The 576,716-nt window shown below is 44.2% G+C and overlaps 7 protein-coding genes and 1 long non-coding RNA gene across 19 annotated transcripts in view; 4 read left to right on the top strand and 4 right to left on the bottom strand.

Moving 5' to 3' along the window:
* Nucleotides 1-122,366: 122,366 nt before the first annotated feature.
* Nucleotides 122,367-123,329, bottom strand: FOXB1 (forkhead box B1). The gene has a single exon (XM_071568551.1). It carries the CDS (start codon nucleotides 123,327-123,329, stop codon nucleotides 122,367-122,369), a length of 963 nt encoding a protein of 320 aa, XP_071424652.1.
* A 104,662-nt stretch (nucleotides 123,330-227,991) lies between these two features.
* Nucleotides 227,992-254,236, bottom strand: LOC139678261 (uncharacterized). Of its 4 annotated transcripts, none has more exons than XR_011698999.1 (4): nucleotides 254,168-254,236; nucleotides 252,764-252,973; nucleotides 251,858-251,977; nucleotides 227,992-228,082 (listed from the first exon to the last, which is right to left on the bottom strand). It is a non-coding gene; the product is annotated as an uncharacterized lncRNA (long non-coding RNA). The 4 variants fall into 4 exon arrangements; XR_011699000.1 differs by lacking the exon at nucleotides 227,992-228,082 and adding an exon at nucleotides 231,668-232,680; XR_011699001.1 differs by lacking the exon at nucleotides 227,992-228,082 and adding an exon at nucleotides 235,178-235,240.
* A 17-nt stretch (nucleotides 254,237-254,253) lies between these two features.
* On the top strand, nucleotides 254,254-273,037 carry BNIP2 (BCL2 interacting protein 2). 2 transcript variants are annotated; one of them, XM_071568977.1, is made up of 12 exons: nucleotides 254,254-254,388; nucleotides 257,430-257,596; nucleotides 258,075-258,205; nucleotides 258,967-259,034; nucleotides 260,012-260,185; nucleotides 262,347-262,523; nucleotides 263,561-263,663; nucleotides 263,968-264,099; nucleotides 264,673-264,759; nucleotides 264,885-264,983; nucleotides 266,397-266,432; nucleotides 268,357-273,037. In XM_071568977.1, the coding sequence occupies exons 3-12, from the start codon at nucleotides 258,156-258,158 to the stop codon at nucleotides 268,403-268,405; spliced, it is 975 nt and encodes a 324-aa protein (XP_071425078.1). In that variant the 5' UTR covers nucleotides 254,254-254,388; nucleotides 257,430-257,596; nucleotides 258,075-258,155; the 3' UTR covers nucleotides 268,406-273,037. The 2 variants fall into 2 exon arrangements, with proteins under 2 accessions (XP_071425078.1, XP_071425079.1); XM_071568978.1 differs by lacking the exon at nucleotides 266,397-266,432 and having other exon boundaries at nucleotides 254,255-254,388.
* Nucleotides 273,038-274,299: 1,262 nt separating this feature from the next.
* Nucleotides 274,300-278,678, top strand: GTF2A2 (general transcription factor IIA subunit 2). Its single transcript, XM_071568238.1, has 5 exons — nucleotides 274,300-274,375; nucleotides 274,680-274,787; nucleotides 275,272-275,376; nucleotides 276,616-276,742; nucleotides 278,373-278,678. Exons 2-5 carry the CDS (start codon nucleotides 274,716-274,718, stop codon nucleotides 278,396-278,398), a joined length of 330 nt encoding a protein of 109 aa, XP_071424339.1. The 5' UTR covers nucleotides 274,300-274,375; nucleotides 274,680-274,715; the 3' UTR covers nucleotides 278,399-278,678.
* A 5,192-nt stretch (nucleotides 278,679-283,870) lies between these two features.
* Nucleotides 283,871-285,765, bottom strand: GCNT3 (glucosaminyl (N-acetyl) transferase 3, mucin type). The gene has a single exon (XM_071567991.1). It carries the CDS (start codon nucleotides 285,568-285,570, stop codon nucleotides 284,281-284,283), a length of 1,290 nt encoding a protein of 429 aa, XP_071424092.1. The 5' UTR covers nucleotides 285,571-285,765; the 3' UTR covers nucleotides 283,871-284,280.
* Nucleotides 285,766-286,721: 956 nt separating this feature from the next.
* Nucleotides 286,722-463,756, top strand: OTUD7A (OTU deubiquitinase 7A). 6 transcript variants are annotated; one of them, XM_071567986.1, is made up of 17 exons: nucleotides 286,722-286,772; nucleotides 372,939-373,011; nucleotides 376,926-377,044; nucleotides 377,921-378,026; nucleotides 398,426-398,558; nucleotides 409,880-410,036; nucleotides 411,263-411,417; nucleotides 419,117-419,296; nucleotides 422,105-422,323; nucleotides 434,338-434,439; nucleotides 437,038-437,165; nucleotides 438,160-438,272; nucleotides 444,120-444,247; nucleotides 445,675-445,824; nucleotides 454,438-454,552; nucleotides 454,792-454,876; nucleotides 456,673-463,756. In XM_071567986.1, exons 7-17 carry the CDS (start codon nucleotides 411,333-411,335, stop codon nucleotides 458,104-458,106), a joined length of 2,739 nt encoding a protein of 912 aa, XP_071424087.1. In that variant the 5' UTR covers nucleotides 286,722-286,772; nucleotides 372,939-373,011; nucleotides 376,926-377,044; nucleotides 377,921-378,026; nucleotides 398,426-398,558; nucleotides 409,880-410,036; nucleotides 411,263-411,332; the 3' UTR covers nucleotides 458,107-463,756. The 6 variants fall into 6 exon arrangements, with proteins under 6 accessions (XP_071424087.1, XP_071424088.1, XP_071424089.1 ...); XM_071567987.1 differs by lacking the exon at nucleotides 286,722-286,772 and adding an exon at nucleotides 336,627-336,691; XM_071567988.1 differs by lacking the exon at nucleotides 286,722-286,772 and adding an exon at nucleotides 336,700-336,891 and having other exon boundaries at nucleotides 409,895-410,036.
* A 14,726-nt stretch (nucleotides 463,757-478,482) lies between these two features.
* On the bottom strand, nucleotides 478,483-510,224 carry KLF13 (KLF transcription factor 13). The gene is made up of 2 exons (XM_071568142.1): nucleotides 509,237-510,224; nucleotides 478,483-481,618 (listed from the first exon to the last, which is right to left on the bottom strand). The coding sequence occupies exons 1-2, from the start codon at nucleotides 509,775-509,777 to the stop codon at nucleotides 481,317-481,319; spliced, it is 843 nt and encodes a 280-aa protein (XP_071424243.1). The 5' UTR covers nucleotides 509,778-510,224; the 3' UTR covers nucleotides 478,483-481,316.
* A 33,506-nt stretch (nucleotides 510,225-543,730) lies between these two features.
* The window catches only part of TRPM1 (transient receptor potential cation channel subfamily M member 1), a 95,581-nt gene continuing 62,595 nt past the window's right edge, over nucleotides 543,731-576,716 (top strand). For 2 of the 3 annotated variants that reach the window (XM_071568023.1, XM_071568022.1), the window contains exon 1: nucleotides 559,735-559,831. In XM_071568023.1, coding sequence (XP_071424124.1) covers nucleotides 559,775-559,831 — 57 coding nt within the window. In that variant the 5' untranslated portion in view covers nucleotides 559,735-559,774. Of the gene's footprint in view, nucleotides 543,815-553,421; nucleotides 553,530-559,734; nucleotides 559,832-576,716 lie in introns of those variants that run through there. The other variant, XM_071568024.1, reaches the window with a different exon arrangement.

Below are 576,716 nucleotides of genomic sequence, written 5' to 3'. Positions count from 1 at the left end.
AATATTACTGAGAGGGAAAATTCTGTTTAGTGGGATGATTAGTTCTCCAAAGGGTTAGCTCAGCTTCATGGGACATGAAGCATAAATTTTCTATTCATAAAATACTTTGAAGTTTTAATGGGTATAAAAGTTAAAAATACAATCAGATTATATATTCAGAACGATCTTGCTCTTGGAATATAATACAAAATGTTTGCTAGTATGAGCACAGCACTTGTTTTATCAGATTCCTTCACTGTGGCACATGTATTTTGTTTCCATACGGCATGGACAGCTGGAATTCGTGCCATGGTGTTTGAGGGGCCCTGGGCAGTTGTGCAGAGGAGTTTTTCTGCCCAGCTCACGGATCCTCACTTGGCCTGGGTGTCTTCCTGGGAAAATGCCTGAAAAACTACCTCCCCAGATGAACTTGGAGTTCTCCTCATGCTCAGCATTGCTGCCAGAGCGTGAGCAGAGGAGGGAGAGGATGCTGAGAAGTGACTGTGCCTTCCAACTGAGGTGGGGAGAAGGCAAGAGGAGATGTGGGGATGACCTGGAGCACTTTTTGAATTAGAATACTCTTTTAGATAGCAATATATGGATCTTGGGGAGTGGGAAGGGATGGGGGAAAAGTCCACCACCCCCTAGCCAAGTGTCATCAATCAGTTAGTGTGATAATTACACAGAAAAAGGTGAGGAACTGAAGTTCATTTTGAAGCATGTGGCTTATAGACTTGGTGGAGTCTGTGGATTTAACTCTAAATAGGTTCAGAATTTAACCAGGACAGTCAAGTCTGTCATGAGACAGCTGCTTAAATGCTCCTTATAAAGTTCTGTTCTTACTCTGGAAAATGTTTTGAGATCTACATATTGGAAAGGAATGTGTGTTTTTCCTTGTCCAGGAGTGACTTTGCTTTGCATCCTGATTCAGCATCTCTTACATATGGGGAGAGTCCTTAGTGCTGGGTCACAGGGATGGTGGGGATGATGCTGACTTGGGATAAAGTTTGTTGGCAACTTTCTGCAGAATATTTTTTCTTCCTTCAACACTTTTATAGGTTTTTTTTTCAATTGTCAGCTCAAACTGAGCAAAGAACACTGAGTTTAAATTATAGAAAATGTGCTAGGTACTAAAGTCAGTAAATGTGGGCAAGGAATAGGGTATCTAAGAACACTTGATGGAGAAAACTATGAGTAGCCTGGGTAGCAGCAGTCTGTTATCCCCCTTTTTAAGGGGTAATCACCTCTTTCTGACATGGGGAACAGATAAGGAGGCTCTGAAAATCCCTCCCACGTGAAGATAATATGAAATGGCAAAGAACCTTCACTGGAAATCAGCAACTGTTTCGCTTACATTTGTTTAGTCCCTTAGTGTACTCCTGGAAAGGACTGAGGGTTGCTCAGTACTTATTCACAAACACACACACACATTCTGGGGTAAAGGTACAGCTCCATCTTTTTTTCCTTTTATATGAGTAAAGGTCAAAATTGTGGTGGTGTGTACAGAGGAGTAATGAGAGTTAAGAGAAAAACAGGTGTTTGCTTTTCTACCAGTAACCACAGAAGGCAGCAGGACCCAGCTCAGGTGTGTCTCAAGCTTGTTTACACACTGTTCACTGTCTGCAGGTCCTGAGTGTTTGCTTAAAAAATAATCTGAATGTGGATGAGAAGCTGGAAGGGAAACTCTATTTGGTTTGCATTTTTATTTTAATCTTTACCAAGCTGTTTGTTTATCTGTTGCATGATTCTGAATGGAACTGTTGTTGTTTTCCTCTGGGGGGGTTAGAGGAGACACATAAAATGGACTGATGGCCTCGCAATTCTTTTTGTATGAGGAAACAATTATGGAGGTTGAATCGTAAAGATAATTTAGTAGCTCTTACATCTTTATTTATATCCTCTATATTTGCAGTTTTGAAGTGATAGAGACCCACCCACCCCAAATTTTACAATTACTTTTTATTTGTAAGAGTATTCGTGATGCTTTTTTAATTTGTCTTTATTGTTTGAAGATAAATGTATGAAAATGTAGGGTTTGCTACAAAATAGTGAGTTATTTGTAGTTCTGTGGGTAATGTTGGTTGAGGTTTTGGTTTCTGATGTGGTAGGTTGGCTTGTGCTCTGTACAGGGAAAGTCTGGTGTGATTTATGAGGGACTTGTGGGCTGGATTTTCACCTGTGTTTGCCTGTTCCTTACTTACCATGCAGGTACCCACGAGCCTTAGGAGACCATGTGCTGGTTTAAAGGCGAACCAGCAGGGGAAATGAACTCACCACAAGAGAGATTATAAGTCAGAGCTAAAATTTAATAATAATATTACAATAGAAACACTGACACTAAAGGGAAATTGCTTTCAACTCACAAAAACCCAGCAGTATAGCCCAGTGTCCTGGGGCACAAACCCAAGGGGGTTTGTTTGCCCTTGTGCTGAGACCCCTGTGGCTCCCCCAAGTCCAGAGCAAAAGGAAGTGAAAAACCTGTTGGTGCAGGCGAGGGCTGTGGTCTGGGTGAGAGTGGTGATCTCCTCCTGTTGAGGTCCTGCTGCTGCTCTGGATCCAACGAGAAGTTCCCAAGGTCTTCTTACCCACCACTTATGTACCCTCAGGGAGCACCCAGTCCCTCCCCCTGGGCGGGGACTCACACAATGGGTGATTAACTCTGGGAGCCAGGGGGTGTTGAGCTGTTGATGGCCCATTGGCAGCTCCGCCCCCTCAGGCTGAGTGTGAAGGTGATAATGGCTCCCTGGGCAGCTGCTGCTAATGGCCCATTGTCCTTGGGGAATGAATAGAGGGGGTAGAATACACAGCTTTGATCACCCCCACACAGGGTTAGCTGGTCCCTCCTGCTCAACTAGGACAGACCAATATCATGTTAACTGGGCAAACAGGACTTTCCCCTGTTCCAGAATTGTAAGAACACTGCTGTGGCTTTATGAAGAGGGGTGGTGTTTTCTGATGCCAGTGCATCATTTGCTGTGCTAAGGGCCTGTAAAACCAGTGGCAAACGTGGGTGTTTTGCCTTCCTGTCTGGTTTTCTTTCCGGGCTTGAAGAATTTGCCCTGCTCTCATTTACAGAACAGGGAGCTGTGACTCGGGGCTGGCTCTACGGGCGCTTGATAAACCTTTGCAAAGCAATGTGCTGGTGCGAGTAATGGCCCCCATTCATTATTAGCCCAGTTGATTTTCATTTACACTTGGCTCTAACAATTAGCTTGAGCAGGTGTGAAGGTGATGGAGGGCCAGGGACGCACAGAGGTCAGCACTGCTCTGTGTGATAAATTAACCATTATTATCTACAGCGAAAGTGGCTCTTTACGCTTGTCAGCAGCAAACAAAGGGACAACATATCTCCCGTAAAGTGGAATCGGGGCCACTGCTGCAAATGGGATGTGGCTGGTAAATAAAGGCAAATCCTTTGGAAGTGTCACACCTGTGCGTTTCACTTCAAGGAGGCAAACTTATTCTATCTTATAGATGTATATATATAAATTTATGGATATTGAGTTTCAAAACTCTCGTTGGTGGCATTTTATATAATACATTCTAATCTGTATGAAATCTAACCAGAAAACTATTAGTGAAGGATTTGAAAGATGGAGATTTTCAGCAGACTGTAATAAGGAAATTATTTGAGACTATGGAATTTTAAATTCCTGTGTTACTACTTTTAAAACACCTGTGGTTTTTTACCTGCATTACATTTGCTTTCCTCGAGCATTTAGCTGTGTTTATCCTTGAGGTGAACTGTCATCTTCCCCAAACCTAAACCATGTCCTCTTCTGAAGTGTGTGGGGTTTGGGAATGGATCCCACGTGGTACCTCTGCCAGGCCCACCCTGGGGGTGCAGACCCACCAGTTCTGCTTGGCTTGCTCAGCTGTGGGTGCAGTTCTGCTGCTCTGCTCTCCTGGACCACTTGGGCAGGGGGCTGCCAATCTTTCACATGTCAGGAGTGAGTATAAAGGGTCTGCAAACCTTCACCCTCTGTGGAGATGAGAGGAAGTATAAAAAGGAGAATGTGGCCACTTTCCTTCCCAATAAAAGTAGGGAGTGCAGGGAACTTGCAGGCTTAAATTGTCTGCTCTATTCAACTCCCCTCACCCCACTCATTTATTCTGTTCTTGAAAGAAAAGGTCTTCCAGGATTGATGCCTGGAGCTGTGTTTTGATTCTCTGGCTAGCAAAAAATAGTCTGCCAGTGTACAATATTCAGAGTATGTGAACTGTCTCCTCACATGGACTGGCTTAGGAGTCAACAGGAAGAATATACAGGTTTTTAGTTACTTTGTTATAACCACTGCTGTCTTCATAAAGAATTTTTGAAGACATTCAAGGCTTTATTTTAATGTTAGCTGAGGTTATCTGTGATGGGAGCAAACATGCCCTGGTTTTGTGTGGTGGGCAGGAGTTGCACCATCACACTCCTGCTGGAGTTTGGGTTGGTTGGTTGCTCACACTGGTGGCTCCAGCACCAGCCCATGAGCCTCATCCCAGTGGACCATGTTGGTTCACCTTGAAGCAACATTTAAATTGCTATTGAGGCTCTTTTATTTCCAGAATCACAGTGAGTTCTCTTGAAAAGTCTGTTTCCAAGCATGAAGTGCTTGCACAGTTCATTTGCAGATACTTCCCGAAGCACCACTGATTGGGGGTCCAAGTGCTCCAGTTGCCAGAGCAGTCAAATGGCTGCTTGAGAAATGCATCCTCTTTTTCAAAAAGTTAAGGAATTAGTAACCAATCTTCTAGAAACTGAAATCAGCAAAACATACTGAGGCATGAGCAGGAAGTCCTGTTATCCTTCCACTGCACTTCTCTGCCAGGATCTCTGAGACATCTGCAGAGATGCCTTCTCTGGGAGGGTGTTCCAATGGCAACAGCTCCTTCTGTGCCATGATTTTGTTATGTTTGTGACCATCACTTCTCATTCTCCTCAGGGTGGAGTTGGGGATTCCTCCATTACTCTGAAATGCCATGGACAGGTGTCCATCAGGGAAGTTTTGGTGTGGAGCAAAGGGTGATGCTCTCCCCGGGGTCAGGATGGAGCTGCTGCCCATCAAAGCGTGAAGGGAGGGGGGAAGGACGTGGTTGTTTCTAAGCAAGCAGAGTGTTTACAGCAGAAAGCAGAGCCCTTGCAAGGCAGTGGCAGCAGTTTAGCATTGCATAGAGTCTTGTTAGAAGTAAAGTGTATGTTTAATCATTTGATTTGTCAAAAGGGAGGGTTGAACTCAAGGGAATAAATATAATACACATGGGCTTAATTACCATGGATGGGTAGGAAAAACAAAGTATGCAAAACAGTGCATTTACTCTTCACATGTGTGTATATACATATATAATTAGAGTTGGGCAGAAAATGCATTTTTTTCTGCCACCCACACTTTCCTTGTTTTTTTATCAAAATAAATATTTTGATAGAAAAACATGCACCAACTCTACCATATATAGTAATTACTTGTCACAGACAAAGATTTAAAAGAAAGAGAAAACTTTGAAGTTAAACTCAAAGCAAAGAAAGCTAATTTTACTCATTAGAAATACATAAAACCCTAATTGGGAAGGGCACAGAAAGGAACACAAACATTTGCTGCATCTGTATGGTAGAGAAATAAGCACACTGCAGACAAGTACAGCTCTGGAGTCTCACTTAGTGGCTTCCAGCTTATCTTCAACCTCAGGGATCAGGGAGGTACCAAGATGCTTTCCAGGAATTTGTCCAACACTGTGTTGTAAAACATTGGCAAGGGGGACAGAACTTTTGGGCTTCTGCTCCTGTGGAAGCCAGAAAGCAGCAGTTGTTGTCCCCTCTGTTATGTATCCCATAAAAGGGGGTGTGCTTTTTAATTGATTTTTTTATTAATTTGGCAAACTCATGAAGATTAAATAAAAATGTAATTTTTGTCTGGGATGTAAATGAGCAGGAATATTTCTGCACAAATTAGGGAAGTTAACAGATATGTGATGTGGTGTGAAGTTAAATGTGTTTGTTCTCTTGAGAGGGTGTTCTGATAGGGAAAGGTCAATAAAAAACTGTTAAAATGTACTTTTCTCTTTGATCTGTACTTATAAGGACCATTTTTCCTTCAGTTAAAACATGGAAATTTAATGAATTTTAACAGCCTGCTAAGGCTGAAGATTTATCCTCTTGCCAATATCTTTGCACAGGGAAGCATTAGTTTAGGAAGTTTATGGTTTGGAGAAGATACATGAGTTAGACCGGGCATGATGCCAAGTTAGGTCTGCAGCAGATTCCTCCCAGGCTGACGATGCAAAGAGGGTACAGGCCACTGATGCTCAGGGAGGTACAAACATTCAGAAGTTCCTGGGGCTTGAAGCCTTTCCTAAGTCTCTGTACTCTGGTCCCCAGTCAGAAGGTGCTGAGGTGGGTGTTGGTGGGGGCGTTTGTATCTCCTGCTGAAGAAAAGTCAAGTATCAAACCACTTGGTCAGAAAAAGGATCGAGTCAGATGGGCTGGTGGGTTCACTTTGTTCTAACTTGTCATGCAGAAGTGGGTTTTATTCAATCCGAAATTGCAGAAGTTGCTTAAGTCTAGTTAATGTCACAGGCCAAACATTTCACTCTAAAACAATTCATGGCATGATCTGGAACACACTTTCCTGGGAAGAGCCTTACCTGTTCTTCAAAGCTTGTGAGTGAAGAAGCAACTGTGTGAGTAAACACAGTGCATTTTGCTGGGGAGGGCAGATGATGATGATGGTGGTGATGTCATTCATCTCAATATTCAAAATCTATCTTTAAATCTGGGAGATGCTGGCATGTTATCTCTAATGAATCCAAAGGACCACTCTGTAAATTGGACAAATGCTCCAACCTTGCCCAGGGCAGGGGTGCACATACACAGTCACAGCCAGGACAGCATCCCAAAATTTTGCCAGATGGCTCCCAGAGTTGACTGATTATGTGCATCTTATGGTTTGGGTTTTACATTAATGGATGTGATTTAAGATGGGAAATTTTGAATTATTTCCTATGAAATTTATTAGTGCACTGAAGAGTTTGAAAGCTCCTGTGTACTATTGAGAAACAAATTCTATTTATTTAGTGAGGAAAAAAGCTCCTCTCTCCATCTCTAACCTTGAACAGCTAATTATGTCATGCTGGTGGGAAGTAATACTTTGTACTGTTGGCGTTTTTAAAGCTGACACAAAGAGGTGTCGTGTGTTCCTTCCTCAGCACTAGAGAAGGAAAGTGCAAAAGCACAGAGGCTGGAGGTGAAATCTGGCCTTCCCTGAAGGTGGTGCAAGTGCTACCCTAGAAAGTAGAAAGAATGAATTTTACCTTGTTTTGAAACATAAACAGTGAAAGAAAATGTGTAAGAACATGAATAGTTTGTTATTCTGAAACCATCTGTAAAAGAAATGATGTAGCATTTAAAATACTCACAGGCTTTAATGCACTGAGAAGAGAGAATGAATATTTTTCTGACATTACCAGATTTACTAATTATCAGATGTGCTGAATTCTTAATTAGGTCTCTTTTAATATAGTTTGGGGGATTTTTTTCTCTATTCCTTTCCCCTATTTATGTAAGTTTGGGGGAAATGAATCATGTCTCCCTTTCAGGAATTTATTAAGGCAAATGTGTAGCTTTAAGTACATGAACAGCATCAGCTGGTGGTTACCTGAGCCTTTCAAGTCAGCCACATGCTGAAATTCCATAGTGGATTGCATCACTGCAGTGATGTAAAGGAAATCCCTTGGTTTCCTTTTCTTTGGGTATCTGAATATTCTGGTTCAAGGCCTGGTGCCTTAAAGTTTTTAGCAATCCTTCTTAAAGATGCAAACTGCTTTTAAATTGCTTCAATGGTATATGCACTCTCTGATTATGTATAGCTCATAATACATTTATATTTATACACTGCAAATTGTTATATATGCTCTGGGTATGAACTATGCAGAGCTTTACTGATGCTTTTAGGCCAAATTGAGGTTTGCTGCTTTTCTGAAAGCTTATTTTTAAAGTGATTTTTTCCCCCATTTTTCTCACTTAAGCAAAATTCCATTGCTGCAAAGTAAAAATTCTATTGCTGGAAAGTAATTGTATGAGTGAGTGCCCCTGTTTAAGGGAACAGTTTATGGTTACTGTATTAAAGTGAACATTTCAACTTGGCTAACACAACCACTGAATAAACACATATTGATATTATAGAACAAAATAATATATTAGTGCATTGCTCATTTGTGCTCTGATAGTCACCCTGATACCATTAGTCATGCAGGGAGTGACAAACACAATTACACTCGAGTGCTAATAGAGTGGAAGGGCAAAACTGCCTGACCTCGGCATCCTGGGTCGATTTAAATGTTTGATGTCTCATTGAATTAGTATCACAGTGTGAAAGACAAAGCTCAAACTAATGGAAATGAGCCTGGACATGCAATACTGCTGATTGGGCTGACATAATTAGAATAATATTCTTCACACAGCTAATAACAAGCAGAAGAAATAAATAACCAAGAGATAACTTAATGACTGCATGCTAAAATGCTCCTTTGAATATGCTAAGGTTAGCATTTTCTATTTACTTACGGAGCACTGAGGGAATTTTTTTCTCTGTGTAATCATTAGCTGTGGTGATCAGCTCCATCCTGGTCACTAAGGCCGTAGGAAACTATGCAGGTTGACCCAACTTCTCCCCCTCAACATCATTATTTAACCCTCAGGGCATTGTTACTTATATCTCTCTCTAGAAAACCTGCCCAATCCCCCACAAAAAGAGAGAAGAAAAAGGAGGGAATAAACCCAGCTGACACATAATGGATTCATAAATATAGCTTTGAATCCTCTTATGCCCTTGATCTCTGAGGTACAGAGTCATACAGTGGGAGTGAGTGTACAGGGTTTTGAAGACTGTCTTTCTATGGGCATGAAGTGGGATTTGGATAGGTTTGATCCAAAACATGGGACAGCATTTTAGAATGCATTTTGTAATAGTTTATCTTCAAAATTCTCTTTGGCAATCTCATGTACTTTCTCAGCTTGAGGGGAGGTGATGCAGAAACACTTGGGAAAGACGTAGGTGAGACAGACATGCAGAAAACCACCTGGCCTGACTCCACAGCTCCATCTAACCCTCTCTCTTCTCTGATAGTGAGAGGTGGCCCAGGGATCCAAAGCACATTTGCTGAACTTCGGGTGGACAAGACTTTGGTGGAACTAATAACATGTTCAACCACGAAGATGTACTTCCAGGATTTTGTAGGAGGATTTCTTATTCCTACCCAGGACCTACTCAAAGTAAAGCCAAAGCAAATTGCCAAGGAGTGTGAGCCAGATAAAAACAGCATTCAGTGGGTTGACTTGATAAAACCCCTTTTTCTACTCCTTCCTACCTACAGCAGTTCACAACTTAATTTTCAAGATTTTTTTTTCCTGTGAATAAATCCTTGGGCTAAAAAATGAGAAAGCAACAACAGCTCCCTGGAGAGGCTGAGGATTATGTTCAACTTAAATCAGTTTTTTGTCTTTGGTAGGTACCAGCAAACAAAATACTTTTAAGTTTAATGTGGTAATTTGTCTTTGAGATGCCTTTTGGGTCAAGTCTTCAAGGCAGATGATCTGGTTTCAGTAAAGCCAGGAAGCTTTGTAGGGTCTTTGAAAGCCGGTGCGGGGCCCGTTCCCGCGCGCCGGTGCGGGGCCCGTTCCCGCGCGCCGGTGCGGGGCCCGTTCCCGCGCGCCGGTGCGGGGCCCGTTCCCGCGCGCCGGTGCGGGGCCCGTTCCCGCGCGCCGGTGCGGGGCCCGTTTCCACATGTCGATGCAGGACATTTCCATGTGTCAGTGCAGGATGTGGCAGTGAACTCCCCTTCATTCTGGAGCCAGGGCCTCATTCATGAGAGGGTATCACTACAGCACAGCATTGCTAATGAGATCTGATTCATTGAAATTGGCCTTGTTAGCAATAACTAAAACTCTCAAGTCCTAAAACATCTAAGACAATGTACATGGGGGTTTTCATGCCCAGTTGGCCCATAAATTCCTGTAATGACAAACCTTCTATCATGAATGTACCAAAGGGAAACTGCAGTCCTAAAAGAGTAAGATGTTGCAAACTTGGAGGTGGAAGAGTCCCCGCAGAACATTTTAGCTTTGAGCAGCACGAGGCAGTGAAATGCTGCTCATCTGTTATGTCCATAAGCTGACCTACATCTCTTACTTCTCCTCAAATAATACTAATAAAAAGAAGGCCCAGCATTTTCAGCAAATCACATTATTTCACTTCATTAAGGGTTAAGGGTTTTATGTCAGTCTATTACCAGTTCAGGCTGAGATAGCACTGCTGAGCCAGCACATGCCACAGTGCTGAGGGCTGGCACAGAGGGGGGCTCTGCTCTCAGCACTGGGGGCTCTGACCCAGCCAGGGCTCAGCAAAGGGCTGGGTGTTCATGCTGGAAACCAGTGACTTCAGTGAGCCCAGTTGTGCTGCAGGTAACTAAGAAATGCATTGCATTCCACAGATTTTTTGATTCTCAGAGTAAGTGACCCTAAGTGGTGCCCTCCTCATCCCAAACCCTCTGCCCTCCGATTGCTGTTGGATCATTTACTTTGTCAGCTCTGCAGATCCTGTGGAACTGCCACTCTTGACTGTCCTTGCCTGCTCTGGGCTTTTTCCACATCCTTAGAGAAGTCCTGAGTGCCTTTAACAGCAAAATCAGTACCATGTAAAAGGAGCAGGAACAACTCTTGTCCTCCATAACATGGAGAAGACAGAAGCAACAAATACAAATAAGCTGGTTCCTCTTCCCTGTGATCATGCAGAGACATTGTCTGTGGGTAACACCTCTTTTTCCTCAATCTCCCTCTTTTGCCAAGAGTACTAAACCAGTGAGATGAACTATGGGATGGTAGTTGAGTCCTGAGGTAGTTTGAATTTAAAGTGGAGGGATTATTTTCCCTCTCTGCTAAACCCAGCTAAATTTCTGCTGCTAAGCCACTAAACCCCCTCTGCTCAGCCCCTTCAGATAACCTTGCAGAGCTTCTGTGCAAAGGGACTGAAAGTGGGAACCAGATAACAGTGTTCACTAAAAACAAAGGGTGAATGTGCAAGCAAACCAGAGATGCTCTTATTTTCACAGAGAGCTTTCTTTAAGCATATCCTTTGGCTTTTGCTCAGCCTAAAACCGCATGTTTGGTAATTCATGATCAGTAGAACATTTTGAGGCTGGAGCCAGAGGTCTGCAAGTGCTCTGAGCTGGTATTAACTATGGTTTGACTGATTCTGGTAGTTGAGCACCCTGAGTGATTTCAGAGCTGAACATACTGAGTAACTGGCAGCAGTTTCTTGGTGTTAAGCAGTGGGGGAAATGTGTTTTGTCAGTCACGTGGGTTGATGCCTGTTCTGTGTTTCTGCTGCTGTGGGGTCTCCCTTTGGTGGCTGCCCTGTTGTCTGTAGGTGGTTCTGTTCTCACTGAAAGGGGTGCCAGCAAACACTGTCCCTTACTTGGCTTTCCTTGCCAATTATGAGTCTGTTGATGTTACAGCTCAGCATAACTTGCACATCATTTGGCTTATTAAGCAGGCTGAAATTTTTTTAAATTCAATTCTATTTTCAGTAGAACTGGGGGAGAAAACCCTGTTAGAAACAGCTGTTCTTCTGCCTTTTCTGCAGCTCCTGAGGCAGGAAACATTTTGGTGGGGTCTGAGTTCTGGACTTTGTCATAGTGAACCAGCAAACTGGGAAAGCCTTTTCCCTTTAAAAAAACCCTCCTCAAACAAGGACAAGATATGGCTCTTGTGATGGTATCACACTGATCAATGAGAAGTAGAATATTGACACTTTTAGGCTGAACATTTGGGTTCATCAGAATCAGTCAAATCACAATAAGGAATCCCAATTCTTTATGTCCTTCTGCAGTTTGTGCCTGTTGATACATCAGTTCCTGAACTGTGAATTTAGGCTTGTTTCACATATCCAAAGAAGCTTTTCTCAGGTTTCTCATTCATATCTCCTCTGTTTTCTTTGTGCTGTGATTGCACCGAAAATATTTATTTTGTTTAGTTTTATGCTAAGAATTTAAATGTCAGTAATAACTATGGGATTAGTTAAAGCTTTCTTTAGAGGGACTGTTTTAAGTTAAGCTTAATTAGTTAAAGGGAAACTGCTCTTTGGCACCCACTAGTGTGTCATTATCCAGTGCCTTGTGTGCTGAAGGGTCATTTTTAGATGGTAGGAAAAGGATAGAAAATGTCACTGTGATTCTTTCTATTCTCATCCACAACGAATCAGGTTTTTCTGTGTTCCAATTTCTACAACAGTCTTCTCCTGTAATCATAAAAAGTCTGAATCAGGCCCATTGAGGTAAACTGAAATCTTTTGATTAAAATATTTTGGATTCCCAGTTAACAAATGTTCATATCGGTTTGTCCATAATTAAGGAACACGAATGAAAAAGAAAGGGTGTTTTTCAGTAATTCCTGGTGCTCCCAGGCTGGTTAATCCCCTGACCAGGAGCTCTGTGTCCTTCCAGAACCTGTTAGTTGGATATTGTTGGATTCTGTGCACTTTTTGGTTTTGCCTCTCCAGTGGCCTTGGGCTCAGTGCTCCCTGGGGCCAGTTGGTGGCACGGGCCAGCACTGTGTGTTTGCCAAGCAGAGGCTCTCTGGTGGCACCATTTGCTCCATCTGCAGTGCCCAAGCAGTGGCTCTCTGGTGGCACCAATTGCTCCATCTGCAGTGCCCAAGCAGTGGCTCTCTGGTGGCACCAATTGCTCCATCTGCAGTGCCCAAGCAGTGGCTCTCTGGTGGCACCAATTGCTCCATCTGCAGTGCCCAAGCAGCGGCTCTCTGGTGGCACCAATTGCTCCATCTGCAGTGCCCAAGCAGTGGCTCTCTGGTGGCACCAGTTGCTCCATCTGCAGTGCCCAAGCAGAGGCTCTCTGGTGGCACCAATTGCTCCATCTGCAGTGCCCAAGCAGTGGCTCTCTGGTGGCACCACTTGCTTCATCTGCAGTGCCCAAGCAGCGGCTCTCTGGTAGAACAAATTGCTCCATCTGCAGTGCCCAAGCAGCGGCTCTCTGGTGGCACCAATTGCTCCATCTGCAGTGCCCAAGCAGCGGCTCTCTGGTGGCACCAATTGCTCCATCTGCAGTGCCCAAGCAGTGGCTCTCTGGTGGCACCAATTGCTCCATCTGCAGTGCCCACAGCCCTCTGAGCAGCAGAGCGGGTTGTGCCAGGGCAGGGCTCGTGCTGGGGCTGCTGCATAGGCTGCCCTGCCATGGAGGGCACCTGGGTGTTCCTACATGAAACACTGACAACCTTGCTGGACCACAGAGCCTTTTCCCTTCATTCAGAAAAGACAGAAATTTGAATAATAATTTGAAATAAAGTCCTTTGTGTGTTCAACTCTCCCGACAGAAATCCTTCACTAGGAAGGAATGTACTGAAAGTGGTGATATTCCAGCACTAGTTGAACAAAAACAGCCCTTGGCAATCTGGGCTAATAAGAATGAGGAATACTTGCAGATAGAAAAAAACAAGATTTTTTTGTTTTGTTTTGAGCAAATGTAGAAGTACCACATGTAGCTGCAGACTTGATTTACTCTCATGCCATTTGACAATCTGATAATTTTTACAAAGATGTGCTTAAAATGCTGTTTCATGCCAAGTTCACTTTTTTCCTTGCTTAAAAACCACTCCATCTTTAATTTGCAGGGCTGTGTATTAATTTTGCTGAGAGTACCGTTTATTTCCCTTTCCTTCTACTTTGTTTAAAGTCAGTTGTTGACAACTCTCAGGCGTGTCAAAGTCTCACCACTAATAATTGCTTAAGGATCCCTGAGTTCTATAAATGTTGGTTCCAGCTAAAAACCCTGTGCAATAGCCCTGTTTGAAGGAAAGGGGGAGGGGGGCTGGGGATGGAAAAAAGGGGTGGGGAAAAAAAAAAAAAAGGAAAAAAAACCTGAGAACTTCTTCTGATGAATTTTTGATTTTCCTTCCTAACAAAGAAATGTCTGTGATTCAAAGAAATAGCTTAAAGTGATATTATAAAATAGAATATGGAGTGCACGGTTCTGAATGACTCTTTGCTTTTAATGTGAGGCTGAAAAATTGTCAGTGCCCTTTTTTTTGATTAGATGAGATTTTTTTCTTTTTTTTTTTTTTTTTGTTCTTGATCTAAGAATTGAGGAGAAAAACATGCTCCTTGCATTTGAATATGGTATGAGCCGGCTGTAAAGTGTGGAAGATAAAGCAATACCAGTTCTGCCTCAAGGCGGCACCTGGATCTGCGGGTCAATGCCATTCCTCCTTAGATCGCTGCTGAGCCCCTCTCCTGCCTGCCGCTTTATTAGGCCTAATTAGGCAGGCTGTCACTTTTATTGGTGATGGGAAAGGAAGATAAGTAGATTACTTGTGTCATCTATCTCTATCCGGACGTGTCTAAAAAGTCTAAAGTGATTGCTGTGGGCCACAAATATATTTCACAAGAGGGAGGGGGGGGAAAAAAATCAGAAATGTATTAAACCTCTAGAAATGACTTACCTTTGGCACTACTGTGTGTAATTTCAAACCCACCGAGGGAAGAGTTGCAGTACAAACGTCAAGTCCTTTTGTTCAGAGGGAGAAGGTTGTCTGTAATGGTTTTGGTGATATCAAAATAAGAAAATAAAGGGGCTGTTTTCTGCTTAACATTCCAGCAGCAGTTGTATATATTTTAAAGTTAATCCAAGTTCTAATCAGAGTGCAGCATCTGTGCCTGTTCTGATGACAGGCTTGTTGATGTGTTCCTCTGATAGGTTTGCTGTTTGCATCATTGCTCAGGGCATCTCCACTTTATGCAGCCTCTGTGTGTTTTTAATGATTGTTTATAGGAATAATGAAGTATTTCCTAAATAAAGGATAATAGATCTTCTTAGATAAATAAATTATTTAGAACTAATATTATCAACAGCAATCAACACTTGCAGTTTTTTTTAATTTCTAGGGCATCTTCTGCTTTGGAAGATGATGATATTCCCCAGAATATTACCCAATAGAAAAAGCTTATTAGCTGTAGCATTGTGGTAGGAAAATGAAACTATCCCTTCATGGACTTTTATGAAAGAGAAATATGATCTTGATTTAAGAGTGTTGGTGGGGTCAGGTGATCATCATTACAAAACTTTAAGTTCAAGGATAAAACTGCGGAAATTTTTCATTTTTAAAAACTCTTAAAGCTATCAAATCACAAGCAGGCAGGGGATAAAATGCTTGTAGGAATTTAGAATTTTTCTGTTAGAGATGAGCTCTTACATCAACTGTTGGTGCATCCAGCCATGTGGGATACAAACACAGACCCCTCAAAATCTGATTGCAGCCACAGCACAAGTAGCAGAGGGTCAGCAAAGGCATCTTTAAGAAATATGCCAAGGAATTCTGTGTGAAGATTCTAAGAATCTAATGGGCCAGAGTCTTGGACTATGAGTAGGTATCAGTAAAACTACTTACAGACTTAAAATCAAACTCAGTCACATCACAAGGGCAGGATAGGGCCCTATTCAGCATTCCTTTCTCAGGGTCAGCCCTGTAGGGTTGAGCAGAATCATTTCAATGGGTTTTTATTTGAGTAATGAGTGCTGTGTAAGGTCTTTAAATGGTACAGTCTGACTGCTGCTCCAGTGCTATCTTTGTTCAAGATTCTGTGTTCCACAGGCACTCAGCCACTCTATTTGCTTGGAAGCTTGGAAACTTCTCATTCATTATTCAATTCAGGCTGTTTAGGGTTTATTTCATTGCCTTGAAGACTCCTCTCCACAGCTGTTGCCTACCTGCATCCATGAATATTGAGAGAGCTGAAAGTGCAGTGTCATGCAAATCCACCATTAGGGCACACAATTTCATAGCTTGCTGTACAAGCCTTTTTGCATAAGTGGAATTTTTTGAGCCATGTTATCATAGAAAAAACTCAAAATGTAGGACAGAGTGCCAGGAACTTTCAAATGAGTTTGTCTTGGAGAACTTGCAGATCAAGTGGAAGGAATTCAGAAATTTGATGCTATTAATAGTTCAACTTTTTAATATCAGTCTGTGGGACTTTTTCTGCCTGCTATTGTAAGCTGTAACTTTTACTCAAAACCCAGTTCTTGATTATTTATCTTAATTACAAATATCCATGCCTACCACTGCTATCCATTCCTACTTATTTATAAGGAACTTAGCCAAGGACAATAACAGGGTAGAGCTACTGATTCCAGCATTTGATCAGTGGAGAACCAAAGCTCAGCATAGCAGATGTGTCTGATTGGGCATTTTCATCCAGCACTTGCTGGAAGGTCCCAGGAGGGGCAAACCAGGGCCTGAACTCAAGGCAAGTGTGATAGTTCTTATTTACAGTCACTGAGTCTCAAAGATAAAGGACCAAGTTCTGATCTACTTTGAGAGGTGTTTAGTTCTCTAAGTTTACCCTAAGTTAAGTAAAAGCCAGTCTGTATAAAAACTTAGGTTGTTTTCTGGGTGTATCCATGTTTTGTAGTTCCTTGCTGACATTGAAGGCCTTGGAACCAAAGCAGATCTGGTGTATCTGAGTGATGAAAACAGAGCTCCTAAAAAGGTTCTTCATCTTTTTAATGGTTTTGAAATATGTAGAAATTTAAAAATTGCCAGCTACAATGCAATCTTGTTCTTTCTATATTAACATCCCTAATTCCATTATTTCCTCACACATTCCTTCTTCCTCAGAAATGTGCAAGCTCTCCCCATGCCCGTTCTCATGTCATCTGATACCAATGAGTAACTCAAATCGTTGTATTTCTAATTTGCTTGATCAAGAAAAGACCAGGAGCAAAGATGGCATCCTGATTTCAAAACTGCATCTCCGAGAATATCACTGGGAAGCTCCTGATGTGCCTTTTAAAAACTGCAGAATCTCCCCAGCTTTTTAGAATAGACTTTTAGAGTAGGAGAGGGTGTTTTTAGAATATACAGGGAGTACATGTGAGGTTTTCTTGTATTCCAGGACAGACTGACCCTGGAACTCCTATAAACTTCTAACAGATGAAATGTAGCCTAGTTAGGCTCTACTAACCCAAAAGCACTGGAGTAGGTGCTGGGGCCCATTCACTGTTATGGGATACTCAAGATTCCAAGAGGTTCTTGGTTTCAAAAAGCTTTTCTCTAACCATGTTTGCTCCTTCTCTTCAGGCATTGAACCAATTAGACACCAAGAAGTACAGCCTAAAAAGCCAAAGTTTATTGCACAAAATTCTTACAGAGCTAGTTGAGATCAGTTTTAAAGACTCTCTAAATTTTCCAGTTTAAAGCAGCAAGTTTATCCCTTCCCTATTTCAGTGTTTCCTGTAGGGCCAAGGCCAAACTCTGTCACCCACAATGGGCTTTGGTGGAATAGTTATTTCCATAGTTATTTCTGATTTCTTTGCTTTCTGTCTTTTGATATTAACACACTTTTTGATTTTATTTCAAACTGATGACAGCTGTGTTGGCAGTGCAGGGATAGCTGGGTGATAAAGGTGGTTTCTCTGGATAAGTGGGCACACAGAATGGCTCTCTGTGCCCTTTGCCCTCCTGTGTTGGTCAGGCAGGAGCAGTCAGGGGTTTGCTGCACTTGGTGTGGCACTTTGTCACCCAGCTCTTGGGCACATCTGCCCCTTTGCAAGGCCGTGGCAAAGCCCAGCCCAGGGCATGGCTGGACCTCGACTGCAGAGCCCAGTCCTGCCTGCATTTGTGTTTGTCCTGCTTTCTTTCCCAGCTCATTAGCATTAGCTTTTGCTTTTAGGACATAAAAGCCAGCACTAAAGTGTACAAATATTATTGTTCTATATTAATGACTTCTGTATCCAATTAGTGAAGATCATTATTGCAATATGTTCTGACTTGCATTGCACACAGGAGACAATAAACAAGGTTCTTGGGAAGCAGCTTTATAAATAGCTTCTCTGCAGCACCCCTGGCTGTGCCAGCTCCTTTGGGCTGTCCCTGTGCCACGCAGCACACGGGCCTGATGGCACCATAACCAGCCTTTGTCACAGGGGGAAGGTTCCATCAGAGCCAGAGCACAGAGCAGGAACCACCAGCATTCTGTGCTTCCAACCCGTGTCTTGTAGGACGAGATCACTTCAGTCTTGTGGCTGAAGCAATTAAGGTTTTGGTTCAGGTGATATAACCTGTTTGTGAAGCACGTTTTAAGGAGAAACACTGTATTTTAATGGACATTTAGTAGCTGGCTATCAACAGTCTGTGCTCCCTGCCTGGGGACAGCATGCAAGGTTTATTAAATATTAAGAAGCTGTTCATTACTTTATGAAACTATGACAACAGAACATCTGAATATTTAGAAAACAGTTAACATTCTTTAGAGTAGCTGCTTCAGTTAAAGAAAAGGACTAATGTTTGTCTGGCTAAAGATGCATAAAAATGTAGTGTCTTCTTTGAAGTTTGCTCTTTGCTCCTGCTACTTGAGAGTGTTGAAATTAACCTATGCTGCCTCATTTAGAACACAAGTGAAAGCACAGTCTCCTCCCAGAGAAAATCAGACATCTCAGATAAACACTGTTCTTGCAATGCCTCTAAAAATGCCCATAATGGAACAAAATTCATAGAGGTGTACAGTTTAGAGGTTTATCTGTCACCAGTAATTTGGAAAGATGACTTTTATCTCTGTTTGCAGCATACAGAGGCTATTCAAATTTCACTGCAGATCTCAAAGAAAAGATTGGTCTTTACAAAGAGACTGACAAAAATGTCCACTTGGTTTTTGGTTGGTGTTTCTTTTTTTTTTGGAAGAACTTCCTTTGCTTCAACCAGAGGTGAAAGCTCTTTGTGCATCAGCTGTTTGAGTAACAAGGAGATTCTTCAACGCTGTTGCAGCCAATTACATGTTGTATTTATACCCACTCTTACTTGTGTGGGGTGAATCAGAAAAGAATTAAAAACAAAACCAACCCGGAGCTCTCTTTGGTGCTGATCTTGCCGGCAGTGCTGAGTGAGCAGAATCTTGTTTCCATGTGGAGTAGTTTCCAACAAAATTCTCCCAGTGGTTACCCTGGGACACAAGATCTTTTTCAATGCATCTGTTGTGAAGCTTAACAGGACAGGCAGCAGAATTATTTAGCATGAGACACGATTTTATCTGAAATGCATAGAATTCCAAGGGACCCAAATGAGTTATCACTCAGTGATGTGCAGCTACGGTTTGAAGAGTCTGGGGGGTGGGAGTGAACCACAACAGCTTTTAGTCCTCTCTGGGTTGTAAAGGTGTCTTTCCAGGCTTTAGAATGTGGAACCAGGGAACCTGTTTGTGTGTTTTTCCAGTTCAGCATTAAAAATACTGACAAATAACATTAGCTGGCACTAAACAACAGTGATGTCTGAAAATTATTGTGCATTGGTCCCAAGACATGTACTTGGTCAGGTGTGTGTCCTGAGTGCAAGAAAAATAGAAGGTGAGGATGGACTGAAGTAGACCTAAGTTATCTTTCTGCCTTGTACACCAAGCTGGATCCTGGGCCTGACTTGATTATGCTGTTGTGGCAGCAGAGAGACTGAGCAGTGAACAGAGACTGGAGTGGGACACAGTGGAGCTCATGGTTTAAACTGGTAGAATTGACCAGAGTACACAGGTGGAGAAGGTTATAGCAGGATTGCTTTGTCACAGGAGACACCTCAGGCCACATTTACTGCCAGTAAATGGCAGCAGCAGTGGTGGGGAAACTGCTTGTGGTGCAAATCTGTGCCATGGGAAGTTAAAACTTCCCGATGAAACTGCCACTGTCAAAGCACAGGGGGTTCTTCTGGAGCACTTCAGACGTGCTACCTGATATTGACTGGCAAAGGCACGAGGGATTGAACTGCCAGACTCACATCCCAGCTCTGTAGCTCACACAATTCATTTCAGTATTTCTTTCTGGGTAATTGCTTGGCTCTTTTGTTAGTTTTTCTGTTGGTCCCCTGACCTGGAAGATGTGCTCATGTCTCTTGTCTGGGCACAAGCATGCCTGCTTCTGCTGGATTCATAGCTGTGATTTCTCTGCCATCTCTCTGTTTCTCAGACCTTCTATTTGCTCTTTTCCCCTCCAGACACTTCTCTTTGCTCCCTCTGCCAGCAGCTTTAATTCTTCTCCCTGAAGGGAAGTTCTGGCCAGGTGGGGGTTGGTCTCTTCTCCCAGGCACTCAGCAATAGGACAAGGGGGCACGATGGGCTCAAGCTCTGCCAGGGGAAATTGAAGTTGGAGAGCAGAAAAAACTTCTTTGCAGAGAGAGTGCTCAGGCATTGGAATGGGCTGCCCAGAGAGGGGGTGGATTCCCCATGCCTGGAGGTTTTTAATGTGAGCTTGGCTGTGGCACTGAGTGCCATGAGTCCCATGGTAAAGGGACTGGAGTTGGACCAAGGGTTGAACTTGATGATATTGGAGGTCTTTTCCAACCCAATCCATTCTATGATTCCTTAAAGACTCCTGTCAGCCTTTCCTGTCCTTTGCATTGACTTCACCTGCTTTCCAAACCCTTAGTCTTTCTGAGCTCCCTGGCTCTCCATGACTGCTCCTCTTCTGGCCATAAACCCCTGCATCTCTGGCTGTCTGAAGGATCACAGCACTCAGTGCCTTCCCTTGAGTCAGAGGAGGGTGTGGGCCAAGTCCAGGGCACAAAACACCTGACACTGTGGACAGTCTGAGTGTGTGTGTGAGCTCCCTCTTGTCCCACCCCTCCACATCCATTTGAATGGGTACTGACTGTGCTAAAGGATTTCCATGGTCTGATAATAGGAAAATTTTCCTAAGAGCTGCTCTGCTGGGGTTTCTGGCAACAGGGCTCTTTTTAATTTGACACTTTCCTTGATATGTTGCAAAGCATGTCATTTAGGGAAGGGTAGAAGATACTCCACCGAATCAGCCAGAAAAAGCAAGGCAAGGCTATTTCATTTCTTTCATTTGCTGCATTGATTGAAGACACTGGTGTGTGAGAGTTGTAGGGGAATGGAATAGAAAAGGAGAAGGAAAACCTCCATGGGAAGCCGGATTGCTCAAGGAGTGCTTGAAGATTAACTGAGGGGGGAGGGGGACAGCTCTGGAAACTTTTCAAAAGGAAGACCTACGATGGTGCAAACCGAGGCAAATTTCTGCTTTTTCAAATCTCCTTGAACTCGAATTTTTCTCATCTGTGTATGAAACAAAGTTTCGAGTGTTTTCTGCTTTTCTGATCCTGCTTTCTAGTAAGTTTGAGAGTCTCCAACTTCTCTCTGAGCTTTTGCAGTGTTCTTCTCTAGTGGGAGCCATCCCTTGGGTTCTTCCCCCACAAACACTTCTTTGGTTTATAAAGGAAGCGCTTTTATTTTGTTTTTGTTGCTGCCGTCCAAGACTGACAAATGGGTTTAGTCCCAGGCTCTTCCTTCAATTATTAATGAAAAATATTGTATTACCTGAGGCTAAGCCAACATTGCATTCCATTTCCAAGCCTTTGGCAACCAGCAGTCTCGTTCCTGTCTAAAATGCAGAGGAGAAAATCTTTTGCCTGTTCTTTTTCCTCCTCTGCTGCTGCCTCCCCTCCCTCCCTCCCCTCAGAAATTCCTGTAATTGCAGGATGGCTCCAGTGGCTTTGCTCAGGAAACATTGTGATAAATAAAAGTGAGCATCATGCAGCCTGATTGTCACTTGGCTACGATTTAAAGTATCCATTTCTGAGCATTACAGAGATTTAGACATGGGTTAATTAAACATTTACATACATGTGTAGAACAATATATTGTATGGCGCAATAATATGCACTTTAATCAGAATCTGTGGGTGTTGTGTGTTTGCTTGTTCCATGTTAATTGGTATCGTGCTGGCTCCCAGCTCAGGTCTTTGGCTGCATGGAACAGAATAGACGGGGTGTTTTAAATATTTTAATTAGGACCAGCAGTTCCCGGCTCGCTCATTTCTCATTGGATTGTTTTTCATGCATGAATAAATTAGCTAGCATGGAAGTACTTTGCAGAAAGTAGTTGCCCTCTAGCCATAAAATGAGTCCTGTTCATTAATACTTTAATGAAATTAGCTGTGAGCAAAATATCATTCCTTTTAACTGTGTTCTAATTTCTTAATTTTAATTAGGCACATAATTGTAGTATACTGAAATTATCTTAATGTACAGCAAGAAAAGTTCTATCACCATGGGCCTGTGGCTGAAACTTGAGCATACTTGCAGCACATTTCAGCTTGCAATTTTTCTCTTTAACTTTTCCTAGCTAATCAAAATCTTTTCCTTACTTCATGTTATTGCAACATGCAGCAGGCCCAGGGCAGTGATCCTTCCCCTGTACTCTGTGTTGGTGAGGCCACACCTTGAGTGTTGTGTTCAGTTCTGGGCCCCTCAGTTGAGGAAAGAGATTGAGGGGCTGGAGTGGGGCCAGAGAAGAGCAACGAGGCTGGAGAAGGGACTGGAGCACAAGTGCTGTGGGGAGAGGCTGAGGGAGCTGGGGGTGTTTAGCCTGGAGAAGAGGAGGCTCAGAGGTGACCTCAGCACTGTCTGGAAGTGCCTGAAGGGAAGTTCTGGCCAGGTGGGGGTTGGTCTCTTCTCCCAGGCACTCAGCAATAGGACAAGGGGGCACGATGGGCTCAAGCTCTGCCAGGGGAAATTGAAGTGGGAGAGCAGAAAAAAACTTCTTTACAGAGAGAGTGCTCAGGCATTGGAATGGGCTGCCCAGAGAGGGGGTGGATTCACCATCCTTAGAGATTTTTAAACGTAGATTGGCCGTGGCACTGATTGCCATGATCTGGTAAAGGGACTGGAGTTGGACCAAGGGTTGGACTCGATGATCTCGGAGGTCTTTTCCAACCCAATCGATTCTATGGTTCTATGATGTCAAGAACTGGCTAAAGCTTTCAAATACTAGAAAAATGAAAAGAATCACTGATGCTGTTTTGTTGTTGGAAATGCTCATTTGAGAGCCCCAATTTTAGAGTCCAGCATAACGCAGGAGCACTTCCAGGGAAGCAGAGAATGCACGAGACATATTTGTTATTTTGGCTTTTTCCTCTGAGATGTTTCATGTTTTGCTAACCTTGAGTTGCTACATTTGGTTTATAATTGTACAGACTGGGATAGGGAGCAGTGAAGATGTATGACAGCTAAGAAATTTAGGTTTTGGCAGCTTTAGCATAAGCCATCCTTTAGTATGAAGTTTAATTAGCATAAATTAGTCCAGGTTGCTTTATAGATGCATCTTGTTTCCACTTGGGCAGATCCTGTTCTGCTGGATGCAGTTTTTGTCCTGGACAGACAAAGGTATTCTCATGAAAACATTGGTTGCTCTGTCTGACAGTGAGTTTGGCATGAGCCCTGTGAGTGACTGTCCTTGCCCTGGCAGAGAGCTGTGGGCAGGACCCCTGAGCTGGACACCTCCTTTCTTCAGGAGAGCCAAGTATCTTCAGCCCAGATTTGTGTCTGTGGGGATTTCTATATCAGCCTTTGCTCCAAACCACAGAGAACAGGAGTGAGAAGCCACAAATGAATCTTGAAAGCTTTAAAATGATGCAAAAGGGGCACCCCTTGAGCCCTGGAGCTTTTGCATCCAGATCTATTGAAAATTGAGTTTTGTGTTTGTCATGGTCTTAAGGAAGAGACTTTCCCACAGTAGTGATGGCACAAATGTGAAATGGGACTTGGAGTGATTTAAGCTCAGATCAGGTGCCCCTGTGGGTTTAGGCAGTGACCTGTCAGGCTGTTCAATGCTGGATAAAGCTGCTCTGCAGTGTCTGGAACACCTTTCCAGTGAAACCCACAGTGCAAAGGGCAGGTGAGCCCTGCCCAGCCCACCTTGCCCGTGGAGGTCACTGCTCTGGGGCTGGTGGCACTTCACAGGGCACAGGGACCTTTGGCTTTGCTGAGATGGAGTTTCTAATTGAAATCCTCTCTGGCTGCATAATTCACTGCCTGCTGTAATTGGCACCTGCTCTAAATAATATTGATATTTCTTATTTAAATAATAAATTATGGCTAATTGTAATACTTCATTATGCCCACAATTAAGTGAACTGAGGTTAGTTTACAATTAATACTAATACTGGTTGATGTGCAATTTGAATGTAATTTGCTGCTGTTAGCAGATTGCCAGTGGAAAGAAGAAAGCTAAGGGATTTCTTGTTTCCAGTGGCAATCTTGTTTTTTTAGACAAACAATTTCAAATAAAATGTGAGTTATACTCAAATAACCAAGAAATTAATTAGACTAAACATTCTGGTTTTGTTTCTGATCAATCACTGTCACTCTTCTACTGATAAACACACACCCAAATCCTCCCTTTGGAGACCTAATTCCAATTATCATCTATTACAGATTAACAAAATTAATACAGCACATCTTTAATTGTTTCACGTTAAGGGAAACACAAGATAAGTTTAGAAAACTCGAGTTTCACTTGGGCAATCTTTAATACATTGCATTGGTGTCAGAATGATTAGCCTGTATTTGATTGCAGATTGCTCTATTAGTGATAACAGAGGCTCTAAAAAGGAAATGGGGATGCACTGGAAGTGTCATGTGGAACTTCAGCTGGTGACAACAAATGTTACAGGAGGGATTATTCTGGAGACAAGAAATCCCCTGGTATTTGTTTCTTGTAATAAAATATGGTTGGGTGTAAGTATTCAATGGCCTCCGAGTTACCTGTACCTTGAAGATTATTTGCTGTAGGGGGAAACGATGTAGGCAGATGGTTGGTTTGCTCTGCTTCACTGGGTAAAGTTTGTCAGGTCCTTCCAGCATCAGAAAGCAGCTGTAAATTGTGCTTGAGCAGCACATTCCAAATGCATCATCACCACGCTCAGTTTTCTGCCTTGGAACAATCCTATTAGAAAAATGGCCAACCTGCACTTCTTAGAGGCTCATCTGGAGTAAGGCTTAAAGGCAAGTTGGATTTGAAATTCCTTCAGTCTTTTGTATGGTCAGATAAGAAACCCTTGAATTGGAGCTTCAGTGAGGTGATGTAAATTTAGGAGTCTCAATCTCAAATTTGCAGGGATACCTAAAAAACAAAACAGAAAGGGAGAGCCTGAAGGTAATTCGAGTAATGAGCCACATGAAGGGGTGGAGATAAAGGTTGTTGCAACACTCAAGTGCTCACACAGATGAACTGGAGTCCCAAAATGGTTACCTTGCACTTTGGACTAAGGTCCTGGACACTAACATGGTATTTGGTTACCAAAAAGGGAATTCAGGCAGTGGGAATGAAATAACTTCTATTGGAATTGGTTGAGGGAAGAAACACATAAATGAGGAGAGGAGTTCACCCGGGACAGTGTGATACTCAACCTGCACCACAGACATTTTCCTGGCACAGCTACAGTGTGTGTGTCTGAAGGAACGTGGAGGGAGATTCGTTTCCCATGCCCTGAATCAAACAGCTCAGGATGTGACAATGGGACATGTTCAGAGTCACTTCAGAGCAGGACATGGGGTGGAACTTCCCCAAAAGAGCAGGACCTGTCTCAGCACATGGTGATGCCAGGCTGGCACTTGGGGTTTATGTTGGGATTAAACAGGATCTCTCAGAATTGCCAGTTATATTTGATTTAAAGTTTAGTTGCAGGTATTTTTTTTAAACACAGAATCTAGACTATAAAGAGCCAGAAGCACAAAAGTGATGATTTCTTTGACAGTTTGCACTAGAGTGTTGCTTTGCTTTCACTGCCACATAACTCTTGGCTGGTTTCTTTAGTTTGCTTGGCTTTTTGAAAGAATGCTGTGACTTCTTAAATAGTCATCTGAGTGCATCACTCACTGCTCATTTAAACATTATTTGAGGGGTTAAAATGTATGATGCCTGGAATGAGGAGAAATGCTGGAGCTGCGAAAGTCCACCTTAAGTCCAGACCAATTTAAAAGCTGTCACCACCATTTTTAACTTAGAGTTCCAATTTCCAGATCACTCAGATGCTGCCCCAGATGTGTTTCTTTTTCTGGAGGGCCAAAAGCTAATTTGGGAGAAACTCCAGTTCCTTTGCCAGATCAGAAAATAACCCAGAAGTTTCAGGTGATCTTGCCAGAAGATGCAGCTGGAGGGATTTGAAAGAAGAGGTAGATGAAATAATTTGCTAATGAAAATTTTTACTGAATAATTTTCCCTTCATCCATGAGACTTCTTTGACAAATTAAGAGATTCTGAGACAAAAAACCTCCACCCTAATCTTGTTTCCCTCTGTCTTTCTAAATAGCTGCCTGTCATAGGATTTACTTATCAACTCTAACATTGGCATTAAAAATCCTTTTTGGTTGCCTGTTGTTATTCCAATAGTGGCATTTTTAGGGCACCAATTGCTCTCCTCAGACTGTCTTCCCTCAATCAGTGGTGCATCTGATTTCGTTGTAATTATGTTATCATTTAGATTAATCAGTATTTTGCAGTTTCAGCTGATTAGAAAATTACAAGTTGAACAGAATATTCATAATAAAAATACAAACTAGATGGTGAGTGAAGGAATGCTGGAGAACAGCAGGTGTTCAACAGCCTGTCTCGAATTCTGAAGGCAGAAAATTGCCACTTACTGTTGCCACAACTTCCAGAAGTCCAGGATAGAAGCACAGCACTGATGCATCAGCACGTTGCCCATCACAGGGGGGATGCTGTTCACTGGTACCCTTATGGAAAATTCCCTGGTTCTCACGGTTTTCCAGGGTGGATAAATCCTACCCCTACCAAGAGAACAGCAGCTTGGAAGGTTTGTGTGTCTTCTCACCATAGCATTTTTATCAGAAATTCAGGAAAACAATAAGCCTTCCCTACTGTGCTCTGATGTGGCTCAGAGTTGTGGTCAGCTTTGTACACTGTGAGTAGACTCGGAGTCTGCAAATGATGGGAATTTTTAATAGATTCAGAGGAGTGTGTTATGGAGTTAGACCTGGTGGGTGATGTGGCACAGCATCAAAAATTGTATTTTTAACTGTTCTTTGCCCTTCCTTCTTTGATACTGGTGTTAATCCTTCCTTTATAAAAGAGCAAATATTAATGTTTCTAATATTAGTTGGACTTGTTAGAATGTCTCTGCTACAAATAAGGGGGCAAGGAATCTGTCCTACAGATCAGATTAATTTACTGTATGCCATGAAGGCCTGGGCCAAACTGGATTGAACTGGTGGCTGTGCTGCTCCATGTGCACCTTTGTCTTCTGGGGTCTCAGTGGTTCCCTCCAGCTCCAAAAAAACCTCATGTGAAATTTTCCTTCCTGCTTGTGCATCCTCTTTCAAATTCTTTCTGCAATCTTTCCTGTAGATTTTCTCCTTTCAGAAAATACAGTATCAGTCACACCATCTGCATCTCCCAGTCCTGTGCAACCCCCTCCTTTATTTCCATCCCAGCACAGGAACAATCACGGGCTGTTACCTGTTACACACCTAATGCCAAAGGGCTCACTGTCACACACAGCACCAAATGCCTGGAAAAAAAGTTACTCCTTGATAGCTTTCTAGTGATTTGACCCAGTTTGAGCAGATAATACAAGGTTCCAGTACTGAGAAATTAAAAACAAACAAACAAGGAGAATATTTTTCCATTTCATTCTTTTGCCAAAATGCAAAAGATGACACTGACCATCAGGTATTTGACAAATATCCACCCTGGGATCCAGCTTTCTTTTTTCAATTTTAGATATATTGAATATTTTAATAGGAAAAGCTCCTTTAGTACCTTTTCTACAGGTTGAAATTCTGTTGCAGAGTGTAAATTACATCCCGTGTCATGGTGAGCATCCATTGGTCTTGGACACACAGCCTTATAAAATGTCAAAAAGCAGTGTCTGTGTTACCACTCCCTGAAGGGTATAAATGTGTCTCTCCTGTAACCATGAGCATCTTCCAGGAACATATCTAGTTATCTTGTGAAGCCTTTAAAAATAATTTAAGAAACCACCATCCCATCTGTATTTTCCTGGCAAATATTTTCAGCCCTCACAAGACAGACAGTGGCATGAATGTGCTGCCACAATCCCCCTGTATTCGAGTACTCATTAAATTTATGCAGGTGGTAGTTTCTTTCCAAGGAAGATGTATTGATGTTTACCATTATGAACATGAAATTGTTAATTGTGGATTTTGAAACTTCAGGAGGCATTTTGAGCGTGCAATTTATCTTCTGACAAAATTTGTCCTAACAGAGTTGTGTTGAGCTCTGAGAATGACAAAAGCAGCAGGGCAGCCAGGCAGACTGTCCCTGGGGAAGAAGAACTGTTCTGACATCTGTCTGCTGACAGCATTTCTGCTGGTTTTCCCCTGTGCTGGTACCACAGATGCTTTGTTTGGAGCTGCTCTGAGGGCGTGATGCTGCAGCCTGGTGTGTGGGGCTGCAGGTCTGTGAGCACAAGAGATGTGTTTTAAAAGTCAGTTATTTAGAAGTAGGGCGGTTAAATGCCTCCCTGACATCCGATCCCGTCAGGTCTCGGAAGCTCAGCAGGGTCAGCCCCGGGTTAGTCCTTGGATGGGAGACCTCCTGGGCAATGCCGGGTGCTGTAGGTTCTAGTCCTGAGGACTTCACTGGCACCGTCCAAGCTCGCTCGGCCGTGGCAGATGAACCTCAGGACTGAAACGGTGGGGCCAGTTCTGCGCACGCTGAGCCTCACCTAAAATCCACTGCGCAGGCTGGAAGGGCACGTGGGGACAGCCCTGCCCAAAGCTTCGTTTGTGAAGTTGAGCCACAAACAAATTTAGGAGTGTAGAAATCCCCGATGTCTGACATAGATACCCCTTCAAGTTAGGCCAGTGGAGGTTCATTTTGTTCTGCTTTCCCAGGTGCAGCAGGTGCTGCTTTGCTGGTGGTGTTGGGTTTGTGGGCTCCTGTGGGACCCTCCTGGGGCAGCACCAGCAGCCACCTCTCACCTCTCACCTTGTCTCTGCTGCCACAAGGGCTTGTGGCCAGTGCTGGACTGGCCTCCTAATGGTGGCTGCTTTCAGATTTGTTTGATTCATCCTTTGCTGAGGTCATTCTCCCTGTCTGCCTTCCCCCAGTGGCAACTCCTTGCCATCCTACAGTACCTCGTGTTTTTTAAAAGCAAACAAACAAACAAAAATACCCCCAAAACAACAATAACCAAACCAAAATTGTTTGCCTATGACTTGATCTTTTTCTGCCGTAGTTCAAGAGGAATGTGGTTTGCTGTGTGGGGAAAAGTGATTTCATGTAGGAGGGAAGGTCAGGTGGATGGGAGGGGAGTGGATGGTTGTGTTTGGACAGAGGGAGATGTGTGAAGTTAGCAGAGAACTCGTCAGGAGGAGGCCAATTTCTGTGTGGAGGAAAGCTCAGAGGGGTGAGTTCAGAAGAGGACTCCACAAAAGGATGGAAGTCCTGCTTTCCATGGCTCCCAGGATGCTGCTGTGTGCAGAGCAGGGTTAAGTGCACATTTTCAAACACCTGACTGGAAATAACCCTGTGTTGCAAAATTAGGGGAGGCGGGTGGCAAACTTCAGTCAAAGAGGACAACAGCAAAAGAGAAGGACTTGAAATAACATCAACCCGGTTGTTTACAGAATTTCCACTTTAAAACGACATCTCTAAGACCATCTGCAATATTTTGGCATCTTGAGATTTAGAATAACAATAATTTCTTTTATGCTTTATGGACATTTAGAACCTTTAATTACAACTTTTCAGGGCTGGGGGTGTTCTCTACCTTTTCCCGCCTCCTTCCCTTGCCCTGTCGAGTGTCGCTCGCTGAGAGCCCGGGCAAGGCTCACGAGGTGGCGCTGGCCCCGCGCACTCCGCGCTGATGCCCCGCGGAGCTGCTGCTGCTGCTGGGAGGGCTCCGAAACCACGAAAGTTTGCAGCCGTTTTCTTTGGCCTCAGCCCCTGTTTGAGACAAGGCTGCTCTGTGTGAACAGGCGCTGCTAACGGGAAGGTTCACAGAAAACGCGCTGCTCATCAGGTGTGGATAAAACTGTGGAAAGAAAAGCTGGACCTTGTCAAAAAGCTACATATGAAAAACTTTTTTCCCCCAGAAAAAAATCTTGAAAAATTATTTTAATCAAGAGCTGGCTGCTTGCTGAGTACAAGAAGCATTATTTTGGACTGAAGAGTTTGAGCATTTCTAGTTTTGCTTTGAAGTGCTTAACAGATCCACTTAGGTCCTACACTCACTGAAGTAAGAAGAGACATTTACTGAGGGTTTTCTTTTCTGCTTTACTTGCCTGCTTTTTTTTCCATTATTCCTCAGTTCACTGAGAGGGGAAATTAAGCCAGAACAAATAAGACACATGTTTAATAGTGTAGTTAACCATGGGAATAAAGTCTGTAACTCAGTCTTTTCCTAGAGGTGTATAAAAATTCAGCGTTGGACATGGTTAAATACAATATATAGTTTATCTGCCACTCAGGAGCTGTCCTGTCTTCTGCACAAAACTGGGAAGAGCCTGCAGTGTGTGCTCATTTCTCCCCCTTTCTCACTGAAATCGTTAGGGATGGTCATTTCCCTGGCACATCCCAGTTCCAGCTGCTGGTTGGTGGCACGTGAAGAGCCATTCTGAAAAGGTGCAAAGGTGGCACTGAGGGTCCCAGCCTGTCCCCCTCAGAGGGGCAGGCAGAGAAAAGCTCACCCTGACTCTGAGAGCACTTGGAATTAACATCTTTTTCCCATGGATAGCATTTTGTGGCAGATCATTCTCTTAATAAGAATCAATTACCTGTTCTTCGTTTTTCTTTTTTTTTTTTTTGAGAATCCAGTTTCATGGAACAAGTCTCAGGGGAAGTGTAAGATTATGTTTTTAAACCATTAATTTCTTCTGATTATCACACTGCTTTCCTCATGCTAATTGCTAAACCCTGTGGGATCTCACTAACGTGAGCTACAGCCAGGAAGAGACAACAAAATGGGAGGCTGGCAGAGGTGGTGATTTTAAACCCCAGTGCCAGGCAGCTGGCACAGGCCTGAGAAATGGGAAAGGCCAGCCCATCTCTCTTCCAGCTCACCATTGGCCCCACTGCACTTTGGGAATGTGTTTTGTCTCCTGTGTTTTCTGTCTTTCCAATGATGTAGGGAGTCTCCACACTTCTCTGAAGAGATTGTTCCATAAACTTGTGCCATTAATTGTGAGAGGCTTGGCTGGTGTTCTACTGTAATTTGCTCATTACTGAGATATAATTATCAGTAATATAATTATACATACTGTAAGGGATTTCTTTTCTCTCTGTGGTATTTACACCGTCTTTTAGAATCATAACCATATTTCTTTGCAGCCCTTTTAACTAATACAACCATTTACAGCTTATTGTTGAAATGGTTCAGCATTCTGAATTCAACCTTTTTTCCTTTTATGAAAAAAATTTAATGAATATGGTAAAATGCGACTTGTTTTGCATGAAAAACTTTCAGCTGGCCAAAACCTTGCCATCACAAATGTGCTTTTTTAAAGGAGAGAGAAAAACAAGATCTCTGAAAATACTTCCCTGCAAATCACCAATTTTTGTTGTTGAAGAATCAGTAATTAATTACTGAAAGGTGTATAAATGTATACCCACTATATATAAAACACATAAATATACTTAGATACTGTAAATTGTTTTCTTGGAATTGTTTGCACAGAGGTGCTCACTGTCAGGAGACATGGACACTGTACTGTGCATGTGAAAATACGTGTTCAGAGGGACTGTCATGCCATCCACTTGCTGCTTTTAGGACAGTTGTGCTTTGCTGTTCCACTTGGTGCTCCACACCTTCTCTGAGGGTGTGGATGGCATTAGTTCCCCAAGTTGGATGCTGTGAATCCCTTTTGTCCCCACTCTCCCACCCTGCCTGAAACAGTAACTGTGCTTGTTTGTATTGCCAGCTTTTAAAGCTCTTTTTACTTTACTAATGAGAAACTTGCTCCTTCCTTTGGTGGAGGTCACCCTGTGATTATCCAGCAAAAGCCTAAACTGACAAACCCAAACTTTCCCTGTGACTTGGGGTGTTCCAAGTGGAGGATATCAGTGTAAAGAACTGCAGGCTGGATGTAATGAAAGAGAGTATTCCTGCAGGATTTGTTTGTCAGGGAAGGCAACTCGGTGTCTATTGCCAAGAAACTGTCACACTTGCCTTAATTATGATTAACAACATACACATGTATCTGTGAAGACTTTTTTTTTCCTCGTTGACTTTTGTAGAATGTCCATGTCATTGCTAAATATTATTTCACTGACATCTGCTGTTGTAGTTTTTTATGGTAAGAGCTGGTCTCTGGTGCATCATCCATCTATGCAGAAAAATTATTTGCAATGCCTGCATCTATTGCCAGTTTCAAAGGTCTCTCTCAGCAGATTTGTATTAAGTGCCACCAGACTGCATTTATTTGTATAGCTCTGGGCAGTTGCACAGTCCAGTCCTGGTCCAGCAGTGACAATTGCTTTGAATCCTGCAGGATGATGCTGTTGCTGTTCCTGATCAAGGTGTTTATCAGCATATTTAGCTGCTGGCTCTGCAGCCCAGCTGAGTAGTCCATGATCTGTATTGATGGACTGTTCAGACTCACAATGAACCCACTCAGTTTGTGGAGTCTGTTACTCTGTCTTTTCTCTCTCTCATTTGTTGTAAGAGGAGTATCAGTAATGCAGAGCAAATTTTTTTTAAAGGAAAAATTTAGTCTGGTCCATTATTTGCTTACAAGGATGCTTCCAAACACTTAAATTCCAGGATCATGAGTGATCCTGGAATTTAATACAGCAAAAATAACAGTGCTACAGGTTCTTAAGTTACATTTACTTTATATTTGAAAGTGATTGTATTTTCTAGAAGCCAATAAAAATCAAGGAAAAAATCACTAGTAACCAGTAGATGGTTTACTTGAAGAGAAACTAAATATTGAGAAATGAGCCAAGAGAATTTGAACCTATGGCAGATATATATATATATTTTTAATATATTTTTATATATATATATATTTGTACCTATATGTACATACATTAATGCTGTCCAGACATTTCTAATCTCATTTCATTTACACTTTCTCATTCTCTTCATCCCATTGTGGTGGGCAGAGTTATTGGTCAGAGTCCTCCAAAGTCAACAGTGGAGAACTCCATTTATTTCTTGTTAATTAGACACTCGAGCTCTAATTGGCAGCAGTTAAGAGAGGGGGTTAGGGAGTGTCTGTGGCGTTCACTCACAGGGAATTGCAGAGGCAATTGATCTAATCAAGGTTTGTACAGCAGAAGCATTTACTTGTTCACAGCTGAGTGGCTCTGAGCCCAAAGGACAGCTGGTTTAGGGACTCACAGATTCCCAGTAAGGTGCAAAAGGCTCCACTGCCGTTTGACATCTGGCTGCTTTACAGTGGGAAAGAAGCACGTGGGCACATTTTGAGCTACAGGGCACGTCAAACATTCTCAATGGAAATGGTTTTACAAAGGAATCTCAGTGAAGAGATGTTTCCCTGACAGTGCCAAGCCAGGTCCCAGGAAAACTGTTAACTAATACTTTTGTTTGCTCGGGAGTGAGTGGGGAAGGGGGAGTTTCATCCAGACTTGAGGATACAGAACCTGATCCAAGGTGGTTGGGGGAAAGGGAAATTTTGCAAATCTCTTCTCCTTGGAATTACTGGGAAACTGCTTTTCTTTCAGTAGTATTTCCCAGTTCTGTTTTGCTCCAAGTGATTTGGAAGCCAGTCTTGCACACTTTGTCCCTTCAGTTACCTGGAGCTGGTACAGTGTAGAATGCTGTGCACCATTGTGGACTGCCCTCACACATCCATCCTGGATCAAGAGCAAAGTCAAGCAGAGTGGCAGTGCCATCTTGGCAGTGAGTAAAAGTTTGGCCTCTATTCTTGCTGTTTGGCACTTGGCGCTTGTATTAACAAACTGCTGAGCTGACAAGACCTGGTCATTGATCTCCCTGTGAGTGTGTTACAGGTTTTTCACATCTGAGTGATAATCTGAAGTCATTTTATCCACTGAAACTATAACTGACTTGTAGTTGCTGAGGAACGGGTGTTTCCTGTCTGTAAAAGTGCTGATTGTACTCCCTGCAGCTGAAGCTGTGAGTGCAGCAAGGTGGGCACAGCTGGCTGAGCTCTGCCAGCAGCAGGTGGCACTGGCCCGTGGCTGCAGCAGGGACCCAGTGCCCCCTGCACCAGGAAGTGGGACAGCCCCACTCAGCTCCTCCTTCCTTCAGCCACTGACCCTCTCTCCTTCCCATCAGCATCTGGCAAGGAAAGGTAACTCTCACCTGCTGGGCTCAGAGTTCAACCAGCACAATTCCTCTGATCAGGGCTGCTTCCTATTCCTGTGTGCAAAGGAAGAAATGAATGTTGAACGTGGGTGTCTCTCTGCAGTGTTGCTGTTAAAGGCTTTGTCACAGGTAGCAAGTGAAAATGGACCACAAAGTCACCATGTCTCACATTTGGCCTCTGAGCTGGGAGCTGATGGTGCCTGATCATTAAACTCTCTGTTCTGGTGGCTCCTGCAGAGCCTCACAGCAGTTTTTTAGCTCCTCCAGAGAACTGGGTTTGGGGTGAGGGAGCAGGCTGGGGGAAGGTGCCAGTGCCCACCCTGCCTTAGGACAGGCTGCTCCAGCTCAGGTTAGAGAGCTGGGAGGCTGGGCCAGTGAGCCAAAGCAAGCTCTGCTCTGTCTGAATGGGCCCACACTGAGTTGTGTCTTGCCTGGGCCAATGGGTTATAACTGCACCTTTTACCACAGCACTTCCAAAGGCAGAACAGAAATCAGCCTCCCAGACAGGTCTGTAGAAGCCCCTTTGTGAACATTGCCTGGACACTCACATTGCTGGGCTTTGGAGACTCAATGAAAATGCTGAACAAGGGGGGAAATTCCAGGGTATGGTAATGTGCATTTAAAAAAAAAAGTTCATATGAGTTTAGTGTTAAAAGCAGCCTAGTGGAGTTTATATCAGTTTAAGAGCTACCTGCAAAGTTTGTCAAGTCATACTAGTTTGGGTTATGTCTGTACAAACTAGATTATCTTATTGCATATGAAATATGTCACATAGCACTATAAAAATGCTGTGGAATCAACCAGAGAGAGTCTTGCTGGCCCATGTGTGCTTTGATACCAGCAATAAAGCTGGCAGGAATTGGGTTGGGGTGATTCAGGGGGGACTGGATCAGATGCAGAAGTCCCACTGATTTCAGCAGACCAAGAGATTGTACCTGAGCAGGTGAGGGGACAGCAAACTGTCCATAATGGTGCTGAGATCTCCCCTCAGTCTGAACCAGCTGTGCAGACAGGCTTAGGAGGCTGAGAGCAATCTCATTTTAGGATAAGCATATTTTACCTCTTTTAAGTTTAAAGACAAAGGAGAATTGAACTTGTAAAACATTTTATTCATCACAGTTTTTTAGTACAAGACTAACCAGAATGGAGAATTTGAAATGCATTGAGAATGGAGAGATTTTTGTAAATTCATCTGCTTAGGTGACTATGCCAAGAGAGTTGCCTTGGAGGGATTTTGTGCTTTTATAGAAGGATACTAACAATTTTAAACCTCCAAAGACTCAGTTAACTTGCAGTCTTAAAGGTATTAATTTTAGAATTCTGCTTTTTCAGTCTGGTTAAGTGTTGATCTGTGCATGCAAAACAGTACTCATCTTCTCACATGGTACTTCTCTGCACAGCTGTCCAGTTACAGAACAAAGATGGAAAGGTTTGTGGGTGGGTTTGGGTTTTGTTAGCTTGTTTTGGATTTTTTAAATAAAGAAATAAATAAATGTTACTTTCATGTACAGTCAGAGTACACTTAAGATAATTTTTTAATCGACAAGGATGATTACCAGTGCAAATCTCACATTTTTAAAAAATAAAATATTAAAACCTTTACTCCCCAATGGGAAGAATGGCTCTTTAAGAAGAAGCAAAACTTGAATTTTACTATTAAAAAAACCAAAGCCATTGCACTTTGTTTAGCAAGTATAACTCCTTATCCCACCAGCCATTGCTTTGGAGATGTGAAAATCAGAGGTACCCTCGTGTTTGCAGGGTGGGTGACTCATGCATGTTGTGCTGCTTTGGCAGCCTGGGTGCTGCAAGTGAGCTTTCCACAGCCCAACCACACTTGTGTAAAGACTAGACTGGAATGACTGGTTTTAACCACAGGGAAAATAAATCTGTCCCACCCTGAGTGAAGTGACACAGTTCCTCAGCCCTTACAGCTTTTGTAGAGCACGTTGGCCCACAGACTCCAACTCCTTCACTCAAAGCCCTTTTCCTTCTGGCTCTGTGATTGCTGTGTTATTTATTTCTGCTGGTACATTCCCAAAATGCTAAAAAGTACCTGTGAAGGTCCAGCTACACCTCTCAAAGAATCTCCAGTCAGCCAACAAACCCGTGGAGGAAAGCAGGATAACACAGGCAATAAAAGAACGCAGCACCTTGAGATATATTTGCTGTAAGAAACTTATTTGGTGAGCTTAGACCCTTCCCCTCTCAGGGTCCACCTGATTAGCTTGAGGTTCCTTTTCTGAGACGTATTTTCAGCTTCAGAATTACTGATTTGGGAGCAGATTCTGAGCAGCTGACAGTGCTTTGTGACCTGCACCCATTCCGGTTCCCTGCCACGTGTGCTGTGCTTGGAAGGCATGTTTGGTACAAAGATTGTGTGCACAGAGAGGTATCTGCAAAGCTGATTCTCATAGCTGGGGGAGCTGCCAGGAATCCCAGGAGATGATGGTGTTTTTCAGACTGGAGGTGTCCCGGTGGCTGCAGCAGGGAATGCCCTGGGGTGCAAACCCTGAATTTCTTAGCTGGGCATATTCATGGGAGCTTTCCCACCATCAGGCTCTGGGTTGGGGAAGAGTGACAGAGCTCATTCGGTTGGCGTACTTAAAATTCAAGTGGAAGGTGCAATTCATCTTTTTAGAAAAGCTGTTCACTTTCCATGGTCTCCATTCCTTGTGCCAAGAGAGCAGCATCACCTGTTGTGGAGCAAGTATACACGTGGCTGTACTCCAATCTGTCACCACAATATCCTGCAGTAAACCACCCATTTCTATTATCACTCTCCTGAAAATGTGCCTGGCAGGTCCTGCAAAATTGGTTTTGGCTGAGCTTTAATTTATACCCCTATTAGTGTTTAAAAATAACTTCTGCTCTGAAAAGTTGCAGTGGTTTGAGATGCACTTGCTGCACTTAGGCTTGGGAAACCATATTGTGCCTTTGAATGTGACACTGAATGACAGCAGGTGTGAGCAATTCAGTGTGTTTAAATGCATAGACTGTGTGGTTTATTTTTTTAAGTACCCACTCAAAGCAGTGTAAATTTATTTTTTTTTCTCTGAGTTTACTTTACCTGTGTCACTTTTGTAGTAGTTCTGAAGAACTCAGTTCTGAGCCTGCCAGAGTTCAAGAAGTTGCACAGTGTAAGCAAGTTATCCTATAGCTCTGCAAACATCTGCATATTTTTCACTGTGTGAGTGCATACACTGTTTTTTCAGATAATAAACACTGAAGTAGATGCCTGAGCTCCAAGCCATTCAATTGCAAATAATTTCAACCGTGTTGAAATTATTTCAAATAGCCTCATGTGGTGGTTTTTCAGTAAGAAAGTAACTTGTACTCCCAGTTTTATTCCAGATGTCTTTCCTGAAAGCAGCTGTTTTTTGGCCATATCATTGGCATCAGTCCCCATGCCCCTGACCCACAGTGTTTTTAAAGCCAATCTTCAGAGCCACCCATGCTACATTTAACTTTGGTGTCTCTCCTGTGGGTCTCAAATTTAACCAGACACGGCCGATCTGAATATTTCCTGCATGTTAAGCAGAGCATTGTAAGCCTTTTCCTCCAGGCTAGATTGTTATAAATGCTGTTTATGATCCTGCTATGACAACTGTGAAGGACATGGCAAAGAATTTATCACAGGATTATTCATCCACCATCAGAATACCTAATAAGATTCTAAATGACCCAAGATGATAATAAGATCTAGCTTGTAGCAATAAGGTATTAATAAACTGGAGGGTTTTTTTCAATAAGGAATTGTCCTGGCATCATTACCCTGACATATTTGTTTTCCTTATATTTTGCTGGCAACGTAGCTCTGGTGCTTTATACAGCAAATTTATAAAACTCCCTGATGTATGAAAAATACACCACATATGGAGAGGAACCCATAGGTTAAAGTCAAGAGCCTTCTGTTTGCCTGTGCCATAAAAGGACTAGAGTTTTAAGTCATAGGTCCTAATTTTTCCCTGCTCTTTCTCTTTGTATTTCAATATTACATATAGAATACATATCCTACACAGAAGGTCATAATTCAATTGAAGGGATTTTGTCAAAACCATAAAGCCAGAAAGTGCAAGTTGAGTGATTAATGACGGGCCCTGGAACCCTGAAGTTATTCTGAGCTGGAATTACACCTCCAATCCTTATTTCCAATGCCTCACACTTTGAACCCATTAGCTTCCTGGGGTGGAGAGAAAGAAAAAAATAAAGCTTATACATGCCATGAAAACCTGCCCTTTTCTGTTGCTCCAAAAATGACAGATGAACAACACATGAATGTGCAACTAGTTCTGATTAGACAAGTAGTCTGGGAACTTCCTGAAGACCTGATGTCAGTAGAACCTGTTGATGTACACAGGTGACCTTCTGCTCCCTGGTCACCTGCAAGGGCTGGGGTAGAGTCTGGAGCTCCAGAGGCCCCCTGGCCCCACAGGAAGGACATAATAAGCTGAGAAGAGCATTTGTTGCCTTGGCTTCTGGCACTACAGTGAATTACTTGAGAAAGCCATTCTTTTCTGGTTGTTTTTTGATTCCTGGATGAATGATTCCCTGGAAAAGATGGGTCCTTAACCATAGTACAGTCTGGTAACACCCTCCTGGGTATTTTCCTGCTTATTGGACTCTGCTCAAGTTATGTTGGGAAAAGGGGTATTTTGTGAAAGCAGATTGTGAGAGTGTAGGGTGATTCTCAGTTTCCTAGCAAGCAGAATTGGTTGTGTGAAAGCTGCAGAGACAGATAAAAGCAAACCCTGCCTTAGACAGTGCCTGGCTGTGCAGGTGGCTGACACCCCTGGCCATGTGCCCTCAGTGGGACAGGACCACAGCTCCACCCTTATCTCCTTTCAGGAGCTGTGAACTGCAGAAACAGTAAGGCCACGTGTGTCTCACAGTGTCCCAGGTGACCCTGCTGTGCCACAGGGTGTTCTGTAATCCCAGCACCTCCTTTGCACTCTCCTTGTGAGGAACTTTCTCCTCTTGTCCTTCATGACAAGGCAATAATAATGCCAGTGAAGTTATCAAGGACCCACGTGGGCATTGCAGCGTGGTAGAAATAGAGTAGTGTATTGATGTTCTACCCTATTCTTGCTGCATGAAAACTGCACGGGACTCCTCACAAGCAACTTGACTGTTGCTCTTGGTTCTTTGCAAACATCTGTGAGGGATGCTGCACCTCTGTTAGTGCTGCAGCCATGGGGCTGAGGGGCTCCTGGCACAGCCCAGCCCAGAGCCCGTCAGCAGAAATGGGCTGGAAGGACCCAGTCAGCAGTGCTGGGCATGGAGAGGGGCACCCATCAGTGCAGGAGGGGCAGGGCACAGAGCACCTTCACCTGCACTGCCTCCTGTGTTCACCTGTCACCACTGAACATCCTGTAGGACTGTGGGAAACCACAGGTTTGTACTGATGCAGGAAGGAGTTTTGGTTTTTGATTTTCACATTTTGTAGATTTTAGGAACACAGTAGTTGTAGCAAAGTAGATTTTTAGTAGGTTAATACTTCTAGCAGCCTAAGTTCATTGTTTATACATCCTAACCTCTGCCATTTATCAGTAGCTCAAATTCTTTTAGTTGTTTAGTCTTATTTAGACTCTCTTCAAGGTAAAGGGCTAAAGAATATCAGAAGGCCTGCAGAACAGGACATAAATATAAGCAAACAACCTTGGGACTCAGAACATTGGAAGAACTCCAGAAACCAGAGCAAGGGGAGAACTGATGAAGACAGAGGGTCTCAACGACCCCAGAGCCAAATCCTAAGGAGCTGGAACAGGGCTGGGACCAGGGCTGGACTGAGAGATGTGTAAAGTAATGATTGGGTGGGCATTATTTAAAGACCATGGAAATCAGTGTTTGGGAGTTGTCATCAAGTATTCCTAAAAGCCCTAAGCCTGGACATTAAATAATTTACCTTTTTATCTTATCCCACATTAACCTGGCTCGGAGTCCTGTTTTTGGGGTCTCTCATGCCATCAGTTCCCTACCACAGAAATGTGTTCCAGTCCCCAGGGCCTTGCATTGTGGACTCTTTGGGCTTGCTCTGTGTCACCACACCTGCAAGGAGCTCTCAAATGTCATTATTCATTTCCTGTAGTAGTGTGTGTCTTGATATCAGCAATGCCAACACAATAGAGACAGGAGCATAACAAAGGAGAGAAGCCATGTTGATATTTTTTCCTTTAAGTTCTCAAAATAAATTAAGGGGAGATATTTGTCTCTACAGAGTTTCAAATCCACTGTATTGCTTCATCTGTGTAACTCTGCTCTCTCTGTAGTGGCCTATTTAGCTCCAGCAAGTCACAAGCATATTGAGGGCAAATAGTTGGTACAAATCTGACAGAAAGCTAATGAGCTCTCCTGTGATTATCAGTAAGGACTATGACTCATTAAATCTCATTTCCTGAGAAAGTCCACAGAAGGAGAAGAAATTATCTGGAATAAAGGTTTAAAAACCTAATTCAATGAGATTTATAGGTGTTCTTGCTGTTGCTACAAAATAACCAGTGAAAACAGAGAAACCTTTTAATGAGACCTTTTGAAATGGTTAATGTTCAGAGAGAGGGTCTGTTCCCTTCCAGTGAAGATGCAGACAAAAGAGCTGCCCTTCTCCCAAACTGAACAGCTTGATGCATGTTGTGAGTTTTTTCAGTTTTCATTTCAGACATGATTACTAGTGATGTATTAAATAGATCCTTGTGTGCAACATGACTTCAGTTCAAAATTAAGCTTTAAAATGAGCCTGGCTTGTCCAGTTTTGGGTAGGCTGTGATTGCCTCCATACAGTGTTTTCTTCTTGGGCTGCACCTCTTTTTGTGATACATTATTTAGAGAGGAAATGCCTCTTCCCCGTTGCAGTGAAGAAGAGAGACTTCTGTTGGTTTTAATGAGCTTTGGCTCACCTTCTGATAGAAGGGCAGAGGTTGTTGTTGTGTTCTGTAATTCCATCACCAACTTTGCACTCTCTTTCTGAGGAACTTTCTCCTCTTGTCCTTCATGACAAGGCAGTAAAAATGCCAGTGAAGTTATTGAGGACCCACGTGGGCATTGCAGCATGGTAGGAACAGAGTCATGTATTGATGTTTCCATTATTTTTTTTTAAATTTCCCCCTTTTCTGCATGAAAACTGCACGGGACACAGGACCCCTCACAAGCAACTTGACTGTTACTCTTGGTTCTTTGCAAACACCTGAACTCCTCCAGGATTTTGGCTTGAAATGTGTCAGCAGTGAAATATAAACATCAGTTTCAGTCTTTGATAGTTTGTGATTTTCTGCGGTTGGGCTCTTTGTAGGTTTTTGGTTTCGTTTGGATGGGATTGTGGTTTCTTTGTTTGTTTTTTCCTTGTGGATTTGGTGTATCTCTGGGGGGGATGTGGCATTATTATTTTGGGGAGATTGTTTTTCCTTCCTTTTCTTGTGGTTTGTTTGGGGGTTTTTTTGTTTGTTTGTTTTTTTAATTAAGTATCCCTGAATCTGCTAGATCAGTAAGAAAGCATTATTTGGAGAAAGGTTTTGTGGGATGGGGTCTTTGAAAGATGTAGAACTTCATTAAACACAAAAGCATATTCAATGCTTAGGTATTCATGAAGACCTTCCAGATATGCTCTCAGTCCAGACAGGAATATTTCAAAGGATCAGGTATTTAACAAAGATGATGTGGCATCAGGGAAGGGAAGGACTGCAAAACTGAACAGCTCTCAGAGTCCAGATAATCTGGGAAAGCAGCTCAGTGCAGCCACATCAGCTGCACTAGGGCACATTGTGTGCTCCAGGGGAGAAGGAATCAGCATTCCCCAAAACTGGAACAACATGTATTACCTTCCTGTGATACTGAGGTGTGATAACCCAGTCGATCCTTCTGGAACTTGGAACAGCAAGTTTAAAGTAATGAGATCATTAAAAAAACCAAACAGAAATGTATAGTTTAGTTTGGTCAAGCTTGGATCAGAAATGAGCCCAAGTTCAACACTGTTGCCTTTCTGAACAACTCAGAGTTTCTTTCAGTGTTTCTATCAGAGCTTTTAGGTATAGAAAACTGTTAATTGCTCAACTCAAATCCATTTCTCCTGGTATGAGAATGAGGAATATTGAAGATTTATCCAGGCACAGTTTGAAAAGCATGAAATAAAAATAAATGTAGGAGAGATGCTTTTAATGTGGACACATTAGCAACTGTAAGTTTACAACTTATTGTGAGAAGAAGAATGATCTCTGAACATTTGCATCAAGGCACATCACCTGTGGGATGTGTCACTCAGGGATTAAACAAAAACCTTAGAAAGACGTGCTGCTGTTTGAAACTTGAGGAAGCTTTTATTGATGGGGAGATACAAGGTAGGAGTTGGAGAGGAGCAGTTGTTTATGTGCTGTGAGTCCCTCTTCTCTGTGTGGGGAATGAGAGTTGTTTGGAGGTTTGGTGTGTTTGTCAGTGGAATTTGCTTTGGGAATGTTTTATAATGACAAAAGAAATCCTGTGCTATGTGCAATACAAAGATGAGAAAAATTATCAATTCTCACTCTACTGGGAAGCACAGCCAAAGAAACAAAGGAGTTGGAGAAGTGTAAATGTTCTTCTGGTAATACAACCTGAAATGATGCTTCTCTATGTTAGTCCAAAATGCCATTTTTAACCCTGTGGTGGGAAACTCTTTAGATTGGCAAGTGTTTCCTTATTTAGCACAAGTGAAATCTGCAGCTTTATGTGATATTTTAAGTTAAAATGAGTAAAGGGTGGAAAAGTTAGAAGACTCTTTTGGGGGTTTTGCTGTTTTGGTTGTGGAGTTGCTGCTTTTTAGATTGGAAATTGAAGTTTAATTTCTGAAGACTGAGATTGGCTCAGTTGGTTAAAACTTGGTTGTAATAATGCCAAGGTCGTGGGTTCAATCCCCTGTGTGGGCCATTGACAAGAGTTGGACTCGATGATCCTTGTGGGTCCTTCCAGCTCAGAACAGTCTGGGGTTCTGAAAACAAGTTTGAAAGTGCCCATGGGTGGGTTTGGTGGGACTGAGGAACTCTGCCCTGACACAGAGCTGTGTCCAAGTGCCCACGGGTGGGTTTGGTGGGACAGAGGAACTCTGCCCTGACACAGAGCTCTGTCCAAGTGCCCACAGGTGGGTTTGGTGGGACTGAGGAACTCTGCCCTGACACAGAGCTGTGTCCAAGTGCCCACAGGTGGGTTTGGTGGGACTGAGGAACTCTGCCCTGACACAGAGCTGTGTCCAAGTGCCCACAGGTGGGTTTGGTGGGACTGAGGAACTCTGCCCTGACACAGAGCTCTGTCCAAGTGCCCACGGGTGGGTTTGGTGGGACCGAGGAACTCTGCCCTGACACAGAGTTGTGTCCAAGTGCCCATGGGTGGGTTTGGTGGGACTGAGGAACTCTGCCCTGACACAGAGCTGTGTCCAAGTGCCCATGGGTGGGTTTGGTGGGACTGAGGAACTCTGCCCTGACACAGAGCTGTGTCCAAGTGCCCACAGGTGGGTTTGGTGGGACTGAGGAACTCTGCCCTGACACAGAGCTCTGTCCAAGTGCCCATGGGTGGGTTTAGTGGAAATGAGGAACTCTGCCCTGACACAGAGCTGTGTCCAAGTGACCCTGAGATCAGCTCAGTTGGTTAAAACTTGGTTGTAATAATGCCAAGGTCGTGGGTTCAATCCCCTGTATGGGCCATTGACTCAAGAGTTGGACTCGATGATCCTTGTGGGTCCTTCCAGCTCAGAACAGTCTGGGGTTCTGTGACAGACTGAAATTATAAAGCAATACAAAGAAATAATGTTTGGCCATTCAGGAAGGCCTTGAGTGTTCAAACTCTGCAGCCTGAAGGAGGTTCTTTAAAACTCTGGGGTCCTCTTGGCTCTCTTGATTGTGGCAGAAAGATCTCTTCCCTGAACTGACCTTTGGTTTGATTTCAGTAGATAAATGTGTTGACATTCAGGCCACTATATTTAGGTGTCACATTGCCACAGATTGTGTGGCAATAGCTTAAAAAAATCAAAGGAACAGCAATTGCTGTGGTCCTTCCTCCCCACCCAGAGGTTGGCTGCAAAGCCCTCACTGTGCCACTGCTCTGTGTCCTGGGAAGGCAAAGCTGCAGTTGTGGCACTGATCTCACTCATGAGGGTGGAAGCTGAGTGATCTTCTGATGATATTAAAAGTGCTTTCCATAATTAATCTACAACTAAAGCAGCATCCAGGACTGGGAGCACAGCTTGGCAGAAGTGCATTACCAGGGGTATTTCAGCTGGGGAGGGGCAGGTACATGTTCAGCTCAATGGATTCCACCCAGATGCTTTCACTGTTTTAATGAAATCACTCTAAAAATTCATTGCTGCCAAACAGGTAAAAATTTCTCATGTGTAGAGTCTAATGTAACTTCACTTTGCTGAAAGGGAAATTTTAGAAATAATATAGGCAATGAACTGGCTTTTCAGGCTAGTTTGTAAAAAATTAGGCTTCTGTGGGTTCATCTGAGCTGCAGAGAAAAAGAGAAGCTCTGACTTGTAAGGGTGGGGGCCCAGGTGGCCAAGAAGGCCAATGGGATCCTGGCCTGTATCAAAAATAGCATGGCCAGCAGGCCCAGGGCAGTGACCCTTCCCCTGGACTCTGCCTTGGGGAGGCCACACCTTGAGTGTTGTGTTCAGTTCTGGGCCCCTCAGTTGAGGCAAGAGATTGAGGGGCTGGAGCGGGGCCAGAGAAGAGCAACGAGGCTGGAGAAGGGACTGGAGCACAAGTGCTGTGGGGAGAGGCTGAGGGAGCTGGGGGTGTTTAGCCTGGAGAAGAGGAGGCTCAGAGGTGACCTCAGCACTGTCTGGAACTGCCTGAAGGGAAGTTCTGGCCAGGTGGGGGTTGGTCTCTTCTCCCAGGCACTCAGCAATAGGACAAGGGGGCACGATGGGCTCAAGCTCTGCCAGGGGAAATTTAAGGTGGAGATCTGAAAGAAATTCTTTGCAGAGAGAGTGCTCAGGGATTGGAATGGGCTGCCCAGAGAGGGGGTGGATTCTCCATCCCTGGAGGTTTTTCAACTGAGCTTGGCCGTGGCACTGAGTGCCATGATCTGGTAAAGGGACTGGAGTTGGACCAAGGGTTGGACTTGATGATCTTGGAGGTCTTTTCCAACCCAATCGATTCTATGATTCTATGGAGACAGTTAGAGCAGCAGTCAGATTGGGAGACCAGAGGAAGGGATCAGCTGGGGAAACTGAGGAGCTGGGTAGAAAAACATAGAGACTAAATCACTGAGGTTTAAATTTTGAGACTCCATGTAAGTGTAGCTCACTGGGAAACTGGGAAACTCCTGTTTAATTTCTGTGAAGTAATGTATCTTTGGGCAGGTACAGGGAATTGTATCCAGATCACCCTGGGAGTATGGCAAGGGGTGCTGTTGAAAGAAGTAAACATAAATTCCATGTTTTTCCTTAAAAGCTTGTCCACAGTTTAGCCTCATCTCTTCTGGGCTATGTAGAGGGTCTTGATTTTACTGGTGCCTGGCAACAATATTCAAAATACTGCTGGTGCTTGGGAGTAAGGGGTGGAAATGTGTGATATTAGTGAACCAAAGGTTCTTGTGATAACCCTCTGAAGGCCTCAGCTCTGGAGCAACACTGTGCTGAGGGTGTTCTGGGTGTTGCTCAGTTGTGTGATGTGTGTAACTGTTTAATGCACACAGCAGGTTGAACCCAGACCCCTTAAGGCTCATTGGCTGCCTCATGAGGAGCCAGTGAAATCCCTTCAGCATCAGGTGGTGTGTTCAGATGTGCTTGGGCTGGAGACACTCTGTGTAAAATGGACACATTTAAGACAAGTCTGGAATATGGTGGACTACAAGAGGACAACCCAAAGGCTCCAGAAACACAGAGCAGTGTCAGCCACGTGGAAACACAATATTGAAGGGCTGAAGAGCATGTGAGGAAGGGGAAGGGGCTTTGATACATTAGTAATATTCGAGCATAATCAATTTATACACCACCTACAATTTACACAGACTTAGGTAAGCCTGAAATCCATCAGCTTACCCTGCCAAAAGCACACACTGAGTATTTGCTCTGCCTAATCCTCACTGCTAGTTCTGACTCTTCAGAAGGGATAAACCAGGAGCAAAGTAGCCACATCAGGTTACTCAATTACCACCTCAAAACTCTTCCTAAGTTAGCATGGCACATCGTGCACATCCATCACTCTGCCTGTCACTTTTTCCTCCTCACACTGTGCAAGAGGACTGGCTTTTTGGCAAAGTGATAATAAAATTAACAAGGCCCAATTTCTCCAGTCAAAAGCTGGAACTCTGCTTTGGGGCCCCATTTTCTTCCTAAGAGTCTAATGAGGAGGGACAGGCAATTATTATTATTTATTTCACTAATTAGCTGGATAATCATTCATTGTAAAACTCTTCTGTGTCAGAAATATGTTCCTTGTACACTTTGTTTAACAGTTTCCTTTCTATCAGACTGAACCCCTGTATGACATCTATTATTAGTGGGGCAATGGGGGGCACCAGAAAAAAAAAAGGGTGGGGGAAGGATAGTTTTTGATCTGCAAAGATAATGCAACAAGAAGCAACAGTCCATAAAAACATCTCCTTTCAGTCTCTGAAGACATAATGCTTTATGATAACCATAAAACATTTTAGTGCAAAATAAATTGCTGTCCTATTCAAATCCTTAAATGTACTACAGTGGATGTCACTGAAGACATACAGCTATTTTTTCCAATACTGAGATATATTTTATCATAATTTGTGGTGTAGGTGACAACCTTGCACACATGATTGCCTTTTCTTGCTTAGTTAGCTTGCCAAGGTCAGAGTCCTTTGGCCTTTTATGGATGTAGAACTATTAGGAAATAAACAGGATAACCAAGTAGCATAAAGCAAAACTTGTTTCCTTGACTAGTTAGTCAGGCACCCTTTAAAAACTTCAGGGTGTTCTGAGCATGTACTTACTGAAAATGATGGCTTTTTAAGTGCTGTTCTCACTTCTTAAAAAAAACCCCCAACAACACAGAGGTGATCCTTCTCCTTTTCTTTTCTTTTCTTTTCTTTTCTTTTCTTTTCTTTTCTTTTCTTTTCTTTTCTTTTCTTTTCTTTTCTTTTCTTTTCTTTTCTTTTCTTTTCTTTTCTTTTCTTTTCTTTTCTTTTCTTTTCTTTTCTTTTTCTTTTTCTTTTCTTTTCTTTCTCTCTTTCTTCTACGTTAATTTTTGTGTAGTTATGTTGGCTTTTGCTTTCCTAGCTCCCTACTGGCATGTTGGCTTTGGAGCTGCTGTGAGGAGAGCAAGGAGTGGCCATTCATGGCAAGCACTGCAGCTACAATCCAGCCCAGAGCCTCGAGCCAGGCAAGTACCTCCATTTCCCCACAGCTGAATTCCTGAGGTGTCATTTCCCATCGTGCCACTGCTGGGGTTCTTGGGAGTCTCTGGAATTCCACATGCACTCTTTGCATCAAAGAAGTGGGGAAAAAGGTTTGTTCTGAGGTATTTTTGTCATTCTGCTGATGATTGTGCATAAGTACAAGAGAGTATAGAAAAATGCTAATAGTGGTGACCTGTTTATCAGCATCATTGAGAAGATACACCCCTACCCCTTAAAGTATTTTCCTTGACTGATTTTTTTAAAATTTGATATGAAATGTGATGGCTCATTGAAGAAAATGAAAAAAAAAGATGTTGATAAGGCCTATATGGAACTGATGCCGTGAGTGACCCTTCCACCCAAAACCAGGACTCTGAGCACGTTAGTGCAGGGTAAGATAAAAAGTAAAGGTCCTTTAATACCACAGGGCCTACAGCCCACAGGAATACAGGATGACATCCATGTGTCCCAGTTCTTGTTTCCATGGCTTTTATAATAAGATCCCTCCAATCATTGCTTTACACATTTCCCAGTCCAACCCCAGTCCCACCCCTGGTCCAACCCCCTGGAGTTGGGTCTGGGGTCGTCAGGACCCTCTGTCTTCATCAGCCCTTCTTCCTCAGGCACACAAAGGTCTCTTGGAGTTCATCCAGTTCTGGCTTTTGGGTCACTCTGACCTGTGTTTATGTTTCATTCTGTGGGCCTTCTGATATCCTTCAGCTCTTTACCTTGGAAAGGAGTCTAAACAAGATTAATTAACTAAAGGAATTTGAGCTCCCTGTTCTGGGACAGGGGTAGTGATAGAAAGGCATTAAACTGTTAGAAATATTAACTCTCTAAAAATCTACAACTACTGTGTTCCTAAAATCTACAAAATGTGAAAATCAGAACAAAAACCCTTTCGGCATCAGAACCACAGAAATGTGTAAGACATGGCTGGTGACATTTATGTGCATTCTTTGCAAGTGTGAAGGAAAATAAGTGTATAAAGCATTTTATATGTTTGCCTTTAAAATGACCTGAAGTTTTTGAAACAGAAAATTGGTCACAATAAAACTTTATCATCTGTCTTGAGTTGTTGGGATGTAATTGTCCCTCAAAGGAAACCAGTGGGGTCTTTAATGTAATGACAAATTCAGCCATGAGGGTTCATTTGTGTGTTGATTGGTGGTGATGCTGTATTTAAAACCTATTGTTTTCCACTGTGGTGTGGAAGACTCTTTACTCCATGGTCAGTGTACTGAGGTTTTTGGCATTCAACATTTTGCCAATATCCTGAAAGGATGGGTGTAAAACTCATAGAATCACAGAATGGATTGGGTTGGAAAAGACCTTCGAGATCATCAAGTCCAACCCTTGGGCCAACTCCAGTCCCTTTACCAGATCATGGCACTCAGTGCCACGGCCAAGCTCACATTAAAAACCTCCAGGGATGGGGAATCCACCCCCTCTCTGGGCAGCCCATTCCAATCCCTGAGCACTCTCTCTGCAAAGAATTTTTTTCTCATCTCCAACTTCAATTTCCCCTGGCAGAGCTTGAGCCCATCGTGCCCCCTTGTCCTATTGCTGAGTGCCTGGGAGAAGAGACCAACTCCCACCTGGCCAGAACTTCCCTTCAGGCAGTTCCAGACAGTGCTGAGGTCACCTCTGAGCCTCCTCTTCTCCAGGCTAAACACCCCCAGCTCCCTGTCTGGTAGTTTGTGTCCAATAACTGTTTGCCCAGATGAAGGATCCAACTCGAGAAGTTCAGGAATCCGTACGGCTTTGGTGATTTGGAACAAGGATATTTGAGTCTGGACACCTGTGCATTTGTGTGGAACCCTTGGCAGGGCAAGAATTTCCATTTTTCCTTTAATTGCTGCTTCTGGTCAGTCCCATTCACTCAAAAATGGCCTAGAAAAGGTTTTACATTCCTTTCTGTGTTATCAGTATAGTAAAGGTCAGTGCATTTAAGAGGTGTTAGCCAGTGGATGGATAAGAGGGTTATGAGCAACCTTTTGGCTTCTCAACTATATATTACAGCATCTATATAGTGTGTGTCCCTTATTAAACTATTTAGAAATGTGCAATTAATATAATATGACTTTCTTGATGTGTGCAAAGTGTGATTGGCAACCCATACGGTGTAGGAAAATAGTTATCCAGGGAGTTGGGGATACTGGACATTCTCTCTTCTTAAATGTTTTCCCAGTTGTTGTTCATTGCTTGTTGGCAGTTTATTTTAGATTTCACAAATAATAAAAGCAGCAGCAGTTGTGATGTTTAGCTTTTGGATTCTACAGACACATATATTTTAATCTAAATGACAATATTTAGCAACAAAATTGCTTCATTTTAACTTCACTGCATTTCTTAATCTGTGGGAACTATAATTTAAAAATAATGAATGCAACAGGGTGAATATATGGCTTCCATTAATTCCAAATACTGCTTATTTCCAGCACTTTTTAATTATTTGAATGTACTTCTCAATATATTTAAGTGGAGTGGAAAAATCACTCAAAACTCAGACCATTTGCAATTACCATTGTATCTGTAACTGTCCATCCAAATTACTGAACTTCAGAATAGCATTTCGAGCACTTTGTTTCTTTCCTGTGTATTATGAAGTACTGCAGTAGTTGAAAAAAAGAGTTGTGAAAGACTCAGGTTCCATAAACAATGAACATCACAGGGCGTGAATTAATAAATTGCAAGTTCTGCATGGAAATTTTGTTAAAGGACTGACTTAAACCCAAGGACATCAAGTGTGATAACAGAGAACGTGTGCTGCATCTTGCACTCTGTTTTACCTTAAAATGGCTCTTTCTCAGAGAAGCAGTTCCACAGATGAATATATTAGTGTTTCTTCCTTATTTTAATTTATTCTTGTGCATTTGTTTGTGTTCAGATCGACCTGGGCCATCATGAAGGGTTGGTTCAGACATTACAGTGTGTTGGAGAATAAGCATTCTGGCAAATAAAACTAATTCCCTTGCTGCTTAAAAAGAGAAATGAAGCAAAAGGTTCATGCTCCTGGTTCTGGTCAACAGCTGGGTTTGACAGCATGTATTGGGGCTTCTGTTCTTAGGCTGGATCCTGGATCCAAAACACCCATCAGAGAACTGTGTCCTAGTTCAGCAGATGGGACCAGTTTATCATTGTGTGTGGGGGTGATCAAAGCTGTGTATTCCACACCCTCTACACCATTTCCCAGGAACTGTTAACAATGGATCATTTGCAACAGCTGCCCAGGGCACACCTGAGCCCTCAGGGTTTGAAAGAAGTCTGTGAGATAAGAGCTGTGGCAACTCCCTTCCAGCAAGTCCTTAGCACCTCCACACCCAGCCTGAGGGTGCTGGGCCATCAACGATTCCAAAATCCAGGACTCACAGAGTCAGATCACCTGAGGGTGCTTTTGCACTTCCTTTTGTTCTGCACTGGGGGGAACCACATGGGTCTCAGCACAAGGGCTAACAAACCCCTCTGGGTTTGTGCCCCAGGGCTCTGGGTTATACTGCTGGGGTTTTGTGAGTTAAAAGCAATTTCTCTTTGTGTCAGTGTATTTATTGTAATATCTTTCATTAAATTGTAGCTCTGATTTATAATCTCTCTTATGGTGGGTCCATTTCTCCTGCTGGTTTACCTTTAAACCTGCACAAACTGTTATGGCATCTGCTGGCTTTTCATGAGACCAAAATTCATGAACTTCTGCAGAGCCTCAGGGCAGCCTGGTGCTGACTTTGTATCTGTGCTGGGTCTGGCTCGCTCATCTTGCTCTTGTTCCTGCCCACCACAGCTGCAGGTGGTGACACAGCAAATCTTGGGCCAAAGTCCTCCTACTTAGAAAGCTGTGGTGGTTTGTCTTTGCTGCTGTGCCATCCAAGCACTTGGTTAGAGTGGGAAAGGTAATGAGAGCTGGGAAAAGAGAAATTACCTTGTGAGGTTGTTTCAAGAGCTACACCCTCTGACAGGTCTTTACTGTTGAATTCCTTCACTGACTCCAAGGTTAGTTTTATCCCTTTCCTTCAAGGTCCAGTGCACTCTGCCTCTTTGGCACATAAAGTCAGAGTTTTCTCTCTTCTTGTCTCAGGCTGACATGCCAGACCTTCTTATCAGTGTGCTGACTTCTCCATACCTGTGATAGTGTGGGGTTCTTTTGCTCCTGAGTGCCAGATGATTAGTTTGAAGTCCTCCTGATACAGAAACCCTGTTTTGCAAGGGCACTCAGAGTCAATACCTGTCAGGCACTCCACTCCCAGAGAAATATGTGTTTGTGACTGAGCTTTTCCTTTCCCCATTATTTGGTAATCCAAAGCTATGTCTTCCTGTGGCTGCAGATCCAAGATTCATCTCTGAACAAGTGTCAGTGTTGCTGACTGTGGTCAGTGAGGGGCTGAGGGATGACAGTGTGAAGTACTAAACTCTTTGCTCACTTTCCACTCCAGGTACTATGAAACTTTCCTGATTAGGAGTTTAAACAGGCAAATAATCCATGCAGAGTCTGTCATGAGTCCATGACACTTCCCAGGGCCACTGGCTCATGCAGAGGATGTCTGACCAAAATGACATCCCACAGAGAGAGAACAAACACTAATCATTTATCTCCAGTTGCCCACAGGTTTTTCTTTTGTGTTCCCCATGCTCTGCCACAGGCAACTGGTTTGTGGGACACACAGTGTGGTTTTCTTTTCTGAGAGCTGTCAAGACTTCCAAGACGATCAGGAATGTGCAGTATTAAATCAATCACAGTCATGGAGTCATGGAATGGTTTGGGTTGGAAGGGACCATCTCATTCCATCCCCTGCCATGGGCACCTTCCACTATCCCAGGTTGCTCCAAGCCTCTTCCAATCTGACCTTGGACACTTCCAGGGTTGGGGCAGCCACAGCTTCTCTGCCCAACCTGTGCCAGGGCCTGCCCACCCTCACAGGGAAGGATTCCTTCCTAATATCTCACCTAAACTGCCCTCTGTCAGTGTGAGGCCATTCCCCCTTGTCCTGTCCCTCCAGACCCTTTAAACAGTTTCTCTCCATCTTCCCTGTAGCCCCTTCAGGTGCAGGAAGGCTACAGTTGGTTCCTCTCAAGATGCATAACCAGGCTCACAAACTTCAGCCTGGGCTTGGTAGGAGCTGAAGGACTGTACCCAGATTGGCTTAATTAGATACCCAGCAATGACTCCAGATAGATGTGGAGATCACACATGGAAAAGCAGAGGCACTGGCATTGTCAGAAACTTGTGCAGGTAAAAGAATCATTCCCTTGCATGAAGTCTCTTTATTAGACAGAAGTTAGGGGTGGTAAAAGCTGCAGGCCAGGCCAGCTCCTGAGACTTTGCCTTCCATGGCTGAGAACATTCCAGCCAATTTACAGCAACCACGTGGTTGTTTGCAGGCTCGGGGCCTCAGAGCTGGGGAACTCAATAAATAAGAAATGTATATAACTAAATATAGCACCTCTACTTAATCATTTCATTCCCTTCCACCTGCTTCCAAAGAACAAAGTTTCAGGCAAAAATCCCTCCTGTCAAGTCTCATCTCCGTTGCCATATTTCTGAGTGAATTGCTGCTCCCCACGGCCCCTCCCAACAGGAGTTCACACAAGTGCAGCAAGAGCTTATTATTCTGTTTATGATGGGATGGTCTATTCCAGCATGAGGCAGCCCACAGTAAATCCATCTGCAGAATTAATTCTGGGGCTGGGAGAAAGAGAGGCAAGAGAAAGCTCTGATGATTTACAGTTTGAAGACACAGCTGATATGAAAATAAACATTGAATCGGTTTCTTCTCTATGGCTTAGTTCCATTAGAATAATGACAGTAGGTGACATTTTTCACATTTTAATTGGTGTTTTGCTGATTTTGTCAGAATTTCTGCTGATCAAAGCAAATTGGCTATTTATTTATTTTGCAGTGATGCTAACTAATCAGTGGAAGTTTAATGTACTGTAATGAATTTTAAATATCCTCCTAGTCATTGCAAGCATGTGAATCTGTAACAGTTTAAATAATTAATTACTTGAGTAGCCAAAAAAGGTAACATTTAATATAATATCATTTTCTTTGAAATATTTTATAGTACCATCTCAAATTAATAAAGGATAATTCTGACCAATGGATCACACAGCTCACTTGAACCAACTCTGACTGCATTGGTTTAGACGGATAGTAAATACCTTAATTACCAGTTTATTTCAATAGTTTGCTAAATTGTATTTTTTGCTTTATTTATACTTCCATGTCTTTGTTTTAATTGGTTTCTTTTTTGTTAATTATCCATGCAGATCTATGATACAGATTTTAAAAAAAGTAAAGACAAATTGTAGGCCATAATATTGGGTCCTACCACCCATGGCATGCCATGAATTGTCCTCATGAGTAGAAAAGAAAAAGGAAAGTTTTAAAAAAGCCAATAAATTACTGGAGTAGTTGGTTAACTTCCTGATATAATCCTTCACTTATCCTCTTGCTCAGGAAAGAACTTCAGCGTTCCTTTCAATGTTTAGGAGCAGGGCACGTGCCCTGAGTGTTACTCCTGGAGCACATAAGGCCAAGTTGGAAAGAATTTGGTTTCAGTTTCCTTGGTTTTAGTGCATCCCCATCCTCAGGCCCTGAGGCAGTTCTAGACACTACAGGGTGGGCTTCCTCACTCTGCTCTGAGCTGGAGTTCATGCAAGCACATTGTTGGCTGCATGAGAAATGGGAGATTAATGCCTGGGACTTAATGAGTTTGTATTTCTGGATGTTAGTTCAGGCAAGACAAACAAACAAAAAAACCCCTCATTCTTCTGATTGTGCCAAGAGTTAGGCCAGCTCTGGACTCCAATAGGCCCGTTCTCTTCTGGGGAGGTTGGATGATGATGATGATGATGGTTGATGTTCTCAGAGGTCTTTTCCAACCCAATCGATCCTATGACCTTCTGAAAGGACTGGGTGGGTTTTTCTTTTTCATACACATGTTCTTCCAACTTGGCACTTTGTTTTGAGTGCCCTTTTTCAGGGGGTTGTGTGAACTGACCTGAGGGTCCCTCAGGAGGTGGGACAGGGCTCACTGCTCACCCTCAGGAGGTGGGGTCACTGCTCACCCTCAGGAGGTGGGGTCACTGCTCACCCTCAGGAGGTGGGGTCACTGCTCACCCTCAGGAGGTGGGGTCACTGCTCACCCTCAGGAGGTGGGACAGGGCTCACTGCTCACCCTCAGGAGGTGGGACAGGGCTCACTGCTCACCCTCAGGAGGTGGGACAAGGCTCACTGCTCACCCTCAGGAGGTGGGACAGGGCTCACTGCTCACCCTCAGGAGGTGGGACAGGGCTCACTGCTCACCCTCAGGAGGTGGGGTCACTGCTCACCCTCAGGAGGTGGGACAGGGCTCACCGCTCACCCTCAGGAGGTGGGGTCACTGCTCACCCTCAGGAGGTGGGACAGGGCTCACTGCTCACCCTCAGGAGGTGGGACAGGGCTCACTGCTCACCCTCAGGAGGTGGGACAGGGCTCACTGCTCACCCTCAGGAGAGCTCCTGTGCTGTGGGTGTACAAGGCAAGCCAAGTGCAAAGAGCCATTTCACTGTCCCTGCAAGGTGGGAGCTGCGTGAGGTGCCTTCAAGAGAGAACAAAATTTGGGTTGTTGTCAGACAAGAGAACCAATAGGAGATTTGTGCTGCTCAAAAATAGTGGTTTAGGTATATTATTAACCACTCTCCAAAGCCCTGGAAATCTTGCATCTAAATCATTAGGTCAGACACACATCCTGGGTTTGGGGAGTGGAGAGTTCTTTTGAATGTCTGTTTGGATCATTTTGAGTGTCCAAATAAGAGATTTATCCTTCTCTGAGAACATCTAAATGGGAAATTGTAGGCTGGCTTCAAAGTGCAAAGTGTAAATACTTAAATTTCTGCTAAACTAAGAATCCTCCTAAGGCTTTTTTTATTTATTTTTAAAATTTTGGCCTCTTAGAGATGTATGGAAGCAGTTCATGAATTTTTAGAGGTTTGGGTTCTTTGGTTTGGTTTTCTTTTTCAATGATGTTTTAATAAACAGTAATATTTCTATAATTTGTTTATTAAGCAATGGGTTGGCTATTATGGCAGTGATTAGATTCTGAACTTGCTTGTTAAAATTCATCTAGCACTGTGTATAGCTGTCAAATAAAGACAGTTTAAAATGAAGGAAAATCCAGACTCATGCAGAATTCACACCTTCCAGCAAGGTGCTGTTGAGAGACTCAACCTAATCCTAGTAAGTTTTAGGTCTAGTCTGAGAAATAAATTGAGTTGGTTTGCAACAATTCTGGGTTTGAATGAAATGACACAAATGGGAATTACAACATAAATATCCAACTAACTTGCAGACAGATAATTTCTCCCTGTCTCTGGCCACTCCAGGGTGCCCTCCAATGGCTGAGTGACAGAAAGTGCCTGAAAAACGAGGCCCCAGTGTGGTAACTCCATGTGGGCATTCCAAAATTTTGAATCCCAGATTATTCATCACTGTGAAGTTTGGGTCTTAATGCACCAAATGAAGTGTGGAAGGTGAAAGGGCTCCTTGTCTGGGAGGTGGACAGTCCCCCTGACAGGCTGCCAAGATATTATTGTTATGGGCCAGTTGGCATCTGAGGGACAAGTGTCTTTCCTGCAGTTTCATTAATGGTGACAGGAAGCCTGGAGAGCTTCTTTGATTATGAAAAAAATAATGAACAGATGAATATGTCTAAGATGTGTTGATTATTATTTACCTTCCCTTTGCTGCCACAACAAAATGCATATAATATTCCCAAAATAATACTAATAAAAGGCTTTCTCAAGGGCATTATACAGAAAGACACTTAAAAAGTAAAAGGATGAACACTGATATATTGTGATTTTATTTGTCTGTTGCTTCTTGTAGTGCATTTAACATGTAAAAAGGATAGAGCTGTGATTTGTGGAATGAGACTCATTTTGTACCAAACTTTTTCCTTACTTATCAGTAGCTATGCTGGAATCTCTCTGGTCTGTTGGGGTTTGGTAGCTTGAGGAATTAATGAATATTCATTCCTTTTCCCTGGGTACAAAGTAAAATAACTAGTAATTAGTATAATATTTAATACTCCTATTCAAAATAAATAAATCTTTTGTGAAAAAAAATCTAATTATTATAATGTAGCAACTTCTGCGTGTGTAACCGAAATTGGATGTGCTGTTTTGAAAATGCTTTTAAGCCCTCATTTACATGTTTCCAGATCAGTTAATTATTCCCCTTGTATGCATAAAACAGAACTCTGGATTGTACTTGCATATATTATTCATTTTGCTATCTATCTTCTGAGTTTAGCTGATTCTAATATTTTAATTTTGCATTATTATTATACCAGCGATATTTGTCTTCTGATATGGAAGTTGTTCTTGCCTGCACTTAGTTTTATGCTCATTTTTAATGAAATAACTTATGTGGCAGTAAGTGTGAGTATTACAATTTGAGTCTTGTGCTTTGCTTGTCACACAAAATTGGTCACACCCTGTGTCTCTGTGCAAGCAGAGCTTTCATTGGGCACTTTGGCTTTTCCTGGGGAGCTCCTGAGCTGCAGGAAAATGCAACTGAGAAAAAGAAGGGCAGGAGCCTTGGCTGGTCCCCAGAGCTGGAGCTTGGAATGGCCCTGAGAGGGCTTGACGAGCTCTGCAAAGGGACTCGTGGTCACTTGGAAGTCCATGGGTGGTGGGCATACAAACACAGAGCTTGGAAATCCTTGTTACCTTCTGCCCTACCAAATCAGTCAGGTCCTGTTCCATTTCAGGTTGATTCCCTTCTTCAGAAGGAAGCCTTAAAGTCAGGGGAGCAGGCCAGCTCTGTGTGCCACAGGGTGAGCTCTGCTCTGCTGGGGGTGCCTGCTGGGATGACAGATGAAGGAAAGGATTCTCCCATCTATATCATAAACTTGAGGAGGTAAGAAGCAGAAATAGCCTCTTACTAATTCAAATTTGCCCCTGCTTTATTTTATGTCTCCATCCCTGGAGGTGTTTAAGGTGAGACTGGACATGGCACTGAGTGCCATGATCTGGTCATCAAAGTGGGGTTGGATCAAGGGTTGGACTTGATGATCTCAGAGGTCTCTTCCAACCCAACTGATTCTATGATTCTGTGTCTCCTGTATCTCAGAAAGAAAACTGAGCAAAACTTCCTTTGTAGGCACTGAGGGTTTTATTGACCCCATCAAGTCACATATTCCTTTCTTTTTCGGGAGAATTAGAATTTTCAGTAACCTTTGGATCGTTGGAAGGGCTCTGGCTGGAGCTGGAAGCCATGAGGAACTGGGAGGGGGTGAGTGCAAGACAAAGTTTAGGGTTAAGGATGCCAGAAAGGACAACATGAAATACAGGCAGGGACATCAGCAGGAGCTCTGTAATGCAGAGGGGGAAGGGCCAGGGAGGAGTCAAGAAGCAAAGACAAGTAGCTGGTTTACATGAGATTAAGATCTCACAGCATTCTATGGACACACACAGAGAAGAGTTGCTGACCAAACAGGACATTGGATTAAACAGACATGGAAGGCAGAGGTCTGTCACACCAGATGATCTTTTCCTTTCTCACAGGACATTTTTCTCTTTTCTAAGCTATTTCTGAGAACACAGAAGTAAAATTGGTGGAACTGTGATTAGCAAGGTTTTGGATCTGTGTGGATCTGTTTACACACAAGAACCACATTCAAAGCCCATGTCCAACCTGTGCAAGTCAACCCCTGAGTGCTGACTTGGCTTCCCTTTATTATGGGTACTGCAAATGTTATATGTGCTTGAGTATTACAGCAGTATTTATTTTTCTACAAGGTCCTGTCCATTTTTTTAGGGCCAAGAACATGATGTTTGCATTTTAGTAGCTTATTTTCCTTCCTCAAACATGATGCATTTATTTAGTACGTGCTTTTCAAACTTTGCTTTGCAGAGCAATGACTAATTTACCCAAGGGGCTATTCAGTTTTTCAAATATTAATGAAATTGTTTTCACCTTTATGAAGTGAATGGATAGGATTATCCCCATTACAGAGATTACTAGTTGAGGGACAGTGTTAAAAAGTAATCTCTAAGTTTGCATGCACAATTCAAGTTGCAAGATGTTCTGTCCTCAGCATTAAATACCATGTTTGTATTCAGACACAACTCCCATTGATTTTGGGCACAAATGAAGATTTTGTTAAATAAGATTTTGAGATACCAAATGGTGAATCTAGAAATGAAGGGTGTGCTGTGAAAAAGAATCTCTTCAAAGTTTGATTTAATTCTTACTTTCATAAGGAACTCAGTGGTGGTTTGGAATAAGTTCCAGTTTTCCAAAGCAAATTCCCATTAATAATTATTCATTTAATTTTTTCCAATACCCTTTTTAATGTTTTCCAACTTCAGCAACAAATGAAGTTACAACTTCTGTAGCTACTCTGGTGGATGAGAATACTCTCAAAGCACAACCCAGATGTTTATAAGGAAGAGAAATACAGATCATGTAATTAAAAAAAAATCAAATGCACATGAGGAATTAAATAGGATAGTCTTTATCCCAGTGCCACACAACCTCTGAAGGTTTGGTTTTGTAAGACTGAAAGATTTCACCTGCACCAGATTTTGTGTGTCACGACTCTCAGGTGTGTCACGACTCTCAGGTGTGTCACGACTTTCAGGTGTGTTATGACTTTAATGTGTGTCACGACTTTCAGGTGTGTCACGACTTTCAGGTGTGTCACAACTTTCAGGTGTGTCACGACTTTCAGGTGTGTCACGACTTTCAGGTGTGTCACATCATCTCTGATTTTCCTGCTGTGGAGGCATCCTGAGCCAACAGCAACACTCTGAGCCCACTGCCCCCCAGGTGAGACTGACCTGCTGGTAGTGTCTGTACCCACCCCCTGGGCTGTGCCAACCCCGGGGGCACTGCAGCTCATGGCAGCAGTCACTTGTCTCTCCCTGGGGCAGGGGGGGAGAGGCAGCACTGCCAAAGCAGCACAAAGCAGAGCAGGAGTGATGTTTGAGGCATCTTCAGTCCCATCCCATGGCTGTGAAATGGTGGGAGCTCCGGCAGTTTCTTTTGCCCACGTTGTGACTTGTTGCCTCCTTTCTGAGCTCTCTGGTCCAGTCCTGGCCCATCTCACACCTCCTTTTACCTCAGTTTCATTCTCTGATCCATCCCAAGGCTTTCTACTCATCTTTCTCCCACAAGATGAGCTCCACTCATGCACATACCAGCCAGCTGGGTTGACTGCACATTCCCAGCTTTTGCTCCGGCTCTCCTGTGGAATTTTCTCTGATTGGATCTTCCTCTTTGTGTTCCATGTTTGTGTTTTCTCCCCTCAGAGACAGCCTGGCCAGGCGTCTCCTCTCAGGGCCGTGGCTTTGCCAGGTGCTGGCAGACCTGAGTGTCTCCTGCTCTTGGCCCCCTTTTCCAGGCTGTCACATCAGCTGTCAGGACTCTGTTGTAAAGTGAAACAGCAAACTGAAAAGAAGGAGCTGGCATGGGGGCTGTGCCAGCCTGCAGTTTTTCATGTGCTGCAAGAGTCCTGCCCGCTCACAAGGAGCTGGAGGATTGCAGGGAGGTAAGAGGGGCTTGTTCATAACAGTAAATTTGAGGAACAATTTTTCTCTCTTTTCAAAGCTGAGATGACTAAAGGCCAGTTCTCTGTGTGAACAGTTTGAAACACTTTGATTTTGTTGTATTGCACAGCACATTTTGCCTCAGGTGCTGTGAACTTTGATATCAGGAAATTGTAACTGATATTCCTTGAACACTAAGGAGTTTTGGACAGTGTTGTCAGAAAAAAACTGTTCTTTTATTCTTATTTACGATCTATAAGTAGGTGATTCTTAGTAATTTGTTTCACTTTTATCTTTCTTAATATTTCCTTTTAAAAATTGAAGTATATTAATGTAAAAAGTACAAAGACTTAAATAACTGGCACAGGCCCTTGGGGGAGGAACTTGCCTTATCAGCTTTGTAAACCTTTGTGCATGTTTACAGTGCTGCAGGAAGAATTACTGAGGGCAACACTATAAATTGTTTCCTAGTAAATTTATATGGAAAGGTTGTGCTGGAAAGGCTGAAGAGAGAGGAACAACAAAGATGAACAGGCTTAGAAGGTGATGTTATAAAACCCTTCTACAAAGCACTTTATTGAGTGGAAAGTAAGAGAATTTACTGTGCTGCTTCTAGGTAGGATAGAACTACAGTTAGGGACAAATAAATTTGGACTTCTAACACTGAAGTTCACCCTGTTGTCCTTCAGCTCAGCTCTGTCCCTGCTTGTGCCATTTCAGAGGTGTAGTGGTAAATTAAGAAGATGTAATTTCACTGTGTGTGTTCATGATCTCTAGTAAGTTAAGAAACTATTGCCAAAGTCAGAACTAAGTGGACTCCCTTGATTCCTCCTGAGTCACGGCCTTGACTACAGCACCAGGTTCCCCAAAAATCAGAGAATGGTTTGGACTGGAAAGAACCTGACAGGTCAGTCTGTTCCAACCCCTCTGCCATGGACAGGGACACCTTCCACTATCCCAGGTTGCTCCAAGCCCTGTCCAACCTGGCCTTGGACACTCCCAGGGATGGGGCAGCCACAGCTTCTCTGGGCAACCTGTGCCAGGGCCTGCCCACCCTCACAGGGAAAAATTGCTTCCTAATAGCTAATCTAAACCTGCACCCTTTTGGTTTGAAGCCATTGCCCCTTGTCCAGAGTCCCTTTCCAGTTCTCTTGCAGCCCCTTCTGGTACTGGAATGGACTCTGAGGTCTCCTCAGAGCCTTCTCTTCTCCAACAGCCGAACTTCTCATTGCAAAGGGGCTCCAGCCCTCTGAGCATCTTCATGGGCTCCTCTGGCCTTGTTTTCCCTCTGCTGGGGGGCCAGAGCTGGGCACAGCTCTCCAGGGGGGCCTCTCAAGGGCAGAGCAGGCGGGGACAGTGCCCTCCTTGCCCTGCTGTCCATGCTCTGTGTGCTGCAGCCCAGGGCACGGGGAGATCTTGGGCTGCAGGTCCACATTGTGGGGTCACAACAACTCCTGGTTCCCCAACACCCCCACTCCTTTCCCCAGGGCTGCTCCCTCTCCATTCTCACCCAGCCTGGACCTGTGCCCAGGACTGCCCTGACCCAGGGGCAGGACCTTCAGCCTGGCCTTGGTGAACCCAATGATGTTCCCCCAGGCTCAACCCTCACTCGTGCTCAAACCTTTACCAGCTGCCCTCATCACCCCTTTTTCTCCCTCTCATGACTGATATGAAATTGCAGTAAATGATTAAGTAAAAAAAGAAATATTTTATTCTGATGATGTTTGGACAGGTATAGCCTTTCTCATTTTGGCAGTGCAATTATGACTGGGGTTTCATCAAATGTATTGTTGAGATGGAGATGGAGATGGATATATTCAAAATGCTCCAATCTTTATTAAATTTATGTTTTGATAGGGACCACTTCTGTGAAAAACAATCAGACTAGATCTGGTCTGACTTTATAAGTGCTTCACATGGGTCACGTGCACTTCTGTTTTTCACAGACATGCCAACATTTCTCAGCAAATTTCTGTGTTTAAAACATGTTAGCAGAAAAAATCACATAGCATTTTACACAGAAAACCTAAATCTCCTTAGTTTTACCTCCTTCCCTTTAGAGAAGGAAAATAAAATGAAACCAAACCAAACCCAAACTCTTTGGCAATAAGAATTATTTTAGTTTCTGCTTTCTCTCTGGCCTTTCTGGGGAAAGTACTTGACTAAGAAATTAGAAACTGCAATGCCAAGTATCCAGCATTCTTTGGGCTTCCAATATTCCAGGAGGCTTCTCCAGAAACAGGAACTATTTGCTGCTTGTCCAAAGACTGGTGTGTCTCAGTGCACTTGCTTGGGATGTGTTTTATCAGTACTTTGGTTCCTGAGAAGCCCAAGGGGCCTTGAGGTATCTTTTGCTTTGTTTGGAAGTAGCCAGTTCTTTGAAAAATCACTTTGAGGGGAGTGCCTTTACATCTCCAGAGAGTTCTGGGGGAACTTTTTCCTGATATACTCAGGCCTGCATGTTAGATTGAATTGAAATTCCTGTCCCATTGGAATATGTCAACTATCAGGTCATCTCTGAATGTTTTAAAGTCAGTGGAGCCACATATTTCTGACTTCTGCTTTTATGCACCCAAACCTTTCACACCAGGGGATTCTCAATATTATCTGAGTTTTTCTCCATAAAAACAGTTCAGGTGTTCAGGAATGTAGAGAGCAAAAGCCTCTGGGAACCATTTTGCTGCTGGGCATGATTGCAAACCTTTTCCTTCTCCTTCCAAACAGCCACTAGTCAGGTAACTGAGATGTGCTATTATTGATCTGCAGATGTACCACTGGGCTAGTCACTTGTCACACAAAATGTGTCAAAATTTGCACATCAATTGCAGCAGTTACTTCAAAAATCATCCTTCTCTATGAAAAGAAAACAGAAAATCACACGCCACTTAAACACCTCAGCAATAATTCTCTTGCTTCAGGCACCTCAGCTGTAATAAATGTTGGCATTTTCATTCCAACCCCCTCCCTTTTTTTTTTTTTTGAGAAATTAGAAGAGCACTGTTGGTTCACACCCTTTGGAAACAGCCATAACATGAGCAGGACACAGAGCTGGCAATGAGGCCACTCAGCTGCAGCTTCTGCCTGCCCTTCCATCCTGCTCCTCTTTTGGGCTCTGTTCATGTCATTTTGCAGGGTACAGGGTTTTGTTTGGGGTTTGTTTTGTTTTGTTTTCTCAGCTGCATACAGAAAATTCTTGTAGAAAACTGCTTTGGCATAAATGCCCTGTATCCCACCACATTCACCCAAATTCAAATCAATATGTGACCTTTTCTTGTGGTCTGGAGACAAATAAAAGTTTGCTCTTCAGCAATACAATTCTCAGGCTGAACTCACCCCTCTTTGCTTCCTGAAAATTTCTGGTTGAAGCATCATCTTGCTCTAATGTAAAGATGTCTATTTGTTTTTTCACAATTACTTTGGTGGGATGTACAAAATTTCACTTGGAGAAGAACTTAATTTCAATTCTTAGGTGGAGCAAGGTCTTTATTATTTCTTCTAAGATATTAAGGGACCTCAAAGTCTTCCAATATTTTGTATTTCATTTATATCCATGTTTCATTATGCCATAGAAATATTTCTTTTTTTCATTTATAACTACAAGCTTTTCAAAATTTCAGCCATTTCTCAGAGGAACTATTTTGGCTACTAGGTAGCTGGAATACTAAATAAAGCACAAAATTTAAGTGAAATATTTGCACAGAAAAGTGCTGTAGATGTGCACCTTGCAAATCAAAAGGAAGGCTCTTGAGTCTTATTGTAGTGAGAGATCAGGTTTCCTGAAACTAATGAAGTGGTTGTGCTATTAGCAATGCAGATTCTCCTGGAATAACTAATTTAATTCTACATCTGTTGAACCCACATCAAGCTAATCCTACTGAAGGATGTTTAGAATGCAGTGGTGGCCCAACCTGTCACCTGCCAGCAAAGCTTTGCTGATGGGAACCAGTGGGTTGTTGTGTTTGTGACAAACAAGGTTTACACTGAGATGGAAACCCTGAGTTACAGGAGTGGGAGTGCAGAGTGTGGGCAGGGCATGCACATCCACTGGAGAGGGGACCTTCCTCAGTGCACCCTCTGATTTCTCAGCCTTTCCTCCTTAAGCCTGGTTTCCTTAAGGAATTAAGGACTTTTTGTTGGTTTGTTTTTGTCTGGGAACATCTGCCCTTCTCTCTGTTTCTGGCAGGTATTAACCTTGCCTCCTACATTCCAAATCTGTGGGCAATCGCCAGCAAATGTGAAAGGTTCTGAAAGGAATCCTGTGAGTTTTCTGAAAGCAGCAGGGACAGGCAACAAACACGAGACCAACCCTAATGGCCTGTCCCTGAGGACTACTCAGTGAACTCCAAAATCCAAGCAAGAACTTAGAACAAGCTCCAAACAGGGTTAGACAGCAGAGAATGCAGAGGGAGGCTCAAATCTTCAGATATTAATTTTTGGCTGAGCTTTGCTGGCTCTGCTGCACCCAGAATTGCATGTGAATTCTGCTGCTCCTGTCTCTGAGTTCAGCCAGGGCTTTGCATCCCTGGGCAGCTGCAGGGCAGAATTCTGTCCCTTTCTTTCTTCTTTCTCACCTCCCATGGGTTTTTATTCATTTTTCCTCCATTAAAGAAGCTGCCCAGGTGTGGTCCTCTCCTTCCCTTATGCTCTGGGGCTTTGGCAATGAGGTGCTGTATCGATGTGTGGAGGGCAGGAAAAGGGAATGGGAAGCCCAAAGACACACATAGGGACTTAACTGTGACATTAAATTGCCTGTGTGGTCATTTCACAGGAAATGGTCTGCTAAAAATTTTCGAAGTTTGGGTCTGTACCAAGCAATTCATCTGGTAAATCTCTTTGAGCTTTCACCTTAATATATTTAGCCAAGTAAAAAAAAGAGTCTTGACTGTTTATTCAATTATACAGCCTGTGCTTTCTGAATGCATGGCTCTGGGTGTCTACAGGAATGTCCTCAAGTGGGCTTGACCCACAGGATCAGTGACCGACCTTGGAAGTGAATCTGGGGTTCCAAGTGTCCTTCACACCACAGTAGTTTTCTAGCACAGTTCTGTAACCAAGTCCTTTACTTGCCCAATTTACTTGGGTGAACTTTTCTCCTCTCATGGAAACACACTGTCTAACAGATGCCTTAGTGTGTGTGGCTGTCCTGCTGGCTTGGGACAGAGAAACTCCCAAATTTGGTTTGTCCATGAAAAACACAACCTGAATGCAATGCATTAAAATACAGAGAGGAAGGAGAGCAAGGCTCCCTCACTGAGCACAGGGAGGTCAGGTCTCTGTTAGTGTTCACTGTGTTTATCTCAAAAGACTCTCCTAAAGCAGATGTTAAATCTTAGTTTCCCTTTCTGAGTGACAGCTTTCACTGACTGATGCATCACAATCAAACTGAAGTTCATAGTCACAGTCCTTTGCCCCTTGAATAATGGCAGAATTCTCTGGGAGTGCCTCGTGACCTGCTGCAGAGTTGCAGTTCTTGGACCTGGCTCTGAGGACTGGCTGTGCATTAGAGAGAACTCAGAAATCCAGACCCCAGTGGTGAAGGCTGGGTTTGTTCTGGAGATGATGCCACTGCAATATTTGCTGCGAGGGGGATGGTGCTGCTTTGACAGTGTGCCCCAGCCTGGCTGGCTAAACCCCCAGTGAAATGCCACGTTACAGGCCCAGAGTGCCCTCCAGTTGTGCCACTTTCTGCTTTTGTTATCACTCTGAAGCTGCATTGTCAGCCCTGGTGTGCTTGTAAGAACTCGATCTTCTCAACATTCTTGCTGTTGCTTCGTTGACCTTGTTTTTATGTTAGTGGGGTTATTGATGGGAGTAGCCAATGAAATGGGTAGTGAACATGGGAAGCATTTTCAGAATGAGTTATTAAACCTCTGCCAGAGCTTGCATTTATTATAATTATCACAAAACTGTTATGTGGCCCCATAAACTTGTATGGTGATTTATAAACTTAGGCTGAAATTTTGCTAATGCATATGTGTGATTTTTTTTTTACTTGTATGAAGTTATATCTATGCTTGCTATAGACAGGGTCAGTTCCTTATGCCAAAATATTCAGAAGGTGTTTATTTAAAGTGGAGTTTTGGCTGTGAGAATAAAACCCAAACTGATTTGCTTACACTCCTAAAGCCTCAGTGAAGTTTACTTGCAAAAACAGTATTGGTCTAATCCTGCAGGGTTCTGAATCCTTTTCATGCCTTTTAATACCACTGGGAAAACAAGACAGTTCTCATCTTGCCCAGTGGATTTTAAAGCAAGAAATACAAAACTGGGCCTACAGGAAACTGCTTTCCTGTTTTCTTAGCATGTTTGCTGGGAGCAATAGCAACAGAAGGTCTTTACCTTGTAGTGGCAGATGGCTGGATGATCATATGTGTTTCTGCATTGTTTAAAATTCTTGCAGCTTTTCCAGCTCCTGGAGTCCATCTAGAAGAGCCCTTAGTAGCCTAATTTGATTAGATTTTAGATCTTGATTTATAGTTTTATTTTTTCATTACATTAGATTTGATGCTCTTCACTTAAACCCTTGAGTTTGCAGATCTGTTTGCTCAAGGCCGGGACCTGTGCTGGGCGTGGAAGAGGCTGAGTGATTGTGATTATTGGTGTCCAAGCTGCCTCTGCCCAGCTGGGAGTCAAAATGCAGTGGGGAAATTGGGTTCCCAGGGAGTCAGTGCCTCCTCAGCCCTCCCTCCTGGAAGCTCCAGCAGTGCTGGTTTGGGCAAGTGCAGGAGCACTGACTGCGAGAGTGGCACTTGGCACTGCTGATCAGCACAGCAAAACTCAGAGGGCTCCAGTGCCAACAGTGCCCTAAGAGCTGCTTTAGAGCCTCTGCCCTGTCTGCACCCACCCACAGTCTGAGCTGACGGGGGTTTGGCAGGTGCTGGAATCATCCCCAGACCAGGATAAGCATCAGACATGAAAATAAGGATCATGTGCTGCATCTGGATAGAAACAGGTGAGATGCTCACAAGAGAGTAAAAAGCAGAGCTGTGTAAAAGGAGACCATTTGAAGCAAGGACTTGGAACAAGCTGACCTGTACCCACTTCACTTTCCTCCAAGGGTCTTGTTACCTTCAGGGTAGGCAGGAACAGTTGTCTTTTCTGGGTAAGGACAAAATGCACTCAGTTTTGCAGTTTATTGCAGCTTGAGGAACACAGGAATGGTTTTGACTACACCATGGCAAAATAATTTGTGTCTTCTGAGAAGGGTTTGGTTTTATCTGACTTAAATTTCAAACTCTACTTGGAAAGATTGTTTATATTTATGAGAGGCTCTGCTTAAATCATACAAAGGGAATTTTCAGGAAAATAGCTACATAAATCTTAGGAAATGCAAAACTAACAGACATATGAAGGATTTGTATTTAGAAAAGAGTCTCCCAGTGGGTTGTTCTCAGCAGAAAATGAAAAGGTCTTTCTGCATTCAGTTGAACTATTAGTGTCTTTTTTGCTGATATCAGCAGCTGTTCAGGTACGACCACTGTCACAGTCCCAGATCTCAGCGCTGCAAATTAGCAAGGTTTTAACTTTGCTCCAAATATCATGCCAGCTTGTTTCATTAGGGAAAGGGGGGGAGGAGAGCGGGACAAAGTACCTATTGGCAAAGCACATTATAATTGTTTAAGCAGGCCCCACAAGTCATGCATTTCAATTATTTGTTCAAAGCTGTCTGCAATTAAGAGTTGCAAACAAGGTTTTTGAATGCAAAGTCAGACAATTAAAATGTTTCATGAGTGCCTTAGAGAGAGAAGTTCTGAATTAGCACTTTGAATACGCAAGACCTCTTGTTTCCTAATCTGCTTTCCCTTTTACTCTTTGGAAGAGAGAGATGTACATTTTTCCCAGAGTTTTCTCCTTTAAGCCAGGTTGAATCATCCTGGTCTTTGACTTGTACATTTGAATGTCTTTGCTCCCTGAGAGATCATCCTTGTTGCCTCATAATGGTCCAGGTGCAAAAAAACCTTTGCCCAGGTCTGCCTTGTTCTCGAAGGGGGGTTGTAAATCACTTGAAGCATCTCTCCCTCTTGCTCAAACACCCCACACCCCCTGCCCGGCCCCCGAATCTTCTCCCTTCCCCTCTGAAAAGGCAGAGCTGTTTTAGCTGTGATTTGTGGTGCTTGGTGAGGTGGGACCAGGACGCAGAAGCAGCGGTGGGGTGCGGTGGGGTGGGGTGAGCTGGGCTGGGCTGGGGTGGGGTGAGCTGGGCAGGGCTGGGCTGGGGTGAGCTGAGCTGGGCTGGGCTCAGCTGAGGTGAGCTGAGGTGAGCTGGGCTGGGCTGAGCTGAGCTGGGCTGGGCTGAGCTGGGCTGAGCTGAGCTGGGCTGGGCTGGGCTGGGCTGGGCTGGGCTGGGCTGGGCTGACCTGACCTGACCTGACCTGAGCTGGGCTGGGCTGGGCTGAGCTGGGCTGGGCTGGGCTGAGCTGGGCTGGGCTGAGCTGGGCTGGGCTGGGCTGGGCTGGGCTGGGCTGGGCTGGGCTGTTTGTGGGAGTTCTGTTCCTGCTGGTGTTGGTGTGAGCAGCTCGCAGTTCTCCGGGGGAAGGACTGACTTCTTTCTCTTCAACCATGAAAACCAGACTTAACTTCAAGTTTGTGACTCCCTGCTCCTTTCAGGAGAACGGTGCTGCTCAGGGTTGGGTTTTTCCTTGCTAATGCCATTTGAATGCTGCTTGTTTGCGTTTAGAACTTGGGAGCTTGTAAGTGTTCCTTTTCCCCCACCCTGCTTTATATGCTCAGAAGTCCAGCACTTGGAAGTGTTTGCCAGTCTTTCCCCTTTCACGCCTCCTGTAGTGTCTGTCACGGAATCATTTTGAATGGTAATCTTTTTGATGCAAAGAAGTGCAAACTGCTGCATAGTATTAGAAACCTTCTGGTTTGTGCAGGTGAAGGGGAGAACCTGCATGCATTGAAAAGGAAACCCAGCTGTGTACTGAGCTGCAAAAGGAAACCTCAGGGGAACTAATGGCCGCCAGAAAAGCAAAGACTACACGGCTTGTGGCATGGCACACAAATTCAGTTGCCACTGAACTTCGCTGGGATTTGATTACTATCTAATAACCCAGTTTTCATGGCCCTGTGGTCTGTGTTCTGCTTTGCTGGAGTGGGGACTGAGAGTACCTAACAAGGTAGTTTGCTGCTGCCAAGGCTGAGTGTTCAAGTTTCTTCTGCTGCTCAGGGATGGAGAAGGCAGAGGAGGAGGAGCAGGCTCAGGGGCTGCCTGAGCAGAGGCTGCTGCTGTCCCAGCTGTCTCTGCTCTTCTCTGCTCGGGTGTCACAGGGTCCTCCAGTGGTGGCTCGGCAGGGGGGGGGTTGGCCTTTCCAGCAAGAGCAGTGAGTTGGGACAGAAAACATTTCTTACCCTGAGGATGCCACTGTTCATGGGCTCTGTTGAGTTGTTGCTGTTTTGTTTCTTTTTTTCTCTCTTGTTTTCGGATTGTGGGATTTTTTCACAGTTAATTAGAAATCAGTTCCTAGATTAAACAATCAGGGTATTCTTCCTGGAAATTGAGGAGTCAGGTCACTATGTCTAGTTTAGACTGTGTACATTTTAAAACTTCTTGGATCCTGCTTAGAACAGCAGTGATTTTGTCCTGAATAAGGCCAGATAGAAGTCATGGAGGGAAAGCAAAGTTAGCCATTATTTGTGATGGAAGGAAACAATGTTTTTTTGCTGCAGTACATGTACTCAATATCATTCTCAGCTGTCCACCACTTTTTGTTTTCTCTACTGCCAGAGGGTTTTGGCTAACCTAAAGTACAACTGCTTTTTCTTTATTTAATAAACTATGAAGTGGGAACTGTGTGACTGAGTTTCGAGAGAGTCATTGCAGACACACAAGCTGGGGATGAGCTGTGACTACAATACCAGGTCCTGTGTGTGCCCAGTTTTTGAATCCTCTCTTTGTTCAGCTGTATCAAACATTATTGTATCATGCTTTTGCAGAAAACTTTGAGCCCTTAAATACAGCATTTTGTCTGGGACAACAATGTCCCTGTGGCAAGCAGGAGTTCCCCGGGAGCTGGCCAAGTGCCCCTCCCTGAGGTCCAGCATCTGTTCTGGGGGAGTAGAGTACCACCAGTGGAATACAAACAATCTTTGTTAGTTTCAAGCAAAACTGGTAACACTTTTTCTTCACTGTGTCAGAAGCAGCCACAGAAATTAAGGGAATAGGCAAAAGATTTAAATCTGCATATCAAGTATAACTTTCACTGGCCTCAAAGTTACTTGGACATTGTCTCTCCGTGCATCTGGTGCCAGGGAGGAAGTTTGTCTACAAATGAAGACAGCACAAGATCCTTTGACTACCCAGCTGTGCTGGTTTGGGCTGGGGTGGAGTTAATTTTCTGCCCGTGCCTGGTGTGGGGCTGTGGTTGTGTTTGTGCTGAACCTGGGGATGATCCCAGAGATGGTTTGGTTCTTGCTGGGCTTGCACAGAGCCAAGGCCTTTCCTGCTGCCACGCTGGGGAGGGGCTGGGGGTGTCTGGGGGGGTGGAGGAGGCACAGCCAGGACAGGGCACCCCAGGGGACCAAAGGGATGTTCCACACCACGTGGCATCGTGGGCAGTGCATGGAGTGGGCAGGGAAGGAGCAAGGGAGACACTTGGAGAGGTCGTGTTTGTCCTTCCAGGTCACCATGACACTGAGGGGGCCCTGCTGGCCAGGAGAGGCTGAACCCCTGCCTGGCCCTGGGAAGCAGGGAATGAATTCCTTGGTTTGCTTTGTTTTCCCTGTTAAACTGTCTTTATCTCAGCCCATGAGTTTCCTGGCTTTACACTGCTGATTGTCTGCCTGGTCCTTCAGGTGGGGAGTGAAGGAGGGGCTGCTGGCCCCTGGCTGGCCTGGGGCTGAACCAGGACACTCAGCCAATGGAATGTCTGAAGGTCACCAGCTAATTTTACCACTGCTGTCTTAATAACTTCAACTAAACCCACCAACTTATGGCATGGACAATACTGGGGTTAAGAGCTGGTTTCCAGACCATGGAGCTCAGCAAATGCTGCTGGTGCTGACCCTGTCACCCAGCACTTCAGTGAGGATCCATCAACAGTCTCATCACACATAATATTTTTGCTAGGCATTTTTGTCTGCCAGGAATACAAAAGTTAATGGCCTAAATTTTTTCAGTGCAGAGAACTTAAATGGGCCCAACTCCTCCAGCCTCATCCCAGAGAGGACTGAATTTCAATCAGAAGACAGTTCTGCATGAATCTGGAATAAACCCCACAATTAGGAGATTAATGGCCCTCAGCGGGAGAGTACCTGCAGTTCTGTGCCCGGGTGAGAGCAGCTGGCATTCTGTGGGCTGGCAGCACTCAGTGAGTGCCCCGCTCTGTGCTGTGCTCCCCCTGCTCTGCTGCTGCACTGCCCGGGTTCTGTGCCCGCTCTCTGCTCCTGTGGAGAGCTCTGGCATTGCTGCACAGCTCAGAGGACCCGGGCTGGCCCCTCACCCCCTTCCACAGCAGTGCCATGTTCACTCCCAGCACATTAATTAGGAGTAATTCTGGTCAGATCCATGCTCACACTCAGCTCTTTAGATCTTCATAACACTGTGCAAACATTAACTAATTAATCTCTCCAGAAGAGGCGGAAGGGTAGGTGGGAGTTCTAACTGTCAGCAAGGGAGTATTTCCAAGGCAGTGTGTGTGTCAGCAGCTCCTGACCCAGCCCGAGCCGGCTGGGTGGCTAATCAGCCAGATTGGTGGCATCCAGAACAGTTAATCACCTGGGACAGCTGCCTGCTTTCCCTACCCCCTTTTGTTGCTCCGGTAAAACGGGATTATTCGAGTATTGTTTTCAAATGTATGGGGCTGTGAATTTCCAGTGTGACAAGAAGGACTGTCTCAAAATTGGTAGGCTTTTGTTCGAAGGGCAGTGAGCATAAACGTGGCCTTTTTCTGCGTGCAGCACTGCCCCCAGAGGCCCCGATCCCCCACCTTCGGGGACGGGCTGCAGCCCAGCTTGGGGGCTCCCATGCAAACACTGTGCTGCTCACAGGGAGGGGGACACTGCGAGAGCCCCGAAGGCTTTTCCAGCTGTGGACACACACATCAGTTAAACCTCCCTGCTCTGCGGGGCTTTCCATTCTGTTTTTCTTCTGGATGCAAAGCACCTACTCTTTGCGGGTTTTTTTTCTTTGTTTTATCTTTACATGTCGTTGCATCCCTAGGAAAGCAGCACCGCTCTAGGTGAGCGCTGACAGGCTATTGAAAGGGCTTTCAAAGCTTTGCTACTGCTGTGAGTTTTTGCACTTGAGTGACTAAGGCTTTCCTCACCTTGCCAAAGGGAAGTAGCACATTCGGTGGTGAACTCTGCAAATAGCAGGGCCAAATGCCCAGGAGCAGCTGCACCTTTAGGTGCCTTTGTCCTGCGAGCAGACCTAGAGGAGAAAACCATGAAAGTCTCACTTATCTGTTTATCTGGCTTGCAGCAGTCTGATGCTTTCTGCCACCTTTACTGATAATGGGCCCTTTGAAGTTGAGTACAAGTGTGAATTTATGGTTTTGTAAAGACTGGATTCCAGAACAGGTCATAAATTACCTTGTTAGACAAAGGCTTCTGGGGGAACAATATTGCCTTACAATCCCTCACTGTGTCATTATCCTGATGCATTTCTAGCATGGCAAATAATTGACCAGAATGATATGCTGGCCAGGTCTCCAGTCAGGCTTTGAAACTGTTTGTGTAAACTCTTCAAGCAAGAAGAGCAAATGATACAGCTGTAGTAAATCCTCATCATTACTCTTGAAATGAGTCCTGAGTCCAGGCCATTGTTAATATTCTGAAGCCAAAGGAAGGGAAGATTTATTTGGTTGAAGTAAAATTTGTCTTATCTGCTACTGTTTCTTCTTAAAAATAAAAGCATTTTGAAATGTCAAATGCCCATTTCAGGCCTTCTCAGGATATGAGAGTAAGCAGTAAAATGATGCAGGAGAAGTAGTGAACACATATTTTGGCTCTGCATGAATGGGCCACACCCTGAGGGTTACCTGCCTTGGGGGAAAAGCCCTGACCTGCTCCTCAATGCAGCTCCAGCTCAGGTCCCAAGGCCTGACACAGCCAAGAGCTCTGTGCTGTTCTTGGCACTCTCCTGCTTTACTGAGCTCAGGCAAAAAGGGAGTTTGCTTTCAGACTCTATAGCAGGTGGCTCGATTTTATTAAGGAGGCTTGAAGTACTTTTTAATGTATATTTGGATGCCACAGTGAAGTTTCTCTAAGAACAAAAACCCCTAAACCCAAATGCTTTGCTTGGGAAATAGTGATCTCTTGGTGGAGGGAGACAGAAACCCAGTTGCACCATCATGATGCCCATGGGGTTGTACCAGAGCTGCCTTATTGGCCCTCTGGTGTGTGAGCAGCTTTCTCAGGAACACCCTCTCCACTAGGATTTACCTCTTTCAAAAGTAGCCAGATACAGTCATTTTAAGGTCCCCTTTAGATATGTAATTATGGTTTTATCACTTAAAAAAACCCAACAACAAAACTGCCTCCTGTCTGCTTCACTAAAGAATTCCAGAATTCCAGAGCAGACAGGGATTCCTGCCTTTCTGAGCACTTGAATTTCATCCTTTCTGCCCCTTGAGATCTGAAATTCCCAGGAGAGTTGTGGTTCTACACTGAGTTGCTTGTTGAGCATATTTAGATGTACTTTTCTGCACACAGCACAAAGTGATTCCTTCAAGAGAAAATTTAACTGCATCATCTCCTCATCATGGTATTTTAATTTTTGTTATATATATTTAGCTTATATTCATATTGTAAATATTTATAGTTAGATTCTTAAAGCAATTGATTAAATTATGCTCCTGTCTTAGGCCAAACCAAAGTTTAGGTCCATCTTACGTTTCAGGTGGGGTTTGGAGCTTCCTGTGTTTCCTGCAGTGCAGAGAGCAGGGTGGCCACGCTGCCATCCTGGGTTTGGGTGGTGCTGAAGGGTCTGGGTGAGGATTCTCTGCTGCCTTGTCACCCAGGTTTGCTCTGTTCCCCTCTTCCTCCAGCCTGCAGTGCTGACAGGGTTCTCTAGGCATGTTACAGAAAACATGGTAAAAAAAAAAGATTAATGGTTGGAAATGGCACTTAGTGTGTAATAATAAAATAGCTGCTCGATTTTGCTCTTGCATTTTTCCTTCCCCTTTCCCAGCTGGCTTCCCACAGACTGTGGAGATGGGGGACCACACCAGGCTGGGGCTGCTGCACTCCAGTGCTGGCTGCCAGCTCTGAGAGCCTCTAATAAGTGAGAGATGGCTGAGCAACTCTTCTTACCGAGGGTTGAGAAGGAACTGTGGTGTGAGAGGAAAAGCAAACAGACAAATAAGCACTGATACAGACATCTCAGGACGTGTGAAAACATCACGGATGTATGTTCCAAAAAATTCCTATTGAGTTATATTCAGTGACTGGATAAATAGGTGGCTCTCCAGCACAAAAAGCTTTCAGAGTCTCTCTGGGGCACTGGGTTGGATTGCTCCTGTGTGCCAGCAGTGTTTGATGTCCCAGAATAAGGTATGTCTTGATGTACGACCCGCAGTAAGAAATTTGAAAATAATAGATTGCATCAATTCCCTTTGACAGTTTGGTTTCTGTCCACTCCATACAGATTTTGACAGATAATTAGCAGGGCAGATACAGCACATTTGAGGAGCAAAGGCTCCTCTAACCTGTGGCCAGCTAGTTTGCCATAAAAGACAGAATGCTCTGTTAAAAGAAACTGCAAAAAGTTAGATTGCTGGAACTTTGACACTTGTGAAAAGAGATCATAGAAAAAGGTTGAATTGGCTTTAAGGCAGGAGCTAACAAATGGTAATGCAGTCGTACAGTGCGTGGGATGAAGTGGTAACCCTGTTATTGTAGCCGAGAAAAGACAGACTATTGAGAAGCAGAGTAGGAGACTGTTGACATTGGAACAATTAGAACAGGGTGACACAATTGAAATGCAAAGATACCAGTAAACCTCTTATTGAAGTGTTTGTTTCCTTCAGTCAAGCTCAACGGATCCTTAAATGCTGGATCTGTGAAACCACTTGCTGTTAGTTTTTATCAGGAATGCAGTTCCTTAATTGTATTTTCTTATTTGCCTGACACTAATATCTGTGGGACACAAAGTACAGAGTACAAATAATGTGACTCACGATCCTGAGTCAGCACAACTTCTGTCTTTAGAGTCTGTATCTGGGAGATACAGGTGTGGAAAGCATTGCTGAGTACCAGGTGACTGGAATCCAGCTGTGGTGTCACCCAGAGCCATCACAGAGTCCCTTCAGCTCTGCAAGGCTTTCTGTAACCTGAGAGTGTTGTGAGTGGGAGAGGCTTTATTTTCTTTCCTTCATGTTTCTTCTGTGTACAAAGGAAGGCCAACACTCACAAAGCAAGTTGTCCTGTTAGTGTCATTAGTCAAAAAAACGTAGCAGGTCTTAGTTTGTATTATGTTAGGGGGAAAAGTGGTGGCATATTTTCAGTGAAAAGCTTCTGGGAATAACCTGTGTCTTCTAGGGTGACTTTAAAAATAAAATGCATCTGTGCCTGATTGAGGCTGAAATTTTGCAAATGACTGTGATAGGAAAGTATGACTTTCGAAATGTTTGTATACATGTAGTTTTAATTTTGTGACTTACTTCCTCACTGCCTTGAAACCAAAGTCTTTCCAAGTAGATAAACGTGGATTCCCTTAATCATTCATTTAATTTTTTAAAATCTGATCTATTATAATCATTATTTAAAAGTTAAGCAGAATTGATGATTGCTGCTTCTACTCTGTGGTGCTGCAAGTCCAAAGAACTGTTACAGAAACACGGACAGAGCAATTACAAGGGGAAAGGGAAAGAATCAAACTACTGAGACAGTGTATGCCAGGCAAAGCCAGAGCTTGTGCAGCTCTGTAATTGGGACACAGCACTGCTGGTGAGTCAGAGCAGAGGAGAATCAGCTCTCAGAACTCACATCCTGCTCAATTAATCCCCAGCCCTGGCCAGGCCCATCTAGAAAACACCCCAAAAGCTGCGAAGCACCTCAGGGGGAGGGAGCCAGACTTTACTGATGTCCAGAAAGCATTTTAAAGGGTTCATCAAGGGAGCTGTACAGCCCCTCTGTGTTGTGTTGGTGTCAATGAATAGTTAAAGATTTTACTGTAAAATTATTGTCCTTCCAATTTACTGGGTGCTAATGACAGGCTTCATTATTGCCTAAGTGCTGCTGTGGTGTTTGAGCTTGCAAAGGGTAAAGCTGAGGTCAACTCAAGCGTTATTGCTGTTTGACAATATTTTTGCTGGAAAGTTAGGGAACTTCTAGTGTGGCACCCAGACTTTTGTATGATGGATGTCAGTAATAATGAAGCTGAACAGCCACAGCCATGTAGCCTTGTCAATACATGCCAGACACATATCGTTTGTTTTATTACGGATCCAGGCTTTGATCTTCCTGATGTTTGAAGGCTTGATTAGGCCCATCTTGTTAAAGGCATAGCACTTAAAGACATAGCACATGAAAGCTGGGAACTGGTTCCTTAAATAGCAAAGCTCTTGAGAAGGAGCTCCTCAAATTAAAGAGTACAAAACGCTTCCTAAGGGCTTTGTAAACCTTCCCACACTAAGAATGAAATGTGTTTGCAGACGTTTCAGTGCCAGAATGGTATTTCTTCACCAGTCTTTCAGTGGTGCTTGGAATTCTGCATCTGGCTTTTGAGGAGCTGCTTTCTGAGCCAACCTACAGGTGACTGTGTGTGCAGAGTGCTCAGGCAGGGCAGGGACAGTGCAGGTATAATGGACCAGACCATGAGCCTCAGCAGCTACACTGGCAAATATTGGTTTACATCATTCTCCCTTAAGTCTCTGTTGGAGTGTGTGACTGGAATTCCAAACCTTTTGGCACTTGGGTTATCTGGGGGAGGGAGGGAGCAATGTAGCTCCTGGTGTTTCCCCTCTGAGTGTATTCCATCTCTGGCACAACATTTGCAAGGTTTGGTTGGTGAGTTCTGCACAACAGGCCATGTGAAAATGTAGCATAATGTCACTCCCAACTATTCCATTTATTTAATGTGAACTGCATTTCTTTTTTTGGTCCAGGCCCTTCCAGTATGAGACAGAAACAAATTTATGCCTAGAATAAGAAATAATGATTAGCTTGAAAATATAATTTCTGTATGAACAAAATAAAGGCTTTATTATCACACTTTTGTGTTGTTACTTTTCCCGTTGCTTGGTTACCAGGTCATACAGAAACTGCATTCTGAGGAGAATGTGCGTTAATTACCAGCTACTCCTAAATCAGCAATTAAAATCTCACCTCCAGATTTTCTATATGTTTTACATTCTCGAAGTAGGAGCAGAAAGGAAGACAATATTTTATTTGTGCTCCCCACCCTGCCACGAAAGTGGGCTCAAGGTAATGGTCAACCTTGCCCAGAGCAGTTCTTACAATACTCTTGGATAAACATTTCCCAGCAGCTGCCTGTGAACTCCAGGCTTGGAATGGCTTTGTGAGGAAGTAGCCGAGAGCCTTCCTGCCTCATTTGTTCTCAAAGTCACATTTCAGTGTGTGCCGTGGTGGTGGCAATCACTGTAGAATTAGATGAAGTCTTTATCTCAGTCATGATCACTAATAACATCCCTTTCACCCCAGCCACGGTTTTGTGCTGCTCCTGAGCCCGTTATCATTTGCTTCTGGCAAGTGACCCTCAACTTGACTGAGACACTCAGATCAGCTCTTGCTCTAATAAAGCAACCTAATTAAGCGGAGCCCGGTGCTGTGCAGCCCTTGTGGTGTGTGGTGGCAGATCTTGGGGCAGGTCCCCTGTCCCAGCCGGGGCTGCTCCCTCCCCACTCCCCGTGGGAGTCCCACCCTGCCCCGTGTGTGGGGAGAGCTTGGGCTGCATCCTGAGCTCTGCAGCCTTGAGCCCTCATTGCCTGGCTGAATAATATGGTAACATTTAATTATATTATGTTCTATAGTTTGCTGTATATTAATATCCAATGCTGTGGAGATTTATTTCTGTTAATAATGCAGTATGTGCTGTCCACTAGCTCAGACAGAGGAAAGCTTTAATTGGAAAGCCTCAGATTTGATTACTGAGATCCAGGTTATACTCTTAATCCTATGTCTGTTAATCCTGCTCCTTGAATTATTGGCTGCTCACAGCCACGGACAGCAGAGCAAGCATTTAATTACCCCCAGTCTCACGAGGATGTTCTAAAAATCTTAGTTGTTAATGTTTATTGGACACAGAACTAATTATTGCTTTTATTTAGTTCACTTGCAGTTCTGAAAGAAAGTTTAGCAAAAAAAACTGTTTCAAGTAAAAGAAGTATTTCATTTTGCAAGTTTCATGATTATTTTTAATTATCCAGATGACAAATTCGAAAAATTTGAAATTAAAAGTTTCTGTATAAAGGAAAGGAAACAAAAGGCAGCATGCTGGGAATGTCCTTTTGTCCTTTTTTTTTTTTTTACTTTAAGAGAATATCGAATTTAAACTGGACTTTTATTTTAAAGTATTTTTGCTCTAGACATACCCTTTCCCAAGCTTAACATAACTTCATGAAATAGTGCTGGGCTACCAAAATAATATTCTTGTTAATAATTAAAAAACCCCCAAATATCTCAACAAAACAGAGTTCAGTGAAAACTGTTGCCAGATGTTTCTGGCTTGTGGCACAACGCTGTGGGTTTTACACAGGAGGCTGGAAATACACTTATCAGCACAGATAACTCTCCTTAGGTGGGAAACTTGTAATATGTTACAGATGTAAAAGTCAAAGTGTTACTGACCCACGTGCACATTGGGGTGGAAGGGAGCAGGGAGGGGAATTTGAAGGAGTCTGAGATGGCACAAACCACCTGCACGTGGCTCTTCTCTTTGCCTCCTAAAATCCAAAGTGGCTGAAGAACTGGTATGAAGGAAAGATCAACAAGGAGAAGAAATAAACCAACAAGGTATATTAAAATAGTCTTTCAATTTATAATTGCTGAGTTGCTGCCCAATAAAACCATTTGAAGCATCCACTGTAAAAACCTAAAGGATTTAACATTTACTGGGAGTTTTTGTTTTCTTGAAAATGAAAGAAACCCTCTTAAAAATTTTGTGGTTGTGAAAATTTCAGTCAGGCAGAGCAATTTGTCATCAGCTAAATGTTCATTAAAGCTCTAGAGCACAGCCATGGGCACAGTCAGTTGGTCTGCACTTGCCTGGGCTCTCCGGGGCTCCAGCAGGTCCCTTCACTGTGGTGATGGCTTTGCTTGTGGGATTCTTGACTGATGATGTCAGCTCCTTGTGGACGTCTCTGGGATGCTGCTGTACTTATAATGTTCTGAAGGGTCTGTTCTTCTCCAGCCTTGGGGGTGGGGGGATTAGTTTTCCACATACTTGGAGTGGAGATTTGCAGCATCTGAACGTGCCCACGTTGCGTTTGAACCCTCGTGTTAGACAAGGACAGGTTTGTGGGGGGCTTTTATTTGTGGATTTGCACTGGAGATAATGATATGAGAATAACTCTGTGTATTCTGTTAGGTGGCATTTTGCTGTGGCAGTTCTGTGGTTTGTGGGGAATTTTTATTTTCCTTTCAGTATCAGCAGTGAGGGATGTAGCAAAAAGGAAAGCGAAGGAAATAAGCTTGATGCAAACTGTGTTTGAATAAATGTTTGCCCACAGGAGTGCAAATATTTCTTACTTTTCTAGTCTATTTTTACATACATACATATACAAATCTATACATATATATATATATATAAAGGACACAGAGTCTTCCTGCCTCACTAGTTTTACATCTATTTACAAATAATAAAAATCTTCATTTAGAAGAGGTTTGTGAGAATGAATTTTGAATACCATGTTACTCTTGTTAATAAACACGAATATGAAAGCTCTTGAAGTAAGACACTGCAGGAAGTGGATAATTACCGTGGAGGGGTTGCCCTCCTGAGCACCCTCCAGCCTCGGTAGGACCCAGATTCCAGAACCTGGCTGGCTGTTCCTTTGGGAAAGGCATGCAAAGTATTAGGTATGTCATTTCATCACTTTGGATTGCTAGCCTAGGGTCGTTTTAAAGCAGGTGCTAAGAGTAGGTGCATCAGTTCAATGCTCTGTGATGAAGGTGATTTATGATGGGAGGTTTAAGGAAAAAGGGAAAATTATCTCAAGTCAGATGAACAAAGGGTGGCTGTAATTAAGCACACATTAAACACCAGCATTAGAGGCTCTCCAGCCACTGACTTTTTGTTTGCTGTCTTCTGCTGATCCTGTTCTGCACTGGCTAGTTGTATTAAATCCACACAAAGGGGCATATTCTGTGTTGCTACCTGGCTTTTTATAATGATCAAACTGGAATGACCTTTAAAAAGCCAGATAATATTTTATTTACCTTTTTTCTCCCATTTGCTGCTAAATGTTAATGAAGGCAAGGGATTCAAATCCTTGCAAATAAAACATTTTAATTGACTTAAGTGTAACCATAACAGTAAATTGGCTACTTTATGTGGAAAAGCTTTTCAGTGTTGTTGAAACACACTTGTGCAGTCCTTTAATCTGTCCACAGAGTCAGAAATTAGTAGTGAACAGTTCCTTTGTTACCAGTGACAGGGAGGGGGACAGTGTTTTGAGGATAGATTTCCCCAAGACTGGTGATGTAGAGGTGGTCAAGTGTTCCCTGGAGATCCCTCCAGTGAGGCCCTCACTGCTTCCTTCCCAGTGTTACCAGTCAGTCCTACAAGGTCTCTGCTCCAGTTTTCCAGGTTACCTGTTCAGGGACACCAGGCTGAGGTGTCCTCTCTTCTCCAGCAACATTGAAGAACTTGGCCTGGTATTTCAGCTGCTCTGAACTTAATTGCATCAGTGCTTTAAGGGAAAATGAGCACTTTGTTGCTGAATTCCTGTGACATGGAAACACATCAAAACTCTCATTCTCTTCCCAGGAAGTTCCCTCCAAGCAGCAGGGATGTTAAAGTTGCCATCCCTCTGTGTGGGCAGAGGGAATGCTCCTCAGAGCTGCAGGAACCCTTCTGGCTGGGTCTCAGGAGGATGGAGGGGAGTGGGAGGAGGAGTTACAGGGTTTAATCTTGCCTTCTAATCCAGAACTCCCTGAGTGCAGCAGTGCTGAGCCACCCTCTGAGCAGTCTGCAGCTTGGCCTGCTTAAAACCAGACTGAAAGGAGCAGTGGTCCAGGTGCTGGGGGGGCCTTGTGTCCATGGCAGTGCAGGAGCAGTTGGTGCCCTTTCTTGACAGACCTTTCCAGGTGAACAAGCTCTGTCAACTCACAGTGTTTGAGTCTTGGAGATCCCGGGGCTGTATCAGGTATGTTCTACACCAGAAAGAACAAGCTGGTTGGAACAAGTCTCTAGAGACTTTTGTTATAGGGATATTTCTCCTTCTTTTCTCGTGTTCTGGCTGGGAGGGAGGGAGGACAACACCTCAGAATCAGTTGCTGAGTTTAACCTGGATAACACGGTGCAGTGTCACACTCAAAGAGCACCTGTAGGCATTGCTGCTTGACTATCCCATTGCCTACACTTTGGTCTTCAGAGAGGCAACATCCTGACTCCAGAAATAAAAGACCAAATAAATTCATAACTTTAGACCCATTTTAGTTTTAACCAAAAGCCAAAAATCTACTGATAAAAGCCCAATCAAGTCCTTGGAATCACCAAATCGTTTCAACTGGAAAAGAGTTTTAAGATCATTAAGTCAAAGCTTTTACTGAGCACTGCCAAGCTCAGCATTAAACCATGTCTTTAAGTGCCACATCTACACTTCTTTCCAACACCTCTAGGAATGGGAACTCTACTGCTTCCCTGGGCAGCTTGTTCCATTGCTTGACAAGGTTTTCCATAAAGACATTTTTCCCAATACCCAACGTAAACTCCCTTGGTGCAACTTGAGTCCATTTTCTCTCATTCTGTCACTTGTTCCTTGGGAAGAGAGACCAACCCTCATGTGGCTACAGTCAGAAGCTGTAGAGCACAATAAGGTGCCCCCTGAGCCTCCCTTTCCCCAGGCTGAGCCCCCCCAGCTCCCTCAGCTGATCCTCAGCAGGCCTGTGCTCCAGACCCTCCCCTGGACACATCTGTTAAAGGTTCAAACACAGAAGGTGGTGTTGGGAGGAGCCCCCTCAGAGAATTTTTCTCGCCATACCAACACAAAGGTTTGGGCTTGGAGTGTCAGGACTGAGGCCAAAGGATGGCTGATGACCTTCAGATTCCAGCTGAATGGTGGGGTGGAGGTGAGAAACAGAACCCCAGCACTTGGGAGTGGGGAGAGGTTTTTTTCTTTTTCCTCATGTGCTGGTGGGACTTTTGGGGTTTTTTGGGGGCAGCTACAGAAAAGGAGCCACAGCTTGTTGGTGAGAGCTCCTTTTCTGGCTCTGCTCTTTGCTTTTTCCCCTCCATCTCTGGGCACCCTGAGCTTGAGAGAGAGAGAGAGAGAGAGAGAGAGAGAGAGAGAGGAGAGTCACAGCTGCTTCAGGACACACTGCAGACTTTTTCTTCCTGGGGACCGACTTAGACTGCAAGGAGGTTCCTGGGAACTTTCACCATTCCTCCACTCTCAGCTTTTCCTTCTTCTTCTTTGAACAAAGGACAAGGAGAGAGAGAGAGTCCATCCCTTGTCTCTGCCTTGCTGGGAACAGACTGAGAATTCCCCTCACAGCCGGCCCAGGTGTGACACTGACACTGCCCATAAATGTAACTGCTCCAGGAGGAACCCACAGTTTGGGGGTTGTTCTCTTTTGGTTTTACCTTTGGTGCTGGGGGAGTAGTTTGATCTGCTCTGTTTACAGTTATATCCATATCTACATATATATATATATGGTAGTTAAGAACAGTTATCCTTCTTATATCCATTTTCTAATTTAAGTTCCTTTTCTTAAATTTAATACAGACTGACGTGATTATTGTGGAGGAATCCTCTCCTCTGGTTTTTGGTAAACATTGTGGTTTTTCCCCTCAAACTAAGACACTCCCTCGCAGGTCTGCAGGGCACAGAGCAGCTCCCACTCCTGCCTTTTCACAGGAGGAACTGCCCCGTGCCCACTGCCCAGGGATCACCCCCAGAGCAGCCTCACAATCAGGAGCAGCAGCTCAGGAAGGATTTCTGTGGGAACTCAGCTCACCTGGTTGTGTTCAGAGGAACTTTCTGCACATTTAAAGTTGGTGTTTCTTTGAGTGTCCTGGACTGAAGTCTACAAATCTGGGAAGCTGAGTATCCTGAGTAGGTGCTGGTTATCTGGAGCTCAGATCTTCAGTAATAACCTCCATTAACTTGGACCTGGGCAGCACTTCAGAAGAAGGTTCCCTCAATAAAATGTTGTCATGCCTCTGTAAAATTCTCCCAAAAGATGTTAAACACAAACCCCCTAAAAAAAAAAACAAACCACCAAAAAACAACCACAAAAACCCAAAACAAACAAACCACCAAAACAAACAAAACCACCAAAACAAACAAAAACAAAAACAAAAATTAAAAACCAACACAAACCCTCTATACATTAATAAAAATTACTTTTTGAAATCTGTGTGATACATGTGACTGAGATATCACTTTTGTCACCACAGATCCTCGTTCTGCCTGTGTCAGCAGCAGCCTGGGAACACAGAGCTCACTGACATCTTGTAAGGAAAACATTTTGTGAGTTGGGAGATGTATTCTGTAGAAAACAGCATTAGTGATCCAGCAGGCAACAACTTTGGTCAAAGCTTTGTGGTCTCTGAGGAGCCTTTGAATGTCACAGTGAGCTGAACTATCATTGCAAGTGATTTAGAGAAGCTTAGAGGACTGGAAGTGTTCTGTGTGCTGTGTGCAGCTATTAGAAAATTAAAATCTGGCCAAAGATGGATTTCTCAGGATTTGTTCTGTAAATCAAACCAAAATCAGAGCGAATCCTTAGAACAAAAGCAGATATATTTTGCATTTGAATATAAAACCTATCAAGTGGGTGGTGTGGAGAGAATGAGTAAATAAATACAAAACCTCTTAAGGGTTTCTTTCTGGGCTGGTTTCAAGAATGTCCCACAAAACAGGTTTTCATGGTTGTATGGGGCAATGTGATGCCATTCAACTTTCTTTCCTTTCTTTAGAAATTCTGAAGAAACTGTTGAAAACAGCTTCTAGGCTTTTACTAAAATAGTTTCCAGAGATGAGGAAAATGAGAGAATGCATATACAATCTTAGACAAACGATCTGCTCATATATTGAAGCCTGGATTGTAAAATGACTGCTGTGCCTTGCAGTGAATGAATATTCAGTGCTTCCCTGCTGGGTTGGCTTTTCCTATTTGAACCAGCCACAGCTCTCTGCTCTGTGCTTCACTTGTTCCCAAATTAAACTCTTTACACACGTGGGACACCCAACTTTATAAAGTCAGATTTTGAAGTGCTTTCTGGTCGGCCAGTGTGCCTGTCCCAACCTTCATAACGCGCTGAATTAAGTTTAAAATATCACGGCTGTGTGTTGGTTTGCCTGGGCTGGGAGCAGCCCCTCTGTACATCGGGCATTCTTCTGGGGACACTCCGTGTCACTTGGCAACCCACTGAAAGGCCCTATATGCATTGATTGCACACAATTGTCTTTATGGGGTGGAAGTGTTAAGTGAATAAACCCCCACAGGTGACCAGACGGTCATTCCTCTCATGTTGATAATCTGTTTACATCAAAATATTGTTTACTCAGCTCTCTGATCTTCAGGAATCTACACGAAGCTGAAAGAATACAGTTAACTCCCCACACTCTGCCACACCAGTGTGAGCTGTATTTACATCCTCAGAGATGGACAGATTAAGCAGAGAAGGATTGTTTTGTCTTTAACTCAGCTCTCCCAAATAAAGCATTAAAATGCATTTGACAGTTAACCACAGATGATAATGCAATCTTTATGCTGTGGTTCCCATCATAATGGAGAAGTTACTGGGCTGTCAGCACACCAGAAAGAAAGAATCTTTCCTGCAGTCTTAGTGCTGTCTTTTCTGCTTTCCTCTTTGTGAGCTCTGTTGCCAAATTACCTTTGGGGTAGTTGGATTGTTTACACTTATTTTTCTACACAGGGTGAATAGCTGAGCTTTTAAATGAGCCACAGAGCTCTGCCCAGACCTTTCTCCTTGCCATAAAATAGTCCAACGAGATAAAAATAGCTTTCAATTCACCCTTTTTTGTGTTGTTTTTTTCTTTTCTAGTTTTATTCAGCTTATTATATCATTATTTATTGGGGGAGTGAGGTGGAGAGGGGAGTGTGCTGAACCAAACAAATACATTTCCACTGTTTTGTTTGTTTGTTGACAAAGTTGTAACTTCTAATGCCAGCAGATTTATTTTATTTTATGAGGACTTTGGAAACTCAGTAGAATGGTATTTTATATCATAGAGAGAAAGAACCTATTTTGAACCTATTTTTGCCAATTTGGACAATTCTGAAATATCTTCCTCTGAAAAGATTTCAAAAACACGTACCCTGAAGTAGGTGAAGTGATGGGGAAATTGCAATCTGCTCCTGGGTATTTTTTCCACACTGTCATTATTTGTAAAGGTCATATTGTAGCATTTGCCTTAAGTACAATACATGTAATTGAATTAAGGGAGTCAGTCATATCTGCATTTTCTGTCTGGTTGTTTGTTTGTTTTTCCAAGCAGCAAAATATTTGAATCTTTATAGTCCCTTCACATAAAGGTATTTTCAAAGGAGAGTTTTCTAGAGATGCAGAGCTTTGAGAGGAGCCTGGAAGTCACTGTCACACCACACAGTAACTGCACTGACAGCACAGGCAGAGCTTGGAGCTGGGCCACACACATGTTCGTGTGTTCCTACACTGTGTGTTTGCCCAAGTCAATTTAAATCAGTCTTTGCAAAGTCTGACGAATAAACGCTCTGGGTTCCTCATTATCTTCCCCATCTTGCTCCCATTGAAGTCCCTGTGCCCAGTCCTGCAGAGAATGGTCCCATTGAGCCCAACTGGGGGAGCCAAGGGGGTTATCCAGTGATTAATCTGGCCCGTGAACTCCAGTGGAATTCCTCAAGTGAGGAAGGCACTGAGAAGCTGCCCCAGTGCTGAGACCTGCAGGGAAAGCCACTGCTCTGGGCACAGGGACAGGGCTGGCACTGCCCTGCAAGAGGGACCACAGGGTGATGGGCACACAGGGGGCTACAAGCCATTCCCCTCCTAATGGCTCTCAGATTAAGGTGGTTTTTATAAGCTGGAGGATAAAGCTGATAAATTAATTTCTGGCAGAATTCAAACCTCGGTGTCCCTGACCATTAAGCAGGAAGCTGATAACAGTTCCTCGGTTTGCAGCTGAATGGGTGGCCACTCCTGTGAGCATTTCACTGTCACCAGTTAGCTTTTCACAGTATCAACTTTAGCTGCATGGCTGTTTGCTATGGAATAAAACTTTAAATGGATGTTCTGCCATTTTTCCAGTTAAAACAAGGGATAAAAAAATTGAGCTGGGATTCTGAGAGATTCTGTGGTAATACTGTGCTCTGATACTGGGACTTCTTGATAATTAGAGGAACCAGAAGAAAACAAGCATTGTTGTTTCTTGGGATATCTTCCATTTTTACAGCATAGTGAGTTTGGTCTATTTCTTAATTAATTCTGAAATAAAACCAGTTATCTTTAATTCTCCTGTGTTGGTTCCGAATATGTCCTTTTTTCCTAAAATCAAATTTGCTACAAAATGTTGACTTCACTCCTCAAGAACTGTTGATTTCATGGGAAGGCACTTGAAAGTGCTGGGAGCAACTTAGAAAAACTTGTTTTTCTTTCAGTCTTCTAAAAAACTAATTTGTATTTCTTAGTAATTGACAAGAAGCCAGACTTGGAGCGTTACTTCCATGTGTTTAAAAGTTTGGTAGCTCAAGCCAAACATTTCCAAGGCTTTTTTAATAAAAAATTAATTAGTAAATGGCACGTCTTCCCTACAGAGACAGCTTTAACATGCTGTAGGTGATGCTGTTTGGCACTTCCACTTCACTGTGTTCAGCCACTGATTTTCAAATCCTGAAGTGGGGGTGGGGTTGGAGGTGCCCAAATTTCAGGACTCTGAGCTGTGCAAGGTGCAGGTGTGAGGAGAGGAGAGGAAGAGCCAGGGGATTGCTGAACCTTTATCTGGATCATGCTGCTTGTGCTTTATCATAAACCCTCTCTCAGCCTATACTATCTTTGTTTGTCTCCATGTTTTTTCCCATTCTGACAAAATTCCAGCCCTTCTAAGTGTAACGATGCTGACATATTACCATGGTAGGGAGAAGGATGTGAACTGAGCCCCTCCTTTTTTAGCCAAATGTTATCTGCTTAGACTAATATTGCAATTGCCACCCACTGACATAATTTGTTTCACAGTCACAGCCTGGCAGCATGAATCAAATGTTGACATTCTAATTTCATGCACACATGGGTGTTTGGCTGAGCAGGCCTCAGCCTCTGAGCCATTCACACCATACCTGTGTAAATCAGGCAGACAAGGCCCTTTCACAGCCTCCCAAAGGCAAGTTCCCACCTTCCTGCCCAGTGCTGGGGCTGGTTAAAGCTGCACAGCCCTGCCTGCCTCCCACCCCAGGAGCTCACTGGGCTGCTGACAGCGAGGGCTGGGCAAGCACCTTTACAGGAAAAGCAATAATTAAAAAAAAAACCTTTCTTTTTTTTTTTTTTTTTATTCAGTGTATTTCTCATAATTCCTGTATGGAATAGATGGTTTTATTCTCAAAACTGTTCAACTCTTTCTGTTGAAACTGTTCCTGTCCAAGTGGCTTAAACGCAAAAGATGTTGCAGTTTTTGCTCCTGGAGACTGATGCCCATTGATGATTGTTGTAAAGACACTTCACCAAAGTTCTCACTCCAAGCAGCCACCACTGGAGCTAAAATAAAATTCAGCTTCTGTGTGCCCCTGATCTTGGAGCAGCAGAGAGAAAACCACAGCCAGGTTCTGCCCCCCACCTGCCAGGCTCTGGGCAGGGGCTGCAAGGCTGGGATGTTGCTCTCCTTTGTCCTTTCAGCCTCAGTGCAGGGGAGGAGAGGATGGGGTGGGCATGCAGGAGGAAGGTGCAGCTGGCACAGAGCCCCGAGGTGAGCGGTGGGCACGGCAGGGAAGGGGCTGTGTTTGGCACAGCAACAAGCCCTGCCAGTCTGCTGTGCCATGGAATGGCCTGCTCTGCCAGTAGCTCACCCTGAAGAGACCTGCTTCCCACTTCAGTAAGGGTAAAGTACAACCCTCAGCCTTTCTTGGGGTCATCATGGCAAAGTCAGCCCCAGAAATCTGGATTTTCACTACAAATACAATTAGAAACTTGCAAGTACCAAACTCATGGATTTTTCTGTCTCTGTTTTGTGGTTTGGTTCCAGTTCCATGTGAAGTACAGTTATTTGTAGTGAAAGAGCAGATTTATTTTGCTTTGAAGAAAGTCTTTTGTTTTTCTTGAAAGGCACCCAAAAGTCACGGCAAAGCCCAAAGAATGGCTTTGAATGGTTATTCACAGACCTCCAGGCACATGGCAGAAACATTCCCAGAGCTCCACGGTGGGATGGCTGAGAAGCAGCCAAAGGAGCTGCTGTGGGGCTTGGAGGCACCTGATTGTGGAGCAGAGCAAACTGTCAAACACACAAATACCTGCTCGCTGCTTTCCCAGGGCCGTCTGGAAGCTCTGAAAGATCTGGATCCTTATCAAGTACTGAGGAGGACAAAGGGTGAGCCACGTGACACTCCTCTGTTCCCTTCCCTCGTGCTCCTGAGCTGCCTGTGACTGGGATCCAGCACTTCAGCTTTGGCACCCTTGGATCTGAGGAGAGTGCTGAGCTGTGGGTCTGACAGCAGTGCCATGGACTGAGCTGTAACACACCCAGATCTCCTGCCCTCTGGAAAGGTGCCAGGCTGTGCCAGCCCAGCCCACTGACAGGCTGCCTGCACTGAGCTGTGAGACAGGACCTGGCTGCTGTGAGCAGGACTGGGCAGGGGAGGGATTGCAGCTGAGACCCTTGGACAAGTCCTGTGTCTGAGATGTGCCAGGTCTTTAAAGTTCATTCAGAGTAAAAAGGAACTTGGGGGGTTTTCAGTCCCAAAGAATGGCACTCAGTAAATTGAGCAGAAGCAAATGTATCTCCCCTGGGAGGGTGCAGGACTGGGGAAGCCCTGCTGGTCTCAGCTGTGCTGGTCCAGGGACGTGGGAGGATTCCCAACGGGAAGCCTGGAGTGCAGAGCCGTTCCCAGCACAGCTCCTGCTCAGCCCTGGCTCTGCCAGCAGCCCTGGCTTTGCTTTCACCATTTTCACAGCACTTCATGGGACTGTTTTCCTTAGTTTTGATGAAAGTTGTTTGCATGCCCAGTCCAACCTCAGCTGGGGCTTTTTGCCATCCATCAGTGGAAATTGTGTGCAAGGTACCAAACAGACTTTCACAGGGAGCAGCTTCCCCAAGCCACATTCCTATGGATTTTATGGCTCAGATTTTTCATCTGTTGCATAATCTTAGCTGTGCTCATTGGTGGAAAAGTATTTATATTAAAAATACCCAAGACAAATATTTTTTTCTTTCTTAGAGTGCATACCAGCTTATCTCCTTGTAACAATGTGGTCAGGTCATCTAAGGGTGTGTTTAAGTGCTGTCAGTGGTGTGGTTTCTGCACAGCTGGGGATACCTGGGCTGGGCTCAGTTCCATGTTTTACATCAGCAGGAATATAAGAAGTCAGCAAGAAATGTGGGCTGTTCTCCAGCTTTTCTAGTGCTGAAAGCACTGAGCAAGAGCCTACTATGAATGAGTGGTGTGGGCAGAATGGTTTAGTAGAGAAGCCCTCCTGTTGAGTCATGAGGGACAGAAAGGACCCCCTTGCTTTCTAAACTCCTTCTCAGGGAGGAGTTTGGGTGTGGCTGGATCCAGTCTTAGCTCCAGAATTAGTCAACCCTTTGTTTCTAAAGGTTTATATAGATCTAATTGAACTTTTATACAACTTTGTCCCACAGGATTAAGGATGGCAAACCGTGTGTGTGTGTGTGTGTGTGTGTGTGTGTATACACAATTTAGATTATGACAATCATATTAGATGATAATATTTTAAGCAGAATTATTTCCTGCAGGAGCTATAACTACTAGTACAGTGCACTATTTCTGAAGCAGAATTGAAACAACCATATCACAGCCAGTAAAATCTATTACTAAGTAGAGACTGATGTCACTCAGCCAATGCCAACAACCACGGGCAAACCTCCTTCACTCAGCCTCGAGGAATAACCACGAGGGGCACCCCCTCGAGGGAGGATCTCCACATGCACTCCAGGAAGGGGTGTGTTAGAAGATCCTGCACTAAAATGTGGTGCTGGGCTTTTATAGCATAAAGTGATGGGCTGTCAGTCATGTGTTTCCAGATGAGTTATCAGTGATGTCACTTGTTGGTTCCTTTGTTCTTCCTCAGAGTGTTAAACCTCAGGATTAGTGAGTCAGGCTGGTTTCAGAGCAGCACAACCTCCCTGCTGCACTCAGCCCCAAAAGCTCTGTTACCAAGGCAGTGCTCAAAACCTTTGCTCCCTCTCTGGGCAGAGCATCCTAGAATCATAGAACCATAGAATGGATTGAGTTGGAAAAGATCTCCAAGATCATCAAGTCCAACCCTTGGTCCAGCTCCAGTCCCTTTACCAGATCATGGCACTCAGTGCCACGGCCAAGCTCAGTTGAAAAACCTCCAGGGATGGGGAATCCACCCCCTCTCTGGGCAGCCCATTCCAATGCCTGAGCACTCTCTGCAAAGAATTTTTTTCTGCTCTCCAACTTCAATTTCCCCTGGCAGAGCTTGAGCCCATCGTGCCCCCTTGTCCTATTGCTGAGTGCCTGGGAGAAGAGACCAACCCCCAGCTGGCCACAACTTCCCTTCAGGCAGTTCCAGTCAGTGTTGAGGTCACCTCTGAGCCTCCTCTTCTCCAGGCTAAACACCCCCAGCTCCCTCAGCCTCTCCCCACAGCACTTGTGCTCCAGTCCCTTCTCCAGCCTCGTTGCTCTTCTCTGGCCCCGCTCCAGCCCCTCAATCTCTTGCCTCAACTGAGGGGCCCAGAACTGAACACAACACTCAAGGTGTGGCCTCCCCAAGGCAGAGTCCAGGGGAAGGGTCACTGCCCTGGGCCTGCTGGCCACGCTAGTTTGGATCCAGGCCAGGATCCCATTGGCCTTCTTGGCCACCTGGGCACACTGGTGGCTCCTGTTGAGCTTCCTGTCCCTCAGTCCCCCCAGGTCCCTCTGCCTGGCTGCTCTCCAGCCACTCTGTGCCCAGCCTGGAGCGATGCAGGGGGTTGGGGTGGCCAAAGGGCAGGACCTGCACTTGGCCTTGTTGAACTCCATCCCATTGCAATCAGCCCATCTCTCCAGTCTCTCCAGATCCCTCTGCAGAGCCCTCCTGCCTTCCAGCAGGTTGACACTCCCTCCCAACTTGGTGTCATCAGCAAATTTGCTGCTGATGGACTCAATCCCCTCATCTAAATCATCACTAAAGATGTTAAACAGGACTGGACCCAACACAGACCCCTGGGGAACACCACTGGTGACCAACCGCCAGCTACTTGTCCTGCTACAACAAGTTTCAAGAGTCTGGCAAGAGTTACTGTCAGCAGGAAAATAATCTTTTGGAAACAGTCTGGATGCAAAGAGTGCAATGGGTCTGGCTTCAGAAATTATTATATTCTTTGACTGTCAACTTTGCCATTGCATGACTGTGAACATGTTTTTATGGCAGCCTACAATTTCCCTGTATTTTTATGCATTTAATGTAAGGAAAACCCCACAGGTTACTCTTGCTGATACTTGGCAAGGCAAAGTGTCAGTATTTATATTTCTCCCAAGAGGCATTATTGGGGTTTTTTGGACTCCCTGTGGTCTCCCCTATGCTCTGAAACAGCCCTCTGGCTTGCCCTCAGTACCTTCTTTTCCCAAATAAAGAAACAAAATGTAGAAGAGACCCACTCCTGTTGCCCACACCTTCTCCTTTGGGCAGGCAGGACTCCTGGAGCTGAGACTCATCCCTGACAAACTTCTCTCCTCCTGCCCCTCCAAGGCTGGCAGGTGTCAAATGTTGGCTGTGCCTGGACCTGACCACTTGACCTTGGCTTTACAGGAGATTTTATCAGCAGTTTACTAAGCAAAAACTAAGCAGGATTTATTTTGATTTGGTTTAGGTTTTTTTCCTCCTCACTGTTTTATTTATTTATTTGTTTGTTTTCAGCCATCTGGTTAGGCCAGAAGGAGAGGGCTGGAAGGGAGAATATTTTTGTTTGGATATTTTTATCTAATGAGAACCTGGCAGTGGAGCTGTGTGAGCATCTGACAGAGAAGAAGCCTCATCAGCTGGCAGTCAGCTCATCCTTGCTGATGCTGCCTTGTTTCTTACCAAACTGCAACCAAAACAATGAGGAGTGAGGTTTAGATGGAATTTTAAAATTCTTGGAGAAACCCACATTGTAACTTGCAGGTTTTCTGCCTGCTTAAGTAAGGTAAAGAAAGGAAGAATGGTTAAAACAATGTGCTGAGAGGGATCTTGCTGAGCAGGCAGGAGCAGAGAGCTCAGCAGGAGGAGGTGCTGTAGAGGAGCCTGCAGGGGTTTGTGCACAGCTCTGGGTGTCCTGGGTGAGAAGCTGCACAGCCCAGAGCCAGCACAGACCCCAAGCACAGGGGGAGAGCCACCAACACCTGAGAGATGGTTGAAGCATTTCAAACCTCTCCAAAGGTTTCTTTATTCCATCAGGTCAAACATATAGTGTCTGGATTAGAGAACGTGATCAGCTGGGCCAGCCTCCTAAATCAATTAGGACTTGAAGGGCTTAGTAGCACATTTAGAGGGGCTTAGTGATAAATTCTGTCTTGTTATTTCCACTGAGGAGGCAGTAGCTGATCTGAGAGTAACTAAGGTGGTTTCTGTGAGAGAAGGAAAAAGCGGCAGAAAGCAGAAAAAAAAGAAGGTAGAAAAAATACTAAAAATACATGTCTGAGAACACAAAGACAGGGTGATGCTCTTTGCCCATCTCATTCTTGACAGCTTGTGTCACTGGGAGCAATTCAAGTACCATCTACTTGCCTCGAGTCCTTTAGATTTGGTAAGAATATAATCACATCCCTCCATGGAATGCTGGGTGGGACTGTTTCATTGTCTGAGAAGGGTTGTGCCATGGCTGAAGTGTAAAGCCATTGGTGCTGCTCCAGGAACCTCGGTGTGCCTGTGGCCTCTCTGCCAGGCAGCACCAGCCAGCCCTGTGTGCAGGGGTGCTGTGTGTCTGTGAGCTGTGACCTGCTAAGGGCGGGTGTACCCGGGTGAGAAGGGAGAAATGCCCTTGGCAGCCTCCTTGGCTCTGCCACCATCCACACTGCGGGTCTGCTTTGGGACCTCAGCTGAGTCATGGGCAGGCAGCCCCAGTGCATCTGCACTGATGCCCAAAGCTGCTGGTGCCAAGGGGAGCACTGGCAGAGCCCTCTCCAGTGCCTGTAGCCCAAGCCCAGCAAGCTGGTCATTTCCTCGTGCTGACACATCTCCTTCAGAAACAGGGACACTCAGCCTGGCAAAGATGTCCAGGGGGAGTGTTGTGAAAATTAAAATGTCACAAGGTTTAGAAAAGCAATGTCTGGATCCCAGGATGAAGGGTGTGATGACTGTGGGAGGGAAGAAGTGAGTGTGTGACAGGGTTGTGTGTGGCACTGTCCCTTGTGCCAGCAGGGTTGCAGAGTTTATAAACACACCCACCTTGAGCATCTAATGGTTTATGTGTGGATTTGTGCTCTCAGATACCTGGGGGTGAACTTGGCACATCCTTTCCAATCCTTTACTCCTAAGTGTGTAAGACTCCTCAAGACCTTCATGTGCTGTACAGTCTCTGGCTCCTTTCCAAGTAGCACAAACCCCCAAATATCCAAACAGAAATATGATGCTGGAGCAGTGAAGAGTAGAGTGCAAATATTTCTGGGAGGATTTTCCTGAGGTGTGAGCAAGTTCTCATTCTTTGATAGTGCCAAAATATGTCCTTGGAGGTTACTGTGACTTCTGACCTTGTCTTTCTTAACTGGAATTTAATTCTTAAAAAGACAACTTGTAACAATTTCAGAAGTGCTAATAACTTATGAGTAACGTGGACTCTTTCCCCTCATCCCAAATCCAGCCAAATAAATTTTGAGGCAAAAACAACTCCACCCATCCTTTTATATTGTTTCCTGTCTGGAGACTATCTTCAGTTTCCAGGTGTGCTTCCAGTGTAGCACTTACATTTGAGGTGTGTCCTAGTTCAGCAGGAGGGACCAGCTAACCCTGTGTGTGGGTGATCAAAGCTGTGTATTCTACCCCCTCTATTCATTCCCCAAGGACAATGGGCCATTGGCAGCAGCTGCCCAGGGAGCCATTATCACCTTCACACCCAGCCTGAGGGGGCGGAGCTGCCAATGGGCCATCAACAGCTCAACACCCCCTGGCTCCCAGAGTTAATCACCCATTGTGTGAGTCCCCGCCCAGGGGGAGGGACTGGGTGCTCCCTGAGGGTACATAAGTGGTGGGTAAGAAGACCTCAGGAACCTCTCGTCGGATCCAGAGCAGCAGCAGGACCTCGACAGGAGGAGATCCCCGCTCTCGCCCAGACCACAGCCCTCGCCTGCACCAACAGGTTTTTCTTTTCCTTTTGCTCTGGACTTGGGGGAGCCACAGGGGTCTCAGCACAAGGGCAAACAAACCCCCTTGGGTTTGTGCCCCAGGACACTGGGTTATACTGCTGGGGTTTTGTGAGTTGAAAGCAATCTCCCTTGTGTGTCAGTGTTGTTATTGTAATATTATTATTAAATTTTAGGTCTGACTTATAATCTCTCTCGTGGTGAGTTCATTTCCCCTGCTGGTCCACCTTTAAACCAGCACAAGGTGGTAAACAAAAAATTCAAGTGATGCATTAAAAAAAACCCCTTTCTGTATCTCTCCATTTGTCTTGCCTTTGTCCTTAATCTTGATTTGCCCTGTAGGTTAGTCTTATCATAAAGGCAGTGTGAATGACTGTCTCAGCGCCTTTCCTCATTAATGCTGCGGGAAATTGATGAGCAGATCTCTGCAACTGTGGGTTTTTTTGGCAAGAATTATAGCCCCTATTTATTTTGGAGGGACCCATGTGGCTTTCTAAGTAAATATATGTTAAAATTTCCCCCAAAAATAAACAGTACAAGTAATTGCTTGATATATGAAGTTGACATTTTGGCTTTGTGATTTGCTATGATATGTAAAAATGTAATTTCCTCTGCAGAAAGATGCTATTGCAAACCTGTAGGTAAATTAAAATCAGTGGTTTATCCAGAGGTGAGTAATAGACTCTGGTTTAATGTATCAATATTTATTCTGCAGCTTCTCAGGTCTGCCCAGATAAGTGCCATCTGATGCTAAATGTGTGCCTGGCTGTGCCATTACCTTTGTTTTAATTGGGAGGGATAGGGTTGGTGTGAGTGCTGTGACCCTGACCCCGGGCTCTGGGGGCAGCACCACTCGGGGACTGGCACAGCAGTGCCACCCTGGGCATCACTCGTGCCCTGTTTGCCCACCCCACAACAGGCACTCACAGCAGTGCACTTGAGTTCTGAAAAGCCGAGGGGGAAGTGGAACTGTGTGACTCCAGTGGGGCTGTGGCTGCTGTTCCACCCCTGCCTGGAAGGGACCTGTCCTGTATTCACAGCTCTTTCTGTTGGTGCAATTGTTTAAAATTTAGCTTACAAATAGTCCAAGGGAGAGAAGTGCATGGCTGATACACTGGGCACCTCTGGGCTCGCTGAGGGAACTGCTGCTGGCAACACCCTGGGCAGTGCCAGGAGGGCTGGGACTGGAGGAGGTGGCAGGGCTGTGGTGGGAGGAGAGGGGACCCCCTCTGAGGAGAAGCTCCTGTAAGGGCATAAACCTTTCCAAGAGAAAATAGCTCAGAAACAGGAAAAACCCAAAGTTAATGGAATTATTGTGATTTTTCAGGAGTAAATCTGGCTGCAAAGCCAGAAACATTTCAGCAAACCTTAAAACTAAAATTAAGAACATCTGTCATGCCTTTATGTCTTGCAGTTCATAATAAGGTTCCACAGTATAATTATAACATACAAGCTGATGAATTGTACAAAACCTGTTCCTCTGCTTTTGTTTCTTCAGTGGGATGATTTTCTTAACTGAAATTATTTCATTGCTTCCCCAGAATCTGAATGTCTGGACAGTTGGCTTTGGATCACACTCTGAATTTGGGTATTGCTGAGTAATATACAATTCAAATGTCCCTCTTCTATTATATGAAAATAAGAGAAAGTTTATTTAAATTTGCCTTTAGTATTAATGACATTTTATGGAACTGGAACCTCTGCAGTTTGAACCTTGGCTCAGTGCAGTGAATTTCTGTGTCATGCCCTGATCTTGGTATAATTTGATGCTTTGAGCAGGACTCCAGTTTAACAGCAGCAAACTGGATCTTCTTCATAAAATTTGTTTGCTCACTGATCATTTTTTTTGGTCAAGGTTGATTTTCACCAACATCCTCCTTCAGAAATACACTGGGGAATGTTTAGATTTTGGAAAAATAAATGTGAGAAAATTGTTCTAAAATACCTTTGTATCTGTTGTTCACTACTTAGTCCTAGAAATGTGAGTTTTGTTGGGTGATTGTGATTGGTTTTAGAAGCTGGATGTTTCTGGTGTCTCAGTATCCTTTTTGTGTGGCAAAAAAATCATGTAATGGAATTTATGCAAGGATGTGCATATGTGACTCTGAAAATTATTTTCTTCCCCCACTTTGTCTTCATTAAAATTTAGTTAGTTTGAGTCATCTGAATGTTTACAGAAAAGAGAATAAAAGGTCAGAAATGTGTAGCACAAATAATACATTAATTTGCTGTACTTCTCTGGCTGGCATTTCTCTATTACTACATATTCCAGAGGTCTTGAAAAAATCCTTAAATCCACATATTTCTGCAAGTTGTTTTTGTAGTGATTATGGGACCAAGCCTTAGCTGAGAGATACTGGCAGAAGCTGAAGGATTCCCATGTGAGTGGAGTATTTTGATCCAAAGGAAAGTAGATTTTTGTTGGCTTTAAGAGTTCATTTCCATCAACAGAGATTCCATTTTATTAAGAGCAAAACACAGGCTGTCTTTTGCCAGCACTTCCAGCAGGATTGAGACCTGGCCTCCTGTATTATACCAATTAGTTCTACAGGACAACTCTCATTATTTCACCTTCCTACTGTGGTGTGGGAGTGAGAGATGGAAGCCACTTGGGGTTGGGAAAGCTGGGAGGGTGGTTCTTTTGGAACCTTTTGCTATATTTGCTCTCTGGGGAAAATTTTCTGGGGAACTTTCCTTCAAGTCAATCCTTGCTGCAAATGGCACAGTTGTGGTCACATCACCAGTGTTCTGGTGGCTGATGGGGACAAGAGACATTTACTTAGAATCATAGAATCACAGAATCATAGAATGGATTGGGTTGGAAAAGACCTCCAAGATCATCGAGTCCAACCCTTGGTCCAACTCCAGTCCCTTTACCAGATCATGGCACTCAGTGCCACGGCCAAGCTCAGCTGAAAAACCTCCAGGGATGGGGAATCCACCCCCTCTCTGGGCAGCCCATTCCAATGCCTGAGCACTCTCTCCGCAAACAATCTTTTTCTGCTCTCCAACTTCAATTTCCCCTGGCAGAGCTTGAGCCCATCGTGCCCCCTTGTCCTATTGCTGAGTGCCTGGGAGAAGAGACCAACCCCCACCTGGCCAGAACTTCCCTTCAGGCAGTTCCAGACAGTGCTGAGGTCACCTCTGAGCCTCCTCTTCTCCAGGCTGAACACCCCCAGCTCCCTCAGCCTCTCCCCACAGCACTTGTGCTCCAGTCCCTTCTCCAGCCTCGTTGCTCTTCTCAGTTGGGTTGGAAGAGACCTCTGATTATCAAACCCAACCCTTGATCCAACCCTACTGTGATCACCAGCCCAGGGCACTCTGTGCCCTGGGCTGGTGATCACAGTGGGGTTGGATCAAGACATGGTGGATTCTCTGTCCCTGGACGTGTTTAAAAGGACGCTCAGTGCCACATCCAGTCCCTTCTCTGGCCCCGCTCCAGCCCCTCAATCTCTTTCCTCAACTGAGGGGCCCAGAATTGAACACAACACTCAAGGTGTGGCCTCCCCAAGGCAGAGTCCAGGGGAAGGGTCACTTGTATCCTTCCTTAAGAAAAGGAAAAAAACCAACTTTCATCCACTGGGTAGGCAGAATTTTATGATGAAAATTTAAGAAATTAATTAACTATAACCAAATTTCACCCCTTTAACCTTAGCTCTTGAGCAAACCTGAGTTAAATAAACATCTGACCATTCAATCTCTTCCACTTAAGGTTAACTTGAGTTTATTATTCAGACTACTGCCCTTGTGTATTAGGCAAAGCATAAATTATGCATACTAATTACCTTGGATGGGGCATGACTTTAATGAATTCTTTTAATTAAACTGCAACACAGTGGTTTTGTGGAGGATGGTCTATATTTCATCCTTAAACTGTGTAACCTTCATCTTTGTCTGGAGAGATCACACATTTGAGTTGGTTTAATTCACTTAAGTAGAATATACATATGGAGAGCAACCTACCCTCGCTATCACGGGGAAATTTGAAAAATGTGTGTTCTGTGGCACTGCTGAGGAATGAGATTCTTCAGTGAGAAGTTATGATTCTGTCAGGAAGGCAAGGGCCAACACCCAGGGAAAGGAAAGGAAGTCTTGAAGGAATGGAGTTACAGAATGGTGTAGTATTGGTAATTTCCAAAACAAGCATGAGTAAATCATTTGCCAGGACTTCTCATTCACTTGGCATTTTATACCAGTGGTGAACCTGCAGAGTTATCTCAGTCTCTAGTTTGTTCTTTTGAAGTAGGTTTGGCTTCTTAAAAATGATCAGGTCACAAGGACTCAGCATGGCAGTTGCACCATTCTCTGGAAAGAATTTGTGCACAGTGGCTTAAAAGCAGCAATAGCAGCAGAGACTAAATGATACACTTGATTGCCATTCTTAAAAGCAAAGTATATTTATGCCCTTTCTCTTTTGCCTTTTGCTGGGATTTATTATTTTGTTCCTGTTCCTTACCTGCTCTTGGCAGTTTTGAGGTTTCTGTGGCTTCCCAGAATCCAAGGAAAGAAAATGGTCATGGGATGTGCCTTCAGCTGGTGGCCACACAACTGCTCAGTGAAACAGGAGCATGGTGGCTGCTGGTAGTGTGTTTATGGAGGAAAATAGCAAAGGTTGCCTGTCCTGACATCTCTTCTCTTCCATCCCTTTGGATCACCTTCCTTCGTGGTCCCTGTAACTGCAGGGTGTGCTCCTGGTTGGTCCTGCTGCACATTTGTGTCCTTCTCTTCCCCCCACGGATCCAACAAGGTGTTGTGGCCTTTCCTCACTATTTGGTTGTTTGCTGCTTGTGCACCAGCCAAGATGTTCATCCATACAAATAAATGGGAATTTTCTCTTTTAAATTCACTGTTCAGAGTTAGTTTCATCCATCTGATGTTTATCCTTTGGTCCCACCATCACAGTTTCTTTGGTCTTGTTTCACCATTGTTTTCTCTGAAGGGAACACCTGCCCCATCCAGCTGTTACTGTGCTTGTCCTGCCACAGGAAGCACTTGCACTGGTACACTCAGGAGATGTGGGGAAAGGCCCTTCCAACCCAAACCATTCTATAGTCCTGTGAAGACAGGAATAACAATCCCCTGTGCATTCAGTGCATCCAAACTACTGTACATGTTTACATCCTATGGTATGAAGAGAAATGGGCAGTATGTTGGATATGTGACATCAATCCAACTTTGGAGATTTGTTTAAATATTTGGTGCCTGACTCTGTTCTTAGTTTTTTCTGAGGTGTCTTGTGGCAACACCTGGACATAACATTTAGTAATAGAAAGTAAAGTCTTCAGTTACTCTGGAAATGAGTTAAAATGCTTGTGTTCATAGTACATGACCAGTTTTATTTCAGGTAGAAAGAGGCAGATTTGAGAAAGTTGAAAATTTGCTGGCACACAAAAGTTGCATCTCTCTCTATCTCCAGTTTGGGGACTGAATTTTAATATGCACTTTGGCACAGATTTAATCTCATCTGCACTTCCTTGGGTGAATCTCCAGTTTGGGCTTTGCTCTTCCTTGCAGTGCTCCCTGTGTGATTTCAGTCACTCCTTGATGCCATCATTTGCCACAGGCTTGTCTTCCTCCCAGAGCCTGCAGGCTGTGCTCTTATCTAGCATATGTTTTGACAAGCCATCTGGTTTCCATGGGTTTCCCAAGTGTCTGCCTTCTCACAACCTGTCTTTTTGGCAGCCACTGGTGCCTAAAAACCCCCTGTCTGTCTTTCTCCATGGGTCAGATATTCTTATTTGAGCAGGGGAGTGGTAACACATGAGATAAAGCAGCTGATAGACCCAATGGGACACTGTTGGTGTAGGGAAGGGGCTGAAAGCAGAGGACTCAGCACAGCCCCCAGGGATGGCCCTGTGTGATGTGCAGGGCTCAGCTCTCCTGGCTGGGCACGGTGCCACACTGCCAGAAGGTTCTCAGCACCAGCAACCAAGAACCCTTGTACAGAGTGTGCATCAAAGGTGTTTGTTTGAAGGCAGCAGTGCCAGGGGCTCACTCAACAGCTGTGGGTCTGACACTTGCACATCTCATCACCACAGGACCTGTTTGGGACTCCTGCAGCTTCTTTAACCCCCCTCTAAAGAACAGAAATAGCAGAAGGAAGAAAACAGCAGCCCAACCTTTTACCTTCTCTCCAACTGTCCTGGAGAACCAGGTAAGAAGTTGTACTGCTAGGTAGGTGACAGAATGGGGAGAAACAAACCCAAAGGTCAGAATCCATAAGCAGAAATAAATAAAAAGGCATGGATACATACCAAGTTATTTAGAGTTAACAAAAGATGAATTTCAGCAGTTACTGCACATCTTCAACAGTTTGTATGGGAAAAATATGCTGGGGGAATTTTTCTCTGCTCTCTCTATTGCAACATAGTGAAATTCCACTGTTACTGGTACTCATGTGAGTTGAAAGGATAGAAATACCACTGACACCTGCCTGTTGTAACATATTCTAAACCAGTGCTGTGGTTGGGACCATCCCACACACTGGACATGCACTTGAGAATATCATCTGGATGAAGGAGGTGCTTGTCCTTTCTTCTTTAAACTCTTGGATTTCCAACCCTTTGCTAACCAGAAATTATTTGACCTGTTCTTTGACTAACAATGATATAGAAAGAAGGCACATGTGAAAATAAGACCAGTTGTCATATCAGACAAAGGGTTTCTGCTTTGCCAGTAATGAGAAATAAAGGGAAACCTTAAAACACCTTCCCCCAACCCCTCCCTTCTTCCCAGACTCAACTTCACTCCTGATTTCTCTAAGGATAGTGAATATCAACAGCTAAATAATTTACAAGGAACTCTATTCGAGATTAATTTGGGGTAAACAGAAGCAGTAGGTGATAATAACCCCATCAATCACTTGGTGTTCACAACCACTTTCAAACATTGCCACTAGATTATTTTTTAAGACACAGAACAAGTTTTCCAGAGCTCTTGGCTGCCAGACTAAGTATCCCCCCAAGGCCGGTGCATCTTTTCTTGACTGATCACTTCTATTGCAGAGCATCAACAACAGATAAGGGAGCTGTGAATTAGCTCCGAAGGGCTGGCTTTTAATTGTGCTATTTCAGTGATTATTGTTTTCTCACTCCAACCAAAAATAGTTTATGGAAATGAAAAATCCTTTACTGCAATGTACAGAAAATGAAGATTTTAGGAAAATGCAGTGCTTGCAGACAGAAGTATGTGTGCCATGGGTGATGTGAGCAGAGACTGTGATGCTCTGGGCCATGGTGTGCTTTGTTCAGGTTGCACCAGCATCCCAAACCTGGGAGCAGTTTTCCAGGCAGAAAACAATGTATAAGGAATGTCTCATTTAAAAAAAATAAGGTTAAGATCCTGTGGTTGTTTGATGTGTTCAAATGCCAGTAGAACATGGAGTTTGATTTCAGTGGGGATCTGCAAAGGGGTCATCTCATTCCAGAACACTTGAGGTGCAATGAGTAAATACTCCGAGTCCATTATTACTTCATTCAGGTTCTAAGTTCTACACTAATTAATTTGCAAAGCAGTAAATAGAAAGTAGAAATTAAATTATTAAACAAGAAGAGTGTGAATTACACTGGAATAGGTTAGTATTCACAGAGATTCATTTCTTGAAAGTCTTCCATGTCTCCTCCTCCAATTTCCATTCCTCTGTAGGCTTGGGGCTGTTCCCAGTCAGCTGTCACACCAAGCCTGGTACGTGGGGGGAAGTGCCAAGGACCTGGGCAGTGCCAGCAGCCAGGGGAACCACTTAGGAAGGTTTATTGCTTTCATTCAGGCCTGCCCCACTGCAGGCAGAAGAGATTCTTCCTGGCAAGGTGGCTAAAACACAGAGCGTGTGGCAGCACTTCCCCCTCTAACTCTCTGTTTGATCCTCCTGCATCATACAGGTCCTCTATTAAGTTTTCTTTATCTGATTTTTCTCAAAATACGAATTTAATGATAACATTGTAATTTATATAATGAAATTGTGAACCAAAATAGGAAAGTTGGGTTTGATCACATGCCAGCCAAGAGGTACATTCTCCTTTCATGGGTTCTTGTTTATTTTTAATAATCCAGCAGGGCTGGGATATCGAAAGCTGATGTGTTTCCTAGAAAGCCTTTTGTGAGGAGAAACCAGTGTGTGCTTTGATCAATATGCACCTTGATTGAGTTGAGTTGCTGTGAGAGTGAGCAAAGCAGAGGCAGCTCTGGAGCTGTGTGAGTGGAGTTGGGGCTGACTCTGCACACGGAGCTGTGGGAACCAGCTGTGGTGGGAATTAATTTTTCCTGGGTTTTATTTTCTCCAGTAGAATCCCAGCACTGCAAGGAGCCCCAGGTGTGTGGAGCTCAGTGGGTTGGCAGGGTCCTGTCCCCCAGAGCTGAACACACCACTGGGGCTCCACACCCAGGAGGGGAAGCTGCACCCAAGGGTCCTGCAGCCGCAGGGCAAAAATCATCTGCTAATGCAGTGAGAGAGTAAAACACTTAGAACTTGCATACAGAAAAAACTTAGAGCATCAGAGCTGCACTGTGTCCTTTGAACACCATCAATTGCTTTAGCAGCAAATTGATACTGTAATAGGAGGCCACAGAAGAGAGCTCGGACATGGCAGGGTGTAAGTACATGTGACTGGAGAAAAACCAGCTGTGCCCTTAAAACCAGGCCCTATTAGTTTTCAGAAGATGGGATCCTCCTCTGATATTGTTAGTATGTGGTACATGAAGCTGCAGTGGCACAATGGCAGCTAAAATGCTTTCACAAGCTCACTCTACAAAAGCCACTTTCTTATTGCTGCAATTGCAGGTGCTGAATTTGGTGACAAGACTGAAATGCTTCCCAAGAGTCGTGTATTCTTGTGGATTGAACTCTGTGGTTTGGGGCTGTGACCCTTCTAGAGATAATGTGTAGCCCCGCTGGAGATTCAATAGGACTGGTCAAGTGCTTGAAGTGAGACATGTAGTTCATCCAGTGTTTCACTAAACTAAGGAGCAAAAGCTCTGGATAATGCTGTTGGAGCCCAGATGTGACCCACACATACAGAGGTGCAGGTGGGTTGATGTGTCTCAGCAGACTCATTGATGTATTTGGAAAAAACAGAGAAGTTTGAAGGTTAAAGTTGTGTGTGTAGTTTAAATCAATTAATTAGTTATATAGATCCATATTGATCAGTCTTTTATTATGGTTATTACGTGTCAAGGTTTTTTCCACTTTGGAACATGAGAATTTAGCTTGCAGTAGACTTTGTTGTTGTGTTCTCTTTAAATCTTTATTCTTAGTTGAAGTAAATAAACCAACACGGTAAAGAGAGCTGATAGCTACTCCATCTGTATTATGGCACACAATGATGGCTGGAAGTTAAAGGTTTGATATATAGATCCATTTTTTTATTGCCAGCCCCTGCCCCTGAAGAAAGTATTAAAATTTCCAGATGAGTAACCAAACAATAAATAGATGAGACAGTTGCTGTGAATATCTGATTTTTTGCATAATAATGAGCTATTGCTGGATAATACGCTTTGCAGTCCACAGTTTGTCTACATTATCATTTTGATTGGACAAATGCATAAGAAAGATATACAAGTAAAGCCATGCCAAGTCTCTTATTTTAGATGGATTCCATCTGAGAGTTCAGTTAAATTTCCAGGACATTTTAAAACCAAAACTAACTCCAGGAATAACCCTACAGACCCCCACAGACATTCACTTGCACTTGTATGACCTCACACAAAACACACAGAGCCAATCTGTGGCCTCACAGTCGTGCCCAGCAGAAACGTGGGGTGCAAACTGCAAGGCCTTTCTCATGCCAGTCAGGTTAGAATTAGAGTCATTTCCAAGGAGCAGCTTCTGTCTTGCCTTGCAAAAGACTCATGGAAACATAAGCATGGGGACCTTGCAGCTCAGAGCAGAACCTTGTTCCACCCCAGAACAGCCCAAAACCAGGGGGGCTTGGGGGTCACTCAGGGATGGTGGAGTGGAGAGGTGAATTTCTTGCTGTTTCTCAGTGGAAAGAACCCTGAAGTCTAGACATGCTGAAGAGTCTGAAATCTAGTCCTGTTTTGGTGCAGCAGTGCTGGGGGGAGGGTTCTGTGCCTGTTGGAGTCATGGTCAGGTTTGCCATGGTTGCAGCTGAGGGTGCTGCTGGCACCACTGCAGTGCCCATCACTGCCCCACTGCTGGCAGGAACTGCCAGTGCCAACCTGGAGGGCAAAGCCTGTTCTCACTTAGAAAAGCTGGTTGTCACAGTTAAACTAAGCCATTTTGTAATTAATTCCAGACCATTTTAGAGTTCAGTTGATAAAGATGGAATCAGAGTTTTGTTCTCTTTCTATTACAGAAAAAAAAGAAAAAACAAACCAACCCAAACCCAAAGTTTAGTTCATTTGAACATATGGAACTGTCATCTGAACAGGAAGATGTGTAAGCCCAAGCTTCAGGATTAGTATTTTCTGCTATACAGGTCTCCAACTCCTTTTGTTGGTCTGGTTTCATTCTGAGCCCTGTAAATCCTGTGGGTATGTCACCTTGTTCTTCCTTTTTACATCTCTCAGTCTCCTCCAGGTCTTCACCTCCCACAGGTTTTGAGAGGGCAGGTCTTGTGTTCCTTGCCCCTCGGGCTCCTGGTGATGCAGAGAGTCCTTGGTGTGCAAACAATGCCAACCTTGCTCACACAGGGCTGGGTTCAGGCCTGGGAAACAACAGCAGTTCAACTGCAAACAACTGGCACAGCACCTGCTGCTTGAACTGAGGAGCTGACCTGGCTCTGCCTTTCTTTTTTCTCTCTGTGTCTGCACCAGACATCAAACCACACACTTAAGGAACAATGCTAAGAACATAAGCAAGCCTGGCCAATGTGAGTGAGATGTGTCCTAAATTCATTTCCAGCTGTCAGCAAACCTCAGCAGCAGAGAGAGGGAAGCTGTTGCTGGGCTAAGGAAACAGTACCTGTGTGGCAGCTCTGCTTGTACAGGTATGATTTAACTTATGGGACATTTCTGATTTCCCAGTGGTTCCTTCTATACTGTGGTAACTTTTTGACCCTGTTTCTTTACCAGAACACACTTAGTGTGTTGAGAAATAATGCTGAAAAGTCTTCCATGAATTTTAAGTTATCTGTCAGCATTTCTGCTGTGATGGACACTGTAAGAGGAGCTTTCCTTATGCTCAGCCTCGAGTGTTGTACCCAAAGGCCATTCAGCCACAACCAAAGGAGTGGGCCCAGGTTTTGGTCTTGTTGCTGATTTGCTGGTGAAATGCCTCACACTGGGAGTGACACCTGGTTTGTGTCCCAGTTCACTTCCTCAAGATCCCTCGTGCTGGAACCAATAAACAGGAATTTTGTGGGTTCTTTTGACTCAGCCATGCAGCTCCAGCCCATATTTACAAAACATGGAGTCAAATTCAAGCCTTACAGCACAGACTATTTTCATCTACACCACGACACTCCCTGCCCTGGCAGAATTCCAGCTGACTGCATTTGACCCCAGAAACAAGATGCATTTTGCTCCTACTATGCTGTTGGAATTGTGTAACTGACCAATTAATTATATTTTAAAGATTATAATATGGTAAATGGGTAGCAAACTTGGTGAAGTCATCAGGCTAAGTGTACTGCAGGTGCAACATCTTTCCTTGCTGGAACTTGATTCATTCACAAAATGATTTTTCTATTCAAAACAACTGTCATGCTTTCTTTGTCCATGGATAATTAAATAAGCTTTCCAATTTATTCATGTATTCTAATTTACATAGGGTACCGACCCAAAAAAGCCCTCTGCTCCCTCAGAGAAAAGACATAAAATACATAGAAAGATCAATCTAAATCACAGCCAGGGCACAGCAAGAACAGTTCTGGCTGGTGAGGGCACTGTTGCTGTGCTTGGAGCCTGTTAAAGCTTGGACTTGATGATCTTGGAGGTCCTTTCCCACCTCAACGATTCTGTGATGTCCTGACAGCCCATCTGCCCCTGCTTTTTTATTTTTTTTTTAATACAAAACCTTACAGGCACTTTGGGACTCTGCAAATGAGTTCATAGAATCACAGAATGGATTGGGTTGGAAAAGACCTCCGAGATCATCGAGTCCAACCCTTGATCCAACTCCAGTCCCTTTACCAGATCAGTGATGTCACTTGTTGGTTCCTTTGTTCTTCCTCAGAGTGTTAAACCTCAGGATTAGTGAGTCAGGCTGGTTTCAGAGCAGCACAACCTCCCTGCTGCACTCAGCCCCAAAAGCTCTGCTACCAGGGCAGTGCTCAAAACCTTTGCCCCCTCTCTGGGCAGAGCATTCTAGAATCATAGAACCATAGAATGGATTGAGTTGGAAAAGATCTCCAAGATCATCGAGTCCAACCCTTGGTCCAACTCCAGTCCCTTTACCAGATCATGGCACTCAGTGCCACGGCCAAGCTCAGTTGAAAAACCTCCAGGGATGGGGAATCCACCCCCTCTCTGGGCAGCCCATTCCAATCCCTGAGCACTCTCTCTGCAAAGAAGTTTTTTCTGCTCTCCGACTTCAACTTCCCCTGGCAGAGCTTGAGCCCATCGTGCCCCCTTGTCCTATTGCTGAGTGCCTGGGAGAAGAGACCAACCCCCAGCTGGCCAGAACTTCCCTTCAGGCACTTCCAGACAGTGCTGAGGTCACCTCTGAGCCTCCTCTTCTCCAGGCTGAACACCCCCAGCTCCCTCAGCCTCTCCCCACAGCACTTGTGCTCCAGTCCCTTCTCCAGCCTCGTTGCTCTTCTCTGGCCCCGCTCCAGCACCTCAATCTCTTGCCTCAACTGAGGGGCCCAGAACTGAACACTTGGAGCATTAATCTCCTTTCCCGGAGATGTAGGATATGCACTTTAGTTGTGACTGTCCTGTCTCTCAGCCACAAAGCCCAGAGCTGTGGTAGGGAGGAGCAGGGTCATGTTTTGGCCCCCCCGGCTGGGCCTGGGGATGCCCTGCCCTCCCTGGGCTCCTGGGCACTCGTGGTACCTGTGCAGGGCTGTACCCACAGCTGGGGCAACGCTCCACTTGGTGCCTTTGGGGTCTGTGTGTGTGGACTGATTTATCATCCTCAGGTGTGTTGTGTAGTAGCTGGTTTTTTTCCCCAGACAAGGCAATTCAGCTTCAAACAAATCTGTCTTATTTATAAGCAGTTTAAACTTTACACTCAAGTTATTTTCTTTTCTTTCCCCAAGCTCATAATTTAAGGGGAAAACCATCAAAAATAAGTACATAACATAGCAGAATACAAACCCTTAAAAACTAGCAGAACCTTCAGTCTCTGCTTGTTTTCCTTTATGGTATTTTGTTTTATTAATAAGGCTGTCTCTGTATTCATGTCAAAATAAGAAAGCTATTTCCAACAAAACAGACAAGTCTTTGTTAGACATCAAATATAACTAATATTTGATGTCATAAATATTAATGACTTTCATGTCTTCAGATACTTTAGAATCAATTCCAAACATTTTTGTTTTGATTCACTCTTATTTATTTTTTCACATGGAACTAGTAGAAGGAATTTTCCCCCTGTTTTTCCTGTGAAAAATCCATCAAGTTCTGCAGCCTCCTTTTCTGTTTGAATGAAGATGTTGTTCCATGTGTTTCACACCCAGGCAAAATCAGCAGCTACTGTGGCATGACAGAAAGGCATAGGTGGTGGCCACCAGGTCAGCTGCCAGGTGGAACTGCCCCTGGGATTCCTGCCCAAAGGACAGGGATGAGGAGAGGCAGGTACAGAACTGGGAACATTGAACAGGCCACAGTTGCTGTGGGCACAACACACAGCACGGCCTGGCATTGGGCATCTGTTCTCTTGGCTGGTTCTCCACAGGTACTGAACAATAATTGGGATCTCAGCAACTGGAAATTGATGTTTGTTGCTCCTTAAAAGCAGGAAATACCTGTTTCTGAGTGGAATAGTTCTGTACCTAAGCACAGAATTATAGACTCAGGTTTGGGCTATAAACTCAAATTTTCATGTCCTATTGTCTTAGTTTGAGAGAAACCCAAAATGTTTACCAAAAAGCAGAGGAGAGGATTCCTCCACAACAGTCATGTCACTCCTTAATAAATTTAAGGAAAAGGAACTTTAATTAGAAAATGGATATAAGAAGGATAACTGATCTTAACTACTATATAGATATAACTGTAAACAGACCAGGTCAAACTACTCCCCCAGCACCAAATGTAAAAAAAACCAAAATAGAACAACCCCCAAACGGTGGGTTCCTCCTGGAGCAGTTACATTTATGGGCAGTGTCAGTGTCACACCTGGGCTGGCTGTGAGGGGAATTCTCAGTCTGTTCCCAGCGAGGCAGAGACAAGGGATGGACACTCACGTGGACTCTCTCTCTCCTTGTCCTTTGTTCCAAAAGAAGAAGGAAAAGCTGGGAGTGGAGGAAATGGTGATAATTCCCAGGAATCTCCTTGCAGTCTAAGTTGGTCCCCAGGAAGAGGGAAAAAATAGGTCTGCAGTGTGTCCTAAAGCAGCTGTGACTCTCCTCTCTTCTCTCTCTCAAGCTCAGGGTGCCCAGAGATGGAGGGGGAAAAGCAAAGAGCAGAGCCAGAAAAGGAGCTCTCACCAACAAGCTGTGACTCATTTTCTGCAGCTGCCCAAAAGAAACTCCCAAAAAAGTCAAACCAGCACACAGGGAACAAAGAAAGAAAAATCTCTCCCCACTCCCAAGTGCTGGGGTTCTGTTTCTCACCTCCACCCCACCATTCAGCTGGAATCTGAAAGTCCTCAGCCATCCTTTGGCCTCAGTCCTGGCAATCCAAGCCTAAAACCTTTTGTGTTGGTAGGGGGAGAAAAATTCTCTGAGGGGGTTCCTCCCAACACCACCTTCTGTGTTTGAACCTTTAACACCTATAAATAAATAATGAATAATGTTTTCAGTTGGATGACTGTTGATGCAGAAAGCAGAGTCTTCCAGAGATTGGATATCTGAACCTGATATATCCAATATCTGGAAGCCAAGTTAAAACCTGCATCCACGTGTGGAGGAAAGGGGATTCTTTGCCTGGAAAGGGTTAAATGTAGGACAGTGGATGTGCCAGTAAGAGAGGCAGAATTATTCCTCCAAGAGTTCAAGTTGTTCCACGTGTTTGTGCATGTTTGTTTCTAGGGGAATTATTTTATTTATTTGTATCTACTGTCATTACAGGGAGAAATGTCTACAAATGCAATAGTGATCTCCTCACTGGTGACATATTCCTGTCCCTTTGAGGAGTGATGAGCACAGTGTGACAGTGGCCAAGTTCTCACCACCCAGTCCCTCTTGCTGCTGTGTATTAACCATCTTTGTATTAACCAAGTTGCCTTCAAAACAAGAAAAGCAATTCCCACAGAAGCTTTTCTTTTGTTACCAGATAAATCTTGAAAGGCTTGGTCCATACTCAGATCAAAGGGGGAGAAAAGATGCAAGGCTGTGATGAGAAATGTAGGGAAACAGTAAGTAAAAAAAAAAAAATCATACCTTAAAAAAAAATCTGGATGCTTTCAGAGCATGAAGGAAAGAAATCCCATGTTCTTTCCAAGCCTGTGGAACATCATAGCTGTTGTAAATAGGCCAGTCCCAAAGAGAGCACACATGTTTCAAATGGGAGGAGATTATTTGCTGCATCATTTTAACATGCTTGGTCTATCAGGAATTAATGGGAAGTTGACAGGGATTTTGAGCAGAATAATTCAGTGTGTCCTAAGCCCAAGATCTGGCACAAAAGATGGTTTACTTATGGTATATTCACATGGCAAGAACAAGTTGTAGCATTAATGGAATCCATCCTCGTTCCTCTTTGTAAGATGCATTATTAATCTGCTGCTATTAAACAAGGAATTCAAAGCAATTGGGACTAAGAGTAGGACAAGGAGAAAATACATTTGAAAATTGCACCATTCAGAGCAAGAACTGGAGGTCGAACAGAATTGCTTCAGTTCAGTGGTGACACTGATGGGTACTTACTTGGGTTTTTATAGTTGTGGAAGCAGAGAATATTGTCTAGGCAATCCTGATGGCTACCTGGAATTTTGTGATATTAACTAAATTTGGAATGTTTTATCCTGGTTTGCTGAGGAATTGAGGGTTATGAGACCGTATTTTATCCTGACCTCTCCTTTCAATCAATCCAAGCAATGTTGAATGTTTTGGCCAAGCCAGACTTGAGAGGAGTGGAAGTCCTTTCTACTCACTGAGTCCCTTCATTTTCTTCAAGCCTTTTCTTAAATGGTTGCTTAAAATGTTGATTGGATATAAAAGACAGGCTGCAATTAGTCCCTTTAATAAGTCAGCAGGCAGTCACCTTCTGGGTGGGCTGTCCCACAGGAGGGCTGTTCAGGCAGGGGCAGTCCAAGGAACAAAGGGCTTTATCTGTAGGGAATCAGGTACATTTATTCCAGTGCTTACACTACAGTTGTTTCCAGTCCTGCTGTGTGTTGGCCATCCCCTTTGAGACCAGTGGCAGCTGAGTTGTGGACTGAAAACATAAAGAATGATGATGGTCTTGGAAGTTCTCTGTGTCCAGAGAAAGATCTCTGAGTGCTGGCACTGACAGCTCCTTCCGGAACTTACAGCTTGAAATCCTGGTGCTGTTCCCTCCAAGGTCATGGAAAGGGCCTGTAAGAACAGATTGACATTTTCATTGTGTCAGGTCTGGGTGCTGCCACTCTTTGAGAAAACACTTAGCTGTATTTTCAGAAATCTTCTTCAGACTGTTGGTTTTACCAGTGATTGCGTGTTAATTACACAGTTTCAGCAAATAAAAGATGAAATAGAAACATCCAAGAATAGTCCAAGTCATTTGGTTTCTACTATTGCATTGCTGGGTGCCTTGCAAGGACCAAATAAGTAGATGGCACATTATTGCCCAGAGTTTTGAGCTGTCCACAGAGACTGAGAAATAGGATTTAATTTGAAAAGAAAACAAACCTAGTTATATTTCCATGCCCATTTGCTCACCCCTGATGCTTTCTGTGCTCATAGGAGGTACTTGCACACAGGAACTTTGGACATGAACTCCTATTTGAGGGTCTTGCTCTGTTGGACTGAAATAAGGAGCACACAGAGCAGATTTTGGTACCTTGCTAAAGAGATTAGTGTTTATTCAGTCCATTTATTGTAGTTAAAACAGTGTTTTAGGGCATTGTCCCTCCATACAGACAATAGGAGTCAACCATAATTCCATCAGGGTAAAGAGAAGGTTTAGGCAGAATGAAATGGTATTTCCAACAAAGAAGTTTTCTCTTTTCACATTTACATTTACTATTTACTATTGCAAAGAGAGAAAAGCTACAGTGTGTGGTGTGGCATGCTTGGAAAAGTGGAACATTTCCTAAGACCCAGTGACAGGCCATGGTTTGGAGCTTCTGAGAGACACATCAGCCTCTCTGGAGCCTTGTGCTGCTACAGCACAGTCTTCCCTGGTGCATGAATTACCTGAGCTAACACCAAACCCATGACCAAACTCAGTGCCTCAAGGTCTGCAGTTCAGAGGACAGGCTGCCCCCTCAGCTGGGGCTGTGAGGAAGAGGACAGGCAGGATTTGCATCCCCCACTCCAGGGAGAAAGGCTTTTCCCACCGCTGTTCTGAGAGGTAGAAGGAATTCCACCTTCTGTCAGGACACTCCAATGATGCTCGCTGTCTTTCCACAGGATCAGTTCCCAGCCTTCCCAAGAGGTATTTCCAGAGCTCAAGTGGATGAATACTGACAGCTTCTGCTTTGTATCCTCAAAAGCTGAAGGAGAAGACAATGCTGAAAATAGTACTTAACTCTGTGCTGTTGACCTCCTCCCCAACTGTGCCACATGCACATTGACAGAACTACAACCCCCCTGACTTGCATTGAGCCCTGAGGAGCGCATTGTTACTGACCCAAATTCAGCCCATTGACTTGCTTTGCAGCGGCATTTGACCCCCAAACTGTCCTTTTAAGCAGTATATCTTTACTTCCAAAGAAAAATAATCACCCAGAGCTTGATCATGGAGAAACGGTTTGGGGTTGCTTTATTTAGTTGTAGGAACTGAGAGAGGAGAATGCTCAAGAAAATAGAAAAATGTCGAGGGACTTTTAGTATTTTGAACAAAAGAAAAAGCAGCACTTAGACATACCCAGTCCCTCCTGCAAAGGGAGGACTAACAAGTGGAGAGGAGTGCTAGATGTCTCCTGTGTTTTCTTCTTTCCTGGTGTTCTGGATGACTGTGTGATCTGATGTCTCAGTCAGAGCCTCTGTGGGCTGAGAGGGCTTTACTTCACTTTCATAAGTATTTTGGTTTATAATTAATGCCTCTGACCAGTTAGGAGGAAAATGTTGTTCTCTGAAATACCACTCAGACACACCAATTGCAGATGGAATTTGAGTGCTACGGGCAGAATTGGGTTTGTTTTCCAGTGCAGAGCCTTCATCTGAACCTGCAAAAGGTGCCCCTGGTGACTGCTGTGCAATGGCTTCAAAAGAGCCTGATCGTGGAAAAATCTGAGAGTAATGCCAAGCTCATAAGGCATATTGTCATGTGTCTTCTGACTGGGAAAAATAAAATAAAATAAAATAAAATAAAATAAAATAAAATAAAATAAAATAAAATAAAATAAAATAAAATAAAATAAAATATAAAATAAAATAAAATAAAAAATAAAATAAAAATAGAATAAAATAATAAAATAATAAAATAATAAAATAAAATGAAATAATATAAAATAAAATAAAATAAAATGAAATAATATAAAATAATAAAAAATTAAATTAAATTAAATTAAATTAAAAACAAAATAATAAAATAAAATATAAAATAAAATAATTAAAATAAAATAATTAAAATAAAATACAATAAAATAATAAAAATAAAATAAAATAAAATTACAATAAAATAATATAAAATATTAAAATAATATAAAATAATAAAATAAAATAAAATTAAAATAAAAACAAAATAATAAAATAAAAATTAAAATAAAATAATTAAAATAATTAAAATAAAATAATAATAAATAAAATTAAATAAAATAATATAAAATAAAATAATAAAAAATAAAATAAAATAAAATAATAAAATAAAATAATAAAATAAATAAAGCCCCTAACACAAATTCCTCAAAGGCAAAGCTCTGGAAGATGAGCCAGTGGTTTCAAAAGACAGGTCCCAAACCATCTTACAGAAAAGGAATTTCTAATATGTAACTATATATAGGCAGTAACAGAACTTGCAATATGGCTTTATTAGCAGTGTAACTGGGCTTTCTTGCCTGTATAGAAATGTTACAGAAAATTAACAAATCCTTCACCTTCATTTAGTTACATCAAATCTACCAAGCATTGTTATAATGCAGACATGACCTGATAATGCCCAGTTTGATGCTGTCAGTGGAATTCCACCACAGGAATTCATCTACCCACTATTTCAGTGATGCTTTCAGAAGAAAATCCAATATTAGTAAGATATTATCAAAAGTCTTACAGTACCTGATACTTCACTTAACAAAACTGGAGAACTGCCTACTGGAAATTTCTAGGAGAGAGGGAGTGTGTTTGAGGTCTTGCTGGTGAGAAGAAAACTGAATAATTTGATTTTGATGGCAAAGGAATTGAAAAGCACAAAAAGCACAAAAAGAGAGAATTTCTCAAAGGGTTCTAGTATTTTATCAAAAGTGCTTTGGGCTGTGGTTTTGGTAATGTTCAGACAGATTAGTCCACAGCTTGAAAAGTACCCTGGCAGCATCCTAAAAATGGATTCTGAGCTGTCCTTTGTTCATCCAGGAATTCAGAAACAAAAATAAAACACAAAACCAAAACCACCAATCAATGGCACAAACCAAACTAACCAACCAACCACCAACAAAGCAACAAAACAAAACTTTGTTATAGACAAAGAGGAACATAGAACCCCATGGTTTGATCTGGGTTTGGTCCTCCTTTGACCAGTTCTCTTGTGTTTGAGGCAAAAAGTAAAGTTTCTGTCTTCTAGACTGAAAGCATGAGATTAACAGTTGAGGAAAAAATGAAAAAGAATGCAAACATTTCCCAAAGTTTTCAGAGTTGCCCATGACCAGGCAGCATTAGGCACCAATGTACATGCTGCATATGACCACTGACTGATTGTGACCCCAAGCTGAGGGAAAGATAAATTACTTACCTAATTATAAAATCATCTGAGTGTTCTGAAAACCCTCGATGGTGAAACTCTTGCTCTATTAACTTCACTGGGAATTTTCTGTGGATTTTAATGCAATTAAAGCTTTACCCTGAAACCCACAGTTTCTGTTGTAGGAGTTCCTCTGGCACACCCAGTACATGCCATTTTCCAGGAGAAAATGCTGGTGCCAGTCCTGCTAATCAGGAATGGCAGGATGTAACTCACATTAAAAATACACCCTTTGGCTGGTGGGGAAAGCAGCTCAGTGTGGTCCAGCTTGTGCCTGTGTCTATTTGGGAGTATGTCTGTTCCTCAGAGCCCCTGAATGTACCTGACCTCCCCAGGTCTAGCAAAGGTGAGGAAGTTGTAGCTCAATATAGACATAAATATGACTATTACCAACTTTCTGCAGGTGCAGAAACCATAACTGTGTCTTTCACATCTGTTAGAGTTCCTCTCTAACACTGTTAGAGCTCTCATGGACACCAAGAAAACAGCAACTCAAAGCCAAAATACATGTAGGCATCAGCCCTCCCTTCATCCTCTTCCCTGTTCTCCACAGAACTTCCTTAACCTGGAAATTATCAGGGTTAATTATGAAATTATAATCAACAAGGGCTCAAGTGCATTCAGCACAAATTGAGGAGAAACACAGACTGCTTGTGGTCTCCTTCAGCAGGTCTGTGCAGGCTTGTTCCCATCCTTCTGAGTGTGAGAGGTCTCATGTCTGGTCTGGAGAGCCCAACCCTTGAACAGCCAAGGGGAGGCAAGGCAGGGATGATGCAAGCCTTGTTTCCATGGGTCCAGCAGTGCAGTGTGAAAGGTCTGGGGGAACTGTTGGCTTTGGGTAGGGATATCTCCAAGGGAAAAGGCTAAAAGAGCTCAAAGACCCTGGGCTGCTGCCTGCACCTTTCAGCTTCTCAACACTCTGATCCCAGGAAGGCACGTCATGAAACTGAGGAGTTAAAAACAGAACTTGGCAGTCAGACCCAAAAAGACTATGCAGGAGAGAAATACAGGAAGAGGTGGGAGAGAATCAGATGGTGATATTGCTCTAGGTGGTAGAAAATTGCACATTTGGGGTGTGCAAGAGGCGGGCTTGCAATTGTTAGAGGAAAGGGCTGCCACCTGTGGCCAGCAAAGGAGAATTGTCTCCCCTCATCTGAAATGGATTCTTTGCCCACCTTGATATCCTGAAGCAGAGTTCCCTCTCTAACCTGACCTTTAAAGCATCTGCTCTTGGCCAGAGCTGGATGACTTGGTGTATTTTCATGTTCAGGTATTCCAGAAGACAGGCTTTGGTAACTTTTTGCTTATTTCCTTTGAGTTTGTATTTGTTTAATGTTTAATTGTCAGTGCAGTCACACTGCTGATAGTAGGAATAGAAATGTCCCACAATTAGTGGCTTGGACTGTTAAAACATGGAACTAATGCGTGGGCCTGCTCAGGAGAACAGCCCTCAGACCAAGAACTCACAAATCCTCCGTCAGGAATTTGTAGTAGAGGTTTTTGAAGTCTGAGAATGCACCTTATGCTGCTGAGGCCAGGACTGGAGGGTATGCCAAGGAGTAGAGCCAGGGCCAGGTTTTGGGCTCAGTCCCATCCTTGCTTATTTATTAGGTAGCCAGTGGCCACTAAAGCAAGCAGGAGGGGTGGAAGGTGCAGCTCCCAAAGTGCCTCGATGTCATCACTGGGGAGAACGGCCCCAGGTCAGTGTTTACAGGCCAGCCCAGGACATGCAGGGGGTCTGTGCTGCCTGTGCTGCTCGAGGGGAGTGGGAATGTCGAGGGCTTTCCTGTGCTGCAACATTAGTCTTGGCTGTAATGTCTCTGAGGAGCTGCTCTAATTAATGCAAAATACTCAACTTGCTACTTAATTCATACCAGGGCCCTACAAAATAGCACAAAACCAGGAGCCTTTATCTTGTAGTTGTGGTGTGAGTTGACCTCTCAAGCATGTTGGTGTGTCCTGGCAATGGCCAGGCTGGGGACATTGAGGGAGCAGCAGGCCATGCCCTCGCTGGTGCCAAGTAGCTGTGCCCAGATCCAGCTGCCATGGTGCTGCGGGCCCAGCGCAGCACTGGTGGCACATCAGGCACCTTCACCTGAGAAACTGCCCAGGGAAGGGCAGGGCACCCGGTTCACACTGGGCAGAGTTTCTTTCGGGAACACTGGCTGTGTCTCTGCTGTGCATTGCTCACTCCCTGCTCAGGCACTGGCACTGTGCCATACCATGCCCTGTGCCATCCATACCATACCATACCATACCATACCATACCATACCATACCATACCATACCATACCATGCCTTGTGCCATGCCCTGTGCCAGTGCCATGACTTCTACCATGCCCTGCCCTGTGCCATCCATACCATGCCATGTCTTGTGCCATGCCCTGTGCAGGTGTCATGCCTTCTACCATGCCATGCCCCGTGCCATGCCCTGTGCCATCCATACCATGCCATGGCCTGTGCCATGCCCTGTGCCACCCATAACACGCCATGCCCTCTGGCATGCCCTGTGCCATCCATACTATGCCCTGTGCCATCTATACCATGCCCTATGCCATCCATACCATGCCATCCGTAGCGTACCATCCATACCATGCCCTGTGCCATGCCCTGTGCCACCCATATCATACCATGCCCTGTGCCATCCATATCATACCATGCCCTGTGCCATCCTTGCTCTGCCCTGTGCTGCCGTGCCCTGTGTGGTGTGGAGCGGGTGTAACCCGGGCGAGCCCAGCACGGGGTGACCCGAAGGGTGTGCCCGCTGCCCCCCTGCCCGCCCCGGCCGCGCTGCCCCTCCGCGTGTGCGCAGCGCCCCGAGCCGCGGGACGGCTCTGCCCGGCGCTGGGGAAGGGGCTGCGGTCCGCGGGGCAGCCTGGGCAAAGGGCGGGTGGGTCCTCTTTTCTTTTTGCAGATAAAAACGTCACCTTCCAAACTGTACTGTGGGTCGGGATAAATCTGTAACCTTTTTTTTTTTTTTTGGTTGTTGTGTTGTATTGTATTTTTTAGCAAGCGAGGGTGCCAGTGCAGCTCGCCCTGTAGCGCAAAGGGACCCAGAAAGAGAGAGGAAGATAAAATGAATTTAAATTCCAAAGGGGTTTCAGTGCTGGTTTCCTAGTCCCCGAGTCAGCAATGTGTTTGTGAAAATTCAGCCTTTTTGTCTCTCAGAAAAAAAGGGCTAAATCTACATCGGTGGCCCAGTCTAGGTTTGCTATTCTTTGCATTTTCTATTCAAGTGAATGAGAGTGAATGAAGTGGCCTGGGACCCTTTATTTGATCTACTCAATTGCATAAAGTGACAGAATTCTAATATATTTGTTTAATGCTCTTCAATGGGGCTTTCACTTTCTAGCTTGCAAATGAAGCCTCGATCTGCAAAGTTTTGTCCTTTTTTTCTTTCTACCTTGTTTTTTTTCCTGGTAGAGAGACCATATTTCATAACTTGGGCCACGGTTTGAAGTGATTTCAAGAGGAGTTTTAGACTCGAAAAGTGGGAAATAAAGAAACAGATGTGAAGTTATTGTAAATTCTTATAGTGGGCACTGGGGCTATTGTAAACCCACTGCAGGCGGTCCAAAGCCTCTCTTTTTCATGCTGTAATTGAAACATATTAATTAGATAATTTGTTGTTAGTTTAAAAGAAACAAATACAGCCCCTCCAAGGCTTCACAGACTCGGTTTCTTTTGGTTAATAAAAACAAAACAAAAAAACAATCAACCCACAAAGTGACATTTATATTAAGATTCCGAGATAATTCGGCACTGAAGTTGATGAAGCTGCTAAGTTTTTTCTCCCTTTCCCAAGGACTACTTTTGAAAAAAGGCTGGCTCATAAAACTCCCTCTCAGGGGTCGCCGGGGAGTTCTTTTCTCCCTACCTGGCACAGACCGCCCTTCCCTGCAAGGCGCGGTCCGAGAGAAAATAAATATTCTGAGTGAGAAAGAGCTGGCTGTCTTCAATAGAGGATTCAGTCCTGTGGGGTGGTGTCTTGTCACATGTCGAGGGGAAAGGAAACAAAACAAAACAAAAAGAAAGAAATACGCCGCCGAGAAAGGATTCACATACCATGGGCTGACATGAAGCAAACCCCAGAGCCGCCAAGCCCGGCTGGGTTCTCGGGCTTACCTTAAGCACAGCCGGACTCAAACCCATCCTCCGGAAGAAAAGAGCTTTTGCCTAGAATGAACGGTCTCTTTCCATCAAGTACGCCTAGCTTACAATGTCTCTCAGGCAAATAAAATAAAATTTAAAAAAATAAGTCTTCCCCCGACCTCCCATGAAATGCCTGAACACGGCGCAGGGCTCGGCCGTGGCTGATTCCCTCGCCCCCCCTCGCCCCTTCCCTGCGCGCTGTTGTCTCTCGCTGTTCTATTTCAGATCTGTGTTTATTGACATTGGACTTGAGCCATTAGAGAGATTTAACAAGTCAAAGCAGTAAATTCAAGCGACGCGCTGAGCTGCGTATTTGTTTGCAAGCGGCATCGGCAGCTTCGGGGCGCGGGCGGAGATGCGCGGAGGGGCGCGGGGAGGGCGCGGGGGCTCCTCGGGCTTGGCCACTCTCGGGCAACCGCAGAGATACAGAGCAAAAGGGCACTTTAAAAGTACGGTGGCGAGTCATATTATGGCATTATGCATCGAGAAAGCCATAGCACCTTTCGAAAATATTTTGCTTTGGGGCATAATCTTTTCAAATCGTTATCTCCGACGTTACTATATAGTTCTTTTTTTTTTTTTAAGTGTAGCTTCATCTTCTTAGCTTAGCTGATCTCGGATTTCATCTTTGAGGATTTATTCTGACTGCTAGATCTTAAAAGAAAAAAAAATAAAGGAGAGGGGGAAAACGTTCTCTTCGTCTAAAAATGTAGGTCATCCCTTGCTTAGGAAAAGTTTGTCGAGTTATGTGTCCATTGATCTGGTGATAAGTTTTGAATGCTTTCTTTAGCTGATCGTGTTGATATAATCGTGGGTTGGACTTGATGAATGAGTTCAGTTGTCCCCCATCTGACAAGCTTTAGCAGCTTCATGCATTTTAATCAGCTCAATGATTCATGTATTTTCCACCTTTTTTTCTCTGTGTGGGATCCGTTCTCTATTTTAAAAAATGGTCGCAACTGGATTAATTGCCCTCTACATTAATCTTAAAACTTTTGCAAGGGCCTTGTGGTACGTACTAAGGGAAATGGGGATGTCACTTACTGTGTTTATGGTCCAGAAAATTCAGAGAGAGATTTTGTCAGAGACAAAACCTCTGTAATGTCATCGCCGCAGAATTGGTGAATCCTGTGGGTTCATTAGAATACAATGTAATTTTCTTGGTAAGCACTTCGGTCTGTGCAACCACGCTCGCAGACTGCCTGATCTCCGAGACATTCAGTTACTGGACACGAGATTGCTCCTGTCACTTTCAACAGTTGCAGAATCCTTGTAAAATCCCTGACAGATTGGGAGAACCCCACTAGAAAGTGGCCGGAATCCAGTTTTCATTGTAACCACTTTGCCCTTACTTTTTAAAAGGGACTGCGTATTGAACTACAGAAAAGCGGGTACAATTTTAAGTGTTACAGTTTGCAGCCTACCTATGGGAAGGCGTTGATCCATAGAGATGGGAAAATTATGGCAGTGGTTGGACTAACTGTAGTGCCTGAGGAGGTTTAAATGACAGGTAAAGAGCTGTAATAGCTCGCTTTTACTCGAAAAAGATTTTGAGAAAAATCACTTCAGACAAAAAATTCTGTATTCTCAGTCTTAAAAAATAACTAATTCTTGAAAGATTTTTATGTCTGCTCTGTATTGCAGGAGCTTACTGGGGTTTACACCTTTTAGATAAAATGTAACTGAGATAGGTGATAACTCACATCCAGAGCCGTAGCTGTAATGCGTGTTTATATTCGGTGTAAGTGAAGAGGGCACAAATGCAGGTGGGTGTGTGTGTGCACAGATGTTTAGATCTATAGATACAAACCCCGCAGAACTCGGTGCATTATCCCTTCGCTAAACCGGAGATAACGACAACTTTACTAAGACGTTGTGGTATGTTAACAACTATATTTATAGTAACCTTGCGTGAAAAGGCTGTTTAGATTATCTAAATATTGGAATAACGTCATTCCTTTGTCACGAACTAATGCTTTTACTTTTCCCACGTAAACTCCTTAAAAAGACAAATAAGAAACTAAATCTGCATTTACATATTTTAATGAGAAAATATTATTTGGACGACTAGGTTCATAATTTAACGTAGACACTTTTTAACCTTTGTCTTAAAACACACATGCTGGGAACAAGAACACGAATATTTAAAATGCCATGCTTATTCTGTACAGGAAAAAAAAAAGTTAAAAAGAAATGTCTTTACAGTTTCAATAGACACTAATGACATTTGGAGGGGTTGTTTGTGGTTTTTTTCCCTTAACTTAAGCAGTTCACAACAGAACAACAGTTCAGTTTCCAGCAAACTACCTAAAACTAGAAAGGAGTATATCAAACAAAAGTGCATTTTACACATTTTATAATCATTCATATGCACAAACATTTACAATTTCCCTAGCCCCCTCTCTCCAGTCTGCAAAGCTCCAGCAGAAATCAGGATGACCTCCACAGTTTGTACCTGCTATTGTATTACTTTTCCACATTTTATCAGTGACTTCAGCAGCCTTTCTTTAAGCTATGTCGGGTCGTGTGCTTGGTAACAGGTTTATTTTTATTATTATTGTTGTTGTTTGTTTTTAAGCTATGAAATAAATAGCTACAAAATTTTAAAAATAACAACAACCAAAAAAACCCCCAACAACAACAAAGAAAACCTCAGCTTCCCAAACCTTCGGGTTAATCAGAAGTTAACAGCCAAGTCAACTTCTCCTTCGCTTTCACCTGAAAACTACAGTAAACATCCACGTTACAACAGGTACTGCAAAAGGGACCTCATCTGATGTACAGTACAGATGCAAGTTCAGTATTTACATTAAAACAGGCGCTTTGTAAACATTATAGGTGTGGACTGAGTGGCCCGGTGCGGTTCCGCGTGGTTCCTGTTCCCGCGCCCCCCCCCGCACCTGCGGGCCCCGCACCGCCCTGCCCGGGGCTCCTGCGCGGGCATTCCCGCAGCCTCGCCCCGCAGAAACGCTGCCCTTTGTGACAACGGGACACGCACCCGCACAAAGGACACGAGCACTTCCCGGCGTTTCCAAGATCCAAGCGTTTGCTGCTTGGAGGCTGGAAAGGTCGGCGCTCCCGCGCAGTGAGGCGGCATCCATCCATCCATCCATCCATCCATCCATCCATCCATCCATCCATCCATCCATCCATCCCTGTTTGTGGTAGCAAAGACGGGTCCCGTATCAACCCCCGCTCTGGCCCGTACAAAGGGAGGGAAGCGGCGGCGCCGGGCCAGGCTCGCCTGGCCGCTGGCACATCGAAGATGCCTGAAGTACTTTTGGAAAACTAGCGATGCAAGTGGCAGTTCCTACCGGGCGGGAGGGGCCGGGCCGCGTCCTTTCGCCTCGGAAGAACGGAAAGCAAAGTTCAGAAGGAGGGGAGAAGCCGAGCCTCGAGGGACGGCTCGGCTGCAGGGGCGAAGCGCAAAGGCAGCTCACGCCAACGGCAAAGCTCAGCTTCCCGCGGGGAGTTGTCTCTGCTTTCGAGGAAAAGAGGAGACAGGAAAGAAGCGGAAGGAGGGAGAGAAGGGGAGGGAGGAGAGCTCCGAGGAAACTTTGGGAGACAGGGGAAGGCAGGGTCCGTGCGGGCGGCCCGGGTCAGTGCACCGCCACGGAGTGCAGCGCGGGCGCCGGGCTGGTCAGAGTCTCGCTGGGGGTGGCCGGGCTGCTTTGGCTGGTGGCCGTCTGCGAGGACGTGGGGCTGAGGGAGGGCGGCGAGTTCGAGAGGATGGTGGGGATGGGCGCGGGCAGGGCGGGCAGGGCCGGCACCGCGGCGGGGGTCGGCTTAATGGGGACGGGGATGGCCGGCAAAGTCTGGCCCCCGTGGCACAGCGGCTTGATGGGCACGCCGTAGGCGCCGTACTCGCTGCTGGCCATGGAGATGGGGGTGGCGGTGTCGATCATGCCGGAGCTGTACATGTGGGGCCAGCCCGTGCCAATGGAGCTGCCCACCGTAGTCAACTGGTTGGGGAGGGGGTAGGCGGCCGGCATGGGCTGCATGGTGGAAAAGGCGAGGCCCCCGGGCATCTTGTACTCTCTGGCGATGATGTTCTCGATGGCGAAGGGGTGCTTGAAGCTGGAAGGCTGGGACACGCCGAGGTTGTACGTGGACATCTGGGGCAGGTGGGTGCCGGTGGCGGCGAGGGCGCTGAGCCGCAGCTTCGCCTGCTGCTGCAGGTACTGCGCCGCGTCCGCCGGCTTGCTGGGGGCCAGGTGGTCCGACTTGACCACCTTGAAGCGCTTGCGGCGGCGCAGGAAGCTGCCGTTCTCGAACATGTCCCCGCAGCTGGGATGCAGCGCCCAGAAGCTGCCCTTGCCCGGCTGATCGGGGCGCCGAGGGATCTTGATGAAGCAGTCGTTGAAGGAGAGGTTGTGGCGGAGGGAGTTCTGCCAGCGCTGCGTGTTCTCCCGGTAGTAGGGGAAGCGGTCCATGATGAACTTGTAGATCTCGCTCAGGGGTAGCATCTTCTCCGGGGAGCTCTGGATCGCCATGGCGGTCAGCGAGATGTAGGAGTAGGGAGGCTTCTGATCGCTGTAAGTGTTTCTGCCCGGGCGAGGCATCTTCGCAAGGCTACCCGCGGAGATCTGCAGAAGGGCAGCGACAAGGTGGGGGGGCGAGGGGGTGGGAGAGGGGTGAGTCTGAGACGATTTGCACGGACACCCAGTCGGGGCCGGGACGGAGAAAGAAGGACATAGAGAAGGGGCACGGTGGACCTCAGCCCTCGGGGTGGGGGCGGGGGGTGGATGGATGGGGACAGGAGGAAACAGCCCGGAGGTCTGTGCCCGCCGGCGGGGGAACACTGATGTGCCTCTCCCAGCTCCGGCCTCCCTTAGCCTGGCCTTCCCGCAGCAGTCCACGGCCGTAAAGTTATTCTAGTGATAGCTCTGTCTTCTGGTCTCGGCGAGGAGGAGAAGAGGACCCCATCCCATCCCCTCCCCTCGTCTCCCATTCCATGCTAGCCCCTGCTTATGCCCACCTTAAAGTTGCTGGAAGTTGACAGTCCGCATCCGGGACGCAGCTGGGAGTCCGGACTCTTTCCCACCCCGCTCGTCCGGCGTGTTTGTCGCTCCTTTCGCGGCCACTCTGCTCCGGTTTAGTCCTGAGGAGGCAGCGAGCTGGCTTGGTTTTGGGAATCCTCTTGTACACCCCTCCCTTCGCCTCCGCGGGCTGATTCAGCGTCTTTTACACCACCGGCAGCTGGACTGTAGCAGAGGCTTGTTTGCTTCTCTGCAGCCGCGATGAGCTAAGTAGTTGCCTCCATGTCCTTCCCCTAACCATCTGATAGTTTTATGTGGTGACATGAGCAGAAAAGACCCCTGTAGAGGCGCTTCATTAATGTGCCACTTCTTTGCTATCATATGACAATCGCCTTGGGAGCAGGGGGAGGGGAGCGGGGAGGAGGGGGCTGGAGAGAAAGGCATAATCTGGTTTCATTTACACCTATTTACATGGACACCTTGGGCCAATGGGAATCATTTCCATTTGAAGACAAGGCGAGGGGTGAAAAGGCTCCGCCAGCGGAATTGCAGTGCGATGGTACCCGGTGGCTGGGGGTGGGGGGGAAGGTATGCACTAACCTCTCTGTGGACTTTGCAGGAAGCTTAGTCTGCAATTCACACTTACAAATGGAGGTACTGAGCAGTGGGATGTTTGACATGGAAATTGCTTGGCTGTGGTATTCTGTTTGTTCTGCATTGTTATCTGATTTGTATTGTTGGCTAACTTAAGGAGAGCCTTTTTCCCTGTAACGAAAGACTTTCTCTTTGCCAAACCGCTCTCCCCGAGTGAAGGTTCTTTCGAGGAGCGATAAGATCGGGGCTCCTCGGTAGCCGCCCCGGGAGGTTACTGTCCCCGTCACCCTCCCACCTTGCCCCCCCAGCCCATGCAGGACCGGAGCTCTGGTTCCGCCGACCTGTTGGTGTAGAGTCGTGGGAGTCGCCCTCAATCCGGCACAGCGAGAGGGCTCCTGCCCCTGGCACAGCCCTGCATGCTCGGGAACGAGCTCCCTCCACGCCGCTCTTCTGCTCCTGGAGCCGGACGGCCTCGAGACTGGGGGGTCCCGCAGGGCTGGTCTGGGCTAACCCTCCGTGTCACCGGCCATTGTGCTAAATATCCTCAATTTGACGCCTTCTGCGCGATTTGCATGATGTGTCTCGGGCTGTTCGTCAGCCTGTGAGCTGTTCGGTGCGCACTTGTGTGTGGAGGAGCAGGCAGGATGTGGAGCACCCGGGCTGCGGCTCTCTGTGCTCCACCGTCCTCCCTCCTCCCCGGGAACCAAGGCCCGACCCTGGAACCGCAGCAGCTCATTGCCAGCCGCGTGTCCTGGGGGCAGGATCGGGCCCGGAAGGTCCCAGGCTTGCCCTGGCACAGGAGGGAAGTTGTATGATGTGTATTCCCGAGGCTGCGGTGCATCCTGTCACCCTAGAGCCAGAATTAAACATTGTCTCGGGAGCCGCAAGCCCTGGGAGGAAGAGCCTTTGTGGTGAATACACATCTACTCCGCTAACAATATTTTTGAAGCCGGTCAATAACTCACCAAAACGTAACTTAAACACGATGAATTTAGGAGATTAAACAATTTCATTAATATTGAAATGGCTGCTGAGGCTGAGCGCGCGCTCTTGAAATGCAAGCGCACGTTTTTCAATATTAACAGAAGTACTTGAAAAGAAGAATAATGTCACCTTCTTAATTCAGCAAAAATAGCCGGGCTGGGGGAGGGAGCGAAACGGCGGCTCTGCAGGGCGGCTGCTGCGAGACGGGCTCTGTGGGCGCCTGGGAGCCTTCTCGGAGAGACGGAACCAACCGAGCGGGGCTCCCTCAAACCTGGCAGCAGCCTGGAAAGGCATTTCACACCGCCACTAGCGCCGGCCTCGTGTGTGTTACACTGCGCTCCCCTCGCCCCAGCCCGGCTGCCCTCGATCCCACCTAATCCCTCTCTCCCGGGGCAGGATGTCGTTTAGAGAATAATGAGCAAATAATTGTGTTTCTAGGAATCCGAGATGCCGACTGGCCCAACGCTGCAGAGCTAACGAGCCCTTTTGGGGCGAGATCTGCCGCATGTCACCTTGTGCCCCTTGCAGAGAAGGGCCCGGCAGTGCCTGGGCAGTTCAGAGCCAGGGCGATGCCTTGCCCAGTTAACCGGCTCCGAGGTGCTTCATCCAGCCGGGCAGGGCAGGAATACAGCCTCCAAACATTTTTTGGGGGCGAGAGGGATGAGGTGATGAGACAATGAACGTTTGTTAGAGGGTGGGAAAGGCAATACTCTGATATGAGGGCAGATTCCTCCCTGTGTCCCCTAGGACACCACGCAGAAGGCTTCTGGTTTTGAGAGCCCCCAAATATGTGGGAGTAAGGGACACTTCTCTCCCCTCCACACACCCCAGCCCCCCATTCCCAACTCCTAACACCCCTCAGTTCGGGTTTGTTTCTCAGCCCAAGTTCACTCCTGGGATGACTATCAAAAAGACGGCTCAGAAACAGCATGGGAGTGAATAAAATTCACAAACTGACAAATTCTTCTCTTCCTCTTTTTGCTGGTATCTTTTATTTTCGAAGAAAGAAAGGAAAACAAAACAACCGCTGGTGCAAAAGGGAATCCACAAGCTATAAAGTTAAAGAAAAGTCGACTTCCGTTGTCATTTGCTACTCCGAGTGCGAACGAGGTATGGCTGTAAGGCACCCGACTTTTTTTTTTTTTCCATTGTAAAGGAATGTGTGAGCGGAGGGGTAGGGCAGGCGAAGTCATCCCAGTAATTGATACCCGAAGTTTCACCTCGTGTTAAGCACACATTAGATGATAGACTTGGGCAGTATAGGATTTAAATGTAACTTGTAGCATTTGCCTTTTACATTGAAAGCCAACATTAGGGAGGAGGAGAGGGTGCAAGGGTATCCAAATCCATTGTGTAGGAAACCAAAACAAATAGACGTTTTTCTGAAGTCTAATTCAAATAAGGAGCTCAGAGGAAGTGTTGGGAAAACTGTATAAAATACACATAAGTCAATTATATCAATGTGCAAACCCAATGGAAATCTATTTCGTGCAAGAGCCATTCAGTCCATGCATGGAGCCCATCATGGACCACCTTTCTGCATGGAAGGTTTGCAATAGCCCCCTTTCCCACAAGCAAGACCACACACGTTTACAGATTTGGTAATAATTTATGCTAATTTTCCTCCATAAATCCACAATTCGCCTCAGTGGCAAGCAGGTCTGTTGAGAGAGGAAAAGGAGAGAGAAAAGTGACAAATACAATATTGATTTTGAATCCTTGTGGCTGTAAGCAGGTGTGTAGCTTTGCAGAGGGGAGGAGTGGGAGAGGAGCTGTGGGGGAAAGCCAAGAAGTTTGCCAGGGATAGAAAAAATCCACTCGGTGTGAGAGAATAGCTCACAACCTTGTTAATATTTACAAACCAGTTGGGAGAAAGGAGAAGGGAGGGGGGAAGTACCAGCTTCTTAGGGTTTCCTAGGCTGCAAAACACAATGCCAGGCTCTGAGCAAGCTTCCCCCGTTTTGGAAAGTCAACTCCAGGCTACTGGTTGTGGCTGCGTTTCGGCTAAGCCTTGCTCTCTCTCTTTTTTTTTTTTTTTTAATTTTTTTTTTTAATAATGGTTCTGCTTCTTTTTGCTTCTCGGGGGCCAGGAGGGAGCAGGAAGCTGAGATTTGGGGATTCCTGTTTTTCCGTGTGCTTGAATTCCCGGTGCGGTTTCCCGAAGAGCTCTGGCCGCTCTGGGAACGGCGGAGCTTTGTCCCACCCCACATTCTTCACCAAATCTGCCACTTTGGCGTGAAACTACTTAGCGCCCTTTCAAAAGGATTTTGTTCCTTTCCCAATGAGCACTAAACAAACTCCCCCTGCCTGTCAAGGCTGGACTGAGAACTGCTCCCCAAACCTGTATTGCCAATAGCTTAGGATGAACAGTGCGCTTTGTGCCCGGGGGGGCCGGGCCCGGCTGCGCCTCTCGGGGCCCGGGGCAGATCCCAGCTCTGGACTCGGCCACCCCTTCCCTGCCGCCCGCTGGCTCCTCGCCGCTGTCATCCTCCTCAGAGCTGGCTGCCTGTGTGCGCTGTCCTCGGCCGCCCCGTCGGGGATTTGAAGCGCCACCAGGGCCCCGGCACTTGTCCCGCTGCGCCACCGCCGGCGGTGCACCGGCTGGTCCCCGGTGTCCCGGGCTCATCGCTGACGGGCCTCAGCCCCGGGCACCGTTTCGCCCCTGCCCAGTGCGGAGAGAGCCCGCGCTGGGACCACCCGAACTCCTTAACCCCGGGAGGAGGCTGCTGTTCCCGGTCCTCGCTCCTGGGGCTGGCCCGGAGCACCTGGCTCCTGATCGGAGCCGGTTTCCCGGGAGAGCTCTTTTTCCTCTGCGCTGGCAGTAAATCCACGCGTGGGTAAGCGCAGCATCGCAGCCCCCGCTTCGTCCACGTGGGAAGCCCTCCCTGGACGGCTCCGCGGGGCCGGGATTACACGGGGCCGACACACTGACTGCGTGGGCGCGGGCCGGACCCGCAGCACTACGCGCCCCGGGCCGCTTTCCGAGCCCGTGCCCAGCTCCGCGGGGTCGGACAGGTGAGCCCGGGCCGCGCAGGTGAGCCCGGGCCGCGGGCTCAGGCACCGCACCAGCGGTGAGTCCCCAGCGTTTTGTTAAACACTGTGCTGTTAGCGCGGATTCCAGCTCGAGTCTCGCCGTTATTGCCCTGAGAGTGTGTCTTTGTGGTAAACTTCCCTTTCCTTCCCGGAGGCGCTGGAGCATTTATCTACACGTTTGGGACTTGTTGGTTTGTTTATTTATTTATTTGGAGAAGTATCAGGGGAGGCCTCGCAAACTTTTTTCTTTTTAATCTTCCCTTTTAAACAAATGTCGCATTTCAAGCTGCCCTCTCTTCTCCCTTTCGCATTGTAGGAAATATTGAAAATGCCACCTTAGTATTGAAGGGATTAACTTGCTTTTCTCCCAGCCGCTAACTCTGGTGTAAAGGGAGCAGTAGATCAACTGTATAATGTGTGCACTGTTTGGTCATTTGTACAAGCAGAACAAAGGTTGAGCTAAGCCAAATTGCATTGCACTTGTGAACCGAGTCCCAATTTGAAGTATCTTTTACAGCAGGGGGAATGAGAACAATTTCGTGTATGTCTAAAAGGGAATAACAAAGCCACTTTCTAGAGCATCTCAAAGTGAAGTAGTGAGGCGTGACATTCCCAGGGTGAGGAGGGACAAAGGCAGGGTCAGGGGGATGAAAAAGGGAATCAAACAGCCACTTTCACATGTCTGCCCTCAACTGCTGCACCTCTCCATAATAGGAAACAACTGTTGTAAAAAGGGGGATTGCTCCCATTCATTCAAAATAGCAAATGATAGCTAAACAACATTGTCAAAACTGAATCAACTTCTGTGCAGTACCACCCAGAAAAAGGTATTGTGTTTTGGTTAATAGCTGGGTGGAGCAAACTTGATTTTCCTTTTTCTTTCTTTTCTTTCTTTTTTTCTTTTCTTTCTCTCCTTTTTTCCCCCGAGGACTCTTCTTTCCAAATCCGTCTGTTTCATAAACTTTATTTTTTATAATCAGCCTTTTTTTTTCCAAGATATGCTCATCCAGTTCACGTTTTCTCCCACAGTCTACTCTTGTCTTGGTGCTCCCTGCAAAACCAGAAAGAAAAATATTAGGCTGAGTCCCGTTCCCGCTGCGGTCAGAACGGCGGTGCAAAATCCGTAAGCAATGTAAATCTTTCTTGAATTGCATGTCCGTGTCGCCCGGAAAACCACCTTTAAATGACTAAGTTATTACTTAGTCAAACATTGTGAAATGGTTTTTATGACAATTGACGATGATTTTAAATTGCATATCCACAAGAATAATGGCGCGCACGTTACGGTTATTTCCCCTCTTTAAAAGCAAAGGTAATAACCGCTTGCGGAATTCAAGCTCGGGCAAACTTTTTTCCTGCATTGTGTGAAGTCTTTAACGAGCCGGGCTTTAATTAGGGTCAGAACTTTGAATGGCCGTGTTTTTCTCGCTGTTGGCGGGGGGCATGTTTGCAAACAGATCCGTGAGTTGCCGCCGCGAAGCCGCAGCGCGGTGGGGGGGTGCGGTGCGGTGCGGAGTGATGTGTGGGCGCTGGGGCTCTGCGCTTTCCCTTCCTGCCGCAGCCCCCGCCCCGCTGCCACCCACCGAGCTGCCCAGGGACAGCGAGGACAATTCCTGAGCGCGGGGCTCCCCGCCCCCGCCGGGCCGCGCTTCCCGGCGGGATGTGACAGCACAGGACAGGGCAGCACCGCCCGCAGAGCCCTCCCGCGCCCGCACACCTGCGAGCTGCGGGGCCGTGCTGCGGGGAAGGGGCAGCGCCTTGGCCGGCCACGCTGTGCCTCCGGAAAAGCAGAGAGAGGGGCTGCTCGCCCCCTCCCCGTGCTGCGGGGCCGGGCCCGGCGCCCACCCCCGGTTCGGGGTCCGCAAGGGCAGTCTTGGTGGGGCAGTGCCCGCACCGCGCCCCGCAGCGCAGGGAAGGGCAGGGCGGGAGGGTGCCAGGGCAGCTGGTGCTCTTCCTGAGTCCAGCGGCTTCCATCGCTTCCCTACATCTCTTGGCATCCTCCGCCCTCAGCTCCCGATCGCTGCACTCACGACGCGAGCAAAGCTCCCGTCTTCCCATCAACCCTCAGCTCTGCAGCAAAAACCACATTAACCTTCTTTAATATTTCATTTCTGGAAGAGATTCTTTGGATCTAACTTCAGAAAAGACTTCCCCGCAGCGATATCTTCCCATATATTTTTTCTCCGTCTTTTTTATCCAGAGATACACAGTCATGCAGCATTCAATCAGCTAAAGAGGATAGAATTTGGTAGAGGACTTTTTCTCCTTTTGGCGAGGAAATATTTTACATGGCAGTAAAAGGCATTGAGAATGGCACAGCATGTTGAGCTCTGAAAGGGAGATGTCTGCGCTGTCATTCAGAGAGCCCCTTCGTATTTCTTCTACTAGGAAGGGGTTCCGTCTAAGATCGCTCTCTCTTGAGCCACGACCTGTAAAATCCTCGCCCTGTGTTTTTTGGTGACGGCAGTTTCAGTCAATTCAAGGTTAGAATTACACTTGTAAGAAGCGCCCCCGGTAGCGGAAGGGACGCAGGGCCGGCGCGGAGCCCCGCGGACCTGTTGGCAGCCCCGCGCGGAGCCGGGCGGAGCTGCCTGGGTAAACTGCTTGTGTATCTCACATTATCATCCCGCTATCTGCAGGCAATGTAGATTTTCTAAAGATCTAATGAATAAACAACCAGCAAGTGCTGGCGGTGTAATTTACATTGTTAATGCCTACATGTGTATAATAAATATGCATTTGTATGTCTTCAAATAAACTCTTTTTAGTTTCTAACCTGTGGTGATTTTTTTAAAAGCCGCCTTTTCCAAGAAACCGATTTTCCTTGTCGTTTCCTGAGCTGGTAGGGAAGGAAAAGACCTGGCAAAGCGCTTTACGTCTGCTTTTCAGCGAGAGCGGGCGATGCGCGGGCCTGGGCGCGGCCAGCCCAGCGAGCCCCGGGGCGCGGCGGGCGCAGCCCCCGCCCGCTCCGCCGGCGCGGGATGGAGGCCGCGGCCAGGCAGCGGCAGGCACTCATTTCTCAGTGCAACTTGCCACGCTTTTAACAGCAGAACAATTTAAATGTACAATATTAGCTCACAGTATTAGTCTGGAGGTGCAAAGAACAATTCATTCAGAGACTGAGCTTCAAAGGCACCGGATTCCCCTCAAGGAAAAGTTTACAAATGTGGCTGCTCCCTCCCTCCTTCCCTGCCTCCCCCGCCTCCCCTCCCTCGCCGGCGACAAACGGTTTTCCCTGAACGCTTCTGTAGAGGGCATCCCTGACCAGATTTCTCCCTCCTCGCCGCTCAGCGCCCGCTCCCCCCGCTCCGGGCCGCGGCTCCTCCGTCCGTGCGCGGCCCCGCCACCCGCGAACGGGCCCCGCGCCGCCCCGGCGGGTCGCGCACGGGCAGAGCTGGCCGACGGCGAAGCTTTCTCGCTTCCAGATCTCCAGGCTGAAAAGCCTGGCGCTTCGCAGCCCCTGCTGACTTCACCTTGGGAGGGATAAAGATTTTCTCCTCATTTTTCGCTACAAACCAGGTGCCACTTTCTTACACCGCTTGATGGCAAATGTCTCGTCTTCAGCGGGCTGGATCTGGCATACATTATTTTAATTAAGTCTATGGCGATTTACTTTCCTCTGAGATCCATTCCACCGTGCAATTAGGAACGTATTGGTGCTAGCACATATGAATATTCAGGAGAGTGTCAATTAATTAGCAGACAGAGGAATCTCATTATGGTGCTCAAAACCCTTTTAGTGCTAAGCAGAATTAAGGGGGCATTTGCCAATGTGCTGGATTAGTGAATATTTTACTGCGCGCTCATTTAACTTCATTATCATAGCACTTACGCTACTCTCTGATTTTATTAATTAAATTGCTCATTAATTTATCCAGAAAGGGAGATAAAAAGTTTTATGACGCCACAGCACTCGCGTAGACGCTCGAAGAGCCAACTCCGGTGCTGCCGCTCCGCATAACGCGTTTCCCCGGGACTGGCGGGCTGCGGGCAGCGGGAGCGCGCCCGAACCGCGCACGGAGTCCCGCGCCCTCAGCCCAGTGCATTTTACCTCCCCTCACCCCAGAGATGGGTGTAATGCGGCAATTAGTGCTGCTGCAGCAAAGGGAAAAAGGGTATCGTTGGGAATTCGGAGCGTAGATTACGGGTTTCATCTCTTTCTCTACTTAAATCTTCTCTCAGCATCTGGGGAGCGGGGAAGCCCACGAAGCGATTAACCCCTTAATCTCTGCACAAACTGCAGAAAGAAGAGGCATAATCTCATCTTTTCTGGTATTATGGACTAAATCAAACGCGATCACTTTCCGACAGAGGCAGAAGCGTAACCCGAACGGTTTGCTGGGAGGAGCGGGAGCGCTTCCCGGGGCCGGGGCGCGCTGGCAACGGGTTCGCAGTTTCTCAGCGCAATCAGGAGAACTGCGAACGTCAGGAGCCAGCCATCAGAATTACGCTCATTTTCTAATTAGGCAATACTTCAATTCTCATAATTTTTCCAAGGAGCATTGTATTAAGAGCAGCTATTAAAAAAAATGTCCGTGGGATATTGTGTTTTGAAAAAAACAAACAAAAATTCCCTCAGAAATGTTTAATATTAAATATTAATCGGATTTTAATTCAATAGCCGTATCTTGCGACAGTTATAGATGTGCGGGAAGCTATAGATAATCAGCCCTTGTGCATCTTCACACAGGAGGGATCGACCCGGTGTCAGCAGAGGCTCCGCAGAGGAAAGGGAGACCGATGGAAATGTGTTTTAAAAGTCACCTCCATTTCAACACCGAGCGCGGAATTTGCCCAAAAAGGTTAGAAAGACAAATATTAAATCTGCTTTCACAAAGGGAGCTGCTAAATAGATCCGAAATTAATATGCATGTAAAATTAATTAGCTGCATTTCATGACATCAAAATAAGTACCTGGGAAACAAGAACACCTTCTGGGCATTTGGCACCATATGCTAGAATTACAGTTAATTGACTAATTACATAAATTAGGCATTAATTTTACAACACACATCAAGTATAAAAGATATCTCAATTAATTGTAGAGGGAGGGGAAGGTTAAAGGGGTGGCTGCGGTCCGGTCGGACCGGGCGCTGCGGGCGGGGAGAGTGGCCGGAACCGCCGCCAACTTCGGCCAGTCGTTAGTGCGGAGCCGGAGCCGAGCTCATTAGAATCAATTACACAGCTGAAGATTGATTAGCGCGTGTCAGGGCGCGGCGTCCCGCGCGGAGCCGCTTTCGCAGGCGAGGATCCCACTGGGAGCTCAGGACCCGCCGCCCGGAGCCCATTCCCGGGCGAGGATCCCACTGGGAGCACAGGACCCGCGGTCCGGAGCCGCTTTCTCGGGCGAGGATCCCCCCGGGAGCAGCCGGGAGTGCAGGACCCGCCGCCCGGAGCCCATTCCCGGGCGAGGATCCTCCCGGGAGCAGCCGGGAGTGCAGGACCCGTCCCCCGGAGCCCATTCCCGGGCGAGGATCCCACCAGGAGTGCAGGACCCGCGGTCCGGAGCAGGTACAGACCGGGCTGGGCTGGGCTTGGAGGCCTCGCTGTGCCGGCCCCGGCCACTCCGGTCAGTGAAGCCTCCGGCCTCCCCCACACCCCTGATTGTTTCATTCTGGCAAGAAAACTGAGTTCTGTGGAGAAAAGGTGCAGGGCTGGGGTGGCTTTCGGTAAACTTAGTCAGATTTTCCCATTTATTTAGTATTAGCAGGGTTATGTGTTGAGTAATATTTAAAATTTGAGGTAAGCAGAGCCAAAGCACGTGGGTTTGGTGCCTCCGAGGTGTGAGGTGGTGCTCTCCACAGGCCCAGCACCCTGGAGCCTCCTCCCCGCTCGGGAGGCCGCCTGGCAAGCTGCCTTCATCCACTCAGAAGAAAAGGAGTGCCCAATTTTACCTTACTGTACCCAAAAAGGTGCCAGACTGTCTGCAGTTTACCTTGGAGCTTTCACTTTAAGCACCAGGGAGGTTGTGTTAAAATGCAGGAAGGATTTTGAGCTAATGGGAATAATTATATCTTACAAGCTTAAAATGGCAAAATTCAAACCCGTGCGGGAGCTCCAGGGACCACGGAATGCCCAGGCCACGGAGCAGGTAGTGGAAAGATTATCATACTAAAAGTATTTGGGGAAGCACCAGTAAATGATTTCCATTTGCACTGGGATTTGCTGAGCACCACAAAATAAAGAAATAAGTCCTACCCTGCAGCTTTTGGCAAGGTGGCTGGTGAAGCTGGGCCTGTCCCAGCAGAGCAGGAGAACCATGGCAGGCACCAGGCAGGTGCAGGGAGGGCTCACTTTTCCCTTTGTGGGGAAGTGTGTGGGCTCTTTGGTGCTCTCCAGTACTTCCTTCTGCGAGTCTGTCTTACTAATATCAATAACATTTGGCTTCCCTCCCCTTTTGTAAATAAATATTCCATAGGAAGTGGTCTGGTTGCATCAGTAACAATAAAGCCTGACTGTTGATGGGCTAGAAAACAGATGAAACCTTGCCACATGTCTATCTTGTTATTGAGACAAAATGTTCACTTTGATGTAGCAGTTTTGTGCTGTTGCCAGATGCTGAAGGTACTTGAGGGAGATGTTGACAAGTGGATAATTGTCAGCAGAACTAAAACAGACACTTTGTTTACAGTTGAGCATGATTAATTGAGAGTAAATAAAACAATGGCTCTGTTCATAAACTCTCTCAGCAGCTCAAGTTCAAAAGCAGGCAGCATGCTCCAGAAAGGAAGGCACTGAACCTGCTCGTGCACAGGGGTCAGGAACTGAGCTTGATAATGAGTGCAGTGTGGGGCATCACCCTCCAGGGTTCAAGCCAAGTGGTTTCCTGCTTGCTTTTTCTCTCTGCTGTTTTGTTTTGTTTGATTGGATGGATTTGTGTGTGTGTGTCTTTGAGTTTATTTTTTTTTGTTTTGTCCTTGTTGGTTTTGGACGGGTTTTTTTGTTTGGTTGGTTTGGATTTTTTGTTCTGTTTTGTTTGTTGTTTTTTTAATCTCTTTATTTTTGTCCTACATGGCTGGATCACAAAGGGTTGTGGATCACACCTTAATTATAAGAAAAGAGTTGTACATCTGAATGCTGCATACAGTTGACATGTTCAGGTAAAATGATGTGACAAAAGTGGTCTGGAAAACATCCTCAACAGTAAATCATGAAGTTATGCAGCAGTAATTCTTCCTATAATGTAACTTAAGGCTGTTACAGGATGTTACAGAGGTGTTTAAGGAAAGACTGGATGTGGCACTCAGTGCCATGGTCTAGTTGATAAGGTGGTGTTGAGTCATAGGTTGGACTCAATGACCTCACAGGTCTTTTCCAACCTCATTGATCCTGTGATTTCATGCTTTAAAACAGTAATGATTGGCACAAAGTAGTGCTGATGGTCAGTAAACCCCAGGTGTACTCTGCATTTTTGTTTTAATCAAGATACATTTCTATTTGTACCTCATGTGTAATATTTACCCAGAGTTGTACAGAAGGTGGCATAGTTAGTATCTAAGTGATAGTTATGCTGCTCAGACTTGACAGATGCTGCAGCTCAACTGGAGAGTGGGGGGGAAATCACACTTACCAATCCACAGTTGCCCAATCATGTTGTTTGTGTACGTACTTTTCAAAATCATAATGGCCCCTCTCTCCTTTGTGCTTTGATCCACTCTGAAGCCACTTCCTGTGAATTATTCTTTCTTTAATGGACAGGGGCCCTGCAAAGAGGCTGTTGCAGCAGCTGGCTCAGCCTCCCCTGTGTGTAGCACACTTTTAAGCAAAGTTACAAACCTATTAAACTGTATTCAAACTTTCTGCTTAGGTCCTGTCCTCGGGTGACTGGTAGTTTAAGAATAGTCTGTCTGTGTGGGTACCTGTTGCCAAGGGGCATCCAAGTGGCTGTAAGTGAGTGGCAGCTGCTCACAGCCTGCACAGGAGACGTGCTTGAGGACAACTTCTGATCAAGGACTGTTGTGTTTCTTCTTGAGTCAGTTCACTGCAGCACCCAGGCTCTCTCTTTTTCTTTCCTTTTTTTTTTTTTTTTTTTTTGGTTTGCTTTTAATACTCTGTCCTACTGTCATTGACTTCAGCTGGAAAGGGTCTGGTGACAGCAGCCTGTGCCCAGTTCCAAGTCAGGCCCACAGTTTAAGGCTGCAGCTCCTGTTGGCTCTGTTACAAATGGTCCTTGAGGAGTGGTTGGGTGCTACTCGCCTGTTACAGCCATATTTGCTCTGGGGGAAAGGAAGACTCAAAAATTCATAAGGGGTTGCATAATAATACACATTTGTCTGCCTTTTCATCATACAAGTAACATTAGGTTATTATTTTGCATTTTGAAGGCTGGTCATGCCACCAGCTAGGAAGCTGGTGATCCAGGAATATCATTAGCACTGAGGACACTGCTGGTGCAGTATGTGGTGGTGATGATGTGGCTCCATCACCCTTGCACAATGGATCTGATGTTTCCAGCATTGCACCTCCTGCTCACTGTGTTTCCAGCATTGCACCTCCTGCTCACTGTGTTTCCAGCATTGCACCTCCTGCTCACTGTGTTTCCAGCATTGCACCTCCTGCTCACTGTGTTTCCAGCATTGCACCTCCTGCTCACTGTGTTTCCAGCATTGCACCTCCTGCTCGCTGTGTTTCCAGCATTGCACCTCCTGCTCACTGTGTTTCCAGCATTGCACCTCCTGCTCACTGTGTTTCCAGCATTGCACCTCCTGCTCACCGTGTTTCCAGCATTGCACCTCCTGCTCACTGTCTGCTGGGCTCCTGTCCATGTGTGACTGTGGGTCTTGAAGCCATGCCTGAAGGTATTTATTCTAATTGTCAGTATCTTGTCACTTGGATTATTAATTACCTTAGATAGTTTATACCATCACAGCCAAGATGATTGCTGTTTTTTGCTTTGAAGCCTCCTGTATCCTTCGCATTTCTCCAGTTCCTTCCAAATGCTTTCCCCTTTCCTTTATCTGTGATCAAAACTTTGCTCATCCCTCATCTAGGCTGTGTCTGCTCCTCTGGAGCATATGCTTGTCTGAGCTGCAGCAGTTGTTGCTTGCCTGTGCACTCAGCAGTGCCCCAGGATGCTCCCCAAAGGCTGCAGCACTTCAAAGGAGGAGCTGCAGGCTGGTGGCAGCCAGAAAGCAGGAGCTCGCGGGGCTCCGAGCCCCAAAGGTGGCTGCTGGCATGGATGTAAGAGGAAAAGCTCCTTTCAAGGAGCAGCTTTGGAGTTTCCTTCTGTAGGGGAGCACTGGGCACTTCAGGGACAAGGCAGCAAGTCAGGATCCTCTGTGCAGATTGTGAAGATCTTCCCAGAAGCTACAGCAGCTGGGTGGGGAACTCCTGTGTGAGTCAGAGCACCAAGGGGGAGCGTGACGGGGAGGGGAGTTGTTTCCCTTGTGGGGAGGTGAGGGCATTGTCTGTCCTGCTGCTGGTGAGCTTTCAGCCCCCAAGTCACTGCTGTCTTATCCTGACCTTCAGTCCACTGTGTTACATGTTTGGATGGTGGCAGGTTTCAGCTCTCCAACACAGAAGGCCTCACTTATTTGTAAAACAGAAGGAAAAAAGGTGCTTTCCATGCTTCTGTCAACTTTGCATTTTCACTTAAATGTCTGGTCAAGAACTGCCAGATGGAGAACACTTCTAAGATAACATCCCTTTGAGCCTAACTTACCTAGCACCTTTAAAGGATCAGTTCTCTAATGGAGCCATACAACCTAAAGAAATAGGCCCAAAGGAGGTTCTGCTTCAGTGGAATTGGTGTATTTGACTGATGATCATGTGAATTGTATGTGAATTCTGAATGAGGATATGTTCAGTTTCTTTATAACCCAGGCACAAGAGCTATGATCCTTGGACCTACAGGAATGTCTGCCAAAAATCACCATAAATATTGACTCCGTAGTCTAGAAAAAATTCTGAGAAGTCTAAATGACTCTGACATTTTTTAGTAATGCCAAATGGTCCAATCAAGTCCAGGCCTCTTTGGAGAAGGCATTGTACCATCTGATGCCCTTCTATTTCTTACAATGTACCATCTGATGCTCTTCTACTTCTTACAGAGCTTTTCAGCTGGTGTGGCCTGGCATCTGTGTTGGACTGGTAAGATGGTGCGAATGGAATTTTTCAGTCTCACTGGCCCAGGAGACGTCCTGGCTGTCTTGTTGCCCTGTCAATACAATGCCCTGGGGCATTTAGGGCATAAGCTGCAGACAAGTGTAGGATATCCTTTTCTCATGGACAAAGTTACCACTAGTAGATCCTGAAGGCAGTCCTGCTCTGGGCACAAACGTCCAGACAACCAGTCATTTCCTACTTCATTATCTTGCAAGACCTTGAGTTGGAGTCAAAATTGAAAGAATGAGCCAGATTTATGAAGGTGAATGTGTTTGCAGCTGACAGGAGTGGGCACATGCTGGTAACCATCTGCTGGGAGTTGTTGTAGGTAGCTGAGGAGGTGCATTTTCATGTTTAGTCTCTGAATGCCTTGTGCATGATCTACCCTATGTGCATGTGCTGCCCAATTAAATAGTTGATGGGTATCTCAGTGGGTTTATCTATGTACTCTTTGGGAAGAGACTGTGTTATTATCCATTAGATATTTTCTTTTGAAAAAAGAAACACCTCTTAATAGGTGTTTGTCCATGGAAATGCTGAGAGATTTCTCTTTCTGCACTCTGTGACCGTAAAGTTTGATGTGCATTTGCAAAGCAGAAGTTTGTTTAACTTAGTTGTCATTAATGGTCAGAGCCTCCATGGCACTTGTACTGCATAAGTCAATGAAACATAAACCATTGTAACAGGATTATTGGAAAGCACTGAATGCCTGAGAATGGATGTGATTCCAGAAGGGGCACGGAATTGCTGTGTACTTAGCGTGTATAATGCAGCTTGCTCAATTTGTTCCTGGCTGTTCATAGCAGAGTACATTTTCTCTTTTTAATTGCACAAGATGACAAGACCTTTTAATTAAGGTGGCATCTATAGTATTCATATACTGCAAAACCCACAAGTGACTAAAACTTAATAGCATCATAAAAACTATGGTTAAAGCTTTTACCAACACTGCCATCCCAGCAAAAGGTTTTAAATCAACCACATCAGCAGTGAACTTCTGCCTACACAGAGGCCTCTGACTTAGGGAGCAGTAACTGATTTCTTTTCATAGAGAAACTTGGTGGGGGTTTTGTGGTTGTAGTAGTGAAACTGGTAAATGGTCCTTTTGTCTCCTCAGTTGTATCTGCCTTCCCAAGTCAAATTCCTGCCACTTCTGTAACAGCCTGGCTCCAGGTAGAAGACACTGTTGGGGAAAGAAGACAAAGCTATTCTTCTTCACTCAGAAGTTTCCTGCAGGTATCAGTGGGACAGCAGGGCAGGGAATGAGCGTGTTGCCTGTGGAGAGCTGTGTGGAAGCAGGAGGACAGAGTCAGGCACGGCAGGAACAGAGCAGGGCAAGAGCCTCAGTGCTGCTCAGCTTTGAGCTGCCCCACTCAGAGTGAGCCCCATCACCCCCTGCAGGAACAGAGCAGGGCAGGAGCCTCAGTGCTGCTCAGCTTTGAACTGCCCCACTCAGAGTGAGCCCCATCACCCCCTGCAGGAACAGAGCAGGGCAGGCGCCTCAGTGCTGCTCAGCTTTGAGCTGCCCCACTCAGAGTGAGCCCCATCACCCCCTGCAGGAACAGAGCAGGGCAGGAGCCTCAGTGCTGCTCAGCTTTGAGCTGCCCCACTCAGAGTGAGCCCCATCACCCCCTGCAGGAACAGAGCAGGGCAGGAGCCTCAGTGCTGCTCAGCTTTGAGCTGCCCCACTCAGAGTGAGCCCCATCACCCCCTGCAGGAACAGAGCAGGGCAGGAGCCTCAGTGCTGCTCAGCTTTGAACTGCCCCACTCAGAGTGAGCCCCATCACCCCCTGCAGGATCACACGGTGGCAGAGGGGTCACTGCTGCACCGTGGGATGCCAATAACTGACAAGCAAAGGCCTGGCAAGGGTGTCTGCTCAGGCACTTGGTTTTGTGTCTCCCACCTTTCCTTGCAGTGAGTCTGACATTTACTGGGTTGGTGTTTGTGGTGGGATTGCCCCTTCAGATTCATTTCATGGGATGCTCCTCTGTGGCACCCCAGGGACCTCTCAGAGGTGCCTCCCACTGCTGAGGTGAGGTACAGATCAGCTGAACACTGTCAGTTTTTGCCTTGGTAACACTGGTTAAATGGGAATGGGTCTTGGTTACTTTTGTAAAGGGTTAGGTTTTTCTTTTTTTTTCTGGGGAGTGTAAAGGAATATTATGCAGATGCTCAAGGTACAGTCTTATTTTTGGCAAGAGATTTTGTGTTTTTTGTCACCTCTGTGTGTATGTAACAGTTACTGCAGGGGGCTTCTGCAGGCATTTCTTTTTTAATGCAGTTAGGTATTTACCAGTTTGGTTGTCCTGTCATGATGCTCAGGGTGCCTCAAGCACACCTTCTATCGATTGGGAAATAAACCAGTTTGTATAATCCAACATTTCCCTTGGGATTAGTTCAGAAAGCAACATGATTTTTACTTTATTGCTAAAAATACTGCCTTGTTTACCAGATGAGTATTTAAATAATTTAAAGATGCTATTCTAAAGAGAGACCTTGTTAGAGTGAAAAGTGCTTTATCATGAGAACCTCCAGCAAAAGAGGAGGACAGAGTAAACAGGAACTGAGGAAGGAACCATAGGACACAGTAACATTTAGCAACACTAAAATGAATTGTCTTAATCGTGCCTGGTTTGCTATTAGAGAATTATGCTAATCCAAGTGTATTTTCTCTGTGGTCAGCTTTGGAGTGCTGATTTTTAACTATTTGTTCTGGAAGGAGTCATTTGGGGATTGTTCTACACAAAGCTTTGTGACCACTGGGCTTGTTCCTGGCCAGAACCCTCAATTCATAGAATCACAGAATGGATTGGGTTGGAAAAGACCTCCGAGATCATCAAGTCCAACCCTTGGTCCATCTCCAGTCCCTTTACCAGATCACAGCACTCAGTGCCATGTCCAGTGTCACCTTAAACACCTCCAGGGATGGGGAATCCATCATCAGAGAATCACAGAATGGATTGGGTTGGGAAAGACCTCTGAGATCATCAAGTCCAACCCTTGATCCAACCCCATTGTGATCACCAGCCCAGGGCACAGAGTGCCCTGGGCTGGTGATCACAATGGGGTTGGATCAAGACATGGTGGATTCTCACTCAGTGCCACATCCACAGAATCACAGAATGGATTGGGTTGGAAAAGACCTCCCAGATCATCAAGTCCAAACCTTGGGCCAACTCCAGTCCCTTTACCAGATCATGGCACTCAGTGCTACGGACAAGCTCAGTTGAAAAACCTCCAGGGATGGGGAATCCACCCCCTCCCTGGGCAGCCCATTCCAATCCCTGAGCACTCTCTCTGTAAAGAATTTTTTTCTGCTCTCCAACTTCAATTTCCCCTGGCAGAGCTTGAGCCCATCGTGCCCCCTTGTCCTATTGCTGAGTGCCTGGGAGAAGAGACCAACCCCCACCTCCACCCCCTTTTCCTGCTGAGCAGGCTAAAGGGCCTGCAGTCTTTCCAGTGACATTTTCTACACTGGCATGTTTGGCCTGGGTTTCATGGTATAGGAAAACTGAGTATCCTCCTCTTCCAGACCTTCACATCAACCATCCACCTTCTGTTCTGCTTCCTGTTCCTCAGGAAGCTGCAAGGCCTTTCTTCAGCATGTCTGGTTCATCCAGCAAAAGGGCTGGAGCTGGGACCACCATCATTTCTGACAGAAGTTACGTAGGTTCAAAATCGAGGGATCAACAGTAACATAAAGCTGTTAAAGACAATCTTCAAGCCCTTTGGTGCTCAGGAGATCCTTTGTTAATGGGATGGCGTGCAGAGACATTCTGCTGCTAAATAAAGTAATGGTCTTGAGTAAAGGCAAACATCCCAGTTATGGAGCCTGTGAATTGATGCTCATCAAAAAGTCCACACTAAGCTCTAAGAATACAAAGTAGATTTGGTCTGACATGTTCTGCAGGTGCTCTGGTCATATTTCTGTTGACATTCTCCTGCTTGGTGAATAGTCTTCATCCTGGCATTTGTCAGACTGCCACATGCAAATCACCACTCATTACAAGAAAAATAACTGAAATGGGACACTGAAAGAGTGGGATGGAAATATGTAAATGGATTTTCATAAAATGTGACTGCTTATTTGAGTCCCAAGTCACAAAAGGAGTTTGAATTGGCCTTATCCAGTTCATCTGTTCAATAACTTGCGAGCACATGCTTCAATTTAATCCTAGAGATGAAAACATTTGGTAAATGCTGTCCTAAATGGAGTTAAGGCTTTAAATGTCCTTTGTGCATATTCACATTGTTTAGGAGTTTTCTTTTTCTGCAATAAGAGAAAAATAATGAAAATACAGTCAGAAACAGAATTTAGGCTGTAACTGTAAGGATCTGAGAACTGTGGCAGGGCAAGATTTGTAGATGGGGATTGTAACTTGATTGGACTATGTGGTATCAATGGGAAATGTAGATAAGAGTTTAGTCCCACAGTAATTCCTCTGTAAATGACGTGTTCTTTTTGTGTTTCTGTACTCAGCACATTAGCACAGCTTAGTCTCACCTAAGAGTGAACACTTGGAGAATAATACTGTTCACATTGCAGGAGCCTTGGAAAGTTGTCATGTGGAGAAAAGGTCAGTTCCTCTAAAGCAGTCTAGTGTTAATTATCCAAAGAGTTTGAAAACATGAGAACAGTGATACTGTTTCCTGTTCAAGCTGATCCTGTGTGCTTTAAGCAATGAAAATTTCAGCCCTAGCAACGGTTTTAGGGCCACCAGTATTTGTGGGCTTGGTCAGACTTTGTGGGGATTTGGTACCAGTCAGGATTCAGGGACACTCCCTGGGGGATCTGTGGCTGGATTTTGGATCTAGGTGTTGTATTGGTGGGGAAAGGATTTGGTTGTGCTTGATGCCCTCAGAAGCTGCGATGGGAGGGAGCTGTGCTGACTGTGAGGGGAGACAGAGGACAAGACAGTGCAGTGAGGGAAGAGATGCTTGGCTCTGGCATTAATTCCCTGCCTGTTTGTCTCATGTAGTTCAGAACTCAACTCCAGGGCACATTTCAGGGGGCCACTGGTGCTCAGGGCCAGGTCTGACAGCAGCACAATGTGCAGCTCTCCCACTGACTTCACTGAAAGCTCCTCACAGACAGCCAGGCTGGAGTGGCCTTGGAGTCTGTGGCACAGAGTGTGGCTCAAGGACATGAGTGCCTGGTTTGTGCTTTGGGGGGTCTCAATCCCTGTGCTGCCAATCTGAGTGTCCTGGGCCCGATCCTGCTGTGCAGGTTCAATAGGCACATCCATGCTCTTCAATGCAGCACATTGGACATTAATTTGTGGGAGGTTTGTAGGCAAACTTTATGTAGGTAGCAGCTGTGATAAGTCTGTTTTTCCAAACTGTAAATAAAAACAATAAGAAAGCATATTTAGAGGTTTGCTGGTTTGGTTTGGGCTTTTTTTACTGTTACTGTTTTGAGACATTTTCTGAACAGAAAGAGAAGAAAGAGCAAAACAGGAGTGATGAGTAATGTCAGCACCACTCTGGAGCTGACACCTTTGCCAGTAGACAAGTCCTTAAATGTTCATATTTTTTAAAGGAGGAAAATAAATTCAGTTTGAGAATTTGCCCTTCCTGAAGAGCCGATATGGATCCAAATTGAAAAATAATTTCCAAATACTTCAGATGGAGTTCTGATGAAGCAAAGAATGAGATTCAAGGAGAACTGAATATATAGGCCACTTGTGATGCTTGGGATGTCTATTTAAATTCAGGTGATTGGACAGAACCTGTCAAAGATTGAACTTTAATTATCACTTCTGATCATGGGCTGTGGAAACAAGGAACTGAAAGTGATGTGCAGTCTGACCCTGTACATTAGTACTTATGCTCTTTACCTTTGTGCCCATGGATATTTCTGTTTTCTGTCCTAATGTCTCCTTCTGTCCCTCTCAGTGCCTGCTAAGATACCCTTGGAGACACCTGAGCAGGAGCAGAGGGAACAATTGCTCTGCCCTTGTCACAGGGAGGGAAAATAGCAACATGGAAAGAAATCTAAGTCTCATCTGGGGTGGGACCTTGAGATATCTGTGACATCTGAAAGCAAGTGACGTGGTGGCACTGGGGACAGGAGCCCAAATGCTCCAGCCAGGCTGTTCTGCTCAGCTGGAAAGTCAGGGTGCTGTTCTATGGGAGCTTGTCCCCACTGCTTAGCTGGGGGAAAACTGCACCCCAGGAACAGGATTGCCTCCCACCCATGCCAGGATTCTACCACTGATGGAGGTGGCAGTGCTGGAAAATGCCTCTCTTATGCAACTGCTCTGAAATGCTGCTACTTTGCTACAAAAATACCCTATTTTTAAATTTTATTTTAAAGATTGGGTCACCTTAAACTTGGAGAACTTTTACAGCCCAAACAAGCAGAGGGACCATGTGGAGAAAAATGTCTCTGGGGATGAACTTTCAGTGAGTAAGTTCACTTGAGGCATGAGTCTTAGCCAGATTTGAGTGCATTTACTAATACAAAATCTGACAACAGTAAAAACACCTTCACTGTTTAATCTTCCACCAGAGGGAAAAAATAAAGAAAATCAAAATACTTTTTTCTTTCCCAGAATAGCTGGCAGAAAACTTGAAAAATGTGAATCCCCTTCTTGATACCAAGTCACTTTGTTGATGAACAGTGCTCCCAGCAAAAACTGGGAATGAGAGCAGACAAAGGATGCCCAGCTTCATTATCTGCATTATATATCAATAGTTGTGCTTCCTTGCTCATCAAGTTATAACCTTGTGTGTCCTTACTGTGTAGAAACAAACCACGCACCACCCTCAGGACACTTGGGACCACACTTCTAAGGAGTCAAGAGAAAGAAAAAGATTTTATTAAAATATTATGAATTATTGTTAACATATATTTACATAATTTATTTCATCCCAGAAAACATCTGAAAGAATGAAATTCTGTACACATATAGACACACAGCCACCCTTTAATGCCATCATTTCACTGCTGCAGTCCAGCTGTACATTAGAGCCATATTTGGGGGGATTTGCTTATTTTATCTAATAACAAGCCAACTTATGGTTGTTACCCCTTAAATGAGATACTTGTCTGGCTCCATGAGCCTAATCCTGAACTGGAAAGAGAGAAGATCTCTCAAAGATCCTGTTTGTTTGAGTGAGCAGTTTAAAATGCTGCAGCTGGTGGGCTCAGCAAACTGGGTCAATGGTGTTCCTTGAAAATGATTGTTGTGTAACTCACTGACATTTCAGGCTTTGATATTTCTGTTACAAGTTTCTTTCCTTCTTTTCTTGGGAGTGCTTAACTTGTAATGAATTTTGTTGGATTGAATGTCATTAAGGAAAGAAAAATTGAAGCACCTTTAGTCTTCTTATGTATAGAAACAATCTCTGTGAATGGCCTTGTCTCTAAAATCTGTTGCTTTTTCAGTTTGAGGCAGATTTGTAGTGTTTTTGCAATTAACAGTTATCAATTCCATAAGGACTTCTGACATTCTTGGTCAATCATTTGCACAATTGCTATTTCGAATAGAACACTGCTAAGAATCTGATTATACTAATGAAGGTGGAGGGGAAAACAAGGCTGAGGAAATCAATGTGGTGTTAACAGTGTCTTCTAGAAAACCAGATTTATTGCAGGACCCATTATTAGAAGTAAAACCTTAGAGAATCCTGAGGTAAATCAGAAGGCAAAGAGAACCAGAGCCTTGTGTGTGCTGTGTATGAGTGATGAGGCTTCTGGTTAAATGTCTGTGTTAAATCACAGAATATTCTTACCAGCAAAACTGTGTGGATGAACAAAGTCTTCTGTTTCAGAGCAAAAACTGGGGCTAATTGTGTGGCTGCTGAACAAATCTGCCTGACAGCATATACATCCAAAGGGCATTATGGGAATGGCTTGTCAGGAAGCACAGCTTTGCTGAGCTGACCAGATGCCTCTGAACCACAGGTGTGTTGTTTCCACTTCTTGTGCTTTTAATCCTGGAGTTTGGGAGTTCAGGAGCTCCTGCCTTTCCCAGTGGCATTGGCCGCTTTGCCATTTCCCCCTCTGTCAGCACTTGGCTCCAGACAAGCTTTAGATGAATAGCACTCACCTCACTTCAGAGTTGTTTTATGATGCTGGTTAGATGGAATAGTTCCAGCAGATACTCTCAATAAGCAGAGGCCTGTAGTCTCTGCAGTTCATTGAACCCATATGGATGAGAACAGCTGGAGAGATGGGTTTGCTACCTGAGGCCAATGTCTGTGTTGCCAAGCGCGACTCCAGCTTGCTGACCCTTGGATAATTCATTGCAGTTGAGGAAATGTTGCTCACACTATTCCACTTTGTGATGAATGGCATTACTTAAAACTGATAGTCTTGTAAAGCAGTGGTGACTTCCCATGTCTGACAGATGTGAACAAAGAATACAGTCAATAAATATTGCCGTGTTCTAAAGGAAGATTCACTGCTCACTGCTGAGAGGGAGGAATTTCAGTGCAAAGAGAAAACAGGTGGAAAAGAGGCTGATATAAAATTACAATTTAGAGCTATGCTTAAGGCTGGCTCTTTGTGGGGATTCATGCATTGCAGGTCTCTGAATCATGCAGGTGTGGTGTTGCAGGCACATATTTCAACCTAGCATTGTGGAACAGTTACTGCTTCACTGACCTTCTTAAGTACCCATCTCAATGACCTTGCTGAGCTTGGACTTCCATGACATTTGCCCAGGAAGGGAAGGATGCCTTGGGAAGGCCATGGCTGGATAATAAGTTTTTCTATTTAGTACTATTGCTTTTGGGAATGTTTTTCATCTAGACCTTTCCCGGTCCATTTTAACCAACAGTTTTCTCAAAACTGAGCTTGAGTGTTTTCTTGTTTGTGTGAAAGAGCATCTGTAACTTCTAACCAGTATCTCTGAGCTCCATGAGAAGCCTTTGGTAGGCTTTGCTCTGGGCCTGTGCAGGCAGCAGCCCAAGGTTCTGATGAGGGAGAGATCAGAACAAGCTGAGTGTATCCATAGGAAAAGGCAGATTCTTCCAAAGGTCAGGAATATCCCTGAGAAGCCCTTAAGAAGAGGGAAAGAGGACCTGAGCAGAGAAACATGGTGTTTTATCAGGTTTCTGTGAGAGACCTGGGCAGGAATGAATATGGTGTGAGGTGTGAGGATGGAGCCTGGGGAGGTGGAGTTGGGTGGATCTCTGCCTGGGTTGGAGGTGGTACAAGGGGAGCAGGTGACAGTCTGCAGTGAGGAACAGTGGGTGAGGAGGGGACAGATTCCTCAGCAGTATCAACCCTTCTTTCACAGAACCATTGGTCTAAGCTTTTAAAGTATACCAGCAAAAATAAAATCATTGATCATATTTATATAGGAACATAGAGGGCACAAAATCACCTGGTGTTTGTCCATGTTCACTCTCTAGTAGGTGTGCAATTGTTTCACAGCCTTCTGCTTAATTTCTTGCTACTTCATGGGGTATAAAGACAAATTAGTTGATGTTTCTATAGAATGTTATGAATAATAGCCTGATCCAAGGTCCTTTGGAAGTGGAGGCATGGATTAATATTTGTTTCCTATTCTTTTGTGGTGTTAACAGCTGTGATATTGTGGATCTTTCCCTAGAAATGTTTTGTATCATTAAACTGTAACTTTTATTTGTGAGGCAAAATCATTTTTCTCTGTGGCCTCCACTCAAACCCCACAAATATCTTTGCTAAAAGGCTGTTAAAGAGATGCCTGAAGTCAAGTCCATGGAGTCAAGTAACAAGAGAAATTTCAGTGTCTGCGTAGGCAGTGGCTGAAATGAGACAAACCCCAGTTAATAATATTCAGTCTGATTTTCATCCTCAGTACTAAAGCTTCCTATGCCTCAGAAATCACACCATAACAGTGTGTGCAACAGCCTTACACTTGAGGGATGTTCATCTGGCCTGTGATGGAAGGAAAGACAAGGGCTTTGGGCCATGGGTATTGCAGCAGCCTGGTCCTCTGCCCAAAGCTCTGAGGATGTGCCCCTGCTCAGCCCTGACCTGGGCCCAGGTGGGCAGCAGGGAGGTTCCCAAAGCTGCAGCTCTAATTTAAGCAGCCCTGACAAAGCAGATCAGACCTTCATGAGTACAGAAGGTATGTTTGCACTTAGGCTGAGAAAAGGATTTTTGCTTTGCTTTGTTATCTCTAATGGTCCATCTGCTGAAATCAAGGTCTCAGGACTGAAATGCAGTTGTGGTGATTTCTGCAGTTCTCTCCAGCTTCTTTGCATTGTGTTGCACAGCCACAGGGGCTGAATTAAAGATGTCTAGGCAGCTTTCTGGGCTTAACTTGGCAATTGAACTGCTTTAAAAGATTTCCCAATTAAAATGCAAGTAAATAAGCCACAACAAAAAGTAAAATCGTGTGAAACTAAATTGATACTCATTTGGACAGTAGCAATTCTTCTAAATTTATTGTGTAGCTCTGCACACCTTGAGTTTTCAGATTGGCAAAACAGTGCTTGTCTTTTATCTTACTTGTGAACCAGCCAGCACAATAGGAAGAGAAACTTTATTATTATTGCTGGGTTCACAGTTGCCTGTGACCAAGGAACACGGAGCCTGAGGACTCCTGATGTGACCTGCAGGTGCTGTGCAGAGGGGCTGTCCAGAGATGCCCAGCTGAGGGCAGCGCCTCTGGGTTTCTTGACCTTTTCATTTGTCTCTGCTTTCTGGAGCTGCCAGCCTAGCTGGAATTCCTGCACAGTAAATCTGGAAGCAGTCTGGAAATCGTGGTCATCTTCCAGACAGTGCAGTGGGAATGGGGAACTTCCCCTGCCCTTGTGCCCTCGCTAACAGGGGGAACTGAGACACAGCAAACTCTTCCTCCTCTTGAGCAGCTGAGCCCAGAGACGAGAGAAAAAAGGAATGCAAAGATGGCAAAAAGGAGCAAGTGGAGGTGGAAGTGTGATGGATGCTTGGCGATGTGGTGGGACCAGATATTTCCCAGTTTGCCTTCCTCCCTCTTCCCAAACAAGTCGAGGCTGCTGCCCGTGTGTGCTGTCTGAGCGAGGAGGTGCCAGAAGTCCGTGTTGAACAGGGGTGGTGGTTTCTGCCTGCCTGGTGGGTCAGAGGTATGGTCAATGTGCAGCACCAACTGCTGCAGTTGCTTTGGGGATGATGAGGAACCTGCGTTGGGAGCTCCAGGAGTTTGGGCAAACTGCCAAGCCCTCTTTGCAGAGGCAACGAGAGAGAGGAAATCCCGATGCTGAGCTTCTTATCTCTGCCGAAACGGAGTGGGATTTCAGAAGACAAAGGAAAGGCACTTCACCACCCGCAGGGCTGCTTATCAAAGGCCTTCCACACACAGTGGAGGTGTGAGAACCGTCCAAAGGCGAGCCCACAAAAATGCTCTAAAATCGAAGGTACTGACCAACCGAGATAGAAAAGTCATTTAGCAGATTCCCTGGTGATGCCATCGCATGCACTGGGGTGTATGTGTGTGTGTGTAGGGGTGTACAAGCATCTATATGCTTAGTTATAATGTCCACACAGTGACTGGTGTAATGTCAGAGGTCACAGCTCCACACCAGGCTTATTCAGACAGAAATAACAGCAGAAACAGATGTGGAAACAAGACCAATATAACGCCTTTAGAATAACTCAGAAATCGTGTATTTATTCTTTGCGTTTTGCACTTCACTTCCTCTGCCTGTTTTGTCTTTGTCATTTTGTCCCATCTCTGTTCAGACGCTGAAGTCCTTTGGGAAGGCTGTGTTTTCCTGGCACTGTGACACTCTGCACTAGGAGGAATAAATATTCAGGGAAATGATGTTTTCATGAGCGCAGCTTCTGTCACCAGTGATACCCATTAGCAAAGAGGAGGAAGCCTCGGGGTTCTGGGGTGGTCTCACAGGTCTTAGGAAAGCACCCACAGAACCTGTGGGGAGGCACCAACTCTGCAAAGCAATCAGCCTCTTGGAAAATGGAAAGGGGAATCGTCAGGGACTTACCACTGTTGCATAAGGCAGTTAAATGCCTCCCTGACATCCGATCCCGTCAGGTCTCGGAAGCTCAGCAGGGTCAGCCCCGGATTAGTACTTGGATGGGAGACCTCCTGGGCAATGCTGGGTGCTGTAGGTTCTAGTCCTGAGGACTTCACTGGCACTGTCCAAGCTCGCTCGGCCGTGGCAGATGAACCTCAGGACTGAAACGGTGGGGCCAGTTCTGTGCATGCTGAGCCTCACCTAAAATGCACTGCGCAGGCTGGAAGGGCACGTGGGGACAGCCCTGCCCAAAGCTTCGTTCGTGAAGCAGAGCCACACACACCTCTGTTGTTGTCGTGACTACAGGCTTGGCACCTCCAGGGAGTCTGTGACCCTCACCACTGTTTTACAAGTATCTCTGTTTGACTTGTTTTGTGTATTTAAGTTCATTTAGAGTGTAATACTGATAACTTGGGAACTGTGCATTCACCAATATGTTTGCAGTGGTTACTCCTGCAATCTGATACTGAAACAGAAGAGATCAAGTATAGACACTGATTTTATCACATAATAACAGGTATAGAGTAATTTTGTTTATTTGTTGCAAAATGTTACAATAGCACAGTTCTGTGTTCCAAAATACAGTACCAGTGTATCTGGTACTGATCTAACACTCAGTAAAACAAGAGTAGCCATGAGAAACCATTTCCCTTTGGAAATATAAATATGTACCAGATACCTGGTAGGGGTTCATTGCAGCTGGAGCTGAGCAAAGAAATACACTTTAATATAAAATAATACACTTCTAATTCATTTGACCAGCAATCTTTTTGAGTAGACATATAAAATGACTTATCATCTTGCTGTCAGTGCTGATAGAATATCTGTGTAAATGGCCATGGATCACTGAGTGCCATTTATAACCATTCTTAGGAAACTATTCAGTGGGCATTTAGGGGCTTTGTTGGTGAAACTTAGAAACAGTCCCTACAGACAACTATGGTTTGGTGTCCTGAGCTCAGGGTTAACAGAAGGAAACAACTTCCCATGTTCCCACTGACAGTTTCCAGACTGGAACAAAGGAAAAAAACCTGGCTCTGTAAGAAACAAAGAAAGAATGTGGGATATTTTAATGTGAAGGGTGAAAAAGTGGATCTGCAGGGTGTGCAAATGTCCAAAGCAGGATGACAGGGATGGCCATGAAAAATGACAAGCAAGCAACAGTACTCAGAAGTTGAAAAAGAAGGAGAAGGAGGTAGGAGTGAATAGAAGGACCAAAATGAAACTGTGAGGATACAACACACAGGAGGGTCACAAAGAACAAATGGTGCATTCTGCTTGTGGGTCAGAGGCTTGGTTGGTTTGTTTGTTTGTTTATCTACTGATCCTTTTTCATATATTTATGAAAGGTTGATGCTGCACTAATGGTGCTGGGTTGGCACAAAAGTTGCTGTTACATACACAGACTCCTTAGGAGGCCCCAACTCTGCAGTCTGTAGACAAACTGGTTCAGAGAAAACTGTCCCTTAGTGGGTTTTTTCTCCCAAGGGTTACAACAGTAAGTTCACTCCAGCTCAGACATGGGTCACTGGAACTCGTGGGTGCTTCAAAGTTCAATTTTATTAATCACCATAATCCTCCCTCAAGATTTAGGACATGGTCTGTGCTTTGAGATATATTCATATGTTCAATGCTGTCACTGTTCGAGGTCTGTCCACTGTGCACAGAACACCCTCAAAAAAGGAGAGCTGACAATGACAAGAGGGATCAGGACTGAAAGTGTGACATAACTTTGCTGGTATTCAGAGAAACCATTAAGAAAGTCATGAATTTTCAGGGGAGAAGTGGAAGTGTTAATTAAGGCTTTCCTGGAATTGAAAAGTGATTCACAGTGCAGAGGTTTTCAAGAGTCAGACATGTGGGCATATCTCCCAGGTGCTGAATACTCCTCAGGTTTGCTGTGCTTCTCATCCCCCTCTGCCCTGCCTTCACCAGGAGGCCAAGTTTTCCAAAAGTATGTGAAAGTGTGAGTTTGGGCAGTTCCATTCATACCACAGCTGCTTGGGGAGCCTTTAATTTCACCTGTTAATCTCCAGAGCAAGGCACTGACTCCAGGTAGTTTCAGTGCTATTCTCAGTGTCTTCCTGGTTTTGACATCACATCAGTGTTGTCTATTTTCTGTCTGATGGAACCTGGAGGGATGTGAGGAACAAGCAGCTTCAACTTATTTTTAAACTATCAGTGAAAATCTCTCTGAGTGTTTGGAGCCTCTGAAGACATCAAAATGACACACCTTAGGCAAAGTACAGTTAATCCCACAAGAACAGAACTAGATTTGAAATACTTTGGGTTTGGTAATTGGGCATTTAGATGTGGTAATTTGCTGAGCCTGTGTTAAGCTTACCCTGACATCCTTGCTCTTCCCAGGCCATTGGTTAGTCAACAGCACCATGTAATGAACTGGTTACTAAAAGTAGGATTGCCATTTTCCCTCTCCTTGTTTATCTGGACTTGTCCTAGAAAAGTGCAGTCATAATTCTGTGTTTAGTTGTTGTTTTCCAAGGTATAAATGGTTCCTATACAGGTCTAGTCATTGGATTATAGTGGGGTTTGAGTTTTTCATATTTCAGTAGGAAATCCAAACATGTGCATCCAGGTTTTTAAATATTCATTCTTTTGAGGTTTATGTGGCTTCGTTTTCTCTAGTTGGTTATCTCTAAATTAATTATGCAAATGAAATATAACCAAGCTTTTTGACTTCTGTAAGAAAAACCTCTTGATAAATGAAGATTTAAGCAAAAGATTTTGGTGGGAAAATCATTCTCACAAGAGGAAACTGCTACTGCTAAAGGTGTTAAAAAATCTTAGGCACTGCTCACAAAACAGCTTTTGCACTTTATGGGTCACAAATACAGCTTGTTGCTGCTTTGCCAAACAGGAAAATAAAGAGAGAAAAACAACAGTAGGTTGTACCCCAAGGTGTGCCACAGTCAGTGGTGCCCTGGGGCTCCCAGCTGGTATCTGTTCATCATTCCTTGTGTTTCTCTGTGACATTGTTTGAGATGGGTTGTTCTCTTCTGCTCTGCTTTTGAATGGGAGAGCTGTGATTGCAAAGAGTCACAGGAACAGTTCCAGAAAACACTCAGCTGGGACAGATGACAGAACAGAGGAGCTCAGAAAGAAATGCTAAACCTGAGTGAGAACTGCCCTCACCTTCAGCAGCCCCTAACCCAGAACTCAGTGCGTGCCATTGCTTGAATCTTAGCCTTGGGGGCAGAGCCAGGTTAGGGGCAGGCTTTCCAGAAAGAGCAAACTGAGAAATGTGTAAGAATGCCACTGAGAAGGGGCTGCCAAAGTAACCTCAGAACAGCTGGTGGGACATTCCCCTTCCACCAGGTAACCTGGGCACGTGGCCACGTTCCTGGCCAAGTCTTCAATCAAGAACTAATGACCAGACTAGGATTGAAGTTCCTAGAATGAAATGTCTGAACATTTAGCATTGTTCAGAAGGAGTTACCAAAGAAAAGTTAGGGCTGTTCCATAGCCTGTGTGCTGGGAGTGTCCTATGGCACAAATCTCAGGCTGGGTTTAGAATTCCAAGAGTGGTGGTGGAAGGCAGAGCAGAGCTGAAGTTGAAGTTGCAGAAGCAGTGAGGGGGCTGTAGCTGGAACCCTCCCCAGCAGCCCTCAGGCTGAGGAGGCAGCAGCTGCCATGGGACACAGCTCTGGGTTGGCTCACAGGAGGAGACACCCGAGGTGTGTAGTAAGTGTGGTGCTGGAGGGCAGCTGTTTGCTTCCCACCCAGATGTCTGGGGGCTCAGTACATCCATTAGGGCTGGGGGTGACTCAGCAAGGGGGCCATGAGCTCCAGCCCAAGCCAACTCTGGCATCTGCTCACTGAGCCTGCTTCCCACCTGCAGGGAGCACAGACAGAGCCCTTGGCAGGAGCTGCACCCACATGGCCCCCAGTGAGAGGGATCCCCACTAACTAAAAAGCAGAGTTGTCTCTGCAAAACAAGAAACAAACCCCCACCCTGTTCCAACAAGTCCACTGTTTCCTGTGCTCAGTAGGCTGTTCCCTGATAGAGGAAAGATGAGTCTCTATGTCATTAAAATGTATGAATGGACACACATGTGTGCAAATGATTGAACTCACCGTGGTTTAAAAGGCAGCTAATAGCTGAGAATAATCTAAGGAAGTGAGGTTAGGGGGAAGCTATTGATTTTGTGTCACACAACTGTAGGTAGGACATCTAAGCATTAAATACTGTTCCCAGGGCACTTCTCAGTGTGACTGAAACAGAGGAGCACAACATATTTAACGATCTGTGCAACGCAGCCTCCTCGAGGTCAACAATGTGTGCTTAACCTTTAGGTTTGCCATGTTGTCTGCTTGTCCAGTTGGTTTATGAAGTGCATGTTAACGTGATTGGGGATTTAAGGCAGCCATAACTTGATCTCTTGATGACCAAATGCAGGGTGGAGGTGCCCAGGTCTCCCAGCACAGCCTGCAGAGCTGCTGCTCCTCCTTCACAGCTCTGCTGCTCTGAGGGCAAGTGATTGTTCTTTTACACTGGTTTTACCTTCCCTCCAAAGTTTGCAATGAACATAACCCATTCTAGCCTTCAGCCTCTGTCAATGGCCTCATGTTTATTTGGTGGCACAAATAATGACTAATTTCTTTTAAAGAGGGAATTCAAATAAGAAATGAAAACAGAACTTCAGTAACAGCAAGCACAGCTCACTTAAGACTGAAGATTTTTATGAAGTGACCCATTTTAGACAATGAAGTCTAAATTAAATAATTTTATTGGTGAATGGAATTAGTCTCTCTTATATGAAAGCTAAAATCAGATCTTTATTCAGCCTTGCTGTGAAATGAGAACTTTGTGTCCCATTTGAAAGAGTTACTGTGCCTCTGAAAGAGACTGAAAAAAGTTTAACCTGATCTCAAGGAGCCAGATTGTGCCTGTCTCTGTGGAAGGGACACTGAGTGAGGTGTCCAAGTGTATCAGCAGTTTCCATGTAAATGAATTTGGGCTCTGACCTTTACCATGTTCCTGCAATTCTAATATGAGGGGTTCTTACCTGTCTTCTGAGGATAAATATATAAAGTACAATAACTTGGCTTTGAAAAACTGACTTCAGTTTAGGTTTTGCTTCAGGAGAGGAGACCCAGCAGACACCCCTCACACTTCTTCCTCTGCTGCTCCACAAACAGATGTGTGGCCTCGTTGCTGTGGGACTCAGACCCGCAGCTGAGTTACTGCAGCACCATAAGCAACTGCCCAGCCCATGACACTCCTGCTTGGAACATTGTTCTGTTCTGTTCTGTTCTGTTGCAGGAGCCAAAGTACCGCCCTGCTCACAGGGAAGAGTAAATGCCACAATTCCCTGGAGTTTTGCATCTCTGGACAAACTTTGGATCTTTCCTATGGGAGAGCCACAGTTCGAATATTGAGCTGTAGTCAATAGACTGAGACGTTTTCAGCTCTGCAAACAGTTTGTGTGTGGCAAGGACTGAGTCAGCAGTGAAGCAGCAGAGCACTGAAGCATCTGCCTTCGCTTAACCAGCCAGCAGCCACCTTGATTTCCACAGGATTGCCATGTTGGCCTGGAAATGCTGGAGATCTTTGCTAAGGGCTCAGCACTGCCATGGGAATATACAGTTCCCATCTGCATTTGCTTCTGAAGTAACTGAAAGAGTATAATGTTGTATTTCCAGCAAAACATCTTGTGTTCCTGACTCCAGATGGTTGGTGGGGGAGAACAGGAATTAGTGACAGTGTTATCAAGATTTGTCCTGATATGTAAGAGATGTCACAAGTATCGTGACTTCTGTTCTCCATCCCAACTTTCTAAACCAGAGTATTGTCTCTCTGGCTTGTTTTCTGAAAGATTGGGACCAAAGTCATGTAAAATTTAAAGATATTTCAGAACACAGGTCAAATCAGTATGACTGCCAGTTTTTCTGTTCCTTTTCATTTTCATGTTCTTTATTTTCTTTCTGTTCTTTAGTCATTTATTATTTATCTTTGTTAGTAACTGACCATTCTAATTTTTTTCAAACAAATTTTGCAGCATAATTTGAGTGTCTGATAAGTTGTTGGAAACGAGGCTGTGATTCTGTGAAAACTTTTGCTGGGAGAAATGACTGTTTCCATATGAGTAGTTCTATCAATTTATTCTTGTGTACAAACATTTGAAGGATAGAGCCATAAAGTTATATTGTATGTACATGATGCTGAGCCTTTCAGGGGGATTTCTCTCACAGGAAGACAATACTTTCCCTCAGTGACCTTTCCCCTACAAGTAATCTGTCAGTGTGTAATTAAATGAGAAAGTAAATAATGTTATTATTTCTGAGCATGGACACAGTGCACACAGTAGCAAATCGGATTCAAAGAATAGCTGATGAGGGGATTTGTGGAGATCCTTGATGCAAAGTTTTAAGTACAGTACAACCAGATACCTACTCTAAATTGGCTGCCACTGTAATTAAAAGTATAAATGTTTCAAGCTGAATACATCCTATTAGTAAGATTTTAGGAAACAAAAATTTAATTTATTCGCATTCGATATGGTCTGTAAATGCCACCATTATGTGCTTTCCTCTGGCCTTTGATTAGCTATGGATTAATAAAACTTTTATACCTTCTTTGTCAGCCTCATTTTGAACTCTGTTTTTGCATACTGTTACTATTAAATAAATGAATTAGTGTCCAGAAATGTGTCATGCATATTACCTAGCAGCAGGAAGCATAATACAGTGGTCAGCTCCCCAGGAGCATTATAAATCCTAACACGCTCAGTAACCTGCTCATGTGGACCTATTAAAAGCTTGATGATTTAGTGAAGCAGTATTTGTGCTTAACAATGGAATTTTAGTTAATTCAAAACAAAGTAAATCATTTCCAATTACGGTATTTGAATATTCACAGGAGCTACACGAGGATGGGTAATGTTGCCGGGGAAAAAAAAAAAGAAGAAGAAAAGGTTGACTGGAGTTTAGTGTTTTGAGGGGTTGTGGTGCCTCAGCTTTAAATGAACACCAGTGTTTGTAAAACATATTTATTTGACATAGCAGCTTCACTGAAGAGATTAAGGAGCTTGGAATGAGCAAAACTGTTTCCAGAGCCCATGGAGAGTTCTGTGAGCAGAGAGGCTCCCAAGGTTGGGCAGCAGCAGGAACATGAGAGCCACCCAGCCGCGGGAGCAGGGACAGTGCCCTGTGGAGTGTGCAGATCCAGCAGGGCTGGGCAGCAGAGCCTTGGATCAGTTTAATGTGCTGTCTGTATCTGGGCTCCGAGAGAATATTGTCCCTGTGCCCACACACCCCACAGCAAGGGCTGGCTAAAGCTGCAGCTGCTGGGCAAGGGAGTGAGAGCAGCTGCCAGATCGTCCTGGGCCTCTCTTGCAGGGGGATGAGGGATTGATGGAGAGGGTTTAGGTTCAATGAATGCCTTCACAGCTGTTTTCAGGTGTAGCCAAAGTGCTGTGCATGTTCATACAGGTGTACACACACAGATGCATTCACATATTAGCTGTAGGGTGTGGAAGATCAGGTTGTCCTTTGCTGATGTTTTCCAAATCTGCCTTTTCAATCCAGCCTTAGAGGTGTGGCTATGCCTTAAAATACTGATATTTTTCAAGAAAGGTTTTCCAGTGCACTTAGGAGCCCCCTGCCTTCGATTTCACTGGGAATTAGGGTCTCAATTGCTTTCTTTAAATACAACTTTGGCATTTATTGGCAACTATTCTGTCTGCGTGTCCCTCAGCTTGACACCTGCAGCCTCGTTCAAAGTCCTGCAGTTTGGGCTTTGAGGTGCTTAAGTCACTTTTGAAAAGGGGACTTGGCCTTCTAAGTTGTGTGGAGCAGTTTACACTAAATGTGGCACAGGTGCCATGAGCAGTGAAACCCAAGGGATGTGCCACTGCTGTGCACTGAAAATAGAGTGAAGCTACAACTGAAAACTATCACAATTGCTCAAGAATCTGCAGTGTTTTAAAAACGCTGTTGTGTCCCAATGTACAAGCTGTAATGGAGTTGATTGCAGTTTTTCTTGTGGATTAATCCTTAATTCTGGTTACAGATCTTGCATTTTAGTTTCCCTGTGATCTGTTGGTCACATTAAAAGGTTAGATTTTAGTATTCTTAGAAGAAGGACAAGGGAACTCTCAAAAGGGAAATAAATTCTGGAGGGTTTATGAAAAGGTAATTTCTTAAGGTTGGTGGAATGTAATCAAAGAAAGAAACATCATGTGAAAGCCCAGAGTTGCATGAAAAGCTCTTATTAAGTATATCTCTGCTCAGCTGACATGCATTGTATGGTGCAGAGAGAAGGTGGAGAAATAGGCAAAGTGCAGGCAGCTTTTATGTCTTAATTTATTCTCATTGCTTTTAAAAATTTATTCTGACAACGTTTTCCTTCATGAGTGACATTTACCATCTTCAGATACAGTTATTTAAACCTGTTGCTGTTAGTTGGGATTACATTATTCCTACAAGTGCCTGTCTGACTCTTGCAATTTTCAGGCCTTGATTCCATTAATAATCTTAAAAATATCAGTATTTGCTCCTTGTGGCTTATTAGTCTCAGCATAATGATTTCCATTTGAAGATGATGGCAGCCATGTGGTATCACCTGCTTAGTAAAAAGTCCTGAGGGGAGAGACTTGGCAATAGATTCATCATTACACCCAGTGTGTTCCTGCTGAAGTCTGAAATCCAAAGTGTTGTCCAGCATCCTCAGAAACATTTCTTTGTTCATTTTGGCTGTTCTGTTACTGGCACAGCCACGTGCTGCACAGCAAATGAACAGTCTGACAGCCACGGGAGCAGAGCAGTGAAAGGTGATGTGGTTTGGGAGGAACAAATCAGACCATCAGGCAGGACTACAGGGATGCTACAGATTATAAAAACTGAGGAGATTTCACTTGTTGAAATACCCATTTAAATGCCAAGGAAAAGTTCTCTGCAGGTTCCTGCCATGTTGTTGGTGTCTCAAAACTGAGAACTGGCACCAGCAGCTCGGGGGGATGCCCAGCAGAGGGCTGCTGATGGCATTTGCAAGGAATTGTCAGCATTTGTGAACACTGCTGTGGAGGTGTGACCTCAGGCATCCAGGAGAGAAAAGTGCTCTCAGCATTCAAACCAAACTCCACAGGTTTATAAAAGTCTTTCTCCTCTGTTCTTCCCACCCATTTTTAATTTTTTTTCATCTTTGCCCTGGAGACATCCACTGAAATGCAATGATTTGGAACAGTCTTCTGTGGATAAGGGGAAAGAAAGAGGATTGTACTAATGTGGAATCACTTCTGTGGGACTCACCTGGGATGAGGCTACTTAGGTAGGAGTCTGTTGGCGCTGTGGAGTCAAGGTGCTGTGTCACAGAAGTTTGGCAGCTTCCCTGGAGGGTGTGTGTCTACACAGAGACACTGTGTGCTCTGGAATAAAGTGGGCTTGGCTCAAGAGGGCAACCCAGAAGGAAGTGTGTTGATACAGCACCCAGAAGGAAGTGTATTGATACAGCACCCAGGAGGAAGTGTATTGATACAGCACCCAGGAGGAAATGTGTTGATACAGCACCCAGAAGGAAGTGTGTTGATACAGCACCCAGAAGGAAGTGTGTTGATACAGCACCCAGGAGGAAATGTGTTGATACAGCACCCAGAAGGAAGTGTGTTGATACAGCACCCAGAAGGAAGTGTGTTGATACAGCACCCAGAAGGAAGTGTGTTGATACAGCACCCAGAAGGAAGTGTGTTGATACAGCACCCAGGAGGAAATGTGTTGATACAGCACCCAGAAGGAAGTGTGTTGATACAGCACCCAGGAGGAAATGTGTTGATACAGCACCCAGAAGGAAGTGTGTTGATACAGCACCCAGAAGGAAGTGTGTTGATACAGCACCCAGAAGGAAGTGTGTTGACACAGCACCCAGGAGGAAATGTTGGTGTTGGTACAGCCCTCATGTCCAGGGAGAGGCCTGGATTGAAGGCAGAGGGTGAATACCTTCCCTTGAAGACTGAAACCAGGCTGTGTATGTGAGTCTGAGCCTGTGCCTGGGTGGTCCTTAAGCAACTGTATGTGACCCTGTTGTGCCTGAAGTCACTTAAAATCTGCTGCACTGCCAGAAATTTTGAGAACTGCTGAAATATATATGAAGTAACTGCCTTTTATTCCTTTATATATGTGGCCTGCAATGTTGGGTATTTCCTGTAACGTGTTCTCCTTTCCTCTGGTTTCAAGTCACAGACCATAAGGAAGAGCAGGAAAAGCATAACCACTGCTGGGGGCATGGTGGGGAATCTTTGGTGGGACTTGAACAAGAATCACTTACTATGTTTAGCTCTGTTTTCCTTTTTAACTGTTGTTTATGGACCAATCTTAAGCAGTTCTCAGCATTCATGGTTAGAGCTCCGTAACATAAGTTGATGTGATTGTTAAAATTCCAGTAAGTTTTGAAGCTCCTGTTGAGACTTTTTCTCCTTCGAAACAGGGTGTGAGCTGGTCTAGGAGCTGCTGAGGAGAGTGGAGAGCACTTTGCAGGGATATGCACAGCCCTGTTTCACTGCAGTGACACTGCACTGACGTGTGGGGGAAGGAAGAGAACACAGGCAGGTTAACCCCGGCCAAATGCACTCCGTCAGACCCAGCAAGTAAGCTCATTATCCATTCATTGTTGTTTCACAGTTACTCTTGATTGCCTAAGAAATCTTACAGATTAGAAAATCCATCAGTTGCTCACAGGACATGAATAACACATAAACAGGAATAGAGGATGGATTTCAATCTCTTGATTTCTTGTTCCTGTGAGAGCAAAGCTAAAAGGGCTTGCTATACAAATAAAATAGAATAAATGGCAGTTTAGTTAAAATGTGGTCAGTGTGCTCAGGATCTGTAGGATTTTGGAGCTGAGTTCCATGATAAAGAATATGCTCTTTTAGGGTTTCAATTACCAAAGCCAAAACTTTACCTCTACATAATACCTGTTGCTAAGCCAACATTGAGCTCATTCTACTGCACTGAGTTTTTAAAGAATGTTGATGATAGGGCTTTGCACTAGTGATGATTATTCTGGATTATATATGCTTGGCCTCAAATTAGCAGGCTCAAAGAATCTGTGTAGATTAGGAGAGACAGGTATCACCTGACTTTAGCAACCAAAGAAATATTCCATACCAGATAATGCAAGCCTCAGATATGAATACAGGAGTGGGAGGTGTTCACTCAGTTCCATTATGGCTGAAGTAGAGGCAGGACATGCAGCTGCTGCCTGGCTGGCTGGGCCCTGCTGCTGCTGCCATTACTTGCATTTTGTTTGAGTTCAGGGAAGTAGAAACATTTTGTTGTTATACTTTCTGTTCCTTGCTGGGTGTCTTTTGGGGTGCTTATGGATCTAGAGTGATGAAATCTGTTTTTGGTGAGAGGTAGAAAATTGTTGTCGTATCTAACTTATGTAAGTGTGTTTTATATTGTAGTTTATTCTTAATTTTCTCTTTTCTGTATAAATATATATAGTTAGTTTAAGCATAAACCTAGTTTGAGGGTTTTGTCCTTTCCTCCATTTTCTCAGTGAGGGGAGGGATGCTCTGACACTGTGTTAGGCAGTTGGCACTTTGCCAGCTCAACCCAAGGCAACATATCATACATCCACCCCCCTTCTGAACATTAAAACTAAGAGCAGGAATTTGGTCAAAACATCTTCTCATGAACTGTGGTGTTGGAGATCCTCTCAACATGCAAATGCAGAGATCCAGCCCTGCTGACTGTGGAGGTGGGACTCTTAAGTTAACAGATGCCCATCCTCTAAACTTCCAGAAGTGTTCCTCTTACAGGTGTGTAAGAGCTAAACTCTTTTGGAAGCCTTCCAAGCTGACAAGCTGTCCCACCTGCAGGGCTCTTTGATGTCAGGACATTTGTGCAGTCAGAAGTTCTTGTCCAGACCTTTCCCTGTGTGAATAACCTGGGACACCTTTCACTTCCCAGAGAAGGAAATGTGCTGTATTTTCAACATGAATTGGCCTCAGAAACTTGGGAATTTTCCCAGTGCTCATAGTCATGTGAGAGATCTGTCTCAAAGCAACAGCTGCAAAGGTACAAACACAGTTTATTTGTAAAACTAATGAATATGTTCCTTATAGGTACCAGCAAAGCTAATAAGCTACAGTTATACATTGCATTTGATGCACATCCCTACACCCACCTATGAAATGTGTTTTTTACCTCCAGCTGGTGTTCAAGAGAACAGAAGTTGTCCCCTGCATCAGGATGCTCATACTTAGTCCTCTCCAAGCTGAGTTTGTTTGAACTCATTTTTCCCTGAGTATTTAAACATAAATTTTTTTCCTCATTGCACCTTATGCCTATCCATGTATGTGATGTGTGTCTGGATGAGCAATTTGATCCCAACAGTGTAAGAAGCATCTGTAAAAAGGCCATATTTCACAGAGAGTGGCAGCGTGCCAGGAACACACCCCACCTATTGCTCTCCAGGCCCCGTGGTGGTGCCTCAGCACAGGCACAGCGTGCAGGGAAGGCAAATGTGAGCATATTTACCAGCTACCAGCTCTCTGCAGGGTGTGTAATGAGCACCCAAAGTGCAGTTTGGAGCAGCCTTAAAAGAGCACAAGTGGAAACACCAAATGAAAGGAACATGCTAAAATATTGTAATCTATTCCACAGGGTGCTGCTCATCATGGGCTTGGTGATTAGAGGGTTGTTTTCATCCTGCAAACGTTACTTACTCACACAGAAGTCCTGCAGGGACACTGAGAGGCTTGAACAGGCTGTGTTAGCTCAGGAGATGGGCAGGGGTAGGGCTGTGTCTTCTGTCAGGAAAACTGTCACTGAGGTCGAGGAGAGCACTGGGGAACCTCCTCAGGCTCGTGCCTTTGACCAATAGGTCTTCTGCAGAGGGGTTAACTTAATTCAGTCAGTTTGATTGGTAATTAGAACTGACAAATAAGAGAGCAATGCAAACCACGAGGGAAAACCAACCTGGGACTCTGTTCAGCCCCCAGTGCTCCTTGGTAGATCCTCCTCCTCCTTGGTGGATCCTCCTCCTCCTCGGTGGATCCTCCTCCTCCTTGGAGGATCCTCCTCCTCCTCGGTGGATCCTCCTCCTCCTTGGTGGATCCTCCTCCTCCTCGGTGGATCCTCCTCCTCCTTGGTGGATCCTCCTCCTCTTGGTGGATCATCCACACCAGGAGTACAAAACAGGATTCACAGCTGGTGGTGCAAATGCACAAATTCACACATCGTAAGAGATGAACAATAAGGCTTCAAAATGATTTACGGGGGAAAAAACCTGTGCAGTTGTTGTGGTTCCTTCTTAGCTCAGCTCTTGGGAGTTTTCCCTGCCTTTCCATGATGGAATGGGGGCTGAGCAGGGATGCAAAGGGTGAAATAAAGCCTGGCACTGACCTTAGGCACAGGGTGAAGCTTCTGCCCTGCAGCTCTTCTGCTTCTGCTCTTGGCCAGAACAGTGTGGATGTTCTGCTAAAGTCTGCAGGGCTCAAATGTCTCTCTTGAGTTTGTTGTTGTTGTTTTGGCTTTTTTCTCCCCTGAGTGGCTATTCAAAGAAACAAAAAAACCCTTCCCTGTGAAATACTCTGAACAAAATATTTGATATGAAATTGGAAAAGTTTTGAGAAATTTATATTGCAATGGACAGAAAGTTGTTTCTGCAGTTGAATTTTTTTTTCTCTGAATACATATTTTCTCAAGGTGTGTTCAATTTACAGTAAAGAGAACTGAAAAAGAAAGATTTTTTTTTTTAGGTCTTTTTCCCTTCTTCCCTCTTTCCTTTTCCTTCCTTGAAGGTGTAATATCTCTGCAGTTAGGAAAATGTTCTGCTGTCAGGAAATAATTTTTTCAGACAGTGAAGAAAATCCTAAAGTGTTTGTGTATAGTGGTTAAATTTCTTCAATTTCAAAAAATTTTGAAAGCTTGAGCAAGAAAAAGAGGGTGGGGGGAAGTGGGAGGAAAAGGAGTTGTGTGGATGCTTTTATGTTCAGGGACAAGTTCGAGGTATGAGGTAGAGTAAGGCTTAGTATAAAAAAAAAGGAAGATCCTTAAATAAACTCAAATGGAATTAAAAAATCAATTAAAAAATTGAAATATTAATGCTTTTTCTTTTTTAGGGAAAAATAATCTGAGGACTTTTTGATGTTTTGTCAATGAGATCTTATTTTTCAGTAGAAGAAGGTTTCATTTTCTCCTTTCTTGGTAAAGGACTGATGCAATCTCATTTTTGAGTTAGGAACAAACACTATTTCCATATAGAATCTGAAGTGATATTCAGCAAGTCTAAATGACTTGACCCTGCTAAGAACAGACCCTTCTCTGCATCCTGGGCTTGTGCTTTTGTTTGTGTTCCTTGGACAGACATTTTCCATGTGGTCATACGTGGTGTCCCAGTTCAGCAGGTGGGACCAGTTTATCCCTGTGTGGGTGTGACCAAAGCTGTGGATTCCACACCCTCCATTCATTTCCCAGGAACTGTTTGTTCCCAATGGCCCACTTGCAGCAGCTGCCCAGGGCACACCTGACCCCTCAGGCTGGGAGCTGGCTGGGAAAGAAGCCTGGCAGAGGAGCTGGGAGAACTGCCCTGCAGGGAGTCCTTGGCACCTCCACACCCACCTGAGGGCTCAGCTCTGCTCATGGGCCAGCAACCATTCCAAAATCCCCCCTGACTCCCAGAGTCAGATCCCCCAGTGTGGAACTCCCTGCCCTGGGGGAGGCACTGGGGGCTCCCACCTGCACCTGAGGGAAGAGAATCTTGGGGGTGGAGACTTTTGGGACCACTCATTGGATTCAGAGGAGGAGCAGACCCTGGACAGGAGGAGCCACCACTCTGGCCCAGACTGTGCCATCATCTGCACCAACAGGTTTGTCCCTTCCTTTTCCTTTGGACTCGGAGGAACCATGTGGGGCTCAGCACAGGGGCCACCAAACCCCCCTGTGTTTGTGCCCCAGGGGGTGGGTTACACTGCTGGGGTTGGGGGTTAAACCCAATTTCTCTTTGTGCCATTGCATTGATTGTAAGATTGTTATTAAATTGTAACTGACTTATAATATCTCCTGATCTGGGTTTAAACCAGCACATGTGGTAAGTCCAAGTCCCTGCCTCTTTCTGAGTCGGTCCATTCTGGTTCTGTTGGACAGTCCTGCCCCTCCAGATCCCTGCTCTGTCCTGAGCACATTTGCCTTGTTCTGAGCACCCCTGCCCTGACCTGAGCACGTGCTCTGCACCTTTGGGATGGCTCTGAAGAGCTCGGTGTGTCCTGGGGAACTTGGGAATTTGCCATGAAATGCACAGCGTTGGGCAGAGGATCAGCTGTGCTTTCATGATGATCAGTGCCAGGAACTGATGGAGCTGTACTAGAAAGCCAGATTTTGATTGCAGAGCTATTTTAAATTTTGTTCCACTTATAATTTCAGGGCATTATTTTTGTTTAGACATTCCCTCTGCCTTGTATGTTTTGCAGCTCCTTTTATTCTTGTACCTTCTAAACTGTTTGGAAATAATGCTCATTTAGGAGTAACCAGGGTTCTCCTTACACATTTTTTTCCTTTGGTCTGGGTTATTAATAAATGCCTTTTAGCACCTTTTGAAATTAAAAGCAAAACAAAAAAAAAAAAGGAAAAATTCTGCTCTTAACTAAAATAAGGAAAAACAGTGTTCTAGTCTCTGTTGGTCACAGTGTAAAAATCATTAGTCAGGAATAAAATTTTGAGAGACAATTTCCTCAGTTTTGTCACTGATCTAAAATTGCATAATCTGTTAAAAGTGTAAATTTGTGTCTTGCAGACTTAAAACTGCTGGATACTGCAACAAAAATCATGTGTGTGTTGGTTTTTATTATTAACTCTAGCTTTGAATTAGAATTCCCTATATTACAGCTTGGAGCTAAACTCTGTTTACAAAACAGTATTTACACTTGACTAATTTTGCAGATCAAACTAATTAAATCAATTAAACTGGTGATTAACCAAATGAAGGCTGATTGCAAAAATTAGTGGGTTTATTTTGGAGGACTGGAAGTGAGCTAATTACTGCAGTGATTACTTGAACCTGGAGTACTCTAAATGTGGTATAAATTGAAACCTCATAGTGAATTAGACTGGGAATTCATTACAGTTTAAAGCACTGTTAATACTATTCAGGCTGCTACTCCTGTGGGAAAATTTCCCCCAGTATTTTGTACACTGATAAACAATCACTTAGCCTGTGTCCTTTTAAATAACACCCAGCAATTTCACGCAGTATTTTCCTCTTGGAGCCAAGTCACAGTTCTGCTTCTGTGAAAATGTAGCTGCACAAACTGTCAGTCAGGTTCCTGCACGTTGCCTGCTGGGAAGTGTAGTCCAGCCAAGCTGCTCCATCCCGGCGAATCCAGGTGTTGTGCCAGCCCTGGCTGCTGGTGGGGTCGCCAGGGCTGGGGGTTTGCTCTGTGTGTTCCATGCACAGCTGTGAGCTCTGGGCACAGAACGCTGGGCTTTGCTTCACCAGCCCTGTGTTGTTGGCAGGGCACAAAGTGGGCTGTACTCAACTATTTGTGGCATTCCACACTCCTGCTGGAAGCTGTGGAAGGGCTTCAGGAAAGGATCTGCCCGATTCCTGCTCGTTTGGTTTGCCAGTGCAGGCTGTTCCCTGCAGGAGACTTCCCAGGCTACTTCACTCCTCCTTGCACCACCAATTAATAACAGAATATAAATGTCTACTAAAAATGAGCTATAGTAGAGAGCTCCTTCAAGCACATCTCCTTGCAAGGGGGTTAATGATGTTACACAGAATTAAAACAAAAAGACCTCAAAGAGCTGGAATATTACGTAGTTTGTGGTTATTGCCTATTGCACTTAGGACTGTTGTAAACATGCTTTGTTTGAAGCTTGTTTTGTGAGATCTTTCATCACATCCCTTGTTCAGTGAGGGTTCGGTTTCGGTCCTCATTGCTGCAGTGAGTTCAGCCACTGGAGAGTTCTGTTGCACAGCAGGCTTTTATTCTGTCCAGTTTTGCAGGTTTGAGTTATTTTCTCACACCCAAGAGCCCAGGTCCCTCTTGCTTAACACCAAATCTCTGTAGACCACAAAGCAGAACTCCCTCCTTGGTTCTGCCATCCTCCAAGCTCTGTGCCACCATGGGCAAAGCCAGGATGGAGGCCTCTTGCACTGTTCCCTTCTGAAACAGTTTGCTGGTGATGAGGAAACAGCTACTTAAAAAAAATTTAATTTAAAGTGTACTAATTTTAATAATTATAATAATTATAATAACTATAATTATAATTATTATAAAAATTATAATAATTATAATAATTTCCCCCTGTAGTTGCCTAATTGGGAGTTGTTAATTTTATTTTATTTTTTAATTATATTATTTACGTTGATTAGGTGAGTTTTATCAAGGGGAACTTCCGACATGCAAGAAAAGGATCTAAATGTGTTAGAAAAGGTACATGTTTTCATGGGCAAAATGGGGTCAGATCAGATCAGCTGGGGCATATAATCTTAAATGAGATTTACTTTGGGAATGGCTGAGGAAACAGTGATGATTAGTCATGGGTGGGTGATGGGACAGGACACCTGACAGGCCACTGCAGGGCTCAGCATGAGCTAGAGATGGGAGTGAGCAGGAGGAAGGATTCCAGTCAGCTTTGGCCAGGCTGTGCTGTGTTCCAATGGGCTCGAGATGGGAGTGAGCAGGAGGAAGGATTCCAGTCAGCTTTGGCCAGGCTGTGCTGTGTTCCAATGGGCTCGAGATGGGAGTGAGCAGGAGGAAGGATTCCAGTCAGCTTTGGCCAGGCTGTGCTGTGTTCCAATGGGCTCGAGATGGGAGTGAGCAGGAGGAAGGATTCCAGTCAGCTTTGGCCAGGCTGTGCTGTGTTCCAATGGGCTCGAGATGGGAGTAGCAGGAGGAAGGATTCCAGTCAGCTTTGGCCAGGCTGTGCTGTGTTCCAATGGGCTCGAGATGGGAGTGAGCAGGAGGAAGGATTCCAGTCAGCTTTGGCCAGGCTGTGCTGTGTTCCAATGGGCTCAAGATGGGAGTGAGCAGGAGGAAGGATTCCAGTCAGCTTTGGCCAGGCTGTGCTGTGTTCCAATGGGCTCAAGATGGGAGTGAGCAGGAGGAAGGATTCCAGTCAGCTTTGGCCAGACTGTGCTGTGTTCCAATGGGCTCAAGATGGGAGTGAGCAGGAGGAAGGATTCCAGTCAGCTTTGGCCAGACTGTGCTGTGTTCCAATGGGCTCGAGATGGGAGTGAGCAGGAGCAAGGATTCCAGTCAGCTTTGGCCAGGCTGTGCTGTGTTCCAATGGGCTCGAGATGGGAGTAGCAGGAGGAAGGATTCCAGTCAGCTTTGGCCAGGCTGTGCTGTATTCCAATGGGCTCGAGATGGGAGTGAGCAGGAGGAAGGATTCCAGTCAGCTTTGGCCAGGCTGTGCTGTGTTCCAATGGGCTCGAGATGGGAGTGAGCAGGAGGAAGGATTCCAGTCAGCTTTGGCCAGGCTGTGCTGTGTTCCAGTGGGCTCGAGATGGGAGTGAGCAGGAGGAAGGATTCCAGTCAGCTTTGGCCAGGCTGTGCTGTATTCCAATGGGCTCGAGATGGGAGTGAGCAGGAGCAAGGATTTCAGTCAGCTTTGGCCAGGCTGTGCTGTGTTCCAGTGGGCAGGAGTTGCCCTCTGTGTGCACAGGGAACAAGGGGAGGTTTCTCTGTCCGAAGGCAGGATCTGGCTCTGCATGGAGGGCAGTGCTTGGCATTTCGTTATCAAATGAGAAAGCACTAAAGGGATGCCAAGCTCCAAGCTGGCTGCAGGTGACAACTCTGACCTGCAGTGGAAGGGATGAGGTGAGTGAACCTTGACAAAAGGACTGTGTTCTATGAGAGCTGAAGCTGAGATGTGCTCACAAATATTCAGTAGCTCTTGGCATTGGGAAAGAACAGTTCTTGTTCAGTGCTGTGTTTGAGCAGAGTGAAATGGCAGAGCACAGAAACCAAGGAAAGGGAATGAGCAAGGAGGTTCCCTCAGCCAGGGGCCACCTGGGCAGTGCTGGAAGCCGTGGGCAGGAGCGGGGCAGGAGCTGCCAGCCCGCAGGGTGGGCACAGGGAACATGGGCTCCTACTGCCCCTCCTGGACTCTGGGTGATGTTGGAAAGCACATCTGGAACAAAAGTACTGAAGGGACACAGGAAGGTGGAGTTTTCACCATGACATACCAGTTTTAGGCTTCTGTCTGAGTGTGCTCAAGTATGTTTTCTGAGATAAGATGTAGGAACAGCAGGATAATCCATCCTACTGTGTATGGATAGTTTAAAAAGAAAATTACATTCCCTTGCAGATTTGGACTCCCATAGGAACCACCTTCTCCAAAATCAGTCAGATATTCAAGTCTATATGTGAAAATATATGTCTGATTTTTTTGTTCTAATTTTTTAGCAAATATATCATCTTCCCTGTCTTTGCAAGCCACAAATTTTCTTCCTTATAAAAAAGGGCTTGGTTTGTTTGTAATGGAATTACAAATATAAAAATGCAGATTACTGGCTGAGTGCTTTAAGGGAGGAAGCTGCACATGTGAAGTGCAAGGAAACTCCAACGCTTGCTTGAACACTGTACCAAAATAAAGCATTTTCTCATACTCTGAGCTCATTTAAAATTCCTTATAAAGCTCTTTAAAGCAAAGCAAACCAATTGGTAGTTTGGTTTTATAAAATAAGTCAATGCAACTTGTCATTATTTGAATAGATGCAACTGACTATCACATTTTGATTTTCTGATGCAGTTTTTCGGAAGTTGAATTCTGCAGGATAAATCTGAAGCAAGTTCACCAATCTGGAGTAGGTTTGGCTGCCATAAGTTTGCTCCACAATGTCCATTTTCAACTATTCTCCATTATTTAATGCTAGAGCAGAAGCAGAATATCTTCCTGACAGCTTCAAATGGTTATTATTCATTTATATTGTGTTCCCACCTGGAGTGCTCATCTAGATTGTATCTGTGTGGGATTTCCACAAGGGCTCAGAAGGCAAGTATCTGAAAAGAGAGGAAGCTGAAGGGAAGCATTCATTAACCAACACGACAAAGGGCTGTGAAGTAGTTCCAGTAACCCTGTCTAGAGTAAAATCGGTTAAGAAAGAGGTGTGCACACTCTTAATAAATCCATCATGTAACAAATGCATTCTTTTTCTCAAGGAGATAGCAATATTATTCAAAACGTGCTAAAGTGGGCAGGATATCCCAGGAGTAATTGTGAATTATTAGGTCATAGGGACCTCATTGCAAACTATTTGCAAAACTTAATTGGTGTAATAAATAAAATATGCATGCAAATTAGACTACTTTCTGAATTAAAGGAATTTGTTATCCTGCATTGCAAAGATTCATCCTAATTTAATAGGTTTTATATATAGTTTGAGATAGCCATGTTTTATGTTTGCCCTGAAAAAACAGATGGTATTTAACTAAACCTGAACCAGCCAACTAGTGGCACCTGCTAAATGTCAGTCTGTAAGGCAGGGTGGCACTGCCAGGCTGGCACTGGAGCCCAGGGGACTGGAACAGGGTCCTGTTTAATTCAGTGCACAGAACAAAGTGGCTGAGCAAGGTGACAGAATGAACAGTCCTGTTTGCTTTATTCTACCTCAAACCCCTCCTTCAGTACTGAGGCTAAAAACATTAGTAGCTTTGAAAGTTCCGTTTGAAGCCCTCTTATTTATTGATTTATTTTCTCTTCATCTTAGAATTCTAGTGGTGGGAAGGAGAGTGCTAATGAGTGTAGCTGATTCCATTACCCCAGATATAAAGGAGGGAGGAGGTGGTCACGGTACTCACGTAATGACTTTGTGTCCTACAGCAAAATCTGAACGAATCAAAGCGAAGAATCTCTTAGAATAAATATAAATAGATAGACATGAAGAAATAGTTAATATTCTCTGTCTAATATCATTGCTAGGCTCAATAACACCAGCTCGTCATCAACCCCAAATCAAGAATTGCATCTGCTTTTTTAAAGCAGTTGATTGAATGAATACAAATGTCTTGCTGTTGTCACTTGGGATAGCACTTCATATATCCCATTTTCTAGGCTCTAATTATTCCATTTGTAGACATGAATGCCATTTAGATGTAAGCTAATTCAGCATGGTAACTCAATTAGATTTGTACTGACTAGGATTTATGAAACATCAATGGATTCTTGGTGAGACCAATGGGACTACTGGTTATTTATCCCTAAGTCTTACTGATGCTGCCTCTCAGGAGCTCAATTAAACACGCCAGTGATGAGAATGTTTTGTAACAGTAGTCTTGCACAATTAGACTAAGATTTTTGTGAAGCACATTGCATGTAAGGCAGGGCATCATGTATTATGCAATACAAAGTTCTCATCTGAGTAGTTCGTGATATTGAAGGGTAAAAGAAATTCCCATCATTGCGTTGTTACTGTAATTGTAAAAAACAAAACTCGTATTGAGTTCATATAAAGGATGAAGAAAATTCTGCTTTGCTGGTTGAAACAGTAGAAATCAAACTACCTTTATAAAACAGTATCTGCATCTTGCAGGTTACAAATGGGTTTCTCTACTAATGTAGATCCTCTGGAGTTCCTTGTGTGGATTTAGAGCTGTCGTTTCACTTGACCCTGGGATGGCTCTTCCATTACAATTTTGAGAAATAGATGCCAGGAATGCTCACTGAAATTGCAGATTTTAAGCAATGGCAAGAGACTACACAAGTAAATCTGCATTCATTGTCATTGGGTGTTTAAACTGTTAGATCCTGACACTACTGTGGAGTTAGTTATAAGTAGAAACTGGATTATCATTATCACACTATCAGAGTCTGGGGGGAGTGGTGTTGGAGAGTATTATTGTATTCTTACAAAGGACAAATTCTGGCAGAGGAGGAGATTGGGACATCCTCTGCCTTCCACACTGTTCTATAGGGTGAGAGAGTGAACTGCTGCAAGGGTGGGATTTTATGTCAGAAAGAGGGAGGAATGGGCAGTGCAATCTGGGAATGGTGCATTTGGGGTTAAAAGTCTTGGCAGTTTTGCATGGAGGGATGGGTAGTTCTTGCAAATGCAGACTGAGTAACTTCTCCAGCCAGCTCTGCTGCACAGCTCTCACACCAGCAGCCTAAATGTGGGCTTGTGCCTGACCAAAAATCAGATGTGCACCAGCTGCTTTGTGTGCCTGGTGCTGTGGTTCAGCCCCAGCAGGCAGCTTGAAGCCCCCAGCTGCTCCTCTGCTGCCCCCCAGCTGGGTGGGGAGGGTACCAGAGGGATAACAGTGAGAGACCTCGTGGACTGAGGTCAAGACAGTGTAACAGGGAAAGCAAAAGCTGCACAAGCAAGCAAAGCAAAACAAAGAGTTCATTTACTACTTGCCATCAGCAGGCACATGCTGAGCTGTTCCCAGGAAAGCAGGGTGTCCTTACATGGGACTGCCACCTGGGAAGGCAAGTGCCATCGCTCTGGAAGTCCCCTCTGCTTTTTCCTTCTTTGCCCCAGTTTTGCTGCTGACACGGTGTTGTACAGCCTGGCACGTCCCTTTGGTCAGCTGGGGGCAGCTGTCCTGGCTGTGCCCCCTCCCAGTCCCCTGCCCACCCCCAGCCCCCTCACTGCAGGGGCAGAGGGAGGATGGAGACAGCCTGGATGCTGTGGGAGCACTGAAACATCTGTGTGGTGTCATCAGTGCTCTGGCCACAAAGCCAGAACAGCACCATTTGGGCTGCTTGCAGAAAATGAACTCTCTCGCAGACAAATCCAGTACAACTGGGATTTGGGGATGGGGGGAGAGAAGCGGATGTGCTGGTGAAGCTCAACAGTGTCATCTCAGTCAGGATTGCTGCTGGCAAACTCAGCAAAGAGGCTGGACCCCAGGGCTTGGGAGCCAGAGCTTGGGTGCAGAGGTCAAGGCTGGGTTTGAAGGTCTGTCTTGGTGCCCATGTAGGGGTGTTTTGTGTCCTGGGAGGGCTGGGCCACCAGAACCTTTACCTGAGCTTTGGGAATGCACCAGGGGAGCTCCTTGGGATTTCAGTTCAACTCTAGAGATGCAGTTTTGGGGATGAACAGCACAAAAAGGAAAGAGGAGGAACAGAGACACCAATAACTCCTGAGCCCCCCTTGTATCCTGTTCACACGGAAAGTTTTGCTTCCCAGGCCCCCTCAGTCCCTTCCTTTGATTCCAACTTGCTTCACATCCTTTGCACTTTCATATCTAATGGGAGTGACCTACATTCTTCTGCTCAGCACCTATAATTTTATCTTCTTAAGGAGCTGAATGTCTCATTTAAACAGTGTAATTCCTCTGAATCCCAAAAACTGACCTCGAGTTTCCATTAATGGTTATTTAGTGGCACTGACTCATTTGTACAGGTAATGCACAGGCACACACTCAACACAGTTTGCATAAAATTGCACTCATTCCAGATTCAGCATTGGGATGACATGAGGAGGACATGTAAGTTGTCTTCTCTCCTGAGGCTGGATCAGCCCTGCAGAAGTCATTCCTGACTGATTTCTGTTCTTAAACCTGGATAATTAAGATGTACAACTTATTCCAGCACTAATGTTAATATTTAATTTTCCTGCTGAAGTACATGACTAGTTTTCCTTCTTACCATGATCATGATGTAGGGGAAAATAGTTTCCCGAGAAGCAGCCTTTATTTCTCTCCTATGAGAAACCTCTTCCAATGGACAAAACAATCCCAGTTATTTCAGTTTCCCCCCATGGCATTTGCTTGCTGTAAAGTTCTGTTCTCTCTGGTTGTCCTCCTCTGGCCTTATCTCCCTTTAGTCTTCATGTTTCTTATCTGGAAGGGTTACTTGGAATTCTATTCCTTGAGAATATTCACAATCCTTCCCACCTTGCAATAAATTTATAGGCATGCTTTGTTCTCCTTCAGGTCAGTAGTGGAAGAACTGCTTAGCACTGGTGCACGTTGAACCCTGCAGGACCCAACCTGGCAACTTCCCAGTTTGACACTGGAACACTGGTGGTTCATCTCTAATGTGATCTTCTGCTCATTTAGACCTCACACTTGTCTTGGTTCTGATTGGGATACAGTTGATTTTCTTCCTAGTAGCTGGTATAATGCTGGGCTTTGGATTTGGCAGGAGAATAATAGGGTAGCACAGTGATGTTTTGGTTTTAGTTAAGTAGTGCTTATCCTAAACCCAGGCCTTTGCAGTGTCTCATGCTCTGCCAGTGAGCAGGGGGAAGGGAAGCTGGGGGGGCACAGCCAGGAGAGCTGCCCCAAGCTGGCCCAAGGGATGTTCCACAGCATGGAATGTCACACTCAGGGTATAAACTGTGGGCAGTTGGCTGGGCAGTGCCAGCTGCTGCCTGGAGACATCGGTCAGTGGGTGGTGAGCAATTGTACTGTGCATCAGCTCTTCTCTCACTCCTTTTTGTTATTATCATATCCTGTTTTAGTTATGAAACCATTCTTATCTCAGCCCATGAATATTGCCTTTTCTTTTTACTTCTCCCTGCCCTGGAGTGAGAGTGGAGGGTGGGTGAGGAGTGGAGGGTGGGTGAGGAGTGGCAGTGTGGGGTGTGGGTGCTGACCAGAGTGAGCCCATGGCAACACTCAGGAGAGATGATGCACCTTACCAAGGGCAAGACCTAAACCACCCCTTCTCTTTACCCACGGGACTGGTAATCCTGTTGCAGGAAGATGTTAGATTTGTGAAAGCAAATCATGTCAAATTGGCCCAGCATTGCTCTGTTGTTTTCTGGTGCTTGTGCTGCTTTGATTCTTAAGCAGCAAAGCAAGGCAAGCTGCTCTGTAATTCCCAGGCTTGCCCTTTGTATTACAGTAGCTGTGTGTGCTCACCCCTTCTCCTTTATTGTATCTTTAGACTTTGATGGAGCAGCTTCTAATGTTCCAATAAAATTATTTTTATTATCTTTGTATTTGAAAACAAGTAAAATTCAGCAGTGATGTGTCACTGTCAGTAATTTCACAGAAAAATGGGGACTGCCAGTCATTAAGTGGGTCTAGTAATGTTGCCAGAAGGTTCATCAGGAAGTTTCCCAAGCTGAATAAAACACTCCTGTTGGGCAACAGAAGCTGTAACAGGGAGGCACAGGGAGTCAAGTGAAGGGAAACTCACAGTATGGTGTGGTAGCACCACACAGCAAGGAAAGTGAAAATATACATAACATGGCAACACATCTGAGGATGAACAAAAAAGTTAATCTTCCAGTAAATTTGGGTTTAGTTTAATTTAGTGGTTTTTATTTAATAGGGTTGACCAAGTTTTACCAGGCAAATCCCATTTTACTTCCTGGAAATCTTATGCTGGTAGAATTTCAGCAATTTAGACATTTTATTTTAGGATTTCTAGACATCTTTATATCCAGCTGGGACAACAGGATAGTTCACCCTAGGCTCTGTAGTCCCTTGGCCTGGCCATGAGCAGCTGTGCATAGGGCTGGTGTGGCCCCTGCACCGGACCCACCCCACGGCATCGCTCCATTTGTGCCCCACATTTGTCCTGCTGCAGAGGGACATTCCCCATCTCACTGCCTGAGTCGATCATCTAAGCAGACACGTTGCATTTTGTGACTCAGGTTTGTGCATCCAGTTTGCTGTGTATGTCACACAACATGTACACTCATGTCCCTGCCTGGGAAATTCCTGCTCCAAGCTCAGGAGGCCCAACAGCTCTGGGGGTGTGCTGCCCGGTGGGACGACATGCTGCCCGGTGGGACGATGTGCCGCCCGGTGGGACGATGTGCCGCCCGGTGGGACGAATGTGCTGCCCGGTGAGATGGATGTGCTGCCTGGTGGGATGGATGTGCTGCCTGGTGGGACAATGTGCCACCCAGTGGGACGATGTGCTGCCCGGTGGGATGGATGTGCTGCCTGGTGGGGTGATGTGCCGCACGGTGGGGTGATGTGCCGCACGGTGGGGTGATGTGCCGCACGGTGGGGTGATGTGCCGCCCGGTGGGATGATGTGCCACCCAGTGGGATGATGTGCCGGCCGGTGGGATGGATGTGCCGCCTGGTGGGACGATGTGCCGCCCAGTGGGCAGATGTGCCACCCGGTGGGATGGATGTGCCGCCCGGTGAGATGGATGTGCCGCCCGGTGGGATGATGTGCCGCCCAGTGGGACGATGTGCTGCCCGGTGGGATGGATGTGCTGCCCAGTGGGACGATGTGCCGCCCAGTGGGATGGATGTGCTGCCCGGTGGGACGATGTGCTGCTCAGTGGGACGATGTGCCGCCCGGTGAGATGGATGTGCCGCCCAGTGGGATGATGTGCTGCCCGGTGGGATGGATGTGCCGCCCGGTGGGACGATGTGCCGCCCGGTGAGATGATGTGCCGCCCGGTGGGATGATGTGCTGCCCGGTGGGATGGATGTGCTGCCCGGTGGGATGATGTGCTGCCCGGTGGGACGATGTGCCGCCCGGTGAGATGATGTGCCGCCCGGTGTGATGATGTGCTGCCCGGTGGGACAATGTGCCGCCCAGTAGGACGATGTGCCGCCCGGTGAGATGATGTGCCGCCCAGTGGGACGATGTGCCGCCCGGTGGTATGGATGTGCCGCCCAGTGGGATGGATGTGCTGCCCGGTGGGATGGATGTGCTGCCCGGTGGGATGATGTGCTGCCCGGTGGGATGATGTGCTGCCCGGTGGGATGGATGTGCCGCCCGGTGGGATGATGTGCCGCCTGGTGGGATGATGTGCTGCCTGGTGGGACGATGTGCCGCCCAGTGGGATGGATGTGCTGCCTGGTGGGACGATGTGCCGCCCAGTGGGATGGATGTGCTGCCCGGTGGGATGATGTGCTGCCCGGTGGGGTGATGTGCCGCCCGGTGGGACGATGTGCTGCCCGGTGGGACGATGTGCCGCCCGGTGGGACGATGTGCCGCCCGGTGGGACGATGTGCCGCCCGGTGGGATGGATGTGCCGCCCGGTGGGATGGATGTGCCGCCCGGTGGGATGATGTGCCGCCCGGTGGGACGATGTGTTGCCCGGTGGGACGATGTGCCGCCCGGTGGGACGATGTGCCGCCCGGTGGGACGATGTGCCGCCCGGTGGGATGGATGTGCCGCCCGGTGGGATGGATGTGCCGGCCGGTGGGATGGATGTGCCACCCGGTGGGACGATGTGTTGCCCGGTGGGACGATGTGCTGCCTGGTGACTGCCACCTGTGGGCCCTGCCAGGAGAGCCTGTGCTCCTTGTCCCACCTCCTCCTTCTGCAGCCCCCACAGCCCCTCTCTGAACTCCTGCTCAGAACAGGCTCTGCACAGCTTTGGAGGTGTGGGCAGGAATCACAGGCTGGGTGCTGTGGCTGCAGCCTGTGTGTGCCACACTGCTGGTGATTTCAGAGCAGCCCAGCTGGGGTGCTGCTTTCCTGACTCCCGGTATCACATCCCAGTTCAGATCCACAGAACTTCAGTGGGATGAGTCACATCAGCCCTGTACCTTTGGTCCTTAAACTGGGACTTTGATCCTTAACCTGAGAACTTTCTGTCCTGTTGTACTTTAGGGAGCACAGACAGAGCTGCTTCCAGAGACAGGGAATGGGGAGGAGGGAAAGCAGGAATTCTCCTCACCTGCTGCATGCAGTGATGTCAAGTTACCTGAATAAAAAGTTTCTTCACTTGCTGTTCCCCAGCAATCCAGGCCCACCCTGACTGCAGCACTCCAGCAGGTCCAGGTGATTGTTGCTCCAATGAGGTGTTTCATGCCTGGAATTATTTCTTTGATGGAAGAAATAGAGAGCAGGACCAGGAACAGATGGTTGATAATGACATCTTAATTCTAGAGAGAATGAAAGTGGTATTTCATTATGGAGTGGTATATTTAAATTGCCTTCAGGTGTTAGTTTAAGAGAGTAGAGGAAAAAAGAAAAGTTAAAAAGATTTTTAAGATTTAGTAAAAGGGATAGATTGGTACAAATCAGAGCTAGTAATAATGCCCTACAAACCTGTCAGATTGTAGTAATGTGACAAGTGCTTGCTAAAGGGAATCATTGCCCCATGTATGGTGATGGACTTGTTTCACTTTGATGAATCAACTGGTTTGAATTATTAGAAAAATGAAATGTTTGCCCTGGTTCAGAATTTCCAAATGCCCCTTCGGGATAAAAGGACATGCATTATGTCTTTTTAATAATTTGAGAATCAATTTTGTGCTATGCAAAATATTCTCTCTTTAAAGCAGTAACACTTTAAAACAAATTTATAGTGCAGCTGAGTTTGGTGACTAATAAGCTTCATTTAAAGGATTTCTTTCATCTTGCTGAACCTTCCTACAAACTGGACTTCTTTTGTAAACATGTAATCCTAAAGGTTTGTTATGACACTTTCAGTAGGCAGAATCCTGGCTGGTATAAATGTCGACATAAATTAGGATTAATCAGTCCAATTCCTCCCTGAATTTATGGTATTTGTGTATGAGAGATTGGAAAACTATCAATTCAAGACCTGTGTGGTGGGAAAGCCACACACTGACATCTTTCTTTCTGTGCAAGATGTCACTGCAGTGCTGTTATTTCTGTTCCATGTGTAATCTAAATTGTGTGAAAGATGAGCAGAGATCCACACACAAGCACTTTCGATCTGTTTGTGTGCATTTGAGGAAAGGCTCTCATAGATTCCTTAAAAATACACAAATTAATATTGCTTACTTTTCAGCAGGGGTAAATTAGGGTCTTTGAGACCTTCTTAGAACAGTCTGGAGTTAAATAATATGCATGTTTTTCATTTTACTATGATGAATGCAAAGCTATTAAACAACCTTTTAAAGAGTTGGTGTAATTATCTGTAAACAGTAATGTTACAAAAAAAGGTCAAGTTGTCCTGCCATTAGAAGTTTATGGATATAAACTGGATTTATGTTCCCATAAAATGGGCACCGACTAACTAGATTAATTCTACACAACTAAACCAACTGTAGTAATATTTAGAAACAATAAAATGATACCAATTAAAGCAATTTTATTTTTTCTGTCATATTGATTAATGGTGCACTAAAATTAACCAAAGACCTTAAAATCAGGATGGTTGCAGGAAGGCATCCACATCTCAGCATTATTACCAACAAGAAGGAGCAGTTAAGGGAGATGGCCCTGCAATAGTATGAATATTTAATTAATAATTAGTCATGTAATTTCTCCTCAGGAATTATTATCCCTCAAACTGGTTTGTGAATTTAATTATTAGCAGCCTTTTTGTTTCCATGTCCCCTCATTACTGTCAGGATTGATGTAACATAAACTTCATTAAAAATTAAAGCAAGAGTCTTAATTACAAGGCTACCCTGACTGAAGTCAGAATTAGCCAAGTCAGTGATGTGCAAATGAGTGCATTATTTAAGAAACATGCTGGAAGTAGTTATGCTAATGTGGAAGGTTCACAGTAGCAGACCTTTTCACTTGCAGTTGCATATTCATTAAATGCACTATGCAAATTTAATGTAGCAGCCTTAGTAATGCGTTGTTAATTTATTCAGATTTATTGAGGAGGACTTAAAAAAAATGTACAAATTTAATTACTCTATCTGCTAGAATGATATTAGGAGAGATAGTGGAGGTTTAAAATGTGTTGATCTGGATTACTGCAGTTTGATGGAGGATGTAGTATCAAAGGACACAATTTTGATAACTAGGCTTGAAAGAATATTTGATTTACTTATGGAATGATCTAAGAAATGACTAAAATTGCACATGCTACTTCCCAATAGGAAAGTAAAAAAAAAAAAGTCTCAGTTGTATTAAGAGCTAAAGCAGTGCTGAGTCCACAGTCTAATGGATGTAATGATCCTACTGAGACCAGTAAAGGTTATGTATGGAGATCTATGGGAAGCAAACTGTCTTTGTGGAAAGTTCCTGGGTGTTCTGTGCTCCTGTGTGATGCTGCTGCTCATCAGGTTAACAACAGGACCCCTGGCACCTTGTCACATTACTGGCAATTTGTTGGCAGTGGCTGAGGTGATGTTTAAATTTCTGATTTTACTTCACAGTTGGCAAAAAACCCCAACACTAATACTGCAAATTTACTGTTGTGGAGTAATTCTGACCTGGTACTTTTCTTTCCCCTATGAAAGCTACACATATGGGGGGAAAACCAACATAATTGCATTGTAGTCCTCACATAGAAACCTCTTCAGAATGATTTGGTCTCTTGTGGAAAGACTCCAGTTGGCAGGAGTGACTGTGCTGCCACCCAGGAACAGGAACACTGAGCTAGAACTTCTTTTCAAACATTTTTGCTTCTCCATCTTGGAACAGTTTTCAGATTTTTTTTCCACCTGATGCTTGGCTTCAGAAAATCAATTGCTGCAAGTGTGTCCTGTGTTTTTTCAATTAGTGACTTCATAGCTGGCTCTCTGTGAAGGGTCAGACCATTTGCTGAAGCCTGGACTCCTTGGCTGGGCAGTAGGAGCCCAAGGCACTCCCTCCTTCCTGGTGGCATCAATCCCTGCAGGTTCCCCTCCCTGTGGAACTCTCTGCTCTGCTCCCTGCTGGGCTCTCTGCACATCACCAGCCTGTGGTTTAGGTTCCTGCCCTGGTGTCTCCCAAGGAAGTGACTTCTGTTCCCTTGGAAAGGTGTGGTCCAGGCTCCCCTGTAAGAAAACAGCCAACAGTCCCCACATTGATCTCATTTAAAAAAAAAATTCTGGCCACAAATACCTGAGTCTCAGGTCAAGGTGTCAGTCAGTGGTGGGCACAGGCCAGTCTGCATTAGGAAGCCTTTGGTGAAGCTCATCTGAGAAGCTCTTGCTCTTCCACTCTTGCCTCTGGTTGGTGCCATGGTGAGGCCTCTCTCTGTCTTCTGCAGAAAATAACCCAACTGTTCACTTCTGAGTCACTAAAACTTAACTGCTGTTTAAAATAAGATAAAACTAATACGAATAATTTGATGTGCATTCTTAATTCTGCATGGATTTATCTTACAAACCCAAGAAATCAACCCCATTCCTAACATCTTTCTCACTTTCCACCTTTCCTGTGCTTTCCCAGAGTAGGCCAGGGACTTTAATTCTGGGATAAGGGAATTGCCTTCAGTCAGATCCATGTTTTTTAATCTATGCTGGAATCCATCCTGGTTTTTGAGGAATCTGGAGAAATCTGTCAATCTCTTTGCCTCTGCTCCCCTCATAAACAGTTGGATCTGCCAGATGTGGGTAAAAAGCTGGCTGCCCAACCTCCCAGTCTGCGTTTTCCCTTCAGGCAGCAAAATCCTTTCAGATCAACTCTTTTGCTCCAGAAAGCAGCAATCTCATGACTGCTACACAAAATGGATATACAGAAAACATCCAGGCCAGAGTCTGTGGCACTGTAAGTAGGTTCATCTTATGGATTGTTGAATTACTGGCTGTATCTACACTGAGCTCAGGCTTTCTGAAGGGGTTCTGAGTAAAATTCCTTCTCTTTGCCCACATGAGGATCTGCACAGTATCCTGCACGTTGCAGAGTGTTGTTTGAAGGGCACGTGTGGCCTTACAAAGCCTTTCAGGTCTCTGCATGGCAGCAAAGGCAAGAGGTGTGGGTGTTGTGGGTGCCCTGCAGGGCCATGTCCTGCTCTGCAGAGAGGCTCTCACTTCACACACACTTTGCTGGGAATGGCTCTTTCAGAAAATTCACATTCACTTTTCTTTTACAGACTTATCCAGCCACTGGAAACAATTTTCTGTTAAAAGCACAGGGGCGGCTTGTTTGAAATAGTTTGATTGCAGCGAAGTCTTAGAGCTGTGCCTTCATCATGTGGGTGGTGAGATTAAATGATATGCAGTGTATGCTTGGAATAGTTGAATGATTAGGCACTTACATCTGTTTAATTAAACAATGAGCTTCAACCTCTGTTTAATTAAGGACTGGCTCGTTTCAGTTGTGGTTCCATGCTGGGAGTTATAACACTTATATGATTCAAATCCAAGGATATCATAGAAATAGGCTGGTCTCCTCTTCCTCCTTAACAGCCAGTGGTGCACAGCACAAGGCAAACAGATGATCTGCAGGTGGGTAATGGGAGAATCTGGGCATTATCAGACAAAAGGTATGTTTGAGATGATTTGTGTCAGTGTGAAGAATGTGAAATCTTATGTGTTTGGTGATGGGGGAAGTGAAGGCTCACAAATACCATTCATCAACCAGCACTGTGTATGTTCCAGCTTTACCTCCTGGAAGGTCTTGTTTCCTTAACATTATTGCCTCAACTTTGTCCCTTAGGAACTTTGCCCACACTGTTGAAGGCTGAGGGCCTTGCACCCTTCAATGTGACCCTCAGAAAACCAACTCCACTGCAAAAAATGCAAATGTTGTGGGTATTTTAAAAGATAAAGTAGGATTTGGGACACGGAGGCTGAGACTTACATTTTGAGAATCTTGTGTATCCCATTTCCCAGAATTCATGACACAACGTGGGATGCTCTGGTTTCCCATGCTCTGGGATTGCATGGCAGCTGGTGGACTTGCCTTTCTCTGCCTTTATTAGGAATCTGAGGCACACAAACCTTGTTGTGCAAGGAAACTCAAACCAGCATTAACCAACCTTGAAAGCACCAGCAGCTAAAGACAGTGCTGTGTAATGTTCTTCCAGTCCTGAACAGTGAAAAGTAAAGAAGAAATCAGTAAAAAAAATGAGAAACAGAAAGTATTATAAATCTGTTGAAGGGGGTTAAGAAAAGCAATTGGTGGGATCAGACTTAGAGATCTAAACATTCAGTTCAGGGTGGTTGGGAATTCCAGCTGCCTTGTGACTTGCTGCCTTGGCTGTCCCTAAGGAAGAAGCGCAAGAAGAAGATGCTGCAGTGAGTGAATGTGCCTGTTCCTGCCTTAATGGGATGCACCTATACCAGAATGTTTGGGGAAAATGGAGTAACCTTCAAACAAACACTGAATTTGTTCATCTTGTGTTTCTCTTGCACGTCTGAAGTCCTGACAAACCCACAACCTGATCATCCTCCCCAGACACCATATGAATAACACCACAATTCCATCATGTTCAAGATTTATTCTGTTCCATGACTGGTCAGACTGGAGGAACCCCTGAACAGACAAAGTAAGGCCCAGCTTGGCCACTGCTGGTTTCTGGGAGCTGTTGAGTGTCTGGGCTGCACTCCAAGGCAAAGATCCTTGAGTTCCTGCCTCTGCCTGTCCTGCAGCAGCTGCACCACACCCTGTGCAAAGCCAGTCTGTTCCCATCTGTCAGCTGAATCCTGTGCCAGTGCTTGGTCCTTCTGCCCTGAAGATGTCACCGAATTTTGGTGGATACTGGACAACAATTTTCATGGATGGCTTTTCACAAATGTGACAAGATTTAGGCTTACTGAGCTTAAATTTTGAGATAAGCAGTTAGTTTAAAAGTAACAGGCTTTTTAATAAGACAAAGTACTTTTTTTTTAAAAAAAGATGCCTTTTCAAAACAAGCAGTTTAACTTGCATGGGTTTAATTTTGGTAAGATGGTGTGTGTGTATCTATATAATCAAAATAATAATTTCTGGTTGGAGAATGCCAATCATATTAATCTCAAATGAGAATTGTAAGGATTAAAAAGTAAAAACCCCAAGAATTCTGGCAAAGAGATGGTCTGATGCTTTGATATATGTGATTAGTGTAATTAATAAGTTAAGCTGAAGCCTTGCACTCTGAATGGGTTCCTTCCCCCCCTGCCCTCCGTGTCTGTTGTTTGTGCTATTTCTAGCAGAGATAAGGTTTGAGATGATGTTGCACTGCACTGATGCTCTCTGCATTTTGCTGGCTGCAGTTGGGGGCTGTAGGAGCAGCAATCCATGTGTAGCTTGTCAGAGCTCACGTGGTTACAGCCATTGCTGCACCATCCCTATGGTTTTACAAAGTGATACTTTGAGAAAAGTGCAGTTATTGGGTTGTGACAGCAGCACATTATTTTACTGAACCTTACCGAAAAAAAGAAAAAAACCTGTGGCTTCCTTGTTGAAAGCCTTGTGTTTCAGTGTCTTCCTATGACTTTAAAAGCTCTGGGTTAACCTGGGCAGGCAGGGCAGAGCCTTCCTCTGTGGGGATACTGTATCCCAGGAAATAATGTCTCTGCTTTTAGGGGTCTTACTCTTTGTTGCAGATTAAATTAGTTTCATGAAGTTGGTGAGTTTGGGCAGTCTCTCCTCGCCTCTCCCTGCTCTCCATCTTCCACCTGACAGACTAACTGGGGCAAACATTGGTGATCTCATTAGTTCTACATATTGGTTCACTTCGGACAAATTAAAGCTTAAAAATGTTACTCAGCTTCAACCTGTTCTGAAATCCTTTAACCCACTGAAGGCTACAGGTGTTTCTGAGCCATTTGACAGCTCTGGTGTCTGACATCCTATAAAAGTTCCATGAGAAGTGGATTCTGCAGACACTCTGATCACTGATCACTGCAGGTTCTCAGCTCCTGGACGTGTGTTCTGTGGTGGGATGTGCTTCCCTGCTGACTTACAGACTCCACGACTGGCCTGTGGCTGAGGTGAGGCAGCTCCTGCCCCTGTTGGCCCCTGCCCTGCCTGTGCCAAGGAGGCTGCCTCTGGTTGTTCTCTCTGTTTACTTTTCAGGGCTCTCTGTGCCAGCATTGCCAGTCCATTGAGTCTCACCCAGCCCATCATCCCTTTGTGCAGGGAGTTCCAGACCTTGGCTGGGTCCTGTCAGTCCTGGGGCATCTTCCTGGGCAGCAGATGTTTGTTCCCATGGCACAGAGGGAGAGCTGGTTCTGCTGCAGGTGCAGTTACCCTGGTTCACAAGCCACCTTGTGCTGTGGGAATCAAAGACCCAGGATTTTTGTCTTTCTGGATGTTGCTGTTCATTAGCAGTTTTCAGGCAATGACAAATATCACACCCTTTCCTTGAAAACCTCCTCTCTATTTAACTTGTATGAGATGTGATTTAAAAAGCTGGGCTCACCTGGGGGCTCTGCAGACAGCTGGGGACCCCAGAAAACAACTTGGTAACAAATGAAAAAGGAATATTTACTTTCTTTAAGTCACCATATCTAATTTCTATCTTTTTAAAAAATCAAAAATGCCTCCCTGCCATCCGATCCCGTCAGGTCTCGGAAGCTCAGCAAGGTCAGCCCTGGATTAGTACTTGGATGGGAGACCTCCTGGGCAATGCCGGGGGCTGTAGGTTCTAGTCCTGAGGACTTCACTGGCACTGTCCAAGCTCGCTCGGCCGTGGCAGATGAACCTCAGGACTGAAACGGTGGGGCCAGTTCTGTGCATGCTGAGCCTCACCTGAAATCCACTGCACAGGCTGGAAGGGCACGTGGGGACAGCCCTGCCCAAAGCTTTGTTCACAAAGCCGAGCCACACACACACTTAGTTTGGCAAAACCTGTGTTTCTGAGCAATTTCAAGAGTTTGGTTAAATCTTCTGAGTCATCTTTGCTTCCCCTTGTACCAAATGGCTCCTGAAGGAGGACTCCAAGAGTTTTGCTGCAGGAATCAGGTGTCTTTTCCATTCCACTGTCAGCCCTTTCCCTCCATGCTGACTTGGCAGGTGAGTTTTTAACTTGAGAGAAAACCTCGTAGAGATGGAGATAAATCTCCTGATGCAGCTCTTGACAGCACTAACAGGTTGTGATGCTCTGGGTAATGCTGCTCCTCATACTTCCTGCTGTTTGAAGCAATTATTTTTCATGTAAGATATGTTGGTCCTACACAGGGATTTTTACAGGTGTCTTTGTATCCCATGGCAAAGATTTGAGGCCTGGGGCTCCTTTTTCTATGTCATCATCCCAATTCCAACATAGAGAAGCTATTTTGGGGGCCCCTTTTCTGTCAAATCTTTGGGATTTACAGGCTGTCTCCCTTGCCCTCTTTGTCAGACACTAAGGCTCTCTTGCCTTAACTGAAGATGATTTGCCATATGGTAAAGTGGGTTTGCTCTCTATTAGATGTTTTTAATTGCTTTATGTTTACAAAGAGCTCTGTAAATACTGACATATCTGATGCTGCTGGAAATTAGTTTTATGCCAGGCTTTCCTGGGACTATTCCAAATGATGCTGTTCAGAGGAGTTCAATTGCATTTGCTGCCATTCAGTGCTTAATGACAGCGTGCCCAGCGTGGGGCTGGGTGGCATCGTGCCCTTCACACCCCCAGAAATTAGGCTGGCACAGGATTGCTCCACATGGTAGAGGTGAGTGAGCTCACAGTGAGGGCTGGCAGCAACTGCCTACCCCAGTGGCACTAGTGAAATTAGGTGTGTGATTTAAAGGCAGGAACTCAGCCAATGTAATTAATTTTAAACTCTGTTGTTTGCACTAGGGTTGTACATTGCTTTTCTAAGTTGTCCCAGTGTGACTTCTGCACATCAGCAGAGTCTGAGTCTGTCAGACCTTTATCACTGTCCTCCATCCAAAGTTAATTTGAGAGAGAGGCTCTTTCCTGCTCTTGGGAAGCTGAAATCCCAGTGTCAGGCTTGCAGAAACAATGGCTTTGTAAAGACCTCAGTCACTGTAACACTGATTTTCAGGTATGCTGGTGTGGAAAAGCCTACAAGATACCTTAAATACCTACAGGTACTTGTTACAGGTGTGAAGTGTGTGTATGCCAAGCCAGCACAAAGCACCCCAGGCAGGAATTGCAGCAAAGGCAGCTCCCTGACTAAACTGTGTTATGGTGAAGTGCAAGAGTTCTCAGCTGAGTGAAATCAGAGACTGGGGTAATTGATTTGTCAGAATACACATGGTGTAATTACACAGCTGTCAAAACACTTATTAATCATGTGTGAATCCTCTGAAAACCTTCTCTAAATGTTTTTGGAGGAAAAAGAAAAAAGAAAAATTCAAGTTATCCAGGCAACTAAATCTCTGTAACAATCAGAGAATAGTCCACTTAAATTTCTACTCAGCAGACTAAGTTCTGTTTCAGCAGCCAACAACTTCTGTGTTGTTCAACCCAAGTACAAGTATTTGCAAATGGGATCTGCTTTCCCTGACTTCTTATCTTTGGGCTTAGAACGTATCATAAGAACACAGGTGGTGTTTAAATTAATGAAGTCTTTGATTTTTGTGTCTCTGGAGCTTGGAGAGGTCAAAGCAATGATGAATGGTCTCAAAAAGGAGTTTTGGGGTAGGATTTCAGAGCTGCCATGGGTTTCAAAAAGGAGTTTTGGGGTAGGATTTCAGAGCTGCCATGGGTTTCAAAAAGGAGTTTTGGGGTAGGATTTCAGAGCTGCCATGGGTTTCAAAAAGGAGTTTTGGGGTAGGATTTCAGAGCTGCCATGGGTTTCAAAAAGGAGTTTTGGGGTAGGATTTCAGAGCTGCCATGGGTTTCAAAAAGGAGTTTTGGGGTAGGATTTCAGAGCTGCCATGGGTTTCAAAAAGGAGTTTTGGGGTGGGATTTCAGAGCTGCCATGGGTTTCAAAAAGGAGTTTTGGGGTACGATTTCAGAGCTGCCATGGGTGTGGGGCACAAATGGGCTGGGTGAGGGAGCCAGGGGTGCAACAGTGCCCTGTGTGGGAGGGGACTGCAAACTGTGACACCTGGCAGCAGCTTGCTGAGGAAATCCAGGAGGAAGAAGTTTGGAATGAGGAGTATTTGGAGCTAAATACTTTTCTGTGTAAGTCACTTTAGCAACACTGACAGACTTGAGCAATGTGAGGATGTGTCTTTGTATAACAAAAGAATTTCTTCTCCCAGGATTCCTGACTGTGAAACTTTAGAGATCTAAAGCACCTTGATTCTCCAGCATCCCTTAAGTTTTAAATGTCTGTCTTTTGGGTATGGTCTTAATAGACCAGGGCTTTAGGACCAGTTTCTCTGAGAAGCAGAGCTGCTGAAGAAGGGCCCTTGACACCATTCTGACTTAATGCCAGACACATCTGCTGCTACTTGGGCAAAATTGACATTGTCTGGAGAGCAAAGCAATCACCCAGTGCAGCATTACAGAGCATTTACACTTGAGCCATGTTCCCAGGCAGGAAATCTTGACCTTTAGGAGTTCAGAGATTAGATTTCTTCGCTACGAGCGCTCAAGATATTGTCAGGCATTTGTTGCTATTCAAAGCAGATTTCAGGGGTTACCTGTGGGTTTAAATCAGAGCCTCAATCATTTTTGGAAGGTTCTTTTAAAGCTGAGGCAGCTTCAAATAAAAACTAGGATTACTTTTACATTTATTGTTGGTAGTTGTCAAGAAGCAAATGTGAAGAGAGGAAGGAGTAGTTGTCAAGAAGCAAATGTGGAGACAGGAGACATTGCTGTGAGTTTGTGTTTATTTCTATGGGAACAATTATTTTGTATTGTATAACAGTATTTGGAGGGAAAGGGCTTCTTTCCAACACAGTCAACAGATGCACTTATTCCAATGGGATAATAAATTAAAGGTTGTATTCAGAATAGGACCAAAGACAGGCATCGTTTAAAAGAAACACCTGCTGAAAACAGCAATCCCTCAGATAATCACTGACTTACACACAGACAGGGTGTTCATCATTTGTTAGGACTGAGCAATGCTTGAGAGCTCACACTTTCTAACTGGGCACAAGGCAAGCACTGCAGAAGGGGAGCCAGGCAGGTGCCAGAGGGGCCAGTGAGTCCCCACTGCTGTCAGGAATCCTCCCTTCCCATTCCTGATGGTCACATTTGGGTGGGTGCACACAGCAGCTAACTGGGAACCTCATCTCTTTTGTCAGTGAGACAGAAGGACCAAAACTCATAAGACATTTTCTCCTTTCTTTCTCCCCTTTCCCCAGATCAGTGGAGTGGGTCTCAAATCCTTATTTCTGTCTTTTTATCCCAAGCATTTTTTTTTCCAAAATAAAAAGAGTTACAGCCATGAAAAAATTGCAGTTTTCATCCAAAGTTTGTAAAAAAGAATGCATTTGTAGAATTTACCTGTAAAACCCAGGTGGAAGGCTAATGGCTGAAGAGCAGTGCAGTCAGATCCTGTTGGAACTGCAGTTAAAATGTGCTGGTGATGCTGGAATTCACTCAGAAAAAATTCAGCCAGAGGAGTAAAGGGGTTTTGCCCTTTGCTCAGGCCAATGTTCCAGTGCTGGAACACACTCTGCCCCTTGGGCATTGAGTTGGAGAAGGCCTGGAGATCACTTGGGCAGTACAGACAGGGAACTTGCAGTGAGGAAAGGGAGCATGATTAAAGTGATTAACTGCTATGAAACAGTTCATTACAGAGTCATTTAAAGTCCAAATCTCCTGGCCCCCAGGGTTTCACTTTCTTGGGTTTTTTTAATCCTATAAAGTAAAATAACAGTGATTTTTTTTTTCCTAGGAAAGCTTAACAAGTGGGAGGAGTTCGGAAGGGGGCAGAACCTTTTGCTTTATTGCTCTTTGAAATCCATAATTGATATTATAAAACTTCCTGATGAAATGTGCTTTTTCAGGCCTTCAGAGGCCAGAACCTCCAGAGTCATTTTGCAAACTGAGCCTCACAACTGTACAGTGTAAGAATGTGCTGGAACTGGCTGGGCAACCTTCAGATGAGCAGTTCCACTCCTCTGGGCAGGTGACCAACACCATCCTCACAGGTCCTGGGTCTTATTATCCCCTCTAAAAACAACAGGTGGAATCTTAACTGGCTCTCTGAAATTGTCTTAGGTTTCTTTGGACACTTGAAATATCTCACAAGGTATTAGAGCCTTTCACAGTTGGTCTTGCAGTCTGTGAAATCTTGACCAGTGGAAACACATTTGGGCCTTAGGAGATAAACAAAGCTCTTGGTGAGTCCCATGGGAGCTCAGAGACAACTGAGCTACTCCCAGTTTATCTCTACTCCTGGTTTCCACCTTGCTGAGCATGTCTTGCCTAGATCTGACCTCCCCAGTCTGTCTCATGGCCCTGTTGTCCATCCTCCCTTATGATGCTGTTGTGTGATTGCACCACTCTGAGCATGCTGCAGTCTGGGCTGTGTTTGCTGGGACGCAGTTAGAGCAGGGGCACTTCCATTTTTGTGAGTGAGAAATCATGTTTTGCTTCCTGTGGTTGGGTCCTCCAAGGTACTGGGCTTGGCCATCCAAATGTGTCTGTCTGGGTAGAAATGGGAATTGCAGAGTGTTCTGACACAGAGCAGGGACAGGGAGAAGGCCAAGCAAAACCAGGTTCCTCACATCTTGGCACCCTGAGTGAAACCAGAGGGATTGGAGTATGGGAAGTGTTATTTTATGTAAAAGCACCAAGGGCCTTTGGTGCAATGCCTTGTGAAATGTTGGCTTTCTATGTTCTAAGTTCTAAAATGTTTGCTGCTTGTTTGAAACAATATACTTAATACAGGAAATGGTCTTTTGCTCAAAATAAAACACAGGGAAAGATAATCTGGTTGTGACTGACTATGCCAAACCTCCCTACAAGTTTTTGTTGTGGCTTGTTTCCCCCCTTTCCTCCCCAGAAAAGACACTGTTGGTGCTGTTGGCAAATGCATGGTGTGCAGTGGTTGCCATGGTAATTATTTCTTGTAATGAGTTAGTGTTATAAATGGGTAGGATTTAATGAAGAGCTCCCTGAGGGATCTCCCCATCAGTTGGGCTGAGCAGCCCTGGGAGACACAGCAGGTGCTGGGCAGGCACTCCCTGCACAGGATCAGGGAGCTGTGATGGTTCATCATTCCTGGAATCTCCTACACTTTTTTTGCCAACTAATTCTGTAGGAAACACAAGTAACTGATGCAGAACTTCCTAATGAATCGTGCTGGGAATCTGCATGTTCTGCTTCTCTGTGTGCAAAGTTCAGCACAGATTGCGAGTCTCAGATTCACAAAAGCTGAAAGAATTCTATTTAAAATAGAAGGATTCCATCCCTGTGTGTGCAAGTGGTTTGTACTGTTCTGAAGGCTCCATTCACTGTGCAAAACAAGTGAGAGCTTCAAGTGGGCAATTTGCAAACCTCTAATCAGATGTAAAATGTGTGCTTTTAAAATCTTTTTAATTTTAGGTCTTTATAGAAACTCACTGGATTATGTTTTACTGGATTATGTTTTTAAAGCAGGTGTCTTTCACAAGTTGATTCTTAGTAAGTTTTAATTTAATTTTGAGCCTGAGAGACTGGTTTTCATGGTTGGGTTTTTTTCTGATCAGGAGCTGAGAGCAAACAAACAGGTTGCAGGAGAAGAGCTGTGTTAGGAGGTGGCACGAGGCAATGAACCAGTTTGTGGTACGTTAATTTATTAGAAATAAAAGTATCTGAGTTACACTTCACATCTTCTTGGTTATTGCACATGCCAAGTTTAACACTTGAGCTGGTTAATCAGGAAGATTCTTGTTTTCTAAATTTAAAACCTTTTCAGAAGTGAATATTTTATAGCGAGATTGTTTAGAATTGACTGTGTCTGAACAGACACATTTACATCTCAAGTGTTTCAGAGAGACTCTGTCAGAATGGCTCAGATTCCTTGGCTGTCTCTCCTTCAGATAATCTCTGTGCTGTTCCCCTTTTACCAGATGTACTGAGGGTTCTTTTGTGGAGAGCATTGTTTTGCAGACTGTGCTAATGCATCTTTAATCATTCTTCTTCCCCTTTCTTATGCATTTGCTGTACAGTTCTAGGTGGAATTGCCTCTTCAGATTTTTCTGTCTTGCAGTGGCACATTCAGGCTCAAATTGTTGTGCTCAGTAGTGCCATTGTCACATTATAACAAGGAAGATGCTTCATCATGTGTTGTAAAATGAGTTGAAATCTCCAGTAAGGAGCTGAGGGATCATGTTGGAGGAAAACATTCATTTTTATGCACCAAGTCATTACCCTGGAAAAGGACACATTAAAGCTGTCCAAGTAGTTTCCATCTGCAGTGCCAGGGCAGCACATTAACAAGTTGCAGGGCAAGAGGCTTTCAGTTTTCTCACTTACAGAGGTGCACACGTGGCTGCTCATAAATGGGCAGTTCTCACTGGGCTTGGAGTTTGGCAGTCACCAACAGCAAACTTTGGTTTCCAAGCATTAGCAAGTTAGATAATATTATTTGGCAAGTCCAATTAATGCAGTCAGTTCAGGCACTGGCTCTTTTATTGTTGCTGCTGTGAAATCATGATCTTAGATTTGTCTCCAGCTTTAAGTCATTCCATAGAAGGCAGCAAAGGAATATAAATAGTCTCACTGTTTATCCAGCAGTTCAATATTTTTGTTTATGTGCTGGTCAGAAAAAGAAAAGGTTGAAGTGAAAGATGGTGAGGGGATCTAATATACCCAGGGATAGAGAGACTGTCGTGCTTTATGAAGAGTAAAAAAAGTATCTGAGCTGGGCAAGCTGCAAGTTTGGATTACAAAAGTGTGACAGTTGGAGTAAAATGAACCCCATGAAATCTGCTTAACTCACCTTCCTGTGCTTGGTAGTGCAAATAGTTCTGAAATATCAACCCCATCACATCACATCTCTGTGTCCCTGTAAGAACTGGGGCAAGCAGGAGTGGAGGATGTCTGTTGTTCAAACCATTCCTGTGGAACCACCAGAGTGTGGTTAAGACTTGCCTGGATGAGCAAAGAGGGTCCAGCCTTTGCCTCCAGTCCTCATGTTCCAGTGCTCTGTGGCTCTCAGGGGGGCAGAGGTGCCTTCAACTGGGGGCTGCTGGTTCAGCTTCCAAAGTGAAGACTTATTCTGAGATAAGAACCAGCATCTTCTTGGAGTCTTGTCTTTTCAAGACTTTGAAAAGTCTTTTATGAGCCAAAAAATGGGGCAAACCTCTCATTTTTACCCATTTGAGGATTCCAAGGATGCCTTTTGGCATGTTAGGAGGGCAAGCCTGGTGAGATACACCTGACCTTTAAAATAGTGGTGGATTTTAAAAGGAAGCTGAAAACTTTGGTTTTTTATTCTTTGTATTCTTAGAATTTTTTTTATTTTTATTTTTTGTGGAGAAACTGCCAGCAACACAGCAGAATTCCGGGGGAGCAGGGCAGATCCTCTGCTATACATTCCCAAAAATGCTGTGTGTCAATTCTGGCTCATCCTCACCAGGTATCAAAGAGCACTTCAGCTCTTTTCCAGGTAATTTCTAGGTATTTTTCTACTTTTTTTTCCCTTAGGTTACTTTACTTAAACTTTTCTTTCACCTGATGAGTTTTGGCTTTCCTTGGCTGTGGAGTCTTTATGTGTGAGATCAGAAGAGAGAAAGCAGCTCTCCTGGCAAGGGGTGAACAGGCCTTTCCTTTGTGCTTCTCAAGGTACTTCCTCAGGGGGCAGATGAGCAGAGAGTGGACCAGAATAAGAATTGCAATGAAAGGAAGAGACTGAGGGTCCCTGGGAATTCTCTGGGCACTGTAGGTGGGAGAGAATTTCCTGAGGAAAGGGTCAGAAATGGGTGGCAGTGGCCACAGTTCAGTGCAGCTGGAACAGGTAACAGATGAAGAACAAGACCTGAGCCTTCCAAGCAGTGGGCTGGGTGTGTTCAGCACTGTGGGAACAGCAGAGGATCAAATGGCAGTGACTGCACTGTACAAAGGAAGCAGAACAGCAGAGCAGTTCCTGTGTTGTCAGAAACTGCAGTGGAGAGAGAGCAGAGTTCATTTTTGAGATTGTGTCCTGAAGAGACACATATATATAGTATAGATATAATATTAATTGCCTAAATATAATATAAAAAATCCTCCCTTTGCACATTTGCCTTCCAGGCCAAAGCAGGTGCTGTAGAGAATGTGGCACCACTGCTGATGGTGAGGGATTGTGCTGCTGACTGGGGACTCAAGGATGGACTATTTGCTACTTTCCTCTTTCCTGTATTGTGTAAGACCTGTCAGGAGACATCAGTCGGGCAGCAAAGCCTCCCAGTCAGCAGCAAAGGAGGCCATAAATAATGCCCTCTGCCAAGGCACAGGCAAGCCTCAGCCTGATGAGAACAAAACAATACAGAAGTATTAATTGCCTCTTTAAGAGTATAAAACCACTCTGGTGCTTGGAGCAGTGCAGCTCTTTAGGATCTTTAGCTGCTAATGACCACTGGAATCTGAGGGGCTACAATTGTCTTCCCAATTATTTAAGAACCCGAAGCAGTCTCCGAGTGGTGAGCATTAAAAGGAAAATCAAAGCAATGTGCTATATTGTGCTTTAAAATGATTGCTTTATGGCACTGTATTTTTATGTAATTTAACATTTAGAAAACTAAAGACAATTAAATAAATCAAAATAACCTGTTTTCGCCCATTTCCAAGTAAAAAATATTTTGATTATTATTTTGGAGAAATCCTTAAGGAGATTTCTCTCAGAAATGAGGAATGTGCTATTCCTGTCTTTTTATGAGGTATAAATTTTAAAAGGCTTGGCCTACTGTGGAGACAAGCAGTGCTGAAGGACCTGTGCTGCTGTTTGTACAGACACATGAATGGAAAGTCAAGCTGAGCAGAACCACTGTGGCTGCTGCCTCGAATATTAGCTGTGTCTGTCAGAAGAGCAGGTGGCTGAGTAGTTTCCCTGCCTGGGCTCTGGGTATTCCTGCCCTCTAACTCTCCCCACAGCAGTTCCACTCTGCAAAAGGACTCATGACCTTCAAAGGACCAGCTTATTTATACCCATGCCTTGAGAAAAGGCAGGTGCACCCCCAGTGATACCAATTCCTCCAATAAACAGAAAAGACCACGTAATAATTGAAGTGCAGAGGAATTTTTGGCTGCAGGGCTCATTTCAGACCTGGATGGCGTCACTCATGGCCTTGCCCTGTCAAAGTTTGAATGTCTGTAGGGCTGAAGGCTCCACAGATCTGCCCTGAATGGCTGTGCATTAGGAACCAGGAGCTGGGAGGAGTGAGCAGTCCCCATCCTGGACACAGAATTTCACCCTGGCTGGAGCCTGAGAAACACTGGTTTGGTGTCTGCCTGGGCATGGGGAGGTGAGGCACTTCCTGAAGTCATCGTGGAGGAGAAGCAGCCTGAGCTCTTCAGCAGCCCAAGGAAACAACCTGAGCTGGTTAACATGTGGTCCAGGAAGGGCCTGGAAAGGACTTTCTGTCTGAAGGAGCTTGGAAGTTACAAAGAGAAGGCATCTGTGTGCTCATAAAACTGAACTTCTCCCATGTTGTGCCTTTGCAGAGCTGCACCAAAATGCCTGATTGCAGCATGTCTGTTCATCACGAGTGATTGTGCTTTGCAACCACCTTTGATTTAGGGAAAAAAACTAAAACACATTAGTTAGAGGTCTCATTTACACAGATAAAGGTAATTCTGGCCTTGGAGAAAAGGGTGAGTTGGAAAACAAAAAAAAATATACTCCTGTAGAAAGACACCAAACACTGAACTATTGCTGTGTGTAATAAGGTTGAATGAATTCAGGAATGTTTGACTGTGAAATGAAGTGCTGAGGATTTGGGTTTAACCAGCTGGCCAGGCTGGGGGGAACAGCAACTCTCCTGCTTTGTGAAGCATCAGCCAGAATAAGAAGTGGCCACTGTTGCACCTGAAGGAGTGTTGGTAATCACACCACATCCAAATGAGAGTAATTAGCTGAAATAATTACCAGCCTTGAGATGAATCCACACACTTCCTTTGCCTGTGACAGTATCAAGGATAGCAGGTGTTGAGAATGCCTTGAAGGGACAAAGATTAAAGATTATTTCATTATCTGGATTCCTTTAGGCAGAGAAGTGTTGTGTTTTATCCTGCCATGCACAGAAAGGTCTGAGCAGCACCTCATTCTGCTCCTGCTTTGGCAATTTGGAAGCTGAGCTTTTGACAGAGAGTGAATGTTGTTTAATCTGGGAGAATTGTCTGTCCTTGAGAATTCAGTAAGTCATCTCTGTCTCTGCACAGTCTGCTTCCTGCTCAGAGGCCCGAGGAAAACTGTGAGTAAGGTGCCAAAGAGACACTGAGCAACAGCCTTCCTTTTACTGAGATGTCCATTCATTAGGAAAGTCAGTATTTGGAGAGTTACTTTACTTGGAAACTTGCTGATGAGATGGTGTGAGTTTCCTACTTACTGTTTCAATATTTACAAGATAGTACTGTAAGGAGTGCTAATGGTGTTCTGCCCTGTCCTCATGCAGGCTTTCAGAGGGTTTTGTTCTGTTCTTACACAAATAACCATGTGATGTGTGCCCTAGAAAATGTCAACTTCTACTTCCTTATTGAAAGGCTGTGTCAGAAACAGCAAAATTTCCAGTGTGGAATAAACCCTTCTCAGCTGATATTCTGCTATTCCAAATACTCTGCAGTTATTATAATGGTTTGTAATTATATTACTACAATTTTTTCCATTTCCAAGCAGTGACTTGCAGGAATAATATCCTCACAGCTGTCAGTAGATTTTAACATATTCTTGCAGTGTGCACCAGCATTACATCTGAGACAGATCTGTGCAAGTCAGTGTTTGAATCCCCAGGTGATGTGATAGAACATGTGAGAGGTGGGGTGGGTGGGACCTATGGAAAGTGGCTGTTGCAATAGTTCATCTGCATAAACCTCTTTCCATTGGAACCTGTACTTTGTTCCCCATCTTCTCCTCTAACTCCATTATAATTTGAAGGAGATTTTTGCCGAGCTGGTGCACTTTTCATTAATCTTTTTTTAATCTGTTCTCATTCAGCTCCTGACCAGGTCAGTGTTTGCTCATTTAGGTGTCATGCATTTTTCTAATTCATTACCTTTTCCTTTTGTTTTTCACTAATCTGTTTGTTCCTGCTTCTTTTTCTGTTTGTTTGTTTTCTCCTCTATATTTCTCAGCTACAGAGCTAAAGCAAATTAGAAGCAAGTCATGTGTGTTCCATCCCAGCTGGCACTGAATTCTTTTCAATGTCCCCACTGGCATTCTGCAGTTCAAAGGCTGTGAGGAGGTTGGGGTGCTTTGTGACTTTCCCACTGTCTGTGGAGCAAGTCCACCCTGCTGACAGCGTGTCCTGTGTGCTGTTCTGTGCCCTTTGGAGGAGCACACCTGGTGCTGGTGGTGCCTCTGTGCAGCTCCACAACACATGGATCTGTCTCACCACAAACTCATCCTGAGTGCAATCACACAGCACCTTCAGGATGGACAAGGGATTAGACCCAGCCAGCACAGATTTAGGAGGGGCAGGTCCTGTCTGACCAACCTGATCTCTTTTTATGATCAAGTGACCCACCTGGTGGATGAGGGGAAGGCTGTGGATGTGTCTGTCTGGACTTCAGCAAGGCCTTTGACACTGTCTCCCACAATATACTCCTGGAAAAGCTGGTAGCCCATGGCCTGGACAGGTGTACCCTCTGCTGGGTCAGGAGCAGCTGGAGGGTCGGGCCCAGAGAGTGCTGGTGAATGGGGCTGTGTCCAGCTGGTCACCAGTGGTGTTCCCCAGGGGTCTGTGTTGGGTCCAGTCCTGTTTAACATCTTTATTGATGATTTAGATGAGGGGATTGAGTCCATCAGCAGCAAATTTGCTGATGACACCAAGCTGGGAGGGAGTGTCGACCTGCTGGAAGGCAGGAGGGCTCTGCAGAGGGATCTGGAGAGAGTGGAGAGATGGGCTGATTGCAATGGGATGAAGTTCAACAAGGCCAAGTACAGGTCCTGCCCTTTGGCCACAACAACCCCTGCAGCGCTCCAGGCTGGGCACAGAGTGGCTGGAGAGCAGCCAGGCAGAGGGACCTGGGGGGACTGAGGGACAGGAAGCTCAACAGGAGCCACCAGTGTGCCCAGGTGGCCAAGAAGGCCAAGGGGATCCTGGCCTGGATCCAAACTAGCGTGGCCAGCAGGCCCAGGGCAGTGACCCTTCCCCTGGACTCTGCCTTGGGGAGGCCACACCTTGAGTGTTGTGTTCAGTTCTGGGCCCCTCAGTTGAGGCAAGAGATTGAGGGGCTGGAGCGGGGCCAGAGAAGAGCAACGAGGCTGGAGAAGGGACTGGAGCACAAGTGCTGTGGGGAGAGGCTGAGGGAGCTGGGGGTGTTTAGCCTGGAGAAGAGGAGGCTCAGAGGTGACCTCAGCACTGTCTGGAACTCCCTGAAGGGAAGTTCTGGCCAGGTGGGGGTTGGTCTCTTCTCCCAGGCACTCAGCAATAGGACAAGGGGGCACGATGGGCTCAAGCTCTGCCAGGGGAAATTGGAGAGCAGAAAAAACTTCTTTGCAGAGAGAGTGCTCAGGCATTGGAATGGGCTGCCCAGAGAGGGGGTGGATTCTCCATCCCTGGAGATTTTTAAATGCAGATTGGCCGTGGCACTGAGTGCCATGATCTGGTAAAGGGACTGGAGTTGGACCAAGGGTTGGACTTGATGATCTTGGAGGTCTTTTCCAACTCAATCCATTCTATGATTCTATGAAACTGCCCTCTCTGAAAATAGTTACTTTTCATTTAGGAGTTTTCTAGCAGAAACTCTGGGCAGACATTCTTTTGAGCAGTGAGGTTGGTCACTCAAGCCAGCCACAGCTTGGGCTGTTGTTTCAGAAGGTCCATGTTGAGTGCCCTTGGCTGCAGTGTGTTGGTTCTGGAATCTTCCATGGCTCTGCTGCAGGGCAGCACTTCCACGTGGAGAGGAGTTCCCCTCCCCTTGCTGGGCTTCACTTTTGAGGGCTGGCTGTGCTTTTTCTCTGGCAATCTATACCAAACCCTTGCATGGCTGAGCACACCTTTCTAAGCCAGCAGATATAGCTGCTTTCTGCCATCCGACACTCTCCTGCAAGTCCCTCTCTCTTCCAGAGAGGTCAGGAGTGTGTGCCCATAAACAGAGAAAGCCACAAGGCCCCATTACAGACACAAAATTGGGCTAAAGATTGCACTGAGGTGGTTGCAGTGAGACAAGTATTTCTGCTTTCTGCCAAGGTGGCATCAGAAGGCAGTGAAGATTAGAGCAGGTTATGCTTGAAGACAGTTCAGGCTGGCTCCTCTTTTCCACTGAGAACAGTTTTCTCACATCTAATTGTGCTTCTCTCTGCATTTCATCTACTGCTGCTGCCATACTTTTGAAGATGCTTTTTTATTATTTTTTTCCTTCTCCCTATGGTTGCTTAAGAAAACCTCTGGATGATTAATTTAGACATAAATATTCATCATTAATTTTATATTTTCAGTATGGGTATGTTGTACACTTGGTGAGAAAAGCTAGCTACAACAAATAAATAAATAAACAAATAACTAAAGCTGAGCTAAATTGAGCATTCAGAACTCCTGGAATTTGCCAGGGACTGACTTAAGTGCAAGCTGGTGGTTTGAAATTCTAGTACCCACAGGTCTCCATAAGCAGGAGTCCAAGGAACCAGGCTGTAATGAAAATATTTTGACATTCAGGAAAAAATTTCAAACTTCACAACACTCCAGCTGAAAAGATCAAAGTCATCTTTGAATAAATGTGATTGCATTTTGCCTTTCAGGGACTTAACTGATCTGTCTTTCCAGAGACTATTCCTCCACTCTCATGGGACTCTCCCTTCATGTCTGTAGGTTGGTTTCTAGAATACGATTTTTGTTTACTCTAATGCTCTAGTCTGATGGCTCTTGAATGGCTTGTTAAAGAGGGGACAGGTTGGGTAACCTTTTATTGCAAACCTTAGGAACAGCCACAGTGACTTTCCATTAATTGCCTGTTCAAGAGTGTGTCAGCTTTAACTGCTGTTTGCAGTCCTGGGGTTGTGCTGTCTGGGGCAGGGTTAATGGGACAGGAGAAACCTCAACCTTTATAGAACACCTTCCCTGAATAGATAGAGAAGTGGAGTAACCTGTGAAACTCTGCCATTGATTAAGGAATACAGGGAAATACAAAATATTTGAAATAAATTAGGACAAGACCTCATGCTGCTTATTTACAGAGGCTCCTATGGGAAAATGGAGATACTTAATGTGTAGGTGGGATGAACCTGGATAATACAGACCATCTGCAATGCAGTTTGTAAGTCAAATGGTTTAATACCGCTGGAGAAGTTAAAGATGCTTCCCCAAAGTTAGAGAAGACAGATGTCTAACCCCTCCAGGCTTCCCATGAGAGCTGGGCACTTGAGGGCCATTGGCACGGGGGACTTTTCATGTCTACATGCCCTGAGGGAAAGTGCAGGTATTTTTCCACTTATATGTAACTCAGAAAGTCCCAAACCCTCTCTGTGATCCCCCAAACTACTTTTCTTTAGCATTGATACTCTAACAGAACAAATGGGGGGGAATCTGAGGTCCAGAGGAGATGGGCAATGGGAAGCAGAGCAATGCCACCTGTGCTAAAACCTGTTTGTGCTCAGCTCCGACCAAGAGTGACCTGAGACATCTCTGCAGCTTCCACATGGAGCCCACTCCTGCCTGCCAGGGCATTCCCAGCACACAGGATGGGGCCAGGGAGGCTCCCTTGCTGCTCCCTGCCTTGGACTGTATTTCAAACCCAACACCTGCCCGGGAATCCATTTCAAAAACACACAATGCACATTTCTTTTAAGAAGGAAATTGAGCATGCAAAGAACTAAGGTAGTGCATTGATGAGACTGAAGCTATTTTGAATAAGAACAAACACCCTTAGGCTTTTGGGATTTTAGTACAGAATTTTCAAAAAACATCAAAGGGGGAAAAGTAAATACTGGGTTTGCAGCTATTGACACTTCAAATTCTATTTAACAACAGCAATATCAATTGCATGTTTCACACAGTGTGATTTCCTTAGCAAGACAAGTGTTTGTTCTTGAGCACAGAATCAGAATTTTTGCACTGAATTGCAGAAAATTCAGGAAGGTTGGTCTTGTTTCAGCAGCAGGAACTGTAGTTTCAGGATGTCTGACTCTGATCTCAGACCTTCAGTTACACAGATGTTTGACCCAGGAAGTCCAGGAACTGCAGTCAAAGCTGCTGAGCTGACCCAGAAACTTCAGGCACTGCACTCACAGCTGGTGAGCTGACCCAGGAACTCCAGTCAAAGCTGGTGAGCTGACCCAGGAACTCCAGGAACTGCAGTCAAAGCTGGTGAGCTGACCCAGGAACTTCAGGAATTGCAGTCAAAGCTGGTGAGCTGACCCAGGAACTCCAGGAATTGCAGTCAAAGCTGGTGAGCTGAACCAGGAACTCCAGGAATTGCAGTCAAAGCTGGTGAGCTGATCCAGGAACTCCAGGAATTGCAGTCAAAGCTGGTGAGCTGAACCAGGAACTCCAGGAATTGCAGTCAAAGCTGGTGAGCTGATCCAGGAACTCCAGGAATTGCAGTCAAAGCTGGTGAGCTGATCCAGGAACTCCAGGAATTGCAGTCAAAGCTGCTGAGCTGACCCAGGAACTCCAGGAACTGCAGTCATAGCTGGTGAGCTGACCCAGGAACTCCAGGAATTGCAGTCAAAGCTGCTGAGCTGACCCAGGAACTCCAGGAACTGCAGTCAAAGCTGGTGAGCTGACCCAGGAACTCCAGGAATTGCAGTCAAAGCTGCTGAGCTGACCCAGGAACTCCAGGAACTGCAGTCAAAGCTGGTGAGCTGACCCAGGAACTCCAGGAACTGCAGTCAAAGCTGGTGAGCTGACCCAGGAACTCCAGGAACTGCAGTCAAAGCTGGTGAGCTGACCCAGGAACTCCAGGAACTGCAGTCAAAGCTGGTGAGCTGACCCAGGAACTCCAGGAACTGCAGTCAAAGCTGGTGAGCTGACCCAGGAACTCCAGGAACTGCAGTCAAAGCTGGTGAGCTGACCCAGGAACTACAGGCACTGCAGTCATAGATGGTGAACTGACCCAGGAACTCCAGGCACTGCACTCACAGCTGCTGAGCTGACCCAGGAACTACAGGCACTGCACTCATACCTGGTGAGCTGACCCAGGAATTTCAGGTACTGCACTCATAGATGGTGAGCCAACGTAGGGTTGGAGTGCCCAATGCCTTTTATGAAGTGTTTTCACCTCTGCATGTTTGTGTAAATGCAATGTAGCAAATGAAGTTTAGACACCTGTGATACCTGTGTTCATACCTTAAAAAAATACAAGTTGGGTTTTTCAATGGTAAATATGATCAGGTATTTTTCATCCTGATCACTAGTCAAAGATTTTGTATCTACTGAAGCAATTTGAGAAGGTTAACAGTGCAGGGGGGTTTACAGGTTTTTAGTGAGGAAAGCATTTTCCTCACATAAATGCCCTCTTTGGCTCTTAGTGGCTTTACCTGAAGTCATTTCCCTTCCACACATGATTGCTTCCACCAAAGGACACAGGCTGATGTTTCCATGCATTAGAAAATGCAGTGTACAGATGGATGGAATTCTGTCTGTGTGTAGGACACTGATATAACACAGCCACAAAGATGGGCTTTCATCCCACTGCAGTCCATCTGGAGAATTTACCAACTCAGTCAGGAATACACATGAAATTACTTTTTATGCCTTGACTCAAATATTTAGATCTCATTGCATGTCAGTAGTTATGATGTCACTCCACCTGTTAGAATTAAACTATAACATTGCAAAAGAAGTGATTAGAATTTTTTCTCTTGTGTTCTTCAGGGTGTCTTTCAGCTTTAAGCTCCCTGGGAACTAGGGAAGTGAAAGAAGGGAAGAGAAGCTGGAACTCTTTGCTGTTGCACCTTCTTTGTCCCTCTGGGATAAAATTGTTAGTCTGGGCTGGGGGAGCAGGAGGAGAGGGAAGAGGAGGAACTGCCCACCCTGCTCAGCACAGATGATGTGCTGAGGAGAGTGGGCTCAGGGGAGGGGAGTTCTGCAGGTGCTTCAGGAAAGAGCTGTGATTTGAGCAGCTCCTTTGACAAACAGACACAAAGACAGAGCACAGTCCTGGCAGGGAGGGATGCTGAGCATGGCTGGGAGGAGCACTCACATCCCCAGGTGTGCTGGTTTGAAGGTGAACCAGCAGGGGAAATGAACTCACCACGAGAGAGATTATAAGTCAGAGCTAAAATTTAATAATAATATTACAATAACAACACTGACACACAAGGGAAATTGCTTTCAACTCACAATACCCCAGCAGTATAACCCAGTGTCCTGGGGCACAAACCCAAGGGGGTTTGTTTGCCCTTGTGCTGAGACTCCTGTGGCTCCCCCAAGTCCAGAGCAAAAGGAAAAGAAAAACCTGTTGGTGCAGGCGAGGGCTGTGGTCTGGGCGAGAGCGGTGATCTCCTGCTGTCGAGGTCCTGCTGCTGCTCTGGATCCGACAAGAAGTTCCCGAGGTCTTCTTACCCACCCCTTATGTACCCTCAGGGAGCTCTCAGTCCCTCCCCCTGGGCGGGGACTCACACAATGGGTGATTAACTCTGGAAGCCAGGGGGTGTTGAACTGTTGATGGCCCATTAGCAGCTCCGCCCCCCTCAGGCTGGGTGTGAAGTGATAATGGCTCCCTGGGCAGCTGCTGCTAATGGCCCATTGACCTTGGGGAATGAATAGAGGGGGTAGAATACACAGCTTTGATCACCCTCACACAGGGTTAGCTGGTCCCTCCTGCTGAACTAGGACATTATCCACCCCTTATTCTACTCCATCTAGTCATTCCCAAATTAATTCCCTTTTTACCTATACCTATATATACACATATATACGATGAAACATTACAAACTCTTCTCGCTCAAAATTAGGTCCCCTTGTGGTACGCATCGTGTTTCTCCATCTTTTTGCATTACCCACCAAGTGCAACCAGGCCCTTGAGCAAAGACAATCCCTCGGATGGGTTTGCCTTTGTTTGAGGTGGGACTCACCCAAACAGTCTTTCCTAACATACCTCTCATATGGACCACAGGGACTTTATCTCCATCTACAGTATTCAAGAGTTCTGATTGGGCAGGGCCAGCTCGATTGATGGAGCCCCGGGTGTTGACCAACCAGGTGGCCTTTGCCAAATGCAGCTCCCAGTGTTTGAAAGTTCCCCCACCCAACGCCTTCAAGGTTGTTTTCAGCAGTCCATTACATCGCTCAACTTTCCCGGCAGCTGGAGCATGGTAGGGGATATGATACAGCCACTCAATGCCGTGCTCTCTGGCCCAGGTGTCTATGAGGCTGTTCTTGAAGTGGGTGCCATTGTCAGACTCTATTCTCTCTGGGGTGCCGTGTCTCCAAAGGACTTGTTTCTCAAGGCCCAGGATGGTATTCCGGGCAGTGGCGTGAGATACGGGGTATGTCTCCAGCCATCCAGTGGTTGCCTCTACCATGGTCAGCACGTAGCGCTTGCCTTGGCGTGTTTGGGGAAGTGTGATGTAGTCAACTTGCCAGGCTTCCCCATACCTGTATTTCGACCATCGTCCACCATACCATAGAGGCTTCACCCGCTTGGCCTGCTTGATGGCAGCACATGTGTCACAGTCATGGATAACCTGTGAGACACTGTCCATGGTTAGATCCACCCCTCGGTCACGAGCCCATCTGTATGTCGCATCTCTGCCCTGATGACCAGAGGCATCATGGGCCCATCGGGCTAGAAACAATTCACCTTTATGCTGCCAATCCAGATCTACCTGAGAAACTTCGATCCTGGCAGCTCGATCCACCTGCTCGTTGTTACGATGCTCCTCATTAGCCCGGCTCTTGGGTACATGAGCATCTACATGACGGACCTTCACACTCAGCTTCTCTACCCGGGCAGCGATGTCCTGCCACATCTCAGCCGCCCAGATGGGTTTCCCTTTGCGCTGCCAGCCGGCCTTTCTCCAACGTTCCAGCCATCCCCACAAAGCATTGGCCACCATCCACGAGTCAGTGTAAAGGTAGAGTCTTGGCCACTTCTCTCGTTCAGCGATATCCAAAGCCAGCTGAACAGCTTTCAGCTCTGCAACCTGACTTGATCCACCTTGTCCTTCAGTCGCTTCTGCAACTCGACGTGTAGGACTCCATACAGCTGCTTTCCATTTCCGGCTTGTCCCTACAATGCGGCAAGAGCCATCTGTGAAGAGAGCATATCGCTTCTCCTCTTCTGGTAGCTGGTTATATGGTGGGGCCTCCTCAGCTCGTGTCACCTGCTCCTCTTCTTCTTCAGAGGACAATCCGAAACTCTCACCTTCCGGCCAGTTAGTGATGATTTCCAAAATCCCAGGGCGATTAGGGTTCCCTATCCGGGTTCGCTGCGTGATCAGAGCGATCCACTTACTCCATGTGGCATCAGTGGCGTGATGGGTAGAAGGAGCTTTTCCTTTGAACATCCATCCCAACACTGGTAGTCGGGGTGCCAGGATGAGCTGTGCCTCAGTGCCAATCACTTCTGAGGCGGCTCGAACTCCTTCATAAGCTGCCAAGATCTCTTTCTCAGTTGGGGTGTAGCTGGCCTCAGATCCTTTGTATCCCCGACTCCAGAATCCCAGCGGTCGTCCTCGAGTCTCCTCAGGTACTTTCTGCCAGAGGCTCCAGGATGGGCCATTCTCCCCGGCTGCAGTGTAGAGCACATTCTTCACATCCTGTCCTGTCCTGACTGGCCCAAGGGCTACTGCATGGGTAATCTCCTGTTTAATCTGCTCAAAGGCTTGTTGTTGTTCAGGGCCCCACTGGAAATCATTTTTCTTCCGTGTCACAAGGTAGAGAGGGCTTACAATCTGACTGTACTCAGGGATATGCATCCTCCAAAAGCCCACGGCGCCTAGGAAAGCCTGAGTTTCCTTCTTGCTGGTCGGTGGGGACATAGCTGCTATTTTGTTGATCACCTCTGTTGGAATCTGGCGACGCCCGTCTTGCCACTTCACTCCTAGGAACTGAATTTCCTGAGCAGGTCCCTTGACCTTACTTCGTTTAATGGCAAAACCAGCTCTTAGGAGAATCTGGATTATCTTCTTTCCTTTCTCAAAAACCTCCCCTGCTGTGTTCCCCCACACAATGATGTCATCGATGTACTGTAGATGTTCTGGAGCCTCCCCCTTTTCCAATGCAGTCTGGATCAGTCCATGGCAAATGGTGGGACTGTGTTTCCACCCCTGGGGCAGTCGATTCCAGGTGTACTGCACCCCCTTCCAGGTGAAAGCGAACTGCGGCCTGCACTCTGCTGCCAACGGAATGGAGAAAAAGGCATTGGCAATGTCGATGGTGGCATACCACTTGGCTGCCTTGGACTCCAGCTCATACTGAAGCTCCAACATGTCCGGCACAGCGGCACTCAGGGGGGGTGTGACCTCATTGAGACCACGGTAATCCACCGTCAGCCTCCACTCTCCACTGGACTTTCGTACTGGCCATATGGGGCTATTAAAGGGTGAGTGAGTCTTGCTGACCACCCCTTGGCTCTCCAGCTCACGAATCATCTTGTGTATGGGGGTCACAGAGTCTCGGTCAGTGCGGTATTGCCGACGGTGCACCGTGGCTGTGGCCAGCGGTACCAATTGTTCTTCAACTTTCAGCAGTCCCACAGCAGAAGGGTCCTCTGAGAGGCCAGGCAAGGTGCTCAGCTGTCTGATTTCCTCTGTCTCCACAGCAGCTATGCCAAAGGCCCAACGCAGTCCCTTTGGGTCTTTGAAATATCCATTCCTCAGGTAGTCTATGCCAAGGATACACGGGGCTTCTGGACCAGTCACAATGGGGTGTCTATGCCATTCCTTCCCAGTCAAGCTGACTTCAGCTTCCAGTACAGTCAGCTGTTGGGATCCCCCTGTTACCCCAGAAATAGAGATGGATTCTGCCCCGACGTATCCTGATGGCATCAACGTGCATTGTGCGCCAGTGTCCACTAAAGCTTTGTATTTCTGTGGGTCTGATGAGCCAGGCCACCGAATCCACACAGTCCAATAAACCCGATTGTCCCTCTCCTCTACCTGGCTAGAGGCAGGGCCCCCCTAATTCTGGTCATGGTATTCACTGCGCTCTCCCTGTGAATATGACCGGGAGGTTCCTTCAAGAGGATCGGGCATAACATCATCATTCCTATACTGTCTGGAGCCTTGCCCACGAGAGACCGGAGCAGCCTTCAACCTTGAAGAATTCCCTGTGTTAGTTGTGCCTCTTTGCAATTCACGTACCCGAGCTGCTAAGGAAGAGGTGGGTTTCCCATCCCACTTCCTCATATCTTCTCCATGCTCATGGAGGTAAAACCACAGATTGCCGCGTGGAGTGTACCCTTTCTCCTTAGCTGGAAGACGCCTGCTTCTGATGGCAGAGACTCTCGTTTGTTCTGGAGAGATATGGAAGAGTCCTTCCTTAATCTTCTCTTCCAGTTCAGCCAGTTTTGTTTCCACAGCTGATACGTGGGCTCGTAATGGAGCAGTGACAGTGTCTTCATAAATCCTGAGTTTGCTGACCAGCGCACCCACCTTGTCTTCTCCCTCTCTCCACTGCAATGTTGCAAGGTAGCGAGAATACATTTCTGGCCCAAGTCGTGCAAATTTTAACCACATCTGGGATGTGCACTGGACACCATCTGGACTTTTAGGGAATCTCTCATCCTCTGAAAAGATTATCTCCAGTACGGCTAATTCCCTTAAGCACCGAATACCTTGTTCCATCGTGTTCCATTGTCCTTGCTGTACGTGGAGGTCCTCCTTACAAAGATATCTCTCCCTCACGCTTGACAACAGTCGCCGCCAGAGGCTGAGAGTTTCCTGTCTCTTTCCAATGCCCTGATCAATGACAACATCTCGAGAAAGGGATCCCAGCTGCCTTGCCTCACTCCCATCTAGAATTGTATCATTGGCTGCAGCATCCCAGATTCGAAGTAGCCAGGTCAAGATGGACTCATTTGCCTGTCGTGTGAACTCTCTCCGGAGCTCACGCAGCTCTCCCAGGGATAGGGACCGGGTGATTATTTCTGGCTCCATTTCTTCTGCTTGAGATGAAGGTCCTGACTCTTCCTCATCATGCACTATACGAACTGATTTGGTCTTTGATTTTCTTTTCTGGACAGGGGCAACTGCTATCGGTTTCTGTTGTCCTTCTGGCTCCTCCATGGTTTGTGTGGACATGGTGCTGGTTGATTTGTTTCCCTTTCTCTCTGGCTCCGCTGTGGTTTGTGTGGGCATGGTGCTGGTTGATGTGTCTCTTCTCTCTGACTCGGCCATGGTTTGGGTGGACATGGTGCTGATTGATGTATCTCTCTTCCTCTCTGGCTCAGTCATGGTCTGGGTGGACATGGCGCTGGTTGATGTATCTCTCTTCCTCTCTGGCTCAGCCGTGGTTTGGGTGGACATGGTACCTGTGGATTTGCTCCTTTTCTCCTCCTCCTGATGATGCTGTACCACCCCAAGCAGTGTGCGGTAGGCAGTGGCCAGGGCCCAGCAGGTTGCTGTGAGCTGCACCTCTCTGGGACTACCAGAGCATCTTCCTTTCACATAGCTTAGCATTTTGGCAGGGTCCTGCAGTTGTTCTGGGGTGAATTTCCAGATCATTTGGGGAGAGAAGGTCTCCAAATACTGGCCCATATCTTCCCACTTCCCGTGCCACTCAACATCATCCGCTCCCAGGGCAGGCCTCCAGCAAGTCTCCTTAGAAAGCCCAGTTCTGACCCTAAACATGGTGTATACAGTACAGAGGAGACAAAGCAACACTAACAGCACTAACAGTAGGATTATGCTGTCCCTAACATCAAAAGGAAGCTCAATATTTTCAATGATTGTTGTAGCAGAGGTGAAAAGGTGGAAGTAACCATCTCCGCCTGTTTTCCCCACAGGCTGGGTGCTATTTTTAATGAGACCCCAGAGGTAACAGCCCAAACCAGGACAGGCACACCAGACTGAATATACATTCACAATGAAATTCATTGCTTCTGATGTTATGACAACATAAACATAGTATATTAATAAAGCAATTTTGATCCTTCTCCCTGGTATTAAAGAGAGCATCAAAACAGGCACATGGTTCCCCATGTGTCGAAATATGAACAGGCCCAGATACACCATCCACATGAATACATCAAGCAACATGGTAGTCAGGGAGTTTCTGTATCCAAATACACAAAATGAAATTGTAATTCTGACTTCTCTCTCGTGGCCCCACGTTGGGCGCCAAAAGATGTGCTGGTTTGAAGGTGAACCAGCAGGGGAAATGAACTCACCACGAGAGAGATTATAAGTCAGAGCTAAAATTTAATAATAATATTACAATAACAACACTGACACACAAGGGAAATTGCTTTCAACTCACAATACCCCAGCAGTATAACCCAGTGTCCTGGGGCACAAACCCAAGGGGGTTTGTTTGCCCTTGTGCTGAGACTCCTGTGGCTCCCCCAAGTCCAGAGCAAAAGGAAAAGAAAAACCTGTTGGTGCAGGCGAGGGCTGTGGTCTGGGCGAGAGCGGTGATCTCCTGCTGTCGAGGTCCTGCTGCTGCTCTGGATCCGACAAGAAGTTCCCGAGGTCTTCTTACCCACCCCTTATGTACCCTCAGGGAGCTCTCAGTCCCTCCCCCTGGGCGGGGACTCACACAATGGGTGATTAACTCTGGAAGCCAGGGGGTGTTGAACTGTTGATGGCCCATTAGCAGCTCCGCCCCCCTCAGGCTGGGTGTGAAGTGATAATGGCTCCCTGGGCAGCTGCTGCTAATGGCCCATTGACCTTGGGGAATGAATAGAGGGGGTAGAATACACAGCTTTGATCACCCTCACACAGGGTTAGCTGGTCCCTCCTGCTGAACTAGGACACCAGGGGATACAGGGCAGGGCTTGGGCTTGTCTGACAAGCACATGAGAGCTCCGAGAGCAGGGACAGTGGGAAAGGACTCAACCTTCTTAAAGCTGTGGTGTCTTCTCTGTCAGTGCTGGTCATCTCATAAAAGTAAGGAATCAGTCAAGGAAGATTTCAGCAGTGTCCAGATGAGCCAGCATGGTAAGGGATCATCTGCCTCTGTAAATGCTTCTTTAACCTGGGCTGCATTGTAAAAAGTTACTCAAGACTGATAATGTTCCAGAAACCAGAACATTTTATAACTCTGTAGCTTATGCTGGAAGATGAGTGTGATGGGAGAGAGAACAGTTGCAGACTGCAGTGGCTTCGTTCAGTATGTCCAGTATGATCCTAATTAGTCTTCTTGCCAAATCAAAATCTTGTCTACACATAACCTGATCTTCAAAATGGGTCAGCCAGGTAAGGAGACTCCCTTCAGCACTCCTAGAGAAGAAACCTAACAAGCTGTTGGGAGGATGTCCCCTTCTCTCCTCTCTCAGGTGACATGATTAGCAATAGTAGATTTTGGTTCTAACTCAACACAAAAGAAGACTAAGCTGCTCCAAAATGAAAATCTCCAGCCATAAGGAATTCCTGTGCAGGTGTCTCCCAGATGGAACAAAAGGATTAAGTACATGTTAGCAAAGAGATAGACATTTTAATTTTGCAATGTGGGGAATGTTGTGTGTTTCAAGAGGCTTTGCTTCACTTTCACATGTAAAATTCCTCCCAACTTCTTGTAAAAAAACCAAAACAAACCCAAAAAAACCCATAAAATAAAAAAAAAGGAACAACACAAACCTGGGACCTTGATTTTAGTAATTTTCATTTTTTTCTTTTTCTTAAGACAAGACTTTGTCATTTTGCCTCCTGTTTTTACCACCCCAGTCCTTTTCCACACTATTCCTCCAGTACCAAGAACTCAGCACCCTGGAAACCAGTGACACTGGTGGGCAATTCCTACTTTAACTGTTGTCTCTGATGTGGTTTGGAGGAGCAAATCACCCAAGGTTTCCAAACCTCTATTACTTTACTTTGGAAAAGCTAAACAGAGTTGGTGTAAATACTTTTAAATAAAATAAAATCTAGGGAATAGTTAAAGTTAAGTTATGCAAAGCTTGGATGATTTAAAGAGAGGTATGAGTCATTTGATGAATAGGAAATGTGTTAGGAAATTCTGATAAATTATTAATCTATTGAAAAAGGAGCTAGAATTATTAATATTTTATATCACAGATATATTTATATAAAATAATTTTGTAGTTGGTTAGAGTACAGCTTCAGACAATCTATAGAAACAAGTGAATCCTCCTTTATCTCAAACATAATTAGCCATTTAAATGTCTTGGGTCAATTTATTAACACTTTATTCATCGGGGTGTAACTTTTATTAGGCTTTATTGCTATCAGAAATTATATCCTACACAAATACAATAGAGATTTAAATGTTCTGTAGAATGAGCCAATGCTTCCTGACTTTATTGCACAGTATTGTAATGAACCTTGACCAGCTGTAGATTTGATAAGTGTAAAATATTACTGCTTGCTGCTAATTTTGCTCCTTTTTAATGACTGATAATCCATGTCGATTTAGTGTGATAGTCACAATCCAATACTGTTTTCCTGCTATAAATGTGATTGTAACAGGAGCTATTAAATGTGTCTGCATAATAAAATTAGTCAGGGAAGCTCTGGATATTGTTTCCAGGTCTTTGGATTTTCATTATAGTCGTGGAACTTGTTAGACTGTAAAGCTTGATGGTTGCCAGCTCAGACAAGCTCTTTGCTCCTTCTGTGCCAAGCAAAGGGGTAATGATGCTGCACTAAGAAGTTTGTTCTCACTGTTCTGGAAAATTCATCATATCTATAAACAGAAGGTATCATTTTGGGGAGAGGAAACACGTCTGGGCAACTACAACTGCACAGGAGTTGCTTAAAGAGCCCAACTTGGCAGCTGAAGGTCCGTGTTGGGATGTAGTGTTGGCAATCGGGCAACACCAGTAGATCAGATGTTCTTGTTTGTCACGATGGCAAAGGGTATGGAAGGATCCTGGTGATCAAACCTGGGCAGAAACCTCTCCTTTCCTTCATCCCTCTGTCCAGCAGCATCTTCCACCTTCATATAATGAACTGTTGCATCAGAGTAATTCTGACAAACACACACTTCTCACAGACCTGCTTTTGGGCTCCTTTGATCTTGTCTAACCTGAAGGCTTCTCTTCCAGCCCTTGGGCCTCTAGGTTTGAAGTGAAGATATTTTTATAAGAGTGCTTGAAATCCCAACTGTGAGAATAAAAAAGCAGTTTCTGTGGCTAAATATAATTTTCTGGGGTTTTGTTTTAGCTGAATAGTTACGTGATCTCAACTGGTATCTTGGCAGAATTTACTGTACCTGGATCTGGGTAGTACTTCAGAAGAATCCATCCTGCAATAAAGCAGGTATTGAGTGCCTGAGTTTCTCTTACTTATTGAAAAGATAATGGGAAATTCTGTCATTCACATCAGTGTAGACAAGAACTACTTGCACATATCTGCTACTAGTGTTGGCTGAATAAAGGCTTCTGTTGCCAGTTTATAAGGGGCCATTTATAACTTTTCACTGACAAAATAATAGTTCATACCTTTCAGTACAAGGTAGAAATAAATCTAAAGATTCATAACCTCCTGCATTATTTATTTGCAGTATTTCCTCACTTGGAAAAGCTTCCCAAGGAAAAAAAAAATGTGAAAAGCAAGCTGACAAGTGCATGCAGAGAGAATTATTTCAGCCTGAGGTTTCTGTAGGATCCTTGCATTTTGGTGGCTGTGTGGTAGAAGTTGTGAGGCCCTTCTGACTTTGAGTTTATGCTTACAGGCATCTTTAAATGCCATCTCCCAGTCTCTGCATTATCCAAACCTGCTGTACTGGGCACCACTCAGGTGTTCTTTCCACATGCCTGCAATTTCTGTGAAGGCTCTCAATGCAGAGTGTGCCACAATAACACAGCTACATGAATCAATGTGGTCTCAGCCTCTCTGCAGAGACCCTCAGGCTGCTGTTCTGGCTGACACACACTCCTTTGCAGAGGACTCCTGCATCTGTTTCTGGGATTCAAAGGGATTTCTGCTTTGCTGGCTCAGTCCTCCCTTCAGCACTGCCTGCAGCATGCTCTGTGCAGCAGTCTGGGGGGCTCTGGCTGGTGAGAGCTGCCTCCTGCCAGAGAGGCAAGTGGACAGGCAATAGGATCTGAAATCCTGCCAGCATCATTGGGAGGTTAAGAGAGTAGTCAGTGCACCTACAAATTAGTGCATCTATCCATAATTGGGGCCATTTCATCAGCATTCCTGGGGGACTCTGTCAGAGAAGGCCAGTAAGTGGCTCTTTCGTGTCTCTAGAGCAAAACATCTTTTGGGTGGGGAGATGTTTCCTCTGCTCAGCGACATAAAGGAAAGGGGACCTGCTCACTTCACCAGTTTATAATTCAAATTATTGGAACACATTCCTAATGTCCCATTCAGGTTTTGCCAGATGAAGATGTCCTGTAAGGATTTAAGGTTGGTCTCTTGCTCCAGCTCAGCAAGCACACTAATACAAAAGGCATTCCTTGCAAATAAACACTGGCCAGCTCCAAAGAACCCCTGTGCACAACCCGAGCCTCGCAATGAGCTTCAGAGGGATCAGCCCCACAGATGTGCTGACTGAAGTTTAAGAGACAACTTAACAGATGTACAAAGCTGCAGATCAGAGGGGATATAAAACAGTTAAACTTGCTTAGAGGCACGATGTGTCACAATCTAACGATTCCGTGCATCCCGAGCCCAACAGCAGAGGGAACACGCGCCCAGCTCCGGCTCCTGCTCTAGGCATGCCAGGAAGATTATAAAAATGCCATGCTGTGATATGTTGCCCTCCTGCCTGAAAGGCTACCATTAAGCTGCTTATTTACTGCACCTATGCAGGCAGCAGGGCTACCTGTCTGCTTGTGAGATAAATTAGTTGTGGATATCACAGGATTGTTGCTGCCTATTGTTCAGTCTGGTGAAGGTGGGAAGAGATGAAAGGCACTGATCTGACCTTGTAATGTTTTGTGTAAAATAAGAGATGCTTTTTCTTCATAGCGAGGGTCAGCTCTGATCTTGGTAGGACTGACCGTGTTAGCAAGTTTGGAGCTAAATTAAAAAGGCTAACACACTAATGAAGGTAATAATTTTACCTTGATTAGGTAGATAGATAGATAGATAGATAGATAGATAGATAGATAGATAGATAGATGAGTGATAGATAGATGGACAGATACATAGATGGAGAGATAGATGGATGGATGGATGGATGGATGGATGGATGGATGGATGGATGGATGGATGGATGGACAGACAAATAGAAAGAAAGAAAGAAAGAAAGAAAGAAAGAAAGAAAGAAAGAAAGAAAGAAAGAAAGAAAGAAAGAAAGAAAGGAAGAAATAGAAAGGAAGAAAGGAAGAAAGAAATAGAAAGGAAGAAAGGAAGAAAGAAATAGAAAGGAAGAAAGAGAAAGAAAGAAAGAAAGAAAGAAAGAAAGAAAGAAAGAAAGAAAGAAAGAAAGAAAGAAAGAAAGAAAGAAAGAAAGAAAGAAAGAAAGAAAGAAAGAAAGAAAGAAAGGAAGAAATAGAAAGGAAGAAAGGAAGAAAGAAATAGAAAGGAAGAAAGAGAAAGAAAGAAAGAAAGAAAGAAAGAAAGAAAGAAAGAAAGAAAGAAAGAAAGAAAGAAAGAAAGAAAGAAAGAAAGAAAGAAATAGAAAGGAAGAAAGGAAGAAAGAAATAGAAAGGAAGAAAGGAAGAAAGAAATAGAAAGGAAGAAAGGAAGAAAGAGAAAGAAAGAAAGAAAGAAAGAAAGAAAGAAAGAAAGAAAGAAAGAAAGAAAGAAAGAAAGAAAGAAAGAAAGAAAGAAAGAAAGAAAGAAAGAAAGAAAGAAAGAAAGAAAGAAAGAAAGAAAGAAAGAAAGAAAGAAGGAAGGAAGATATGGAGGAAAGTGCATGTCACTAGAGCTTTGTGCTCCCTGTAAATCAGCACTGTTTGAAATGAAATCATTGAGAGAATACAGGAAAACTTAACCACCCCCTCAACTCAGAACATTGGGGGGGGTTATTTATTGTTTTTTATATAGATATAAATTGGTGCACCCTCATATTTTTATGATCTATGGAGCTGTGAACTTTAAATTAGTGATAACAGCAATTGACAAGTACAGCATTAAAAACTAAACCATGCAGCCCTACAGGCTTAATTATGGAGGGAGCAGGAAGATAGGCACAGAAAATCCTGTTTCAAAATTTTACCTCACATAATATAAATAAAAGATTATGTCTTCCACTGGTAGCCTGAGATCAAAAGGATAATATAAAATGACTAGCCTGTATTTATTTTGCCTTTATTATGTGTATAGATAAACTATACATTTCTCATTTCCTTGTGTCTTTTAGCTACACAGAGAGACACTTAGATACAGATTTAATTATGGATAAATAGCTGTAAATTAATATATATAATTATTTTTAATTTTTCATACAGTCATTAGAAAGATGCATTTTCATTGTCAAAACTTAAAAACAGAAAAAAAATTTTGAATAGTGTTCTAATTGATAAAATGGCAAGTTAAATATAAATTAGGCAAATAGAAAATATTGGTTGGAATTTATTTTAGAAATTGTGACTGAGGATAAGGGTGTTTTAGATAATCATTAGCTATCAGAGGAAAGTTATGGTAGTATTTATTGTAGAGATATAAATATGTCACAATATAAACACGTATCTTCATCATTCCAGTACCATGTGAGCTGAACTGATAATTTTCATTGCTGTTCCAAAAAAAATCTGCTTGATAAGTTTGGATAAGGCACTGGAGAAGGTTTTCCCTTTCCTGATGAACCATTACCAGCTCCAAGCATGTCATGTGGCTCTGGTGTAGCAGATTAGTGAATCAATAACTATAATTTTGTAGCTAGTTACACCAAAACGTGCCTAAAGTCTGTGTCAGGGTATGTGAAGTGAAGGGCTGAAATGTTCTGAATTTCCAGCTATACATTTTTTATCACTGGCAAAAGAAAACAGATGTGGAAAGAACCTGAAAAAAACAGGTGCAACGTTCTCCTTCCTCCCCTGAGCTCTGTGCTTGATCAGTTTTGAGTGCCAGGATAAAACCTGTCTGAACAGCACCAACAACTCGTCACAACCAACGTGGCTGTGTCGTGACAGGGAATCAGGCTCAAAGCAACAGCAACACTGAAGGAAAGCAACACTGGCACCTTCTCTGAAGGTCTTACAAAAATGAAACCTCAGTATTTCCCTAATTCTCAGAGTACCCTCAGAGAGGGACTATCAGGGAAGGACAGGCTGTACAATGCAGGATTGTCCTAAGAAAGGAGTTCCTGCTTCCAGATTTGTTGGCTTATGCTTTAGGACTATTTCATGGCTTGTGAAAGGAGCCCTCCTAACAGACACTGGCTGCAGCTGAGCTTTTCTGGTGCTGCCTTACAGCACTGAGCCCTCTTGGAGGGGTATTTTAACTGGCAATTATTGTATTTGATTATGATCAATCAGGATGAAAATTGACTTGACTCCTAAAAGTCTAAATCTCTTTATATCATTATTAGCCCTGCATTTCCTTCCTTGTCTCTCCACCTCAGTCTGGCTCCACCACACACATTTGCTGAATAAAGATAGCCCTTTGCAGAAATCAAAGGAAAAGGTCATATTGTCCTAGTTAAATTTGCTATAGAAGATCCATGATAAATATATAGAATTCTTTTAACTTGTCATTTTCCCTTATGTTTGGAGTTGATAATATTTCAGAAACTTTTGTAAAGAAGGTTTATACACTTACGCTGACTTTTCATGGAAGGACCTAAATCACTGCAGTTGTAATTAATGGTAATCACTGGCAAACCTGTCTTAAATGTGTAATTAATGCTAAGCATGTAAGAGCCTGGCTGTTATGAAGGGAACTGCTCAGACACTCGGGTACTGCCATGCACAACATCAGGCAGGCACTTGGCTCCTCCAGCAGGACTCCTGTGCTGAATCACCCCTGGCTGCAGAGAATGAGCAGTGTAATTACCTTCAGCCAGGGTTAAAGAGGGCTGGAAGTCTCCTCTTGTGCCAGAGAAAGGCACCCAGGTGCCCTCTGCAATGGCACAAAGCCCAGCTCCAGGGAGCCAGCACAGGTGAGGGTTTGTGCATGGCAGTTCTAACTTTGGGGTATTAATGCCAGCCCAGGATGAGGCTGAGATTGTTCACTCAAATTTAGTGATGTCTTTCTGTTTGAAAGCATTGAGGGGAAAATTAACTAGGTCATGTAAATGAGAGTAGAGATCATTTGGGGAGACTTCAAGTGCTGCAGCACTAACAGGCAATATTTAAGCATTCTTTTCATTTTGCATGTGTACCAATGACCTGTGATATCAGTTGGCTGCACGTGCCCAAACCAAAGGGGTTGTGGAAAGGGGGAAAGGTGGAGAAAATCCCAAAGCTGTATGAACTGGAACCAATTTAGAACCAGATCCTGTGATAAAATCAGGACAATAGGTGAGCAGAAGGATTAAGGAGTGTGGCTGCAAGTTCTACAGCACTGAGTGACAAAGTTGGCTATCCCAGAGCTGCTAAAATTGCCAGACAGCTGCCAGCACCCCCCAGTCACTGCAGCTGACAGAAAAAGGCTTTCAGAAAGAAGAATATAATTGTTAAGGACTTGGGGGGTGGGAGTAGGGTGGAATGTTCATCAGAATGAAAAACTGATTAAGAAAATTGGAATTTGGTGTGTGATAACACTGCAGAAATTTGTGCCCAATTCTAAAAGCACTAACACAGCTAATTAAAACATGAATTCATTGTTTAGTCACTGTATTGGGCAGTCAAGCCTTAAGAATATTTTTATTAATGATATACTGTAATAGCTTTTATTTTCTATATAAACCTGTTCAATATATTATTTGACAAAAAATATAAGTGCATGTTAATCTTCAGTTGGATCAGTGGTTAGTGCTTCAAAAAGCCTGTAATTCTAGTTGAACAGTCAGTGGTTCTGGCAAAGGATTGAAACACTGATCTACTGCACTCTTGCAAAATAAACAGAAATTGCCATGCTATTGAGCAGAAGAATGTTTACAGATTTTGTTTTCTTTGAAGGGGAGCTCCAGGAGGCTTTGCTTTGTGTTCCAAAACACAGTTAATGTATATACATTATATATACATATAGATATCCATTAATGTATATACAGTGAGTTAATGTATATACAGCATTTTTTTACTTCTTTCTGTATGCATATTTTCAGAGGATGAGTTGTGTAACCACCACAAAACACATTCAGGATATTTAGATTCTACAGAATTCTGAAGCTGTTGCAGATATTTTGGGTAATTGCATCTTGCCCTGCTTTGTGCTAATGAGGATTTGGTATTTAGTGCTGGGCCATAAGGATTTTCAAATTAGTTCTGAAACTGGACCCACCAATACATAGGACACTGCATTGACTAAGAAAAGCTTATTCAGAACAAAATAAGAATTCCAATATTAAAATGATAGTTTTTCTTTTAAGTGAACAAGTAATGACACAGCAACAGACAACAACCACATCTTTGGGTAACTGCAAAGCTGCAGGTAAAGCATTAAAGCTGCAGGTAAAGCATTAAAGCTGCACTGTCCCCAGCTGGATGAACTCTCAGCATTAATGTATTTGTCTGGTTTGGAGCTTGGAGAAAGGAAATAGTTTGGTTCAGAAATTTTGCAAAGCCTTATGATTTCTCACAATGTCCAACAGATGGCAAGAGGTGCCTGGGAGTGCCTGGGTAACCCTTGTCTTGGGCATTTCAGTCCAAACCCATAAAAGTGTGTGCAGATATGAGGACAATACCTGGTTTTCACAGTGAATAATAACACAAACCAGCCTGATACTTAAGTTCCCTTCTTCTCCAGGCAGTGCAGGTGTGGTGTGCCCGGGCACTGGGAGCTTTGCCCTCGGGCAGCTGCTGCTCTGGCCACGCTGCCCCTGTGGGATGTGCCCAGAGAGCACAGCAGTGCCCTGAGGTCAGCTGGGCCCAGCTTGGCACTGCTTTGTCAATACTGTATTGGCAATTCAGTTACTGTAAGAAACAAGGACATTATGGGGCTGTTAGAAGCTAGAAAATAGATTGTTTACTACATTACACGCCATCAATCAGTTCTGTGGGAAAACTGGAGCTCTGGCTGACTGGCAGCATTTCTTTCAAAAGCCCCAAGTGTCTCTGTTGCTTAATACTTATTTAGATTAGATAAACAGCAAATTAAAACAATTCATTTGTTTATGTAAAAGAATGTAGAACATTAGAACGGTTTTATATCTCCAATTATTTTAATTGTAATCATAGTAATTAAATGGGCATGATGGTTTTAGGATAACTGCAGAGCTGGTGCAGGAAAGCCTCACTCAATCAGTGTGTATAGCACTGTTTATTACTCCAGTTGGAGATCAGCAATGTAACTGGGGATCACTTCTTTAGTAAGGTATTGTTATCTGTCAGTATTAATGCAAAAGATCAAATTTAACTTATCAAGGTCAGTTTCTTTGAAATATCCCTCTTTTGTTTGCAGTGTATCTGCAGACAAAACGTGGTTTGTGTTTTATGGCACTCGGTATTCTCAGTACTGGGCCAAGTCTTTGACATTCTCAGGGTTTGCTTTGCTATGTAAATTCGAAGTTTGAAAGGCTGTTGCCTTCCAAGTGCTCTGTATATGAGCAGAGGGATAAAAGCAGCCCCACTCTCCAATCAGACTCCCTTCTGGTCAGCTGTGTAGCACAAACATTGAAGCCAAGAGATTTAAAATTCAGCCTAGAAAGAAAGCACCACCTTCTTAGGACTTGGGAAATGCCACTTAAAAGCTCACTGTGTGGAATGACCTTAATTAAGGGACATCCTCCATTTACACAACAGAATAATTGCATCACATATCAAAAGTTTGCATTGAGACCCAGAATACTTTCAGACAGGACCAAGGACCAGGTTGACACGTCCCATTGAGAAGGAAACATGAGATGTAGAGAGGAACAGGAGTGAGGCTGGTCTGTCCTTTCTGCAGCCTCCTGCAGTCAGTTGTGGTACTTTTTTAGAGCCTCAGAGTTTTCCTACTGGACATTGCCTAATTCAAGAACTAGTGAGGTTGACTAAGTGCCTTTTTCTGGAAAATGAAACCAACAGAAAAAGGAAAAAAGGGAAAAAAGAAAATTAAAAAATATTAATCCTCAGAAATATTAAGTGTAAATGAGAACTTTCTCTGAGACTGTGCTTGTCACAAGTTCTCCATCAGTCTGCTCACAATACTGAGGTGCTTGGAGTCTCTCACCAGTCTAACAGGTTTGCTGATGTTGGGTTGGTTTGGACTGCCAGGGAATTCTGTTTACCTTTATTTTTCCCAGTTCCTCAGTTGTAAATGGGTCATACACTGATAAATGTGCCCCTTGTGCTGCCTCTGCAGCTGTGACAGAACAGCACACATGCCAAGTGCAGTGCCCTTTGTGTGCAGTGGCACCACTAAGACCTCAGTGGCACAGAAACATGACTTAAGGTACAGGTGTCTTATGCAGTAGACAGACTATTTTATACTCTGGAAAGAACAAGGGAAGGGGTATTGGGGTGAATGCCCAGACTCTGTCCCACTGCAAAGGCTGGTCCATAGACCTGCCTGCAGAATAAGCCTTTGCCCTCAGAGCTGCCAGGAAAGCAGGTCTGGACTGCAGGAGGCTGCAGGACACCCACCCGAAGCAGAACTGAAGAGATGTGAATACAATAGAAAGAGAGGTGAAGATGAGGTTTCACACGGGGAACTGAGAAGGTTGGATTGGCCATGTTGGTCAGTTATTTGCATCCTTCCTCTATCAGATCAATTGCTCTCCGCTGTCAGGAGGGATCATTTGGTAAAACAAAAACAAAACATGACTAATTATTTCATAACGTTCCAGAGCTTGAATTTTTGTTTATGATTTAGTGGAAGTCGGTCAAATGGGGGCAGAAATGAACTTATGAAATACAGAGATTGTTCTTCTGAGTTTTAACTGCAGAGGAATTAAAAGGATAACAAATTTGATGTTATAGTCAGGGAAGCTCTTCTGAGTAAACATTTTGTGGGTCTGGGATCTGAATAATCAGGAATCTCTGAGGCTGATACGTTTGACTGTCATATCCCAGGTTTACAACCACTGGCCAGTGTAGTCTTGCTTTTAATTCTAATTCTTATGTGGCCAGACATGGTCTGTTCTTTAGAATCTGCCCAGCCTAACCCGTCCCTGTGATCAGACTGCAGGTGTTTTTCAGGAGGGGCAGTGCCTGTGAGCACAGGCACCAACTGTGCTGAGTTCAGTGTCTGCTCAGGAATATTCTTCAGACTACTTGACTTGGAAGTGGATATGAAAATTACCTTCTCAGAGAGAGTCAAATGTTGCCATGGTCTAAAGAAAGCCACACTTCTCTAAACACATCCCTAATTGGTATTCAATCTTAAAAAATGTCTTTCATTAAGAATATAATTTGATGAAGTAACTGACTTGCATTTGATTAAATCAGATTCTATTGGATTAACATGATTAATAGATAAAATTATAATCAGAGCAGTACAAAAGGTGAATTAAGTCATGGGTCATATTAAAATACTAAATGTAAAGAAGATTGATATGGCAGGAATATCCATTTCACAGTAGGTATCATGCTGTTTCCTTACAGATAGTGATGTAATGCAAATGGATTTTGTAGTCAGAATCAGGGCTTCTTCCAAAGGCCTTTGAAGTTGGTGAGGTTGTTATGCCACAGAGATCTGTTTACAATACTTTACACCCACAGTGTAAATATTCACTGCTCCCATATCAATAGCAGTAAAATGCAGTGTTGCCATGAGAAGAACTAGGTCTAAACTCCAGAGGGGAAAAAACAGCTTAATGGTCTTAGAATAAAAAACTGAACTCATCTAAAGACACAGAGTTGTCTTCAGAGAGTTCCTGTTAGACAGCACTGGACTACAGTGGAGCATTCAATTGTACATATCTATTAGCAAGATAACTTCTAATTAGTTATGAAATTTGACCCTCCAATACATAGGACACTGCACTGACTAAGAAAAGCTTACTCAGAACAAAATAAAAATTCCAGTATTAAAATGATAGTTTTTCTTTTAAATGAGCAAGTAATGACACAGGAACAGAGAGCAACCACATCTTCAGGTAAAGCATTAAAGCTGCAGGTACAGTATTTAAGCTGCACTGTCCCAAACTGGATGAACTGTCAGCAGCAATGTATGTTTCTGGCTTGTACTTTACTTTGGAACAGCCAGATTAATTAATTAATATTTGCCTAACAGCTAAAGTAATCCTTTGCTGAAGGTAAAAGTTGTCTCCCTTGCCAGCCATGGCACTCTCAGTTTAGTGGCTCCCTCAGTGACAGAGGGGACATTGTGGTGCATTAAAGTCATCCTGCCTTGAAATGCATGAAATGGCCCATGGGTTCACTGAGTTCTTTGAAAGAAAAAATGGATGATCAAATTGAAGATACTGGTTAAACATGAGCAGTAAACTCTCACCATGGGATGACAGACTGAGGGTGTTTCAAATTTAATTTGCAATAGACATAGAATCATAGAATCGATTGGGTTGGAAAAGACCTGCAACTCCAGTCCCTTTACCAGATCATGGCACTCAGTGCCACGTCCAATCTGTGTTTAAAAATCTCTAGGGATGGAGAATCCACCCCCTCTCTGGGCAGCCCATTCCAATGCCTGAGCACTCTCTCTGCAAAGAATTTTTTTTGCTGATATCCAACTTAAATGTCCCCTGGCAGAGCTTGAGCCCATCGTGCCCCCTTGTCCTATTGCTGAGTGCCTGGGAGAAGAGACCAACCCCCACCTGGCCAGAACTTCCCTTCAGGCACTTCCAGACAGTGCTGAGGTCACCTCTGAGCCTCCTCTTCTCCAGGCTAAACACCCCCAGCTCCCTCAGCCTCTCCCCACAGCACTTGTGCTCCAGTCCCTTCTCCAGCCTCGTTGCTCTTCTCTGGCCCCGCTCCAGCCCCTCAATCTCTTGCCTCAACTGAGGGGCCCAGAACTGAACACAACACTCAAGGTGTGGCCTCCCCAAGGCAGAGTCCAGGGGAAGGGTCACTGCCCTGGGCCTGCTGGCCACGCTAGTTTGGATCCAGGACAGGATCCCATTGGCCTTCTTGGCCACCTGGGCACACTGGTGGCTCCTGTTGAGCTTCCTGTCCCTCAGTCCCCCCAGGTCCCTCTGCCTGGCTGCTCTCCAGCCACTCTGTGCCCAGCCTGGAGCGCTGCAGGGGGTTGGGGTGGCCAAAGGGCAGGACCTGCACTTGGCCTTGTTGAACTTCATCCCATTGGAATCAGCCCATCTCTCCAGTCTCTCCAGGTCCCTCTGCAGAGCCCTCCTGCCTTCCAGCAGCTCGACACTCCCTCCCAACTTGGTGTCATCAGCAAATTTGCTGCTGATGGACTCAATCCCCTCATCTAAATCATCAATAAAGATGTTAAACAGGACTGGGCCCAACACAGACCCTGGGGAACACCACTGGTGACCGGCCACCAGCTGTGTGTTCATTGAGGCTTCTGTAAGATAAGGAAGAAAAGATGAATTAAAGTCTTCATTATAAGCATTTGAATTAAAGACATTCTTACAAGAATTTGACCTCATGAAGATATAAAATCTTTAAGACATTTTCCACATTCTCTCCTGATTCACCAAAACACAATCTAAGTCTGGCAAAATATACTGAGCACCTCAACAAGATCGAAGTATCCAGGGAGTTACAGGATCTAGTTGCCTGTGGAACCATCCAGGGAGCCACTCTGGGTTTAAAATCATGATTGTCTGAGACTGGACCAGTGGGGGTTGATGATGCCAGGCCATGTGGGACAGCTGTCAGTGCAAACTGCTTTCCATTGGTTGGCTGCAGCACTCCAAATACACGGACAACTCGGAACATTTGGTGCCTAAAGGAGAATTTGCTGTAGTCTAAGTTGTTATGCTCTAATAAAAAGGAGAATAGAAAGTCTACCAGAAAGTCTCCTGATGGTTCCTGTAGGTGTCAAATGATTTAGTAGTGGAATATGGCTGTATTTAACATCCTCTGAATTGTCCCACAGGGGAAAAGGTGTTATTGCACTCCAGACTGGAAAATCCATAGTGGGTTGGAAGTGATCTTTGTAACTCCACAGATTGGTTGGGCTAATGGCACAGGACCCACTGCAAGAGTTTTTAGTTTTTTTGTTTTGTTTTGGTTTGGTTTTTTGCTTTTTTTTTTCTATTACAGAGTCAACTCAAGTGCTGTTCTAAGGAGAAGTGAGCTTGCTTATTTTTCTTAATTGAGGATGAAGCAGTTCCTGCCATTTAGTGGCTGCTGCCTCTGATAGAATGGATTTATAAAATTAGGAAAATGGTATTACAGAAGTGGCATAAACAATGCTCCATTCCTGCAGACACAAGTGCCTACTTTCAGCATCCATGCAGCATTTAGAGCTTAAAAGATCCACAGAAAATAGACTGGTTCCCATTGTTTGGGCATCCTTGTTCAGCACTGGGCACCACAGCTCAGCCCTGTGTGCAGTATTTGCCTATTAGAACCCAAAAAAATTTTCTCATTTCACTTCTGAGCTTACTTGAAATCTCTTGAACTGTTGGCACATGATAGTGGTATTTCAGTACCAAAGGTAATAAATTCTGTGGTCTTTAGGACCTCTTTGGGAACAGCTTTATTGGAGATGGAAGGGCTAAGCTGGACTCTTCTCTCTGTACTGGGATGATCAGTTAAAAAAATGAAGAAATTAATATCATTCAGGAGATGTATTTTTGAGTCATTTCACTGTTATCTTCTGGATCCCCTGAATTTCAGAATGTGTTACCTCTGGGAGCCAGTCCTCTCTGACTAAGCAGAGCACTTGCCAAGGCAAACCCTAAATTAAAGGCTATGTGCAAGTCCAGTCTGTTTAATGGAAAAGGGAACAAAACACAGGAAAAAGGAAGAGTTTGCTGTTTCCAACGTTGTTAAACTTGGGTAGGACACTTCACAACTTTAAACTGTTGATTTGAAACCACTTGATTTGTTTACTGCAGAAACAGTATCCTGTTACTGGGGAACTTAGCAATGGCTGACTAGGGATCACTGTATATTGATTTTTTTTGTTTTAAGAATAAATGTAGATGGATGGACGAATTTGGAACACTGTTGCTGCATCTTTATCTCTAATTGAGATACTACCATGGACTGTAAGGCTCTGAGTATAATGATTTGTCAGCACAGGACACAGAGTGGACCAATTTAATAGTTGCTAGAGGGGTTAGGATTCCTACTGCCTTTGATGAAATCTTTTTTAGGTCAGTAACATTTAGAGATATAGAAAAAAAATGAAGTAATTGGAGAGAAACCAGATGGTTTGTGGCTAATTTGGAAAAGTGTAGATTATTGTTGTGCAGCATCTTATTCATTAAATGAAAAGGCCTTAAGATTTTATAATGGGTAGATGACTATTGATCTCATGTTGTGATTCACACTGTTTAGTGTGCAAACATCACCAGCCTTATTTTCTCTGCACATGCTCCGTGGTGCCCCTGTCTGAGGAATTGCCCTGGTGAGTCAGGAGGTGACAGCCTTACATGTATATATTTCATTTATGTTTTCCACTACAGCAAAAATATTTGCATGCCTTTAAAACATGAATTCAAATATTACAGAAGTAGCCAAATGGAAATAACATGAGTGAGTGAAGTTTCACCAGCATAAGCTGATCTCTCTGCATTCTCTACCATCTTTTCAGAGCATCTTGCTTTATTTGCACAGGCTCCAATTCATTACAATTACATCTGTTAAATATATGTTAATTTTTGAGTTTCTTTATTGTTCCATTCTGAAATAACATAGACACAGTCGTTAAGAATGGAGCTCTGTGTTTACTCTGGGATGATCAAGGTAAGATGTTTACCCATTTCTAATTGGCTAAATATTATTTTACTCAGATTTATTGCAGTAGTGCCCAGGGACTCTGAAGGAAATTGCTGAACACTTCATAGATACTACAAGGGGTAACTTTTGCCTCACAGAGTTTGTAGCAAAAATAAGCAAGACAGACAAAAGATGGGAGTGCACAGACTGGGAAGTGACTCAGTGGGAGAGAGAGGCTTTGTAAGGGAGAGATGAACACTCAGGAGCTGCTCACTGAGCTGTGGGTCACACCAAAGGGCTGCAGGTCCCAACTGTCTTGTGTGTGTGTGTAATAAAATATTTAATACATTAATGTATTTTATACTTGTGTGCTGATATATATATAATTTTGTAGTACTTCAGATGTCATTACAAATTGTTGCTGGTACATTGCAACGAGTATAGGGGATTTTTGGCTCCTATTTTTTTTCCTTAGTGTTCCTAAGGCCTTAACTTTCTGTTAGGGGATGAAGAGATTTAAACTTCCCAGCATCTTGTTGTCACTTGCTGGCATAATTGAGAATATTGTCAGAGGTTTTAGGAGAATCCTCTCAGTTTGGCAGAGAGGTTTGGACACGCTTGTTAGGAACTGAACACTACAAAATAGATGGTCAGCTCTGGAGGGGATCCTTCAGCCAGGGAATAGCTGCAGGAAAACTGTGCCAAACAAGCAACATTTTGCTGAGAGGTTTTCAGAATAACATTCTTGACTTAGAGCCCATTATCTAACAGATGTGTATTGATTTAATAAGCCTCCCTACTGTTTCAGTGTAAGCACTTAGTTCTCTCATCTTCAGTGTGGAATGTGGAAAAGGAATCTGTTAAGAAAAAGTCTCTTATTCCAGCAAAACATGTTGGTGCCCATATTTGTCAAGGACAGTTAAGTATTTCAAAGCTAATTAAAACTTCATTTTTTTTTGATTGGGATGCTGTGGGTGACTCTCTCAGCTGGGTATAGTACCTGATATATATCCTGATATTCTTTTCCCAAAGAAGAACATTGCAAAGGATGTAGTGTACTCTATTTTTCCCTAGTGTACCTCAGAATGATGTTACAAAACAACATGTCCATCAGTGGCTGCAGAAGTAAAGAACTGACACCTTGCTACTGTCAAGCTGTTACTTCATTTTCATTTCTTTCTCTAGGTGATGTATTTACTGACTGGACTGGACTCTGCTCTTCCTTTACATTATTTTACTATCACAGGCTTCATTTGCCATCTAACAGTAATAACAGCAAAGTTCTAGTGGAAAAGCAAATATGAACTAGTAAGGCAAATCCCTCTATTTCTGCAGAATGAATGACAGGACAGAATGACATCAGTGCAGGAACACAAAGCCTCTCTTTGCTGGGCTTTGGGTGCAGTTTCCCCTAACTCTGAGGCTGCCTAGATTGACATAAAGGATGTGCAGCTGATTGTGAAGCTGATCATGGTCATGCACAACCCAAGGCATCCACTTCTCCAGGACTGCAAGAGCTAAACCTCTGCTTGCCTCTGCTCACCTCTGAAGAGGAGTCCCCTGGGAGGAAGGCAGTACTCCAGCCAGTGTACCTGCCTCCTTCTCTTTTTGCAGAATTTTTTATTGAGCAAGAGGCAGTAAAGAGCAAAGATGAAAATAGGTTGCATTTGGCACAAAATCTGTTGCAAGGATGCCTAACTCTGGGAGGGAATAGTGAGAGCCAGCTCTGCTGCAGCTGCAAAGTTCTGTCAGGTTTAGCAACAAACTGGGTTTGAGGGCAAGGTTTTGGTATTGGAGGGGCTGCAGGGGTGGCTTCTGTGAGGAGCTGCCGGGAGCTTCCCTGGGTGTGCTGGAGCCAATGCCAGCTGGCACTGAGGTGGGCTCTGCTGGCCAGGGCTGAGCCCCTCAGGCGTGCTGGATGGGCTATACCTCTGGGCTAACTGATTCTCCAAGGGAGGCACCTGCACAGCAGCAACTGTAGCTCTGCCCCATGAGCCCATGGAGCAGAGACCCACCTGCAGCTCCAGGAGCCCATGGAGCAGAGATCCACCTGCAGCGCATGGAGAGGGAGATGTGCCCCACAAGCCCATGGAGCAGAGATCCACCTGCAGCCCCAGGAGCCCATGGAGCAGCGATCCACCTGCAGCTCCAGGAGCCCATGGAGCAGAGATCCACCTGCAGCCCATGGAGAGGGAGATGTGCCCCACAAGCCCATGGAACAGAGATCCATCTGCAGCCCATGGAGAGGGAGATGTGCCCTGCAAGCCCATGGAGCAGACATCCATCTGCAGCCCCAGGAGCACATGGAGCAGAGATCCATCTGCAGCCCATGGTGAAGTACCTGTACCCCATGAGCCCATGGAAGTCCATGGAGGAGCAGAGACTCACCTGCAGCCTGTGGAGGAGTCCCGTGCCTGAGCAGGAGGATGCCTGAAGGAGCTGTGACCCTGCAGCAGTTCTGCCTGGAGCAGGAAACTGGAAGGACCTGTGGAGAGAGAAGCCAGTGCTGGATATGATTTGCTGGTAGGACTTATGACCCTGTGAGGGGATTGATGCTGGAGCAAACTGCCCCTGAAGGACTGCATGCTGTGGGCAGGTTCTATACAACACAGCTTTTTGAAGGTAGTACATGCTCATGTGAGGAGTTCAGCAGGTGTTGTAAACACAGGACCTCTTTTTCCATAATCTATTACTACTTTCTGCAAAGTTTCAAGCAATTGGCTTTTCTGAACCAAGCTATAAAGCTTTTAACTGTAAAATTGATCTCCTCATAAAGTACATATGTTCTAATGCTGTAATTACCTGAGGCCTGATCTTCCAGCCCTTGGCAGCCTAAATAACCTGTACTCATCTGTCTAATCTTGGTGATGGAATACAGGAGGAGTCAGGAGAGTCCAGACTATCTGCTGGGTCCCTACTCAACTTCTCCAAATCACAATTTGTTTTCACATAGATAAGTGATCTAAGTGAGGGGTTAACAGAGCTCTGTCTTTCTTAATTTGAGATTTGGAAGACAATTATAATTCAAAATGTTTCTTCTAGCAGAGACTCCTTAGGAAAGACACATACATAGCCTAGAGCTGGAAGTCCAACTTTGCTTTTAAATGCAAATATTTTAACAAGTATAACACACAGAAGCATGAACTATCAATTATTACTACCAGGCATATGTAAAACATCTTGTTTATAACAAAGAGACCAAATTAGGCTAAAAATAAAATAGAAATTTGTAATTGAAATGTTGCCTCTTCTCCTTTGAAACTGCCCATTGTTCTTATCAGAAGTAGCCTTCAGGTTGTCTTGACACATCTAAATGGATCTTTCAATAAGAAAAGATGGGAACTGCCAGTGTTGGCAGGCTGTGGCATTTGTCATGCAATGAGACTTCCTGAGAATGGTGTTAGAACAGTGCATTATTTACAACACTAGCCTGTCAGATAAGAGTAAAGACTTTGTTTCCCCTCGCTTTCATTCTCTAAAGGCCTTACTGGTACATACAGAGTGACAGGAGGAAGTTTCAGGACAGGCAGAACTTCCCAGCTGACCCATCAACACACCAAGGTAGACAAAAGTCTGGAAATTTTGAAAGTGTTAACTTCAGTAGGTATTTTGGATCCAAATTTAACTGCATTAGACTGAAAGGGAAAGAGGTACAAGTTTCAACTAATCTTGAGTTTATTTTTCAGCATGATATTGTCTCAGCCTGAACCAAGTCAAATTCTACGGTTTATCTCCATCGCCCAGAAGATTTTGTTCTGAGACAGTAATACCTTGGAGTTTTGGTTGGTTGGTTAGTTAGTTTTTCTAGGCTTCTTCTACCCATCTTTCAGAGGTACAGCTGGACTGAGTCCTCAAGGTGATTTCGTTCCATAGTTCTGTAGACAGCATAGCTGTTTCACCAACACTTTCCCCTTCTCAGTGGTACTGGTGCTTTTGACCAGGCCATAATTGTGTTAACCCTCCTCAGTGCACCTTCAGGATGTTCACTTGCACATCTCTGCAGGATTACCATGACTGTGAGACAGGGGATGGCACAGTCCTGTGGCTCACGTGGCAGTCTCTAATCCCTCATGGGGAGTGGAGTTTGGGGTTGGGACAAGTTTTTGTGCTTTGGCCTTAGTGGTGTGGAGAGATTTGAGAGTTCTCTGACTCCCCTTGGGGTTCTGTACCACGCCAGCCCCCTTGGTTTGCTTGAGATATTTATGGATGTTATTTCTACTATATCAGATGTATTTTCACCCCAGAATCTACAGCGGCTCATAATTGACTCTATTTGATGCCAACAGGATTGATACTGTTGGTTGATACCTATTTTACAAAACAATCTAAGTGCTATTATTTAAAGATCTATTATCTGCATTGCTTTACAGTCTCACCTCTCTGTCTTCTCACTGCTGACTTCTATGCCTTTTAAAATTCTGGGTGTTTAGGTGTCAGAAGATGTGCTCGTTTTCCCTCTGGGCTTATTGGAATGTGAGGAAGCCTAACTCTACACAGGGCTGGTCTCAGAAAGTTGGATTTAGTTTTTTTTAGTGTATATCCTTCCCCATCAGCTAGTTCTAATTTCTCTAGCAGCACACAATTAAGGAGACTTCACTTAGCTGCAGAGACAGACTCACTTCAACTCATTATGTGCATAAAAGCCCCAATAATATTTATTTCTGTTAGAATAATAGGTCCTCTACTATGTGTTATTATGTATTTAAGGTGGTCTCATACATGTAGATATTTATATATTGATCAGATACCATATATATATATGTATATATGTGTGTGTATATATATATGTGGTATCTGATTTAGCTCTTCAATAAAGTCCAGCAGTGGAAGTCAGACCATACTTTGTGACACTCAGACTTCAAAAGGACATAAAATAGCCTTCACATCTCTGCCCAAAGTCTCCTCTTTTATTGTTTGGTTTCTTGCTTTAGAGAGGAAGGAGTGTACCTGAGGCAGTCAGCAGCTTCTTGTCTCTGTATTGTTTGATGTGTGATGAGCTTGGTTATCAGATCTCAGTGAGCTGCTGAATGTGGCTCCACTTGCCACAGCAAGTGCTTCTCTACAAGGAGACAAACATGCCCTCTGCTGACTTCAGTTGTGGCTGGAGTTTAAAAGCTGCTGTCAGAGAGTATACAATGGAACTGTTTGCAAATAAAGCAAATTAAAATAAACATCTTTTATCATAAGGAAGCAATTAGTGTTGATTCGCAGCTTCACTTGGTTTTTCTCTCCTGACCTTGACTACATTGTGATGGTTTTGTGCTTCCTCGGACAGTTTCCACTTGCATCTCCATCGATTAAACCTTGATCTCATTTATTATCTCAGGAAATGGTCTCAAGGTCACAGGGCTGGAAATTTAATTATGGTGGCAGTATATTAAGTGGCACATTTAAAGATGCTGAATCGTAGTAATTAATTTTTTGGATGGTGGTCTCTAGGGAACAGGTTTTCTCTACACTGGGTGTTCAGCCATCCATCATGGCCATTCAGCTTGGCAGCTGTCTTTTAGCTTTAAACTGCATCATTATTCATCTTTTATGACGACTTTAAAAACACTAGACAACTATATCTTTTTTTATTGTAATATATGTCAGATGCTTGTATTAAGCTATACTTCACCTTTGCTATAAAACATTAACAGAGGTTGCCAGCAGCTACCTGGGCTGGCCTCTAAATTGAGACAACAATTACCCTTCGCTGACATCTAGTGTCAAGACATGAGATATGGCTGGAGCGCTGAATCCATTGGCCTGGAAATGCTGCTCTTCCCCAGCGATTCGGGCTCACCCAAAGAGCTGCAGCACTGGCCATAATTAGTGGACACGAGGGATTAACTTGGCACACAGTGTTGACTTTGTAGCAGCACTAGGTTATTGAATGAAATGCAGCACTGTCAAGGTCTTAAAAAGCTTGTAATGTTTAATGAAGGAATGGTCATTAAACTTGCTGGATCAAATATTAGGCAAGATGGAACTGGGAGGTATTTAATAAAGAGGCCTGGAAATACGAACTAAATCACATATACTCATTTAAACTGCTGGCTAAGGCCCAGCGTATTTCAAAGTGCTTCACTGCTGGTTTAAGCTACATGGTATGAAGTGGGAAGGAGAACAGTAACCAGGTTTTACCTTTCTGTGTAACTTCACAGAATTTTTTCTATTATAGAGTTATTTTTCTTAAATTAAAGGCTTGAAAGTTGACACATTGTGCTGGGACTGCAAAAAGTGTTCTGTAAGGAGTGTGAGTGTATTAGAGTTCTCACAGTTAACAATACCCACAGATTTTAAGTGAGGTCTTTCATGCCCTTTGAAAAGCTGAATCTTTCAGGACTGAGACCAAGACATTAAACAGTGAATTTTCAAAATATTGTTACAGGAGTTGGTATAACTAGTAGTACTTTTGTTTACAGGTTGAGATGAAGATGAGCTCTTAAAGCTGTTGGGGCAGTCAGAGAATGGAATTAATTCTAGGTACAGAATACTAAGTATAGCATTCCTTCTGCATCTTGCCACCTCTTGATCTCCTTAGACATCGTTCTCCAGCAGTGAAAGTCTTTGTGCTTGCAGTGTTTTGATCTTATCTTTAAATTCCTGCCCTGAACCCATCTAGTTCTTTATGATATTGGGCCTTTCTGCAACAGTAATGTATCATCTTCTTCTGTGGAGATCAGTTAAATCTCTTCTCTGTACTGTGTTTTGTGATTAGATTGATGTGACTGTGCCTGAGATGTTTAAATGCTGCTCCTGTGCAGTGGAGCTGGGTAAGACCAGTTTTGCCAGGTGTGTGTGTGTGTGTTGAGTTCCAGCTCCAGCACTGGCCTGTGTTAATTCAGGGGTTTTACAGGCAGGATTTGGAAATGCTGAGCATGTCACTCCTCCTCCCATGGTCTGTGCTCCCACAGTTTGAGAAGGAATTCAGCAAGGAGAATATCCAGCTTATAATGAGAGGAGGCGATGATGGATTTCTGAAGCGAAATCCATAAAGTCACACAGCGTTTCTTGCCTTCACTTGGGTTTGATTGCAGACTGGCTGGTGTGAAGGACACCTCCCAGAAGGGCCACACAATGGAGATCTTCTCAAGGCTGGAGTGTGAGAACAGCAAATCATTTGGATCAGGTCAATTGAGTCACAAACAAGTCTACTTAGAAGTGCAAATGAACGACACTGCAGTGGCTTCTTGCAGAGCTGCACATGCAGCTTTGGAACTGTCTACATCTCATCTCCTTTAAGAGGTACAGTGAGGTGGGAAGATGGCCTTTATCTACCCAGGAGCCAATTCTAACATTAAGTGTTTGCAAGTATAATGTTCAGTCTGGTTTCCATCTAGGTTTGGTTGACCACTCCTTTGTAAAACAAAACCAGACTATATACTTGCAAATTGGCTCTCTCCTACTTTTAAATATTGCAACAGGACATAAAAATGGGAGTAAGGTATCCTGATCACTCCTGTAGATTATCATGGTTATGTTCTAAGTGCCCTAGTCAGTTGTAAATTATTAAAACTGGACAAATTGCATGTGTGTAGGGTTGTACCTCTAGCCAGGCACAGCAAAGCAAATCAGGGCTGGCTACAGCTGCAAAAGCAGGAGGGTCAAATGGTTATTTTTTCCCCAGGATTTTCTAAAGAAGAAGATCATTTTGTTGAGAATCCACTGGATTTTGTGAAAAAACAAACATATCACAATATAAGAAACTGGTGGAATTACATTATTTGATGGGTATTGGTGGATACTGACACCTGGAGCATAGTAAGAAGCAAAAAGATTAGAGGATATGTGGATATTCTTTTTGTCAAATGTGGTTTCTATCTTCTTGTACCCCATTTTAATGAAGATCATGTAGACATTTGAGCTGTGACTCTCCATGTTACTGATTGATTCAAAAGTGATTTGAATACAGCTGCATGTAAATATTGCCATCAATATGTATGTGGGGGAGTATTCACAATGGAATGGGGACCAGCTGTAAGGAAAATGGGAATTCTGGAACACACAGAAGAAATAAAATTAGTACAGCTTAGGTACCAATGTTGGAGGAGTGAGAGGTGTATCATAAATAATCCATAGGTTAAGGTAAGTTTGTGCAAGTGATTAGTGAGCAGCTGTGCACAATAAATGGAGAAACAGAAGGAAAAACATGAATGATAATTTCAGAAGGGATAATGGTACCAAATTACATGTTCACCATGAACTGCTTCCACTGCAGCCACAATGGACATTTTATTCACAGTACTGCTGGGTTAAGTCATTTGGAATGTAGGAATGGCAAAATTAGTATTTTTGTGTCTTATTATGTCAACAAGCCCAACAAAACCACTCATTGTTCATGTCTGGAGGTCATTTCATCTAAAATGCTCCAGCAGAAGGGCAGCAGTGACAGAAAATTGTTGCTCTTTACCACCCTTTGTAACAGACCTGCATATGTTTGCTCAACCAGAACTTCTCCTACTGAAAGGTTGGATTTAAAAAGCCATGGGAGGTTTGGTTCCAAGCTGTTGTACAGCATCAGAACCTTCAAAAGATGTAACAGAACCTTCAAAAGATGTAACTGGAGGTCATTTCATCTAAAATGCTCCAGCAGAAGGGCAGCAGTGACAGAAAATTGTTGCTTTTTACCACCCTTTGTAACAGACCTGCATATGTTTGCTCAACCAGAACTTCTCTTACTGAAAGGTTGGATTTATAAAGCCATGGGAGGTTTGGTTCCAAGCTGTTGTGCAGCATCAGAACCTTCAAAAGATGTAACAGGACTTTCCCTCTGCTTTTGAACCACCTCTTACTCGCTTTGAACACCATATCATTTTTGTGATGGTTTCTTGCAAATGTCTGGAGTAAAAGTTTCCTTGAAATATCATTCAAGACAGAGTTGTTTGGTAGACTTGCTTGGCTTCTGTCCTGTTCTGAATGCCCCCGAGCCAGCCCTCTCAGTGGAAGTTCCTGCAGATGAGGTATGCAATAATTACATTTCTACAGACAAGAACTATCTTTCAAAACTGTTTCTGTGCACACTCACATGACTGATATCCTCATAACCATCCACCCTGAACTACATTCAACTTTCCTAAATGAGATTTTATTGGAACTGATTATGATTAGATAAATGGGTGACTTCGCTAATGTATAATACACTTTTCAATTACAGAGTATGTATGATAATTTACATTTCTTGTTTGATAGTATGATATTTATGTGACATATTCTGGATGAGATCTGCTGCTGTTTGTATAATGCCCTTACTTTTCTTTTAAATTAAATCTGCTTTCAAGTTCTTTCAATATATTTAATTTTTTAAGATAAACAAAGACATTACAAATCCACCTTAATTTACCCTTCAGTGGAATAACATCTATTGGTGGGTAAAACCTGGTCCCCAGATTTGTTGGCTAAGGAGGCAAATTCTATCACTGGAGTAAGAGATGAACACGATGTGGATTGGAACAGGTAAGGGAGTGCAGAATCAAGCAGCATCATCCAACTGACAGCTGAGAGACTTAGAGAACTGGAATTTCGTAAAGAAACAGCAGCAAATCTGATTTATGCCTCCTGGGTTAACAGTTTTCTTTACCTGTAGAGATTTTGCAGGATGTATTGCTAATTTTGAGATAGGTGAGAATTTAGAGCATCTTCCCTGGCAAAGGAGCTCCTGGCAGGGAAAGAAAGAGAAGTACATCATGTACTATGGTTTTGTCTTGCTACCAACCTCTACAATGTTTTATGTGGTATCAACACCCAGAGAGACAACATTCAGTCTGAAAAGAGAAACTGTCTATAGATACATCAATCATTTGTATCACTAAGTAGTTTTTAAACTTTATGTTTAAAAAAGAAAAAATGAAAACTCTCATATCACAGAATTTAACTTCAAAGTGGTCATCATCTTAGAGGAATTTATTTTCCTAATCCAGTATAATCCCTCTGAATCCTTTCAGAAGTTCCCTGGTGACACAGAGTCAGGAGGAGTGGCTGACACCCCAGGGGGCTGGGCAGCCCTTCTTCAGAACAACCTCAGCAGGCTGGACCTGGGTGGAGAAGAACCTTCTGAAGTTCAACAAAGGGAAGTGCAGGTCCATGACCTTCACACACCTGGAGCCCCAGAGATGGAGGCAGCACTCCAGGTGGAGCTCAGGACCTTGACCTGGCCTTGTTGAACTCGATGATGTTCCCACAGGCCCAGCTCTGCGCCCATCAAGGTCCCTCTGGATGGACCCCTTCGCTCTGGATGGATCCCTTCCCTCTGGATGGATCCCTTCCCTCTGGACGGATCCCTTCCCTCCAGGCTGTCACCTGCTCCACACAGCTCAGTGTTGGCAGAGCTGAGGGTGCCTTGGTCCCACTGCCCATGGCACAGACAGAGATGCCAAACCCTGCTGGTCCCAGTACTGGTCCCTGAGGAACACCATGTGCTGTGTCTAACTTCAGATATTATTGTAGATATTGGGAATTCTCTGTCCCCAACAGGGCAAGCTGAAGGAAGCAAGTCAAGGCACTCACTGTGTGGGTTAGCTGTGAGTGTGTGTGCTCTTGCACTCAAGATTTGTGACCTGAGTCTGACTCCTCTCTCTGAACAAGCTCACTGCCCTTCAGCAGCAAACTACTGAAAATGCAGGTAATGTGATTATGAAAAATCAACTTGTGTGTAAAAGTAGCCCATACACTTAAACCTGTGTGAGGCAAAGCAGCTGGATGAGTCTCCAAAACAACCATAACTCTCTTCCTCCTTTAAGAGGACACCACCTGCTTTCTAAGTCACTAACTATTCTGATTATGTTAGACAAATTTCAGTGTGCATTTTCCTTGGGTCTCAGTAACAAGGAGCATGTTAGTTCCAAAATCACCCTACTACAGCTAAATATTTGATTCATATTGAGCTTGGAGCTTCTGGTACTAAAATGAAACAGGAATACTCCCAGGAAGTAAGTGTTTAAATAAACAATAAAGCTGATGCAAGTAAGAGGAATGCTGAGCCCACAGAATGCATTATTAACAGCAGATTAGTGCCCACATTGCCTGGGACACATAGGTGGTTGTGCTGTAAATAATGTCCTGGATGTCATAAATAGCAGGGCACCAGATAACTGAACACAGTGCAGGCAAAATAGCCTGATCTACTTTGTTTTCCCCTCAAACCATGACTCTTTTATGAATCAGTGGAAGCTGTTCTTAGATTTCAACAATTAAATTACCACACTTAGAGATTTTCTTTCAGAGATTTCAAAGTGTAGTTGCTTTGTCCCATTGACTTTAATCTTCTCCACAAAAAGAACTTCTTTTCTAGACTTTTTCTGCATAAGAACCTCAAAAGGAGCAATCAAAATAAAATCCACCTCAAATTAAAATTCTTGAGTTCAGGTGTGTGATCATGCAAACAAGAGGCAGAATTTATTTAACCTTCAGCCAGCTGCTTAACCAAGTTGAAATTATTGATAGCCCATCAGCAATGATCAAGATGGAGAGGCTAAATGAAGAGGTGCCTTTTCTTTTTCTTTTCCAGCTTCCCCCTGCTCCCCATCCCCCTTTTTATTTCTAAATAAGAGAAGCACTGAGCTGGTAACAAGACTTGAAATGCCATGTCAGCTCAGCCACCGTGGTCAAGGAGCTCAGCTGTAGAGGGGAAATAAAACTGTTAAGTTATGACTGCCCTCCAATCAGTCACAGGGGTAATGATGTTTGGCTTTAGTCAGGTTATATGTCAGTAAATATACATCTCTCAGACAGCCTTTAAGACAGCCTTAAGATCATGCTTATTGTTTTATATAGATAGGGGTCGGGGGCTGATAGATGGTGGTCATGGGCCACCGAAATAAATTTCACAGCATTCAGCAGGTAAAGTTAATCTCAATAGAACAGCATGTGACTGTAGCTTTGATGGAATATTCATCTGACAGTGATGGGGCTCTTTTTCTCTCTTAGGTTTTGTGCATATGACTCGAATGCAGATGATTTTTACCCCTGTCTTGATTTTAAATTTGTCCCTTCCTGCAGTGACCAGTTACATTTGGTCTTTAGTGCAGAGCTGTGGCAAGAGCACAGTTCAAAATTCCAGTTTATAAGCACTGCTGTGTTCACCTGGTCACTGTATTCTGTTCACCCTCTCACATATGGACCAAATTCAAAAGTAAGGAAACCTCAGAATTCCAAATACTGGAAAATCCAAACCTCATTTCAGTCCCGTGAGTGTTAATGTGACCTCTCTCTCAGGAGCAAAGTACTGAGACATTCCAGACTTACAGTGCTGTGAATGAAAATCTTATTTTCACATCTTCCTACAGACTTAGATAAATACTTTTTTCTATATTCCTTCTGCTAATGATATTTAAGTTTTCACTTAAGCTCACTGCTAAGGACTTTGTATCTATTTGCAAATATTGGATCACTTTCCATTACTGTAGTGTGACATTAGACATTAAATTCAGCTAAGTAAGGCTCTCAATAGCATTTTTATACCACAAATTGGATTGTTAGGAGAAGCAGAAGGTCCCACTGTGCTTCTGCTCTTGCTGTTACTCAGCATTACCACTGCAGAAAGAGAAAATATAGAAACATTTTGTATTTTGTGTTTTAATTGTCAAATGTCAATTGAATTAATGTAAAACTTGTCTGGATAAAGACCAAGAGTGGGGGAAAAAAACCCCTCAGGTAAAGCCTAGAATTGCAGACAGATGTTGACAAGTTGACTGTACATGAGGCTTTCAATATTAACCTTTGTTGCTGTTGTTTTGCTGAGGTGTTTTACAGGTATTGCAGTCAATGAATAAGTCAGAAACTGTAATATTGATATGACATCTGTTTATATTTGCTGAATGCTGATTAGGTTCTTACAGAAAATTACTATAATGTCAATATAAACATAACAGATTTTACCTTTTAAATCTGCCAGGCCATTTTTTATGAGACCCTGAAATGTTGAAGAAGGCTTTATTTTCCTCTTAGATGGTATTAACTAGTCTATATTCCCAACTTTAAAAATTTTTCCCCAATATCTGACTTTCTTTTCAAGAAGATGCTCCAGTGATCTGGACTTTGAGGGAAGGTTTCCCAAGACATCACACGTAGTGAGTGGTGCTTCTTAAGCTTCACCATATAAATGTCATCAGCTGAAAAATTCCAACTATTACCAGGAATCCCACAGTTAAATGAAATCCTTCACATGTGAAAACTGAGTAAGAAATGAGAGTTCATGTTGCCTGAACTCTAAGTAGGCATGAAATTAGTCAGCCTTTCCATGTGCTCATCATATGTTAACTCTCCCCTGTGCCAGGGAACTGCTTAGGTGGGTTTTTCAGGCTATCAGCTCCTGTAAGAACACGATCAAGAGCTTTCCTGAACAGTGACCCCAATTATCCTCTTCTGCCTTAAATAAGGTGGGCTCTGTCTGCACAGACCCCATTTGGGGAACAGATTCAGCCTCTCCAATTAACATATTAAAGATTTGCATTTTCCTCATTTAATGGCCTAAGTTCCTTCAGAGAAGGAAAGGCATTTGGAACTATTTTTGAGCAGTTGGCCAGAATATTTTAACTCCTCTTCTCCTCCCAGTCAAGTCTGGAAAGCAGGAAGTGACAGGGCTCTGAATTTTCTATTAGAGATTTTACTACTGGCCAATTCTGACTGTTCATCTGCTTAATATTTGATCAGTGTCTGGAAAGGCTCTTGTCTGAAGGGAACATGTGAGCAGTAATGAGTTTGATCCTTCTTGTCTGGCTGAGAGTTGGCTCTTTTTTAGCAATGCTTTTAAGGCTATGAAATTGCTTCTGTGTTTTGCAGTATTTATATTTATATTTATATTTATATTTATATTTATATTTATATTTATATTTATATTTATATATACTTATAGCTATATCTATATTTATATATATTTATATATACTTATAGCTATATTTATATATATTTATATTTATATATATCTATATCTAGATTTATGTATATTTATATTTATTTATTTATATTATTTATATTTATATTTATATCTATCTATATATATTTATGTATATTTATATTTATATATATTTATTTATATTTATATATCTATATCTATATCTATATATCTATATCTATATTTATATTTAGTTTATAGTATTATAGTTTCTATTGAGTTTCAAAAGCTTTATGTCCATACATGGCATGCTTAATGTAAATGTTTTCTTACTTATTTTTAATTCACCTTTTTCTAACTATATTTATCATAAGCAGTTCTCCTACAAGCTCTTTTTTCACATTTAAGCTTTTTCCTTTCCTTTTTTTCCTGTCAATTTAAATAAAAACAACAACAACAATAAAACAATTCAGATATGAAAAGCAGATCTCATTTAGGATGCCTCTAAGCTTAAAAAAAAATTAAAAAGCTCCTGCTACTTTATAATGATTAAATGAAAAGTAAAAAAGTTTTCTTGATGTGGAAGTTCATCAGTATGGATTTTTTTACGCTGATCCAACAAAGTCTCACGAAGGGAACACAAATCCTTCGAAGCCTTTAAAAGCACCTTTTACATGACTGTGTTTTCATGTGTGCCAAGATTTTTGCTGGCCTGGAATCAGAAAAATACCCACTCACCACCTTTTCTGTCCCTCCCCTGGTGAGAGTGGTCAGTGCTGATTATTCCCCCTGTGCTGCTGGAGATTCTTCATTGCCACGTGACGATGTGGAAAGAAGTACTTGCATTTTTTCTAATAAATTGGTTTTGAAGAATAAAAAGTTTGCCATCTGTTTTTCTTAAAGTTTAATCCCTTCTAATACAAAGATGTCTTCAAGAACTGCTAATATTATTCTTTAACTACTAATCTGATTGTTAAAACTCCTACTGAAATTGCTTATTATTTCATAGTAGGCTACCCAAGAACTACACTGATGTCCAGAAAAATGAAGGCAAATAATCAAACCAAGTAGTAAATTACTGAGTTTACATAAATGATCTGGTAGTAAAACTTCAAATCTATGCAAGAATGATTAATTCAACATTTTAGTTAGGCTGAGAAATGAGATCTTAGCAATATCTGTGTGTGTTTCTGGGTTAAGCTTTTCCTACTTATACCTTCACTGAAAAGATTTGCAACCCTTGTACATAAAGTATATTACAATTTTTCTTACCAGTTCTTACCAACTCCCAGCTTATTCTCATGTGGGGGGAAAAAAAGAAAAAGGAAAAATACTACATGAATGGATCCCCAGAACTCAGACACCCTTTAAAATGTTGGTGTGATTTTTTTGTGTTCATCTTGGCTTTGTGCCAGGATGGGAAGGGAACTCAGTAACTGTTCATGGTATGTATTTCCAAATACGTAGCAGGCAGCAATTTCTTAGCTAGTTAACACAGAGGTTAATCAAATCCCAGCTGGCTGGAGCCAAGACACACATGCCAAAGAATCCTCTGCCAACCTGTCCTTTCCAAATGCAGCAAAGTGATGCAGGGATTTACCTCATGGCTGCGAAGATGAAAAGCTCCAGCATTACAAGGAGGTGTTTCCATGGGTTACTCCACAAATTCAGCATGGCTGGCTTTAATCCATTCATTTTGCCCAGGAACTGCTGCAGAATATATTATGAAGGTTGGCTGATGGCTCTCAGTGAGCATTTCCTGGGCTACCCTTGCAGCCACAATCACCTGTACCACAAGGCTATTTCTGGGTTTGCTTTTCATGTCTCCTGGTCCATGGTGTTGGGCATAGCTTTGGCTTTGGAAAAACACTCTTTAAAGAGTTCAAATTGAAAAGATCTCATGGAGCACTGACAAACACAACCAGAGAGAAACTGCATTCTTTACTACATGGCCACCACTGTGCACAGAAGTGATCTTTTGGAATTTAGTGGGATACCCTCATAAAAAAAGGTTTCTAGAACTGACCTCTATTTTTCTTGCCCTTGGTTGCTGAAACATAGAAGTATTTCTGTTAATTAAGATGAATTATTCTGCTATTTTCCATAGGCACAGTTTCTGAAGGCAACTGTAGCATTGCTTTCTGAGATATTTGTCTTGCCTTGTGGAAGGTGTTTCATCACTGTCAGAGAAGCTCCCTGTGAAGTTCCCAAGGAGCCTCCCAAACATTTAAATCCCCTACTGGAGAGGACATGGATTTAACTGTGAGTCACTACACTTTTTAAACCTCATAAAAAAATAAAAATCCACAACTTTTTTTTTAATCAACTCTGGTCCTGAGAATGATTAACAGGAAAATCTGTCCACAGCATTACAAGGAATAATTAAGCTGTAACTGTAGGCTCTGTTTGCCAAATGGGAAACAATATTTTTACCACAGGCTTCCCCCACCTCAACTTTATCCATCTGGATAAACATAATTAAGTAATGGATGATGGTTTGTTAGCATTTTATTACATGTGTTTGCAAGGGCATTAGGAAGAATCATAAAATGCACAACAAATATTGCAGATATTGAGGTTTTCAGCAATAGAAAACGTGACTTTTTAGAGTCTGGGCTGGAAACATGTAGTCCTACAAATTAACTATTCCTCTATGCAGAACAGCAACTGAGATGCTGCTGTCTGAGTTGATTTACATACACTAATTGCTAGTTCCTGTTGAGCACTGAGTGGTCACCTGCTCAATAATATTAATAGAGGCCTATTTTCAGACAGCAGTTATTCTCAAGTTGGAGGAAGCATCAAATTCACTTCAGATTTTAGCAATGAAATTGCATTATCCTTTTGTTTAGGAACCTGTTTGCTGCTTTGCTATTCAAACAAAATGACCCAGTGAAGGTGTCAAAAATTGCAGTATTTTGTATGTGTATATTATGTAAATGTATATAGTTATACAGTGGTCAAAGTTTCAAATAGACAAGGATAAAATATATTTTCTCAACTAAGTCACATGATCAAAATGTCTCTGTTTGGGTCATTTATCTGGCTAAACCTTTAAAGCACATTGAATGTTTCACATGCAGAACCTGCAGGAACAGTTTTTCAAAAACAGAAACACCCCAACCTCTGCAACACTTTTCTTTCAAGGAATTCCTGATTTGGTACATATGTAGTTTAATTTTCTGGCAAACAAAAATATTGCAGGAGAAATAGGGGGTTTTACCCCTGTTAGTCCCCAAACCCATAACTGTGTATGTGTCAGTGAAGAGACTCTGGATTAAGATCAGAAAATACAAAGAGAATGAAGGTCCTTGTTTCTGATTTGCATAAACACCCCGATGACGTTTCCGATTTTGTCCTTTGAAATGCTCACGTGGCAGTGGAAAGGCCATAAATCACTCCTGTCAGCCAAAATATCATTTGCTACTGTTAGAAGGCAAGTTTAACAGTATCCCAACTTGGTTGAAATTTGAATGCCTCCCACGTTGGATTTTTTTAATAAGAACTGTAAATAACAGGCCATTTTGGAGAATAATAAACGATCCTTTCCAAAGGCCAATGAGAACTTCCTTTAGTTATTGCCATTCTTTGGGAGCAACAGACAGCTTTAAAAAATCAGTCTTGCTGCATACACATAATTTTAAGGAGCTGGCATAAAGTTTTGGAGCAAGTCCATTCATTTAATTTACACAGATATGACAAGCACTGGGAGTATCTTTGATGACCTAAATCTCATCTCCCACAAGAAGATGCCTCATCTTCTGGGTGTTGCACCTCTTACTCTCTTCATATTGTAGAGAATTCCTTTCTGCTCAGGGTGTTGCTTATCCTCAATGATCAAACCCATCAATCAGAGGCTAAAGGTTTAATGTGCCTCTGATTCAGTATGTTTAAAATAAAAAATATTATAAAAATTAATGACATATCTATTAAAAACTTTGCTCTGAATTTGAAGTCTCTGAAGAATCCTCTTTTCCAGATATTTATTGGAGCCCTAAAGAGTAATATTTAATTTTTATTTTTTTTTAGTCAAGTAAAGCACCAATTCCTACTTAATCACACAGTTTTGGAAGCTGCAAATTTAAACACAGTGAGATTTATGGTATTAAGAGATGAAAACAACAAGCCACATTATTAGCATTAATTACAGCATTATCATGTTCTTTACCTATATAATAGCAGATGGCTATTTTAAAGTAAACTAAGGTGCAAGTGTGCTGAAAAAAGCAGAGAAGAAGAAAAGAAACACATGCACCTTTCTGCCTCTGCTGAGGCTGCATCTTGTGTTCAGACCAAGACATAGAAAGCAGAAGGATAAAAAGTCCCACACACATTAATGCATCATGAAAAGAACTGAGGGGATGAAGTTCAGTTTGAAGCCACAAACATCTGGCTGGAAGAAGAAAACAAATGCTCTTTCACTGCAATGTTTCCTGTAGTTCCAATGATGTTCTCCCCATCCATGAGCCTGTTGGATGGACACCACAGCCATGCAAACACAACCCCTGAAGTGAGAGCTGTGCCTGAGAAAAACAGAAGGAAAACTACTTGTTCTGAGTGGGCATTTTCTTTTTCCATCAAATTAAAGATGTGATCTGATTTATTCTTCAAGACAGAGGTCTGACATTCTTGCTTTCCAGCTCTGCTCTGCCAAACACACACAGCCCATTTTGTCCCTCTTGCACCAATTCATTTTTTTACAAAGTATAACTTTTCATGAGAGTAAAAGAGATGAAAAGCTATTTATGGAATAAGCAGCAACAAACCCCAGCCAACTCTGCACAGCATAATGGGATTTTAATGTATTCTCCTTGTCTGCATAGTGTATTTCTGTGATAATTTTATGTGACAGCATAATTAAACTGGAAAACAATTCCCATTTCCTATGTATTTTATCTATTTATCATCATTTATTTCTTTACTTTCTCGCTCTGCTATAAATATTATTGTAAGGAGAGTTAAATAAGTTAAACCAATGCAATTACTTTTACAGATTGAAATTAACTTCATATATCAATTTATACTGGTTTGTCCCCGGCACCTACGATTTGCCCTGTACAAATAAATGCATTTGGTGCAGTATATTTATACTGTCACTATGGTTTCCATGTTTGCACTCCTTTTGACTAATGTTCTGTATGTTAAAACTTGACATTTTAACAGTATTTTCAAACAATTTCATTCATTATCAAATAACCATTTATTACATTGTGGCAATTTCAAACCATTTACTGGACCCTCTAGACATTGCTAAACAATGATTTATCAAGGAGTGTGCAAATTTTAGTGCTTATCACAGCAAATACCAAAAGTAACATTAAATACTGACTTGACAACAGCTCTGACTAAATTATTTTCCTTTTTTAATCTTGATGAGTCATATTTAGTAATAGCAGTTTGGAAATGCATTGGATATGGAGGGCAGTATTCTAGATTGCTCCATTATATGAGGCTCTTTCTGGTTTGCTCATTCCTCTGGCATATTTGGGGGATAAATTGACATAACAGATGCATCTCTTACTGTCTCTTTAGTTTTATTTTCTCATGGTGCTTATGATGCCCCAACATTGTGCTGTGTGGCAGCACTTTTCACATTTTGCTTGCCCATGAATCCAACCAAACCCACCTCTAGCCAGACCTGTTGGTTTGAATTTTGCAAAGGATTTTCAGTTCTGTTTTCAGGCAAAATCTCCTCCTTGGGAATGTTCTAACCAACAAGTAGAATTGATTTCATTTTGTGTGAACACCTGGCTGCAAAATGCTGTGCTTTTGACTCCATTCCTTATCTCCCTTATTTCTATTGAATTTGAGACCCACAGTACCCTGTGAGAAAACACGCTGATACCCACAAATGATAATTAGTCTCTGGAAGCACTTGGTGCCAACTTTACAAGGCAACAGTGTTGGAGGGAGACATCACCATTCTCAGAGATCTCATTAATCACTGCAGAGTTCACATATTCAGCTCAACATGAAGTAAATTGAAAGGCTTAAATATTCCAGAGTATATTCATAGAAGGAGTTTCAAGGACTTGGGAGCATTTCTCATTTGTGAGGTTTGTACACAGACTATGGCTGAACAAATATCATTAACACTGAATTTAAATGATCCCTAAATCAATAGTTTGGCATTGTTGGTTGATGCTGCAATATCCTTAAATAGCTCCAGAGAAAGCCAAAGCCTCACTGTGCAAAACTAACAGCTTAACATCATCCTACACAGATGAATTTATAGCCTGCATGAATTGTTTGTGAATTGGGGCAACAAGGAACCACACCTTGGTTTGTGATCTTCCCTGGCCAAGGTCCTGAAAAGAGCAGAACTGAAAATTACACAGCAAATTACTTTTGTAAACGTCAGTCTTAATTTCAGAGGCATCCAAAAGGCTTTGATTCATTATCTCCAGTTCAGGAGGGGTTATTAGGAACTCTTTTTCTGTTACTGCTCCTATAGTAGAGCCAGCAAAGGCAGCTTTTAGTCATTAACCTAATAATGTAGTAATTTAGTTTAAATTGCCACAGCTTTCAGTTGGTTCTGATAAGATGGGTGGGGAAGAACCCAATTTCTTGTTCTGCAGCTTGTGGCACAGCCTGGCATCCTCTGCCAGGAAGGTGCAGCTGAGCTGGGGAGCTCCAGCAGCCAAAGGGCCCCACCTTGTACCTGCAGAAAGGTAAAACCTTGTTTGCTTGCTGGAGGTCTCACTACCCCCAGTTTAAGCACTTCAGTTCTTTAATTTTATCCACACCCTATATATGTATCCCTGGGATCTCAAATTTTATGTGTTTACCAGTGATGACAGTGAGTAATGTTTGGAGTTTGGGGGGAGATGGGTTTCTGGAGGTTTAATGTTTGATTTTTGTTCACCAGCTCTATTAGTATTCTCTGAGAATCTTGCCAGACTATTGGAGTATGACCAAGCCCAAAGGACATTTAAGACAAGTTCACCCAAAAAACAGTAAACAGTGATAAACAATTAATTTTGCCCCATCAGAATTGCTTTCTTGTCTTCTCAAACCTCACGGATCTTTTCTAGAAATTCTTAGTCTATTCCTGAATCTCAGCAATTTTTAACATCCTACTAATTCGAACAAAACTGCCACTGAAGTCAGGCAGGCCAGAGCAGGCACAAACAGAAGTTCTGCCTTACACCAGTCACCTAAAATTAAGTGATGCCAAAATAAATGAACCATTACACCAATGTCCCTGCTTACTGAAAACAAACCAAAATAGTCTTAGGAAATGAAAGTGTCTGAGGACCCTGAGCAGCCAGGAGTAAGCATTTAATCCTGGGAGAAACTCAGGCTGAGTTCCCTCCCAGGTCAGAGCAGAAGAGCTGCTCAGGATCAGGCCTCTCAAATTAAAGCACTTTGGGCACAGATGTGTCTGTAGCCAAGCACTCTGCTGAGCCTGATGGAAGTGCCATGGGTTGGCTTCCTTTTGTTTGAATCAGTCTAAATGACAAACTTCTATGATTTTCAGGTACGTTCAGGGCCAACACTTGCTGATCCAGGAATTGATCCTGAGATTATTGGTCTTGTTAATCCATTTCCAGCCTCCTTGTCTCCACCAGTCTGCCTGCTGGAGGCTGATTCCTTCATTTCCACTGGTTACACTGATCATTTGGGTTCTTTTTCACTTATCCCTATGACACCAGGTTCAAGGGATTTGGGGTGTGGGTGTTTTCTTTGGTTTGGTTTTGGTTGTTGGTTTGGTTGTTTTTTTGTGGTACACTGTATGTTACAATCCCTGGGGCTTCAGCAACCATTAGCTAATAAGCTGATAAAGGCAAAAAATGGCTTTTAATGCAGTCAGGGTTAACAACACTCCCTCTTAGAATCCAGAAATGGAAAAAGGGTTTTATTATTCTGTGTGGATAGCAGCCTAGGTGTGAGAAAGTCATCAAGGCAAGCTCTTTGCTCACTTAAGGAGATATTATACAAAACATTAAACCCAATGAGGGTATCTGTCAAAATCTAAGAGACTTCATCTCTGCTGTTACCTACCTTCCATTATGGATTAATTTGACACTAATTGCAAAAATGATTTAATTTAGCTAATCTTCAGAAAATACTGTTTGAAAATTAAAATTAATGGCTGGGATAAAATCTAAGTGTTCTACCTGAATAAAATCTTGGACATGAATGGCCAGGGACTGATGCAGAAAGCTTAGATAGGAAATACTTCCAAAAATTGCACTTAATACATCAAGCAATAGAGAACCAAAAATGAATTTAAAGAACATGACAAGTACCAGTGCAGAAAATGTCAAAGAAATCATGTATTGATGGAGAGGAATGGAAAACCAGAAATGTGAAGCATTTTTGTTCTAAAAAGGACTTTGGGACTGTATCTAAAAACCCAAAGAAATTAGACATTTTTTTAATGACACAGTTTTAGTTGCCCAAGTATTTATCAATTATGCACTGGACAAACCAGAGAATGTAATTTTGTGGTTCAAAAGTCAGACTTGTACTAACAAACTAATCACAGCTTTGTGATGTTCTTGCAAGTTCGTATTTCTGATAAAGGCACAGTGTAACGCGATAGGTTTCCATCTGCAGCAGATGGTGCAAGTCCCTGAAGAATTCTGTGCCAGCTGTTCAGGCAGAACGCAGCACACTCGGCCACAGCAGGGCCACGCTGAGCCCCAGGAGCACCCAGAGCAGCAATCCTGGCTGGCAGAGGCTCCCTGTGCAGCAGGTGGAGGGAAGGGCACAGCTCCCACAGCTGAACACTTGGGGCTCTCCTGCTACTTTCTTCCTTTGTGTTCTTGTCCCCTGTTAAGTTTGTCAAAGACAGTTTCCTTTGTCTGTTTTGGGCCTGCCTTGTCCAGGAGGTTAGAAGAGAAATGTTCTCCAGCATACAAAGAGTATTGTTTTCTTTTCCCTTATGTTTGCATTAAAGAAAAGGGTGACATCTCAACATCCCCCCAGTGCCCCCAGCCTTGCTGTGCAGCACAGTGGGCACCTGTGTGCCCCAGCCCAGCACCAAATCCTGCTTCCCTTGTGCTCCTGTGTGCTCACCCCCTGTAATTAGCAATGTTGCAGCTTGCAGGGGAGACCAGAGCTGGTTCTAACACACAGCTAATTAAGACATTACAGTTAGCTATTTGCTAGGCTGACTCAGGGGAGTAGTAATAGGATATGGAGTCTTTCACCTCAAGTTCAGCCATTGTGGCCCCCAGATTCCCAGGTAGTGATCAGTAATTTTTCATTAACCCTGACACAAACTGAATCTGACTCTGTTTGGGTGTGTTGGATGAGTTCTGAGCACATGTCTGCCAACAAGAAGTGTCAGTGTCTCCGATAATTAAATTTCAAAGTGAAGAACCCCACTGCTGTGAGTGAGCAGCAGAAGTTGATGTCTCCCTGGGGCATTATTTTAACTCCTCTTTGTTGTTGTTGTTGTCTCCAAACTCAACAAGCTATCATAAGCTGTCATAATATCAGCAGACACAGATAGAGGTTTTAAAGATAACAAATTGACCATTGTGCTTATGTTCCCCTGCAAGACAAACAACTAACAGGAATACAACCATAAAGGTTGGAAAAACATTTTTAAACAACAGCAAACCCAACACCTAAATTATAATGAAACTCCAAGAGGCCCCTAATTTCATGATCCTACCTGCACTGCCAAGAATGTAAAGAATCATTGGCTCTTGACATCATTCTCTTGCCAAAGGGCAATTACCTCTTCTGTATGCATTGCCTTAATCATGTCAAGTTGTGTCCCATAAATTTGCATGTCTCCCAAGGAAGCACAATGCATTGCCAGCAGCCTGATAGGCCAGATCAAAACAATTTCCTAGTGTGTGTTTACATCAGCTTTGGCTGCTGAGCTGCTTTAACTGTAGTTGCTCTGCAAAACAGCACAATTTCCTTCTCTCTAAACTGTGCTGTTTCAGGGATAGGAGGTGGAATAAGCAGAATATGGATGGATGCATTGTCCTTACCAGCACTGGGCAATGCTTTCTAGATTAATGAACTGCAAATCAGCTCCACAAATGAAAAAAACCACATGCTAGATATAACCAGAGTCCTCTGAGAAGGGCTTGTTGTCACAGGCAGAGAGGGAGGGAGTGTACACACATCTGTGTGACGGGGTGTAATGAATTCCAGCTTCCCTGCTGCCTCTCTGGGATCCACCAGCATGACAAACTCTCTGAGGAACAATTCCTTTGACTGGTTTGTTGAGGAGAGGAAACTTGTCACGCTGCCAAGAATAAAACTGCTTCTGGGCTTAGTTTTGAATTATATAAAGTGAATAAGTGAAAAATGTATACACATTCACTTCAGACCCAAGTCATGAATAATTAAAAGAATATATAATTGTACCCAGTTTTCCCCTCAAGCTCCACCAGCAAAGATATCTTCTGTCCATGTAACAGGGTGCTTCATGTGTTTTGTGGTTTATTTTCAGAACCTGTTAGAAGTGAGCTGAACCAAGCATCACTGATTGCAAGCAGGAATAACAGCCTGACCATCAGAGCACACAGAAATGCAAATGGAGAACTCAACTCTTTCATAGGAAGGAAGGTACAGATTTTTTAACTATGCACAAGTATCTTCCTGGTGTGAATCATCCATACTTGATTTGGATTTAGACTACAATATGATAAAAATTATACCATTAACACAGCACTGTTGTAGACATTAATCTGATACTGCAAATGGCACAGATCAGACCTTTTTTGCAAGGCACAGAAAGATAAGAATGTTTACCATGGTAAAAACAACCTCAGAAAGCAAACGTTATCTGTACCTTTGTGTAACTACCCCCTTTTTCTGAGACAGGCAGACTTGCCAGTGCAAATTAAGGGATGTGAGTTCACAGTGCACAACCATTTGTTTGTCTGCAGTCCTACTGGTGTACTGGAATTGTCTAATGGTACTTATCTGGAAGATGCAGATGCAAGAGATCCCCTATTGCTGTTATTTTTCCACATTATTCCCACAGTTAATAGGCCCCTCAGTTTCAGCCAAAGTGATATTAATGTCCACTTTTCTTGAGGGCAAGAAAATAGCAAATATGGTATTAATAGCAATGCATTTAGTACCTTTCACTTGCAGATACAGAAATCTTATACAAAGAGTAATGAAGAAAATCAATAAATGCTGTGAAATAAATAACCATGAAACACCCCCCACCAATACAGATATAGAGATTCTCATGACTAGCAAGTTGGTTCTTGCTTTCCCTCATACCAATAAGACTGTGATGCTCTCTGATAGAGAAAAATATATTAAAACCCCAGAAAATCATATGGACAGAGGATGAACAGGTTCTCATTTGTATGTAGGTAATAGCTCTGGCCTTGGAATGGCAAAGGTCTGGGCTTTGGTTTGACCCTTAGAAAGATGTGTGTTCTCTGTATTGTTTGTACTTCTCCAGCTGAATTCCAAACACGAGTTCTTCACTTAGACCTGACTTAGACTTTGGCTTCTTTTCTACAACCAGGTGTTTGTTCAGAGATAGAAAAAGACAAAACATCAGTGAGGGGATTGGGGAAGGGGTGTTAGGAGATGTGAAGTGCAAGTCTGCTTAAGAACTATCCACTGCAGCCTTGTGGGGCTGGACCTGAAGTGGCTCAGGGAATGTGGGAGAGGAGACACAGGGACACAGAGAGACTGTGGGGAGGGTCACTTTGGGATCAGTAATTCCTCATGATATACAAAGACTAGGAAACAGCCACTGCAGTGGGACAACTGATTACAATGGAGTGGCTTTAAAGAGGTGGTGATAAGAGTATCAGAAGTGAAGCAAAGTATGACATGCTTCCTGTCCACCTACCTGAAAGCTGTTAGTCTGCAATGTGTTGATCTTGTAATTTTGTATCACAGGTGACTAAGACAGGAGCCAAATTATTTGTATGGACTAGAAAAGCAGAGGTAAACTATAGCCTGAAGTCCTTACCATCAAAAAAGGGCAAAATAAAGGTGGGGAAAAGAATCCCACAATGGTATTAGAACTTCCAATATGGAGAAAAAAGCAAGAAGGAATTCTAAACAAATGCAGCCTCTACATCCAATCCCACAGAGACAGACATTCAAATTAATGTTTTCAAATTCCAGTATTTCTGAGCTGTTTCTTGAACCACTTGAAAGGGGGGTACTTTTCATCTAGTTGGTGGGGGTTTTTTTTAGATTACTAGACAATAATTTTGTAATATGTAAAATGCGAAAGGACTATTTACAAATGAGTGGTTTGTATTCTGTTACATTTGATGGCTAATTTAAAGGTTAATTGTGAAATATGTCAGACCACTAAAACTGTGTAACAGTTTATTCCTTCCATGTACAGGACAAATTCATGCAACAGAGCATTGCTCCTTCAAGCCTGTTCTCTTTGGTAAAGCTTTCGTGTCAGAAAATGCTTATATTTGCAATTGTCTGATGTTTAGACATAGAATTATTCAACATTCTCTAGCAGTTGGCTCTGACCTCTTGTTCGATGGTGTTCTGGCTTCCCTTGGAACAGTCGGTGCATTCCCAGCTCTGCTGTGCCACTCTGAGTCGGCGATGGGGAATTGCAGGGCTGTGCTGAGCACTGTGACCCGAGCCCTGCAGATGACATTTATTTGTGCATTTTGAACACGGTTTTGAGTTTATCAACAACTGAAGCACTTCTAGAAAAGCATGAAAATTATTTAATATGACACTACATTTTTCTTAAAGTGTTAATTTTCTGGAAAACTCTCAACCTCTTGATTTAGTAAGTAAGTCATGGTCACCCATTATTTATTACTGCTCTGTTGAAAGACAAGGAAACTTATCTGTTGAGTTATAAAATTATTCTCCATATAGATTAATCTCATTTTCTACTTTATTTATACCAGAAAAGAACAGTACTGATTCAAAATCTGTATTCTGACAATTGGCAAACTCATGTTTGGGTGTTCAGGTATGTTTTGATCCATGTTAACTGAGTGGCCCATAAAATGGAACTTTTCTTTTATGTAATGCAATGTGCCCCTCTAGGAATCACAGACACCCTCGACCTTCAGAGCTCAGCTCGACCCAGCTCCCCCTTGAATAATTCCAGCTGAACCAACAGGCTGAGACCTCTTGCCATTCAGTCTTCAATATCTAGGCAAGTGCCTCACAACCTGATCACAAAAGTCTCATAACCAGATCTTCACTATTAAAAGCTGGCAGGATATTTTTTTTCCTTTTTGCTGTTTTACTGTATTTCTCCTACCAGTAGTTACATATCCTTTCTTTATACTGAAGCTGGCTCTGCTTTACATTTGTAACTTACTCTATGATAATGTACACAGGCCTCAGGCCATTTGCTGTGCACGACACTTGTTCTTTATGAACATATTTTCAGTGCTCTAATTAAATTACCTCAATAATTGTGATTTTTTTTCCCTGTTATTTGTAGATTTTATTATTGCTAGTTGGTGGTGCCTGTGCTTTCTTTTCTTCTTTAGTGGCATTTTTGTTTCTCATGTTTTCCTCCATGCTTTTTCTGCACCCTTGTGTCATTTTTAGTTCTTTCCATACTTCTCCACATTGTCACAATCATTCCAATTCATTCCAACGTCCTCCAGCACCCTACAATAAAAAGAACTTTGTTGCTGTTACTGCATCTATTGGGCAATAGATTAGCTGTGATTAGATCAGTAGCTGTCTATATAATATAACAAAGTGGTAGCAAGTTCTAAGCCTTAGCAAATCCTGATTTCATCCTTATCTCCTCCTCCTAGTAACTACATTTCCCATTGTAATCACAACTAATTTCACATTCTTATGTATGTGAAAAATGTTTTAAAAACTCGATTTATGTGACCTCCTGTGCTTCTACTGTGGTGAACAAGGTCTGTATTTTGGATTCTGTATTTACACAGAAAATGACATAGAAATTTGGGGGGGCTTTCTCCATCACCGTTAGCAATGCATGGCTGGTGTGCAATCCTGACATGATCTGTCCACTGCCTGAGGGGAACTTAAGGAAAGATGGGGCAAGACTATTTACAAAAGCATGTAGAGCCAGGATAAGAGGGAACAGGTTCAAACTGAGAGTAGGTTTAGATTAGATACTAGGATAAAATCCTTCCCTGGGAGGGCAGGCAGGCCCTGGCACAGGTGCCCAGAGAAGCTGTGGCTGCCCCATCCCTGGAAGTGCCCAAGGCCAGGTTGGACGGGGCTTGGAGCAACCTGGGATAGTGGAAGGTGTCCCTGTCCAGCCATCCCTGAGCCCTCCCTCGGCCTTCCCTCATCCATCCCCGAGCCTGGAGGAGACTGAGGGCAGAGCTCGCTGCAGTTACACCTCCCCGTGAGGTTCCTGGAGGAACAGGCGCCGATTTCTGCTCTGTGGTATCCACAGACAGCGCCAGAGGAGACACCTGGGGCTGTGCTGGGAGGCTGGATCGGTGGTAGGAAAAGGTCCTTCCCCCAGAGGGCAGTGGGCACGGCCCCAAGGCTGGCAGAGCTCCAGGAGTGCTTGGATGATCCTCTGGGCCACAGGGTGGGATTTTGGGGATGGTCCTGTGCAGGGCCAGGAGTTGGACTTTGATAATCCTTGTGGGTCCCTTCCAACCCGGGGCACTTCGCAGTTCCATCACTCTCTGACCGCCGCCCTCACAGTGGCGCGAACCGAGCGCGGCCCAGTCCCGCCTGTCCCTCTCCCTCTTCCTCTCCTGTGCCGGTCCCTGTGCTGTCCCTGTCCTGACCCAGTCCCTGTCCTGTTCCGGTTCCTTTTCCTGTCCTGTTCCGGTTCCTTTTCCTGTCCTGTCCCGGTCCCTTTACCTGTCCCTGCCCCCGTCCCCGTCCCGCCGAGGGCGCGGACGCCGCGCGGGTTTGGCGCGTGCGCGCTCGTGCCCCGCCCCGCCCCTCCCCGCGCTGCCGGGGCCGTCACGTGAGGCGGCGGATGCGGTTCCGGGTGAGCGGGTCCGTCCCGCTCCGCTCCCGCCTTTCCCGGCCCTTCCTTCCCTTCCCTTCCCTTCCCCTCTCCTCTCCTCTCCCGCCAGGTACGGCCGCGGGCGGGGCGGGAGCGGCGGCCGCGGCTCGGGGAGGGCGGAGCGGGAGCGGGCGCGGGGCTCGGCGGGGCCGCACCGGGCGGTGTCGGGCGGGGCTCGGGAGGAGATGCGGGCACCAAACCCCGCCGGGGGTGCCCTGCCCAGCGGCCCTGCCCGCCGCGGGCGCACGGCCGGGCCGCGGGGCTCACAGAGCTGCTTTCCAGTGCCTTTTGTCTTAGTCCCTCCTTATTTCCTGACATTAACGCAATGCACTGTGTAGGAATTGCTTGTTTCTGGGTGACTCATGTTTAAGTCTTACAAAGGAGTATTGATTGTATTTAGGCGCGGTATAAATTCTTATTCTTCTGACAGAAGTCAGCGTTTACCTTTGAGTGAGTCGGAGGGCGCAGCAATGCAGGTCCCGCTGCTGCTCTGGGTGTGGAGCTCAATATCCTTGGAGAGGAAAGCAGGAGTGTGTTCAGAGAATTTGTCTCTTGGCTCATTCCTCTGTGCTTCGAGGCTGAGAGAAGAGGAAAACCGAAACAAAGAATTGACCTGTTTTTAATGCAAGTCCGTGTGTCACCTCGTGCAAACTCGCGAGTGACAAAGCCTGGATGTCCGTCTGAGATCTGGGAGATGTGTCCTGTCTTTGTGACTCGTGTGGCACCTCCTAAAAGTCATTGCAATTATAAAAACATTTAGAAACTGCTGTGAGCTGCATCATCTGTGTTTGTGTACCAGAAACGTGTCTGTTCCTTACCTTTGACTTGCTGTAAAATCAAACAGGAAAATTGCTTTTAGGGGCATCTCTTTAATACTTGGAATGTGCAATTTACACTCAGTTCGTGTTTCTGTGGACACAGTGAAGGTGAAATGTGGGAGGAAAAAAGTAGGATAACCTTTTTTTGGAGTTAGTTTTGACTTTCCCAGGTGGAAACAGCGTTCTGTTCTTTGCCAGTCAGGTACATCATTCAGTATGTGCTTGGCATTGCAATTGCCTTGCAAAGAGGAACTTCATATTTATTCTATTTAAATGCAGAGATGCTGATTGTAGGTCTTTGTTTTGGACAGGCAGATGCCACCATGGAAACGTGTAATTGCTGTTTATTTGTGTGAGCTCAGAGGCAGAAATGTAAATAATAGTTTTTGCAAGGGCTTCTCGTGCTGTTTTCCTTCCTCTTGCCTCATTTTTAAGTATTTGGGACAGACCAGAGTCTCTGTTTAACTGTACAGTAAATTTTAAAAAATGGCAGTTTTTAGTGGGCTTCTTAACACTGTTGTATTGATATTCCAGCACCTGCCAGTTAAGGCAGCTCAATATCAATGAAAAAACCCTGAAAATTGTCCATTTTTTAAGGAAAAAGGACAAACCCAGTGATGTTTGACCTGTGGTGAAAGCAGTGATGTTCTTCAGCTGCAAACTGCAGTGGGTTTAACCTGCTGGTCTGGAATGGAATTTGTTCATCAGCTGCAATTAAGGAGGAGTGCATTTGAGTGATGTGTTCCCTTGTGATAATTCTTTTTGTGCCTGTAGAGATACCTAAAAATATCAGAGGCATTGTTGAGCACCAAAGTCCAGTGGCTCCAGTAAGAGAACAGAACCAGGTGGCAATTCTGCACCCAGATGGGCTTTGATGTGTTGCAGTTTGTGATCTTTAAGTAACTCCAAGTCCTCCAATTCCCTTTCTTTAAGCAAAATAGAAAGTAATAAGCAATTGAAGGTAAGATCAGGTTTGTTCTCAGAAAGAAACCATGACCTTCTGAGTTGGCCATGGAGGGTGGTAGGATCAGGTAGAAATTAATTGCTTTTCTTCTACATGACTGATAAATACTTGCATTATTACAATATAATACATTTTGTAAATTAAGTTCTTAGATTTTAGTTTTACAACTGAATTAAAAAGACTGGCCTATTAAAAGTAGGTGTCAGCACTGCCACAGCAGTGGTATAAACACTGTTCTAAACTCAGCTGTAGTTTGGATAAGCAGACATTTTTTTTCTCTGCTTGTAAGCATTTATATTAGTGGATGTAAAATTACTTCAGAGTCATCACTTTTCTAACTTCCTTGAGAAGATCACCCTTCCTCCTTAATTTCTCATTCTTCTTGTTGACAAATGGTAGTGCTTTTATACACCAGACTTGAAGCAGAAACATCCAAACCAACCACTTAGTCTGCGTGTAAGGAGGATGCTGAAACCCTGAATTCAGTCTTACCTGGTGTTGAACCCAGAGCTTGCCTTGTAGGTTGTTTGGAGTTGTCCTATGTGGTATTTAGCAAACAATTGCTTTTTCTGATCAGTAAGGTTTAAAATTCACTGTTGCAGACAGGTCAGGACCCAGAGTGCCCACACCTTGGGTGCTGAGTGCCCTCACCTTCAGGAGAGGCAGGACTTGTTTCAGGAGGAAAAGCACATGATTCCAGCAGCAGGAAACTGCTCCAAAGAGTGTGTTAGTCAGAAAGCACAAGCAGAAGGAGGGACAGCTGGGAGGACAATTGCTGGGGCAGCTTCTCTCAGGTTGGGTGCAGGTTGTGTGCCAGCAGCTGAGGGGTGTGGGCACTGAGGGATTCAAACAAGGAGAGTCTGACCCTTAAAAGGAACTAGGTGTCTGCCTTCTAGAAATCATTGCAGTTTTCTGGGTGAGGGAAGCAGGGAAATGCCACTAAAATAGCTTTAAACTGAGGTCAGTAGTGCTTATTTTGTTGGTAGTGCTGCAGTTTTACAAAAAGATGTGTCTGCTAATTTTGCTTTATTAGTCAACTTGTGTGGTGTAGGTTTAAGCATTGCAGGACATTTTAAAATCAGTCTGTGGTTGTAATCAGGTCAGGAAAAAAGAAATTTGGATTTATTGTGAAAGGAAAGATGATCCTAGAGAACAGTAAGTGTAATTTGGGGTTTTTTAGCCATATTAAAAGGATTCTATCTCTGGGTAAATTGGCAGTATGGTTGCATTTGAACTTTGTGTTTATTGCTATTCTATGTTGATTGCTTCTTTGCTTTTAAAAGTACCATTGTTTCTTGTTTTGATTAATGTTGATTTTCTTGCCCTCAGTAAGTTTACCTGTTTCTGCCAATCCTTGGAGCCAACACAGCCAAGAGCTTCAGCTGGTTTGGAGTTGTGTGTCAGCAGAATGGTTTGTCATGTTCCATTCCTGGGGATTCCTTGTTGCTGGTGATGGGGGAGCCTGAACAGTCACAGCTTTCCTTGCACATCACAAGGTGAGCTCTCTGAAGACACTTTCTTCAATAGTTACATTCTAAGCATTTGGGTTGGTTTTTTTTTAATTTTGAAGTGAGTTGTATTTTAGATCTGAGCATCTGGATGTTTTTTTCTCAAAATCCACATTTATTCATTATCTCCTGTAGAATCCAGAGACATGGCAGGTTTCTTACATGTTGGAGTGAACTGGTGTAATCCTTAATGATAAATCAGGTTGGGCAAGGGCTGGATTTTAACTCAGAGGTTGATTCTGCTTGACTACATGAAATTCCTTCCAACCTCAATTGTTGTATGATCAGTAATTCCATAAGCTGTTTTGTATGGGGAAAAAAAGTAAAGTGGAAAGCATAAACTTTTCCCTGTGCTGTTTTGGGTTTTATTCCTCATAATACCTCGACTTGGTGATAAGTTAAAGGAGGTGTTGCAAGTGTGGGAATTACAGTAGGATTGAAATAGCATCTTGTTGTGTTCCTGCAGCTCCTCTCTAGCCCACTGTCCTGAAGACAAGAGGGTCTGGCTGACCAGGAGTCTCAATTAGCAGTTGCTGTTGGCTGGAGAATGGAAGGGGTTGAGTTTAAGGAAGAATGGCAAGATGAAGATTTCCCAAGGTTTTGAACTGTTTTTTAAAGTAATTCAGATCAAACACACATGACATGCACCATAAGCCACCTCTGTTTACCTGGTGAACTGGTACTCAGTAATTATCTTGAAGTGAATTCCATTAGTAGAGTTGTCTTGAAAGGGTTTTGTGGCTGCTTTCCTTGTGGTCTGCAGAGGGATTGCTTCATGTTCCTGTGTGAATGAAGTAATACAGCATTGCCACTGTAGAAGTTTCCAGTGTAAAATTTGTAAGCTTGGCTTTGTCTGTTTTCTTGTGTTAATAGTTTGCATATAATTAACAGTGTGACAAAGCCCAAATATTTCATTAAGCAACATTTCTGAGCAAAGTCTTTAACAGCTGAGGCTGCTTTTGGTGCTTGGACCTACAGAGAAACTGAACCAGCTGACTTTGGAGGCATTTCTATGGCATGACTAAACTACTTGTGTAATGTATTTAATGATAAATTTTGCCAAGCAGGGATATGGCAGATTTTCCTGGTAATAATCAGGGGTTTGGCATTTGTCACATCAACAGGTGGCTGCTTGAGTGCTGTAAAGGAATTTTCTGCTACTTTGGTGCTTTGTTTACTGAAAACCTGAACTTAGTTTTACTTAGAGGTACTGGACTTAGTTACTTATAAGTAAATTTAGTTCACTACTACCCCACAATGGTTTTTTTGACAGTGTCTAAATATTTGGCATTAAAAATATCTGCAAGAAGTTTAGTAACTATTATATTTGTAACACTAATTTCTACTTGGTGTACCAGGCCCCTGCCAGAGGATGATCCTGTTGGATCTGACACATTGGCTGCAGCTGGAGCAGAAAGTCAAGCTGGTAAGAACATTCCACTGCAGTCACCTGACTCCTTCCCACTTAAATTGCTGCCTTAAAGCTCCACTTTGCTTTAGGGTGTTTTTTGGTGTGTGAGGTTTCTTGGCTTGCTTTTTTTGGGTTGTTTTTTTTTTATTTTTCCTTTCTTTTTGAAAGGCTTGAGGAAACAGCATTGTAAATGACACTTTTTGGATGTGAAGGGTATTATAAACATCTTGTCTAGAAAGAAAAGGGTTTGGGAATAAAAATATGAGACTCTTCATCCTCCCTGTGCACAGAGCTATGCAGGTAGTGCTGGAGAAAAATGAGTTACTGCACTCACTTCCTCACCTGTCCTAAAGTTCATTACTTGGTTTCTCTGTATCAGTTGGGACCTGCCTTAGTTTCACTCCCAGTTTCAGACTTCTGTGGCTATTTATGAGCATTGCCTGTGTCAGGGGTCACAGGGGAAATAATACAAATGGATTTTTTTTTACATTTAATTTTTTTTTTCATTTTGTATCTGCTGTATTGTATTTGTGGCATTTCCAGTGCTGGGTCAGTAATTTGATGCTATTCCCTGCTTTCAGCTCCTGTTTAAACCATGCCAGTATTTGCCTTGTGCCTCAAAGCATTCTGTGTATTCACAGAACAGATTCTTTAATTTTCTGTCCTCACTGGTTACTTTTTTATCTTTATTTCCTCAGAGATGGTTACCAATGCTTACCAAAACCAAGGGAGAGGAACACGAATCTATTGTATTATTTGCAAGATTTATTTGGTTTAATATCTGGAACAACTGGGTAAAACTTAAGGTCTTGAGGACTTGAGATCTTTTACCTGCTGTTCTTTTTACCTCATCAAAGTCTTAATCCAAAGATACACTGAATTATCAGCATTAGCATTCCATGTCTTAGGAAAGAGAACTGTGCTGTTCTGTGTTGTTAAGTTGCTTATCTAAACTCATTTAGTTTTGGAAATACATAATTTACTTTTTTTAGATACAGAGGTTAATGGAACCAAAGTGAGGAAGAAACTAGTGGCTCCAGAGATCAGCTTAACTTTGGATCCCAACGAGGAGTCTGTGTTGTCTGATGACTTGGATCAGAGTGGAGAGATTGATTTGGATGATTTAGATACTCCTTCAGAAAACAGCAATGAGTTTGAGTGGGAAGGTAAGTATTTTGGTCCTCTGGTCAGGTGGTCTGAAATATCTGTTTTCTTATGTGCAGGTCAGCAGTTTCTCAAGTAAGAAATAACTAAGACTCAGTATTACAAGAGCAAAACTATAAAGGCAGTGATTAGGTTAGAAACTGGAAATAAAAAATAAGTGCAATGGATTTTTAAAGAGCAAATCAGATCTCATCTGATTAATAAACAGGCAACATAATAAGGATACTTTTAGAAATCTTGAGTAACACCTCTCTCATACCTTCCAGTGCTGAGAATGGCAGAAGCCTGAGGGTGTGCTTGTTTTCCAGATTGCCTGGGAGCAGTAGAAGAGCCTCAATTTTGTGTCATGGAATTCTGAAATTACTTGATGGGAAGTTAATTTAGCTCTAATCACACTAGTAATGATCTTAATTTTAAGAAATGAATATCTTAGTCTTATAGGCAAAACTTGGAGATTCTAACAAATTTTATTTTATTTTTTGTGTAGGAGTTAAAGCACAAATTTTAAACTTAGAGTTTGATTATGATTTTAGGTGGTTTTTGTAAGCCAAGAACTGCTCTGTTGGTCAGTGTGTTGGAGTCTGTAATATCTGCAAACTTCAAGGCTTAAAAATGTCTCCAATAAGTAAACATGTGTACTCAATTATTATTTTTTTATTCTGAAAATAAAATAATTTAATTCCTGAATAAACAGGAAGTTCTCTTTTCACTGTTATGTTTGTGATGCCGTGAGTGACCCTTCCCCCCAAAAACAGGACTCTGAGCACGTTAGTGCAGGGTAAGATAAAAAGTAAAGGTCCTTTAATACCACAGGGCCTACAGCCCACAGGAATACAGGATGACATCCATGTGTCCCAGTTCTTGTTTCCATGGCTTTTATAATAAGATCCCTCCAATCATTGCTTTACACATTTCCCAGTCCAGCCCCAGACCCACCCCTGTCCAACCCCCTGGAATTGGGTCTGGGGTCATCAAGACCCTCTGTCTTCATCAGCTCTTCTTCCTCAGGCACACAAAGGTCTCTTGGAGTTCATCCAGTTCTGGCTTTTGGGTCACTCTGACCTGTGTTTATGTTTCATTCTGTGGATCTCTGATATCCTTCAGCTCTTTACCTTGGAAAGGAGTCTAAACAAGATTAATTAACTAAAGGAATTTGAGCTCCCTGTTCTGGGACAGGGGTAGTGATAGAAAGGCATTAAACTTAAACTGTTAGAAATATTAACCCTCTAAAAATCTACAACTACTGTGTTCCTAAAATCTACAAAATGTGAAAATCAGAACAAAATCCCTTTGGCATCATTTGAAACACTACTTGTGGAGAAAGAAACAGTCTTTAGAATAAGGGGGTGTTCTTGTTTTTTTAAATAGCTAAAGGCATATTGCAGGTGAAGTTTTCATAGCAAAGACTGTGTGTTTACCTGTGTGAAAAAAATGCCATTGCTTTATGAAGAAGAATTGGTATTTAAAATTAGTTTTGCAGGGATGCCAAGAAACTGTTCCAGATGTTTGTGTGTTGTTTTTAAAAGTGGCTGAAAAGGGTTTCTGTCTTTTCTTCCTTTAATGCTGCTGCCTTCATTTTCCTGGAAGGATAGTTTCAATTAACAGCTTTGTCTTGGGAACAGACAACTAACTTGCAGTAGGTTTTTCTCGCTTGGGGTAAGGTCTGTGCAACAACGTCAAGAATCATAATTTAATTGGTGCAAATTGTCCTACAGATTGCTGTCAGCACAAATTTCATATATATTGATTACACACATGTGAATTAGATTTAATTTCTAATAGATCTGCCTGCATGTCTGCTTGCAAGGTACCATCAATGTTGTTAATCATGCTGTTATGTACATCTGTGATCGAGCCACCTCTGTAATTCTCATTGGAGTTAACCACTTTGTCTATTTTGGTGAGGTTCACTGAGGCCTGTCTTCTCAAAGCCTGCAATTAATTAGGCTTCCTACACGAGTGGAAGCTTTTCAAATCCTTCTAACACAGAAAATTACAGCCAGCAGGAAACTGCCACCATGACTATGTTGATGAAATCCCCAGTGGGTGTCTGAGTGGGTAAAGAATGCCAAAATAGAGAGCAAAGTGGTTAACTGTGTTGTGGCTGATTGTCACTGTGCACAGTGTTCACAGTGGACCTTGAACATGTTTTAACCTTGGCAGATGACCTTCCAAAACCCAAAACTACTGATGTGATTAGGAAAGGCTCACTGACTGAGTACACTGCGGCAGAGGAGAAGGAGGATGGTCGGCGCTGGCGAATGTTCAGGATTGGAGAGCAGGACCACAGGGTGGACATGAAGGCCATTGAACCCTATAAAAAAGTGATCAGTCATGGTGGTAAGATCAGTGATGTGCTGAGGGCAACTCTGAGCAGCTGCTTCTGGAAGCCGAGTTGGGGTGGCACAGGAAGAGCTTTGGGCATAAAAACTTAGAATCACAGAATGGATTGGGTTGGAAAAGACCTCCAAGATCATCGAGTCCAACCCTTGGTCCAACTCCAGTCCCTTTACCAGATCATGGCACTCAGTGCCACGGCCAAGCTCAGTTGAAAAATCTCCAGGGATGGGGAATCCACCCCCTCTCTGGGCAGCCCATTCCAATGCCTGAGCACTCTCTCTGCAAAGAATTTTTTTCTGATCTCCAACTTCAATTTCCCCTGGCAGAGCTTGAGCCCATCGTGCCCCCTTGTCCTATTGCTGAGTGTCTGGGAGAAGAGACCAACCCCCACCTGGCCAGAACTTCCCTTCAGGCAGTTCCAGACAGTGCTGAGGTCACCTCTGAGCCTCCTCTTCTCCAGGCTAAACACCCCCAGCTCCCTCAGCCTCTCCCCACAGCACTTGTGCTCTGGTTCACTTGTTTGAAGTGTTAAGATATTGTTGGTTTAATAATTTTTTTCTCTGTTAAACTGGAGTTCCAAAATGTACCCACGTTCACACCTACTAAGGGCACATATGTAGTAAGATGTATGTAATCTGTTCTACACTGTCAGTGCTACCAGTATAATTCTTTGTTTTAAGAGTGTTGAAAGCACTAACTATAGATCTACTAAGGCATGTCAATTAATGACTCTTCTCAACAGTCTGTGAAATTAAAGCTAGAAGAAAAGTTGACTCAACTTTTATAACATAGGATGTTATTAAATATACTGAGATTCTATACCCAGATCTTGGTTGTAGGTATAACATTTGATTGACTTCAGCTATTGCTTTAGAACTAGTCAAACCTAAAAAAGAACTTTGAGGTTTTCTGTGACTGCAGGAATCTGTCCATACAGATGTTTGTAAATCTAAGGGGAAAGCCTCTGAGTGTGCTTGACTTTGTGTAAATGTAGTCAGTGTGTAGTCACCTTCTGCTGCTTTTTTCTTTGCTTTTAGGTTATTATGGTGATGGGTTAAATGCCATTGTTGTGTTTGCTGTTTGCTTTATGCCTGAAAGCAGCCAGCCTAACTACAGATACCTGATGGACAATCTATTTAAGTAAGTCATCATCTGCCTCTGAATACTGGCTTTAATTCCACACTGTGAAACTTAGCATTCCAATCTAAGGACAATTACTTACCTTTCTCTGTTTAATAAAGCTTTTTATATTTCAGATGAGGGAAAGGTAAAAAATAGAAAAGCAACTACATGTACTTCCAGGGGAAGGAAAGAAACTGCTTAGATGTTGTTCAGCATTGTTGCCAACTCTGTTTTTCTGTTATTTTAATACATTTGAGCACTACTGGAGTTACTTTCAAATGAAGACTGTGGATATTAAAGCCTTCTTTGCTTGTCTCTCCAGGTATGTCATTGGCACTTTAGAGCTGTTGGTAGCTGAGAACTATATGATAGTTTACCTGAATGGTGCAACAACACGGAGAAAAATGCCAAGTTTGGGGTGGCTTAGGAAGTGTTACCAGCAAATTGACAGAAGGTAAGAGGCTCTGCAGTGGTTTCTTACAATGGTCAAGTGCTCAGTGATAGATTTGTTTAGGATAAACTGCTGTTTAATGTGGTGTCTGGTCCCTTTGGTTAAGATTTGTTTAAGGAAATTGTTTGGTTTATTGAAAACCTTCCTAAGCCAGACAATGTGGGATGATGTGGGGGTTTTGTTGTTGTTGTTGTTACTTACAGGGTTGAGGGTTTTTTTAAGTGGAAATATTAGTCTTAGAATGCTGAATATTGTTATCTGGTAAAATACCCTTAAAACTTAATGTATTAAGATTAATAAGGAGGGTTCTTTGTGAGCCACTTCATCATTAGTCGCGTAAAAAGATTCAAAGAAACTTCTCCTTGGAGTGTTATTTCCTTGTCATTGTTGTCAAATTGACACAGTATCTTAAATTTTTATAGTATTTCTTCTGGCAGATGTTGGTTTCTAGTAATGGGATGTCAGAATACTGGGTTATGTGACAGCTGTGCTTGCAAAAACGTACTTGTTATATATTCAAAATCCCTTTGCTGCCTTTTTCTTTTAGTAACTATGTCTGGTTCTTAAATTCCTCAGATTAAGGAAAAATCTGAAATCACTGATCATAGTTCATCCTTCTTGGTTCATCAGAACCCTCCTGGCCATCACAAAACCTTTCATTAGGTAATGCTGTGGAAGCTTTTTCTGTTTTAAGTAATCCTGACAGCTGTTTACTGCAAAACTGTTTTAATATGACCTAGTGAAAAATGTTTAAGTTGTAACTGTACCCTGCATTTGTTCTTCCACAGCTCAAAATTCAGCCAAAAAATTAGGTATGTCTTTACCCTGGCAGAACTAGCTGAGCTCATCCCCATGGAATATGTTGGCATCCCAGAATGCATCAAACAGTACGTTTTGTTATTCAAACATGTTCTACACTGGTCATGTTTTAGAGCTGGGATATGTTGTAGTCAGTGTTTGGTTTGAATGTAACACTTGGCACATAATAATTCAACTCAGGTCCTTGCTGTGTCCAGGAGGAGTGTGTGACATGTGTGACCTCATTGCTGACTGCAGGTTGGTGTGGAGGAGATGGACAGTCAGAATGTTCCTGTGTAGTGATTTCCACAGATGGTGCTTTGTGCAATTTCTAAGTTATGATGTACAAATTAAGTCTCTAAAGACAAAGCCTCACTCCAGTTGTTCTGCACCTTAGAATATACTAGACTGGCTTGGGAGTGAGAAGCTCTGGGCATTTTGATACTCAAGTTATTTATCATACCTTCAGTGTTCTTATTAAAATGTGGAACAAGTTCAGTGCTCAAATAGCACTTGGGTCCTGTTTTCCTTTAAAAGGAGAGCAGTGCTGAGAAGATAAGATGGTGAATCCCTACCCATCACAGTTCTAAACAACTTTGGTAAATAAGTGAGGGCAGCATCCTGCATCAGTCTATTGTTTTCCCTCCCCTCCAGATATAAATATCCATTTTAACATCAGCACAATTCCTCTCTCAAAAATGATGCTGGTACTTTCATCAGTAGCATTTGTGGGTGCAGTGACAGAGAAGAAACCATAAACTTGGGGTTGAAACCAGATGAAAACACGACAAGCAGCACTAACAATTCTGCTGATAAGTTCATCAGTCTGGCAGAGGGTGTAACACACAAAACTGTGGTATATTGTGCACCATAACAGGTGGCCACAAACTGGGGGAGGATGGCCCAGTCTCACTGCAGGCAGAGGGGCACAGGCTGGACAAAGCCTCCTGCCCCACAAATGCCTGGTATCAGTTCCACAATTTAACTCTGTAAAACAGAGAGAATTGTTTTCTTGGGGTGGGGATGAAAGACAATGCTAAAACAGACTTGTGCTGTCTTTAAAATGTTTTTACTGGGTGTTTTTAAGGATGTGTTATGAATAATCACTGTCATTCCAAGTCTTGAAAGACTCCTTTCTGTATTGATGAAGCTTTAACTGTTGTGCAAAAGCTGAACTGGGTTAATTTAGGAAGTAAATTCTCAGATTTGGAGGATTATATCTGGCTTCAAACTGTTATGAATACAGACTTTAAATTTCAGTGATGAATGTTAATACCATACAAGATGTTGCATTAAATTAATTTGTTATGTCATAATAATTAAACACTTCTTGTTTAATGGTTATAAATGCTGGAACTACAATGTATTTTTTCTTAATTATATCTGTTTCAAAGCTTGTTAAGTTTCTACAAACTGTATTGACACTCATACTACTTTGCAGCTTCTGTTGATTTTGGCTTTCATATGTTACATTTACTGAAATAAAACTTTTCCTCACCAAGGTATGAAGATGAAAAGTTTAGAAAGAAACAGAAAAGGTATATTCATATTTTGATTAGGGTTGCATCTACATAAGACAATTTGCACTGCAACTAACTCCCAGTGGATTGGCTTGCATAAAGGAATAAGCATTTGTAAATATAAACATGCACTAGTGCCTAAGTTTCTATGCATGAGAGTAACTGTAGTGTATTGCAGGCAGTTTGTACCTGGCAGGACTCACCTGGGTGTTCACACAGACATTGGGCAATAGTTTCTGTTACATATTATGTCAGAAGCTCACTTTGAAGGGGATACATGTGTTCTCTACTGAGTCTTAAAGAGGCAGAAGTAGTGCTTCTGTATGAATCTAAATCAAATTTCATTGTTTCTCAGGAGAACTGATACCTGAAGATGAGCTGTTTTTAGGTGCTAAGCTGTGTTTGCATTAGCAGAGATGCAACTCTGTAAGAAGTTCTAATATTGACTCTTGTATTTTTGGTATTCACTACCTTTTTGTGATTAACTTGCACAGTTGCAATCTAAATTAGTGTTTTAGTGCTGTTTGTATTTGCAGTGCCTACGTTCCTTGCTAATAAACCTTGGATTTCCCTTTGGTTAATTTGCAGTCTCCTGCTAACTGTTCAAGCTATCCCAGCAGCTGATGAGATTTTTTGATGGATATGTTATTTTTTTCATCCACTAACAAATGTACTGAAAGATTTTGCTACTAACTTTGGGGGGGGGAGATTGTTAATTATTTTTTCTGTGTGTGCATAACTATTAAGGAAAGCTTATTGTCTAAATTGGGTAGAGGAACACTGAGAGATTGAAGTACAAGGAATTTAAATTACTTCTGAAAGTTAGCATGTAAATCTAGTGATGTGTTGAAGGTTCTTTAGGAGTTACACCAATTAGGTGGTAATTTTGCAGTGTGTAACCTGAAGTACTAAACCTGCCACATTTAAGAAACCTTTCCAGTAAATATCAGACAATAGTTCTGCCTCACTCCAGACCTGTTGCTGCAGTACTTGCTTCAGTTCTTACACCTGCAAGAAAGAGGAGGGGAAAAAACAGAAAACTTGCCTCCCCTTTTTATGGGTTTATGGCCCAAAGGAGCTGCCATTGTTTGTACCATTTTGAAAAACTGGCTGGTTGTAGTTTGAGAGACAGGCAGGTCAGTCAAGTTGTTAGAGGACAAACTTACCCTTTGTGTCTCTCACTTTGGAACTGCTGCTGGTTTTAAAATTAATTTTCCTCCATGCACAGCATATTTTCTAGTAAACAGAATTCAGACTGTAGCTTGTTCTTACTGCAGACCTGTCACTCATTCACTGGTTTCTGCAAAGCAGGATTTTGTTTGCTATTCCCAAGAGAGATGTTAAAAAGTAAGACACAAAGTAAACCCCTCTTTATCAGCATGGTAGTGAATTTCTCCTGGGTAATTCTAAGTGTCTTAGAACTTAGTAGGAAATGTATTACAGTTAAGGAGGCTCCTGACTTTTGTTGATACCTTCTTGGCTTAATTACTATAATGTTAAAGGTAATTCAGTGCTAATTGAGCAGCATGTGAGTTCACCAAAGGGGCAGTGCTTGCCAGTCTTGGGTTACCTCTAAGCTTTTGGTCCTGCTTGCAGTTTTTAGTAAAAGCACAGGACCTGCTTTTTTCTCCTGTAGTCAAACTTCACTTGCACCTTTTATGTGCTTCCACTCAAGTGCTATAGTCATTTAAGTGATTTCCTAACACTTTTAATTCATTTTAATTTATTAATTTCTATGAGGAGATAGGAAAATATTTTAAAGAACTCAACAATGTTGTGACTGCATTAAACAAAACCCTCTTAATTTAATACTTAATTACTAAAGCTTTTCCCATGTGAAATCTTTGTGTTTTCCTGTTAAGACTATAGTATTTTTCTTAATCTAAGAGCTATCCAACCATGTTAACATAGTCTTAATTTTACTGTTTCCTTTGCTGAGCAGAGTTGACCAAGAGCTGAATGGAAAACAAGAGCAGAAAAGTGACCAGTAAGTTTGGAGTCCAAACAAGCCTGAAGAATATGCAGATGGAGTGATGCTGTTCTGCTGCAGTTACTTGTGTTCTCTCTGTGTATGTATTGTATAACCTGTTGCAAAAGGTGCTTTGGACTAGCACAAAGAACTGCTTACTGCTGTGTTGGTTTGTCTTGAGTAGCTATTCATGTAACCCTTTATACTGCTACATGGCCAAGAACCCTGTGTTTTGCAGAGGATGTTCTTGCAGTTGTTTATCTAAATGATGCATGTTCTTCAGTAAAATATTTATATACCTAAATGTTAAAGGAAAGAGATAATATATATTTTTATGACTGAGCAATATATTGTGTGTACCTGCTGAAGGAATTCACTTGCAGGTAGACAAGGCCATAAGTTACTTGTTGTTATTGTATAAATCTGTTTTGCTGTAAATGGTCAAGTGCATTTCTTCATTGTTGCAGAAGTTTGCTTGGATATTAACAATCACATAAAGTCTTTCATGAGTGTAGAGACCTTTATTTTTGCTCACACACCTAACCCAGGCCACTCCTTTGCCTCACTAGAGTGAGCTTCAACTTGGGAGCCTTTCAGTCCATTGTTCAGGCTGCAGAACTGCCAAAGGCCTAAGGCACAACAGAAGCTGAACTGTTTGAGTCACTAATAAAATAAGCAATTTTTTCAGTTAAGTTGTGAATTTAGGTTCTGCTTCAGTACATCAAGACAGTCTCAGCCACCACCAGGAAATGAGTGTGTTGCAGTTCTTCCTGGATGCATCTTGGTTGTCAGTAGTGGGAATTCTGGGCATACTCAGTAGAGCTTGGGAGGGACACAGTTACCCCAGCCATAACAGCAGAAGTGTGGGGAGTCTCTTGCTACCTGTGCCATCCTTGGAGACCAAACACCTGTTTCTAAAGCTCTCAGTTTGGCACAATACCAGCACTACTTTCCATTCAAAAAACAGTTTTCAAGTTGAAGTTTTTTCCCTCTCCACAGTGGCAGTAAACCTGTGTCTGTGAGAGGTGTTCCTGGACACACCACTGCTGTTCATGGCTTTATTGAGGCAAGCATAATGCACTGGTTGATGCCTTGTAAAAGTTCCTAACATCTTTTGATAAACATTGCAGTTTCCCTGTAAGGACAGGTGCATGCAAATAAATTCATTCAGGACTTGAGCAATATAATGTTTTAGCAAATATATTAAACCTTTGCTTTTGATGTTTATTGTGCTCACAGTTTTGCCTTAATGCCAAAAAATATCACTTCTCAATTATATTTAGTGTTACTCAGTTGCCTTATTAAAAATATATGTTTGTATTCAACCAGATTAATACCTGATACTGATAAACAGCAGTCAAGAGATAGTTCAGTTCCATGGTCAAGACTTACCAATTAACAATTAATCTGCTGTCTCTAATGATACATATACAGACTCTGAGAGCATACTGATGGCAGGTGAGGGCAGACTGCCCATGTCTGCAGTTGAGAGATGTTCATCTCAGCCCTAAGTGCCTTTGTTGCAGCAGTTTCAAAAGATGAACAAGCAGGATGTACTTGTACAACAGGCAGTACTAATGTCAAGGTGCTTTGCATCCTTTCCATCAGGTTTGGAGCCTGCTCTGAAGGCAGAACACAAATGCAAAATATTTCTCTGGGATTCTCTTATCTCCTGCTTCAGTTTCCATGTTGATCCAGATTAATACAAAGTCGAGTTAGTAACTGGGCTCTTGCAGCCTTTTTACTCCTGATACTTGGGCAGTGTGGTGTGTAGGCACATCCAGACCTGATTTTTACTGGGTTTGTGGGGGTCCTAAGCTAGACAGAACACATTCTGATTGTCTCATTTCTGGTTTTTCCTAATTGAAGAAAGGTTAACTCTCAGTAAAGTCATATTCTTAGTGGAGGGATGGTAGTTCTCTGTGTGCTGCTGCCTGCTGTGTGCACAGTGCAGTGCAGAGTAGCCAGTCCTCTGTATGTGCCATAATTACCCAGTGATGGGATTGCTGTTGTGTTTCCTGGTGCCCAAGTGGTTCCACAGGTCCATGCTGCAGGAGTCTGATTTCTTTTGGAGATGTGTATGTGCTTACCAAATGGTTTGTGAAGGGACACACAGCACAACAGTTCTTCTGTCCCTAAAGAGATGCAGCTTGAGAACGAAGTGTACTAAAGAATTATTCCCCTCTGACTTCTTGCAGCTCATCATTTAATGGTGAGCTGGATGTTTACAAAAAGCAAAGTTGTCCCAAAGTTACGAGTTAATGTTTTGTCAAACTTTTCTTTTTTTGAAATCTATAATATAATGTAATATATTTTAGTATTTAAAACCATGACAAGTTGGAATGTCGTACTTTAATAAAAATTATTTCAAAACTTGAATAAACTTTGTGGTAAGATACAGTATTGTAGGGAAATCACCTTTCAGTGGCACTTCCTTTGAAAAGTAAGACTCATGTTGTTAAAATTCAGTGAGCCCTGATCAGAAAAGATAATTTCATGAGTCACTAATTTACCTTTGCTTTGCAGGTCTCCTTAGCTTATGTACACATGCATAGTAATAAATCACTGCCTGTCTCTTGTTATTGCTGAATGCAGCTGGAATGGAGAAGCTGGGCCAGTGGGCTCTCAGTGCAGGGGCCATTTAGGAAAATGATTTCTGCAATGGGGTGAGTGTGCAGAAGTGGCAAAGGGATTTTGGAGGAAGTGTCTTTAAAAACTGCTGTTGTTGATGTTCTGTGTAGGATGGCAGAGCCACGTTCTGTTGGAAGGTAATGGAAAGGGACCTGTAAGGATTTAGTGCTGAAACAGAGTGATGGCTTTGAGGTTCTGGGATGTTGATATGGAGAATCTTTATTCCAAAAAGCACAGAACTAGTTAGAATAACACATAACCTGCTCATAACAATGCAGTTTATCGTATTTTTCCCTTATTTTCAGTGAACAAGTAAAGAATAGCACTAATTGCTGTGAGGAACTGTGTACTGAGAGACAGTAGCTACACTCCAGATTGCTCCTGACTAGGACTAGCCTGTATTTGTTAGCCTGTTTCAGCAGATTTCTTGCATTATACACTTAACTGCTCCAATGACAGCTTCAAACCTTTCAGCAGTTAGTTTGTGTCAGACTTCAGGATTAGACTTCATGTGGTGGGAATGGAACCTTTTATGGAATGACCTCAGAGCGTGTCATGGAGAGGAGAAGGTGGCATTGGTGCCCACTGCTGTCAGCTCCACTGCTGCCACCCTCTGAAACACCTGGACTTAAAATAAAGCAACTACATCACAGACAGGCACTTTAAATCTGTGACAAGGTAGTTAAGTGTCTTGTGAAAAGTACTTTTCTTTCAGTGTCAGATTTCTGTTGGTGTATCCTATGGATTTATACAATATTTACTGTCTAGAAAAATTGTTTGAATTCATGTCTTCTCAAAAGCTGTTGTTTTTTGGAGATGACATTCTCAAGTCATTCCAGTCTCCCTCAGAAAAGCCTCATTTGAGGAACAGAGGAGAGGGATAACAGCTGGTGTGCCTTACAAAGCATTCAGTGAGAATTTTTACTCAGTCCTTGTGAATGCAGGTCATTCTCTAGAGGATTTGTTTCACCAACTGGTTGTGGAGATGCTTGAAATGAGTGCTTTAATTAATACTTTTTAAGGACACCTGGGTTTAGTCAGAGTAGCATTCTGAAATATAACAACTATTTAAGTGTTTGTGTTGTGAAAGGCCTATCCTGCAGCTTTCCTACCCTCAGAACTGTAAGTTGAACTGCACTGTTCCCTGTATTGCATCCTGTTCCCTGGATTGAGCTAACAGGGAAAAGGGCATTTGTGAAGAGAAGAGGGTGCAGTTGTCTTAGTTTTTCCTCGTTCCTGTCAAGCATGACTGAGAGCACTGAAATTAAAGCCATTGTTTGCTCAACTAGATCTTTTTTCAGTTTTGCAATGTGGGCTGCTGAGATTACTCTGATTTAACATTAATGGACTTTTTTTAATTGAAATTATCTGAGGAGAAGCTACTGGAGTGTTTTTCACAAGTCAAGCCCTTCTCTTCCCATGCCCCTTGCTCTAGCTTGCTCAGCAGATAATTAATATGTACAACATGGAATTCCAGAGCAATAGTCACACATGGGAATTCATGGAGGACAAATGCTCACATTCCCAGTGACTCTTGAGTTCTGCAGTTTCTTAGTCATCTGAACAAACCCTTTTTACTAACAAGAAGGGCCTGAGCAGTAGGGTGCTCTAATGGAGGAACAGGAGGTAAAGGGTTACCCTGGCAGGATTCCACAGTCAATTAGTACATGTAAATGAACTTCAGTGTGTGTGATAGGAGAGATGTGCAGTGTTTAACACAGGGAAGCTGCAGTGATCACAAGAGCAGAGATGGGGAATCGTGGATAATGGAACTGGCTTAATGTGGCTGGTGATATTCCTCACAGATGTGATTGTTTTCCTTTGCCCTTTTAATATCAAAAAATATAAGTACAAGACTCTTCACCTACCTCTTAAGAATATTACAGTCCTTTCTTTTTAAATAAGCTGCTTGTTTTCTGTGTTCCAAGGTGTCCGTGGGGTAACGCGAGTGTGCCGTCTGTTACTGCTTATGGGATGTATTTTAATGAGGGGGAAAACCTTCTGTGTAAAATAAACCCCTTTGGCCAAGGCCTGGGTGTTTTCATTTGGGGGGAGGGGGGGCCCGAGTGTCCCTCTGTGTCTGTGGGTGAGTGTCTGTGTGTGTGCCTGTGTTGTCTGTGTGTGTATCTCTGTGTCTCTCTTTGTGACTGTGTGTCTCTGTGTATCCCTGTGTGTGTGTGTGTCTGTGTCTCTGTGTGTGTGTGTCTGTGTCTCTGTGTTTGTCTCTGTGTGTGTGTCTGTGTCTCTGTGTTTGTCTCTGTGTGTCCCTGTGTGTGTCTCTGTGTGTGTGTGTGTCTCTGTGTCTGTGTCTCTGTGTTTGTCTCTGTGTGTGTGTCTGTGTGTCTGTGTGTCTCTGTGTGTGTCTGTGTCTCTGTGTGTCCCTGTGTGTGTCTCTGTGTATCTGTGTGTGTGTGTCTGTGTCTCTGTGTGTCCCTGTGTGTGTCTCTGTGTGTCCCTATGTGTTTGTGTGTCTCTGTGTGTGTGTGTGTGTGTCTGTGTCCCTGTGTGTGTGTCTGTGTCTCTGTGTTTGTCCCTGTTTGTCCCTGTGTGTGTCTGTGTGTATCTGTGTGTGTGTGTGTCTGTGTGTGTGTCTCTCTCTGTTTGTGTGTCCCTGTCTGTCTGTCTGTGTGTCCCTGTGTGTGTGTGTGTCTCTGTGTTTGTCTCTGTGTGTCCCTGTTTGTGTGTCCCTCTGTGTGTATGTGTCTCTCTGTCTGTCTGTCCCTATGTGTTTGTGTGTCCCTGTTTGTCTCTGTGTATCTCCGCGTCCCTGGCCGTGTATCTGTCTGTGTGTGTGTGTGTGTCTGTGTCTCTGTGTTTGTCCCTGTTTGTCCCTGTGTGTGTGTGTGTGTCTCTCTGTTTGTCTGTGTGTCCCTGTCTGTCTGTCTGTGTGTCCCTGTGTGTGTGTGTCTCTGTGTTTGTCTCTGTGTGTCTCTGTGTGTATGTGTCTCTCTGTCTGTCTGTCCCTATGTGTTTGTGTGTCCCTGTTTGTGTATCTCCGCGTCCCTGTCCGTGTATCTGTCTGTGTGTGTGTCTCTGTGTCTCTGTTTGTCCCTGTGTGTCTCTGTGTATCTCCGCGTCCCTGTCCGTGTATCTGTCTGTGTGTGTGTGTCTGTGTCTCTGTGTGTGTCTCTGTGTCTCTGTGTGTCCCTGTGTGTCCCTGTGTGTCTCTCTGTGTATCTCCGCGTCCCTGTCCGTGTATCTGTCTGTGTGTGTGTGTCTGTGTCCCTGTGTGTCCCTGTGTGTCTCTCTGTGTATCTCCGCGTCCCTGTCCGTGTATCTGTCTGTGTGTGTCGGGGCCGGTTCCGCTTCCGGGTCACGTTGGGCCGGGGCGGGGCCGCGGCGCTTCCTGCCGTGCGGAGCGGTGAGGAGGGAGCGGGGCCGGGGCCGGGGGGGTGATTGCCCGGGGCTGTTGCCGGGGCTCAGGGAGGGTTGGCCAGGGCCGGACCCTGCTCCGGTGCGCGTCGGGGCCGGGCCGGGCGGGGGTTTCGATGCCCAGAGAGCTCCGGCCCTGCCCCAGAGTTCCGGGATTTGCCGGGGCCGAGCGGGGCGGACAGAGGCGGCCCGGGCGGTCCCACAGCCCCGGGCGCTGTTGGTTGGCGAGGCGGGCTCGCCCCGCCGTGCAGTGCCCGCTCAGTGCCCCTGATGGTGCTGCTGTTTGTTGGCAGTGAGAGCCGGCGCGCCGTGGGTGAGCCGGGGGCACCATGGCCTACCAGCTGTACAGGAACACCACGCTGGGCAACAGCCTCCAGGAGAGCCTGGACGAGCTCATCCAGGTGCGTGGGGCGGGAGCAGCTCGTGAAAGCACGGGTTAGGCACTGAATCCGCGTGCCTTGGCCAAGGCTTGGGAACTTACTGTTTGAAACCAAAAGCTTTTGGTCCTCCATTCACTTGAGATGTCTCTTTCTTTACATCCTGGATGAAAGAAAATGCCTGAAGTAAATGGCATCATCTCCTGTTGGGTGGCACAGTAAACGAACAGCCAGATGAAGCTGGAACATTGTAATCAACTTACTGCACTTCTGGTTATTTCCAGTGAATATTTATCAGAACAAAGCTTTGTGTAGCACAAACCCCCATGATAGCACATCGTTTCTTCTCCCAGAATGGAAATCCAAAGTAGGAAATAAACATAGGAATATAGTATTTTTGTAAATTGTTCTTCTAGACATCTGCTTCCCGTGAACTTTGTAGCTTAGTTTCGGTGGTTTTAATGTTTGCTTTGAAACAACTCAAACCTTTTTTTTTTAACTGCTTTAGTCACAGCAAATCACTCCTCAGTTGGCCCTTCAGGTGCTACTTCAGTTCGACAAAGCCATAAATTCGGCACTGGCACAACGAGTCAGGAACAGAGTGAATTTCAGGGTAAGGTCACAATGTGTAAATGTTCCTCATGAGTTACAGTGTTGATGCAGAATGCCATGAAAAGCTGTGTCCTCCAAGCAAAAACTTAGGAAAGTCCTTTTGACTCTGAAATAATGACTGTTTAGTTGTATATTCTGCAGGCAATTGTAAGGCTTGTTCCCTTCTTCTGCCAGGGATCTTTTGCAGGAATGCAGAAATCCAATAGATCTGGTGGGTGGATGGGAAGAGGGAAGTGCTTTGCTGACAGCATTGCCAACCTCAGTGTCCTGCAGATGAGGGGGGAGATTTTGCTTCTCTTGGCTGTACCTGGTAAAAGTGAGATGAGGACAGACTTTCAGCCACATCTGTAATGTGAAGAGGATTTTAGGTCTGCCCTTTTGTAGCTCTTTTCTGTAGGTATCATATTAAAATAAGTTTGGGTTTTTTTCCCAATCAGCTGCCCTAATTAATATCAAATAGCCAGCAAGTTGTTAAATGTCAACTTGAATGTAATTTAGAGGAAAAAAAACCCAAAAACCAGCATCCTGATAACTTCTCTTGTAACACTTCCCCTCCACTCTGTGTAGAACTCATTAAGGAAGTGAGCTTTTAGGATGTTAGATTTTTAGGTCATACAGATATGTTAAAAGCAGTGTAAGTTCTCTAACACACTTCACTTGTTTTGTGTGTGTAATGTGGTGTAGAAAACTGGTCAGTTTAGTGGATAAATTAAAGAAATGTTAGAGCTTAAGTTCAAAATTCTTAATTTAAAATGTGTGAAGGGGAAAGCCCAAGGGTTCACATGTTGACACCCTCAGTAACACATCAAACATGAGGGATACCCCTTTATGTCCCAAAGTTCAGTTTTATTATGCATCATTTAAATTAGTGCTTTATTTCAACAACTGCAGAAGTCACATCGTGTTAAGATCACTGCTGTAAATTATTTTTCTTATGGCCCAATGTTTTAGGAAAGCTTTTCTGATACTGATCACTTGTACACAGTAGGAGAGTTGTACAAGTTCTCAGCCTGCCTGTGCAGCTTCCCCTTGGATGGACTGTCGTGGTGTTGAGATTTGCAGCCACTGGAGGGCATTTAAGCTGCAGTTTCCCTCAGAGTTGCTTGCCAGGCTTGTGTGCATTCAGGTTCCCTGTTGGCTTTATGGCAGTTCCAGAAGGGACAGAGTTCAGGGGGTACTAAGCATGTTTTGTGTTGCTTTGGGGATGTGTCCTATAGAAAATGTCTCTTGTCTCTTTAAGGGGTCTCTGAACACCTACAGGTTCTGTGACAACGTGTGGACCTTCGTGCTGAATGATGTTGAATTTAGGGAGGTCACTGAACTTGTGAAAGTGGATAAAGTGAAAATTGTAGCATGTGATGGAAAAAGTAAGTGTGGAATATGATATAAATAAGCTGAGACACAAGGCTTGCTCATTCATAGAAAGCTTTGCCCAAATACCTGGCTGAAGCCAGGCTGACTGTGTTGCTCAGACAGAAGCAAGGGCTCTGCACTCCCCTTTACATGTGCTGAGAGGTGAGACAAAACCAAGCTCAATGCTTCCCTGAATCACAAGCACTGAGGTAGGACTGTGTTAGAGACTGCTGTGCACCTCTTGTTGGGAAGTACACACTAGAGCAACTAGGAAGTCAGAAGTAATCTTTATTTTTTGTGTGGTGATTTTTCTGGTATTAACCTCCTTGTTAGGAGAGCACCATGTTTTATTAAATCTAAAGAGTGCCTCAACAGTCTGAGCAAGGAATGGGCTGAGAAGAGTGTCTGAGCAATGATTTGCTGGATCTGATAGCAGGAGACACAAGCACTTGAAAAGCTTATGCCAGCATTTGCCAGTCATGTTTTTAAGATTTCTGTATTGCCTAACGGGCCCACTGTGTGTGCACTGCTTGCAGAAGTTCACATTCCATATCTGCTTGCCTGGATTACTTTTTTCAGTGTTCCCTGAGAGTCTTTACTGGAAAAATTTAGAGCCTTTTGTGGTGAGCTGGTTTAAAACCTTTAAAACCATTAACGTGGCAGAATATTGCTAAAGATGTGAAATGGTGCCACTGGTTTCATCCTCAGGGAGTGATGCTAAAGGGAAGAACTGAGATGGAAAAAGCTTTATTTAGATATACCTCAGACCTCTGAAACAAGTTCTTCATGGCTTCCTGATCCTGGCATGATTACAATAGTCACTTCAAGCTGTAGTTCTAAAGAGCTGACAGAATTTATTGTTTTCTCAGCTTTTGGTCTTAGCCAAGCATAAAATCTTACTGTTTACTTTCTGTGTCCTTATTATAGCTAGTGGAGGAAACCTTACTTTCCAGGTATTAATTGTTTTCACTCTTGATAAAGGCTGCAGATAAGATTTAAAGAACTGGCTGACTTTAAGTTGCTATGAACATTAGAGCTCTTTTTTTTCCCACGAGAAGTTGACTTGCTGAAGGAACATGGTGAACACTTGCCTTGTCATTCTCCATGCTGGAGTCACATACTTTGTCCATAGCTCTGAAAACAAGAAAGCAGCAATAGTAGCATGGTCAGAAGTTGCACTGGTGTCAATTGGTGATTCTGCCAAAAGCAGAAAAAAGTTGGTTTATGAAGATCATGCTCATTCTTGCATCTGTTTCAAACTGCATAATAAGCTGTAGCTCACACTCCATCTGAGCTCCTGTTACTGGGTGTGCTAAAGCCCTTCTCATTAGGAGATGATAAGCAGATGTGCTTGTGGCTGGCTGCAGGGAAGTGTCAGGGTACCACTACAAGTTAGAGCAAAGTTTTTGGTGTTTTTAATGTGTTAATAGCAAATGATGTGTGTGCACAGCCCTGGAGGTGTGTGCTGGGCTGACTGAAGGAAACAGCACAAGCAGTTCATGGAGGGCAGGGCAGGGGATGGGTGGGCACAGAACACACTGAAATGCTTGGCTTTTGAACCTGGGGAAGATATTGGAGCTGCTGTGGGTTCTTTTTATGCTTAGTGGGGGTATGTCTTAGTCTCACTTTCTTTTTTCTTTCTAGACACTGGTTCCAATGCTGCAGAATGAATAGAACTGTGGTCTGTCTGCAATATTTTCTGTTAATATGCAGCACTCTGTGGGGAGAAGCTTGGAAAGGGACTGTTCATCCTGAATCCTTGTGGTGCAGCTGTGAGTTAATCCAACTAGAGAGTGTCACAGAATGACAGTGGAAGAAATACCTGTAGCATTTCTTCTGTTCACTTTATAGGGCATAATACAACATTACTCTTTTTTTTTTAATTTACAACAGATACTGTTGCCTTTTTTGTTCAAACTAATTTCTGTAATAAACTTTTATTTAAAAACTTTTGAAAGAGTGATTATTGAAAAACATTGTTTAAAAGCAATCATTAATGTATTTCCCCAAAACTTTCTCAGTTCTGACATCAGCTTGGTGGCACATATTCTTTCTGGCTCTAACCTTGTTTCTGGGATGGTGTTTGTCCAGGATCTGCTCCTTCTGTGGAGGTTGTTTCAGTTCCCTGAGGGAGGAGGGAGCAAAGGGCAGTGAATGGTTCTGGTACCAGTGTTGTTTCTGCTTTTTTTTTTTTGCTTTACTCTCAATAACTTTTTTGCCACTTGCTACTTTTTGTGTTTGAATTTCAGCTAATCCTGCCAAGTTCATATGATTAATGTACTTTGGGATCTTGGAAGACTTGTTGAACTTACACCTGAAAGTGTTAACTGCACTTTGTTATACTGAGCTATTGTGGTCCAGCAGGAGACAAATCATCTCACTTGCCACAGTACCAGCACATTTGCCACTGCCTGTTTGGTTCTTTGCCTGTATGTTATGGACTGATTTGTTTATTTTGTTGTTGATTTTCTTCAAGCAAACTGCTTCTACTTCTCAGCAGCAGAGAGAGAATAAAATACCTTTACCTCTTGGTGTTCAGCTGGAATGGATGTTTTATTTAGGAAGTAAATTAAGGAAAGTGAAGCAAAGCAAAGGATAAGGAGCTGCTGTGGGTGACTGCCTGTGTTTAAACATGGTTTCCAAGAAAAAGGATTTTGTCCATTCCAGAGGTGTGCAAACCAGGATGTTACCCAACAGGAACTGTTTGCTCAGGCAGGGCTGTCAATACCTGCTTCAAATGTTATCAGGCAGACACAAAGTGAGAGCAGGAAGCATTTAAGATGAATTGGAGAAGACACGTTTAATCAGGATCATTGTGTACTTTTGCACAATGTCTTGGCACAGTGAGACAGATCAGAGTCACTCAGAGTACACACTTGCATTTAAGGATCTCAGCAGCTTAGGAGAGAGCATTTCAGTTGAGGTTGCACTGGCTTAGAATCATAGAATGAATTGGGTTGGAAAAGACCTCCAAGATCATCGAGTCCAACCCTTGGTCCAACTCCAGTCCCTTTACCAGATCATGGCACTCAGTGCCATGGCCAATCTGCCTTTAAAAATCTCTAGGGATGGTGAATCCACCCCCTCTCTGGGCAGCCCATTCCAATGCCTGAGCACTCTCTCTGCAAAGAAGTTTTTTCTGCTCTCCAACTTCAATTTCCCCTGGCAGAGCTTGAGCCCATCGTGCCCCCTTGTCCTATTGCTGAGTGCCTGGGAGAAGAGACCAGCCCCCACCTGGCCAGAACTTCCCTTCAGGCAGTTCCAGACAGTGCTGAGGTCACCTCTGAGCCTCCTCTTCTCCAGGCTGAACACCCCCAGCTCCCTCAGCCTCTCCCCACAGCACTTGTGCTCCAGTCCCTTCTCCAGCCTCGTTGCTCTTCTCTGGCCCCGCTCCAGCCCCTCAATCTCTTGCCTCAACTGAGGGGCCCAGAACTGAACACAACACTCAAGGTGTGGCCTCCCCAAGGCAGAGTCCAGGGGAAGGGTCACTGCCCTGGGCCTGCTGGCCACGCTAGTTTGGATCCAGGCCAGGATCCCCTTGGCCTTCTTGGCCACCTGGGCACACTGGTGGCTCCTGTTGAGCTTCCTGTCCCTCAGTCCCCCCAGGTCCCTCTGCCTGGCTGCTCTCCAGCCACTCTGTGCCCAGCCTGGAGCACTGCAGGGGGTTGTTGTGGCCAAAGTGGTTTTGCTTTTATGAAGTCTAAAGCTTTGGGATGGGGAGAACAGTGGGAGCATGTTAGAAAGCATTTTAATAAAACTGAAGTGGAAAATGGGGACTTCTCTTTATTACAGGACATGGAGATGATCATACAGAGTGTGAAAGAAATGCAAAGCAAGGAGGAGATAGACCCTCCTAACCAGAGTTAAAAAGAGCTGTTTGTGGACCTGCTGTGTAAATATGTATTAAGCCAGGTGCAGCTCACATTGAGTTGTTCTTGTAAAAATAAAGTGAAAAGCACTTGGAAATAAACCATAAATTAAAGCCAGGTTTAAGCCAGAAGAATAAATCTGTTATTAGAGTTCAGAATTACAGTTTCATCTTCCTCCTATGCATATCTTGAAAGGTAAATTTGCAATGTGTTTCCTCCCTAAACAGCTGGGGGTTTATTCAAAGTACAGGTTGTTGGTTAATGATTGTAGACAGAAGTGTCAGAAGCAGATTTTCACCAGGCAAAGTTACTGTTTCTGGTATGACTGTTTCCAACTTGGACAGCCCCTTATTCTCCTGAGGACGTTGATGTGGAGTGTAACCTGTTGCTGGAGGTGACCCTGCAATCTGCTGTGCTGGTGCTGCCCTGGGCTGGAGCTGGTCCTGCTCTATTGCAACTTTATTCTTTTGTCAGTTCTGCAACCAACCATGCCAAGTGAGGTGGTTTCCCTGTGCTCTGTTGCCAGCTTTCTGACATGCCAGCTTATCTTCTTTCCAAGACACTTGGAGATCTCTAGAATTCAAAGTATTAGAGATGAGTGCTATTTTTATTGCTAATTTTTATTGCTATTTTCATTTCTAATGTTAAGGAGACATGAGTATTTTTCTTTTTTCTGTGTCAGTGCTTTGACATGTGGCTGCACTCATAAATCTGTCATTTCTAATGTCTTTGGAAGAGGAAATGCTGAGAACATTCCCTTGTAAGAATCTTTTTGTCTTAGTTCACCTTTAGAATTTGGGAGCAGGCTAATTCTTTCAGAAGAAATTAAGTCACTGTTAAAAGGAGGTGAGTTGAAAATAAATTTGCACAAAATAACCTTTGTTTCTGCAACCAAATCATCTGAGAGGAATTGTGAGTCATAACACCATCAAACCCAGGAAATTTTCTTTGGATCAAGGAAATTGAATGTGACTATGGAACAGATTTGAAGTGCCACTTTTTTCCCACCCAAATTTAAAAAATACTTGTCTCTGTCTCTGCACCTGCAATATTTTTGTGTCAGGGAGGTGCCTGTGAATAATAAATGAAACACTCATTATAATATTTCATGTTTCTGAGAGAAGAAACAGCTGAAGAAGTTAAACATATTTACAGAGTGAAATGAATAAAAATGACTTAACAAATCTGTAAGCAACTTGTAAGTATCTTTCTCTACAGGTACATTTGCAAAATAATAGAGGTCCCTCATTCAATAATCTTTCATTGTTTCAGGCTGGGATTCCTTCCAGCCCCCAAACAACTTTGTAGAAGGTGCTTAGAGAAATAAATTGGTTTTTATTCTTAAAACATCCATTTTATGACTGAGTCTGATTTTTCCTTAGAACTGTTGAGGGGGATTTTTTTTGTCTCTATGATCATGTTCCTCTTTCCTGCATTTTCCAAGGGAGAAAGGCAACACTTTGCTACAGGAAGAAACACAGTGACCCTGCTTTGCCTGATTTAGGCCAGAAACTTGAGGGTATCCCAGGCCCCCGGTGAACCCACTGGCAGCAGTGACCATTTTGAGCTAATATGTATTAATGTAAAGTAAGTGAAAGAGCTCCAGCAAGCAAAATGAGCTTAGGCAGCAGTGGTGAAATGCAGTCTGCCACACTGGGAGGCTTGGGATCTTACCCTAAGTATGCAAAGAAGTTTGGTTTGTTCTAAAAGAACGTCCTAGACACGGAGATATTTTCTATTTAATGTTGAATTTGCTGCTGAACCCATTTTTGGATTTTCTGTGTTACTGTCAGGTTAGCACAAAGCTTTAATCTCTGTAGCAAATGGCTGCTTACATAAGCTGGAAATAGTTCCCCCCTGGCACCAGCAATCCTGTTACTTTATTTGCTCTTTTTGAATAAACAAATGCCCAACGCTACATTGGGTATTTATGTCTGGGGATTTTTCTTACCAGGACTTAGAGCTCTTGCCAACAATGTTTGCTGTGAAATCATCATGGCATTTTAAACATCACTACTTTACAACCAAGTTCACTTGAAAAATGTCTACGAAATTGCAATGACACACCTTTTCAAGTCAGTTATTTCATCTTTTTGTATCAGTGTTTTAAAGATCTGTGTGGCTGCAGTCATAACTTCATCTAAATGTAGTCCCATGCTATGGAATTGCTTCAGATACTCTTTGTATAATGCTAATTCTCCACTGTAGACCTTAAATTTATAAAAGTGAGTATGTTTACTGACAAAAAATTACTTGAGTAGTTTTTTGGTAGTATAAAGACAATGGAATTCTTCAGCATTACAGATAGTGAAAAGCTGTTGGATCCATGGAAGGTGAGGAAAATACATGTGGGTGAAATACAGAAGTTCACAAATCTTTCTTTCAGCTTCCAGAAACTTAAGAAAACAACATGTTGGCTGATTGGTTTGTTCATGTAACTGGCCACATCTACTATTGGATATGACAATTACATTACCAAAATATCACAAAAGTGTCTTTTTTGTGGAGGGGAAGAAAGATGAAGATATTAGAAAAATATAAGTGCACACTGTTGACTACATGAGCATCTCTGTGCCCGTCACAGCCGGAGAAGGGGAGTGCAGAAGGGTTAACTGGTTTAATGGCTCTGCCCAGAGCACAGCCGTTCTCAGAGGACCACAGGACAGAGAACACCGCAGCGCCATCTATTTTAGTATCTTTGGTTTTATTGAAGGTTGGCTCTGTTTTCAATAGCTAATGGCTATTGCCAAAGTCCAGGTTTGGAGTGAGGCAAAGGCAGCAGCCAGATGTGCGTTTTGGCAGCGCTGCGGTGCCAGGGGCGGGCGGGCGGGCGGCTGCACGTGCTTTGGGGGAAGGCAAATCAATCCCAGTTTCGGCTGGGCCTGCCCCGGCCCTGCCCGTCTCAAGCAGCAGCCCCGGGAAGGGAAGGAAAAACGCAACACCCGCGTCCTTCAGCCGGTGTGTGCGGGTCGGGCGCAGTGCAGGGCAGTGCTGAGCCCCTCTGCCCTCCCACACCGGCCGCTCCGGCGGCCGAGCCCCCGGGGCGCCCCGTCTGTCCGTCCATCCGTCCGTCCGCGGGCCGCGCAGTGCCGGTCACCGCGGCGCTTCTCCTCGGGGGCCGCCGAGGTGCGCGCCCGAAGGGGGATCGGAGGGACCAGGGGATCCCTCCCGCTATCCCCGAGGTCCAGGGGAAGGGGGGAATCCTTTCCCGCTGTCCCCGAGGTCCGTGCCCGTCAGGGGAACGGGGGAATCCTATCCCACTGTCCCTCAGGTCTGTGCCCCTCAGGGGAAGGGCGGAACCCTTTCCCGCTGTCCCAGAGGTCTGTGCCCTTCAGGGGATCAAGGGATCCCCTCCCGCTGTCCCCGAGGTCCGTGCCCGTCAAGTGAAGGTGGGGGATCCCCTCTCACTATCCCCGAGGTCCGTGCCCGTCAGGGAAAGGTGGGGAACCCTTCCCGCGGTCCCCGAGATCTGTGCCGCTCACGGGACGGGGGGCATCCCTTACGCTGTCCCCCAGGTCCGTGCCCGTCAGGGGAAGGGGGGCATCCTTTCTCGCTGCCCCCGAGGTCTGTGCCCGTCTCCCCTCACGACACCGTCTCCATCCCCTCCCGCTGCCCCTGCAGCGCCGCCGGTGGGACTCGCCCGGGAAGGCGGCGGTGCCGACGGGAGTCTCCGCGGCTCCCCCTCAGAGCCCCCGGCCGTAGAGGGCCCTGTGGCGCAGGTGCTCCTCGAGGCAGAGGATGGCGGCATCGTCCACCTGGGGGTCGAACTTGTTGGCCAAGAGATGGTGCTGCTGCAGCATCCAGGCCACGTCCCCCGCGCCGTAGATGCAGACGGAGCGCTGGTGGCGGCCGCTGCAGGGCGGGTACGGCGCGCCCCGGCTGGGATCGCCCTCCAGGTACTGCCACTTGACCAGGCGGGGAAGGGCGTTCATGTCCGAGAGCTGGAACTTGTCGTTGTGGGGCAGGGCCCCCGGCGCGCCCGGCATGCGGGTCAGGGTGGCCCAGACGTGCTCGTCAGGGCTGTAAGTGTCCTTGGCCCACTCGAGGAACTTCTGGGCCGTGGGGTTCTCGAAGATGTGCTGCACGAAGCCCCGCGTGACCACGATGTACGCGTTCCCCGTGAACATGGGGTGGCTGAGGGGCGGCGGCAGTTTCTCCACGGCGGTCCGGAAGATGGCCTTGCCCACCTCGTGGTGGTACTGCCAACGTGCCTGCTTGGCAGCCGAGGGCTTCTCCGACTCCAGGCTGTTCCGGCCCTGCAGCACCTTCAGGGCGCGGACTATCTCGGCGTTGGTCTTGATGGGGAAGTCGGTGCCGCAGGTGTTGAGGAGGTACCTCCAGGGCACGGCGCTCCGCAGCAGGTCCTGCATGCAGTTGAGGTCGGCCTGCAGCCGCGACCACGAGGCATAGACCACGTTCTCCAGGCGGCTGGCCACGAACACGTTGGGGAAGCAGGCGGCGATGGCCCGCACGGCCTTCTGGAAGGCGGCCGGGGACTTGCTGTCCGTGTGCACGCAGTACACGTTCTGCGGGGCGTAGAGGGAGCGCAGGAGCCGCTCGAACATCTCGATTTTGTCATGGATGACCATGGAGTAGGCGATGGGGAACTCCGCCTCCTCCTGGCTGAGCGGGAACTCGATGAACCGTCGGTTCGCCCTGAAGGCGCTGCAGTCCCTCGTCATGTTCAGGTACTCGCCGGGCGTCAGCGGAGCCCTCCTCTTCGCCACCTCCAGGTTGCTGAGCTGCGCCTCCTCGATGGCCCTGCGGTCCCCGCGGACGATGCCCGAGCAGTTGATGCCGCGGCCGGAGGGCAGCTCCAGAGTGTGGTAGAGGCGCTGGCGGCAGCGGGGCTGGTCGTCGGGGCAGGGCCGGGCCCCGCGCAGGACTAGGGCGGCGGCTAGCAGCCCCAGCGGGCCGAGGAGCAGCGCCCAGCGCCGCCGGGCCCCCGGCGTCGTCCGCTCCCACAGCCGCATGACCCGCCGGGGCCGCTCCGGGGGGCCCGAGCCGAGGGGCACCCGCGGGACCCGGCCGGACCCGCCGCTCCCCGACCGGACCTGCTGCTCCTCGAAAGGACCTGCTGTTCCCCTGGGGCTCTCCGACCGGACCTGCTGCCCCCCGAAAGGACCCGCTGCTCCCCGGCGGGACCTGCAGTTCCCCTGGGGCTCCCCGACCGGACCTGCTGCTCCTCGAAAGGACCCGCTGCTCCCCGGCGGCTCCTCGGTGGGACTCGCTGCTCCCCGCCGGGTCCTGAGGCTCCCCAGTGGGTCTCGCTGCTCCCTCCCGGGTCCTGCTGCTCCCCTGGGGCTCCCCGGCGGGACTCGCTGCTTTTCGGCGATTCCTGCTGCTCCCCGGTAGGTGCCGGAGCGGTGACAGCGCGATCTTGGCTTGACCGCAGGTGAGTAACAGGTGAATAAAAGGGAGTCCCCTCCCTCCCCGTGGCGTGGCTCTGTTTGGTTTTAGCACCAGGGGAGGTGGTTGTATATCTCCTGTGTCTGTTTAAAAGATGATATTTCACCTGTCCAGCACGTAACACAAGGAAAATTCCTCTTGAATTCAATCCCAGGTAACGCACTCTTCCAAAGTACTTTCCTCGATTACTTTGGGGTCTAACCTGCTTTTCCAGTGTTCAGATCATTCCAGCTCACAGGTCAAGGAAGTGATAGCCATAGTTCTCTGGTCTAGAAGTCCAGCTGCAACAAGTTTTCTGCTCGCCTTTGAGGTTTAGTGAAGGATTATTGCCAAAGATAAGGGCAAAGTGGAATTTCAGCTTCTGCAGTGGAAGCAGAGCTTGGAGAAAAAGGCCATTTGCCACAAAGTGTCTGATTAAGTGAGGGAGTGAGAGAATGTTGGTGAAGGGTGTCAGGACTCCTCCATGTACCTACATGCACATCTTGGCTAAGGAAGCATCACTTAAAAGAGAGGGATAACTTCAAGTGACTAAAATACTCCCTGTCCCATATGAACAAAGTAATGTCCCCTCAGCTTTGCAGTCATCCTGAACCACTTTGTGGTTCCATGTTTGTAAAAAAAAAGGACCAATTTCAACTGTTTCAATGATAAGTCAAAATTTCTGAGGTGAGTTTTTAAGATACAAACAAAGGCATATTTTTTTTTCTTTCTCCAGGTGTATCAAGGAACCAAATTCACAGAACCTGCAGCTGGACTGAGGATAGTTGTAAGTGTTGTTGGTGTTCTGTAAGGGTTCTAGAAAACAGCAGCAGTCACTTCTCCAATTTCAAAACTGAGAATTTTTCTTAATTTAGTAGCTTTAACCAACTCAGTAAATAATTATCTAAGACACCTGTTGTCAATTAACTTTAATTGGCATTATGTGAAGCAATTATGTAATAGGTATAAGTGGTTCCCATATGCACAATGCCAGTTTGCCTGCACTGAGTACCAAGTGAATGTGCTTGGGAGAAACATGAGGAAAAGGGTTTGGGGAACTTACCAAGATGCCAGATGGGCTTATTGGTTTCTCATTGCAATGAAGACATTCACCCCATTTATATGTATACTTTGCACCTGAAAGTTATTTGCAAGCTGTGGTCAGCTTAGACTGGAGAACTCATTCACCTGGACAAGAGTCAACAATGGCTAAGTCTGACCTGAGGCTTGAAAAATGTGTTTTCAGTGTTCTCAGCTATACTTATGGAGTCAATAGTGTATTCTGTTATCAGAGCCAAAATCTAAGTAAAAAATAACCCCACACCCCAGATCAGTGGGTGAAATGACAGCGAATTTCTGCTCTATTTCATTTTATTTTGTCCAATGGCTGAGATCACGTGCATGAACAGATAGAGAATGGGTTGTAGGAGTGACACACAACTTGAAAATGTTGTCAGACATGTTGATGAATATCAGCCATGCAAAAAATTGTTTAAATTATTTTGGATTAATCTGTCAGCGTTCTGTAAATTTAGTCACAGTTTCACCAATATGAAACTTCTTTGCAAGAAGTCTGTCTCTCAGCATTAACATCTTGAACTTGTTCAGTGCAAGAAACTTGAAACTTTTGAATGTTCCTACAATTGGCAGCGTGGCCATAGGGCCCCACATCATCTACTTTGTGATACACAGCTCTTCATATATAACCTCTTACCTCAAAAAAACCCACAGCAAAGCCAAGCAGCCTGAAGGGCTTATGCCTCTCCTGACTGAAATACCTTCCTTGCCTACTTTCAGGGTGAAATTTTAAAACTAGCTCCTCTGGAGAGCATGAAATGTAAATAACCAGCTAAACACTTTGCTGAAAATCTGAAAAAAAGGAATTAAATAAAACATAGTTAACAGTGTGCTTTCTGCACAGGTGGGCTTTGTCCTGAAAGAAAAATGTTAACCTACACAAAATAGTGTTTGTTGGTAAAATCCATGATATGAGAACTTGTTTTCATGCTAAGGAGGGATTATAGTCTGTTAAAATTGATATTCTTACATGTAATTATAACTTTCAAAATACTTCATTATAAATTTGGGGCTCGAATCTTTGGCTTGTCCTTCAATGATGATACAACAGTGACTGCTTCAAAGTGAGTGTAAAACAACTGTCCTATGGTCAGGATATGATATAGTCCAAGCACTGTCTCCAGGGTAATCAGCAGCCACATGATCCTTTCATAAAGAGATAAATAGCCTGGAGATGTGACGGTGAATCACAGTATAAGAGGAGGATGGTTGGATCATATTTAGGTAATAATCTTGCAGAACACTATCTGTGAGAAGTCTCATAATGTAAGATTTTTGTGGTATGCCTTTTGCAGAAATGTACAACAGGCTGCAAAAGGTTGTTCTGTATTTGAAAAGGCCAAGGAAGGCACAGGGAGGAGTTCAAGTGCTTGGCAGATATGATAGCCCTGGCTGAAAGGTCACTGTGCTGTCATAAGGCAGGTTGGTGTTTCAGTTCATTTCCAGAATTCCCCTGTCCATCTCAAAGTATGAAGAGTTTTCAACAGTGTGAAAATCTTTAGTTATAATAATTTTGGTAAGTCTAGGTGCCACATGTCTGTAGTGCCTTTTTTTCCATTTCAATAAGACATACCAAGTCAGAAGTTCCTGCTCTTTTAGCTTTCCTGTGACGGGATAAAAAGGATCTTCATGAGTTGACCTGTCACCTACTTGCCTAATTGCACAATTTCTGGGTTGTGGTTCAGATAAGTGCATTGGAGAGTGCAGAAGAACCATGTATTCTGCTTGCTTCTCCAAGGGGAAAAAACAAACTGTGTGATTGTTTGCTGGTGGTGTCAGACCTGGTGAAGCACCTGGTAGAAATTTAGACTGTGATGCCAAAGGTCACAATCTCACCAAGTGCACCTGCACAGTTAGTTTGTACCAGGAATAGGGTTTTCCCAGAGAAAGCAAAACCAATAAAGAGGCACAAGCAGAAGTCGTGTGGAGGAATCACCTTGAAGTTGTGATTGCTAAAATCTGTAAGGGAAGGATATTTTACATATATATATATATATGGATATGCCAGCTTCTTTAGCATGGCTTTTAAGAAATATATGGAAGTAGTAAGTTGTGTAAACTTAGCCAAATAGACATCTGAGACCAGGTTTGTAATGCTACAAAAAAAAAAAATTGAGCGTGTTATATTCCATTGGTTGGGAGGGCTAAGTGTTTGGAGTTTAGCTTCTTGGTCAGAAATGGTTTGATAATTAAGAGGTTTGATGGTTGGGTTTTTTGTTTGTTTTTGGTTTGTTTTTCAAGTGCAGTTTGCTACAGGCCAGCCTGCATGGATTTTGAAGGACTGCACCTGTAAGTGATAGTACCACTTCTAAGCTATCAGGGCATTGCTGTCTGTAAAATTCTGCTGCTTTTCTATTTTCTGTCCTCTGAGTTTTCAGAAGAGAGCCTGATTTCCAGCTGATTCATCCAGAGCCATGCTGTGCATGGCTAAGTGCTCTGTAGGCATTACACAGCTAAGTCCTGTGTTCCCCAGCACGCTTGTGTAACAGGAGCAATTTTATATTAACAGCACAACGACTGCTGTTTGACCTTTGTGTCTGATTGGGAGCTGTTTGGTTTTCATGTGTCATCTAGATAGTGAAGGCTTAAATTGAAGGAATTATGTGCATGAGGCATAATTCTAATCAGAAATCAGTGCACTTTACTTCTAGAGCTGTTCCAACATGGGTCCTGTCCATAGGCAACATTCCTCCAGGATAAACCTGTTCCATTGTGGCTCCTCCTGCATCTTCCTTTTAGGCACACCAGTTGTCCCCTCTCTTTCTTCCCCCCTCTGCTGGCCTTGGTGTCTGCAAGACTGTCTGACATGGGGCAGCCTCTTATCACAGAGGCCCCTCTGCTTCCTTACAAAACCATTGCCTTGTTAACTCGGCATATGAACCTCTGTAAATGAAACCTCTCAGACTAATGGCAGGGAGAGAGCGTGCAGAGCTGAGTGGGAAGGGTGTGACTTAAATAAGGAGAAGGTTGACTATGATTTTTTTTCTTGCTTTTCTCATTCCTATTCCCTCTCCCACCCTCATATCTGCAGAGGGCTTGATGTTCTGCTCTTCTCAGTGTCCCCTACTATGGTTTACAGCCGTAAGATCATGGAATCATAGAACAGCCCAGGCTGGAAAGGACCTCATGGAATCATAGAACAGCCCAGGCTGGAAGGGACCTCATGGAATCATAGAACAGCCCAGGCTGGAAGGGACCTCATGGAATCATAGAACAGCCCAGGCTGGAAAGGACCTCATGGAATCATAGAACAGCCCAGGCTGGAAGGGACCTCATGGAATCATAGAACAGCCCAGGCTGGAAGGGACCTCATGGAATCATAGAACAGCCCAGGCTGGAAGGGACCTCATGGAATCATAGAACAGCCCAGGCTGGAAGGGACCTCATGGAATCATAGAACAGCCCAGGCTGGAAGGGACCTCATGGAATCATAGAACAGCCCAGGCTGGAAGGGACCTCACAAGATCATCTGGTCCAACCATTCATGGGAAAGGGAGCCCAGATAAGATTATAAACACTTTGTCCAATTGCATCTTGAAAACTTCCAGTGATGGGCACAACCACATCCCATAGGTGAAGTTGTAAGTTGTGTAATGTTTGTAGGCACTGCATGAAATGATTTACAGACAGAATTTGAGATGACTTTGGCATAGCCTGTTCAAACCCACAGACATAAATGACTTATTTTGCCAAGCAAAGTAAAAGGCAGGTACATGGATCTTTGCTTCATTCTGTTTGAAGGACTGCTGGTGAAAGTGAGGGATTGCCACTGGAATACCCCCTTGTCACTAAGGGCTTCATGGTTTGGTCACATGTCAGAGACATGGAGCTGAATGTCTGGGTAACCTGAACCCATGCTGGATCCCCTTGCTGGTTCTCTCCAAAGTTGTATGGATTAGTTATGTGAGAAATACCTTCTGGCATGAGGCCTGCAGAACTATTTTGCAGGCCTGCACCTAAAGATACTTAGGGCTGGCTCTGATCTTCCTGTAATTTTGGGTGATGCAGTGATGTGTCATTAAACAAGATTAGTGATACTCTCACTGGCTGCTACTTAAGCAAAATTGTTCCTAAGTATTCTCTGTACATGATTTGCTGCTAAGAACACATCTTGTGGTAAGATGCAGTATTTGCTGTGAGCACCTGTATTTTACTTTTTAAATTTGTGTTCCCATAGGAAATTTCCTGATTTGTGTCAAGTAGTACAGGATATTTTCAAAAGATTGGGTTTTTTTAACAATACTTCCTTTGAACTGTAACACAAATTGAGAAGAAATTACATTTTCATCTTCTCATCTTCTTGGCAGTTCAGGCTTTTTCTTTTTTTTTTTTTTTACTAGGTCTGCAGTATTGTAATACTTATAAGCCAAATACAATTCTGTGATTTTTAGATAATTTTAACATTTTTAGTTTTAAAATTACTGACAAACATTTGGAAAACATTATGATGACTTATCATATATTTTCAAAGAACATACATCCATTGTTCTTTTTTGTTTGGAGTCTTTGGCAGTCTTGCTTTCCTGGGGCAGTGAGGAGTGAACACGGAACTACTGAGGTTTCAAAATAAATAAACCTTATGCAAATATGTATATATTATATATGTACAGTTTATCTGTAAAACTCCATGAACATGGTCTTGTGCACATTTTGCTTTTTGAAATTGGAAACTGGCTGATTATAGACTTTAGCTTCTGTTTTCTTCCATTTAATTTCAGCTGAGTTCTGTGGCTTGTCCTGCACTCCCCAGGAGCTGCTGGATGCCATTTCCCCCCAGCTGCAGGCTCACTGCTCTGCTGCTCCTGGCTCTGTGGCCCTGAGGGGGAGAAGGGAACTCTGCTTTTATCCAAGGAAAATGCTGGAGTGAGGAGCAGAGCAGGGAGGATGGCTTAGGAGAAAGCTGGAGCAGGAAGTCATAACTGACAGATGGTCTGTAGGATAACATTTGTTATGTGGTATTTTACACAACAGCTGAACTCTGCTCATAAGGTATAACAAATTTCCTCAATTACATTTTGTATAATAGAGCAAAAAAGGGGAAAAGTCATTACTCACCTTATGCAGGTTGCTGAAGAGACAGGCAACTAAGTGGGATGATGCTGGTAAAGGTGTTTAAATGCATTTCCTTTAAATTAGCCTTAAAACTGGCACTGTTTCTGGCTGTGGTGCCCAACACTGGCAACTGGACTGTGTCCTGGGGGAAGAAAATAACCTGCTGCTTCTTGAAGGGTCTAACACAAAGAAAACACAGTTATACTGGGAATAATAAATACATTAGCTCATGCCTCATTGTTTCTAGTAAAGGCTTGCTTCATACAGCCTGGGAAATAGAAACAAAACAGCAAACAAAACTCTTTTAGAGAGATGATAGAGGAGTTGAAGTCATGGGAATAAAGAACCAAAAAGAACGTATTTATTTTTGCACATTTCCGACAATGAAGAACCTGTGATAACTAACCTACCAAAGAGATAATTTCTTGGGAGGTAAAGGACTTTTTGAAGAGAAACTCGACCCCAAGCACCAAGACTTCATGACTCAGGAAATGTTTCTAAGGGAGATTCTTATCTGAACAAAAAATGCCCTTAAAAACACATTAGTTTGTTTCCTTGCCTTGTTTTTAACTCAATAATATTCTGAGCATTGGTTGTTTCTCTTCTGTGGGAGAACTGTTATTCATTTATCCACCTTCTGTGCAGTTTGACTTGGTCACCAGTGGAGTCTGCCCTCATCCACAATCCGTGCCCTGAGTGAAGGCTGACACAGCACTCGTGTCCAAGGCCTGTGTAATGCAGCACGTTCTCTGTGCCCAGACACACATCTCAGCCTCTTTGCACCTGGAGTCACCCTGGTTGCCTTTGACTGTCCCACAGCTGGGCAAGAATTCTTTGGCCAGGGAGTTAATCCAGTTGCTGAATAGGCATGTCCTGGGCTTACTGAGGCCAGGAAGTTTTCCTTCAGTGCTTGTAGGATTCACACAGAGAACTTCTGCCTTCACACCCATAGAATGCATTATAAGGAAAGTCACACGAGGCATCAGGGGAAAAGTGATTGTTCCCCCAGAACTGTTGCTGTTGGCTATTCAGTTCTGCCTGAGGTTCCTGCACTGTGCTGCCCTTGTTTTGGCTGCTGTTCTGCAAAGAAACCCAAGTATTTCGTAGCAGTTTGACTACTTTGTAGGGAAAAATGCAGCTCTAGGGCAGTGGTTTACTACTTTTTCCTTATTTCAGGTGGCCTATTTGCTTCCTGGTTTTCACCCTTTAAAATCCTCCTATAGACGTGACATTTTTGCTTCCTCATGCAAAGCTAGAAGAAATTTGAGCTACACTTAGAGGAAATCCTTCAGGTTTTTGCTGGTTGTTTAGTTTTCTCCATGCTCATTATGTGTCTCCACAGTATTTGTCTGTCTGTCTGTCTGTCTGTCTGTGGACACTGTTCCAGCACTGCTGTGAACTACCTCCGGGGGAAAAGGCAGCAGCAGCAAAGAGAAGCTTTCTGTACAGCAGGTGAGCAACTGAGGTCTAGAACCACTAAGGTATTTGAGGATTTCCTCTTTCTTTTAACATCTTGGATGTGCTAGTGTGTCCTGCCCCTACAGAAGGTGTGGGAATTGATTTACAATATTTGGAATGGAGAAAGTCCTGCCAGAAATGGATTTGTGAAGAGAATGAAGAAGCCACCTCTAATGTTTTAACAACTGATGTTTATAATGTTGTTTAAATGTACAAAATGGTTTCAGTTGTGTTTTTTGCAGTCACTGCTTCTCCTTCCCAGGGTCCCTTGAGATACCTGCCATCTCAGGGCTCTGGAGGGAAGCAGCGACATGTATGGTACCCACCCTCTTGTGATTGAATGTAAATCCCCTGGTTCCCACTGGCCCAAAGCCAAAGCCCCTCTTGTGTCCTGTTGGTGGGCTTTGGATCCCTCCAAGGTCCATATAAACCCTGGCCTGCAGAAATAAACTCTCTCTCTCTCCTTTCTCTACGTGGTCTCTGTGTGTCCTTCTCGGGCTCTCTGGGACCACGTGGTCAGGGACAGGGAGGGAGCACATTTTCTCCTGGGTAATGGACTAAGCCCCAGGACCAGGAGAACCCACCCCACCATTGCAGATGGCATCCCCACAACAAGAAGGGGCTGAGGATGAAGCTGGTTTTTGAGGAGCATTTAGCTGCCCCCCCATTGGTTCAGGTGGCTGAGGCTGTTTGTCAGTGTGTGCAGACGAGCATGACTGGCCACATCTTTGTGAACAAAGTGGTTTATGGCAGTGATAGACATCACTGTTTCCTCACCTGCAAATCAAACATTAGCATATGTTCTTTGACTAAGCAAGCTTATTAAAAACCCCACAACACTAAAAGCACACAACCCCCCCAGCAGCTTCTACCATTCTGACACGTATTTTCTGCTTACAATAAAAAGCCATTCTCCATGATTTTGGCACTTGCTTTAGGTTTGCAGGAGTACCAAACTGTAGGCCTGTCACAAAACACCTTAATTACAAAGTCAACAGTGGTAAGCAGAGTGGTGTGTGTGTGGCTCGGCTTCACAAACGAAGATTTGGCCAGGGCTGTCCCCACCTGGGTGAGCCCTTCAGCCTGTGCAGTGGATTTTAGGTGAGGCCCAGAGTGCACGGAACTGGCCCCACCGTTTCAGTCACATTTGGTGACTTCTGGTACTTCAAAAAACAGGAGAGTCAGCTCTTAGTCACTAATAAAAACTGGCATTTGAGTTCCTATTAGAGTCCAATGTATTTTGAACACACTCCAGGTGATGAAGTAATGGCAAAACTGCCCAGATATAAAGACCATAGTTCATATACTGCGTGTGAAGGACTTTCCTCTTCTTTGGTGAGGAGAGTTTAGTCTGTGCTGTGTGTGTGGCTCGGCTTTGGGAACGAAGCTTTGGGCAGGGCTGTCCCCACGTGCCCTTCCAGCCTGCACAGTGGATTTCAGGTGAGGCTCAGCATGCGCAGAACTGGCCCCACCGTTTCAGTCCTGAGGTTCATCTGCCACGGCCGAGCGAGCTTGGACAGTGCCAGTGAAGTCCTCAGGACTAGAACCTACAGCACCCAGCATTGCCCAGGAGGTCTCCCATCCAAGTACTAATCCGGGGCTGACCCTGCTGAGCTTCCGAGATCTGACGGGATTGGATGTCAGGGAGGCATTTAACTTCCTATAAGCAGAGTGGTAGTTTATTCTTAAAAGATATGACAGTGGCATGTCCCTCTCTTCATGTTATTTTCAGTTCTAAATTGGAATTAAATCTTTTTTGCCATCTCTGTGTTCAGCAGTGATGGTGTTAGGAGTCCACTTTATAAAACAGTGGCCATAAATCTGAATGGATGTGTGTGAACTGAAGAATTCGTTTTCATTGAAGTCAGGTGGAGAGGAAGAACAGTAAAGCTGGCTTGTGTTTTACTTCAAATAGGGATAATTGCAGTAGTTTATACCTGAATCTTTGAGTTCTAATTTGCTCTGTCATTAGTTGGCAAAAAAAATGTGCAGTGTCTCAGCTTATCTTGTTTGAATAGTCCATATACCTGAATGAGAGTTTCAGTGATTAGCCAATCTGCTGGTTTTTAGATTTCTTTGATATTGTTTAATGACAACAATGAACAGCATTTCCAGGTCATTTCACCCACCTTTTAAAAGCAATTGTACTGTTGTCATGAGCAGCTGTTAATCACTTAACCAGCTGATCTCTGGGCTCTGTCATGTCAATTGAAATTCATAGAGTCAAGGTCTTTGAGGTCATAAAATAAAAATATGTGTTTGAATATATATTTGCCTCTAGCTACTAGCAGCTGTCAGGGGAGTGTCACGGTACTATAAAGTACATTTTCACTTAAAGATCAATTCATGTGAGTTCACTGAGCTAAGCACATATGGCCATTCTTTGTAGTCACATCTGAGATGAAATTTTGCAGGTTGTTTCAGGGAAGAACTGCTGGAATTGTCACTAAACCCACACCAGATTCCCGAGGTGTATACATTAAAAAGTTAAGGCTGGAAAGATTTTGCCATATTTAAGCACATTAAAAAATTAGGATGTTTGCAGAATGTTGTTTGGCTAATTGTGGAGCAGTTCTGGAGCAATAAAGGCTGGGTTCAGCCAAGGTGGTGGCTGGAACTGTTCTTCCCTCCCCTCCTTCCCAGGTAGACTTACAAAAAACAAAGCTGTAAAAAGAACACCAAAAAACCTACCACACGTTGCAAGGGTATATTTTAGCAAACAATAGCTCACAGACTGAAACAATGTGTTCTTTAAGGGTACTAATGTTCCTTTATTTCAGGAAGGTTATGGTTCATGATCTAGAAACTATTTGAAACAAAAACCACAGCGAAAAAGGCTACACTGATGTGCGTTTAAAAGGGTGAGATCCTCGCACTGATGTGCAAATCCTGCCTGCTGCTGGGGCAGGATGGGCTGTGCTGGGCCAGCACTGCTGAAACACTGATAACATGGTCCATGTGCCGCTGACACAGTGTTGGTGCTAAGGCTGATGGGCAGGAGGAAATGCGAGGGATCTGTAGCCAACAGTTTGGTGGTTTGTTGTTTCTTTTTTTAAAATACATATTGTTTCTTGTGAGAGTGTTGGTGTCGCTGAAACCACAAGTCTCACTAGCAATGCTGTCATGTTTTTTTACTGCTGAGGCTTGACAGGCAGATATATACCCACTGGTGTGAATATTTAGCATGCAGCAAAAAAGTGGGTCAGGAAATGTGTTCGGAGTTGTGTTCATTTGAATAACAAATACGCAGCACAGAGTGTAGGTAGTTAAATGCCTCCCTGGCATCCGATCCCCTCAGATCTCGGAAGCTCAGCAGGGTCAGCCCCGGATTAGTCCTTGGATGGGAGACCTCCTGGGAAATGCCGGGTGCTGTAGGTTCTAGTCCTGAGGACTTCACTGGCACTGTCCAAGCTCGCTCGGCCGTGGCAGATGAACCTCAGGACTGAAACGGTGGGGCCAGTTCTGTGCACGCTGAGCCTCACCTGAAATCCACTGCGCAGGCTGGAAGGGCACGTGGGGACAGCCCTGCCCAAAGCTTCATTTGCGAAGCCGAGCCACACACACAGCACAGACTAAACTCTCCTCACCAAAGAAGAGGAAAGTCCTTCACACGCAGTATATGAACTATGGTCTTTATATCTGGGCAGTTTTGCCATTACTTCATCACCTGGAGCGTGTTCAAAATGCATTGGACTCTAATAGGAACTCAAATGCCAGTTTTTATTAGTGACTAAGAGCTGACTCTCCTGTTTTTTGAAGTACCAGAAGTCACCAAATGTAGTGGTAAAGCAAATGCTTGTCAGCAATAGATAAAAATGTAATAAACCCACATACTGGGTTCAGGGAAGGGGGTGTGTGCCTGAATGAGAAGGTGGTGTCCCTGGGCTTCAAGGAATTGTATGGTTTTTGTATGTGTGTTCTCACAGAATCCCAGACAATTCTGAGTTGGAAGGGACCCACAAGGATCATCGAGTCCAACTCTTAAGTCAAGGGCCCACACAGGGGATTGAACCCATGACCTTGGCATTATTACAACCAAGTTTTAACCAACTGAGCTGATCTTCTCCCCTCAGACTGGTAGAAAGCAATAGGTGATGGTGACTCTTTCTCATTTGTAATTGGATATTTTTAGTGCTTTGAAAGTTATGAATCTGGGGGTGGTGGGAGGGAATGACCACAGAGGATGGCCAGGCTTGTGGGCACAGTTTAACAGCTGAGCATGTTATGAAATGTTGTGTTTTCTTGGCTTTGAGTCTGTCACTGCCAATGACACTTGGAAACTGTGTCCTTTCCCAGAGGAGACAGTGCTGGGCCAGCAGTAGTGGGGAGAACTTGCCTTAGTGACTGCACAGAAACACCAAAGGAGTGTGGCCAATATGCAAGAGGCAGCTGAGCTGTTGAGAAGGGAATGTCTCTGGACAGAGTTTTAAAGGAATAAGGAACTTGCAGTCAGGTATTTTTTCTGACATGTGTGTGTAGCTCCCTGCCCCCTCTTTCAGACTTAGATTTCAACACTAATATTCTACCACTGGAATTGATAACAGGGTTTTCATGGGCAAACAAACAAGTGAATGGGTGCTCTCACCTGAAAGAAAAAAGATCAGTAGGAGTGCATGCTCTCTTCTTTAATTTCTGTTAATCAATTAATAGTCTGAAGTGTGAGATTTCTCACTGGATATTAGTGACTGGTCTTTTGAAGGAACAGCAAAATATAACATACCAAGGATACAGCACTGAAATTCAAGGATTACACCTAAATTAAGATAAGGGAAGGCATTAATTAGAGAAGAGACTTGAGAGGAAGGCAATAGTGCTGCCTGAGGAGAGCTGGGCAGATATTAGCTGTCTAGTTCCACCCCTCCAATGGCAGGATGTTAGAATTCCATGATCTTCAAGGTCCCTTCAACCCCAAACCATTTTATGGTTCTATTACCAGCAGAACAGCTGTGGTGAGCTGTGTGCTGGGTCATAAAAGTTCTTTTTGAAACAAGGTAAAAATAACCCACAACAAATATTAAGTATTGAGGAATCTTATTGAGTTTTCTCAGTAAGACTGAACTAGAGATTTCCTTTTCAAGGCTGATGGCAGAAGTCCATTTTTCTTTCCTTCCTCCATAAGAAAATTGATATAATTTTTTTTGTCCAGCTCTCTGGCTTCCAGTTGTGCTTCCATTAGTGATTCATTTGGGTTTATTTGTTTGCTACTAATTTTTTACACCAGCTTAAAACTGCAGATGTGGTCAAAAGAGTTCCAGATGGAGTGCCAAGTTACAAATGCAGATATAAATAATTCCTGCAAAGTACACATGACCCACTTTACAACTGATTCTCTGACATTTTTAGTGTGAGGTGAGTAAAGCTGAAAGGAGGATATGAATCTTTAAGAAAAAAAAAACCACAAAAGAAAAACACCAACCCCAAACACCTTTTGGTTTTCAAATCACCAACACTTGAAGCATGTCATACTTACAAAACATTCTGTGTATTTCTGAGTCATCTTAGCATTGTTTGCTTTTCTTTTCAACTTCAGCATTCATGAAATATTGGCAGAGTCCGGTGCTGGTGGATATCTCTGCAACCCCCAACACCGAGGGAATGGGTGAAATAGTGGGACTAAATTGGACATGGAGCCATTGTGAAGTAGATGCAGCATTTCCAGCTTACTGGCTGTACCATCAGCAGGCTCTGTCTGCACCATCAGCAGGCTCTGTCTGCCAGCAGAGTTAGAGGATCTGGCAAATATTTTGCAGGATCTGCCCCAGTACAACTCATCTGTCCACTCATATTTCTATCTAAACTGAAGTTAATTCACAGCTCAGGGAACTGGCTACATTCCACCAGCCAGCCCTGTTCCTCAATTGTAGGTGAAGAGTTCAACTGTAGTTACAATTTTCCCATTGTTTCCAGCAGATGATTCAAATAATGAGTGTGGGACGTTCTGCCAGGTGCTAATTCTGAACTGCCAGTGAATAATTTTTATACTTTGCACATATAAAGATAATATGCCTCTTGTGAGCAGTGTCAGGTGTGATAATCCATAGTATTACACTTTTATGGTGATGGAGCTCTGTGTGTCTTAGTTAAATATAATCTACTATAACCTGTGTTCCTTTCAAGCTTGTCAGTGGTTTCCACTGTGCTGTTGAGTGGCACCAGTACAAAAGTATTATGAGAGAGATTGTGCTGGTTTAAAGGTGGACCAGCAGGGGAAATGAACTCACCACGAGAGAGATTATAAGTCAGAGCTAAAATTTAATAATAATATTACAATAACAACACTGACACACAAGGGAAATTGCTTTCAACTCACAAAACCCCAGCAGTATAGCCCAGTGTCCTGGGGCACAAACCCAAGGGGGTTTGTTTGCCCTTGTGCTGAGACCCCTGTGGTTCCCCCAAGTCCAGAGCAAAAGGAAATGAAAAACCTGTTGGTGCAGGCGAGGGCTGTGGTCTGGGCGAGAGCGGGGATCTCCTCCTGTCAAGGTCCTGCTGCTGCTCTGGATCCAATGAGAAGTTCCCAAGGTCTTCTTACCCACCCTTTATGTACCCTCAGGGAGCACCCAGTCCCTCCCCCTGGGCGGGGACTCACACAGTGGGTGATTAACTCTGGGAGCCAGGGGGTGTTGAGCTGTTGATGGCCCATTAGCAGCTCCGCCCCCCTCAGGCTGAGTGTGAAGGTGATAATGGCTCCCTGGGCAGCTGCTGCTAATGGCCCATTGACCTTGGGGAATGAATAGAGGGGGTAGAATACACAGCTTTGATCACCCACACACAGGGTTAGCTGGTCCCTCCTGCTGAACTAGGACAGAGATCCATAGTAAATATATCCTGTTCTGGATCTCAGTGAATGTTTGAAGCAGACCCTGCCTCTGTACAGCACATTGTCTGTCACCTTCTGTGTTCTCTGTGTATCTCCTTGAAGCTTCTCCCTCAGCTGGACACGAGTGTTTTCTGTGTGCACACACTCCTGTTTGTCCAAATCTGTCCTACTGAGACACAGCACTCAAATTTCCTTTTAACATGGAGTTTATAGATTAGTTCTACTGGAAACAAATGAAAAAGGGAGTTGTTTCTTTCAAAGGGAAAAAATAAATAAACCTGACCAACATCATCACCAAGACCAGTACTACTGGTTAGAAAGGAAAAACAACTTCATGTCAAAACTCTTCTGAAATGTTCAGGTTCTGGGTGGGTTTGTTTGCTTTATATAACACTGGTTTTTAATCAAGTCACAAAGTAATTTGACTAACTTTATCTTTTTAAGTAAAAACTATTGTTTGCTGCATATGTGTTGTTCAAGCCACACCAGGTGTCTTTTCTCTTGCATATTCCCAATTAATTTCATGAAATGAGTAGACAAAGTTAGTTTTTGCCACCTTGCAGAATCACAAATTACTACAGAACAAGTTTTATGCTTTTGAAATATGTGAATACAATGTTCTTGGGCAAATGCCTGCTTAGTAATGCAAGAGTAACTTCATGAGTCTTTTCCAAAGAATGCCATGGCTTTTAGCACACACTCACCTGATGGAACAAACCTGCTCAGCTGCTGGGTGAGGAAAGGCAGATGTGCTTGTCCCATGTTCTCTTGTCCATGGGAGCTCTGGAAAGGATGATTGTGGTCACCCCAGAGAACAGGCAAGGCTTCCTCAAGAAGAGTCAGCAGCTGCAGACTCTGCTCTCCCCCATATCAGTGTCCCGGTGAGCTGAAATTGTCAAAATGCTTTTTAGGAGGGTGGGACAGGGACAACAGACTGTTTTTCCTCTGCATCCCTCATGCTTTCTCTCACAAGTATTTAATTAAACTCCAGGAAAGAATACACTAGAAATGCTTTTTCAGATGAGCTCACCAATTCATGCCTATCCTTGGAAAAATCTTAATTTTAGTTATAACTTTAAAAGAAAGTTCTTTGCCAGACAGATTATACATTCTTTCAGTTCTTTGTCTTTCTTATGTGCTGTGGGGCTTTTTATTAGAAAATAGAAAACTTTTGGACTAAAAAGAAAAAGTCTGTGTCTGTGAGAGATAAGGGAAGCCTTTCATTTGCCTCTTCTTCTGTTTATTTAGTTAACAGATACAAGTTCACTTTAGGACCAGTAAAACACAAGTGTGCACATATTTGGGCTGAAATCTGAACTTCTAAACAGTCTAAAAGTTGTACAATTTTCATTTAATAGAGAAAATGCTTTTCAGATTATTTTTATAGCCATGTTGTCTGATCTTGCTTTATCCTAGTTAATGACCTAATTTTTGCTCATGCCACCTTTCAGTTAGACAACCCCCACACCAAATACTGATCTGGAAGCTAATACTTTGAGAAAAGGTGCAGTTTGGATAGAATCTGTGCATATATTTCAGTATTCTTCCATTGCTATTACTCTCTCTAAGAATAAAGGGATTAGGTAAGGAAAAAGCAAAGAAACTGTTTCTTCCCCAGAAAAGACAAGGGTGTTCACAGTGTTAACCTGGGACTTTGGAAAATTAGATTAATTTTCATTTTTAGTGGCAGACTTGGCCATGGTGCAAAGCACTGTAATGTAATCATTAGATACTTCATTGCATTTACTCCTTTTGTGGAACAGATCTTCCATGTCTCACAGGGCTTTTCTGAAGTTCAGTGTTTTTACTGTGTAATCTCTTTTACAGTAGGAGTTGCCAGTTGAGTGTCTAAGCTGTCACTGTAAGGATAATCTTCCTCATTTAAATTGGCATTTTGGCTCATGAATATTCTTGGGCACCCAAAGGGATCAAGTCTGCAAATATGAGATCTGCTGAAAAATATACAGTGAGTATCTTCCCTGACTAGAACCTATGAACTTAATCAGAACACCAGATATACAACAAAGGCTTTCAAATCTCTGACTCTTACAGAACCCCCTATAGCCTTTGTTACAGAATCATAGAATTGTTTAGGTCAGAGAAGACCTTTAAGGTCATTGAGTCCAACTGTTTACCCAGCACTGCTCAGCCCACTAAACCACGTCCCCAGGTGCCACATCTACACTTCCAGTGTACACATCTAGTCTTTTAAATGTCTCCAGAGGTGGTGACTCAACCACTTTCCTGGACAGCCTGTTCCAGTGCTTGACAACCCTTTTGGCTGTCCCAATTTAAGCCTCCCCTTGAGGTCATTTCCTCTCCTCTCCCTCCTTACTTGAGAGCAGAGATCCCTCTCCATTCTTTTCAGTCTTATGCAAAGCACATACTCCCATGGAAATTTGGGCTCTTGTCTGGCATCTCCTTGTTTGCCTTTGTGACAGCTGCTTATTAGCCAGTAGATTTGTCAGGAGTGGCTTTTGTGAAATGAAGTTGACGGCTGTTTTTTTCCTGCTGTCTTGTGTTGCAAGAATGGGAGGATGCAGCAAAAGCACCACTGCCACAGTGTCTTGCCTCTCTTTTCTTCACTGTGCTGTGTGTAATTCCTTGTGGGTTGACATGAGGTGTGGGTCATGAAATGCTTTCTGATACAGCATCTCTTAGGTTGCACGACTGGGTCACACCTGGATCCCTGCTGCTGTCCAGAATGGCCACAAGTGTCATCCTGCCTGTGGTGGGGCAATTCAGCTAAAATTCTGCCAGTGGGAGGCTGATCATGAAGCCAACAGCCTGACCTCACAGGGGAATCATAGAACCATAGAATCATAGAATTGATTGGGTTGGAAAAGACCCCTGAGATCATCAAGTCCAACCCTTGGTCCAACTCCAGTCCCTTTACCAGATCATGGCACTCAGTGCCACGGCCAAGCTCAGCTGAAAAACCTCCAGGGATGGGGAATCCACCCCCTCTCTGGGCAGCCCATTCCAATGCCTGAGCACTCTCTCTGCAAAGAAGTTTTTTCTGATCTTCAACTTCAATTTCCCCTGGCAGAGCTTGAGCCCATCGTGCCCCCTTGTCCTATTGCTGAGTGCCTGGGAGAAGAGACCAAACCCCACCTGGCCAGAACTTCCCTTCAGGCAGTTCCAGACAGTGCTGAGGTCACCTCTGAGCCTCCTCTTCTCCAGGCTAAACACCCCCAGCTCCCTCAGCCTCTCCCCACAGCACTTGTGCTCTAGTCCCTTCTCCAGCCTCGTTGCTCTTCTCTGGCCCCGCTCCAGTCCCTCAATCTCTTTCCTCAACTGAGGGGCCCAGAACTGAACACAACACTCAAGGTGTGGCCTCCCCAAGGCAGAGTCCAGGGGAAGGGTCACTTCCAGCAGTCGTGGAACTGCCAGCAGTCGTGTGCACAGGGCAACAAGGGACTGTCCCACAGGGGAGGTCAGGGTTATGTCATGCTGGAATTTAGAATGCTCTGGAGTCTTCAGTTCCCTGTTTCTCTTCAGCTGGCCCCTACTCTGTGCAGTGGTCCTGTCTGCAGTGAGAATGTATTGCCATGTGTGCAGCAGCATTTGAACAGGGAGGGTGGAGGCCAAATTCACCACAAGCAGAGGAGCTTTGCTGGCAAAGACAGGGAGGAAGCAGAACAGGATTCTCATCCCATTTAGATGTTGGGGGTATCTACTATGTTACCAAGGACAGATCTTGCTGAAATGGCTTCATGTTCCACCTCAGAAGAAATGAAGGGTGCTGAGCTAGGGAGGTGTCTCATGAGTACTTCAGGATGAAGATATTGAAGGTGACACTTCAATAACCATAGTGGGGAGTAGCATTTGTGGGAATTTAAGTTTAGGCTTGGCCTGGCAAAATAAAATACCTGTCCTAGCAAACCCTCCACTGTAAACACATTTTTGTCAGCATAGAAGTCTGTGGTTAGATAGCTCTCCTGATGGTACTTGAGGAGGTAATAACAGTTCACTTAAGGATAAAGTGCCTCTCAGTGCAGGCATTGGCCAACAGCCCTTCTGCTGTGTGACACAGGCCACTCATAGTGCCACAGGTCACATGCTGTGCTGAGAAAGGCCTTGGAGTGTAGATGTGCCCTCACTATTTGTGTTGTTTTCTGCTCATCCTTATATAAAAAGCAGATTCTCTTCTGCTTCCCATGGGAACAGTATCAACTGAAAGAGGCTACATCACTGTTTCTGAGCTGTACACAGTGAAACTCTTTAGTAACTATATAGCTGCATTACTCCATGGTATAAAGAACTTATATGTTGTAAGAAAAAGGAATTGAGTGTAACTGAATTATTGTTACCCATTTCTCTCCATGAATAATCAAGCTATTACTGGATTATTGTTGGACTTGATTCTATCTCAGCAGCTACTTTCATGTTTGTTGTTTATATCACTGACATATTTGCTATACACCTCTGATCAGTGGAGTACAGGGGGAAAGGACACTCTGGGCAGTGTAATTCCCAATAAACCCTGTTCTACCTTCCTAAAGTTTCCAGTTCCATTTCTCTTTGCCAATCTGGCAAAGGGTTACAGACCTGACTGATTTTTTTTTAAAGCAGAATAAATGTGTTCAGAATAGTAAAAGGTGTAACAGCTAAATATATAAAGTATATCTAAGAAATGTTCTTTCCCATAATGAAAGCCACAAGTCCTGTCATCTCCTGGGGGAATTCTGTGTCATGACTATACCCAGAGTGGGAAGAGCCTTCCCAGCCTGGTTTGCAGGTCTCAGTTCTCACTGCTGGGTCCCAGTGTCCTTCCTGTCCCAGAGCTGGTTCCCAGCCTGGGGTGGCTCTTCCCAGCCCTGTGCTCCCAGTTCTGGCAGCAGTTCCTGCTCTGCTCCAGAGCTGTTCCTGTTACTTTTTGGTTTTTTTTATTTGGTGGTTTTCTGTGGGTTTTTTTTAAGGTTCCTGTGGGGAGCAGCCATGGCTGGGTGGAGGTTTCTCCCCTGTGAAAGGAAGGTGTGTGCTTTCTGTGTGTTATCTCACATAGCTGACTAATTAAATAGTCTGTTTGACGTCTACCAGCTGCCAGGAACTTTACCTTGTCTACATGACTGACTTCTAGAATTACCTAACCAACACTTTCCTTTTTCTGATAGGCTTCAATGCATATAACCCATAACTTTGGTCATAATCTGTTTGCTGATGATCACTCAAACATGTCTCTTGGAGTAACTTACACTTCAGGCCTCTAGTTCTGCTGGTTGTGACCAAAGTGAGCTCAGATCTTCCCATGCTGTGCCTCTGGAGCTGGAGAAGACATTTTGTTTTACTAATCAGTTTAACTTGATTTGTAACAAATAGTTAAATGTTTAACTCAAATTACTAAAATAAAAATCCAGCCATCCTTCCCCACTGGTATAGGCATAACTAAACATTTTAACTGCACGGTAATACATTCAATCCACCAGGATTTTTTCCAAATGCAGAGCTTCAAGAGATGAAATAGTAGGCCCTAAAAGAGGAGCTGAGGGCACAGTAAAGTATTTCCTGAGTAACTGGGTCTGATCCCCTGCAGTAGCAGGTGAGGAACCACTGAAAGTCACTGTAGCTCATTTTAAAACTAATCAAAATGTGTCTGTTTAAGAGCTCTGTAAGCCAAGGGAAAGGCAATGCCAAACTGTTATGTCATGTACAGGTACTGAAATTCTTTAGTTTTGGAATATGGCATAATTTTTAAACATATTTTTCCTTTCAGCATCTGTCTGAGGTTGCAGATACTAACAAACAGCTCCCTAGTTTTATTTCCAGATGAGAACTGAGGTGCAGTGAGGCTGAGACTTGCTTTTGGGTTGGCTGCCTGAGCCTGGTCTGTCCAGCAGAGGAGGGACCTGGATTTGTCTGTCAGAGCCATTTCATTACTGGTCGGTTTTCCCTCAGATGAGCAAATGTTTCCTGGTGTTTAAAAGGCGTGCCAAAGAAGGGAGTGAGTTGTTATGTGTAGGGGAAATGCCTTTTGACAGCACTTTTGGCAAAGCCAACCCACAGAGGCTCAGTTTGCCAGTGCTGTGCTGTCTCCTGCTGGTGCTGAGTGCTGTGGCAAGGGCTGTAGAGTTCTGAATTATTTAAGCTGTTCCACCATCTAGTGGCAGCTTTTTTAAAAAGCCTCTCAATCATATAAGATAAAAGCAGATAATCTATTTAACTTTCTATTTCCAATTCCAACTGCATGTATAATTAAAAGCAAGTAGCTGTGCTAAGGCCAATGTAAAGGCATCCTCTTTCCCCTAAGGAAGACTGATATTATATTCCTTCTTAACATGTGTTTACATCTTTCTTGCAGATAACACAACTCTGTTTTCTCTTCTCAAACAAAATACTCCTAGTTTGCAGAGGAGTTAACTTTCAGAGAAGAAAACCAAAATCATCTTTTTGTAAACCAAAAATGGCTTGTGCACAAAGTAATATTCATTAATTCAAAAGGTCAAATGTTCTCAAGTATGACTTCTAATAGAAACTGGATTAGTGTTCTGAGGAATATCAATATCCACTGCATAGAAAGAGCAGGGACAATGGCATGGCATATTTTGGCCTTGTAAAAGTGCTGATGTGCCTCACATCTGCTCTGGAGAGATTCCCAGGGACACTCAGCCATGAGGAACCAACTCATTAACCAGCTCCTGCCACTCAAGGAATCAGCTTAGAAATCGAGAGGTTTTTTTTAAAGAAAATCCACCCTGAATTTCTTGTATTCTTTCTAGTTTTACAGCCTGTGAGCTGCAGTCATTTCACACTTTCAGGCTTTTCTCAGGATGCAGGGGAGTGGAAATATCTTCTTTTAAAATGACTACTGAGTCTCAGACGTGATTCCAGTAGCAGAGACTCTCAGCAAAGCACTAAAAATAGCGAGAGTCATGATAAAATTGCAAGAGCAGGAAGTGTTGCCTCTGAGAGGAGTGGGGAGGAATCTCAATTTGTTTGCATTCATTAACTTGGCATCTGAAGTTAAGCTGCTTTTTCTGGAGTGCTGCTTCTTTCATTGCTGAAAGAATTATAAAACTGTTCACAAAGCAACTCTTGGCTGAATGCTGTAAGGTAGTTCATAACCACCACAATGACTTGCTATTTACAGTCCATTATCACAGCTCTAACATGTCAGTGAGATTATTTAGCATTTCCTGGATGGCTTTGCTTTTGCAGGTAGACTGAAGCTGTTTGCATGCTACATTTTTTTGGATCAAATGTCATGGGTGCCCAGCTCTGGTTAGTACTAATGATCTGGAGCATGTTGGAAAGATACCTGTGTGCAAGCACAATGATGTCCTTGTATGATCAGGTGACCCACCTGGCGGATGAGGGGAAGGCTGTGGATGTGTCTATCTGGACTTCAGCAAGGCCTTTGACACTGTCTCCCATAATATACTCCTGGAAAAGCTGGTAGCCCATGGCCTGGACAAGTGTACCCTCTGCTGGGTCAGGAGTGGCTGGAGGGCCGGGCCCAGAGAGTGCTGGTGAATGGAGCTGCATCCAGCTGGTCACCAGTGGTGTTCCCCAGGGGTCTGTGTTGGGGCCAGTCCTGTTTAACATCTTTATTGATGATTTAGATGAGGGGATTGAGAACATCATCAGCAAATTTGCTGATGACACCAAGCTGGGAGGGAGTGTCGACCTGCTGGAAGGCAGGAGGGCTCTGCAGAGGGATCTGGAGAGACTGGAGAGATGGGCTGATTCCAATGGGATGGAGTTCAACAAGGCCAAGTGCAGGTCCTGCCCTTTGGCCACCCCAACCCCCTGCAGCGCTCCAGGCTGGGCACAGAGTGGCTGGAGAGCAGCCAGGCAGAGGGACCTGGGGGGACTGAGGGACAGGAAGCTCAACAGGAGCCACCAGTGTGCCCAGGTGGCCAAGAAGGCCAATGGGATCCTGGCCTGGATCCAAACTAGCGTGGCCAGCAGGCCCAGGGCAGTGACCCTTCCCCTGGACTCTGCCTTGGGGAGGCCACACCTTGAGTGTTGTGTTCAGTTCTGGGCCCCTCAGTTGAGGAAAGAGCTTGAGGGGCTGGAGCGGGGCCAGAGAAGAGCAACGAGGCTGGAGAAGGGACTGGAGCACAAGTGCTGTGGGGAGAGGCTGAGGGAGCTGGTTGTAATGAATAGGAATTCCTGCTCCAGAACAAAACCAGGCTTGTTAAACAGCAAAAATTTTCAGAATTTTCATTTTTGAATAATTTGTGTGGTGTCTATAGAAAGACAGGTAAGTTTTCTTACTGTGGACATTTGTTGTTAACAAAGCATATTTACCTCTGGCCACTGCAGTACCTGACCTTTCACATTCTGATTTTATTACACTTCGAAAGTGGTTCCAATCAATACTTTTGTCTTTTTTTAATTCAGTTCAATTTGTTACAGTTTCCTTTTGTGCTCTCATTTTGCTCAGCAATTCCATACTCCTGTTGACTTGGTGGTGGTTGTACCTAATAAAATGCTATTATTTCTTTTAAAGTTCACTCAGGTTCCAACCCTAAACTCTGATGAGGCCATTCATTATGTCAGTAATGGCATTTTCCTTTTTGCCATATTGTATTCTTTCCTAGACTGTTGGTGATAAGGACTCAAGCAAACTTAAGCCTTTTCCTGTAGGTCCATCCTCATGTTAATAACTGAAAAATTCTGAAGTAGATAATCACAGTCCTTTCTGCATACCAGAGTTAGTTTTGTGGAAATGTTTTTTAAAGTGTTGCTGAACTGATTGGTTACAGGTGTTATTTTCCTACATGGATATGAGTGAAACACAAGCCAGGGCAAAATGAAATCTAATATCCAACCACTTTTTAAATCTCCAAGGAGTCCACAAGTATAATGTCAAAGTGATATTTGATGTTCTTGAGCATTGATTAACTTACATAACCAGCTAATGAAATACTGTCCATGATAACCTTTTCATTCCTCTTGGTACTAATTTGGAATTTGAAATGTTATTTGAGTGATTAAGCACACGAAAATCCTGGAAAAATTTGTAGCTGTTGCAGTTTAAAAGAAATTCTTGCAAATAAGACAAGGCCTCTCTCCTCAAGTGATGTCCAGTGTTAGTAAAGTTCAGCTCCTTACACAAGTAATGTCAGGGATCATAAATACCTTAACAGTCCTTCTATTTGCATTTCTTTGGATGAACTGGAATACTCTTCCTCCTTCTTTATTTTGAGAGCTTTTAAAAAAAATCTTTATTCCATACCAGCAGTTTAAATAACATTTTAATCACATTGACTAACTCCATTAGCTGGCTGGTGGCATTCCTGAAATAGCACCAGAGTCTAATTCCAACAGACTCCCAGCTACAGAAATGATTTGATGAAGTAACCAAAATGGTACATTCTCTTTCCCAGGGATTTCAGGGAAGGCATCAAGGGAGCTGGGAATGCAAATATTCCTGTGTCCTAGTTCAGCAGGAGGGACCAGCTAACCCTGTGTGGGGGTGATCAAACCTGTGTATTCTACCCCCTCTATTCATTCCCCAAGGACAATGGGCCATTAGCAGCAGCTGCCCAGGGAGCCATTATCACTTCACACCCAGCCTGAGGGGGCGGAGCTGCCAATGGGCCATCAACAGCTCAACACCCCCTGGCTCCCAGAGTTAATCACCCATTGTGTGAGTCCCCGCCCAGGGGGAGGGACTGGGTGCTCCCTGAGGGTACATAAGGGGTGGGTAAGAAGACCTCGGGAACCTCTCGTCGGATCCAGAGGAGCAGCAGGACCTTGACAGGAGGAGATCACCGCTCTTGCCCAGACCACAGCCCTCGCCTGCACCAACAGGTTTTTCTTTTCCTTTTGCTCTGGACTTGGGGGAGCCACAGGGGTCTCAGCACAAGGGCAAACAAACCCCCTTGGGTTTGTGCCCCAGGACACTGGGTTATACTGCTGGGGTTTTGTGAGTTGAAAGCAATTTCCCTTGTGTGTCAGTGTTGTTATTGTAATATTATTATTAAATTTTAGGTCTGACTTACAATCTCTCTCGTGGTGAGTTCATTTCCCCTGCTGGTTCACCTTTAAATCAGCACATCCTGAAATTATCTGAGGATTAGTATTGCCATTATGATAAATTACTCAGTTCTCAGGAATCAAGTGACCCTGACAGTAAAACCACGTTACTGAGTTCAGGAATGAAACAAAGATTTGGTATGACTGTGGGTTTCCTTCCAGAAATGCCCAGTATTGCATATAATTTTCTTGTCCTTTGTATCTGCCATTTTCAGAGTTAAATGTGTGCTTCTCCTTATGATGGCAACCCCATAGCAACACCATCTGTTTATTCAAATTGATGTTTCCTTAGAAGTGAAACGTGGTAGTTAAATATAGCTTGACAATTACCTGACATTTTCAGAGTTTAAGTTGTTTTTCATTGCAAGATAGTAAAAAAGCAGAACTGGAATTAATTTGCTTGTCAGACACTAACTGTATTGTAAATATTATTTTGCAAAACCAAATCCCCAGTTTTCTGTGAAGAAATGCTGCCCTTATCTCTGCAGTTCAGCAGTGACCTGTTTCCTGGAGGTGTCTGAAGGAGCCAGATCACTGAGTAAGGATGTAGAGTGGGAAGTGTATCCATAAATGTCAAAGTGCCTGGGCCAGGTGCTGTTTGCCTTGGCAAACACTGTGCCCTCCTGTGTCATGCACTCAGTTTTACCCTCTCCTGTAGATCTGGCTGAATGAGGACTGTGCTGATGTCACACTTGTCAGCTTGCCCTCTTGTAGGTGTTAAGTGCACAAATATCAGAGAATCTCCATCATCATTAGAGGAAATTGTTGGTTCCCACCATCCCTTAAACTGTAGCTGTGCATGGGAGTTGATTTAGCTCTTCTAGTCCTGAAAGAAGTACCTTAATTTATTTCTAGGAACTTTGGTTGGTTTGGGTTTTGCTTGTTTGTTTAAAGGAATATTGTGCATTTTGGAGGCCTGACTGCACACAGGAGTTCATGTGCCTGTGTTTGAATATCCAAACCCAGCAGAAGTCTGAGGCAGCTGAAGATGCTTGATAGAAATGTATAATAGAAATACCTGTCCAAAGTGAGCTCCAGTCTCTGACAAAACACACGACAGGATAAACTGATAAAACCATTAAGCTACTAATGAAAAAACAGACTGGTGTGGTCACCTTAAATAAATGACAGAGCAGCCTTAATCATGGCCACAAGGAATTGCAGTCATTATGCTTGGGCAGGAAAGTAAAAACCCACTTCAGCCTTAGATTTGAATGTCTATTTTGGTTTTATTTAATGCACAACTTAAAATGGGAATGTGACTGTTCTCATTTCTACAGACTTCAGCATTGTAGGGAAGGAAGCAAGAGGGAGGAGAAAACAGGATAACTCCTTCTTAAGCCCTGCTACTCTGTGGCAAGCAGAGTGGCATTACTGAGAGTTCCTCTGTCTCTGTTCCTTTTCTTTAAGCTCTGGAGATATGTAAATTGTTCAAGCCTGCTATCACAGCAGCACAAACACTGCCAGGGACAGCCAGTGGGGCTGTCCTGCTTGTCCTACTTAGTCTGAGGTGTATGAGAACAGGCAAAGGAGAAGGCTGGAATGATCCTGTAAAACTGCAGTTCAAGCACATGAAAGGAAAGGAGATTAAAATGAGCTAAGAGGCCTGAGTCATCAAACTGCCACGCACCACTGGATTTAGCAGTCAGCATCCCTGGGGTTTGTGCAGGAAACCTGGGGCATTTCTGGCTCTTGCTGTCAACAGCTGTCAGAAGAGCTGGACTGGGCAAAATGAGATTAAAAGGAAGACTATAATACAGAAGGGAAGTTTTTAAAAAGCAGCAGATCTGCTTAATTAATTGCAGCCTGCTTGTATACTCATTAACTGTTATATGAGTCAATCTTCCTCAGCTTCAGATTTCTGTTCTGAAGGTAGAAGTTCCAGAGCAAAGTAACTGTTCTCCAGCCACTCCCCAATTATGTTTTACAGTTTGTATCACATTTTTATACCTCTCATTTAAATAGTGTACTATAATTTTAAGGAGAAAGTTCTTATGGGAGAAATATGACTGGTGTTTATACAAGGAAATTAAGAGCTATCATTGAGATTCATGCAGTCATAATGAGACAGACTGTCTGATAGTGCTTCTAAATAGCAACTCTCCCTTTATTAACAACATTAAGAAATATTGGAACTAGAATTGTGTGTGTGTGTCCATGGGTGTGAGAAATAGGACTGGGAAATAAAAATCTGTAAACTTTCTTTTAAGTCGAGCAATGTACTTATTCACACATACATAATGTTGAAATAGTCTGTTCTAAAGCTTCTGCTCATTTTTGTGCTGTGTTGGGCTACATTGTTGCTTCAGGGAGACATCCCCCTGAATACTGAAAGAAAATGTATAATTGGAGGAGAGGAAGCAGGGAAGGCACATGATGAGTGAAGGGGTGTCTGTCCCTTTTTGGTGTTTTCTTGATGTAGAAGCAGACAGCAGTCTCCTCTTTATGGCCCAGTAGGGTTTCCCTCCATTGCATAGCCTTTCTTCCCTTCAGAAATGCACATTTGTTATGGTTGTGGTCCTTATCAGGGCAGTTCTTACAGTGAGACCCTCCTCAGTTAAAGCTTTATCTCTGGTCACTTCGGTGAAGTCTTTCTGAATTTCTTTCCTTTTCACCAAGGACAGACAGGGCTGGTGGCATCAGCTCAGACCCAGCACTGCAACCCGTGGCAGAGGGAGCTCCTTGCATTTGCCTGCTGGGATTGCCACAGGGAAAACCCACATTCCAGCTGGCACTGGAATTGGGCCCTGAGGAATGAGGCAATGGGCATGGACTAATGCTGGTCTGTAGTGCCTGAGTGCATTAAGGAATACCTGTTATGGTTCTCAGGTGCTTTGCGTTGTAAAGCAGCTCTCAACTTCCTTATGGCTTTGGCACACTCTGGGCTGAAATGTTCCATTTCTGTGAGGTGCCTCACAGTGCATCCCTGGAAAATGTTAGGAAAAAAGAGTTTGAAGATTGCTTCCTCCCTTAGTGCCATGATCTGGTAATCACAGTGGGGTTGGATCAAGGGCTGGACTTGGTGAACTCAGAGGTCTCTTCCAACCCAGTTGATTCTATGATTCTATGATATGGTATTTCTAGTAAATCTCTGAAATACTGGGTTGGGACTGTGAAAATCTGCAGCTCTGATAAGGTTGGGTTGGAGTTGTAGTGGTGGAGAGGCAGAGAAAGAACTTGACAATACCAAATTCAGGTCCTTGCAAAGACCCAACCAGCAAAGCTCAGGGGTCTCAGGTCAAGAGTCCCCCACTCCAGGGGACTAAAAGAAAAACATAAACAACAGAAAACTGTATCTTCTAAGAAGAATAGGGAGCTCTGCTGTTGCTGATGAGGGAAGTGGAAATAAAAGGAATTTGCTACCTGAAAATTTGCCATTTGTTTTTGTTAATATGTCAATAAAGAGGCTGAAGAGACCATGAAGTGCTACTTGTCCAAAGCAGAGCTGTCAGTATGTATCTGAAGGCTTTTATTTTTATTTTAATTTGCAGCTAAGAAATAAAAACAGAAAGGGAATGTTTGGGGGGACGTCTGATTGGTTTTAAAATGAGTTCCAGGCAGTTCAATTCATTTGGCTTCAAATGAACATGTATTTTTCTGGAATCTTTATAAGGATTTTTGTGCTACTCTGTATCTTTCCTCTTGGAGATACTTATAACAAGATTTCCCTTGAAGCAGTTGCTTTGAAATGTGATCTGAATTGCTTGGTATTGGCAGTCCTACCTTTCTAATGAACATATATATGGGTCTGATTATCTGCTTTAAACTGAAGACTCACTTTGGTGAATAGCTTTATGATTTTGTCTATTTTCCTTCTGTTTAAACACCAAGAGGTGGTCACTCTTGCTAATAACATGACTAAAATGTGTTATATTGGATTTTAAAGATCACTGACTCACATGACTATAGATCAGAATTATTCTTTTTGCACCTGGACTTTGGCTTGTGTACAATTCAAGCAAAATTATATCTTTGGTTTAACAGTTTAACAGGTTCATTGAGTACCATATTTACTTATGTAGATGGATGAGGGTTTTTTTCTATTTATATCTTCACCACATTGAAAAAAGAAAGAAATTGCAGCTTGCTGAGGCCCAACACTTCCCTCAGTGTGACCTGTGGGGTTTTTTGCATGCAGTGCAGAGGTAGGCACAGGCCTGCTGAAATAAATGTGTCTTACCACAACTGGAGTATCTTGCTAGCAAGTTGTGCCTAAAAATGTAGGAATAGTGTAAATTACTGGAATTAATTAATTATTAGGATCTATTTCAGATTGCAATAGTGCTGAACAGAACTATTACCTGAATTTCACTCCTTTGTGATTCACTGCAGAGGACAAACTCCCTGTAGGGATCTCGTACTCTTCTCTTTATGGGCAGGAGATCCACATGAATGGAAGTGGCCTGTGGGGGATCTGCTGGAGATAATTAGTGCATCTGTTTTCCCTCCCCAGATACATCTGTGTACTAAGCTGGCTGATGATTCTATTTTGCTTGCTAATTGTGAGGAAGGTTGTTTGACTAATGAAAAGTTCAATCTTTCTCATTCAGCCAGGTAAATTCTCATTACAGGGAGAGGTGTGGCATGGACAGGAGGAAAGAGATGGCTATAAAATACTGATGCTTCCAGTGCTCTGCTCTGAGAGGAGGCTTCTAAAATGTGTGAGATGGAGAGAGCAGTGATGATCCCTGGGAGTGCAGAGAGAGGCTGTAGTGAAACAGTGCAGCTGTCTTCTCAGGGATGTGGAATTTCTTTGAGATGATGACCTGTTATAGGTGAATATTGTTTCACTGACTCTTAAAAAGCTTCACTTAATGAGTCCAAATTAATTCCATGCAAGTCTGATTTCTCCCTTGCCCTTTGTAACTGTCAGACAGGGGGAGGAGGAACATTTTTGGGAAACACTGTTGTAGTCTTTTTGCTTTAAGAGTAGAATTTCAGATGAGTTACATAATATCCCTGAAAACTGAGAGTGAAATGTACTATTTTGACCTTCACAATCATCTAATAAGTGTTTTACAGCCATTTCAATTTTGTGTTCTTCTCAGTATCATTAAATTCTAGATAACTAATTCTGGTCAATTAAGCTTTACGCACTACTTTAAATAAATTTAAAATAGAGTTTTGAAAAAAGCTTTTGATGTTCTAATACTGAATGTATTTTCAGAGTCAGGAAAGATTGTAGCTCTCTTACCCATCCCAGAGAATGTACTCTTTAAGCTTCTCTTCCTTGAGAGTACATTCTCTTGGATATCTGTCTTAAACTCCTCTTCCTTTTGTACAGAAGACCTGGATTAGTTCTGTCTCAGTCATGGCATTCCTGAAAATGAGTGTCCATCCATGGAATTGCAGAATGTGCCGAGTTGGAAGGGGCTCACCGGGATCATCCGAGTCTGACTTGTGGTCCTGCGCACAAAATCCCACCACGTGCCTCTGGCAGCCCTGGGGCTGTGCCCACTGCCCTGGGGAGCCTGGTCAGTGCCCACCACCCTCTGGGGGAAGGACCTTTACCTGGGATCCAACCTGACCCTGCCCTGACACAGCTCCAGCCATTCCCTGTGCCCTGTCCCTGCCCTGACACAGCTCCAGCCATTCCCTGTGCCCTGTGCCCTGCCCTGACACAGCTCCAGCCATTCCCTGTGCCCTGTGCCCTGCCCTGACACAGCTCCAGCCATTCCCTGTGCCCTGTGCCCTGCCCTGACACAGCTCCAGCCATTCCCTGGGTGCTGTCCCTGCCCTGGCACAGCTCGAGCCATTCCCTGTGCCCTGACCCTGCCCTGACACAGCTCCAGCCATTCCCTGGGTGCTGTCCCTGCCCTGACACAGCTCCAGCCACATCCTGGGTCCAGTCCCTGCCCTGACACAGCTCCAGCCATTCCCTGGGTGCTGACCCTGCCCTGACACAGCTCCAGCCATTCCCTGGGTGCTGACCCTGCCCTGACACAGCTCCAGCCATTCCCTGTGCCCTGACCCTGCCCTGACACAGCTCCAGCCATTCCCTGTGCCCTGACCCTGCCCTGACACAGCTCCAGCCATTCCCTGTGCCCTGACCCTGCCCTGACACAGCTCCAGCCATTCCCTGTGCCCTGACCCTGCCCTGACACAGCTCCAGCCATTCCCTGTGCGCTGACCCTGCCCTGACACAGCTCCAGCCATTCCCTGGGTGCTGACCCTGCCCTGACACAGCTCCAGCCATTCCCTGGGTGCTGACCCTGCCCTGACACAGCTCCAGCCATTCCCTGGGTGCTGACCCTGCCCTGACACAGCTCCAGCCATTCCCTGGGTGCTGACCCTGCCCTGACACAGCTCCAGCCATTCCCTGTGCCCTGTGCCCTGCCCTGGCACAGCTCCAGCCATTCCCTGGGTGCTGTCCCTGCCCTGACACAGCTCCAGCCACATCCTGGGTCCAGTCCCTGCCCTGACACAGCTCCAGCCACATCCTGGGTCCAGTCCCTGCCCTGACACAGCTCCAGCCACATCCTGGGTCCAGTCCCTGCCCTGACACAGCTCCAGCCATTCCCTGGGTGCTGACCCTGCCCTGACACAGCTCCAGCCATTCCCTGGGTGCTGACCCTGCCCTGACACAGCTCCAGCCATTCCCTGGGTGCTGACCCTGCCCTGACACAGCTCCAGCCATTCCCTGGGTGCTGACCCTGCCCTGACACAGCTCCAGCCATTCCCTGGGTGCTGACCCTGCCCTGACACAGCTCCAGCCATTCCCTGGGTGCTGACCCTGCCCTGACACAGCTCCAGCCATTCCCTGTGCCCTGTGCCCTGCCCTGACACAGCTCCAGCCACATCCTGGGTGCAGTCCCTGCCCTGGCACAGCTCCAGCCATTCCCTGGGTGCTGTCCCTGCCCTGGCACAGCTCCAGCCATTCCCTGTGCCCTGACCCTGCCCTGGCACAGCTCCAGCCATTCCCTGTGCCCTGACCCTGCCCTGGCACAGCTCCAGCCATTCCCTGGGTGCTGTCCCTGTCCTGACACAGCTCCAGCCATTCCCTGGGTGCTGACCCTGTCCTGACACAGCTCCAGCCATTCCCTGGGTGCTGTCCCTGCCCTGACACAGCTCCAGCCATTCCCTGGGTGCTGACCCTGCCCTGACACAGCTCCAGCCATTCCCTGGGTGCTGACCCTGCCCTGACACAGCTCCAGCCATTCCCTGGGTGCTGACCCTGCCCTGACACAGCTCCAGCCATTCCCTGGGTGCTGTCCCTGTCCTGACACAGCTCCAGCCATTCCCTGGGTGCTGTCCCTGCCCTGACACAGCTCCAGCCATTCCCTGGGTGCTGTCCCTGCCCTGACACAGCTCCAGCCATTCCCTGGGTGCTGTCCCTGCCCTGACACAGCTCCAGCCATTCCCTGGGTGCTGACCCTGCCCTGACACAGCTCCAGCCATTCCCTGGGTGCTGACCCTGCCCTGACACAGCTCCAGCCATTCCCTGGGTGCTGACCCTGCCCTGACACAGCTCCAGCCATTCCCTGGGTGCTGACCCTGCCCTGACACAGCTCCAGCCATTCCCTGGGTGCTGACCCTGCCCTGACACAGCTCCAGCCATTCCCTGGGTGCTGACCCTGCCCTGACACAGCTCCAGCCATTCCCTGGGTGCTGACCCTGCCCTGACACAGCTCCAGCCATTCCCTGGGTGCTGACCCTGCCCTGACACAGCTCCAGCCATTCCCTGGGTGCTGACCCTGCCCTGACACAGCTCCAGCCATTCCCTGTGCCCTGACCCTGCCCTGACACAGCTCCAGCCATTCCCTGTGCCCTGACCCTGCCCTGACACAGCTCCAGCCATTCCCTGTGCCCTGTGCCCTGCCCTGACACAGCTCCAGCCATTCCCTGTGCCCTGTGCCCTGCCCTGACACAGCTCCAGCCATTCCCTGTGCCCTGTGCCCTGCCCTGACACAGCTCCAGCCATTCCCTGTGCCCTGTGCCCTGCCCTGACACAGCTCCAGCCATTCCCTGTGCCCTGTGCCCTGCCCTGACACAGCTCCAGCCATTCCCTGGGTGCTGTCCCTGCCCTGACACAGCTCCAGCCATTCCCTGGGTGCTGACCCTGCCCTGACACAGCTCCAGCCATTCCCTGGGTGCTGTCCCTGCCCTGACACAGCTCCAGCCATTCCCTGGGTGCTGTCCCTGCCCTGACACAGCTCCAGCCATTCCCTGGGTGCTGTCCCTGCCCTGACACAGCTCCAGCCATTCCCTGGGTGCTGTCCCTGCCCTGACACAGCTCCAGCCACATCCTGGGTCCAGTCCCTGCCCTGACACAGCTCCAGCCATTCCCTGGGTGCTGACCCTGCCCTGACACAGCTCCAGCCATTCCCTGGGTGCTGACCCTGCCCTGACACAGCTCCAGCCATTCCCTGGGTGCTGACCCTGCCCTGACACAGCTCCAGCCATTCCCTGGGTGCTGACCCTGCCCTGACACAGCTCCAGCCATTCCCTGGGTGCTGACCCTGCCCTGACACAGCTCCAGCCATTCCCTGGGTGCTGTCCCTGCCCTGACACAGCTCCAGCCATTCCCTGGGTGCTGACCCTGCCCTGACACAGCTCCAGCCATTCCCTGTGCCCTGTGCCCTGCCCTGACACAGCTCCAGCCATTCCCTGTGCCCTGTGCCCTGCCCTGACACAGCTCCAGCCATTCCCTGTGCCCTGTGCCCTGCCCTGACACAGCTCCAGCCATTCCCTGTGCCCTGCCCTGACACAGCTCCAGCCATTCCCTGTGCCCTGTGCCCTGCCCTGACACAGCTCCAGCCATTCCCTGTGCCCTGTGCCCTGCCCTGACACAGCTCCAGCCATTCCCTGTGCCCTGTGCCCTGCCCTGACACAGCTCCAGCCATTCCCTGGGTGCTGTCCCTGCCCTGGCACAGCTCCAGCCATTCCCTGTGCCCTGACCCTGCCCTGACACAGCTCCAGCCATTCCCTGGGTGCTGTCCCTGCCCTGACACAGCTCCAGCCATTCCCTGGGTGCTGACCCTGCCCTGACACAGCTCCAGCCATTCCCTGGGTGCTGACCCTGCCCTGACACAGCTCCAGCCATTCCCTGGGTGCTGACCCTGCCCTGACACAGCTCCAGCCATTCCCTGGGTGCTGACCCTGCCCTGACACAGCTCCAGCCATTCCCTGGGTGCTGTCCCTGCCCTGACACAGCTCCAGCCATTCCCTGGGTGCTGTCCCTGCCCTGACACAGCTCCAGCCATTCCCTGGGTGCTGTCCCTGCCCTGACACAGCTCCAGCCATTCCCTGTGCCCTGACCCTGCCCTGGCACAGCTCCAGCCATTCCCTGGGTGCTGACCCTGCCCTGGCACAGCTCCAGCCATTCCCTGGGTGCTGACCCTGCCCTGGCACAGCTCCAGCCATTCCCTGGGTGCTGACCCTGCCCTGACACAGCTCCAGCCATTCCCTGTGCCCTGACCCTGTCCTGACACAGCTCCAGCCATTCCCTGTGCCCTGACCCTGTCCTGACACAGCTCCAGCCATTCCCTGGGTGCTGTCCCTGTCCTGACACAGCTCCAGCCATTCCCTGGGTGCTGTCCCTGCCCTGACACAGCTCCAGCCATTCCCTGGGTGCTGTCCCTGCCCTGACACAGCTCCAGCCATTCCCTGGGTGCTGTCCCTGCCCTGACACAGCTCCAGCCATTCCCTGGGTGCTGTCCCTGCCCTGACACAGCTCCAGCCATTCCCTGGGTGCTGTCCCTGCCCTGACACAGCTCCAGCCATTCCCTGGGTGCTCTCCCTGCCCTGACACAGCTCCAGCCATTCCCTGGGTGCTCTCCCTGCCCTGACACAGCTCCAGCCACATCCTGGGTCCAGTCCCTGCCCTGGCACAGCTCCAGCCATTCCCTGGGTGCTGTCCCTGGCCTGGCACAGCTCCAGCCATTCCCTGGGTGCTGTCCCTGGCCTGGCACAGCTCCAGCCATTCCCTGGGTGCTGTCCCTGGTTCCACAGAGCAGAGATCAGTGCCTGCCCCTGCTGAGGAGGTTGTACCTGCAATGAGGTCTCCCCTCAGTCTCCTCCAGCTGAACACAACAAGTGCCCTCAGTGTCCTCACACACTTCCCCTCCAGGCCCTGAACCATCTCCATGTCCCTCCTTTGGACGTTCTCTGATGGCTTCGTATCTGCCTTATTTTGTGGTATCCACAGTACTCAAGGTGAGGCCACACAAGTCAGAACCCACAGCTATCAGAGAATATTTTGGATTGGGAAGGAAAGGAGAAGTATATAAGCCCTTTCCCCACCCCTCAAGTTACCTTGTAAACTTCCACAGGAATTACTACCAATGGAAACATCTAATTTCATGGGTCTGTGCAAGGAATAAAAATCCTGAGTGTAAGCACATGCTTTAGCTGGTTTAAGGTCTCTGGTAAGTTTATTATAAAATGAAGGTGTGTTATGGTAACTTCAACATTAGGCCTGCTCTGATCAGCAAGCTGGCCCAGCTACCTTCCTTCCAAACTAAATCTTTCTGTGATTTCTAGAACATTATCTGTGAGCTGACATGAGTCAAATGGACTAAGGATGATAGAAGCAATTGTGTACTTTTATGTCTGGTCAGGTTTTTGTTTTAGTGTCACAGAGGAACACAGTTTTGGCAAAGATGGTTGTTGTGAAGCTGCTGTTTGAGGGGTCAGTGCTCACCTGGAGCTGTGGGGCACTTCTGGCAAGATACTCCTCCCCTACATAAGAAAACTCAAATCAAGAACTTACATAAAAATATTAAAGGGTTATTTTTTCTCTCTATTGACAGTTTTTGCACAACTGAATGGCGATTACTCCATTTTTTTCCTATTACCTGCACACAGTTTTAAACCTATTAAAAGGCAAATAGGAAGAAGTTCACATTCACCTTTGATATTACCACATTTATAAATTCAGAGGCAAATTAGTGTGATATTTTGAATACCTTTTTAGAGGCAGGAGGGTGGAGAATCAATATGAGTCAACTCTAGGTAGTGTTTCAGTAGGAAGGGTTAAGAGCTATCATTTTAACAGAGATGGCTCACCCAAGCTAAATAAATTCCTCTTATTTAGGCAAATACCAATTCTAAATCTGTTAAATGTACATTAATGGTGTTTTCTTTGCTACTTCTGCAAATATCAATATGTAGGCAAAATGAATCAAAATATGTTTTTCCTAATGTTCTGGTGTTCTTAAACTAAGTAGCCTTAAGAGGTTTCTGTTACAATGATAAGCAGTTTACACTTAATTGGGAGCAGCAGAGCAGTGAAATAGAGAAGGTTTCTGTGCAGTGCATCAGTTGTGGGGACCAGGCTCAAATGCCTCCTGCAGGAGTTGATGTTCACGCTTTCAATTTCGTTCTGAGGGGCAACAGTACAAGGGGCAGACCACAAAACACTGCATGGCCTTAATTAGGCCATTTGAAGCACTTTGCATCCAAGTGAGCAAAGAACCTGTTATTGCAGGTCAAGTCTCCCAGTCCCAAAGGGCAGCAGAACACTTTCTGCAGATAATTGTGAGAATTAGAGAACATTACAATTTTACAGGTTAATTTTTCTTTCCTTACTGAAAGGGCTTAAAGTCCTGTTTGTAATCCTTCTGCTGAGTGCAGGGGAAGAAAGAATACTAGTCCAGAAATAAAACTCTTGGTGAAGGTAGTGGGGTGTGATGACTGCTGATTTCAGCCTTCCTGCAGGGTTCCAGTTTGGTATGAAAAATACATTCAAAGCCAGTGGTAAACCCTGCTGTTGTTTGTTTGAAAGCAAGGTGAGAGTGCCTCTGACCCCTCTGCTAGAAGGATGTGTGATTGGATTTGGCTGCTTATCCTGGACCATGTGCTTTCTGCTCTTTGGGCTGTGAGCAATGTGCTGGTAACCCTGAGGAGTAACAGCAGCAGTCCCAGAACAGCCAAAATCAGGAAAGGCAAACTATTATCCACTTTCATTCTATTCTGTTGTATGTTACCTGTAGCACAATAATGATCTCTGGAAGTGATTGAGTCCCTGGGGACTGCTGAGACCTGCACCTCCAGTTTTGTGCATGTGACAGTGACACATTTGGTGGAGATGTGCTGCATTTTGGTTACATCCACTGTGGTATTTTGGTGGTGCTGGGCCATATGTGTGATGGGATTTGTGGGATGGAATCTGTAAAATTCTAGGGTTCAGGATTAAACCCTTTAAACTGCTATGATTTATCTGTCACAGAATCATAGAATGGATTGGGTTGGAAAAGACCTCCAAGATCATCAAGTCCAACCCTTGGTCCAACTCCAGTCCCTTTACCAGATCATGGCACTCAGTGCCACGGCCAAGCTCAGTTGAAAAACCTCCAGGGATGGGGAATCCACCCCCTCTCTGGGCAGCCCATTCCAATGCCTGAGCACTCTCTCTGTAAAGAAGTTTTTTCTGCTCTCCAACTTCAATTTCCCCTGGCAGAGCTTGAGCCCATCATGCCCCCTTGTCCTATTGCTGAGTGCCTGGGAGAAGAGACCAACCCCCACCTGGCCAGAACTTCCCTTCAGGCAGTTCCAGACAGTGCTGAGGTCACCTCTGAGCCTCCTCTCCTCCAGGCTAAACACCCCCAGCTCCCTCAGCCTCTCCCCACAGCACTTGTGCTCCAGTCCCTTCTCCAGCCTCGTTGCTCTTCTCTGGCCCCGCTCCAGCCCCTCAATCTCTTTCCTCAACTGAGGGGCCCAGAACTGAACACAACACTCAAGGTGTGGCCTCCCCAAGGCAGAGTCCAGGGGAAGGGTCACTGCCCTGGGCCTGCTGGCCACGCTAGTTTGGATCCAGGCCAGGATCCCCTTGGCCTTCTTGGCCACCTGGGCATAGAGGCACTCCAGAAACCTGGATGTGATGTGTGGACCTTGCAGTGTCACTGCAGTAAATCTGAGAGGTCTCACCTTGGGCCAGCTGTGTGTGGTGGGCTCAGAGCTGCAGCCCCTCAGACAGAGCAGCAACTACATGTCCTTCATGATGGCAAAGCACAGGGTTTTGCACCAAGTTAGCAGGATATCCAACAGGCTGCTCTAGTGGGAGGTAAAAGTGTTGGCATATGTGAAAAAGCAGGGACAAAACAACATATTTATAATGTGAAATGTTTAGTGTTTGCTGATAGTAATTCCTCTCTATTTAAGATGGGTGAAAACGAGTCTCATAGTATTTTGTTGTGGACTAAAGAAAATAATGCAGTGAGCAACAAAAATTACTTTTGCCTCACTTTCTGGATAGTCTGGAGGTGATGCAAACAATCACACTGCATGAAATAGAGCACTGTGGACTCTGTCGACCACAGATGTTGACAGAGCAAACTGGTTAAGTCTTGGTTTATTTTGGGTTATAGAATTTAATAAGGTGGGGAGAATATTTGTGCTGCCCAAGATCACTTTGAGGATATTCAGTTGCAGGACCCAGGGACATGAAGAAGCAATTTTAATGAGTCAGCATTGTAGACCTCTGGAATTTTCTTTTCCCTCTCTCCTCTGGGAACCTTTCATTTCTCACAACTGTTGTCCAGAATGCATGCCCAGGGGCAGAGCTGATTACAGCTGTGCAGGGCTGTGGAAGTGTGTCAGAAATAACGTCCTTGCATGAAAATGGAAGGGGAAAAACACCAAAACCAAACATAAAATGAGCTATCCTGTCACTCTCTGTTCTATGTGTGTGTGTTTTTATACAGATTTTGGTTTAATTATAAAATCTTCAGGCTTGCAAATTGATAACAAAAATGTATTTGCCAAAAGAAACTTTTATTTGAAGTGAAGTCAGTCTTAACAGATGTTGACAGACTGAAGTCCTCAAAAAGGAGTGCATGTCCAATTACTGCCCATGGAAGGGTCACCTATTAGAGCAGTGTAAATCAGGAGGTCTCTCATACAGAAAACACTCTTGAATGATGCAAGAGGCATTTTCATGAAATTCTGTAGAGGAACAATATATGCTGTTCTGTAATAAATAAAGGTGTCTGAATTTTATATGTAGAAGAATCCCATTCCTTTGAGAATTGAATTTTGTGTTGTAGGACACTTTTCCCACTGACTTCCCCATGGTCAGTACCAGACTCATCTATGTGTCATTGCCCCTGCATGTGTCACACATGTAATTGCCACTCGTGTCTTTAGGGTCCTACCCTGTGTCTTAGAGCAAACCATCTTCAATGCCATCTTCTATGAAATTGGTTTTTCATTATGTATCTTCTTCTCCCAGGCACTCAGCAATAGGACAAGGGGGCGCGATGGGCTCAAGCTCTGCCAGGGGAAATTGAAGTTGGAGATCAGAAAAAAATTCTTTGCAGAGAGAGTGCTCAGGCATTGGAATGGGCTGCCCAGAGAGGGGGTGGATTCCCCATCCCTGGAGGTTCTTAATGTGAGCTTGGCCGTGGCACTGAGTGCCATGATCTGGTAAAGGGACTGGAGTTGGACCAACGGTTGGACTTGATGATCTCAGAGGTCTTTTCCAACCCAATTGATTCTATGATTTGTTTTCCCTCTGTTGGTTGCTTTTCTTCTCTAACATCAGCAGAGAGATAAATATTGCTTTTTGGATCAGATGTAGTCTTTCAGCTTTTGCTGAACTGTAGCAGGAGAGAACTTGGATATGTTCCTGTTCCTCTGCCTTTTCCTTTGTCTATCTAATTCTCAACCACCCTGAATACATCTTGTGTTTGTCCCAGAAAACTGAGTAGTGAAATGTGAAGACTTGCTACATTTGTCCAGGTTTTCAGTCTGCTGGAGCATCCTGGTTGGAGCTGGAGCCTGGGCTGGGGCACATTTGGGAGTGTCACACATTCCGAATGTGCATGTGCAGGAAAGGCTTGTGGTTTGGAAAGCCGAGTCCCCGAGAAGCTTCTGGCCTCCTGAACACGTGCTCAGCAAAGTTCCATACATTGCAAACCCTGAAAGTGCTGCACTGGAGCTTTTCCTGCTGTCATTAATGCTGGACTGACGTGTGGCACCACCTCCATGTCCAGGGATTCCTGCTGTCATTAGTGCTGGACTGCTGTGTGGCACCACCTCCATGTCCAGGGATTCCTCCTGTCATTAATGCTGGACTGCTGTGTGGCACCACCTCCATGTCCAGGGATTCCTCCTGTCATTGATGCTGGACTGCTGTGTGGCACCACCCCCATGTCCAGGGATTCCTGCTGTCATTAATGCTGGACTGCTGTGTGGCACCACCCCTGTGTCCAGGGATTCCTGCTGTCATTAATGCTGGACTGACGTGTGGCACCACCTCCATGTCCAGGGATTCCTGCTGTCATTAATGCTGGACTGACGTGTGGCACCACCCCTGTGTCCAGGGATTCCTGCTGTCATTAGTGCTGGACTGCTGTGTGGCACCACCCCTGTGTCCAGGGATTCCTGCTGTCATCAATGCTGGACTGCTGTGTGGCACCACCCCTGTGTCCAGGGATTCCTGCTGTCATTAATGCTGGACTGCTGTGTGGCACCACCTCCATGTCCAGGGATTCCTCCTGTCATTAATGCTGGACTGCTGTGTGGCACCACCCCTGTGTCCAGGGATTCCTGCTGTCATTAATGCTGGACTGACGTGTGGCACCACCTCCATGTCCAGGGATTCCTGCTGTCATTAATGCTGGACTGCTGTGTGGCACCACCTCCATGTCCAGGGATTCCTGCTGTCATTAGTGCTGGACTGCTGTGTGGCACCACCTCCATGTCCAGGGATTCCTCCTGTCATTAATGCTGGACTGCTGTGTGGCACCACCTCCATGTCCAGGGATTCCTCCTGTCATTGATGCTGGACTGCTGTGTGGCACCACCCCCATGTCCAGGGATTCCTGCTGTCATTAATGCTGGACTGCTGTGTGGCACCACCCCTGTGTCCAGGGATTCCTGCTGTCATTAATGCTGGACTGACGTGTGGCACCACCTCCATGTCCAGGGATTCCTGCTATCATTAATGCTGGACTGCTGTGTGGCACCACCCCTGTGTCCAGGGATTCCTGCTATCATTAATGCTGGACTGACGTGTGGCACCACCTCCATGTCCAGGGATTCCTGCTGTCATTAATGCTGGACTGCTGTGTGGCACCACCTCCATGTCCAGGGATTCCTGCTGTCATTAATGCTGGACTGCTGTGTGGCACCACCCCTGTGTCCAGGGATTCCTGCTGTCATTAGTGCTGGACTGCTGTGTGGCACCACCTCCATGTCCAGGGATTCCTGCTGTCATTAATGCTGGACTGACGTGTGGCACCACCCCCACGTCCAGGGATTCCTCCTGTCATTAATGCTGGACTGACGTGTGGCACCACCTCCATGTCCAGGGATTCCTGCTGTCATTAATGCTGGACTGCTGTGTGGCACCACCTCCATGTCCAGGGATTCCTGCTGTCATTATGCTGGACTGCTGTGTGGCACCACCTCCATGTCCAGGGATTCCTGCTGTCATTAATGCTGGACTGCTGTGTGGCACCACCTCCATGCCCAGGGATTCCTGCTGTCATTAATGCTGGACTGCTGTGTGGCACCACCCCCATGTCCAGGGATTCCTGCTGTCATTAATGCTGGACTGCTGTGTGGCACCACCTCCATGCCCAGGGATTCCTCCTGTCATTAATGCTGGACTGCTGTGTGGCACCACCCCCGTGTCCAGGGATTCCTGCTGTCATTAATGCTGGACTGCTGTGTGGCACCACCCCTGTGTCCAGGGATTCCTGCTATCATTAATGCTGGACTGCTGTGTGGCACCACCCCTGTGTCCAGGGATTCCTGCTATCATTAATGCTGGACTGACGTGTGGCACCACCTCCATGTCCAGGGATTCCTGCTGTCATTAATGCTGGACTGACGTGTCGCACCACCTCCATGTCCAGGGATTCCTCCTGTCATCAATGCTGGACTGACGTGTGGCACCACCCCCATGTCCAGGGATTCCTGCTGTCATTAATGCTGGACTGCTGTGTGGCACCACCCCCATGTCCAGGGATTCCTCCTGTCATTAATGCTGGACTGCTGTGTGGCACCACCTCCATATCCAGGGATTCCTGCTGTCATTAATGCTGGACTGCTGTGTGGCACCACCCCTGTGTCCAGGGAGTGCTTGTTTGCTCACAAGTGTCACAGAATTATTGTGATGAGTCAGAGCCAAGTGTCCTGAGGTAAACTCCTGCCATGAAGTGCACTCTGTGCTCCCTTCAAACTGAGAAAACCACAACTCCAAAGCAGCTGTATAAATGTGGTAACTGTTGAAAAGTCACTTCTTCAGAGCTTTAGAGGATAAAATCTTATCTCAGATTCACAGACCCTCTAGTGCTCTTAGTTAAGAATTATGTGGAAGAGCAAACTAGATGAGTTCCATGGTGTTATTGTTAAACATTCTTTCTACCAGCAAACCTCTGATGGGACCTAACTCAGCTCTTTGCCTGGAGAGAAGTGGGGGAAAAAGCAACAGTTTGATTAGGTCTTCTGTACTCTCAGCCAAAGGTGGAATATTTTTCCTGAGGCTTTTGTCTAGGTAACATTTGCAGTAAGTTCTGTTGGCAGAAGCTGCCCACTATTCATGGGCTGCACATGTGGGCTGAGTTCTACTGGATTTGGCAATGTTGGACAGTGGGAAACTGGCCTGACCCAGGGGATGTGGCCAGTGCTGTAGCACCTTTGTTCAAATATATTCTGGGGTTGCTTGTAGTCAGCATATAGCCTGTTTCTGCTGGAGGAGAGAGGATTAAGAACTGAAATGTAAGAGCAGCGATAAAGACTAAGAATTTTCCCATTTACAGTCCAGTTTCTGAACTTAACCAGCAAACTGGAGAGATGAGTCAGTAATTTTTCAGCCTTGAGTAAACTCCACAGTAATGACTGGCCTTAGAAAGCATCCTGTCCTTTTGTGTGTTGAGATGAATGTCAGGGGTTTTTTGAGAAACAGGTTCTCCTCCTTTGATATAAAGAACTTCCTGCTTGCTGTTCCTGTCCATAAAATCTCCCTTTCCTCCCAAGGGGTGAGTAATAGCTCTGAGCTGAGCCAAAGAATAAACACAGACTGGTAATCAAGGAGCTGTCAGTAACTAAGTACCAGCCTATTAACTGCCTCTTAGTACTAAGGTTTTTGTTTGCATTTTTTTATTTAATTTTTTTAAATGTCTGGGAGCTGCAGGGGGGAGTGATGATTTTTATTTTCTGTTCTGTATTGGGGGAAAGAACTGAGCAGGAATTTGGGTTGGGACCCTTTCCAATAGCTTATAACTGGACCAAAAGAGAAGCTAAACCACCCAAACCATCAGGTTGTGCCTTGCCAAATGGTCGTTCTCATGCCACTGCCTCTCTGGGCAGCAGAGAGGTAATAAATTTCTTCAGATTCTTTTTAGTGATAATTCCTGGTTGTCAGGGTATCTCAGCTCCCTGTGATGTTTGTGAGTCCTCTAAAGGCTCTGAGGAGTTCAGCTTCTCCTCTGGCCACCTCTATGATGTGTCTCCTGTGTTAGATGGCACTGATGTTCCCTGCGGAGATGAAGTTGTGGATGAGGTTCAACATGCACAGAATGACATTGCTCTTATCCCTTTGCTCCCAAAGGCAGGTTTTCAATCCTCTTCTGTGCCATGAATTGCTGTAACAATGTGTGCTCTCACACTCTTCAGTGACTCAGTGTTGCAAACTTCCATTCCACCCGTTCAGCATGAGAAATCAGTCAACCTTTTGGCAACAACGTTCACATAATGGGGCCAGCTTTCCTCTCAACGTGTTTGTAACCCCTTAATGTTGGTAGGAGTTACAGGTGCATCCAGGGAATGATGGTCTCCCCCACCTCTGTGACAACTGCTAATTCAGTTCTAATTCAGATGTGTCATTTCTGCTTCAGGCTTGAAGCAGCCCCTGGACCATTAATTTGGTTTTACAGCCATGCTCAGGCATTGCTGGGTTGCAAATTCAAATAGTGATGTAGGAAGTTTAGCAGGATTGTGTTTAATTGGTTAAGATTTTTTAAAAACAACCTCAGAAGGTATTAATAAAATCTTCAGAGTTATGTTCCATTTGCTGCAATTGAATATGTAAACTGAGTATATTAATCTTGACTCAAACAACTAAAGATTGATCAAATGTTTAGCTTTTATGACTAGAGGCTGATGGAGACTTTTAAAGATTTCTTAGCAATGAAAACTTGCCTATTTGAAGTTGTGTCATAGAGAAGGCAGAACCTTTTATTAGACACTGAATTTTGGTGTGCTGGCACAAGGGGAGCAGGAAACTCTTTCTTGGCAGGAATAACCATAACCAGTCTTGTAACAGTTCATGGTGTTTTTTCTTTTATGGGGGAGTGAAATAACTTCTCTTATGAGCCAACAGATGAAAATATTCCTCAGTAATTTTCTTCCTATACATTTTGGTGAGAATTGGGTACCTACTGCCATTAGGCAATATTGAGAATTTCAGACCTGTCTGGTTGTCCAGGCTTTGTTTCAATCTCTTGCTCTCAAATGTGTTGAGAATTTGAGTTCCAGTGGCAGTTAAGGCATTGAAAGGGAGAGGTAAGTATTGTAATCTCAGTCACTGGGGTTGCTTTTAATAACATGTTCCTTTGGATTTCCACATTGAGGATAATAATAGAAGCCCACAACTGTTCTCTTATTAACTGGATGTCTTATCTAGAAGTCTTTCCTTTCTTTACATCTCTCTGAGCCTCTTCAGTTTCTGCTCTCAGATACCATTCTCAGGCTGAACACAATAATCCAGAAGAAAATATACCTTTCAGTAGTAAAATATTTGACATTACCACCACCTTTGAAAGACAGTGCTCTGTTTGCTCTTTCCAAAGCTCCTGCAAACTGTGCAGAACGTATTTCCCACTTCTTCTGACTTTCTAAAAGCTTTATCAAAAGTTTGTTTCTTTTCAAATCAATTGTGACAAACCTGCTATTGATTCTATGACTTTTGGAACAGCATTTGCATACATGCAAATAATGTATTAGGAGCTTGCAATTCAGCAGGGGCCAGGAATGCAGACAGAGACTCTTTCACTGCTGTTGGTTTATCTGGTACATGAACAAGTCCCATCTCTCACAATAACATGGTAATTCAGGGTTAATTCTCTGTTAAGAAAGCTGAGATGACCCTCATTGATTATTGTCCATATCCAGAACTGATTGTTCCAAGTTCTCTCTATCCATACTGCACATAGGCAGTTACCTTCTTCCACAAGTTCCAAATTTTGTACTGAAAGACTCCTTTCTGTTCATCGAGATCCAGTGGATTAGGAAGTTTTGCCATGGCATTTAGAAAAACCTTTTTCCTCCTGAAATATCAGCCAAAAGTATGGTCACTGTTACAAAACTTTCCCTCTGGGGACCCCAATTATTTGTAAATCAGGAATGCTTATTGTGTTCCTTGTGCTGACTTCTGAGCCACTTAACTTGATTTAAAAATAAGAAATCAAATCTTTAAATTGGAATGTCACCTCTGCTTTTCTGTGACAAGTGACTTCCAGACTCTCTCTGTGCCAGAAGGGTTGTTTAGAAATGGGAAACATTGTCCTCCACCACAGCTCTGTAAATAGAGATCTAGGAAATATGTGCATGTTTTGGGAACACTTAGAGGTGTTCACAGCAGCACCTTTGCAATATTCTGTAATGCCAGACCTCGTTAATACTAAGAGCATTTTGTTAATGAAGCTCCAGTCAGATGAGTGGAAGTGTCCTAAGTCAGACATCCCAGGGGATGTTGGAAGTGATCCCCTTTCTCTCCACTAAGCCACAGAGGCATTGCAGATTTTCCCTGAGTTTCAGTGCACAAGTGCCATGTCACAGTGATTCTGTTCTGTGCCAGATTTTCCTGCAGAATTAAGTCCAGAACATCTGTAGAACGAGGCTTCTTGCATGCTGTGTGAAAATATGTGTTGTTGTTTGTGTGGGTGGCGTTTGTCAGTCTGCTTGGGAGTGGCAGGAACCATATTGTATTATTTTTAAAGTCTCTGAAGGCTGATAACAATCTGTCTGTAACTGTAAAATAGTAATTTGATGCAATGACAGGAGAAATAAACTTCCCAGCTGACCTGACAGAAAAATGTGTTCCTGTTGAATAGATATTTCCGGGGTTAACAAGCAATAAAAGCATTTGGCTGGCAAGAAATGCTGCTGATTTCAGTGACAATAATAAGAAGAGCTTTAAGTATCAAATTAATTAGGAAATAGCCAAGTTCTTTTGGGGCCCAGTCTCACAGGTCAGGAGGAGGAAAAGGTAACCAGCCTGATTTATTCCCTTGCCCCTGTTTGTTCTGGCCTGGTGTGTATATGCCTTAAACAGGGCGGGATTCAGCAGCAAAAATCCTGGTGATTTGATCTGTATAAACACAAGGAGGAGAAGCAGCAACTCACAGGAACCCTACTTTCAAGTACTATCAGCTACAATTACTCAGAACGAGTTGAAAAATAATCACATCCCCTCCTTTCTAGTTCAAGTTAAGTCTTCTGGGGTGTTCTTAACCTGAGTAGGTCCTTGCCTTTTCAACTGACCTCTGTTTGTGTAGAGGTTTATTTGTTTATTTCAAGCTCTCATTTACATCTACATCTATCTGTAGAAACTGTATGTTAAAACAGAACTGTATGTTAAAATAAGAAGAGGTTTTTCATCAGAAACTCTTTCAGGTGCTACAGAGCCACAATCACAATATCATTAAGAGCTATTTGTCATGTGACAGTCCTAGAGTATTGACTAGAGGAGTTCTTGGGGTTAGTTGTGTCTTCACTTTATTAGACAGAGTTCCTGAAAAGCTTTATGTTGGACTCCAAGCCTAAATGTCTTGTTACTTCAGTATGCAAGTTGCAACTGCTGCCTGTCCATTTGTATTTAGTCTCCAATGATCTTGCAGACTGACAATAATAAGAACAATGTAATTTGTGCTTACCATTTATGTTCAAGATCAGTCATAAGTGAATTTTTTTTCTAAATGACATTTATTAGAAGGGATCCAATTTGCATTTCTGTTGTATATAGTTTAAATTGTGGTGCATGACTTCTCTTTCACAGCTTTGCCCCAGTTTCCATGTTTTCTGAAGTAGGAGTTTAAAGCAGATGCCTCATTATATTAAGAACAAAAGACATGGAATAGAAATGAAGTTATTCCATAGAGTTTGATATATCTAATACAGACCAGTGAAGCCTGATTAGATACTTTAGTCCATCATTTGTTTTGTTGCATATGTATCTGCATTTATAACTTTTTGTTAGCTTCAGGATGTCTGTGGTCCTCTGAAGAAATTGCTGCAATCAGTGAGGTGTAGAAACGTGGACAGGCTGAAAGAAAAAGTATGATGGATGAAGAAAACATCAAAGCATGTCAAGGAGACATACAGCAAATGCTGCAGAGGAAACCTCAATCCCAAAGTTAAGGATTCAGCTGATTTTCATTTAAGCTCATTTTATCCACTCAATTGTATGAATTCTGTGGTTTGATCATTTTCTACAAAATAGCTTTTTTCCATCAAAATTTGGAAGTAAAATGTTTGGGCTGGATTGATGTCATCAGACATGAGAGTGGGCAGGCCCTGGCACAGGGTGCCCAGAGAAGCTGGGGCTGCCCCAGCCCTGGAAGTGTCCAAGGCCAGGTTGGGAGGGCTTTGAGGAGCCTGATCTAGTGGAAGGTGTCCCTCCCCATGGCAGGGGGGTTGGAACTAAGTGTCCTTTAAGGTCTTCCAACCCAAACCAGTCTGTGATTCTGTGGTAGCAGACCATTTTCATCAGGACAGGAATCTCTCTGCTTATGGAGTTGTGTTGTGCTGACAGCCAGGATTAGTGAACAGTGTAGAACATCAACTGTGAAGATACTTCTTTCTTTTCATCCCCATGTGTCTCTATATGGTCATAGAAAAAGCCAATAGATTCTGCAGGAATGTCAGTCACATTCATGCTTCCCTTCTCTAAAATCCTGGGAATGCAAGATCTGTGAATAACTTTATGATCTCTGGGCTCCTGATCTTTGGGGACTACTGCATACCTGCTTTCTGATTTGAAGAAGGGCAAGATGTTCAGATGAGAGATTGCAGTATTTGTTGCATCTCTTTCAACTAAAGAATTTTGGTTCTTGAATCTGTTCAGACTGCTGGTTTTGGAGACTGGAGATACTACCACTTCCATGGAAGCAGAACATAATGTCCCCAAAGTATGCAAAGGCTTCACCCAGGTGCAGCATGTCTGCATTTTCACACTGCCTCTGGGATTTCACTGTTAGAAACACGTTTTCCTGTAATGATGGCATAAAAGAAAGTTTAGCTAGTAGCAAGAAAAGATGAAACATAGAATCATAGAATCGATTGGGTTGGAAAAGACCTCTGAGATCATCGAGTCCAACCCTTGGTCCAACTCCAGTCCCTTTACCAGATCATGGCACTTAGTGCCACGGCCAATCTGCATTTAAAAACCTCCAGGGATGGGGAATCCACCCCCTCTCTGGGCAGCCCATTCCAATCCCTGAGCACTCTCTCTGTAAAGAATTTTTTTCTGCTCTCCAACTTCAATTTCCCCTGGCAGAGCTTGAGCCCATCGTGCCCCCTTGTCCTATTGCTGAGTGCCTGGGAGGAGAGACCAACCCCCACCTGGCCAGAACTTCCCTTCAGGCGGTTCCAGACAGTGCTGAGGTCACCTCTGAGCCTCCTCTTCTCCAGGCTGAACACCCCCAGCTCCCTCAGCCTCTCCCCACAGCACTTGTGCTCCAGTCCCTTCTCCAGCCTCGTTGCTCTTCTCTGGACCCGCTCCAGCACCTCAATCTCTTTCCTGGACTGAGGGGCCCAGAACTGAACATAACACTCAAGGTGTGGCCTCCCCAAGGCAGAGTCCAGGGGAAGGGTCACTGCCCTGGGCCTGCTGGCCACGCTAGTTTGGATCCAGGCCAGGATCCCATTGGCCTTCTTGGCCACCTGGGCACACTGTTGGCTCCTGTTGAGCTTCCTGTCCCTCAGTCCCCCCAGGTCCCTCTGCCTGGCTGCTCTCCAGCCACTCTGTGCCCAGCCTGGAGCGCTGCAGGGGGTTGTTGTGGCCAAAGTGCAGGACCCGGCACTCATGAAGAATGAGGGAACTTCAGACCACAAAGGACAGCTTTTCCCTGCTGATCCTGTGGATCTGGCCCCCCTTTCCTTTGCTAAGCCCTTCAGACTTTGCTGGAATATCTGGCCTTTCCTGAAAGAAGGGGAACTGGACACTTCTTTTGCAGTGACCATTTAAATGGGTCCCTGGCTCTGTATCATCAGTTGGAGCCTTCAAATGAAACTGTGGTTGGATTTCCAGGACTATACAGTTTCTCTGACTCCTTGTAGAGCATCTTCAGTCCTGAGGGCTCTAGAGCAGCCACCTGAAAGTCACATATCCCCAAATGAATTTCCTTTGCAAGGCAAATGCACTAGAGCTGTCCACAAAACTCTGCCAAACTGTTCAGTCTTTTACAGAACTCTCATGACCTGGGGGTCACCTGTAGGGTCACCTGTAGGGCAATCTGTACTGGCAATTGCATCAAGGAAAAGATAAAAGTATGTCTTCCAGTAATTAGGGTTCTTTTTGAGTGTGTTATCCATCCATTTCACAGTTTATTTTCCTTTGCCACAGTTAAAGGATGCTGGATTCTGAAGGAGACACCAAGGAACACTTCTGCTCATGACTTTTGCTTTTGTGAGGAACTTGAGAGCACAGCAGAGACTGCTGCTTGCCTAAGTAATCTTCAGTCATGAGCATGAAGAATTTCTCTAAGGAGAATAGAGGATGGGAGGGGCAAAAAACAAGAGTTCATTTTATTCATGTCTAAAAGAGCACTGGACAAAACTTGTTTTTTGCATGTCATGGTTTGTCAAGAGCTAATAGTTCAATGCATTTACAACAAAAGGTTTTATATGAAGCAGTTGGAAAGTTTTTCAAATGTTTTCTTTTTTGCCCACCACATTAGCTGTGAAAGGAAATGTTTTGTAAAGATATGAGATTTTTGGGGGGATTTCAACAATATTATTAACAGATGTTGGGGTTCTTTCAGAGAACTAGAATGTAAGTAACTGATCTGGTTTTCTTCCCTAACCATCAACCCTCACTTGCTTATGATATGAAAATGCATATCTGCAAAACTCTCTTCATGTGTCACCAGATATACTTCTCCAGGTGTTGTGGTGCAAAATGTGTAATGTTTTGTTTACATTTGGTGTTCTCTTAAGGATTTGGTGTTGCTTTATTTGTCACTGGTTGGGTGTCACCTGTAATAGGCGAGAGTGCTTAGTGGTTTGGATCAGGAGACCTTTCTTGAAGAGGTACTTCTCACCTGTGATTTTTTTTTCCCTTCTATTCCACATATTTTGCTTAGTTCTTGGTCTTGCATGATAGTAAGTGGGAAAAGGGGATACTCGGTTCTAGAGGTGTGTTTCTTACTCCGTTTCCTTTTCAGTTCTAGTGTTACTGGAAGAGTGGAAGGGAAAGGCTGCTTTGGTGTGGGAGAGGCAGTTTTAACAGGGTGAGATAGAAATCACCTGTGTGTGTACTGAGGGAGCTGCCCCCAGGTGATTTGAGAGGTTACTGTAGGCTGTAGCAGACTTTACTGACCTCTCTGGCCAAACAGGAGGCACACAAAAAGCAGCAACGTGGGACAACAGACCCACCTCGCACTGGGCAAAACTAAGCACGGTCCTTTCCAGAACGATGGGTACAGGGAGGAGGCCACGCTTACGATCTCCCCCTCCCGCGGGACCATCCTGGGGCGGGGAAGCGCTTGCCGTGCAGGAGGGGCTACGGGGCCGCTCCCGGGCCGTGTGGGACCGCCCGCATCGTCCGGCAGCACCGCGGCCGAGCCCGCACACCGCACATCGCGCACCGCACAGCGCGGCCGAGCCCGCACATCGCGGCCGAGCCCGCACACCGCACATCGCACACCGCACATCGCGGCCGAGCCCGCACATCGCACACCGCACATCGCGGCCGAGCCCGCACATCGCACACCGCACATCGCGGCCGAGCCCGCACACCGCACATCGCACACCGCACAGCGCGGCCGAGCCCGCACATCGCACACCGCACAGCGCGGCCGAGCCCGCACATCACACCCTGCGGCCGAGCCCGCACATCGCAGCCGAGTCCGCGCACCGCACATCGCACACCGCGGCCGGGCCCGCACATCGCGCACCGCACACCACGGCCGGGCTCACACATCGCACACCGCACAAGCACATCGCGCACCCTATACCGCGACCCGGCTCGCACACCGCACATCACACACCGCGGCCGGGCTCGCCCAGGGCCGGCGCGGCGCCGGGGGCGGCCCCGGGGGTGGGCGCGGGCGGAGCGGGGCGGAGCGCGGCTTCGGCTCTGCGGGCAGCCGGGGAGGGCCGGCCCTGCGGCCGGTGACTTCATGGGAAGGAGGCGGCGGGAGGTGGGTGTTGCTTTCCGTGTGCCGCTGCCGCTGCAGGGCGGGCGAGGGGCGGCCGCTCGGCCGGGCGGGGGGACAGCGCTGACGGAAAGCGGCAGCTGGGGGGGCGGCAGCGCCGGGTTCACTCCCCCCTTCCCCCCTCCCCGGCCGGAGGAAGATGGAGCTTGGTTAGGAAGGACTTGCGGGAGGAGCAGCGGGAGCAGGTAAGAGCTGTTCTCCCTCCTCCTCCTCCTCTCCTCCTCCTCCTGCTGCTGCCGTGGCCGGCCGGGCCGTGTCGCCGCGGCAGGTGGCACAGGTGGGCCGGGCCGTGCCCTTGCCCGCGGGCTCCGCGCCGCCCCGGCTGCAGAAGTTCCCGCTGTGCGGAGCTCGGACACCCGGAGGGCAAAGCCCTCGGCCGAGCCGGGGAGGGCAAAGCCGGGGCTCAGAAACGCCTCCCACCCCGTGCCTCGGGTTTTCTTGCCGGGGATGCGGGAGCTGTGCCGGCTCTGCCCCCGCCCGTCTCCCCCAGCTCATTGATGAGCTCCGGGAAGGGCTTCTGCATTGCAGACTCGCCGGGGCTTCGCTCCTGCATTCGCGGCGTCCTCCTCCACAAGGAGCCTGTTCCGGGCCGGCTGGTTCGGGGCTGCTCGGGCAAGAGCCCGATTTGGGCAGGTGGGATGTCCTTCTGTGTTTCTTGGACCATGTCCGGACATTTGGGGGGTTGACCTCATTCCGATAACTATTAGATGTGCGTGTATTATTTGTTCTTTCTGAAAGAGCTACAAAAGGGTATCTGTCTGGATTTGAGTGATTAACGATCATTTGAAGTTCACGGGGTGCAGTGAGATATAATGTGTATATAAAACATAATGCAGAGAGCCACACGACCTTACATAATCTAAATTTAAAAAGCTCCCTACCCCTACGCGTACCCCGGAGGTTGTAAGAATATGCCAGTTCTAAGCTCGTTTAGTACCTTCCCGACATAAAGATGCAGAGCCCCACTGTGAGCCAGTGCTGAAAATAAAAGAATAAATTGTTGGCTACTTTTGCTGTAGTTGTGTCACAGTAAGTTCCCCCTCGCTGGGCAGTGTCACGCACACACCGTGATATTCACTGGGCACGCACAGCTCCGACAGCAAAGGGGAATGGCCTCCTCTGCTGTCCCCTGGCTGTGCCTTTAAACTGAGCAGCTATAACATAACAATGCCATATTTTAATAACCTCGAGGCTTCTCTGCCTTGGCCTGGAGAGTGCTGCGATTTCTAGGATATAGATATAAATTTAATGTAAATGGAAAGAAACCTTTCACACTTTTCATTTGACCTTCAGCATCTCAGACAAATACTTGAAACTGATAATCAGAGCAAATGTTTGGAATGGACTGGTTTAAAATACCTTGTTGGGTGCAACATATACAACTCCTATCACATCTAGGGTGACGCACAGTCAGTGTTCTGAGCTCTGTATCTGAAGGAAACTGATGTCTGATAAATTTGGCCCACATTTTATTTTAACTCAGTCCTTACAGATGACATTGACTTTAATAAAGGTTGCTATGGCACAGATTTAAAGCAAAGTACATTAAGCTTCTGGAATTGGAACTGCTGTTGGTGGGAAAAGTGTTGTTATTTACAATCTGTGATTAAATATGAGTGTGTTAGCTGTTGAGGCTGCATCTGGCTCCGTTTTCTGCTGGTGGTGTGAATTGACTAAATGGTCTCCTTTCTATGGATGGAGGCCAGATTTTTCCCTGGTATGACTGTGCTGCTCACACAGGAGCAAGCTAGACTTTTCCCATTTGAACCTGGAATATAAGTGAATGTCATTGCCTGCCATCCCTGGGAAACTTTCTCTTACAAGCCTGGATGCTTCAGCTAAGGCTGGAACACTGAGGGTGGTGTGGAGCACAGAACCAGTGTGGGCTGTGCTGCCCACACATCGTGTGACTTGGGGTAGAAATGACGCTTCAGTGAATCCTGTTCTTTTGTGATAAACTACATTTTTACGTCTGTACTTTTACAAGAAACTCAGTCATCTATGGGGCAGCTTAATTCATGTACCATAGAACAACAGTTTAAGAGTATGAGCCTGGGTAGGGATCAGGTTTAATAGACTCATTTTGGTGTGTGTATAGTGCAAAAATAACTGATTGTTTGCTTACTCATAGTGTATCTGTTTTTAAAAAGGGTATTTTTCTGTAAATGGATTCCTGAAGATTTTAGTCTTGGTTCAGCAATACGAATTCATGTAGTGGTGATGGTGGCTGGGTGTTACAGCCTCCAGATAGGAGAGCAGTGAGCAGGGGTGGTACTTAGTCCTTCCCTGGTAAGCCTCCCTCTGCATCTTTCATTGTCCCTGGCACATCTCCCTTATTGGCACGTTGGCAGACTCAGCAAAAAGGCCATTGAGTGAATGGGACTCCAGGTAAGGAATTTTGTAGAGCTCTGTACCTGCAGGCTACGAGCACTGGCTCTGATGCTGCCAATGCAACACTGTGCTAATCGTTGCCATAGCTGCTCTTTATGTCACTTTAAAAAAAAATTAGGGACTGTGTGTTTTAGAACATCTCATTTAAATTAAAACCATGTGTTTTAAATGTATGTTGTGTCACAGTGAGTTCCTCCTTGCTGGGCAGTGTCACAGACACAGAGTGATATTCACTGTGCACACACAAATCCTTGTGGTATTTTCAGGCCACTTTGAGTCTTGTATGAGTTTGTTGGTGTCATATCTGTGTTAGTTTGAGAGAAAATGGGGTTTTTATTAAATTTGTTATATACTGCATGGTCACATAGGAACTTTAAAACTGTGTAGACCATCTTGTTGTCACATATTGTTGTTTAGCTTGTTACTGCCTTTAAACACAGTAACCTTTGTTGGTCTTCATAGGAGGAGAACAACACTGGCCTAACATTCCCTCATAATGGTGTAGAGAGAGAAGGAAAGGACTAAGGGAAGTGGCAGAATGTTTGTTTCCAGGCAGTCTAGACCTCATATCTTGCAGGGTTTAATGAAGCCTCCTTCTGCTTAATGTATTCTGGGTTCTGAAAACACAATGAAATCTGAATCTCCTTTTGACTTGAATTTCATAAGATATCTTGGGCTTCATATTAAGCAAAAATTAAATACAAACTTTTAATTAAGCAAATGGCAAGCTGAAAATATCAAGTGCAACTGTTATTAAATAGAAGACTGAAAGCAGAAAAGGCTTTGTTGTTGTTGTTGTTTTTGAGGATCTTGTATTCTACTGGTTCATTTATCTTTGATATGCCCTGCACAGGCATGCATAGATATTTAGACAAAAGCCTAGAGCTAAATTGAGTGTGATCCTTCTGATTAAATGAATCAGGTGGTCCCAATGAAGAAGCTGAAGAACCTGCCTGCTTAGGTGGTCTGAAAATTCAGCAGTGTGGCCCTTCTGCAAGGGTAGAACTTCACCAGTTGAGGTGTGATACAATATTGCAGAGATGTTACAGCATCTTCCTGTGTTTGTGTCATTGACTTCCTAAGACAAAGATGGCACAAAACTGAGAAGTGTGCCCAGACAAGGTGGCAGAACTGTCCTCAAATCCTTGACAGTAATTGATTGGCTTTCTTTTAAAGGCAGGTTAATTAGTAAATGTAACAGTACAACTGTTTCACTGTCAAATATTTTCTGGACTCCTTCTTTAGTTGTCCTTCCTCAACTACTGACCCAAGGGAGGAAAAACTGTAAATCTAACAGGGATGGAGGTCCCAGAGATATGAAAGACTTGAGTTACAGTTCTGTTTTCATGGTTTCCCAACATAACTGCTTCTGCCATCATTTCAGAGTATTTCTGATTTTAAGTAGTTAAAGAAGGCAAAGGTAGTCTCAGTCTCATTTTACTTGTTTCTTGTTGCTCTTCTATTTGAGGCCAGTGCTGTGCACTTCAGGATACTGTTATACCAGGGATTTTTAGTCACAGTGCTTTACTGTAGTGTTTTACTGCCAAATATATTACTGACGTGATCTTTATTTATTTATTATCTCTTGGATGCACCCTGGGTAAATTTTAAGCATGAAACAGAGAACTTGTTCAACTTGCTTATTAGAGTTCATTAAAAGGGTTTATAAATTCATATGTTATTTTAGAGTATCTCAGCCTTTTGAAATATACTTTGATTTAAAAAAATCAGAAACCTCAGGACAAGGTTATGAATTTGCCCTAAGATAGTTTGAAAATGTATTTTCTTATGTATTTTATAGACAACATGAAGGATTGCTGGAAATATTTTTTCAATACTCACCAGGATATTTTTCAGCAGAAGCATATCTGCAAATACTTCATGGTACATTTAGTAAAATTAGGATGCCTTCCCTTGTATGCTGAAAATTTCATAGTTCTGAACACTGAGTTATGCTGCTCTCTGGTCATGATTTCAGTCTTGTATGTGATGCTTCAATTTTGCCTGTACAGAGAACAAAGTGTGGGGTTTTTATCTGTCAGTGTTTTGCAGATAGTTCTCTACAGCGATTGTGGGTTTGGATTTTTTGTTTGGTTTTTTTTTGGTTTTTTTTTTTGTTTTGTTTTTTTCTTTTTGTTTTGTTTTTTTTTTTGCTTGCACATTCCTGTAGGATCTGCTGAGTAATCATTTGCATTGAGCAGTTCATCAAAGAAGGGGCAAACCCCATGGAGAAACGGAGCAAGCTGTGAAAGAATCTTGATTCTCATTTTGGTCACAATGGTTCTATTTCCACTATTGTGTTCAGGATTAGAGTGAGGAACACTGAGATCTTGTTCTTTAATTATATGCCTGAAATGTGGCCTTTCTAACCCTGGTGGCTGCTGCCATTCTGGCCTCTGTCATACGGAAGTTGACTCTGGATCCTGCTGTGTGTGCCCAGGAGATGGAACACTGGGATGGTGTCACCAATGTGCTCTAATGCCTTTGATTAAAATGGCAAGCTGCCATGGTGATAGTGCCATAGAAACTGGGGAAATAATCATTGCCTATTAGCAAATCTGAATTAAAAAAAAAAATCTCTATTTTTCTATCTTTTATGTTTCAGGACTTTAGCAGGAATGAAACTGCTGATGTTATATTCCTGACTGAAAAAACCCCATGGAACAAATTCCTTTGCTGTGTGTTACAGAGCAGCCCAGGCTAAGGTTATTGTATTGGTATTGCTGAAGCATTAAATGCACGGATGACTTCTATCCTCAAGGGCATTGGAGCACAGACCTTCCTTACAGCACTGATATTTGTTGTTAAGTCACTTTGCTCTTTTCTGCTGTTATTACTTTCTAAATAGTGCAATAAGTATAATTTCTTTCAAAAGCACTTCAGCAAAGAAGGGCTATGACTGTGTCCCTCTCCACAGATCCAGCACAGTAATGAAAGAACTTTAATTTGGGAGCCTGGCGTTGCAAAGGGTTTTGTCTGTCTCAAACTGCACAAATCATGAGCACAAGAATGCCAAATAAGATCATATACAGTAATATCTGCACTGGCTTAGCTCTTCCCCTCTCTTTTGAGATCTATTCAACAAAAAACAAAGTGCAGGACAGTCCCTCACTTGGATTGCTCTGTCTCTTGTCTGGAATGAGTCATTTCCCTATTACTGGTTAGTGACTCTATAGGGTATTTACACCCCACTGGAAATTGCTGAGCAAGGACATGGAGGGTGGTGTGAACCCAGAAATATCTGTCTGGTATGTGCTCCCTACATTTCTGTGCAAACACTTACATTGCCTTCAGAGTTTCTGAGGTGGTGCAAAGGAGCTTTTGTCCTGTATTAAACAGTTGCTCTGTTAGCACTGAGATCCCTATAAAGGGCAGTTGTTCAACGGTGGTGGTAAACTTGAGTTTGTTAGTCAGATTCACCCTGTGTTAAGCAGCAGACAGTAGAAGCAAACACAGACTATCAAACTGTGCACTTAGACACAGATATGCCAGCACACCTTCTCTGATCAGAATAACGTACTTAGCTGAGAACAGAACCCAGACCAAGCACTGCAGATGGATGTGTCAGGAACACTTTGCCATCCCTTAACGGAGACCTGCCCAGCTCTTACCTGAGAATATGAAATAGCCCTGTAGCTCTTGGAGCTGTTACATTCTCAATTCCAGAGAAGAGGACCTAAGGTGTATTAAATAACATTGTGGTAATGGGAAAAGATTGTTTTAGTGTAAAGAATGTATTGATTTAGCAAACTATAATTAAGTGTGAAGCAAAGAAATCACCTCCATGTCTCTCTAAATTACTCATTACATCTTTGTCTCTGCAAGAGTACAAGGGATTTAAAGGAAAGGCAGAGTATAAAGGGAAGGCCTATTTATGAAATTCTGACAGAAGAATGACAGACTGTACAACCCATCAATAAAGTTCACATGTGGGAAACACTCAGGGAGTATGGTAACCTCAGCTCTGCAGGTGCAGCTGAGTAAGAGCTGGAGACAAACTTCCCTTCATCCAAATGAACAGAAGTACCATGTAATGGAATAACCTCCTACAGAAAGCCAGAATGATAATTGTAAATAACATGTTTGCACTTTATTAAATTGAGGATGTTTGCTGTTAAGAAATTACATTGAAAAGTGGTATCCTTTTTTTATTAAACCTGAGTATTAGTAATGTCTGAGCATTTACAAGCTCAGGATTAAATTCAGGGATTATGAGGTTAATCTGAAAATTCAGAATTGAAATGAACAATCACAACTGCTGAGATGCTTTATATCAATTTTGGTGTTTCATGTTTGGTTTTCCAATAACCATAAAAAGGCCAAGTCATTTAGGGGGGAAGCTCCAGGTCTGGGTGACAGTTTGCCACAAAGGTCTGAGGTACTGTGAGTTACTCTCACAGCTTCTTATCATGTGTGTTTTGATATCACAGCAGGCAAGGGGAGAAATCAGATATCTACTATTGGGCTTTAATTAGTGCTGAGGGAATGAACTTTTGTGTCTGGGAACACTGTAGCAGCTCAGAGTTCCTTAGCAATAGACAGGCTATTTCTTCAGGCTTCTTTACTAAGTGCACACAAACCTCAGATACACAGAACTCACACCTGTGTTTGTAACTGAAGGTTTCTTAGATGTTTGAGTTGTGGTTCTGCTCATTGCTGAATACTTCAAGGCAGAGTTTCAAGTAAGGTAGGAAAAGTTGTTTGCATCATATAAATAATCCTCCTCTTTACTGATCTGCTTTTCCTCTCATGTTCTTCTCTGTTCATGCTTGTATCTCTCTGCTCTAACATTCCAACCTGAGCATACTTAGTAGATCAGGACTGTATAGCAATTTGGGGCAGGAAATACAAAGAAAGATACTCATTAGTGTATAGTCAGACTGTAAGTTCTCAAAGCAGAATTTAATGGGGATTAGTAACAGGATGCATCTTCTTGGCAAGGATAGGAGGAAACTAAGGCTGTGAAAAGACATCTTACATGAAGGTTCTCTTGAAGAAGCCCCATGTAGAGGTCTGTGATGTCTCCTGGGCAACACAGTTTACATTTTTATGACTCTGCATTGTTCAAAATTTATTCTGACATCGAGAGATAAAAGCATGTGCAGAAGAAAGAGTAGCATCATAAAGCTGTGTTGTTTGTAACAAAATCACTATGTTGTCTCTCTGGGCTGCATCATCTTTGTGATGGCAAATAGCTCCTTTCTATTGCTTAATCCATCCCAAATACTTTTCTCAGTTGCTTTACCTTTCAAATGGAAAATCCCTGTCCCTGGCACAGGAGGGTGGGTCAAGCAGTGGCTTTCAGCAGCAGGGTGGAAACTGCACCTCAGGACTTGTGGCTGGGAGAATTAATGAGCTTTGCAGTGGGCTCCAGGTCTGCTTGAACTGGCTCTGTGATTGTAAACCCATGCTGCAAGCTATTGATTCCTTACTGCACATGAGGGGATCTTCTTTAAAGCAAGCTGTAGTAGTGATTTCCTGGCAGGTGCTCCTCCCTGCAGGGATGGATTGCTTTGTGCAGGCCTGTAGCACAGCCACAAACCCATGATGGGCTCGTTTCTGCAGGCAGGGGAGATGTGGTCGCAGTGGGAACCCTGAGGGATGTGCATCCACGGAGGTGTTGCTGCCCTGGCTGCTTTCCCTCCCTGCTAAGGCAGAGCAGGTGCTTGAGGGGAGCTCTGAGGAGCACAGGAGTGGCACTAGTGAAGTGAATCAGCATGGAGTACAAATTCCTGACTGTTGGTACCACCAGGGAGGAACAGTCATGCCTGGGCAGCAAAGCTGTGAGTACCTGGAGCTGGTGAGATGGTTCTACCCAGCTGATAATCTCCTGACTTCCTTTGATATAGAGTTTATGAAACAGAACCATTATGACCCTGAGATTGGCTCAGTTGGTTTAAACTTGGTTGTAATAATGCCAAGGTCATGGGTTCAATCCCCTGTGTGGGCCATTGACTGAAGAGTTGGACTCGATGATCCTTGTGGGTCCCTTCCAACCCAGAATAGTCTGGGATTCTGTGATCATTTTCCTTCCTTCAGTTTTGTCTCCCAAAACATGAAATAGTTCCTTCAAGAGCTGTTCAGTTGTTAGGTTGCATTTCACATGCCTCTCTAATTTAATATAATGTATTTTCCTCCAGTATAAATAGAGAGATATGTACTCAAGAGGGAAGATATCTCTGAAGCCTTTTGGTTGTCATTAAATGTATCTTTACAGCTATCAAAGAAAAATATTAAATATCTGTCTTTGGATTTCATAATTAAGTTTGTTTGTATAAAAGATACTTCCTTTTTTTTTTGAGGAAAAGCTTGGAAGAGCACAAAATTGTGCATTTTGAGTAGGAATAGTTCTATGACTGGTTTAACCCCAGTTTTTTTCTTACAGAAGTTAAAACAACATGTGTACATATGTTTTCTGTGGACCATTTTTCTTCTATGAGTGAGACTTATCAATGGAAGAGAAAATGATTCTGTAACAAATTCCTTGGGGGAAAAAGGAGAAAAGAAGGTCTGGAGCTTTAAAAACACAAACCCAATCCACCTCCTCCAGACCACTGACATGGGCCTTCTCTCCTGGCAAAACCATGACAGAAAACAGCCTTTGAGCTGTGGAGTTCTGAGCATCTTTGGCAGCAGATTAGCTCAGAGGGAGTCACTGTGGCACTAAAACACACTTTGAGCTGAAGTGCTAAAAGAGTAGATGGCCAGCAAGTGGGTTTAGTTCTCTGCTGTTCCTGTTACTCTGTTCTTACCCACAAAACAGTCTTCTGCTGTTAGAGAGTTTCAGATTAAGTCCCAGATGTTTTAAAACAAGTCTTATGACTAATATCTGTGGAAAAAGAACCTATTTTGAGCTGTTTGAACTGATGCCATGTCAGTGCATCCACTTTTCAAGTGGGGCAAAATGTAACTATGAAATAGCTTGCCATATAGGTGTGATTTTATCTTCAAGCCATGTCTTTCTTGGATATGGCTATGGAAAATACATTATGTTTAAGGAGAGGAAGAAAAAAGAAGAGTTTATTTCCATGACACCTATAAAAACTCACCAGTATTTTGCATTTCACAGTCTTAAGAGGAGATAATTTTATAACTGATTCAATGCTGTACAGTATAATCCAGAACTAGATGCAAAACCCTCAACTTATGGTAGCTTGCGGTTGCCTTGTTTGTTTTTATCACTGCACCATGATAAATTTGACCTGGTGCTAATTATAATTTGAGATAATGAGCACTACAGACAACAGTTCTCTCAGTGCTGTGAAGGTGAAAAGGCCAGAGCGGAACTTGGGTGTCTGTGCAGGTGTTTATGCAAAATGTGACCTTTGTTTGATCTCTCTGCTGAAGTGACAGAGCAGAGGGAACACAGGAGCTGTTTATATAAAACCATGGATATAGTTATAAGGGGCTATCAGTGGTTTTGAGGGATGAGGTTGTTGAAAATGTAGCTGGAGATTCACAGACAGTGCTGTGAAATTGTGAAAATATTTACTAAGAACCTGTAGATATCTTTAAACCTTGTAAAATGATTTGAAAATAGGGAAGTAGCTAATCCTGCAGTATTTTGCCAGGAAAGTTGGGTGCTTTTTGTCTTTTGTGGTTTGTGGTTCACTTTGGTTTTAATTTTTGGAAATTTCTAAGCAGGCAGGTAAGAAAAACCTTACTGCCCATTTAATAAATATCTGGATAGAGGGCTGCTGATAATATGCAATGCTCCTTCTGTGTTGCTTCTTCCTGTTCCCAGAGTTTGGCTGCAGTGTGTGCTGTTACATATTTGTGGGTCTAACAGCTCCTCTTCAAGCCTTGCACTGTTCAATTGGGTCACTGCAGAGAAGGCACGTTCAGTAAGACAGGGGGGTTGTTGTATTTACAGCAAAAGTTCACAGAGGATTTCACAGCATTACAGGGAGCATGTTGTGGTTAAGAATAAGCACATTGCCTTGAAACTCATTGCTAGTCATTCACACACCAAGCAATGTGCTCTCCTGGAATACATTTTTCTCTGTATGCAAATGGCACAGGATTTGATAAAGCTGACCAAGTGTAACAGAAACCAGAGTGTAGCTCTGAGGGCCAGGGGCTTGGTTAGATCTTTGGTTAGTCTTTTGCAAGAGAACATTTAAGTTTTTTGTGTTAATAGTTGAAATAAATATTTTTGGGGGTGGAGCAGAGAGACTAAAGTTAATTATTTTCTATCTGTAGCCTCTGCAGAGAGAACTGTTCTAAAAGTCTCCAACGCTCCTTGCCTCAGTTGAAAAGCTGACTACAGGTCTTTAAGAGATCACATGACTTCTTTTAATGGGATTTAGGCTTCTAGGTCATAGGAAGTATTTTTTAGAAGTTTATTCTTGTCCTGATGATTAAACTTCCAGATAAAGTTGTAACTTCACTGGTAGTCAAGCTGTAAAACCCCAGTTCAAAACATTGATTCTATATCTGAAAAAGTAAAGCTGCCTATTAATACCAAACCCTTGTGTGTTCTCTGTTCTTCTGTGCTTACAAAAAGAAACAGTTTCCTGGCCCTCAGATGGGTCTGTTAAAAACTGAACCTGCAGTTGTTGTGGTCTCTCATAAGCTGTGGCAGATGCTGCACCTCCAGAGTTCCCTTCCAGCTTTTCCCACTCTGTGATCCTGTGATGTTGTAGAACTGCTCAAAATACATGTGGTCTTATTAAATCCATGCTTGCCAGTCATAGAGTTTATACTTTGTGAATATGATCAGTCATTAAACAAAGTTTCTAAAAGACTTATTTTCAGTACCTCTTAAAAAAATTCCAAATTAAACTGCCCAAAGAATGGGTGAATGTATTACTACTACTAACAAAATTGGTCTCAGTGTTCAGGGGAGTGGGGCTTCAAGGTTACCCTTTTTTATTCCAGAGTGTAGTTTCTGTGTATTAATGGATAAACTCTTCAGAGGCTTTGCTTCTGTTGTGGTCTGCAGTGGAGATTTAGTACTTTGATGGATGGATGCCTGGGATGGGATTCAGGAGATCTCCGAGGCTGGTGGGACATTTATGAGGTTTTCTGGTCTGATCTCCTGGTACCACTCAAGCTACAGAACTTGGTGGTGGAATTTCTTCTTTAAAAATCTATAGATCTTGTTGAGCTATAGCATCCTTTTCAGAAAGAAACTCACTCCTGATTTACAGACTTGTAATTCATTAGAGGCATATCATGAATACATGAAAAGCAGCACCTTTGGTCACACAGGTTGTACCTTTGTGGTTCAAAGCACCTCTTGTATTACCTTTCTTGTGACAAAGAGTGAGGCTGAATGATCAGCCTGGGTTTAAAACGTGCCTAAGAGGGAAGGATTTGCTTTTATCTGATAGCTCAGCTTGTGTCTCACTTAAGCAATAAGTGTATGCAGGTTTTAGAGTTGTCATGACTTAAACCATACAAGATAAACATCCTGTATTTGTAAAGGTGATCGTGGAGTGGGAAATGCTTAAGTATCTACATACTTATTCTGATAGAACTTGCTTTCTGTCTCCATTTTATGAGTCCATCCCGTGACAGAAGCTCCTGTTGATGTCTGCTGAGGCTGTGGGAGCCTTCAGGGGCCTGTGTGTGCAGCTCAGGTCACAGAGTCGAGGCCAGGATGGAGAAGCTGCTGCCATTGTCAAACTGGCACTTTCAGCATGTCACACATCCAGCGTTACCGAGTGTTTGGGGAGAAAAGTCATCTTTGTTTGCAGCAGAAGCCAAGGCAGTTAAATGTCCTGCTTAGTGCAGAGCTTGTGTGTGATCACTGGAGATGAGGACCTGCCTTGACTGGAGGAGCAGCTCATTAATCTTGGGAGAGCTCTCGGGCAGCTTTGCCAATGCAGGGGATGTCCTTGAGGATGACACACCTGCAGCAGCAGCAGCACCTGCTGGCTCTGTGTGACAGGGTGCTGTTCATTGGAAGGGGCTGCTTTCCACCTCAATTGTCACCAATATGTTTAAAATATTTCACTTGCCTCTCTCAGATCTTTATTGTTAAGGAAATTACCTCCTCAGGTTTTGTGTATCTGAAAAGAGGCAATAACAGTGCCAGAAACGAAATTAATATGCCATGGGAGCTTTCCTAATGAAATTAATATGGTATTTATAACCTTTTGCAAGAGGCTTTTCACCAGTTACAGCCTAAAGTGAACTCCCAGGAGACTAAGATGCTCTTTCTTTGTCCAAGCTTTTATACTTCTGCCTACTTCTTTTCATGATACACAAAATTGAAATCGTGAAATTAATTACTTGAACCCCTTCCATGGATTCATAACTTTTTTCTTATTAATTGTGAAGTTTCAGGTTTATTTTTTTAATTTGGTAGGCTGTGTTTTTTCCTGAAGTAGCAGCATGAAATTCACTTTTCTTTTGACGGTGAATTTGTCCCTTTTCTACGTGCTGCAGAACTTGACCTCATGGATTTCAGGCTGCTTTGCAGTCCTTTAATGGTGCAGAAGGCTCTCCTATTGAGTGTGGGTAGGAACATACAGGTAAAATCTTTAAAGCATGAAGGTGACCCTGTAGTAGCAGGAAAATGTTTTGGTTCTTACTGTGTATTTTGATTATTTCTTTTTAACTTTCCATCTGAGTTTTTGTTGATGAGCTTTTCTTTGGTGCTTCCTCCAGGACTAATGTGAGGGTGTCCCTTTGCTGGGCTGGGGAAGGGTCAGGTTTCTCCTCCTTGTTCAGTCAGAGGTGGTTTCTGTGGCTGGTTCTTATGCCGTGTCTGGAGAGAACTGACCCAGAAACGTGGGGAGGTGCAAGGTCCAAAAGCCTCACTTGAGCATCTCACTGTTAGCCTTTCAAAACGTTTTTCAATTATTAAAACACATGTATATTTGAAAGAGATGTTAATGAACTTTCTTAGGTTGTGCTGCAGAAGCAACAGAGGGTTTTCTCTGGCTGTTATGTCTGTGGTTCAGGATATATTGAGGAGAAAGCATTTGCAATATGAAGAACAGGTTCAGAGATAAGGAAACATCTTTATTTTCTCATGCCAGAGGCCCTTCAAGGAGCAGATACTCCTCTCTTGCTCTTTCCTTGCACTGTTTCTGTAGCTTCTGGCTCTGCTGATCTGTTTGAATCGGTGGGTTGTCTGCCCCTTCGGTGTTCCCAAGAGAAAACAGTAGGGAGTGGGATTGTCTCTTCTGTTGGTTTAACATCCTTTCTGCTGCTGAGTATCACATTTTATTGAGAATGTTTCAGCCAGCCCCAAAAACTGTGCTGCTGACTGACACCAATGGAATAGTAGCAAAATGTGTGCTTGCCACAGTTCTGATCAAAAGCTTTTCTGCTGTTGGATTTGGAAGGAAACTCATGCAGTGCTTCTCAGGCAGTTTGCTCTACTTCCTTGTCAGAACCAAAAGAGATGTCCTAATATTTTTTTTTAATTTAGTAAATTACAGAAAAGAGGTCAGGAACACTTAGAGAAGTAAAATATCACCCTTTATGGAAAGATAAAAGACATTTCAGATAAGCCTTCCTTGTGTCTGTGGCAGAGAAGGATGTTTTACACAGGAGATTATGCACTGTCAGGGTGGAATAAATATATTTACATATGTGTGTATGTGCATGTACCCCTGGAATAGGACAGCTTGCTGGTCCTGGTGTTCAGTGCAGGCTTTTCCCTCTCCCTCCCTTGCTCTCCCAGCTGTCTGTCCCAGCCTTGCAGCAGGGAATGCCAAGGCAATGTAGTGTATAGTGAAGCTCTGGCCATGCTGACCTCCTGAGGGAGAACATTTGGGAGGCAATGAGGTTTTTAGGGAGTGAGTGATGTGGAATTATGCTCTTCAGAATGGGTTTTCTTTGAACTGGGGCTTGTTCTAATGTCGTACTCTGGCTGGGGGTTTTTTGTTTCATTTTTTTCTCTCACATATGTTGTTTGATATAGAGACCATTATCAGGAAGGATTTGCTGTGTAATTGATAAAAAAAACTCACCTCATTATTTTGTTCATATATGAGCTGGGATGAAAATAACCTCAGAGTTGCAAGAGGTGACTGAACTGCCACAGTCTCTGTTCCTACAAGGCAGTGAATGTTATACAGAACTGTCACATTTCTTGATGCAAACCTGGCACTGAAAGGAGAATAAGGTTCCTGCTGAGTGGCCTTGTGGTTATTGGCTTATCATCTCAGATCTCTTCTTATTAAAACGTTTCCTGCCCCACGACGAGCATTTGCAGGATGGTGTTGTGATAACCCCCATCCTGAGTGGTGTCTCAGGTGCCGAAGGGCAGACCTGCCACACCAACAGCACCTCTCACCTCAGCTTGGGGTGCAGTCAGGACCTGTGATAGCTCCACACCTCCTAAAAGCAGGTGAACCACCTGGGGAGCCACTGGGTTGTGTTTGGATGTGTGTAGCAGAAAAAGAAAAGAAATTCAGCCCCCAGTAGATTTCTTATCTAATCATGAGTGTCATCTTTCTAGTCTGTCTCCAGGTCTGTTTCTTCCTGCTCAGGAAAGGCAAAAAATGTATGTATTTTATGGTTCTCTTAAAAATGACTCAAAAGATTTTAAAAAAGGAGGGTAAAAAAAACCCCAAAAAAAGCCCTTTAAAATCCAGTGCTTTTCAGCTCCTTGGAACTGGATGGTTTTTAGGTCTCCACATCCCATTAACCTGCCTTTGCATCTCCCAGCACCAGGACTCTGCACCCCCTGTTGTTCTCAGCTGTAGCTTGCTGAGTGTTTGGAGGATTAACACTCAGGTTCAAAATTGTGCCTTCTTCTTTCCTTGATAGATCATTTAACTGGGGAGTAAGGGAGGGTACAGAGGGTAACTGCCAAATCTGTAAAAACTGGAGGGAACAGCTGCTGAATACATGTGTTAATCAGCTGTATTAGTGCCCTGGCAAGGGAAGAATCTGACTTGATTAGCCTGAATAAACATGCCCTGATATTTCTGGAAGGAGGGGTTTGATTTTGAGAATACTGGGAGTGAAAAGACCCCTGGGTCTGAGGCAAAATTTTTAACTTTAGGGAAAATGGATGCATGGAATACAGCAAAGGATTGTATGTCAAACCTGTGCCCTTAAACTTAGAACATGGGTTCTGTATGTCAACACTTGGTGAATTTGGTTTTTTTTCACACAATTGAGTAACTACACAGTTTCCTTAATAAACTGGAAGATACAGATTGTTGAACCCTTAGGCCATTTTAATTTTAGTTACCTAAATTTAGAGTTTGGACTCTTATTTAGAGCATTGGGTTTGAAAGGTTTGTCCTGGAACCCAAGAGCTTCACCCTGTCCCCACTTACATCACTGTCACCTCTCTGAACTTCTCTGTCCTACTGAAATTGGTAGCACTTCTTTTGGCTTGAGACCTTCAAAATGGATGAGTAGATAAAGCTGGTGGGGGAAATGGGTAAGAGAAAACATGAATGGGGCATCCTGAATGTGACTGAGAATCCATTGGGATTCTCTCTTTCAGTTCAGGCAAACCAAACCACTTTGTTAGTATTGATTATTTTAATTTAAAAATTTACTCTCCCAAGTGACATTATCTTTTTTTTCCAACTCATTGATGAAATCTAAGTCTTGACATACAGAATTATTGTGTGATGACCATTGCTGAGACTTGGAAGGAAATTGGTTAAAGGGCTGGAGCTGTGTCTGAGGGGACACTGTGTAGAAGCCATAAAGTTAAAAAATCAACCAAGCTGTAGAATGGAACAATCCTTAGATGGGGCAGCTTATTGGGTATGTCAGTCTAGATGTTGTCAAAGGGAATTTGAGGTAAAAGAACAGTGTCTGACAGAATAAGATTTTTATTTTTTTTAATCAGAAAGAACATGATTAATAAAAGTTGTAATATTATGTCATTGCTGATATCCCCTAGAATTTTGAAATTATGCAAAGAAACGTTGCTCATTATGGGGTTTTTTTTGAGTTAACTTATGTGTTCCCATCACTGCCTGGATTGTAAAGTAAAAGTTACAATATAGAGTGAATCTTAGATTTCATAATCAAGAAAACATCTTCAAATAAAAGAAAGCTGTTCCATCTGTGGAGAGGAGAGCCTGACAAACAGAGGTGCCTGAGTTTTGGAAGGGAGAAGAGCCTCTGATGTACCCAGAGTTACCTGAGAGCTCAGCACAACCTGGTACTGCAGTTCAACACTGGAACTCGGGGCCAGCACATTCCATACTGGAGGGCATTAAAACCAGATCAGTGCAGCTTTCGATGGAACCAGTGGCCTCAACTATGGACAAATGTGGGGTGAAGTGTGTGGGGCAGCTCTGTGGGCTGGGCTGGCCTGCACACCCCCCCTGGAGCTGCACACACGGTGGGCTCTGACCTGGGGCACTCTGTGCAGCCCAGCCCAGCACTGAACTGAGCTGGGCTCCTTTCAGCACGCCCTTTATTCTCAGCAGCTCACTGGGATTAAGCTTTGGGCAGACAGGGAGGGCTGGGAGCCTTTTCTGGGAGCTCTGCACAAAGCAGCCATCAGGAAGTGGCTTTTATTTGGATGTGGAATTTGGGAGGAGAGCAGAGTTGTTTCTAATGCTGTGCAGAAAGTAATGCACATTGCATGAACCATTTTTGTGTCATGTTTCAGTGCTACCCAAGAGCAACCATCAGCAAAATCTGTCATCCCCCACCTCTCTGAAGCCATAAACAAGCTCAGCAGTCCCAGCTCGCTCCAAAATTTCTGGTACTGATACAGGTTTTGCCTTAAATCACTGAGAGAAATTCCATTTCTTCCAGAGTATGAGAAGCAGTAGAGTTGTTCCAAGTTCCAGCGTGCTGTCTCTCACATTGGTATTTTATCATAGTTCTGATGAATATGGGGGGTTTGTTGACAGTATTTCAGTTTTCTGCATTTTAGAAAGTCCAAAGGAGCTTGACTTGGTGGTTGGACACAGCTTTATCTGAGGAATATGTACTTCTGTCTAATCAGAAATACCAGGAATGGGCTACAACATTGGATGGCAGATGCAATATCCAGTTTGGGTTGTGATCCAGATAAGAGAATAAATAGATTATGTAGGAAATTGTTTAGAATAAGATAAGCAGAAGTTAATGGTATTCATTTCTCAGCTGTTTCGTGTTTTGGGGGATACATTAAGACTCAGTTTGAATAATTTATCTTTTTCAATAGGCCAAGTTATACAATCTGAAAGAATTTCAAGTACTGAGAACAAAAGGCTTTCTAAATGGTTGATGTGGTTTTACTTTAGAAAGAGCTGCTGAGTTCGATGAGATGCCTTTCTGAAAGGCAATCAGCTTTGATAGAGGAGATTCCATGTCTTGAATTATGAAATCTGGTAGTTAAGACTAAGTGAGAATGGAATTCAAAAGATACCCAAGGGAACAATCTCATAATCCAAGCAGCTGTGAAACCCTAATACTGAAAGGATGCCCCTGCAAAAATGGTTGTATGATGTATTTGTAACAGTGGGAAACAAATATTTCAAATAAAAAAGTGTAAATTCATGATTGGATACTTTGCCATCCCTTTTTCTATAGGTTTCAAAGCCTCCCATAGGTCTGGAAAATAAAGTCCGGCTTGGGATGTCATCCAGTTAATTTTTGCAATTAATTTTATTATTTGAACAAGAATCATGTTGTGACACGTGACAGCTTAGGCTGGGAGTTTGAGACAGAATTTACTGAACTCTCAGTGTAGTGCATTACAGCAATCTGTGCAACTGGGTACCTAAAGATGGTGTACAAATCAGATAATTAATGATAGCAGACTTCTTTTGCTACAAAGCTTGCTCCTCTGTCAGAAATTATTTCTTTGTCTTGATATACATGTTGCCTCCAGCCTTGGGGGTGGCTTTGCTGTGGGTGTCTGAGAATGTGCTTTTGATTGATGAGCTAAGCTGTTTGCCCAGGTCCTGAAGCAAATAACTGTGGAAGCAGCACCCCAGAACTTGCTGCTCCTGAAGGGGAGGAGGAGAGAGATGCTGCCCCCAGAGTGCCCCTGCCCTCTGCCACAGGGGGTGCCCTGTTGGGAGCTGGCACTGAACAATCCTGCCCAGCTCTGTCCTCTGGTGTGCCCTGGTGATTGTGTCTCTCCAAGGGTTGGGCTATGGCTGTGGCTGCTGAGAGATGGACATAAAACACTGTGCTGGTTTAAGGGTCAAACCGGCAGGAGAAATGAACTCAACACAAAAGAAATTGTAAGTCAGAGTTACAATTTAATAACAATATTACAATCAATGCAATGGCACAAAGAGAAATTGGGTTTAACCCACAGACCCCAGCAGTGTAACCCACCCCCTGGGGCACAAACACAGGGGGGTTTGGTGGCCCCTGTGCTGAGCCCCACGTGGTTCCTCTGAGTCCAAAGGAAAAGGAAGGGACAAACCTGTTGGTGCAGATGATGGCACAGTCTGGGCCAGAGTGGTCCTCCTGTCCAGGGTCTGCTCCTCCTCTGGATCCAATGAAAAGGTCCCAGAAGTCCCCACACCCCAAGATTCTCTCCCCTCAGGTTTGGGTGGGAGCCCCCAGTGCCTCCCCCAGGGCAGGCAGTTCCACACTGAGGGATCTGACGCTGGGAGTCAGGGGGGATTTTGGAATGGTTGCTGGCCCATGAGCAGAGCTGAGCCCTCAGGTGGGTGTGGAGGTGCCAAGGACTCCCTGCAGGGCAGTTCTCCCAGCTCCTCTGCCAGGCTTCTTTCCCAGCCAGCTCCCAGCCTGAGGGGTCAGGTGTGCCCTGGGCAGCTGCTGCAATGGTCCATTGTTCTCAGGAAATGAATGGAGGGTGTAGAATACACAGGTTTGATCTCCCCCACACAGGGATAAACTGGTCCCACCTGCTGAACTGGGACAAACAAGAGTGAAAATGATGAGCTTTGCAGACTCTAAAACGTGATCTTTTAGTAGGAAGTGGAATTTAGCAAGTTACTACATAACAGAATAATTCCTCAGTAGCTTAGATTTAGTAGCTGGAAGCTTTTCAGTTGGTTTTCCTCTCTAGGAATTGGATGGAGGATTCCCTATAAACAACAGTGTTATTGCTGGTAACTTCCTTGACATTTGACATCATTCCCCCTTTCCTGCTCTTTTGGTTTCTGTATCTCAGAAGGATTTTTTGTCTGCTCTATAATTTGGTTGATTGAATAGAGTCCAAGAGGCTTTTGGGACTGGATGTTGGCAACTTGGTTTACCAGCTTCTCTTCAAGGAATGTTTACACCCCTGGCAATGTATTCTCTGATTCTCCATCAATTCCTGGTTCACCAAGGCAACAACTTTTTTTTTTTCCCTGGCTATTTTGCTGTTAATTTTAGAAGATGTTTTCTTGTCTTCGAGCTTGAAACATATTTTGGCAGCTACTATCACTCTAAATGAAAGAGCAGGAAGAATTGGAACATGGCAAAGAGCAAAGCTGGAGCACACTGGGTTATTTTTTTGGAATATTGAAGTCCAAACAGCATTTGATGTGTTTGCTTCCTGAAGCTGAGGAAAAAAAGGCTTCTATTGGGGGCTTTAAAAATGACTTCTGTGTATTTCCAAGGTTTTCAGCAAAAGAGCAAATTAGATATTTGAGTAACTAGGAAAGGAATTAATGAGGAGTTACTTGTTACCACTTCCCACCATCCCATGTCTACATCCTGGGGAGGGGGACTTTGGTTTATGCAAGTTTTAAAGAACTGGTTTTCCTTGCAGTCATTAATATATTCCTGACTGTGGAATATTTGTCACATGGTCCTATTTCCACTAAAAGGAAAAGAATTTAAATAATCCCTTCTATGAGCTATGATTGTTAAATTAATTTGGAACACTAAAATACCAGTTTCCCTCCAGGCTCAGTAAGAGTTGATTTCTCAGCCTTCCCAGACAGCCTCGTTAGGGACACAACTGATTCTGCAGACACAGTGCAATACACCAAATATTTAGATATTATTTAGACACTGGAAAACTCCTGCTGAACTTAAGTGCTCAATTTACTAAGAAGATGCTTACTTGCAAAAATCCTCCTCCCTTCTGTGGTGTGGGATCAGTTAGAGTGGTGTTATTTGCCCCCTCAAAGTCACTGGGTAAAAAACATCTCTGCAAAAGAGGCAGGAGGGGCTGTGCCTTTCAACTTGTCGACCCTTTTTTCTTTTGCTCTTTTATTTCGTAGCAATTTTGAGCTTCTCTTTCTTTTCAGCCAGCAAGATCTTGCAAATCAGTGGCACAGATCAAAGTGTTTCTGGCTGAAGTGGAGGGAATTGCTTTCACTTTTCCTTCTTTGTGTGGCTGTTTGTTTTTTGGGTGTTTTCTGGTTTGGTTGGGGTTTGGTGTGGGTTTTTATCAGCAGTTCCTGTAGACATCATTCTAAATAAGATAAACTTTCTTGGGGCTTGGTAGAAACCTTTTTGAGGCCTAAGCCTCAGGATACAGATTTTCCACACAGTTTTGTTGGTTTTATTCCAATAGCACAATATAAACTAATTTATGCATTTTCAGAACGTACTTGAATAAAAATTCATCTTACATTTCCAGCAACTTGACTGAAAAAGGCATTCCTGTTATCCACACAGCACAGTAAAACCTCTTCTGCAAAGCTGTGGTTTATTTATTTGTACCATAAGCAAACAATACAAAAATTCATACTTCAAGAGCTACATTAGCAGATTATAGTTGGAAATCCAAAGACTAAGAAGTTAGGAAGTCATAAAACAAAATATATCTGTAGCTTCGTGGCTCAGTGTCTTGTGTGTGCTTATTACAACACAGCCTTTGGTAATAAAGTCACTTATTAAGTCTCAATTTTCAAGTTATAGCTTGAGCATTTCTGCCATCTCTGAAAAGAGTAGCCCTGGAAGATTTTTCTATTTATAGCCCTGTTTTTGAAGATGAACTTTCTGTTTCTCTCTTCCATTTCAGCAGCTGTGTTTCTGCTTTGCCAGTACCCTTTGCAGGTTTTGCCTGGTACTGGTTTAAAGAGCAAGGCCCTTCCCAAAGCTGGGAGATTTGCTTTGGAAAGGTCCATGTGGGATCAGGGATCCTGGAAGGCTCCCACCTCACCCATGCAGATGAAAGGTTCTCTAAAGGGCTTTTGACTGAAAAAATATGAGTTATGCCATGAGATGCCCTTGTAGGCAAAGAAAATGCCTTTAAACCCCTATTTCTGTGCCTGCCAGTGCACAGGTTAAACAGGCAAGGGGAACAGGTAACTCCACTGACTGGTGTGCTGGTACTGAGCTGGACAGTGGGGGTGAAACCCCAAGGCTACATCTCATACTTAGTTTTTTTTAAGGCAGGTTTTCAGTGCTGTAGGAACAGTGATCTGCATTAGGTGAGGTCAGAGCTGAAACAAGGAGTTTCTACAATCTGTTCTTACAAGGCAAGATTTGCAAAACTAGAAATTAACTATTGACTTTAAAAAAAAACAGCAAAAGGATAGAAGATTTAATCATTGTCTAAAATTACTAGAACAGAGGAAAAGAATTACGATAGCACAGGGATGGTATAATGAGATCCATGACGAGGTAGATAAAGCAGACTGGAGCAAGTCCACCAAATTTTCAGTGGCAAGTCTAATTAACCATCTGGAATTTGATGGGTTTTCCATCAGCTGAGTTCTTTAAGTCAGTTCTGATTGTCTCCCTAAGATCAATTATGTAGCTTAAATGAGTACAATCACAGAATCATTAATGCTGGAAAATACTTCCAATATTATCAAGTGCAGCCTTTGACCAAACACCACCTTGCTCACTGGACCACATTGTGAAGGGCCACTTCTGCTGATTTATTGGACCCTTGCAGGGGTGGTGGCTCCACCACTGCCCTGGGCAGCTGTTCCAGTGCTTACCCACTCTGTCAGTGAAGAAATTCTTCCTCTTGTCCAACCTGAACCTCCATTGGCACAACTTGAGGCCACATCTCTTGTCTACTTGTTCCTTGGGAGAAGATGCCAACATGCTCCAGCCCCTCAATGTCCTTCTTGTCCTGAGGGGCCCAGAACTGCCCCAGGACTGAGGTGCAGCCCCAGCTGTGCCAGCACAGGGCATGGGCACTGCCCTGCTCCTGCTGCCACACTCTTCCTGATCCAAGCCAGGTGCCTTTGGCCTTCCTGCCCACCTGGGCACACCTGGGCTCATGTCCAGCCACTGTCACCAGCACTCCCAGGGCCTTCTCCAGCTCTTCAGCCACTCTTCCCTCAGCTTTTAGTGCTGCAGGGCACTGCTGTAACCCAAGGGCAGGACCCAGCACGGGCCTTTTGGAACCTCACACAGTTCTCAGCCCATGAATGCAGCCTGTGCAGGTCCCTCTGCAGAGCCTTCCTGCCCTCCAGCACATCAACATTCCACCCACCTTGGTGGTGTTTGCAAACTGAGTTCATTCATCCCCTGGGCCAGGCCATTGTTAAATGTATGAAACAAGACTGGCCCCAAAGCTGAGCCCTGGGAGACACCACTTGTGACTTGTGACCACCAACTGAATTTAACTCCATTGCAATCAAAGGCATGGGCTTGATGACAGAATTAATGTCTTTGGCTTGTCTTGTACAGGAGCCAGACAATCAGAGTCCCTAAATTACACTACTGTCCTCTAAATTACTTCTTTGAATGGCTTAAATATCACTCTCAAATTTATGAGGATAAAATAGTAACTTTTAAAATGATGATGTATTCAGGACAAAATTTGTTGCAACTGTGGTTTTTGAAAGCATCCAATTTTTCTCCTTCATCACAAAACTATCATGCCCCTTCTATTAATAATTTTTCTCAAACAATTACATTTTTGCATTCTAACAAATAAGAGAAACTACCCATTTTTAAGCAAAATGCAGTGAAAGAGGAGGAGAAACCCCCCAATAGCAGTAAACACCTTTCAGTTACTTTTTTTTATCAGTACCGAGTGCTGAAGGAGCAATAAATAGTTCAGTTTATTTTTAGTACAATTCCAGCTGTAACTGTAATTTCTCTGGCTTACATTCAGTGAAATTTCAAAATAACAATTCCTTGTTAGTTCAGGTTAAGAAAGGAATGATTTGACCAAGTTTTTAGAATGGATTGAATGCAGTTCCCTATTTCTGATTTTTTGCATTATGAATCTTGACAACTGAAAAAACCCACTTTCACTGTTTCCTAGAAGTTTAGTATTCCTGTGGCCATTGCATTTAATGAAAATATTTAGCCCAAAGCTTTCTCAGTGTGGTCATCATGTGCCTAAGTGGGTGACGAGGAAGGTGGTGGATGCTCTTTACAGAGGAACTCTCTTGTGTCATGAGTTTGTACTTCATAGAAACATAGAATGGATTGGGTTGGAAAAGACCTCCAAGATCATCAAAGTCCAACCCTTGGTCCAACTCCAGACCCTTTACCAGATCATGGCACTCAGTGCCACGGCCAATCTACGTTTAAAAATCTCCCCTCTCTGGGCAGCCCATTCCAATGCCTGAGCACTCTCTCTGCAAAGAAGTTTTTTCTGCTCTCCAACTTCAATTTCCCCTGGCAGAGCTTGAGCCCATCGTGCCCCCTTGTCCTATTGCTGAGTGCCTGGGAGAAGAGACCAATCCCCACCTGGCCAGAACTTCCCTTCAGGCAGTTCCAGACAGTGCTGAGGTCACCTCTGAGCCTCCTCTTCTCCAGGCTAAACACCCCCAGCTCCCTCAGCCTCTCCCCACAGCACTTGTGCTCCAGTCCCTTCTCCAGCCTCGTTGCTCTTCTCTGGCCCCGCTCCAGCCCCTCAATCTCTTGCCTCAACTGAGGGGCCCAGAACTGAACACAACACTCAAGGTGTGGCCTCCCCAAGGCAGAGTCCAGGGGAAGGGTCACTGCCCTGGGCCTGCTGGCCACGCTAGTTTGGATCCAGGCCAGGATCCCATTGGCCTTCTTGGCCACCTGGGCACAGTGTTGGCTCCTGTTGAGCTTCCTGTCCCTCAGTCCCCCCAGGTCCCTCTGCCTGGCTGCTCTCCAGCCACTCTGTGCCCAGCCTGGAGCGCTGCAGGGGGTTGGGGTGGCCAAAGGCAGGACCTGCACTTGGCCTTATTGAACTTCATCCCATTGCAATCAGCCCATCTCTCCAGTCTCTCCACATCCCTCTGCAGAGTCCTCCTGCCTTCCAGCAGGTCGACACTCCCTCCCAACTTGGTGTCATCAGCAAATTTGCTGATGATGGACTCAATCCCCACATCTAAATCATCAATAAAGATGTTAAACAGGACTGGGCCCAACACAGACCCCCGTGTAAATCATAAGGTCTGTCCTTCAAGAGGGTCCATGTGAATAAAAGCCTGTGCCACTGTAATCCTCTTGCAGGACCTGGTAGAGGCTTTTGTTCCATTCATCTCTAGGAATTGTTGGCCCTTTTTCCTCTCTTCTTTATGTGTGCATAGCACTGTATAAATATGTTTTACCACCTTCCTTTTTCAGCCTGGCCAAGTATGGCTGCAATTGAAGAAAACCAAAGAAAGAAGAAAAATCCTTTCCCCTTCTGTGCATTAAAAAATTAATTTATAAAAGTACATGGAAATATACTAATACATACTGGCTTTATTTATACAGCCTTCTAAATACACTTCCTTTTGCCAAGAGCTCATGGTTTGTCCCTGAATTCTTGACATGAATCTGAGTACAATGGAAAAATATCCAAGTTTGCTGTGGTTGCAGCTGATCTGTGTTCTCTCTGTGTTTTGTACCTTGCTGCCATCTGTCCCCTGGCACACTGCACAGACACAATAAGAGGGGAAAATTCCACTTAACTCTGAGCAGCAGAGAGTAGATGGTGATGGTGTTCTGGTTCACAGAACAGCATCAGGTGCTCCTGGAGTTGCTAAAGATCTTTTGACCTTTTCTTCATTTGAGAATTTATTAGCCCTTAAATATGTTGCCATAACTAAATGTTGTTTTAAACTGAATTTAAGGAATCTAGACAGAAAATTGGAGAAAATAATATAAAAACGTAGATAATTTATTACTTTATATGTGGATATATGTAAAATATCCACATTATTCTGACTGTCTGGTTCTCTAAACTAGCTCAAGTGATCATTGTGAAAGCCTTACTCCTGCAGGACTCTTCCCCAGGAAATCTGAGGTGTTTACAAGCAGCCCAGCTGCATTTTGGATTGTCTGATGGGCAGGTCTCAGGAACTTGCTCTCCATGCCCTGTCCAAGCCAGGCAGCACTGCAGCATTTTGGGGTGGGAGTGCTCCCAGCCCTCAGCTGGGCCTGCCAAGTGCCTGCAAGGTCAGGAGAGGCTCTGCTCAGGTAGGGGTTGAGTCTGCAAGCTGTTCTCTTTGGCTCCAAGTGCTGTGCATTTGGGCCAGTCCCTGGGGGACAGGATTACCATGGAGCAAACCCTGGCCTTCTCTGGGCACAAATCCTGTTAGTACTCTGTGCTCTCTCTCTTCATTCAGAGACAAATGTCTGCAGTTTGCTGCTGGTTTTGTGTTTGGGAATAATTTGAAAACCTTCATTTGCTTTAGGAAAGCAAACTGAGATGCTAAATGTAGATAAAACAAGGAAGGTGTATTCTGGATTCTGAAGGCCTTGCTTAGACAGCTTTTCTGCTGGAAGTCTGTGAGTATTGAAACAAATGCAACAAAAATCTTATTTCAGGTTAGATTTTAAATTTCTTCCAGGTCATCCGGACACAGCCATATATTCTAGAGAAGAACTGACTGCAGTGTAATTAATTTTCTCCCCAGACATCTCTTCAGTGTTTGTTGCTAAAATAACACCCCTCTAGTCAGGGCTCAGCAGAGGGAGTCGGTGGTTCAGTATTTCTGTCCAATATTATTTGTAATGTTTGTTTTGTCCCTACAAGCAGATCACAGAACTGAAACTGTGCTTTCTTTTCAATGTCTCCGATGGAACATGCAATTATAGAAGCCCAATTTTCTTTTCCTGTGCCACTGACAGTATTCATGCAGTCTGCAGTACACAGATGCACACCCATAAGCTGATCTATACAACAGATTCCTTATGGAAGATGTCAGGGTTTTTTCTCCTTCTCCATCAAGTATTTCCTTCCTATGGTTGAGAAATGTTCTTAGAAGGGAGATGGAGATAATCTGAGCAGGGAGCTGACTCATGGAATATTGGCCAATATCTGCTTCAGCAATAAGAAACATTTGTCTAGAGTGAGAATTTCCAAAGGATCTGGAGAATATTGAGTGGATTGCATTATTTATGCATGAGGATGAAGCTACGTGGGAAAAGTGGGTTTATTTTCTGCTCATTAGTAAACACACACAAAAGCCTTTAATTTTGGGGTAAATTAAAGCCTAATAAAGGTAGCATTATAATGTATCCAGTTTCTCCATCTGTGTTCTGAAGACTTTGAAGTCCTTACAGCGACAGTTCCCTCCTGAGTTCAGTCCCAGCATGCCCAATGCTGAGGAAGCTCAGCCTCCACCTAAGCAGGGCTTTCTGTCCTGCCCAGCCTCAGTGGTTTGTCCCTGGCAGCCCGTGGGTTTGTGTGCCTGGCAGTTGTGTGGGGCTGCTGCTTGTCTGGGCACTTTGGGAGACCTTTGGATCATTGCCTGGGAATTGCTGGAGTGACTCTGCCCAAGCCCTGGGACATTCAGTTGGAGTCACAGTTCCTCTGGAGCCAGAGATGCACAGAAATCCTGGATGGTTTGCCAGCCTGTGTTCAGATCAAGTGTTCCATGGATGTGCTGGAGGAGGGATTTGCACATAGCTGATAAATGCAGCTTGCATGAGACAGAGACTTTGGCACCCATCTGACCTCAACACTGGCTTTGTTTTCTCTCAGGAAAATTCTAAATGGCACGTAAGACACAATGAAAGGTTTCTTCCCAATCTCAGCTGCCAGTGCAGCAGCTTCCAGAGAACCTCAGCAGAAATCCTGGGGGTGGGAAGGGACTGTACTGCAGCAGATGGACCAAGGCAGGATTCTTCTTTACCCTGTTCCATGAGTAATTGCAGAGATGTGATTTCAGAGATGGAAAAAAGGACATGTTAATCTAGAAACCTGTTTTATCTGGAAAAGCTTCCACAGATTCTTTAGAAGCTCAGTTTGGGATTTCTATTCCTGGTTTTTTGTTCTGAAATGCTTGGTCTGCTCTGAGCAGCACCATCAGGAACATCTGACTGTCCTATACAAGGTACATCTGGCTCTTTGCTGAAGGTCTTCATGACTTTTGTAAATGCCATCTCAGTGGTGACCTCCAGAGTGCCCTGAAATCTGCCCGAGTGTTAATCAGTTTATTGTTTCACACAGTGTATTAAAAGCTTTTCTGTTCCATTTAAAGTCTGAGCTTTGTTCAGTCCTTAGGATGCCCCACCTGTAAGGCAGAGGTTAGGATGTGGCAGCCCTTTCCTGCTGTGTTGCTGCCCTGGCATATCATCTGTTTGACATCTTTGTTTGACATCAGTATCTGAAAAGGGAGAGTGAAAGGCAACACAGAGATTTGGTTTTCTCACCTTCTGTAGAAGGCCCCTCATCCTCCTCTTCTGGTGGGTTTTTCTGTGTCTGTTTGTGTCTCAGCAGGAAATATTCCAATTAATTTACCTCACAGATGTACCCAGTGGCAGCTCAAGGCTCATTTTGCCAGGCACTGCTAATGTGTTGTTATATGAAGGTTTCTTAGAACAGCAATGCAGTTTGGTATAATAACACTGTAACTCTGGAGTACTTGAAACTCTGTTTTGCCCTGTGCTGTCTCCAGCCTAGAACTTAATTCACTTCCAGTTCTAACCCCCATTATATTTTCTGACTGCTAAAATCAGGTCTGGTTTTTTCTGTTCTGCCCAGTGGCCTTCCAGTCAGTGACACAATTGCTCCATTGGAGATTTGAGGCAGAGACAGTTCCATTCTTGACTTGAACAGGTTTTTGCTTCTACAGGAGGACAATATTTCTGTTGAATGTTGGTCTCTGTGCACTCTGGATGCGTTTTTGTTTTATTCCTAGGTAAGGATGCTCTGCCAGTATCACCATGGGACATCTCTGTCTTTTCTGGAAGGATGGTATATTTTCCTGAGGGTATTAAACATGATATTTAAGTTGCTGTATATGTGATTCTTCATCACCTGACAACATAAAGGGTCACTCTTCTAACTAATGTGCAAGATTATTTTTCTTTCAGTGAAAGGTAGTGCTTAGAAAACTTTGCCAAGTAAACTTTAGAAAAACTTTATTCTCAAGCAGAGTTCAGTCACTTGCAGTCAGGATAAAGATACTGTTTTTTTAATCTTGATGATAATTTCAATCCCCTGTGTGGGCCATTGACTTAAGAGTTGGACTCGATGATCCTTGTGGGTCCCTTCCAGCTCAGAATAGTCTGTGATTCTGTGATAATAATATCTGTGTTATCAGGCAATAGTAGTTTTATATCACACTTTTTATTCTTTCTGAACAGCCCCTAACTCATCCCTCTCCAGCTGTCTTGCTTACACTCTGCATTTCAGACTAAATGCAACCCTTAGCAAACAGAAGTGCAAAAAGAGCTTAAATACTTACCCTTAAAGTTAATCCTAACCAGCACACTCAGTTTAGTTTCTGATACATTTCTGCTCTTGTCCAAGCTGTTACATTGAAAAGTGGAGCTTCCTTGAATTACAAGTTGTTTATATCCTCTCACTGGCTCTGCATCACTTTGATCTGTATTTCCACCAGCTCTCTGAGGGTTTTGTCGGCTGCTTTGACCCTTTTACAGCAGCTCATTGCTCTGTCTGAGGCAGGTGACTGTGTTTGGAGATGTTGTATCTGGTTATTTGAAAGCCTTCCCTGGTGCAGTCCCAGGCACTTCAGAAGTGCCTCTGGATGCTTTGTCTTTCTGTCTGTAAAAAAACCTTCTTTAGAGTTTGTCAAGATATTACAGGTTAAGAAAAGACCTGAAGTCACAGCTTCTGGAAGGCTTGTGCAATGAGATGGAACATAATTACCTTGCAATGCATTTTAGGGATTATTATAATCTTTCCTCATTGCATTTCATTATATATATTCTGCTTAATTCATGTGGCATGGAACTAGAAAGGGACAAATGTCTTCTGTTGCAGTTTGACTCCTTTCTGTCCAATGGATATGTTGATAAGTTTAGGGGGATAATATGGAATGTCCTCTGGAAAATACCACACTGGCTGCTGCCCCACGTGGTGCCTTAGCACACACATTGGAAAAAAAAAGATATAAGCAAGGTAATCAGCAAGAATGCTTTGCTACTTATATTTTTATTTGTTTTTAAACTTCATGCCTCTTAATATTTTTTTTTGCAGAAATTAATAAAGCAAGAGACATTCTTGTAAACAAATTTCCCATCCCCCACTCTAAAAATGTGGGACATCTTTCTCTTCCTTTTGCTAAAACATCTGGGGCTCAGTGGAATAAGCCTATGGAGAAATGAAATGAAATGTTACAGTTCTGTGTTGTCAGATGTCTGTCAGCTGCAAGGAAGAAGAATATTAAATAAATCCTTTAGGCTCTTACTGTGTGGCTTACAGAAGGGTTAAGGGCAGATATATATCAAGTTCTGTGTTTTAAATTGACAGCTTTTCCCAAATGGAAAAAAAAAAGCCATGTGAGTTAAGAAATCTTTATTGTCTAGAGATGAAAGTAGGTATATTTATATCTGTGTAAATATATCCATAATATACAGACATGTAGATAACATGGATGCAGTATAAATATAATATACCTATATATATTGAGGTGCTGGATATTGAGGGGCTGGAACGGGGCCAGAGAAGAGCAACGAGGCTGGAGAAGGGACTGGAGCACAAGTGCTGTGGGGAGAGGCTGAGGGAGCTGGGGGTGTTCAGCCTGGAGAAGAGGAGGCTCAGAGGTGACCTCAGCACTGTCTGGAACTGCCTGAAGGGAAGTTCTGGCCAGGTGGGGGTTGGTCTCTTCTCCCAGGCACTCAGCAATAGGACAAGGGGGCACGATGGGCTCAAGCTCTGCCAGGGGAAATTGAAGTTGGAGATCAGAAAAAAATTCTTTGCAGAGAGAGTGCTCAGGGATTGGAATGGGCTGCCCAGAGAGGGGGTGGATTCCCCATCCCTGGAGGTTTTTCAACTGAGATTGGCCGTGGCACTGAGTGCCATGATCTGGTAAAGGGACTGGAGTTGGACCAAGGGTTGGATTGATGATCTCAGAGGTCTTTTCCAACCCAATCCATTCTATGATTCTATGATTACATATAAATTCTATAAATGTATAATACCTATATACATTTCAAGATGTGCATAACATTTTCTGTCCATAAAAACACACTTGTATTTTTTTATATTTCTAATACCTTTATTCTAATGCATTTGACTTCCAGTTATTCAGATGTTTGTTCATTTCTTTGCACATTACTTGGTAAGCTGCTCAAAAATCATAGCAGATGTGGGGGGATTGTGCTCCTTTTTACTAAGGGGAAGGACAGTTGGCAGATAAAAATCATCAGTTCTGGGGATTTGGAGCAGGCAATTCAGCTACAGAGAATAATTTTTTTTATTGGGAAAATATGGAAATTATTTATCTGACTTCAACTGAAGAATATATGAATTGGGTAACAGGAACTCTGTGATAATCTGATGTGCATAACTGTCTAGCATGACATTTAATTTTTTTCAGTCTATGGCAAGGTTGCTTTAATTGTAGTCTAAGTGTTCCAAAATGTTGCCTTGCAAAGGATATAATTCAGTGAAAAAGGTTAAAAAAAATCACAATCTAGAGATCTGAGTATCTAAGACTATTTTCTCTTCATTAGTGTCTCCTAATAGTTTAAGACATGGAGAAAGTGGAAATGGGAGGATTGTTTGGTTAATAAGATTGTTGGTTTGCTGGTGGATATTTTTGCCTCTGTTTGGATGAGCTTTGCCAGCAGCTGCTGTGCAGTGTGTGTGTGTGTGCTGGCCAGCACAGCAGACCCAAGGCAGCCTCAGCAGGAGACTTAGAGTGTCCTCTGGGTGCACTGGGAGCTTCAGGAACACTTCACGTGTCCCTGGGCTTTGCAGAGTTTGCCATGTGCAAACACATCCTCCTTAATGTATTCTGGCCTGGATGGTGTGTCTCAGGTGAGGGCATGAATGAAATGGGGAATCCCAGGGCTGGATTGTGTCAACCAAAAGTGAATCAACTTCTCTTCAGGAAGTTCTCTTTCAGATTAGTATCATCCCTCTGGTTTCCAGGCAGAGAACCTGATCCAGAGAAGTAAATTTCCTTGCCTGGGTTGGTGGGAGCCTTTGAAGCAGCCATGGAGCTGAGCAAACCTGGGTGCTGGGAGCCCCTCGTGGGTGTCTGCATGGGGGCAGTGCCAGCTGAGCATCTCCCAGCTGGGCAGGCAAACAGCTCCCTACGCCTTCCAGGTCACCTCTGGGCATGGAGGAGTATCTGCCACACTAAAGTACAGCTGGTACTGGAATGGTGGGGGTTCCAGTGTGTAAATTTTGTCCCACTTTACCCTCAGTTAAATTCGTTTCCACTTCCTTAAGGCAAGTTTTGGTGTTTGTGATAGCTGGAAACATTGAGAGCAGGAAATGTGAGCTAAGTGGTGTTTTGTGACCCACTGAAATGGGACTTCAGAAAGTGGAGTCCTCCTCTTGTGCATCGTGACACATTAAGGGAGAAGGAAAAGAATGGAGAAGTGTGTGAGCAGAGGTGAGGAACTGTCAGTGCCCTCCACCACTGAATAGGCAGAGTAGGCTGATGTCATTGTGGCCACAGGAACAAAAAAACCCCAGAGAGATGCTGGGCTTGATTACATCAGTTCATCAATTTGGCTTTGCTTCCCTCTTTGCACTACCAGCTTTGATGCAAACACTGATGTAATGCAGGCACACTCAGTAAAAGTGCAAAACAACCACGTTGCCTTTTTTGGCTTCAGAGAGGATTCTTTGTAATTGAAGAAATGGTGATTGTGCCACTCATTCCAGTAAGTACCCTCTATAACAGTTGCTAGATGACATTCAGCTGGACTGGCAGACACATTTTCCTCTCTTGATGCTGTTTTGTAGCACAATCCATCGTTTGAAATGGAAAGTTTTACTTCTTCATCCTCTTTTACATATACACAGGAACTTGAATAGAGAAGAATGGAAGTCCTGCATTATATTAATGCATTGAAATGTGCAAATATGTTTCCTTTATTTTGTTACTGAATTTCCTGCTTATCCTGCCAGGGTATATGAGAATTTGAATGGGTCCCACTAAGAATGTTTACTGAAGTGGGATTCCCAGGTTGCTTCAGTGGGGGGACTTTGGCTCAGTTAAAACACCTACAAGTGAGAACATGGATAAAAAAACATGCACCCTTGCAGAGCTATTTGCAAACTGAGACCCTGAATCTGTTTTGATGTAGGTTGATGAAACATGAACACAGAGATACTATAGTTAAATTATCTTGGGGTTTACTGAACATATATTTGTGTTGCAGAGTTTTCTGACTGTCTCTGTTAAATAGTAGCTATCAACATAACTTGGGTTATCCTGGACACTGAGACTTGACCAGCACAGTCTGAGAAATGTTTCCAGTGTGGTTTTGGGAAGCACTGAACAGGTGTATACTGAGTAATGCTCTTAATAAAAGTGAACCATTAAGAGTGTTGGGAAGAGGATGTGGATTTAGCACATGAGAAATGACTGGAACTATTCCCTTCTGGTAAGTTATTTATTGAGCATAATGACAGATGTGGAGGAGGAGGGTCATTTCTGGAGAAGTGAATGCATGCTGGGTCATTTTACCACTGAAAGTGTGTAAGCATGAAACATCAGTTTGGCTCTCTTAACCTGAATTGCTGGGCATTTCTCCTTCAAAATTCTGGTTTGCCTGCTTTCAAAAAAGTACAGTTAGGCAGTTAAAATTTCCATTCCTCATGCTGTAAAAATAGTTAAGAACCTTCTTTTAATACCATACTAAAATCATCAGACAGCTCTGTTGTTTACAATAGGAAATAATTTTGTGATGTATCTCATTCTCAAATTAGAAAAGAAAAAACACACAGCTGCCCACAAAATTCAGTTTTCCAAAATATATGGAAAAAATGTATTAAAAAAGAAGAAGAAGAAAGGAGAAGGGGTGAGAAGCAAGCATTCCAATTTCCATGGCAGCTCTGTGTTTATGTAAAGTGCAGCAGCTGCACTGCAAACTCCCCTCTCTGGATGACCTCAGTCCTGAACAAGACAGACTGTTCCGGGTGCAGGTGTGATCACTGAATTATTTGTTCTGTTTTGGTGTCAGACAGTTACAGAGAAGTACTATGGGTAAAATTTGTATCCACTGAATAAAGTGAATTGGTAGATTTGGTATTCCACAGTTCACTATGTGCCTTCCTGCTATGGCAGAAATAGTTTATTTTATTCTCTTGAATTACATTAATTAAATAGGACAGACAAGAGGAAGTGACTCCAGCAACAACCTCTGAATGCATCAGGCAGGCAGAAAGGCAGGATTACACTGAAGATGGGGCATAACAGAGGGTTTTGACAGCTGAACTGTGATTTTTTTAAGGTGTTTGTATATGCTGTTGACATTGGGAGTTTCAAGTTTCTTCTTCATGCTTCACAAGAAACAGAGCTGGGGAAAATGCCCGTGTGTGTATCCAGTCAGCCTTGGTCTGAATGTGATTGCCCCCTGAACCTGGCACAGCTACTCCAGACCACCCTGGCCTTTGCCAGCTGTCAGTACTTATGTTCTGTGTGCCTTTTACCACTTTATGAAGTCTGATAGAAAGCTCCTTTTCCTTCCTTTGGGTTTGGTGTAGACTTTGACAGAGAGTAGGAAAACGTGGCTGTTTTTCTCACTCTTGTTTCCAAACCAAACAAGTCCAGTCAGTCTGTGGGGAACCCAAGTTCCTGATGTGTGTGGAATTGGGTTTTCAGTGTCCTGAAGAATCAGCACAGATCTAGAACACATAAAAACAAGGCTTTATAGAAAGATGGGTGTAGTGTTCTCCAAATAAGTAGCAAATTCAGTGTCTGCTTTGGCAACCATTAAAGAGATAACTGTGTAAGACTTCAACAGCCAAGGCCAGCTTCCAATTGTAGGAGATTCTCCCTTTTACCACTCAAAGTGCAATAACAGGACACATAATTGCAGATGAGTGGCAATCCTGTAAGGCTTTCAGGGAGTGATGGCAGTATTGTCTTCTCTGCAGCCACTATTCTGTTCCTGTGTAATAACATGGCAGTGCCATGACTGGCTTCATTGGAGTCACAGAGCATTAGCACAGAAATGTGTCTGAGATTTGGTAACATTTATTTTCAAAGGGAAGTGGAAGGACATTGATTCCTATGCAAATAGCAATATACTCATAAACACTTCTGTGTTGTATCTGAAGAGCTTGTCATAGAACCATAGAATGGATTGGGTTGGAAAAGACCTCCGAGATCATCGAGTCCAACCCTTGGTCCAACTCCAGTCCCTTTACCAGATCATGGCACTCAGTGCCACGGCCAAGCTCAGCTGAAAAACCTCCAGGGATGGGGAATCCACCCCCTCTCTGGGCAGCCCATTCCAATCCCTGAGCACTCTCTCTGCAAAGAAGTTTTTTCTGATTTCCAACTTGTCATTGCACTGTGTGCTTTATTAAGTAAAAAATAAATGGAAAATGGAAGGAAGTTTGTAGAAACTGACTGATTTAAAATACTTGTTTCTGATCCAGTGCAATTTCTTTAAATGATCTGACTCTAATTGAAGATGTAAAGGGAAATACATCAGATATCTCTGAGGATCTAAGAAGGGCTTTAGGAGCTGTGAATGATAAATTCACTTGATGGACTGGCACAGGTCAAAGGACTGTGTGCTCACAGCATGATTCTCCTGGGCATAAGAATTGTCTGCCACCTGTTCTTCTTTTAAACCACCTGAAGCACATGAATCTTCCTCATGAAATTGGTAATGCATTCATGGAAAGACATCAGCATTTCTAATGGTGGGAAGTAGCTGAGGAGGGATTTGGCAGGGTCAAGGACAGCTCGAACACCACCCACTGCTGTTGGTGTTGGGAGGAGTGAGACACTGTGGGAAACAGCTGGTATTTCTGAGTCACTCATTCTGCTGTTCCCACCTCACTGCTCTGTCTGCTGTGTGGGTGGCCAGGTACATTTCTAGGCAGGGAACTCATTAAAATTGATGTCACATATCACAGTCATATTATGGGGGAGAAGGGACGTGGTTGAATCTTCCTCTTACCCCTTTTAAAGCCTTTTTGCACTTACCTACCTGACTTCCATGGCCATCAGTGCAAGGGGTAGAGGAACAACACAGAGATGACCAGTTGCTGTGCCACACAAGAGTGTGAGAGCTTGGACCTCCAGCCTCCCCATCTGGGGCATGCCAAGCACTGGGCTACAGACCCTGCCAAGGGCCTTTCTCAGGAACAGAACTGGGTATTTATGTGTTCATTTGCCTGTGTGCTCTCTGGGGGGTGGATGTTGGGTTTAGGTTCCTGGTGGTTGATCTGATGTCTTGAGGGTGTAAAGCTGAGGTGTGATGGTTGAATTCAGCGAGTGCTTGCGCACGTTGGACTTCATGGATCACTTCTGCCTCCTGCTGAGCAGAAGGGGTGCAGTGATGCTGCATCTCCTGGAGCCTGGCAAAGGTCCCAAGTGAGCTGACAGTCCATGGTGTGCTCCCTGTCCTGCACTAACAGCTCATGTGCACGTTGTTCACTCCAGGGTTGGACATTTTGCTGCAGAAAAGGCACCTCCCTGGAGAAACTCAGAGCAAGGCTCCCACCTCAGCATGGAGTTACAGCAACCTGGAACAGTGTGTTGTCCTTATGTCCTCTTGTTGGGTTGAGTCAGGTGGAGCAGGGAGTCACCTGCTTGTTTTAATTACAAAATCTGACCCACCTGAGACCACAATGACCAGCTGAAAACAGACACCAAATTACCCCAGTAAATGAGGCAGTGCCACTCAGCCCCCAGACAAGTTTCATGTAACTTGTGAAACATCAGAATTGCTTCTTTATGATCCTTGAACTTGATTGCATGTTTTTCTTGTGTTCTTTCAGGTAAGACAGTGAGGTCTTTAACTGCTCCAGAAGAGTGTCTGGGAAGAAAATGTCTCTGGCAAATACATATCAGGTAACCCTGGTTAGTGGGGGAGCTTCTTCACTTTAAAGATAATTAACTGAGCCAGTCTTGATGAACTGAGTAACACCTGAATTTGAAGTTACAGATTCAGAGGAAGGAAATCTTGAGCTCTTAGTCACAGAAACCAGAAAAGTGCTTGCTTTTCATTTTTATGTAAAGTGCTGCTGCTTTTGATATGCAAATGGTGCACTGTACCCTCTAACCTCAGTCTTCTAGAAAGCAAAAGGAAGGGCAGAGAAAAAAGAGTGTGGTGCAGGAATCCAAATGATATGGAGGAAACAGGGGTCCTACTCTCTTTCACAATTCAGTCCTAAATTGCCATAAAGCTAAAAGGGATCAAATCAGCTTGGGCTCTGAGGGCAAGGGTTGCCCTGTGTCATAAGGGGCTTTGGAGAATTTCTGCATTTAATGAATCTGCAAGGTGAGGAGCTGAGTGAATGTGAGAGGAGCTGGAGCAAGCACTAATAGAACTGAGTGGGTTGGAGCCCAGTGACAGCTCATCATATAATCATCATGTTTTCCACTTAGAGCATCTCTGAAAAACAAAGAGAGATGGTTTCATTCTTCCTCTAACAAGAGATTTTGAGTAATTGTTTTTGTGGAAAACCCTCATTGACATCTGAGCTGTAGATACCTATTTTGAGTGATAGGAGAGTTATTGCCTGTGGTTCAAAATATTCCCTCCCCCTCACAGCTCATTAAATCACAGGCAGAATTTCCCTTAGTCATTTTTCTTTTTCCTGAATTGCCTTCCCTTGTCCAGAGGTGAGGTTTGCTCTGCTGGCATTTCACGATGCAGAGCTAATCACTTAGCTAAGCCCAGGCTTTGCATGTTCTGGTGTTTTGGCTCTGCTCTCTTGCCTTGCCACCCCTCACCCTGGGAGGCAGCACAGGAGGACACAGAGTCTGTCCCTGGGCTCAGCCCAGTGCCCCTGCCATGGCTCAGCCGTGCCATGGGGACAGGGCAGGCTTTGGGCCACCTTCCTCCTCCCTCGGTCCTGAGTTTCTGAGTGGGGACAAACAGGGGTGCCATGATTGCATAAAGCAGTGGCAGGTTCTCAGTTCTTACAGGAAGCTCTCACCAACCTCCAACTCAAGCTTCATTTTTGTTGGGTTTGGGTTTGGGGTTTTTTTGTTTGTTTTTTTGAGGTATTTTTGGTGGTGGTGGTTTTTTGGTTTGGGTTGGGTTGTTTTTTTTTTCATTATCAGGAGAGTGACAACTGGAAAATAGCTTCACTGGGTGAAATAGGATTTAAAGGAAAATAGATCTTATCAGATGAAGCTAAAATCAGTAGGAAATCACACTTTGCACTGTGAGCCTTTAGACATCCACATATACTCTGTGCTCTGGTTTTGGGTTATATTTTGTCATCCAGTAGTGACCAGAGAGGTCCTATCACACCTGATCAGGCACTTGGAAGTATGATCTTGTACCACTCTTCTTTAGTGGGCTTCAGAGCTTGTCAGGTTTTGTATCCAGAGGTATGTTGTACAGTTAATAAAGTATTTTTCTTTTAGAAGTGAAATTGCTTTTATGATTTGTAAAGGCGAAGCTGTCCCTGTGAAGTTGTTGAAGATGTTTTTGAAGGGTGAAACCATGGCTGTGTTTTTCCTGTGAAGTCAACAAACTGGGTGTAGAGTGTAAAAGAGTAACCTGAATTTCTTGGTATTCTTTTAGAGGAAGGTGCTTCTGTTTGCAGCAGTGCACTCCACTTAATTGCTGCTGTTTGTCCAGCTCTCAGGCAGTGGGGTTTCCTCATGCAGCCCATGAAGTTGTTTTGCTGCTGCTTTTCAGAGACAGTGTAGCTTTGATCCCTTACTGTTGTGGGGGTTTTGCACGTGTATAAAATTTTAAAATAGCTTTTCCTCAGAAATTTATGAAAGATGAGTGAATTGGAAACCATCAGAAATTAAGAAGATAGATTTCAAATAAAAGTCATTCATCTTTCTGCCTGGGAATGGCAGAAGGAATGAATGAACAACATGCTTTGAGATGAGTAAAAGGACTAACTTTGCCTGGAATGGAGCATGATAGAGGAGTTGTGATTAGAAACTTTGATTAGTGAAAACAACCATCATTAGGCAGCAGTTCAAGATCTGTCTTGTACCAAAGTCTGAGAGGCTCATGGGAAATGACAATGAACAAGCAAGGCAGATTTTTATATATATAGATATATGCAAATATAGACATATATTTTTATACATGTATTTTAAACTGAAACACATTTTAATATGAAAATTTTCAAACTAGTGAAAAAAAAAAAAGAAAAAAGAGAATCCACAGGTAAAAGTCAGTTACTGTTAACATTGTTTAAAGATGAGATTTATTGATTACCTTTCCCTGAGATTTGGGGGTGTTTGCTTAGTTACAGAGCTCACAATTTTTAGAGGATATTTAATAGGAGAAGCTCCTGGAAAAGTTTCTTGGGCCTCACTGAAATTAGGGGTTTGTCCTGTGTGTTCCAGAAGATCTCAGACCCACCTTGTCATGTGTGTTTGCTCTTGTATGAACAGTCTGATGGGGTCAGTAAAACTGGATTTGTGTGGGTTTCAACTCTGCCAAACTCAGGACAAAATCAATGAAAATCTGCTTCTAAAAAACTCTTTCATCTGTTAAGCCAAATGATAATTATTTTGAAATGCACTTGCTGGCTTTGTATTGTTCACAAAGAAGTTTGTACTTTACCATCACTACTAACATCAAATATTAACATGAGAGAGAAGAAAAACTTAGAATTTGACTTGAATGTCTGTGGTACAGGGCACAGCACAGTTCATGAGAGTTTGTAAGCAAACAGTGAATTCACATGCTAACAAAAAGCCAGGGCCCACCACACTAAATACTCTTTCCCAGATTTGTGTTTTAGCTTCCAGGTAACCTTTATTTGGTCTTTTTATGTGGCTTTTGCTTCAATATTCTGGCTATAAGAGGGGAAAATTTCACAAAGGAATTTGCAAATCCTATAACTGGTTTACATAGGAAAAGAAAGACCTTAAAATTTCAATCATGTCTTTGGGGCTTTTGCATGTGAAGAAATGTGGCATAGTTTTTATTCCCTGAAACTTAGAACTTGAAAGAAAGTAAGGCAACAAAATGAACATTTTTTGAGTTAAGAGGTGAAATCAGACACATCAATATTTAAAAACAAAAGCCATTTTCTTCATGATGTTCAACACAGGTGGTATGAGTTTCTCAAGACAGGCACTGGAAGTATAAAATGTAACCATTTTTTTTCCAAAGTATTTTCTCATTATTGGAGTTCCTCTGGTTCTGAATTTCTGAGGTGTTTTAATGCAAGTGCACAGGCAGATGCATAGGCAAGATCAGCCTTTGGAGTTCAACCTAAATCCACTCAGTTTTTATCTTTAAAGAGCCCCTTAGGAGTCATTTAATTACAAATTGTGAGCTTTCAATGGCTAGAGAAAAAAAAAGGAGCTAATTCTTTGATAAGGTTAAAAAATGAGTTCCTTCAATGCAGTGGTGGGGAGATAAACCCAAGTTTTATGGTGCTGTATTTATTCCTCAGTGCTGTTTCCAGAGGCTTGATGGGAGCAGCTGCCTCCAGTTCTGACAGCACAGAACAGTCAGGTTAATTTAATCATGTGTAACTAGAAGGCAAATAATTTAGCCTTTCTTACTCTTGGTGGCACAAAGAAGGAGGAGGAATCCACCTTTTAAGGCCTTCTGGGGTTTAGCATCAGCTTTGAGTCAGTGCAGACAATCTTGGGAATGGTCAAAGCTGCAGGAAAGGAAGAAATTCTTTTTCCATAACAGTGATACTGATGAGTGTTCCAGGGTCAAGGGGGGTATTGGGTATGACAGAGGGATGCAGAGCAGGAGTTCACAACGTCATTTTTGGAGTAAAACATTAAAACATGTTCTGGTCTTGTCTCCATCCTCACAGGCACATGGTACTGCCGAGCTCCAAAATCAGAAGTAAATCAGCTGGCCAGTTGCCTCCTGCCCTTCCTAAACAGACAAAGATATTAGAGCCTGAAAAAGGGGCCTCCCTACCTCATTCCTGTGAGTAGCTCCAAACAGCCCCTCCAACCCCCAAATCAGCAGCTGCCATTTAGTTGTTTTGAAATTCTGGTGGTGAAGAAAATGAAAATTTTGGTTGGTTTTCTGGTTGACAACAACTAAGTGTAGCCAAACAAAGAAACCAACTAAAGTTATTACCAGGCTACCTGTGGCAACACAGAGCTGAGCTGATGGGAGATGCAGTGGCCCTCACTAAATGAACCTTTCTCTGTGCTTCCTAAAGCTTGGATGCTGTGGGAGTTCCTGAACATCCATCCCATTGCCCTGGGAACTTGCTGCAGCAGGAGCTCTGTTTGGGGCTCAGCCCTTGGCCTGTGTGTGAATGAGCAGTTCATTGTGTGATAACATGGTTTAGTCTGGAGAAGAGGAGGCTCAGAGGTGACCTCAGCACTGTCTGGAACTGCCTGAAGGGAAGTTCTGGCCAGGTGGGGGTTGGTCTCTTCTCCCAGGCACTCAGCAATAGGACAAGGGGGCACGATGGGCTCAAGCTCTGCCAGGGGAAATTCAAGTTGGAGATCAGAAAAAATTTCTTTGCAGAGAGAGTGCTCAGGCATTGGAATGGGCTGCCCAGAGAGGGGGTGGATTCCCCATCCCTGGAGGTTTTTCAACTGAGCTTGGCCGTGGCACTGAGTGCCATGATCTGGTAAAGGGACTGGAGTTGGACCAAGGGTTGGACTCGATGATCTCGGAGGTCTTTTCCAACCCAACTGATTCTATGATTCTATAACCCACTGGAGACTGAAATGGGAGCTCCCCAGAGTCAGAGCCTTGGGCAGAACAGTTTAGTGACAGGTGTTGAGCTGCTCTCAGCTGCTGGGAATGGCCATTCACATGCTGCTTTCTCTGCCCATTCCCCAGGGAGAAGGTGGGTTCACCAGCCTGGATGCCTGCCCCGTTTGCTTCACCAAAATGAGTTAGGGCATGCAGGAGAGAAGGGGGATTTCTGCAAGTAGAACCTATCATGGTAAGTCAGATTTTGTCCCTGCTTGTGCTATAGAATTTCCCAGTGATGCTGAATACATGGCTTAAACCAAACTTTTCCCACCAAAGTCTCTCCTCCCTGGGAGCACATCACACATTCCACCTCCTTGGCAGCAGTGCTGGGGTGAGACATCCTTCCCTACTGCTCTTTCCTCTCCTGCCACCTGAGATCCACAGAAGTGCTGGAGGGGACCTTCAGCAAATTAAAGCAGCAAACTACACAGAGCTGAAAATAATTACTCTCTACCATGTACACAAGAAAAGTAACTGTGGTCTGGAGTTTTGATTTGGCACCACAGTATCTGTAATGAACATGACACTAAATTTAAGTACTTGGGAACTATATTTGTCATTTTGAATTGCTAAAAACCCTCTAAAATGCAGGTACTCAAAATTAATAATGTTTTCCAAACTAATCTGTCTTCCTTGACTATGCTTTTAAAACAGTATAATTGCAGTCCTTTCTGGCACATTCTTAACGAAGCTCATTGATGTGTTTTTGAGACATGTATGTACTGAACAGATGAGCATAGAAGAAAAGAGCCCTGAACTTCCTCACAGAGGTTCCAAAGCTTCCAGTCAAATTGTGGGGCCACACTTGCATGGTTGTGTTCACCTGAACATTTGAAAAAAATGCTGATTTAGTGAGCCCTGCCAATTCTGCAGAATGTTTAAAATCAAAGCCTAAAATGAAGGAAAATACCAGATTGAGGATATCATTAAAGATTGTATTATAATACCTGTGCACATTAGAACTGAATGAAGGTTTTGTGTTCTGGCATTGACTAACTTTGACCTACAGGGAGTTATGGCCAGGATGTTGTTCTGTGCTTGCCATTGTGGGAGCCACAGCCTCGAGGCCTTGCACTGTTAAATTTCCCCTCTGTCTGGTGCTTTTGCTACACTGACCAATGTGTTCCAACAGCCTTGCACAGAGATAGAAGATTCCTGTGATATCTGTGACTCTGGAAGCTGTAACTGTTCTGGGATGTTGTTACTCTGTTAGCCCTGAATTGCCCTGTGACAGTCAGAAGTGCAGCAGTGCTGCCCGTGTGAGGTGCCATGTTCTCCCCTTCTCATCTTGGAGCCTGGTCCTTTTTCATTTATTTTTTACACTGTTTTTAAGCCTAATAATGTTTTGAAAGGAAAGTTCAGTGCTTAGGAATGCGAGGAGAGATTAATTTTAATTACTGCAAATGTAAGTTCCCTGTTGTTGCTCACTGGGATTGGGAAGGAGTCCCAGCAGGACTTCTGCCAGTCCATGGCAGTGCAACATAGAAACTATATCTGCCTCAGTATCATCATTTCATGGATTCCATTCGTTTCTAATCTTGAACTTAACCTGGGGGTTGAAATTCCCTGTAAACAACTTTTCCAACAGCAAGAGTGACTGACCAAGCACAGTTTACTACAGATGCACTGCCCTTCTCCCCACTCCTCAGGATTATAATTCTGTCTGCCTCATTGTCTTGACACTCAGGTGCTCCCTTCTTTGTTCTCTTCATTTCATCAGATTTTTCTAGGCTCCCACTTTCCTGTTATCTCAGTTCTCACACACCTTCCCAGTGCCTGGTAAGGATGCACCAGGTCGAGCTTCTGGGCAGAGGTTTCCCACACACTGCACTCAGAGGGGCCTGAGCACTTGGACTTCTACAAATATGAGACTTCTGAATTAATTCAGAATAAATTTAAACTAAAGCAAATGCAATATCTTTTCAAGAATGTTTCCTTACAAGCAAACCTTCAGACCAAATTCACAAAGCAGGCTGGATTGGTTGTGGATAAAGTTAAGGAAAAAGCAAAGTTAGAATTCACAAATCTTTGTCTCCTACTTTCAAAAATGAATTTTATTCTTTTCCTGTGTTGTTTTTGGGGGATTTTTTTGTTTTGCTCTTTGCATTTCTTTGTCTCTGACTGCCAAAGGTCTCTTCTTGACCAAAAGTTCTATGTCTGTCTCTGCTTGAACATAGATTCTTTGTCTCTTCCTTTCAGAAGTGGTACTTGATGTCCCAAACTATCTTAAGGCTCCTGAGCTGTTGCTGAGCTCCTCAGTTTTCTCTACAGCTGATGCACAAATTTTTTCAAAGCTCCTCCCTCCTCTGTGGGTACTGGTTTATATTTAAGCTGTTGAGCATCAAGAATGGTGTGAGTAAAACCTTTGGGATTGTTGCTGAGCCTTGTCCAAGTATCCCCTTTGATCATGGAGAAAAAAGCTGTGTCCAAGTGTTGCTTATGGAACTCTTCCCTTGGATCCATTGTCACTTCAGAAGTCCTTGGAAGTCTCTGGGCACTGCACTCAACATTCCCAGGTCTCTGCTGCTCTGCTTGGGTGTCAGTCTGATTTTATTTGTCCTTGAGAGCTCCAGCACTGCACAGATTGCATTGCTCTGTTCTGCTGGGGCAAAGGCAATCCATGTTAATGGCTTCTTTAATCTTTGAAAAGTAATTCTTTTATTTGGGCCAGTGACTCCAGCCAGTTCCAATCTCTTGTTAGTGATAGTGGTCAAATAGAGATAAGCAGTGCCTGCATAAGGCAACTGAGACTCCAATCTTAGGTCATTTTGTGCCTAACTTAACTGAAAAAAATTCCAAATTTGGCTCTCAAGAGTCATAACATTGTCTGTTTACCTTCTCCAACCTTTACTCCAGATAATACCAGTCAGCACTACATATACTATTAACTCTTCTGTATCTAATTGAAGCCAAATACATCCAATGTGTCTTGTTTGTGCATCTGAAGTGTCTAATTCTACTGAATACATTTGTTACATCTTATTTTTCAAGCTCTAGAAGAGTAGAAAATCAGAGTTAGAGCAGGGAACTGCAGATTTGAAGAGAAAGGAGGAAATTAAATAACCTGTGATTCCACCCTGCATCTAAAATTTCTTTTGATGGCAAAAGTCACTTCTAAGCTTTTAGTTATTTGCTGCAAAAACCAGATCCTTCATGGGTATTCCTTTCACCATCTTTGCAGGACATATTTCTCTGTGTGTTCCCTGGGCATGGTGTGGAAAGGAAAACCCTGGCTTAGCTTTCTAAAGCCAAGTCAGAGATGCTGTGGTGTTGCTGCCTTGAGGCTGCAGCTTGTCCTGTGGGAGCCATTCAGGCCCTCCTGAGCTCCATGTCAGCTTGGACAAGGCAGGTTCTGGCTTCTAAATGAGCCCAAGTGTCTCTCAGCCTCCCTCCCTCCCAGTGCCTGCCCTGGGCTCTTCCTTGGCAAAGGGGCATCTGCTGTTTCCTGCAGGGCTGGGGATGGTACCACCCAAAGCACAACAAACTGCTGCCCACAAGTTGTGAGGAAACCCCCCCTTTGGGGTGTGGACAATGCCCAGCACTTTCCCCTGGAGAGGACGTGGTTGTCAATAGGAAACAAAGCTCACTTTCCATTTTCTGATGCAGCTTCTGTAACTTGTAGTCAGAGTGATAAGGCAGAAATGTTATCCTGTTTTATTGAAGTGACATCTTGGTTATTGCTGGGGCGATATTTTTACAGCACTGTGTTGGTTTAGTGTAGAGCAGTGACATTTGGTTTGGCAAATAACTGGGACACATCACCTGCCACTATGGGCAGCTCACTCTTGACCTCATCATTTGGCAGTTACTGTTCATTGTAGGCTAATTTAGGATGATGTACCACTTGATTATACTCTGAATTTCTATGCTGAATCTGTCCTAGGACTCCTCATTAAGACACAATTAATAAAGACTAACTGCTGTATTAGGATAGTTGGGCTGCTCTGCCTAACGTGGGTGGAAGTGTGTTGTAATTACAGGCAATGCTCTGTCATTTTGAGATTTAATTGCTAGTTGGATTGATTATTTTAATAACTGTCTATTATGAGGCAATTTTATTATATAATAGCAGCAATATTGTTATTGCATGAGGTACGTCCTGTCAGTGAGTGCAAACACACATGGATTTGCTTTTTCAAACGTAGAAAACAAACATTTTAGTTCATACTCTTTACCTCTGGTTCCTGCCTTGCCAGGGTTCATCACTTGGCTTCTCAGTGTGCACTAGATGAGTTTTGTTAGTCCTCAGGACATGAAAATCCTTTTACTAATTACCAGAAAGAGAATAAAATACTTCCGAGTCCTGTTCCACAGTGGGAAATGAGATTCATTCTCTTTTGCACAAACTGTATTAATTGTAGGTTTTACTGTAACTGAATCTGTGTCTCTGAAGCAGCAGCTTCACAGAGCTTTTCAGGCCAGTGTATCCAAAAAAATTTAATACTTTAGTAACTATTGTCCAAGGTAATTTGTCATGGAATTTCAGGAAATTTTTGTTTGTCTTGAAGATTCCTTCTCCACAGTAAATCTGTTTTTCCAAGGTAGGTAGTTCAAGAGGTGGGTGAAAAAAACCAAATGTATCCTTTAAAATAATGTTCTCTCTGGACAGTCTCATCATTAGGATGTAATTTAAGAAAAGAATATTGACTGGGTCAGTTTACAGCAAGAGTCTGTCATTCTAAGGAAATACATCTCAATCTAAGAAACCCTTAATATATTACCACATGAAAATTGCCAGTATAGGACAGTAGAAGGACACAGTTTGAATGTTTCCTGCAGTACATTTACAGTATTTAAACACTCCTATTAGTTATTTAACATGAAGCCCATGAGACTTTCTGTTCCATTGTTTTTACTGTTAATAACATGCTGTGCAATGAGCACAGTGTCCACAGACTGAGCTACAGACTCAGGCTATGAGGTGAAAATATGATCTGTGTCTCTCTGCAAGTATTACTGTTTTGGATAAGGTGATCAGAAATCTTAAGTTTCTAATGTGTTAAACCTTTAAACTCAGAGCAGTTCAAAACAAGTGTGTCACTCTGTCCCAGATGCTGCCTGGGCTCTGTAGGACAGTTTGAGCCCAGCCTGAGTTCATTCAGTCTCCTGCTTATGGGTAAATTCAGGTAGTTTGGAATGAACCCTCTTGAAAAGACTAAAAGAATTTCAGCCAAATTAAACAAAAACTCTTCTCTCAGTGTCCTTAATGTGTGTAAGGGCAGAGAGCATCTGGATGGAGGAGCTGGGACTGTCTGTAGAGCTAAAAGAACAGTTGATGAGTTGGTAGAGAAGACAGGGAGGAACTCCATTCCAAGGAAATCATCTCCTCTCACATTTCTTTTGAGCTGCCTCCCTGTATTTAAAGCATGAAAACCTGACTTTTTTTGTTTCACATGGATATTAAAAGTCTTTGGAAACTTCACCCAGAGAGAATAAAGTCTTGAGTAGCTAAAGTAAGTGTAAATCAGACCAGTAAGATCCTAAAAAGGTGTGTTTGTGGAGCAGTTAATTCTTCACAGAGGAGTAGAGGAGAAGCTTTAACACTTACAAGCTGAAATGATGTTTGGCAAATAGGAGGTTTCCAGATGGAAAAGGGTCAAACAAGCACTGTGGTTAAATTCCAGACACTTATTTCCTGGTCACATTTTGCTAAATTTGGAACTGAGTCTACATCCTTTGCAAAATGTGGACTGCATGTAATTAAGTTCCAAATCCTGTTTCACTGGAGACCATGAGCTTTGGCTGTTTCATTTGTTATTTATTGTGGCTGTGTCATAAAAATGAATTGTGCACTGGTGGTGTAATAAACCAACAAATGTCTTATTTGTTTTATTGAACAGGCAGGGATTAAAAGGATGTGAAAAAGTTGTGTAAGTAATTGGATAATTTTTTATGGTGAGGTATTTTATTTTGTGGGGGAATGAGCTTTCCCCTTATGCAGAAATTAGGAAAGATTTACACTCCTTTCAACAACTGTTGTTAACAGATTCTGATGTGTGCAGGAAACCATTTCAATGTTTTTTCATTGATTCTGAAAGCATCTGCTGAACTGTTTGATAGTGTGATGAAATGAGACAAGTTTTAGACACAATTTGATGCTTGTGATGATTAAAGCATCACTGAGGGGAGATGCCACCCAAGTTCAGCTTTTAAAAGCCCAGCAGCTGAAAAAAGTGATTATAAGTGATTAAAATGGTTTGATAAACAGTATTATAGTGAAAACTGGGATACATTGTGCCTGTTAATTTCCAGGCCATGTTCCTGAACCAGAAAATCTCCTATTTCTTTTGCATAAATAGGTGTAACAGTCAGCTTCTTCAAGGAAAGAAAAGGGATAAAATTACTTCTGCTGCTCAGGAAAAGAAGATAATGGTATCTCCCTGTCCTGCAGAATAAGGAAACACTAATATATGTATATTTAGCATTTAACTGTTGGTACAGCTGTTTAAATACTAAGGAAACACTCCTTGTGGTGTCTGAATTAACCCAAAACATTGAAAAATATTGATTGCTGGTTTTAAGCAATACATATTGCAGAGGGTTTGTATGATATGACTCTAACCATGTGCCTGGAATTAAGACCCCAGAATCCCCAGGCAGTTAATGGAGACTCCAAAGCACAGCTGGAGCTCTTTAGGAGGGCCTGTCTCTGATAACTGTGCAGGGAGAACCTCAGGGCTCCATTTGCAGCCTCATTTGTTGCCTACAGACTGAGGAGTCTGAATTTCCTGCACTGTGGTTTCCATCTCTTGGTAAGAAGAAAGGCTGATGAAATGGGAAACCTTCAGCTCTGCCACTGGGATTTATATCAGGGTTATACTGGGCTGGAAATGAAGATTTGAGTGGGATATAACTGGATAATACACACTCCCAGGCTGCAGGCTGGAGCTGATCCCACGTGCCATGGAGAAGAGAATGCATTTTTAGCCTGTTTCTCTGAGACTTTAGTGAGACTTATTCCATCCATCCATGTATTGCTCTTCCCAGTGCCACTGAAACCATTGTACAGTGTGAAAAACAGAACTGTCCAAGGTAATAAAATTCTTATAAAACTTGTGAAAGCTTGGCTGGTGGATTAAAGAACCCCTGCTTGTTTTCTGAGCTGTTAGAGAGCAGTTGTGTGGACAGCACAGCACCCACATGGCTCTGGGCTGGCTCTGCCATGTGCTGGTGGCTGCAGAAACTCAGGGTATGAAAGGACACAAAAGCAAAGAAAAGGAGGCTTCCTTCTTTCTTTTGCTTGCAGAATGATTTCCTGCAAAGCTGCTAGGAATTTCCAACTAAGTTTTCTGCACATGGAATTGATTTATTGATTCTGTGAATTTGTTGATGCCAAAGCATGGTGGTCCTTGTGTGTTGTCTTAACTAAGGTGGCTGGGTGGGTCCAAACAAAACTTTAGAGCTCAGCACCTTCAGCACTGAGATCTGCCTTCTGTTTCTGAAAAATGTTGGTGCTCTTTGTGCATTTGGAAGATCACAGGACTGAGTGGTGCTTATGCTTGTTACCTCAGCCTCTGATGTGCTATTGTAATTAACTTCACTCCTTGCTTTCACAGTCACAGTGCTGGTTTTCCATTTTTGAGGGAATGGATGTTTTATCTTCACTCAGGCAGTGCAGAACCTGCAAATGATGTATAAAGCTCAAGTATTACTCTTCACTATTCCTTTGCAGAGTAGATGTTATAACTTGTGCTGTTTGGGGTGATAGTCAGCTTGGTAACCTCATTACTGTTATGGGAAAGCCTTCTGCTTATGTCTAAGTAACAATGGCAATTAAAATGTCAATTTTCTGAATCTCTTTGACAGCTTCAATTCTGTCATGTGAGTTACAGAGGGAATACAGAGTCAGATTTTCAGCCTCCTGCTGGAGGTTGTTTACATAATTTTGGGCCTTTTGGCTGTGGCTTTACTTTGGAAGACCGACAGGATTTGTGTGTGTGGAGATGATGTTCAGTCACATAAACAATGTGAAAATGCACAGGTCACATTCTGTTTGAAGATGCCCAAGAAGTTGCAACTAAATCCCTTTTGAGCAAAATTTATTTATGAAAATAGTATTTTTTTTCTTCTTTTTAGTTAGTCTTTAGACCTCATTATCACAGAAAACATTAATGATACATATAAGAAAATAGTAACTGCTGTGTAGTTTTTGAGTTGCATACATGATGTTGCACATAAGCAGATCCATTGCTGTCTTAATTAAAATATAAATACTGCTGGCATGAGCTTAGTTGTGATCCAAGTTTAAATATTTGACTGGTTGATGGTAGTGACCTTCTTTTCCTGACACCATCAGTTTTCCTCTGAAGGTAGTGCTTGAAAAACCAAATTACCATCATCTTGATAAAGTTCAGCTTGTACCTTGCCACACTTCCCAGTATTATGAACTCCCCATAGGTGGTTTGTTTTTAAATGTCTGCAGCTCCAAGAAATGAGCTTGTTCTGTCATGAAATGGAAAATACTGCTGGTTAATTCACTGCTTCAGCAAAGGGAAAATTTGCAAGAGGTTTTTACAAAACATTTGTAAATGAGAGGAAAGCTGACTCAAAGGAGTGAATTCAGCTGGTTTGGGCTGGGGTGGAGTTAATTTTCTGCCCATGGCTGGTGTGGGGCTGTGGTTGTGTTTGTGCTGAACCTGGGGATGATCCCAGAGATGGTTTGGTTCTTGCTGGGCTTGCACAGAGCCAAGGCCTTTCCTGCTGCCACGCTGGGGAGGGGCTGGGGGTGCCAGGAGGGGTGGAGGAGGCACAGCCAGGACGGGGCACCCCAGGGGACCAAAGGGATGTTCCACACCACGTGGCATCGTGGAGAGGGAGGGAGCCAGGGGGACACTTGGAGAGGTCGTGTTTGTCCTCCCAGGTCACCATGACACTGAGGGGGCCCTGCTGGCCAGGAGAGGCTGAACCCCTGCCTGGCCCTGGGAAGCAGGGAATGAATTCCTTGTTTTGGTTTGCTTTCCTTGTTAAACAGTCTTTATCTCAGCCCATGAGTTTCCTGGCTTTACACTGCTGATTGTCTGCCTGGTCCTGCAGGTGGGGAGTGAGGAGGGGCTGCTGGTGGGGAGTGAATCATAGAATCAGTTGGGTTGGAAGAGACTCTGAGATCATCAAGTCCAACCCTTGATCCAACCCCACTGTGCTTACCAGATCACGGCACTCAGTGCCATGTCCAGTCTCACATTAAAAACCTCCAGGGATGGGGAATCCACCCCCTCTCTGGGCAGCCCATTCCAATGCCTGACCACTCTCTCTGGAAAGAATTTCTTCCTGATATCCAACCTAAACCTCCCCTGGCAGAGCTCAAGCTGTGCCCTCTTGTCCTACTGTTGCTTGCCTGGGAGAAGAGACCAATCCCCACCTGGCCAGAACTTCCCTTCAGGCAGTTCCAGACAGTGCTGAGGTCACCTCTGAGCCTCCTCTTCTCCAGGCTAAACACCCCCAGCTCCCTCAGCCTCTCCCCACAGCACTTGTGCTCCAGTCCCTTCTCCAGCCTCGTTGCTCTTCTCTGGAGGGGCTGCTGGACAGACAAACTGACTGATTTAGTGGGAAGTGTCTGACTGACATCAAAAATAAACCCACCATCTTTTCCAAGTAAGATTCTGCAAAAGTAAACAGAGACATACATGAGTGTAACTCTGTTTCTCTGCCTTTTGTCTGTGCATTGAATCAGCTCCTTTGGTTGCTTTTTGCAGGTGATGGAAGAACATGGTTTCAAGCAAACTCTTTTTGGTTGTTTTTGTTGTTGTTGTTGGTTTGGGGTTTTTTCTTCCTTTGTTGTGGTGTACAGTCTTGCTGATCTGTTGAGCATCTGTCTTACCAAACTCTGATCTGTTATTGTGGCACCAACTTCCCACATGAGATGAAAATTTTCTTTCCCTCTCCTTCAGGCAGCCCTTTGTATTTCATATAAAACCTAATTAAAATTAGGGATCTTTGTTGAAATCATCTCTGCTCCACATCCACAGCTTTTTATTCTGAACCAACAGTAGCAGATTCTTTTTTTGTTCTTTGCATTTCTGGATAACAAGCAGATCTGCTGGTCAAACAGAGCAATTTTCTGCTCTGTGTCTCTGAAAAAAGTCTAATAAATTGAGAGTATTGTCCAAAGTGCTGAAACATTGTTTCCAAAAATAATGGACAGCAGTTCCTGACCAGCTTTGCTACCCATTGGGCTGCTGAGCAGAAGCAAAGCAGAGGAGTTTGATCAGGGTCTTTAAAATAAAAAATAAATAAAATAAAATCAAAAATAAAATAATTTTAAAAAGCCCCACACCAAACCCTAGGTATGTGGAAGATAATGTCTCTTTGGACAGCTTAAAAGATTTTTTTTAATGAATCTGTCTACTTTCACAGGCTTTTTTTTAGAAAAACATGGAGAAAAATAGAGGTATTTCTGAAATCCATGGGCTGAGAGGTTTTAAAAATAAATAAATATTTCTCTCTGCAGTAGATTAAATTAAAAGGTGTTTATATGCTGAGGCTTGCAGTGAGCTCTACAAAACAGGTTCTAATTCCTTAAAGTGATGTTGTCATCACATTTGTCAACTGAGGCTCAAGGGGACTGCAAATTCTCATGTATTGTCCCCTCCTTTTCCTGTCTGGTCGCCCATGATGAGCTGTTTGTTTCAGCAGAGATTGTTCTTCAGTTCATTTACAGGTGCTTTCTTCATATGTGAATTTGGTACATAAGTTAAAATAACATCGAGCAGTTTCCAATTTTTTTCCCTGGCTTTCTGAATGTCCTTGTTTTTGTACAGTGATATTTCATAGAATCACAGAATCATAGAATCGATTGGGTTGGAAAAGACCTCCAAGATCATCGAGTCCAACCCTTGGTCCAACTCTAGTTCATTTACCAGATCATGGCACCCAGCGCCACGTCCAATCTGCATTTAAAGATCTCTAGGGATGGTGAATCCACCCCCTCTCTGGGCAGCCCATTCCAATGCCTGAGCACTCTCTCTGTAAAAAATTTTTTTCTGCTATCCAACTTCAATTTCCCCTGGCAGAACTTGAGCCCATCGTGCCCCCTTGTCCTATTGCTGAGTGCCTGGGAGAAGAGACCAACCCCCACCTGGCCACAACTTCCCTTCAGGCAGTTCCAGACAGTGCTGAGGTCACCTCTGAGCCTCCTCTTCTCCAGGCTGAACACCCCCAGCTCCCTCAGCCTCTCCCCACAGCACTTGTGCTCCAGTCCCTTCTCCAGCCTCGTTGCTCTTCTCTGGCCCCACTCCAGCCCCTCAATATCCTTTCTGAACTGAGGGGCCCAGAACTGAACACAACACTCAAGGTGTGGCCTCACCAATGCAGAGTCCAGGGGAAGGATCACTTCCCTGGTCCTGCTGGTCACGCTATTTTTGATCCAGGACAGGATCCCATTGGCCTTCTTGGCCACCTGGGCACACTGTTGACTCATGTTGAGCTTCCTGTCAATTAGTACTCCAAGGTCCCTTTCTGCCTGGCTGCTCTCCAGCCACTCTGTGCCCAGCCTGGAGCGCTGCAGGGGGTTGTTGTGGCCAAAGTGCAGGACCTGCACTTGGCCTTGTTGAACTTCATCCCATTGGAATCAGCCCATCTCTCCAGTCTCTCCAGATCCCTCTGCAGAGCCCTCCTGCCTTCCAGCAGGTCGACACTCCCTCCCAACTTGGTGTCATCAACAAATTTGCTGATGATGGACTCAATCCCCTCATCTAAATCATCAATAAAGATGTTAAACAGGACTGGACCCAACACAGACCCCTGGGGAACACCACTGGTGACCAGCTGGATGCAGCTCCGTTCACCAGCACTCTCTGGGCCCGACCCTCCAGCCAGCTCTTAATCCAGGAGAGGGTACACTTGTCCAAGCCATGGGCTACCAGCTTTTCCAGGAGTATATTATGGGAGACAGTGTCAAAGTCCTTGCTGAAGTCCAGACAGACACATCCACAGCCTTCCCCTCATCCACCAGGTGGGTCACCTGATCGTAGAAAGAGATCAGGTTGGTCAGACAGGACCTGCCCCTTCTAAACCCATGCTGGCTGGGTCTAATCCCTTGTCCACCCTGAAGGTCCCACGTCCTGCTTTTCAAAGCATGGAATAGGAGATGATGATGATGACAGTGACAATTAGAACTATTGGTCTACTTCTTAGGGATAATCTAAATTCTAAAGCTGAATATCCATTAATCCTGTTGAACTTGGTCAGAACTGTTTAAAAGTTCTCAAAAATCAGGATGTGCTCTTTTACCATCAGTCTGGGAATATCTGTTAGTTGCTGATGCTTTTTTTGAGTATGCAATTCTGCTTGTTCCCTTGCAGCACTTCCCTTGATTCTTCAGCTCTCAGTTCTCCTCGTTGAGCCTGAATATTTCCTGTTAATTATTATTTTTCATATTGCCTGAACTGGAGGAAAAAATCACAACTTTAGAGATAGTTACAACTTATTAATGGTGAGAGAGAACTTACAGAATGTTGCCAAATTGATTTGACTCAGTGAAAGAGGGATTTCTTTTGGCATCTTTTTAGTTTTTCTTTTTAATTTTTGATAAGCAGCAGTTCTTAATATTAGATAATTTCACACTCATTTTGCTTGAAAATGAAGTGTACAGCTTGCTAATATGTATAAGCATAGGTCTGAAAGGGAGTTGGAACACAAAAAAGAAACAGATTCCAAGAGACCTATGGAGAATTACACCAGTTAGAGTATTACTTTTGCCTTAATTTATAAAAAGATCTGAGTGCTTTGTGTTGTAATTTAAAAACAAATCAATCTTTAATAAGCTTGGACAAAGGCACAATGGCCAAGGTTGCTACTTTGTTATGTCACTGAAGAAGAGTGTTTTCACCTCTTCCTCTCATCCCTTCAGGGCATCTCTAATTGGAATGTGAGAGGGTCTGGCAAGTTTGGAAAAATATCTTTAGAATATGCCATGTCAGTATGTCCACAGTGCTATTTCAGAGCAGCACATCAGTTGGGATCTGCTCCTCCTGTGACCTGCTCTGGCTCTGCTGCCACCTCCAGTGGTCCCTTAGAGCGCTGGGACATTCAGTCACTTCTATTAAATCAGGGATGTGGAGGTGAACCAGGATGTCCTTCCTGTGGGCCATGGGCTGGCCATGGGGACTCCCTGCCCTCCCTCTGCCGGTCCTGGTGCCTCAGCAGCACTTCTGGCTGACAAAAATGGCCCCAATGAGACAATCTGAGGCTTTGCCTCTGCCAGAAGTTGGCTGTCAGTTAAAAATGTAAAATAAATAAATAAATAACAATTAAATATATATGTACAGGTGTATAAAATATATTTATATATATATATATATATAAAATATGTATATATAAATATATATAATATATAAAAATATGAATATTTAGCTAAAAATGTATATTTGTTTTTAGTTAAATATATATATTTAGCTAAAAATGTAAATTTATATACATAAAGGTGTATAAAATATCTATATAAAAATATATAAATATATATATTTAGCTAAAAATGTAAATTTATATATATAAAGGTGTATAAAATATCTATATAGAAATATATAAATATATATCTTTAGCTAAAAATGTAAATTTACGTATACAAAGGTGTATAAAATATCTATATAAAAATATATAAATATATATCTTTAGCTAAAAATGTAAATTTATATATATAAAGGTGTATAAAATATCTATATAAAATATATAAATATATATATTTAGCTAAAAATGTAAATTTATGTATACAAAGGTGTATAAAATATCTATATAAAAATATATAAATATATATCTTTAGCTAAAAATGTAAATTTATATATATAAAGGTGTATAAAATATCTATATAAAATATATAAATATATATATTTAGCTAAAAATGTAAATTTATGTATATAAAGGTGTATAAAATATCTATATAAAACTATATATATTTAACTAAAAATGTAAATTTATGTATATAAAGGTGTATAAAATATCTATATAAAACTATATATATTTAACTAAAAATGTAAATTTATATATATATAAAGGTGTATAAAATATCTATAGAAAATATATACATATATATCTTTAGCTAAAATGTAAATTTATATATATATAAAGGTGTATAAAAATCTATAGAAAATATACAAATATATATCTTTAGCTAAAATGTAAATTTATATATATATAAAGGTGTATAAAATATCTATAGAGAAATATACAAATATATATCTTTAGCTAAAAATGTAAATTTATATATATATAAAGGTGTATAAAATATCTATAGGGAATATACAAATATATATCTTTAGCTAAAATGTAAATTTATATATATATAAAGGTGTATAAAATATCTATATGAAAATATGTTATTATAAATATGTATAGTATAAATATATGTAAAATATATAATATAAATATATATAAATATATAAACATATTTTTATAAACACACACATATACATACAAACACACACACATATATATAAAATTTTAAAAATATATTTTATACACCTTCTGTAGGTCCTGAATTGATCTTGTCAACTCCAACAGCTCCCCCAGGGAATGAATTGGTAGCACCAGGCAGACCTTTGCTTGTCCAGAGCATCTGCATCTTCCTGGGATAACGTTGGAGAGAAACCCACCCCTCTCTTTCAGAAACATTCTGTGTATCAGTACAAGTCTGTGATGCAGGCCAGGCTGTTCAGCCTATGGCAAGGTGTTCCTTGGACATTGCCCCTCACCAGGTACACATATCTGTGATTTCTTTCCCTGGGACTCAGAAGAGAGACCTTTCCAACTGCAGCAGGCTGTCCCTCAGCAATTTTTTCAGGACTTAATTCAGAGTTGATAATTTTCTGCTCAGATCCCCTTTGCACCATGAGACGTGATCTGCTGGGTTGGCATCAAAAATAATGTGCTTGCACCTTCCTGTCCTCCCTTACCCTGGCAGAAAGCTTTAGATATTTGGTAATAATTGAAAGTTATAATTGAGCAATTGAATAATTATTGAAATAATTGAAAATCGTGATTTTTTTCCTAACACTGATACTTTCAGATTTTTAACATAAGCAGAGACTCCAACAACGGAACAGGATTTATGAGAATTGTGCTTTAATCCTCGTGTAGTAACTGTAGCAATGAGTGTCTTAAAACAGGTTAGGATCCATTCTAACTGATCATAGTCATAGTTCAATTCTATCTCAGTATTTGATGCATCAGCTTCACTGCATGACCTTCCTGCAGCTTAACACCCCTTCTCCTTTGTACCTGTTATAAACGACCAACCAAACCGCCAACCATTTGGTATAAAGGGTAGGTTGATTTTATAAGCAGTGAAAGCTACAGAGTAACCAGTGCTGGGTGCCCTGGGAGTCTCTGCTCCATCAGTGACACCCATTCCAGCTCACAGGCTCCTTTTTTATACAGTCAAAGCAGGTATATTTTTAACCAGTTCCAATAAATGATTTTCTTCTTTCTCCACTTTGAGATCCTTTCATCTGATCCTGCCTGTTGCTTCTCTGTGGTCATGAGGGCTGGGCTCTTCTTTGGTGTGATTCTTAACTTAAAATTTAACTAGAGACAATCCTGTTAGTTAAGCCTTTTCTGTTGTCTTGAGGTGCTTCTTCCTTATCTTGATTGGGTTTACTTCTCTATTGTATTTAGGTATTCTCAGATTATCTTTGGTTTGCACTGTATTTATTTTACTTCAAAAGGCTGCTTAGTTATTAACTTTAGTTCTTTTCTTTTTCTACTTTTTTTACATTATTTGCTAAGCTCATAGACATTCTGTTGCTAAATCTTTACTGCATCAAACTACACAGAAGTCTCGTTATGTTCTTGACATGAATTAGTTTATATTTATCACATACCTCTAGTTGTTTTAAAATCTTAGAGGTGACATTAAAGCCTAATTTTAGGAGGAAAAGGAATGAAGCCTTCTGTTCATGTTAGTTCAGATTTCCAAGCTAAGTGCAATAACTACAGAAGAGATATTTTTCCCAGACATGAGGGTGGGAGTCACAGGGTTGGGGGTAAATTCCCAGTTCTGACATCTAAGGACTTACAAGGACTGGCTTTTTATATGTAATCTGAATTTCAGAAGTTCAACTCTGCTGTTATTTTAGGGTATTTGTAAAAGAAGAACTTTCCCATCAGCCCGTCACTGAAGCTGTGGAATGAACCAATTGATGGGATCACTATTTTTAAGAGGAAGGTGGAAAAATCACCATTCCGTGTTTTGCTTTGATGTGAGGAACAATGTAAAGTGAGGAGTAAGAGGGAGGCAAAGCTTGTGTTTAAAATAGCGGCTGAATTGTCTGTGCCAAGGCGTGAATGTGCTCACGACTCCATTTGAAAAGACTACACTGCACCTTAAGGTGCTGACTGTGCACTTGACACACAATTAGGCATTGGAGCTTTTCCCTAGTCTCTGTGTACAAGGAGATAAAGGATGCTTGTATCAGGAAGACTATTTATACAGAGCTCATAATGCTAATAACACTTTTGATGTCCTTTAAGCTTCTGCCTTGGTATCCCTGTCAGCTCAATCCACTGCACACATTTTCTGAGTCAAACCAGCATAAGCCAAGGAGGGGAGAAATGTGTTCCATTTCTCACATAGAAGAACCACTAGTCAGAGTAAGGAAGACTTTTTTTTTAGCTAGAGAAGAACATTTTTCCCTCATCAGTAACTTGTGAAAGACTGTAGAGGCTTAGGGCATAGATAAAGCAATAGATATTTCTCATGCAATGGTTATAAAGAGATTTCGAGGGATGAAGGTTCAGGAAAAAAGGAGATCTGTTTGTGTTAGCACTTCAGACTGTGTGCAAGGACTGGTCGTTAAAATGTTCCATCACCCAAGTGCTGCCTTACTCTGGGGAATAACAGAACTGTCACAGGGAACATGAGGCAGCCACAGATCTCTTGCAGATGAGCTGCAGTCAGATGCTGTGGGGCAAATTTTGCATCCTTCCCCCCCCAGTTTTCAACACAGACATCTGCAGGATATGGCAGTGCCACTTCCCATAGCCAGAACAGAATTATCAGTGCTTCAATGCCATCCTCCCTCTTGAAGAGGACCTACATACTGGTAGTGGCCATCCTTATCCTGAAACCCCCTTGTTATTACTTCAATAACACCACTCACTATTATTAGAGGTATTTTTTCCTTCATATGTAGCTTGAGCCAAATGGAATCAATGCAGAGAGCCAGTGAGCAGAGTAACTGCAGGAAAGGTTTGATTCTCAAGGTACAACTTGCACTGGAGAAGCCAAGACTTAACAGAAACTAAGCACAAAACTGGTGTTGCAGAAGATAATGCTTTATGTCTGGGCTTAAAACTACTTTTGTGTGCATGTATGGAAAAAAACAATGGCAACAAGCACAAACTTGAGACTTTGTGGGGAAATGCTGATCCAGGTTAAACAAAATATTAGCAGAGAAGATTTTCAGTACTGTGCAGCTGGTCCTAAACTGCTGAGGAAACTGTAGGAAGTATTTCAGTCCTGTATCAGAAGTAGAAGTGGAAAATGGAACCACTTTTGAGTTCAGGGCAAACATTGCACGAGAGTCTCAGAAGAGAATTGAAGTACTTCTAAAAACTGAGTGGAGGAAGGTCCTTCAGCTCCTTGTCAGTGATTACTTTGAAATGTCAGACAAAATGGGGAGAATTAAAAGTTACTGTGGATATTCTTAACAAAGAATATCTCTGCTCTCTGCCCTCAGCTGGTTTTGTGTAAGGCTCTACCTTCAGAAGATCTGTTTGAGATCAAGTTCTCTGTTTTGAAATATATTTGTAGCATCTGTAGTTTGTGTTTCCTCATTTTCTTTGCAAACTTCATACAGGAGTTATTGCAGGGACTATGCAAATGTAAAAAGATAAATTTCAGGTTTTTCCTCAGAATGCTGAAAGAATTGCAGCAGAGGTTACACCCTGAACCTTTGATATCTTGTGCTAATTTTATTCTGTGCATTTATGTCTCTGTGTAGTTTGTCACAGACCAAGTTGGGGTCATACAGGGCGTGTTTTTCAATTTATTGGCCCACTCTACAGGGGAATACAGCAGACAGGTTAAACAGTATTTAAGGTTTATCTTAAACTGTTGAAGCTCCAGTGTGTGTGTGTGAGAAACACATTTCCTTGTGCCCCAACCATCACATGGTGAACTTTTAGATAACATATTTACAACAGCAAACAAAGTGCCATTGTAGTTTAAATAGAATCACAGAATCATGGAAAAGACCTCCAAGATCATCAAGTCCAACCCTTGGTCCAACTCCAGTCCCTTTACCAGATCATGGCACTCAGTGCCACGGCCAAGCTCAGCTGAAAAACCTCCAGGGATGGGGAATCCACCCCCTCTCTGGGCAGCCCATTCCAATGCCTGAGCACTCTCTCTGTAAAGAATTTCTTTCTGCTCTCCAACTTCAATTTCCCCTGGCAGAGCTTGAGCCCATCGTGCCCCCTTGTCCTATTGCTGAGTGCCTGGGAGAAGAGACCAACCCCCACCTGGCCAGAACTTCCCTTCAGGCAGTTCCAGACAGTGCTGAGGTCACCTCTGAGCCTCCTCTTCTCCAGGCTAAACACCCCCAGCTCCCTCAGCCTCTCCCCACAGCACTTGTGCTCCAGTCCCTTCTCCAGCCTCGTTGCTCTTCTCAGTTGAGTTGGAAGAGACCTCTGAGATCATCAAGTCCAACCCTTGATCCAACCCCACTGTGATCACCAGCCGAGGGCATGGAATGCCCTGGGCTGGTGATCACAGTGGGGTTGGATCAAGATGTGGTGTATTCTCTGCCCCTGGAGGTGTTTAAGAGGACACTCAGTGCCACATCCCGTCCCTTCTCCAGCCTCGTTGCTCTTCTCTGGCCCCGCTCCAGCCCCTCAATCTCTTTCCTCAACTGAGGGGCCCAGAACTGAACACAACACTCAAGGTGTGGCCTCCCCAAGGCAGAGTCCAGGGGAAGGGTCACTGCCCTGGGCCTGCTGGCCACGCTATTTTTTTTTTGTATATTGTGATATGTTAAAAAATGTATGGGTGAGTGTTGGAAAGGGTTTATTTTTCTGTGCAGCAGATGTGTTGGACAGAATTATGATGATGTTTCAATTGCTGTTTGTTCATATGTAGCTCAAAAAGGGAATATACTTTGACTGCTCCATTATTTCCAGGGCAGTGGCAAAAGTTCCACCTTCTCAGCAGAAGCCTCATCACTTGTTTTGAGGGTTGCATAATGGAGTATTGGGTTATTTCTCCAGAACTAGCAGGGGTTTCATAGTGTGGATATTTCAGTTTACTAACACTGGTACATGGAAATATTGAGGCATATTCACACTTGATGGTTACTTCTACCCCTCACAGTCCGAGTATCTTTGAAAGTGTTAGTTATTAAAGATTACTCATGTAAGTTGAGGGGTTTGCAGTTGTTTTTTGAAGTTCCATGAGGGTGATAAAGATAAGGTCACAGGCAAGTGTGGTTTGACTGCACTTCCTTTGCAATGTATGAAATGATGCTCTTTCAGTTATTATGAACTTTAAAATAATCTGTGATGGGCCCCATTGCTCAGCTCCTACAAGGAATAATTCCTTGGTCAGATTTATGATTCTTGCATGACAATATGTCATGGGGAAGGGGAAAAAAGCCAGGAATCTTAGTGAGTTCTGTGTATTAGTTCACAAACACTTGTGAGTGGAGTTAGAGTTGGGTGAGTTAACACTTGTTAGTTTAGATGGTTAACTCATGTTACAGTTGAGTTGTCACCCAGACAGCTGAGAGTTTTTGCCTAAGAGCCATTACCTGCTGAGCTCTGGTTCTTGCTGTGTGTATTCCAGGAAATAGTGAGAAATGGTGTGTGGGGAATGTTCTGGTTCCATATCCTAATTCCCACAAATCCATTATAATTGTTATGTTTGTGCCTGTTTTAAAAGCATTATTGAAAGGAATGTTTTCCCTGATGAAGAGGTTTGGGCAGATATCTCTTAAATCCTGGTTTTTATAAGGCTGGGCCCAGTTACAAGTGGATGAGTTCTGTGAATGGATTAAAAAACCAGAAACAGTAAAACTGATTGTAAGTGCCTTTTAAAATAATAAGGTGAAGCTTATAGTAATTGGATTATGTATTTGCAAGCAGCAGGACTTAAACTTAAGGGACAGGAGTAGATTATATGCAAAGGAAATGGTGTTTCTTTTAAAAATAAACCCCGTGGAATAGTGTTCCTCCTTTCTTCATGTGCTCATCTCAGTTTTTCATCAAAGAAAATGGCTGTCCTGACTGAGTCTTCTCCTGGTTTCACTAGTTCATTGTCTTAGATTTTGGAAGATTCTGAGAATAAGACTTTAAAGGTGTGTTTGATGATATTAGGAAAGAGAACTGTTAGAGGAAATTGCAAGTGTGAATTGCCATTTTCTCGTGGGATAGCTGTAAGGATATTTTTGTACATTCATAATTCTTCTTTTTAAATTGTCTGGCTTGAGCCCAAGTAATATTCTTAATGCAAATTATTGTATATGGTAATTTATCTGCATTGAGAGTAGTATCCATTAGGCTTCTAAGGTCAAAGGTAAGGTTGATTTTTGGCAGTTATTATTATTCAAATAGCATGAGTAAGTGCAATGATTAATACTCTACTTATTTTTTTTTTTTTTCCAGATTTCTCAGGGGACAAAATTTTGCTTATTCATACCTTCTACTGTGGCAAAAATGAATTCTTTTCCTCACCAAAAACCAGCAGCATAACACCCATCCGACACCTGCCTCAAGGAACCCTTATTTAAAGTCTATTGTAAGTCAAATTAAACACTTGCTTCCAGGTAGCTTTAATGAGCTGTGTATCTATTTGCAGCTCAGAATCAGCAGCCTTACCAGCACTAATCTGGGCAGTGGGGCTGTTCAGCAGCAGCTGTTGGTGCTTACAGGGAGGCAGAGGAGGGAGCAGGGCAGGGAGGCAGAGCTGGAGGGGGAGCAGGGCAGGGAGGCAGAGCTGGAGGGGGAACAGGGCAGGGAGGCAGAGCTGGAGGGGGAACAGGGCAGGGAGGCAGAGCTGGAGGGGGAACAGGGCAGGGAGGCAGAGCTGGAGGGGGAACAGGGCAGGGGGGCAGAGGAGGGAGCAGGGCAGGGAGGCAGAGCTGGAGGGGGAGCAGGGCAGGGAGGCAGAGCTGGAGGGAGCAGGGCAGGGAGGCAGAGCTGGAGGGGGAGCAGAGCTGGAGGGGGAGCAGGGCAGGGAGGCAGAGCTGGAGGGGGAGCAGGGCAGGGAGGCAGAGCTGGAGGGGGAGCAGGGCAGGGAGGCAGAGCTGGAGGGGGAGCAGGGCAGGGAGGCAGAGCTGGAGGGAGCAGGGCAGGGAGGCAGAGCTGGAGGGGGAGCAGGGCAGGGAGGCAGAGCTGGAGGGGGAGCAGGGCAGGGAGGCAGAGCTGGAGGGGGAGCAGGGCAGGGAGGCAGAGCTGGAGGGGGAGCAGGGCAGGGAGGCAGAGCTGGAGGGGGAGCAGGGCAGGGAGGCAGAGGAGGGAGCAGGGCAGGGAGGCAGAGCTGGAGGGGGAGCAGGGCAGGGAGGCAGAGCTGGAGGGGGAACAGGGCAGGGAGGCAGAGCTGGAGGGGGAGCAGGGCAGGGAGGCAGAGCTGGAGGGGGAGCAGGGCAGGGAGGCAGAGCTGGAGGGGGAGCAGGGCAGGGAGGCAGAGCTGGAGGGGGAGCAGGGCAGGGAGGCAGAGGAGGGAGCAGGGCAGGGAGGCAGAACTGGAGGGAGCAGGGCAGGGGGGCAGAGCTGGAGGGGGAGCAGGGCAGAGAGGCAGAACTGGAGGGAGCAGGGCAGGGGGGCAGAGCTGGAGGGGGAGCAGGGCAGGGAGGCAGAACTGGAGGGAGAGCTGCCTCCTGCCCCCTAGGTTGGATCCTGCCCCGTGGGTTGGACCTGTGTGTGCCCAGTAGAAGGGGCTGCAGCACAGGGCAAAGCAGGGCCATGGCTGAGGCATGAGGGGCACAGCTGAGCAGAGGATCTGCATCACAAATGAAGGCTCACACTCCTGTTGCTATGACAATTGATTTCAGAAATTGCAGTGTAGGGGCTAAAGAACTCGGCAGGAAGGAAACTGCCAGTGGTTAAGCTGTTTTGCATTGTGTTGGCTGTGGTGTCATTTTTAATGCAGAGCCAACTTGAAAAAAATATTGAAACTCCATGTCACAGATATCCAGTAATGGTTACTCAGACTTCATGCTCTTTATGCATGCAGAGTATATGAGATGCTTTTGTGAGAGAGAACCATGCTTAGAGTTTTGACCAGCATACCTTCTTCATTTGGATGACATTTGGAGAAATATGGTCAGTGTTTCGATACAGTATCTTCTTGTCATATCAGGAAAAATTTAAAAAAGAGGAAAATGAAGGGAAAAGAGTACAGAAAAAGTTCTGAATGAGGAAGAAATGTAGTTTGTTTATATTGCTTCTGTATGAGGAAGAAATCTAGTCTGCTCATATTACTTCTTTAGAGATATATTCCAGTGGAAGGAGATGCATGTTACTTAATGAAACTGTGTATTCAATAGGAGACCCCAGATTAACACTGGAAATCCTAGTTGTTGACTCTCTAGTGCAGTATAATGCTGCCTCCTTCTTTATCACTCCCACAGATAAAAGAATAATTGATACTTGAATTTGTTTTGAAATTAAAGTGTTTGTTTTAGAGAAATTTGTGTGCATTGTCCCATTCATAATTAAAGTGACCTCCATGAATTTAGTCTCATTCACTTCGAAGGCAAGAGGAGCCAAACCAAATTAAGGCCAGATTTTACTCACAGATGAAAGTGTTTGCAAAGGAAATTAATGGACACAGACAAATGAAGTTAAATTAACTGGGTTGATTTTTCTGAGTTTCATTCTGTAGACAAAACTTTTGTGATCTTAGTTGTCTTGTAACCTTACATGTCTTGAGAGTCCACATTTTATAACCAACATAGAAATGTCCCACCTGGACATCAGGTCTAGTGCACATTTATTTAGGTAGGTGGTTACCATTTTTTGGATTCTTCAACTAATGCCTTTTAATCCATTTGTTTCTTTCACTGAAGTTCTGTGAGCAGCATAAGTTTAGCCATATAAAACAGGTTGCTAAATTTAAGTCCACTTCATCTGTGGTAAAGTGTATAACATATATTTGGTTCTATGGGAGATGTTCTTCTGCCTCTGAGGTTAAAAACTGGCTTTCACCTCTATACTCTTGGCAGCTAAACCTGGAAGCTGTTTGAAGATAAAAGGTTGTTTAAAACAAAGCAAGTGTGAATCAGGTGGAGTAATCTCTAATCTCATTTGAATGGGATGAATAGAAGTGTAAAAGTAACATACTTAAGAGATATGCTTGCTTTTCATTTGCCTTTAAAATTCTGAGGTGTAGGAGCCTGAGCAGAAATATCTACTCTAACCCTCAATTATTAAGTGCAGTGGAATCTCTGAGTCCTGTTCCAAGAGTGTTTGGCTAAAGCAGCTTTATGGATTGTGTGAAAAAGCTGCTTTGTGTCCAGTGGTTTCCAGAGAAATCTGAATTTCTGGCAGGCCAGAGTATCCTGCTGGTGGGCAGCATCAGTGCCATGCAAGTCAGGGCAGTGCCAGGGAGATTTGTAGAGGTTCAGGGCCTGGAATCTCTGGAAACAGTGAAATCCCTGCAGAGGGAGTTGAGGTGTCCTGAGTAAACAAAAGGGGTGGAAAATTTCTTTGTAGTCAGTTTTGTAATTTTTTTAGGAAGGGCAGCAAGCTGTTTGAGTGTGTTTATTGAGATACTGTGTGTCTTTGCAACTAAAGTCATCATGTCTAGGAAAAAAACTGTCTTGAGAGCTTAAGAACTTTCTGGGAAAAGTTGATATAAGAATTTCTGTCCAGTTGTTTTTATTGATTTATGGGCTGGTGCAGACTTGAGAAATTAAGGTGAACTTGGAAATAAATAAGGGCACAAGTGTATTTCAAGTATTCAGTGTTTCAGGTGTGATTCAGGTACCTAAACAGACACCTAATAAGTATTGTAGGTAGAAAGTGGTAATTCAGGTCCCTTCCTTAGACAGAGATGTGTATTGAAAGCTCTGTGTCATCTGGGACTGGGCAAATGACAGACCCGTCAGCTGAAATCCAGAGGATTTATTCACGTAGGAGTGAAGAATCCTCAGCTGTGAAGTGTCTGAAACCCAGAGACACAGAACATCCTGTGTGATACCCTGAGTAGCACTGGCCACCTGGCAGGCTGTGGATTGGGGTTTTGTGGCTTGAGGGGCTTTTAATATTTGGATTTAACTATGGGGCATTGATATATAAAATATCCTCCTTAGCTTTGACTGGCCTTCTCTGAGCATAGTCTAAGAGGAAAAAGAATTGATTTGGGCTGTTCCCTGTAAATAGGAGAGAAAAAGTACATTTCAGACCAGTGAGCAAATTTTATAGTTAGCAGAAAAATACCCTGTTGTCACTTTCTTAAGACCACCATGCTGTGGTCTGTCAGCAGAACACTCTACCCCCAGATTCTACCACTTCCCTTAAAGCTGATCTTCTCTTCCTAAGCAAATGTCTACTGGAGTTGATTGTTTAATTGCAGTTATTTTCACTTATTAGTTTCTACCTTATATATGACCATTTGGCAAAGTGTTATACAATAAAGAGTGGAGCAGATTAATATAATAACCAAATTCTCTTTGGCTTACTGAAGAATATAAGTGTCTGTGAAACTGCAAGTAAATACATTTTTGCAGGCAGAAAAGAATGAGAAATTCTACAGCTTGAGCTCAGAACATTTAAATGCTTCACTGAGAAGAAATTATCTTACTTAATGCATTGGTTTGATTTCATAATGTTGTCAAGAATGTAGAATTATGGCATTCTCCATCCAGTGTGGCCTGGCAGAAGGAGTGTCCCTCAGAGTCTGGAACTGGGCACAAACAGGGCCTTTCTGCCTTCCCACCCAAAAGGTCAGACAGCTGAACATCCACCCCAGGAGTGGCCACACCTTGGTCTGTGGGCAAGGCAGCTCAGAGGATCGGGGATGGCAGTGGGCACTTGGCACAGGGTCAGGGATGGCAGTGGGCACTTGGCACAGGGTCAGGGATGGCAGTGGGCACTTGGCACAGGGTCAGGGATGGCAGTGGGCACTTGGTTTGGCACAGGGTCAGGGATGGCAGTGGGCACTTGGCACAGGGTCAGGGATGGCAGTGGGCACTTGGCACAGGGTCAGGGATGGCAGTGGGCACTTGGCACAGGGGCAGGAATGGCAGTGGGCACTTGGTTTGGCACAGGGTCAGGGATGGCAGTGGGCACTTGGCACAAGGTCAGGGATGGCAGTGGGCACTTGGCACAGGGGCAGGAATGGCAGTGGGCACTTGGCACAAGGTCAGGGATGGCAGTGGGCACGTGGCACGAGGTCAGGGATGGCAGTGGGCACTTCACCTTGGCAGAGGATCAGGAATGTCAGTGGGCACTTGGCACAAGGTCAGGGATGGCAGTGGGCACTTGGCACAGGGGCAGGAATGGCAGTGGGCACTTGGTTTGGCACAGGGTCAGGGATGGCAGTGGGCACTTGGCACAAGGTCAGGGATGGCAGTGGGCACTTGGCACAGGGGCAGGAATGGCAGTGGGCACTTGGCACAAGGTCAGGGATGGCAGTGGGCACGTGGCACGAGGTCAGGGATGGCAGTGGGCACTTCACCTTGGCAGAGGATCAGGAATGTCAGTGGGCACTTGGCACAAGGTCAGGGATGGCAGTGGGCACTTGGCTTAGGGGCAGGGATGGCAGTGGGCACTTGGTTTGGCACAGGGTCACGGATGGCAGTGGGCACTTGGCACAAGGTCAGGGATGGCAGTGGACATTTCACCTTGGCAGAGGATCAGGAATGTCAGTGGGCACTTGGCCTTGGCACAGGGTCAGGGATGTCAGTGGGCACTTGGTTTGGCACAGGGTCAGGGATGGCAGTGGGCACTTGACACAGGGTCAGGGATGGCAGTGGGCACTTGGCACAAGGTCAGGGATGGCAGTGGGCACTTGGCACAGGGTCAGGGATGGCAGTGGGCACGTGGCACAAGGTCAGGGATGGCAGTGGGCACTTGGCATAGGGTCAGGGATGGCAGTAGGCACTTGGCACAGGGTCAGGGATGGCAGTGGGCACTTGGCACAAGGTCAGGGATGGCAGTGGGCACTTGGCATAGGGTCAGGGATGGCAGTGGGCACTTGGCACAGGGTCAGGGATGGCAGTGGGCACTTGGCACAAGGTCAGGGATGGCAGTGGGCACTTGGCACAGGGTCAGGGATGGCAGTGGGCACTTGGCACAGGGGCAGGAATGGCAGTGGGCACTTGGTTTGGCACAGGGTCAGGGATGGCAGTGGGCACTTGGCACAAGGTCAGGGATGGCAGTGGGCACTTGGCACAGGGGCAGGAATGGCAGTGGGCACTTGGCACAAGGTCAGGGATGGCAGTGGGCACGTGGCACGAGGTCAGGGATGGCAGTGGGCACTTCACCTTGGCAGAGGATCAGGAATGTCAGTGGGCACGTGGCACAAGGTCAGGGATGGCAGTGGGCACTTGGCTTAGGGGCAGGAATGGCAGTGGGCACTTGGCACAGGGGCAGGGATGGCAGTGGGCACGTGGCACGAGGTCAGGGATGGCAGTGGACATTTCACCTTGGCAGAGGATCAGGAATGTCAGTGGGCACTTGGCCTTGGCACAGGGTCAGGGATGTCAGTGGGCACTTGGTTTGGCACAGGGTCAGGGATGGCAGTGGGCACTTGACACAGGGTCAGGGATGTCAGTAGGCACTTGGCACAGGGTCAGGGATGTCAGTGGGCACTTGGTTTGGCACAGGGTCAGGGATGGCAGTGGGCACTTGGCACAAGGTCAGGGATGGCAGTGGGCACTTGACACAGGGTCAGGGATGGCAGTAGGCACTTGGCACAAGGTCAGGGATGGCAGTGGGCACGTGGCACGAGGTCAGGGATGGCAGTGGGCACTTGGCACAAGGTCAGGGATGGCAGTGGGCACTTGGCACAGGGTCAGGGATGGCAGTGGGCACTTGGCACAAGGTCAGGGATGGCAGTGGACATTTCACCTTGGCAGAGGATCAGGAATGTCAGTGGGCACTTGGCCTTGGCACAGGGTCAGGAATGTCAGTGGGCACTTGGTTTGGCACAGGGTCAGGGATGGCAGTGGGCACTTGACACAGGGTCAGGGGGGTCAGTAGGCACTTGGCACAAGGTCAGGGATGGCAGTGGGCACTTGGCATAGGGTCAGGGATGGCAGTGGGCACTTGGCACAAGGTCAGGGATGGCAGTGGGCACTTGGCATAGGGTCAGGGATGGCAGTGGGCACTTGGCACAAGGTCAGGGATGGCAGTGGACATTTCACCTTGGCAGAGGATTAGGAATGTCACTGGGCACTTGGCACAAGGTCAGGGATGGCAGTGGGCACTTGGCACAGGGTCAGGGATGGCAGTGGGCACTTGGCACAAGGTCAGGGATGGCAGTGGACATTTCACCTTGGCAGAGGATCAGGAATGTCAGTGGGCACTTGGCCTTGGCACAGGGTCAGGAATGTCAGTGGGCACTTGGTTTGGCACAGGGTCAGGGATGGCAGTGGGCACTTGACACAGGGTCAGGGGGGTCAGTAGGCACTTGGCACAAGGTCAGGGATGGCAGTGGGCACTTGGCATAGGGTCAGGGATGGCAGTGGGCACTTGGCACAAGGTCAGGGATGGCAGTGGACATTTCACCTTGGCAGAGGATTAGGAATGTCACTGGGCACTTGGCCTTGGCACACCATCAGGAATGTCAGTGGGCACTTGGTTTGGCACAGGGTCAGGGATGGCAGTGGGCACTTGGCACAAGGTCAGGGATGGCAGTGGGCACTTGGTTTGGCACAGGATCAGGGATGGCAGTGGGCACTTGGTTTGGCACAGGATCAGGGATGTCAGTGGGCACTTGACACAGGGTCAGGGATGTCAGTGGGCACTTGGCACAAGGGCAGGGATGGCAGTGGGCACTTGGCCTTGGCACAGGATCAGGGATGGCAGTGGGCACTTGGTTTGGCACAGGAGCAGGGATGGCAGTGGGCACTTGGCACAAGGTCAGGGATGGCAGTGGACATTTCACCTTGGCAGAGGATTAGGAATGTCACTGGGCACTTGGCCTTGGCACACCATCAGGAATGTCAGTGGGCACTTGGTTTGGCACAGGGTCAGGGATGGCAGTGGGCACTTGGCACAAGGTCAGGGATGGCAGTGGGCACTTGGTTTGGCACAGGATCAGGGATGGCAGTGGGCACTTGGTTTGGCACAGGATCAGGGATGTCAGTGGGCACTTGACACAGGGTCAGGGATGTCAGTGGGCACTTGGCACAAGGGCAGGGATGGCAGTGGGCACTTGGCCTTGGCACAGGATCAGGGATGGCAGTGGGCACTTGGCCTTGGCACATGGCATGGAAATGAAAACAAGCTGGTGGGAGGCTGGTGTAATGCAGTCCATGGGTGTCTTTCCATCAGCTTCCCAGATCACCAAGAGTGGGCATCTTATTGATGATTTATTTCATTGATTTATTATTTATTGATTGATGATTTATGTCACCCTTTGGTGGCTGCAGTTCAGCCACTCTGTCTCCCTGAGCATTTGTCCCCTGGCTGCAGTTCATGTGCTGTTTTCTTCCTGTCCCTCCCTTGGCTTTGGTCAGCTGTTTGTATTCTGGATGCATGAGGGGGATTGTTTTGAACATACTTGCTTTTGAGTTATTAGTTATAAACACCCAGTGCATCAATTTGTGCTTCTTTAGAAAATAATATCTTCCTGTTGTTTGACTGGGTGAAGCTGTTGGATTCTGAAGAAGTCAAGCTTAGATTCAGGTGAAGATTGTTTATTTCCAAGTATGGCTCAGTTTTGAGAGAGAGGTACTTAAAGGAGAAGAAAAGATTAAATATAACCAAGATTGTATTAAATTGATTTCAAGTCCTATTAACCCATCTTAGCATTTCTTTCTTATCATATACAACAAATTGTCCCTTTTCACTGCCTCTTGTATTTGCACTATAGAGACAGGAAATTATTTAGGGAAGGAATTTAACCCGAAAAGTGAGTGAAAACACAGGTCTTTCTGCTGTGCTTCGAGGGTCAAGATGTTTCAGTTTTCATCTGTTTGTGTATCCTGTGAGACACATTGGAAGTGGAAGCTGCAGTGTCTGTGTGAGCCACAGTGATGCTTATTGAGAAGTGAAGGTAAGGTGGCTGGTTGTGTTAGATCTCCAAGTGGGGATGTGTAAAGTGTGAGTTGTGTTCATGCTTGGACAAGCCATGGAGAGCAAAGGTGGTGCTGGTGACTCTTTAGGGGACACCAGTGAGTCTGACCCCATCTGCCTCCTGAGTCACTGCCCCTCTACAATTTATCGGCCTTTTTTGCTTAGTAGTTTTCACTATTCCATCTGGGTGGCTTTCACAGCTAATATGAGTTTTCTGGTAAAGATAATATTATTAAAGACTTTTTTGTTGGGTTTTGTTTTTGGTGGTTTGAGTCTTTTTTAAAAAAATTCTAAATTGTAGAGAGCTGAGCAAACAACTTCCTTGGGTAAAAAGCAGTGTTAGTTCACATGAATACAGAGTAGATCCTACCAACTCTGCTCCTTCCTTCCAGAGTGTAGATTCTGTGAGGTAATTATGAGGTGATGGTGATGTCATAAATGCAGAGGTTGGTCTCGTCTTCTGCTCTTAAAAGGATGTCTTTTTTTAGTGTTGAAAATATGAAGTAATGCTGATACTGAGACAACTCATGAATTGGCTTCTTCAGGCTGATATTCCCTTCAGCTTTCCAAACTGAGGAGCAGTTTCCCCCACACACAGTGACTGTACTTGGGGGCCCAGCTGGTGCATTTTAAATTAGCAGTCATATACTCCTGAGTCACTTCTGACTGTGATCTCAAATTCCCCAGTGCTTTGTATCAGCTGGGCCAGTTCCTTCAGCATGTTCCATGTTTCCCTCCTGCTGGCTAAGATTCCTTTCATTCTTCCTCCCAGTCACTAATTAGTTGTGTGCAGTTTCTTGTGATCTTTCTGTACAGGTTTTAGTGCTGGTTAGTACAATGTTTCTATATATGGGTGTTTCTTAAAAATAAAAGTAGCATTTTTTGCCCTGAATTTGCATTGGAACAGCTTCAGTTGCTACAAAGCTTAGCTGCCAAATTTGGCCATAAGCCATTAAGGCAGTTCTCTTCCCAGAGTGTCTGCATTCCTTTTGACCAGCCCCCTCAATATTTCCAGCTGTCCTTCTGTTATTACATCTAATGATGTTACATTTTGAAGTTCTGCCTCGTGCAGGGGGGCTCCAGTGCAGTTTGCCCTGAACTCCCTGCAGGGTGGCCATGGGGATCCAGCAATGGACATCAACTTCAGATGAGTCTCAGCAGGGTTGAACAGAGAGGAAAAGATCTCTGCCCTGCTATCCTAATGGGGCCCAAACACAATGATACAGTACAAAAACATAAATGTTTCCCACCCTGGGGGTGTTCAAGAAATGACTGGACATGACACTTAGTACTGTGGTTTAGTTGACAAGGTGCTAGTCAGTCAGAAGTTGGACTTGATGATCTCAAAGATCTTTTCCAAACTAATTGATTCTGTGATTCTTAAGGTCTATTCCAGTCTTCTATTCTATTTATGATCAGGTGACCCCCTGGTGGATGAGGGGAAGGCTGTGGATGTGTCTATCTGGACTTCAGCAAGGCCTTTGACACTGTCTCACATAATTTACTCCTGGAAAAGCTGGTAGCCCATGGCCTGGACAAGTGTACCCTCTGCTGGGTCAGGAGTTGGCTGGAGGGCCGGGCCCAGAGAGTGCTGGTGAACGGAGCTGCATCCAGCTGGTCACCAGTGGTGTTCCCCAGGGGTCTGTGTTGGGTCTAGTCCTGTTTAACATCTTTATTGATGATTTAGATGAGGGGATTGAGAACATCATCAGCAAATTTGCAGGTGACACCAAGTTGGGAGGGAGTGTCGACCTGCTGGAAAGCAGGAGGGCTCCGCAGAGGGATGTGGAGAGACTGGAGAGATGGGCTGATTCCAATGGGATGAAGTTCAACAAGGCCAAGTGCAGGTCCTGCCCTTTGGCCACCCCAACCCCCTGCAGCGCTCCAGGCTGGGCACAGAGTGGCTGGAGAGCAGCCAGGCAGAGGGACCTGGGGGGACTGAGGGACAGGAAGCTCAACAGGAGCCACCAGTGTGCCCAGGTGGCCAAGAAGGCCAAGGGGATCCTGGCCTGGATCCAAACTAGCGTGGCCAGCAGGCCCAGGGCAGTGACCCTTCCCCTGGACTCTGCCTTGGGAAGGCCACACCTTGAGTGTCGAGTTCAGTTCTGGGCCCCTCAGTTGAGGCAAGAGATTGAGGGGCTGGAGTGGGGCCAGAGAAGAGCAACGAGGCTGGAGAAGGGACTGGAGCACAAGTGCTGTGGGGAGAGGCTGAGGGAGCTGGGGCTGTTTAGCCTGGAGAAGAGGAGGCTCAGAGGTGACCTCAGCACTGTCTGGAACTGCCTGAAGGGAAGTTCTGGCCAGGTGGGGGTTGGTCTCTTCTCCCAGGCACTCAGCAATAGGACAAGGGGGCACGATGGGCTCAAGCTCTGCCAGGGGAAATTCAAGTTGGAGATCAGAAAAAACTTCTTTGCAGAGAGAGTGCTCAGGCATTGGAATGGGCTGCCCAGAGAGGGGGTGGATTCCCCATCCCTGGAGGTTTTTCAACTGAGCTTGGCCGTGGCACTGAGTGCCATGATCTGGTAAAGGGACTGGAGTTGGACCAAGGGTTGGACTTGGTGATCTTGGAGGTCTTTTCCAACCCAGTTGATTCTATGATTCTATGATTTTGCATCCCACAAGCTTCTAGTTTGTTGGAGCAAGTTGGGTTTAGTGGCCAGTCCTCATGGATGAGGCTGAGAAGGACCCCACCTTCCTGGGGCAGGTTTGCATTTCAGCAGGGATTGGTACTTGCAGAAAAAGGTAATTTCTAAGAAAGCAAAGGCATTCCCTTTTTAAGGCTAAATATTACCAAGTAGTTGCCTGTCAAGTAGGAGAGGACTGGGATTCATCTGGGGGACAGTGACATCAACTGGTTTCCAATTCCTTTCACAGTTTATTTCTCTGTAGCTGTGGTGCAATCAAGAGCCAACCAACATCATCTGCTGCCAGTAGAAAATCTCCATGCCCATCCTTACCCTTGGCACGGGGTAAAGTTGCAACTCAGCCTGTGAGGAGGAATTAACAGGAAAACTCCAGTTCATGTTCAAAGGTAAACTTTGACCAATGATGAATAACAGGCATGAAAGTTTAACATAAGCTTTTCTTTATGTTGTGTATTGTTGAACCTCATCCTGATTGCTTTGCTTTGCACTATTTCTGCAGCAGTCCAGGCAGGGTAGAAATACAGAAATGCCTTTAGGATAACTGTGTTTTTAATTCCAGCTGTCTTAATAGCTTGCCTGGCATCAGCTACTCTAGGAGTGCCTGCTTTAAGTTTTATTTGGTATTTTTAGGGAGCATTGCCTAGAAATATGGGTTTCCTCTTTCCAGGAACAAAACAGTAGGTACAAAATGCAGGAGACCAGATGTATTTTTGTTATTTATGCATTTGGCAAGAAAAATTCCCGTGCCAGATATTGTGTCACTCTTCACTTGGGGCAAAGCATGATGTGCTTCCTAACAGGTCCCTGGGTGAGTGTGCCCAGGAGAGTGCCCTGGTGGGATTGCCCCCCACAGACTGCTCAGAAACACAGTCACAACTTTCAGCAGCAACAGCATTTCATCAGTGAAATAAAACAAAATAATAAAGCAAAGAAACCTTGTAAGTCACTGTAATATCAGCTGTGCCCCCTGCCAGCCTCCTGCCCACCTCTGCCCCTCTCTGTGGGACACAGTGGGACACTGAGAAGGCTGTGGCTGTGTGAGCACTGCCCACCAGTCAATAAATTACTGATGTGGTATCAATGCTCCTTGAGCCACAGCTCTAGGAAAGGAATGAAGAAAATTAACTCCATCCCAGCCAGACCCAGCGCAGTATCTATAAATTATAGAAGTTATACTGACAAGGCAAATAAAAGAGTGAATACTAAGCTCTGGTGGATATGTGTTAGTAAAGCAGAAGAGCTCTAGGCTGGCCAGCCACTGAAATACCTGCCAAACTGCAGTTTATGAGCAGTGACAATGAAATGGTGATGGTGGTTTTAATGAGCAGCCCCTGGGGTAGCTGAATTGGAGGCTTCAAGTTGCAGCATCATTTACAAGCTGCACATGAGAAAAATCAATAAAAATATGAGATGTTAAGATAGAGAAAACCTTCCAGTATGAGTGATCAACATCTTCCAGGCTAAGGCAGAGATGCATGACAAATGCTGTTTGTTTTAATATGCTGTGACTTGAATGGTTTGGCATTTTTAATAGTCTTGTGTGGAGAAGAGAGCAAAAATGTGGTTTGCATCACTTTGGAATGCATTCTAAAGGCCTGTTTCTCCTTGGCAGATGGACACCTTGTAGCCAACCAGTGAATCCCACTGCAGCTGCATGTCTGGCAGCATCTCTGAATGATCACATGACTCTTGATATGGATGCAGTCCTGTCAGACTTTGTTCGGTCCACAGGGGCAGAACCAGGTCTGGCAAGAGACTTACTGGAAGGTAAGTTTGGGGACACAGCCATTTCACTGCTCAAAGCAAGAATCCCAGTCATAAAAAGAGAACTCTGGTCTATAAGAACTGAGATTTCTCAGCATTCTTGCTAAGTCAACTCTTGTAATAAGCTGACCACAGATGATAAATGATACTAAGGCAGGGGTTTCCAACAAAAGCCTTAAAAACTCCTCAGTGTTAGATTGCTGTGTTTTAAGTTGTTGAGAGTCATGTGGACAGTGGACTTTGAGCCAAAAAAACCTGCTTGTGTAGGCCCTCATTTTCATGTAACAACAAGTTTGGGTCAGTTCTGCTATGGCCCCAAAGCCCTTTGCTCTTTCTATCCCTCTCACAAATTCTGTTTTCAGAACTTGCTCAGACTGGATGTTCACATCCTGCTCCTGAGGAATAGCACCTCTTTTTCAGAGCCATTGCTGATACTGTTTCTTCTATTCATGTTTTGGAGGCAGTTTTTTCAGTTTCACTGTCCTGTAGATACCAGTTTCTGCTTCCCTATCCAATGATTTCAGCATGTTTTGCTTTGGGCTGTGGCTGTAGCAGGACATTATTGTGCACAGTGTGTGTTCTTCCTCCTGGCAATGCATGGGTGAGTTAAACACACACTGTTGTACAAATATAGCTGAAAAATCTATACATTGCATAGGGACTTTCTACACTGCCACAAGCTGTCCAAAATGTTGGCTCAGTTGATTTTTCTATACTCTGCCTGTCCTGCTGGTAAAATCCATGCAGTTTTCTTCCACTGAGCACAGCTTCTTGTCTCACTGAAACATTCCTCTAGTGATGCTTGACACAGATCTTTCAGTAAGTGTCCATTCCAGAGTTGAAATGAAGAGGCAAAGAGATTTTAGAAAATAATGTGTATATACAGACAGGTGTATTAATTCCAGTTGATTTGTGTCAGGTTGTTTTTACCAGTATCTTAAAATCTTTTTTATTGCTTGTTTTTGAACATCCCAGTAACTGCACACCCACATCTAGGGTGGGAAGCCAAGGTAGCTGAGATCATGAGAAGGATCCCCTCCTGGGGACCATGCACAGCCAACTCAAACAGCTCAGGGGGCTCCCATCTCCCCTTCTCTGTGCTGGTGTGAGTTTGTCTGGTGCCCAGGGTGTGCCTGCATGCCTGAGCAATAGCTGAGTGAGCTATTTCTGGGCTGAATTCTTCAGCTGAGCTGTGCTCATCAGAACCTGCCTTCCATCAGAAGCTGTAGCACTCTGACTGCTCTGTTAGTGACTGGCAGTGTCTTGTGCCCAGAACACTTCATGTCTGGGTTTGGTCACTTGTTCCTCTTGGTGCCTCTGTGTCCATTTTACACTGAAGGACTTTGGCTTCCTCTGGTCAGCACTCCTTGCTTTCTCCACCTGAATGCTGTCCTGGACCACCCAGACTGCTTCCATCATCCTCTTCAGCTCACAGAAAGCTTCCTACCAGCCCTGCCCCAATTGTCAGCTGCTATTACAGCTGAATTATTAACATGGGAAGGACAATTCTTTCAGCGTGGTTATGATTGCAAGACTTTGCAATTCTCATCCTTCTTGTTTAGTACTCCAGGGAGGACACTTGGTTGACAGCTGTTTGCACCTTTCTCTCTCATCCTGTAGAGACTTTTAAAGTAAACAGCCAGCAGGAATTACCTCTGCAAGACAGATGAATGTCCTCAAATTCATGGCATCTCCAAGATACAAATCCTGATGTTTTTATCTTAATAATTAAAGATCAGCCAAAGAATGATGAGTATGTCCCTACACAAAGAAAAGGACACCACAAGCTATTTGCTGACTGTACCAGATAATAGAATCATGGGTTGGGGGGAATCTCTGAGCACCACATATGTCAGCAAATCCCAGAGTGGAGAGTGACTGGGACAGTTGCTTTGGCTCTCAGCAGCATTTGACTCGTTGGGAAACTGGATCTGACATTACACTGTGATGGTTCAGGAATCAGATGTGCTTAAGGCAGATCACTTTGTATCAAAAGCATCTGCTGCAGACCCGAGATCTTGTCTCAGTGCCCTTCCATTTAAGGAGGAAAGAAGACTGTGGAAAAAAACATAGACTGTAGGCTTCCAAAAACGCCCACAATTCCATCAACTTGCCTGAAAACAAGAGCATTCCCATCAGTGTAAATCCAACAGCCTTTCAATATTATTCCCTGAGAAAAAGGCTTCTTTTTGAGCTTGATCTTGTGCTCCAAGAGCAGTGTGAGCCTCTGTATCTTTTCCTAAGTTTAAAAAAACTTCTAAAAATTGTTTTTAAATCTGACATTGAATGTTATGCACCAGAACAAGATTTTTACTCATTCTTTTCCCCTATATATTCTTCAAAAATATATAGCCCCCTGTTTTTAAGCCTTAGGGTTGTATTAGTATCCTGTCTTTCATGATGAAATTATTAGCTATAGGAAACTAAGTGGTTGCAAGGCAATCAAACACACAAGCTAATTTTTAAAAAGGACATAGTTTGGGGCATAGAAGAACACAATCTGTATTATTTTCAATGAGTTTTTCCATTAAATGTGGAAGCATTTTGTGTTTTCATCAGTTTAGCATCATTTCTGAAAATAGGAACTCCAGGAAAGCAAAAAGAATTGGAATTCACTTATCTATTTAAGGTTGTGGCAAAACCCCCCATCAGAATGAGTTGGCCTGTTCTACTCAGTCATCCCTGCCCATGTTCAGTAGTGATTTTAATAGCCCACATTTTCACTTGGTATGTCTAGTGCAGCACAGACATGATTTATGGGGCAATTTAAGGTGCATGTATGAATGAATAAAAAATAAGAATGACAAGTATGTGAAAAAATTTACTTTCAGTTCCCCCCTTGATTCCAATTAAAAAAATCAAAACCAGTAATCTGAAATATTTTTACTTCCAATAAAGGCCAGGAGCATTCCCTTCCTCCTGCTGTTACATTTGTGAAAAAAGAGCAACTTAAAACATTTTCATGGCTATGTGAGCTAAAATTCTGGTATTGGATTCTATATTTATTAAGATGCTTAGAGCTATTCCAAATTAATTGTAAATTAATATCCCTAAATTTCAACTATATATTGTTAGCTGTGCCAGTTCTATGTTAGTGGATTCTACACATGGGCTAAACCATTTGTTTCTTAGAAATGTTATTTTCCAGCTTTACTTTCATTTTTGGATGGGTACTTCCCAAATAAAAAAATAATATATTTAACTGAAAAATTGCTCTTTGACTTGTATAAATGATTTCATTTATTAATATAAATGAAATAGCATTTTACCATTATATAAAACATTTGCTGTCCAGCTTCAAACAGCACTTGGTTGAGGTATCCATAGCTGAAAATCAAGGCAGAAATTGGGAGAGTGGCTTTCCAGGCAGGATGTGAGAGCAGTAAATAAAGGAGACTGAGCCCATGGAACAGGAGAGAGATGCAGCTGGTGGGCATCTCCTCAAAGAACAGACTATAAGCAGAATTCAAAGGAAAGCAGGGAATTGATAGAGAGGGAGAGAGAAACCTACAGTGCTGACATGTGATTGAGTGTGCAAAACAACTCCCCCAAAATAGGCTCTCATTCTCCTCTCCCTCAGCCTGTTCCTTTTTTAGTTCTCTTGTGGAAGGCTTGGCAAAGGGAAGAGGAAGCTGAGCTGCCACCAATGTCTTGTTAGGCAGAGATCAGAGCTGTCATTTCCAGCTGCCTGTTCAGCTCTGAGTGACTTGGCATTCTAGCAGAAAATGAGGCAAATATTAATAAAATGGCACTGCTGTATTATTTTCCTTTGAGAGCAGGGACCAAAATCAAATCTTGTTTTAAAACCTATGGTCTAACTTTATTCTAGTTTTGCATATGAGTTTTTTTGGAAGGAATAAAGCTGATCTTGGGTTCCTCTTCTTGCCTTGTGCCTGGTAATATTTCTTCATCTACTTCATGCCAAGTAGGAAGAAGGGACTGCATTTAAACTGAACTTGGGGGTTGCTTTATCAGCAGTTGGTTTGGGTGTTTCTGTGTTGCCCTCAAATTGCACTTACAGGTTCATTTCAGAGCTAATGTCTTTATATCCAGTGCCTTCCTCTGGTTATTCTCCACCTTAAAATTGGCTTGTTGCCCTCTCAGTTTGTGCTGTCCCATAATGGCTGTAATTCCACTGCATCAGTGGGTGCTGTTTTGCTTTAGGCAGCATTTCTTGCCCTTCTGAACCTTTCCTTTGCTGAAGTTCTGTATATATGTATGTGTATATATGTGTGTGTGTGTATATATATATATATATGGGGAGGGGGGAGGTGTTATTGTGTTATTGCTGCAAGTTTCCCTTCATTGTTGTTCTTATTATTTAGATATTTCCTAGTTGAATCATTTCAAGCATTTTGTTTATCATTAAAACAAGAGTTGCTGATGACCTTTCAATGTTCTTTTTAACATATTGGAGTAGGTGGATATTTGAAAGCTTGCTGGGGGGGCTGGGTTAGAGTTGCATGCTTGCTTTTTCTAATAATTAATTAGAAATGTTCTCTATTTTTTATTGTATGTGATTTAAGAAGTGTAAGACAATATATTTCTTAACTGTTACAGCCCTGCTAAGTGATACAGTTTTAGCCAAAACAATACAAAGCAAAAAACCCAAAGATTAAATAACAGAGTGTTGCTCTGGGATTACAGCACTGGAGGATGAGGGAGGAATGACTGACATTATTTACCTGGACTTGTGCAAAGCATTTGACACTGTCCCTCATGCCATCCTTGTCTCTGAACTGGAGAGACACAGATATGATGGATGGGCCACTCCGTGGGTACAGAATGGGCTGGAGGGTCACACCCAAAGGGTTGGGGTCAGTGGCTCCATGTCCAAGTGGAGACCAGTGATGAGTGGTGCCCTCAGGGGCTGGCATGGGCACAGGTGCTGTTTGACATCTCTGCCTGTGCCATGGGCAGTGGGACCGAGGCACCCCCAGCGAGTTCTCTGCCAACACTGAGCTGTGTGGAGCAGGTGACACCCTGGAGGGAAGGGATCCATCCAGAGGGAAGGGATCCATCCAGAAAGAAGGGTCCATCCAGAGGGAAGGAATCCCTTCTCAGGGACAGAGCTGGGCCTGTGAGAAGCAGAAGCCCATTCAGAGCTGTCTGTGTGAAATTAGGACATTGTGACAAGGCTCAGAGTCCTGCCCTTGGGTGCACAAATGTTTTTCTTGCATTTTGATGCTTGGAGGCTCCAGCAAATCTGGAGAAAGTGAGTCCAATAATCGTTTCCTGTGTTGGTTCTGTGAAGTTTGAGGCTTTGGTGTTGAATTGGTGCTTTTGTTCAGGAGATGGGGACGACTCCAGGGAGATGGAGAGATTTGCAAATAAACATTTTCTATGTAAGATACTTCTAGATGTAGAAATTTTAATTGATGTGTGGTTTCAAGTTTGTTTTAGAAGTTCAGTTTCTACAATGTACCATGGAGCATAACTCAAGTCACTGTGCAGGGTAGTTTTAAGTGCAGCCCACTGTGAGCCTGGTTTCTGAGGGCTGAATGCAATTTTTTTGATAGAGGTTTTATATAAGATGATTGCATTTGGCTTAAAACTGAGGGCAGTGGGGTTTCTGTTGGTCTGCTGATTTTCTGCTTTCCTGTTACCTACATCAAAGCCTGTCACACAGCAGTCACAGCACATGAACAGGGAGTTTTTCTTGGCTTCAGAATTTAAACATAGACAAATCATGAGCAAGAGACTGGTAGGGAATGCCCTGACACAAGAGAAATGCTGTTTGTGTTCCACTGGTGTGGGTCTGTCACTCACAGGTCTGTACTGAATAAATCCAGGCTGCTGTTGGGGGTCACACAGCACTGCACTTGTAGCATTGCCAGGACTCAGATAAAACTATTTTGCTGACAGCTACATTTCCTATAATTATATTTATTGTCAATTCCAATTTTTTAACAAAAAAAAGTTTTGCTTTATTGTTCTCATGGTTGAGAAGAAGAATTTTAAAAATGTTTTTTAAGTGCCTTCTAAAACTGGGAGCAAAGAAAAGCAATCCCTGCTCCAAACCTTGGTAAGTGATCACATCAGCTGGGAGCACACTCACAATTCCTCTGTGCTTGGGTTGTGCCATGGGATTGAGATGGGATATGAAGTTAGGGCAGAGCCCTGACTGCACTATAAGCATTTAATCTACATGGGATTCAGAGTGAAAAAGTGCTGGCAATAACTCAGGGACTTGTTCAGGATCTCAGACAGTTTTCACTGAATTTCCATTTTGCCCTCCAGACTTTCCAACAGGAGATTACAGCATAACAGATACAACAGTCTGTACTGCTCAAGGTGTATATAATATTGTTACTCAATGGTACCAGTTCTCCTCTCACTACTTTATTCAGTAGCTCAGAGCCTGGGATAGTTTAGCTCAACCCTGCAGGGAGCAGCTGTTTGTGTCATTTCTTTCCTTCTTCAGTTAGGTTTCTTTTCTTCACAGATATGAGTGTAGCAGGAAAAGACTTTTCTTTTGTCTGCTTGAAACTGCTTTGTACTATATTTAGCTTGTCTTCTTTGTGTAAGCACATAAGTTATCTTTAACTGCTGCTCAGGTAATGTAGCCTCTCAAAGCACCTCAAATGAATAACTACCATGATTTATGGTGTCATAAATCATGTATTAGTCAGAATCAGATTACCTTTGAAAAAGCACTTGTGGAATGCTGTGAAAGTCTCATATAATTTGTAAGATCTCTTTTCTTGTTAGTAAATATTTCCAATTAGAAACAAGTACTTGGAGAATGGTGAACATCCATGTAATTTAGCAAGACTGTTTTGAAACAGCATGCACACACCTCAATCAATGTTTGTTATTTTTGAGACTGACAAGTATCATTGCACCTCCTGCCCTAAACAGACTTCTGACTCTCTGTCCATTGGCCTGATTCTGGGGGTGCTGCTCAGAGCAATCTGCTGAAGGGGAAGCTTGGAAGCAAATCTTGGGGAGGATTCTGTGTTGGCAGGTTCCAAGAGCAGCTCACATAGATGTGGAACCACTCCCTGAGTCCTCTCACTACATGTTTGGTTACTGAGCACTGTCCTGTATTACCTGCTACCTAAAAGGCTTTTAAAGTCTCCAAGACAGTGAGTTCTCTCTGATGTGTGAGACAAAGGGACCTAAAGTATTTTGTGTTTGCAGTCTGCTGTTCTGTGAGTAGAAGGATAAGAAAGTTTCTCACTGTTTTGGGCTATAACACTTTCTGTCATTCCTTTTAATTATTATTTATTATTAATACAACTGCACAGATGTGAAGGATTGCTCCCTCTCAGTGGGATTTAGTGTTCATCTTAAATTGCTGATTTCTGGAGCCTTTTGATTGGAATCTGAGCAAGGGAAGTCCTGACCTTGATCGTCTTGTGTGACAAAAAGTCACAGATTTTGGATTTCATAGAATCATAGAATCAATTGGGTTGGAAAAGACCTCTGAGATCATCAGGTCCAACCCTTGGTCCAACTCCAGTCCCTTTACCAGATCATGGCACTCAGTGCCACGGCCAAGCTCAGTTGAAAAACCTGCAGGGATGGAGAATCCACCCCCTCTCTGGGCAGCCCATTCCAATTCCTGATTACTCTCCAAGCCAGCAGGCCCTGACTGTTCCCCACAGCACTGCCCTGTTCAGTTAAGGCTGTTCCAGCCTGCCCAGCTGTACCTGCTCCCCACAGTGCTGTGAGCACCTTGGCTTTCTCTGTTTTGCAGGCAAGAACTGGGACCTGACGGCGGCTTTGAACGACTATGAGCAGCTCCGGCAGGTGCACACGGCCAACCTGCCCCAGGTGTTCAACGAGGGCAGGTACTACCGGCAGCAGGAGCCCGAGCCTGCCCAGGTGACCAAGGCTGAGAGGCCCTGCCTGCAGAGGCAGGATGACATTGCCCAAGGTAAGACTCTTCTCCAGGCCCTCAGGGCACCTGCACATCTCTGGCTGGTCTGCAGAGAGTGGGCAGTCATCCCTTCAGCCTGGGAACTGTCATTGTCCCAGGGCTCACAGAGATGCTGCTGCACCCTGTTTTTCATGGTTTTGTGGTTCTGAGCTTTGCCTCAGTTCTGCAAGTTGGTTTTTAATGTCTGATTAAAGTACAGAACACATTGTTCCCCAAGCAGTCCTGTGGTAGTTATAAAAAGGAATTAATTAGAGGGTGTCACAGTCCATCTATACTTAGTGAAACAAACAAACAAAAAGGTTTAAAAATCCCTATTTCACTCTTTACATTCTTACTTACAGTGTGTAAATAGGGTATATGAAATCTTTGAATAGCTTTCAGCTTTAAAATGTCACTCTTTTTCAGTTCCACAGAACTAAGGACTGCCTCCTGTCCCCTGCTGAATAGAAATTGAAACCTTAAGAAAAATCCAGCAGTTATTTTCCAGTACAAGATGATAAGCATTAGAATTTGCTTTTTTGTTTGCAGACCTTTTATGGGTTTTATTTCATCTCTCCCTCAGACTGTTGGATTGCATTTTTTCTATTAATTTCTCAAGGAACTGTAGTTTGCACCAAAATGAATCTCCGGGTCTGACAGCTTGTCATGTAGGGAGGTAATAGCACTGGCCTGGTGATGGCTTTCTGTGCAGTCATTAATAGGAACAGAAGGTTTTCCCTTCTCCTGCTGGCTCTCCCCTTCTATTAAACATGAAATGGCACCAGTACTTAGGAGTTTCAGCAAAGCTTTTTTAAAATTGCTAACTTCCATCAGAGGAAAAGGAACTGTAGTGCTTCTTATGAGTCCTTAAAAACACTGAGTACAGAAAGGTAGGAGGAACAGCACACTGTGGTTGATAAAAGTGTGTCCCTTCATCCTCACTGGGATATAGTTTACCCTGAAATGCCCATTTGGTGTTTTGTAGATGGTGTGGGGTTTTAACTGCCTGGACTGACAGTAACTTGGCTGCAAACCCAGGGCAAAACTGAGGACTTCATGGCCAGAGCACCACCTCTGGCTGACATGTGGAACCAGCGTGAGGAGATGTTCAGGGAGGGGCAGAGAGGGGAAATGAGGGTTTGTTATGGACTGAGGAGTGGAGGAGGCAGCTGCAGGTGAGGGCTGTGCTGTGCTGTGCTGGAGGGGTAGTCAAAAGAATGTCAGAAACTCCATACACCTGGTGTCAACTCGCCAATAAACTCAGCAGAATGCCCAGGAGACATTCTGGTACTAATTTTGGCCAATGCCCATTGCAGAGGTGCCCAGAGGGAGCCCAGCTCGGTGCAGACTGAGCCCAGCCTGGCTGAGGCACAGGAAGGTGCTGTGGTTCTGAGCTGTGGCCCTTGTGGGGTGCAGACAGAAACTTTCTGCTAAATGGTAAACTTCTGAGAGCAAAGACTTATAATGTTTGCTGTATATCCATTTTAAGCAGCTACAAAACATTCATTTCAGTTTAAAAAAATATAAACAGGAGTACAGGGCAGAAACTAAACTGGGGGAAAACACCTCCACCAATTTTGACTGAACAAAGAGTATTTGTTACCCACTTATTGGTGACAGAACTGAAGTCATTTAGGAAAGTGAAATGATACAATAGTGGTGTTTTTCCCATTCTTAACACTCAAATACTTATTGTGTTTCATGACCCTTTGCTGTTCCCTACATAGCATTTGTCCATAGAGATATTCAATATAGTATAAGATATTAGCTCATAGTTGTTTTGATAAAAGAATGCATTCTTTTGTACAGGGCTTGTTATTTTCCTAGTTCCTTTTGACCTGTGTGTTGTTTACATGGATTAGGATCTTAGAAAACACATTTCCATAAAATTGGAGTTACTCTTAAATTCAGCATTATGATGTTAAAATTGTTTTCAGGTAGATTGTTCTGAAATATAACATAGTCACTAAGAAGTGACTGTAGAATGCTGGATTTTTTTATTCACAAGAAGTCAAATTAAGAGTTAGAATCACAGAATCATAGAATCGATTGGGCTGGAAAAGATCTCCGAGATCATCGAGTCCAACCCTTGGGCCAACTCCAGTCCCTTTACCAGATCATGGCACTCAGTGCCACAGCCAATCTCACCTTAAAAACCTCCAGGGATGGGGAATCCACCCCCTCTCTGGGCAGCCCATTCCTATGCCTGAGCACTCTCTCTGCAAAGAAATTTTTTCTGATCTCCAACTTGAATTTCCCCTGGCAGAGCTTGAGCCCATCGTGCCCCCTTGTCCTATTGCTGAGTGCCTGGGAGAAGAGACCAACCCCAACCTGGCCAGAACTTCCCTTCAGGCAGTTCCAGACAGTGCTGAGGTCACCTCTGAGCCTCCTCTTCTCCAGGCTAAACACCCCCAGCTCCTTCAGCCTCTCCCCACAGCACTTGTGCTCCAGTCCCTTCTCCAGCCTCGTTGCTCTTCTCTACATATATATTCTCTACATATATATTCTCAAAATATTAATTCATTATCATATGTCTGCCATTACATTTTTCTTCCAATGAATCTTTGAAAACTTAAGATACATTTTAAAAAATTTTGTATGAATACTTGTTCTTCGTATCTTGTTGCTTTTAATAGAAGGAGAGTCAAGTTCCTTTGACTTGCCATAGGGATCTAGAGTAGGAGCTGAGCAGTAGGGAAATAACCCAAAGAAGGTAGGAAACAACAAGTGGAATAAATTCCTCAGGGAAATGAATGTGCCTTCACCAGACTTGCTGTTGCCTGCTTTTGTGCCATGTTGCAGTAACCCCCTTTGGTTTCTCCCCAGAAAAGCGTCTCTCCAGGGGGATCTCCCATGCCAGCTCAGCCATCGTGTCCCTCGCTCGCTCCCACGTAGCAAACGACTGCAGCAATGAGCAGTTCCCCCTGGAGATGCCCATCTACACATTCCAGCTGCCAGACCTCAGTGTGTACAGCGAGGATTTCAGGAGCTTCATCGAACGCGACCTCATCGAGCAGGCAACCATGGTGGCCCTGGAGCAAGCAGGTGGGTGGGCACTGCTGGGGGGTGGGCACTGCTGGGGGGTGGGCACTGCTGGGGGGTGGGCACTGCAGGGGGGTGGGCACTGCTAGGGGGTAGGCACTGCTGGGGGGTGGGCACTGCAGGGGGGTGGGCACTGCAGGGGGGTGGGCACTGCTAGGGGGTGGGCACTGCAGGGGGGTGGGCACTGCAGGGGGGTGGGCACTGCTAGGGGGTGGGCACTGCAGGGGGGTGGGCACTGCTAGGGGGTGGGCACTGCAGGGGGGTGGGCACTGCAGGGGGGTGGGCACTGCTAGGGGGTGGGCGCTGCTGGGGGGTGGACGCTGCTGGGGGGTGGGCGCTGCAGGGAGGGTGGGCACTGCTGGGGGGGTGGGCACTGCTGGGGGGTGGGCACTGAAGGGGGTGGGCACTGCAGGGGGGTGGGCACTGCAGGGAGGTGGGCACTGCTGGGGGGTGGGGCACTGCAGGGGGTGGGCGCTGCATGGGGGTGAGTATTGCAGGGGGGGTGGGCGCTGCAGGGGGGGGTGGGCGCTGCAGGGGGGTGGGCACTGCTGGGGGGGTGGGCACTGCTGGGGTGTGAATCTTGCAGGGGGGTGAATCTTGCAGGGGGGTGGACATTGCAGGGGGAAAAGTCCTGGAGGGGGATGAATCCTGCAGGAGGGGTAAATCCTGCAGGAGGGGTGAATCCTGCAGGATGGGTAAATCCTGCAGGAGGGGTAAATCCTGCAGGAGGGGTGAATCCTGCAGGGGAGTGGGCACTGCAGGGGGTAAATCCTCCAGGAGGGTGAATCCTGAAGGGGGGGTGGATCCTGCAAGGGGGTGAATACTGGAGGGAAGTAAATACTGCAGGTGACATCGGGGGGTAAACACTGCAGGGGGGTGAATACTGCAGGGACCAGCAGGGGACTAAATCCTGCAGGGAGATGAATCCTAGAGCAGGGGTGAATCCTAGAGGGGGATGAATCCTGCTGAGGGGTGAATCCTGGAGGTGATATCGGGGGTAAACACTGCAGGGGCAGCAGCTGGGCAGTCCCACATTTGGGTTGACAGTTCTCATCACACTTCATTTCTGGAGCTTGCACATCCTGCATGAGGAATAAGATGCCATGAGAGTAAAAGCAAATACTTTGCTCTTTGCAAAACAACACAGTGCTCTGTTTCTTTTAAGCCATTATTAAAAAACCCTGTCAAATTTAGTTAATAAAGAAATTGAGAGAGGAAGGAAAGGAGGACTGATGGGGAAGTGATGTGATAGAGAAGGTCATGAATCTGGATGGCCAGAGGAGATTGGTACTCAGGAGGAAATTACATTGCAATGACTGTTAAAGGAAACATCTCCAAGTTCTATTGCAGCTTAAGAAAATAGTTTTTAGGTATATATTTTATGTATTAATTACTATTTTTGTAATGAAAAAATGCATCATTTAAAATTAATACCTCAGTATTGCTATGGGGAAAATGGTAAGAAATTTAGTACTAATATTAATTCAGGTTTATTAGTAGTTTAAAGTTTTAAGCCAGCTTTGAAGGATATGGAGAAATGTATTTAAAATTAGTATGTGTGTGTTATCAGGTATGTTAATACACCATGAAACGAACCCATCTGTGTGGAATGCCCAACTCTGGTGATCTGAAGGAGTTCTTAAATTAGATTTCATGGCTGCTTGTGGGATATCAAACAGTAGTTGCTTTTTGTGTGTGTGGATGGCACTACTGACTTGTGTAATGCTGTGCTGGTGAGCTCAGTCTGATGAGCTGCTGCTGGGCATTGCTCAGGGCACTGCACTGGAGGGTTTGGGCAGGACCTTTGCTAAGCTGGTGTCACTTGGAGTACTTTCTGTGTGTTGTCTCTTTTTTGGCTTTGGCCATTGAAAAGCAGGACATAGATAATGGTATCAAATAGTAAATACTTGAGGCAAAAACAAACAAAGAAACAACAAAAGCAGCAAACAACCAAAATTCCCCAAACAGTGTTCAGAAGGCCTTTTTCTGGGAGCAATGGAAGTATAAAATAAGGTAGGAATGCTACCAGGTAACTGTGAATTATGAAAACTGTCAGTCACCTATCTAGAAAATACATCTGGTTTCTCTAAGAGCTCGATAACCCAAGGAGGACAAGGAGGAGCAGGATGGCTCTTCCTCTGGCAGCTCTGCCAAAGCCTCCAAGTTCCTCAGGGCTCTCAGAAGATTCCCTGCTATGGTACCATTTTCCACCTGCCTACTTTGGTGGAATTACAGCCTTTAGACCAAGTATAAACTGGAGGATCACAGTGGCTTTCTGACCCCAAAATCAGAATATGTGAATGTAGAGCTGACAACCTCTAATTCATACAGAACTGGCTGGCTTTGAACTTGAAACAGGACTGCAGAAACTACTGAATTTGCTGCCTCTTGGCATTCCTCTCTCACATCTCTCTGAGAAGTAGAATAAATCATTTATTCTTTTCTTCACATTAAGTAGGGCAGTAACTTGACTGACACTGGAAAAGTCCCTTCATCCCCAGAGCCTCTGAGGATGCCTTGACCCTTTGAAGTGCTCATGGGTTTGATCACAGGTATCCTTGTAGCCTACATAGACTTAGTTTACTTGTGAGTGTTTAATTCAAATAATCTGGAACTTCCTGGGAAACAGTTGTGCAGTTGAAGTAAGTTAAATAGATCAAACAATTTGCTTAAGAATATTATGTAAGGCTTCATATAAAGGGACTTTTTGTCTTTGTTTTAGATGTAAAGATACTCAGTTTCCTTTTATTGCCTGCCTATTTCAAACATATTGTTGTACAAAATGAAGAGTGAATTAATAGGAAAATCACTTACCATCAGACATGGTCTCCTACCAAGAGTCTGCCTATGGTTTGGTCAGTGACCTAAAAATTAAGAGAGAAGGTGCATTCCCTGCAAAGAGCCTAAAATGTATTTCAAACCAAACCAAACCCCAGGCAGGACAGCAGCTTCTGTAGCTGAGATTGGGCATATTGTAAAGCAAAAACAAAAGAAGCTGATTAGACAGAAAGAAGAGGAAATCTGATAAGAACTAACAGCTTACAACTCCCAAAGATTTGGGGGGTAGAATTACTGCAGACAGACTGTCACACGTGTTGTCTGGAGTGGCTGCATGAGCTGCATGTCTACAAAAGCCAGTTAGGGTTTTATGGCCTTTTTTCATGTGCTTAAGCCCTTGCTACCATTGCAGCTGGATGTGAAAGGATGTTCAGGTTCCATTCTATCTGTATAACATGTGAAAGGATGTTCAGGTTCCATTCTATCTGTATAACATGTGAAAGGATGTTCAGGTTCCATTCTATCTGTATAACATGTGAAAGGATGTTCAGGTTCCATTCTATCTGTATAACATGTGAAAGGATGTTCAGGTTCCATTCTATCTGTATAACATGTGAAAGGATGTTCAGGTTCCATTCTATCTGTATAACATATGAAAGGGTGTTCAGGTTCCATTCTATCTGTATAACATGTGAAAGGGTGTTCAGGTTCCATTCTATAACATGTGAAAGGGTGTTCAGGTTCCATTCTATAACATGTGAAAGGATGTTCAGGTTCCATTCTATCTGTATAACAGGTGAAAGGATGTTCAGGTTCCATTCTATAACATGTGAAAGGATGTTCAGATTCCATTCTATAACATGTGAAAGGGTGTTCAGGTTCCATTCTATCTGTATAACATGTGAAAGGGTGTTCAGGTTCCATTCTATAACATGTGAAAGGGTGTTCAGGTTCCATTCTATCTGTATAACATGTGAAAGGATGTTCAGGTTCCATTCTATCTGTATAACATGTGAAAGGGTGTTCAGGTTCCATTCTATAACATGTGAAAGGGTGTTCAGGTTCCATTCTATCTGTATAACATGTGAAAGGATGTTCAGGTTCCATTCTATAACATGTGAAAGGATGTTCAGATTCCATTCTATAACATGTGAAAGGGTGTTCAGGTTCCATTCTATCTGTATAACATGTGAAAGGGTGTTCAGGTTCCATTCTATCTGTATAACATGTGAAAGGATGTTCAGGTTCCATTCTATAACATGTGAAAGGATGTTCAGGTTCCATTCTATAACATGTGAAAGGGTGTTCAGGTTCCATTCTATCTGTATAACATGTGAAAGGGTGTTCAGGTTCCATTCTATCTGTATAACATGTGAAAGGGTGTTCAGGTTCCATTCTATCTGTATAACATGTGAAAGGATGTTCAGGTTCCATTCTATCTGTATAACATGTGAAAGGATGTTCAGGTTCCATTCTATCTGTATAACATGTGAAAGGATGTTCTGGTTACATTCTGTCTGTATAGAAACAAATTCCTGATTTACTGTGAAATGATAAAGGAAAGGCCCAGATAAAGGCAGTGTGATTTACTCACTCCCTACTGCTACAGTGTATCCTCTACTCCTTAAGTGATTGCTGTTCAAATATTCCCCTTAGAGGACAGACTTCACCACACTGATAAAATCATTTTGAGGTTTTGTCTGTCCTACAAACTCAGCTGTTGGTTATTGCCAGAACTGGAATGAGCTCAGCTTGTAAGTAAATGGTCCGAGTGATCTCTGTGGGCTCCTGCAGTAACCCTGTGGGGTTTAGACAGAGAATGTCTAGAGATACTGATAATATGAGATCTGTGTGAAAGGAATTTTACATTTCTAAATATTATGCTGCAGCAAGTTGATTTTCATTATAGACACGTGCTCCCCTGTGTGTTGTTAATGTCTGGGTTGACACAAGGAGAGAGATTATGGAAACTTCTGCTGTACTCAGGAGTTTAAGAACCAGGCAGAAAAGTGACTGGCCTAACACAGTGTTTTTAATTAAAAGAAAAAACAATTCTATTGCAGTGCTGAAACAAAATTAAATACAAAAATTAAAAGTACACTGTATGAACACCCAAGAATTGCTTTCCTTCCCTTTGCTTTCTGTGCTCACGTTTGTATTTTCTAAGAAGCAAAGTCAACAGCAATATGCTGTTAAGCTTGGGATCCATGCCCCAGAACAATGCACCAAAATTATGGAAATGTTTCAATGATTACAAACTGTTAAAAATCAAGCTTTGTTAAAGAAAAATTTGTGTCTTTTGAAGCTGTAGAAATATTTTCTTATCACAGAACTTTTAACAGATTTCCACACAGCACATGCAGGGTGGTGGGGTAGAAACAGGCTTAGAGCAGAGCATTGATTTGATTGCTCAGTTTGATTCCCCCTGCACAGCTCAACTCTGCATTTCAAGGACATCAGCAGGGATGCTCCTGCAAAGCTGATTTCATCATCTCAGCTGAAAGACAGAGCTCCTGCAAGGAGGTCCTTTCTGGGAAGTACTGAAAATGTATTGCTAAATGCTGTGTTTATTCCTTTCTTCTCAAATGTCAGCAGACACTGAATGAGTATTATAAGCCCACATAAAAAACCTGCTCTTGGAATTTTCTTCATGTCAATAGTTGCAGGCACACATTGTAGAAAAGAGCTAAAACTCAGAATAAACAAGGCTAGTCATGCCAGAAACATGTACAGTGTAAAAGTGGCCCTGCTGCCATCAGGATCTGAGGTTCCTGCACCAATTGCTGCTGTTCTGAGCGGGCTGGGAGCTGCTCTGCTGCCTCAGCTGGGCATTCTGTGCCACCCCAAGCACTTATTGCTGTTGGATTCCAGTGGGGAGCTGGGAAGTGTTTGGGGTGAACAAATGCTTGAGAAAATGTTATGGGCTGTCCGGAATTAGTTTTGCTTTGGAAGCTGAAAATGGTATTTTGTGACTTGCTCATCTTGGGATATGGATGAGAGGTGGATTTCTGGAAATGCCATGCACTGGAAAAATGAAAGAAAGGCTGGTTATGCCTGATTTCTTAAGGACACTGAGTTTGTGTAAGCAAGTTGTCTCTTAAGGTTGTACCACTGTTTACTTTTTCGATTGAATTCTGCCATTATCAAATATCATAGAATCATAGAATAGAATCATAGAATGGATTGGGTTGGAAAAGACCTCCGAGATCATCAAGTCCAACCCTTGGTCCAACTCCAGTCCCTTTACCAGATCATGGCACTCAGTGCCACGGCCAAGCTCAGCTGAAAAACCTCCAGGGATGGGGAATCCACCCCCTCTCTGGGCAGCCCATTCCAATGCCTGAGCACTCTCTCTGCAAAGAAGTTTTTTCTCATCTCCAATCTAAACCTCCCCTGGCAGAGCTTGAGCCCATCGTGCCCCCTTGTCCTATTGCTGAGTGCCTGGGAGAAGAGACCAACCCCCACCTGGCCAGAACTTCCCTTCAGGCAGTTCCAGACAGTGCTGAGGTCACCTCTGAGCCTCCTCTTCTCCAGGCTAAATATCTTTCTGAATAAGCTTCTCCAGTTTCACAAAAATAATCAGCTGGCTTGGTTTTAGTATGTCCATAGAGGAGAAAACTTTGCAGCATGAATCTTGTTTATTAAATGCTGCAGATTCCACATGGGAAAGCTCTCCAGGATGCCCAAGACAATCACACTCAATCTGAAGTAAAATTGTAGGAGCTGTGACGTGACACTTCACACTTTTTCCCATCTTTAATCTTCCTGGTTTTTCTCTTAATGCATATTCCATTTTTTCTGTAAGAATTGTGACTTATTTTTGTTATAATAAATGCACCGGGGCCTTGGAGCAGTGATTTGCTCACAACTTTGCAGTGAAACTTCAACCAAAGTGTCATACAAGCACTTGAGAAGGGGCTTGTCCTTTGTAGCATCTCCTTTTCCCCTGTCAAGAGAGAGTTATGTTAAGCTGCTGTTTGTTAAGTCCCTGAAACTTTGTGGTGTTTAATTCTACAAGAAAACTCACAAATCTATAAAGCCGTTTAATTTATTAGGAGCTTAAACCAGAAAGAGAAGAAAATATGGACTGGAGAAAGTGAAGAGGGAGCCAAGGGTTTATGCAGAGTTTCTACAGAGGTTCTTTAACTATTCTGTAACCTCAAATTTTGTTTGAATTTTGTTGGATTGTATTTTTACCACCAACCTTGTGCATGTTTAGGCAAGGAATACCTTACAATGGACCTTGGTAAGCTGGAGGACAGCACTGTGTATCTTCTTTATGGGATAGTCATAAAGCAGAATAATTTCTGGGGTGTACTTTTAACTTCTTGTTTATACTGTGAGTGCAGTTTTGTACAGAGGACACTGTGCTGAGTGCTCTCCTACCTTCTACAGCACTTAAGGCTTCAGGGCTGATCCTGAAAGCCAGGGCTGGCCCCTGGAAATACTTGAAATGTGTTCTCTGTTCTCTGCTGCCTCTTTTTGAGCCCTTCAGGTCTTAGAACCATCTAGAATTCTCTTTGGCAGTTTCTGCCCATAAATCCTGCTGCAAGAAACAGAACACCTGTGGCTTGTAATACAATGGAGGCTTATTAAAAAACACTTAGCCCTTTCTAGTGTCTATTAATAATGCTCCAACCTTAACTTTCTCTGGGGTTCAGCTTACCTTCTCTGCACAGAATACAAAATACATACCTGGTATTAGTGATGGATTCTTGTTGGGTCTGTGAGAAACAAAGTCTCAACCTCGTAGGTTTTTAATTAAAACTTATTATATGGTAAAAGCAATTTCAGTATGCTGGGTAGGATGGATGCAAGCATTGCTGGCCATCACACCCCAAACACAGTGTAATTCTAACATTTATTTGGTCTCTACATACATATTCATTCAACTCATGCATAAACATTTTAAGCACATTGTTAAGCAGTTTAACATATGCTACTATAGCCAAGTCACTCTTACAACCCCAGTGATAACCCCACTATAAATTCTGTTCCCCTTAGATACGGGAAAGTTTTAACTCTACCCTTTCTCTTACAACTCATATAGTCCTTGACAAAGTTCTGGGAGATAAAGTGATTTAACACTATTTCATTTATCTCTCCCTGTGGGTGTAAGTTGGAATTATTGTTTAATTGGCTGGCCATATGTTTTTTCTCGTGTCACTGTAGGAGCTTCAGTAGCCCATTCAGTTTTACCAACACGAATCACACTCATACTTCTCACAGGTCCTGCAAATCAGGGACTGGGGGGAGCCAGGAGATGCTTTGGATTATGCAAAGTTGGTTACACTCTGTGTAGAGCAGGGTAAGGATAATATCAGGCTACAGAAACAGGTGGCAATCTTCAACCATGGAGGATACAAGGTGGTGTTGACCTTTCTTTTGAGTTTGCACCTGAAGTCTTAAGTATCATGCAAAGAAAGGGCAACATTGTGTGCTCATGTCTGCCCTTCTGCATGTTGCCAGATCAGAGACCTGCACAGCACTTTTAGTCTTGGTCTAAAAGTAAGCCCCTGGTATTGGCTGGGACAGAGTTAATGTTCTTCCTGGGAACTGGTACAGAGCTGTGCTTTGCATTCAGCATGAGAATAACGTTGGGAACATGCTGAGGTTTCAGTTGTTGCTGAGCAGAGCTCACCGCAAGTCAAGGACTTTGCAGCTCCTCGTGCTGTGCCAGGGAGGAGCTGGGAGGGCACACAGCAGGGAGAGGTGCCCCAGCTGGCCCAAGGGATTGCCCAGAGCATGTGGCACCATGGTGAGCATAGAAACTGGGGGAAATCTGCCTGGGAGCTGCTCCTCGGGAGCTGTCTCACTGGGTGGTGAGCAGTTGTTTTCCATTTGCATCACTTTGGGGTTTGGGGGGTTGATTTCTTTGCTTTTATTTTCTTTTTCTTTAACATTTTTTATTCTTGTTGATGTTACAATTTTTTAACATTTATTTCAATTATTTAACTGTTCTTCTCTTAAGCCACGGGTTTGGCCACTTTTACCCTTCCATTCTGTCCCCTGTCCCACCCAAGCAGTGAGTGGCTCTGGGGTGCTTGGTTCTCAGCTGGGGCAAACCAAGACACCTGGGTAGGACTTAGAATAGAATCATAGAATCGATTGGGTTGGAAAAGACCTCCGAGATCATCGAGTCCAACCCTTGGTCCAACTCCAGTCCCTTTACCAGATCATGGCACCCAGCGCCACATCCAATCTGTGTTTAAAAATCTCTAGGGATGGTGAATCCACCCCCTCTCTGGGCAGCCCATTCCAATGCCTGAGCACTCTCTCTGTAAAGAATATTTTTCTGATCTCCAGCTTAAATTTCCCCTGGCAGAGCTTGAGCCCATCGTGCCCCCTTGTTCTATTGCTGAGTGCCTGGGAGAAGAGACCAGCCCCCACCTGGCTATAACTTCCCTTCAGGTAGTTATAGACAGTGAGGAGGTCACCTCTGAGCCTCCTCTTCTCCAGGCTGAACACCCCCAGCTCCCTCAGCCTCTCCCCACAGCACTTGTGCTCCAGTCCCTTCACGCTCTTCTCTGGACTCGCTCCAGCACCTCAATATCCTTTCTGAACTGAGGGGCCCAGAACTGAACACAACACTCAAGGTGTGGCCTCCCCAAGGCAGAGTCCAGGGGAAGGGTCACTGCCCTGGGCCTGCTGGCCACGCTATTTTTGATACAGGCCAGGATCCCCTTGGCCTTCTTGGCCACCTGGGCACACTGGTGGCTCCTGTTGAGCTTCCTGTCCCTCAGTCCCCCCAGGTCCCTCTGCCTGGCTGCTCTCCAGCCACTCTGTGCCCAGCCTGGAGCGCTGCAGGGGTTGGGGTGGCCAAAGGGCAGGACCTGCACTTGGCCTTGTTGAACTTCATCCCATTGGAATCAGCCCATCTCTCCAGTCTCTCCAGATCCCTCTGCAGAGCCCTCCTGCCTTCCAGCAGGTCGACACTCCCTCCCAACTTGGTGTCACCTGCAAATTTGCTGCTGATGGACTCAATCCCCCCATGTAAATCATCAATAAAGATGTTAAACAGGACTGGACCCAATACAGACCCCTGGGACTTTTTATCATGATCTAACATTAAGTCAAATTTTAATGTACTAGAGTATGGCTAGATTGAATCTCAAAGTATTTTTGATGTAAAATAACGGATCAGTTTGTGTTTTTAAAGATTCAATTAATTTAGTGAGAAAGTAAGAAGCAAGGTCAAGTAGGAGACAAACAGAGGGAGAGAGAGTGAGAAATGGGTCTAGTTTGTCCATAAATAATGTATTATCAGTGCAGACAGAAATAAGCCTGAGGAAGAACTGTTTCCAGTTTGCACTTAGGCTCCAGTTCTCATTCTCTCCCCTTTCCTGTTGTTTCCCTAAAGGGTTCCACTATAACCATTAGATTTGAAAAACAAAAATGCACCACTTTTTTGTGATAAGCCAATAATAAACCCATCTCTGCTAATTTTTAGTCAACTATAAGCTTTGTGATGTTAACCACACCCACAGACTTTTTTTGCATAATCTGCTGGATGGAAGATCACTTTTATAGAACCCTCCCATTGCTCAAAAGATTCCTAAGCACACATTTATTACCAATAGCTGCTAATTAATCTGCAAAGCAAAGCCACTCATTATTGCCTTAACTCCTACCTAAGGTCTGTCTGTGTTTGGATCTTCTAACTCAGCTTTACAGAGCACTTTGGTATAACTTATTATGAATATGATTCCACCAACACTTTCTGCAAAAAACAGGTGGCAAATTGTTATTTCCCAGACACAGAAGTTGCTAAAAATGATAACTCCTTATTTTCAAAGGCTGTCTAATAGTCCTTTAAATTAAGCTCCTTTAATCCATATTTAATTTAGCCCTCAGTAAGCCTAGTCTGAGGTGTTGTTCATTTCCCAGCGAGCTGCTAAAATCACGTGGGCATTATCAGATGTGCTTTGTTGTTGATGTGCTGTGCCTCCTTGCAGGGTGGTACTCTCACCCCACACTGACTATCTGCAATTCAATTATATCATTCTCAGTGCCCAGAACAAGTAACTGGGGTACACACTAACTGGTTACACTCTTTTTTCCATAATGTGTATTACCTGTTGTTACAAATCACTGTAATTTTGTAATGAAAACTTACCAATGGAGAGAAGTCTATTCATTGTTTGAACTTCCTTTTGTTTGGGGGATTTAACCTTAAGTGTAGAACTGTACAAATACATAGATACTATTTCCTCTCACCTTGCAAGTCAAGGAATTGGAGGACAAACAAAGCTGTGGAGTCACCACAGGCTGCCTATAGCATTATTCATTCAATTATTCACTTGTGCATTACCCCCAGACCTGCCAAAAGTCTTGGGAAATGTACAGCTCTGCTCATCATTGTGAGATCAGCTGCTCCTCCTTATCCCCAGAGAGGTTTTACAATTAGTCCCATTTGCTTTCTTTCTATCAGAAATGCTCACATGACCATTTAACCAAGACTTACCACTCCAGACTGATACCACATGGCAATCTGTGTGCCAGGGATTCTGTAATTCACTGTTGGCTTGGGCACTGATAGTCCTCATGACTTCATTTGCTTTATTCTGCTGTATCAAATATCTGTCCTCTCATCCATCTCTGGTTTGTAATCTTCAAAACATGCTCCATGTAGCAGTGATGGATAAGTGGGTCTCTAAATATTCTCAAAGGGAAAAGCCACATGCTGTGCTACATCTAGGGCTCTGTGTTGGTCTCATTTTGATTCTCTGTTATTGTAGCTGTTGGGTTTTAGTGGATCTAATAATGATTTACACTGTGGTAAGTGAGAGGAGAATCAGCTGTTGAAACAGTATCACTTAATAAACATGCCTTACAGTAACATATCTTGATTACCATATACATAGTAATTGTGTCTTTTGACAAAAAATACTCTATTACTGTAATTTTATCTCTCCTCTGTGTGTGGGAGGCCAATGTCTATTATGTTTGGGAATTGATAGCAAGGCTTATCATGGTATTTAGATAATAAACTCCTTGGAAATTCAACCCTGGACACAGCATATGAGAACAGATAATGCAGTTTAATTAGAGGTGTTCTCTTCTTTTCCAGATACATTAAGAGAACAGTTTATCTGCCTCTTGTTTCTGATCTTCTCAGTTTTCTCTTCTGACATTACACTGTAGCTCCCTTGGCAGAAGGGATGCTCATGCCTAACCTTCCTGCTGTTTCCTGGGCCCATGTCCTGCTGCAGCAACTCTGACAGATTCTTTCTTTCCAGGACGACTCAACTGGTGGTCCACGGTGTGTACGAGCTGCAAACGCCTCCTGCCCTTGGCCACCACCGGGGATGGGAACTGCCTCCTGCACGCTGCATCCCTAGGTAAGGATGGGAACTGCCTCCTGCACGCTGCATCCCTAGGGAAGGGCCAGCTGCATCCCTAGGGAAGGGCCGGCTGCATCCCGAGGGAAGGATGGGAACTGCCTCCTGCACGCTGCATCCCTAGGGAAGGGCCGGCTGCATCCCTAGGGAAGGGCCGGCTGCATCTCTAGGGAAGGATGGGAACTGCCTCCTGCACGCTGCATCCCTAGGGAAGGATGGGAACTGCCTCCTGCACGCTGCATCCCTAGGGAAGGATGGGAACTGCCTCCTGCACGCTGCATCCCTAGGGAAGGGCCGGCTGCATACCTAGGGAAGGATGGGAACTGCCTCCTGCACGCTGCATCCCTAGGGAAGGGCCAGGCTGCATCCCTAGAGAAGGGCCAGCTGCATCCCTAGGGAAGGGCCGGCTCCATCCCTAGGGAAGGGCCGGCTGCATCCCTAGGGAAGGTCCAGGCTGCATCTCTAGGTAAGGATGGGAACTGCCTCCTGCACGCTGCATCCCTAGGGAAGGGAAGGGCCGGCAGCATCCCTAGGGAAGGGCTAGGCTGCATCTCTAGGGAAGGGAAGGGCCAGGCTGCATCCCTAGGGAAGCGAAGGGAAGGGCCAGGCTGCATCCCTAGGGAAGAGAAGGGCCAGGCTGCATCCCTAGGGAAGAGAAGGGCCAGGCTGCATCCCTAGGGAAGAGAAGGGCAGGCTGCATCCCTAGGGAAGAGAAGGGCCAGGCTGCATCCCTAGGGAAGGGAAGGGAAGGGCAGGCTGCATCCCTAGGGAAGGGAAGGGAAGGGCAGGCTGCATCCCTAGGGAAGAGAAGGGCCAGGCTGCATCCCTAGGGAAGGGAAGGGAAGGGCAGGCTGCATCCCTAGGGAAGGGAAGGGAAGGGCCAGGCTGCATCCCTAGGGAAGAGAAGGGCCAGGCTGCATCCCTAGGGAAGGGAAGGGCAGGCTGCATCCCTAGGGAAGAGCCAGGCTGCATCCCTAGGGAAGGGAAGGGAAGGGCAGGCTGCATCCCTAGGGAAGGGCCAGGCTGCATCCCTAGGGAAGGGAAGCGAAGGGCAGGCTGCATCCCTAGGGAAGGGAAGGGAAGGGCAGGCTGCATCCCTAGGGAAGAGCCAGGCTGCATCCCTAGGGAAGGGAAGCGAAGGGCAGGCTGCATCCCTAGGGAAGGGCCAGGCTGCATCCCTAGGGAAGCGAAGGGCAGGCTGCATCCCTAGGGAAGGGCCAGGCTGCACCTGGTACCTGCTGCCACAAACTTTTCCTGCTCCCGCTGACCCCAGCAAAGCTCAGAAACACACGAGGTGCAAATGTGGAGCAACATATTCTTGTAATTTCACTGAAGTGCTGTTTCCCTCAAGCATGCCTAAAGCAGGGAAGTAAAGGTTTATTAGGTTGTATCATGAACACCAGAACACCAGGGATTTGAATTTTCCTTATATTTTTCCTTTTCCCAGCCTAACACCTCTGAAACAGGCAAATTCCAGATGCTTTTGCAGGATTGTCTTCATTGTGCCCGAGAAATTGCATTAATTCCCTGGATTTTGTAAAACAGTTCTCTGGCTGTCCTCAAGAATGCAATATCCAACTCTTATCTGATAGTTTTTTGTGGAGTTTCAGCATATGGGAAACAGCATTTGGGGGGAATTACAATAATTTCCTATTGATTAATTAATTGCTAATACAAGGTCTTTGAAGCCTGTCTGCAAATCAGTAGAAACCTGTGAAGCTGGAAGTCTCTGATATGCTTTCTCTATCCTAACCTGTTATGGGGAAACTTCATTCTTTGTGGCAGTTGCTAAAATCTTCTACCAGCAGAACTCTAAAAGGTGACTTTTTAGAAACACTGGGATTTTTAATATTTTGAAGGGACTTTTCTAGAACAGAGGGTTTTGCTGTTTCCAAGCATCCTTTTATCTTTGTCCATTTTTAATTAGGAGGAATGGTATGTTATTTGCAGGAAGTGTTTGGAGTATTCAGACTTGAAAGCAGCAGCTGACAATGTGATTACTGAAACATGGCTGGCTGTGGGCACGTGGCCTGGGGAGAGCTCTGCTCTTTTGGTGTAGGTTGCTATTCCCAACTACATAAAGATGTTTTATTATCTTAAAATCATATTAAAAGCCTGTGGCTGGTTGTATTTTTAGACTTTCTATCACCTTGATTGCTGGTCTCTTCACTTGGGTGTTGAAACCAGGGGAGATTTCCCCTCTGCTGTGTAAGAGTTGGAGCCTTTGGGTGTTGGTGCTGTCTGTGACTCACAGAAGTGCCTGCAGTGCTCATTGACATTCTTGAGCCTGCAAACCCTGTTGGCAACTGCAGCCAAAACCAACCTGGGCATTGAATATTCCATGGCTTGCAGCAAAGCTGAAAGTGCCTGCAAGCAAACCCTGAAACTACTCAAATCCTTAGTCATTCCTTAATCAAAATTTAAAATGTATTAGAGTCCCCTCTTTTGTTCATTACCTTATTTATATTGCCTGTTACTTTCAGAAACCTTAAAACTGGTGAGGGAATTCTTTGCCAAGGAGAATCTTAAATTATATATTAGCTATTTCTCTTTCACTGTAGCTTCTTTAAGACTGAATGTGCTCCTATGCTGCTTTAGGGATGTGGGGATTTCATGACCGGGACCTGGTTTTACGGAAAGCACTTTACACCATGATGAGAAGTGGAGCTGAAAGGGAAGCACTGAAGAGAAGATGGAGATGGCAGCAGACCCAGCAGAACAAGGAGGTCTGTATGGCCTGAGGACAGTCTTGGTAGTATTAGTTAGGGTTAAAAACATGATGTGAAAGTTTTCCTGGCTGTTAAATTCCTTGTCCTTCCATATTGCACAGGGAAAGAGATACTCGTACTTGAAATGTTCATATCAGAAAGTCAGTGTGTTTGTAGCTTTGTGGGTACAACTATGCACAGTTTTGTCCTGAAAAGGGCCTGAAGTTTAGAACCTGTAGAAAATTTTGGGCTGCTAAACTGAATGTATAATTTAGCTGTCACAAGCGTCATAAAATGAGTGCATGAAATCCACAGGAAAGAGAAAAGCCCATTTAAGATTTCCCAGAATGGGAATTCGGATTCTCAGAGCTGTGACCAAATATTGAGGGGATGTTTCCTAACTAAAATAATTTGGTTGATTAAAAGTTGTGCTTCAACATGTTAACATTTTCTAAAGATGTCTGTGCCTAAACAGGGGCTAGAAAAGCCCATTTCAGGACTAATCCTGAATGCAAACAAGTGAAAATACTTAAATGTTTGCACTTATTTGTGGTCTGTTTTTTGATGGCAGCAGTCAGCTGAGCTGTGACTGACTCAGCTGCTTCAGCCCACCTGAAAATACAGGCACAGAAGCACTTCTGCACCCTCTGCTCTTGAGCAGAAAGAGCCAAGGAGGGTATTCATGGTAGTTGCAAATATTGGGAAGAAAGCAAACCTCCAGAAATGGGCAGTAAAGCTCACTGTGGCTGCAAGGAACTCACGTGGGTAGATATATTCCTATGGAATAACTGGCTCTCAGCAGTGGAGCAGCAGCAGAGCTACATCCAGAAATACAACCCACTCTGCACTCAGTAGTTGAGATATTTTCTTAATAAATCAGTATTCCATCACCTGAAATGTTGAACTGTTAATGGACCAAGATATTAAACGGTGTCATGTGTGAAGCTCAGGTTGGTCCTAAGCCCTTGCACTGTGTGGCAGCCCAAAGCAGAGCCCTTCCTTGTCTCCCCAGTCAGGTCTGGTGTACACGGAGGAGGAGTGGGAGCGGGAGTGGAACGAGCTGCTCAAACTGGCCTCGAGCGAGCCCCGGACACACCTCAGCAAGAACGGGGGCACCGGCGGGGGGTAAGTCCAGAGCCTGGCAACACCTTCAGCTTCACACACAGCACCACTGAATGGGGGGCTTTATAGCACCATCAAACTGCCTTTTCAACTGCTGTGCTTCTTTAACCTGCTAGATGCAATTATCTGAACATCCTCTTACAATAGTTCGCATTTTCACTAAGTTTGCCTGGGTTACCAAACTAACTTGAGGTTCCTTTGTATCCAAACGAGCCTGGGTGTAATAAACCCTAATTGCTTTGTGGAACAAGCATGTTGGCAGTCTCCTTTAGCTTCAAGAAGGTGAGTGGCTTGTCTCCCTGCAGATGTGTAGCTGTTTCCTTGAGGAGCAGGAAGGTGGTTACTGTTTGGGAATAACTTCCCATCTTCTGATGGCATTCTACAAGGCAAGAGTTTGTTCCTGGCCATCACCTTCTCTGTGCTTTAGCACAGCCATCCTCTCATTTTCAAACATTTATTTCAGTCCTTTTTGGCTCTGTGGTTCAAACACAAAACCTTCAATGATGCCTTGTTTGAGGGCAAGTCATCCAAGTAACTCTTCACATTTTCTATTTTAAAATGCTGTTAACCCTAAACATACAGGAGGGGAAAATGTCATGATTTTGGTATTAGAGACTAAATATTTGGATGCAGTACCTTTTTAACAGAAGGTAGAATACTGAGTTATAGTTGTAGTCTCATGAAGCCATTCTGAAAAATCACTGTGCTGCTTCAGTCTTTGAACTGTTATAAAAAACCTTAATTAAAAATTGTAATAATTAGTATTGTACTTTCTTTGACTATTCAAGCCTCTATTAAACCCACGTGGCACCCACAATGCCCTCACATACATGAAGTATTTAAGGACTGTTTCTTTTGAATTAAACTGATTCCCTGTAAAGTTGGATGTTGCTGGAAGGACCTGCAGAGGGTATGTCTGTATTCCTAAGAACTGCATCAGATGCTTTTCTTCCCCAGTTTCCTCTGTGTTTCTCCCCCCAGATTCCATGGGCAGGCTGGTTGCAGCTGCTCTGACTGCTCTGCAGAGCTGCAGTGGTTGTTACTCCCCAGCCATCAGCAAAGCAAAGGGGGAGTGGTTTGTCTTGATGAGCAGCTTAGGATGCAGTTTAATCTTTCTATGATAATTAGTAGCAGTTTAGTCAATTGGCTTATCATAAACAGAACCAGCCAAACTGATGGTCTGAGGGAAAACTCCAGTCCTGCCTTTTGCATTTATTTTATGTGTTGAGAAGCTGTTGGAAAAAGTACAGAAATACATTTGTAAAAATGTTTGGGATGAAACAGTATCTACAACATTTAAATACCCCTGATCCACAGAGAATCTGCTTTAAGTAGGTGCTGTGATAACCCTCCCCTCACTTTCAGTGCAGTTATTCCCAAACAAGAGCATTATTGATCAGCCTTAAGAATGCAGAAACTTTAATTTTTGTGTCTAGTGTTTATCACTGAAACTATTTAGTGTTTGTTGACTTGGTGCATAATTTTCTTCAAGTTCTGTTTCCCCTCCAGAATATTGCACATGGTGACAAGTAAATTGACAAAATAAGGCAGAAAACACAATGAGAGTAAAAAAGTCCTTAAAAAATATTCTCTGGGCTTTGAAAGAGTGTTATATTTTCCTTTTGACTCTCAGATGTGAAAGGCAGGTATACAGGAGGACATTGCTAAGAAAATTTTCAGCCATAATGTCTCGTTTTCTACTGTTTTGAAGAAAAAAAAGAGATACATTTTCATTCTAACCTCTAGTTTGTTTTCTGTGTTTGTAGGTATTTTCCTGTTGATATGGTTTGGTCTTCTAATGCAGTTCAGTTTATATTTCTATTAAGTTTGGTCATTCAGCCCCAGTTTTCTCTGGCCTTACTCCATCTGTCTCATACCCTGTAGTTTCAGTACCTACTGGTGAGAGATGCCCTCAAATGGTGCATTTGCCAGGCAGTCAACCATCTTTGCCTTTAGTTCCCAGGTACTTACACAGAGAGTAGTACTCTTCCATAAAGAACTGATTCAAGTTGGTTTTAATGTTCTCATCATGGCTTGCATTTATCATTTTGCAAATCAAAATACAGTTAAGTATAAATAGGCAACAGTTATTTTTTCATTTGAAATGGTGAAAGAGGAATCAGGCAAGAAACTCAGCTATTAAACATGTGAGTAGGGGATTCTCTTTACATTCATTCCAAAGACAGAATGAATGTGGCAGAATGAATTATTTTCTGAATTTAATGATCCCATGTTCAAAGTAGGGCCCTAGATAAGGAAAAGGAATATCAAAATAGTATTTTTGAGAGGGGGTATATTCTGTCCTCTAGTTAGGTGCTATATTAAGAAAGCTTGCACATCAGTCTTTGAACTGTAGATGAGATGAATTTTCCTTTGGTGTCAGAATTAGCTAAAGCATCAGAAGTTGTACCTGCTTCAAAAGAATTCAGTGACAAAGCTGAGTCTGGAATTGTGCTGTCTCATTCACCTACAAGCTCCTTTCAGTTATTTTTCAGAGGGAACTACGTGCAAAGGAGATCAGCAATTGTCAGTGATCTCCAAACATCCCTCCTTTGAGAGCACTCTCCTTCTGAGTCTGGGAAGTTGGGGAGAAGCAAAAAGGGAACACAGAAAAACCTGGTTCATGAGTTCTCATTTCTAACATGGAAAATCCTCCAAGCACTAAAGCACATGAATTAATTAGGAAGCAGATTCTTGTTTTGAGACAGGTTTGCACATCTTTCTCTAAATGTAAAAAACTCATTCTAGATTAATGTAACTGCTTCATTTATCCCCGTTAACAAGCAAAACTGGGGGCACTGAATTGGAGCTGCTTTTTCCTGCTTTGCAAAAAGGAAAATGACTTGTAGCCTGTTTTATATTAAGAGCCCAACTGTTGTTATGCTGCTCAGGAGAAAATTCCAGCCCCTTCCTTCCCTGTGCAGGCTCTTGTCAGTCAGAGGCTGTTCTGGTGCCAGATTGAATAGCACTGTTTTCAGTCACTTGTTGCAAACCTGAGTGTTGAGTTGTGGGGTGGACTAATAAAGGTTTTGGAAGTAGAGAATTTAGTTTAGACCATTTAACATTCCTTTAAACATGTTTTTATTTGATCTGATGTCTGCAATAGCAGCAATATTTATTTTAATTGTTTGGTGTATGCAGCAGTTACAGGCTGTAGATAGAACATGGTTCATTATAACAGTGTATTTCTGATTATATCTGGAGTTTCTGTGGCTTGTACATCTTTTCATCTGGCCTATTTTCTGTTCATGTCACTTGTACTGAAGCCAAAGGCAGGAAATTCTCAGACTGCTGTGGTGATTCAAACATGGGACTCAAAGCATTCCCATTCTGTGTCTCCTTTAGTCAAGGCAATGCATCCTTTTTGTTTTCCTGCAGAAGGAAGGACAATGTGCCAGCACTGGGCAGTTCTCTGTGTCTGAGCTGGGGCTCATTGCTGACCACACTGTAAGGGAATCAGTGGAGAGGTTCCTGCCCCTGCAGCAGAAACTGCACTTGCTGTTGAGCTGCAGCTGGGCCTTATGTTGGATTTTATTTGGGGATTGCTGATGAAATGGTGGCAAATAGAGACATAAACTGTCATTCTGATCTCCTGCTTCTAACAAAGCACCAGGCTGAAGACCTTTGTGCCTGCCTTGCTTTCTCAGTCCCTCTCAGCTGTCTGTGGGCATTGCTCTTGCTCTGTGTGAATCCCAAAACTCAGCCCAAACTTGGAACAAACAATCAGTCTGTTGGACTAACTGAGAACCTGGAGGCTCAGGATGGGGCAGAAAAACAAGGCTACCATAGGGAGCTGCTAGAAGGAAATCCAAGGGCAGGAAAAGAGATGTTGCTCAGGGGTTACAGGCAGGAGGGGAACAGGCAGCACACAGCCAGGTGGAACTGCAGGGTGTGGGACTTTCCTAGCCCAGCCTTCTGGAAAAGGTTTCCTTTCCTTGCTGGCTGCAGTACAAATTGGATTTTCCATAAGAGAGAGTCTCATTGGAGTGCTTCTTATGTGTCCACTGTATTTGGGCTGGAGGTATCAGTGGTCCTGTAAGTTCAACTGACATTTTGGTTTTATCTGGGTTCTTTTTTTCTGTTAATTTGCTTTTACAATCAAGAGAAGTTATTTAGGCAATGTGCTCTGGTTGAGCAGGATTTTGCAATGCAGATCTGTGTATAAATGGATTTCATTATTTCAAGTTAGCTTTAAATGAACAGAGGAATTAATTTCAGTTTCTTAAATTTGCTTTGCTTCGTATATATTGACAAAATTATTTTGTCCACCATTTTCATGGCCATGCAGCTAGCATAAATAAAGATCCATGAAAAAAATGGGATGGGAAGTGGATCAAAGGATGTGGCAGGTTGCCATGGACACTTGTTAATGATGATTTTTCATTCTCATTAATCTTTAGGAAAATTCATACTGAATCCTCAGCAGTGGCACTGAAATGATGTAAAGCTGCCACATGAATTACTGGCAATGATGGTATAAAACTGGACACTGGGAAGGTTTCCCAGAGAGGCTGTGAAGTCTTTCTCCAAAGCTGTCTGGACACAGGCTGGGGCAGGGCTTGGACAAGGGACCTCCAGAGCTCCCTTGCAACCTCAGCCCCTGAGATTCTGTGAAAATGAGGGATGGAACACAATGTGTGATAGAAGAGAAGGATTTGAAATGGCTGAACATGGTCATAGATATGAATCAAGTGAGTTGGTGATGTGATACTGAAGAGTAAAAAGCCCAATGAAATTCTGGAGTTTGTGCAGTCAGGCATGACACCAGCTGAGCAAAGGGAGGAAGAGCCTTCTGGTACAGCTGCATCTGGAATATGCCTTTCACTTGTAGAAACCTCATCAACTAGGAGATGAGGAATAATTAGAGGACCTGAAAAAAAAGGACTGATAGTCAGGAAATATTAAGGTGAGAAAATAGCTGGAAATCTTTCTGGCACATTGTCTTGCCAATGACATGATGCTCTTGACTTCCTTTTGGCTAAAAAATTGCTCTGAGGGTGACATAATGGACTGCAAATGCTGAAAAGCTGTCACAGGCAACCACAGAGAAGAGTTCAGTAAGGAATGGGAGAAGAGATTACAAAATGGGGAACGTAGTTTGAACATCAGGGAAAATTTCCTGATGACTTTGGGTAATGGGAGGAAGGATATGGGGAAGGAGAGGTGTCTCAGTGCTTGATCAGCCTCCCTGAAAGCAGGTGAAACTCAGCTCATTGGAAAACCTCACAGGACACTGAATCTCCAGTTCCTCACACTGAATCTCCAGTTCCTCACACTGAATCTCCAGTTCCTCACACTGAATCTCCAGTTCCTCACACTGAATCTCCAGTTCCTCCCATCTTAACAAAACGTTTTGGTAATAATCAAAGGAAAAAAAGCAGACAACATTGTCAGATAAATTCCTCCTACTCAGGTTGCTCTCAGTGTTTCTTACACTGCCAAGGTAACCTGGCCTGAACTAGGAAAACTATGTAGGGTCTGTGTGCCAAAGGTGTCAAGTGAATTTTTTGTGACAAAAGTAGATTTACTCCAGCAGCTTGGCTAAAAATCACCTTTCTACTCCTGCTGGGCTACCACACAATATCAGACAGCAAAGAATTTTGCTGACTGCTGAACTAGTGTGGAGTCTGCAAGTGAAAACATTCTCTGTTGCTGTTATTTGATTTCCTAGAATGCATTTTCTTTCCCTGTTTCTTATGCTACCTGTTTCAGTAATTGGAATGTGTGTTTCACAAGAGCAGAGATCCAAGTGACATGAAGAAGAAGCAGGTGCTGGGATGTGTTTCCTCACTGATGTTTCAGTGCTTGGCCCAGGTTGGCTCTCAGCAGCCTCAATGCTGTGTCTTCCAGAGTGGATAACGCAGAGGATCCGGTGTATGAGAGCTTGGAGGAGTTCCATGTGTTTGTCTTAGCCCACATTTTGAGAAGACCCATCGTGGTAGTGGCAGACACGATGCTGAGAGACTCAGGGGGAGAAGGTAAGAGCTTTATTAGCAGCTCTGGGAACTGAATCAGTCCCAAATGCCACACCCAGAAGGGCCAGAGTCACATGTCTGGGTGTCTCTGGCAGAGCTGCTGCCTCTTCCTGCAAGAAAAGAACAGAAAGCACACAATGATAATCCATTTTTGTTAGATAATAGTATTTTTTACTATAATTATGTAAGTCCTGCTGAAAATCTTTTTATCCTAGATTTTGGCTATTAATAACCCCCAAATTACAGACCCCCAATGCCTTTCTGACTGGTCTGGGTTAACAAGGTTCTAATTTTGCTGTGGTTTTTTTGTGTCTGTTAAAACTCTGCAGAAATCAATCTAACCTGACTTTGAAAAATTGAATTTTGAATGTGTATATCTTGCTTTTTCATTTTTAATGACTCCTTTGCAGCTTCTCATTCAAAAGTTTCCAGAATTTTACTCAGTTTGCACATGTGAGCACACAGATATTGTAGCCAGCTGGGCACTGAGCAGGACTTGGAGGATTAAATTCATCTTATTCACTTTCTACCATGAATTAACAGAATACTAATTCATGGTAGTGTGTTGCTTAATTAAAGGGGGATGTTTGGTTGATTAAAGGGGGATGTTAAACAAGTGATGGAGTTTACAGAAATTTCCTTCCACAAGAAAATGATAATTTCAGTTTCCATTCACATTATGAACTACAACGAGTGGTTTTAGATTATTCTGTGAGTTTTTGAAAGGACAGTGAAGCCACTGGTCACAGCCAGCATGGGCTTACAAGGGAAACTCCTCTGGAAATATTTCAGCAATAAATATTCATTTTCTTTGTAGCAAAAGGAAAAATAATTGGTCAGAAGCAAACACACTGAGAGAAACAAGTGCAGAATCTTTCAAAGCAAGATTTTTCCCCTACAGGTGGAGCATCCCATTCATCCACTCCTGGAATTTTTTGAGTGTTTCCTTAACATTATCATACCTACATAGTTATCCACATTCATATACATACATATATAATGTGTGTGATGAAATGTGTGCATTATAAACACATTTGTGAAGTTTCTTACAGAACTCTGTTAATGGAAGGCACGAGCAGAGCTGGTTGCCAAGAGAGCTGAGAGTGCATTTACTGAGGATTATTAGAAAATACCCATCTATTTAGAAGCCTTACAGGAAGGTGTAAATCTGTGAGATTTTGTTATAAGACCTTAATAACTTTACCAGTAAACAATTAGAGCAAGGAAAATTCTGACAGAGCAGAAGATTTTCATTATTGTTCATAGTGGTTTGTAACGAAATTTTACCTGTTGTTATTACTCTTTTCTGCACTGATTACTCTGCTTCAGGCTCCTGTCGTGGAGCTCTGAAGACACTTCAGAACAAGTGTTACATACATAATTATTGCCTGTTCCTTCACATGATTAAAAGATGTCCTTTCCCTTTGCAGCGTTTGCACCGATACCTTTCGGAGGAATTTATTTGCCCCTGGAAGTTCTCCCCAACAGATGCCATTGCTCACCTCTTGTGCTGGCCTATGATCAGGCCCATTTCTCTGCTCTTGTTTCCATGGAACAAAAAGACCAACAGAGAGAACAAGGTATGGTATAAACACAACAACACCAGGATGTCTGGTGAATACAATGCACAAAGTACTTTCTTCTACCTGTAGGTGTATTTATCTATCAGAAAGGAGACAATACTCACTAAATTCTATTGCTGCACACTCAGTAGTCTAATCCCAAGCCTGGAAGCCACAAACTCCTCAGTCCTAACCCATGTGCTGTCACTGTGGCACCTACACCCTCTCTGTCAGTAGCTCCATGTGTGGACAGGTATAACCATAGTTACCTACTGTGCCTCTGGGACCTTGAAGGCCTTTGTTAGTTTGGGTTATAACATGTTTAGAAGCTTAAGTGTGAGTCAGATTATTATTAAAAACTCATGAAATGGGGAAAAAAAAATCTCTCATAGTGTGCCAAATGCACTTTTCTCATTTTAAAACATTTAGATTAAATGTTTTTACTTCGCTGTCTTCTGTTTTGCTTTGGAGCAGTGACAACAAAGCCTGACCTGGTACTTCTGTGTCAAGTTGGAGCTTCCTGGATATAGGATTGGGAATGACAAAAGCTTCAGGATTAGATCTGTCCCAGCATCAGTGGCCCAGGAGGCCTTATTTGTTAGACCTGTTAGCTTAAAAGTAGAAAGCTGTGAGATGAACTCCCATCTGTGGGGAAGGGAAAAGTGTTTTGCCAAAAACATGGTGAAGCTTTAGAAAAATTCATTGGAGTTTTGCTTTTAGTTATGAGTCTTTTTTTTCCCTGATATTTCAGAGGTGTTTTAAATCCCTTATGAATGCCTATAGCTCTAAAGTAAATAGGAATGTGTGCTGGTTGTTGAGATCTCCTGAGGCAATTTCACTTTATCCTCCTTCCTAGAGAGTAGCCCAGAGGCACCTAAATGTCTGTCACTTGATTCCCTAACCCTGTGTGCATTCCATCTGATTTTGGATGTGTTTATTTCCCACACTCATGAGACAGTCAGCAGTGCTGCACCTCTGCAGAGCAGAGAGAAAGGTGTTCACTAAAATCATGCAAAGGACAAGAAAGGAACTCCTGAGCAGCAGATTTTGCTGTAACATCTTCATGCAAGACTCTGACATCTGGTTTAAGGCATCCTTCTTGGGAGGAGTGGAAAGCTTTTTGCATGAGGTTGTGTGAGATGGGAAACTCTACCAAGGATTGCACGTGGTATTTGCAAACCTTGTGCTGATCAAGGGGAGGCAGAGCCATAAGACCAAAATGAAGATGTCAGGTATTCAGTGGGAAAAGTCAGTCCAGTGCAGCTCTTCAGCCTTCCCTGGCACATCACTGTTTGAGGGATTTGTAGGCAGGTGCTGGGCAATAGCTCTGGCCTTGGCATTGTGTGCTGGGACACTGAACTCTCTCCCAGCCCTCAGTGTGGCAAAGAACAGCCCTTAGGAAAATGCTTTCACATCAGAAAGCACTGGGGGATGATGTGAAACACCTTGTGAGAAATGAAACTCTGCAAAGCAAACTCATCTCCTTTCAGTGCAATAATGTGATATGGATGTTGACAGTGTTTTGGAGAACCTTTTTCAGGGCATGGTCTCACTGTTGTTGGTTGCTGATGATACACTGTAGACTTGTCTTGTAGAATATGCCTCCATGCCAGAAACAAGACAATTTCTGGAGTAGGTGGAGTCCATTTCTTCCTTCCTAACAGTTGGGATCAGAATACTATCAGCAGTGTGACAGAAACCTCATTTATTTCAGGCACATCTATGTGCCCTCATACAAGGCCTCATTATCTCAGGTCTCACAAGAGCCTCTGTGTGTAAATAGTTAAATACACAAAACTGAACTCTCTTCAGTAACTCTGCAGGCAGGGGGACTGCCACCCACCCAACCTTTTGCTATGGTGCCCTCTGAGTGATGGGATTGACAAAAGGTACTGAGGGAAACTCCTGTTCAGCTGCTCTGCCCCTCCCTCTCAGTGTCTGCTGCTCACCTTGGGATCACCCACTGAAATATAATTAATTTCTTACAAACCCTTTATTCCTGTTAATTGCACAGTGCAAGATCTTGGGTTTGATAACCAGGTCCCATTTTTGATTTCTCCCACAAGTGCTAGGAACAATGTTAAATATCCCTAATCCTGTAGGATTTTCCTATACCCACATACCTGCCAGAAAGGTGCTAGGAGAGAAAACCCACCAAATATCCAGCACAGCATCAGAAACTTTAATTACTGGGCTTTCATGTATAAGTTCATCCAGGCTAATTACAAGGGACAATGAATCAAAGTAGTATTTGCTTTTTGTGATCCAGCTGTACCTGTCTTACTGCAGGGTCTTGTACACACAGGCTCCATCCAGTTCCATGGAGCAGCTGAGAGCCTTTGGCATTTAGTCTGGGATGCAGGGAATGCTTCAGCTTTCAGCTGCCAGGCTGGTTGCTGTCAGAGACCACAGCTGCCCAACAGCAACCACAGCATTCCTCTTGTTCTCTGTGCTGTGTCAGGGAGTAGGTTGGCACCAGGATGCTCCAGCAGTGCCTGGGTTTGGACCTTGCCAGCAGAGTGATGCTGTGGCAGCTTTGGCACATGGGCAGGCAGAGCCATGGTTGTTAAATGTGTCAGGAAGTGGCACAGGTGCCACAGTGCATGGCCAGGTTTTGAACTGTCAGAATGTAGCTCAGAGCTACACCTTCTTAAAAGGAGCATCTTGTTGAGCCAGGCCAGTCATAAGCTGCAGTATTTATGCTCTAACTATGTAAGCAGGTGTCAGGAGCAGCACCTGGAGCTGTCTGAACTATTGCCTGTACATACACATGAGTTTAAGCTGCTGATCAGCTCTCTTGTGGAGGAGATAATATGGCCTATATTTGAGAAATATGTACAGTCAAATCAATACTGACATGAATGCCTGAAGTTCTGCTTTGGCAGAGAGTCCTGGAACAGATCAATTAGAATGTTACTATAAATGTATATAAAGAGCAACCGTGCTAATATCCTCTTGTCTGGAGAGGCTTTAAAACACATTTGGATGTGTCTCCTTTTTACCAGCACACAGCTGGCATTCGGATGGTGGCCAGAGGGCCTCTTGTTTTGAAATCCAATGTCTGATTAAAACCCTATAAATATTTTTACATTCATACAGCTCTATTGATGCAGACGTTTGGTATCTTTGTTGATGGAAACACAGACTGGCTGTCAGCTGCCCCCAAGGCTGCTTGCTTGAACTTGGAGCTTCCCACAGTGCTGTGCTCTGTGTGAGTGCAGGAGGAGGTGTGAGGGTGGTATTGAACAGCAGTGTGGCAGTGGCACCAGTTTAGTTTACTAACCCTTTCAGAAAGAAAGTGTTGTTCTTTTTATAAGATGAATTATGACACTTAAGGCATGAAAATGAATGCTGGGAAACACTGTGACTTCCTTCACAGCACAGAAGGCAGGACACCCAGCCGAGGAATGGCAGGGAAGTCTTCACTGTATGTCTTGAACTGCCCTGGATGAACTACTTGTCGAGTATCCCATGTGTTGGTGTTGGGGTTTGCAGGCTGTGTTCCAAACAGTGGCTCCAGCTAGAGGGTGTCCAAGGCTGGGTGTAACCACACACTGCACCAAAGCTGCAAACTGTGATGTAGCTGAGCCTCAGGGAGGTGCTGCAGTCTGAGGGCTTTGCTGTACAAATTGATGTGAGGGATCCTGCTTGAAGTTATGAGATAAAACTACTTTTCTGTCAGGAATGTGGGGAATCCTACAGGAAACCCTGGCTATCAAACAGAGCTCCCTGAGAAAGGAAGTCTCTTGCAGTGAAGACAGAATTTTGAAACTCTCTTACTTTAGCAGATATTTTGCATGAAGACAGCAGTGCTTCCTGCCAGCCTCAGACTAAACTTTAGAATGAGGGTACAGTCACCACTGAACTTGGAGTAACAGTCATTTCTGTGTGAAGGTGGAGACACAGAATGTGTACAGTAGTTAAGACAATGGTGATGTGCTGTAGACGAACTTTGCTTTGTACTTAATATTGTATTTTAATAGAATGAAGTATCACTAAGCATTTTAATAGCTGTATTTTCAGTATCAGTAATAACAGTGATCTTAAAAAAATTTTTTTAACATTTGTTTATAAAGAATTATTATTATTGAACTATGTGAAAATGGTTTATTTTCACGCTGCCCTTAGAAAAGAACCTCATGTTTACTTTTTGAACTTTCCATTCCAAAGAGACTGTTTCAACTCTCTGGCAGTTCTTTGGTGCAGGATTTCCAACATCCCCTCCCTGGGATCCCATTCCCAGTTCTCTGTACCCGGTGCTATCAGAACTGAACTGTTGTGCTGTGAACTTACAATGCCCTTTCCTAAATTGCCTTCATGCTCTAAATGACTGAGGTGCTGCACTGCAAGGTCAGCTGTCAGCCCAGTCAGTGCCTGCTGGTAATCCAGTTAATTGGCAGAATGGGAAGCACGTTAATTGTTTTCTGGTACTCCAGCCTCTTTGTTGCAGTGATTTCACTGAATGCAGCAGGGTAAGCCCTCCTATTACCCAAGTGAGTGTGAGGAGGTGCCTTCAATTGCCTCACCTGGTGTTACGTTCCTGTGCTCCAGGAACTTGCTGTACTGTGTATGTCGAGCTGCAGACACAGATTCGCTGCGTATTCCCACCGAGTTTCTTTGAGGAGCCAAATTGCCCTGCAGTGTGAGTGTCCGTGCGTGTGGCCAGCGGGATGCGCGGCCGGGCCGGGCTGTGCCGCTTCCCGGCTGGATGCGCGGCTGGAGCGGGAGCAGTTCCCGCACTGAGCGCCAGGGGGCGGCGGCTCCGCGGGCTTGGGGCGAGTTCGGGGCTGCTGCGCCTTCTGCGGCCGTGCAAAGGTGGAGGGGGCTGAACAGCTCAGAACTGGGTACAAACCTGGGGTGCTGAACAGCTCAGAACTGGGTACGAACCTGGGGGTGCTGAACAGCACAGACCTGGGTACAAACCTGAGAGTGCTGAACAGCTCAGAACTGGGTACAAACCTGGGGGTGCTGAACAGCTCAGACCTGGGTACAAACCTGGGGGGCTGAACAGCTCAGACCTGGGTACAAACCTGGGGGTGCTGAACAGCTCAGACCTGGGTACAAACCTGGGGTGCTGAACAGCTCAGACCTGGGTACAAACCTGAGGGTGCTGAACAGCTCAGACCTGGGTACAAACCTGGGGTGCTGAACAGCTCAGACCTGGGTACAAACCTGGGGGTGCTGAACAGCTCAGACCTGGGTACAAACCTGGGGTGCTGAACAGCTCAGACCTGGGTACAAACCTGGGGGCTGAACAGCTCAGACCTGGGTACAAACCTGGGGGTGCTGAACAGCTCAGAACTGGGTACGAACCTGGGGGTGCTGAACAGCTCAGACCTGGGTACAAACCTGGGGGCTGAACAGCACAGACCTGGGTAGAAACCTGGGGGGCTGAACAGCTCAGAACTGGGTACGAACCTGGGGGTGCTGAACAGCACAGACCTGGGTACAAACCTGGGAGCTGAACAGCTCAGACCTGAGTATAAACCTGGGGGGCTGAACAGCTCAGACCTGGGTGTACAAACCTGGGGGCTGAACAGCTCAGACCTGGGTACAAACCTGGGGGGCTGAACAGCTCAGACCTGGGTACAAACCTGGGGGCTGAACAGCTCAGATCTCGGTACAAACCTGGGGGCTGAACAGCTCAGACCTGGGTGTACAAACATGGGGGGCTGAACAGCACCGACCTGGGTACAAACCTGGGGGCTGAACAGCTCAGACCTGGGTACAAACCTGGGGGCTGAACAGCTCAGACCTGGGTGTACAAACATGGGGGGCTGAACAGCTCAGACCTGGGTACAAACCTGGGGGTGCTGAACAGCACAGACCTGGGTACAAACCTCGGGGCTGAACAGCTCAGACCTGGGTACAAACCTGGGGGTGCTGAACAGCACAGACCTGGGTACAAACCTGGGGGTGCTGAACAGCTCAGACCTGGGTATAAACCTGAGGGTGCTGAACAGCACAGACCTGGGTACAAAACTTGGGGCTGAACAGCTCAGACCTGGGTACAAAACTTGGGGCTGAACAGCACAGACCTGGGTACAAAACTTGGGGCTGAACAGCTCAGACCTGGGTACAAAACTTGGGGCTGAACAGCACAGACCTGGGTACAAAACTTGGGGCTGAACAGCTCAGACCTGGGTACAAACCTGGGGGTGCTGAACAGCTCAGACCTGGGTACAAACCTGGGGGTGCTGAACAGCACAGACCTGGGTACAAAACTTGGGGCTGAACAGCTCAGACCTGGGTACAAACCTGGGGGTGCTGAACAGCACAGACCTGGGTACAAAACTTGGGGCTGAACAGCTCAGACCTGGGTACAAACCTGGGGGTGCTGAACAGCTCAGACCTGGGTACAAACCTGGGGGCTGAACAGCTCAGACCTGGGTTCAGACCTGGCGCGGGGCTGAACAGCACAGACCTGGGTACAGACCTGGCGCGGGGCTGAACAGCACAGACCTGGGTACAGACCTGGCGCGGGGCTGAACAGCACAGACCTGGGTACAGACCTGGGAGGCTGAACAGCTCAGACCTGGGTGTACAAACCTGGGGGGCTGAACAGCTCAGACCTGGGTGTACAAACCTGGGGGCTGAACAGCTCAGACCTGGGTACAAACCTGGGGGCTGAATAGCACAGACCTGGCTATAAACCTGGGGGGCCAAACAGCTCAGATCTCGCTACAAACCTGGGGGGCTGAACAGCTCAGACCTGGGTACAGACCTGGGGGGGGGGGGCTGAACAGCACAGACCTGGGTACAGACCTGGGGGCTGAATAGCTCAGACCTGGGTACAGACCTGGGAGGCTGAACAGCTCAGACCTCCCCACCTGCAGCCACTGCACACATAGAATTGCTGGGAACTCTGCTGGGTGAGGAAGAGCATTGGACCAAAACTCCTCTACGTTTGTTTTGACAGTGTGTGATTTCTGAACTGCAGAAAGTATAATCAGTGCAATTAGGTTCCAGTAATTGAGTGCCATGGTGTTTGGGTGATTCCTCCAGGTTTTTTGTCCCTTGACTTGAATGAATATCTTGGTGAAGGTTTTAAGGGTTCTAGTGTAGAAAATTAATTTCCTTGATTGGTTGTCAGAGGAGCAGCAGTGAACTGCACTATGCTGAGGAAAGGGGACTGGGGGTTTGGGTTAACAGGAGGCTGAACATGAGCCAGTGTGTGCCCAGGTGGCCAAGAAGGCCAATGGGATCCTGGCATGGATCCAAACTAGCGTGGCCAGCAGGCCCAGAGCAGTGACCCTTCCCCTGGACTCTGCCTTGGGGAGGCCACACCTTGAGTGTTGTGTTCAGTTCTGGGCCCCTCAGTTGAGGAAAGAGATTGAGGGGCTGGAGCAGGGCCAGAGAAGAGCAACGAGGCTGGAGAAGGGACTGGAGCACAAGTGCTGTGGGGAGAGGCTGAGGGAGCTGGGGGTGTTCAGCCTGGAGAAGAGGAGGCTCAGGGGAGAGCTCATCACTCTCTACAACTCCCTGAAGGGATGTTGCAGCCAGGTGGGGGTTGATCTCTTCTCCCAGGCAACCAGCAGTAGGACAAAAGGGCACAGGCCTAAGCTCTACCAGGGGAGGTTTAGGTGGGTTATTAGAAAGAAATTCTTTACAGAGAGAGTAACCAGATATTGGAATGGGCTGCCCAGAGAGGTGGTGGATTCTCCATACCTGGAGGTTTTTAAGATTAGACACTTAGTGCCATGATCTAGTAGTCACAGTGGTGTTAGATCGAGGGTTGGACTTGATCTTGGACGTCTCTTAAAACCCAGTTCATTCTATGATTCTATGATCCTACCTAGGTCCTCAAAAGCTTTTGCCTGTTTTCCTAATGAAAAGAAAGCAGATTGGTGGCTTTAATTAAAGCTGACTGTTTTTCTCTTCATTTCTTGCTGGTGATGAATGACACTCAGTAACAATGGAGTGTGGGGACCCTGCATGCTGAGTATAGAGAGGTGTCAGAAGGCAGAGCTCAGGGCAAAGAACAGAAGAGCCAGAACTGCTATGCTGGGATATAGCAGTACTTGTGGTCTTTTCACTGCACTCAGGACAGGCCTGACACTGACCTTTTAACCCACATATATGTTGATTTATGCTCTTCAATTGCATTAATTCACAGTTTGAGTTCAAAATTGCTGTAACTGCCTTTTGTTTCTTACTACTGATACCAATATATTTTTATTTCTTTGACAGTGCAAAACAAAAAGGTACCAAACTGAAAAGCCAAAATGATTACCAAGTATGTGAATCTGTGATTCTGAGAGACAGGCAGGAATATTGCAACTTTTTATTGCTCTCTGGTATTCTAATGACTCTGTCTCCAGGAAATGTTTATTGTGCATTACAGAATGGGTATGTTCTGTCAGAGGTCTCCCCTCCTCCACAGGTGACTGTCACTGACTCCAGGAGCAATTAGTGTATTAACCTCCCCCCTCCTCTTCTACTGCACAAACATGAGAACAGGGAAATGGAGCCCGGTATAAATCATTTGAGGTGCTCTGATGAGGCAATTCTGCAGCACACTCACATTCTGCCCTTCCTGAAGCAGCAGTTCTGCTTGTCACAGCTGAGTCTTTTCTTCTTTTTGTCATTTTTGTTCCCCCCACCCCAACCCTTGTTTCTTCTCTGCTTCAGCGGTGATCCCCCTGACTGACTCTGAACACAAGTTACTGCCTTTGCACTTTGCGGTCGATCCTGGGAAAGACTGGGAGTGGGGAAAAGATGACAATGATAACACCAGACTGGCCAAGTAAGACCTTTCTGTAACTTCAGTGTTGAGCAGTAAAATGTCTTGAGCTGTACCTGGTTGGAGTTTTGGGAGAGCTGTGAGGGCTTTGTTCTTGTTCTCTGGTTACGTGGTAGAACACATGGGGGGGTCTCCAGCTGGTGGTCACAATTCAGGCTACTGTTACCTCTCTCCCTGTTAGGAAGTATTGCTTTTTCTTTCAGGCTCTTGACTGTTTGTTCCTTTCTTTTTTTCATCTTTAGTTTAATTCTGTCTCTTGAGGCAAAGCTTAATCTTCTGCACAGCTACATGAATGTAACGTGGATACGCATCCCATCCGAGACACGGGTAAGGTCAAACTCCTCTCTCCTCTCCTCAACCATGAGAGATCCAAGGCAGGGGAGGATGTTGTGTAGGGAGGACTGCCTGGAAACACCTGAATGTCCCAGCAGCAGGGGCCAGTCCCTCATGGCTCACTGACACCACAGGCAGGTCTATAGATGTATCTGCTCATGTGTTTTAATAACACTGTTCTTATGTATTTTTTTCTGAAATGTATTTTCTATCTTAATCTTTCTGTTACATATTTCAGTAGTCTGTGTAGTTCAAAGAAACCTTTTCTCACCATTGTTTTCTCAGAACTTTGGCTTGCTCTCCTAATACCACTGTTGAGTCACCAATTCACTGCTTTCTCTTTCTGAGAATGCATTTGCACCTCTGGACAGCTCCCAGTTTGGAGTGGCTGACAAAAGGCCCCAGACTGGCCCTGAACAGGAGGCTGGCTCCTTCACAGAGCTATTTTAGCACCATGCCCAGCTGGCACCTCTTCAGCTGCAAATTTCTCTGCAAATTGCATTGAATATATGGAGGGGTTAGTCTGGAGGCAAAAGGTTGCTAGGAGAGGATGGAGATGCTTTAGGCAGCCTACACAGATGGGGAACAAAACACAAGAGGAGAAAGCATTTAATCAGCTGCAAGAGGGCAAAAATCCATTTTTCTCCAGTTTTACCAGTAGTCACTACCACATCAGAAAAAGGAGAGACAAAACGGTCCTGTAGTTGTAAGTGGTGAGTCTGAAAGCTGTGGAACCTGAGTCACCTGTCCCTGCTCACACAGTCACTGCCACCTCTGCTCCCAGCTCAGGTGGGTGCCCAGGGATCCCTGAGACACAGAGGGCATGTGAGTACCCAGGGACAAGAAACAGGCAGGTATTTCTATACCAGAAGTATATACATCTGCAGTGCTCACCCCTCCCTGAGTCCTTGGGGTTAGTTACGTGGTTCATATTTATCTCTGGCAGATTTTAGCTTTGTGGTGCCTGAAAGCAAGACTTAGTTTTGCAGGAGTAAATAACCAGAGTCCTGTTTTAATGTACCCCAGGACCCATGTTACTGCATTTGCAAGAAAGATGTGTTATCATGTTACCTAAAACACCAAGTGGAACTCGGATTTGTGACACCAGCTGTATCTGCACTGCATTTCCAATAAGCATAAATACCCATCACTGTATTCCCCAGCTTACTTGCTTAAGTTTAATGTTTAATATTTCAGGTGAGATGTTTAGCTCTGGTGCATTGTACCTTTGATTTTCATGCAGCAGAGACCTGAACAATGAAAAAGTCAATTTAAATAAGTTGAGTTTTGGACTTAATGAATTTTGCAATATTGCTGCAGGCAGGTTTGTGTGCTGTATCCCCCTCACAGCTTTCTGCAGCACTTCCTTTCCTTCCATCATGGTGTCAGCAGCTCCTGTCTCTCCCTGCTGGCTCAGGGACAGCCTCAGTGGAGATGCTGCCTGTGGAGTGGCCAGTCCCTGTGGTGGCATCTGCTCCCTCAGGGGGGCTGTGCCACAGCTCCTCTGCCTGACTCACACTGATTCACACAGCTCTCAGGGCCTGACCTCTGTTCCACAAACGTGCTCAAAATGAGCCAAAAGCTACTGTGGGAACAAGCAAGATACATAGGAAGCACAGCAAAATAAGCTTTATTTGGTGAAGAAACCAGTCAAAGATGTCAGTGGATAAATTTAAAACTGTATTTAAAATCACTGTCAAAATGCGTCTTGAATTTGGGGGATTTTTTTTTGCACCGGTTCCTGCATAAAACTGATTTTTCTGTATCTAATTATAATTGCTTTTCCATAACAGGCCCCTTTGGCTCAACCAGAATCCCCTACAGCTTCAGCTGGGGAAGACGTGCAGTCTCTGGCTGACTCCATGGACTCGGACCGAGATTCCATCTGTAGTAATTCCAATGGCAATAATGGCAAAAACAGTAAAGAAAAAGAAAAGGACAAACAAAGGAAAGATAAAGACAAAACCAGGACGGATTCAGTTGCCAATAAAATAGGAAGCCTCAGTAAAACCCTGGGAATTAAACTGAAAAAGAACATGGGTGGTCTTGGAGGCCTGGTGCACGGCAAAATGAGCAGAGCCAATTCAGGGAACGGAAAAAATGGGGACACGGTAGAGAAAGTCAAAGAGAAGAAGTCGAAGTCTCGAAAAGGGAGCAAAGAGGAGTCTGGGCAGTCTGCGAGCACGTCTCCATCTGAGAAGACCACCCCATCCCCGACTGACAGGGCCAGCAGCTCACCCATTGACAAGGGGAACACTAAACCCTTCTCTGACAAGCAGGCTGACCCCTGGAAGTACAGCACCGATGTGAAACTCAGCCTAAATATTTTGAGAGCTGCCATGCAGGGTGAACGAAAGTTTATTTTTGCTGGCCTTCTTTTGACCAGTCACAGGCATCAGTTCCACGAGGAGATGATTGGCTATTACCTGACCAGTGCCCAGGAGCGTTTCAATGCAGAGCAGGAACAGAAAAGAAAGGAAACTGAGAAAAAGGCTGCGCTCAATGGCTCATCTAGTAGGAAACTGGAGCCAGAAACATATTCAAAAGAAAAATTAGAACCATCTCCTCAGGATAGGGCATCACCCGTCTTGCCTCAAAGCCATACAACTCAGCTGGTTTTAAAATTTAAAGATCGCACTAGTCCCACTCCCGGGGCCTTCTCCTCGCCCAGTAACGGCGCCAAGAGAAGTGGCCCCATCCCAGTCTCTGCCCACTATAGCCATACTCCCCCCGTTCAAAGGCAAAGCGTCATCCATCTGCATGATGTCAACTCCAAGCCATCGAGCTTCCAAGACGACACCTACAAGCCAGTGGTGGGCACCCTGAAAACCTGTGCCACGTACCCACAGCAGAACAGGTCGCTGTCGTCGCAGAGCTACAGCCCGGCGCGGCTCTCGGGGATCCGCACGGTGAACACGGTGGAGTCGCTGAGCTACGCCATGCCCACCGAGCCCAAGTCCCAGACATACACCAACGGGTTCCACACCGGGGACATCAGAGACTGCCTGGAGTTCGCTGACGAGGATGCCCCTCAGACCTGGCTGAACAACGAGAAAAACCAAGGCAGAAGCACAGTTTGCCCAATCTATTCCATCCAGCAGAACCGCTGCAAGAAGGAGAACTGCTCCTTTTATGGGCGGCCTGAGACTGACAATTACTGTTCCTACTGCTACAAAGAGGAGCTAAAGCGCAGGGAGAGGGACAGCAAGGGACACAGGCATTGAGGATTCTTCCTGACTACTTAGTTTTACCATTTTCTTACTTACAAAGTAAACAGTGTTGGATTGCAGTAAAAGGAATCCTTAAAACAAAAAAGAATAAAGGATTGATGAGTAAATAGTGTCTAGCTTTTCGCTTTTCCGGGGCAATGAGGAAATGATAGGATTAATTTATCATAAAAAAAGTATTATTTTCCATTTTGTCAGTGTCTTTTTTACATATACTGGTAAGCTGAAGGGTTGTTTACTCCTTTGTCAGTGCTGTGTATATGTTTGGTCAAAAATTTACTAATGGTGCCTGAATTTACACTGACATCACTCAGGTAGTAGAATGAGAGGGGAGAGTCATAGCAGAGATGTGGTGGTGTGGTAGGGTAGTGTCTGCCTTGCAGACATTTGAAATGATAAAGTTATTATGAGAGTATTTTTTCCTCAGTAAAGCCTAAATTTTTCATAGCCTTTTTTTTCAGGAGGGTTGTGATTTTTCATACTGCACATTTTTAACATGGCAGCAGATTGCATTGCTACTAATGCTTGTACTCAGTCTGAAATGGGATGATCTGGAGAAATGGGAGTGAAAGGTCTGAATTCATGAGGGCTGTAGCTCTTCCTGATTTTAAGTTCTTATTAATTATTTCTACATTTCCTTAAAAAAAAAAAACAACAAAAAAAAGGTAGATTTGAGCCACTTTTATTTGCACTGAATTTTTAAGCAGGTTTTATAAAAACATTCATTATGACTTTCAAGACTTCATGTCCCAAACCCCCCACATAGTAGAGTTTTGAGCACTTGAATTTCAAAAATATTTTCATTGCTGGTAAAATGCAGATAAATATTAAAATAAAATGACAATATAAAACTTTTATGAGATTTGGAAGATTTGATGACCAGTAGGAAGTTTAGGATCATTTTAGATCTGAATGAACTGCTTGGCAAAACAAATGTAATGCATCAATTTATTCCCTTAGCTGGTGCATGAACCTATTCATTATTTATTTATTCATTTCTCAACATTGCTGAGGGATAATTAGTGCCAGCCTGACTACTTGAGCCTTTCTTGAAGCCTGTTGGCTCCTCCTATTTCCAAGGCCTCTCCCATAGAGAGTCAGCTCCCCCCAGGAGGTCCCCAGATGGCTGGGAAATCCCTCCAGCAGGAATGGCAGCTCCCAGCACAGATTTGCACAAGCCTCATCTCCAAATATTTACAGAAGCATTTGCAATACTTTTGAAGATGAAACTTTGCTCCTAGAAGCATTTCTGTTCAAGCAGACCCTGCAGTTGTGGGTGATGGAGATGAATGACATGAGATGGTTTTCTTGACTTGGCTGGTTTTGCTCCCCTCCACCATCAATGTAGTACCCAGAGCTCTGTGATGTTGTTCCTCTGTAAACAAAGGCTCATTTACTCCCTGCTTAGGAATGGGGCTTTTTTAATTTCCCACCAACAGGACTTCAGGACTTACTCTGCCACCCAAAGGTGCAGAACGTGAGTTCTACCTTCTCACTATGGAATAGCATTTTTCTGGCCCACACAGGAAAGAGTCTTTGTTTCTGATTCTTTTTGTGCTGTACCTCAGTTTTCCCTCTTGACATCAGTGGCACCATTTCACTTGCATAGTGTTAGTCCTGATTAACCCTGAAACCAAGCCTAAAGTCACCTTCAAAACAAGAGGCACCAACTTCTGCTGCCACGTGCTGGCTTTGAGGAGAAGCCTTTCCTAATGTCCCACTGGCACTGGTGGAACTGAGCACATACTCCAAACTGACCATATTTTTAGGTTTCCTGCTGAATGGGAGGTTTCAAAGTAAATCCCTTAACCACTCCTAAAAGTGAGGGTCTTTTGCCATGTTAAGCCATGAATCCAGCCCTGTACTTCATATTCCTTGCTGAGCATAGACTGAGCCTTACTGAGCTTGCATTCCTTCCTGAAAGGGAAATACTGGTGTGACTTCTGTCCTTAAGGTAAGCACATTTAAACCCCAGTCTCCAGGTGCACACACTGGTAGGTAAGCAGAGCCCTGTCTTGGTTTGCTGCTGTGAGGACATCTAATTGTCAAAGAAAACTGGGATTGCACATTGGGCTAAAACAAGCCAGGTCGTGTTAAAAGAAATCAAATATTGCACTTGATTGGTTTTGCTGCAGAGACAGAGAAAACTGGCAGGATAAAAGTTCACAAACCCCAGAAATATGTAAGAATTCTTAGGGCATTAGAGTAGGAGTAGCATTTGATACTCTGAGAATCACTTCTATGTAAAGTTGTGCTTAAGAAATATTATATAAGCAGCAAACCATACCAGCCCATGTATTTAACTGAGTTATATCCTTTGTGAATGGGGAAAAAAACATCACACACATAAAAGTAAGCAATTACAATGAGAATTTGCTATTTCTCATTTTTTTCAAAGGATTTGTTTCTATAGTGTGTTTTTAAGATCTTCTGCTCACAAAAGAAAGGGATTCACAACTGGTCAGCATGTGGGTAAAGTACACTGTTCTAAATTATTGAGTAGATTGTACCTGTATGTTGGATTGTTTTGAAAAATTAATTGGTTTTCTGAATAATCACAGGCTTGTCACAGGATGCCAAACTCGAGTGTTCATTATCATCCTCAGGACACTCAGGTACTTTCAGAAATATTTACCACCACTGGACTGCTCATTTTAGAATACCTGTTATATGAAATACTTCCAGAACCCCTTTTAGTTGTGCCTGGTTCCTCAGAATCCTTTTCTTGGAATATCTTTGAATAATTTTCTAATTGGAGTTTTCTTTTAGAACTCTCTTCAAATATCCCACAGTTCTCTTGTCCCTTAACATCTGATGTTGAAAAGAAGTTGCAGGCCTGCAATGCCAGTTAAAATCTACCCCTAATTTCCTGGTAGTTGTCATTTTTTCTGGATAAGTCACACTGAGGGGGCAGGGGTTCTTCTTGTTATTTCTGAGCTGTTTGGGACAGTTACCTGCATAATGCCACAGTTGGCATTGAACAGTCCAAACATGCAGGAATGGTCCCTCCTCCTGAAGGAGTGGTTATCCCATTTAAAGAAATTTCCAGCTATAAAAGGAAATTTTCTACCTATTTTTCTGGAGAGAATTCCCAACTGCTCATGAGTTGCATTCACCAGCACTGAGAGAAATTGTGTCATTCCTCAGCTGTGTGAGGGGGAATAATCCTCATATGTATTTTTTTGTTGCACTGGATGCTATCCTTGGACAGGGTTTTTTTGGTTTATTTTTCCTGCCAGTTGAAGGTAGAGTCCTTTCTGTGCCTGCTCTGTGCCCCCTGTACCTCCAGAGGTGCAGAGTTCCCTCCCAGTCCCAGCTGCACAGAAACCAGGTTTGCTCTGGGGGCCCTTCTCGTTTCTTCTGGTAGCTCAAGTGGCTGCAACACACACACAGATTTTGGCATTTGAATGTGCTCTTTTCCCCCTTTCTCCTTGATAGTGATTCAACATTTAGCACTGTTGTCTGCATTTCAGAAGTGCAGACTAAATACTGGGTAGGTTACACCTTCCCAGAATAGATCCAAAACCACCAGGAGATGTTTAGGTTGGAGGAAGTTGGAATTCTTTTAATGTGTGAATGTGCAATTTTTCTAATGTAAGAAGGGCAATTCTTTTAGTTTGTTTGGAGGAAGTTGGAATTCTTTTAATGTGTGAATGTGCAATTTTTCTAATGTAAGAAGGGCAATTCTTTTAGTTTGTTTGGAGGAAGTTGGAATTCTTTTAATGTGTGAATGTGCAATTTTTCTAATGTAAAAAGGGCAATTCTTTTAGTTTGTTCATAAACTCTGATACAAAGGTCTGTAACAGAGGATGCCTGTGATACATGATGGGTTTCAGTCACACTTTATATTAAAGTTCCATTTAAAATGCTTTATAAGGAGTTAATGAACCATTGCTAGACTTTACAAGTATATTTGCAGAGGTGGGTATCAGTTGTAGTGTCTGAATAACAAGCAGCTCTTTCAGAAGCAAGTCTTGTAGATGATAAAAAGTAACTTCAGATATTTTGGATTTTAAAACAATTGATCAACTTTATGAATGCAATGGAAATATTGTCCCACCTTTCTTTAGCAATTCGTTGCTTCTCCTTAAGTCAAAGGTAACATTAAGGGCATCAGTGAAAGAAAGATGCTGTACTTGAAAAGTTTTGTGTTGCTTATTCCTTAAGAAGTCTAAGTAGGCCAAGTGAAGTCTCCAGAGTCCTCTTTCCTGAAGGAACTCTGCTGGTGGGAGCAGTGTTGGTGCAGAAGGCACTGAGGAGACCCGTGGCCATCTGGGGCAGGTCAGGCCGTGGGCAGGGGCACGTTCAGGGGCATCTACTCCTCGTGTGATGAATGTGTAGATATCAAAAAATGCACAGCACAGATCTGACAAATTACTGCCCTCCAACTCTCCAATTCTGCAAACAAAACAGTTCCACTGGTGCTCAACTTCCCCAAGCTGAGCAGTCCCCCTCGCTGCAGGGAGGCTGCTCCTTTTCAGAAGCTTCCAGAAGGGGTTAAGGAAAAGCAGGAATGGTTTTGCTCAAGGCCTGAGCCTTCAGCCAGTGTTTGTTCCCCACAGGCTGCCTGAGGTTACTCTTCCAACAGGAGAATCCATGAGAACTTTGCCTGAGGGGCAGAGGGAAGCCTTGGGCCTCTGGGGGCTGAATCTGCTGTCCCTGAAAGCTGGGGACAGAATCCCATCAGTAGTGGGGGCCTTAAATCAGGTGCTTCATCACCATGTAAAACACTCACAAGTTGGACATGAAAGTAGAGTAGGAGCTCCTAAGGGAGTGAGGTCTTCAGAGCACTGGGAGTGTTTTGCACAGGTGAAAACCCACGTTAGAAAACCACAATAATCTCAAGTGAACACAGGGCCAGAGGAGCAAAATAACTGCTGTGATTGTGGGTGGCTTTTCAGCTTAGTGTCTTTGAAGTCTCTGTCAGTGTATTCAGAGAGTGTTTGTTTAAGGCAATGGCAGCTCCCGGGGAGGATCACCAAACATGTACAGCAGAAATTGAAATTATTTCACTAACAGACCCTAGTACCTGTTTTAATTTGCACATGGATTTCCTGTGTCTATGACTCAAATATTATATTGTTAAAAATGAGAGGAAAACAACACAAAGGTGTTTGTAAGTATGTTCTATTTGTAGACTCAAGGCTGTATTATGTTGGGATTTTACAAGCCAAGTTTAAATTGTAATATAGAAATTATTTTTATATTATTTTCAAAATATGCTACAGAGCAATATTTTGCGCCTTTATTATAAACAGGGTCATCATTTTAGTAGGTTCCTTTCAGAAATGCTGGTAGAAATTACCCATGAAAAGAAAGCTTTGTAAATGTACTTGTTGTTTCTAACTGCTCTGTCTGTTGTGCACGTCTGTATCTAATGTGAGTTGAATATACAAATTTTTTTTAATTGAAAAGCTTTAATTTTTTTCTTTATATATTTTGGTACAACACTATTCCTCCCTATTTAATTCCACTCTTCCTTCCAGTCCCTACCAAAAGCCACTTTTATAAGCAGCTTCTCAATAAACATTCATCTAAAAATTTCCTTACCAAATGGAACATTTCTGCACAGTATTGATTGACTTGGGACATTCATAACACCCCCTGAACCCACTGCAGTAGAATTAGTTTGCCTTTTTTTTTTTTTTTAATCAGAATCAGAGATTTATTATTCCTTCAGAATGAAAATCAAGTGTGAATACCCTGTGCAACCATTTAGCATCTGTGGGAAGAAAATCACTCTGGATCATGGAAATGTCCTGACTAATTGGCAGATGCTCAGTGTCTGAATATTTATCAAATGTGCAGCAGCTTCTTGCAGATTGGAGTGTTCAGATTTTATTCCTTCATCGTTCTTTGTACTGTACATATCAATTATCACCTGTGCAAAAAAAGACACCACAAACTAATGCAGATGCTAAATTAGGAGTCTCTGTGGCTTTTCCAATCCCCTGACCTCTGTGGTTTAGTTTATTGCCTTCTGCAGCCAGAATGTTCAAATCCAGATGCCAAATGATTCTGCCTCTGGGTCTGGCCTGAAAAGAGACTGGTTTGTGCTGAGCATCAATCTGTGTGGGAAGAAAAGCTCCCTCTCAGCTTCAGGAAACCAAGTGAGTGTTAACCCAACACACTTTCAGAGCTTTTCTCTGTTAACACTCTGCTCTTCAGTGAATGGAATTTACATTTTCTCTTTAGGGATTTTCCATGTGTGAGTAAATAATTGGGCTTGTTCATAAAGGGATTGTTTGAGTATGGAGAGACTTGCCTTGTACCAAAACACCATAGAATTGTTTACCTGTTGCATTTTTAATGGGGCTGGTGCATTCCACTGACTGGGGGGTTATAGAAAACCTTATTATTTTTCTCAGATATCGTGACCACATTGTTTTGTTTGGGTGGGATTTTGCCTCTCCAATGAATCTGCTGTTCTGATTGCTGTTTTATCTCCCATTACCTGAATGCATGTACTGTATCAAGAGAATTGAAGTGGCTGATGCACCTTTGCACTGTGGAACAGGCAATATGAGTAAAAGCCACCACGTTCCAAACAGCCTTAAAATGATGACTCTCTGGGGACTGAGAGTCACTGAACTGGATGCAGCCTCTGTCCCACTCCCTCCTTTCCCCATGGCTGTAAAACACTCAAGCCTGTAGTCTGGGTGCACATATTTGTCTGAATAACCTGCAATCTTAAAAGAAAATTTTCTTTGAGAAGTTGTGATTCTTTGATGAGTGTCAGTGTGTCAGGAAACCTTATTCAGAAGTGGAGATGGAGGTAAAACAGAGAGAGGATGGTATCTTGTGAGGCAACCAGGGCACCAAAATCCTAAAAGGAGGGAAAATAGTTGAGATGTATCAAAAACTATTTCCTGTAAAGACTGTAATTCTTGTAGATCTTCCTGTATTCTGGGAAAACAGAAATGTTTTGCCATTCACCCCTGCCACCTAATGTAGCCTCCTATTCTCACTCTGTTGCAGAGGTTGGATACTGGGGAAGAAGGGACAAAAGGAAGTTTTCTCCCCTTCTTAAACAAAGCAAATTCTAGTGGCAAAATCATCTAAGATTGCAAAAATTATGATCCAGTGTTGAAACTAAACAGTGCCTAACTCCTGACTGTGTTGTGTATTTCGTTTGCATTTTGCCCCTTTCCAATCTCATTTCTTTTTTTTTGTAAGAAAAAAAGAGGATGGGGGAAATTTCAAGATTAAGTTTGTATGTTAGTGACCCATTTCTTCCTTTTTTCACATACAAAATGAATATAAACATGAAAATGGAATTGCCCTTTCCCTCTTGGGCAAGCTGAGAGATAAAAGCCACTTTTATAGGTAAATTCCATATAACTGCTTTGCCACAGAATAAAGTCAGAACCCCTGGGTACAGAAACTTTGCCTGATGAAACCTGGTGGGAGTCTGAGAGCCACCTTGGCCAACACAGCAGGTCTGGGCAGTTTGGCCTTGAAAACAGATGCAGTTCCTTCTGGCCCGTGGTGTCTGAGCAGTGTCTTGGTAGTAAGGGTGGAGTGGACAGTGTCTTGGTAGTAAAGATAGAGTGGACAGTGTCTTGGTAGTAAGGGTGGAGTGGACAGTGTCTTGGTAGTAGGGATGGAGTGGACAGTGTCTTGGTAGTAAGGGTGGAGTGGACAATGTCTTGGTAGTAAGGATGGAGTGGACAGTGTCTTGGTAGTAAGGATGGAGTGGACAGTGTCTTGGTAGTAAGGGTGGAGTGGACAGTGTCTTGGTAGTAAGGGTGGACTGGACAGTGTCTTGGTAGTAAGGGTGGAGTGGACAGTGTCTTGGGAGTAAGGATGGAGTGGACCACTGCCTTGCTGCCATTTGCCTCCAGGTTTCAGTAACACAAAGCCTCTTCCCTGTGCTTTTAGTTCAGGTGTGCAGGAGCTGCAGCAGCAACACAAGGCACCTCCTTCCAAGGGGTTTGCAGTCAGGGGTGAAGTGAAACACAGCCATGGGGGGGTGAGAGGAGCTCTCTCATCTCCCAGCTTTGCAAATCGTGTGCACTTTTAATACTACCAGAAATGAAGCAATGGCTTGAGAGTTTCTTGCTCAATATTCTGAGTACTGTAAACAGCCTTTGTACAATGCCCATGGGGTGTGTGCAGGGCAGAAATGCTGAGGGAGCTTTGCATGCACAAGGTGCTGGGCTCTGCTCATCCACCAGACCCAAGGAGAACAAACAGGCTTGAAGCCCAGACTCAACAATGGATCAAATTGGCCACACAGACCTGAGCAGCTGTAAGTTCCCAACCCAGGTGTTCTGGGCCAGCTTTGACAGCTCTGTGTCAAACTCTATGCCAGTGATCTAGAGGAGGTTTGTGCTCTCTCCTGGGAAGGAGCAATTCCTTGTGTGTCTGTGCCAAGCCTGCCAATTCCTGTTGCATTTGCCATGTGCCAGGCTTACCACAATTTAGCCATGGAGCAGCTTTTCAAACCTGCCTAGTTCTTCTTTTCTCTTGGAATCCATCTGGAGTTTTACTTTGCATTCAATTTGAAGACATAAAATGCTGTTACAAATTTTCATAATGCCTTGAAGTTGCCTCTTGTGGGGCTGAAAGACTTTTGTTCTCCTTGGAAGGCCTTGTTCTTCCTCATTGATTCTGGTGACTGACATTTTGTATGGAGGAAGTTGGATGAAACATTGAAAATATCAGTTCTGTTTACATGTTTCTGCCCTTTGGACACTTTGTGCTGTTCAACCCCAATGCCTCTCAGATATGGGCAAACCTTGAAATATTATATACAAAAGTGTATGGAGTTAATTCATCATAACTTCACTATTGCTCTTGTATAATATTGCCCCCCCCCCCAATTGTTTGTACATCTTTTTGGCTGACATTTTTATTTGCATCTTCTAGTTTCTTAGACAATTTCTAAAGCTCTTTGTCCTTCAAGCCTGTGGTAGGTTTTCCAATAAAGAAGATTTGGCTTTCTCAGTTCAGTTTGCACATAGAGTGGATTGTCTCCCCAGACAAGAATTAAAGTAACTCAAATGTCCCACTCTTGGTTTAGAGTTATTTCCTCATTAATTGAGGATCTCTGTTCAATTATAACCAAAGCTAATTCTGTCAAGTTTAAAATATCAGAACAGGTAATGTGACTCTTTCTAATAACCTGGCAAACCTGGCATTTTTTAACCCATAGAAAGTACAATAAAGGTATTTGTACTGGCAGCCCATATTTCAAAGAAAGCAGCAGTTGGTTTTCACTGGGGCTTAAGGAAATGCTAATAAGGAATAAAGTAATTCTCACTGATTTTTGTTGGCTAAGAATTCAAATTCTTGGTAGTCTTACCACCCTTCTCCTTTTTCAGAGTCTGAGTTTCTTTTTGTCTTCTATAAATTTATACTCTCTTAGCAAAGATTGATTTAGGATTTCAATAAACAATGTAATAGCTATTACAGAAATCTATTTAAAGCCAAAATGACTTTTCAGGTTTCTGCTTTGACCATTTTCATGCAAAATTTTTATCCCATATGAAAGGATTGAATTTCTCTTTTCCCATTGCCTGCCCTATTCCCAATTTCAAGACATGATTGGCTGCAAAGAGAACAGTTGATCATTTTGAAGGTGGCTGCCATGTCATTTAAATCTATTGTTCAAAAGAAACCAGGAGCATTAATTAACATCAAAGCAGAATGAGTAATTTTTTTGTTGTGAAAACTGTGAGTTCTTGAGAACCTTTTCTACATGCTGTTGTCATTCAAATTCAATTTAAATGTCATTTTTAATCTGATCCATACTTGGACAAAGATGATGTGTAAGAGCTGTTTTTAGCAGTTGGATTGTTACTTTGTAAAGTATTAAAGCACTAAACCGATTTTTGCAATAGGTAGAAAAACTTGCTTTTGTTTTGGAAACCTTCCAGTAGAACTGTCGCACTTTTTATAGCAGAACTGTATTTAATTTCTTTCTTTTATGGAAAGATTACTCCAAGTAACTGATAGCTCTGTAATCTGTGTGAATTGGCTTCTCCATTCTTTGAAACAGAGAGAAGCTCTAATGCCTATTCAATAAAATTAACTTCTTTCTAAAGGATCTGTTTGCTGGGCTTTTGTCTGTGCTGCTGTTTTCCCAGAGTATTCCCAGTTCCCGGGCTCCAGAGGCCCCTCTGATGTGCCATCCCTTCCCCTGCTCTGCCAGGCTCAGCAGATCGTGCCCTCCCAGCCTGTTGCAAAGGCATCTTTCCCATCCCTGGAATGTAACATTTCCCATGGCTGTGCTTAAAGCCTTCACCAGCCTTTTAGCATCTCCCTCAGTCTGTGGAGATCTGAGTCAGCCTGGAAGCCTGGAAGAAATTCAGCAAGAATGACTGTGGGCAGACTCTGCTGAAAGAGTCTCTAATTCTAGGGAAGAATTGGTCAGGTCTGCATTTCAGTAGGAGTTTATTTTTGAGATGAAAGTATTGAGAGATGGGCTGATTGCAATGGGATGGAGTTCAACAAGGCCAAGTGCAGGTCCTGCCCTTTGGCCACCCCAACCCCTGCAGCGCTCCAGGCTGGGCACAGAGTGGCTGGAGAGCAGCCAGGCAGAGGGACCTGGGGGGACTGAGGGACAGGAAGCTCAACAGGAGCCACCAGTGTGCCCAGGTGGCCAAGAAGGCCAAGGGGATCCTGGCCTGGATCCAAACTAGCGTGGCCAGCAGGCCCAGGGCAGTGACCCTTCCCCTGGACTCTGCCTTGGGGAGGCCACACCTTGAGTGTTGTGTTCAGTTCTGGGCCCCTCAGTTGAGGAAAGAGATTGAGGGGCTGGAGCGGGGCCAGAGAAGAGCAACGAGGCTGGAGAAGGGACTGGAGCACAAGTGCTGTGGGGAGAGGCTGAGGGAGCTGGGGGTGTTTAGCCTGGAGAAGAGGAGGCTCAGGGGAGACCTCAGCACTGTCTGGAACTGCCTGAAGGGAAGTTCTGGCCAGGTGGGGGTTGGTCTCTTCTCCCAGGCACTCAGCAATAGGACAAGGGGGCACGATGGGCTCAAGCTCTGCCAGGGGAAATTGAAGTTGGAGAGCAGAAAAAACTTCTTTGCAGAGAGAGTGCTCAGGCATTGGAATGGGCTGCCCAGAGATGGGGTGGATTCCCCATCCCTGGAGGTTTTTCAGCTGAGCTTGGCCGTGGCACTGAGTTCCATGATCTGGTAAAGGGACTGGAGTTGGACCAAGGGTTGGACTTGATGATCTTGGAGGTCTTTTCCAGCCCAATCCATTCTATGATTCTATGATTGTATATTTATTCACAGAGATGTCTTTAGTCTTTCTGTCTATAAGATGTGGAAGGAACTGGCATTCAGCTGCTCTGAGTTGGTACTTGGTGCAGTCCTGGGTTCCTGATGGTCCTCCATCTGGTGATGGAGGTGTGTCCACCTGGTGAGTGTAGCCAAGCCATTTCTTCCCTAAATGACTGAGTTAATTTTGAATGGATTCAACACACTTGGTTTGTTTGTACCCAGAGTCCTCTGCATTAGCATCCAATGATTTAATCTTCTAATGATATTAGTAATTCTTTTAAACACTTTCCCCTGGTGATTGATAAAATGATTAGTTAGTGTAGTTGGTCTCCTCTCTTGAGACAGTGGATTGAGGAATAATTATTTATCAGTTAAACTTCTAATCTTTTCAGGTAATCAAAAAAGGTTTGGAAGAGCCTGTTTTTATAACATAATCCTGGATTTTTTAACTTTGTCCTTTCACTCTTGATTCAAGTTCCATATGAACCATTTTATCGTTGTGCCTTTGTCACAGAGCAAGTTAATCTTCAATACCTGCTGTTTGACATCATCTAGAATTGGAAACACGTAGTGAAGTAGAGTGGGGAGGGAGATAAGGAATCTTTGGACGTGTCCACCTGTTCTGCAGATCTCAGAGTTTCAATATCCTAAGAAACCAACCTGCCATTTGGATTTTCCTCCTCCTGGTGCAAACCTACACCTACAGAGGAGAAGCCAAGGCTCAGCAGAGGTCATGGGCTTGCTCAAATCTGTGCATTTGCTGGAGTTTTCTTACTGACATGTTTCTAGCAATATGGTTCTTCAATAGAAGTGCATTAAGCTTATCTGCCTGGCTGATTGATATTGGAGTTATTTTACCTTTATGGCAGTGGTAGGTGAAATAATTCTTATGTAGTCCTTGTATATTGACTTAAAGACCCCAATCATGCAGTTTATTCAATATGATGAGATTCCTGAATCCTTCTGGAGCTCTAACAAATCCAAGAGGGATTCAGGAAAACACAGAGCAGACCTGCTTGCAAAATTTACCTTCAAGAAACACTTTGAGCCTTCCCCTGAGGGAAGGACATTAAAGCAACATAAGGAATTCTCCCCAGAATGTCAGCTTGGTTGTAAGTGATTCTAACTTTGTTTTGTGGCCTATTTTTTTGCTCACCAACCTAAGTAGTATTTATAGCTGATTTCTGGTAACTTCAAAATCCTTCAAAACCCAAAAAATCTTCAAAACCCAAAAAGTTACATCATTTCCTCCCAATGTTGTCATCTTTGCTACAGGAAACATTTTTTTTCCTAAATTTCATTTGCTTGATTTCTATCCAGCTGGCTCAGTTAAACTCCATGTGTAACTAGCAAACATTTCTCAAAAGCAGTGGATTTTGGAGCCCCCAGGTGAGTCAGATTTGTAAACCTTGCCATTTATAAGATCAATGAATTTCCAGAAAGGTTACAGGCTGGGTAAACATTAACTCTAGAACTAGAGAGCAGCTCTGTAATCAGACCTGTTGAAAACCATATGATAGATATGGGATTTCTGACTGGATGTTAGCTTGAAAACAAAAGGGGTTTACAAAATAAAATATTGATTGGACTTTACAGAGCTGTGCTTTACTTCCCATGGTCTCCTGAACTAAATCTGGGCATCCCTCTGAGTTGTCACCACATTGTAAAGACCCACAAGTGCAATGTTGCCCTTGGTGTAACCACATTTGCAAATGCATTTCAAAGAACAAATGGAGTATCTCTCCCAAACCTCCACCCAACCTGGATACCTTGCTGAAATCAAGCTGTTAATATTGTTAACTCAGAGGAAGCAGAATGACAGTAGTTCAAGCCACCCCACATTGCTATAAACTCTGATGGAGAGCAAGTACAAGTCATGGGGAGAAAATGCAGTTTCTCTTCTGTGCTGGAGGGGCTGACTCTTCTCCCTGGTGTAATTTCAGTGTGCATCAGAAATGGTGGTGATGGAATTGCACCACTGAAAAGCATCTGTGTCACAGTTCCCCTGACCAGGCACACACTGTAAGTGGGGAGGGATGATGAAGACTTTAAGGAGAAAGCAGAATTAGGGGTCTACACTGGGACCTGGTAATAATGGTTGACAAGACTGCTAAAGAGTTAATCTAAACTCACAAAGTGCTGCGAATCTAAGGCAAAAAAAAGAACAAAAATATTATTTCAGTAATCACAGTATTTGCTCAAATATTTGGGTATATGCAGCACAAGAACTAAGAGAAATATTATTGATGAAGCAATTATATTATATATAATCTGCCTGTACTTCAGGCAGATTATTTTAAGGACCTGCTGAGGGTGCTACATAACTTGGCTGTGATTTTTTTCTTAGTGAGTAACTCCATGCACAGGCCTGGGCATGTTCTCAAGGTCCCAGCCAGCCCCTCCCAAAGGCAGATCACAACTCCCAGAGGAGCTGGAGCCTGAGCACAACACCCAGCAGAGCTCAGCTGTGTTTCAAGCCTGCCCTCTCAGCTGTGCCTCACTCCTATTGAACAGCAGTGCAGTGGTGCAGCCCTGTCTTGTTGAAATGCTTCCCCTCTCTTAGCAAACACAATGTAACATGCAATTTTTACAGTGACTTGTAGCATATTTTTACTCCTGAAATACAACCCTTCCGTTTTAGTCCTCCTTAATCATAGTGATTTTGTGGAGAATAACAAATTTGCCATTCCTGGACTTCAAACTTGATTTTTTTTTTCCCCTTATTTCCTTCAGCATTAATTATCCCTCCTAAAAATAGACAGATGGAGTCCAAAAATACCCAGTGGAGCCTTAAGGGAGGGTTTCTTGCAGGGGAGCCAAGAGCCAGAGCTGATTTATTCCCCCAGTCTGCTGTTTGTGCAGACCCACCCTGGCCCAGGTTCCTGTTTGCAGCTTGCCCCTTGTTTGCTCACTCAGTTCATCAGCGAGGGTTCCTTGGGGGGAACCAGCCCCTCCCCAGCTCTCAGGGAAGGTTTCAAAAGCTGGGCAGTGTGTGGCTGCTCTCAGAGCTCAGCTCCTGGGCCTGACTCCTCTCCTGCAGGGGGGAAAAAGGGATGGAGGTCGTTTCTTTGAGGTCTCTGCCAACCTGCTGTGCCCAGGAGCAGGGGTGCCAGGCAGCAGCACAGGGGGCACTGCCATTCCTGACCAAAACATTCTGCTTTCATAGAATCAGTTGGGTTGGAAGAGACCTCTGAGATCATCAGGTCCAACCCTTGATCCAACCCCACTGTGATACCAGATCATGGCACTTAGTGCCACGTCCAGTCTCTCCTTAAAAAACTCCAGGGTCGGAGAATCCACCCCCTCTCTGGGCAGACCATTCCAAAGCCTGAGCACTCTCTCTGGAAAGAATTTCTTCCTGATATCCAGCCTAAACCTCCCCTGGCAGAGCTCAAGCTGTGCCCTCTTGTCCTACTGTTGCTTGCCTGAGAGAAGAGACCAACCCCCACCTGGCCAGAACTTCCCTTCAGGCAGTTCCAGACAGTGCTGAGGTCACCTCTGAGCCTCCTCTTCTCCAGGCTGAACACCCCCAGCTCCCTCAGCCTCTCCCCACAGCACTTGTGCTCCAGTCCCTTCTCCAGCCTCGTTGCTCTTCTCTGGCCCCGCTCCAGCCCCTCAATCTCTTGCCTCAACTGAGGGGCCCAGAACTGAACACAACACTCAAGGTGTGGCCTCCCCAGTGCAGAGTCCAGGGGAAGGGTCACTGCCCTGGCCCTGCTGGCCATTCTGTGTCTCCCAGAGGCTGCAAACGCAGTTTGTAGGACAGCCCCAGAGAGGGAAAACTTGGGATTTGTTTTAGGACTTCCAAAGTCAAAAAACACCTTTGAATGTTAAACCAAACCTGCAAGGCCTTGCAACTTCTGTCATTTCAAAGGGTTTCAGCTGGTTCTCAAACTCAGCTCTGCTCAGTGGTGAGTCTCCATTTTGGTGTAGGAGGTCTCGATCCAGCCACCTTGTGGTTGTGCCCAGCTCATCACTCCCCTCTGGGCACATTGTGGCTGTGATTTGGATTTTTAGATATTTGTGAGCTTCCAAGTGTGGCATTTTGAGAGTCCCAAACTGACACATTTTTTTTGCAGAGGGTGAGGCATGAGGCTTGAGAAAAAAATGGCAGGGTCTTTGAAGTGCAAAGCTTTGAAGTTCAAAAAAAAAAGCCAACAAATTCCTGCTGCAGCTCACTGTCTGTGGAAAATCTGGAAGGTAAGACTTTTAACCAGAGACTGGACAACATCTAAAAGCAGCAGACTGGGGAAGTGTGGCTTTCCCATTTTAGCTGGGTGTGCAGTGGTGGAGAAGGTGAGCTTGATTCAAAGAGGGTGCACCAAACAACACTGTCAGTCTCCACCTTCCTTCTGCATTCAGATCACTGGCACAAAATGTGGTGGAAGAGAGAGGGAGGAGTTTCTCTCTTCCCGTTGCTGTTGTGTTTTGTTATGTTTTGTGTCTGTTCAGTTTGTCTCCAGGATCAGAGAAATGACTCAGAAAGTTATTTCCACAATAGGAGAGCATGGGAAAACACAAACATTGGTCTCTTAAAGACACACGGGCCTGTTTGTTCCTGACATGCATTACCCTCTGGTCTGTTGGAATTGCTGCCACATGAGCTACCTTACACCTTCCTCCAGAACCCTGATGGAATTTTGCACCTTAGATCTTTCTTTTTGCCTCCAAAAAATTGACATAAAATTGCCCTACCCTATACTCTTCTTATTTCCCTTTACTTATCTTCCCTCTCTTTACTCACCTTCCCCTTTTATTGCATCTCTCACCTCACTCCTCTTACTCTGCCGCCATAAACCCCAAACTCTCTCTCTAACCAGCACCATCTCTCCTGTCCTTGGGTTGAGCCTTTCTTCTCAAGGCTGTTCTGCCATCCCTCAGCCTGGCACTCTGCACCTTCCCTCTGCAAGATGTCCATCACACCTGGCAGGGCTTGGGAAGAACCCTGGGGCTGGCTGTGAACCAGAGGCAGTGCCACAGCCCAGCCCTGCTGTGCCCAGGCAGGCAGTGCCCTGTGATGCACAGAGGAACCAGCAGCTCAGCAGGAACCAGCAGCCCCAGTGTCCTGGAGCCCCCTGGGCCAGCCCCTGGGCCAGCCCTCCCTGCTTCACTGAATGTTGGCTGCAGACAGTAGGAGCCAAAGATTCAATCCAGCCCCTGCCAGTGCCAACCAGGTAGGACAGGCTGATCCTTTCTTTACAGTGGTGATGAGGCAGCAATTACACTCTAGAGCTGCTTTCTCCTGGGGAGGTAGAGCTATTACTAAGTTCAGTGGTTTGGTTTTGTTAGCAAACCTCTGGGGCCTGTTCGTGCCTAAAACCCCCCTCAGGTTTTCTCAGATCTCTTTTCTTCACTGTTGTTTTTTCAGTTACTTGTTTAACATAATCTTCTCCATGTTGCCCAAAGCACAAATCTGGCTCCCAAAGCCCGTGTTCAGTCCTGTTTCCCCCTTCCTCTCTTGCTGCTCAGATATCTGGGCATGGATTGAGAAATCTATTAAAATAACCCCTCCCTTTGTCTTTATCCTCTTAGCTGTGTCAGCAATGCACTGGAGCTCCCTAAACACGTGTGCTTGCCTGCTTGAATCACTCTTTGACTTGGTTCTCTGCTCTGCTGCTCCTGGAGAAGATGGTGCAGTGGCTGGTCATCTTTGGAGGTGCTGCTTGCTTGCTCTGAAATTCTTTAGGTGCCGTGTAAGCCTTTCCAATCAGCTGCTGGAAACACTTGTCTCATTGTCCTCACCTCATTTTTATTTGTCTCCATCTTCTCTCACTTTTCTCTCTGTGCTTCTGTTGCCTGCATTTACATTTGTGTCCCTCTAATCTCTTGCAGTCAGCTAGGAGAGGGAACCTCTGCCAGGGCAAGGAACCTTCAGTGGATTGCCTGGAAGCCAGAAATGATACACAGGTAACTGAAAACAGGAAAATCCCATCCTAATTATAGCATTATTATCACTTCTCCTCTGAATTGGTGGCCTGCTGCCAAGTCTGTGAACATTTCATGGCACATGCTGAGTCACAGGCAAGGCAGAAGCCCATGGAGAGAAGTTTTCTCTCAGGTGAGAGTGTTCCCACACACCTTTCTGGGTGTGGGTCTGGGTGGGGGAGCACAGAACACCACAGGATCAAGGCAGGAACTCCACACTTCAACTGAAAAGGCATATCCTTTTGGAAGGAATTGATTCTCTTTTCATTCTTCTAGCAAACTGAGAAAACCATCTTTGACTGCTCCTCTGTTGTCAAACACGAGGTGGATCCTTCATGTAGGAAGACTTTTGAAATGCTGCTCTTTAGGGCCTGTTTTCACAAACAGTGCCTGCAAGTGTTGTGTAACCTGTATTTTCAAGGAACTTCAGACTCATTCCTTCACATGATGCCTCATGTGCTTGAGAAAGTCACGCAAATTTGTGTTTCAATTTCCTCATCTTTAAAATCAGGAAAGGACATTTCAGGATTCTGTGAGATTAAACTGCTACTGTTTTGTCAGGATATTGCCACTTGGGGAGGTAACACAAATTTGCAAAGAACTGGGCTTTGAAAGAAAGGATGGCTGACTGAATTTTAAGTCATGGATGTTATTCCCATAATCCTGTTGTAAAGAAAAATACAGCACAGACCAACTTTGAGAAAGAAATTGCACAGTGCTACTACAAAATACCAGTTAAAGCAGAGTACAAAATAAACATCACAGGAGCTTTCTCTCCATGCTTAAAAATAATCTGATTTTAAACAATACCACTGAATGAAATTTAAACAAAGATACCAAACAAGATATCAAGCCCCAAATAAACAGCAGAAAGATTAACAATTGATGCTTTTTAGCTGACCCATAGGGAAGGAAATTAAGAGAAAACCAATATTTCATAGTTATAAGTTTTATTTTGGAAAATGTAAACGTCACTAACCATGCATACAAGTTAATATTTTACAGTTCTTAATTTTCTTCCTTTTTTCTTTTACTGTTGTTGCATAGGACGTTATCACAATATATAATCTATGCAGTACAAAATACATTAAAAGTTACAGCAGAGCAGAAGTAGATGAACATAGACCTGTACAACCTGTAATACTTCAATGTAGTGACTTAAAGAGTTGCAAGGTGAGCCATGGAAGCATCATGTGCTGCTGGTCACACTGTCCAGGGGAGGATGACACCAGTGGCTTTACAGGCCCCAAGGCTGGAAGAACATCTGTAAACATGTGCACACCTCCTGGCACACGTGTCCTCTGTCCCCCAGAATGCCCAGGATACACAGGCAAGGCAGTGTAGCCAGAGAGGAAACTCAACCACAAACCTCCAACAGGGTCAAGCTTTCCAAATGCACTGGTGTTTGGATCTGGGAATTTGGTTCAGACCCATCAAACCTGGAATGAAGCAGATCCCTGTTTTTGCTCTGAAGACATCCCTTCATTGCTCAATGTGTAGTATGGCCACACTGCTGGGTATTTATCTATACACAATATACACACATATATGCATGTGTGAATATGCTTATATAAATCCATACATATGTATATATAAACACCTTTACCAGTGGATGGGGTTTGCATCCTATATTCTGGCTAATGGGATAAACAAGGATAATTTGGTTATTTTCTTCTGCCTAAGGCTTTGGCTTTATCCCCAAAAGAGTTACAAATACAGATGTTCATCAAGCATTCACTGACACAGACTACATGTTGGCACCCAGTGCACAAACAGATGGTGTGATGGAGTAAAAGAGCACCTGTAAGTTAGTTTGTAGGCATTACCTGATGAAATTAGTGAATCAAATGGCCATGAAAAGGCAAGTTTTAAGCATGTTGAGTTGATTTTCTTTACTCTTCACAAACCATGTTCCACAAAACACCAATGCACTTCACAAATTCATGACAAAGCCCTGGAGAACAGCAGTTGTGAGTGGGAATGGCTACAAACAGGTGAGCTTCTCACACAGCCTTTAATGCCCAACCACACAAAACATGGAAAGCACTGACCGTCTGGAGAGGGGACTGAGGTTTCCAAGGTGCACAGAGGCTCTCACAGCCACAATTATTGCAGGGGTTAATGCAATAAAGAGGGTAGGATACATACAGGAATTAAATGTTAACCATCAAACAGAGGCTTCTGATGACTTGTCCTAAATAGATACCTTTGTGGTTATGTAAACAGATAGTAGGCATGTATTATAAAAGCAAGGAACAACTAAGTCGTAGACATAAAAAACTCACAAAATCCAGCTGCCAGGAGTACACCAGGACTGCTTTCTAAGAAGCAGGATGAAAATTGAATTCGTGTTGCCATTAGGCCTCTGCACAGGATGAGGTTGGTGGAAGGGGTGAATGAGTTTCTAAGAGCATCTGTATTTTCACTCGAGTGGTGGCTGTGAAATGATGATTTTAGCTGGCACCCATTTCCTACAGCACGGCAGTTCAGCTCAGCTCTCAGAGGGGAGGACTGGAGAAAAACAAGTCATCTTGCAGGGCTTTCTTAAGAATAATAATAATCCTACTGTTATAGTCTGAAATTCAAAGAAAAAAAGCCCATGGTGGCAATGCTGTAGTTTGTGGGGACTGAGCTCAGCACACTGAGGGTGGAAGGAGGAGGCAGGAGAGCTGCACAGTCCCCCAGGCAGAGCTCTGTGAACAAACCTGCCCCTTGCCAGAGCACTATTTCCTGAGGGTGACGTGTTTGTTGCTGTGCCAGGACTGCTTTATGTTACACCACTGGGTGAAACAACAGCAGGGCAAAAATCTGAGGTTAGTTTGGATAAGCACCCAGCTTTCAAAACAGTTTGAGCTGTTTCGACTTCTCCTATCTGCAAAATTCTTGCTGGCCATTAGACACCTCTAGCAGAAAACACCACTCTCTTTTCCTAACAAAATATTACGAATTTTGTTCACATTCAGTTTTGGAAACTCCTAGTGGTACTTTTACCCTAAAACTATGATGTCTTAAACATTTAATGGAGTTATTTGAAACTCTAGCAGGGATTTTAAAACACAGTAACGTGACTGTCAGCCTAACACACAATGAGGTATTTACAGCTAAGATGTAAAAAACCCCCAGCTTTAGCAACCAATTTCAGAGAATTTCCTGAAAGTCTAGCTATGTTGGCTATTTATAGTCCCATACTCTTGCCATTAAATGAAAAGACTGGAAATTTGACTTTGAGCCAATTTATTTTTTGCTGTTTGAACTTGGAGAATTATTAGTAATATCTATGAGGAATACATATAAAACTGTTAGTTTACTGTTTGAGTCAAAGATTACATAGTTTTACATCCCTTGGAATAGGTGGTCCCAAAATCTTTATATCCTACAATCTCAGCACTAATAAAACCTGGTGCAAATATTTCTTCCCCAAGCATTAAAACAACCTGTTTGTGATGCATCTACTGATCCATGCTCAAGTATTAAGCCCTAAATAAATGGACTGGAGTGGTTCCTCCCTTCCTGAAGATTAAATGATGCTCTTGTTGAAAAAAGATGATTTTCCAACAAACTGAACTTGGAACTCAAAGCCTGTAATTTTTGCTGATGCTTAAGTGCTCCTTTCAGTTTTGGTTGTTCCTCCCCTCCTCCATATCCCACTATTAAGGTATAAGGATAATGAGAAATGTGTTTAGGACTTGTTTTGAAGTATGTGCACAAGACACAGCTGACCTGTAGAATTCCTTGAGCTAGGTAGCTTAAATGACTCTTTACTAATTACAGCACAAGAGCTCCTTTTAGCAGTCACAGAAATGATGGAATGTCAATTCCCATTACCTGAATTGTATCAAGTTGTTAAAGTTGTGTATTTCAGTAGGAGAAATTAAAGAAAAAAACCCAAAAAAACATAAGAAAAGAGGAAATCTGTGGAGGCAAACAGATCTGGCTTTGCCCAAACTCACAGAGGTTGGGCAACTCGTCATACAAACTCAACAATATTTGTCCTCTTGTAAAAAACACACACAATGTTCTTTCTTTTTCTGTGAAATGGAACAGTCGAACTGTGCCTCACACAGCTTCCAATGCAAAAGGGGAAACTGGGATTTTTAAAGAGGTGAAATCTGAAGCAAATGAACATGAAAAAACACTAAAATATCTGCACTTTACGTATTTATCTATACAACGAATAGAATGTGTAGCATTAGGAATGATGTAAATACTATGCAAGTACCTATGAAACTACTTGGAAATCCACATTGGCCTCTCACAGTTAACTTACAGTACAACAAACCCTTGCAAAGTCAGATCAATGCAAAGCAGCAAGTTCATTTTGGTTCACCTGGAATGGGGGAGCATTCACTGAGTATCAAGTGACAGGTTTGGCATCAAGAGTTTCTTTTCACCGTGCTACAATTAACTGCATTTACACCCTGCAGCAAAAACAGGAACCCCCCAAAATTCCAGAATCAAAAGGACCTGAAGTTAAAATACACATCGTCAGAGCCAGACAAGCCAAGGGAATTCTGTTTGCTGCCAGTGAGGTCTTCAGTACAACACAATGCTCCTGGTCTTCTGCTGTATTTTCTACCACATAAAACATAAAAATCTGTCTCCTTGTGCTCTATCTAGTGTCAAATGTTTGAAAGTTATTGAAAACTAGCCAGTATTCCCTTTTTGTTATCAAGCAGTTATTCAGAAATAAGAGCACCTTGCTTTCTGCTGGTATGTGTATTTTTGAGAAACTGGTAGTAGTGCTGAGCTATAATGTCACTTTATTTTAAAACTTAATGCATATTTCACTTTTTCAGTCAGCAGATACCTTATGATTTTCACTTCCTTTTATCAGCAACCACAATTTTGATGCGAGAGAATACAGAAACTATGTCTTAGCCAGTTTGTATTTCTAAGACACAGCTGTACAGCAGGTAGGTACCTTGACAACAGCTTTGGTGGGCATTGGTTCATTAATGCTATTTCCATCATTCATTTAAAAAAAAAAAGGAAAAAGAGATAAAGGAAATTATTCAAGTCAGTGTGGTTTGCTTTGAAGATACTGTTGGTCCCATACTGAGCAGGCAGTGCAGAGCTTGACACCTTGGGGAGTGAGGCCAGGATGCCTCTGAGATTCCAGGCCACCTTGCAAGAGCATGTTTGTTCCCCAGTGTAAGTAAGTTTCTTCGTGGTTTAGGTTACTTGCTTTTAAGGCATCACGTTTGTTTTATCTACCATGAAACAAAGCAACAAACAAGTTTATCAACCTCACAGAGATTTTTGCAATAGGAAGTTGGGTTTGGAGCATCTTCAGCATGAAGGGAAAAGGTGGTTTGCTACCAAAAGCAGAGGGCAGCTCGAGGAAAGACAGGACTTCTGTTGGGACACTCCCCAACACAGGTACATAATCAGGAAAACAAACAGTGGAAGAGTCTGGTACTACATTCCAGTATTGGTTTGGTTTCTGTACTGTTTGTTTGCTTGTTTTCCCAGTGTGTGAAAGAACCTAACAAAAAGCTTCGGAGTGCAATTATATTTACAGAGTAAGGCCGTGGTTAGGGTGTGTCTTCATTGTAATTATTGTGTAACATAAATATCCATCCCTGAGAAAGGAGAAGGGAGACACAAATCCAACACCGCTGATTTGGAAGTGTAAGTCTGCTCATGTTGTGCAATCCCATCTTAGAAACTACTTTGACACCTGAGGTGAATTAAGTGGGGTTTTTCCTTTTTTTAGATTTTTTTTTCATTTTCTTATAAACAATAACGAAGAGGATCCATAAATGGTTGCAAAATATATGAAATATTGAGCCAGCAGGAGTCACTAAGTGTAACAAGTAAGTCTTGTCTGTCCATGAGGTTAGAATAGCCACTTGAGTGGTCAGGAAAAGAAAATTTGACTAGAAATTGCAGTGGGAGGAAGCTATTTACTGATTTAAAAAAAGAAAAAAAAAAGAAAGTGTGGGGCGTAGGGAAGGGAAGAGAGCGAGTTTTTCGAACATGTGCAACACAACCAAAATCTCCACGCCGTCGGGCGTGGGAGGCAAAGTGCTGCGGTGAGTGCAGGCAGCGCTACGGGGAGCTGGCGGGGCTCAGCCCGGGGCTGGAGCCGTCGGAGCGGCCGCAGTCGCTGCCGCAGCCGCTGCCGCAGCCGCGCCCGGAGCCGCCCGCCCGGCGGGGCAGCATTCCCGGCTGGAACTCGGCGTGGCGCCGCGCGTGCTTCGTCAGGTGGTCGCTGCGCATGAAGCGCTTCTCGCACAGCGGGCAGCGGAACTTCTTCTCGCCCGTGTGCGTGCGGTGGTGCCGGGCCAGCTCGTCCGAGCGGGCGAACTTCTTGCTGCAACCCGGCCAGCTGCACTCGAAAGGCCGTTCACCTGCGGGAGACACACAGGGAGGGGTTAGAAGGGAGAGCAGTGCCTGCAGTGGGGGCTTTGTTTGGTGTGCAGAAGGTTAGGATAGGAAGGGTGGGAGGAAGGTGGATACCACCTGGTTGGTACTCACTGCATGGGGAAGAGAGGAGGCTGCTGTGGGATTCCAACCCTCTAAAAAGTACTGTAAATCCAACTAGTGATATGCTTTATTTGCTAAGTGTATTTTCAGGGATTCTGGGCTCCTGATCCTTTTAGATATCACATACTATTGATTAGCTCGGTTGGTTCAAACTTGGTTGTAATAATGCCAAGTTCATGGGTTCAATCCCCTGTGTGGGCCGTTGACTGAAGAGTTGGACTCAATGATCCTTGTGGGTCCCTTCCAACTCAGAACAGTCTGTGTGATTCTGTGATTTCGTATCTCTTGTAGTCTGTTGGACTTAACTTCATGACTTCATAATATCTCTACTGAGCTTTATAGTGTATTCACTTACTCCTCCAAGCTGTCCCTATGTGTGTGACTCAGTGCTGAAGTTCAGGAGGTGTGAAGTTGTCTCCCTTTGCAGCTATTTGAAAACAATGATGGCCAAAACGCCAAATGGCAATTTTGAAGCACTGGATGTGAGGCTCTCCCCTTGGATTGTCCACAGCTCTGTCTGTGTTCTCTACATTTGCTACAAAGTCCTGCCTGAGGTGTCACTCAGAAGTGAGGCAGGGAGACTATTCCAGCAAGGTAAACATGTCACCTTGAAGGTACCAGCCTTCTGACAACAGCCAACCTAAACCCCGTGACCTCTGACACTTAAACTCGGCCCAATGACCAGTGAGCTCAAAGGACCAGTGACCTGGTGACCTGAGGTGGTTCTGAACAGACCTTGGGCACGGGAACATCTCTCCCAGGACAGATGCCTGTGCTGAGCAGGGCTTGTTATTAAATGAGAACATCTTATTCTTTTGTGAATATGGACTTAGAATTTTTCATAGTTGTAATTTCAGTAACTTCCTATTTGCACTAATCCTAATGTTTCTAATCCTGAATAGCCAGTTCAAGAGGCCTAGAGAGCTACATAAATTGTGTGGCAAAATAAGAAAGAAAAGTTCTCTCCACACTACACCAAATAGGAAACAAAGAAAGAAATTGGCCTTCTGGAGACATTCAATACACCTTAATTAAACCTGAGAGCCAAACTGACCCCAGCAAGTTTTCAATCTAAGTAGCCAATACTCTGCTTTAAATGCACAGATTTGGCTGTAACATTTATCTCCAGGATCTGTTTAGGAGGGTCCTGCTCAGAAAACAGTTTATAGGTTCCTTTTCTCTCTGTTCATGAACCCTCCAAGATACTTCAGCCAAACCTCACCCAGTGTCTCAATGAACAGGCAAGTCTTTTTTTAAATTCGATTTTGTTCAACAATCTGCAGAAAGCAAGTTTTGAGATGTTTCCTTGATTACTTAGGAGAAAGACCAAGTCTCATTAGACCAAATGTTCTTAAGCACATTTGGTGGATTTCATTACACCTCCAACTACATTGCATAATGCACTGGTTGTATCTTTCCAGTACAGGGAGAGCTTCACATGGAGAACCATGGGCACCACCTCCCAGAGATCTGCAAAAGGCAGCAGAGACAAACAGAACTGCTTTCTGTTGGCTTCCCCTGAATTACAGCCTAAAAAACTTAGGGCTCCACAAATGATTTTAAGAATAAAACTGCAACCAACTGCTTTTAAAGGATATAGTCTTGGTTCTTAAAATAACCCATGCAAACCAATTGGATGCCCTCCTTAGCCTTCTCCTGCCTGCTGACTGTCAGGCAGTGACCTCTCCATCTGCTGATAGAAATGGGAAACAAACATATTTGGTCTGGTTTTCATATCTCCAGTTATCTGTTCTTAGATGTGCTCCTGGCTGTGGTGGGACATGCCAGTCATCCCTGTTGTGTGACCAGATTCATCAGTCTTCTCCCTATGTTCTGTTCATACAGCAGATATCCTTCTGTGAGGACTTTGCAGCCTTTGGGAAGGGCAATGAAACATTGTCTGAGAGGCAGACCTGGCCTGCAGAATTGGACTTTCTCATCCCTCAACTATGTCATCATATTTTGGTAAGGCACTGGCCTTTGGATGTTTCTATTGCCTGAGTTCATTTTCTTTGTTTATTTTCATTACAAATGGTGTCAGCAAATGTTCTTCACTTGAAGAACTGTGCCATGAAATGAACTCCTTTCAGACAAGGAAGGTAAAAGCTTTCATACAATGTTTAGCTTCTGTTGAGAACACCATAAAGCACAAACAAAATGGCACCTTTTCTTCTTACTCGTCAGCGTGGCATCAGCTGCTCTTGCCTACAGTCTGTCATTTGGGAGCCAGCATAGGCACAACATTGCAGTTCCTCATGAGAGAGGAGGTTCTGAGGCAGGATTGTGTAAGGTCTGTGTTATCCAGCACTAGCAGTCAGGTGATTGCACAACTTATCCCCCCCCTCCTCACTGCACATCAGATGTGCATGAGAACATTCAGGTTCCTACTCACCTGTCTGATTTGATATTAATGATGGTGGTGAAGATTTGTGTGCTGAGCCAAAAATGTGGTCTGTCTTCCACTACATTTCTACTGCCCTCTGTCCTTCTCTTTCCTAGGGACTTTTTTATTCCTCTCAGTCCTCTCTACAGTTTTGATTTGATATCTGCTTGGTAGTTGTCTTTAAGTTTCTTGGCCAAATGGTTTTCTACTGACAGCTGGCATCACTCTAGTAGTGGTAATAGTTCTCTTGAGTGTTTCCCAGCTTTGTTGAGGTTTAGCAATTCCTCTTCAAAGAAAAACTGTATTGTGAGGAAATGCTGGATGCCTTGTGTGAAGATATGAGAGTCATTATTGTTCATAAAAAATTAGTACAGTCTGGAACAAAGTTGCTGCGGGGTATTAATTAAGACAAGACCAAGCTGCTGCTCCAAAACCACACATGGAAATTCACAGCCTGTCATCATCCTCATCTCTCAGACTGAAGGGATGTGGTTTTCTGTGCAGGTAAGTTACATAAATGTCCTCTTACCAGCAGTAAAGCAATGAGAGATGAGTTGATTGCCTAATCTCATTAGGGAGCAGCAGCCACAGTGCAATGGTCTTGCATAAGCAGCAGCCCATGGACTGTTGTACTCAACAAAGAGCTTTCACCATCACAATGGCTGTGCACAGAACAATAAGGATTCTTTCAGCTCCATTTCAGGCAATGCTGGAGTCAGAATTTTACCTTTATACACTGAGTACACAATGTGATCTTATAGATTAATGTAGAAATGTTATCAAATATCTTAGATATGGAAACATATAAAGCATGTGAATGTGTATGTTGAGAGTCTTAATGCTGTGCCTTGGCAGCAGCAGGATCTGGTTTCATTCTGAGCCTTATTAGCAGGTCTCAGAGTGGTAAATATCCAAAAGATAAAGATGCTTGAAAACAAATGAATAAAAAAGCAACTCAGACTTCTTTATTCTCTGAAAAGGCAGATGAGAGATGCCTTTAAAAGCTAAAGAATATTGTAAATTATTTTTTAACAATTTTCAATAGGTTTGGATTTCCATGTTCCAAATCCCACTAAACAGTAACCTTTCCAGCTCCTCTGCCAGAGAACATGACAACACATAACTTGTGTTTAGAGCTACACAAGCTGATGGGAAAACATCACATTTGAGAATTGAATTCAGCTGATCTTAACTGAAAATTACACAAGCAGGAACATTTTTGGCATTTTCCTGAACTCCACCCAGTACAAAAAAAAAAAAAAAGGTGTGTAAAGCTGCATTAAGAAACTTGCAGTGCTCCCTGAGTGAAGTACGTGAGCTGTGCAGGTGCACTGAGTTCTGAACCCATTCCAGGGGCACAGACCTGGCTACTCGTGCTGCTCATATTGTCTGGCAGAGCTGACTGCCAAAGGAAACATGGAATTGCCTGGGCTGGAGAAACAGCATGAAAAAAGGCAGCTCTCTCCTTTGCTGGAAGGGAGTCAGAGGCATCTACAGCCAACCTGTTCTTCTGACACCATATAAAGGTCCTTTGTATTATTCTGTACTTGTCAATCATTACATCTACTGAGGCAGTTATGGGAAACAAAACCTGCAGAGATTGTGGAACCAGGTCTGATGTCTACTGAGCTGGATTTGGACCATACTTTTAGTGCCCAGGTAGTTTTAAGGACTCCTTTCCTATACAGTGACACTGCTGTACAGACCCTGTGGTCATCTCCTTCCTGCTTCACCAGTTCATCTGTATGAAACCCAACATTTGAATTTCAATTTAAAAAACATACCAAGTACTGTATAGGCCTAAGCATACTTTAAAAATAACCTGCTAATGACTGAAATACCCAAACAGTTTGAGACAACCATTTTCTGAATTACAATGCAAGGATTAGGCAATCATGTCTGAACAATTTTTGAAGAGTGGTATCTACTGCCCTGCAAATTAGAGTACTTGCAACTCAAACCATGTATTGGGGCTGTTTTTTCAGTTTAACTCATGCAGTAGCCCTGTACACTATGTTAGCATCTTCAAGCATATGCCAAGGACATGCAATAACAAATTTATATCCTGGGAATTCCTCAAGTGCCTGCAAGACCAGAAACAGTAAGCCAGGAGCAATTTTCTGTGATCTTTCATCTGTTCTGCTGTTTCACAGAACAGCACTGTATGTTATAAAAACAGACTAGAAACCTGAGCATGCCACTGGCTGCTATTCTTATATTTCTCCATTTTCATATATATAATTAAGAGTATATTTGGAAACACAGATCAGCAGGCTGGGTGGGGAGGATGAAGGGCAGACACTTAAATAGAGATGTGACAGAAGCAGCATCCTCCAGGAGAGGAAATGCTATCCTGGGAAAGAACATTCAGCCAAGCAGACTATGTTTCTTCAGACTACATGTTATTAAAAAAAAAGAAAAAGAAGAGAGAGAGAGAAAAGGTCATCATTTAATAGCACTGATGAATATTTATGAGTATTTTAATTTCTGTTATTCTCTTGGTTATAAAAGAGTCCTTTTGCATGGCCAAACATTCTTGGGGCAAGACAGAGTAATGCATAGCTCTGATGTGAGACAAATGGTGTTTCTATATCAAGTATTTAAAAAGGGAACAAAAAATTTCAAAGCCTCACACTTCCAAATTCCTATAAAATGAAACCAGTTAGTTTTAAATTAGTGATTTTGGGGGTGATATATTATAACCAAGTAAGCCAAATGCAATAGTATTTGTGTGCCTGTGCAACAGCTTTTGGGGATCTCAGCTACATTTACACCCATCTAACAGGGGCAGCCAAATTCAGTATCTTCACTAGTTCCAGGGAAATGAGGATGTCTGAGTAATGTTCTCAGTGAAAAGAAAAGTTCTAGGGTGAATTTGGCTGTCACTAGACACCAGAAACCCAATATGGGAGTGAGGTATGAATGTCCTAATCCAGTAAAGGCTCCAGTTGCAGCTCCCATGTTGCCAGAGCCTGGGACATCCCACTGCCCAGGGCCTGGGACACAACAAGGAGCTGCCTTGCATTGGGACCTGCTGACAGCAGCAAGTTCCTGCAAATTCCATTAGCTGTCACATGAGCATTTTTTAGGAACTGGAGTTCTCAGAATTCCAGCAGGGACAGACTCAGACATCTTTATTGTGATCTTAACAAATCCAGTCGTGAAACAGAGAAATTATTGGGTCTTATATTTTCTGTGTGCATAGGGAGCTACTCCAAGCAGGAAGTGCAACAGCTACCAGAATATCCATTATTTAAATCCTTGGTTTATTTTCCGTGCCTTAACATTTTCATCAACTTACTTAGACATGTATGAACATTTCTTGAAAGGGGAATTTCCAAGTGGCAGGTTTACATTTTAAGGGAATGTGTGTTAGTGTTTGCTCTGGAAGTGCTTGTATTGCTCCAGCTTACACCATGTGATTTATCTGGTAAAACCACAGCTAACCAGAGCAACTCACACAGCAAATGATGAACACACCCATTCAGATACTTCTAATGATAATGCCAGAGAGGTGTAAGTGGTGAAAAATTCCTCCCCCAGCATTAACCACAGTCAGGTCTGACCGAGAACCAAAATAACTCATACTGTTAGTTAAATTCTAGGCTTTTATTTCAAACTTGTTCAATAATGTCTTAAAACTCAATTTAAAATAACTTTAAGTAATTTTATCAGCCGCATTTGGTTTTCTCAAAGCAGAATCATTCTAGCCTGTTCCTGCTTTTTTTTTTTTCCCAGGACCCTCCATCACATAATCTTTCTGTTGTCTAAAGTGCACATTCCATGGCCTTACTGAGTAACTTTTTAAACAGGGATGCCCAAGCTGAACTGCTGACCTGCTCTGGATGGGTTTCTATAGCTTGGCATTTTTTAAAAAGCCATGTTTTTCTGCACAGTGAATTAAGAATCTGAAATTGGAGCCTGTTAGCTTTACCAAGTCGTGTTCTGCCTACCCTGGTGGCTCCTGATTGACTCCTGTTCAGGGCTTGCTTTCTCCCACTGCAGGGCACCACGGTGTGTTCAGGAAATTAAGCCTTGGGTTCTGCTCCCAGCTAAAATCCAGTTCCAGACCACTTCACACAACCAGTAAGTAGCTGAAGTGATGTTCCAGGATCTGGAAAATAAATCTTACAGCAAATTGGCTTTAAAATGAAATGGCCATAAATTTAATAAAAAGAAATATTCCTACAGCCTTTCCTAAGGTCTTGAATGAAAGAGTGAAATTAAGGCTAAACTATGCAGCAAACTTTTTTCATGCTTAATTTGAAAATTAAAAAAAATTTGAACTGCAAAAGAATTCAGCAAACAAAGAAGCCAATGGTAGTTTTATTTTTAGTTGACCAAAAGGTTTTACTTCTTTTGGTATGTTTATAGCACTATATGAATTCCTTTAGCTTTGGGGACAGCTTTTAAGATAATGACAATGTTAATCTGAAATGAAGAAATTAAACACACCAACACAATTATTCTGAAATAAAAAAAATCAGCCTAAACTAATTTCTGACTGCTTGTCAGAGAACAACTGTTCACCAAAGAGTGTTGTTTCTACAGTTCTTGCTAATAAAGAAATACAAATATTCTTCATTAACATTTCTTGGCAGCTTTCTCCCCATGAAGATTAAATGCCTGACATTTTTATTAAGTGGCTAACTGGAGATCTGATCTTCTAGGGGAGCAATTTCATTCGTGTTTTCAACTTCCACTGAACTCCTGGTGTTTACAAGCTCTAGGGAATTCCAAAGACAGCCAAGGGGGTAGGATAACCAGCCAAGGGTAAGGACCACAAAAGACTGTGCTCTGCTTCAGAGAGGAATCTTGGAATAGGTGTTAGATCTGTGCTGAAAATGAGAATACGCCCTCTGGCACTGCAGTGTGACCCAAGGAGCCTTAGGTGATTCCCTCCAGCATGCTAAGTACAAACCCCATTTCCCAGTGTTATACTAAGCTGCTTTCATTTCCTTGTACTTTTATCCTCTGGAGCCATGGTGCAAACTGTTGCTGAGTGATGCAGCCCTTCAAATCACTGTGTCTGCTTTGGGTGCTCCCTTCAAACCACACACGGATGCCCTGACATGCCATGCACTGCCATGGCAAAGAAACAACCAACCCAAAGTCCAGGCCAGAAAGACCAGGCATGTTTTGAAAACATGTATTTTTATTTTGATTTTTATGGAGTGTGAGAGTTCCACAGATAACAGTGAATTTTGTTTGGTTTTCTTCTCTCTAGCTGTGTTTACATCATAGTCTTTCTCTGCCAGAGGGTACTTCCAAACACAGGTAATCCTGCTGGGCAGTTGAGAAATTAAATGCCTTCCCATCAAATGATGATCATAAAGTCAGTAAAATCCCTTCAGTAGGGATTTTCAGAATAAATCCACATGTGTATCTGCAGACCTGAGTGCTGAGAGTCTGATGCTCCTTTGTTTTCTGCACCCTTGAACTAAATACATAATGTCTGTCATCACTAAACTGGGCTTTGTCTTGTGCAGTTTGTCACTTCCTGGTTCCACAAGAGTTTATGCTTCAGCTCTTCTCCTTCCTTGCCCAGCCCCTCCCTGCCTTGGGAAGTCCTTTCTCTTTTGAGACTACAGCAAATCAGCTGCCCTAGGCCAGGGGTTTGTGGAGCTCTGAAGCCAATTGTACAGACTGCATCAAAATATAGCTGGGGTGGGGGGTATGTGGATGTGTTAAATATGTTAAAGAGTTTTTCTCTTGAAGCTCAACCAGATAAAGGACTGCAAGGGTCAGTTAAGCCTTCAAGATTCCTTCCTTTTATGATGGGGTCAACATATACAGACCCAAACCTTTGAAATGCATCCTGTCTTTAGAAGTTACAAGAGTATTTAAGGCTACTGTAACAAAGAGGCTGAATTAACTGAATTGAATAAAAAACCTTTGTAAATAATTATTAACCTAGTGCTGTTCTCACCACTTAGGCAGGACTGTGTGCATCTGATGGCTCGACTGGACACATCAGTAGAATCCAGATGAACAGAAGAGCCAGCAGAAAGACAGCTCTGAAACTAAAGGCTGCAAAAGGGAGTGTGAGCAATGTGTATGTGTAATGTCTAAAACACTCCTGTGCCTAGGGATTCCTCATCATTGCTCTAACCAAGGGTCACAGGCAACCTGGAACTACCAGCAAAATGATGGAGGAAAGGGAGGTGAGGACACCCTTGCTCTTGCTGCCCTCCCCTGCTGCCCATCACAAAACTCCAGTTGCCATGACAAGACAATAAAGCAACAATATTCTTGTTGATATCTAAAGCACTGAAATTTAGCAAAACAACTCCAAATTCTTAGCAAGGCATTCCTGGGGGAGTTCTTGATCATACACAAATGCAGTAATGGCAGGTCCTTTGGGATGTCAATTTGCTCATTGACAGTTTGGATGTTCAGGTCAGCCATGTAAGGTAAGGAACAGATGCACATGTGTGTTTTCTCCTCACAAAGGTATAAAGAGCATTAAGGATGTTCCCCACATCTCACAGGGCAGGTGAAGTTTTCTTTGCATGGCTAGAAAAAGCAGTGCACAACTTTGTGGCAGCAACTGCATTATTGCCATATCTTCCAGATGGCCTTGTCAAAGTCTGCATAGATAGGATTTCTCTTGACCTTTTTTTGTCATATTTGCTGTAGTTTTGCTGTGTGACTGCACTAATAGCATGTACACTTTCAATGCACTACAGCAATACCTCTGAGTCTGTAAAGCTGCGAGTAACCACATCTTCACTTGGGGGCAAATAATGCTCTTTTACTGAATGCCAATGACAGACCTAATTTAAAAAATGAAAAGCAACAGCCTCAAAGAGCTCATGCTTTAAAATAATGCAGACTAAATGTTGGGGTTTCTGTCAAAGTTAAGCATCTGTAATTGCTGTATGTAATTTCTGTTCATTAAGCCTAAAACTCTTACTCGGTCTCATCTGTGAGGCATTAAATGCTAGACCAGTGCTCAGTAAAACAGCTGAACTCCACTAATTTAAAAGAGCAGCAACTTCCACTTGGTTTTGTCACTCCTGTGGCTTGATCCAAGAGTGGAGATGAACAGCTGACCCTTTGACTTTTGGGTTAAATGACAGATAATTCAATTGTGTCATGCTGAAATGATGAAGTGGTGAATTCTGAGCAGAGGAAGGTGTGTCGTGGCTGGGCCTTTGGCAAACCCCACCAAAGTATCACACTCTTTGCACAGAGCCTTAGTATAGTAGCCCTTTAATTGCTCTATTTCTCTGGTTTCTTCTCCTCAAATCTACAAATGCAATACAGAAGGATGATAATTAAAACATCTATTATGATTAGAAAATAAAAAAAAACCAACACTGTAAATCAAGCCTCTGAACACATCTGGGTATTACTGAACAACAAAACTAAAATATGGGGCAATTTCTTTCCTTTCCCACTGGTCAGTTATACTTTTAAATAAATATACTTGAAAAGAATACTGGGGTTAAAATACCAAAACAATCTATGTGCTAATCAGCAAATCTGACCCATTGCATCACCCCAGCAAAGGAATTTCAGCCTAGAATTCTTGCCTTGAGCCAAAAACTTGTTGTTTAATGGGCGTTCTTCATTCCTTGTGTACAAAGATTGTGTCCTCAGCACAGGTCAGAGAAGTCTGGCCTCCTAAAACACAACAGAGACTAACAGTGATGAAGGTATGTGAGATTTTGTTCTTTTTCTGTCATGCTGACAAGCCAATTCAAACCATTTAGAAAGACTAGAGAAGGGCTCTCCAAATGTATAGAAAAATAAGCACAGTGTTTTTATCAAATGAGTCCAGTTAAAACTTGCACATAATAATGTGGACCTTGGTGAATACATGGGCTGGCCTGAGGTGTGTTTGGCTCCTGTTCCTCCTGCTCCAACATGCTAACATGCTGGTTTGTTGTCTGCCACAAGCTAATGACTCCACTGCACCACTCAGCCTCTGTTAGAGCAAATAAGGTGATTAATGACAATGTTATGCAGACAGCAACTGAAGCCAAGAAAACAAACTCCCCAGACTTGATTCTTCCTTCTCCAGGAGGAAAAAACCTCTTACCCATGGCTGAAACAACAGAACCAAATGCATCTGCAGGGAGTGTGTAGTGAAGGTGCCAAGAGAAAAACAAGGTTTCCATTACAAACTGCTGCCTGGATCTTTCCTGGGCTACCTCAGAATTGTGCTGGAAACCCCAAGCAGCTCCAGAGCAGACATCTGGCTGTCAGCAGCTCCATGGGAGCCCCAGAGCAGGACACTCCTTGGCAACCCATCCTTCTTCAGGGGGAAAAAAGGTTCCATGCCTGATATAGGAGATACCCCCTCTTTTCCCACACTGTGCTTTGTGTGTGGGTTATGCCACAGAATCCCAGACTATTCCGAGTTGGAAGGGACCCACAAGGATCATTGGGTCCAACTCTTAAGTCAATGGCCCACATAGGGGGTCCCACCAGAGCTCACAGGATGCCAAGCTGTCATTGTCACAGTGGGGTCATCACACAGAGAAATGACACTGATGCCAAAGGGGTTTTTGACTTTTGATTTTCACATTTTGTAGATTTTAGGAACACAGTAGCTGCAAATTTTTAGTGGGTTAATATTTCTGGCTTAAGTTTAATGTCTTTCTATCACTACCCCTGCCCCAGAACGGGGAGCTCAAATTCCTTTAGTTATTTAATCTTGTTTAGGCTCTCTTCAAGGCAGAAAAGCTGAAGACTATCAGAAAGGCCTGCAGAACAAGACCAAACATAAGCCAACAACCTTGAGTCTAAGAACACTGGAAAAACTCCAAAAGCCCAAGCAAGAAAAGAACTGATGAAGACAGAGGGACTCAACAACCCCCCAGCCCCAAATCCTGGGGGATGGCACAGGGGTGGGACTGGGGCTGGACTGAGAAATGTGTAAGGTAATAATTGGGTGGGCAATGTTATAAAAGCCATGGAAATCAGTGTTCTAGGGGTGCACAGAGATGTCATCATGTATTCCTAAAAGCCCTAAGCCTGGACATTAAAGAATGTACCTTTTATCTTATCCCACATTCACTTGGCTCAGAGTCCTGTTTTGGGGTCCCTGATGGCATCACACCAGAACTAACCAGCAGGTGAAATGGCAGGAAACAGAAATGCCACATAGTGACTTCCTAAAGTCATAACTTTTTTGGAGACTCTCTTCTGGACATATCTCCACAGACAATGGTGCTTCTTTTCTGATCAATGTGATGCCCTTCCTTCCCTCAGCTTCCAGTGTGGGACACAGGTTATTCCATGCTTGTCTGAAAATGCAGGAGTCTTCTCTCTCTATCTGAAAATGCTGTTACCTCGTCCTTGTTGGAAAATTTTAGTAAGCTTACTTAGGTGGCCTGAACTTTTAATTTATCTGAGTTCTGATCAGTTTGTAGTTTGTTCACAAACACAAAACTTGACTCTGAAGGTGCTTGTATTGCAACAATATTTGAACTCAAACTGAAACATCATAAATCATCCCTTTCTGCATGATGCCCACAGAAACAACCTCTGTGGATGTTTGGGCTGCTTTCAGTGCAAGTCTACATCACAAATTATGTTTTGTGGTGGCTTTCAAAAACATTTGCAAGGTAATGTTCCTGATCTCTGGTTAGAAAATTGTAGTGTTTTAAGTGGGACAGCAATTAAATAGGTAATGACAAATTGTATTAATCTGGTGTGAACTGTGGGTGAATTCATGCTGAAATCACAATTTGGCTCTACGAGCTGTGCCCCAGCACTTCTTGTGTGAGTAACTGCAAAGAAACAATTATGACCCATGAATCAGATTTTTCTGTTGACATATCAATGGTTCTTTTATTATTCTATTCTACTAAAAACAGAACAGTGCTTGTAAAAGCAAAGCTTATCAAATTAATGAAGGGTTGTCCTGGTATGCAGACTAACAGACTAAAGGATTATTCATCTAAACTGAGACCTGTACTTTATTTATGTGAATCCTGGAAGATGCTGGATGTCATCTGCCTCCAGCTGAGGAGCACATACTTGGGCATGAAGAGACCTTGAGGGTAAGTTCTGCCATTTGATGTGCACAGCATTTCCCAGGATTTGGGGCCAAGATGAGATTTCATTGTGCCAGAAGCCAAGCAAACAGAAGTTAGTAAAGTTATCTTTGGCTCTAACTGGGAAATGTCTCTTTGTGAACTTTTGAACTGTTTAATCAACAACCTCACAGTAACACAGTGTGCATGAAACCTGGGACTTCAGCATTTCCACTCTAAAGCTGAGTGAAGAATCTGATACTGAGAGTTTAGAGCAACTGGATGGAAGAGAGAGGGACGGGGAATTTCCTGTTATTTCATTTCCATTCTGGATGGATTATTTGCCAGAGAGCAAGGTGGTGTTGAAGTAGTTTATGAGCAGCATCTGCCAAGGACCATATTGAGGATCCAGCTGCAGGAACAGCAGCTCTGCAAAGTCATTTTATGGGCTGATAATCAGGCAGTGAATCTGTTGCTTGCCACCAGGCAGCTCCCACTCTTGGTATGCACAAACCCACTGCATACACCTCCAAATCTCCTGTCCAGGTTGTCAGGCCACACTTCCTCTTTAAACCAGGCTTCAGGTTTTGATTTTAATAAAGGGATCAGATTCTGTGATAAGTTGTGCTTATATTCTAATGTGATCACTTTTAAAACAGGCCAACTTTTTTTTTAGAAAAGACAATAGTTGCAGTTCAACATTCAACTTTTGCAAGTCTCATTTACACATTCTATTCCAATAACACCTTCCCTGTTTATTTTTGCATCCTTTCCTCCAACCACAGCTGCATGAAAGGGAAAAAAGAATACCAGTTACCTGCTCCTTTCTAGTTTCATCTTTTCTCAGCCTTTTTTATGTGTTAAGTCTTTTAAACCACAAAGGTCTGTAAGCACATACACATCTAGGCCTCATTCTTATACAGAAATAGAAAATAAGTAAGAGAAGGTTTTCAACACTTATCATTAAGTTGTCTTTTAATTTTTACTGTCTTAATGTTTCAATCACCAGAGTGAACTTGCAGGGCTGTACTTGATTTTTCAAGTTTTTAAAAAATCAGGCTCCTATCCAATGTTTCAGGCTGTTTCTGAAAGCACATCTTACCACCTTGGCCATGCTCTATGCAAAACAGAAATAAATTCTCATTAATGAGATGCTGAAGTGAGTTCTTGGTGTATCTAATGGATATGACTCAAAAATAGAGAGATGTTCTCAAGCAACTGTCTCATCATGTGCTCACACACAGAAATCAATTGGATTCCTTTTCTCAAAAGAAAATACTCCTTTCATCACTTTCCTTTCCAAAGTAGTATTGAAAGGAACATCTTTACTATTTTGAAATGTACTCAAAGGTACATATAAACTCCTGCCTCAGGACATTTATTCCTGCTCTGCTACAATTGTTCATCTGAGAACATTTGATTCCAGGAGAGGAGAGGAAACCTGCTGGCTTTTTGTGGTGCAGCACCTGTTCCTGTGTTTGCAGGAAATTAGCTGACCACACTTGGCTGGCCTGAAGCAGAGGGGCTAATGAAATATTCTGTAAAATACAGATTTTATTGTAAGCAAAGAGTTTTCAGGAGCTTTCTGTGATGAGAAAGTTCTGTAAAATACAGTAGGAAATGCACTCTTAGTGTGAAATTCTAAAAGATAGCACTGCCCTGTAAATCTGCAGGTTAGCTCCAAACCCCTACCTACAGGATATGATTTTTACTTTGAAAAGATCACAGAAGTTCCCTGCTGTTCTTCCATTTGGACTCTTGGTCAATCTAGTCCTAAAGCTGGGAACCACAGAATGATTTGAACCTGGTTTCCTGCTCATATTCCCAGCTCGTGCTGAGCACAACTCTGGAAGCCAGGAGGGGTCCTGGGCTGGGATTCAGGAATTGCAGAATGCAGAACTGCAAGGTTCCTAAACTTGAGTAATCAGGAGGTTCTGTTACAACAGACTGCCTGTAAATGAACCCAAAGGAAACAGGAATTGCAGCTTCCTGAGTTGTGTTGTATCCTGACTTAGTGTTGGGGCACTGGGATGATCCAGCTATTGCTGTTGCAGCTCCACAGTGCCAAATGGGACAGCTTATTATTCCTACCAAAAGATGTGAGGCACAAACTACTTGGCACTTGATTTTCAGCCAATTGTTTGGAACTTGTTTCTACTTTCTTTTGAGAATAAGTTTTTACAGCTCAATTTTAGGATTTGTGGAGTTCTGTGCAGATGGGAATGAGCTCATTTCATAATCAGAAGAGTCAAACACAAACTTGATCTAGGAACTCAGAAGTGTTTGTATATTTTTTAAAAAAATTAGATATTAAAAACCCCAAAGGTGGTTTGATTTCCAAGTGAAAAACAGTTGTGCAGTGAAAATCACTGTTGTTGTTTGTCCTTGAAACCACAATGAATGTGCTTAAATGGAAAGTGTGTTAGCACAGTCCCTTCTTCATAAAGGGAATAAATACCACAGACCTTGCACTTCACCCAAGAGAATGTTCCAGCCTCTTCACAACTACCTGGTTGAGAAAACAGTGATGTGGTAACTTGAACAGGGCTCAGTTCCTCCACAGAATTCAAAGAAAAACTATCAAGTGTATCAATCCCATCAGTTCCTTGCCTTTCTGTAAGAAATTCATCTAAATATCTTAGAAAGTAATTTAGATGCCAACATCTGAAAAATGTAGTTCTGCCTAATGAGTTCCTGCAAACAGCAGGGCCATGGCACTTTACAGTGTGTAATACAGAAATGGGAGTTGGGTGTCTCAAAGGAGACACAACAGAGTTGGCTCTTGGAAAGATGCTTTAAGCAAACATTTGCACAGAAGTTCAGCACAGGTGTCATGTGCTTTCCCAAACTAAATAGTCTGTAACCAACCCACAACTGCTACCCTTGGCAGCACAAAGCAGGCTATATAATATAATATAATATAATATAATATAATATAATATAATATAATATATATAATATCATATAATGTAATATAATGTAATATAATATAATATATAAATAATATATATAATATATAGAATAGAATAGAATAGAATAGAATAGAATAGAATAGAATAGAATAGAAATTTAACATAATATAATATAAAATTAATATAATATAAAATTAATATAATATAATATAATATAATATAATATAATATAATATAATATAATATAATATAATATAATATAATATAATCATGGCTGCTTTTTAAAGAATTTATTTCAAAAGCAAAGCACCAGTCAGACAGAATTCCCTCAGATCTTTTTTGTAACTTGTTATATTCTTAATGACAAAATATGAATTTGGGTGATTTTTGCCTTAGTGACAAAAATTAATCTAGTGGTTTGTACATTCAAGATGGAGGAGTCTATTGCATTTAAAAATTATTTTCCTGTAAACAATCTGTAATAACATCAGTCAAGGTAAGGACACAAAAAGGGAAGGATCAAGCCTAGTGCAAGAGCAGAACTATGGGGGTTTTGTGTTAAACCCCTCAAGGAATTAACAGCAGCCTATTAAACAATCTAATTTTGAATAAGAGAAAACGAAGTATCTAGTGAAAGATGTAGCTTTAAAATAGTGTCATAGTGTAATACAAGCTAAGAGACAATGTTCAGATACCAAACCAACAGCCTATGAAAGTGCATCAGGGCTACATTAGGAGACCGAGTAACTCTTGGAATCATTAATTTGTCCACAAAGGTGACGAAACACCAACCTCAAGATGGACACATCAACCAGTTATGGGGACACCTGTTGCACCAGGGGGTTTAATGAGATCTTTGAGACAAAAAAAATAAACAACAAAAGCCGGGAAGAAAGAAAATGCCGCGATTACGAACTAGAGAGCACCAGCCCCGTCCCCAACCACTGTGAAGGGCAATAAAATAGGATCAACCAGGTGACGGCCCTGACCGAGGAACCAGAGGTGCAAAAGAGCAAGATGGGTGAGGGTTTAGGGGGAAAGAATGGTCCTGAAGCTGGTCATGCTAAACCTTTCTAACACCGGATTGCTGACTTCTCATGAGAGGTGCAATCAATAAATAACTCAGCACTCCTTGGCTGGCACGAAGAGCGAGGTTAATTAGAGACGTAGCCCTGGGATGGTTAGTAATGGAACCCTCTCGTATTCCGGAGATTCCCCTTGAGTACAGATTAACAAGGTCAGGTTTTAGTCCAATCTAGTGAATTTTCTCCTGGACCACAGGACAATCCTAGGCCTAGCTGAACTTTAAAACCTAAGTTTAGGCCCACCTGGCTAAACCCATAAGAGAGGGGTATGTCCTTGTGGTGGTAGTGCAATGGGGCCAAAAAATGGCTTTTCATGTGAGAAAAACAGAGGTGATTTTATTTTGATAAGGTCAGTGATATGGTTTTCTCCAGAGGCCACACCGCTCAAAAAAATCACATGCAGAAAAACAGAGAAAACAGGCAAGTTCTATATGAGTTTTCACCAGTAAGCAATGTTAGCAAAAAGTCTCTAAAAATGTGCAGCCCTTCCCCACTTAGGAGCTTGTGCATGAGTCAAGTGAGAGTTTGGGCTTGGAGGGGAAAGCTGTGTTTGCTTAGTCCACCCTGCTTATGAGAAACATCAGCCAGTTCCAAGTACTGAAGCTGGGGTAAGAAACAGAATGACAAAATGTTCTGTTCTTTTTGGTTTTTTCAACAGAACACCCCTTTGGGGACTGCCTGAAACTTTGGGTAGAAGATGCTGGTGCTGAACATCTGGACTTTGAGAAGCAGTATTTAAAAGCTGTTTCTCATCACAGCTTTGCCTCTGAATTACAGAGTAAGAGCTTCATAGATTATCACTTTAGTATAAAGTGTCTGACAGTCTCTAAACACATCTGCACATTTCCCAGCTGCAGAAGGCTGGGACGAGGTTCATAATAAAACATTTGTGTTGTACAATATTTGCTTCCTTCAATGAGAACAGCAAAGGTAACACTGTTACCTGCCCAACCATCTCACCCTCTGAAAGCTACCAATGAGACATTAAAGAAAACGTTTCCCCAGGAATTAGACTTCTAAATTTACATTCCAAGCTCCAACAGATGCTGCTTAAATCATGTCTGCTTTGGCCAGTGAGATGGTGCCATTAATGACATTGTCCCACTGAAAGGTGATGCCAACACACCAAAACTCACTCAAGGTAGAAGGAAAACACAGAAAAATGGTGGAAGTCTTTCAGCATGTTAATTATCTCGATCTTGTGTGATATCTGAACTGTTTGTAAAAAACCAAGCTTTTAAATCCATTTCTATCAGGTCTGTTTATACTAATAATACTATGTAAGGGCAGCTATAAATCCCAAAGCATTTGCTTTTCTGGTTGCTCATAGTTTTGCTCCTACATTTCTATTTCAGCTAGAATTTCATTCCAAATGTTGCCACTCTGAGAAAGACTATTTCTAAAATGTTAGTGAGAAGAATTCAGTTGTTTTTAATGATGAAAGTTGGGGGAAGTGGGAGGTGTAAATATGGTACACCTTCACACAGAGGGGAGAAATATATTAATGAGAATCCTGGCAGAAAGTAATCCTTTGGGGTATCTAAGGAATTCAGTTTTGTTTTGGCCACATTCTGACAATTTAAACAGACACATTCACAAATATACCCTGGATTTCTTATACACTGAGGCTAACTATGCCCTTGGCAATGCTTGTGTGGACATACATGCACCAAATGGAGGTCTCCATTGACTCAGAGGGGCTCTCAGTGCTCTCTAAAGAGTTTCACGTGCATGAGAAAGCTGCAGACAAGTCACAGAGGTCTTGGAAAACACATCAATAGTCAGAACAATCAAAAACTGCCAAGGCCCTCATGTATTAATGCTCATCTGAGTCCTTCTGCTGGCATTTAAAAAAAATTGCAAATACAGTAAGCCCCTACAAGAATCAGCCTGTGGTCCTGTGAGGTTTCAACAGCATCCCTGTACATTTTTGTTATAGCAGGATAAGGCCTAAACTATCAGATTAGGACTGTGGGAGAGCCCTACGTGCAACTTGTGAGGTTTAAAGTCCCAGTCCAGTATGTAAATTTGTACCAATGTAATTTAACTTATTTACTCCCACAGTCAGAATCAGTATTTCTGTGATCTATTAACAAACAGGTCACCACTTCAGCAAAAATTGACAGGAAAGATCATAGAATCATAGAATGGATTGGGTTGGAAAAGACCTCTGAGATCATCAAGTCCAACCCTTGGTCCAACTCCAGTCCCTTTACCAGATCATGGCACTCAGTGCCACGGCCAAGCTCAGTTTAACTATCTCCAGGGATGGGGAATCCACCCCCTCTCTGGGCAGCCCATTCCAATGCCTGAGCACTCTCTCTGCAAAGAATTTTTTTCTGATCTCCAACTTAAATGTCCCCTGGCAGAGCTTGAGCCCATCGTGCCCCCTTGTCCTATTGCTGAGTGCCTGGGAGAAGAGACCAACCCCCACCTGGCCAGAACTTCCCTTCAGGCAGTTCCAGACAGTGCTGAGGTCACCTCTGAGCCTCCTCTTCTCCAGGCTGAACACCCCCAGCTCCTTCAGCCTCTCCCCACAGCACTTGTGCTCCAGTCCCTTCTCCAGCCTCGTTGCTCTTCTCTGGCCCCACTCCAGCCCCTCAATCTCTTGCCTCAACTGAGGGGCCCAGAACTGAACACAACACTCAAGGTGTGGCCTCCCCAGTGCAGAGTCCAGGGGAAGGGTCACTGCCCTGGGCCTGCTGGCCACACTAGTTTTGATACAGGACAGGATCCCCTTGGCCTTCTTGGCCACCTGGGCACAGTGTTGGCTCCTGTTGAGCTTCCTGTCCCTCAGTTCCCCCCAGGTCCCTCTGCCTGGCTGCTCTCCAGTCACTCTGTGGCCACCCTGAGCTGCTGCAGGGGGTTGTTGTGGCCAAAGTGCAGGACCCGGCACTTGGCCTTGTTGAACTTCATCCCATTGGAATCAGCCCATCTCTCCAGTCTCTCCAGATCCCTCTGCAGAGCCCTCCTGCCCTCCAGCAGATCGATGAACTGCTGGAAGAACTAGATGAACTAGGCTGTCATGTTCTAATCCTTCTCAGCTGGCTCCATCCTAAGTTCCTCTAGAGGAAATACTTACAGCTGTTTAGTTTAAAAAGCTCAGTGCATCCCTCTGGAAGAGTTGGCATTTCTGCCCCTCTCCTTTACCAGTGTTAGAAGCTACTGTTGAAGATGGTAATAAAGACAGAACCAGCGTGTCCATCCTGCTGAGGTATTTGCTGTCCAGGGATACTCGGGCTGGCTGCAGCACCAAAGCAGGTGGAAAGATAAAAAACATGCAGCAGCAACACAATGCTCTCTCATGGGGCTTGTCCAGGTGCCTCTAGTCCAAAAACTCACAGAACTTGTAACTCAATAATAGAGAGCTGTCCAGTAGAAATATAGTGTGCAATAAATCTAAGGCAGCTTATTGATCCATTGACTGCAACATCAGCAGATACCCAGTACAGATATTTTGCCTGTAATTCCTGAGAGCACTGTAAAAGTGCTGTAAGTGATTACAGAAAATCTTTTCCTTGCACTAGAGGTCATTTCAGGATATGGTTACTTTAATACCATTTGAATTGTGCCAAGTTCCTGGTTAGTAAATGCTTTTCATGTTAGAGCTGCAAAAAAGCTTCTGAGGTCGTTTTTCTACAAGTAACCACAACGGTGGCACTCTGAACTTTTAAAAACTTTTCTTTTAATTTAAGTGGAGGCCCTGTAAGATCTGCTGAATCTGCAAGACCTGAAAAATACAGGATATGTGTGTCTGACTTCAGTGCCTGCACTTAAATAACCCATATTGTCCAGCTATTGTTAAACTGAACACAGCAAGATAATGATCTCACTGCCCATGCAAATCTACCTAATAAAAGCCAAGTGGTTAACAAAGGGCAAACAGTGTACCTATAGAAATTCTACAGAAAGGACCCTTCAAAAGTTGTCCTGCTTTTGAACAGCAGAGTATTTTTTTGGCTCTGTCAGCACAGACTTCCAGACTGGAAGGGGGCAGGGGGGAAGTTGGAACCTGCTTAACTTATAAAACAGAACTAGAAACCACATGTCCAATATAAACAAGTTCCAGGTTTCTGCTCTTGGACGTGCCATAACCATGTTGAGCCAGACAAAAACACAATGAAACAGTTGTATTTTAAATGGTTAAAGGTGTCTTCTTTTCAGATGGACTCAAACTGCGAGTTTGTTTCATAAAAAACTCCAGTATAGCCTAAGATTTGTTTATGCACAACCAGTGCACTTGCCAGTGTCCTGCAGAGAAGTATGTGCTACTGCAGAAAAATCTTCTACACATCATCCTGCACACATTTTTTTCCATAGGGCTGGAAAATGCCATCATTTATTCATTAAAAAAGCTTGTTGGCTGGTTTACTCCAAGATACCTGTAAGATTCAGGTCTTGCTGCTGAGGGGAAAGTGCTGCTACCAGTGTCTGGGGTGAGGAAAACAACTGGGAGGTCACCCACCCTCCCTGCTCCCAGCATTAGGAAGTGTGGACCCACCTCCATGCTGGAAGAAAAATGGTTTGAATGGTTTGTGGAAAGAGAATTCTGTGATGGTTCTGATTTTCCACTAGGTACAGTTATTACAATGATAAGTACTGCTGTATTTTAAATGCCTTTTAGCTACAATACCTAAATTCTGGTAATTATTATCAGAAACTTCATTTCTGTGACTTCTGCATGATTCCTATAGCCATAAAGACTGAGGATTAAAAGGAGGGAAAGGAAATAAAGGGAAGCCTTTCACAGAAGAACCTGTGTAACAATCAGGAGAGATATTTCTCTGTAGTAGTTAATAGGACTCAAATGTGTGGTAAATTCAGCTGTCAGCCAACTGGATTCTCCATGCAACTAATTTAACCCTCATTCTTTGGCAGCTGAATTAACTGAATCCTGTTACTCAGTCTTGAAGCAGTCATGTAAAAGGATTGAGTAGGAGTAGTTTGGCCTTTCTTCCTCACTTCAGCTCCTTCTGAAATGAAAGTTTTAAAATTTGCTTACTCTTTTAAGAAATGTTTGCCCTGTGCTTATTTCAAGTACTTTAACATTAAGAAACTCAGAGAATATATATTGTTTGTTGTCCTCCACATGCATAGGCTGTTCTAGGCTTAGAATTGATACTTCAAATAAGAACTTCAGTCATGGGAATTGCATGATGGGGTGAGGACTCAATGAGTGCTCTAAAGGAGGTTGTTCTATGCTTTCTACTGACTTTTTTTAATGTGTTGAAATTTTCTTAGAGGAAATAAGCAGTTGCAAAGCTCTTTCAAAGGAAACACAAACAATGCTTTGCAAATCTGTATTGCTTATTAAAAGACACTTGATATGATCAGGTTTTGGAAAGAAAGCAGGAGGAGACTGCTGAGAAAAAGTGCTTATGGCCCAGGCTGGAAGGACAAGAGTTTCATGAGGCCAGCATTTGGATCTGTCTACAAGCCACCATTTGGGCCCATCTCAGAGACAAACCTTCAGGAAAAGGTTTTGTGCCCTCAGCCAAGTGAGGAGGTGGAAGGCAGTGATGGGGCAGAGCAGCCCAGAGGCACCTGCAGCTTTTGGGTGAGCTGGGTGTGTTCTGATGAGAGCCAGGGGAGCACACAGAGCCTGAGAGCTGTTTTGAACTTTTAACACACAAAGTCAAAACCAGGAGGCCCAATATGCAGAGGGACAAATTAATTTAGCCTGTCCTTTTTCCTGTGGGAAACCAGCCCTGGGAAAAGGCCTCTCCAATTTCCTCTGGCTTCCTGGGCAGTGCAGCTCCCCAAAGCCCTGGCACGCAGAGCAGCCCAACTGGCAGCTCAGCAGAGGATGGATTGTGGCACTGGTGCCCACTCATTCCATCCTGCTGAACACAAGAGCTATCTGCAGGCACAGAAGGCATTAGATGAGGTTTCCCCTCTTGTAATCTTTTCCTGCAAAGCCTTGGGTCTTCACAAACACTGCCCACTTGCCACATGCAAGCCTACACACCCCTTCAAGAGTCAGTGTGTGCCTAAGGCAAGCTAAAGGAAACCTCAGCCAGGGCCAGCCCAGAGTTTTTAACTATCTAGCTATGTTTCTGCTAATTGCAAGGTGCTAAAATGAAACATCAACTTTGTTTCACTGATACAAGGACTTGCTTCTTACATTGGTTAATTGGTTTCTTCACACACACAGATAGCATCTTCAGTCAGAACTTAAAGGAAGCTCTGCTTTACTGTTGTGCTTTGAATGGAACCTGGTTGGAGCAAATCAGACTTACTAGAACTGAAAGGGAAATCCAACCCTCTGTTTAACACATATTATCTGTACTTTATATAAAGGCCTCTTCACCAACCTGAACACAGGTTACTACTCCAGTCTGTCCAGCCTAATTGTTATGCTGTTGTCATACTTGTCACAATGAGATCTGACAGCTTCATTTCTCAGATTGCTTTCAAATAGAATCATAGAATAGAATCATAGAATCACAGAATGGATTGGGTTGGAAAAGACCTCTGAGATCATCAAGTCCAACCCTTGGTCCAACTCCAGTCCCTTTACCAGATCATGGCACTCAGTGCCACGGCCAAGCTCAGTTGAAAAACCTCCAGGGATGGGGAATCCACCCCCTCTCTGGGCAGCCCATTCCAATGCCTGAGCACTCTCTCTGTAAAGAATTTTTTTTTAATTTTTTTTAATACCAAATATGTTATTAAATTCTCCATCTTCACATACCCCAGCCACAAAATCAGCAGAAAAAATTTGCCTAGGGGAACAAGATATAATAATTGATAAGAAAAAAGGGTAACATAAGGTAAAAAATAACGTTTTTTTCATATGAGTTCATTAGTGCTGTCCTCAAAAATGTGCTTATAGATATTTAATGTAAAGAAACAGAGATTTCTTTACAAGTGAATGAAAATGGTCTTTTCTACCTATTTTAATTCAGCCAATATTTCATGAATAAGGGTTAGACCCAAAACAACAGCAGATGCCAAAGAGTATATCCTCCATAATTGCAAGGTTAAGCAGACAGAATGCAGAGCTGCCCAAGCTCACTCTGCCAGACAGAGACTGGCACAGGTCTTGACCACTTTCTCTTGGATGAGTCCAAACCTGACATCTACGAGGAAAGGGAGTATAATTAGGCTTCTCCTCTTCCTGTGCCCCAACAGCCATACAGAGCTAGTTCAGCAATAGTACAGAGGACCTTCTGTTAAGCCACAAGGCCCCCAAGTTGTTTTGCTCCAAGACTCTGCCATAGTAAGACTCCAGACTGAGACTGGTGCCCACATCTCTGTGAAGTTTATGCTAATTTGTGCAAACTTAGTTCTGATGACTTCCTAAGAAGCTGTTCCTGTATTAAGATGTGCTGCTTAGTGAGCAGGACAATTCAAACAAGGTTTATTTTGTGCTTTCTCTGTATTCATTATGCCATGCTAACGAGGATGGCTAAAAGCTTGAGAGGCCACAGTGGTTTGGTGGGGAGCTGCAATACATAAGATTTTTGTGAGCCTTGCCCAAAACCCAGTCAGTTTTTCTACATATAAATACATAGTATAATGCAGTAAGTTGGGGCTCTCTACAACCTCTCAGAACATAATGGTCCTGTAAAAGGCTTCATTAAGTTGTAACCTGTGGATTGTTGTTGGGCTCTGCACTGCCTCCCTGTCAAGAGACAAACTGGATTTTTATGACTCTCAGGAGATTTTCAAACCTTTGTGCTGAAAACCTGCTTAGAGGAAGGAAACTTTGTTATGTAAATGGTTTATCTGATTTTCTGAATGTCCTCTGTGTTCCTGAACCTTCCCAGGACTGGAGACGATTTTTAAAACCAGTGCATCAGTGAAACTTTTTGTATCAATGGGGCCAGTATAGCTTGGCCAAACAGGGTGCTGCATCTGTGGACCACAACACAGCTTCTGAGATCCACAGGAACTTTAGTGGAAAAGAATTTGGACTTGACATCTACCCACTGACACTAAATACAGCTTCCTGGTAAACATTAAAACTTCAAGGGCTTTGTGGCTGGTGATCATGTTGAACTCCAGGACATCCAGTGAGAGAGGAGGGTGGAAAGCATAAACCCTTTCCCCCATGAAGGGAAACGTAGTGGGGAGGGGAACTTTGAAAGCTGGTGGAGAGAACAATGAAGATTTTGGGGACAAATGTTTTCTGCCTGTTTCAAAGGTTTGCAGCTTAATAAAGATGAAGTATTCATAAGGCTGAGGCAGGTTAGTGCTGGAGTACCAAAGTGCACCAAAAAACATGGATTGCTCTAGCACCTTTTGTCCTCATAGAGTATTTAATTCCAAAACACTCTGAGTAGAGGACAAAAGGCAGATGCTGCTTCCATGGCTTTTCTATCTTGTTTCTTCTGCTTTAAAGAAGATAATTAGCATCCTCTGCACTAGGGTTTTTGCTTTAGCTAACTGAGCACTGGAATGTAGCTATAACTATCAGGAGGATTTCACACAGGGCACCAAACAGCTGGAAAATGCTATTAGTTCTCAGTCCCTGGCAGTGGGGGCTGGATTTGACCCAATACTATTTGGAAGGCTCTGTATCTCTTTGCCACACCATAAGGTCAAGGATCTACTCCATCTTTCCTCCAAGCATGAACAGCAAAGCTCTCAGTTTCTGAGCACTGTAGCAAACAAGGACAAGCAATTTCTAAAGCAGGTCATAAACTGCTGTTTGAGTATCTCTTGCATGACCATCAGTATCCTCTAGCCTGCAGGACTGTTCTCAGTCTACAGTTCACCCCTAAATACCAGCTCATCTAGTCATACAGCAGTGAAAGAAGTTGCACTCCAAAGGAGAAGTTTTTGATTGTTTTTTTAGTAAATAGGTTTGGGAGTTATTTGGGTAGGTATTTAAAGCACCTTCCCTGTGTCCCTGGAGTCCTTTCAGCACTGCTGGGTAAGGTAACAGCCCTCACCCTCTCCATCTGACAAATGGGCAGACTGGGAACGTTACTGAGCTAGTTCAGGATCACTGGAAAGCACAGGAGACCCAAACCCTTTGTTCTAAATCAGTAAAACTCATTATGTGCTTTGTAAAAACAAACATTTGCTAGTCCTGGAAGTGCTCACTTGTTCTATCAGCCCTTAACTCTTAGCGTCTTACAAGCCTGTCACAATTTCTTTTAAAGATAGAAAAAAAAAATCAAACACCTTAGAAAATACTCTGGAAGGAGAGCAATAGGCATTTGAGCCCGTTTAAAACTCAATCCAAACAGAGACAGACCTGTTGCCAGTGAGGAGGGAAACTTGGCAGCTTTGCTTAAAGCTTCCCACACAGACAGTGGAAACGAAACAAAACAAAGACGCTGCAGTCCCCGAGGGTCCTGCCACTCCCTGGGCAAACCCAGTCCCTTCCCTGCTCTTCCTTTAGCTCTCAGACACACGTACATGCTTCTCTTCTCTCAGTGCCATTAGCTACAGCAATGGCCAACTCAGCCCTACAGACCTGGAAAAAATACGGGAAGTTAAGGGTTAAAAAAAAGGAAAAAAAAAAAAAACAACGAAGAACTTGGCGGCAAGCCAGCGTCCCCGAATGACTCGACTGTGCCGGCAGCCCGAGCGACACTCCCCGCTCGGCCTCCCTCCCTCCCTCCGCTCCCGCAGGGAGGGCAAGCCCAGCCCGCCCTCCGCCTGGATCAGCCACAGGAGTTCCCCTCCTTGGGCTCTGCTGGGTTCGGCAGCCCCTTAGAAACATTGCTAAATTTATCTTTTCGCTTTCAGCACAACGGCAAACGCCAGCAATAAGAATGCAAAAGAACTGAAAATTAACGGAGGCAATTCCCTGCAAGCCAAGTGGAAACACCTTTTCTGTACAGCTCCCAAGGCGGCAAAAAGCAGAGTGCAAAGCGGGACAGGCTGCCTGGGGTGCCAGGAACATGCTGTTCCGTTGGCTGTGTGCCACGGGGAATTGTCCACCCATATGCTCCAACTTGATGGCGCTTTCTTCTCTCCCCCAGAGAGCAAAACATACCCTCAAATTAGAACGGCTCTTGCTTTATCTCAGGGAGGCAACAGGACAATCTGAAGGGACAATGAAGGCGTGGCCAGGTGGGTGAGGCTGACACCTCTGAGCTAAAACTGTTCAGGAGTTGTTAAGTCACGTTTAGTTCTGAGGATCTCTTTCTTACTGCTCTTTACAAGAGAACTGGCCGTGTATCTCAGGAAACCAATTTGCTGTCTGGAATTAGGCACAGCTCGCACAAGCCGGCTGTGGTCGGTGTGGTGCCTCAGCATCCCTGCCAGCACTGGAGCCCTCAGCAGAGACAAGGCTCCTCGAGTTTTGGTGTCCCTGGACACCATCCTGTTCCCCAGCACCAGGCAGAGGCATGAGGTGTGGCAAGTCATGGGGCCTGTTTCAAGATGGCCCTCCCAATACTTTCTGTGCAACTTTCACAGCGCTTGCAAGATTTCCACTTTTTCTATGGGCGTGTCTCTCACAAATTAGCAACAAAAAGGTGGTCAGGTAAGACTCCACCAAGAAGTAAACGCTGAACACTGATGAGTACAAGTTAGTGGTTGCACTCCAAATGTTTTCTGTTTTGAAATCGGTTTGGCCCAGCTGCTAAAAGCCTTTTAGAGACTGCCCAAGTCCCCCTCTGTCCTCCCAGGGTGTCTCCTGGTGCCTCTGCTCTCGGTCTGCCTGTCTGCTTTCTCTGGCTTTCACAAAGTGTCTGCTAAAGAAAGAAACAGACACACAGCCACTTAGTGCCTCTAGAACATTTAATTTTAAATTATCCAGAGTACTGATGCTTGCATGGGAAGTGATAAACTGGTATCGTGACAGGAGCATGGGGTAGGAAAAGCAGGGAGGGGAGAAGTATTGGAAAGGGAAGTACAGGACACACAGAAGGAGAAGGCGAGCAGCTAAAATTACAGCTTGGTACAATCCACACAGATGACCCATTCCCTGTGACATTAATAAAAAGGGCAACATCAGCTTCGAATCTATGCCCAGTAAGGGTTTATTCCCAGAGGGGGTTTTTTGTTTTGTTTTGTTGTTTGGCTTTCCCGAGCTTGAGTTCCGAGAGGTGAAACCATAACCGTGGCCAAATACAAGTTTGTTTGCTTTTGGTTTTCATTTTAATTACCAAGCTGTAACAAATAAATCTCTGGCTGGATTATAACTAACCTGTGTGGGTCCTTAGATGAGCTTTAAGATGGGAAGATTTGCCATAAACTTTTTCACACCCCACATAGTGGCATTTGTGCTTTTTCTGGGGTGATCCAGGGTCAGTCCAGCTTCTTATGCGTTTGTTCTTTTGTCTGGGGCTTGGCTCAGTTACTGCAGCCAGGCTAGTAGGTGTGGCTGCTCTTTCTCCTCCATGCTCACCAGCCGAAGACACACTTTCTTCCCCAAACTCCTTAGGAGCAATAGAAATGTGTATTTGTTCTGTTATATCAAGGGTCTCCGATTTGCCCGTCCTCAGAGCAGGTGAGTTTGGGACGTGCTGGTTTAGGTCCGCTAAAATGCCAGCTACCACCAGTAACGATGATCCATTGTCCTTCCCCGTTTCTCTGATTTCCTGCTTATCTTCTCCATCGGATGAAGGAAATATTGCTTCATCAGGTTGGAGATCAGGCTCCCCTCTGGGATTATGAATAACAGCACGACTTGACATAGAAACAAGGCACTCGGCTGCAAAATGATCCACATATGCTGCTGCTGCCATTTTTCATAAGTTTAAAAACAAATCCAAACAGACGAGGGCAAAAAAAAAAAAAAAAAAGAAAAACCAACCCAAACCAAAACTGCTCTTTCCCTTTTTTTTTTTAAAAAAAAGATTACGCAACAAGACTTTTCCCTCTCTTATTTCTTAGGGCCTCTTTGCAGGAGTCAAGGCTGCTTTAGCAGCCATCGAAACCACAGCGTTCGTGACGGTCACACCCAGCTTGTCCCTAAATCGAGAGAGGGGCAGTGGACGAGGCGAGGAGCGGCAGGGCGGTCCCGGGCGGCAGCGGCAGGTTGGCGGGCGGGGCGGTGTGTCTGGCTGAGTGTCGGGCTGTGTGTCAGGCAGTGTCTCTCTCAGGCTGTGTCCCCGGCAGTGTCCCGGGCTGTGCCTCTCCCGGGCTGTGTCAGGCGCTGGCGGGGTCGGGGCGGTGCCGCCGCTCCCATCGCGCGCTGACAGCGGCGCGGGCGCTCCGGGGCCGCGGGGGCGTGGCCTCGGCAAGGTTGGGCGTGGCCTCAGTAAAATTGGGCGTGGCTTCATTAAGATTGGGCGTGGTCTCTGCAATATCTGGGCGTGGCCTCGGCGATATTGGGCGTGGCCTAGGTAGGAGTGGGCGTGGTCTCGCAAAATCTGGGCGTGGCGTCCCAGCAAGGGCCGCGCCCCGCGCGCCAGCAGGTGGGCGGAGCGCGCGCTGCGGTGGGTGGGTGGGCGGTGCCCTGATTGGCTGGCGGGGGCGCGCGCCCGGCACCCTCCGCCTCCGCCCCCGCCGGAGCCGCAGCGCGCACACCCCGCGCGCAGACCCCTCCGCCCGCCCCGCGGTGCTCCCCACGCTTATAGAATGATCCGGATTGGAAAAGACCTCTTAGATCGTCATGTCCAACCCTTGATCCAACACCACCGCCGTCACCAGACCATGGCACTGAGTGCCACATCCAATCTCGTCTTAAAAACCTCCAGGGATGGAGAATCCGCCACCTCCCTGGACAGCCCATTCCAATGACTGTTTTGCTGTCTCTGTAAAGAATTTCGTTCTAATATCCAACCTAAACTTCTCCTGGCAGAGCTTAAGCCCGTGCTCTCTTGTCATAGTGACAGTTGCCTGGGAGAAGAGACCAACCCCCACCTGGCCAGAACTTCCCTTCAGGCAGTTCCAGACAGTGCTGAGGTCACCTCTGAGCCTCCTCTTCTCCAGGCTGAACACCCCCAGCTCCCTCAGCCTCTCCCCACAGCACTTGTGCTCCAGTCCCTTCTCCAGCCTTTGCCCCCTGCCCCTGTCCCTCTGACGGGTGAGGGCGATTCCCCAACACCCCATTGGAGCTGCACTGCCAGGACAATTCCAGCAGGAGCCGAACTGGTAAAAGATCCAAACACGCTCCGAAGTTGGAATGACGCAGTGCCAGAAGGAGCGCTCGGTCCGCGGCGGGCACAGATGGAGCTCGGTGCGCATCCCAGTGGGCTGCGACAGGCTCAGCTCCCTGCCAGGGAACACGCTGTGTTTAAATCGCCTCCCTTTCTGGCGAAACTCCGCAGCCTCTGGATTGCTTAAAAGTACAAATGGAAATGACTTGGGTTTCATTATTAGTCTCAGCTTGCAAAATGTACAGGTCAGTCGGTTTTATAGAGATTAACGCCTGAATCAACACGAGAGTTGTGTGTATGATTAACTTGCCAAGAAAAAGTGAAGAAAAGCCTCTGAGGGGAGATCTGAAGGCACTCTGTGGTGCCTGTTACCTTTGCTGGAACGTGTTTCTTCAGAAAACTTCTGTGAAATCCACGTCCTCAGCACAGATGAGCCTTTTCTCTGAGCCAGAGTGGTCAGAAAAAAGAAGGGCTGCTTTGAAGCCTTTGTGGAGGGAAACATTTGGAGTTTGAGTGGGCGTGGGAGGAAATGAACGGCTGTTGCAGAAACTCAAATTAGTTTTGGTGTTAGATTGAGCAAAACGTTGGTTTCATACACCAGAAAACACCACACTGAGGAGCAGCATCTGCTTTGTGACAGTGCAGGGCGTGTGTCCCTTTCCTCTGGGTGTCCCCAGCCTGTCCCAGCGCCCGGAGCGCTCCCTGCGCAGGGACAGGAGGTGCAGCCGAGGGAGGCACAACCAGAGCAGCAGGATGTGGGTTAATGTTGATTCGAGCCAGATCCTCTCGATGCAGACGTGCTGTACCACACCATTTGTTCTGCTGAGCGACTACAGGAAATGTTTACGTGTGTCCAAATGAAAAGGTTGAGTTCAGGACCTACCTACTTGTTCCTAGATGAAAAGGGAATTCTGGGGAAAACATGTAAGAAATTTTGGATGAGTTCAAGCTCAACCTCTTCCTCGAGGGAGAATTGCTTAAGCAGACCTGCTTGGTGGTTCTTCAGTAGCAGATTCAGAGAAGGAACTTGTTGCAAAGGCTTTTCTGTGCAAAAGAAAAGTTGGTCACACTCAGCAGATGGGTGTGCAGTCCAGTCAGAGTTCATACATACTCTCCTTTAAATCATAACCATGAATGAAAATATGCCTCTGACTTTTTAATAGCTGAGTAGAAGTGAAGAATTGTATTGTCTTGCACACAGTTAGGAGGAAAGAGCCACTATCTCTTTGCAGGTTCACAACAGGGTGTAACAAGTTTGTCATGGACATAATTGCAGCTCCAGTGGGAGCAGCTTTGGCTTTAGTGCAGGGCTGCAAATCTTACGTGGAACTGTGAGAACTAACAGGAGCAAACAACCTCCCTGCAAGGGGCAGGAGCAAGAGGTGTCCTTTGCAAGGAATTTCAGTCATTATTGTTGATCAGCAGTCCAGTAAATTTTATGGAAAATCACTAGACAAAATACTGTGCCCATTTATCAACTCTTTCTTGTAATGATAAATATATTTACCTACCTATTTGTTAATTGTTACTTATGTTTGTTTTCTCTGAGCAAGTGGAAAAGTGGATTTCTGTAAGTACACAGTAAACCTCAAATTCCCCTTTGCTGAATATCCTACACTTGTTGACTCGTTCTCACCAAATGAGCTGAATCTTGAAACTGAGATTACAAAAAATAGAACTTACCTATTTAATTTTCTTTATTTGATTACACTGTTGGTGTGTTCTCACCTGCAGGTGTTGGTCCCACAGACTGGGGTGAGGCTTTTTCCCTCTTTTGTGGCATTATTTTTGCATCCACTCAAGTAATACAGCTTGGGTTTTGGCAGAGTTTTTTAATATTTATGGTTTTCTTATTATATAATTTAGAGTTTTGTTTAGCTACAAATGCATAGCAGCAGAGTAATTTTAAATGGAACCACCCTGTTCTGCCACTCCCAAAATAGCTCATTGTTTAAATTACAGGAATAAGAAACTCTAAAGTGCTTTGTGAAATTAAAATAGTTTTATGGACTCTGTTAACAGGAACTTAAAACAGAATAGAACAAAGTCCTTATAAAAATGCCACACTGATGTTTTATTTTGCATGGCCAAAATAAGTAAAAAAAAAAAATTGAGCCATAGCAACATTTTTTTATAACTGATGTAAAAATGGTTACTGCAGGTAAAAGAATGATGTAAATCAAATAATAGTGGAAGATTGCAAAGTGCAAAATTGGGCAATCTAAAGTAAGAATTTTATGAGGAATTTTTTTCTGAGAAAAATTAGTTTACTATTCCCAAGAACACAGTAAGATCTAAACATGCAGTTTCATTGTAGCAGGTGTTCCATCAGCTCTTTTCCTGTATAAATTTTCTCAGTAATTTTGTCTCTTTTCATACTCTTCTGCTTTAGATCCAGTGAGTGAGACACACAAAAAGTGTAAACCACAGGAGTTCCATGGACTTAAGTGAAGCTACATTATTTTGTATCACTCAGGAAGCTTATCATGAAACAGAAGAAGGCCAGGTAGTGTCTCTCCCTGTTCTAGTTCCTACACAGAGCCTATAAGATGAAAAGATGTAGTTTCATTTTAATTTGTCCATGTAAATGGTTCCTTGTCCAATAAAGCTGAAGAAACAAGGCAAAAAGGAAACATTCTTGTGGTACCTGAGTCCACAATCCTGTGCTTTTACAGAATGCACCTGTCTTGGCTGATGCTCTGCTGTGGTTCCTCCTTAGTGGTTCTGAGGTTTCAAGGGGCCTGTGGAAGGAAAAGTGAGTAAATAAAAGGAGACAAAATCAGAAAGCCTCTGGCCTGTAACTCTCTCAAAGACTTGCATGCCTAACAATGTCTCTTTTGTTCATACCAGGTTAATAATAATGAGAATTGGTAGAAGAGAGGAAGAGAGGGAGGAAATGAACAGGTTTCTGCCAGAGATGAGCCTCACTCTCCACTCAATGTTTTCACAGTGCTGAAACAAGTCCCAGTGTCTTAGTCAATGAGTGAGTATGAAATGTTCACCCTCATCTTCATTTTCATTTGGGCAAATTGCTGGGTCACAGCAAGTAATTGCTTGGATTCCTATCAACATCACCACTAAGTCTCCAGTTGTTAAAGACTTGCACTGTAAAAAAAAACTACACACACCCCTCTCCCCCCCCAAAAAAAAAGAAAGGTCTAGAGTGGATTACATTTGGCAATACTTTTGCAAAAGGTAGAGTTAAGGCTTGAATATTAAAAAAGTCAAGAAGCCACTCATACTTAGGACTCAGCAGTCAGCAACTCTGACATTTCAGAAACACTGCAAGAAGCTTTGGAGGGCTGAGAAAGCCCTGTGAGCTCCAGGGACAGCAATGTGCTGTGTCACTGAGCTCCCTGGACTGGCTGTGTCAGGAACCAAAAATGCCAGAATATTGCCCAAAACCATGGTCTTACCATCTTTCTAAGTCAACTGAATCCAGGCATGTGAGAAATTTACTGAAATTGCTTTTCAAACTATGCCATTTGATTTTCCAGTGTAATGTGATGGCTTCTGTTGATGGACAGAGAATTATGAATTCTTGAGTACTGTTCTTCCTTTGTGCTAAAATTAGAGAAGTGTAACTAATGATTGCACACAAAATGGCAGAAGGTCTTATTGGCATGGCAGAGATAAATGAATAATTAGCCAAATAAACTCTGAAGGAAAACACCTCTCACATTGAAGAAGTGTTTTGGTACTTTCAGAAGATGGGACACAAAAGAGACTGTGTTTTCTAGACTGTACTATATCAGTTTGTGCTATTGTGTGTGCTATGGAGGAGAGAGAATAATAGAGATGTAAACATGTCCTTGCATTAAACAGCCATTGAAAGGTTTCTTTTATTTTCAGCTGTTCATTTCTGCAGTAGGAGACTGAAGTTACCAGTATGGCAATATAAGGGAATGGAGAGTCATAACTGGGCTCCCTCCCACTGCTCTGAGCCAATTATTTACTGTGCAATGTTGTGTCTTTGTGGGAAATGCTAAAAGCTGAGAAACCAAAGGTAGCAGAGTTGTTGCTCGATGCTTAGTCCTTTTCTGTAACAGAGCATGAAATGGTAGGTCAGATGTTAGAAATGAGCATCACTGATATTCTGTGCAAACTGTATCCATTTTAATGGATTTCTTGGGAGCATTCAATGAGCCTATTCTCAATATCATGGAAGCCACTGTGAATTCTGAAGCAGCCAGACTGACTGGGGACTGTGGAGTAGGGGAAGGACTTGTCTTATTTATTTATATATTTTTACCTTCCCTTGAGAGGAGAAACACGGGGAGGAAGGCTCAGTGGAACCACTGCTACTTATATAGGGAAATGTTTTATTCCAATGCTTTTATTTTTGAATCCAGCTCTGGTTCTTCTTTTCCTGGGTAATTTTCTCAATTGTGATTTCTTGGATATCACTTATCACAGTATTCAGGAAACAGGCATGTATGTTTTGAAAGGTGAGATTTATTTTTTAATGTACCACTCTTGTTTCCTTTTCCCCTTTAACAGCCTTTCTTGATGCTCTGTATAGGATTGGCTCTGTGGCAAACCTAGACTTGCCTCTGAATAAAGGGGTAACATCTGGTGGCCAGTGGTCCTGAGCCATCCCATCATAACAAGTCAGCAGCTGCACCACTAAAGGGCCTTTTAACTGTTGGTGTGCAAACATAAGACTGTTGGGAAATGTAACTTTCCTGCCACAAGAAAATCATAGAACAGATGAAATCCAGTTTGCCACCTGCTACATATTTGTGAAGGTCAGACAAAGAAGAAAATAACTTCTTTTAAATGCCACATCAAGTTGCATAATGCTTACCAAAGAAAAGGAGGATGTTCAGGTTAAGGTACAGCAAGCATGGGAGGGTAAAACATAAAATAACCACTTCCTCTACTGTCATTCTCTGTAACAGGGGTCAGGTTTTGCCAGCTGTGAAGGAAGGGGATGAAGTTAAAAGCCTTGTATTGGGAATAATCACTTCCACTGGATTTGATCCACAGAATCATTACTTTGAGCTCAGTTTAACTCATTTCAGTGTTGATTTTGGTCTTTTATGATTTACCCATTCATTATTTCTGTTTCTTAACTTATCTGTGCTTTTTGCAATGTGTGAATATTGCACATTGTCAGCTTTGATAAGCTTCTTTGCATTCAAAAGCCCAGAGAATACCAACACATCACCAGGAAGGGCTCAGATGAGTGAATTGATCTGGTAGCTTATACAGTGAAAGTTGCACAACATTTATTCATGTTCACACTTGCAATCAGCAATGAATCACAGGTGAAACACTGCTTGAAATAGTCAGCTGAATGTTTTGGCAATATGCTATCTGAGGCAGATATTACAGTGTCAGATCAGAAATATGTTAGGCCTGCTGAACTGGTCAATGCTCAAAAATTGGCATTTTATATTTACAGAATTATTCTGAAAAGAGCTGATGTGTAAGTGCAATGAATAATGCTTGCTGTCAGGCAGTTGGTATTTATGTTTGTGTGAGACTGCAAACTGAATTTGGAGTAGGGAGTTTCATCAATTTTTCTCCTGTCTCTGAATTGAGCCATTGGAAAGAACAAAAGAAATTCTTTCATACAGCCCAATGTGGTGGTGAAATATTGGTAGCTGTGCATCCCAGTGGAGCCTGCATGGGTGAGAAAATGGCTGCTTTCCATGGCAAAACATTATTTATAATCTGGAACTGGACATAAAGGTGGGGGTGTAATAGAGATTCAAGAGAGGTGATTGTGTGATGAGGCTGATGAGAGAATTGCTTAGCAAAGTAACTGCAAATATTAATGCATAAAAGTGTCTCTGAATAACCTTTTTCTTTCTTTTTATGGGGAGTATAAGCATACTACTGGTAGGTGAAATATAGGACATGGGGGAAAGAGTGAAATCTGTTTTGTAGCTGCTTGATTCAAAGGTCACAGAGATTGAATGACAGTGGAGTAGATTGCTCAGAAAGCTCTGATGTTGGAGAGCTGTTGTGAGGGAGCTGAGAAGGTGACCCAGTGTGTGTGGGTGGTTATTGTGTCTATATACGCCTGTAACTTGTGATATGCAAAGTAAAACTATGTGGTTTTCAGCCACCTCATGTGGCCTCTATATTTGCTTTCCTTACAGACTGCCACTGAAGGAGTGAACAACCCAAATGTCCATTTACCTGCAAAACATTGACCCTTTTCCAGAGTCTCAATGTAAATGGGTCTGTGAGATCCCACCTCTGCAAAACTTTTTCTCAAGGGTAGGAGAGTCCTGGCCACCTGTGTGGTAAAACCCAAACCCAGCAGAATTTGCAGTGTCCAGCTGAGGGAGTGCTACCCAGGTCTGGGGCAGAAACACAGTGTTTAAGTGGGTGCCCTATATTAAAAACCTTAGCAGCACTGTATCTCAATACACGAGTTTTCTCACTTTTCCCCTTGCAGTTCCCTCCCCCATCCCACTGCAGGGGAGTGAGGGAACACCTGCTGTAAGACTTGGTTTTCTCCTGCTGTGTCATCTGAAAACCAGTCCCTTTTCCTGGTCCTGTCTCCCCTGGGCAGTGTCCTGGTGCCTTGTTTTTGCTGCTCCAGCCCAATTGGTGACTCCTGCTCTGCTGTGGGTTTCATGGTAGCAACGGGAGATTTGCCTGACTTTGTGATACTTGATTTTTTAATTTTTTTGTTGGTTTTTTGGTTGGTTGTTTTTTTGCCTTTGGAACCACTGTCAGTTCTTTACAGCCAAGAACTTTTATTGCCATTTCTGCAAAGGAGACTTAACCAGCACATAATTCTGCTCCCTGAAACAGGCCCTGAGAAGCTAAGCCAGCCTTTCTTTCTTATCTGTGAATATACCCTGCTTCAGGGCCTTCTAATACTGTGCACTCTGTGATTCATTGTCTCCTGTGTATTTAAGTACTCTCTTACATGAATGTTTGTATGATTCTCTAGGAACAGAAATGGTTTGTGAAGCAGTGCTCTGCTCTTCCTTCCTCCTCTTCTTGTTTATTGCCCATCATATATATCCAAACTATCAGTACAAAATCTGTATCTGGTCCATGTCTCTGTTCCCCAGCCACTTTGCTGGCATCCTTCACTTCACTTTCATGGCAGTGTTATGACTTTTATTTATCTGTGCAATAACCCTGACAGTTGTGTACTGAAGTCTGAGTACCAGCCCTCCAGTTGTCTAAAATCTAGATTTTTTGACTGAGATAGGTTGAGTTGCTCCATAGCAATTCAGATTCCCAAACTGAAATCTACAGGGGAAGGAAATATAAACTAGAAAAAGGCACTTTGAAGGCCAACCAAGCAACTTTATTGTTGTAGGATGGGAACTGGGATACATTTGTGTACTGGCTGAAAATCTGCTCCTTGCATTTGCAGAAGTGCCCAGCCACTGGGCACGTTTTGCTGACACCTTAGAAGCAAATACTTTTTACTGCCATAGTTTAAGCCAATAAATGGATTAAGTGCTAGACACACAATTTAGATGTTATGTGTCACATGCAGACAGACTTCAGGGAATTCTCTTGGGGGTTTTCTTCACGATCACTAGGTGACAATGACATCATTTGACATGACAGTATGTTGTCTCCTGAGTCAGTTCCTGATGCAGAAGATAGAACATATCTCTATAGAAGAGAAAGACAGTTGCAGAAATGTGTCATTGAACTACAAAAAAAAGCTCAGCTCGTTGTGTGAAGTACAGAAATGACCACTCATCTTACTAAACACTGGGTAGAAACTTAGGTATTTCCAGGAAACCCAACAGTGGGGGAAAGAAAGACTGTCATGTGACACAGAAGCATGAGCTACACCAGCTGGCAGTAGGGGAGGTGGCCCATGGGTTTCCCCATGCTCCAGTGTGTCCCTGCACAGCCACTTAAATGCATTGGGCACACAGACATTTGGAAAACTGGGCTCCTTTAATGGAGAATTTGCACATCCATTTTGGAAATTCCTGGCTGTGATTTCTTCCTTTTAAACTAACAGTACTTTAGTTCACTACCTGTACACTCGCTCTGAAGCAGGTACACGTGCTACACTGAGCTATGTCAGAGTAATTCTCTCTGGGAGCACTGGAAATATCCCTTTCCCTGGAATGAGTGACCTGAGAGCAGCGTGCAGTGCCCCATCCTTAGCACTGGTGAGGCTGCAGCTGGAATATTGTATCCAGTTTGGGCCCCTTGCTACAGGAAGGACATTGAGGTGCTGGAAAGAGTGCAGAGAAGGGCAATGGAGCTGGGGAAGGGTCTGGGGCACAGGTTTGATGAGTGGCTGAGGGAGCTGGGGGGGCTCAGCCTGGAGAAAAGGAGGCTCAGGGGGGACCTTCTCGCTCTCTGAACTCCCTGACAGGAGAGGGAGCTGGGGGAGGGTCAGGCTCTGCTCCAGGAAACAAGGACAGGAGGAGAGAGAACAGCCTCAGGCTGTGCCAGGGGAGGTTTAGGCTGGATATTAGGAAAAATTTCTTCACTGAAAGGGTTATCAGACACTGAAACAGGCTGGCCAGGGAAGTGATTAAGTCACCATCGCTAAAGGAATTTAAAAATATGTAGAGACATGGTTTAATGGTGGCCTTGACAGTGCTGGGTTAAAGGTTGGACTGGATGATCTTAAAGGTCTTTTACAATCTAAATGATCCTGTGATTCTATGACTTGCACACTGATCCATATACTGCAAATGTCTGAAATCACCGAATATCCTTCAGGAAAGGCTTACCATATCAGTGATTATCTCACTAGCTCAGATATAAATAGGCTTTTCCAGGATCAGGAATGATTTCACCCAGTAATGATTTTCCCTAGGAGTTGTCCCAAGTTTCTAGCATTTGTCATTCAAGCTGGTCGTCCCAGCTTTGAGGAAGAGCACGTGCCATCTTTCTGCAAAGGAGATTTACCATAAATAACTTCTTGGTGCAAGTGGAAATGTACAGGAGATGTGAACTCTAAAACATCCTCTCTTTCCTTAAACCATCGGTGCCATTTTTACTCTGGTAAATCTTTAGTGTCCTTAGTGTACCATCCTGTTCCTTATACAATTGAAGTCAGAGGTCCCTGGCCTGTAAGACTTCAGACTGCATCAACTATTCAAGCACATGCTTTTGAATAAAAGGAAAGAAAACCTGTATCTCATTAGATGACAGAGGAACCAGTGCAGTCACCACACAAATTTTGCTCAAGATAAAATATATAAAAATCCAGAGCCAGTTCTGGAGTCTCCTTTGCATGGTCCTCCTTCATCTGAGATGGTTGTTGTGGTGGTGGTTTTTGTTATGGAAGCCAGGGTTACTCAACTACCCATCCCTGTTTTCTACTTAATATATTTTCAGCTTGTTCTGATTTCAAGTGATAAAACCAAGTAATTTCATAGGTGCCCCTTGAAAACAGGTAAGTGTCTGGAGAACAGGTCCCTGGCCATGTGCATGGGAAGCTGCAGCAGCATTTTCCCCTTTTGGAGCATTAGTTACCCCATGCTGATTACCTGAAGAAATATTTTTTCTTTAAAGCAACTGCTTGTGAAACTATTTGCTTACTGTTGAGCTGCCTGTGGATATATCACAAAACATGGTTTGCAGTTTAACACTATTCACAGAATGTGCTAGTGAATTCTTGGTATGCAGGTGGTTTGCAGACAGGTGACTGAAAATTTGCCATTTGTTTTATTGGTTGGCTTCCCAATTCATGCTGCAGTTCCACTCCCTGAATGGAACTGCCCTAAGGACAGCACTGGCAGCTTGTATTTCCAGTGCACACTTTGCATTGTTGCAGACTAATTGTGTAATCCAGAATTTACTTTGAGTAAATGTTAAAAAAATAAATGTGGACTCAACGTTTGCTCTTCAGAGGATTTATCATTCATCAGAATCAGACGCATTTCTCCCAGATTCAAGGAAAACAAACATGAAAGGGCTCAAATAGCACTAACAGGAATGTATTTAGAAGACAGATACTGATAGTTTTCCAGGTGAATTGCTTGATTTACTCTTAGCCCAGATTATTTACTTGAGTAATGAAACTGACTTTTGTGCATTCATCTGTTTTCAAAATAAAAATGGAGTGGGAAATGTATTCTGGCTGGGTCTGCTAGGCCATGGGCTTGTCTTCTCTGCAGTGAAATGCTTGAATACATTCTACAGTGGGAATATTCAGTGCCTGCCTAAGAAGCTTGGTTTCCTTTTTGGTGGTTTGTGTATTAAAAAAAGGAAAAACCCTGGTCAGTTAGAAGATGAGTTCAGTGATAATCAGCAGAGTGTCTAACATTTGGATTTAGGAGGTCAGTTAGAAGATGAGTTCAGTGATAATCAGCAGAGTGTCTAACATTTGGATTTAGGACAAAGCAGTACCCATAAATTTCAGTGGACAATGAACTTGGGATCCCTGCTGGAGCTGAAAGGAGTGAAAAGCCTAATAATAGGAACCACATTAGCTTTTGGGTGCAGTGTGTGAGTAGCTCTCCTCAAGCCCTTTATTGATTCCCCGTGCTGAACACCTGCAGCAGAAGACACAGCACCTCTGCTGTCAGTTCTGCCTGCAGTGAGGAAAGGCATTTCCCCTTGGCAACACCTGCATTTAACTCCTGGGCTGTCTGTGCTGCACCAGTGACACCCAGGCAATGCAAAGTTGCTGTGTAATTGTAATGCAGCAGAGTGGTTGTTCTGTCTCTAGCAGCCTCCTTATTCATCAGAGGAAAGCTGGATGTTGGGAATGAGGCTTGGGGGGCTCTGCATGGCAGGTGCTGGCTCATTGCATGTGTTGGTCTCACAGCTGCCAGTGTTCTGCCCAGCTGAGCATGTCAGGGCTCATGTGAACCACGACTGTGGTCAACAACAGCCCAGAACAAGGGACTGCTTGTCCTGCTGTGGTGACAGCAAAGCACTACGGGGCAGGGCTGACTGTGGAACAGTTTTTGATGATTTGGCATAGCACAAGTGCTGAACAAAGCACAGTGAGTGAGGGACATGATGTCATGCATTTTCCAAGAAACCTAGAGAGAAAAATTCATAATAAATCTCATTAGTGAGGGGATGTTTCTTGGAGAACTGAGTGGGCTGTGCTCTGCAGCCTCCAGCAGCAAGGGTGCTGCCCTTCTGATAACAATGTATGTACTCCACAGTGCAGAACTGCCATGCTGTGTCTCAGAACAAGAGAAATAACATCATTATATAATCACATTCAGTCACTTGGGATGCATTTGTGTCCTTCTCCCATGACTGCCTAGTTTTTCAGTTGTAATGTGAAAGCTGATGCTTGTACCAGAAATCTTGTACAAGCAAAATGAGGATGAAGGCCTAATTACTTGTTGCATTAATTAGCACAATGCCATGACAGCACTTGTTTGTAAATTAGAAACCTTCATCTAATAACTGAGTTAGAGTTTAGTTTTGTTCCATGTGTTTGAATGTCGTAACTTGCAGTGCCTTTCAGAAATAATCCCATGCAGGCAGTTCAGATTGGAATGGGGTGATACCAACATATGGAAATGTTTTAGTGATTATGTGGTGAAAATATTAAGGAATACACTAGATAGCATTGTTTGGGTGGAAGGTGTTAATGTGTGCAAGAGACTGTGAGTCAGAGCACACACCCTCTAGCAGGAGCTCCCAGAACCCATGGAAGTGGAGAAGATGCCTGTGTGTTTGAGTAGCTGCAGAAAGGTAGGGTTGACTCCCTAGTTCATCTCTGAACAACAGATTTTCTTTGGGCTAAGGAATTTCCCAGGTGAGAAATCCTGCAGATGAGGAAGCGACAAGTGCCATGAGACAGCTATTTGTGTCTACCAGGCTCCTGAATCCAAACATTAGAGTAAGCACTTATTTCTGCTTGGCTCCAAAGAGATCATACCCATGTTTGGAGTCTTACTGGGTTAGCCTGACTTTCTAATCCAACTGACTAAACAGAGAATGTAAAATGGACAGCCATCACTTGGTGATTGTAAGTTTAGAGCACAAAAAGCCCTTTAGTTAGTCTGGAGGTAACAACTGTAACGGCGAGTAGTCTGAACTCATTGCTTCTTGAAAGAGTAAAATAGGCCACAAGGTTGGATGCAGCTTCATTCAAGAAGGGGGCTGGGCACCAGCAGTGTAGTAATTCTGCCTCTTGCATATGTATGTCCTAAGTACTTGACACAGACAGAGGCATGAGGACCAAGACTATCTCTTTCAATAGATTTTTCTCCTCTCCTTCCTTGCTCAAATTGTCCAAAAGTTACTCCCTTGCTTGGGGACAAGTTACCTTATCCCTGATGTCCCCATCAGCCAGATCCTGGCTAAACTTGCAGAGCCAAACTTGTAAATACACCTGGTAGAAAGGTTTTGGGAGACAGCATATTTTGTTTTGCTAGTTAGTCAGACTGTCTGGAGGGGTGGAAGTGGTTTACCAGACTTTTGAACTGTAAACTTCATAAAGCTCTAAGAAAGTTATTCAAAGACCAGCTGGATCCTCAGGTGACTTTCAATCTTTTTGTTTCAGTACTCAGGGAGCAGTTTTGTGGGAGGTGGCAGTAGCTGCAGTGATGCTTGTTTTTCTGTTCTTGTGGTTACTCTTCAGGCTTGGGCAATGTTCATTTCCCAGCATAACTGCTCAACAGCCTTCCTTTCAGAACTGTCAACACACGTGTTTGAGGAACTGCTGCTGCAGTACCTATTGCTTACACTGTTGTTATTTTAAGTTCAGTCACTTGAATATTGTGGGTTAAAGAATCTGAAGAATCTCTCTGCACAATGTATACAAACTCAGCTGTGTAGTTACTCTTGTTCTTTGTGTCTAAGCATGAATTGCACTACCTTACCCAGTCTGCTGCACTGATGCATTAAGACTAAAGATTTGTAAATGAATAACTTTCATAGTTTTATACTCAGTGAGGCTTCTTCCAGTCTTGCTTTTCCTTAAAAACACATGGCTGGGGGGTGGGGGAGTAGTCTGTCATGTCCCTGCAGAACTAAAGCCTATCTTGTTGTAATACTTTCATGTAAAAGCCACCAGACTTGCTTGTGTAAAGGCAGACTTGAGGCCAATCTCTGTCTTTCAAGAGCCACCACACTGCACTCCACATAAACAGTGACATGTTTGTGTCTGTCACTGTCTTCCACTACACTGGCTTTTCATTCACTTGATGATCAAACCCAAGTTTTCTCTCTGCATGGAATGCTGCCTCAGTAAAACAGCACTGGCAAAACCCACCGTGACTTAAATGAGGCAAAGGATTTCATCTTTTGGGTTTTTTCAAAGCCTTTCATAGCTTTGTTACAGACTGTCTCAAAGACCTCTTCCTGTATCTTTGCCTCCTGGATTCCTTATCTATTTTTAAGTCTTATGTTCTTTCCTGCATCTATTTTAACTCTGTCACTGTACCATTTAACCCCTTTGGGATATGGAGTTTGTGGGAAAGGAACGGTGCATCACAAAAATAATACACTGGTTAATCTGCATCCCCCTCCAAGGGTTTCATGGCACAGGCCATGCAGAAACCCTAACCAGGTGTCATGCATTTGTTTGTCAGCAGCTGCAATATGAATTGATGAAGAAATATGTAGTGGGGATGTCATATTGTGTCTGCTGATCTCTCTGCCTGTACTAATGCCTCAGCAAAATAAGTAGCTGGAATAAATGCTTATGATTCAGGGCTTGCCCACAACTCTGAAGTGTTTTCCTCATAGGGCTTGTACTGGTTTGGACTTGTTATGGGAATTATTTTCCCTTAGCAGTGTCAGTCTGTGCAATGTCCCTGTGCATGCAAAAGTAAACAATTTTCAGGCCTTGGATCTCTTAAATATGTTTTGTGCTGCAGATCCCCTGGGGATTCCTACGAACTAAACTGTTGGAACTCATATTGCCTTCTATTTCTCCTTGATTCCATTTTGTCCCAAGTCCCAAACAAGGCTGGAGAGGTATTTAATAAGACTTAAGTCAGACCTTGGAGGTACAAGATTGGAATCAAAAATCTGCAGGCAAAACAATCCAATTCTGTTTTAAATTTAGCAACTAGATTGGTCTCTAGTGGCTTAACCTCTGCTGTGTGTAATCCTAACAACATATCTCATCTTTGGGAGCTGGAAATTGGCATTCAAGGCAAAACTGTCTTCCAAGTGTTTACAAGAGCTTCTAGTGACATTTTGCTTTTCTTTGGGATTAAGTTTTGGGGCACAAGTATGAATTGCATTTATGTGTGGTTTCCTGCATTGCCAACAGGGATTCCTCCCTAGTTCATACCTGTTTAGACAGGCAGTGTGTTAATACAGCGAGAGATTTGTCTGGGAGTTGTTCTGCCCAGCTACTTCCATGAGGGTACCTGTCCCACTCCTGGTGGTGCTTGCTGGAGGTTGGTTGTGCCCATCCTCACTGCAGGCTCTGCAGTAACATTTCCTGCTTTGCTGTAGGTCAGAGAAGAGCAGGGGGTGAAAGCTGTGACAGTGCTGTCAGAACAGCAGTGAAACTGCAATTCTGGTCTTAGATGTTCCATTTCCATTTTAAATGACCTTAACATTGGAAAGCTTAACAGGCTGCTTTAATCCAAAATTGCAGAAGTTGAAAGTTTCAAAACTCTTGCATTCAGCAACATCTTACAGTGCCTCATGATAATGTTTTCAGAATAGGCAAATTTTTATTTCCTTAAGAAACATTTTTAAAAGCATGTAATTTTGCATATAGACATATCTTGTCCATGCTGTTACTTGAATGTAGGAAATGTGCCACTGATATTAATCAAGTCCCACTGAAGATAGTACCTGCCATGTCTGCTTTTCTGAGTAAGATGTCAATAAACCAGTAGATGCCAGACCTGCTGTGTGCCCTTTGGCAAGCCATAATCTCAGCTATTTCAAAACTTTCCAGTCCTTTTGCACTTTTCATTTTGGATGCTGAGTTGGAGGCTGCTAAATCAAGTCTAAAACTTTCCCAGCTTCCAGCTGGACCTGAGGTGATCTGTCTAGCCAGTGTTTAGCTTACCCAGAACTGCACAGTCTAAAACTAAAGGACATTATGGTAAATGTTGGAGTTTTCACCCTGACCTCCACAGCCTCACCTACAACAGCATGGGAGCACCACCACTTCTGACCATGCTGCATGAGATCCCCTGCCATACTGAGTACTGATCCTTGGCAGGCAGAGAGACACTTGAATTTGGTGTTACTGCAGTACAAACTGCTATTTATAGTTAACAAAAAGGTGGAGAACAAAGAATATTGTGTATGTTCCTTTATACTGTAAGGAATTAAGTGCTTTTGCTAGATTTTAGTTCAATGTCAGCCATTTCCTATCAATTTGGCAGACTCCAAACATGTAGCTCATGTAGCTCATTTATTTATGTAAATACACACACACACACACACACACACACAATCTTTTTCATATCTTGTCTCTTTTCTCACTAAATTGTCTCAGCTTTTTTAGTTGTATTTTTTTCCCTGTTGACCTCCCATTCAAATATTTCTTCCACTATTCCTATTAACTTTGTTATTGTCTCTTTGTTAAAAAATACTCTTATTTCTGCAGAATTGCTGAATGCCTGTTGCCAATCATAACAGCCCCTCTCCTATCCTGTCATTTGGAGTTCATGTTGAAGAATACATTCTCTTAGTTACATTTTTGCCTGTGTTGTCTCCCTCTTCCAGGCACGGAACTCACTGTGTTCACCCTGCTTCATCTTTGAGGATATACTCACGTTTTCCTCACAGCATAACTTGTGTGCTCCTTTTTATACTCTCATTTAGATCTGTGGAAGTTGTATATTGAGGAAGACCCAAAACCTCACCACAAATCATGCTTGATAACAGGGTTTTGGAGGGGGCAGGGTTTTGACTGCTCTTATTGAACCTCTTGTTGTTTGCAATTAATTGCTGAGTATGTTACTATGAATTGTCAGAATGGCCACACAAAGACAAATTTGGATGTTCAGTAAGCACTACTTTAACTAAGATTCCTTCTTTAGCACTTAAACTATAGGTTTGCATCTCACATGTCCACTTGTGAGATTTGCTTTTGGCATATTTTGAAACATGTCACACAGTTAAATAGATTGCAGACTGTTACCTTAGACACCTGTTGAGGGAGGGACCCACCATGAAGAAGGAAACCCATGGTGGGTTGACTTTCTCCATATGCAAAGCCATTACTTTAAGTGAAAATAACTTTTGCCAAGAGTAATGCATGTCTTATCTTTTTGTGCATTCCAAGGCCCACAAGAACAAAATGGTGTGAGAATTGGCTAGATCCAGAGGGTAGAATCCTGCTCCTCAAATACATGAAACTCAGAGATTTGGATGTATGCATCCTATGGAATTGAAGTGTCACCAGCAATAGGAGCTATAGTTGAGCTACAGGAAAGGTGATGGAAGATTCTAGAAGTGCAGTGCTTTCCTGTCTTGCAGGAGTGGAGGGAGGGAGGTTCAGGGCTGTAAAGGTCCTGCTCTGTGTCTGCAGCATTTGCACTGATGTCAGGGTGAAAAGAAGGAAGACTGCTCATTTTTGTTAGCATATGTTCTGGCCTTTGTCTTTTCAATGCCATCATTTTTCCTTGTTTAGTCATGGCCAGTCAGTAGCTGCTCCTTGGAATAATTTAGCACTACAGCAGATGGATTGCAGGGGAGTCCAGGTAATCAGGTGAATAAATGCATATACCACTGTGCACATGATCTGCATATACAGTTTCCCATAGGAGTCTCCAAGGCTTCTTTCCCCAACAATCAAGCCAAGAGTGCCATCTGTGTGGGCCAGGGAGGAGGGTCCTCAGGGCTTCCTTACCCAGAGCGTGGGGAGGGTCCAGGTGCACCCCTTGCTCTGTGTGGGCCAACTGCTGCTGCTGACAGGAGGAGCAGCTGTTTCCAGAAGTATGTGGGTTTCACAGAATTGTCTGAATCCTAAAGCAAAGTGTGTTACCTCCCAGAGCATCCCAGAGCACAGCTGAGGTCTGGCCATACCCAGAGATGCAGACATTACCTCTGCCTTGCTGAGGCTTGGCTGGAGCCCTGAATGCAGAGATGCCTGGAATGGGACAACAAGGAGTGCACTAAGTGTAAACTGTCAGGTAAAGAATGACTCCTTCCCACTGTTCAGCAAGAAGACTGACCCAGTTCCCTTGTACACAGTCTTACAGTGGCCCAGGTACCACTGTAATCCAAATACCTCACATCAGACCCAGACATCTGGGAAGTCTAGTGCTGTATGGTGGCAACTGGTGACCAGCAGCCACTTGAAAGTACCAGCCACCATGGCATCTCCTGTCTCAGTCCTCCTTTGGTCTCACTCCACGTCCTGATACACAGAATTTAGTCCTTTTATCTTTTCCTTCTCTTTTAAAGACTTCCCCTGTTTTTCTGTTACCCATTCATATACACATAACTAAACAAATTTAGTAATCAAAATATCATTTTATCTCAAACTAGGGAGGTTAGTTTATCTCTGAATGTGTTTGGGCCAAGTAGGTTGTTTTGGGGTTTGACCTGCTCTAGACTTGCTGTCTCAGTAGTCTGTCGTGTTCACCAGGAACAAGTAATTCAGCTGTTGGAAGTTTCCACACTGGGAACTGTGGTGCATTATTTTCAGCATGGATACTGCAGATTAAACTTTGGTGACGCCTCTGAAAAGTATGTACATCATTCCAAATAATTTCAAACCCAAAAGAATCCTATTAATTGAATTAGATGTTCCTCATGAAACATCCTTAAGAAAACAAGGGTGATCTGTGGCTGGAAAGAACAACAGTGTAACCTCTATGGCACATGTTTACATGCTTTGCACAATATTGTGTTGATGAAGCATTGTTCATAACTTGGCAAAGCCCTCTGAAAGAATGTTGGCCAGAACAAGCTGGTTTTTATAAGAAAAACAAGTTTTAGACAGTTTCAAATGAAACGTGGGTTACTCCAGACAGACACCACTGCAATTCTCATTTTGTTTGTAAAGGGTTATATAGACTGGCTTCTGTGTTTCACTGTCATGGCCCCTTGGGGGTTCACTCCACCTTGGTGCAAAGATACACATTCCTTCAAAACCTGAAATAGAGTACTCCAGCTCAGGTGTACATGGCTACATGGCATAGAAAACTGGAAAATCAAGGGTATTAGTTCCAGGTCTTGGCAGAAAATCACATGCAGTAACTGAGCTTAGCAAAATATACTGTCTGCCACAAAGGTATTCTGGCAGGCAGGGAGTGAATCATCATGTTTGCTTCTGTAACTCCAAAACGTGCCTTAACTCTTGTTGGGTGAGGAGTTTGATCAGTAGAAAGGGGGATTTGGTGTATAAAATCCACAGAGAGAGGGAAGGTGGCATCTATGGACACAGTGGAAACAGGTTACAATATATTAGATGCTGTGAAGGGCAACAGTCAGTGAGGAATCTACCAGAACAATTACTTTTTGTTCAACTATTGTGAAATTAAAAAAAAAACACAGAAAAAAAATCATGGTGTTGGTCAATCTCATGTGAGTGTGCCACCATGCAGGGTAGCGAGTCAGCCAAACACTTAAAAGCCTGTGGAGATGGCAATAATTATAGTAGAGGTTGTAGACTGCATCTGTGTGTATCCTTACTGTAAGTGCTTGGTGAGGTCATACAGTAAAACACAGAAAGACAAAAGGTAGTGTGATTTAAATGTGTGTTTCTTTTATTCCTGCATCATAAATGTAAATGTAAGAAATAATCCCAAACCCATAAGTGAGGGTATGCACCCCTGTGTGGCCAGTGGGGTGGAGATACAGAAAAAAGCTGTTGACATAGAATTGGGTCTGCTCCCTTCAGCTGGGTCAGACAAGGCCAGTTTAGATTTCCATCTGTGAGAAGCATTGGTGATAGCAGCAAGAAAATGGAGTAAAAGGTGGCATGATTAATACAGACAAATTAGGGTGAATGCGCAGGAGGTTTTATTGCTGCTGTGATTAACTTAATTTCTCAGAAAATAAACAATAATCCTGCAAAGTATAAGATAGCTAAGCACTCCTGATGCACGAGCCAGATTTCCAGGTAATAGAGTTCATTCTGCTCTCATTTTGGCTTGTACATAATCAGGCTAGAGTAAGTAGGAAGAAGGGGAGTAGTCAGCAGCTTGTGTCAAAATGCTGTGTCCAGGCCATGAAGTGAGGACTTGGGGAAACACAAAGGTTGCTGACAACGTTATAAATTTTGTCATCTTGCAAAGTTCAAGGTTTACTTAATTCAGCTATGCAGAGAGCCAAGCCAGGAAATTCTGTTTAAGACTTAATGACTGAATATAGCATAAGTTCTTGTGGCTTGTAGAGGGTGAGGTGGAAATCAGCAATTAATGTAGTTTCCTGGTCAGAGAGGTGCATAGCTAATTATAACTCTAGTCCCTGTCACAGGATATGGGTGCCTCCTCTCAGTGACCCCCTGGTGAAATCCACACTGAATGAATTCAGAGATGTGTTTTGGATCCTTGTTGTGCAGGTAGTGGCTGGTAAGATCAAAGCCCTGTCTCGTAAGGCCTTTGCATTCAGAAGATAAAGATTGATGTCCTTCTGGTCTTAGCAGAAATTGAGACCCTTGAATACTGACTTTAAAGGTCTTTGGGTTATTCCAGCGCTCTGAATTATAGTGAAGATCACATGAGAGGCAAACTCTCCTCTTCAGCCACCCAGTGAAGTGGAAATTTCCACGGCTGATGTACGTACCTCAGAGCAGGTGGTGTTCTATCAGTCTGGCCCAGCTCTGGGTAAGCTTAGGCAAAAGTACTGGCATACAAAAGGTTAAACCTCAGAAGCATTTGCTTCTTGGTCTTCGGTTACGTTCCTTTTTACTTTTCTCCCTGCGAGAAATGAAGGAGTACGCGAAATGTGGGTGCTTTGGACAGCCAGAACATCCTCGTTTACGGCCTCAGCCTCGGAGATTGCCTGGGATGCACCTGGGAGAGGGGAGCGCCCGGAGGAGAAGGAGAAGGAGGAGGAGGAGGAGGAGGAGGAGGAGGAGGAGGAGGAGGAGGAGGAGGAGGAGGAGGAGGAGGAGGAGGAGGAGGAGGAGGAGGCCGGGCCCACACGACCCGCGCGCGGCATTGCCCGTTTAAGCGGCGGCCGCCGCCGTGTCCTCGGATGCCCCCGCTCTGCGCTATTCCCGGAGCGGGGGCGGAGCGGGGCCGGCACGCGACCGCCCGCTGCCCCCGCCCGGCTCCGAACGTGAGCCCAGGCTCCGAACATCCCCGCCCGGCTCCGAATCTCCCCGCCCTGACCGGCTTCCCCCAGCTCCGAACCTCCCCGTTCGGCTCCCCTCAGCTCCGAACCGGCCCCTCGTTCCCCCTGGCTCTGAACTGCCCCTCCCGGCTCCAAACCGCCCCCCCGGCTCTCCCCGCCCGGCCGGCCGGCTGGCCGGACACTGGGACCGAGCGGGAGCAGGGCCGGGCCCCCGTGTGCCTCTTGCCCCGGCGGGCAGGGCCAGGCGGACCCTCCTTCCCCGAGCAGCTGCAGCTCCCGCGGGCAGAGCGGACGGCGCTGCTCTGTTCTGATCTGCAGGTCGGGCGAGGTTCGTGCCGGACCTGTCCCTTCTCTCCCGAGGGCAGAACCCTGTCTGCGTTCCCTCGTGTTTCTTCCTCCCTGGGCTTTGGCACTGGAATTGCCACCTGTTCTAACTGCAAAGGCTGGATTTTTCCCTGTGTTCTGGTAGATGGGAAACATGCAAATAAACCCCGCCGACGTGTATTCTCTAAGCAGTCCACCCACGCTGTGATCTGGGGAGAAAGGAATGGAATGCTTTCCTTTCGCAGGGACATATCATTTACTACACACAAACCGTACTTTGTAAAAGCAGCGAAGAGTCTTTGTGTCTCTGCAGAGGCTGTGTAACAGTGTAATGTCTTTGTATACCCCTGTAATCAAAAAAGAGGGTGTGCTGCCTGAGAAATTGGGATTGCCATACTGGATCAGAGCCATCTGCTTCAGCATCCTGTGTGAACGTAGCCGGAAAAAGACACTGTGAAGGAAGGGAATGTGCATCTACTCTTTGTTTGTTTGGTGGGGGTTTTTGTTTGTTGTTTTGGGGTTTTTTTGACTTCAAAAATACTGCAGTATGTTGCTGCATATTACAAAAACCAAAAATTACTTCAATAGTCAGCATGCACCTTGGAACCTTAATTTCTATTTGTTTTTTATTTCAATACTCCTGTTAGTCATAAAAAAATTACATTAATTCACTACAAGTCCACTGGACTGTGGCAACAATTACCCCTCCACAAAGTGATTTATGTCTTGCAGCGGTTTTTAACAAAGGATAAACCAATTAGCAATGCCCCACCTCTGTCAGAAGCAGAGGACACGGGGAGAGCAAATGTCCACATCTGATGCTTTGAATCCTTCACCTCGCCTACAGTCCTCATCTGAAAAGCAGCAGTTGTTAAAGCTTTATGGAACAGCCCAGCCACTCCCGGCAGTAGAGGTATCTGATCAGCAGCTGCCCGTGTGTGCTGGGCATCCAAAATAAGGTGCTTGAATGTGTCTGGCAGCAAAGCTGTGTTAGAGCAAATGGGCATGAGTCACTGAGTTTGAAAGGGTTGGGATTATCTGAGATAATTTTAGACCTTTCTTGGTTATTAGGGGATTTGCTTGCTTTTCAGGACAAACGGTGCTCCTTCCACACCCTGTGTTATCACCTCCTTTAGTATATAACAAATCAGCCAGTGGCAGAGAGAGTTTACCTTGGGGGTGTCTGGGATGAAGAGAGCAAAAGTAACCTCAGTGCAGGAACGCCCTCAGCACTTTAAACCACAGCATCAGAACAGGAGTCTCAAGTGTGCATTTGTAATGCTTTTGCCCTTTGCTCTTTGGAGGGTTGGTTTGCTCCACAAGTCCTTTATGAACCTCTTGAGACTGTGGCACCATGTTATCCTTCCAAAGTATCCTCTAGTAAATTCCCACTGGATTACAGCATGGGCCTCAGGTACAAGAAGTTAAATACCCTTAGACAAATGCTACCTCAATAAATACAGGGCTGTGTGTGTGGCAGAACCATGCACAGGAGAAAAGTTACATAGTTCTGAGGCAAAAGAAGAAGATCAATGTTTTTTGAAAACAGTGCGAGGGATGAGAGCCCCATACTTTCTCAAATGGACAGACAAAATTAGTAAGCCATTCAAGGGGGGCCTTGTTTGTATATATTCTGGGGGTCATCTTTTCTTTGAAGGCAGTTCAATGCCTCCCTGACATCCGATCCCGTCAGATCTCGGAAGCTCAGCAGGGTCAGCCCCGGATTAGTACTTGGATGGGAGACCTCCTGGGCAATGCCGGGTGCTGTAGGTTCTAGTCCTGAGGACTTCACTGGCACTGTCCAAGCTCGCTCGGCCGTGGCAGATGAACCTCAGGACTGAAACGGTGGGGCCAGTTCTGTGCATGCTGAGCCTCTCCTAAAATCCACTGCGCAGGCTGGAAGGGCACGTGGGGACAGCCCTGCCCAAAGCTTCGTTCACGAAGCCGAACCACACACACATCTTTTCTTTGAACAGTTGACAAATAGAACACAGCTGAACCAAATAAATTGAGGATTCCATACCCACAGACCTTTATTTTGCTGAGCAGTATCAGTCACTGCACTCAGGTGGGTCTCGGTACGCTGCCAGAGGGCATTTTTCTGCTGAAGTTTGAAGCATGGGCAATTTTGATCTGGAGTTCTTGGTCTGTCCATCGTAAAGCCAAAGTACAAAATTATATTTCTGAGTATAAAAAGTTTGGTTTCATACTATGGGATGTTTTCTGTTTTACTATATCTGAGACAGCAATTAGATTGGGACAGTTTTGTGAAAAAATGGCTTTAAATATGAGATTTGTACAAGAAAAATGCAAGCAGTTTGTTGAGACGCTGAAGAAAAAAAACAGAACACCTGATGGAAGTGAATATGTGGACTAGAAAATGTCTGTCCTTACACATTTCAAATTACCTGTCAAATATGCTCATTTTTCTGCCCATGAAGATGTAATAATGTTTAGTTCAGTCTGGCCACTTGCATGTTCAAAATTCTGTAGATAACTAATAATCTTTGGAAAATATATTGCAGGAAAGAATGGTATATACTCTTGCCTCATTTAACAAGGAAAGATGATGGGAAAGTAAAGGGATTTTACCCAGGACTAAAGTAATTTAGTAGCAATACTGGCTTTGTAATTGGCATGTCTTGGACAACTCACTATATGTTCTTTTTAACACTTAAAGCTTATCCTCTTTCTGACTTCTCTTTTTAAGATCTGGATGGAAACATGGCCAGATGGAACCTGGGTGAATTTTATGAACACAAAAGGCTCACCAATCCACCGTGTCTTCCAATGAAGCAAGTGAATTTTCTCCACAGTGTGTTGAGGAAACACAGGCTGTCCTGGTAACTGAGGTCAGAAGTGTTCAATAGTAACTTTCCAAATGCATGGATAGGCCTGTGACTTGGGCAGTGTTCTGCTAACTAGGCAGTACTAGTCTGGGGAATCCTATATTTTCCTAGGCTGACTGGAATTTGGCCTCCAGAAAAGAATTTACTCTGATTTCTGTGTTCAGAAAATAAGAGCAGACATGCTCAGAATGCTAAGAATTTTCTCCTCCTGATCTTTCCCAACAGTAGTTTAACAATGGCTGTGCAGAGGATAGATGATTTTTAGCCTAGATTCCTAAATCAGGGAGACCTAATGCAACCTTACTGTTTGTGTGACTCCTGTGGTGCTCCCTGGCTGGCTTTGTCTGGCTTTAACAGCAAAGCAGTGTCTGAAACCAGGCTAAAGAGCATCACAGGGTGGAAGAGACCAAATAATTCTATGACAGGGAGATTGTATCCTGAGCTGTGCAGCAGAGGCCACAACATACAAATCCATGGAAAACTGACTTTGTCAGTGTCTGTCTATTGGAATTTGTTGGTTGACTGGAATTCACTGACTTGGAGCACAGTGCTTTCTTGAATATGCTCAGTGCTGCAAAGAAGTGCTTCTGTGATGGAAAATAAAAATTTTCTTGTGGAATTTGAAGTGCACTTGAACTGCTCTTAGAAAAGCAATGTTTAGTACTTTTGAGTTAAAATTTAAACTTGACTGTTGGCCTAATTGCCTTCAGTGAGTCCAACAGAAACTGAAGTTAGTGACTAACTGCTCATTCCAGCCAGTGATAAGGACCCTGTGTCGCCAGCCCTTGGTAACTGGACAGTTCCTGAGGTCTTTGGAAAGTTCCCACACAAGGGGAATCTCCTTTGGCACTGTGGGGCTTCCAGGAACAAACTATTTGACAGTCTGTGAGGAGTTGCTGTTTGTATGTGCAGGCTGGCTCTGTCCTGGGATCTATTACACTCCTCTCACACACAGGAGTTACAGACTGTGATCAGAGCTTTAAAACTAATTTAGAACATTGCATTGCAGCTTCAAGGACTGTGATCAGGGTGAGATTCCCTGTTTGTTATGTCATAAGGCTTCAGTATACCTTAGCTCTCAATGGAGATGGTAAAATCCTCCTCTGTCCTAGCACAGGGTGAATTTCATACAGGAATGCATTTCTTCAAAGCTATTTAAGCTCCTAGAAATCCAGATAATATTTAGTGAAATTTTCAGAGCTGCATATCTCACTCATCTTCAGCAAAACAAATGGTATAAAGGTATAGAGTCATATTTTTAAAGCATTGTCTGCAATGTAAGTCATCTGTTAAAAAACCACCTTGAACAAATCCAGCTCCAAGTGTCCATTTATATTTATTTTAGAAATTTGTCTTTGACTTTAGTGGGAAGGGACTGTAAAAAAGATTAAGTAATGGGCATCTGACTTCATTATCACACAATGGGGGTTTATGATTTGTTGAATAGTTGCCTACAGCAAGTGGCCTGTATACTTTGTTTATTTGGTATTAGGAAAAGCATTTATATAATTCTGCTATGAACTGTCCTCTTGTGAAGGAGTATGTTTGTCCCCTCTACAGGCCTTCCCTGTCTGTGGAGTTCAGACAACATTTTCTGAGAAACTGCCATGGCCAGAAAAATTGCGTCTCTCCTCTCCTCCTCCTCCTCCTCCTCTCCTGTATCTGGAAAGAGCATCCTATTGCTTGTGGAAGGTAAGTGCTTTGGGCTACAACTGCAATCAAGAGTGTGATGGATGATTAATATTAACAATGTGGTTTATACCATAAGCCAAATTCTAACTATTTGAAAGTGAAGTTAGAGCTCTGTTGGGCCTCACACTGTCCCAGTGCTGACTACTGAAGATCTGCTAAGCCTTCTTTGGTGGCTTGTTTGAGAAGTTTTGGTGGAGGCAGCAGACTAAACCTCAGGATGACTCTATACATTGGTGTAGTGCCAGTATGGGCTTTCAGATGTCTCACTGCTGGGAGAAATGGCTTCTGTTTCAGCCTCAGCACAGGGGAAGGAGAGCAGCTTTGGGTGTCACTGTGTTTATGTACCCACATTACTGAGAGACTGAGTAAGAATGCAGCTGTGAGCCTTTACGCAGCACACTATGGAAAAATAAAACACAAAGTGGGTATGTGCATGAGGGGAATGCACATTCCAGCAGAGGCCTCAGTAAAGACTGGAATTTTAATTCTCATCTGACAACATTCCACCCAGACAACTTACATTCCCTTCCTGCTTCCCACTCCCAGGAGATTAATATTAAAAAAATTGGCTGATTATTTATTCCTTCTTGGTGATCAAATAACTGTTGGGGTGCCAGCACTCCAGAGAGATTAGCTGGAGTACTTGAGTTTAGTTCCTTCTTCTGGATTTTCTGGGATTTGTTAGTATTATCTGGTTTTCTTCCTGCATGTTTTCTTTCAAAATCAAGATTAGAAACATCCCCAGCTACACTGGTATCTCTGCAGGGACTCTTCAAGTTTCTTTTTACAAGACACAGGCTTCCCCCTCCACAGGCCTGTTGGTACAGTATAAGGGAGGAAAGAGGTGAGGCAGTGACTCATGTAAAATGCACAATTGAAGTACAAAACCCCACCTATCCCAGCAGGGACAAAAATCTGGAGCTGTACACCCCCTGCTGTCCAGTACTTCTATGTTTAATCCAGTTTTTTTAGTTCTGAATACAAACATGAAAAATAGGCCAGTGTTCAAGGAATTTGAACGAAGGAGTTGTTGGCTTTGGGGCTGACAGCAGTGTGAGATCAGGAGAACCAGACTCTGCACACAGTCATCTGTTCATTTCTGCATTACAAACTGTATACAGAAAGGTGCAGAAGTCTGTTTCCTCTGTGCGAGTGGGGCTGCCAGCATTCATAATACCCCATTCCAGCCACAGCTGATGGCCAGAATAATCAGTTAGCTAGTTGTGGAGCTGAAATCACAAAGCCATGTCTAGCCATCTCAAATGAGGATGCTTTTTTCTTTTGTTCTAAAATTAGTAATTCTAGTCATAGTTGTGGTAAAACTCTTTTATTGCAGTAACTTCTCTTTAGCACTGTTGAAAAAATGTGTCAGCTTGGGAATCTAACTGCCAGTGTTTTCTTTCTTTCTCTTTGTTTGAGTAAGAAGCAGAGCACAAGACCCACAACCAGCAAGGGGGGAGATTACTTAAGTTATTTTTCCACTGCTGTGATTCTAGACAGCTTCAGCAGCTAAAAGGTTTACAGGACACAGACAGTATCTCATGTCTGAGCACATAACCACACTGTGTCCTGCAGTTCTGTTCTTGCCACATCTCTTAGAACTGAACTGTCACTGGGTGCTCAGACACCACCAGCATATGGTGCTTTACCTGACTTCAGGCATCTCATGCCCCTTTTGCTCAGGTAAATGTGCTAAGGTATGGCTGAGAATCTTTCCACATAACTTTAATTAGTTCCTAACATAGATTAAGACCTCTGAAGTTGTCCAAACAGACTGCAGAGATTTGAAAGCCAATTAATGATTAGGAGGCAGAGCTATTTTTTCCTCTCTGCTTTGCACTACTACTCCTATTGAGCTCAATGATCAGCTGTCTACTAGAGGAGAAGATCACAAGCATGGCATCCTACATGACTTACCTGTGTCACTGAGCTGTGCTCGGGCTGGGAGGGAGAGCTACCCTGCAGCAGTGCCACGCAGGAGACTGGCAGGGATCTTCTGGGGAGGAAGGGGAGCAAACAGTGCATTGACTGTGGCCCTGTTTCTTGTGTCAGTTGTTTTAGGTGGCCTCTCGCCTCACTGCGGGGGAGGCCCACACTTTTCAAGTTCAGTGTGAGGACATTGACTCTCAGGGCTTATAAAAAATGCCTCAATTGTTGCCCAAGCCCCCCAAAACCTTTCAGGAAATCTCAGAATCCTCTCCCCACCCCATTTGCAACAAAGAATATTGTTGAAAATGACTGTGAGGTCAGTTTTCCTTTGATACATTGTTCCTCACTACCACATTGGCAACCAACATGAAAGCACAGGCAAGTGGACGCTGTCCCTTAGGAAGACCCTTCTCAGAAGGAAAGCATTTATTTTCCTTTGTCTGATTTTTCCTTGGACCCTTTTAGAGAAGATGGTGGCTCTGTGCCAGCGTATCTGCTGTGCCATGGGCCACAGAGAAGGTGTTATGAACACGCTGTGCCCTGGCTCCCTTCTGCCCAGAACACCAAGAACCTGTGCAGATGAGGAAGACAGTGACTTAAAAATTCTTCTGCCCTAATCAAGCTTAAGAACAAAAGCACTGAGTGGAGCTGGTATGTGGGCTGGCTGCCTGCAAGGTAGACCTGGGTTTGGGAGTAGGATCCTGCTGTGGCTGTGTCAGGGAGGTTTGCCCACGGAGCTGGCATTGGCTTAGGAGTCGCCCGATGCAGTGAGGCATCTGCTTCTCTTCTGGTAAGGAGGAAGAGTAGCTGGGGGAAGGTTGGTGGGCCAGGATGGGAACTGGCACCTTCTGAAAACCTTGCTGGCAACTGGCAAATGCTCTGGGAATGTGAGGGGCTAGATATAGTAACCTATATAATTACTTTTTTATCCAGCATTCTGGGCATTCTCTGAGTCTGTGAACACTAACCAGTCTCTGTCTCTCTCTCCCTCCCTCCCTCTTTCTCTCTCTTTCTCCTTGTTTCTCTCTCTTTTCATTTGTTTGTTTTGGTTGGTTGGTTTTGGTTGTTTGATTTTTAATTCAGTTAGTTAAGTGCTGAACCTCAGTCAAAATCTTGTAATTTTTAGGTTAGTTGTAGTTCAACATTATTTAATGCCTGGGTTTGATAATGTTTACAATAGCAGTGAAGCAATCATCTTTTATGGTAGCTATAAACCTCCTTATGTCTTCTGCAGAAGTTAATGTAATAATAATAATAATTTTAAGGGTCTCTTATTCCAGCTTTAAGTCTAATTTTCTAACAAGATGCTGCTAATGGTATAACTCTGGCTTCAGCAGTTTCCTTTGTCTCAGAGCCCCTTAGAGGGCCAGTGGTTTCTTAGCCAGAATTCTTGTTTTGGTGCTGTAAAATGTCATTTTGTTGCAACAGTAGCTTTTTCTTAATAATTTATCTGCTTTAATTTATTACTGTCTAGATTTTGCTACATCATTTACTTTTACATTGCTGACAGCCTAGCAGCATCTTGTTCAAATACATCAGAATCCACAACCTGTCTCAGCATTACTCTCATTTCAGTGAGTGCAGAATTTCCTTCACCAGCTAATAACATTTTGATTGTATTAAAAATAAAATTCTCCAATTAAATTACCTAAAAATTAATTTGAAAAGATATCACCAGGAGTCTCTTTCATAGTGTGCTTCGGTAAAAAATAAATATATGTGTCAGAATGTGCCTCTGGCCATAGGAGTCATTGAGGCAGGTGATGTTGGCAGGTGTGTTGGCCACAAGTTCTCTCCAGTGACTTTCCAGCCTCTCAGACTGCTCTGGGGCAGTCACTGTGGAGTGACATGGCCCAGCAGCTCTAAGAGGGGAGGGGGATCAAGCAGGATGAAGAGCTGGGCTATAGTCAGTTGTGTACAGGGAGAGGAAAATACATCTTTTGGGGTCATGTTATCTGATTGAACCTATTACACAGTCTCAGCTTAGATAGAGGGAAATAGTAATTTTGCCTGCTGGTAGCTTCCATTTTCAGAGACTCCCTTTAAAGGCCAGTGCTCCAAGAATTTTTTTTTGGTTTGTGATCTTTAATAAAGCCCAAGAAAAAGCAGATTAGAAATTACCATTGTGCTTGGGACATGATGCACTGTTATCCAGCATCCTAAGGAAAGGATTACTGTAGCCAAGGATGCAGCCAAAGAACTAAAACTTCACAGAACATATTACCTGCTCTTCACTGTTGGAAGCATTGTCTCATTCTGCCATAGAATGATCACGATCCCTTGGAAATTCAGCTTGTTAATGCTCTTTTCTCTCCCATATTCATGTCCTTCTGGAGCCTTGTTCTGGGGTGTGAGCAAGATGTGTTCTGACCTGCTTCTTTGCCTTTTGAGTTGCTGCAGATTGCCCTAAATGCAATGTGTCCCTTCACCTTCCTTCTGGTGATGACAGGTCCATGTTTTGGCAGTTCAGTAACATCCGGGACTGGCACATACTTAAGTAGGACATCCATACCCCTGGTAAATGGTCATGGAAAGAAAGAAGGCTGCACAGAACTGCCCTTCCTCCCTCCCTCCCTCCTATGTGTGCCCACACCATGTGCCGTGTGCCTGTACCATGTTACCCCTACCATGTGCCCCCACTGTGTGCCTGTACCATGTGCCTGTGTGCCTGCGTCATGTACCTGTCCTGTGTGCCTGTCTGTGTGCCCACACCATGTGCCCATACCGTGTGCCTGTGTGCCTGCATCATGTACCTGTCCCATGTGCCCACACCATGTGCCTGTACCATGTGCCTGTGTGCCTGCATCGTGTGCCTGTCCTATGTGCCTGTACTGTGTGCCCACATCATATGCCCATACCATGTGCCTGTGTGCCTGCATCATGTACCTGTCCCGTGTGCCCACACCATGTGCCTGTGTGCCTGCATCGTGTGCCTGTCCTATGTGCCTGTACTGTGTGCCCACATCATATGCCCATACCATGTGCCTGTGTGCCTGCATCATGTACCTGTCCCGTGTGCCCACACCATGTGCCTGTGTGCCTGCATCGTGTGCCTGTCCTATGTGCCTGTACTGTGTGCCCCTACCGTGTGCCCACACCGTGTTCCCCCCACCATATGCCTGCACTGTGTGCCCACACCGTGTGCCCATGTGCCTGTCCCATCTGTGTGCCTGTACTGTGTGCCCGTACCACGTGCACATGCCATATGCCATGTGCCCACACTGTGTGCCTGTGTGACTGCATCGTGTGCCCATTTGCATGCCCGCACCATGTGCCCATACTGTGTGCCATGTGCCCGTACTGTGTGCCCGTACCGTGTGCCCCTATCATGTGCCCGCACTGTGTGCCACGTGCCTGTACCATGTGCCCATACCGTGTGCCTGCAGTGTGCCCCTACCGTGTGCCCCTACCGTGTGCCCATACTGTGTGCCATGTGCCCGTACTGTGTGCCCATAGTGTGCCATGTGTCCATACCATGTACCCACCCTGTGTGCCCCTACTGTGTGCCCACACCGTGTGTCCATGCCATGTTAGCTCTACCATGTGCCCGCACTGTGAGCCCATCCCATGTGCCCATCCCGTGTGCCTGTGCCCGCACCGTGTGCCTTGTGCCCATACAGTGTGTCAGTGCCCGCACCACGTGCCCGCACCATGTGTCCTTGTCCGCGCCCGTGCCCGTGTCCATGCCGGTGCCCGTGCCTATCCTGTGTGCCCGTGCCCGCACTGCATGCCCGTGTCCGTGCCCACACCATGTTCCCGCACTGTGTGCCCATGCTCGTGTGGGTGTCTGTGCCCGTCCGTGTCCGCGCCCGTGCCCGTCCGTGCCCGCACCGTGTTCCCGCACCATTTGCCCATGCCCATGTCTGTGCCTGTCCAAGTGCCCGTGTCCATGTCCGTGTCCGTGCCCGTGCCCGTACTGTGTGACCGTGTCGGTGTCCGTGCCCGCACCGTGTTTCCGCACCGTGTGCCCGTGCTCGTGTCTGTGTCTGTGTCCGTGTGCCCGCACCGTGTGCCCGTGTCCATGCCCGTGCCCGTCCGTGCCCATACTGTGTGCCTGTGCCCGTGTCCGTCCGTGTGCCCGGCCGTGCCCGCGGGCGGCTCGCGCCCTCTGCCGGGGCCTGTGCAGGGAAGGGACAGGGCGGGACACGCGGGAAAGGGGTCAAAACCCAGAAGGACTCGGGGTGTGTCATCGAGACCGAGAGAAACCACACGGCAACAGCCACCTCCAGGACGCATACAATGTAAAGAATAATTAAAGCTTTGTTTGTGGTTGCGTTAATTATGTCCTTTCTAGTTGTTTTAGGACATGCAAAACTCCTGAAACCGGTTACGTTTAGAACAGTGTACAAATCTATGTCATATTGTCTTTTACTATGGCATGTGCTGCTGTGCAGAAAACTGGATTCGGAAAGTAGTTTATCCGAGGCTGTAAATTACAAAGGGGATTAATTTCAAATAGTTTCCTAGTTGTGGAAACTAAAGCGTTGTTTCAGAAGTAGCAGGACACAGAGTAATTTCAGTCGTAGAAATTTGCTGTTCTGTGCATTTCAGACTGGAATTCAGTTGCTACTGTTGAACTTTAAGAGCTTCTCCTACAGGTGTTTCACCTCTTTTGAAATTCATCTGCCCATTAAAGTGATTTTTTCCCCCCCTTACAAATAAAAACCAAATGAAAGGTTTATTTGCAAGGCAGCTTCTTATCTGGCACTCTGTCATGGAAAGATTGCTTTGTGTTACCTGAAGCTAAATGCAACAATATAGTTTGTTTAAACAACACACTCCAGGATTGTGTAAGTCAACCTAAACTAAAAATTGCTCATTTAGGTTTTTGACAAGATTTCCATAGAAACCAAACTTGTCCTTACAGAAACACAAACAAGTTGTGATGCAGAAATGTTATTAACTTCATGCCTGTGCTGACATATGGCTTGGAGAATGCCCCACTGAATAATGACATTTTCAGCTATTTAATGGGAGTTTCATTGGGATTCCAGCTAGGTTGCAAGGTAGTTGTTTCTTTTCAGAGTAGCAGGAAACTTCAAGGTATTTGTTTCTTTTCAGAGTAGCAGGAAACTTCAAACAACGTGTCTCCAGTCAGTACCATTGTTCCTGTTGCTGGTGTAGGTGGAATTTCAGGTGTTAACCCCTCCTAGGATTTGTTTTGTTGTTTGGTAACCAGCCTGGCTCTAAGTTACATGGTTAGAAAAGATGAAGTGGCCTACCCCCAAAATTTAAGAATGAACACAAGCCCTGTTTTTCTGACTTCTCATAATTGCTGCCACCTGGGCAGCAGCATCAGCCTGCTCCAATCTGCCATCACTGATTCTTGGAGGCAGTTTGGCTTGTGAGTGGACGGGGTGTGTGACTTCAGTGCATATCAGCTAATGCTGGAAAAGCAAAACATCACCACCCACTTGGGTTTTAGGCTTAAACAGCTACAGACTTAATAATTGGATCTTTTTACTCAAAGCTAAATTTTGAGAAACCCTTTACCATATCACTTTCATGGTTCTCTGTGACACAGCACTGTCACCTTTGGCAACCAGTAAGTCTGTAATAGGAACAAAGCCTGTAGTAGTCCATAGCAGCAAGCAGGCTTAGTCAAGGGAATTAGGAATTAGCCTTTTGTAATACCCTGAGTAGACATTTGCACATCCTCCAGCAGAGCTAAAAGAACCTCTGCATGCTCAGGGCTATGGGAATACTTTGATTTTAGACTGAACATTATCTTAGTGTATTCAACTAACATCCCAAGAATATGGTGCTTTCTTCAAGTCTGACAAGGTAGGTGCTTCTTATTTTCCTGTTTTGAGGAAAGATGAATGTACAGACTGGGTGCAGTTGAGAGAATAAACGTGGTCATCTTTTCTGCCGCTGTTTGAGTGGCCATCTGCTTGGGTCAAAGGTCTTCTGCAAGGCAGGAAGCTAAAAAAGGCTCACTACCTTCAGGGAGACGAGAGCTGTCTGTGTTTTTCTCCAAGGAGGGAGTGAGATCTTCCAATACTTGAGACTGACTTCATCCTAAGTAGTTTAAATCTGAGCTTTTGTTTTCATACAATAATATTTTGATTGTGTCATCAAAGCAAACACATTCTGTATCTGTCTTGTATTTAAAAGAAGAGAAGGATTCTTTTTCTTATTTTCAAAATGAATAATGAAAGTAAATTTGCAGCCATCTGACAGGTACTTGAGGAGAAAGCACAGAGGTACTTACATATGTTTGCTATGTCCTTGTTAAATGCTTTATCAAAGCTCATATTTTTTAGTACTCATTATACTTGCAGAACAAAACATTGCTGGTACACAGAAGAGTCGAAGTACTAGATGATGAATGAAAAATAGCATGATGCAAAGCAAAGGTTTGAAATTAACTGATTTTATCTAACTGACATTATTTTTGTTGCTCTGGCATGATTTTCTCTTCAGTCCTACCTGATCTGAAGCACAGGGATAGAACCCTGAGTGTTTGCAGTTCATGTCACTCCACCAGCCACCCTGGAACCTGCCAGGGTCACACTTACTCTGAGTGGAACACATACCAGAAAATCATATTAGAGCAATACAGTGGCTTTCCTCTTCTCTGCATTGATTATGTGGCTGCTAAAATGGAGCTTGGCAGTGACTTAGTCACCAGCTGAGCCTCGAGTGTCTCAGGTAAGAAGCTGCCTACCCCTCAGTGTTGCTGAGCTGGGAGTTGTGCAGGGACAGTGCACAGCAGCCAGGGAGAACTACGGAATACGGATGCAGCAACTCCAAAGAGAACTCAGTGGCAGCAACAAAGCCTCAGTCCTTTGGTCATCCCTTTTAGTTTGAGAGGACTCATTCTTTGCTGGGTATTTCTGAACCAAGTGTCACAGATACAAACACACAGCTCAGACACTCTTTGCAGCCCTGGCTGCCAGTCACAGAGGTGTCAATGGGAGACTCCTCAAAGCACCTTTCTCCTTGAAATTTTGTGTTGGTTTTGCTGCAGAAATCTTGCTTGCTCTCCAGTTTTCTGCTGGTAATACTAGTTGAACAAAATCAACACACGCCTTCACCCTTTGCTCAGACCATACAAGTTAGGAAATTAAAAGTTCAAAAGTTGTGGGCAAACATAGTTCTTCCAAGAATCCCTCTTGCAAGGATATCTTGGATCAAATGTGGGTTAAGCTAAGTAAGAGTCCTGCATCATCAAGGAAAGTGTCTGCAAATGGAGTCAGTCAAGGGTATAGTCATCAGGAATAATCACATATGTGTATGTTCAAAGCTACAAATGGTTCTCTTCAGTCTTGTTTCCATTCAAGCCAGTTATCAGACTGGTTTGAAAGTATTTTCATCACAACTAATTGAAAATCTTTTGCATCAAGCTGAGGCAAAGTTTTCATCTTACAAATACCAGTGGTTCAAGTTGCCATGTCACTGTGTTTCTTCCTTGTTCAGTTTGGGATTTTTTTTTTTAATTCACAGATACAATCAGGTGAGTCCTTACAAAACAGGTCTTTGGTTTTCACTGTCCCAAATTTATTAGGGAGTAATAATACTGCTAATGGATGTAAAACTATTACAGTCTTGAATGTGTTTTCTCTTTTTAATACTAACACTTTTAACAGAATCTTCTGATTCAAATGTGTGTATGCTGAGAATTAGTTGGCTGCAGTGAAACTACACAACAGTCTTCTAATTTAACAGTAGGCCCAATCCTGCAGATCCTGGAAAAGCCTTGTTCAGGCTGACTTCATTAAAGGTGGAATTCAGCCTACTGCTGGGGCCTGGCATAAAGCCCACCTATGCTTAAGTCTCCCCTAAGTTCCAAAATATGCACTGCTTTTGTGTCTGAACTGTGGTAAATTTAATGTGCAGAGTTCCACACCTGTAAGGCATGAAGGGTTGGGCCCTGTAATAGTTGCTAAGGGAAAAAAAGACCCCAGAAATATGTTCTATTGCACAGCACAAAAGAGTACTTGGTGAACTAGAATTTGTTCTTGTAGTCAAGAAGTTTTCTTCCTCCTTTGTCAAATTAGTCCTTGATGTCATTCATTATTTACCAATTTGCTCTCAAGACAGTACTCATAAAATATTTCTTGAAGAAATGCCCCCAGCTGTACTGTAGTCCCTGGGCACAGGTGGAGAAATGTCTGTCTCAATGTAAAGTGGTAGAGTCTAAGGGTCTTTTAGTTTTCATGTATGACACAGTTTAAAAACCTGTTTAAAGAGCTTTTCCTTTCTGAAGGCACCTTAAAGTCAGTGTTGCAGCAATAATTGTGCTAAACACTGGTATAGCTGCAGTCTAGATGGTCTGTTCCAGAAAATATGCCTTTTACACTCTGGAGCTTTTCCCAGCTTAGTGAGTAAACATACAGTCTTAGCTGACTGCAGAAAGATTAGTTTACTTCAGTGGGCTTAATCTATGACATAGACTAATCTTGATGTGATCCTATTACTCAAAGGTCAGCTGGGATTGTAGCGTTTGATTGTCTTGTTTTGCTCATTTGACTCCAGCATTTGAGTTTTGGTCTTTATTGGTGTGTCTGAGACTTTACAGTCAGGAGAAATGTTTAACTCATGTCATCCTGACTGTAAAAAGTTAGAAGATTGGACTATGAAAGAGGAAAATGAGAAGTCCTTGTCCCATCATATATCCCCTCATCAATGTTACTTGTTGAAGTTTAAGAAATAGCCAAGAAAATCCACCATCATCTGTCAGATCTCTGTAGATCTGACAGGAGCTGGTCAGCTGGAATGTGTTACTGTGATGAGTGTTCCCAGCAGAAATGGAGAATCTGTAACTAAAGAAGCTGGTAAAGGTGGGAATTCTAAATTAGCTTCTGGGCAGAGACCTGGCTAATGGATCTATCACAGCCAGCTTTCAGAGTCACAGAATGGGCTGGGGTGGAAGGGACCCACATGGATCGTGGAGTCCAACCCTCAGCCCTGCCCAGGCCCATCCCCAGGAGTCACTCCCTGTGCCCCAGAGCATCACCCAAATGCTCCTGGAGCTCTGGCAGCCTCGGGACTGTGCCCACTGCCCTGGGGAGCCTGATCAGTGCCCACCACCCTCTGGGGGAAGAACCTTTCCCTGGGATCCAACCTGTCCCTGCCCTGACACAGCTCCAACCATTCCCTTGGTGCTGTTCCTGCCCTGACACAGCTTCAGGCCATTCTTGACTCCTGTCCCTGGTCCCACAGAGCAGAGATCAGTGCCTGTCCCTCCTGAGGAAACTGGAACTGCAATAAGGTCTCACCTCTGTCTCCTCACACCAAGTGCCCTCAGTGTCCTCACACTCTTCCCCTCCAGACCCTTCCCCATCTCCATGTCCCTCTTTTGGACACTCCCTGGTGGCTCAACACCTCCTTTGCCTCTCTCACTGGTGGAAGGCACGGCAGGCTGGTGGCTCATATGTCGAGGTGTTGCTGGTAGAAGAGGGATCTGTAGCTGCCCCCAAGCTGTTTGTTTCTAATGATTAACTTGGCACATCTCACCATTGAGCAGGCACAGGAGCTGATGTCATGATCTGCAGATAAAAGGGCTGAGGTGCTCCTGACAGTCTGTGACAGTGTGTGGTGATGTCCTTCTCTAGCATAAGCACTACAGCAACTCCTGTTGGCAATGCCCGGGAGATCAGGGGAACAGGAAGGGGCTGCCCTACTCTCCAATGTAGGTTGGTAGCAGGAAGTACAGTTGCATCCTTAGCTAGTGCTTGGTAAGCAGATGGAGCAGTGAATTTTTCTCACAGCTGGCTTTTGCTTTGATGCACATTCCTCAACAAATACTTGTCGACAGAAGGTAGAACACTACAATCAGAAAACACCCAACATAAGACCAAAATTCACTGGAATGTCACAGGACTCAGGGAGTGGTGCAAGGACAATAAATAGGGACCAGCAATACACAGACAGGTGCTAAGCTCTGTCAGGCAAGGCCATCTAGAACATGCTGATTCATTGCTTGCTGATGAGTGCTTGAGTTGTTGCCTGACTGCATCATCTCTCATAGATAAGTTTAACTGAAATAAAGAAACCTTGGAGTGGCATAGATAAGTTTAACTGAAATAAAGAAACCTTGGAGTGGTAGAGGTATAATGCAGAGAAGAGAGAACATGATATTGTACTCGTATTTCTCCTTCTTTGTTTTTCTTTCTTCTAATGATGTGTGAACTGTGAAATGAGATGTTTGCTTTTTGCAGCCAGCCCTTTTAAATGAGCATCCTTGAAAGTTCAGCTGAGGTTTTCCTTTCTTCTCTTTTGTAAAGCTTCATTAATATTGGCAAAGTAATTTGAACATCTTTCAAAAGTTTTGAACCCATTACCAAGAAAAGCTGTAGACTTATTAGTACAGTCGAGAACTTTCTTGTGAAAATGTAAGGTTTGTTTTCTCAAGCACTTTGGAAACCATAGTCATACTTGTATCTGTCCAAGAATTCCAAATTACTTTAGAAATATAATAGAATTCAGGTTCTTGGCATGCATTTATATGATTGCTTCTTTGGTCAGCTAGAGAAACAAAGATATTAAAGGTATGAGGGTGACTTGTGCATGGTCCCATAGAAAATCAGGGACAGGAAGAGATTATCTGGTTCCCAGTTCCTTGCTTTCTAAACCTGTTCTACCTCTTTATTTTTATCTTACAGCTAACTTGTCCTTCATATTGTCTTGTTCTTTTGGCACCAAAATGTATTCATATGCATATTTCTAGGTCTTCTCTAGAATACAGTTACCATTATTGCTGTCTGGTCCAAATTGATTTTGTGTATTTTATTTATTTTTTCATTTGTAAAGCAATTTTCACAATCGGAGCCAAAAGATGATGTACAATTCCAGTACATTATGACAATGTAAATTAAATGGCCAATTAAATTCCTTTTCTTGCAGAGATGTTTTTAAACATCACCTGGACAATTAATTGCGAATAAAGATGAACATACTCAACCTATTTTACCTTTCTAATATAGCATAGGAGGTATTAAATATTAGACATGCTTATATTTCTAGTGGGAGGACACTTCTCCATTAGAAAATCCTGCGCTTTCCCTTCAGGGACACACGTGCTGCGCAGCCCCCACCAGATGGTGCTGGTGGTACCTCCAAAGGGGTGAGTTGGGAGTGGGCGGGGAGGTGCCGGGTTTTGGGGGGTGAGGAGCATTTCCCACGGACCCCACTGAATGGGTCGGGCGCGCTGTGCCCGGGACTTGCAGCGCAACTCAGCGCTGTGGATGAGAGAGCTGATCCATCAGCAAAGCATCCAGTGGGAGTGTGTCCCTGCCCCTCTCCAGAGTCCGGAGCAATTCCCTTATCTCCCAACGCATCCTCTCCCTCGGGAATGCTGGAGCACAGTAGGAAAACTTGTTTCTGCTGCTCAGACGGCCCTTGGTTACCCAACAGGGAGAAGGTTTTTGTCACCACTTGTAGGCACTGTCTTGTGGTGGGAAGCAGAATAAGCTCTTTCCTCCCAGAGTTCCAACCTCACCCTTTCAGTTCTCAGCTCACGGGCTGGTATTTAGTGGTGTAGCTCCAGGCTTTGGTGCTTACTTGCAATTAAATTATGCATTATGCATTTAATTCTTCACCTCTTTTTTTCTTCACTACCCTTTCAAGTTCTGTGTAATTAGCTAAATAAAAGACATTCTTCCTTTCAGCCTTCAGTCAGTCACTGGTGGATGTGGAAATGTTCTGGAATTATTTAACTAGTTTTGTTTGGTACCACAGTAACACATTGGAAAAAAAGGGTGTATTGTGAACTGAAATGATGAGAGTCTGAGGGAGCTGGGGGTGTTTAGCCTGGGGAAGAGGAGGCTCAGAGGTGACCTCAGCACTGTCTGGAACTGCCTGAAGGGAAGTTCTGACCAGGTGGGGGTTGGTCTCTTCTCCCAGGCACTCAGCAATAGGACAAGGGGGCACGATGGGCTCAAGCTCTGCCAGGGGAAATTTAAGTTGGAGATCAGAAAAAAATTCTTTGCAGAGAGAGTGCTCAGGCATTGGAATGGGCTGCCCAGAGAGGGGGTGGATTCCCCATCCCTGGAGGTTTTTCAACTGAGCTTGGCCGTGGCACTGAGTGCCATGATCTGGTAAAGGGACTGGAGTTGGACCAAGGGTTGGACTCGATGATCTCGGAGGTCTTTTCCAACCCAATCCATTCTGTGATTCTATGATTTTACTCAGCTGAAATGAAAACAAGACCTTTTGTTGCTCTGCTGAGATTCTATCCTCATCGAAACCTGTGTCAAAGCCCTATTTGCTTGGAAGGTTGTGAGGCTGAAGCTGATTTCTATGTTTATACAGTATGCATCAAAGTCACCCAGCACGAATCTCATTTGCAGTGGGGGCCAGCACCAATGGCAGTGATTTTACTCCTGAAGTCAGTCCTGTTAACATTTTGGATGCAGGGTCACCCTGCTCACACCCAGAAGGGCCCAGTTTGTTGTTCCAACAACAGATTAGCAGTCCATTTTTATGACAGAAAAAGTAACTGTATTAATGTACAGACAGTGTCAGCATGTTCTATTCATAGGAGAAAACATTTCAAACTGTATTTAACAGAAAATACTTAAAGGCATTTTATTTACCAGCTCTGATTGTTCAAATATAAACAGAGTGCTTGGAATACAATAAAAGTGTAAGGGAAATTAGGAAAAACCTTGATCTGATTATTCAGGCAAAGTGATGATAATGGTTATCCAGGGTTGATACACCACCAATACTTCTTATCATTTGTCAGTCTAGGCTGACAGGTGTTTTTATTTAGGACAGGGAAGTGCTTTGTCACAGACAAGTCTGAGTCCAGTGAGAAGCCCTTGCTCAGGGTTGGTGATGCACAGAAAATGGAGAACTTTGCAGCAAAGCTGGTCTGTGAAATAATCACATAAAGTGCAGTGTAATCCTTTCTGTCATCTAATTTATGGTATTACTATGACTATGAGGACTGCAAAGAGTTATGGTTTTCTATCTGTCTAAAAGGAAAGTCACTTTTAAGTGTTCTGAGACTGAATGAACATCACAGTAATTAATTTTCTGTCATTATCCTTAAAGTAGAAGTGAAATCCTAGAATGTTTTTAAAGGCTCAGCTTTCTATCCAGAGTAAAAAATTGCCTTTGCTTTTTCTGTTTGTGTCCCTGAAACCATTATGAAGTTTAGTCTGCATAGAGTCTTTTCTTATTGTTATCTTCATAGTCCCATTTTTAGAATTTAGGTTTTACCTCTCCATGTTTTAAAGAAGCACCAGTCAACAAATCAGTTGTCTTTTCTTGGCTATCTGTTTGCAGAATCCCAGGATGAGACAAGGAAGGGATTTGTCAGACTGCTCCCAAGTTGTTCCCCCAGCTCTTTCAGCTGAGTTGGGAGTTGACCATGTTGAATCCACTGTCCTGGTTTCATCCCTGCCTCTCTGAGAACAGCAGGGAGCTGTCCCTGGCTCTAATTCCATTAGTGGGCAGTTGGCATGGGAAGTGAGTCACTGTAATGGGGACAGGGAAAGTACCATCGGGGCCTGAATTCTGTAAATGCCCCTTAACCATGGGCTCAGTCCTCACAAATGCCCACTGAGATGGGTTTAGATGGTCTGGCATGCTGGATAAGGGTCTCTATCTGCTTCAGTTTTTGAAAAGTCATTTGAGGCAACAAGAACTGTGAGGAACTGTGGCAGCTTCCATTTGCTATTATTGGAGGTGTTGCTTGTTCAGCATTTTCCAGAATTAGGTCAGGAACTGTCCAAGCTTGAGCAATCAAAATTAGTGAATTTTTTCTCAATAGTTGAGCCTTTAATCAATTATGCTCTTCCTTATTTGTAAAACAGTGTGGGACTTCTGTTATTATTCTGGATAGTATTTATAGGAATAAAAAGAAAAGAGCACAAGCACAACATGTTGTTCATGTGTGAAGTGTGGGTCTGTTATCCTTTTCATGGATATGGACTCAGTACTGAGCAGCTCTCAAAGTCAAGACACTTCTCCAGATGCAAACTCCTGAGTGCCAATCAGAGGGAATAAACATTTTCCTCTTACTCACACAGCCTTCAGGGACAAGGGCACTCTGCTGGCTCACCCTCAATTTGCTGTTCACTGAAGTCATCAATTCAGATGAAGATTCTGAGATGAAGACAGTTTTTCAATTTTTTATTTTGACTTTGAATATGTCTTTGTAGATTATAATGTGATACAGAAGGGGCTGAAAGACTGTTAATGTTCACACCTTCAGTGTCCTGGAGGATGGGATAGAGTGCAGCTGGAGGAAATGGGCAGCAATGCCAAGGAGACTGGGGGCTGTTTCTCCAACGAGCTGGAGGAATTGGCCAACACAAACTTCATAAAATTTTACTGAGCCAAATGCAATGCCCATGCATTAATAGGACCTGGAATCCTGGTGAACAGCAAATTGAAGGTGAGCCAGCAGAGTGCCCTTGTCCCTGAAGGCTGTGTGAGTAAGAGGAAAATGTTTATTCCCTCTGATTGGCACTCAGGAGTTTGCATCTGGAGAAGTGTCTTGATTTTGGGAGCCCCTTAGTCCAGGCCCCCAAGGTCTCACTTGGGCCACCAGGACCAGGATGGTTGGAGCGTGAAAGCCCCTGATGGGAAGATAGGCCAGAAGAGCTGGGTTTGTTCAGCCTGGAGAGAAGGTGGCAAAGGAGGAATTAAATTACGGTCCTCCACTAAGTACAGGAGCATTACAGGAAAGATGGAGCCAGAAACAAGGGAAATTCCAAAGGGACATAAGGAAAACATTTCTCCCAGTAGGAAATGGTTGAATGCTGGAACACGTTGCCCAGAGGACTGGAAATGGTGTCCTTGGAGGTGTTCAGGTTTCAGTGGGCAAAGCCCTGAACCCCCTGGTCCAGCTTTTAGGAAGGCTCTCCTTTGAATGGGAGGTCAGACCAGGTGAGCTTCAAAAGTAATTCCAACTTATTTTTTTCTGCAAGTCTACAAATACAGGAAAGCTGAGTCTGCTCCCAGGGGTGAGGTGCACAGTGATCTGGTGGGTTCTGCAGGCTCTACTCCCTAGGCAGGTTATGGAAATAAGATTGCTGGCATGGGGTTTGCTGTTCATCTGATCAGTGCAGATTATTTCTAATATGTGAGAAGTGCTGACAGGGGTACCATTTTACAGGCCACTGGCACAAGCAGAGTTGTTTCTTTATCTCTTCTGTCCACGTATCTCATGATCTGTTTAACTTCACTTTAAACTTGCTTTTTCTTCTTGCAAAAGAAGGAGAGAGAGGACAGACAGTTGCTAAATAACAAAGACTCGTGGAATGGATAAATATTGAAGTGAAAGTACCACAAAGTGGCTCACAGTCTTCCTCTGAGTTTAGGTGTGGAACTGCCTAAATGAAAGTTCTTTTCTGTAGAGATCACCTGCCAGTTCCTTGCTGAGTTTTTGTGTGAACTGTTACATTTTTAATCCAAATATGCTTTTGCCTAGGCTGCTGCAGCAGTGCTTTGAAGACATGTAGCTTCCAGAAGAAGAAGGTGACTCTCTTGGCCCAGCAGGCAGCAGTCCCCAGTGACCCTCAGTGTGCTCATTCTCATGGTAGGTAACCAGCACTGAGCAATATTCTGTCTACATTTCAGGCAGGGAACAGAAAGATTCAAGAATTGTTAAGTGCAGAATGGTTGAGACCTGCAATGGAGACAGAACAGGAATGTACTGCAGTGTGAGCCTTCAAAAGGGATTCAAGACATGGTGCTCCCACTGTCAGTTCTGAAATTTGAAATAGAGTTCTGAAAAATGGTATGAAATTCTCCAGGTGCTCTGGAATATTTCAGTTGCAGCTATTCAGACATAAAAAAATGTCAAGCTCTCAACTGTAAAATTATAAAGAGGATTTTTTTTGCAGAAAAAGTAATTCCTTTTGCCTGGAAAATTATTGCACTCCCAGAGAAAAACACCATGATTTTATGAAGTGTTCAAGCTTCTTCAGAACTTGAAAATGTAGAACTTTTGTGGTTTTTTCCCTTGTCTTTAGGGACATGGAAATTTTGGAATCTTTTTTTTTTGACTGGTTTGATTTCTGTTCCTTCTCCCAACTTCGTAAACTTGCCCATCATTTAAGTGTCATTCATGTTAATAGGCCAGAAATTATAGTCCTGAATATAATGTTTAAAAGCAGCTCTTTAATATGTACCTCATGTTATCAACGGTTCAAAAATAGTTTATGTTTAAAAAAGAAAGAGTTATTTGAAAGATGAATGGCGCTAATGGTAGTAGAGCTTGTGATACAATCAGCTATTTGGTATTTCTGTGAATTTTGATCCCCCATGTCAGTGTGATTTTTCTGGACCTCAATACCTTTCTCTCAGGTTTGATACTAAATTATTTTACCCCACCATGGAGTGTTACCACTGCCTGATGTGCATTTATGTGCCTGAATGCTGCATTTGTTGTCATTAGATTCTTCCTACTTTCTTTCCTCTTTCCCTTCTAATCTCTGCTTTTAAGTATTACAAATTTGAAAATGTTTGTAACACAAATGGAGAATACTCAAAAGAAAAAGCAGGGAAAATTTAAAACCCAATTATTTAGTTCTTGGTAAAGAGAGAGAAGAAAATTATAAAAATCTTAGGGAATGAAAATAGTTTTTTCTAAAAGCAATAGGCATTGTAATGGACTGTGGTGATGTAGTGGAGCATTTTGCTTCTTTTGGCTGATAGTGAGACCAGCACTTGTTTCACAGCTCTTTGTTCATGACATAGAAGTGGGGCCCTGCTTTTGTGATGTGCCTGATCCATAACCAGGGCATGTGACTGAATGTGCAGGGAGCTGGAAGGCTGGAAAATGGTCAGTGTGAAGAGATAAGGCAAGAGCTGTCCTGTTCCTGTGCACACAAAAACCACTATGGCCAAACAGTGGTAGTTCTTCAAATGTTGAACATTCTTGGTGTACACTTTGAACTGTGCAATGCTCCAAAATCACAAGCATTTGTTACAGTTTTGGTTTCATGTTGTTCTTTCAAAAGTGAAACTATGGCTGCCTGATTTGGAAATTTAAGTTGGAGATCAGCAGCCAGGAAACATGTTGTTCCTTGACCATAAAATGTTATCCAGGTTCATTCTGCTCCAGCTCATTTCAGACAGGCCCTCCATCCCCTGCTCTGGAGGTCACTGTGCACAGCCAGGAGATGTTCATCTGATTTCCTGCAGCTCTTTCTGTGTACTACAGAGAGAGGAACACAGTGCAGAAGGGACTGGGCTTCTGAGAGTTAAAAACACATGAAGGGACTGCACTGGCTCTGGGCAACTCAGAGAGAGTCCCTAAAAGGATTGATTAGCAGGATTAAAACCCCTTGAGGAGTAACTTTGACATTTCTGTTTGTTTTGAGTGTGGGAGAACAGCAGGTTTATCTTGCCAATAACAGAATAGTAGGTGAGCTTCTGAAAGCTTGAAAGGCTTCAAAATGGCAGTGGTTTGCAGCACCACGGAGCTTTCAGACATTCCTGGGGGATGCTCCTGTCCTTATGCAGGAAAACTAAGTGGAAGATGGATTTGCTTGTGAGGACACTTGTTGAAATGCCTTCATAGCAAGAACAACATAACTAATGATGACTCTCTTGGAATAAGACTTCTTTGAAAAGCATTTATGCAGCACTGAACACAACCCCAACAGCTCCTGTTCTCAGCCTAATTGATGAGTGCCCATAATGGCCTGCAGGTTGGTTTTTAGTTAAACACATGACTCTTGAAATTTTCTTGTTGTATCACAAACATCAAAGGACATCAAACCAACATGCTTTTATTTACATGAAATATTCTTTGATGATATCCCATTAAAAAGTGCTTTTATTTTTTGTGTTATAATCCATTGTCTATGAAAGAAACTCATGTTTGGTTTAATATTCATACTAAATGCAGGGTGAAGGAAGGCCTAATTGGACATGTCTTGTACATTTAGGTCCTCACCCAGGTATAAGCCTCTCTTACCCTGGGCTGTCAGAGTAAATAAAGTTCATCGGATTAGGCACTGCTGCTTTCCATATTTAGTTGGACTGCTGAAGTGAGTGGAAACATTTCAGCTGCCATGGAGGACTGCAGAGGAAAGCTTTAAATCTATCACTTTTTGATTTAAACTAACATCAGACATCTCTGATGTGATATCATAGAACAGCTCCATGAGTAACAAGAGCATTGGGGTGTTTCCTATGAACTGAAACAACTACGGCAACCTCGAACCAAATGATTCACTTAAAAAACACACACAGCTTTGGGACATGGATCTTGCATGACTGCAGCTGTTAATTTTCCATGATGTGCTGTCTGTAAGATGTTAAATTTCCATGATGTGCTGTCTGTAAGATGTTAAATTTCCATGATGTGCTGTCTGTAAGATGTGCAGCTACTTCTGTCCTACACAGCATGTTCCCTCTGTGTGCTCTGAAGGGGCTGCATGCTGCTCTTCCTGGGGAGCAGCTCTCTGGGAGCTTCCAGGTGACCCTGCAGGTACACTGTGCCTGCACTCTGTGGACTCTTTTGTGGGGGTGTGTGCTCTTGGGTTTTCATAACCTAAGTCTGATCAACTTGATTTCATTGCAAAACACGGAGGATGATGGACAGATGTGCTATTTCATGTCATGGATTGTTCCATTTCAGAACCACTATAAGGGTCTTTCACTTCCATCCTGTCCCAAATACTCATTCATTGTCCAACAATATTCTGTTGCAAGAGATTACTGTCCTTTCCTCCCCCTGTGCTGATTTAAACCAGGTGCTTGCACAGATCTGATCCAGGCCACACAAACCACTGAGTCAGCTCAGCTGATGAAGTGGGAAACTCCAGTGTGAGACAGGAACCTTCATAACAATGTTTGGTTAAAAGGTTTCCTAATGTGAGAGTACACTCCTAAAACCACAAGCTCTTTTGGAAAATCTATTAAAGTTGTGCTTCTCAATCATGGAGCTGTTGAAAGTGCCAGCATGGTGCATGTTTCTGTCCCCTAGTCTAGTGGAAATGGCCCATGAAGTGTTATACAAACACAGTGGGGGCAAGAACATCAGCTTAGTTTCCTGGTTTTTCCACCAGGGCTTTTAGTCAGCAGCTTCTGTTGCACTGATTGCTTTCATCTGGCCCTTGAATGTGGACATCCCCTGGGTACTGATGACTTGTAAAAATTCAGAATGGTCCTCAAAATATACCATGAACAATTACAGGGACCTCAGACATGTCTCAGAATCACAGATCCCAAAAGACCAAATTAATTCCTTCCTCACATTCTACGTTTTCTTTTGAAGAACGCATTTGCTTTCTGAATTTCTGCTTTCTGGAGAGTATGTCCCTGTTTCTTTCTTTGCCAAAATACAGACTAGTTCATTTTCACAGACTATTCTGAGCTGGAAGGGACCCACAAGGATCATCGAGTCCAACTCTTCATGGCCCACATAGGGGATTGAACCCCTGACCTTGGCATTATTACCATTAGTCACAGGTGAAAAAGGCAAGGTATAAATAGAAGTCATTTGTTCTGTTGCAAAGCTCACAGTATTTTGAACTCCAAACAGGGCCAGTTTTGGCCCAGATATTTTATCTTCTGCAGCTAATTCAGTACAGGAGGCCATGCAGTAACTGCAGAGTTTTACTGTGATCTGATCACATGAAGGGACTCTCTGGAGAGCAGGTGTACATGGAATTTATGAGGCACTGCTGCTTGTCTGATCACAACACCCTGAAGGTTATTCTGTTCATGCTCTGTCAGCTTCCTGTCCTTGCCAGCTTTTTGTTCCATTTGTCAGCTTCTACCTCAGCCTTGTTCACTTAAGCCAAGTCACGTCTTAAAACAACATCCTACATCAGCTGTTGTACAACTCTTGTCAAAAATGCTAATTTTACCTTCCTTGGTTTAGCCTACCTTTAATGAATGTTTAGAAAGGAAGGTATTTGTGATCCTTTAGTCTCTGTGTCCTCCCCTCTACAATCCATCAGCCTGATCCCACAAACTCTTTGCACTGTCACAGAAGTGATTCTCATGCAGAGCATGGAATTTTTATTCTCCCATTTCCTAGTGCAACTTTGAGTGTCAGAAGTTGTCAGCTACTTCTTGCCAGATTGAGAAGTTTCATTTTCTTGATTATGGCTGTACTGACCAGAACAGCAAATTTTGTTCATCTCTGTACATCAATCTCTTCCACATTGTTTTGGTTTAGGTTTCCAACACAGTTTTTTGTGCCTCCTCTAATCAGCTGCAAGCAGGCACCTACTCCACCTTTATTGGGGGACAAAGAGCTGAGCCTGAAAAAAATAAAAAGTGTGACTGTATAACTAAATCCTGTAGATTAGTGATGTTTCTGACTTACCTCACAGTTACCTATCAGCCATCCCTGTGTGTGTTTCTGAAATGTATCTCTGTTTTCTCTGTGCTCTCATCCCTTTGCTTTTCTGAACCAGAATTTCTAACAAGTGCCTGGCTCGTGTCTTCTGAAGCCAATTAGATATTTCCTAGTCAATAATTATTTCACTGCTTTTAAAGCACTTTGTTCCTTCTTCCTTTCTTGTTTATTCTCTTCTGCTTCCTTTTTCATATTTAGGCAAAACAGGCAAAACAGATGCCTTGAAATATTACTGAGAGTTCATGGAGACAATGCACACCCCAGCTTGTTTGCCCCTACCCTCATTCCCTATTGAGTTAGAACCTACCTTGTGTCTTGTGTGTTGTTTGCTTTTAAAAGCTGGACTCTCCTCCCAGGGCTGCTCTGGGCACATCTGCCATCAGCAGTCACCCCTTAGGGTTCCACCATCCCAGGGCTGCTCTGGGCACACCTGCCATCAGCAGTCAGCTTTTAGGGTTCCACCATCCCAGGGTCTGCTCTTAGGCACACCTGCCATCAGCAGTCACCCCTTAGGGTCCCATCATCCCAGGGCTGCTCTGGGCACACCTGCCATCATCAGTCACCCTTTAGGGTTCCACCATCCCAGGGATGCTCTGGGCACACCTGCCATCAGCAGTCACCCCTTAGGGTTCCACCATCCCAGGGATGCTCTGGGCACACCTGCCATCAGCAGTCACCCCTTAGGGTTCCACCATCCCAGGGCTGCTCTGGGCACATCTGCCATCACCCAGTCACCCCTTAGGGTTCCACCATCCCAGGGCTGCTCTGGGCACACCTGCCATCAGCAGTCACCCCTTAGGGTTCCACCATCCCAGGGCTGCTCTGGGCACACCTGCCATCAGCAGTCACCCCTTAGGGTTCCACCATCCCAGGGCTGCTCTGGGCACATCTGCCATCAGCAGTCACCCCTTAGGGTTCCAGCACCAGGCCTCTAACCTGGACTTTGCTGAGGACCATCTGCTCTTTTCATGTGCCTTTCTACTGAAGCCAAAACAATTTCCATCTGACTGCCCTGTGCTTTGCACAAATAAAAACCTTTCGGGCTGCTGCTTCCAAAGTAGATTTACCTTCAATCACCATTTATTAAATCTCTGTCCATTAAAAACCATAGCTTGCAGAAGCTGTGTGCATTAAGCCTGATTACAGAGTCAGTAGCAGAGAGGGAGGGGGCCAGCAGTTTGTGTCAGTATTGCCTGGTTTTTCTACGGTGACACTTGTGACAGGGTGCACATCTGAACAGGAGTCTCCTTTTTTGGCTTTGATTTTTGGTTTATGCACCTTCCTCTCTTTTTATTCAAGCTGTAACTTAGTGATTGTTGGCTTCAGCAAAAATACTGCTCAGACTACATGACTAAAATCAGCGTTTTCTTTGGTGCTGGGGTCCCAGTTGCACTATGGAGGGGAAGGGGCAGGGGACTAAGAAAGGAAGAGGAGGGAAGTTGGCAGGTTCCTTACGGAGGATGAGCGGCTCCTTCAAACGCACCTCATTTAAAGGCTCAGCATCTGGATCACAGAGGGTAAGTCTGCAATTCCCCAAGTGGGACAGGCTCAGGGAAACAGCTGCAGGCATTTTTTGCCCCCTACCTTTTAATAATAGCTGGTGCTGTTATAAATGGGAACAATTCCCTTTCCTTCTGTGCTCTTTTAGGTCTCAGAATTATCAGTTCACGTTCCTTGCACTGGTTCTGGCAATGATTCTTCTTCCTGTCATGGGATTTCTTTCACAAGTTCCTGTGTTAAGGATCTTTGGGTTAAGTGTCACTGTACAGAGACAGCCTGTAATTACTCATATCCCTGATCAAAATCATATTTTGATACTCAGAGTTCATGCCCAATTTAAATGCAGAAGGCTGGTAGGATGTGTACAGGATTTTGGTGTGATTCAGTGAATTACAGCAGAGAGATTCCATCAGAAATACAGTTTGTGGTTGGACTATTTGCTGTGTAGAAAAAGCAAGGGGAGGAAAAGGAGACATGAGCTGATTGCTTTAGAGTGCATGAGCTCACTGTTGTTACCATAACCTGGCATGAATATTAAGAATTCGTTTCTTAATTCAGTTTTCAGCTGTGAGGGGAATTTAAATACATCTTTGAGCCATGGATTGATAGATACTTTTGCAACAAATCTAGACCTACTTCAGCTCAGGATTACTTAGATTCCAGCTCAACTGGCCTTTTTCAACCCAATTCCTTTTAAACAATAAGAAATAATTTTTGTCTGCTCCTTGAACCCCTGTAACCCTCTTACCTTTAATTTCTGCTGCTGGTCATCACTGTGTTAGAGTCAGAGTCTGATTAAAGGGGTGAAAGGAAGTTTGAAGCAACAGAAGCTGAGAGAAGAATGTCACACAGGCAACTGAGTATGAATTGAAATGTTGCCTTCTTTAGGAATATTCCTATATAATGTGCAATATTGGTCATAGCCATCTGTGACTGCAAAAAGAATGTGTCCAGGTTTGGGGCACTTCAGCAGAGACTGAGAATCTGCAGTTTCATCAGCAACTGTGCATGGTTTGCTTTGTCAGCCAGGTGAGCTCTAGTGCCACAGGCTGGTAGGGTTAACTTTATTTACTGAATAAGACAAAGAAATAATGATAAAGGAACTTAAAGAAAAGGGTTTCCCATTTAAAATGTTGTTTTATAACCTAAACTCATGTGCATCAGAACAGTAAATCCATAATGCAGGCATAGCACCCAGGTGCAGTCAGCATGTTATTGAAGCCCCCAAGCCTATTTTGATACTGCCAAGCATACAGTATTTTCCTTCTTGACTGCAATAAGATCAGAGTAAAACACACAGATAAAAATTGCTTAATCTTGTCCCACTAATCCCATGGGAAAGACCAGTCAAGTGAAGGTAGAAGGAACACAGCACAGATTTTTTTTTTTTCTTAATGAGATTTGACTTCTGATTATGAGTAAATTTTGTCTTTTAAAAGCTTTAAAATCCTTTCATGGTTTGCTTATTTTAGTCTTTCTAATACTTTTGATGTTTATTTGCTGTAATGTTCATTTTAAGGACAGAAACTTTACTTTTCATGAAAAAATGTTATTTCTAGAGTTGATTAAAAACTAGATTTTTAGGCTTCTGTAGTAGGCTGGGAATGTGCTAGAAATGGTGTTGGTTGGCTCTTTGAGGTTGGTAGCACAGTGTCATCAGCCAGGCAAGAGGAAATGCTTGTCTCTGGGAGCAGGAAATCTGGGCACTGTTCTGTTTGAGAACGTTGTGTAGTGAATATAAACTTTTGCCAATGATACAGTTGAAACCAGGAATTGAAACTGGTCATGAATGTGTGTGCTTGGCAGGGCTGCAGTGCTTTGGGATCCATCTGGAAAACCTGCACAGGAAATGGTTAAAACCGTGGGATGACTAAACCTAAAGGTTTATAATGAAAATTTCACCTACTTTACAATCTTTTTTCCCTTTTGCCTCTCTCGTGGACGTTTTTGTGATGAATGTAGCAGTGTGTGATCCTGGCCCAGGATTTTCACCCCTAATTTTGGCTGCAGCAGTGCTGAGCACCAAGAGCACTGGAATGTGGCTCTGCTCAGCTCTCAGCTCTGCTCAGCTCTCCTGTGTTGTCCCCCAGCTTTGACAGCACTGCTGTAGAGGAAAATGGCTTTTTATTTCTTGAGCAGTTTTACAAACCCACCTGTTGCTGTGCAGTTAAAGGTGTTATTTTGTACCTCAACAGACAATGCTGTCAATGAAACATGAACCCCACAGTGCTTAAGAAGAAGGGTGTGTTTGTGTGTGTGTTTACATCTGTGGTTTGGGGTTGTTTGCAGTAAACAGCTCAGTTTATTAAATATGGAAGCAGCTTATCTGGATGTCCATCACTGCTCTGCCATTCCCACTAATGGGAATTACTTCAAATTACTTTCCTGGTACTAAACAATGCTTTCATCTCTGCTTACTGTTTCCATTGGCTTGATCTAAATGTCTTCAAGATGTATCTACTAAGAGTCACTTTCTGTTCCTCTGAAATCCATTTGATTTAAACAGCTTAATTCTGCATTTATTTCTCTTTGCCTGTAATTCTTCTATGCTTGTAAATTCTCTGTGATTATCTGTATAAGGGTATACTCAGTACAAGCTTTCCAGATGCTCAAATTTCAGCTTTTATAGAGCCACTAATGTATTTTATCACTGCCCTCTTACTGGTTATCAAATGTGGAGTAAAAGATAACAGTAATGCCTTCCTTCCTTCCTTCCTTCCTTCCTTCCTTCCTTCCTTCCTTCCTTCCTTCCTTCCTTCCTTCCTTCCTTCCTTCCTTCCTTCCTTCCTTCCTTCCTTCCTTCCTTCCTTCCTTCCTTCCTTCCTTCCTTCCTTCCTTCCTTCCTTCCTTCCTTCTCCTTCCTTCCTTCCTTCCTTCCTTCCTTCCTTCCTTCCTTCCTTCCTTCCTTCCTTCCTTCCTTCCTTCCTTCCTTCCTTCCTTCCTTCCTTCCTTCCTTCCTTCCTTCCTTCCTTCCTTCCTTCCTTCCTTCCTTCCTTCCTTCCTTCCTTCCTTCCTTCCTTCCTTCCTTCCTTCCTTCCTTCCTTCCTTCCTTCCTTCCTTCCTTCCTTCTTCCTTCCTTCCTTCCTTCCTTCCTTCCTTCCTTCCTTCCTTCCTTCCTTCCTTCCTTCCTTCCTTCCTTCCTTCCTTCCTTCCTTCCTTCCTTCCTTCCTTCCTTCCTTCCTTCCTTCCTTCCTTCTTCCTTCCTTCCTTCCTTCCTTCCTTCCTTCCTTCCTTCCTTCCTTCCTTCCTTCCCTTAGTCTTCCTTCCTTTCCTTCCTTCCTTCCTTCCTTTCCTTCCTTCCTTCCTTCCTTCCTTCCTCCTTCCTTCCTTCCTTCCTTCCTTCCTTCCTTCCTTCCTTCCTTCCTTCCTTCCTTCCTTCCTTCCTTCCTTCCTTCCTTCCTTCCTTCCTTCCTTCCTTCCTTCCTTCCTTCCTTCCTTCCTTCCTTCCTTCCTTCCTTCCTTCCTTCCTTCCTTCCTTCCTTCCTTCCTTCCTTCCTTCCTTCCTTCCTTCCTTCCTTCCTTCCTTCCTTCCTTCCTTCCTTCCTTCCTTCCTTCCTTCCTTCCTTCCTTCCTTCCTTCCTTCCTTCCTTCCTTCCTTCCTTCCTTCCTTCCTTCCTTCCTTCCTTCCTTCCTTCCTTCCTTCCTTCCTTCCTTCCTTCCTTCCTTCCTTCCTTCCTTCCTCTCCTTCCCTCTCCCTTCCCTCTCCCTCCCCCCTCTCCCTTCCCTCTCCCTCCCCCCTCTCCCTTCCCTCTCCCTCCCCCCTCTCCCTTCCCTCTCCCTCCCCCCTCTCCCTTCCCTCTCCCTCCCCCCTCTCCCTTCCCTCTCCCTCCCCCCTCTCCCTCCCCCCTCTCCCTTCCCTCTCCCTCCCCCCTCTCCCTTCCCTCTCCCTCCCCCCTCTCCCTCCCCCCTCTCCCTTCCCTCTCCCTCCCCCCTCTCCTTCCCTCTCCCTCCCCCCTCTCCCTTCCCTCTCCCTCCCCCCTCTCCCTTCCCTCTCCCTTCCCTCTCCCTCCCCCCTCTCCCTTCCCTCTCCCTCCCCCCTCTCCCTTCCCTCTCCCTCCCCCCTCTCCCTCCCCCCTCTCCCTTCCCTCTCCCTCCCCCCTCTCCCTTCCCTCTCCCTCCCCCCTCTCCCTTCCCTCTCCCTCCCCCCTCTCCCTTCCCTCTCCCTCCCCCCTCTCCCTTCCCTCTCCCTCCCCCCTCTCCCTTCCCTCTCCCTCCCCCCTCTCCCTTCCCTCTCCCTCCCCCCTCTCCCTTCCCTCTCCCTTCCCCTTCCTTCTAGAATATTGAAAATTATTTAGAAGAATACTTTATCTAAATACATTAGAAAACTTTGAAAATCTCAACAGCACCACTATAGGAAGCATAATGGATTTAAAAATAAATTTTCAAGGTAGTTCAGTATTACCCAGTGATTTATTGGAAAGGCTTTGATGGATTACAAAGGGGGAAAGATTATCAGACCTTCAGACTAAGGCAAATAACTTGTCCTGTGTTTTGTAAATGCCCAGACAAACCAGTGATGAACACGTTCTCTTAGATTAGACAGAGTTTAGCTCCCAGGCAGAAAATCAATTTTGTCTCTTTAAGTTCTGTTTTGATCTGTCCTACCTTTTGTTATGAAGTTTGAAAATTAGTATGAAATCCCTGGAATTTAGTTGCAGTTGTTAATCTTTGTCTGCTTTTTGTGCTTTCTTATTGTAATATTAAACTGCAAACAGGAAAAAAAGACTAACAGGATGAACGTACTTTCTGCTCCTAAACTATTTGTCAAGAAGCTGTGATTTCCTTCAAACTACATACCTTCTGATGGTTTATAAAAGATCAGGTCATAGCTCTGTTTGGAAGTTTTCTGCAACTGGTTAATATGCAGTTCTGGTTACACAGATCACTTGGTAAGAGTGATGTAATTTTCATACACATTCCTCTTGAGAGTTTCAAACTTTTCCCCCAAATTTCTGCTGTGATTAAGAATTTGTCTTTGTGCAAATATTTTGGCCAATGTCTCAGTGGCTCAAGAGATAAAACTGTATGTTTTCCATTTTGGGAGTCAGTTGAGTGATGAAAGTGAGAAAATAACTGGGACAGTTTCTGTATCTCCCTTAATGCCCCCCACAAAAAAAATATCAGGGCAATAATTAAGCTGTCATCAGGTAGATTTGGCCCTAAAGGAAAATGAGGACAGCCTTGTGTGTGGAGAACAGGCCAAGAGGTTGAGCTGCCCCTTTTCCAAGGAACAGCCTGTGCTCCAGAACACAGCACAGCCTGCACTCCTCTGGGTGAGGGAAGCAGGGAATGGCAAACCAGAATAACCTCTAGCACAGCAGGGTTGGTGATGGAGCTGGGTTCTTAACCTGGAAAATTATATAGTTGGGTATATAAATCTGTCTGGTTTTGACAAATCTTTTCTGCTTCTGCTGAACACAGAGCATCCTGCAGGCCCTGCCACTGCCCTCCCTGCTGAATCAACACGGAGGTGCTTCACAGAATGTCCTTCACAGGCTGGAGAAGAGCATTGTGGAACAGCCTGTAACAGAGCAGGTGTTAGGCAGGGCCAGCTGATCTGAACAGCAATTGGAAATAAAGCCTTAACCCCCTAAGCAGGAGGCACAATTGGCCAAGTGAATTAGAAAGCACAACATCCAAAGGAAGAATATCAGTATAGGAGAGGATTTGTCCAATTTCAAATGTAGAACCAAAAAGTTCTCCTTGACGTGTCCATGACCTTTTTCTTTACCTCCTGTTAGTTTTTTCTCAAGACAGCCATGGTAAGATAGGGCTTTAGGACTCTCTGTTGTCAGGAGCTGTTCCTGGGGAGTTGAGCCTGTTCTGCAGCAATTAGTCACCCAGCACAGTTGCAGGCACGAGGCATTGCAGTGAGAAGCCCCAAGCCAGTGCCTTGCAGACATCCCACAGAAGCAGGTGGTGTGTGCACACAGCCAGGGATGTGTGATCTGTAGCATGAAGGAAAGGTTTCCACACAGCCAGGAGTGCTTGCTGTTCCAGGCAGGAGAGAGCATGGAGTCTGTGACAGGACATCCTGCACTGGACAGCTGTTAAATCCCTTGTACCTCTGCCCAGGGCACTGCCCACCTACACTGTCACTTTGTGGTGGCTTCCAGCAGTGTGAGTGGCATGAGGTTTGTGGCAGCTTTTTGACATTCTTGGTTTAAGCCCAAATGTTTGGCACATTTTTGAAACTAATGATAGCTGCTGCTTATAAGGAACATGTATGTATCTCAGAGAACATCTCTATGTGTGGGCAAACACTGCCTAAACCCCACAATTCACAGACTGCCCACATCACATGATGTGGCTTCTGCACAGAACTTGTGTCACGTACTGAATGTCAGAACCACCTTGTGCATTATGGAATGACTTCTCAGTGAGTTGATGCAGTTATGTCTGGCAAGTGTGGGATTTGCAGGCATCTGTGTCTTTGGCAACTGGGCTTCGCTGCCCCTTTCCCAACACAAATTCCACCTAGTCTCAGAAAAAAACAAAAACAAACCAGAGGTGCTTGGTTTATGCTGCACCTCTTGCCAGATCTTGCTTACCAGTGATGGATGGACTGCAAACAAGCCTTATGCAGTTCTGAGCAGAGGGAAATCAGGGCAGGAAGCCTTGAACAGGTTTCACTTTGAGTGTACTTTTGTTGAAAGAATGTGTCAGCTGAAACAAATGCTCATGAATACTGAAAATCTCTCTCTGACTTTCAAACCCAGAGAGTTTGAAAGAGAGTTCTGAGGGGGATCATTGTACAGTAGCAGGAGACACACAGAAGGTCACTCTAAGTGGCATCATGGTCCCCTTTGTTTTGCCTGGAAAACACAAATGTGGATAAACAAAGGGAAAAGCAATTTTGCTGGGAAGTGGCATTGGTTCATGTCTCATGTAGCAATAGGAGGTCAGGTGATCTTGTGATGAAGGATATGGATCATCTACCCACAGTCCTGGCTCTCTGGGGAGGTCCCGGATGGTTGGAGGTTGGCCAGTGTCAGGTCAGTCCACAAAAAGGGCTGGAAGGAGGACCTGGGAAACTCCAGGCCTGTCAGGCTGACCTCAGTGCCTGGCAAAGCTAGGGAACAGTTCATCCTGAGTGCAATCACACAGCACCTACAGGATGGACAAGGGCTGAGACCCAGCCAGCAGGGGTTTAGGAGGGGCAGGTCCTGTCTGACCAACCTGATCTCCTTTTATAACTGGGTAACCTTCCTGGTGGATGAGAAGGGAGGCTGTGGATGTGTCTGCCTGGCCTTGAGCAAAGCCTTTGCCACTGTCTCCCATAATATACTCCTGGAAAAGCTGCAGCCCATGGCTGGGAGAGGGGCACTCTCTGCTGGGTTAGGAGCTGGCTGGATGGCTGGGTCTAGAGTGGTGGGAAATGGAACTGCATCCAGTTGGGACTGGTCACTAGTGGTGTCCCCAGGGATCAGTGCTGGGCCCAGGACTGTTTAATATCTTTATTGATGATTTAGATGAGGGAATTGAGTCCACCATCAGCAAATTTGCAGGTGACACCAAGTTGGGGGGAGTGTTGATGTGCTGGAGGGCAGGAGGGCTCTGCAGAGGGACCTGGATATGCTGGAAGAGATGGGCTGATTCCAACAGGAAGAAGTTCAACAAGGCCAAGAGCCAGGTCCTACCTTTGGCCACAACAATCCCTGCAGCAGTACAGGCTGGGGACAGAGTGGCTGGAGAGCAGCCAGGTGGGAAGGGTCTTGGGGTGCTCATTGACAGCAGCTGAACATGACCAGAGTGTGCCCTGGTGGCCAAGAAGACCAATGGCATCCTGGCCTTGATCAGGAACAGTGTGGCCAACAGGCCCAGGGCAGTGACCCTTCCCCTGTACTCAGCACAGGTGAGGCCACACCTCGAGTGCCGTGACCAGTTCTGGGCTCCTCAGTTCAGGAAAGATCTTGAGGGGCTGGAGTGGGGCCTGAGAAGAGCAACGAGGCTGGAGAAGGGACTGGAGCACAAGTGCTGTGGGGAGAGGCTGAGGGAGCTGGGGGTGTTTAGCCTGGAGAAGAGGAGGCTCAGGGGAGACCTCATCACTCTCTATAACTCCCTGACAGAAGGTTGTAGCCAGGTGAGGGTTGGTCTCTTCTCCCAGGCAACTGTCAGTAAGACAAGACAGCATGGGCTTAAGCTCTGCCAGAGGAGGTTTAGCTTGGATGTTAGAAGAAATTCTTTACAGAGAGGGTGCTAAGGTATTGGAATGGGCTGACCAGGAATGTGACTTACCTCCATCCCTGGAGGTTTTTAAGACAAGACTGGATGTGGCACTGAGTGCCATGGTCTGGTGACCGCAGTGGGGTTGGACCAAGTGTTGGACTTGATGATCTCAGAGGTCTTTTCCAACCCACCTGATTTTATGATTCTATGTTTGGAGTACTTGCTGCTCTCCAGTCCCAAGTCTGAAGAACATACCATTGCCTTAAGTGAACAGAAACTTTCTGATGCTTTTTCATTTCAGACTCTGCATTTGCAAAAACTGCTACAAGTGATTAAGATTATTTTAATTTAGTCTTTAAAAATTAGGTGAAAAACACACATGGCAGAGTAAAGGAAGGGTCAAAAAAAGCATTGAAAAAGACATTTCATGGGCAATGTGGGGGATTGCATCAGCAGTTTAACTTCACTGGTCTGTTGCTAATTGGGCAACTCACTTTTCCTCTGTTTCTCTTACATGTCTTGTGCACTTCACAGAAATAGTTGTATGTGGGTCCCAATCTCTAGTGCAGCTTTTTTGATCTACACTTATGGAATCCTCTGGTATCTCCCCACCTCAAGCTTCCTTATAAATAAAGAGTAAGCAATGAGATAAACTGAGTAAGGGCATACATTTGGACCCCAGTTTTACCTCCTAATTTGTATGTTATTTTTGTGTTGTCAGTACTTCTGCCTGCCTGTGCCTTTACCAAGATGTTAGCAGGCAAATTATTGACATTAAGCAGCTGAAGTGTCATTGCAGGGTAACCACATACCCAGTTTGGAGGTGGGAGAAGTCCTGTGGACTGGCATTGGCAGGGTGGAATGAGAAAGCCCTTTTCTCCTGGGAAGTGATGAGAAGGTGAGAGGAAACAGCAGAATTTGAAGGTAGTTGTGAGGAGCTGAGAAAGCATGGAAAGCAGTGTTACATAAGTGACAGCTGGCTCATCAGCAGATGGAAAGGAGGGTGGAGAGGATTAAAGGCAGGTAGTGGAGGCTGTGAAAGGCAGCTGTGTGTGCCAGACTGCCCGAGCCAGGGGCAGGGCCAGGCAGTGCTGTGCAGGCAGCCAGGACCAGCTGGAGCAGAGCAGGGTGCCCAGACAGAATATGGGCAGACTGATGGGAAGGACCCTCTGAAGGACTTGAGCAGACCTGGGGAGAGTGAAAGGGCAGTTTTTGCCCAGCAGTGCTGGGCAGGTGGAGGGAGGAGTGGGAGGAGAGTGGGTCGTGCCACCCTCACCTTTCAGGCTGTGTTTTCAAACTGGCACACACACAGTCTGTAACACCAATGTAATGTCCAAATGAGTAAAAGCAAACACACAGTGATGAATAATTGCTACATAATTAGAGTCTTGCATTTAATGAAAGGAGGAGACTGCAGGTATGGAGAATGTAGATTTTACTGTAACTATGACAACTGATTTCCCTAGTGCAGCTGGTGGTGTCTTAGCCAAACTCAAGAAACTGATTAGAAGCTTATTTTTAATGGTAATCTCTTAATCTTTAATGGATAATAATGGCCTTTTGTGCCAGTAGTTTTACTTTTTTGGAGCAATATTAGACTTTTTTGATAGCATTCCACCAACATGTGATCTGATAGGAGTTTCTCTGCAGTGTGCAGGTGCAGTGATCTATGAAGTGTATCCAACAATTAAAGCAGTTGCTCCTCCAAATCCCTGGCTCACTCAACAGGCTTTTTATACTTCATTAGAAAATATACACTCACATTGTATTTGTTAAGATTCTGCTACAATCATAAATATCCATCATGAAGTTTCCATCAACCTGATCATGTTATAAGTTTTAAACTGGATTCATTCCCAGATACTGAAGAAAGAAATTTGCATGGCCTTCAGCATTCCATAAGGGAACATTCAGTATCACCAGGAGAATATACTTGTTCTTTTGATGCAACTAGGGAGCTAGAAAAGCAGTCCCAATAAAAGTTAACTAATCAGCTGGTGACAGTGACAGTGTCCCTGCTGAGCATAAGTGCCTTTGATTCTAAGGATGAGGTTGGATACAATTTCACCGTGTCTTCCTTATCACCTGCTTTCTTCAACCTCTTGTGAAGATGTGCTGTAAAACATCAGCTTGTGTGATGTCCTCTTGGAAACGACAGGAAAAGGCAGCCTTGTCTCTAAAGATTAATCTCTAATAATAGCCCAGGGAAAGATGTAACAGCTGGTATGGATTAATATTCCTTAATATCTACTTTCATGTGATTAATAGCTGAATGGCTTAAGCCCCTATGAGTGGAAAGCAAGGAGTGGTCACTAAGCTCTACGAAATGTACTGTTTGTAAGTTTTTTAACACTGTAGACATTTAAATGTGTTTCATTTTTTATTTCCAGTGTTCTTAGTTAACTTTAATTTCCCTCCTTCCCAATTTTACTGTCACAGGTCATGTATTACAGATGCTCTTTCACAAAAAAAAAGAGAGCAATAAGTTGTTCAAGGGTTCATCCTCAATTATTTCTGATACACAGTACCCAAGACTATTCCTAATACAGTCATTAGTACAATCTGCCTAATACCACACACTTCAATCATTAGGTTCTGTGTTGGTTTGTTTATTAATATATTTCACAGGGACTGACAGGTGAAGAGGAATGCAGTAGGTTTTATGCCTGATGTTCACGTTAATAATAAATATCTTTTTCCAGCTCTACATTGTTGGTAGTGATTTTGATATTATATTTTTGCAAAAGTAAAATCTCTGTCAGTTTGGAACTGAAGAGTGAAGGGTAAATTCCAAAGCTTTTTAAAAGATTTGATCAGCATGTGATTAGCTGGATCAGTGCTCCTAGCCCAGGGTGTGCTGCCTTGAAATTACATCTTAATCACTTAATAATTTACTGAGGTTTTATTGAAGTTCAAGTCCCCTAAATATTTTCAATTATAGGCACGAATTTGCTCATAAAACTGAAGATTGCAAATCCAGGTGGGAATCAAGTGTGCTGCTGATGAGCTGACAAGGTTTTTCCATTTAATGTCCTGTTAAACTCAGAGGTTGGGCTGGTCAGAGGCTGTGCTGGATGAGCCCAGACCCCTGTGCTGACAGGGGAGGGGGAGCTGCAGGCACAGGGAAGGTGGAGCTCCTGTCCCTCAGAGCTTGCTCCTCTACAGTGATCCCTGAGGTATGGACTGTGTGAACCAGAGGCAGCACTGGAGGGCTTTTATGTGAAGTTGTGTTGTTGTTGCCTTTTAGCCATCACAGCATCTTGCACCAAGTTGTTCTGCAGCTCAGCTGTGAGTTGAATGAAAATGTGGAAGCCACCTTTTTGTGTTTGGTATCTTTAACCTGATACTTAGTACTCCAAGTTGAGAGCCTTTTCATTTTGCTGTTGAATTTTGTACATGCTTTTGTATTTAATTCCAATTTCACTTCACAATTCTGTTGAGCCATCCTCACAAAATCCTGATTCTTATTCCCAGGAGCAGATCAGACACATTTTTGTTTGTCTTTGTCAGGCCTAGGTTTGGACAGAGCACTTACTTACAAGGTCAGTGTGTTCCCCTAAGTCACTCATTCTGAGTGTTGACACACTGACATGACATGACATGATGTGCCTCCACCAAACACTAAGTCTGGCTGTTCAGCAGTGCCTTTCATGTTAGAGACCCCAAACTGTTGCACCAGCCTTCCATCTTCTGGGTAGCTGATTTACTAGAGAAATGCCTCTCCCTTTTCAGAAGGATCTTGGCATCGAGTGACACTAATTTTCCCTCTGTTTCTCTTTTAATGATAGTTCTGCTGTTAATTAGCTGCTGCATGATGAGCCAAAGGCTGGGAGAAGGAGGATGCTCATGGAGGGCTCTATGGCACACTGATGTCATCTCCAAGTGTGGCTGGATTTGGTTTCCCTGACACACAGGAAGGGAAATAACTGCCTTGTTGACCATGGCCAGTGCACTTGTCATTAGTGTCCCACTCCAGTATGTGGCCTAGTTAATTTTAATCATTACTTCCCTCCCCCAGAATAAATCCTATGGTATTAACATTTGGCTGTTGATAAAGCTTTAGGAGTTGGAATAAATAAAACCACTAATGCAATCTCTGATCTATCTGACATTCACCTGTGTCACTCAGCAGCATTTCAAAATGTTTTTTCATTTAAATTACAGTGTCCTGAAGTTACGTTTTCACGAACTGAGGGAGAGTCTTGTTACCTTTATTATCTACAACTGAGCATATTAGGAGGAATGCACAAGGGCACAGCTGAACTGCTTCAGTTTAAGCTGTTAGTGCCATTTCCCACCCTCCCTGGGCTCCAGCTGCTGAGGAGGTCTGTGAGACCCCTTGGGACACCAGCCCTGGGAGGGGATCTTTGGCACACCATGCACCTGAACTTGGAAAACTGAGCAGTTTCCTACTTTAATTGGTAGAAATTAATGTGAGCTGGTCCCCACTAACCCCTGTCCAACTTCTGGGTCTGGTTCATTAGCAACTCTGCTTGAACCAAGACCAAGGCCAAGTCAGTAAGACTGGCTGTCACCTTGATTTTTTTTTCTCTGAAAGGAGAACAGAACTGTGGAATGTTCATGGAATGAAGACTGGGGCAGTGTATTTAACTTGGTCAAATCACTTTGATTTTCAAATAATTGGCATTGTGATAAGGTAAAATATTGTACTAATACTAAATAGTCAGTAGTTTATACATGTGAATATGAAACTTCTCATTGCTGCTCTTCAAAGTGTTGCAATGGGTAACTGCTTTTGTTTTCTGTGCACAGGCACACAAAACATCAAATGCATGTTACTGTTTTGCTAGAATAGTAGTTTAGATCAAATCTGAGTAATTTACAGTGAAAACATACTGGTAAACCTTTTCTGTGTCAGCCTGTGTTGTTGTTGCAGAAGTGCTGATAAAACATGAGTAGGAAAGGACAGGGAAACTGGGCTGCAAACCTATTTCATTCCTGTGCACAAAAATAACAAAGCTGAGTTCAAGTTGCTTTCTGGAACAATATGCAGAGAATCAGATGCAGTTTGAGTGAGAGAGAGGCTGTTTGCAGTTGAAGCTGTCAGGGATCAGAATGACCCAATCCCACTCCAGGAGTACTGACAGGCCCAGGGTTCTACTCACTCAGAAGGAGGTGATTTCCAGGCTCTCTGGCAAAGTTACACAACATTCAAAGCTGATTTCTTAGAACTATTTTGTGGGCTTAACCTTGAGCAGGGTTTAAAATTACACAGTGTATCTTGGTGTTGGCTACATGCAGCACACATGACTTCTCACCACCTGCAGTGCTTTTCCATTTAATTTTGCTGCTCTGGGATCTGTACCAGGATTGTTACAGTTTAAATTAAACAGTAGTTATTTATACAGTTATTAACCAGAGTTGTCATTAGAGCATTAATCAAATAACTGCTATGTGAATGCCCATTATTCCTTTAAGCCTCCACTTGATGAGCTCGGGAAATTTGTAGTCATACTTTTGTGGAGCTTCTGTAATTCCCAGCAAACCCCAGTGACCTTTGCCCCGTGCTGATGAAATCCATTACTCAGTTATACAGCACATAACTTAGCAGCTCTCTTCAATTAGAAGCTGACACAGATTAATGTCCAATATACCCCCTGGATGGATGTTGAGATTGGGAAAAAAACGTAGCAGGTATTTGCATTTTCTGGCTTGGGCTCGGTAGTTTTTGGGTCTGGAGGGTCTGCAGCACCAAGTCCTTTGTCCCGTGGGGTGTCTGCACAAAGGTATGATGGACAGAGACCCAGGCAATATTTAGGTACTCTACCTGAATGAGTATTTGAGCCCCTGGCTTGTTCCTGGAGTTTGTGTTGGGAAAAGTTTTCATTCCAAGGAGAACTCTCCACCAAGTCCCATTCACAGTGTGTGTGCAGGTAGGATTTAGCTCCTGGTACAGCCTTGCTGGAGTGTCTCCAGGCTTACCCCAGGGGAGGAACAGCAGATCAGAATCAGAAAGTGTCTCCTTCCCCAGACCTTCCTGGCCTTCACCAAATGAATGGTTTAGTCCTCTTTGAACAGCCAGATGCACTTGGATTAATCCACCACTAGATAGAGCTATGCTATATAGAAAGGAGCTCACTGAAGGATTAGAATAGAATCACAGAATCATAGGATCGATTGGGTTGGAAAAGACCTCCGAGATCATCAAGTCCAACCCTTGGGCCAACTCCAGTCCCTTTACCAGATCATGGCACTCAGTGCCACAGCCAAGCTCAGCTGAAAAACCTCCAGGGATGGGGAATCCACCCCCTCTCTGGGCAGCCCATTCCAATCCCTGAGCACTCTCTCTGCAAAGAATTTTTTTCTGCTCTCCAACTTCAATTTCCCCTGGCAGAGCTTGAGCCCATCGTGCCCCCTTGTCCTGTTGATGAGTGCCTGGGAGAAGAGACCAACCCCCACCTGGCCAGAACTTCCCTTCAGGCAGTTCCAGACAGTGCTGAGGTCACCTCTGAGCCTCCTCTTTTCCAGGCTAAACACCCCCAGCTCACTCAGCCTCTCCCCACAGCACTTGTGCTCCATTACATTAAATTTGGGGTTTCCCTGGTAGTGAACCAAAGTAAGGACCAGTTGTTGCACAGGACAGATATGACAGGAAGTGTCATTTCTGCAAGATGCAATAAAATCCCTCCTCCATCCTTCCTTATACAGTGAGATCATGGATCTTTTTCTGAGTGTACCTTCTAGTAAGACTCCTGTGAATAACCCAATTTAATTCCTACACATCAATTATTAAATAAGGCATATATTTAAATTACCACAGCAGTTAATTTTTAATCAAGCAGTCATCATAAAGCTGTTTTATCGTGATTGTGGACAGAAATCTTGAAAGCAAAGGCATCATACCTTTTTTTCTTTTTTCATTTCCTGTGCTCCCCTTGCCTTCCCTCCCCTCTCCAGTGCTGAGAAATGCTCACATTTTGATCAAAGGGTCAGAGACACGAGAAGAAGGAATTACTTATAATACTGTCTAAAATAATTCAGCACAAGATTGCTCTGCTTAATATTTCTGTGCTTTTTCCCCAATTTATGTAATTTATGGTGCTAATAGGTTTGGTCTTCTTACTGTGTTTGAGATTTAGTTTACCAAATTTGTACTGAACTGCTACCAAACTACACTAAAAGCATCAAGCTGCAGAATAGAGTAGAATTCATACTGAAAGATGTGCAAAAGCTGCATGGAAGTTGAAAATGTGTGGCTTTGACAGCTCCTGCTGACAGGAGGTATTGCTGTGAGAACAGGGTAAAAACAACTTCTCTGCAGCAAGAAACCCTCTCAGTGCCATCCTGGAGCTTTCAGCAGGTACAGGCAAAGCACAGACACTGTCCAGACTATTCCATGTTTATTCTGGCAATGTGCCTCAGCCATGAACAGAAAGAAACACATCTGGGTGTAACAATGAAACAATTATCTGGGAAATGCATACGTTTAGTTTTGCTTTTTCATTTTCTGTGGCTGAATTAAGCAGAGGGTTCCTAATTCACACTTTTTCACACCAAAGCAAAAATGTTAATAGCCAGTATTATGAGGATGTATTTGATTCCATTTTGTTCTCAGTTCTTGCCAATAAAATGGCACTCAGCCTGCTGGTTGAGTGGATTTGTGATTCTTTCCAAGGCTCAGCCATGGATTAGTGAAGTACAGCTGCTGTGTTTCTCACGCCAAGTAGTTTGGGCACATTTTTTTTCATCTTTAATGTCCTTCTAAAATAAATCCTGCCTTCTTTTCTTTGCCTTTTCTAGGGATTCAGTAGGAAACTTCATCTTCTATCAAACTGGATGTTAATGAGACTGAGCAAACAGGCATTGCTGCAGTGACTCTTTACCGAAAAGTGAATTTAAAGAATTGATCTGAGTTTAACAAGTAAATTCTTGCTTAAGGAGTCTAACTCACTCATGAGTGAAGCTGGGGCTTTAAGCTGCCAATGATCTTACCAAGAGGATGGTATAGAGTAGTGTAGGGGTTCTTGAATTGTAGAATTCATGGGAATCCTGGCTAATAAAGCTGTTTTCATTTGCAGTGACCAGAGCTGGAACGAAATACTTTTACTGCAGGTCAGGACTTGTGTTCCATATCCACCTCCCTTTAAAGCTGCAGACTGGAAAGTTTAGCTTTTCCACCTTCATGCAGAGAGTCATCACAGTTTCTGAGCACCTTGGAATAACCTGTGAAGTATTTAAGTCTTTGTTGTGTTTCTTTTTGGTTGGTTTTTGTTACCCCCCATAGTTACAGGCTGACCCACCTTCCCCTCTGTCAAAGGTGGTACCAACCAGAGCAAACACTAAAATCTGCCCTCTGGCTTGGCATTAAAGCTTGACCCAGCAAGCCCTGCTGTGTCTGGCACTTGCCAAATCCTTTCCCCCGGCACTACGCAGCATTCAAGGTGGGAGACTAAAGTAGAGGTACATATTCATGGTTTATTGTTCCTTGAAACTTTAGAAACCCTTTTCAGTTCACTGCCTTTTATAACAGTGGTAGATACAAATTCAGTCAGACACACACAGCAATGCTTGCTAATGTTTTCTGATAAATTATTTCTCCTTGTCCTTGTTGTCCATAATGATGTTGTCTATAACTATACATCTGAGTTGTGCCTTTAATGACATAACTTCCAACACAAACATTTTCCAAAATTATTGTATGCATGTTGTAAATTCATGTGGAGGAACCTGTTAAAAACCCTCTTGGTTTGGGAAGCTTTAAATCCTTCCTGT

The sequence above is a fragment of the Pithys albifrons genome, chromosome 13 (genome assembly GCF_047495875.1).
Source record: "Pithys albifrons albifrons isolate INPA30051 chromosome 13, PitAlb_v1, whole genome shotgun sequence".
Classification (NCBI taxonomy): domain Eukaryota; kingdom Metazoa; phylum Chordata; class Aves; order Passeriformes; family Thamnophilidae; genus Pithys; species Pithys albifrons.
This window is presented reverse-complemented; position numbering and strand designations above follow the sequence as displayed.

Excerpts from the sequence above, each read along its gene's own strand:
- FOXB1 (XM_071568551.1), bottom strand. The coding sequence starts at position 123,329 with ATGCCTCGCCCGGGCAGAAACACTTACAGCGATCAGAAGCCTCCCTAC.
- BNIP2 (XM_071568977.1), top strand. The coding sequence starts at position 258,156 with ATGGAAGGGGTTGAGTTTAAGGAAGAATGGCAAGATGAAGATTTCCCA. Across the intron at positions 258,206-258,966 it reads CAAGATGAAGATTTCCCAAG|GCCCCTGCCAGAGGATGATC; the intron begins GTTTTGAACTGT and ends TTGGTGTACCAG. Across the intron at positions 263,664-263,967 it reads CTGATGGACAATCTATTTAA|GTATGTCATTGGCACTTTAG; the intron begins GTAAGTCATCAT and ends TTGTCTCTCCAG.
- GTF2A2 (XM_071568238.1), top strand. The coding sequence starts at position 274,716 with ATGGCCTACCAGCTGTACAGGAACACCACGCTGGGCAACAGCCTCCAG. Across the intron at positions 274,788-275,271 it reads GCCTGGACGAGCTCATCCAG|TCACAGCAAATCACTCCTCA; the intron begins GTGCGTGGGGCG and ends TAACTGCTTTAG. Across the intron at positions 275,377-276,615 it reads GGAACAGAGTGAATTTCAGG|GGGTCTCTGAACACCTACAG; the intron begins GTAAGGTCACAA and ends TGTCTCTTTAAG.
- GCNT3 (XM_071567991.1), bottom strand. The coding sequence starts at position 285,570 with ATGCGGCTGTGGGAGCGGACGACGCCGGGGGCCCGGCGGCGCTGGGCG.
- OTUD7A (XM_071567986.1), top strand. The coding sequence starts at position 411,333 with ATGACTCTTGATATGGATGCAGTCCTGTCAGACTTTGTTCGGTCCACA. Across the intron at positions 422,324-434,337 it reads GGTGGCCCTGGAGCAAGCAG|GACGACTCAACTGGTGGTCC; the intron begins GTGGGTGGGCAC and ends CTTTCTTTCCAG. Across the intron at positions 438,273-444,119 it reads AACGGGGGCACCGGCGGGGG|AGTGGATAACGCAGAGGATC; the intron begins GTAAGTCCAGAG and ends TGTGTCTTCCAG.
- KLF13 (XM_071568142.1), bottom strand. The coding sequence starts at position 509,777 with ATGGCAGCAGCAGCATATGTGGATCATTTTGCAGCCGAGTGCCTTGTT. Across the intron at positions 481,619-509,236 it reads TCATCTAAGGACCCACACAG|GTGAACGGCCTTTCGAGTGC; the intron begins GTTAGTTATAAT and ends TGTCTCCCGCAG.